This window comes from Homo sapiens, chromosome 7, assembly GCF_000001405.40.
Source record: "Homo sapiens chromosome 7, GRCh38.p14 Primary Assembly".
Classification (NCBI taxonomy): Eukaryota; Metazoa; Chordata; class Mammalia; order Primates; family Hominidae; genus Homo; species Homo sapiens.
Window position 1 is genome coordinate 16,979,300 of NC_000007.14, and position 576,716 is coordinate 17,556,015.

General features: G+C 36.8%; 1 protein-coding gene, 9 long non-coding RNA genes and 1 pseudogene across 19 annotated transcripts in view, besides 17 other annotated features; 4 read left to right on the top strand and 7 right to left on the bottom strand.

The window, feature by feature from the left end:
- Window positions 1–10,918: 10,918 nt before the first annotated feature.
- Window positions 10,919–42,263, top strand: LOC105375170 (uncharacterized). Of its 3 annotated transcripts, XR_927067.3 has the most exons (3): window positions 10,919–11,128; window positions 40,969–41,158; window positions 42,051–42,263. It is a non-coding gene; the product is annotated as an uncharacterized LOC105375170 (long non-coding RNA). The 3 variants fall into 3 exon arrangements; XR_007060237.1 differs by having other exon boundaries at window positions 40,969–42,263; XR_007060238.1 differs by lacking the exon at window positions 40,969–41,158.
- On the bottom strand, window positions 10,968–71,228 carry LOC124901595 (uncharacterized). The gene is made up of 4 exons (XR_007060239.1): window positions 57,946–71,228; window positions 56,389–56,444; window positions 33,725–33,859; window positions 10,968–11,048 (listed from the first exon to the last, which is right to left on the bottom strand). It is a non-coding gene; the product is annotated as an uncharacterized LOC124901595 (long non-coding RNA).
- Window positions 37,126–37,420: a silencer, noted in NCBI's record as "tiled region #10536; HepG2 Repressive DNase matched - State 5:Enh, and K562 Repressive non-DNase unmatched - State 24:Quies". NCBI's record gives its function as "represses a minimal TATA promoter and a strong SV40 promoter by Sharpr-MPRA in HepG2 and K562 cells {active_cell/tissue: HepG2 | K562}" and the evidence as "EXISTENCE:reporter gene assay evidence [ECO:0000049][PMID:27701403]".
- Window positions 37,126–37,440: a biological region, named in NCBI's record as "Sharpr-MPRA regulatory regions 10536 and 6796".
- Window positions 37,146–37,440: a silencer, noted in NCBI's record as "tiled region #6796; HepG2 Repressive DNase unmatched - State 5:Enh". NCBI's record gives its function as "represses a minimal TATA promoter and a strong SV40 promoter by Sharpr-MPRA in HepG2 cells {active_cell/tissue: HepG2}" and the evidence as "EXISTENCE:reporter gene assay evidence [ECO:0000049][PMID:27701403]".
- BRWD1P3 (bromodomain and WD repeat domain containing 1 pseudogene 3) lies at window positions 53,790–54,179 on the bottom strand (annotated as a pseudogene).
- A 15,785-nt stretch (window positions 71,229–87,013) lies between the features above and the next one.
- On the bottom strand, window positions 87,014–120,210 carry LOC124901596 (uncharacterized). Its single transcript, XR_007060240.1, has 2 exons — window positions 119,740–120,210; window positions 87,014–87,119 (listed from the first exon to the last, which is right to left on the bottom strand). It is a non-coding gene; the product is annotated as an uncharacterized LOC124901596 (long non-coding RNA).
- Window positions 115,713–115,857: an enhancer, noted in NCBI's record as "145 bp 7:17134708 sequence used in MPRA reporter constructs". NCBI's record gives its function as "activates a minimal TATA-containing promoter with rs117132860 allelic activity by MPRAs in UACC903 melanoma cells {active_cell/tissue: UACC903}" and the evidence as "EXISTENCE:reporter gene assay evidence [ECO:0000049][PMID:36423637]".
- Window position 115,785: a transcriptional cis regulatory region, noted in NCBI's record as "rs117132860 or 7:17134708 MPRA-significant variant associated with a GWAS melanoma risk locus at 7p21.1". NCBI's record gives its function as "allelic transcriptional activity by MPRAs in UACC903 melanoma cells {active_cell/tissue: UACC903}" and the evidence as "EXISTENCE:reporter gene assay evidence [ECO:0000049][PMID:36423637]".
- A 294-nt stretch (window positions 120,211–120,504) lies between the features above and the next one.
- On the top strand, window positions 120,505–249,512 carry LOC107986772 (uncharacterized). Its single transcript, XR_001745107.2, has 3 exons — window positions 120,505–120,563; window positions 225,404–225,466; window positions 247,435–249,512. It is a non-coding gene; the product is annotated as an uncharacterized LOC107986772 (long non-coding RNA).
- On the bottom strand, window positions 155,613–320,021 carry LOC101927609 (uncharacterized). Of its 7 annotated transcripts, XR_007060234.1 has the most exons (12): window positions 319,761–320,021; window positions 315,867–315,961; window positions 311,931–312,072; window positions 306,944–307,217; window positions 301,942–302,014; window positions 279,953–280,029; window positions 189,040–189,292; window positions 170,821–170,907; window positions 165,408–165,489; window positions 158,993–159,066; window positions 157,017–157,197; window positions 155,613–156,235 (listed from the first exon to the last, which is right to left on the bottom strand). It is a non-coding gene; the product is annotated as an uncharacterized LOC101927609 (long non-coding RNA). The 7 variants fall into 7 exon arrangements; XR_007060235.1 differs by lacking the exons at window positions 155,613–156,235; window positions 157,017–157,197; window positions 158,993–159,066; ... (2 more) ...; window positions 189,040–189,292; window positions 319,761–320,021 and adding exons at window positions 232,867–233,151; window positions 319,053–319,164 and having other exon boundaries at window positions 315,867–315,974; XR_007060236.1 differs by lacking the exons at window positions 155,613–156,235; window positions 157,017–157,197; window positions 158,993–159,066; ... (3 more) ...; window positions 279,953–280,029; window positions 319,761–320,021 and adding exons at window positions 300,535–301,002; window positions 319,053–319,164 and having other exon boundaries at window positions 301,942–302,010; window positions 315,867–315,974.
- Window positions 180,461–180,580: an enhancer, noted in NCBI's record as "active region_25671". NCBI's record gives its function as "activates an Ori minimal core promoter by ATAC-STARR-seq in GM12878 lymphoblastoid cells {active_cell/tissue: GM12878}" and the evidence as "EXISTENCE:reporter gene assay evidence [ECO:0000049][PMID:35858748]".
- Window positions 206,623–206,692: an enhancer, noted in NCBI's record as "active region_25672". NCBI's record gives its function as "activates an Ori minimal core promoter by ATAC-STARR-seq in GM12878 lymphoblastoid cells {active_cell/tissue: GM12878}" and the evidence as "EXISTENCE:reporter gene assay evidence [ECO:0000049][PMID:35858748]".
- Window positions 254,808–256,007: an enhancer, noted in NCBI's record as "P300/CBP strongly-dependent group 1 enhancer chr7:17273731-17274930 (GRCh37/hg19 assembly coordinates)". NCBI's record gives its function as "activates an origin of replication core promoter dependent on BRD2, BRD4, P300/CBP, MED14 and CDK7 cofactors, with strong dependence on P300/CBP, by STARR-seq in HCT116 cells {active_cell/tissue: HCT116}" and the evidence as "EXISTENCE:reporter gene assay evidence [ECO:0000049][PMID:35650434]".
- Window positions 255,113–255,162: an enhancer, noted in NCBI's record as "active region_25673". NCBI's record gives its function as "activates an Ori minimal core promoter by ATAC-STARR-seq in GM12878 lymphoblastoid cells {active_cell/tissue: GM12878}" and the evidence as "EXISTENCE:reporter gene assay evidence [ECO:0000049][PMID:35858748]".
- Window positions 255,313–255,572: an enhancer, noted in NCBI's record as "active region_25674". NCBI's record gives its function as "activates an Ori minimal core promoter by ATAC-STARR-seq in GM12878 lymphoblastoid cells {active_cell/tissue: GM12878}" and the evidence as "EXISTENCE:reporter gene assay evidence [ECO:0000049][PMID:35858748]".
- On the top strand, window positions 319,353–366,848 carry AHR (aryl hydrocarbon receptor). The gene is made up of 11 exons (NM_001621.5): window positions 319,353–320,030; window positions 330,637–330,824; window positions 343,202–343,308; window positions 348,460–348,549; window positions 350,653–350,776; window positions 351,457–351,587; window positions 354,613–354,815; window positions 355,588–355,697; window positions 356,346–356,487; window positions 359,687–360,929; window positions 363,622–366,848. The coding sequence occupies exons 1-11, from the start codon at window positions 319,966–319,968 to the stop codon at window positions 363,763–363,765; spliced, it is 2,547 nt and encodes an 848-aa protein (NP_001612.1). The 5' UTR covers window positions 319,353–319,965; the 3' UTR covers window positions 363,766–366,848.
- Window positions 319,628–319,777: a silencer, noted in NCBI's record as "silent region_17983". NCBI's record gives its function as "represses an Ori minimal core promoter by ATAC-STARR-seq in GM12878 lymphoblastoid cells {active_cell/tissue: GM12878}" and the evidence as "EXISTENCE:reporter gene assay evidence [ECO:0000049][PMID:35858748]".
- Window positions 319,828–319,937: a silencer, noted in NCBI's record as "silent region_17984". NCBI's record gives its function as "represses an Ori minimal core promoter by ATAC-STARR-seq in GM12878 lymphoblastoid cells {active_cell/tissue: GM12878}" and the evidence as "EXISTENCE:reporter gene assay evidence [ECO:0000049][PMID:35858748]".
- Window positions 319,978–320,027: a silencer, noted in NCBI's record as "silent region_17985". NCBI's record gives its function as "represses an Ori minimal core promoter by ATAC-STARR-seq in GM12878 lymphoblastoid cells {active_cell/tissue: GM12878}" and the evidence as "EXISTENCE:reporter gene assay evidence [ECO:0000049][PMID:35858748]".
- A 16,285-nt stretch (window positions 366,849–383,133) lies between the features above and the next one.
- Window positions 383,134–392,547, bottom strand: LOC105375171 (uncharacterized). The gene is made up of 4 exons (XR_927074.3): window positions 392,418–392,547; window positions 385,017–385,098; window positions 383,553–383,698; window positions 383,134–383,452 (listed from the first exon to the last, which is right to left on the bottom strand). It is a non-coding gene; the product is annotated as an uncharacterized LOC105375171 (long non-coding RNA).
- Window positions 392,161–393,360: an enhancer, noted in NCBI's record as "MED14-independent group 3 enhancer chr7:17411084-17412283 (GRCh37/hg19 assembly coordinates)". NCBI's record gives its function as "activates an origin of replication core promoter dependent on BRD2, BRD4, P300/CBP and CDK7 cofactors, and independent of MED14, by STARR-seq in HCT116 cells {active_cell/tissue: HCT116}" and the evidence as "EXISTENCE:reporter gene assay evidence [ECO:0000049][PMID:35650434]".
- Window positions 395,618–487,957, top strand: LINC02888 (long intergenic non-protein coding RNA 2888). Of its 2 annotated transcripts, NR_110014.1 has the most exons (4): window positions 395,618–395,756; window positions 469,582–469,649; window positions 471,696–471,762; window positions 486,853–487,957. It is a non-coding gene; the product is annotated as a long intergenic non-protein coding RNA 2888 (long non-coding RNA). The 2 variants fall into 2 exon arrangements; NR_110015.1 differs by lacking the exon at window positions 469,582–469,649.
- Window positions 426,116–427,315: an enhancer, noted in NCBI's record as "P300/CBP strongly-dependent group 1 enhancer chr7:17445039-17446238 (GRCh37/hg19 assembly coordinates)". NCBI's record gives its function as "activates an origin of replication core promoter dependent on BRD2, BRD4, P300/CBP, MED14 and CDK7 cofactors, with strong dependence on P300/CBP, by STARR-seq in HCT116 cells {active_cell/tissue: HCT116}" and the evidence as "EXISTENCE:reporter gene assay evidence [ECO:0000049][PMID:35650434]".
- On the bottom strand, window positions 451,288–483,839 carry LOC105375172 (uncharacterized). The gene is made up of 6 exons (XR_001745108.1): window positions 483,799–483,839; window positions 480,426–481,254; window positions 478,914–479,025; window positions 477,379–478,290; window positions 455,649–456,934; window positions 451,288–455,201 (listed from the first exon to the last, which is right to left on the bottom strand). It is a non-coding gene; the product is annotated as an uncharacterized LOC105375172 (long non-coding RNA).
- Window positions 484,146–576,716, bottom strand: part of LINC02889 (long intergenic non-protein coding RNA 2889) — a 95,465-nt gene continuing 2,894 nt past the window's right edge. The window contains exons 2-4 of the long non-coding RNA NR_110013.1: window positions 504,107–504,235; window positions 485,871–485,927; window positions 484,146–484,243 (exon numbers count right to left, since the gene is read on the bottom strand). This is a non-coding gene — a long non-coding RNA (long intergenic non-protein coding RNA 2889). The remainder of the gene's footprint in view (window positions 484,244–485,870; window positions 485,928–504,106; window positions 504,236–576,716) is intronic.
- Window positions 513,277–513,436: a silencer, noted in NCBI's record as "silent region_17986". NCBI's record gives its function as "represses an Ori minimal core promoter by ATAC-STARR-seq in GM12878 lymphoblastoid cells {active_cell/tissue: GM12878}" and the evidence as "EXISTENCE:reporter gene assay evidence [ECO:0000049][PMID:35858748]".
- Window positions 567,346–567,640: a silencer, noted in NCBI's record as "tiled region #7324; HepG2 Repressive non-DNase unmatched - State 23:Low, and K562 Repressive non-DNase unmatched - State 24:Quies". NCBI's record gives its function as "represses a minimal TATA promoter and a strong SV40 promoter by Sharpr-MPRA in HepG2 and K562 cells {active_cell/tissue: HepG2 | K562}" and the evidence as "EXISTENCE:reporter gene assay evidence [ECO:0000049][PMID:27701403]".

Sequence of the window (576,716 nt, forward strand, 5' to 3'; positions counted from 1 at the left end):
CTGCTGGAGTTCCTTCCATTGCCTCCATCTTCCAGGCAGCTGGAAGTGGAAGGAACAAGACATCTCACCACCAAGCCAGCTTTCTGTAAGTACCCTGCTTACCCTCTCTTACCAGAACTTCCTCAATGGCCACAGCTTTCTAATGATCATTTGTAAGGACAGCTATAAGAGAGGCTGTAAAATGCAACCTTCGTCCAGGGGCATTGCAACCTCAGTGAAAATGGATTTCTATTACTTAGAAGATGAGAATAGCTATTGGGTAGCAATGAGCCATCTCTGCTAAAACTCAGAGAAAACAAGCTAACTAGGAGTTCAAGAGTTCTTTTTTATGTCCTTCAAAAACACATTCGTCTTGAGAAATAAGTCTAGGTTTTTAACCACCTTTTTGTTTCAAGCATGAGTAATAAGTCCATTTTATTGACTATAAAAGTATATTGACATTCTTTCTATTTTGAAAGTTAGGCATCTTAGTGTGCTTTGTTTTTTGTAATGGTTTCTGTGTATCTTTACTGGAGTCTTTAGCTTCCCCCTCTCTTTACTCCTCTTTTGAGATTCAGACTTACTCAACCAGAACAGCATTTTTGCTGGTTCTCCAACCATGTTGAGTTACATTCACTTCCAGATTCTTAAGTCATAGAATTATGAATCTTTTTATTTTTGACAAATGTCTTCTGTGAGTATTCACGAGGGTGTATCTGACCAGTAAGCAATTTTCTTTTCCTGCCAGTTTCTCGCCCCATTTTCCTTCAGTGTGATTTGCTGGCAGCTTCCATCCCTTCCTCCTAGGGCTGAGCACAGGACCCTGGTCTGGTTAGTATGTTCTCCTTTCCTGTTCAATGGTTGCTTCAGGGACAAACAAATGACTCAACCAACGTCTTTTACTGAAACCCCTGCAAGGGGGACTGTCTCTTTTTCTGAGATTGTTGAGGGGCCATCTCTAACTCCTCAAAGAGAAAGAAAAAGAGCTTATGTTAGAATGAGACCAACACAGAGGAAAAGAAAGCTGATAGATGGATTAAGCAACTTTTCTGGGGACATCTTTGTAGAACTTGAATCTAACCTGCCTAATGCTGTATCACTCCTTGATTTTTGTGTTACACATGCCGATAAAGATACCTTTCTCCCTTTAAGCCAGTTTCAGTAAATTTATGCAACTTGCACCTAAATGAGTCTCCATCAATTCAATTTGGTAACTTCTTCTGGGCTCCTATTCATTCTACTAGCTAACTCCTTTTTCTTATTGAAGTGTACCAGCTTTATGAGATACACATGACCCTACATGTGCTAGATAAATTACATAAAGTGGTATGAAATAATTCTATCCCAAAACCTGCTGATGTCTGTTTAATGGTGCTACTGAGAAATAATCAGGTTCTATATTGACATGAAATAAAGGAATTCAGTTCAACTTGAATGCAATTGCATCAGTTTGTCTGCTGTCACTCCTTAGCACACAAAGAATGCAGAGGCAACTGACCAGACACGTAACTGCGTACCAGAGAGAGGGAAAAGCAGAATGAGGCACAAACAAATGCATTTCAGAGAATGCAGGTATGTTCCCAGTTGTTCTTTGAACATTATTAATGCTATCAAAACACGTTTTCAAAATGTTTTGAAGAAAATTAAAATCTCTTCCGAAATCAGGGAATCATGTCTGTGTTCCATGAAACTTGACCTTTGAGCAATTATGGAAAACAACAAGGAGTTTGTCAATATTAATAAGGATCTTGATATAGTTAATCTACAGTTAATTATTCAATCTAAAATAACAACGAACATGGAGAAAGGGAAGCAAAACTAACATTTGTTGAGGTCAGTTATGTACTAGGTATGGTCTAGCTTTCTTTCATGCAGAATTTGATATTAAAGAAAGCAGAGGCATTTTCAAAGCCATAACTGTCTAAGGAACATGAATATGTAAGGAAAATGGTAATATAGTGCCTGATACATAGGAAATATTTGATAAATTATAGCAAATATGGTTATTGTTGATGATGATGATGACATGCAAATACCTGGATAAGATAAACCCTCCTGGAGCACTGAGGTTGGGGTTCTTAGTAACCTGAACAAAGAGGCCAGGTACACAGTGGCTCTTGTATTCTAATTGAGGGGAATAAAATATCTGCACCATTGTCTTCTAAAGGCAAATATTAAAATGAATATTCTGAAGTTTATAGTACAGTGAATCAGAATCCTTAACCATAGAGCAAAAGTCATTCGTATTTTTCACAAGCTCCCTAGGAGGTTCTTGATGTCCATTAAAATGTGAAAATCTTGGTCTGGGGGAAGGGGATTGACACGATGGGAAGGAGAGGATGTCACTGTATTTCATTGACAGTTAACTTCCCTCTTTTTTTTTTTTGAATATAATTTTTGTTTTTATTTCAGATTCAAGGGGGTACATGTGCAGGTTTTTACCTGGGTATATTGTGTGATGCTGAGGTTGGGGCTTCTAATAATCTCGTTGCCCAAGTAGTGAATATAGTACCCAATAGGTAGCTTTTCAACCCTTGTTCCTGTCACTACCTCCCCACTTTTAAAATCTCCATTGTCTGTAGTTCCCATCTTTGTGTCCGTGAGTACCCAATATTTAGCTCCTACTTATAAATGTGAATATGCAGTATTTGGTTTCTGTTTCTGCATTAGTTTACTTAGGATAATAGTCTCCAGCTACATCAATGTTGCTGTGAAGGACATGATTTCATTCCTTTTTATGGCTTTGTAGTATTCCATGGTATATATGCACCACATTTTCTTTATCCAAGTGACCACTGCTGAGCACCTGGGTTGATTCCATATCTTTGCTATTGTGATAATGCTGCAATAAACATATGAGTGTAGGTGTCTTTTTGGTAGAATGATTTATATTCCTTTGGGTATATACCCAGTGATGGGATTGCTGGGTTACATGGCAATTCTGTTTTTAGTTCGCTGAGAAATCTCCAAAATGCTTTCCACAGTTGCTGAGCTGATTTGCATTCTCAACAGTTGTGTTGTGTTTCCTTTTCTCCCCAACCTTGCCAATGTGTTATTTTCTGACTTTTTAATAATAGCCATTTGGACTGGTGTGAGATGGTAATCTCATTGTGGTTTTGATTTGCATCTTCTGATGATTGGTAATTTTTGAGCACCTTAACTTTGAAAATCTTCTAAATTAATTTGACATCACCAGAAAATAATTTCAGAACAGTTTCAATCCAATATTATTGTTTAATCTTTCAAGTCTGACAAACATTTCTTTCCAATGAAAGCACAATCTCAATTTACTAAGCAACCATAACTATGAGGCAAACACACTATATTTTTAATGTGCGCCGTATCCTGGGGGTTAAAGATTATATGTCTCAATTTAACATATTTATTTACTTTCTTTTCCTTTCCTTTTTTCTTCCCTTTCTGCCTCTCTCCTTTTTCCATTCCCTCGCAGTCACTCTTTTTTTTTTTTTTTTTTTTTTTTAACCTTCCTTTCTGTTTTCCTCATGGTGCAGTGTTTCAGTGTGACCAGCAGAGGACACTATGCTGCAGCAAGTCTGGGCATCAACTATCTAAAAGATAAATTGCTGATTGAATTCAAAGAAGATAGATTAAAACAAGCTTGTAAATGTTGTTAAATACATGAATGCCTACTGCATTTTAATTATGGTGATTTACATGGACCTACCATGATCACGTACTTCATAAAACAAACTTTGCCTTAATAGCTGCACTTAACGATGTACTCTTTCCTTTATGAGAATTTAATTCTCTGAATATGATATGTTTTTAAAATAAGACAAACTCAAACCAGTTGCCAATAGATCCTCAGCTCCTCCTGAGGTCCTTGTTTTATGGGTCTGTTCTACTGTGTAATTGTTTAGTTTAACTTGGTAAACATGTCAGTTTTCCCAGGATAATTAGGTGGATAAACAAAATGTTCAAAAAGAAATGGAGCCAATTAGACTTTTTATCAAAGACATACACACAAAAAAGGCTTTACAAATGAGTGGACTTTTCCTTAGAGGTTTGATCTTAAATTAGAGTTCCTGGAATTTACAAGGGACCAAGGAGGCAGTTTTCCTAAATATAACGAAATCTTAATTATCTGGGGAGGAGAGCAAATGAAAGACACAAACTCTCACATGCTTTGAAATCATACTTGGGTGGGAAATGCAGAGAGGCATGAGTTCAGTAAGAGCATAATTTTATCCCCACCTGCTCACAGCCACTTTTAAACAGGTTGGGCAACTGGAAGAGAATGCCCTGTGACTTTGGGTAATTTTCTTAGAGCTAGCTCAAAGTAGACAGGTACCCAACATATTTTTAATACTATTAAATAGGTGGCAGTACCTGTTGTGGACAGTTGTGTGTTGTATAGATGGAGACTTCAACAATTGTTTGTTCTAAAATCAACAGTCCATTAATATATTGGGTGCTCTTTCTGTAGAGCTTAACGGTGTTTTAAGAACCATATCACTTTATTCTATTTCTTATTTTTGGTCATTGAAAATAGACTCTTATTTGGAGTGTAACATATGATCTGACTTCTCTATCCAGATTTTGTCTCATGTTTTCTGCTACTTCTCTATAAAGATAGTTTGGTCCTCAGGTGTTGGTTTATGTTGCTGTGATTCAAGACTTGGTTCTATTAGTACAGAATCCAGACATACGTTTGTTTCTCTTTGAAAAATTTCATAATGTAACCCAGTGAATAAAATATTTACCAATATTTTTTCTTTATCACTTCTTACCACAATTTTTCCTAATTATTATTCTTTTTTAATTCTGGAAAGCCACTCAAATAAAATATCTTCAGAATTAACAAAATAAGTTTCTAAATTTAAGGATTCCCACAACTACCTCCTGATTATATAGTAATATTATATAGATACTGCCACTTCTTCACACTTTAAGCTTGTGTACATTCTCTAAATTTCTGTATTTTTATGAGCTTCATTTGGGGTGGTAATAAAATATGATCCAGAAAAAAAGCCCTTTTATTCTGTAATTATAGTCTCTGTTTTTCTACATAGTTCTCTCAGGATTTCTTCACCTTGCTTCCAGGCTTGTCTGAATTTCTAACTGCTTTTTCTATTGGTTGTCTCAAAGTCTCAGTATAGTACTAAAGTGCTTTCTATTTGTTGCTATATCCATTACCACTGACAACCTCAGAAATCTTTGTCTCTTGGGTGCCATAGCAATAGGCTTGACACAGCTACCCAGTGTCTTGTGAGATTAATTCATCATGCATTTAGGACAGTAAACTGTTGTTTGACATGTAGGAATTAATAAGTGGGTAGTGTACAAAGCCTTTTGTTTTTATTTGTGGAGGGGACTTTAAAAGGGAAAAGCTAGGATCATAGTCTAGGCCATGTATAGAAAAGATTGCTTGACAGTAGTTACGGGGTAATGCCTGAGAGTCCTCATGTTTGAGACTGGTGTGTGCTAAGTGTAATGATGTAATCTGAAGAGAGGGTGGCCGCTTCTCTCAAAATGGTTTTATGCTAGTTTTACCTTTCTAGAGACCCACATCTACACTCAATATTGCAGCCCTTGAACCAGCAATCTAGGGACACATTTTCTAAAGAGTCCTTAAATAGTTTGATGTCTTTACAAGGATTTTTTAAAATTTTACTTTTTTTTTTGCTTGTCTTTAAAAAATGAAACAGCTGTATTTTGAATAGAAATTTGAGAATAGCAAGGTATCAATAAATAAATAAAAATCATCCTAAATAAAAAACCAAGGAAAACCCAAAACCCTATTCAAGTTTGAAGATGTAAAAAAAAATATATATATATATTTGGGTAGTTGGGTCGGCAGATGGGCAGAGACTTTGCTATAAAAATGTGATCATACTATAGTGCTATTTTAAAATAATGAGTTTACATTTAATTTTACTACAATTTAACAGAAGAAAGAAATGAAAGGAACTGAAGAAAATGCTACACTTCAGATAAAAGTTTCTTTACTATAAAAGGTACTATGCTATAAAGAATCTCAGATTTTTAAAAATACATTTAAAAAACCTACCTATGGGCTGGGTGGCATGGCTCACACCTGTAATCCAGCACTTTGGGAGGCTGAGGCAGGTGGATCATGAGGTCAAGAGATCGAGACCAGGCTGGCCAACATGGTGAAACTCCGTCTCTACTAAAAATACAAAAATTAGCTGGGCGTGGTGGTGTGTGCCACCTGTAGTACCAGCTACTTGGGAGGCTGAGGCAGGAGAATCACTTGAACCCTGGAGGAGGAGGTTGCAGTGAGCCTAGATCACGCCACTGTACTCCAGCCTGGTAACAGTGAGACTCCGTCTCAAAAAACAAAACAAAACAAAAAACAATAAACAAAACAAAACTACCTGTGAAAGAAACTCAAATCAATTGGAAATTTCTTCTAAACTCTGGGCTTGATGAATCGATCTCAACTTTTCCTTTTATCTCATGTTCTTGGAATGAATTCTTAACTAGATATGAGTTAATATGAGCCTCTCCTTTTGCAAGAAAAAGGGCTAGTTGCATCACCTAGGAAAAAGGAGACAGACCTTTCCAGCATTGTGAACAGGTACCCAGGTGTGAGTAACATTTCAGAGCCCATATCAGATAAGGGTAAACAGACTCTAATTCATTCTTCCCTCCCTGCATTGACTCTCAAAGTGGTAGACACTCAATAAGGGCTGAAATGGACTGAAGCCAGAGAGAGGTGATCTCTGGATTTTTCCTCCTATATTCCTTGTATTTGGCCTTTATCTGGCTTATGGTTGAATTCAGGAATGACACAAGAAGTTGTGGTTTTCCCCATTGGATAATGGTCAGAGTCATCCCGGTGACTTCTCCTAAGCTAAGGATAACTATGAGTTAAAGATAACAAAGAAGAATATGTTTTCATCCAAAGGCTTGTTGTCATCTGTGTAAAACCTCAGTGAGGGGGGCTAAGCAATTACCAGTAGTGAGAGGGCAGGGAAGAGAAGCACCTGGCTCCAATATTACCCAGGCAGCCCCTGAAATCTTACAGCCAACCACTTCTCAAGAAGTCTCTCAAAATAGAATCTACTAACAGAGAAGTCAGAAGTTACTCTATGGCCATAGCAACTGGGTTCAGAAATCAAAGAATAGCAGCCATGTTGCTACAGGATCTTGCACCCTTCCATGCTTGCTGGAGGTGGCAAGTGTGAACAATTTAGCATTTTTGTCATTAGGGTTTTTCTGAGGAATATATAATTTTTTATCAGAACAGGTGGGAAATCCTAAGTGAATTCACAACTTTTTGTTTGTTTTTTGTTTTCCAAATAAGACTATGAAATCCTCCAATTAAAAAAAAATTTCTGTTCAGCAAAAGGTTTATGAGACCAACCTCAGAAACCAAGCTTCCAAATCTGATGGCAACATTACTAAGTTTATTAAATTCATGGTTTCATTAATAGTGAATTGAGCTGTAAGCAAATGTCATGGGTGGAAAGATCAACAGCATGGTCTCTGTTATATTATATATATATATTATTATATATATATATAGTATATAGTATATATATATTTTATATATATATATAGTGTATATATATATATATAGTGCCTTAATTATATTATGTGGATAATTGCATAAGAACCATGTAATAATACTACTGAACAATGGGTACATTGTCCTTTCAAAATGAGGAAGTACACAGTTTACAATGTTGCCATCACAAGTTGAACTTATGGGGACATTAGGTCCTATGACTTTATCCAGAGAGTTGGATTCATCTCCTGCTAAATGGAAAAAAACTTCAAACTTTATTCCACATCTGTGCTATTCTCACCATATCCTCCTTTGCACGGGTATAACAGGAATCAGAGCTGAAATTTGGACAAAGTCAAAATCTCTATTCAATCTTTAAATACTTAACGAATATTGATTGAAGAACCAGATGATTCTCAAAGATAGTTCTCCCCAAGGATGAGAAATAAATGATCTCAACCTTGTAAATTTTAAGTTTTGTTAGGTGGGATTAGAACAGCCCTTAGCCTAGAGCTAATTTGTCTGCCTCTTGAGGTGATATCCTTCTGAATGCTCAATTTGATGTCCTGTGACTTATGAAGTTTCTCCACTTGGGCTGGTGGGAACCCAGTCTATACCTGTCCCCGTGTGATCTTCAAATATTGATCCCGGAGGGGCTTCTTTTGCTAGACTTGCATAGTTTCTCCTCAGTTGTGTGCTGATCAGAATTCAGCTGAAGGCTCAAAAGGGACCCTCTGCACACCCTTGTGTGTGGCTTTCTTTTGGGAATCTGCCTATGAACTCTAGCTGTCTTGGCCTCCCAGCTCTGTTTCCTCAGCTCTGGGACTCTACCAGTCTCCTCCTGGGTTTCTATTCCCCGAACTGTGGCCCAGAAACTCTCTCCAGGTAGAAAGCGGGGTCAATGACAGGGACTTCACTTCTTTTTTTTTTGTTTCCTGTCTCTTGGGTCACTGTCCTATGCTGCCTGATGTCCAATGTCTGGAAATCACAGTTTCATATATTACGTCCATATTTTTAGTTGTTTCATGGGAGGGGATAAATTTAGTCCCTCTTGCTCTGTCTTGTCTGGAAATAACCATGTCAATTTTAAATTAGAAAACATTCTTTATTGCTGTCTCTCTTAAAAATTGCCTATGACTCCAAACAAATATTATCTTTTACACTGGTGAGTTGGTTTACCATCTTCTGCTTTAGGGTAAGACGTTGTCAAGAGAGAGTGTCAAGTGTCAGAGAGAGTTGACAGGACTCCTTAATGGTACTACAGATGTCTCTAAAAAATTAGTTAGTTACAGGTTGATCACTATGATAAATAGCTCCAGTGTTGAGTTTCACTTCTATTTAAATAAAATAAAATTTAACTTTGAAGATTAAACTTATGGACTTCATTTTATAAGGTCTCTTCTCTCTCTCCTCTCTTTTAGAATAGCTGCATCTCTAGAGCACATAATGATTGCATATTCTCAGAGGTTACTTTTAGGATATGTAATCATTAGCAGATCTGTGAGTGTAAATGCAGGTCACTTTATTCTAGGCTTGTGTTTTGCCTTATCCAGTTTATTTTTATTTTTATGTTTTGCCTTATCCAGTTTTAATAACAGGTCCTGGATCATATACTACATATTTAGAAGAAATTAGAGTAGTATCTATACAGAGAGATGATGAGACAATCAAATTGAATAGGCTTTATGCTTTCTTTAACTTTCCTTTTGATTCCATTGAAAGCTCTTTTAAGATGTGTTAAACTTAAAACTTATTTGTGGCAAGTGAATATGGTATGTGTGTCCGTGTATGTACAATGTGTTGAAAATGAAAACATGACTGGCACAGATGACATGAGTGGGAACACTGCAAATTTGGTGAAGTCCTAAGAATTTTAGAAGAAAAAGACTTCTCACAAACAAGGCATACAACTATACAAAGTAAGGATGTGTGTTAGTTTCTAGAAAAGTTATAAGAAAATGGGAGAAATGTCATATTATTGCTACATCTTTCACATAAAGAGACTTTCAATGACCTTTTTTTAAAATTGATTTTTTATTGTATAAACTTAAGGCATACAACTTTAAGCCTTTTAAGCAAAGCTTAAACACACTGTCATTTTGGGAAACAGAAAATACAAATATGAAGAAACAGTAGGTAAAAAAATACTTTGGGATGATGTTAGGAGTCAGGGGACCAGATACAGTGGCTCAATATCTTAAAAAGTCACTTACCTTGTGGTAATCCTGCTATAATCTCACTAGAAATTTGGCAAAGTATCTCTTCATAAGCATTTGTTTTTAATTTAATAGGTCTCCAAACTACTCAGGATAATCAGATCATATTTTGGTTAACCTCGATGTTAACCATGATAAAGCCATTTGGTGCTCATTTTTTATCTAAAAGATGGAATGATTTTTTTTGACTGCCTCTCCTCTTTACAAGTCAATACATTATTTCTTTCTTCTTACAGTTAATCTGAAATTTATTCTGTTTTATAAACCTATGCCAAATAACCCCACTAATAGTAATGTGTTAATTTTTTTCTAATTATTACAGTATTTATAGCTAATGTTATCCAATTATATATATTGGACTGGATACTGCCTTGCTTATGTATGATACTTAAGTTTTGTCAAGTCATTTACAAGGTTCTTGAATACAGAGTCCCTATAGTTTTCTTCTATATATTTTTCTTCTTTCTATTAGCCCACTACTAAGTTGAGAGTAGATGCTTGATAATTTGTTGTCTTGAAATCAATTCTAAGAATTTAAAACTAGATATAAACCCCTTCCCCCTCCACTATTACCAGCTTAATCCCATCAACAGTTCAGAAAAATAAGACAGGAAATAATTGCTTGTGAAGGGCCACACAAGAAGTTAGGTATAAAACTACAATTGGACCTCAGACTTTCAAACCCATAATTCTGAACTCAAAACAAAAGGCCACACAGCCTCCATCTATATAATTAGATTTAGAAAGCACTCAGGAAAGCAAAGCTGCTCTTGTCCTGAAGGAAAGTTTGTGACTGTGTATTCTTTGCAGAAAGTAAGGACTATGGATCTCATTAAAATGTCCCCAACCTCAGGATACTATCAGTATAAACATTCTTGAAGGGGAACATATATTCTGGGTCTGGGAGACAAATCCCATCTGGTCTACCTTGGATGGAAGGCTCCCCTACTCTGTAGTGGTTGGTTGTTTTGTTGTGTGTGGACAGCTGAGAGTCATTTCCTCATCTTTATTCCAAACGAAGCTGGACACTCCCTTTTCATTTTTGAAAAGTAATCTGTGTGAGAAGGCAGCCAGCATGTTTACCCACTGGGCTTGGAGCCAGACTTCTTTCCCTGGTTCTTCCTCTCTCTGTTTCTCAATCTCCCCTGCTCTAAGATGGCCAGATATGAAAAGCTGCCAATCGGGATGCCAGAACATCAAAGAGATCGCTCATGAGAGCACACAAAGTCCCATTTGTTCAGCACTTGGACGGAGATGCCAGCAGCTTCCAGGCAGAGGGAGAATCGAAGGTTTGTCTTCACTTGACTTCTCGCTCACACCATCTGGCTGATGGAGAATCCTTTCATTTCTTCCCGTGGCTGGACCAAAGGGAGAATGACTGTGAATAGAAGTGCCTTTTCAACCTTCACTTGTATCCATTTTTAAAAGGACAAATAAGGTCATCTCTGCTTCTGAAATTAATTGTTAAGATTTCTTTAAAAAATTCTTTTTGCTATTAATAACCTTGATATATTGGATTCTAGATTTAAGGGATAAACATGGTATTGGTATCTGGTAATATGGAGTGGTCTGATTTTTATGTGTCATAAAAGTATTTTATCAGTGTCCCTCCCAACCATAAATTCTCTTTCAGGTATTTCACATGAAGCGTAGAATTCTAGTTAGAATCCTTGAGATTCTACTCTTACTGCTCCTTCTTTGGCAAAAGCTTACTTTCAGTATTGAACAGTGCTGGGAGTATAGTGTTAAGTGGTTGGCAGTTATTTTATACTGGGTGAATATGTTTTAGATTTGTTTCAAATTACAGATTTTGAGGACAGATATGGTGGGGTTGGAAAACGTAAGGATATTTGTAGGTGAGAAGGAAATCCATCTAAAGACATAAAAAGTACTGGATTGGAAGACTCCTAAGCAGGGCCAGGATTAAGTGAGGCTGTCAGCCTGTGTGTGTGTGTGTGTGTGTGTGTGTGTGTGTGTGTGTGTCTGATAGTAGTGGTAAAAGCACTTAACCTGAGATCTACCCTCTTAATTTTTAAGTGTATGATACAATATTGTTAATCATAGGCACAACGTTGGACGGCATATCTCTAGAAGTTTTCATCTTGCGTAACTGAAACTTTGTATCTGTTGAACAACAACTCTTCTTTCCCCTAATCCTCAGCCCCTGACAGCCACCATTCTACTCTCAGCCTCTATGAGTTTGGCTGTTTCAGATACCTCATATAAATGGAATCATGCAGTATTTGTCCTTCTGTGGCTGCTTTATTTCTCCTGGCATAATGTCGTAGGGCATAGTATTTAAGGAGGCATTTGTTCTCAGCCTCATGTAAGTGCAGGCTGAGCATCTGAGTTTGAGTGCCTGGATACATTTTGCACCTTGAGAGACAGTTTTGCCTCATCCTAGTATCAGGACCTGCTTCTAAGACAAATAGCCACTTTCCACAACTTTCACCAAAACTATTTTCTGGTTCCACAGAAGCAACTATGGGTGGGGCAATGTATGCTGGATGAGGGTGAGAAGAAATTTCATAAGTTATGTGATTTTAGGTGACTCGGACTACTTCCCTGAGCATAATTTTCACCCTGGAAACAGAACTAATATTTATTATCTATTTTATCCAACGAGAACTGGGATGGGTCTGAGATTTCGCCCTAATAATTGGTGCTAAGCTAAGAAATTAGCCTCTCACAGTTCTATGGATGCTGAAGGAAGACACGCAACTCCTGGGTCAGAAACACGAGGCTGTGTTACTCATAGCAGCCACAGTTGCTAAGTAGCAGCATTTATAGTGTTCCCTTGAACTCCAGTTCCCACAGGGCGACATGAAGAGGGCCAGATACAAGCAGTGAATTGCATTACATGAGATGAACCCAAAATCTAGGAACCAAAGTGTTTTATAATGGGCAAATCAGAAGGCCTGGCCTTGCTCTGCAGAGGGATATTATTTTTTGTAGACTGAACAGTAAGCATGCTTATTCCTTGCTCTGGGGGGATTCCTAGCATATTTGCCCCCAGAAATTTCTTTCTTTCCTTTCTTCTCTCCTCTCCTCTCCTCTCCTTTCCTTTCTTTCCATTTTTGAGACGGAGTTTCACTCTTGTTGCCCAGGATGGAGTGCAGTGGCGCAATTTTGGCTCACTGCAACCTCCGCCTCCTGGGTTCAAGCACTTCTCCTGCCTCACCCTCCCAGGTAGCTGGGATTATAGGCGCCCGCCACCACGCCTGGCTAATTTTTTTGTATTTTTAGTAGAGATGGGGTTTCACTATGTTGGCCAGGCTGGTCTTGGACTCCTGACCTCAGGTGATCCACCTGCCTCGGCCTCCCAAAGTGCTGGGATTACAGGCATGAGCCACTGCGCTCGGCCGAAAATTCTTTTATATGAGAGAAAAACAAACCCTATCTTGTTTAGACTCTGTTACGTTGGGATGTTTTATTTGTACACAAACTGAATCCTAACAAATACAGAATTTGGCATCTGGAGGTGGGGTGCAATAACAGAACTCAACAACATGTGGGCTGGCCTAGCCGTGTGGAGGCATTTAGGTAGTGGGTACTCAGATAACAAAGGCTGGACAACAAATAACTCTTAATATGGCATAGGAAAATATCTGGTCACATGCTCACGTTTTATCCTTTGGAAGTCAAACCGCATGTGAATTAGAGTGAAAGCAAAAGGGAGGGAAATGGTAGGAAAACATCAGAATGTTGGTGGGTGTTGTGTACCTTTTGCCATTTTTAGCAAAGTCCTGAAGGAGTGAGAGAGGAGCTCGGACTACAGTACGCCAGACAGGAAACACATCGTTTTTTACAGAGGCTGTCTCTGAGAGTATCCTGTGGCATAAATTGCTTGTGTGTCCTGTAATTTGAGGTGCTGAAATTTTGAAAAAGCCTTATTTTCCCGTAGCTCAAATCAGAGCACTTATAGGTGATGGAAACTAAGTAGCCCTCCTTAGTAGGAGGTAATACAGTGCCAGCAAGAGCTTCTAGCAAGAGCTATAGCAAGCAAGCTTATAGCAAGAGCTCTCTGCAGACAATGGGAACTAGATTGAAAGTATTAGCTTAGGGTTCTTATTTTCCCATCCAAGCCTGTTTTATCAAATAGTGTCTTAGTGGCTCCCGCTCATTTGAGAGAGAGGGCAATAGATAATGAAGAGAAGACAGCAAATAAAAATGAGAGTTGCCAGGCTGAAAAACTTAGTACACACAAGATCTTGGTTATTTGTATGTGGAACTGACTGGAAACAAATAGAAGCCTACTAAGATTTGAAGAATAACATTGGCAAAGAGACCCCAAACTTGATCTACAGTGCCCTGTGACAATTAAACCTTTTGAGTGGGCTTTGGGTCCCAGTTGGAAGGCAGCTGTGAAAGCTGTGCTTGTCCCCAGTAGGCCATTCACTCCAGAACCTAGTTCACTATGTCCATAGCTGATAGTGGACATAGAGAAGTCCCCCAGGAGAAAAGGCCAAAGGGTTACAGAAAATGGCTAAGAATGCTTTCCCAGAAGGCAGAACCAGAGGCTACAAGAAGGGTAAACCAAGGAACCAACCTCACTGCTAGGGCTGGGCATCTTTCAACTCTACCCAGATGGATTTTATAATTGCTTCAGCCAGTGAGTGTGCTGTGTTGGTCATCCTTCTCATTTCCATCTGGGAGGCTTTATTACTGTTTTGCTGTTCCTTTTCTGCCACAGTGTAGCAAGTTTGCCTCAGGCAGGATTTTCTCAGTAATCAGATCACCGGGTTATGACAGCCAACATTTTGACCTGACGGAGAGAACTGTACATCACCCAGAGATCCTGGACTTTGAGCTAGATGCAGTAACTGGGGGTGACTTTGGTTCATCTCTGCTGGAGAGGAAGCGTGTTCTTTTTGTAGGAGAGGAATGCACATGGAAGGAGTTGAATAACCCAAAGCGCAGGCTATCACAAAGACCACTGATTATCTCAAGAAATCCATTGTTCTTCTCCTTCTCCAACATAAAACTGCAAATTCACTTTAAGGGCCTATTGACTCAGCTAAATGATTATATTTCCCAGCGTCCCTTGCATCCTTGTGCAGCTATGTCACAAAGTCTGACAAATAAGCGGTAAGAGGCAGTATTGTATTATACTTTTTAAAAGGAAAGATTCAGATTCTTCCTTTTTTTCTCGTCAATCCTGCTTACTGGAACATGGGTGTAATGGCTGACACTCTAGTTGCTATTTTGGATGGTGGAGATGAGGCTCCTCACTGTAGGGATATTGGAATGAAAAATTGCACAAGGCAAAACACTGATGAATTTGGCCAGGTGCGGTGGCTCACGCCTGCAATCTCAGCACTTTGGGAGGCCGAGGCGGGCAGATCACGAGGTCAGGAGATCGAGACCATCCTGGCTAACACAGTGAAACCCCGTCTCTACTAAAAATACAAAATATTAGCCAGGCATGGTGGCGGGTGCCTGCAGTCCCACCTACTCGGGAGGCTGAGGCAGGAGAATGGTGTGAACCCTGGAGGCGGAGCTTGCAGTGAGTGGGGATCACACCATTGCACTCCAGCCTGGGCAACAGCGCTAGACTCCGTCTCAAAAAATAAAAAAATAAAAATAAAACAAAAACACTGATGAATTTGTGGATCTGCTAAGTCAGCATTGGACTGCTAGCCTTCATATTTTCTTTATAGGACAGAATAATGCCTTTTGTGTTTAAGCCTTTGTTAAGTTGGCTTTTCTTTCATATGCTGCTGAAACTAATTTTGACAAAGTAAAACTATACAAATATGAGGATATTCTTAACATTGTGAGTCAGGAAATTTGTCAGAAAGAGTGGATGCATCAGTCTTTCTAACAGAAACAAAGTAAAAATTATTCATTAAAAGTCACCTTGACAATGGGTTTAAAGAGTAGTTTTTTTCTGGTATGAATGCCTCCATAGCCTGGACCATTTCTAAGATTCTAAAATCTTAAGTCCATAAGGGCATAGTACCTTGTCATACTCACTGGGACCTATAAGATATTAATAATTGATACATCAGGGATCTTGCTGAAGGGACAGTAGTAGGCTCAATTATTTGTACCATATGACGCTACCTATTGCAACACAACTAATTAGACCAAAGGTGGGAAACTAACCAGTGCAGTCAATGCATAGACTAACGGTTAGTGGCCTATGATTGACATGTTCCGGTATGAAAAGAAGATCTAGGTCAATCAGCATCTCTATATCACCAGTTTGAAGTAGAACATCCAGATGGATATCAGTTAGCAGTGGAAGCTAAAGCTAAAGTCAGCAGAAATGGTCAGAGTCAGACTATGATGACCATATATAAGACAAAAGTAGAGGATGGCAGAAACCATAAATGAACAGAAGCGTAGGTGAGTAAAAGACATAGGGTAGAAAATGAGGATGCTGCTGAAAGTAGTATGAGAAGAGAGGAGGAACACACAAAAAGTAGAGATGGAGAGGAAAACTAAGTCTTGTTATTGACAGAGATATTTGAATTTTGTTGCTGAGTTTCCTGCAGCTGTTGAGCAACCATTTTTGTTTCTATATGGCAAGGTAAGACTGAGTTATTGGGTTTTCCGCTTCCTTTATCTTTTGCGCAACTCTTCCTCCGATATATACTTATAATAACACATTACCCATTGCTGGAAACATGTTTTTCTATCACTAGCAACAAACCTACCTAATTTTAAATTACTTGAATCCTATTTAACTTGTAAAAAGGACTGAATTGAGGCGATTTATCATATTAAACCCAGTGTCATGCAACACACTTAAAATAAGGTTAAGTGGGAGAGAAAGATAGTTATAGCAAGAAACTAAAACGAGATACAATTTTTTATAATTTCAACTTTTATTTTAGATTCAAGATGTACATGTGCAGGTTTGTTACATAGGCATATTGCATGATGCTAATGTTTGGGGTGTGTTGGATCCCATCACCCAGGTAGTGAGCATAGTACCCAATAGTTTTTCAACCTATGCTCCCCTCCTGCCCTCCTCTAGTAGTTTCCAGTGTCTGTTATTGCCGTCTTTATGTCTATGGGTACCCAATGGTTGGTTCCCACTCTAAGTGAGAACATACAGTATTTGGTTTTCTGTTCCTGCATTAATTCACTTAGGATAATGGCCTCCAGCTGCATTCATGTTGCTGTGAAGGATGTGATTTTACTCTTTGTTATGGCTGCTTAGTATTCCATGGCATATATGTACCACTTTTTTTAATCCAATCCACCATTGATGGGCACCTGGATTGATTCCATATCTTTGCTATTGTGAATAGCTCTGTGATGAACATGAGTGTCTTTTTCATAGAACAACTTATTTTCTTTTGGATATTGTATGAGTCCATTCTCATGCTGCTAATAAAGACATACCCAAGACTGGGTAATTTAAAAAGGAAAGAGGTTTAATTGACTCACAGTTCAGCGTGGCTGAGGAGGCCTTAGGACACTTACAGTCATGGCAGAAAGGGAAGCAAACGCGTCCTTCTTCACATGATAGCAGGAAGGAGAAATATGAGAACCTAGCGAAGAGGGAAGCCCCATATAGAACCATCAGATTGCGTGAGAACTTACTATCTTGAGAATAGCATAGGGGAAACTGCCCCCATGATTCAGTTACCTCCCACTTGGTCCCTCCTGTGACACATGGGGATTATGGAGACTACAATTCAAGATGAGATTTGGGTGGGGACACAGCCAAACCATATCAGATATATACCCAGTAATGGGAATGCTAGGTCAATGGCAGTTCTGTTTTAATTTCTTTGAGAAATCCCAAAACTGCCTTCCATGGTGGTTGAACTAATTTTCATTCCCACCAACAGTGTGTAAGTGTTCCCTTTTTCCCTCTGCAGCCTTGCCAGCATTTGTTATTTGTTATTTGCCAGCATTTGTTACTTGTTATTATTCTGTTATTTTCTGACTTTTTGATAATAGCCATTCTGATTGGTGTAGATGGTATCTCACTGTGGTTTTGATTTGCATTTTCCTGATAATTAGTGATGTGGAGCATTTATTCACGTGTTTGTTGGCTGCTTGTATGCCTTCTTTTGAGAAGTGTCTGTTCATGTCTTTTGCCCACTTTTTAATAGGTTTATTTGTTTTTTGTTTGTTCAATTGTTTAAGTTCCTTATAGATTCTGGATATTAGACTTTTGTGAGAGTTTGTAAATATTTTCTCCCATTGTGTAGGTTGTCTGTTTATTTTATTGAGTTTCTTTTGCTGCGCAGAAGCTCTTTAGTTTTTAATTAGGTCTCACTTTTCAGTTTTTGTTTTTGTTGCAATTGCTTTTGAGAACTTAGTCATAAATCCTTTCTTAAGGTCGATGTCCAGAATGGTGTTTCCTAGGTTTTCTTCTAGGATTCTTAGAGTTTGAAGTCTTACATTTAAATCTTTAATCCATCTTGAGTAAATTTTTGTACATGGTGAAAGGCAGAGGTCCAGTTTTATTCTTCAGCATATGGCTAGCAGTCTATCCCAGCACCATTTATGGAATAGTTCTTTCCCCATTGCTTATTTTTGTTGACTTTGTTGAATTTCAGGTGCCTGTTGGTGTGCATCCTTGTTTCTGCGTTCTTTGTTCTGTTGCTTTGGTCTATGTGTCTTGTTTTTGTACCAGTACCATGCTGTTTTGGTTACTGTGGCCTGATAGCATAGTATGAAGTTGGATAATGTGATGCCTCCAGCTTTGTTCTTTTTGCTTAGGATGGCTTAGGCTATTTGGGCTCTTTTTTGGTTCTATATGAATTTTAAAATAGTTTTTTTCTAATTCCTTGAAAAATAATGTTGATAGTTTGATAGAGTAGCATTGAATCTGTAGATTGCTTTGGGTGGTATGGCATAGGGGAAACTGCCCCCATGATTCAATTACCTCCCACTTGGTCCCTCCTGTGACACATGGGGATTATGGCCATTTTACTGATATTGAGTCTTCCAATCCATGAGCATAGCATGTTTTTCCATTTATTTATGTCATCTGTTATTTCTTTCAGTAGTGCTTTTGCAGTTCTCTTCGTAGAGATCTTTTACCTTCTTTGTTAGGTGTATTCCTAGGTAGTTTCATTTTTTTTGTGTGGCATTGTAAATGGGATTGCATTCTTGTTTTGGCTCTCAGCTTGAACGTTATTGGTGTGTAGAAATTCTACTGATTTTTGTACATCTTGAAATATTACTGAAGTAGTTTATCAGTTCCAGGAGCTGTTTGGGTTGATCTTTAGGGTTCTGTAGGTATAGAATAATATTACCTGTGAAGAGAGGTAGTTTGACTTCTTCTTTTCCTATGTGGATGCCTTTTATTTGTTTCTCTTGCCTGATTGCTCTGGCTAGAACTTCCAGTATTGTGTTGAATAGGAGTAGTGAGAGTGGTCATCCCTGTCTTGTCCCAGTTCTCAAGAGGAATTTTTGAAGCTTTTGTCTGTTCAGTATGATATTGGCTGTGGGTTTGTCATAGATGGGTTTTATCATTATTTGGAGGCATGTTCCTTTGATGCTTACTTTGTTGAAGGGAGATAAAAACCTTAATCATGAAAATAATAGTCCTTATTGAGCAGTTTCAGGCTGGTGGTAAGCATTTTATGTGCATTATTTAATTATTATTGTCATTATGATGATCACATTTAGAGCAGCCTTATCATGTAGCTGTCTTTCTTACCCCCACTTCACAGATAAAAACATTGAGGTTAAAAGGGTTAAGTACTTGCCGTTTCTATCAAATGGCAGATCTGGAGATTTGTGCTTGTTTGACCTTGAATCTACATTCTTAAGCACTATGTGTTAGTGACTGTATTTACCTTGAAGCTTTCCAGTCACACTCCCCACTGATAAGTAGCTCCAAGCTGTGGCAAAGTATAAATAGTTAGCATCTGCAGGGCTGCTGTTGATGAAGCTGGCAGCCCATGAGCCCTGTCACTTGGGACTCCAGGAAATGTCTTGGGTCTGCACTTAGGAGGCCAATTCTTAGGAAATTTTGCAAGAGACAAGTGGCCTCTTCAAAGACATAGTGAGAAAATTCTCATTCCACACTCCCTTGACACCTAGGAACTTAAGGTGGAATTGAAACCATTGTGAACCTGAGAGTCTAGTTCTAGTTACCAACATGAACTCTGGGGCCCAGGCTATGCCACTAAGTATGACCATGACTTTAGGCAAGTTGCTTAAGCTGTCTGCCCCTGTTTCCTCATCTATAAAATCCTTCAAATAGGATTTAATTATATTTTATAAGACCTGTAAGTTTTAAATAATTTAATACAAGTAAAGCCCTTGAAAGAGTTCATGGCAGATAGAAGAGCCTGATAAATGAGGGTTGTTATAATTACAGTTCTTTTCTTTTTCGTTATGTCCAGTTGACAGGTCTAGTGGACAGAAGACCTCATCGAGTGCTGATAGAGCTATAATGTGGGTGCCTGGGAGCGTCAGGCCTCATTTTTACTCCTTCAGACCTGAATGATTGAATCTATTAATAAAGCTAGACCTATCTTACCCTAGCTCAAGTTCTTTGCCACAATCTTAATAACAACAGCTCAACTAACATCTCCTAAATGTTTAATAGGAGATGTTATGTAATTTTATGGAGATGTTATATAATAGGAGAACTTATATAAATGCCAAGCACTTTAGTAAACACTTTTGTATAAATCATAACCTTTACAACAACCTGATAAGGTAGATGCTATGGGTATGCCCACTTCACAGGTAAGAAAAAATTATAACTGTTTTAAAGTGATAGCATTGAAAATAAAAGGCATTTACTCAATTAAATTGTGTCTGAGTTTCTGTGAAATCACCCAAGGAAGTTCTACTCTTTTTCTTTTCTTTCATTTCCCCTTTCCCTTTCTCTCCTCTCCTTTCTCTTCTCCCCCACTCCTCTCCCTTTCCCTCCCCTTTCCTTTCTTTTTCATTCCATTTCATTCCATACCACTCTATTCATCAGCTGAGAAGAGAACTGACAGTACAGATTGGTGTCACAAGCATATCACAGAATGAAGAGCTGAATGAAAGTACGTGCATTGGCACACAAGACCTAATTAGCTTGGAAGCATTGGTGTTTACTGAAAGTATGATAGGTTAACACATTTCCTTCCTCCTTATACTGTTTGCCTCACTTGGGCCTTCATCATACCACTCAACCACAAAAGTCAACTCAGCTTGAGAAGTAGGAAGATTCCTAGAAGTGAATGTGAGCAAACCATGCAATGCACCCTGTATTTCCTCTTATTCACACCTTACTAGAGATGAATAAACCTGGTCCCCATCCTTCCAGTACACCTCTTTTTTCATTGAAGATCATTATTGCTTCATTCCATAGATGTTATATAAGCAGAAATTTATAAAATGTAATTTTTTGTTACATGACTAAGCTTTTGTACACTCTCAAAATGAACTGCTTTTTGACTTGTTTGTGATATGTTTTTCTTAAACTTTTTACTATAAAATTGTTCAAACACAAATATTTGAAAAAATACTAAAATAGTTACCTGCATCTACCTAGGTTTCATACATCTACAAACGTATATATTCACTTTTTTTTTTGCTTTTCCATGTGAAGATAAGTAGACATTGTGAAATTTACACCAAAATATGTCAACATAGATCTCCCCAAAGTGATCGTAATTTATTACAAAAACATAGTACCCTTACACACCTATGAAAATCTAGTGTCAGGTTCAATTCAAATTTTCACAGTTATCACCAAAAGGCTTTTTACTATTTTGCTAAAAAGAAAAACAACAACAATGTCCAATCTAGGTTTATGCATTGCAATTAATTATGTATTTTTAGGTTCTTTTAATTTACAATTTCCTATAAAATATTTTAAAGTTATCTACAGACAGCTTAACTTTTTTGATGTATAGTTCTGTGACTTTTAACATATGTTGATCCATATAATCATCGCTACAGTCAGGACACAGTTTTATCACCTCAAAACATTTCTTCAAAAGTCCCTTTTGAAGTCAATTCCTCCTTTTGTCCATAAACTCTGGTACCTATTGATTCTGATAACACTATGACCTGTAGGTGACTGTATCGTACTGTTTGGTTTTTACAGAACATCTTATAAATGGAATCATACAGTATGTAATCTTTTGAAATTCACTTCTTTCACTTATATAATGCATTTGCGCTTTATTCATGTTTTTGTATGTATCAATAGTTCATTGCTTTTTTATATTCCATTATATAGATAGACTGCAATTTGAAATTATTTATTTTAGTTAACATATGATAATTGTACATATTTATGGGGTACATAGTGATGTTTTGATACATACAATGGGTAGTGATGAGATCAAGGTAATTAGCATATTGTTATCTCAAACATTTATCATTTTTCTGTGTTGGGAACATTCAGTATCCTTTCTTCTAGCTATTTGAAAATATATAGTGTTATTAACTATAGTCATCCTACAGTGCTATAAAACACTAGAACTTGTTCCTCCTATTTAGCTGAAATTTTGTGTCCTTTAACAAATCTCTTCCTGTCCCCATTCTCCCTACACTTTCCAGCCTCTAATAACTTCTACTGAGCTTTTTACTTCTATGAGATAAACTTTTTTTAGTTTCCACATACGAGTGAGAACATGTGGTGTTTAACTTTATGTTCCTGGCTTATTTCAGTTAACATAGAGTTCTAAAGTTCCATCTGTGTTGCCATGAATGAGAGGATTTTACTCTTTTTTATGGCCCAATAGCATTCCATCCACAATTTTTAAAAATTCATGTATTCATTGAAAAACATTTGGGTTGTTTCCAGTTTCTAGTGATTATGAATAATTCTACTATAAACATTTATACATAAGTCTTTGTGTGAACATAACTTTTCATTTCTTCAGGGTAAATACCTAGATGTGGCTTGCTAGGTCATGTGGTAAATGTATGTTTAATTTTTCAAGCAACTTTCAAACAATTTGCCAAACAATTTTGCCTTTTCACCAGCAATATATGAGAGTTCCAGTTACTCAGTACTTGGCTTCAATTTGCACTTCCTTCATAACTAATAATGTTGAATATCTTTTCATGTTTTTACTTGCTGTGTGTATGTCTTCTTGGTGAAGTGTCTGTTCAGGTCTTTTGGCTATATTTTAATTGGGTTGTTTCAAACTGTCAAGTTTTGAGAGTTCTTGTTCTTCATGTATTCTAGATAAAAGTTCTTTTTCAGATATGTGATTTGTAAATGTTTTCTGTCTGTTGTTTGTCTTTTTATTCTCCTGCCAGGATATTTCACAGAGCTAAAGTTTTAATGTTTATGAAGTCCAATTTATCAATTATTTATTTTTTGGATTGTGTTTTAATGGTGTTTAAAAACACTTGGGCTAACCCAAAATTAAAAAGATTTTTCTCTGCTGGGCACAGTGGCTCAAGCCTATAATCCCAGCACTTTGGGAGGCCAAGGCAGGAGGATTGCTTGAGACCAGGAGTTTGAGACCAGACTAGGCAGCACAGTGAAACCCCATCTCTACTAAAAATACAAAAATTAGCCAGGCATAGTGGCCCATGCCTGTGGTCCCAGCTATTCAGAAGGCTGAGATGGGAGGATTGCTTGAGCTTGGGAGGCGGAGATTGCAGTGAGCCTGGGCGGCAGAGCAAGACCCTGTCTCAAAAAAAAAAAGTTTTGCTTTTTTCATTCTTATTTAACCTCTTGATAGTTTTAAATGGCATCATTTGACTTTCTCTTTTAACTATACAACAATTTATTATATTCTTCATTAGCCTATATTTTATTTTTATTTTTAATTTTTTAATTTTAAATTAAATTAAATTAATTAATTAATTAATTAATTTTTTTTGAGATGGAGTCTTGCTCTGTTGCCTAGGCTGGAGTACAGTGGCACGATCTTGGCTCACTGCAAGCTCCACCTCCCAGGTTCACGCCATTCTCCTGTCTCAGCCTCCCTAGTAGCTGGGATTACAGGCATGCACCACCACACCCAGCTAATTTTTTGTATTTTTAGTAGAGATGGGGTTTCACCGTGTTAGCCAGGATGGTCTCGATCTCCTGAGCTCGTGATCTGCCCGCCTCGGCCTCCCAAAGTGCTAGGATTACAGGCGTGAGCCACTGCACCCGGCCTATTTATATTTTTTCTACATATTTTATAGATGCATTCTTTCTACTTTGTCAGAACTTATGATTTTATATGCTATTTTTTTAACCTATACTCTCAATTTTGTTTTATTCATAGATTTCTAGTTAAACATATTAAATGTTCACTACCAGTATGTTTTCTTGTTACTACTATTAATATTATTTCTTGGTTGCATGAAGATCATCCTCTAGAAGACTTCTTGTCAAAGGTTTATAGGTTCATTATTTCCTAAGTTTCTGTACTTTTAAGACTATTTTGTTATAGTCTTGATATTTCAATTTCAGCTTAGATATAAAATCTCTGGGTTTTGCTTTCTTTAAGTATCGGGGGAAATTCAGTGCCTGATATTTCACATAGTTTCTTTTCTATTTTCCGTAAGTGTCAGCGGGTCTGAGAAATAATGGTAAAGAGTACAGAAGAGAGAAATTTTAAAGCTGAGTATCCGGGGAAGACATCGCATGTTGGCAGGTTCCATGATGCCCCTTGAGCCTTAAAACCAGCAAGTTTTTATTAGTGATTTTCAAAAGGGGAAGGAGTGTATGAATAGGGTGTGGGTCACAGAGATCACATGCTTCACAAGGTAGTAAAATATCACAAGGCAAATGGAGGCAGGGCGAGATCACAGGACTACAGGACCGGGGCAAAATTAAAATTGCTAATGAAGTTTTGGGCACGCACTGTCACTGATAACACCTTATCAGGAGACAGGGTTTGAGAGCAGACAACCGGTCTGACCAAAATTTATTAGGAAGGAATTTCCTTGTCCTAATAAGCCTGGGAACACTACAGGAGACCGGGGCTTATTTCATCCCTTATCTACGACTGTAAAAGACAGCCGTCCCCAAAGTGGCCATTTCAGAGGCCTCACCTTAGGGACGCATTCTCTTTCTCAGGGATGTTTCTTGCTGAGAAAAAGAATTCAGCGATATTTCTCCCATTTGCTTTTGAAAGAAGGCAAATATGGCTCTGTTCCACCCAGCCCACAGGCAGGCATACTTTAAGGTTATCTCCCTTGTTCCCTGAACATTTTTGTTATCCTATTCTTAAGGTGCCCAGATTTGATATTGTTCAAACACTCATGCTCTACAAACAATTTGTGCAGTTAACACAATCATCACAGATACCTGAGGTGACATACATCCTCCTCAGCTCACGAAGATGACAGGATTAAGAGATTAAAGTAAAGACAGGCATAGGAAATCACAAGAGTATTGATTGGGGAAGTGATAAATGTCCATGAAATCTTCACAATTTATGTTCAGAGATTGCAGTAAAGACAGGCATAAGAAATTATAAAAGTACTAATTTGGGGAACTAATAAATATCCATGAAATCTTCACAATTTATGTTCTTCCGCCGTGGCTTCAGCTGGTCCCTCTGTTCAGGGTCCCTGACTTCCCACAACATTTAAGTTTCTTGAAAATGTCACTCTATTGTTGGCTTTCTTTGTAAGTTGCTCTTGAGAATTATGGTTGGCTTGTCTTACTCTTATACCTAATTTGCTCTTTTTTGTCTGGAGGGCCTGCATGTGGATTTTTGTTCTTTCTGTTTTAAAAAGTCTGATATTTTGCAAGGCTATTTCTCAAGTTCAATTATCCTCAGTAAAATTTTCCAGGTACGCAGGAAGCCCTTTCAATGTATAGATTTAGATTTTCTTGGATTATTGGTTTAAATATTAGCTCTGTTTCATTGTCTTGTTTTTCTTCTTCAGGGATTCTAAGTGTACATATATTGAATATTTGTCTACCTTAGATTCCAACCTCCTTCTCTCTGACTTTTAAAAGTTCTTTATGTTATTTTCATTTTCTTGGCTTCTTTCTCGCATTTATTCCTTAGTAATGTGTCACTTAAATCTATTTTCCTTTGGATACCTTATAATTTATTCTTCATTTTAGGGATATTTTATCTGTGTAATTTCTTTCCTGAGATCTATCAACTCATTGCATTTCTTTCTTTATTTGTATACTTCTGTGCTTACTTTTTGCATTTTTTATTAGAAATTATATATGTATATCTAAATGCTTATTTGAAGATATTTAATTAAGACTTGAGGTTATATTATAGTTTCTTCTGCTTTGTGGTTGTTTGTGGTGGAAATTTTTTATGATATGTAATATCTTTTTTTTTACAATAGCATTGTATAGGGTTAATTTGTTTTGCTTCTATTCTTATGCATTTTCTTGATGGGCTTTTTAGGTTGAGCATATTCTCTTCAGTGAGTGTAATAAAGTTAAATATCACTAATAGATGATTTTGTTGGTGATGAGTGGTGGTAGATAGGAAATAAGAAGGGTCTACATGTACTGTGATAGTTTTTATTTCTGCATGCTCCTTAATTTTTCCTGCTTGCTTCCTGCTTTCACTTCACTGACAGTCTATGACGGGCATTTCCTCTTCTCTATTTTTTTCCCTTTCCCCCAGAAGCAATGCTTCAATGTTGCCAATTTCCAACTCGCTCAGTTGTAAACCCCTTCCCTGTAGCTGTCGCTGTGAACTTTCCAGTTCCAGACCTGTGTTCAGTATTTTGGTATTTAGCTTTGGACTTTTCTCTTTCTAAGGGTAATTTTGTCTTTGCTTTATTTAAAAGTCCCCTGATATTTTTTTTCTTTTACACGAAGTGTTTAAAGGCTTTCTACCCTACCTTTCCCAATCAGTGAAAATCTGCTGGAATTGTTTGTGTCTTTATATGAAGGGAAATTGAAGTTCATAGTATTCTTGGTCTCTTAGTAATGCTGAAAATGTGGGTCAAGTTTCATTTGATTTGAGCTCCTTTTTCTTTTCTTCCCTGTTCCTCCCCTTCTCCTCCTCCTTCTTGGAAATTATGTGGAGAGATTTAGATTCAGGTATCCACTTCTATGGCCAATTGGATTGCCTACTTTCACATTTAATTTACACTTTGTCTGGATTATTAGTAGTTGGAAATCATTTTTCTTTTATTGTCTTTAACATCTAGAGCTGATATTGAAAAGTTAAAAGCCATTCTCATTGTTGGTCTTTTGTATGTGACACACTTCTGTTCTCTGAAACTTTTAGTATTTCCCCTTTTCCCAAAGTGGTTGCATTTTCCAGGTAGATGTTCTGCTGTGAGTTCCTTTTTCTCCATTGTTCAGGTTACTAGCTGGAGCATCTTGATCTGAAAACATGGGTCCTTCAATTCTGGAATAATTTTTAGAATTATTTCATTGATAATTTTGTCTGCTTATTTGTATACCCTCCTCACTGAATCCTTATTATTCACCTGTTAGACATCATAAATAAGTTCTTTAGGTTTATTTTTCTCTTCTTTGGCCTCCTTTTCTTCTCTCTCTCTCTCTCTGTACCTCTCTGTCTTTCTCTCTCTCTATTCTCTCACTTCCTTCCTCTCTCCTTCCACTTTCTAATGTTTTCTTTAAAGTTTTCTATTTTTACCATCATATTTTAAATTTTAAGAGATAATTTGGATTTTTGCTTCTATTGTTATTTTAAAATAAAATTTTATTCTTGTTTGTAGATATATCTTCCTTCATTTTTCTGAATAATAACGAATTTTGTAAAATTTTTACCCTCTGCGTTGTCATAATGACCTCCATTTTGGGTTGCTTTCATGTTAGAGTTTTGCCTAAAGTTTAGTAATCTTTGGTTTGGCTGTTTATGTTAACAAGTGTATCATTAAGGAGCTGATTGCAAGCTGTAGGCAATTTCATGAGTCTTGTTGAATGTAGGCTTCTCAGTAGGAGGGTATAATTTGGTTATTTTTGTTGAGGAAACACCTGATATTATAATCATTAAGGTTTTTTGGGGGGATAGTTGGATTCCTGAGAGAAAAATTTTCCAATGCCCCCACTGTACAGACAAAAAATGAATAATCGAAACCGACCTTGTCCAACCTATGGCCTGTGGGCCACATGTGGCTCAGGATGGCTTTGAATGCAGCCCAACACAAATTCGTAAATTTTCTTAAAACATGAGATTTTGTTATGATGTTTTTAGCTTATCAGCTATCATTAGTGTTAGGTAGTTTTCTTTGTTTGTTTGTTTGTTTGTTTGTTTTTATATATGGAGTGTCACTCTGTCACCAGGCTGGAGTACAGTGGCACAATCTCAGATCATTGCAAACTCCGCCTCCCGAGTTCAAGTGATTCTCTTGCCTCAGCCTCCCGAGTAGCTGGGACTACAGGCACACGCCACCACACCCAGCTAATTTTTGTATTTTTTGTAGAGACGGGGTTTCACCATGTTGGCCAGGATGGTGAAATCTCTTGACCTCGTGATCTGCCCGCCTCAGCCTCCCAAAGTGCTGGGATTACAGGGGTGAGCCATCGCACCCGGCCAGTGTTAGTGTATTTTACATGTGGCCCAAGAAAATTCATCTTCTTCCAACGTGGCCCAAGGAAGCCAAAAGATTGGACACACCTGATCTACACAAATACACTCACAACATTGACAAATTTCACAAATATAATATTGATTTAAAGACACAAGATAGAATGGAACTCATATGATGTGGTTCCATTTTTATGAAGTTCAAAATGGTGTAAATGTGTCAGTTGTGACTGCATTCATAAGTGGTAAAATTATTTAAAAGTTTTCATTTAGGGTTTCCTGAAAGCAGAACAAGAGTCAAAGGCTTATGGCAAATTGTTTATGTAAGAAGAGATCTTAGGAAGCAGGGAGACTGAGAAAAAAAAAGGCAGACCAATATAAGTGTGTATTTTCCAGGCCACTGATAAAGACAACAGGTTGTATTACACCAGGATCTCTGAGGGCTGGACAGATGCCTTCCAGAATTAGGTCTGATGAATAGGAGGTTGGGGAATTTATCCATCAGCTCCTATTTACCATTGTGAGGGGGTTGTACTCTGGGGTGATAACTCCCCTTCCTATATGTGGTGGTCTTGGAAATTTCTTGGAACAGAAAAGCTGAGATTGCAAGCCAAGCACTTCAGGTGCAGCATTGTCAGCATTAACTGAGCTTACAGGTAACTGTCCAACAGAGCTGTGATTGCAATTAGAGGCGGACTGAGGAATTGTGACGCACAGCCCAAAAGTGTCTGCCACAAAAGGCAAGATTATGACTAATAGCAGACTCAGCATTGCTGGTTATCCCTAGCAAGGAGGGAAAAATTGTAATGGAAAAGGTGTAAACTATGGGCATGGAGGTGTTTTGGAGTGCTGTAATACCTCTTGATTTTGAATTAAGCAAATATTGCATTGTAACTTTTTAATTGGATTTATAACAATTGGGTTATTATGATGGAACCCTTAATAATAAAAGAGGGAACTAGATTAATGGTAACAGCTCTGAAGTCCAAGTATTTAGCCTCATTTCTATATTCAAATTATGTATGATGTGGATGGGGCATTCGTGATTTTATTCAACGAGACATTAAAAAATAATACAAGAAGATAAACTCACAGTTCTGCTGAGTACTGAGAAAAAGAAAGATAACATGGAATACACTTAAGAGACTATATAGTTTTGGTGTTTGGTAATAATGGTCTGAATTAGTGTGGTGGCAGTGTGAATGCAAAGGAAATATTGATATAAAAGCTCTTCAGATCAGTTTGACTTGATGAAGAAATCAGCAGATATATTACTGAAACTTAAAACTATCATTTTTCTCAACCACAGAGAATTGACTATGCAATTTTCTATGTGTGCCACAGTATTCCATATCTTAGACACACTTTGATTATAGCTCTTATCTCACTGAGTTTGGAACACGTGTATACCAGTCTACCTCTCTATTTCAAAGCCAACATTGAGAGGAGAAATTATGAGTTTCTTAAATATATTAGTTGCATAATAATGTTCATTGAATGAATGAATGATTTAGTGCAATGGCTTAAATGAGACTGAAACCCAAGCTGGGTATTAACTTCATCAATGAGACCCTTTGCTAGTGCTAATATTGAGCTGTAGAGGGAATAGGGGAATAGACAGAATGGTGATAACAGATGAGATTTTTTTTTTTAATTGCCTCTTCTGCAAAATAGCAAAGGTGTGCTTTTCTTTTACTCAGTGGATCAGGCAGCTGTAAAGATAAGACCAATCTTCTTAGTTGGCATTTTGGGTTTTACATGGTTGGACAAGAAGAACAGACTCCTTAACTTTTATTTTCTGCCATGAAATTGGGCTTGCATGTGAATTTGTCGTCTCTTACTTGCTACTTTAATCCAACCCTTCCTATAGGGGGAGCTAAGGGATTTCAGTACATTAGATGTAATAAGTTCACTGTTGGCTGAATACAGCATCACTACTTTTATATTAAAAATATCATAACACTATCAGTAATGTTTGTTGAACAGATGTAAATGACTGGGATTTTTTTGTCACCTACCATGAGTGATTTACTATGTCGAGAAGTACCCACAGGGTAGGATGAGTGAGAATGGATATTAGGACCCCGTGTCAGTCAGATAAGCTGCTACTCCTGGGAGCACAGTTTCTGAGAAGTTACCCAAGCTCAATGTCTCGAAACTAAAAAAAGGGAAAAAATACTTCTCAAAATCTATGCCAAGGAAAATTATTTCATAATCTGTATTTTGGTATTGTCATAGTGAATGGGGTAAGCAAATAACAATACAGACAGCATGTGCTTTGTTCTAACATTGCCAAAATTAGATCAGAGTCTGGGATAAGATCACTAGCAACAGACATTGATTTTTCACATGGTACCTCTTTGGTTGCTAAAAATGGTGCATAAAACTGTTTTACTCTAATCAACATGGTCTACATCCTCTTCCTTTTCCCTGCCTCACTCTCTTAATGACACCTTGGCCATTTGAAAACAGTAGGATAGTCAGCAGCAATTGTTAATAGTGAACAAGATCATAGGGACTACCTCTCTGTGATAACAATTCCATCTTAACTTTCAGGAGCTTCTGCTTTTTTTTAGTATCATGAATGTCTGATTCCAAAGAAGCTCCTGCTTATGGCCCATAAACCTCTGCCATAAAGTCAGAAATGCTGTGCTCACTTCACAATAGGCAAAAACTACAGTTTAACAAGCTAGTTGTTCACCTCTCCCCATCATACTTACATGATGCTTTTACCTTCTTTGTTTGTGTACTCCCTAAGAATGTCGTATCTGGGCTTTAAACACCTTAAATGACTCAAACTGTTGTGAAAACATTTAAAACTATTTGAAAACAGCAGGTTAGTTAGAAAAAGGAAATGGAATGTAAGAATAGAAAGGGAGGGGATACAACTTGGAAAAATATACTTGTCACACCAGTCTTGTTTACACTAAAGACTCAGCAGTGTTTTAATAGATGAAACATAAAGGAACTTAAATTGTATCTATTAAATACACTTTATTAAAGTGAACAAACTATCCTACAAAGAGCAATTGCTAAATTTTTGGATAACTTCATTCTTCATCATAGAAGTGATATTAAAACTTTAGTGATATAATTTTACGAATTTAATTGCTTGTGATTTATCTCATTTTATGTTGAACTTTTTTCATAGAATTTTCTTCTGCTTTCTTTAAAATTTCTTCTTGGCCAAAAGAATCATCAGTAAAATTGAGAATGGAGAAAAATGAATTGCACCTTTCATTGTGGTTTGCTTTTACAAGCAATAAAAGCCACTGTTTTTTCCTCCTTTAAATAAGGAAAATGAATTTGGCTTGATGGGAAAGATTTGTGGGTCGGGGAGAGTAAGGGAGAGGGAAGAAGGAACAATTTTTATTTTGTTTTTGGGGATGGAAACAAGGCAGATGCATTAGTATCATCAGTGATACGGTTTCCTGTGCTTTGCTTACTGACATAGTGACTTCCTGTGATTGCCTTAAGGGCTGTGGAATGGAGCTGCTGGTGTACTCCCTGACCCTCTGCTCTACCCACATGCCCAGGAAGGGCAAGGTGACTGACATTTCTCCTCTATAGAAACTTGCTGTCTGTACCCCCAATTTCTTCTCCTCTGCCCTTTAGTCCCCTGCTTCAAGGGAATGGCAAAAGATTGCTTTGAAGGTTAATTAGGATTTCACTTTGTGTACAAGAATGGAAAGGGGAAGGATATATAGAACAGGGGAGAACAAGATGTTTGCATACAAAAGCCACTGGTAAATCAGGTTTGGTAGAATGGAGTTTGCACAGAGAATAAAGAATGGATTGCAATTTTCAACTGAGATCATAGAAAATATTTTTTAAAGTGTAACTATTTTTAGGAGGTGTTAGTGTCAATCTCTCAGGAACCATTTTTATATATAACATATGTGTAATTACTTCATATAGTGTGAAAGCTTTATACAAATCTCATTAATATGAGATATTATGGTATTAGCAAGATTGTATGAGATCATGGAGATGGGGTAGAATATTTAAATGTTTCTCTTGATCTGCATACTTCACACTGTTTATAAACTAAGAAGTAAGATTAATTTAACATTTTAAATTCCCTGTTTAGATTTCTATGTTGTCATACATTTTAGTGTCTATAAAAATAATAGCAATCCTGGTTATTTTCCATTAGTCAACCATAGTGCATGTTAAAAATCTGGAGTTATTTTTTGTTGCCTACCCATCTTTTCCAGCTGATCTTCTTCTTAAATCTAAAATATTCTATAGCTATTTCTTCTTCTCTGTATATTTTTAGCAATCATCCTATTTCATGCATTGTCACATCACTTCAACTTTTTTTTTGTTTTTTGAGACAGAGTCTCACTCTGTCACCCAAGCTGGACTGCAGTGGCATGATCTCGACTCCCTGCAACCTCCACGTCCCGGGTTCAAGCAATTCTCCTGGCTCAGCCTCCTGAGTAGCTGGGACTACAGGTGCCCGCCACCACGCCTGGCTAATTTTTTTTAATTTTTAGTAGAGACGGGGTTTCACTGTGTTGGCCAGGCTGGTCTTGAACTCCTGACCTCATGATGTGCCTCCCTCTTCCTCCCAAAGTGCTAGAATTACAGGTGTGAGCCACTTCACCTGGCCCACACCTAAACTACTACAATAGTTCTTCAGTTTCTCTATCTTCAGCATTTTGTACTCAAATCCATATTTCTCAAAACAACTTAAAAATCTCAACACCCTTTTCATCATTCAAACTAAGTATATGCAGAGACTTGACTTACAGCTGAAGCAATAAGGCAGGAAATAGGAGGTACAACTTTTCAAAAGAATAAAGTAACATTATCTTTAAATGAAGATAATATGATTGTGCACTAAAAAATCAACTGAAGAGTTATTAGCATTAGTAGAAATTTGTTAAAGTGGCCAGATACTAACTAAATTTGTAAAAACCCATGATTTCCTTGCCCTTCAGGCTCAGGGACAGATCTACTTGTGCTTATGCACTCGATGAAAATGGTTTCATTGCCTTCTGAATCTCACCAACTCCGTCATGAGACCCAGGCCAAGAGGTTGGGCAGACACCTTGACGTATCTGATCACTGTTCTTCTTCTTTTTTTAGCTAAGCATATTTTCCTCAAATATAACCTGGTCTGCAGAGGTGCAGCTCTGACTTCAACATCACCATTAATAACTTCATCACCAAGCAATTTTACCTTCTTGGAGCTGAAATGTCAAGCATCACCACTTGTGTGGAGGGACTTTGTAGAGCTAAAAAGCCTACTGGAGTTGTTTCAGAACAACAAAAAAACCACCCCCCAACAATTGTTGAAGAGTATTTCATTTGTGTAATAAAAGAGCTGAAAAAAATATTCCAATTGAGCATTCTCTGGACACCCACAGTCCCTTGGCCCTGAAGAAACAGTTGACCTTACTCTGGGATGGGGCATTAACAAAAGACAAAAATTAAGTCCTGAGAATCAGAACTAAGAGTCAGAAATACGCAAGTGGTTGACATCTTTGTGTCTCAGCTTTCTGACCTATATCCTAAACATGATGTGTGTGAGACTCTTCATTTGCTGTCTATGAATGTATAAATGTTATAATGTAAGAATGAAAGAGAGTTGTGAACTCCCTTGATTCTGCCTCTCTTGTTTGTTCTTTGAAGCCCAAGTGCCCACAGATACTCAAACTTACTTTCTTAGGATGCTTTGAAGATATGTGAGGAATCTCAGCATCATACCATGCAGGATGGGGTTTTCTTCCTTCTTCCCTCTTGCTGGCTTTCTGGAGATAAGTGTTTTACCCACTCCTTTCCTGAGACCTTGTCTCCTAATAATTAAAAAAAAAAGGGTCTGGTAAAATGGAGAAGCTATGAAGTGACTGTGCGTCATAATTCACTGGAATTATGCTAGTGATAAGGTGGTCAGACTTATCAAGACATCAATTGTTGGCATTGTTGCTGTGTCTTTCCGAGGCCAGATCAGCAAAGGTTGTTCCCTTCGATGCTTTTCTCCTACTTGAGGAGTAAAGGACATCAAGTGTTAAGGGGAAAGTGGGTGGATGATTCACTATGAACTTGAGCCAGTGGCTGAAAGAGGTTAGATTATAGAGGAGGGTGGCAGAGGATGGGAGAGCAGGGAGGAAGGATTTTCTGCAGCTCATCTGAGGTGGGGACTGATAGGCATTGCTGAGAGCAGAACAATATGTTTATGCTGGTGTTCTTGTTATGTTAGAACAAGTTCTTCCTTTTGGTAACAGATTACACTTTTCTAGTTTTCCACTAATAAGGGCCTAATTAAGAGGATTTATTTGCAATTTGGGCTACTGGTCCTGATTTCTTCCCTTTGCCTCACTCCACTCATGTCCTTTACATCAGCAAAATGGGTGTCCTTTATTTCTGTATGCCTGGCAGGGAGGAGGAGATAGTTTCTCTATCTTGGGTCAGTTGATTCTTCTATACTCAGCTATCTCACAAGGAGGGGTGTGCATCCTGGGGAAGCATCGTCCATGTATGCAACACCTTTGGCGTGAAAATTCTTGAAGGAGCACAATCAATTCTGAGGCTGCCCACAAGACCTGACTAGAGTGGGGACAAAGTAGTCTAGTTGCCTTAAACCCATTCAGGTTCAATGACTGAAAGAGATGGAAAGAGTTTAAGGGACAGGCAATTATTCACAGTTATTTCAACTGGTTTCTTACAGCTATCTTTTTTTTTTTTTTTTTTTTTGAGACAGTGTCTCACTCTGTTGCCTAGGCTGGAGTGCAGTGGCATGATCTTAGCTCACTGCAACCTCTGCCCCACGGGCTCAAGTGATCCTTCTGCCTCAGCGTCCTGAGTATCTGGGATCACAGATGTGTGCCACCATGCCGGGCTAATTTTTGTATTTTTTGCAGACATGGGGTTTCTCCATGTTGCCCAGGCTGGTCTCAAACTCCTGGACTCAAGTGATCTGCCAGCCTTGGCCTCCCAAAGTGTTGGGATTCAGTTGTCTTTTAAGAAAGGAAAATTTGCTCTCAAAAACACATAGGAAAATGTCAAACTTTTTTGACACTTGAGCAGATACCCTATAGAAAGAATACTATCTTGTTTTCTCACCACAGTTTCTAAGAAAGTGAGTAGGAAAAATCCAGTGTTTTTTCAAACGGCCTCCAGAATGATTCTCAAGTGGTAGTTGAATAGTGAGAGAATCATAAGAGAATTCAAGTGTGAGGAATTACAGCATTAGAATTCACATATCACATGTTGAATTTGTAGCTATTATTCTTTGAAATGAATACAGGTTATTCGTTACCATGTTTTTCAACACCTTCTTTTAAAAAGTTATCAACCTTTCACACATAGATAGCTATATCAAGTAAACCCTATATAGTATGGTAAATAAAAGTTGCTAATTCTTCGGACAGCTAATTGGCAAACAATACTACATCATCGTTTAGAGCGATTGGATATAGATTTGGCTAAGATTATAGTTCAAGATGAATTTGGGAAACTGAGTAAATCGTCAGATCAATCAATCAATTTTCTTGGGGTAAAACGTCTACAAATATGATTTTTGCCAACTCTGCAAAATACGAGAACTGAATTAAGATATTGTGAATAGCTCTCACTTTATTGGGTTCCATTTATGTATGAAGGAAAGATTTTTCACGTGAATAAGATTTCTAATCTGGGCAAGATCTTAGTGTAAGTGTTTCTAACATAAAGTTTCATCTTTTATAAACTTTCCGCTTGTCAAAAAGTTTGATAGGGTTAAACAAAGGGCAAAGAACATACTGATAATAAAAGAAATGAATACAATTAAATAAATTTTAACAAGTTAAAATTAAACAGAAAAATTAATCGAATCCGATGACAATATGATGGCAGCTTTTCTCAAAATACCAATACATTTATGTCATTCATAGATACAAGGTTTTCTTTTCAGTGTTGTAGTTAGGATATTGCAGTAAATGTAAGGATCTAGTGGTGGATGAGGGAAATTGAGGCAGTAGTTATATATATAGATACACACACACACACACACACACACACACAGAGCTAGAAGTATTCTTTGTTGAAAAACCCATTGTACTTTATTGCACTATTAAGGGAAATGGTCCAAATTTAGTGTGGTCTTGGCCTAGATTTTTGAGATAGTTAATATTGAGATATGTTCATATTTTAGTTTTGATGAATCAATTTAAAACAACTTAGAGATTACATTATTGTCCCAGTTCTTCTGAGAATTGTATCCTCTCTGTTTGTGAATCTGTTACTTAAAAAAAAGAAAACAATGCGTTTAAGAATCAGTACTAATAAGTGGCAGTGGAGTCATGCTGTCTGGCAAAAATAAAAAAGAGCAGCGTTTTTGGAAACGGACTTTTTGTGGCTTGGGCTGTCTTTTAAGTCTCACCGGAAGTTAATTAAAATGAGCTGGGGTTTTTTTTGTTTTCTTTTTAAGTTTATTTTATCATTTTTGAGTTTACTCACTTAGTGGCAGATGCCAGAAAATTCCTCAGTCCATGTTACTAATTGAAAAACAACTCTCAATCTGGGAGGAGAGCTCAGACATTCCAGATATCTCTTTCTAGTTGGATTAAAGGGTTTTCATTCTAAATATCTTATTTGGAAGAAATGTGAGGAATTTCAATGTTCCCAATCTTGAAACCATGAACAAGAGGGTCAGCCATGCCAGGCTTATTTCTCCAAATTCTTTTGGAGCTCAAAAGGTGTGGTCTGGACTAGGATGCCTGTGGGTGATATCCAGGAGTTTCATATATATACATATATATATATGTATATATAAACATGAATATATATGATTTAAAAATATATATATGATTTAAAAATATATATAGATTTAAAAATATATATGATTAAAAAATATATATATAGATTTAAAAAATATATATGATTTAAAAATATATATAGATTTAAAAATATATATGATGTAAAAATATATAGATAGATTTAAAAATATATGTGATTTAAAAATATATGATTTAAAAAATATATATGATTTTAAAATATATGTATATATATACACACACACATTCATAATCTGAGTGTATCCTTATTTTAAAAACATGTATATTACTTCATATCCTGATTCCTTTAGGGAACTTCAGTTTGCTTTGATCAGTATTTCTAAGGGTCTATGCTATGTTTTCTGGCTTGCCAATCACTTAGACTTCTGCCCTTCAAAGATAACATTCCTGGCAGTGATTACTATCTCTGTGTGGGGGTATGTTGCCAGCAGTTATTTCACATTGTGCACCTTGAGTGTTTGTTCTGATGTAGCTGCAGATGATATTTCCAGTTGTCATTTTTGTCTCAAGGTTAGCTAGGCTTTTCTCAAAACAGAACAGCCTCTGTGTTGTAGCAGTGTACCCACAGACTACAAACAGAGAGAATTTCAGATATCTCTAATGCTTTTTTGAAGAGGTTTCTTTCTCCTTTCCTTTTCTTGTTTAGTAGTTCATGTCACATCATAGGGTGCATGTTTGGATAATAAGATTGGTAATACACTGGGAATGCCTCTGAATACTGCCTAATTTAGCAAAGCACTTGTTGTTCCCCCCGCCCCATAAGGCACAGCGAGGCTGTGCAGAGTGAGCCATTGATTTTCTACTCCAACTTCAGTGGCTTAGGCTGGCAGATAAAATAAAGTGAGTGTATGTAGGGGTGGGGTCCCTGGGGAATGTCTTAGGAGCGCCAATAGAAGTCAGATAAGAAGGTAGGGAGGTTTTCAAGGAAGATCATAGTGAAAACATGCTGTTCCAACTTTAAGAACTAAGAGATTTCTAGGGTTTTTATGGTTTTAGGTCTAACGTTTAAATCTTTAATCCATCTTGAATTGATTTTTGTATAAGGTGTAAGGAAGGGATCCAGTTTCAGCTTCCTACATATGGCTAGCCAGTTTTCCCAGCACCATTTATTAAATAGGGAATCCTTTCCCCATTGCTTGTTTTTCTCAGGTTTGTCAAAGATCAGATAGTTGTAGGTATGCGGCGTTATTTCTGAGGGCTCTGTTCTGTTCCATTGATCTATATCTCTGTTTTGGTACCAGTAGCATGCTGTTTTGGTTACTGTAGCCTTGTAGTATAGTTTGAAGTCAGGTAGTGTGATTTCTCCAGCTTTGTTCTTTTGGCCTAGGATTGACTTGGCAATGCGGGCTCTTTTTTGGTTCCATATGAACTTTAAAGTAGTTTTTTCCAATTGTGTGAAGAAAGTCATTGGTAGCTTGATGGGGATGGCATTGAATCTGTAAATTACCTTGGGCAGTATGGCCATTTTCACGATATTGATTCTTCCTACCCATGAGCATGGAATGTTCTTCCATTTGTTTGTATCCTCTTTTATTTCCTTGAGCAGTGGTTTGTAGTTCTCCTTGAAGAGGTCCTTCACATCCCTTGTAAGGTGGATTCCTAGGTATTTTATTCTCTTTGAAGCAATTGTGAATGGGAGTTCACTCATGATTTGGCTCTCTGTTTGTCTGTTGTTGGTGTATAAGAATGCTTGTGATTTTTGTACATTGATTTTGTATCCTGAGACTTTGCAGAAGTTGCTTATCAGCTTAAGGAGATTTTGGGCTGAGACAATGGGGTTTTCTAGATATACAATCATGTCGTCTGCAAACAGGGACAAGTTGACTTCCTCTTTTCCTAATTGAATACCCTTTATTTCCTTCTCCTGCCTAATTGCCCTGGCCGGAACTTCCAACACTATTCAGGACATAGGCATGGGCAAGGACTTCATGTCCAAAACACCAAAAGCAATGGCAACAAAAGACAAAATTGACAAATGGGATCTAATTAAACTAAAGAGCTTCTGCACAGCAAAAGAAACTACCATCAGAGTGAACAGGCAACCTACAAAATGGGAGAAAATTTTCGCAACCTACTCATCTGACAAAGGGCTAATATCCAGAATCTACAATGAACTCAAACAAATTTACAAGAAAAAAAACAAACAACCCCATCAAAAAGTGGGCAAAGGACATGAACAGACACTTCTCAAAAGAAGACATTTATGCAGCCAAAAAACACATGAAAAAATGCTCATCATCACTGGCCATCAGAGAAATGCAAATCAAAACCACTATGAGATACCATCTCACACCAGTTAGAATGGCAATCATTAAAAAGTCAGGAAACAACAGGTGCTGGAGAGGATGTGGAGAAATAGGAACACTTTTACACTGTTGGTGGAACTGTAAACTAGTTCAACCATTGTGGAAGTCAGTATGGTGATTCCTCAGGGATCTAGAACTAGAAATACCATTTGACCCAGCCATCCCATTACTGGGTATATACCCAAATGACTATAAATCATGCTGCTATAAAGACACATGCACACGTATGTTTATTGCGGCATTATTCACAATAGCAAAGACTTGGAACCAACCCAAATGTCCAACAGTGATAGACTGGATTAAGAAAATGTGGCACATATACACCATGGAATACTATGCAGCCATAAAAAATGATGAGTTCGTGTCCTTTGTAGGGACATGGATGAAATTGGAAATCATCATCCTCAGTAAACTATCGCAAGATCAAAAAACCAAACACCGCATATTCTCACTCATAGGTGGGAATTGAAGAATGAGATCACATGGACACAGGAAGAGGAATATCACACTCTGGGGACTGTGGTGGGGTGGGGGGAGGGGGGAGGGATAGCATTGGGAGATATACCTAATGCTAGATGACGAGTTAGTGGGTGCAGCGCACCAGCACGGCACATGTATACATATGTAACTAACCTGCACAATGTGCACATGTACCCTAAAACTTAAAGTATAATAAAAAAAAAAAAAAAAAAAAAAAAAGAATTAAGAGAAAGAATTTCAACCGGGGGTGGTCAAGTCAAATATACTACTTAAGAAAGTTATAAAAATGGTTGTAATGTGGAAACAGATTCCAGAATAAAAATCCTTTTGTGAACACTTGATTTGGATTTCTGAATTTAATCATTTTCAGCTGCAACAACAAATGCTTGAACCACGTAAGAAGCTTTGGCTTCCCATATTTTAACAGATTTTTTTTCTACACATTAGTTTGTTGTTTTTTTTTCTCTCATTTCATGATGTTTCCATTCAGCTGTTGGCATAATAATGGATTACAGTGTGGTGAAGGAAAGAGTTGGGGTTTCAGATTAATACTTGAGTTTTCAATCCCTGCTTTTATAATTACTAACTGTGGGACCTTGGACAAATCACATTAACTCGCCAAGTATCAGTTTGTCTATAAAATAGGATAAAAATACGTAAAACACCTACTACATGTTTTCTGCAACATATAAGATGGGAGAAATTGTTGCTGTTTTATTATCATGATTACTGTTTTGAAAATTAGGCTAAGATAATATAAAAGTAGTATTTAGTGAGATTTGCTAATAGATGAAAGAGAATGAAATAAAATCTAAGGGTCAATATGCAGCAAAGTGTGCTGCTCAAAATAAAATCAGTCTTCTTGTTGAATTTGACATACATATCTCATTATGTGCCATATATTTTCACTCTCAAGCTCATCTGTGTTCTGCATTAAATAATGAATTCCTTTGGAATGTGAGTGAAATTTTCCAGAAGTTATTAATTTAAAAGTTAATATGGAGATCAAGTGCATGCTGTATCCTTTATTATTAGCTTGGAGTTCATCTGAGTTCTGTACTGCCTTTTAGTTTGTGTGTGTGTGTGTGTGTGTGTGTGTGTGTGTGTGTGTGTGTGCCTGCCTACCTGGCGATAATAGGGAGGAAATTGGTCATTTTGCATAAACTTATACTAAGATGTTAATTAAGCGTAATATATAGCTTTAACACAGGTCTAAAAATGTCTTTTTATAAAAGTTCTTCACCAGCTGAAGAAGTAGAGTTTTATTTCTTATTCTGGGTATACATCCAAAATAATTGAAATTAGGATCTTGAAGAGCTCACTGCATTCCCTTATTTGTTACAGCATTATTCACAATAGCAAGATGTGGGAACAACTCAAGTGTTAATCAACAGATGAGTGGATAAAGAAAATGTGCTATACATGTACAGTGTGATATTATTCAGCTTTACAAAGGAAGGAAATCCTGCCATTTATGGACAATGTGGATGAACCTGGAGGACATTATGCTAAGCAAAATAAGCCAGTACCAAAGGTCAAGTACTGCATGATTCCACTTGTATGAGAGATCTTTATAGTCAACATCATAGAAGTAGTGAGTGCAATAGGGCTTGCCAGGGGCTGCAATGTTATTCATCAGGTATGCTAGATGAATATGTTCTAGAGATCTGCTGTACAACGTTGTACCTATAGTAAACAATACAGTATGGTGTATTTCAACATTTGTTAAGAGAGTAGGTCTCAATTTAAGTGTTCTTACGACAAAAATAAACAAAAAACACAAAAACGAGACACAAAGAAACTATGGGGGCTGGGTGCAGTGGCTCACACCTGTAAGCCCAGCACTTTGGGAGGATGAAGCGGATAGATTACCTTAGGTCAGGAGTTCGGGACCAACCTGGCCAAATCTGTCTCTATTAAAAATACAAAAAAATTAGCCGGGCACGGTGGCATGCACCTGTAGTCCCAGGTACTCAGGAGGCTGAGGCAGGAGAATAGCTTCAACTAGGAGTTGGAGGCTGCAGTGAGCTGAGATCACGCCACTGCACTCCAGCCTGGGTGACAGTGAGACTCTGTCTCAAAACAAACAAACAAACAAACAAAAACAAAAAAGAAACTATGGAAATTGCTGGATCTGTCTACTACGTTAATAGTGGTAATTGTAACAAGAATGTTTGCATATGTTTAAACTTATCAAATTGTATACTTTAAATATGTGTACTTCTTCATAATATCAGTTATGCTTCAATAAAGCTGTTAAGAAGTTTTAATTTATTTAAATTTGTGTTAACCTGTCACTTTGTGAGGGTCATCTACTTTTTATACAAAGTCACTGCAACCTACATACTTAATTCTTTTGTACTGTTTTGAAATAAGCATACACTTGCAGACACATGTTTCTACAACATTCTTTGCTTTCCCAATAGGCAAGTTCAAACTCAGAAGGCGAAAGTCCAGCGGAAAGTACCGGAACTGAGGGAAAACTATTTGCCTAACCACCCACACCACTGAATGCTTTCTTGGAATCTGCTGTGTGTTTAAGATGATATCCTACCCACACACATGTAACCTTTACCTTTTTGCAAACCAAATCTGATTCTACAAGGAAAGCACAAAAATAAAAATATTTTTCTCTCAAATTATATCAGATTTGTTTCTGCTCAAATTATCTCAGACTAGTTTTAAAAATTGTAAACTCTCCCATATCAAGCATCTAACTATCCACTGAATTTGGCTATGCAACTTCAGTTTTTAGAGAAGGTGGTAAAGTCTCTATTTTTAAGGGGGAAAAATTAAGGGTTACTAAGAAATATAGAAATAAAACTGGATTTTTTTTTTTTGCTTTGTTTTACAGTGTTTCTGGAACTTTCTTTCTTTTCATTCCTCAGTAGCTTTCCGGACTCTATCCTGAACTGAATCTTCTTTTGTGAAAGTTACCTTTGACCTGTGACTTGACTAAGCATGGGCTTTTTACAGTACGTGGTGCTTGATCAGTCTATGAATTCAACCCAATTAACATTTTCTCTGTAGAAATTGCTGCCATTGGCTCCCATGACATCATGCTTGTGTCCCTCTTTTAGTCTTTCTGACAACTTTTACCCAGTCTTATTACTCCCTCTTTTTACTTCACGTATTGTTTAATTATTGCTTCTTCCATGGGGTTCCATTCCAAACTCTCTTCTTTTTCGTTTCTACATACTTTCCCTGGAAAAATTCACTAAGCCATGAATAAAAGTATCAAATGGACATTCATGAATCCAGGCTTTCAGTCTCCAGCCCCATCTACCTGCCTGCCCTGACAATACAAACACTTGAATGATTATTACATAAATAAATATATTTCTAACTTCTGCCACTGTTTTCCAAAACCACAGAAGCCATCTTTATTTTGGTTGGCCATTTTATCCTTGGCAATAAGCACAGTCCCTGGCACATGGAAGGCTCTCAAAAAATCATCTTAGGTGTTGAAGGAGTGACCTCTTTTTGGCATCTCCTGATGCCCTCTAACTTTAATCTGTCACTATATCTTTTTGCTTCTATCAACTCACATATATTTCAAATCTGCTTTTTCACCATCATCCCCAATGACATTCTTTGGAGGAGACAGTATCTCCTGCCTACCATCAGCCTTGACTCCATCCACCAAACTATCAGTGTTCTTACTTTTTAGACACAAGTATGGTAGATGTACTCTCCTGTTCTTGAATATTTAATGGATTCCAAATTCTTCTAGTAACAAATCTAAATGCCTTAGCCCATTCTTCAGGGTTCTCAAACCCTAACCTGACTCTAACCTCTCTTTCCAATCCCATCTTTTCAATATATTCATCCTGTAATTCAGTAACTGCAGATGTCTCAAGTGCCCTGAACACTCCGTATTCTTTTTTTCCTATGTTGGTTTCCTCTGCTCTTTTGAACTTCTTTGTCATCTGTGTCTTGAACTCTAACACCTATGTGCATCTTATACTTTTAACTTATAAAATCCTATTTTTTGACAGATTGTTACCCAGTAGTCCTTGGGTGCAACTGATGAATGATGAATAGGGTCATAACATGAATGTAAACTCACTTTCTCTGACTTTAGACTCCGTCGTCTTTTGTGCTAAGGGGACCGTGGTTCCAGTTCCCAGCATATACTCACACTTTGCTCTTAGTCATTTTTCATTGCCATCCCTCTCTGCTGACTGCATTCAGGTCACCTTTTCTGTATCACTGTCTTGACTCTGCTCAAACCATGATCATAAAGAGATTTGTGGTAAATATCCTTTTATCACATGCATTGATCTTATTAGTGAGTCAGAAACCAGGGTGACCTCATTTTCTTGTTTTTCTACTGTACCTTTAGTTATAGAGTGCATTTCTTGATTCATTTTTAGTATATCTCTCCACTCTTGAAAAAATTGTCACAGGTCTTTGAGAGGCTGAGTTGGAAGACAGCTTACATAGGTAGCTATCTTTCACATAAAAAATCAAGTCTTTTCATTTCTCCTAGCCAAGCTCCTTGGTCTGGGTTTGTCACTCTGAGAGTCCTACTTGAGGATTAAGGCTGTGGGAGCCAGCTGTGAGTTCCATCTCCAAACATCGTTTTCCCATGGGTCTCACTGAATCCTCAGCCCAAAAAGCATTTCTAGTAGGCTTCTTAGATAACTACCTTATTAAAATGATTCACAAACTTAAGCCAAGAAGTATAAAGCCTATATAGAAAAGGTATCTCAAAATTAATATACTACTAGGAAGGCTGAAGTGGGAGGACCACTTGAGGCCAGGAGTTCAAGGCTGCAGTACGTTATGATCATGCATGTGAATAGCCACTGCACTCCAGGCTGGACAACGTAGCAAGATCTTGTTGCTAACATAATAATAATAATAACAACTTATAAGTGACCCAAGAATGATTAGCTGCTGTAGTTTTAAAAATGAATTATATGTATTCTCTGACATTGTTTGATAAAAAAGTATTAATGGTCCCACAGCATCCTACAATGATAGATGATTCGTGAGGAGTTTATGTCAGATTAATTAACTAGACAATTTATAAATGTGGCTACTAGCAAGGCAGATTCTGGATATCTTGAAGGACCAGGGGAAGAAAAAGAGATTTTCCCATATTCAGTGAGGTCATTTCTGCAATTAGTGGTTTGGAGTGGGTCCCCTTAGCAGAGTTTAGCTGGATGGAATTTGAACTCACTCTAATATAATATGATGGGGTAAAATGTTTTGATCATCTGCCATTTATTGACATACTAATCTATTATCTATTTAGGCTTTCTTCAATTCATTTCTAAGTAGCAAAAAGGAAAACATCTGTAGGTTCATGGTGATTATAATACTGAAAGAAAACCTTTTGCTCAGAAGTAGAGCTTTCCTTTAGGCTGAACCCCAAGAAAAATGTTTTATTTGCATCTTTATTATAAAGAAAAAAAGGCATAATATATTGGATAACTATAGTGTACATATAAGGTGCACAGTCTACAACTTTCCTCTAAGAAGTATAAATGTAGTAATAGTCATATGGCTGTGTTTATCGTGTTTTTAAGGTAATCATGCAATTCAATTGAGTAAAACTCTATAAACAGCAGAAATACAGTCTATGTGTGTGGTTCTGATGAATTAGCAAGAAGACTTAAGATTTCTCAAATTCATAAAAGAGGTAAGATTGTCAAAGATGTTTAGGGAATGTGTTTACATAAATGTTACATTGAAAACATAGGCTCTTTGAGGATTAAATGCTTCTATAAGCGAATTTAGCAAAAGAATACCCTTAATTGCATAAAGATTACTGGGGACAATAAAAATACATACACATGTCATGCTATTATGAAATCACAGGTGATCTGTGGATAATTTACACTTGGTTAAACCCCAATAGATTTTTTTCTCTGTATCATGTTGATTCATTATTTATATTAGATTGGTTATCTATATTAATGAAGTTAAACAAAGGGGCCAAATTTGTCTTTGCAAGACATTTTTACATTCTAACTAACCTTCAAGATCCAACTCAGGTACCATCACTTCCTAAATTTTCTTTCCCCTCTTTGTTTATATGTATAGTCTATTTTGCACAGCATACCTAACTATAATTTTATGCTCCAATTGTTTGAATCACGTGCACAGTTCTAGTGTAGTTGAAAATTATCCTAATATAATACAGTTCAATAATATGAGACTTTTAACATATGCCTTACATAAAGATGGAGTTTAAAGCCAAGACTCATGTACTCTATCTGGAAATCTAGGCAGCACAAATTCACTCAAGACTGAATGAGCGTTACAGAATCAGGTCAAGGTGGTAGAGTTTTGGAGACATTGAATGTTGTTGTTTCAGCACTGCTCAAAAAAGCACTGCATGAAAATATATCTGTAACTCCGTACAAAATCATGTCCATTGAAACTTTTCACTGTTGCAGGGATATAGGTTTTATCTAACATTATTCTATTATTGCTTTTTACTACAGTGCATAAACAGAGTATAACTCTGCTTGAATTTTGAATTTTCTACTAGTATATATTTCATATGATTTATTAGTTATTCAAAATATTCTGCTATATTTTAATTGTGAATCTTGATACTTCTCAATTTCCATAGTCCAGATTCAATACACACAATATTCCAATGGGTCATCACTGCTTCCATTAAGATTCTCCATCTCTGTCCTGGAATTTACCCTATCATTGAAATCATGGTTATGTGTAATGAACAAGCTAACTGCTCTAGCGTGGAAACACAAAACCTTATTTGTGATAATGAGATTTGACTTGTCTTCTTCCTCTCACTTTTAATAATATCATAATGTTGATGCATCTGAATGTAATTGGCATAAACAGTCTTAAGAAATGCTTTACTGCACCAGAAAACATAGATTAGAATTTAAATTATTATTGTTTTTCCAGACATTGACTTTTGGGGCCAGGCCAAATGGATTTCTGGTTCTTGGATTGTGCTAATCAATATAACTGTAGCTGTATGTTTTCAAGATTAATTTTATGACCATATTTTCTTATCTCAATAGCAAGAACATTTTTCATTCTCTTGTCTATTGGAATGAGCAAATTATTTTTGTAGAACATTAGAGGGTAAAAACTATAAGAAGGCAAGTGAAAAAATTCCCTTTCCCCTACTTTATCTTTTGCCCTTCCTTTATTCCTTTTCTTGTAGAAGAAGCAGGGGAAAGAGGAAAATCCCATTTTCCCTGCTTCTCCTATGTGTAGATAGTAGGAAATTAAGTAAAAAATAAATGTTTTACTTGAGCTCTTATTGATTATTTATATTAGATGAAAAGATAAGAAATGGATAATGGGGGAGATTAATCTCTAAAAAATATTAATTCACAATAAGTTTGGCTAAAACATCTTAACACATAACCAACAACTGACCTGTATTTGACCAAAGCTATATCCTTGTCATAAATACTCAGACACCCATGGACAGTATTTTTATGTGGAAGTATGCTAATAATTACTTAAGGTAGAGCCTCATTTGGGAGGACAGGTACCTAAAGCCTTCAGTGTCTTGGGAAACCTCTGAGATCAGTGGGCGGCAGCCCGCGGCTTGTCTCTGTTTGGTCTAGTGCTTAAGTGAACTTGCTAACTAAAGCCTTCCTTCCTCCTGTGTAAGTGAATGAAAAACCTCTCTCAGTTGCTATCCTGGCTAAGTGGGTGAATCTGATGTTTTTGGGTTGCATCCACTGGGTCTGAAGTTAAATGTTGTGGTTTACTACTTATTATCTGAAGATCAGAGATCTTCAACTTCAAACTACTATGCATTTTGAGTTATTTGTAAATTTCTAGAGATTTTTGAGGGTGCCCAGCTGGAGTGACATTTATTCCTGGATTTTATCATCTCAAATACAGCACAGAGCCTTATCTATAAATTATTCCCATATTCTCCCTTTGTGGATATGTGTAATGTCATTTATAGAAATAAATACTTCATTATACCTTTGGTCTTAGTGTAGGTTCTGTTTTATACCTTAAGAACTTTGAAGAACTATGTATATGTATGAATCCGTGTGTGTGTTTGATATCAATATGAGTATGCTTATGGTAATGAAGGAAAGAAAGAAAAGAATAAAAGTTAGGTGGGCATACAGAGTAGTAAGCATCTTGAAAATAAATCAAAGTAATAAACACATGGCTTAGAATGCATAATAATTATACTGATTTTCAGTTTGTCAAATAATCTGTGCTATCATATTCCTAAAGCAGGCATGTTAATAATAGCATCATGCTGATTTAAAAGTGTATACAATAATCCTCCACCAGACACATTCCTTAAATTAAACATCTATTATACTAAATTTTTGGTATAGCACAGTGTGTAATTATTTGTAACTTACTCACATGTATAGTATAGTATTGGAATTAGTGTGCTGTAGATAGACTAGATCTTAGAAACCATCTAAACCTGGGATTTTAAATAGGTATCTTTTCTTGTGTTAATGCCGTCGAAGTGGTAGTGGTTGTGTGGAATATTGTTTGAGAATTCTGGGACTGCATGTAGATTAGGAAAAAGGAATTCTATAATTGATTACTTGTGTAGGCATCGACCCAGCATAGAGAATGTTGGCAAGTATATTAGGTGTTTTGGCATCTCTAATCTATTTCAATATCCTGAATTCACAGAAAAAAAGAGAGGCATTTATGTAACACTTCAGAGATTGTGCAACTCATTCACATATGCTGGCACAGTTTCTTTTCAACAGTTTTGTAAAGTATGCAATATTTCGAAGCCCTAGAAAAAAAACAGCTGCTTTTGTCCCTGGCTGGCAGTGATCATTTGTGGATCTTGGATCTGAATTCCAGAAGCTCCACAATATTATTCTCACAACAGCACATGCCAAAAGATGTCCCCACTGGTAGCCACTCATTCATATTGCTTCTGTCTACATTCAAATGTCAGGTAAGATTCATCTGACCAATGAAACCTGGACATTTGTCCTCCCACAACTGCAAAGGAGTCTAGGAAATGTACATGTCTTAGAACATGTTCTCCAGAAAGCAGAGCCTGAGGCAAGGATTAACATGTTGACACTTTCTTTGAGAAGTACAAATCCAGCAGTGAGGGTGAAGAACATGAGTAGAGAAAGGTGCTATGATGCATTTCTGTGTTGGTTCCTGTGTTCAGGATGTGTATCCACTGGTCTGTCGTACTTCTCCAGAGCAGTTAAAAAGAGGAGCTGATTCAGGGTAATCTTTAGAAGGGAGAAAGGAGGAGAAATTTATCTATGGAGCTTTCTCCCATATACATTTCCTGTTTTACTAGACTGGCCTCACCACGGGCTAGTTCCCTCAGACTTTCAACTTGGGTAATTCAGGTCACTGTTGAATCCCACTCCTGGTACTGTGGCGTTTCCTCTAGGTCTGGAAATGTAGGGGAAAATCAGGGTGGATTGCTTCAACAGCTGAGGGATGTGGACCATGTGCCCAGAACTTCATCTCAGCCTCCTCCCAGGCTGCAAGCTCAGCAGAGTGAGGCAAAGTTCAGATATGGGTGGCACCTTTAGAAGGAAGAAGGCAGTCAAGGGAATCTAAGGATACATACCACGTTTTTACCCTATATAGTCAGGTTTTTGGTTTCTACCTTAAGAAGGCTGTTTTCACAACATAGAAAGCTCCCACGACATAGGGAGGGTACTCAAAAGATGTTGGGCACCCCCAATGGCAGATGTTCATTACCACCTCCCGCACCTGATCACCCAACTAAAGCATGTCTCCCTTGTCACTCCCTCCACAGCTCGCTAGGGTTTTTCTTCCTTAGAGCGTACCAAAATCTAAGCTTCACTAAGGCAGTATTACTTCTGTTTTCATCATCATTGTATACTCAGGAGTGAATACAGTGCCTGGTACAATATAAGTTTGGATAAATATTTGTTGGTTAGATGAATGAATGAATGAATACCAGACAGCAAATTATGAGCTAAACAATGGTATAGGTGGTTATTACAGGGATGAAGATAAAGAAAATAATCTTCACCCAACTTGGAAAAGTTTCACAGAAGAGGTGGGACCTGGGTTAGGCCTTGGCATATAGTTTTAACCAGAAAAGTAAAGAGAGTAGAGATACTCAAGGCAGAAAAGCCATGAAAGTAAAGATACATATGTGAAAATGGTCTTCATTGGTTCATAAGATGATGAAGAAACCAATGCTCTATCAAATTTCTGGCAAACGTATTAATACATATATTTATCTATGGATTTCTGCTGATCTCTAATTATTTTCCTAACTGAGAGGTCTACAAAGCATTGTATTGGAAGCAGGCCTTAATCTATCATGTCCAAACCTCTCCTGAGAGACATTTTCCTTCAGTGACCTGGGAAGCTGAACTTTCTTAATTGGATTAGTGGCATTTTGCTGTTTCAAACTGAAACAGGATCTACTGCCCTATACTAGCTAGCGCTTTATAATCTACATCATCTATTTTGCGGTCATTGTTGAAGCATCAGAGCTAACCCAGGGAGACAGGAAGTGGCATTAGATTTTTTTCTGTTTTAGCCCTGCTTAGAGATGTAGTCCAAGATGATAAAAACAATGTGACCTTTCTAGATCAGAATACGTTTTTGCTGTAGAGCTGAGGTTCACAAAGAAAAGCCTAAAGGAACTTTTCAGTGATTCAGGGTGGATATCTCCTGGGCACTTAATATTGCAAAGGGCCTTCGATTCAACCCACTTGCCCTCGGCTATTTTCTTAATGAGAAAGTGGATCCTACAAACTTTAATCCCATTTACCGAAATATCAAAGCAATCTGTACTTTATATCAAATAATTATATCTGAGGTAAGCTTAGGAAATTTAGCCATTTGTTGAGGGTTGTTTTTCCCATAACAAAGTCTCTAAATAGAATTATCAAGACTATCAAATGTTAATTTGTCAAGAGAAACAGAATAGCTAATAAGGATAATTAGATTTATATTGCAAATAGAGTATTATCATGAAGGTTTCCATGTCTCCTAAAGGAAGTATGACTGAAATATGACTGCAGGGAAGTCTTAATCAACCAAACTCTAGAGTCATTTTCTCTTCAATGTACGACAGAATCTTGCTCTGAGGCAGCGTTAGAGAGAATGCCACCCTGGCATTTTAGAACTCAGGTCTTCAACTGTGACTTATCTCCTGAAGAAAAGCACCCTCATTCATTAAATAGACAGGGAAAGGTGGCTGCCTGGCTTCCCTGGCTTTTCTGATTAAGAAGAGAGATGAGCATACAGCTTCTATCCCTGCACAAGGGCAAACACCAGCCTGCTGGCAGAATTTTCAAAGATTCCAAGATTTCTCATGGATGAGGCTTCCAATGACTTTTCCCTCCAAGAGTAGACATTGATCACCTTGTAGCAGAAGTTCTGAATACCTAATGCTTTTTCTGCACTTCTAGGAATCTGAGAGCATTTGCTCTACACCTTGTATTCTATCTAATTCTGCCGTCTCTTGTTCTCCTCCACTCCGAATGTTTCTTCTTATAACATTAGCCTGGTGAATTATAATTTTTTGAGACGTTGGTCGAGGTACAATTTTAAATTGCTTTTGTGAAAACCAATACCTGTTATTTGCATTGCAGGTAAGTTATTTCAATTTTAGGGCAGGGATTACAAATTTTTTTCGTCAATAAAATCCCAAAGAGGACAGAAAGAGAAGGAGGGGTTTGCTAAAAGAATGAGATTAGAAAGACAGCTGCTGACAGTAAGTTTTTTTTCTCAGGAAAAATCAGAAAACTTCCCTTGTTCTCCTTCCTTGGCCCCTAATTAACGTGACTACCCATGGGAAGAGCAGCTGTGTCAGCCACTTCCCTTTCCTGTCTTTTTCAATGAAAATGACCAGAAACTGAAAGAAGTTCACAGTGTGGCAACTGCACAATCTCAGTTAAATAGCCTTGAAGACCACAGGTTAATCGGTTGGATCCTTGGTTATTGAAAAACTGGTTGAAGAGGGACAGCTTCCCCTTGCCATGTACTGGCTAACACCACTAGTTTTCTCACTGTTCTTCTCCACATGACTGTTGGACTCCATTCCATGCTTCTTGCTTCCTCCTCTATATTCTCCATTTAGTTACTTTGAAAAAAAGCTTTATGTACATATAAAACTTTATATATATAATATAATATATATATATATACACACACTCAGTTTTGAAACTGTGAAACAAAACACCCATAATCCTATTGCCCAGAGATAAGCATCTTTAACATTTTCTTTGGCATTTGCTATGCACATATATGTAGTTAGTTTTGTAAAATTGGAATCATTCTGTATATTTTATAATAGTTTAACTATTTCTCACATGAATATACACTTCTGTAGTAAGATCTTATATGACTATATGTTCTTCTATTGTACGAAAATCCTATTATTCGGTCTAATTCTGAGTATTTATGTTGTTTTGAAATCTTTTGTCATAAATAAGACTGAAATGAACATTTTAGCATTTAATATTTTATAGATATCTCTGAGAATTTCCTTAGGGTAAATTTCTCAAGAGGGAATTTTCAAATCAGATTATAGATATTCAAAGAGTCTCCAGAAAGCTATTATTTATTTATTTCCCATTTAATGCCAAATAAGTGTTGATTTTTCAACATAGCATTACACTATACAATATTAAAGATGAAAGGTCTTATGTTTGATTCAACTTCTTAAAAATGGAAACTTTTATAAGGAAAAATTTAATTTCTTTAATTTATATGAACATTCTTGACTTCTTCGGTTTTAAAATTAATTTGGACAATACTGCCATACTTTAGTCTCTTTATGAAGTAGTGACAAATTAAAATTAAATACCTTTCCTTTTATTTTAGGATCTCAGATAATCCTCCGCAGAAGAGCCCATATGTAGGATCTATGTGTCTGGACACAAATTCAAAAGTCCCATCCCTCCTTGACCAACCAGCAAATGCATTAAGAAAACAATATGTGCCCCCCCATAGCAGATAGCAACAGAACACAGGCTATGAGCAGTCATGCTGTGCTAGAAATTTAGTTTCTTCACCACTCAAAAAGAAAGAAGGGAGAGCATTATACTAAACCTCTGTGGAATCTTAAGTGCCCCCAAACCAACAGACATATTGCATTTTACATGAATGGATTCACTACCACTATCATGACCAAAGAGCAGTTACAAGGCATCCTCTTGTGGTACTAGTACAAAACAAATAGAGAATTATGGCCCCTACTCTGGAGCTGCTTGCTGAAGTCTCTTCTAAGATCTGCCAGTAGCAAGCAGTGCTCATAACAAAACCATGACATTGAGCTTGACGCAAGTAGAGAAAAACAAAGGAAAACATGCTACCCCAGTAACTACCATATAACCACCTAAAACAGAATAATTACAAAGTGAATAGGGAAACAGAAGAAAAAAGAATATACATGGTTTCCTGATGCCACAGTGTGGCATTGCTACAGAGGACTAAGAAACAACTAAGGCTGACAAACCAGTCTGGCATGGAACTAAGAGGGAAGGTGGTTCCTTCTCAGTTAAGCTTTATGTTAGTGCTGCATTGAAGAGGTAGCATCACATCAGCAATAGCTTGTAACAAAAAATAATCATGGGATGTAATTTAATGTATGCTTAGGATCAAAAGAACCAACAATCTTTGCCCATTAACAGTTTAATCAGATGTACACATGGATCATATCACATGTACATACTTAGTTTAAGTCATTTATACCAAGCTAACAGAAAAAGGATAGCAATTCCAAACATTTTGCTAGCACATAACTTTGCAAAAAAATTAAATTGGTGAAGAAAAGAACCATGCAATTTTACATTTTTGGTGTGTGTTTTCAAGCTGCTTCCAAATTTATAAAATCACTTCCCTTTATAACAAAGGATTTTCAGAATCTAAATATCAAATGAAATACTCCTAGCACTTAAAGAGTTTATTAGACACATACAATTACGTTCAATGAAGTTATGAGGGAGCTTCAAAGTGGAAGATTAAGAATTCACAGTGATAAAACTTCAAACACATCTCAGAATAAATTCAAGCTTTTTAGCTAACATATGTGTCTTTATCAATTTTTTAAACGCAGAAGGGCCCATGAAACACACAGCAGAATTCAATGTTCTATGCTAAATGCAGAGAATTGTATAGTTCACAGCATGACTTACATATATTATCACCTTTCCTCCACAATGCTTAAAGCTATTAACACAAAGCAGAACACATCTCCACATTAACCTATGTTCTGCTGTATGTAACAAAGACTGCCTTCCTGCACCAAGGAAAGAAGTGACTCTTGAAATACCGAGTGGAATTTCTTTAACCAAAATAAGATTGAAGCACTGGCAGACCCACAGCAGGTGATCAGGAGCCACATGCTTAATGGACAAGACCAATTCTTTGCATTCAGTCTAATAATTATGTCTCAAATTTTTAGACTGTTGTGTTCGTTGCCCTCCTAGTCCAACCTCTTCAGCAGCAACTGGTGCTGCTTCAGCTCCAGCACTGGTACCTAGGCCACTCTCTGACACAGGCTGGTCAACAGGTACCAGCTGATGAGGAAGTACAGCTCCGACTCCAAGACAGGCACTGGGCATCTGGCCACCAGGGCTTGGCCGAGGCTGGGCACAGGGCGAGAGGTGGGAACAGGTGGTGGGCAAAGCATTCAGGCCCCATGAGGCTGGACCAGGCCAGGGCCAGGCCTCCACCCCAGGTACATGCCACAGCTAAGCTGTGCAACTCAGAAGGGTATAATTTAATGTATTTTTACCTGCAGTATGTGAACTTACTTATAAACAGTATTGATAATGTTACTTTTTTTTTTTTTTTTTTTTTTTTGAGACGGAGTTTTGCTCTTGTTGCCTAGGCTGGAGTGCAATGGTGTGATCTCGGCTGACTGTAACCTCCACCTCCCGGGTTCAAGCAATTCTCCTGCCTCAGCCTCCGGAGTAGCTGGGATTACAGGCATGCACCACCACCCCCAGCTAATTTTTGTATTTTTAGTAGAGATGGGGTTTCTCCATGTTGGTCAGGCTTGTCTCAAACTCCCGACCTCAGGTGATCCACCTACCTCGGCCTCCCAAAGTGCCTGGGATTACAGGCATGAGCCACCGTGCCCGGCCTGCCTCTTTTTATTTTACCCATTTTATAAGGAAAATGATGTGGAGTTAATTTTTATTTTTTGACTAAACTTGAATTAACTTTATTCATTGACATTTTATATATATACATAATATGCACTAGCCATTAACATAAAATATCAAGTTTTTTTGTGTATGTGTGTTTATGTAAATTTTATCTTATTCCCTTTCAATTTTAACACATAATGCTAAATTTAACATAGTCAAATTTGTCAATAATTTCTCATATGATTTTGGCCATTTAAAAAAGTGTTTGGAAAGACCTTCCCCACCACAAGATCAGATTAATACTGAGCTGCATTTTCTTCTGGTTTTCTATGATTTTGTTTTTTAACAGTGTACTATTTAACCAACTTTGAAAGTTTTTTGGCAAATAAGATAATGTAGAGACAGTATTTAATCCTCAAAGAGATAAGAATTACTCTTATACGCTATTTGATTTTTCCCTGTCTTGTGGTGGGATACTCTCTTGATGTGGTAATTCATTAGCTGAAATTTAATTTCTTATTTTTGCTGAGAATAATCAGCTGAAGGGCCTTAGGATTCTGGTGGCAATGGGAAAGTTTGAAAGACAGTGGCCAGGTAGTTACCTCTGGCCCCACCAGAATTGTTGTAGACTTGTACAAGGAGCTATGAACTCACATTCTAACAGGTAAAGGACAGATGATGGAACTACCAATATCCAGCTCTTTTGGGGCCCAAGAGAAAGTAGCTTTCATAACTGTTGCTATTATTTCAACCACTACTCATACTCTAATACTACTACATCCACCACTCAAAATTTATTGAGATCTTATAATGTTTAAGATTATACTAAGGACTTTATATACAACACATATGTGAAGATTACAAATATTTATTTTTCACACACACAACGATCCCCTCCATTATTCCAACTTTATAAAGAGCACATTTGAGTTGGGTCTTAGAGAAGTTAAGTAAATTGTACAAAGTTTAAAATCTGAATTTGTAATCCTTATTCTATGTTGCATGTTAATAATAAAAAGTAAATTTGAAATAATATGTTTATGTGGAAGACATAGCAAATAGCTAATGATCAGCAAGGTGACTACAACTTTTAACACCCTACACAGCTCCGAAGCACTGTGTCCCAATGTTCCTTGTAGGAATCTGTCTGCTTTTCAATTCTGCTTTTGTCAAGTTCTAATTGGATCTGTTATCTAGTGGACCTACATACTTTTTAGGGAATAAATTATTATTTTGAGTTTTTCTTTAAGATTTTGTACCAGATTTGTTATGTTACTATTATTAGGCTATTGTGAATGGCAAACTGTAAACAATGGTTTTTCTGTGGTTTTCCTGTTGTCTAAAATGTGAGTATTAGCCATAAGTGGAGCCTGCAACTAGTCCATTTGCTTTTTCAACCTATGTTGGGAGTTCCTCCTACCAAATATTATTAGAGAAATAAGGAGGGTAACTGAAAGGAAGATGATGACTGAAAGTTTAATCCACTGTGAGAATTGGGGCAAGACACATAAGTAGCTGTGAGAATCAAGGCAAGACATGTAAATGGTGGGGTTCTCAATTTCTTTGTAAAACAGAGAAAATAATCCCTGCCTCGTTAAATTGTTTTGAAGAAAAGATAATATTTTAAAAATATAAAATATGGAAAAATCCTTTTGAAATTTTGAAACAGTATAGAAAACATGAGGAACTAACTTAAGCTTACCAAGAGAAGAGTGTGGCTTTCTGCTCTTAGTGTAGTAGGTTGATTCTGGTTTACTCCTAGTGGAGAAGACATTAATTCAGACTTCTGGATATGGCTCTATGTTTACACACTTACACTTTTATTATACCCTATGAAACAGAAAACATGAGAATATATTGCTAAACATTAGTTTATTTTGTCTTCTAGAGGTAGTTTCAGCTTCTGAAAAATAGCAGAAACAATTATATTTAAATCTGAGCCCCAATATATAAAATGCAGAGTTGCATGAAGTGAATTCCAAATCCTTCTTAACTTGGTAAAGTTTCCCCCCGGATTAGCAGAAAGTATACCCATAGCATAAACATTGTTCTTATTCTAAAATTTATATTAAAATATATCATTCAAAGATGTATTAGTATAATCTTAGAAAAGGAAAATTTAATAATTCAGTTAATGGCCAAAATTTTAGAGAAAAGAGACTGAGAAAATACACAATGGAGGAAACGTTGCCTAGTAACTTTAAGTCTTTATAACCCAAATTTATTAAAATAATGCTTTCCAAGAAATAATTGTTTCGATATGTATTTTTGATAATAAAATAGTCCTAGACAAATGGAATATTGTGACTATGTAACATTAACCTCATTCCAGTCCCACGATGTGGTGGTAAACAATGTGCCACTGCTACTAACATTTATTTTCTACTTTTAATATTAGCAATAGAGTTGTAGTTAAACTATCTCTGGAAGATTATTGATTTTCATAGGTAGTTCAGGTCTTCATACTCCAGGTTCAAGATCTGATATCACCCAAAGTATGGATCCATTACTTTGAAATTAACCATGCCACTAACTACTATTGCATGTCGTTAAATTGTGAAAATTTTGTCTATGTTGCATGTTCTTTCAATGTTTTAGTATGTCACACTTTTTCAAAATAAGCTTCTTGGCAGTAGTAGGCCACAGAGCTGAGTAATAAAATATGAAATTTAAATCTGAATTTATTTTACTTACTATCATTCTGCATCGATTTTGTGTGTCTTTTTCTCTGTCTATGATCTCAAATTGGCTATTCTTTTCTGTAAGCTATTATCTGCGTCCACAATATATTGCTGACTATTGCATTTGCATGGATTGTGTCACATTCATCATTCATTGGTAAAAATCAGAACTGAAACTCAATAACTACAGTTTTATTTCTTCATTACTTTATGTTATTTTGGTATAAAGACAGGATTTCTATCATTATCTAGTGACAATCATGAATTACCCTTTCTACAAGGAGGGGCTCAGAATAAATTCAAGATGGAAACATCAACACAATCAGTTGAAATATTGAAGCCGTTTAAGAACCAGATAATAAATATTTATTGATCTGCTAACATTTCTAGGATATAATACTTGTAGTTCTTAGGAAGCAATATAGTACAGTAAAAGAAAATGTAGGATTTTGCATACAACAAATTTGAATTTAAATGTAGGCTTGCGGTGTAACTAGTTTGGGGACAATGGGTAGGTCGCAGCTTTTTTGATTATAAAAGGCAGCTTTTTTGATTATAACAATACTTACCATACATACCTGTTGTGAGGGGTCTAGATATAAACTTCTGAACATAGTGACTGGTACATAATGGGCTCTGAATACACTTAAACTACTCTTCTTGAAACCAGACGGGTCTCACTAAAACCATGGTTTTGCCTCTTAGTAGCTTCGTGACTTGAATCAAGTTCCTTAATCTCTCCAATCCTTTGCCTGACATGAGGGAAAAAAAATGATAGTCCTCACTTGAATCCCTTTCCCTACAACTACATTGCCAACCCCCAAATCAATTCTCTACAGTGTATTATTTTTTCTTCTAAAAACTAAACATATTAGCATGGTTTTCTGGAAGAACCTTCCCAAATTGAATTATTGCCAAGACCCAGCTGGGCTAAGCAGTACAGAGATGAGTTGATTGAATTGTTCATGCATAAAGGTAATCAGCCATTCAAACCCCGGAATGTAATTCCCAGAAAAGAGTGAGGCACGCTTTCCACCTGACAGTATTCACTTTTCTAACATGTGCTATTTCATGTTTCTCACCACATGTGGCAAAAGTGGTAGTGGAAACATGGAAAGAGAGCAACACAGTTTCTGGTAAGAAGACGAAGCTCAACTTGTCGTTTTCCCCTAGATTTTCTAATTGCAATGCATGGTAGTCATTTTATTTCAGAGCAGTTCATTTGCAATTTTCTTTATTCTCTCTTCTAGTAATCTCAAGCCTGGTTAGTATATCCTTCAAATCTTTATCTAGATTTATGGTTTGTGTCAGTCACATGCCTTATAACTATTTAAAGAGAGATTTAAGATTCATTTATTTGGATACAAGAAAGGATGCACTGATGAATGATATTTAGAAAGGGAAATAGACACTGCTCTCCAAACAGAATGTGACATGAAGACACATTTTCAGTGATTTACCACAGCATGAAAAAGCATTAGATTCCATTCCTATTCTACTGAACATTTATCTTCTATTCCTTGAGCTTATACTTTTCTCAACTGAAACTTTGGAGGAAAGAGAAAGGCAGTTAATGTTTTCTGAGAGCCTATAATATGCAGCAGTCGGGGACACTTTGTCTAGGCTCTCTAATTTAGAACCACCACCCACTTTGTAACATAGATGACATTTACCCTGCTTGTCAGATGAGGCAGGACGGTTAAGAGAAGTTACCAGTGTGCCTGTGGTCAGTCACTATTAAGCCACAGACCTGAGCTTTGTGCCCTCCCTACTGTTCTTGTACTATATGCTGCTTTCTAACGTGCTATGCTTAGATATTTAGTTTTTGGTAAAGTTCAAGTCCTGGTTTTAGGTGGGCCAAAATAAGTGAAACTATTTCTTTAACCTATTTTCTTTGATGCTAGCCTAACCTATATATCAGTGAGATTGAAGTTGTGAAACCATAAAACCTCAACTCAAAGGGCAATCAACTCAAAGGGCATTGTTAGGTAGATCAGATTAAAGATTCATGGGAAATATGCCAGAATTTGAAGACTTTTGCACATGGAAGTAAAATGTTAGAAATTTCCCTTTCCCAGAGAATGCCAAAATGGGAAATAATTTTTCTCACTGATACATCTTGGGGTATTTTGGAAAAACAGAGTTGTGAATTGCAATGCTATATGAATTAAGAATTACTATTTTTAAGGTAAAACAGACAGCAGGCATTTTGAAAAAATGTGAGCAAAAGAAAGCAATCTCTTTAGGAATGCTGCTGAGCAAGATCTTGTACTTTTTTTCAGCAGTAACCGATGGGAACAGATTTTTCTGGATTTCTCTGGAGTCATAATTAAGAGCCTTGCATCAAGGAAGTGATCATTCTGATGTGGTCCCATGAGGGAACATAAACATCATAGAACGTACCAGTTTAGGAGAAGACAGAATTAGAAAGCAAGAACCAAGAAACATCAGAAACAACCAGAGTGAGAGAATTCTCTCAGTCAAACCAGTTTCTCTACTTCTCTGTGAAGAGTTTAAAAGTTAATATCATGACTCCACTAATCTTAATTTTTTGTATACATATTTGTATCTACATAAAAAATACAAGAAAAATTATCCAGCTCTCAATCTATATTGCAACTCCTGCTTTTTGTTGCCTTTATATATGACTCTAAATTAAAGAACTCCTTTCAAATACACTCAGATATTTGGGTCAGGAGGACCTCTATTCATCATTATAGGCAAAATTTGGTTGTCCCTAGCAACCAGGTAAAAAATGGTACTCATAATGGAGTATTGCTAGAGGGAGGCTTGGTCAGCTTGGCTAGACATTCCTAGATATCACACTATGGCTAGCTAACACCAGAAAATACTTGGATCATTAGTATTTATGAGCCTGAGCCGCTCAACTTTTAAGAATAAATAAAGCTTCCTGCGTCTCTGTTGGAGAGCATTCTCTGACCATGGAAATGTGGTAGGTCCAAGAAGTGCAGACCAGGAATCTGGGAAAATCAGAATCTTAGGAGTGACCCTCACCAGTGAGGGATGAGATCTGGTGGATAAACACTCCAGCTTTCTTGCCATTGCTGGTACAGTACTGAAGAATGTTCTGTACAGCTTCTTAGAGAATCTCAGTGAGACTGAGCCTACATTCCCATAGTGGTAATTTGCTGATTAACAATATAAATATTAGCTATATTCACTTCCTTCCTTCTTTGTTTTACTTCCTTATTCTTTCACTGTTCTTCCTGGGATCACTGCCTAGATAAACCATTTGCATTTGGATTATTGTCTCAGAGTCTGCTAACCCAAACTAAGAAAACCACCTGATTTTTTCTACCTAATATACAGAAATATACTTAACTTATCCAAGTTAAAATAGATTTTTTAAAAAAATTTTTGGGCACATAGTAGGTATATATATTTATGGGGTACCTGAGATGTTTTGATAACAGGCATGCAATGTGAAATAAAGTAGATTTTAAGAGATTGTGTAAAGAGTTCTTGTCATGTTTTGTCTCTAGTGAGACTAGTATTTTGGGGAGTGTAATGGAATTGGGGAAAATATCTTGGAAAGATGTGGCAGTTATAGGACTTGATGGCTATTGACCAGGAGAATCTAATTTTCAACAACATTCCAAGGTGGGCACACCTATGGCACTTACTGTATGCTGGTGCTGTACTGTGTTCTTGCTGTGTGTATGGTAGTGTGTGAGTGTGTGTGTGTGTGTTTGTCTGTGTGATATGATGATGTGCTATGTTTGGACTATGTTTCTGGTCCAGAAAATTTGAGAAAAGTTTAGCACAATGAAGCCAGGAAAGTTTTATCACGCAGGTGACATCAAAATGTGCCTCTTAATGTTTATATTACACACAGTAAGCATTTAGATCACACTTTAAAGTTCACGTTGAAATTGAGGCCAGAATATTTGAGATTAAAATTCATAAGACCTTCCTCTTCTAAGATGTATATTCTTATGTGTTCATCTTCAAAGGAGACCCTATAATTTTACTTCAAACAAATACAGTGATTTAACTTAAAAAGCTGGGATAACGAGTGGTTAATAGGTTTTAGGAATTGTTTAAATATTTTTTATTGTGAATCCGTGTGCTTTAGAAACGTTTGCTCCAAGAACTCTTTCCTTAAAGAGAAGAGGAAAGCATTTGGAAAGCATTTAGGTGGTCTGAAGGACTTCTGGTAATAGTTACTGATACAGGTTGAAGCCGTATTTCCAAGCAAACTATTATAACGATTTGGCAATTGACCAGAAGATAAGAAACCTCTGGTTCATTCTAATTCTTCTATTTCCTGGAATTTCAAGACTCATTCCTTCTAATTCCACTCCAGGAAGTAGAATGATATTTTTAAAACTATCAATAATCCAAATTACCATGAAGAATCCCATTTTTAAAAGCAATTCCTTTCTCTAAACTAAGGAATCTGTTTCTTCATTTTTTTTTTCACTAAAATAAATTTTGGTCATTCCTTCTGATTTCACTGTTAAAGAACTAGCTATGAAATTTGCACAATTTCATACAAAATAAATTTAACAGCAGTAACATAAAAAAGTTATTTTTCCTACCTACATAAACAATTGTAGTTATATTCTTACATGATGTTGATCATAAGAGATAAGAACTAAAAAAAACCAAAACTAACTGGAACAAAAGATTTGATTAGAAATGACAGTTGTTTGAGGGTTTATTTTTGTAGGACAAAAGCTAGCATTTAATTGTTTATTTTACAGTTAGGGAGTTTACATTATGGAGGTATTCATATCTCCATTTCTTTCGTTGTGCTGTGACACACTTCCTGAATATTTCAAACCACTTTGTTTTGCAAGACTACTTTGCATTCTGAAGAGGTTTCCTGCTTAATTTAGTTCCGTCAACTGATTGCCATGGAAACTCTTGATATCCTTTCCTCTTCCTGGAATGAGACACTGGCTCTGTTTCAAATAGATCTTTTGGCACAGAAATAGAGTATGTTTCATAGAGCAAAATGTGCTGTCAATAAAAGAGGGTCCTTCAGAGGGATCTACTGAATGGACAGGAGCCACAAATACACACATCACTACTGAACAGAAAGGTAGTTGAACAATTAAAACCAGGTAGCAGCATAGTTCAAATCAAAACAAAGTGATGCCTAACCGACTTTTTAATTTTATTCACAAGTAAGTTGAAATCAATGCTTTACTGCATGCCAACTGAGCAAAATCAAAACAGAACAACCAATGATATATTACCCTAAAATTTTATGAGACTGAATCAATCTGAATTTCTCAAGGGCATCTCAAAGCAGATTAAATTGGTGAATGTGAACAGTTGTGCTGGAAAAATAATTTCTATAATTAACTATAACACAAAGATCTACCATTTTTCTTGCCATGGATTTTATTTTAAAAGTACATTTCTCAAGCAATAGTGACTGTAATAAATACATTGGGTCATCCTATTAAGCCCTCCACTTTGAAATGAGGATCATATTCTGGGTTTATTCTACTTATATTTAACAATTTTTAAATATGGAATTTGGAAAGTTAGAGCCAGTTACAATCATGAAAAAGAGAAGAATGATTATGTTTACAGTGTATTTACTACTTTACTTTGTGTATGGATCGCTGAGAAAAAAACTTCAATTGCATGACTATATATGCATGTGTGTTTACAACTGTTGTGGATGACCGTGTGTGTGTTTATGTATTGCATACAGACAGGTAGTTGTCAAAAGTACAGATTAATAGAAAAAGAAGTAGGTGTATATTGGGAGAAAGAGGAAATTCCTTTCTGATGACTCTCTGTAAATTCAAATATATGATAGCATCTTTAAAGTTAGAGTATCATGTGTTAATCTGTTATTTTTCATAATATTCAGGTTTTGCATATCCTTTGGAAAAAATGAGTGGAAGACAGCTATCTCCACCCAAACTTGTAGAGAGCTGTTTTCCTAAGACATTAAAAGTGAGAAGAGGCAAAATTTTGCTTCCTTGTAAACCTTGAATTTAGCAGCAGACACATAATGGTTTCTTTTGATGGCTTGAAGTTTGTCTATATAAAAATCATTGGTTATGATTTTGTTTTTTCTGATTGAGGTGGTAGGCACACATTATTTACTTTTCCCACAGTCAATTTACATCAAGAAAATATGTTGCCCTACAAAGTTTATTTACAATGAAAATTCACGTGCATGGAGAGTACTTCCTAAAAGGAATGCATATTTAGCAAATCTGGAAAAAATAATAAAATAATTGTATAAATTCTAAATATTATAGGTAAGAGATTTTAAAACTCAGTTTATTATTTTTTGGGTCCACTTTGATTATCTAAATTAGAAAAGTATATGGTACCTTCAAATTAGCTACAGCCTTAGCTGATTTGTCAAAATGTATTATAGCAACTCTGTTTTAATATCTCACCATGACAAAGCAGTAAAGCTCTGGTTATCACAGTATATTGCTCACTTTCAGTGTGATTTACTCTTAGCAGTCTGTGCATAAATGAAGCATAGTTTCACAATGTCTGCTTTTTGTTGTTGTTGTTGTTAAAACAAATGCCTTAGTGTCTGTTACACTCATATCTCTTCCTGGACTAGTTTCTCCAAATACATTTTTTTTTTAATCCTGCACGGACAATTGGAGTGCATACTGAAGACTGCATGATGGAAATCTCTGACCTAATTCTGCAGTCATGAGAGGTTTGGAGAGCAGTGATTAAGATCTAAACATGGACATACATGTTTCAGTGAAGTATCTTAACTTTATCAGCCCCTTAACCAAAGTCGAGTTATTTTTATTTGCTTTCTTTTTTGGATCTTTGCAGATGCTAACATCTTTCTTTCTCTTTCTCTTTCTTTCTTTCTTTCTTTTTCTTTCTTTCTTTCTTTCCTTCCTTCCTTCCTTCCTTCCTTCCTTCCTTCCTTCCTTCCTTCCTTCCTTCCTTCCTTCCTTCTTTCCTTCTTTCTTGATTTCTGAATGTGACAGAGAGTTCTGAGGAGGTGGGGAGCTTTCCTATGACCCATTTTCATTCTTTGAACCTAATTTAGCAACTTGTGTATACATTATTGTCTGTGTTTGTAAAATGCACAAACAATACTGCGACTTAAACACCAGATTCATACTAAGGAATTGATCCTTACACTAGTCAGAAAGCACTTGCCTAAAATGAATATACTCTGACATGGAAACTAAAGCTCTGTTTCTGGAGAGGGCAGAATAGAACCAGTGAGTGGAAATTATATAGACACAGATTTTAGCTCCATCTGAGGCACAGCGCATCGATAAGTAGCCATAGCATTCTTATTTCATGATGGAGCAGAGCTTGCTGTCTCTTGGATGGGTTTTCGAGTTGTTGGTGATGAGTTAATTATGTGGTGAGAGACCTTGTTTTCTGCCCTCTTTTCTGTTTGTCATCTGTCCTTTTTTCCTCCCCTCTTTTTTCCTTTTCTTCCCTTCTCTCTTTCCCTCTTTCCATTCAGTCTTCACACATGTATTAACGTCCTATTGTGTGTCAGATACTTTGCTTCTAAACCTAAAAGTCTGTTATTGAGAAGTAATAGTTAATTATGTGAAGAAAAACATTCAGTACTCCTTCTACTGAGAAGGGCTTGTCTCTATTTCCTTTCCACTTAACACTGACAATTTTAGAGCACATTAAAACTGAGGAAACTAGCAATGCTGTTTCAGAAATTAATTTTTAAAAGAAAACCAAAAGTCTTTTTTCCATTGATTATATATCTTAATTTGCTGCTGGAAGTAACCAGGCACCCACAGAAACAGCAAAAGGTGGACAATGAAAATTAGAAAGCATTTAAACCTGGGCACCTATCCCCAGTGAGCCTCTCCAGTTTTATCCCTGCAAAGAGTTAATGAAGGTAGAACAGAAGGGCAGAGCAAGCAGCTGTTTTAGTTTTTAGTGGGGACAATCAGTAGGATAAGAATGGACACATGTCAAGTTACCCCCCCTGCTGTCCTTAGATAAAAAGGCCTCTGAGACACAGACTGTGATGCCAAACCATGTCCATTCTGCCTGTCGTATGGAATGCCAATCCCTGAGATGGTAAGTTTTACAGCGGAGAAAGAGTTTATTCATGAGGCAGTCAAGCAAGGAGGTGGGAGAACAGGTCTCAAATCTGCTTCCCTAAAGATGGGATTTTAAGGATATTTATGAGACAGAGGAGTGAGGTAGTCTGAAGTATGAGGAAAAGTCATTGGCAGTAAAGAAGAGTGAGGTTATCAGTGAACTATGCAAGCATAGCCAAGCTTCATGGCTCTTCATAGGATGCATGTTCACATGGTGGTGGTGTTAGCATGATCTGTAGGTAGAACATCAAAAGTGTACCTATCGAACACTCAAGCAGGGTCAGTGGTCGCAAATGGCTTGAACTGGACTAGAGCTGACTCTAAGTTCCTGAAAAACAACTTCAGTAACCATCACCATGGTGACCTATATGTCAGAGATGTTATCTGTGAGGAAGCTAGTGCAAGTTCAGTTATATATTGCTTAGCCACATGACCTTTAGCTACATAGATTTTAAAATCAACTAAAGGCAAGTAGCTAAAAACAAGCAAGGCAGGTTAAGCTTGGCAGACCTAATCAGGTTAGCCCTTGGTTTCAACTGTAAGTTGTCTCCCAATAATCCACCTTCCCTTTCTCCATTTTAACAGAAATTTTAGTCTATCTTATGACCACTCAGAATCCCAGTCCCACTACGTAGCCCCGTCTCCCTTGCAGCAATATGATGCCATGTGTCTTAAGTTACGACCAATATGATAGAAGACAACTATCCCATGACAGCTTTTGGGAAACTTCCTTAAGACAGCTAATGTACACCGTGGCCCTTCCTCTCTTTGGCTTCTTCTCCATCCTGCTACCTGGAATGCAGATGCTACCATCTTGCACTGTGGGGTCCAGCTATGACAGAATGGTAGCTGGAAAGAACTAGGTCCCTGAAGAGATCATGGAATGGAGCTGCCATAATCATCCCAAATTGCCTCCTTTATACTTGTCCTCTCTAAGTAACGTTATTTTGTTATTTTAAAAACAATTCATAGTCAAACACAATCCCAACTAATATGGGCACCTTATAGGAAGGCTAAAGGCAGCCTGTCTCCATTTCTAAGATTGACACTTAGCATTCCTAGTAGTGGAGGAACATAGTTTTTCAGAAAGGTCTATAAATTATGCTTTTACTAGGGATTTTACCTATGTTTTTCTTCACTTCATCCTCATAGGTGGTACCAGGCTCAAACTATGAATGATAATATAATATGTTATCAGAGAGATAACATAGGAACTTCGTTTAAGTCTGGGAATTAAACACAGATCTACCTGACTCAAAACTTACATTTTTTTTTCTATCATTCTATATTGCCTTCTTGATATTCTGCTTTAAGATTCCTCCTCAGTCACATATTTCTATGGCTGATAGACTGGTTGGTATCCACTTAGCCAGTAGCTTTGAGAGAAGGCTCCAGAGTAGGTGAAAGAAGTTTTCCTTTGTATTAGCAAGTGAAGACCGATTTCCAATATAAAGAGAAAATGTCAAGTGTGACTTCTATTTGAGAAAGATTTGAAAATAAATGCTAGATCTGATTTTATATTATCTATAGATTATTGGTTTTAACTGGCAGCCCAGGCTGATTTTAGAGTTACGTATACATTTATATTGTCTCATAATATTAAAAAAAAAAAAAGTAATTAGTTGTTAAACTTTAAAAGGGAAAATCTGGGTTGCTTTCCCACATGACAATCAGCTGATGCTGTGTATGGCTGTCTTTATCAGTGGGCTTGCTATAGTTAGTCAGCCCACTCCACTCATTTTCATTACTGACCCTTTCCTGTTAGTCATTTGAGAAGTTTACAGCCTTTGTGTGGACCCTTTTCCTTGAAGATGATTAAACACACAACAGATTGTTAACAGTTGCCAGTATGTTTGGCAAATTAATTTATCAATCTTAACTTCAGACTTACAGTCCTTATTTGTAAGTATATAAACACCGGTGTATTCTTCTTATTTTTAAGAATAATTTGGTGACCTCTAGAGAGGTCTATGCGGTCTCTTCAGAGCACCTATAAACTTCTTTAGAGAAATTCATAGATAAAACAAATTATCTCTGCATTTTGGAATATAGACTTGGATTATTTCAAAGTCCTAGACATTTTCTACACGGTTCTGTTTGCCCAGTAGGCTTTGAGCCCAGTTGGAATATAGTCCAGCAAAAGGAGAACTCTTGCGGTGGCGGGATTTTTGCCAAAGCACTCTCTCTCTCATAACACGATGAGGACGTGTTTTTTTTTTTCCACTAAATATAGTTTTCCTATGTCTATGTCCTATGTCCTATGTTCTATGTCTAAAAGGGTTATAATATTGGCAGTAGTAGAGGGAATTTAGCTATAATTGTGTGTAAGATGCAAGGAAAAAATAAAATGAATTTTGTTTCTTTTATGTTCTAGGAGAGTACATCATTATAACCTTGAAAGTCCAGAGGGAAAACTTCAATAAATATTGATGATGATGACCATGAATTAAGCATTCTCTGGAATAGTCAATTAACTATAATGCAATTAGAACAAAGCTCGAAGGCCTACTAAAGGCATGCAGCCAGCCTTTTAAAAATGACTGTTGTGGGAAGAGGTTATTGGGTATGTGAGGTACAAGGATTTGTTAGATCTCTGTGCTCCATGACTGCAGAAAACATCAGTTCATTTGCCTTTACCTATGAACAGGGAATGATATGAACTTCGGTGTCTACCACTGATAATCAAAATGACAGTCCTATGCCATTCGCTCTTCTTTTACAGTTGACAAAGTCATGGTAATGAAGCACTTTACAATGACACATTTTGCATATTTTGAGCTCAATGATATCTTAGTCAATTAAATAAAATAGCATTTTTATACCAGTTGGCAGCTTAGACATTTTCTGTTATTCTATTAAGACAACCACTTTCAGCTTAAACTCCTGACCGATTTTCACAGGTCTCCATGCTCTGATTTCATGCACAAAGCCAGTCTTATTTTGTGATAGAAACCTTCTGCCTCCCTGACCCACAAACCCATCATGGCCTTTACCCCACACATTTTGTTCTTCTATGAATGGAAATTCTTCCTCTGCCCTCTATGACAGAAATCCAAAGCCTCCTTAACCTGCTTCTCATATTGACACCCATGGATAATCCCAACTATACAAGGAAGAAGGGCAGATATTATGTAGTTGTCAAGGGCCTAAACTTTGAAGTCATACTTCCTAGGTTCAAGTCTCATTTCAATCAGTTGCCAGCTTGGTTTGGCACTTAATAATCAATCTTAACTTATTTTCCTGGACAAACCAAGAATAAATATATCAGCTTCATGGGTTTCTTGGGACCGGTAAATGTAATACTGCATGTAAAGTACCAAACATTATATTAAACCTTCAATACGTGTTTAGAATACTAAGGAATTGATCCTTACACTAGTCAGAAAGCACTTGCCTAAAATGAATATACTCTGACATGGAAACTAAAGCTCTGTTTCTGGAGAGGGCAGAATAGAACCAGTGAGTGGAAATTATATAGACACAGATTTTAGCTCCATCTGAGGAACAGCGCATCGATAAGTAGCCATAGCATTCTTATTTCATGATGGAGCAGAGCTTGCTGTCTCTTGGATGGGTTTTTGAGGTGTTGGTGATGAGTACTGTTGTACCTGCTCATTGCACGCTTTCATCATTCATGAATTCTCAACCTCTGTCTCCCTCTCTTTTTGGTGTTTGTTATTGTTGTTGTTGCATCAGTTGTTCAATGTTAAAGTTCTGGGTGGAAATATGCAACCGCTCTCTGTCACACTCTCAAACCATGGCTGTCAGAGGATAGGGAAATCTCCTGGCCTTCCACCCAGGCTCACAAATAAAAGAGGAATTTCTTCCCAAATAGGACAAGGTTCAGATGTTGAGTAGTTAAAAAGTATTCTAACAAACAATGATGTCTTTAACTGTTCTTTAACTGTTTTTCAAGTTGGAGCGCTAAGTCTTTGAAGGCAGAGCTTATGCATATTTCACAGGTCTCATCATATGATAGGTTCTCAATGAATACATTTCGACATAGAGCTTAAAGTTTGACAGATTTGTTTGGGGGATTTATTGCTTTCTATGCTCCACTTAGAGTTTAACAAAGTAATGAATTGTGAGAATTTTATTGTAATATAAGATTGCCAAAATGGTGATTACAGTATGGTAAGAGAGCCCTAGAATATCTTTTCAAGCTAAATAGACTGTCTCTATTCAAATTAATATCCTGCAGATTGGAGAGTCAAAATGAGAGGGTCATGCCTTGTGGAGAATACAATCCTACATTGTGTAAAGTATCTTCAGGGAAAATTATAACGGAAAATGAGAGTAGGGAGGGATAAAACCTATTAATATTATTTAATAAAATTTTTATTGTGAAAGCAATATTTGACTGTTATAGTAAATTTTTAAGATACAGAAAAACACAAACACAAAAGAAAATTTTTTTAAATGTTAATCACCACAATTTTGGGGGATGCATTCATATATTGGTTTGTGTGTATGTATGGTGTGTGTGTGTGTGTGTGTGTGTGTATATATATATACACTGTACACATGTATGTATAGTATATAGTATATATGTACATTATACATACACACACAAACATGGCCCAATACCATACACACACACACACACACATATATGGTGTATACTTGTGTTATATGTGTGCTTAAAACCACAAATGTATAGCAAACACACCCATATATGCATAGTTGTTATTATAAAACTGTTCTTATATACAGTGTTTATTAATGTGCTATGAAATTGTTTTCTTAAAAATGATTCTTGTTATAAGAGAAATAAATGTTTATTGCAAAAAACCCAGAAAATAAAATAAGAAAGTATGTAATACATGCAAATTCTCAGCAACCCAGAAGTAACCATTGTTTATATCTTCTGGTATAATCTTTCAAAATCCTAGTATATAACAATTACACAGTTTTTTGCAAAATAGATTATCTATTTTATAGGATATCTTATAACCTACTTTTAAAGAATAACAATAGGTTATAATCATCTTTCCATGTCAATAGGTCTATTTCTGCACCATCATGATTTATGGCTATATAGAATTCCACTTGGAGGATATACACAGCTGATTTTCTAAAATACAATAATGGATGTTTAAGTATTTTTTGTTTTTGTTTTTACAAGCAATACTTCAGTGAACATCCTTGAAACATATTTATTCTTCAAACATATCTATAACTTTATTTCCTTAGGACAAATTCTCAGAAGTATAGTTATTGATGCCAAAGGTATGCATATATTTATATCTTTGTATAGCAAATTGCACTCTACGATACACATCAGTTTGAAAATAAAAACAGGATATGAGTGTGCATTCTCCTAAAACTAAATATTGGTGTTTTAAATGAGGTTTTAAAATAGATAAATCATTTTGGCATATAAAGTATTATAAAGTTTTCTTTTGTGATTAAGCATTTTAATGTAATTTAAAAGCCTTGAGTATATTATCTTATAAAGCAACACAATGAAAATGGCATATTACTAAATCTCTGCATATATTTATGAGTATTTTCTCAGGAATATTACCAAATAGTGATATTTCTGGGAAGAATGTATATTACTATCCTATAGCATGCTGACTTTGGTTAATTTGTCAGGAAAGGATAGTAACACCACAAATGAAGCATTCAAATTAATATATAGTTATGTGTGTTTTGTGGATTGAAAAGTTATGTTTGATCTGGTTTTGGTTTTAGTCTTACCAAATTATAAATGGGATTCCATTACAAATAAAATAAAATATGCATTTACTACTATTACCAATAAGTTTCTACATGATGTGGTTCCTGTATGCCTCTCTGATCCCAACTATGAAATCTTCCAGTCTTCTTTTTTTTTTTTATTATACTTTAAGTTTTAGGGTACATGTGCACAACATGCAGGTTAGTTACATATGTATACATGTGCCATGTTGGTGTGCTGCACCCATTAACTCGTCATTTAGCATTAGGTATATCTCCTAATGCCATCCCTCCCCCTCCCCCCACCCCACAACAGGCCCGGGTGCGTGATGTTCCCCTTCCTGTGTCCATGTGTTCTCATTGTTCAATTCCCACCTATGAGTGAGAACATGCGGTGTTTGGTTTTTTGTCCTTGTGATTGTTTGCTGAGAATGATGGTTTCCAGCTTCATCCATGTCCCTACAAAGGACATGAACTCATCATTTTTTATGGCTGCATAGTATTCCATGGTGTATATGTGCCACATTTTCTTAATCCAGTCTATCATTGTTGGACATTTGGCTTGGTTCCAAGTCTTTGCTATTGTGAATAGTGCCGCAATAAACATACGTGTGCATGTGTCTCTATAGCAGCATGATTTATAGTCCTTTGGGTATATACCCAGTAATGGGATGGCTGGGTCAAATGGTATTTCTAGTTCTAGATCCCTGAGGAATCACCACACTGACTTCCACAATGGTTGAACTAGTTTACAGTCCCACCAACAGTGTAAAAGTGTTCCTATTTCTCCACATCCTCTCCAGCACCTGTTGTTTCCTGACTTTTTAATGATTGCCATTCTAACTGGTGTAAGATGGTATCTCATTGTGGTTTTGATTTGCATTTCTCTGATAGCCAGTGATGATGAGCATTTTTTCATGAGTCTTTTGGCTGCATAAATGTCTTCTTTTGAGAAGTGTCTGTTTATATCCTTTGCCCACTTTTTGATAGGGTTGTTTTTTTTTCTTGTAAATTTGTTTGAGTTCATTGTAGATTCTGGATATTATCCCTTTGTCAGATGAGTAGATTGCAAAAATTTTCTCCCATTCTGTAGGTTGCCTGTTCACTCTGATGGTAGTTTCTTTTGCTGTGCAGAAGTTCTTTAGTTTAATTAGATCCCATTTGTCAATTTTGGCTTTTGTTGCCATTGCTTTTGGTGTTTTAGACATGAAGTCCTTGCCCATGGCTATGTCCTGAATGGTATTGCCTAGGTTTTCTTCTAGGGTTTTTATGGTTTCAGGTCTAATATTTAAGTCTTCAATCCATCTTGAATTAATTTTTGTATAAGGTGTAAGGAAGGGATCCCGTTTCAGCTTTCTACATATGGCTAGCCAGTTTTCCCAGCACCATTTATTAAATAGGGAATCATTTCCCCATTTCTTGTTTTTGTCAGGTTTGTCAAAGATCAGATGGTTGTAGATATGCAGCATTATTTCTGTGGGCTCTGTTCTGTTCCGTTGGTCTATATCTCTGTTTTGGTACCAGTACCATGCTGTTTTGGTTACTGCAGCCTTGTAGTGTAGTTTGAAGTCAGGTAGTGTGATGCCTCCAGCTTTGTTCTTTTGGCTTAGGATTGACTTGGTGATGTGGGCTCTTTTTTGATTCCATATGAACTTTAAAGTAGTTTTTTCCAATTCCGTGAAGAAAGTCATTGGTAACTTGATGGGGATGGCATTGAATCTATAAATTACCTTGGGCAGTATGGCCTTTTTCATGATATTGATTCTTTCTACCCATGAGCATGGAATGTTCTTCCATTTGTTTGTATCCTCTTTTATTTCATTGAGCAGTGGTTCGTAGTTTTCCTTGAAGAGGTCCTTCACATCCCTTGTAAGTTGGATTCCTAGGTATTTCATCCTCTTTAAAGCAATAGTGAATGGGAGTTCACTCATGATTTCACTCTCTGTTTGTCTGTTATTGGTGTATAAGAATGCTTGTGATTTTTGCACATTGATTTTGTATCCTGAGACTTTGCTGAATTTGCCTATCAGCTTAAGGCGATTTTGGGCTGAGACGATGGGGTTTTCTAGATATACAATCATGTCATCTGCAAACAGGGACAATTTGACTTCCTCTTTTCCTAATTGAATACCCCTTATTTCCTTCTCCTGCCAGATTGCCCTGGCCAGAACTTCCAACACTATGCTGAACAGGAGTGGTGAGAGAGGGCATCGTGTCTTGTGCCAGTTTTCAAAGGGAATGCTTCCAGTTTTTGCCCATTCAGTACGATATTGGCTGTGAGTTTGTCATAGATAGCTCTTATTATTTTGAGATATGTCCCATCAATACCTAATTTATTGAGAGTTTTTAGCATGAAGCGTTGTTGAATTTTGTCAAAGGCTTTTTCTGCATCTATTGAGATAATCATGTGGTTTTTGTCTTTGGTTCTGTTTATATGCCGGATTACGTTTATTGATTTGCATATGGTGAACCAGCCTTGCATCCCAGGGATGAAGCCCACTTGATCATCGCGGATAAGCTTTTTGATATGCTGCTGGATTCGGTTTACCAAGATGGCCGAATAGGAACATCTCCAGTCTAGAGCTCCCAGCATGAGTGACACAGAAGACGGGTGATTTCTGCATTTCCAACTGAGGTACCGGGCTCATCTCACTGGGGAGTGTCAGAAAGTGGGTGCAGGACAGTGGGTGCAGGGCACAGAGCATGAGCCAAAGCAGGGCGAGGCATCGCGTCACCCAGGAAGCACAAGGGGTCAGGGAATTCCTTTTCCTAGTCAAAGAAAGGAGTGACAGATGGCACCTGGAAAATCGGGTCACTCCCACCCTAATACTGTGCTTTTCCAGTGGTCTTAGCAAACGGCACACCAGGAGATTATATCCGGCACCTGGCTCGGAGGGTCCTATGCTCATGGAGCCTTGCTTATTGCTAGCAGAGCAGTGTGAGATCAAACTTCAAGGCGGCAGCAAGGCTGGGGGAGGGGCGCCTGCCATTGCCGAGGCTTGAGTAGGTAAACAAAGCGGCCAGGAAGCTCGAACTGGGTGGAGCCCACTGCAGCTCAAGGAGGCCTGCCTTCCTCTGTAGACTCCACCTATGGGGGCAGGGAATAGCCTAACAAAAGCCAGCAGAATCCTCTGCAGACTTAAATGTCCCTGTCTGACAGCTTTGAAGAGAGTATTGGTTCTCCCAGCATGCAGCTGGAGATCTGATAACGGACAGACTGCTTCCTCAAGTGGGTCCCTGACCCCTGAGTAGCCTAACTGGGAGGCACTCCCCAGTAGGGGCAGACTGATACCTCACATGGCCGGGTACTCCTCTGAGACAAAAATTCCAGAGGAACGATCAGGCAGCAACATTTGCTGCTCACCAATATCCGCTGTTTTGCAGCCTCCACTGCTGATACCCAGGCAAACAGGGTCTGGAGTGGACCTCCAGCAAACTCCAACAGACCTGCAGCTGAGGGTCCTGATTGTTAGAAGGAAAACTAACAAACAGAAAGGACATCCACACCAAAACCCCATCTGTACGTCACCATCATCAAAGACCAAAGGTAGATAAAACCACAAAGATGGGGAAAAAACAGAGCAGAAAAACTGGAAAGTCTAAAAATCAGAGCGCCTCTCCTCCTCCAAAGGAATGGAACAAAGCTGGATGGAGAATGACTTTGACAAGTTGAGAGAAGAAAGTTTCAGACGATCAAACTACTCTGAGCTAAAGGAGGAAGTTCGAACCCATGGCAAAGAAGTTAAAAACCTTGAAAAAAAATTAGACGAATGGCTAACTAGAACAACCAATGCAGTTTTCTTAACTGTGCTGGTTAACTGCGTTCCAGAGTTTCCGTCCTTGTTTCTTTCTAACACACCAAGCTTATTCACTCCTGGAATTTTGTGCTTCCTCTCTGCTGATCTATTTATGACTGGCTCTTTATCATTCGGGACTTCATTTATCATTACTTCAGAGAAGCATTCCAAGACAAGGCTAATTAAAGTGGACAGTGATTATTACTATTGCTCTTCATCAACATTTGTGGTTCTCCTTCTGCCAAGCATGCAGGAGGATTACATTTTCCTACCTCTTTGAAGTTAGTCATGGCCATGTGACTTGCTTTGGTCTGTCATGTTCATATCTGACACTGTTCAGTGGAAGCCATTAAAAGCTGGTATATAATTTACCACATGTCCTTACCTATGTCACTGCAATTGATGACATTCAACAGTGAAGCCTCCCTCATCCTGCATACCTGAGAGAGGACGTGGAACTAAGCACCACACTGAACTAAGCACCACACTGTGATGGACAAATACTGTATGGGAAAAAATAACTTGGTTTTTAAATACCATTCAGACTTTGGGGTTGCTTATTAGTACAGAATACCTAACACATCCTAATACACAGGTTCCTTCTTCTTTTAATCAATCTCAATACTTTCCTATTTTATTTTATACAGAGCTTTCATTATTACATAAAATCATCTTATTTATTCAGTTATGAGTCCACTCACCTCCACCAGTAGCATGTAGAATCCTGAAGAGCAGGAGCTTTGTCTGTCTTGTTCATTGTTGTATCATCATTGTATGCAATACTGCCTTAAATATTTGTTGAGTAAATGAAAGAAATGAGAGGAAGGTCTCAACACACGCCTCTGGAATCTAGACTAGACAATTTCTTTCCTTTTAAAACAATTGTTCCCAGATTCCAAAATAGCCTTTGGCAGACAAAACTGAGAACATGCTCAGTCAGGTTTCTGATGGCCAAGAGAGGTTAAATATTTTCTCATCAAGATGTAAGAGCTCTTAGCCACGTTAATCATTTGGTCTTTTCTTCCCCCAACACTATGAACATTTTCCCTCTGTGTGGATGGAAAACAACCATGATTTCAATTATTTTATATTTTATAATATTCTGTTATCTCCAAAGCTTTTTTTTTCAAATGAATAATAATTTAGCAAGGCCTTAAGTATATTTAGTGAATAGACAAGTATATTTTCCCTGACCTTCCAAAGGCAAGATATGACATTATATTTATAATGTCTAGGCTCTTATGAGACACCCTTCCATGTTGGCACTTGATCATTCTTTCATTATAACTATTATGTCCCAGCTACCCTGTGGTCTGCAGATGTGTATCAATTACAAAGATACTTTGAGTTAATGATTTCTAAAAAGCCTTAAAACAAGTGGAATAGATGTGTTTATTATTGGGTAGTTGGTGAATAGTGTTTCTGAGCTAGAGGTAATAGACTTGTACCCCATTGCCTCATCTGAAAGAGGCTCAGCACTTGCGCCAGATGACAACTATTCTTTGGTCTTAACACATGTTGAGTTAGAGTAACTATTAGCAGCTGTATATGTTGGTATCTTCTCAATCAGCATATGCCTTCTCTTGACCAGAATAGAATAGCAAAGATGACATTGCTACACATTTGTATATTCCATTTGGCTCTAAAGCTACTTATTGCATTTTCACATGCCAGGCAAAGGGAAAGAATGGCAAAAACTCTTACGTTGAACTGCAATGTGGCCATTTGTTTGCTTGGCAACTAGTAACATATCAGCATGGATCTATGTGATTTTAGATCATCCATACCCTTGGGTTTACCATCACACGGCTCAACTTCATGAGCTCAGTTGTTACAGAAAAAAATTACTTCTGATTCTTTTGTGTTTCGATGTTGTATAACATTCTGGAACTCCTTGCCCTTAAATGAACTCTTCGTGGTCCTCTCAAACATGCTTCATATTTGTTTCTTTTCCCCTATTGCACTTTTAATTTATTTTGACATTTTGTTTTTATATGTTTTACTGTATATCAGGAGTTTTCCATGTTTCCTTGATTACTAAATGGAAACAGGGTAGTAATTGAATTTAGAGCATGGAATTATTTTCTCCCATCATTAAATTACTCTGGCATCCAAAATAGTTCAAGTAATTTCAAGAGCATTACATATCAGATAAATCTGAAAAAATTCACAGTGATGTTTTTCCAGTTTTGATATGTGGAGCAAAGAAGACTTTGTGGTATATAGGACTTTGGAGTCAGACAGGCTCATGTTTGAAAACTAGCACATTTACTGACTGTGGGCTTAAGAGAGTTATTTAATACTTTGGGGCTTAATTTCCTCATCTGTTAAATTGGGAAAAAATATTTCCAATCTCATAGGGTCGAGGTGAGGATTAAATCAGATAATGCATTTTAAATCCAGGGCCTGGCTCATAGTGAGTACTAAACAAATGGCAACTATTATCTTGCAGAGAGTAATGGCACATACCTAAAAGATTAGTGTTCCAGAGATTGTGATTTCATCAATGCTGTAACTAAAACTGTGTATATGACGTGTGCTATCCTAGCAAGATTCCAATGCATCGGTAAATCAAATTCATTCTAAAGAAATAAGGAATAATGCCAATAGATATTTATTATTAAAATCATAATAGTAGAGAACTTTATTTGATACCTATAGTTAAGGAAACATTTGTACATACGTGTTTTTATGCAATCCATGAAAGTCATCTCTTTATTGGGCAGAAAAATCATTCCAGACAGAGGGAACAGCTAATGCCAACGTTTGAAGGGAAACCATGCCTGGCATGTTCAAACAACAGCCAGGAGGCCCATGGGGTCAGAGCAAAGAAGGGAAGAGAAGTAGAAGATAATGCTGAGAGAAGAAACCCAGGGCTAGATTACGTAGGTCATGGTTCGGACCTTGACTTTGTTTTTAGTGAAATGGTGGGTCTTTGCAGGGAGTGAGGCATGACATGATTCCATTTATGTTTTATGGAGTGGCAAAAGTCACTCTGGCTGCTGGTTTTAGAACAGATTGTAAGGGAGATGTAAGGGTAGAAGCAGGAACACCAGCTAAGAGGCAAACATAACCCAGTCTTGAAGTGGTCAAACTGTGGCTCTGTTTTGAAGGTAGTAGTGACAGGATTTCCTGGCAGACTGGATGTGCAGCTATGAGAGAAAGCAAGAGTCAGGTCAGCCCTAAGGCTTTTGGCCTAAACAAATGCAGGATGGAATCGCCATTCTTCAGGTAAATTGGAACAAGTGTCAAGGGATGCATTAGGAGTTTAACTCAAAGCACATCAAAGAAAGAATAAATTAATCAATTATATATTCATAGAATGAACCAGAGCACTGAAAATAAATGAAGAAGCAATGGATCTCATGGACGAATACTAAAAACACAGCATCGTGCCAAAGAAGTCAGATACAGAAGAATATATACTACCAGTTTCCAATTTTGTAAAATTTAAAAATAGGAAAAAAATTACCTTGTTTAGAGATGCATATTCAAATAGCCAAAGAATAAAGTAATGCAAAGCTATGATTCCCATCATATTTAATAGAGCAGTTATCTGTAAGGTGAGAATGAAGGAATGAACATACTGTTGAATGCTGAGGCAGGTAGGATGATGGTTATGTGAATATTTGTCTGATGATTTTTCACTTTATGCATTTTAATATCCCTGTGTTATATTTAGCAACAACAACAAAAGCTTTAGAAATGCTATGCAGCTTTCAAGACCTACTCCTCCATGAAATTTGTTCTGATCACCCCGTTCTGTGAGCTTTATTTCTATTCTAAAGATAGAATCATTATTAACTGTATAGGTCAATTGATTAAACATTACCTTATAACATTGCTTCAGTGGTTATCTTGAAATATTAGGAAACTATTTGGTAGTGGTTCAAATAATGTTTTATTATAGATCATCCTTCCATCCAGCTCTTGAACCCCATGGCAAAAAACCCAATTTTTTGTTCACAATAGTAACTTGATGTCTGGTAACTAACACATAATTATAGATTGCAGATCTAGGGAATACATTATTCAAGTATTTATTTTTGAAAAGTTCTAATAGTATCACACCATGAAGGGCAATATTGTGCCCTGGAAAGAATATTAGAATTAAAGTAAAGAAGTCTGAGTACTCCTTCTTCTCTTGGTAGATGTTTGCTTAACCAAGCTATTTAACTTTTCCAAGTATTGAGTTCTTTGTGTGTTAAGTGTGGTATTTGGGCTAAATTCTCCTTTTCGGTTGTAATATTCTATGAATCTTTGAAATACTGTATTATAAAAGGATGCAAGAATCAAGGTTCAGAATCTGTTAAACAAATCATGTCAAAAAGTACAGAGATTATAAGGGCCAATTTTGGAAAACAACAGACCTGGTATTTTTTGAACAGGTAAAAATAATTTTTTTAATTGAAGGAAAGCTCAATATATTTCAAGTAAAAAGACACATAGAAAATAGAGGAAAAAAAATGGTGATATAAGCCACACAACGATAAACCACTTTTTATTTTTTTTTCCAAGAAGAAATGAGGAGATGAGTCACCAACTGACTCTGTGACCAAAAAGTCATAGAGGAAATTCAGAAACAGAAGCTGGATTAGGGGAACTGAAACAATCATCAAAGAAATAAAGTATGCATATTTATTTTTCATGGGATAGAACATTGTGTACTTAGTTGCCCCAATTTTGCTGTTTTGTTTTATGGGTTTATTTGGGGAAAAATAGCCTATTCAAATTTAGGTGGAAATTATTAGAGATTATTGATAAATAATTTGAATAGTCATTAAATTGTAATCTCTTAAGAGATAGAGAATTTAAAGCTTGTTTATTCCTGATACCCAGTTATTAAATGTATTTGAATCTGTTTCTATACCTGCTCAGTGATCAGTCACTAAGCCTATTACTGAACACCTCCAATAACAGAGGTCTTAGTATCTTCTGTTGCTGCAGTTTAAAAGACTTACTGTATTTTCACACAGAGGGCTACTTTATATGGAGAGATTATTTTACAGCTGTCCTTAAATGGTATCTTTTTTTTTTTTTTTGGTTGGTTTAACTTCACAATATGTATGCCTGATTTTCCTCCATTTTATTTACTGTTGTCAATGATACTTTTAAGGATTACTACTTACTGAGAGTGAGATTACATGCTTATATTTCATGATTTGGGGGACCAATACTCTAAATCCCATATGGTGGGCTCACAGAAAGAATAACTATCTATCTGATTGCCACCGGAGCATTATATTTTATATTAGTTGACTGAATACAGTTTGACCAGATCATGGCAAACTTGCTTGTCTGTTGGTTCCCTACACATATGGACCCTTTTATATTCAAGGACAAAATGAAGTCACCAAAAGACAAAATTAAAGTATTTTAGAATATGGCTGGGCATGGTGGCTCACACCTGTAATCCCAGCACTTTGGGAGGCCGAGGCAGCTGATCACCTGAGGTCAGGAGTTCGAGACCAGCCTGGCCAACATGGTGAAACCCTATCTCTACTAAAAATACGAAATTTAGATGCGTTGGCATGCTCCTGTAATCCCAGCTACTTGGGAGGCTGAGGCAGGAGAACCGCTTAAACTCAGGAGGTGGAGGTTGCATTGAGCTGAGATCGTGCCACTGCACTCTAGCCTGGGCAACAGAGCAAGACTCCATCTCAAAAAAAAAAAAAATTCAGAAGACATAGTTAATTTCAGTTACTTCCTCTTTCTGTTTTTTACCTTCTTCATTATAGAGCGTTTCTCCCTAAATCTGAAAATGAATACTCTGAAAAATTACAACTTTAGATGTTTTGCTATAGGAACAAGATCAATATTTACTCAGATAAAATTTACTACTATTCTGTTTGTAAATAAGAACTTGAAGAAATGGATCCAAGTTACGTGGTTACTTATATAGAATGATCAAAAACAAAAGGGAACTGGATAATTCTATTACATTTATGGAAACGTAGGACCAGAAGGTTAAGTGTGAATGCACTATGTGCTCTAGGTTATGTTGAATCTGACACCTTAATCCTGGCACCAGCAGTGAAGTCCTTGCCTTAGGGCCTTAAGGGTGTCCCAGCATTCAATGCACTCAATGCATTTTACTTAAGCCATGCAATAATGAGGCATCCTCATATTTTCTTTGAGCTTTCAATCAAATGATAAGTAGAGTTTTAGTGAAGATTCTCATAATGTGTTCATTTCTTGCTATGATAACTTTTCCTTATAAGAAATACGATCTTACATTCTCTCCCAACTGAAACTTTTGACTGTGTCATCTTCAATAAAGCAATTCATTCTATATCATATGTAGAATGCTCATGTTTTTTCTATCATTTATTATGTTAAGCATGAACTTGAATGAAATGAGCAATTTTTGTAGGCACAAAAGAGGCGTGCTGTTTTTGGAGAGTTTGACAGCTTCCCACCCAGAGGTACCTTTTAACGTGACGGTGAGCTGGAGTGCCCTCCTCTAGGGAGTAATATTAGCAGCATGTCCTTAAAAGCACGCCTATCACCTTTTTATTGCCTGAAGAGGTCTTCAAACCTTGGCCTTCTGCAGATCTGACCATTCACCTTCATCTTTTTAATTTCCTCATTATGTAGGTCAGTGAATAGAAGTACTCTGTTTCAAGCAGGAAATCTCAGGACACGTAGTGTAGAACCAAGAAATTTGTTACTATCTGATTTATTAAGTCTATCACATAAATCACAATACTGATAACCTAAAACATAAATGTTGTTGTCTGTGTGTTGCAAAAATTTTGGTCAACTTAATATTTAAGAGGCATTTTTTCTGCTGCTTGATTATTTTGTTTACTAAATATGCGTCACCTTTATAGCTTTTTTATTTTGTTTTGTTTTATTTATTTATTTTTTTAGACGGAGTCTTGCTCTCTTGCCTAGGCTGGAGTGCAGTGGCGCGATCTCGGCTCACTGCAACCTCCACCTCCCGGGTTCAAGCAATTCTCCTCCCAAGTAGCTGGGACTACAGGCATGTGCCAACATGCTCAGCTAATTTTTGTATTTTTAGTAGAGACGGGGTTTCACCATGTTGGCCAGGCTGGTCTCAAACTCCTGACCTCAAACAATCCACCTGCCTCAGCCTCCCAAAGTGCTGGGATTACAGGTGTGAGCCACCGTGCCCAGCCTATAGCTAACATAGGTAAAGCACCCATCTAATTTCCACTTTAACTTATAAAAAAATAGAATAAACTAGTAAACTGTATAGTATGTAAAAAGGTGATAGGTGCAATGGGAAAAGGTAAACAGACAAGAGAGTCAGAGCACTCTAGAAGGTGGGGAGGAATGTTAAAGTACTTGTAAATAGCCATCAGGAAAGGCCCAATTGTAGCTTGACGATTAAATGCATCAAATGTAACTAATACTGAGTTATTCCTAGTAGAATATCAGGGTGTGTGTTTGTTCCTATGTAAAAGCTGTTACTCATAGACTCTGGTCAGGTGCATAAAAAGGCTGCACTTGTCTAGGAGAGCACTCAATATTTCCTTAACAGGTAGATGTAAAATGACTTGGTTATTCATCAATTTCATACTAGCCAGTACGGAAGTTGAATCAGAAGTATTACATTTTAGTAAACTGAACTAACTTCACTTTTATCACTGTGGCAGCTAACTTTCTTCTTTTGCAGATGACGATAGTGAGATAAAATACCTAAAATCGAAGAGCAGATGGAGGTTAAGAAAGTACATCATCATTGCTTAAAAAGTGAAAATTTCATAATTAAGCTGTATTATTGAAAATTAATATTTTTAAAAAACATAAAGTTCAGCCACTTAAAAACCCTAATTCAGTGTTTTACTTGCATATTTGAGCAAATAATCATGCTGTTTTATTTTATAGAAGACATTTCATAAACCTCATTTTTTTCATTTCTGCTATGCAACTTCAAAAAAGAAGCCAGAAGATTACCTAGCTGAATCTAAACCAATAAAATGTTTCAACACATCACATCTCACATCCATAAAAATACCCATTTTTAATTTTTTGTCTCAGTCACTTGAAAAGCCAACAGAAATGGGGCTGTTTATGTTCAAGATAAAGCAAACTAATCTTTATAACATGAACGTATCAAATACATTTTGAAATTTAAGTGGACATTCCTGGAACAGATTAGTTCACAGATGGATTTATTTAGGTCAATGTCCCTCACACTCTTTCTGAAAGCAGAGCCAACATCCAGAGAGTAGGACACAAATATTAATGAAAACTCACTTTACTTGCCCTTAGTTGAATGATGTTCCCTAAATCAGCTCACATTTGAAGTAGTCCAGTTAACTCCTCCTGAATGTAGCTCTGCTTTGGTTTATAGTGAAGGGCGGTATTATTTGAAATTGTTTTAAAAGCTTTTAGCCTTTAGCCTTACTGCAACTCACTTCAGTAGTACACAGAAGTGAAGATCTGAGGAGGTAGCAGACACAGTTATTTGCTCACTCTCTACCCACTCATCCAGGCTTTCTTCTTTGCTCATGGAGCCCCAAATTCGTTCAAGTATTTACCTCTTCAAGAGCTGGGCCCTTTCCTTCATTTTAAGAGGAAATTCTGATTAGTCTAATATTTAAAGAAATTCATTTCTCCTTAACACTAATTCGTTTAAGTGGTCAAATTCTGGTCAAGTTATTAGGAGCTTCTGCGAGTGTTGTCTTTCTTTTGAAAGGGACTTTCTGGCTCTCTCTTTCTGGTCATTGTCTTCTCAGGATATGCTGCCTAGAACTGCTGCAGCTATCACATGACCATAAAGTTTTACTTTAGGATGAAGCCAGCACCAAGAATGGCAAAGCAGAGATGAAAAGGACCTACTCTGATAATATTCTTTAGCTACTGCCTTAATTAAGCCTACTTCTGGACTTACTGTTCATTCATTCATCAAATATTCACTGAGGGCTTGCTATGAACCAAGAACTGTTCTAAGTGCTGGGGGTATAGCTTTAAAAAATAGAAAAAAAATCTCTGTGCAATGAAGCTAATATTCAAGTAGGGGGAGCTAGACATTAAATAGAATAAATAAGATATATATGTATATATATAGTTGTTAAAGTGATTAATGCAATAAAAAAATAAGATGTGGAAGTGTAAGAGGCATTGGAGTTGTACATAGAGTCATCAGGGAAGGTCTTAATTTGAAGGTACCATTTTATCAAAGAGAGAAAGATGTGAGAGAATTAAATTCTCTAGTGAGTATCCGTCCCCTGTTATTTGCTCAGTGTACACTTACTGACATTGATGTCATGGGTAAGTTACTCAGTTTTCATAGAAACTAATAACTCCCTGCCTCTCCATACATGTGTATTTGTGTATTTGCATTTCTTGACATTTGCTATCATGCCTAATTCAAATGACTTGGGCAAGTGGATTATCTGTGCCTGTGTGCTGGGACAAACTTTTTGCTTTCCTCCATTTCTGAATCAACTTCTTGCTACTTCTGGCCATTCAGTTCTAATAAGGAGAAGAGAGAAGGCATTTGCAGGAGGACATTGGAATGAGTTTTATTTTATCTATACCACTTTCCTCATAGTAACAATAGCTAACATTTATTAAGCACTTACCATTCTCTGGATAATATTCCAAGCCCTTTGAGTTTATTTTCTGTAATTCACTTAGCAGTCTTATGGAGGTTTATATTAGTATTATTACCATTTTTTCATATTGGAAAACCAAGGGCAAAAAGGTTAACTTTGCAAAGGTCACAGAGCAAAAGGTGAGCGTTGACTCACAGCAAGGGGTTGGATTTCAGAGCCCCAGAAATTAGACATAAGATAAATATTTGTACTTTTCAGATGTTAATAACTTTTATAGAGCTTATGAAAAAAATGATCATATTCACTGAGGTATGGAAAAACCAATGCAACTCATGAAAACCCAATAGTCCTTTAGCACAGTGAATACCTAGGCCATTTTTAAAGCTAGTTGTGTTAAAACTGGATACAAATATGCAGTCATAAGTTTAGTAAACACATATTATAATAAAATTGCTTACTAATCTTTATTCTTCCAAATTTATATCCCATGAAAGTTAAGGAGAACTAACAATGTTGATTCAGTTGGCAGCTAAATTACATACCCTATGTATTTTCCTGTAATCTATTAAGAGGGATCATTGCAACCACAAAACTGTAAACATGTTTACATTTAATCCCCAATCTATTTCTAAACTTCTGAAAAAAATAAGCATCTGTAGTAAAAGTTTCCAAGAAAAATTCAGTGATTAGGTCATATCTGATCATGACTCTGGAGAAGGGAAGGAAAGAATGGTTTCTGGAGAAGAAACTCCAGATAGGAGAGAGGACAAGGAGAATTGAACTTCTATTCTGGTTGGAGGGACGGCTAGGAGTAGAAGCAAAAAAATGTGTGAATGAGCTCTAGGATATGATAAAATATTTTCCAAAGTGTATGCAAGATATTAATCCCCAGGGTATTAACAGGCTTTTGGTTAATAACCAAATAAAAATTTAGTTAAAAAATAATTTTGTGCAGACCCAAAGTATCAGATCTTTAATGCACTAATTTGTATTATGAAATTTCACTTGAGGGGACATTTTACACTATGTTTTCTAAAGTTATTTATCCAAGGAGAAATTGCCCCTCCCCTGCTTCCTTCTATAGGGAATCTTACAGGACTAGGATTCCATAGTAGACACGTTAAGAAACACTGAAGAGTGACAGAAATATCTGAGCATAGCTGAACATTTTATTGTGTGCCTTAGAGAGTTCTCCAGAAACTAAGAAAAGATGGCTGCTGTGGAAAAAGGAGAAATAAGCTGAATCATCCCCATGCATGATCCTAGCACTGGGACTAGAATCTTCTTTAGAAGGTCAGCTTCATTAGAGAGGCTCCTTGCTGGCAAGGTGGTGTTGCCAAGTAGCCAGGCTGTTAGGAATCACCTAAAGTTCCCAGGCAATGGTTGAGTCCTTATAACTAGCAACCAGATCATTAAAACTTCTGTGTAGAAAGTAAGTAGAGAATATTTCAAATATATAAGTGAGGGCTTAATATTTTCCTATTAAATACTTCATTTTATGTTGTCATGACCTGTTTGTCCATGAGTTTTCTCACGCCCCATGTGCTCTAAGCAATGCTTTGCCAGTTAACATTTTAGCTATAAAATGAGCCTCCATGGCATACCAGTAGAGTTCTGCACAGATTTCAGATCTTGTGTTAATGCTAGCCACCAGCCAGGCAATGTAGAATTGAGTACATGTGGCTGTACATTTGTACCAATATTCTTTTAGTCCAGATTTTCTCCTTTTTATGTATCGCAATCCTCTTTATAAATAACACTTCCATATTTGAAAAAATTGGTCAATATTTTGCATCCTTTTCTCAGTGATACTGAGAGATAGGACTAGCTGGATTTTCTAGGCTAAGAATTCCTAAGCCTAGCTGGGGAAGGTGACTGCACCCACCTTTAAACACGGGGCTTGTAACTCAGCTCACACCCGACCAATCAGGTAGTAAAGAGGGCTCACTAAAATACCAGTTAGGCTAAATGCAGGAGGTAAAGAAATAATCAAATCATCTGTCATCTGAAAGCACAGGGGGAGGGACAATGATTGGGATATAAACCCCAGGCATTTGAGCCAGGAGTGGGCAACCCCCTTTGGGTCCCCTCCCACTGTATGGGAGCTCTGTTTTCATTCTATTAGATCTTGCAACTGCACACTCTTCTGGTCCGTGTTTGTTCTGCCTCAAGCTGAGCTTTCGCTCACCGTCCACCACTGCTGTTCGCTGCCATCCACCCCTCCAGATCGGGCAGGGTGTCCGTTGCGTTTCTGATCCAGCCAGGCAGCCGCTGTGGCTCCCGTTAGGACTAGAGGCTCACCATTGTTCCTGCGCAGCTAAGTCCTTGGGTTCGTCCCAATTGAGCTGAACACTAGTTGCTGGGTTCCACGGTTCTCTTCTGTGATCCATGGCTTCTAATAGAGCTATAACACTCACCGCATGGCCCAAGGTTCCATTCCTTGGAATCCGTGAGGCCAAGAACCCCAGATCAGGGAACAAAAGGCTTGCTGCCATCTTGGAAGTGGCCGCCACTATCTTGGGAGTGGTCCGCCACCATCTTGGGAGTGCTAAGAACGAAAACTCACCCGTAACAACATGCTATTATGGAAGTAAGTTTTATTAGCACAGTAAGTCAGTGGATCAGGGGTTTTGCGGATAAAATGTTCAGTCATTAAGTAGTAAACTTGGTCTCTGAAGACGGGGATCTGGGGGAAGAAAAGAAGCAAACTTGGTATTTTAAAAATATACATTCCAATTATTTGGAAAGAAAATCTGAGATTTGGAATTATGGAAAATTGATTAAAAATCTCACAGTTGAATGTAAAGCATATACTCTAATACAGATGGATGTCGATACACTTAGTAATGTATGTATATATGGATTTTATTTCTGTATTTTTATCAGGCATGCTAAGTGCATTCATTGATGCCACCTTATAAACATAAGAATAGTTGGCTTCCATATTTAAGACTATTAGTCCAGATGATGGCTGGGTAAGACCCCTCAGGGGAAAAGACTTCCTGAGGTACTTGTTCAGGTATTCTTAAACAGTGGTCAGACTAAAGGAATTGTATTCAAAATTTTGTATGTGTTTCTGCATTTTCGGATGAGAATATCTAGGGCTTTGGTGAGAATCTCAGTGCTGGTCTGATACCCAAGAGGGGTAAAGAATCACTGCTTCAGGGCTCCACAAGATATGCTGAGCTGTGGAATCCTCAGGGTATTGTTACTGAGCTGCACCTTCTGGACTGATCATTGTAAAACAGTTTAAAGGACTATTTTATTTTATTTTATTTTATTTATTTATTTGAGATGGAGCCTCGCGCTGTCACCCAGGCTGGAGTGCAGTGGGGTGATCTTGGCTCACTGCAAGCTCGCCTCCCGGGTTCACGCCATTCTCCTGCCTCAGCCTCCCGAGTAGCTGGGACTACAGGTGCCTGCCACCACGCCCAGCTAATTTTTTGTATTTTTAGTAGAGACAAGGTTTCACCATGTTAGCCAGGATGGTCTCGATCTCCCGACCTCGTGATCTGCCCGCCTTGGCCTCCCAAAGTGCTGGGATTACAGGTGTGAGCCACCATGCCTGGCCAAAAGGACTTATTTTTAGTGTTACTTCAACCATCATTTGATCTCTTAAATTAAAGCAATGCGATTATTTATTATAATTGACTCAGTCAAGTCCACACATCACCCATTATTCCTGTGTTATTTCCCAGCTGACTTGACTCGTGTGTGTGTGTGCACACGTGTGTGTGTTTGCAACAATAAACCTCTCAATAGACCTTTTGGTGATATCTGACAAACCAGAGTTATAAGTCCCAAGGCTCTCAGTTTGGGGAAGAAATGCTTCTATTCATGTATCCCTTAGCATTTACAAACTAGAGTTTGTATTTTCCTAACAGATTAAATGAAAGCTTAAGTTCTTAGTTCTAAGATTCTTTGCGGGGAAGGGAATACGGTAAAGGTTTTAGAGTATTTTTAAGACTATCACAATCACTATTTCTCAATTTAAGGATGATTTTGCTTGCAACCCTGAAAAGTACCAAAAAAAGTTTAGATCTGGAATTTTAACCTACATGTACATATGCATGCACACACATAATGACAAATAAGATTGTTTCCTGCATTTGCACTTAAGCATCTACGATTAGACACATTTATTACAGAAATAGAGTGTGATTCATGATTGAATTATACTAGGTCTCTTTGATTGCTAAGATGAGGAACTGTAAAATCTCTTGTTTGGTCAGCTTCAAGAAGAAAATGATTGTCTTGAGAAGTCTTCACTAGGCATATTGTAGTATAGAAGGGATCAAAGCAATGAAAGCAATGAATTCAATTTTCTAAAAATAAACACTCTCAAATATTTTCCCAAGCAATTGTCATCTCGTGTTTGACTTGGGGGATGGCGTGTTAATTACTAAACTCCAAGTCCCTCCACAATGTTGGGCATGGCATCCTCCTGGCTGCTGATCTGGCTATTTTCATTCAGCATGTGGCTGACACTTTCAGTGATTCTCATCATAAATATTTTGCTGCCACATCGCAAAGGAAGAGTAGAAAACAAAGCAGCACGCAGAGGCTGAAAGGGGTGGGTTTCCTTCATTTGCCTTAGTCAAAACATCACATGACCTTCCTATCCCACCCTCATGATTCATTCTATTAGTCTTCTTAAAGGGTGGCATGTTGAGGATTAGTGAGGACCATTTTAATATAGTTAAGTTTGCTTGCAATTAACTACAGGTTGAATATCCCTTATCCAAAGTGCTTCAGATTTAAGATTATTAAAAATAAATTTTGGGATATTTACATTGTACTTACCAGTTGAGCATTTCTCATCCAAAAATCTGGAATCTGAAATGTTCCAGTGGACATTTCCTTTGAACATCATGTTGACCCTCAAAAAGTTTCAGATTTTGGAGCATTTCAGATTTCGGATTTTTGGATTAGGGATACTCAACTTGTACAAAGGGACCGCACTTAAAAGCATATTAGAAAAATAATACAACTCAGGACATATAGATTCTCACAGAGTTTCATAAAGCAAAGTTCGGAGCCACATAATAATAGTATGTTGAATTTATAATTTGCTTTTAAAGCAGCTTAATTACACTGAGCCTGAATTGCCTAGTGCATAACCTACATTATATATAGTAAGCACCATCTGCTAGCATGCTAGCAGTCATCAAAGAGAATCATCAAGACACACACCACATTCCAGTAGCACTTAATCTACTTAGGTACTTGTTCAGGTATTCTTAAACGGTGGTCCAGACCAAAGGAATTTTATAACATTCCTTGTATAACTCCGGAATTTGCAATATTACTGTTGAGAGACTAGAAAATATTGAAAGTTTGTGTGTAAAAGAGAGCTCATTATAATAAAGATACGTATTCACAAGGTAAGGCGGAAAGTGATTCTTTCCATGGATCTTTTATTACGTGACACAATGTACCACAGCAACTAAACTGCTCTTCAGCAGCTCCACCCTCAGCCAGCCTGGACAGAAGGCAGCATGGAGACACACTGGCACAGAGATCAGTGCTCAAGCATTGAACCCAGATCTGTGCCTGTGCAAGACAGGGCAGGCATATCTACTATGGAGGAATGTGATAGTGGGTCACAGAAAATACAGTTTGAGTCATGAGAAGTCACGGGGAGGCTTCCTTATTTCCATTTAGGTTCAGCCTCTAAACCTCTGCCCTGCACACACCCACACAGGTCCCACAGTCTACAAAGGGATAGTTTGTATTAGACAAAGAGAAGCAAGCATGTCACAGCGTTCATTCGTTGATTAGAAATATTTATTTTGTACCTACTTGTTCCAGGTACTCTTCTATGTCTTAAAGATAGGAATGACAAAAAAGTTCCCATAGAACTTTCACACTTCTCAGAACTTCACATGACTTAACCCATTTACCGCTCATAAAAATCTGCGTGGAAAGTGCAGTCATCCCCATTTTATAGATGAGAAAACAGAAGCCTTGAGAATGTAGCATAACTTGTCAGAAACAGCTTACAGACCCATTTCTTAACCATTTTGCTGTTTCTTAACCATTTTGCTGCTTTGTTTGTGGATCCTTGGAATGGAAAGGTATGCTTGGGAAGAATGGGGACAGGGAATTGAGAAGGTGGAAAAACAGCATTTTCTGCTTAATGTAACAGGCACTGAGCTAGGTGCCACATGAGGATTATCTAATTTTGTTCTGTAACATTTTACAAATGAGGTCAGTTTTCTAAGGATTACAACCAGTTAAGCCGAAGGATCAGGAATTGTTAGATTTGAAGGGCTTGTGATTTTTCCTTTATACTATACTGCCACAAAAGAGAAAAACAAAACCAGAAAATAAACATTTGAAAGCCTGTTTTTCAAATTTGTTTCAGTACTTCTTCAACAATCCATGTGTATGTTGTGTGTGTGTGTGTTTATTGAATTGTTTTCTTTATTAAAACCATAATTAATTAGTATCCTTCAGAACTGCTATCAGATTTAGTAGCTTAGTGAATGTGTGAATGAAATGAATAGGTATTTCTGGCTTTAAAAAGAATTCTCATTTTATGTCCAACATGTGTGTTGGCCAGACTTCTCACATCCTTTTTTATTTTTGAGAAAAGAAAAAAAATGATGTGGCAACATCATTTGAAAATTTTCACATCCTATTTCACAGAAATTTTCAGTCTTTGAGAGTACAAAACATGAATTTTTAAAAAACAATTAAAAATGGACTAATGGTATGACATAACAATATGTTTTTGTATTTTCAGTTTTTCCCCATGCATCACTGGCACATAGTGACAGATGCAGTCACATAAATGGTAATAATTTCCTTGGCCACATCCCTGCTTGCTGATAGAAGAGCTCAGCTCTCTGGATAGAATCCCTCTGGTTTTCCTGGGAACTCCCTCCCCCAGACTGCCCAACACACACTGATGATCAAGTTGGCTTTCCAGTCCTGGTTCGGCATCTGCTGGGTGCCTCAATGTCTACCAGACCCCTCCAACCTCATGGCATCTGGGGTACTGGAGGCCTTCATGTGTTAAAACTCCTTAGGTTTCTGCTTCAAATGGGAAAGGCTTCTTTCAGGGTGATCAAAGAAGTGCTGCTCCTCTTCTAAAGTCTTGACTAAGATGTTAGTAAAGGTTCTCTTCTGATTTTTTTCTTCATTTTCCACGTGTCCTATATGAGAGTCCAGCAGGGCTGAAGTAACAGGTAAATCCAAGGAAGAGATGCCATGTTTACTCAGATCTCCTCTCACCTCCAGTAACCAAAGCTTTCCGTTAAGCTCATTATTCCAGACTATCTTTTCCATCAGAAAAAGAATTTTCTGGGGGCCACCCAGTCCCATTGCAAATAGACTTCTGGAGGGTCCACCTTTCCAACTTCATAAACATGCCCCCAAAAGTCCAGTGTACTCTCAGACTCAAATTGAGATACCTCATAGCATGACCTAATACCTACCGGAAACTAAACGTTACAAACATTATTCTATTTCATCTTTACAACAACTCCATGAAGAAAAAATATCTCTGTGAGTCAGTTGGGCTAAGAGAGACTAAGAGACTTGTCTAAGGAAATGGAGAGCAAGGGACAGAAATGAAACATTCATGGCTTCTGAATCCACATTCAAGACTTTCCCCACTGTATCACAGTGTCTTAAGAAAATCTGACAAACAAATTTTAGCTTTTAAAAAAACATTATCCAAAAATTCTCATTCTTATAAGTCACACAGTGATATTTATGGTAAACTGCATATTCAACTAACCCAGAAATTCGAAATTCAGACACAGTAGTATTCAGTTGTGCTACTAAAACCAATTGTTTTCATTTTCCCTTTTGGATTGTCATTAGTTGCATGTGGTAGATAAGACATCAGATTTAGAAAAAAAAGCATTGATTTGATTGATTCCAACTGTAAATCTTAAACGCATTTTTCAATTTATGGGATCATAGTTGTTCTCCTAGGCCCCTGGGTTATAGTACATAGGCCTCTGGATTACAGTACAATTTCCTATGCAAACCAGGTTATTTCCTGACAGATTTTAAGACTCAAGATTGGAAAAGATAGAAATTTAAAATATTTCCACTTTCTTCCCAGTGACCAATTAAAATATAAATGTATATAGTGGGATTATTGAATTATATAAGCATTTATGTCTCAATGAAATAACAATCTATAGCACACTACCACTGAAAAAAAAAGACTGTACCTGTCTCCAGTTACACATTGTATATGATATTAACTGTGTCTCTGTGAGTGCTCACATACATAAGCACTCCACATGGTTTAGCAGTCAGACAAATGTTTTGTGTGGGTGATCTGAGACTCCATAACATAAACCACTTACTCAAAAAACCTATTGGTATCTCTCTAAATCTGTGCCAGCTGGACAAGCTAATAGTTATATTGAGAGTTTCTCTTCCCTGGTGCTTATCGCCTACACAATAAGCTATTTGACTACCAGAAACTATTTGAGTAGGGAGAGATTTTAGTAGAAATGTTTGCTAAAATGCTAGAGGTCAAAGACATAAGCTTGATTTCAAAATGAGAACTAGCATGTTGTGGATTAAAAGTCTACAAAATATTTTAAAATAAAAAATACACACAGACATATATAAATATATTACCTAGATTTGATAGCAAAACTATAAATCCATCTCCTCTTGCCATTTTCTTTCCTTACCATATGTGCTTTTTAGCCACAGATGCAGGAGTGTTGGAGCTTCTGGACCTGTGGATAGTGTTTCCATACTTTCCTGTTCCTCCTAGTTTATAGGAATTTCACACTTGTCAACATATATCCGCTCCATAAAGGATGTCTGAAGTACAATCATCTTAAGAGAGGTCTTTTCTCAGAAAGATGTTAAAGCTAGGAGATTTTTGCATATTTTTTGTAATAAGTTATAATGATAAAAATAATAAAATTTATAAAGAACTATACAGTTAAAAAATTCACATACATTTTTATATTAATATATGACATTTAATATGTCACATTAATTCTTGCAAACTCCATGTTATAGGTTTTGTTGTCCCTATTTAATGAAAGAGAACTATTTCATTCTTTTTTCAAGGTCACAAATGGAAAAAGTGACTCTAGGTCTCATCCTCTTCACTAGATGGTTGTGCAAAGCATGCAAAGTAAACAAGTATATACTAGACACAAAATGCTTTGAAATGAACAAATATCCAGAATTTTGTTATTACATAGTTTATCTTTCTTTGCTTTATAAAATTCATTCATCACAGTTCAGGGATGGTTTGATAAATGTTGAACTCCAAAACCCCATTTTATGGAAAGAAAATTGACTCTGAGAGAGAAAGTGATTTTCTCATTTTCTGCACTCACAATTAACAATGAAATTCAAATTGGATTCACATACCAAGTGAAGTGTATTTACCTGGACTTCAGACTAGATATACAACAGAAAGTGAGAAAAAACGATGAATTGTGCATGATAGGACAAAGGCAGGCAGATTGCATGTATTTTCATAGTTACATAGAGATGCCAGCTAGCCATCCAAATTCAGGACTGTCTGCCATAGTGTAACATTTAGTTGGGAATAGCTGCTGAGTTGGGAATTGCAGTTCCCTTTCCATTTAGTTGAGGCATGAGAGTAGATCTCTCCAATGGTGCCATAAGCAGCAGCATGGTCAATGGTGTGTTTTCTCTAAGTTTTCTTCTCCTTCTCTCAACATAGTGTAAAATGAGGCCCCAAGTGAGGGGAGAGCCCTAAAGTGGAAGTCATGTAGGTCTTTGAATCACCCTGTGAAGAAAAGCAGCCTACTAGGAACACCCAGGTCGGACTGTGGTATAACCGAGAAATAAACTTTTGTTGCAGGCTGTTGAAACTTTGGAGTTAGTATAGCAACTAGTGTTATTTAACTAATATAAAATTGAACATGTATTTAAGTAAAGAATTAATATCATTAAATGATAGATAAAACTATACCCTAAATAAGTTTTAAATTATGAAAGAAAATAAATTATTTTTAAAATTGTAAATATTGCATAAGCTAATGCATATTTCCCTTTTTTAGAGATGATGGATAAAAGATTACTTTTTACTAGTTGATATAATTTGTAGATGGAATTCTAGTTGTATAGGCATTATCTCATTATTTAAGGAAGTGATATATAACAAGGATTCTTTTCTGGTAGCTAATCTAGTTTATAGATGGAACTCTAATTATATAGATACTATTTTATTTTGCTCTGAAATGCACAAACACAACCTTCTGCCAGTACTATGTTATTAACCAGAGAAGTGATCTTTAAGCAAATTGGAATTTGGAGAAATCTTGTCACATTTGAAATAATTAACTAATTGACAAATAAGAAAATGTATATATTTATGGTATACAATGTGATGTTTCAGTATATGTATACATAGTAGAATAATTAAATCAAGCTAATGAACAAGTTAACATATCCATCACATCACATACATATTTTATTTGTGCTGAGAACATTTAAACTCTACTCTAAACAATTTCTAAGTAACTATGTATTATTATTATAGTCACCATGCTGTACAGTAGATCTCCAGAGCTTATTCTTTCTGTGTAATTGAATACAAATTGTACCCTTTAACCAACATCTTTCAATTATCCATCCCACGTTCCAACTCCCAACCCCTAATAACCATCATTCTACTCTCTGCTTCTCTGAGTTCAATATTTTTAGATTCCACATATACGTGAGATCATGTAATATTTGTCTTTCTGTGCCTGACTTATTTCACTAAGCATGATGCCCTCCAAGTTCATCCACATTGTCACAAAGAACAAGATTTCCTTCTTTTTTTAAGGCTAAATAGTATTCCATCATGCATGTATGTCACAGTTTATTTAGCCATTCATCTGTTGATGGACACTCAGGTTGTTTCCATATATTGGCCATTGTGAATAATGTTGCAGTGAACATGGAAGTGAAGATATCTCTTTGACATATTGATTTTACTTACTTTGGATATATATGCAGAGGTGGGATTGCTAGATCATACAGTAGCTTTATTGTTAATTTTCTGAGGAACTGCCATATTGCCTTTCATAATGGCTGTACTGATTTATATTCCTACCAACAATGCAAGGATTCCCTTTTCATCACATACTTACCAACATTTATCTTTTTATTTGTAATAAAAGCCACCCTCACAGCTGTAAGGTAATATCTTATTGTGGTTTTAATTTGCATTTCCCTGATGGTTAATGATGTTGAGGACCCTTTCATATACCCGTTGGTCTTTTGGATGTCTTCTTTTGAGAAATGTTTATTCAAGTTTTTGCCCATTTTTGAATTGTGCTATTTGTTTTCTTGCCATTTCATTGTTTGAGTTCCTTTTATAATTTGGATATTAACCCATATCAGATATACATTTTGCAGATGTTTTCCTCCCCTTTTTGTAGGTCTCTTCACTCTGTTGATTGTTTCCTTAGCTGTGCAGAAGCTTTTTAATGTGATGCAATTCCATTTGCCTATTTTTGCTTTTGTTTCTTGTGCTTTTGGAGTTTCTTATCACAATTTAAAAGGTATCTCATCATCTCTAGTTGTGTGTAGATTCATGTTGGATGCATTTATGCGCACATTCCCAATGATGGTGACCAAGAGCCAAGAACAAGAGATAGAGATCTAGTTAAGCATTTTCTATCTGTGAGACTTGAACAATTAACTTTACCTCCCTGAGTCTCAGTTTCCTCATTTGTAATATGAGAACAGTAATACCTAGACTATAAGATTTTTGTGACAGTAAAATGAGATGATACAAATAAAACTATCTTTTTATCCGTAAGTCAAAATTTAAATGTTATTCGTTATTGTTATTTATTGGCATTTGGTATTCATGACAAAAAATAGAAACTCATAGGAAAATTTGGCTTAAATTCAGCAGAAATTCACTTTCTGCAGCAATGCCTGAATATATATATATTTTAAAATATTTCTATGTTTCGCTGAGCTTTTTTCTGTCTTGCAGTGGGTTAAAGGAAAAGGCAAGTTAGTCATCTGAGATGAGCCATACAATGTACTCTTGTAGGTCAAGATGGAGACATGTTAATGGAGAAAAGATATCATTTATTTACAAACATTTCAGTTAACTGAAGAGACTCTACGCATAGTCAACTGAACTCAGAGCTTCCAGAGGTCACTGCGCGTAGGAAAAAAACTAAGTAATCATCAGAATTAATCATACTGACGCCTGTTTGTCTGATATTTTTTAGAATATTGTGGGAAGCTAACAGCAATGAAATTTGGCAAGCAATTTGGAATTTGTGTGTGTGTGTGTGTGTGTGTGTGTTTTATAAAATGTGATCTTTAGATGGTACTTCAGCTTTGGCCCAAATCCCATCCTCTAGAGTCTGGGCAAACCAAGTTTTCAAATACAAGAGATGCCAAACAGCAATTTGTGAAAGGGAAGAGGGTGGTGATAAATTTAGTATTCGTGCATGATGTGAAATTTTATAAATTTGTTATCAGTTAGAGAATAACTATACTAGAGAGCTCATAAAAGGTGATATTTGATACCAGAATTTAGGTAGAAGAGACGTATTCTCTAAATTTATAACTTGATTTATTAATTGAACACTTACTTAAGTTTTACTCAGAACGCTTCAGGCAAGACACAATATCTGGGTGTCCCTAAGAAATCAGAAGATAGGGCTCAAGATTATAAGCCATAGACAGCACCACAGAATGTCTATTAAAAATAAATAAAATGTACAGCTTATTAGGAATTGAAACAAATATGGGTAGCCATGGAAATAAAAAATGGTGGTGGTGATACAATGAGTTTTCATTTGGACAGATATTGAAGCTATAATAATGATTGAAGTTTGTTGTATGTCAAGTAAGAAAATGAAGAAGTCTCAAACGTTCCACACATTATGACAATTACTTGGCATTTGTCTCTATAGGGGCTCTAGAGTTCAGGATTAAAATCCAGTGCTCCATGGAAACAACCGTTTAGAAGAAAAATTTAGGAAATTAAGTGACAGGAGTCTCACAGTGACATTTGTACAGTATATTCCACAGCACTTAGATGACCCTCTGCTTTGAAAATGCAGAAAACACAAAGGGTTTGCTGCTCTTATTCCTAGCCACAGTGGAGTAATGGAAGACTTGGATAGAAGGCAATAGATAACAGCTGCTCAGCTGTCTTGAGTAATTTGAAGTTTAAGTCCTTGCTTGTTTCCCTTTGTCTAAATGTTTCTCTTATTATTAGATCCCATTTTTCAATCTTTTAATCATCCTTGTGGCTCTTCTCTAAACTTGCTTCAAATTCTCGAACTTTCTGGTAAATTGTGCAGCTCAGAACTGAACACATTTTTTAAGCCTTCTATAATTAAAGGTTTTTTGTTTTGTTTTGTTAACAGTTATATAGGTGCTCAAATATTTTAAGTATAATTTTTTAAAGTTTCTCTTGAAAGCAGGAAGTTATAGCATTTTAACAGTAACCCAATGCAAATACATGGAAGTTTAGTCTTATTTACCCTTGGGCACGATAATGACATACTATTATTTCCCCAATTATATTAAGCCAGTGGTAGCTTGATTTGGATAGTGACATATTCAGACATACTCAAAGACTGTTTACTAGCCTTTTGTAGTATAATAAACTGGCCTTTCTAAAAAGGTTTTTATACAGTTAGGTTGATTGAACAATGTTTTTAGAAGTAAAAACAGACATTAGAATTTACTCGTGGAAACAAATAGCATAGTTGTCATCTCTAATTCAGTTTGAATGACTGACTTCTATTGAAGGTGTTCTCATGAGCAATGATGCATCCTACTAGTGTATATAAATAGACGATTCAGTTCTTTGGGGCATATTTTTCAGAGCTCAAAAGTATTCAATTTCTAAATTACACTATATGTTCACCATAAATGCACAAATTTATTCCTTGACTTTAAAGCCTGACATTTTAAGCTTTGTATGAAATACTGTTGCCTTGAGGGAAAGGAAGGACAGAAATGGGTAGAGGTCAGGATAAATTTTATATGTAGTTTTAGAATTATTTGTCAATGCTAGCCTCTATACCTTCTCACTGTAAAAGATTATTTATTTCCCAGAATAAAAGATACTTCTAAAAGGAGATCCCTTTGCATCTTGTAATAATGTACACTTAGAATATATTCTTTTTAATTTTTTTTAAAGACTAGCACAGTTGTATATTTTAATTAAAGGTACTCCAATTCAGATCTACCTATGCTTATGGCACATGAATATATCTAGAGGACAGAAAATGAACTTTTAAAACTATTTGATAGATTAGGCAGTAATTATAATCACTGGACTAATCTTGATGTGTTGTTGAAACTTCAGATAACTATTTTTGTGGGATTTGCTGAGTAAAATAAAAGATCTGAGCATGTTGAATTATACTTTAAATTTCAAAGCTTTTTAAGATAAGAGAAATTCTGAGGTTGGCATGTCCCAAATAATGAGGTTTGGTGATACCTGTCAAGGCTATGGAGCTCCTGAAGACCAGTTACAATATAGATTTTCACTACTGCTTCTCTATAATGAATAGTTCTGCTCCCTTCCAAATTTATATTTCATATCACATTTGTTTAACAACTGTTTAAGTGAATCTGGTTTGAGTATGTCTGTTAGATCCAGTTCTTATTAGAACAATGCCTGACATCTTAGACTAGCATGAGAAAAAAAGGAAAAAAGAACAATGCCTGACAGTTGTTTAGAAACTAAATTCAAAGTATTGAAAAGAAAAGAATTGTTCACACAGTTATTCACTGACATGATATTGCTTATTGATGACGTCATGGGCGATATCGTTTCATGATCAAGCATTCCGTCAATGCCAAAAGAAGAAAAATAATATTTTTTTCAGACTTATAGAAAACTTGAGTTGATATCACTGATTCAGTGTGTTTTTATGAAGATAAATTTCTTGATCTGTCATGCGGCAAATTCAGGATTAGAAATTCAGCGATTTACTATTAGGTTATATTAAATGCTTTTTAGGAAGAATTTCAAATAAAGATGAGATTTTAAAAACATGACAGTTGTTGTTCTTTTGCTGTTGTTTTTAGAGCAAATATTTTTTCTATTTTGTTGATTTGGATTATGTTAATAGATACAGAAAAACAGCAAGAAAAACGAGAACTTCTGTTATTTGAGAGGAAAAGCAAATTCCTACATCCTTCTGTCTTCAAGTGCTGTCAATCTTCCTTTGAAATATGGGCATAGTAGGTTCTCCCATTTCTGCTTCCAGATTTAGACTCTTTTAATCCCTCATGCAGTGTGTCATAATGACTTCCTAATTGTCCTCCCTCCTTTAATGGCTGGCCAGTAATCTTGTGAACAACCTATGCAAGTTTTGCTTTTTCAAAAAAAAATTAAAATCACTGCTCTTCATTGCATTCATCTATTCATTTCTATAATTTTGTTATTTCAGTAATGTTATATAAGTGGAATCATATACTGTGTATATTTTTAGGATTTTTTTCACTCATAATTCTCTGAAGGTTTATTCAAGGTGTTGCATGTATTAACAGTTTATTCTTGGCTATTACAGAGTAGTATTTCACAGAGTTTGTTTAACCATTCCAATTGAAGGGCATCTGAGTTGTTTTCCATTTGAAACTATTACAAATAATGCTATTATGAACATTTATGTACAAGTTTCTATGTGAACATAATTTTCATTTCTCTGGGATAAGTGCTCAGAGGTGCATAGGATGTGCCATAGGATAGTTACATATATATATATATATTTTTTTTTTTTTAGAAACTGCAAATGTATTTTCTAGAATGACTGAGCTATTTCATATTCTCACCAGAAATATATGAATGATTCAGTTTCTCCACATCCTCACCAGCATTTAGTGTTTTTATAATTTTAAAATTGTATTCATTCTGATAGGTGTGTTGTAATATCTCAGTGTGTTTTTAATTTGCACTTTCCTGATGGCTAGCGATATTTATCATTTTTATGTACTTATTTGTTATCTGTGTATCCACTTTAATAAAATAACTGTTCATGTCCTTTGCCAATTTTACAATTAAATTCTTTAGGTTCATCTTTTTTAAAAAAATTTTCCAGTCACGTTTTGAGAGTTCTTTACTTATCCTAGATACTAATCCTTTTGCCTAATATATGCTTCGCAAATATTTTCTCTCAGTCTGTAGCTTGTTTTTTTTCATTCTCTTAATAGGATATGATGCAAAGAATACATTTTTAATATTGATAAAGTCTAATTTATTATTTTTTTCTTCTATAAGTCATGGTTATAGCTTCAGGTTTAAAAACTCTAGCCCTATATCCCAAAGACATTTTTTTCCTAAAAGTTTTATAATTTTATATTTTACATTTAACTTTGTTATTCCTTTCGAGTTCATTTCTATATAAAGTGTAAGGTTTAGGTCAAAGTTCATTATTGGTCCAATTGCTTGTCCAATTTACGTCCAATTGCTTCAGCACCATTTTGTGGAAGGCTATTTTTCCTCTATTGAATTATTTTTGTATCTTTGTCATGGAAAGCTGGGTATATTGGCCAGCCGCGGTGGCTCACGCCTGTAATCCTAGCACTTTGGGAGGCTGAGGCCGGCAGATCACGAAGTCAGGGGGCGGAGACCATCCTGGCCAATATGGTGAAACCCTGTCTCTACTAAAAATACAAAAATTAGCTGGGCGTGGTGGCACGTGCCTGTAATCCCAGGTACTTGGGAGGCTGAGGCAGGAGAATCGCTTGAACCAGGGAGTCGGAGGTTGCAGTGAGCCAAGATCATACCACTGCACTCTAGCCTGGTGACAGAGCAAAGTCGTTTTTGACTTTTTATTAACATTTTATATTTTTCAGCATGGAAATTCTGTGTTTTGATAGAATTATACTGAATTATTTAATTTTCTTAAGTGATTATAAATAAAATTGTGTTTTTGTTTCCAGTGTTTATTGTTAGTGTATAGAAATGCAATTGATTTTTAAAAATGTATATCTTGTATTTTGTGACCTTGCGGAGCTCACTTTTTAATTTTAGGAGATTTTTTCTTTGCATGATCCATAGGATTTTCTATTTCAATAATAATGCCAACTGCACACAGCACAGTTTATCCCTTTTTTTCTCAATTTACATGCCATTATTTCTTTTTCTTGTTTTATTGCACTGGCTAGAACTTTGAGCACTATGTTGAATAAGAGTGGTAACAGCAGATAGATGTTGTTGCCTTGTTCCTGATTTTACAGAGCAAGCATTCAATCTTTCATTCTTTATAATTTTAGCTGTGATATTTTTGTAGATGCTGTTTATCAAGTAGAGAAAGTTATTCTCAATTTTTATTTTTCTGAGAGTTTTTAAAATTATAAATGCATGTTGAATTTTTCAAAAATCTTTTTCTTCATAGAGTATATGATCATATGCTCTTTCTTCTTTAGGGTGCTCATTTGATGGGTTATATTAATTTATTTTCAAATATTAAAGTAGTCTTAAACCACTTGGTCATGATGTATAATAAATTCTATTTACTAATATTTTGTTAAAGATTTTTGCATCTATATTCTTGAGGGATATTGGTCTGAAGCTTTCTTTTGTTTTGTTTGGTACTGTCTTTGGTTTTGATATCAAGGTAATATTAACTTCATACAATGAATTAAGAAGTGTTCTGTTTTCTTCCCTTCAAGAGATTGTGTAGAATTGGTGTTAAATTTTCTTTAAAAGTTTGGTAGAATTCTCCAGAGAAATTATTTGGCTTGGAGATTAATTTGGGATAGAGATGAGTTTTTAGCTTATGAATTCAATTTACTTAATATTTAAATATCTGTTCAAATTTTCTATGTCATATTGGATAAATTGTGGTAGTTTTCTGTTTTTTTTTTTCCTGAGGAATAGTAAAATTTCTTCTAAGTTATTAAATTTAGTTATGCAGAGATGTTTGTAGTATTCACTTACTATCTTTTTGATGTCTTCAGGATCTGTTTTATTCCTGATGTTGGCAATTAGAATAATCTTTTTCCTTTTTTGTCAGTCTTGCCAGAAGTTTGTCAATCTTATTGATCATTCAAAGAAACAGCTTTTCGTTTCTATTTTTTTTTTGTTTTCATTTCCATTGCTTTTCTGCTCTTATCTTTATTATTGCTTTCCTTGTGCTTACTTTATTTAGATTTACACTGGTCTTCTTTTTATAGATTCTTGAGGAGCAAGCTTGAATTACTGATTTGAAGCATTGTCTCTACCCTAATCTAAGTGCTATCTATACATCTGGTGCTATAAATTTCCCTCTTAGTCCTGCCTACATTTGTCCTCAAAATTTCGGTATGGTGTGTTTTTATTTTCATTCAGTTGAATATATTTCTCGGATTTTTCTTAAATCTTCTTTTTTGGCCAATGAGTTATTTGGAATTGTGTTGTTCAGTTTTCAAGTCTTTGAGGATTTTTCTTTCTTTCTATTATTGATTTATAGTTTGATTTCCTTGTTATCAGAAAACATACTCTTCATGGTTTCAATTCATATGGCCCAGTATATGGTCTTTCATGGCATACATTTTATGGGTGCTTAAAAAGAATGTATATTCTTCTGTTGTTGTGTCCTATAAAAGTCTATTAGATTCATTTAGTTAAGAGTGTTTTAATCTTCTATAATCTTGTTGATTTTCTGTCTAGTTGTTCTATCAGTTGTTGGATAGGGGTGTTGAAATTTCCAACTTTAGTCGTGGAGTTGTATAGTTTTCCTTTTAGTGATATTGCTTTTCATTTCACATCTTTTGCATCTTGGTTGTTTGATACGTATACTTTTATAATTGCTATGTCTTCTTGGTAGATTGACCCTTTTGTCATTATATGGTGTCTTACTCTAATTCTTTTGTTTTCTCTGTTCTATTTAATCTGATACTATAATAGAAGCTATTGCCACTGTCTTTTTATTAATATTTCCATAATATATCTTCTTTATCTTTTTACTTTAATCAGCTTGCATTGTTTTATTAATATTTGAAGTAAGATTCTTGTAGAAACTATATTTGGGTGGTATTTTAAAATCTGCTTTGCCAATCTTTGTCTTCCCAGTGGCATGATCATAGCTTTTTGTAACCTTGAACTCCTGGGCTCAAGCTACCCTCCCAACCTAAGCCTCCTGAGTGGCTGTGCTGCGCCACTACTCCTGGCTAACTTTTTAAAATTTTTTGAGAGATGGGGTCGTTCAAGGTTGAACAGGCTCACCTTAAACTCCTGGCTTCAAGTGATCTTCCCACCTTAGCCTCCTCAGTATCTGGGATTATAGGCATAAGCCACTGTACTGGGCTCTTAAACTTTTTTTTTTTTTTTTTTTTTTTTGAGACAGAGTCTCCCTCTGTCGCCCAGGCTGGAGTGCAGTGGCCTGATCTCGGCTCACTGCAAGCTCCGCCTCCCGGGTTCACGCCATTCTCCTGCCTCAGCCTCCCGAGTAGCTGGGACTACAGGCGCCGGCCACCACGCCCAGCTAATGTTTTGCATGTTTAGTAGAGACGGGGTTTCACTGCGTTGGCCAGGCTGGTCTCGAACTCCTGACCTCGTGATCTGCCCGCCTCGGCCTCCCAAAGTGCTGGGATTACAGGTGTGAGCCACCATGCCTGGCCAAACTTTTTAAAAATGTTACATTCTGACTTATCTGTATTGTTTCTAGAGTTTATTTCATTGTATAATTTTTTGGTGGTTGCTCTAGGTGTTACATTATACACACAAAACTTACCACAGTCTAATGGTAGTATGATTTTACCAGTTTGAGTGAAGTTCAGAAGACTTAATTCACTTTATATTCATTTACCTTCCCCCATTTATAATTGTCTTAAATATTTTCTCTACATACATATTGAACCATGTCAAACATTGCTATATATTTTTTAATTGCTTCAATCATCAAACATAGTTTAATGTTTTACCTATGTTTTATGTGTATTGTTTCTCACTGTGTTCTGTCTTCCTTCCTGGTGTTCTGAGATTCTAGTTTATTCTATTTTATTTTATTCCTGTTTAGAGAAATTTATTTAGCCATTCTTGTAGAGTGGATTTTCAGCAACAAATTCTCTTCGTTTTTCTTCATTTCAGAATATGGTGATTTTCCTTTCATTCCTGATATGTATTTTTACTAATTAAATATAGGATCCTAGGTTGATAGTTTTTTTTTTTTCCTTTCAGCACTTGAAAATGGTACCGATACTTCCTCCTGGCTTTATGGTTTCTGCTGAGAAATTTGCTCTTATTCAAATATTTTCCCGTATAGGTAACGTGTTATTTCTCTCTTGTTTCCATAAAAGTGTTTCTTTCTCTTTAGTTTTCTAAAGTTTGACTATGCTGTGTCTTATTTTACATTTCTGTAGATTTATTGTGTTTTTTATTCACTCAGCTTCAATCTGTATGTTTATGTCTTTCACCAAATTGGAAAGTTTTTCACTTTGATTATTTGATTTTATATTACTTTGATCAATTCTTCAGTTCCTCTTTTTTTTTCTCATTTATTTCAAGGACTCCAATGGCAGAAATGTTTGTTTTTTTTGTTTGTTTGTTATAGTCCTCCAGGTCCTTGAGGCTCTGTTCATTTTTTTTTTCAGTCTATTTCCTGTCCTCCTGTCCGTTGCTGAAATTGCATAATTTCTATTGTTCCATCTTTCAATTCACATATTCTTTCCTGTAGCTCCTCCATTTTGCTGTTGAGCACTTTCACTGAGTTTTTAAAATAATAATTAATAATTTCAGTTACTGTATTTTCTGAGTTCTAAAATTTTCATTTGGTTCTCCTTTGCATCTTTTATTTTGTGGCTGAGATTTTCTATTTCAGAGACTTTCTGTTTTTCTGTTTCTCTCAAATGTGTTTGTAATTGCTTATTGAAGCATTTTATGATGGCCTCCTTATCATCTTTGTCAGCTAATTTTAATATCTGTCATTTAGATGTTGCCATTTATTGATTGTCTTTTTTCCTTCAGTTTGAGATCTTCCTTGTTCTTTGTGGGATGATTAATGATTTTCTATTGAGACCTGAATATTTGGAATATCATGTTATAAGAGTCTGGAACTCACTTAAACCTTCTGTTTTAGCTTATTTACTGTAACCCCACCTCAGTAAGACAAAGATGGGGGTACCTCATCACTGTCCAGTTGGGGGAGAAGTGCAGGTGTCCCCCTCAGCCTCCATTGATACCTGAGGAGTGAAGGATCCATGTTACTCCTGGGTCAGAGTGGAATTGCTGGCTCCCCACTAGGCTTTTACTCATACCTCTCTGGAAGTGGGTAGAGGAGTAGTGCATTTCCTTGTTATCAGAAAGCACGCTCTCTACAGTTTCAATTCTTATGACCTGGCTAAATTTTTATGGGTGCTTAAAAAGAATGTATATTCTTCTGTTGTTAAGTTGTGCTCTATAAATGTCTATTAGATTCATTTTGTTGTCAGTGTTGTAATCTATACTCTTGCTGATTTTCTGTCTAGTTGTTCTATAAATATCAATGTTGAGATAGGAGTGTTGGAATTTCCAACTGTTAGTGTTGGATTTGGAGAAATGGCCTCTTTATTGCTGGCGGTTGCTAAAGTTCTGACTCTCCACTTAACATTCTCTGACACCATCTCTGTGGAGGGAGGTTGAGGCACCTCAGCATAGCCTACCATGGGTAGAAGCCCAGGCACTTTGGTCCCTCCCTCAGTATTTGCTGGTGTGGGAATGAGCATAAGTGGAGCTGTAGGTTTTTTCTTCCCTCCCCGCCTCTGGTGTTTAGCTGGAATAGTCATTGTCTAAATATTTGTTTTTGTCTTTATTTCGATTTGGTCTTAGACTGCCTCTTTCCTGGTCCTTTTCCTACAGAGAAAAGGCTTTATTTCTTATATATTAATTTTTTGTCCATGCCTATCAGTGATTTCAGCTTCTTAGCTTCTTTTCTTTTCTTTTCTTTTCTTTTCTTTTCTTTCTCTCTCTCTTTCTTTCCTTCCTTCCTTCCTTCCTTCTTTTTTTTTTTTTGACAGAGTTTCACTCTTCTCACCCAGGCTGGAGTGCAATGGAGTGATTTCGGCTCACTGCAACCTCCACCTCCTGGGTTCAAGTGGGTTCTCCTGCCTCAGACTCCTGAGTAGCTGGGATTACAGCTAATTTTTATATTTTTAGTAGAGATGGAGTTTCACCATGTTGGCCAGGCTGATCTCGAACTCCTGACCTCAGGTGATCCACCTGCCTTGGCCTCCCAAAGTACTGGGATTACAAGTGTGAGCCACTGCGCTCAGCCTGCTAGCTTCTTTAACTGAAAGTCTTGGATATATGAGACCAAATGAACATCTAGGGAACTCAGCATCATATCATTTCTTAGGTCCCAGGGTTCATAGCCAATCTGCCTTCTTTTCTTGTTTTAGAATCATCTGCTGCTTGTTTTACATGTAAGGTCCAGGGTTTTAGTTTAATTTGTGGGAGAAACAGGAACAAGTGCATCAACTTCATCTTCTCAGAGGTGGAGCCAGGAGTTGTGCATATTTAACCAGTGGTATATTTTTCTAACACATCAGAGAGTTAATTACTGCCTAATCTGAAATGCAGTTCAAATCTTATGAATCTCTACAAATGAATGATTTATTTCAGGTCTAAATTATTCTCTCTACTCAGCAAATACACTAAAGTAGAATGCAGTACTGATACCCATGACATTGTGAGTTATGAAAAGTAGGAAGGTTGTTTTCCTCTTATATAAATATATCAAGATGTTTAAGGATTCTGATATAGAAATGAATGGTATAGTACTTCAATACTTAGAAAAAATAAAATGTTTTAATTTGTTCAAAAAACTTCTAGGGTCTTACTATTGATATCATGATAAAACATTTCAGTCAAATGAGTTAGAGGGTAAAGCACTAAATCTCGTGTCCTGAGAGTTTTCCAGCCTGCTTAGGCAGATACCAGGAACGTTTGTTTTGTTCCTGAACACGTTAAACACCAAAAAATATCACAGAGTTAAGCATTAACTAGACAGCGATTTCAAGCACATAGAAAAACATTAGGAAAGAACAATCAAGAAATCCAAAGAAATTTTGCCTAAAATTAAACCCTATAGCGTAGGTCAAATTTTATTCAAATTTTTAAAGATTATAAGATTGCTGGGATAAAACAAAGTCACTGCAAAATAAATTAATTACTGAAATCTTGTGGTCTTTCTTTAAAAGTTATGTCAAGTAAAATAAAGCAAAACCTTGATTATCTATCATATTCCTAGCTTTGTGCTACCATTTTGGTTTTTGCAAAATAAACACTAGTAAAGCTGACTTTGATTTATGAAATTCAGCGGAACTTTGCCCATTTTGAAGATCTCTTTTGACTAATAATTTTCAGGAAAAAATATAATTATATTTCCTGTAAGGTTGTGCTGCCAGGCCATGCATGGTAGGCTACCTATACACAACAAGGTAATTACAGAAATGAAATGTATGCATTTAGAAACTTTTGTGGAAAGTTGACATTGCAACAACATCCAAATATGTGGTCAGTGTATTCATCTCACTGAACAGATTCTGGACCAGTCCAGGTACTACTGAATTTATGTGTGAGCCCATGGGATACATACTGCTCACTAGGCACGTGCATGTGGAACACATATTAGTTCTGGCAGATAAGAAATTTAAAAAACAGAAAATGGTGCCAGGCATGGTGGCTTACACCTGTAATCCCAGAACTTTGGGAGGCTCAGGTGAAAGGATCACTTGAGCCCAGGAGTTCAAGACCAGCCTGGGCAACATAGTGAGTTGTCTCTACAAAAAAAAAAAAAAAAATTGAAATAAATTAGCCTGGTATGGTGGCACACACCTGTAGTTAGTCCCACCTACTCGGGAGGCTGAGGCAGGAGGATTGCTTGTACCCAGGAGGCTGCAGTGAGCCATGTTCATGCCATTGTACTCCAGCCTGGATAGCAGAGTGAGACCATGTATCAAACAAACAAACAAACAAACAAACAAATGGAAAAATGGGTCCTTTACAGATATCTTAGCATTGCTGCCAAGCACATATTATGTGGGTCTTACGCAAACATATTTATTTTAAAACTATACATAAATTATAGCTAATTTAGCAAATTTCTAAGTCAGCTCAAGTAAAATTTTTTTTATTTTGTGATTAAAATATTGACTAGAATAAGAAAACACAGCTAATCATTTTAATCTTATAAAAACCCTACCACAAGACCAGTGTTGTCAGAAATTGTAAAATGCTAAGTTATATTAGATTTCATTATTCCTCAAAGTTTCAAAGAACAAAATAAGTATTCAAGGGAAATTTTTAAATCATTTTACTCAGGAGACTTTCCTGTGCATTGAAAATAAGAATATACAAATAATCTGTCCACTTCTCTCACCTCCATTCCACCATCATTACTCTTGACCAGTGGTCTTCAAAGTGCAGTTGTCAGACCAGCAATTTTAATATCACTTGGAAACTTGTTAGAAATACAAATGTTTGTTCTTCATTCCAGACCTACTGAGTTTAAATCTCTGAGGCTGGGACCCAGCAATCTGTGATTTAATAAGTCATCCAGGTGATTCTGATGCACACCGAAGTTTGAGAACCACTTCTCTTTACCAAGATATTTCCATTACTCTTGGTTACCACAATAGCTTCCCAACTCTAATTCCCTTTCATTCCTTTCTCAACTCTATAGTCTGATCAATATTTAACAACAACAACAACAAAAGTCAGGTTTCTCTACCTATTAAAAAAATCAATGATTTTCTAATACTCTCAGGCTAAAGACCAAAATGTTTAACGTGATCTGTAAGGCACTTTAGGTCTGGTGCCCAGTCCACCTCTCAGGTCACTTCTAACAGCACTCCCTCCGCCTCTCAGCCCTTGCCCCTCTGGCTTCTCTCACGCCTCTCTACTGGCTTATCCCAATTCTTTCCTGATTGATTATCTCTAACACACCCTTTAGGAGAAATCTATTTTTCAGGAAAGTCTTCTGTAGCTTTCCAGGTTAAGAGTCTCCTGCATAATTCTGTAAATGTATAATTCTGTTGTTTAATAGACCTTGTATCTCCTAGCATCTATCCCAATTGCAATATTATATTCACATGTGATTATTTGACTGTTTGCCCATCCCAATATCACAAATTAGTGTGTAAGCTCCTAGATAGAAGAGACCATGTCTGTTTTTTGCTTTTCCTTGTTTCCCCAGAGGCTGGCACAGTGTTTACTCTGAGGTTGACATTCAAGAAATATTACATAACTTAATAAATGGCTGACTGCCAAATAAATGGACCCCTAACCTAGGAGTGGCTCATACTGCAATGGGACAATGATGGATGACTCTCTGGCTGTGCTCCCTGTTACTACAGTTTTTTTTTTTGAGACGGAGTCTCGCTCTGCCACCCAGGCTGGAGTCCAGTGGCGCCATCTCGGCTCACTGCAAGCTCTGCCTCCCGGGTTCACGCCATTCTCCTGCCTCAGCCTCCCGAGTAGCTGGGACTACAGGCGCCCGCCACCATGCCCAGCTAATTTTTTGTATTGTTAGTAGAGACGGGGTTTCACCATGTTAGCCAAGATGGTCTCGATCTTCTGACCTTGTGATCTGCCCACCTTGGCCTCCCAAAGTGCTGGGATTACAGGCCTGAGCCACCGCGCCCAGCCGTTGCTATAGTTTTTACCTTCCATCCACCTCAGGAACAGATACTGTACTGACACCATCCCAGGAGCAACCATCTTTGAAAAATAGGGTAATTCTTGCTCTTTTTTTCTGCTGCTACAATACAGCAGAGTATCAGCAGAGTCCACCATACTGGAAGAATTTCCATCAAGTATTACAGCTCAGTGTAAATTTTCCCATACCAAGAATTGAACAAACCAGTCATCAGTGGCATTCTTTTTATGATTCACTGGGCTAAACTGGGGATTCACCATAATTTACAACTTTTTGTGGAAAAAATGAAATCCCATTTTTAAACAATATCCTTACAAACATACCTACTTGTTTTTAGGGATTCACTATGTAAGCAGTAATTTGTTTATTTTTTTCTCTCAACACTCCCACTTCTGCCAAATTCAAATGTTTTTCACCAGCCCAAAACCTTCCGCATCCCCCTCTAAAATTTAGGACAGAAATTATTAAATATTATACTTGATGACTTTTTAAAATCTATTCCCATTTATTCTTCCTCTGGTAATCCTTAAAGGATAAGAGCTCTTGAATATGCCCCTTAATTAGTGATGTTGGGAGAAATTCTGTATGGCAAACCTAAACTAAAAATAAATGTTTCTAAATTCTAAAACAGAGCTTCTATCCCTTCTTAAGGAGCTCAGTGACCTCTTTGCCTCTCACTCTGGGGCAAATCAGCATGCCTCAGCCACTGAATGTTTTTCCCACTGGGTTGGAGGATTCCAATAATAAATTAACTTACAGGAGTGAACAATGGAGTAACTCCCCTTAAGGCCAAATCAGATGCAATCTGCTCAAAGTCCCAAATCAAGGAATATTTTAAAAATGTGGTTAACATAATGGATATTATTCATGCTTTGATCTTTTCAACATCATCCTCACAAAACAATCATCATCTGCATCATCATCATAAAATATGAAGGTGTAATTTTTATGTGTGCCTGGTAAATAATGTATATATTTATAATTCGCATTTTATAAGTTGCAAGGAATGTGTACATATTTGTGAATAAATAGAATGTTTATGTGTATATATGTATGTATATCTTTCTACCTATGTAGAAAGTCATCAAGTACGTTATGTGTATATATGTATGTATATCTTTCTACCTGTGTATAGGTAGAACCTCCCATATATGCATGTGTGTATATACCTGTCTTTCTAACTATACATAGAAAGATATCTATGTATAGGCAGAAAGATAGGTATATACACACATGCATATATATATATATATGTATACACATATGTATATATAAAGATATATGTATGTGGTTTCATATGTGTGCATGTTTGTGTGTATATATACACACATGCATATATATACACCCATATGTATATATGAAGATATTTATAAAGAAAATATAAATATATTATCTTTATATACACATATCTATGTATATATACACAAACATGCGCATATATAGGGGCACATACCTATTTTATTAAAAGACTAAAGGCAGCAAAGTGGAGCTGTAAACATGAAGGATAAATCATTTCATACCTGGAAGAGTGCTGTCTAAACACTGCCCATCACCTAACCAAGAGTCATCATCCCTAACTTTTTTTCATAATTGACTATTTCAGTTAATAGCCCTAGGCTTCAAGAAAGGCTGCGCATCTTGGAAGTATTAGGGCATGAGTCATGAGTCTTGATTCTTCCAAATAAAATATGGTAACTCTTTCTAGTGATTTGTTTAGGAATGTATGTGTAAGATGATGATGGGAAGTCTACTGGAATCTCTGAGAGAAGATTTTTCTTGCAAAAAATAAAAAGACCTAATGAAAGAACACTCTGTTTGGACCGTTAGTCTCTTTTGGTGAACAGTAAGTGGTAATGAGAGAGGCTTAGCTGAGTTTTTGGCAGTTCTTTCAAAGCATGGGAGCAAATCTTATGTCTTGAAATCCATAAGGTAAATATTACTCAAATGTCTAGGTTGTAAAAATATATATTGTAGGCAAGAAGAAGTCAGTTTTTTAGTTATGTATTATTATATGATTCCCTGAGAGGCCATATGAGATAATACCAAAACCACACAAAGAAGAATGAGGACACTGATGTAGGACAGAATCTGGAACAGCCCAGAAACATTAAATGTGTCATTATAACAAGAAGTGTAGGTATCAGGTATAGGGACTGCAGCAGGTAGAAACCAGATCTTAGAACAGTCAGGAAAGTTCCCAGAGCATATTCGGAGTTTGTCTAGACTCAGGAAGTATGCCTAAGTCTAGAAACATCCTAGAGAGCTATGTCCAAGAAATCATCCGATATTTATACTTTCAGTACTGATAAGATTAGGCAGACCCTACAAAATTATTCCTCTTTTTCATTACTAGGTTATTTCTAAAATGAGATGAAATCCAAAATAATGATATTCTATATTCCCTATAGATAAGGATATGTACATTTTAAAAAATTATCTTTGATATAAAACATTGGTGTTGGTGTAATATTGACCATCATCTCTGCTTACCATTTATTTTATGTCCAGAAAAATAACGATCTTGTTTCAAAATGTACACAGTCAAGAGACTTAGAAAGTTAGTGGCCAACATGCTCAAAAATCTCTTGAGTTACAAAAATAAATTTTCTTTTCTATGAGGTCACCCACCTAAAGTGTAGGAACATAAGTGAGTCCTCAAAACCCAGCTTTACACAGGTTAGAAACTTGTCCTCTTAATTTAGTATTTTAAATTTAGTGATCCATGCAGTAGTGGACATGTTAATGTACATAAGGAAATTTTCATTTTATGTAATATCTGTGGTTTATCTATAGGAAATTTCTTTTTATATGAAAAAATCTTTCTTCAACAAAATGGATTTTGTAGTATTAATACACCTTGAGTCATTAGGTGTCTCCAGTTGATAAATATTATGTAATCTGATGGTCCTAAATGTATTGGATCAATTGTATGACAATCTGTTTGATTAATTGGCAATAAATATAGAAATGGCTCCAAAGCTGGTGATATTGTATCACTCTTTTGTTGTGGTATGAAGTATTGGCAGTATACAGCTAGAATGCTCACCTTGTCTTAATGTACATTCTTGAATCTACCATCTGAGTTATTTGGCCCATATTGTCAATTACATTGGCCGACAGTCTTTTATTTTTTAAGAGACAGAATCTCACTCTATCACCAGACTGTGCAGTGGTGCGATCATAGCTCACTGCAGCCACAACCTCGACCTCCTGATCTTAAGTGATTCTCCTGCCTCAGCCTCCCTAGTAGTATGCCACCGCGCCTGGCTAATTTTTTTAGAACATTTTTTGTAGGGACAGTTCTCTCTATGTTGCCCAGGCTGGTAGTGAACTCCTGGCCTCCAGGATCCACCTGCCTTAACCTCCCGAACCGCTAGGATTACAGGTATGAATCATGGTGTCCAGCTGCAACATTAACTCTGCTCCAACTGGACCTGAAGTGGAAAAAAATTGTTAACTTGCCTGTAGTATTTATTTTATACATATCTTCTACAGAAGAGATTTCAGAATTTATAGAAATATTTTAAAAAAATCATTTAGTGACAATAGAAATTTTAGTGTCATCTTCCTTATACATGCTTAAGCTCTTAAAATTTCATTCTCAAAGAGGAAATCTGGATGTAGATAATGAATATCATTAAAATGCGTATGTAGGAATTCTTGAAACTGACACTCGTTTCGGCAACTGGCAAACCTCCTCTACTGGAAACAGCCCTGGGCTAAGAGTCAGATGATTTGCACTCTGATTTACCAGCTAGAAACCTTGGATAAGAGACCTAACCTCCTTAGTCTTATATTCTCATTTGTTAAATGGATATGACCATATCTTCTTTAATTGATTTATGGGGTATGTTGTAAGCATTAAAATGATGAAGGAGGTAAAAGCTTTGTAGAACATGTATGCTATTTAGATACAGCCATTTTAACATGGCAATTTAGACTCAGTTGATCATTTTGATATTATTTAGCATAATTTTTAAAATAATGTATTGATTAGGAAAGATTTGGATAAATAGTTTAGAAAAACCCCACTAAATAATGATGGCAGAAACAATGTATTTTTCTCTCTGAAAAAATTCTCAGAGGTACCAATCCAGGGCTGGAATGGTGGCCCCATGATGCCGTCAGTGGACCAGGGGGCTGTCTCTCCTCTCCCTTGTCTTTGTATAGCTTCCATCCTTAACACTGCCTCAGTGAGTTCTAGCCACTTCATTTGTAGTCTCTGCAGGAGGAAGAAGGAGACGGAAAGGGTAAAAGGACTTCTTTCTCAGCTGTCATTCCACTGCAAAGCAAAGCATCTTCCTGGAAGACACACACAATGACTTCTGCTTGGCTACTCCAAGAGAGTCAAGAAAATGAGTCTTTAGCTGAGTTCATCAAGAGTTTACTGTGGTCTATAAAACAAATGATCAAACTTCTGCTTTTTCGTTACAAAAAAAAATAGTGAAAAGCAAATCTGTATCTCTTTCTTGAGACCCACTCTTCCCTATCCCTGAACCTCCCACGTCCCTACCCCTTCTCCCCAAGCTGAGAAATGGGACAGTAATGCTCAGATGGAATGAGAGATGGGCTAACGCTCAAAGATACCTCAGAAATGTGTACTTGGAAATAAAGAACATGTGTTTAATTTTTGACGTGGTCACTTTATTTGAAAATATTAAATTCTCATTTGTTAATTTTTTGGAAAATATTTATTGAACACCTACTCTGTGGTAAATATGACAGAAAATGTTTATACAGATGGTTATTTCAAAATGTAAGTGCATTAGAGATATTAAAATATGGCAAATTCAGAGCATAAATGAGGTGGGTACAGGGGCAGTATTTAGATGAGATGGTAGGAGGTAGAATTTAGACTGAAATCAAAAACCAGTTCTTTAAAAAATTGTGGTATTCCTACTATTAACACTGATGGCAAGCCTTATAACTCACTGGACACAAATGCATGTGAGGTCTTGTCACTTTGTTTCTTTTCCATGTAAGTCACTCTAGAATTGCCAGTGGTGGGTTATACAGGGGAAAAGAAATTATGAGAACCAGGCCCACATAAATATTTCTTCTCTTATTGTATTAATCACTTACCTACTGAACTAATTATCACTGCATGTGTTACTCTAATGTGATTAAACCATATTCAAACAGCATTGCTAATATCCCACGAGAAACTCAGTAAAACTCCCAACAGACCTAGGCAGTAAAAGGGAGCATCAATATAATCTTTTTCCCTGTTTTTACTTATGATGAAACAATACCATTTTGATTTTAAAATCATCTTGTTTTAGATTATGTATGAATGTAGTTATAGTATTTTTCACCAGCAACCGCTTGCCTTCTCTAAAGCTGACAATTCTTTTTTTTAGTATGAGGATTTAGATTCTATTTAAGTATTGTAACTATTAACAATAAAGTGACAGTTCCATCCAACAGCAGTCGTTGGGCACTTGCAATATACCATGTACTGTACCAGCACAAGATAAGACAAAAATAAAGTATCAGGAAAAAGGCTAGATTTCTTAAACCCACTTGCCCACGTCATCATGTTATATTTATGGGACCATGGCCACATACTGCCTAAACCCATTGAACCAAGAGTAAAATTTCCATTTCTACCTAGTCAACTTCAATCTATTAATGGCTCCTTTTTCAATGGGGAGAGTCTAGGTGCATTCACTTTAGATCATTATCTATGTTTGTGGAATCAATTTGTATCCATTTTAGACTATGGCCTATGCCAAGAAGAGGGGAGTTTATTACTTGCCTTCAGGGCTCTTGATTCATCTCCTTGCGTGAGCAGCCTGTGAGCCTGCCCAGTGTTTGAGAGGAAGCTCCTTGTATTGGAGCACATGTGGTTTGGCAGAGCCTGGTGTGAACATGTAAGTGCCAGTAACCAGTGCTGTGTTCCAACGCTGCATGCTCATTATAATCTCAGCCTGATCATTATCATGCCTCTGGCAGGGCCTGCTTCAAAGGAGCCTTGCTTGTGATTTGAGGGAAAAAAGCCAATAGAAGACACATCTAGAAAAACTGGTTGGCATTGCTTTGTGTGATTCAGCCCTGGATTATTCCTATAAAGGAAGAGAAGGCAGAGGAGGATGGTCTCAGACAATGCACCGTCATTACAGTTGGACGATATTGGGATGTTTCTGCTTCACATAAGCTTTTAAATAAATGCATATGCATTTATCCCATGATTGCCATGTGCAAACCACCGTGGAGGATCATGAAGATGTAAGACAAACATCCTGATCTTTGATGAGCTACAGTTTCATTGGGTAGACATGATCAATATACAGGAAAGAGGACAAAAAATGAGAATTTATGATAATGAAATAACTAATGAGGTTCATACTGTAATTGCTAGGAAGGCTCAGGCAAGAACTTTATTTTTTAAGGTTTACAGTGTACTTGCTTCATGTTTTGGATCAAGCAGAAGCACCACAAAATGTTTTCATAGGTAAATCAAGGGCAATAACATATTCATTCAACAAATACTTCTTGATGAAAGACTGACTTAATATTCACTCAGAGGTAGATTCCATAGAGTTAGAACCTAAGAGGAAATCTATTGTGACATATATTACTTGTGATATGCCAAGGCTTTGTTTTGCAAATTAAAATTCTTACAGTGCTAGACAGGGTGAAGGGTGATGACAGTAGCCACTGAGGCAGCCACTAATCAGCTCTAGTTCATTGTCATCAAAGATGAACGCAAGCTTAGTGTTGCTGAGTCTTCATATCATTTCAAGTGAAGCCAGAAATAAGAATTCTGAAATTCCCTAATATATAAAGCATTCATTTGTGGGTTGGGAGGAAGTGGTGGCTGTGGGCATGTGCCTGCTATTTCCAAGAGCCATCAATGTGCGGTGCTCTTGGCAGCAGTAGATCTCCATCCAGCTTTCCTCACCAGCTCTGGGCATCAAGGACAGGATTGTAATGTGTTTTAAGAAAACACTGCACTGGAAACATGCTAATCAATATGTAAAGTACCCAACCACTCCATACTAGATGTAAAATAAGAGATGTATTTGAAGGGGTTTTGGAAGCAAACATCTAAATGGGAAATAGAAGCAATTATCTTTCTAAATATCATCCTTAATAGTTTTTTCAATTTGGAAAAAAAGAAAAAAAAGCTGTAGCTGCCTTTTCTTGTTAGAAGTCTTACATGAGCTAATCTTTCTGATTTGCACAGATTACTATGTGGCAAAGCCTTGCAACTTGCTTTAAGCTTCTGTGTGTCAGGAAGGTAAGCAGGGATTTCAATTCTCTCATGGGCTCTTGAGTGGATAGAAGTGTTGAGTAACAAAACACACCTTTTCTTTGCACCTGCTTTAACTGAAGAATTCAGGAGGCTAAAGAAATCGGCTTCCCTTCCTTTCCCCATTCTGTAATTTTTCATCCACCAAATAGGATTGGATAATCAAAATAAATGATATGAGACCCTCATTTCACATTTTATGATAATATCCTCCAAAGGATGCTTGTTCACTCTTAACAGTATCTCTTGGTTACCATGACAAGGAAGAATGGGAAAACCACTCTCACATTGAAAGGAATCCCTTGTTTGTTTCGTTGTTTTGTTTTGTTTTGTTATTGAGTTGTACTACTGTTAACAAAAGACATCACAATGAAGCACATCTCATCTAATAACCCTTGTGTAGCTCTAGTCATGTTAGTGGTTCTGTAGCCCTGGTGCCATCCAAGCTCCCCAACAGAATCTCCCATTGCCACTGAAGTCCAGAGACCCAGAATGTGAAGTAAAACTGGTCCACAAAAGAAGCTGTTTTTCGTGGCCACACTGCAATCTCTGACATTCAGCAATTATCTAGGATCAGGCAAATGGGCAGAGAGGGACTCCTTCCCCTCCTGGTATCCTAAGTGACAGCTGCTCCATGTCACCAAAGCTCTTTTTTTTTTTTTTTCAGATCAAATCCCCACTTCATGAAAACTAAAATTTAAATTAAAATGTCTGTTTTGGGGGATGGATTATAATTATATTTCTATTCAATGATTCATATATAATCTTTGGTCTTACAGAAATATCTTAAAACTTCCACATTTTTCATCAATATTTTTCTAGCAGCATAGGGTTTGTGTTCAGCCATTTGTGAAGACTTTTACACATAATTATTTTTCATTTGAAATGCCTTCTGAGAAGAATAATAGTAAAAGTATGATTAATTAAACAATTACAGAGTGAGTCAATTTCTTGATTTCAGGTTTCTGATGAAGATAGAATTCTCCCCAGCCAAATTTCCAGTGAACTCTCCAAATTATTAGAATCAGGGGAAATACATTTTTATTTCTGGAACCAATATTAAAGGTAACTCATATTAGCTAGATTTTTCTCTGAGAATGAACTAAGTTTGCAGGAACTCCATATATATGTGTGCATAGATAGATAGATAGATAGATAGATAGATAGATAGATAGATAGACAGAAAGACGGACAGGCAGACAGATAATCTCCAAGAAGCCCCGAAGAAACCTGCCTGCTGCATTTCTGCATTGCTTTCAACCAAAAGCCCTGTGGGAATAAGGCAATACCAACACTGTGATGCATGATTGGTCTCAACCAGTATTTAAACAAATGAAGGTCTGGGAGGAGACAGGATGTGGGAGAGACCCCCACCACAAGCCCACCACCTTCACCTGTTGACATTAAAATATCCTCAGCTCCCAGGTCTGTGTTTTCAATTCATGTATATTAAATGATTCAGAGTCTGGCAGGAGGAAACACTCGTAGGAGTGTTTTGTTTAGTTGTGTTTCGTAGCTGCGATGTTTTGAAAATCAGGTTTTTTTGAGAGCACATAGCTAGATAACAAAACTGGCACAGAGTTCCAGGGTTGAAGACAGAGAAACTGAGAAACAAGCCATGGGACCTGGATTATGTGGGTCATACGGACAAGAATGCATGCGTGGTATCTTCTCACAGTGTTCAGGGACTTGTTATTGCTGTCACTGTTTTTAAATGTGATTTCTGTACAGATTCACTCAGTGTGACTACATCTGGATTGTTCAACATTGTTCAGTATTTCCTCTTATGACCTTAAGAAGAAGAATAATTTTGTCAAGGAAAGTGCTAAATTAATAGGGTATTTTTAATGTACTTAGACTTTGAGAAATTTTTGATGATTTCTGAAAAGTTTAATAATGCCATCTTAGGCAGAGAATAGTTTCTCATACATCCATGAAGAAAAAAAAATGAATTAAAACTCAAATCTTAAGCAAACATAAAGGATGAATTTATTTAATATCACAAAGAGTAAATTACCATTTGTTCAATGGTAATAATTGCTTTAGAGGGGGAAAAAACAGGATAGAAGGACTAGCAAGTGCCTGAAGGGTAAGGATTGTGGGGTGTGGTTTATAATTTTAAAGTGGCTGTTTGGCCTGCAGGGTGGCTCACGCCTGTAATCCCAACACTTTGGAAGGCTGAGAGGAGAGGGTCACTGGAGCACAGAAGTTCAAGACTGCAGTGAGCTATGATTGTACCACTGCACTCCAGCCTGGGTAACAGAGTGAGAGCCTATTTCTAAAAAAATAAAAATAAGTTAAATAAATACATAAAGCAGGTGTTCAAGGAAGTGAACTGCAAAGTGACATTTAAGCAAAGACCTGAAGAAGGTAACAAAATATATAGAAAAATATTTCATTTTTACTTTCCTTTCAGAAGCAGATAAAGTAATTGATAAGTATTTGCAAAGAGCAATATTAGAATAATTCATTTCTTTAGGCATTACCTGAGAAAGATGTAGACAGACTACTGGAGACCTGTAATCACCTCGAAGGCTGGACCTGGATGAATCTTCTGTAAGATCCTAGCAACTTCAGCTTTGTTCAGGGTAGTTTTAGGATTCTATGTAACTTTGTTCCCCCTTTTTGCGAATTAGGAATGTAGTCCTTCTATGTTTGTATACTTAAGGACTTTTATTTAATAAACAGAAACATCCCATTCTCTGGGCAGTATAATAGCAACAAGAACAGTGTACAGAGTCCCAGAGTGGAATTGAAAGCCAAGTTTTGGGCTGAGTGGCCCCTTAGTAGCCTTAGGACTCAGAGCAACACATTTAATTTATCTGTGTCTCCGTTTTCTCATCTGCTAAGCGGTAAGTAGATATCATCGTCCTCAAAGTTTTTTTGTAAGTTGCAAATGTTTATGATTTCCAAAATTCTGTTATTTTACCACTTGTTTCTGAGCCTTTGCCTGAAACAGAGGGCAGCAGGATAGCAACTGCCTTGTGGAAAGTTCTGTGGGTGACTCAACAGGCCAAACAAGGAATCGGGAACATTCCTTTATACCTGTGCCCATGTAAATCCTCTCCCTGAGTTTTCAGCTATAGTCATTTATTGCACAACCTGTTAGTGACCTTGCCAAAGTCCTCCTTATCCATTACTCAACCCGCGTGCCAAGCTGCTTCAGCTCCTGCTATTGTTTCCCAGGAGTTTATAGCTGCCCTTCATTGCTCGAAGCTGCACTTTGAAGTGTCCTCACACTTGTGGTTGTCCTGTTTTATCTCACCATGCCCAGATTCCGGGAATCCTAAGGTAATCCCTCATCTAGAAGGTCAGTGAAAATTTGGTGTGGTAGGTCTTACTGAAGAATTAAATGGGCCGGGCACGGTGGCTCACACTTGTAATTCCAGCACTTTGAAAGGCCAAGGCGGGTGGATCACCTGAGATCAGGAGTTCAAGACCAGCCTGGCCAACATGGTGAAACCCAAGCTCTACTAAAAATACAAAAATTAGCTGGGCGTGGTTGTGCATGCCTGTAATCCCAGCTACTCTGGAGGCTGAGGCAGGAGAATTGCTTGAACCTGGGAGGCAGAGGTTATAGTGAGCTGAGATTGCACCACTGCAGTCCAGCCTGGGCGACAGAGCCAGACTCCATCTCAAAAAAAAAAAAAAAAAAAAAAAGAATTAAATGAAGACTGGCTGTATTCTGGCAGTGTAATGGTGTTATTTATTTACTTTCTTTGATTTTGGTGCAAAAGGATGTTTGCTGTTTAGCAGTGCTCAAAAGTCCAAAGTTCAATTTAATATTCCATTTACTCTTTCCTGCTTTTACAAAGACTACTGATGAATATATCAACCCATATTGGTCATCTTTCTTTTCTGAAACAAGGAAGCAGTATTGTGGTATAGCAGAAAGAGCACAGGTATAATGTGGAGATGAACAAATTGGATTTGAATTACAACTCTGCATTTTACTTGGCTGGGTATGTGGAAAGGTACTATTGCTGCTACAACTGAGTATTGATGGTAATAATTTTATGCGTGTGTATATTCCTCACTACTACCTGATAAGGTTTCATTTTCTTTAAAATACAGATTGTAATATCCATTTCACAGAATTTTATGAAAATTAGTAAGAGAGAATATGTGTATAAAACATTCAATCACTAAATGCCCAACGTTTCAAACATACTAGATTTCTCCTTTTGAACGTTTTTATTCAATATCGTTAGGCTTAAAACAATTATTTTATAATTATTTCATGCCTATAAATCTTGTCTCAGTAATCTCCTAATAAAATTTGTAAAAAAAGAACCAATGCCACACATTTCTTTAGTGTCTCCAGTGCAGTGTCTGAACTACTTGAGGACTTTTTAATCTGTTCATAATTTTCAATTTAACGTTAGCATGTTAAATTCTTAGCATTTAACACAGTGCCAGGCACATAAAACTTGCTCAATAAATATTTTATGAGTAAGTGGGCTTCCTCATTTATTTGCCCATGAATCTCTTCAAATTCATGGGTCCAATTAACTGCCCTTAAATTAGTTTTCTTTCAATCAAAATTCCACTGGAATTTTGCTTGGCTGGCCATAGTCATCTGGACCTATCATAACTTGCTTCGGAGTACCTCAGATCATCCAAGGCTTCTAGGCCCACATTCTGGAATACATTAGGTTCTGTTCTAGTGCTTTAAGGGAGTTAGACTGCCCAGAAAGTGACAATCACATACAAGGATGTGTTTTAAATTTAGGTAGTGGTATATATATTCTCATATAAGAGATATATCCAGGCTTAACCCCATGCCAAGTTCCATTAAAAGTCATCATTGATTATTTTGTCACCCATTGCCTTATAATGTCGCAATCTTTCTACTCCTTAGCTCAGCTAGGTCTGAGTTCTTGTCTCACAACCAGGAAGAATTAGGCACACGGACACCAGAGAATGAGTGGAGTAGAATGTATTAAGTGAGAGGAAAGCTCACAGCAAAGCAGCGATGCGGAAGATAGTTCCCTTACCCAAAGGCAGAAAAGTCCCTTCCCTGTGGCTGGGTCTGGGTCCTCTTATGCACTCAGAATGGGTAGCGCATGCTGATTGGTTTGTGAGTAGGCAAAACACGTTAAAGCAAAGGCATCACTCAAAGGTGGGCACAACAGTGTAGAAAACCAATTAGGAAATGATAGTTATATGTAAAATAGGTGAAGGGTGGGGACCAATAAGAGGAAAGTGCACCAAATGAAAAGACAGGTTCTCAATCCATTCTGAGGATTTAACTGGTAGCTTGGCTTTCAGGCTTTAATACTGCCTTTGGCTTGGAGGTGGGGTTTTCTTGGGGACCCACCCCTATCTGCCTAGCCATGTGGCTGCCTCCTGCCGCTCTCAATAGGTAGTTAAATAATCTGTATACCAAACTCCTGTAACACACAATTTACCTATATAACTAACCTGCACATGTACCTCTGAACCAAAAATACAAGTTAAAAAAAAGTCAACATTGTTCCAAATATAACTGGCAAATGTCCAAGAAGACAATCTATGTTCCTTAGGTTGCCCAACTTGGTTTTTTTCAATAATATTTTTAATATTTTTGAGGAAAACTTCTGCTACATTTTTGCTCATATATCTAAGAATCACAATGAAAGTAATGATTGCTGAGTGGTTTGCTATTTTGGGATCTTTTTATTTGTATTCCTTGCACTAAAAAGAAGAGAGGAAGGTCAAGTTGTCAGTCATCTAAATAAATATAATGAGGTAAATTTAAATGTATTGAGCAACTATAAAAAAAATGTGTTTGGCCCTGTGGTCTCAAATTTTACTTTGGATAAGAATCAGTTGAGCGATTTATTAAAATTACAGTTAGTCTGGGTGGAGATCAGGAATCTGCATTTTATCAAGGGGCCCAGGTGATTCTGACACTAGTAGTCTGTTGATCTCAGTAAAAGAAACCTGTCTTAGACTGTACAGTATAGTCACTACTTAGGAAGAGCATGTATTATCTATAGCCAAACAGAACTCATTTCAAATTCCAGAACTGCCGTTTGCTATATTTGTGAGTATGGGAAATTATGTAACCTCTTTGAACCTCAATTTCCAACTGTAAGACTGGATAGTTCTTACCACGTGGGTAAGATAAAATGAGGTATATGCCTAGACCATTTTGTGTATCAAAAAGTAATCACTGAATGGGAATTATGTATTTCTACATATGTAATATGTAGAATTGTTTCTTTACTGTTTGTGTCCTTCTAAATGTAATAGCTCACTAGTAATTTTAATGGGGAAATATATTGTGAAGGCTAATGTTCTAACCTAGGTTCAGCTCTATAACTCCTCTATGATTACTCAGGGATGGAAATCTTGAGAACCACCTGCTAGTGGGATTATGGGATCTAAAGGTGATGTTTACTTTTGAATCAGATCAAAGGATTTTTTTTTCTATGTTACAGCAGACAAAAGTTGTTAAAGAAAAGGTATAATTTTATACACTCCATTGCCCTCAATTGTAATATAAGAAAAATACTTCATTGATTTCTGGCTCTGTAACTCCATTTAACTCCTGATGCAATTTCCCACAAGAGTAAATTTACCTGCAAATTAATCTGCTTTGAGGCCCCCTGGAATTTCTGATGCAAATGTGGGTAGAGGCTGGAGGGTTTAATAAATAGGTTGTTCCAGTGCCAGCCCAGAGCCCATCATTGCAAGAAGGATACTGAGGGAAACCCAAGCCCCAGAAAAGACTGAGATGTTGCTGACCTAGGGTTACACTGAGAACACCCTGTGAGAAGTTTTCTTGATACCCCAGAGGTCAGGTCGCTGCTCCTCTCCTTCTGTCATGCACTTGATCTTTGCACCTCCACAGCCTTGTGTTAATGCACTGTCCTTGATTGTTCCCACGTCTATCTCCCACTGAGGATGTAAGTTGTAGTTTCCTCATTTTTAACATCTGTATAGAAAACACTGCCAGGCCTCGAATGAATGAGTAAAGAAACAAATAAATAGCTATATAGCAAACTCCTCGACTGAGTAGATCTGTCCTGTGTTTATGTAATTGTACCAATGCTGTGCCTAAATATAAAAAGGCAAAATTGGTTCCATTTGTACATGTAGTTCTTTAAAACTAACAAAATATTTTATACGCTAGTGCTTTAGCATTATAGAGAAAAAAAATTGCCCTTATGATTTGTTAAAATAGACAGATGCAAAAGAGTTATTTCATTGTTGTCTACTTTATACTGAAGTACACCAGGGAAATTTTTAGCAGGTACATCTTTAAGAACAGGTCTCAAAGCACAAAAAGCCAAGGAAATATTTTATGATAGCTTCAAATTTACCATAAAAAATTTAAAGTGAATCCAACCCATAATTATTATTAAAAAAGACTTTCAGTGGCCTTCTACTAATCAATTATACACAAAATGTGTAGAAAAGAGGTATTGCAATTTTGGAAACTTTTAAATAAAATAAATACTGAAATATTTTTATAAATATTATCTTGTAATTTACGTATTTCATAACCGTGTTACAAAATGCCAAAAACTACAATGTGTATTTAACTTGAAGCCAAGTAATGACATGCAAGGGGAAAACTTCGTTTTTCTAGAGAACATTCTTGCTAGTTCTGAATGAGCTATACTTAATCACAGTGTGCCTGAAATAAAGTCAGGTTGGACAGCTCCCTAGACGAGTAGGGTGCTCCAACCATAATTTACCCTCCTTAATGTGGTATTTTCTATCCACTGAAAGGTTCAGTCCATTTTAAAATGGGAACTCTACCTCAGGTATAATCAACAAGATCGTTGATGGCTCCCTTTCATTAAGAGAATATTGGCCAAAAGCTCATTATACCATTTCTATTTATGTTAAATTAAAGGAGAACTAGTTGTACTTTTAAGCTTCTTATATGTCGCTCCAGATAATAAATATGCCAATAAAATTAAAGGAAAGAATAAAGCATATTTATGTAAATTCTAAGTTTATAAGGAAATACATTAGTAGGCATTAAAAAAATCATCCAAGGGGAAAGGTCTAGGGAGAAACATGAGGCTCTCAGGGGAGCTGTATTGGTAAATGATGGTCTCTCCACAGGGGCATCTCGTTGTTATAAATCATAGTGCTGAGTATGCTGCAGGACATGAATGTGCACTAGTCAATTTCCACTTAGAAAATGGTAAACTAAAAACCAACGTTGAGACCTTCAGATAAGAAACAATACTCTTGAATTTCATCAGTGCATACAGTTTGTTACCACTCAGTTACATTGAATTCACATGTGGATTGGCATTTTATTTTTACTGTGGTATACTTAGCCCAAAATAATGCCAACAGCATTGTTTCTGTTCCTCACTGAAAGTTGGGATATTTCCAAAGGAGTTTCCAAAAGAAATGTTCAACTGTGAATCACTACGAATATCAGTATATAAAATCACTTGAATATAGATCCTTGGAAAATACCTTTAAGTTAGCTTATTATTGGCATGTAGAATAAATACAGAAAATATACAAATCCTATGTGTACAGCTTGTTCTGTTTACTTCACAAAATGACATCTGTGTGGCACAAGCAACCAGATGAAGAAACAGACTATTATCTGAATCCAGAAAACTCCTTTCTCCCGCTTCCAATAATTAATACCCAAGGATAAATTACTGTTCTGAATTTTTTTAATTGAGTAAAATCTTCCTATAAGTACTGTTTTGTATCTGATTCTTTCACTTCAAGTATGTGTATGGGATCCATCCATGTTTTTAACTGTAGTTATTGTTCATTTATTCTCATTGCTAAGCAGTAATGTATTGTGTCAGTATACCATAATTTTTATGTCCATTCTACTATTATAGACATTTGGATATTTCCAGTTTCGAGCTATTATTCTATTGCAGACATGAATGTTGTCATTGTCTTTTGGTAAACACAGGTGTCCTGTCGAATACATTTCTAAGAATGAAATTGTGGGATCATCGGATATGTGTCTTTAGCTAGAAGCTTTAGTAATTTCTGCTAACAATAGGAGTTCCATTTGATTAATATCCTCTCCAACATTTGGTATTGCCTATCATGATGACTACTAACACACCTTTGTATATATTTTGGGGCTATTTAGATAGTTTTTTTTGTGAATTGCCTTTTCTAGTCTTTTGCCCACCTATTATGTTGTTTACATTTTTCTTATTGATTTGTAGGAGTTATTTTTATCTTCTTTATACATTCTTTCACAATGCATTTATTAAAAAAACTTTATATGCACTATATAGTTTAGTTTCTTAATGGTGTATGAATAGTCAGGGTTCTCCAGAGGGTCAGAACTAATAGGATATTGTTTATCTGAAAGGGAGTTTATTAAGGAGAATTGACTCACAGGATCACAATGTGAGGTCTCATGATAGGCTGTCTGCAAGCTGAGGAGATAGGAAGCCAACAGTGCAGCCTCCATCCTGTGCCCAAAGGCCCAAGAGCCCCCAGAAAACTACTGCTGTAAGTCCAAGAGTCCAAAGGCTGAAGAACCTAAAGTCTGATGTTCAAGGGCAGGAAGCATCCAGCATGGGAGAAAGATGAAAGCCAGAAAACTCAGCAAACCAGCTTATCCCACCTTCTTCCACCTGCTTTCTTCTAGCCAAGTTGGCAGCTGATTGGATGGTGGCCACCCACACTGAGAGTGGGACTTCCTCTCCCAATCCCCCAACTCAAATGTTAATCTCTTCTGGCAACACCCTCACAAACTCACCCAGAAACAATACTTTAACAGCTATCCAGGCATCCTTCAATCCAATCAAGTTGACACCTAATATTAACCATCGCAGTGTCTTTTGAAGAACAGAAATTATAGTATCATTTTAGCATAGTCCAATTAATCATTCTCTTTTATTTAACCCTTTTAGAATGTGTGAAAGGAAAATAAATCCTGGGGCCCCCAAATCACTAAGCTAAAGGGAAAAGTCAAGCTGGGAACTGCTTAGGGTAAACCTGCCTCCCTTTCTATTCAAAGTCACCCCTCTGCTCACTGAGATAAACGCATATCTGATTGCCTCATTTGGAGAGGCTCATCAGAAACTCAAAAGAATGCAGTATGTCTCTTATCTACCTATGACGTGGAAGGCCCCTCCCCATTTTGAGTTGTCCCACCGTTGCCTCGAGTTGTCCCACCTTTCCGAACTGAACCAATGGACATCTTACACATACTGATTGAGGTCTCATGTCTCCCTAAAATGTATAAAACCAAGCTGTGCCCCTACCACCTTGGGCACATGTTGTCGGGACCTCCTGAGGCGGTGTCATAGGAGCAAGTTCTCAACCTTGGCAAAATAAACTTTCTAAATTAACTGGGACCTGTCTTAGATATTCAGGGTTCACATTTTGGCAACCATGAAGGGATTCTGAATGGAGATGCCCCTGATCTTTGACAAATCTGCTACCAGTGCTTGGTACCAGCATGAGCTAACTTTATGGCTCAAACCAATAGGATAATTTGCTCAGGTCTAGGAACACCCCCTTCAGAGAATCCCTGACCTCCAAAAATTTGGTCAAGATCTAAAGTTTATTTTGCTGTACAACTCTCCTTTTCTGGAGTTTTACTTGCTTCCAACAAGGAAGGCAAGATTTCCTGCTTCCATGATGATGGAAGGCAGGTAACTCCTTTATGGAGTGTGAACTCACTCCTGTCAGGGAAGACAAGTTCGAGATGTTTGAGGTTTTTTTTTTTTTTTTTTTTTTTTCCCTGCTTCTAGGATGGTAAAAAGCTGTCTTCAGCCTGAGACCCATTCCTAGTTAAGTAGATGAATTGGGGTTTTGTCTTTGCTAAAGTTTAACAACTGGTTGTCTTAATTTCTCCTTACCGTTATAGCACTCAGTGATCATATTGTTGAGTTATTTGGTGTTGATGGTGGTTCCATCTTTATTCCATCAGATTTGACAAACTCTACCTGACTTGGTCAAATCCAAATGAGAATTCCAAATTGTGGGTAACAAAACCTCTCTAATTTGGCTAAAATTCCTCACATCTGCAAAAGAGGGAAAAAACCGAAAACCAAAAAACCATGTGCTTGTTTTCCGTGTTTGCTTCCTATCTTAATAAACAAACAAAAAAACAAATGTTCTTTTATTTACTTTTCTTCCACCCTATACCTCCTTCCTATTTTGCCATCTGCAGTGCCAAAAACATCTAGAGAAGACTTCTAATGACTTGAACCCCTTTCAAGAAATCAGAGCAAAGGTGCCACTCACCTGTTTTGGGGTATTTTGTTTTCTTTGTGTAGTTTCAAGAGTCATGGGCAGAATCTTCTTAGGTCTAAAGCTCTGTTTTCCTGTATTGCATGACCTGATCTCTTTGGCTTGGGTACCAGAGATTACCTTGTATTGGGAGAGGATTTGACCTTGGCGTGTGTAATGGTAAAAGGGAGCTACAAAGTTAGGGATGGCTGAGCAGTTTACAGGGAGTGGTCTTGGCTGTTGTTATTTATTTTTTTTCTCCTTGGAAGTTGTTTAAGGATCTTAATTCTAGTTTGGAGATGCATCCTAAGGGGTCTTCTCTATTGCTTTTTCTCCCAACATTAATCTCAATTAGTCTTGTCTATGTGCATTTGCATGAGAAACTGAACTGTTGTTTTCATAGGTAAATGTGAGACTGCATTTTCACAGCTCTGAAGAAAAAGGGCATTTGCTCTTCTCAGCTGAAAGGTGCCCTTGGGTGACTGGGGGCCCTGTAGGAGTGTCTGGGAGGTTGATCCCCAGTGGCCCTGCAGGGAAATCCCCAACAAAATTCATTTTTAAAAAGGCTCATCCAGGAAAAGCATATAAGGGATGATCACCCAGTGTTTTGAGCCCTCTCATAGGTCATAGATTTCTGGAGAGAGAAACTGAGACACGTAAGAGGGTGGAAATGACTTGCCCACAAGCAGCACACATCAGTCCACCATATAAAAACCCTAGGTCACAGCTCAGTTCTTCCTTTTAAGAAAAAAAGTGGAAACAAATAATCTAAGTATTGAGGAGAAAACAAGGAGAATGACCCCCTTTAGAGCACTCCATAGGTTTTATGTCACGTCTACTTGCCAGAGTTTATGTAAAACGAAAGTAATATGGTCTTCGAACACATTTACATTAAAGAAAAAGATCCCTAAGGTCAGTCTCCAAACTATAGAGTTCCTAAGTTCTCTTTTTTCTCTATTTTCTTTTCTGTATGCTTTAAATCTGCTGTTATTTTTCTATTAAGATAAAAACCACTGTTTGGATCCAACAGGTTTTTTGTTTGCAAGCTAGTGAATTTGTATTTACCTCATGGCTAAAGTTCTGAAATAAAAGCTATAGGATCTTTGTGTGTGTGTGTGTGTGTGTGTGTGTGTGTGTGTGTGTGTGTGTGTGTGTGTTTAAAAGGCTTTTATAAAATTTCTATAATTTTATGTTTAATTGGTAATTAAATCCATTTTAACTTCCCCTTACCACAGCAGAATTTTTCTCTCCATACCTTATGATGTAAATTTTACAATTATTGGTAAAGTAATGTTAGAAATGTCTTAAGAATTGCCAGCATAGATTTTTGTTTGCATTTATTAATCAAGCAATTTCATACTTATCCCTGCCAAATACTATAAGGTGTCAAAATGTGACATAAGGATCACAAAACTATAAACCCAGCCCAAGGCAGAATGATGTTTGCTTATGTAAGTTTTAATCATCTTCGGGCCTAGTAGAAGATGCCAATAAAAATAAACTGCATTCCTGAGGCACAAGGCAAGAAATTAAAGCTATTCAACTCCTCAAGACTCAGGAACTATTGCAGAAGAGGTAGGTGTGTGAGGTTGTAGGGGCCGATTTTGAGAGATAAAGTAAGTTCAGTTTCTCTATAATTTAATTATTAATGTCAAGGGCACACTGATGCAAGACCAGCATATGGACCCCTTTGTCAGCTTAAGAAGGTTTTCTTGAAGCATTAACTGACATCTAATAAAGGTTATGAAGGTTATAAAAGGCTTCTGGAACTTATATTTTATGGTCAAAATTGGAATTTTATAAATTATAAAATTTTGAAAAACCAATTTAATTGGCTTCATGCTGTTTTTATTGGGGCTTATTGTTTGGAAAACTAAGTCTCTTCTCTCAAAGAATGAAGCTTTTCACCTTTTAAAAAAATCCTTGACTTTATCACTTTGGTCAAATGAATTACTTATTTTACAATGAAGTGTGATACCAAGTGTTTTAAGCCTTTGATATTTGATGAACTTTCCAAAATCAAATTATAAATTATATCTTTTTCTTACCTAATTAATCCTTTAAGATATTAGGTTCCCTGAAGTCCAGAACTGACATAATTTGGCTTATTTGGTATAAAAATTATATGGCAGGCCTTGTCAAATATGAACTGGTGTTTGGTTTTCTTTGGGCTGATTTGTATAAATATATTATTGATATGTGTTCCAAAATTATGGGAAAATTGTATAATTCTGATATGATGTATTGTACATTATCAGTAATAATTATAATTGTTATGTTAAATTATTGCATGCCACAGAGGTAACAAATTTCCTTATCAATTGTGTCTTTGACTCTGGCTGCTCTAAAACTTTTTGTCATCCATGACAATTATTGTCTTGTTTTGATCCACTTTAGAAGGTAGTTTTATAATCAGCATAAAACTCAAGAGCACCTGTTGGTGCTCTTGAACACAAGTTTCTGATAACTTTGGAGACTGTGACATCAGAATAGAAGAAAAACTTTCTGGGCTCATGGAGAACTGAAATGTTCATGAATATCAAGCAGAACAGGAATTAATTACATGGACTGAACTAATAAAGATTGAGTAATCTTTTTGACTTTTTGCTTAAAACATTGCTGATCCTTTGTTTCACTTTTTTTCAGAGTCAAGGAAACTTTTCTTTTGAGCTATTGACAGCTTTTAACAAATTTGTATACTCCTATGAGCAAAATTTAGAACATATTTGTTTCTTTCTACCTGATTTCTTGAGAATTTGGAAACTGGGATTATTCTTAACTTATGGCAAAACAGTTATTTGCATAAGTACAATAAGAATTTGTTCTCATTTATAACAGGACACAATTGGAGAAACTGATTATTTTACTAAGGCTTTGACTGGGATGGTGTGCTTTTCTTTAAGGAATCAATTGACTTATACAGCAAATAAAAGCCCCTTGGGAAAACTGGCCTCATGCCTTGTCTACACAGTCCTTACACATCATTCCTGACCTGTGGTAAGAAAAGATTGTCACTTTCTAACAGGCCCAGGAGACCCAAGTTTATCTTGGAACCTCACATGGAGAGGAATTCCCCAACTCATAGGTATTTGACGGTACAAATCCATGGCTGGGCTCGGCTTTAAAAAAGTCTTACCTGAGATTCCTTCTATGGAATAAAGTTCCATCAAAGCCAATTTAAAAGCCAATGTAAAAAAATCATTATTCTTGCCACACTGTATACAAATAATCAGGCCAAGTATAAGAAAGCAAATCAGTCCAACCATGATTTGTCTTTAATAAAAATGGGAAACTGGAGAGAGAAAAAATATGTTTCAAAAACCATAGTACACCTGTTGTTAGATTCTAGTCTTGCCTAACGTTTTTCAATTTTTTTTATTTTCTACAGATTGGAGCAAACTCTAATTTTTCTTGGCTACAAGTCTTCAAAATAATGTTTTCAATTTTTTTCCTTCTTTTTCTCCTGATATTTCCTAATTTGGAGTCACTGAAAACTAAGCTGTGCTTTCATAAAGCCCTGCAACTGAAGCTAGACAACTTAAACTTCAGAAGAAAGTAACAGCAAACTATTTACTTACATAAGCCCCTTTCATACCTGCCTACTGATGTATGGACTTCAGAGTAATGTGGCCTATCTCAATTTTCCAGAATCGTTCTTTTGTTTCTTGTTGTTTTTCTCCTTTTCTCCTCCTATTTTCTCTTCATAGGACATGAGACTTCACAACCTGCTAAAAATGGACTTTCCTAATAACTCAGGACCTACCTGTCTAGGAATAAACCATTCTAGCCATGAGAGATCAGATGAAACCTGAGACCATAGACTCATTTTCTCCTAAAATGCTTTCTCCCAAAGATTTTTTTAAAAAAGGTATCGAGTGGGGAATGTGAAAGGAAAATAAATCTTGGGGCCCCCAAATCACTAAGCTAAAGAGAAAAGTCAAGCTGGGAACTGCTTAGGTAAAACCTGTCTCCCATTCTATCAAAGTCACCCGCCTGCTCACTGAGATAAATGCATATCTGATTGCTTTATTTGGACAGGCTAATCAGAAACTCAAAAGAATGCAACCATTGTGACTTGGAAGCCTCCTCCCCACTTCGAGTTGTCCCACCTTCACCTCAAGTGGTGCCCCCTTTCTGGACTGAACTAATGGACATCCTACAAATTGATTGAGGTCTCATGTCTCCCTAAAATGTATAAAACCAAGCTGTGCCCCTATCATCTCAGGCACATGTCATCAGAACCTCCTGAGGTTGTGTCACAGGCATGTCTCCTCAACCTTGGCAAAATAAAATTCATAAATTAACTGAGACCTGTCTTAGATATTCAGGGTTCACAAATGCTATTTATGAAATGCATTTATCCTTCAGAATTCATGGGTGATGGGTTCTAGGACCTCCTGAAGATACCGAAAATTGCAAATGCTCAAGTCCCCGATATAAAATTGCATAGTGTTTGCATATATCTTATGCATATCCTGCCATATACTTTAAATCATCTGTAGATTACTTATAATACTGAATACAATATAAATGCTATGTAAATAGTTGTTATACTGTATTGTTTAGGGAATAATGACAAGAAAAATAGTCTGTTCATATTCAGACCAGAAACAATTTTTTTAAAAAAACTTTTTAGTATGCAGTTGGTTGAATCCATGAATAAAGAATCTAGAGATACAGAGTGCTAACTCCTTTCCTACCTCAAGTTCATAAAGATATTCTCCTATGTTTCCCTAGAAAAGCTTTAGTGTTTTATATTTCACATTTAGATCTATAATCCATCTGGAATTGACTGGTTTGTATGTTGTGAGGCAGGGATCAAAATTTATTTTTTACATAGATATTTGGATGATCCGGCATGCCTATTGAAAAGTCCATCTTTTCTGTAAAAGACTTTTTTCCCAGCTGCACCATAGTATCACTTTGTCATAAAATGATTGAACCTGTTATATATAGCTATATGCGATATATAAATATATATCAATATATGAAATATATGATATAGATACATATATCTATACATATCATATATATCATATATAATATATGCTATATGTATCTATATCATATATAATATATGCTATATGTATCTATATCATATATATCATATATGATATGTGCTATATGTATCTATATCATATAGATCGATATGATATATAGATATATATCTATATCATATAGATCTATATGATATATAGATATACATATATATCTATATATCATATATGACATATATACATACATAAATGAATTTGTTTCTGGATTTTCAACTCTGCCCCTCTGTTCTCTTTGCCGGTCCTTCCTCCTGAACTAAACCATCTTAATTCCCATAGCTTTACAGTAAGTCTAGCATACTGATAGTACAATTTCTCCAGATTTATTTTCTTCTTCCAGTTTGTCCTGGCTATTATTGGCCCTTTTCATTTTTATATATATTTTAGAATCAATCTCTTAACTTGCAACAAAAGTGCTGAAATATATGTTGCATGATTTGATCAACTTGAAAAAAACTTATATTTTTACAACATTGAGTTTAGCAATTAATGAACATGGTGTATTCCTACGCCTATTTACATCCTCTTTTATTTCTCTCAGTAATGCTTTCTAATGACATATTTTTTGCTAGATTTATTTCTAGCTAAATTGTTTTAGGTGTTTTTCAATTGGTTTCATTTAAAAGTTTTTATTTTTTGCTTTTCTTGGAACATAAAATGCAATTGATCCCAAACAGTGACCTTATATCTAGAGATCTTAACCTCAATTCAGTTAATTCTAATGGCTTGAGTGTGTATTAGTTGTCTTTTTGTCACTATTTTCATGTATGCTCCCAAGTTATCTGAAAATAGTTAAAATTTTATATCTTCCTTTTCAATCCTTTTGCTTTTTTGTGGTTTACTTATTTAAATTTTAATTTAAGTTCTGGGGTATGTGTGCAGAACATGCAAGTTTGTTACATAGGTATATATGTGCCATAGTGGCTTGCTGCACCTATCAACCCGTCGTCTAGGTTTTAAGTCCTGCATGCATTAGGTATTTGTCCTAATGCTCTCCCTCCCTTAGCCCCCAACCCCCGACAGGCCTGGTGTGTGATGTTCTCTTTGCTGTGTCCATGTGTTCTCATTGTTCAGTCTCACTCATGAGTGAGAACACGCAGTGTTTGGTTTTCTGTTCCTGTGTTAGTTTGCTGAGGATGATGGCTTCCAGCTTCATCCATGTCCCTGCAAAGGATATGAACTCATCCTTTTTTATGCCTGCATAGTATTCCATGATGTATATGTGCCACATTTTCTTTATGCAGTCTATCATTGATGGGCATTGGTTCTAAGTCTTTGCTATTGTAATTAGGGCTGCAATAAACATACATGTGCATGTGTCTTTATAGTAGAATGATTTATAATCCTTTAGGTATATACCCAGTAATGGGATTGCTGGGTCAAATGGTATTTCTGATTCTAGATCCTTGAGGAATTGCCATAATGTCTTCCACAATGGTTGAACTAATTTACACTCCCACCAACAGTGGAAAAGCATTCCTGTTTCTCCACAGCCTCACCAGCATCTGTTGTTTCCTGACGTTTTAATAATCGCCATTCTGACTGGCATGCGATGGTATCTCAATGTGGTTTTGATTTGCATTTCTCTAATGACCAGTGATGATGAGCTTTTTTTCATATGTTTGTTGGCCACATAAATGTCTTCTTTGGAGAAGTGTCTGCTCATATCCTTTGCCCACTTTTTGATGGGGTGGTTTCGTTCTTATAAATTTGTTTAAGTTCCTTGTAGATTCTGGATATTAGACCTTTGTTGGATGGCTTGCAAACATTTTCTCCCATTCTTTAGATTGCCTGTTCACTACGATGATAGTTTCTTTTGCTTTGCAGAAGCTCTTTGGTTTGATTAGATCCCATTTGTCAATTTTGGTTTTTGTTGCAATTGCTTTTGGCATTTTAGTCATGAAGTGTTTGCCTATGCCTATGTTCTGAATGGTATTGCCTAGGTTTTCATGGTTTTGAGTTTTACACTAAGTCTTTAATCCATCTTGAGTTAATTTTTGTATAAGGTGTAGGGAAGGGGTCCAGTTTCTGTTTTCTGTATATGGCTAGCCAGTTTTCCCAGCACCATTTATAAAATAGGGAATCCTCTCCCCATAACTTGTTTTTGTCAGGTTTGTCAAAGATCGGTTGGTTGTAGATGTATGGTGTTATTTCTGAGGTCTCTGTTCTGTTCCATTGGTCTATATATCTGTTTTGGTACCAGTACCCTGCTGTTTTGGTTACTGCAGCCTTGTAGGATAGTTTGAAGTCATGTAGCATGATGCCTCCAGCTTTGTTCTTTTTATGTAGGATTGTCTTGGCTACGCAGGCTCTTTTTTTGGTACCAGATGAAATTTAAAGTAGTTTTTTCTTTTCTTCTTTCTTTTTTAAATCATTTTTACAGGTGTTGACTTTTGCTTTTTTAAAATACCTTTTTGTATTGGCTAGTCTTTCTATTAAAGTAATAAACATAGTTATAGCAGGTAAGTAATAACTAATTTCATTGGAAGTTTTTCAGTATTTTACCATGAAGCATGAAGTTTGCTGTAAGAATTTCTTGAACACTCTTTATCTAAGAAAGTTCCATTCCATACCTAGTTTGCTACGAGTTTTCATGGTAAATTGACACAGAATCATATGAAATGTTTTCTTTTCTTATATCACATAACTTTTCTCTTTTCTTCTGCCAGTGCATATCAACATCCATTTATTTTTCAATGTTAAAACACACTTGCATTCCTAGAATAAATCCACTTTTTGTGATGTGTTAACTTATTATCAAATACATTTTTATACAGCAGCTTACTCGTGAGCTTGACAGTCACTGGGTCAAGTATTTTGCTCCATATTTTAACATATATTGAATTATTTTTGATATCTTAACTCTTGATGTTTTTGACATTTTAAGTCTTTTAAGAAGTAAAATTGAAAAAATCTACTTATTCTTCCTATTGTTATGGTAGACATGCTCATGCAGGTAATACCTCAGAAGTTTTCCAGGCATTACTGTCTGGTAATGTGTAGATAAAACAGACTGTTGTGTTCTTACACTTTGGATAACAGGAATTTCTACAACTTCTCCAGGCTTCACAAATCAGACACACTTTTTTCTTAATGCCCAAGTAGCAATAATCCAAGCTACTATCCTACATGTCTATGAAGTCTTTAACAAGATTTTCCTCCAAGAATACATTTTAGTTGGATAATTTTACCTTACCTAGTTTTTACTCATTTTCTCAGAATATCACTCCAAAATAAAAGCTATTCTTTATCTTTGCATAACCAACAGTTCCATTAAAGTATTTTTCTTTAATTAAACATGTAGTTTATCCACAAAAGGGAATCCAAACTTCTCATTCTGTGGAAAATTTGAAAAACTACAGTCTAGAAGATTCTGTTATTATATTGCCATTCCCATCTAGGAGTGAGTTCTGCCATTTTTATATGTTACTTATTGTGTCTTCTTTATATTTACATTATTTTAAGTATTTTTATATTATGATACTTTGTTTATATTTTAAACTAGAACACAATTGACAGAAACTGCAGTTAATCTAATTATGGATTAGACAGTTGCAGGAAACATTAGTTTACTCTAGGAAGGGAAACACAAATTGAGTTGTTGTAAGGACACAATAGGCAAACTGAGTCATCCAAAAATGAGAAATAAAGTAGCAGCAGGTCACAGCAGAACTAACTAGAACTGGAAATTCAAACACGAGTTTACAGATTCCACCCTGAAAAGGCTTATCTCTGTTTTTTCATCTAATTTCTTTTTAGCTTTATAATTTTGTACATGCCCTAGCATGACTACCTCTCTCTCCCATTTTGGCGTGGCTTTACTATTCATGTATTCATTGTTTTTTTAAATATTAGGGAGGGAAGACTCTTATCTTTCATTTCTTATGTACCCCCATGAAGACTTTCAGCTGAAATAACTCATCTCTCACTCGTTTTTCTTTTATTTTTTTATTTATTTCTTCTAAAAAAAATGGGATACATATGCAGATGTGCAGGTTTGTTACATAGGTATACAAGTGTCATGGTGGTATGCTGTACCTATTGACCCATCCTCTAAGTTCCCTCCCCTCACCCTCCACCCCTCAACAGGCCCTGGTGTGTGTGTTCCCCTCTCTGTGTCCATGTGTTTTGAATGTTCAACCTCCACTTATGAGAGAGCATGCGGGGTTTGGTTTTCTGTTCCTGTGTTAGTTTGCTGAGGATGATGGCTTCCAGCTTCATTCATGTCCCTGCAAAGGACATGATCTTATTCCTTTTTATGGCTGCTTAGAATTCCATGGTGTATATATGCCACACTTCTTTATCCAGTCTATCATTGGGTTGGTTCCGTGTCTTTGCTATTGTAAATAGTGCTGCAATAAACATATGTGTGCATGTTTCTTTATAGTAGAATGGTTTATAATCCTTTGGGTATATACTCAGTTATGGGATTGCTGGATCAAGTGGTAATTCTGGTTCTAGATCCTTGAGGAATCGCCATACTGTCTTCCACAATGGTTGAACTAATTTACATTCCCACCAACAGTGTAAAAGCGTTCCTATTTCTCCACAGCCTCGCCAGCATATATTGTTTCCTGACTTTTTAATAATTGCCATTCTGACTGGCATGAGATGGTATCTCACTGTGGTTTTGATTTGCATTTCTCTGATGATCAGTGATATTGAGCTTTTTTTCATATGCTTGCTGGCCATGTAAATGTCTTCTTTTAGAAGTGTCTGCTCATATCCTTCACCCACTTTTTGATGGGGTTGTTTGTCTTTTTCTTGTAAATATGTTCAAGTTCCTTGTAAATTCTGGATATTAGACCTTTGTCAGATGGGTAGATTGCAAATATTTTCTCCCATTCTGCAGGTTGCCTGTTCACTCTGGTGATGATAGTTTCTTTTGTTGTGCAGAAGCTCTTTAGTTTAACTAGATCCCATTTGACAATTTTAGCTTTTGCTGCAATTGCTTTTGGTGTTTTCGTCATGAAGTCTTTGCCCATGCCTATGTCCTGAGTGGTATTGCCTAGGTTACTCTTTATTGACTCCACATCTTGAAAGGAGAAGGGATTATTTTGTTTAGCGAGTTTGAAATAACTTGTTGAGCATGCTCTGCTAGCACCTTTCTCCTGACTGTGTTCAGTTGTGTCTGCCTATTGAAAGGAAAGTTTCTTACCTACTTTCATCCACATGGATCTGCCAATGATGTGGAAGGCTAATAGGGTTCCACTTGTGCCAGTGCCTGGGTGAACAAGTATGTCCAATTTAGGAGTCAATTCCTAGGAAGCTATTAGGTTTTAGATCTAAAATTGTAATCTCCAATCAGGCTGTTTTAGTAATAAAGGTGATATTTTGAATTCCATTTGCTTGCTATTGCTTCTTTGTCTCAGTTGTTTCCAAAAGAAGAAAAAGATCTATTATTTAGTAATCTACATGAACCCCACATAGAGAGAAAATAGAGTACATAATTCCATCATATAAAAAATAAATTTAAAATACATGAAGAGTTAAATGAGAAAAATAATATTTAAATATACAGGCATATCTCAGAGATACTGTGGATTTGGCTCCAGATCACTGAAATAAAGCAAATATGGCAATGAAACAAGTCACACAAATTTGGGGGGGTTCCCAATGCATAAAAAATTATGTTTACTCTAAACTGTGGTCCATTAAGCATTTAAACATTATGTCTAAAAACTGTACATATTTTAATTTAAAAATACCTTATTGTTAAAAAATACTAATGATCATCTGAGCCTTCAGTGACTCATAATCTTTTTTTTTTTGGTAAAAGGTCTTGTTTGATGTTGATGGTTGCTGTTTGATCAGGGTGTGGTTGCTGAAGGTTAGGGTGGCTGTGGCAATTTCTTAAAATAAGACGACAGTGAAGTTTGCTGCATCAATGGATTCCTCCTCGAACAAAAGATTTCTCTATAGCATGCAACGCTATCTATCTGATAGCATTTTACCCATAGTAGAACTTTCAAAGTTTGAGTCAGTCCTCTCAAATCCTGCTGCTACTTTATCAATTAAGTTTATGTTTGGGTAGTATTAACTGGAGTTAATTAAATATGGAGTGACTATTATGGGGAAACACTGTCAGTTTCTGTGCAGAATCCCATGATAGACATTTCTAGTAGTTTCAACAATGTCTGGGGCTCCTACCCTTCTAGGCTAATGTGAACGCATTTGAGCTTCATATATCAACGAGTCCATTTCACAAACATGATATTCATTAAAGGAAGCAAAAGGCAGAACACATTCAGTTGATTGTATTTGTATGCATTACATGTAGCAAAATTATAAGGAAAATAAAAGGGATGATAACTATTGAAATATTTCTTAAGCTAAGTGGAACATGCATAAATAATATTTAATAATGTGCTCTATACATTTTATGTATATAAAATATAGTTTCCTCCAATAAAGGTTATCTTATTCTGAAATCATGGGTGGTAAGTAAAGCTTGTGAAATATGGATTATAATATGATACCTGCAGTCATCACCCTGGCACAACTAACACTTACTGGCTCCATATTCCTTACTAGGTAGAAGGCAAATGTCTCACTTAGCATGGCATAGTTCTTCTACAGTTAGAATCTTACTTTCCTTTCTCTACTCCTCTTCTCTTTTCTTCTTCCTGCTTACAACACGTTCACTGAGTAACCAATGGATCAATCTCAGTTCCTTGAGTGTAATTTTAAAATATTTTTACCTAAAATACTTTGTTCCTTAACTTCTAACCATCCTTTCCAACACAGTTAAAATATTGTCTTTGTGAAACTATTTCCAATTCTCATACTGTGGTATATACTTTAAGGTATTCTAATGGGCTTACATATCTGTATTCTCCATTAAGGATAGCTCATGGAAGGTAGTGCCCTGTCTTATTTGTCATTGTTTCCCTAATACTTAGCCCAGTGTCTGGCATACTAAATGCCTAATGTTAGACAAATAAACTACTTGGAAGAGCTGTTGAAATGTTAAAATGTTCAAAAAGTTGAAGGGACAATTTCTGAATTAATGACACAATGAACAGTATCAAAATTCAGAGAATGTCACTGTGGATGAGAGTGATCTGGAAAGATTCCATCAAAGCTGGTGGCTCTGAGGTAGGTCTAACAGGATGGGTAAGATTTGCAGTAATTGAGGAGAGTGGTGAGCTTCCCAAGCTAACCAGTTATGAGAGCAAAGGGTTGGAGAAAGGGAAGACTTTCTTCATTCTGCAGATCTCCATGCATATGCAACCTCTTTTAGGAAGCTAGTGTCCTTATTCTGTCTTCCGTAGACTGTTCACATTTCCTCAGTGTTTCTGGTGATTTCTCTAGAATCAAAGACTGTGTTAGGGCTTCAGGTCCATGAGAAATGAAGAGAGAATGGGATAATACTGTAGATGAAGCTAAGCAAGGATACTGGTCTCAGTTAGAAGGTGGCTTCAGCCTGATCCCACAGGATCAGGAGTGTCAGTCACACCGAGTTGATCCCACCTTGAGGAAAATGCAGTCGTTTATACCCCCAGATTAGCCAGTTATTAACTACAGGCTGTCTCGAGGGGAGGGTGCCAATCTCCTGGGCAAGAGAACTCCCATTTGGATGAAGGCAATTCTCTAAGGAGGGACCAGCTGGGAACTATGAGCATGCTCAACATGGGTGAACTTGCCTGCTAAGGTGGATCTGAGCAAGGCATTACCAAAAAATCTGCTCAGTTACCCTAGAGTGATTATACATTTTTGTCCACGCTTCTGCTTTGATGCTACTCTGTGTCATGCTGTTGTATCACCATCCCCATCTTCTGGGCTATTTATTCTGTTTTTGTCAGGCAGTATTGCTTTCAAATTGATCCTGATCTTCTGAACACCACTAAATCTCCTGGTTATTGGCACTACTTCTTGGCACTATGGCCATTTCTATTGGATACCACCTTTTATTTATTACCAGGAAACATCAGCTCCTGCTGCTGATTCTGCAGCTTTCCGGGTGTCAAGTTCTATTCAGGGTCAAAGCCTGGGAGAGTGCTCCTTGTATTGTGTTGCATTGTATTTGTTAAATGAATGCTCAAAGGCAGGGAAGAATGTACCCCAATGCTTTTGAGAGTTAATAGTATAGGTACTCTTTCACTTGCTACTTAGAGCACTACCCTACCAAATGCTACTCAGACTTCCCTTTCTCCAGTGACTAATGCTTTGTTATTGAAACACTATGATCTTCTCAACTTTCTGCTCCCTTTGGGTGCACCCCCTCCTCACTGGTCTCTCAATCTCTCCTGCAAATGGACTTTTGGTAGGTCTGTGCCATCAAAGCTTTAGGCTGCCGAAACGTCTGAATTCCAGTAGTGGCAAAACCATAACCCCAGCTACATGTGCAAAACTCTGATTAAGACTAAATTATTTAGATAATAGAAATTGTAGTTAATTCAATATGCAGTGACAATTGTGGGGAAAACACTGTGTTATGTTCTGTGCAGAATCCCATGATAGACATTTCTAACATTTTTATCAATGTCTGGGGCTCCTATCCTTCTAGGCAAATGGAAAACAGCCACTGAGCTGTGAGTGGAAATGACTTATGGGATGAAGCATTTAATTACCAGTGTCATTTCTAGATTGAAATGTTTAATTGCTCATATGAGATTCCCTTGTGCTCTCATGCCCTTGCTGTAGCAAGTATGGAGAAATCCTGTGGACATATGGTGGAACCAATGGTTGAGCAGTCTTCATTGCGTGAAAGAGTTTCTCTCGAGTTTCTCAGACCCACAGTGGATGTTGCATAAATAAGAGAAATGAGAAATACTGTTTTTCTGAGTTAAGCCATTAAGATTTGGAATCTGTGTAAGTATAGCATAAGCTGTACTAACCTATCTTCACTAATGAAAACAACCCTGTTCTTTTCCCTCCTGTTACCCATTCTACTAAATAGTATGGTCTCCATAATGAAGAATTTTGGCGAAGGCTACAAATTAGAAAACTTTATAGTAATGAGTACTCACTTTCCCTGCCCTCTTTTGACTCATTGTATCTCCTGGCATGTTATTAAGAAATCTCTATGTTTAAATAGAATGGTTTGGCAAAAATTTACTGAACATAAATAGATTGCAGTTGGTTAATTTGCTACAGTTGTTAAAATAATACCTGAGTTACAAAATAATTTGCCTGCATAATGTAAGAAGTGAGTGATCATGTAGGTTGCAAGACCCTAGAAAGCCAAACCTTTCAAATTCTATTTTTTAAATGAAGTTGGTCAGAAGTATGCTTTCAATAAAAGTGTTCATTTTGGAAAGTCTGGTAACTAATGCTAAGAGTTATATAAATATATAGTAAAATATGTTTCCTCACTGGAATCTTCCAAAATAAATAAATCTAAGAAATACCTTTGTTTATACTGTTCTTGGTGAGCTGTACTGAAATAAAAAGAAAGATGGAATATGAGATATTTATGTAACAAAATAAGACTTATGGAATATTATTACTGTCAAGATAATGAATATTTCAATATAAAAAGTCTCTGTATGGTATGTGTGATATGGCATTTAATATTTATCTAAACACATCTATTTTTTAGAAAATACATAAAACTCCATAGACAGTGAAATTTGCTGCTTTCAACCAATGGCTAAAATTTGCATCTGTCTTATGTTGGTGAATTAATCTACTCCGAATTTTCTCATATGAAAAAAATTAAATCATAATATATATATGATAATTTATATGATGAAAGAGAATTGATAAACAGCTTCAGAGAAAGATGTATGATATCCCAAAATCAGATAGAGCTTACACTGTTGGCCAGGAATTAGCAGTTGTTTGGAATATTTCTTCCCTGTAAGCACCTCACGACATCAAATTGTAGACTGGCTTTTCTATTACAGTCAGAGAAGACCCTTCATGCGGCATTTCTATAGAGAGAAATTTCACTGTGGTGGCAAACTCATCTATTTATTTAACACTGGTATTTCAGCCATCTGACAAATGGCCTTTTATCCAAAAACAAAGACAATGAAACACCCTTTTTCATGACCACTATTAATAATTGTAGAATTTTGGTGTTTAAATGCAGTATTAAAAAATATGTACATAACAACAACTAAATATTTACTGAACATGAATTATGTGTCAGGCATTATGTTCTGTATGAATTATTTTATGTAATTCTCAAAACCCTCCCTTAAGTTAGGTACTATTATTAGTTCCATTTTACAAAGCAGAAAGCACCGATAGACTAAGTAACTTATTCAAAGGCATAAATTTAGTCATTAATTATACATGAATTGAACAAAGATTTGTCTGGCACTAAGGTTACAGAAATGGGTAAAACATGAGCCCAGTCCCTGTGGAACTTAGTGGGAGACATAGACATGTAAATGGCAATTTAAAAGGACATGAAAAGAACCACACACTCGAAACAGGAACTGTAATTTGAGAAATAGAAAATAACATTTGAGCTGAAAGTAAGATTTCAGCAGAAAAAAGGGGAAGGTCATTCCCGACATCATATCCTGCATGTTTAGCAATAGAGAGGTATGAAGGGCCACGGAGTTTGGGAAATGCTGATGAGTGTGTATGGCTGGAATGGAATGTGTGAGGAGAAATAAGAGAAACTCTGTGGCTCAATTCACAGAGCCAAAATCATTCGGTTAATCTTTGCTTCAAACACTTTTACCATTTACTTACCTCCTTTTCTTTCCTCCTCTTTATGTGTTTACTATTTCCACAATAGTGCTTACGTAAATATTTTTTAAAGTATAGGATGCTCAAGATGACATATATGAGGAAATACTATATAATAGATTCAGGCACGTAAAGAAGTGAGAAAAGAGATAATATTCCTTTAATTAGACCAAAAGTAGTTTCTAAAATTAAATATCTAAAAAATCCCTGAACATTCCGGATGATATAGGAAAGCAAGAAAAAAGATTGCACACACAATTTAAAATTCTGATTTCTGAGTATCAAGCCTACTTGTGAGGTTGGACAATCCCTAAGGTTATCTAGGGCATTTGAAATATACCACAACTCCTGGGGAAACCCCTATAGAAAAGCAAATTTGTTTTAGAAAACAAAAACAAAAACCAACCAGGACTCTCTCAGTTTATGTTTAAATATGCTAAAGTAATTCATTTCAGAAGACAGTGTGCCAAAAAATTAAGTAAAATAAAATAAAAAAGAAAATTCTAAGATTATCTAGAGCAATATAGAGTAATTCAGGAAAACATACATGCGTTTACTACAAATGAGAAACGCATAAAGCGTAAGTCATGAAGGGTGTTTTCTACCAAAATTATGATTATTATCTATCAAAATAATAATTTCTAGGAAAATAATGATAAAACAAACGTTAATTATTTCTAGCCCTTTCTAGCAAGACAAGAACCTGCTATAGAAGTAAGGAGGCCAAACATGAAAGAAACCATGTATAGTGCAACAGGTGAAGGCCTGCAGGTATATTAAAAGTAAATGCTTGTTTTACTTTTTTACCCTTCAAGAACAGAGCTATTTTGGGAAACGTGTCTGACATAATAGTATGTGGTGGCAAAGACTGATGAAATAATTTGTGCATGAAAATAATAATAAACAGCATGAGTTAGAAAGTTATGAATGCAGATATATGTCATATATCTGTGTCATATATATAAAACACATGACACACAAAATTTATACAGAGACCCCAATGCATATAGTTTCACAGAATATAATATAGATGGAAAAGAGAGAAGAAGCAAAGAAGAAGGCAGAAGAGATGTGGCAGAACTTTTTTCCAAAAATGGCCACAATATTTCCATCCTATATGTTTTTTGATATGCCTTCCATTGAGAGATGGGGTCCACTCAATATTTTCCCCTTTAATTTATGTCTATAACTATGTAAATAACATGACTGTGTCAAATTCTATTGAAGAGAAATATCCCAAGGAGAAATATGATGTGTCGATGGTTAAAAGAATTCGTCTGATTTTTGAGGGTAGGTAATGAGAAATGAAAGTTTCCATCTCGTTCTCTTTGGATACTCTGCTTTGGGGCTCTGAGCCATGATGTAAGATGTTTGAGGCCGCCATCTGGTAAGCCCAGGCCATATGTAGATTATGTGACCAACAGCTCCAGCTGAGGATCCTGCCAACAGCTAGCATGCATCCAGGTGATTCCCACTCCCAGCCTTTAAGTCCTTCCAGCTGAGGCCTCAGATATCATGGAGCAGAGACAAATGTGGACACATACCTCTCATGAGTAAGTAATGATGTTTATTTAAGAATGAAATAAAAATACTATTTTTCCTTTTAATTTATGTGTATTGTATTTTCATGAGACTACTACTGTAAGTTGTTGAGACATAACTACTTATTAGTTGATTGGACATAATAAACAAAACAATTAGGTATTTCATGGAGCCTAGGGACACAGACAGTGAAAAGAATTACAGAGACACTAAGGGCACCATGAATAAAGAAGGTTTGGGCTCCCTGAATTAACTCATTTAATTTTCATATCAACCGAACAGGTGATTCCATTCTCATTTCCATTTTATAGGAAGTGAGGCATAGAGAGGTTTACACTATCTCACACTGCTAAAGAGTATTATGCAGGGTTTGAACCCAGTCAATCTGACGCCAGAGCCCACACCCCAAACCAGTACAACTACTGCTTCTATGTCTACAGCCATGTAATTAACATAACAGTGTCAAACAAACTCCATTAAAGAGAAATATCCCAAGGAGAAATAATTTCAATCAGAATATTATAAGAAGTATATGTTCAAGCTGGAAAAGGAAGAAATTTTGTGAATCATTGTACAAGGAGAAACCTAAAGCCCTGGTGAGCCTCAAAGACAAACACGTTTAGTCATGGGCAGAGTCAGTATAAGAACCTATTTCTCCCTGCTTCCAATTCTGATATACCTGCCTTCTAACTGAAGAAGTTCTGTCCAGGAGTGGCAATCAAAAAATAGGATATGCAGATACTCATAATGCTATAAAAGGACATAGAAAAATAAACACCTGAATGTGAAGTATAGCGACATGGCAGTTATTCTTGTAGCTGACAAGAATCAATAGATTAAAAATCAGTTGTTTTTCTGCTGAACTCAGGGGTTTTGCAGTGTTTATTCTAGTCACAAAGTAGAGCAACTGCTTTGATTGGACAGTCAAATAATTCTCATTAAAAGTCTCTAATTTGAGTTCTCTGCTTCCACAATCTGTAAAATACTTTCTTCTTTTGTCCTCCCTAGCAGACGATATAATACTCATTTCTTTTCTTGTTACCTGGCTTCCTCACCAGCTAGACGTTTCTAAACGGCTGGGACCATGCCTTTTGCCTCAGTCAGGATCTCTAGTGTCAGTCAAGAACAGTGCCTAGTATGTACTAGGTGCTTAAGAGATGCTTGCTAAGTGAGTCTGTAACAAATGTATGTTGGCAGGAAGCTATATGTGAGCTATCATATAATTTATTTAATCAGCCTAAATACAGACTTACCTCCAATGTCTCTGTACAGAAACACCTGATTTCAACTTTACAGAAGCAAGAAATAAATATCTGTTATGTTAAGTCACAGAGATTGTGAAGTTTATCTGTTATAAAGGCTTCTATTACCTTAGGCTAAAATGACCTCTGTTTTCAACAAAACTTAATCAAGAGTCAGGCCTCATCTTACACATTCAAGCTCACTTGCAACCATTATCCAGATGCAGGTCACACACCAGGTCCAACATGATCCTAAACAAATGGTAGTTTTTCGGTACTTTGTGATTCATTTACTTCATTTATATCAGCCTCACATATTGCTTTATGAAAATGATTCAACAGACTTGCAGTCTGATCTGAAAGTATTTTATGAGACACTAAGCACAAGGAGAAGCACACATGTCTTCTGAGTGCTCTGATAACTCAAGATGATTATTCTCACCTCTTTACCTTTGCTCATAATGTTCATGTTGCTTGGGATATTCATTTTCTTTCTTTTTAACAATACCAAACTGTTTCTTGATTTCCTAGCTTACACTCCACTTTGTTGCACTTTGTCTAAAAGTTTCAGACCCTCCCACCACTTTTTTTTTTTAACTTAAATAGCATGAGAACTCTGGACTATACCATTTGACTCATGACTATTCTGTCTTGCTTCACATCTTATTTGTTTGTCTGGATTCCCCAGCAGGACACTAACGTCCTTTACTGAAGAAACCAGTCATTACAGTATCACGAGGTCTAATTTGGTCCTAAACAAATGATAGTCTTTCAGTATTTTATGATTCTGTTACTTCATTGATACCAGCCTTACATACTTCTTAATGAAAACTGATTCAACAGACTTCAAATCTGATCTGATAGTAGTATTTCATGAGGCTCTAAGTACAAGCAAAAGTTGGTAATACTAAAGAGGAAGGAGGGCTCATTTATTGGAAAACATGTATGTTAGACCATACATTGTAGCAGAGGAAGAAAAGCAGTATGAGTGGGTGGAAGGTTAGCTGTAGTTCATGGTCAAATGTGGAAAGGTCAGTAGTTACAAGGAAATAAAAGAGTCAAAAGACCAGCGCAAAAGGAGCTGAAGCTTGGATTACATTGAGTTAAGCTGTTTGTGTCCCACTGATGCCCATTTGAACACTCATAGGCTTTATTCTTTCTATTTCAGTATTAGAGAATTATATGGTAGTAGCTTCTTATATGGTAGATCTTCCCTTAGGTTCGCTATAATTGCAGTTTTGGCATTAAGGCCAATATTGGCGGTGACACTGATGAATTTGGATTATCCTGAGATTATGAGATATGTATGGGTTTGGGCATATTTGCAGTATGGTAACGTCATCAAAGGATACAGTTTATGTTTCTTAGCAACCTAGAATCGATCAGCATCTTGATGCAATTTTATGTGGCTCTTTAATTGCTGATTTTGTAGTGTTCGAACCTTCTAATGATGTAACAGCTGAAAGAGGATGTGCAAAAAGGCATTGTAAAAAAAAACTTTTTGGCTGCTTTTTGTTGGGCACCAAGGAAACATTTTGGCTGTATCTTTCCATCTAAGTGAAAAGAACTAAAGAAATGTTCTTTCTTCTCCATGCAGTGTAACTAAATTGTCTGGGAAAAAATCAGCATTCACATGTCTTGGACAAGTGAGAAGAGTGCTGTTTACCATCTTGCATCATTAGATATGACACTTTTATCATGCTCTGAAAAGATATAAAATAGGTCATTGGAATAAGGACACAGTATGGAAAATAGATGAAATCAGATAATAAATTGCAAATCTGTTAAGCCACGCTCCATTTTTATCCTTCTCTTTTTTCTTTTTGTCTTCCCCTGTGGCGTGGAAGAGATACTTCCCTTCACGTCCTGCCTTTTGCTTCACCCTAGACAGATGCTCTCCCAGAATCCAAGATAATACATGTTTGTCCACATGGTAGACTGCACTAGCCTTCTCCAATGTAGGATAAATGTGCCCGTATGCTACAAGGAAACAGAATTATTGAATCTGCTCTTGGCAAACTAACACTTTTTTTTTTTTTTTTTTTTTGAGACAGAGTCTCACTCTGTCACTCGGGCTGGAATGTAGTGGTGCGATCTCCGCTTACTGCAAGCTCTGCCTCCCGGGTTCACGCCATTCTCCTGACTCAGACCCCTGAGTAGCTGGGACTACAGGCCACTGCCACCATGCCCGGCTAATTTTTTTGTATTTTTAGTAGAGATGGGGTTTCACCGTGTTAGCCAGGATGGTCTCGATCTCCTGACCTCGTGATCCACCTGCCTTGGCCTCCCAAAGTGCTGAGATTACAGGCGTGAGCCACCGTGCCTGGCCAAACTAATACTTTTTATTGTGTGCCATAGGTCCCATAATGCCATTTGATATTAACCATCTCCAGTAACATCAATAGTTGCAGGAAATCAGTAGAAAGGAAGGACTATTGAGAGAACAATTTGGCCATCTCTTTGCTTCCAGGTATATTTGTATCACACTGCAAAGCAAAAATAGGCTAAATGTTGAAATACCGATGTGGAAAACTATCTTTAAAATGCAAATAAAATTTGGAAGTTTTATTCCATCGTTTGGGCTATTTTCACTTGCTCTGTCCTTGAGGGCAGCACAGCAACATGGTCACCCTTCTTTGAATAAAGACCAAATTGTTTTAATGGATCTTCATCTCATAGAAGAGGTAAAATGGCAGAGATGCTTCTGTGGTTTGAGTATTTGTCCCCTCTAAAACTCATGTTGAAACTTAATCCCAGATGTGGCAGTATTGAGAGGTGAGGCCTTTAAGAGGTGATTGGGTCATGAGGGCTCTGACCTCGTGAATGGACTAATCCACTCATGCATTAATGGTTTAGGAGGTTAACGGATTAAACAGTTATTGTGGGAATGGGACTGGTGCCTTTATAAGAAGAGGAGAGAACTGATCTGGCACCTCAGCCCCCTCGCCGTGTGATGCCCTGCACTGCCTCAGGACTCTGCAGGGAATCCCCACCAGCAAGAAGACCCTCACCAGATGTGGCCCCTTGACCTTGGGATTTCTCAGCCTCCATAACTATAAAAATATTTTCTTGATAAGTTACCCAGTATCAGGTGTTCTGTTACAAGGAACAGAAAACGGGCTGAGAGACATGCCCAGTGAGGATGGTGGCTAGGAAGTGAATGACACAGTTGCTTTCTGCCTGCTGCTTTCTTGAACAGGGAGACACTTGTCTAAGTGATCTGCATTAGAGGAGTGCAGATCACAAACAAAGACGGATTTATGTGAGTAAAGAATTATATATACCCTAAAGCAATGTCATTATGGCAATTATATTTAAGGATTTTGGTAAAGTCTTCAGAGGAGTATAAACTATTAAAAAAAAGGAAACAGCTGTTAGAGGGGTTTATATCTTAAAATAACAAAGGTACTTGCATGTGTGAAGAATGCCAACATCTTAAAAACATCTTCAATATAATTGATATTGATGACTTTTGTTTTCACTTCCCAACCACCTCTAAATAGTTTCAGTACTTCTGAAACTTTATTTTATGTTTTTAAGTGTTTTTTTTTTTATAAGTCTTCCCAGTTTGGTCTACTATATTAAGCTCAATTGTGAAGTTATTAAGCTCTTGGAATGGGCCTAAACTACGAAAATTTGAACAACACCTAGAAGAAATTAATAGTCCCATAAACATTTTGCCTTAAAGTAAAAGATGGTTCCAAGATGTCCAACCTGGGAAGAAAGATGATAAAAGTGACTGAAATAGGATAAATAGAAAAAAAATTAATAGGAGAAAAAATAATTATTTTAGCTTGTGGATAAATATCTGTTATAGGACTTCTACCTGTGAATGTTTAATGGCAGTTGGAAGAATAGATTTGGACACGCAAGAGTTAGGAGTAGAGATGCCAGTTTAATAGGCATCTACATTCTCTTGAAGGTTCGTAATAGGTAAGTTTACTGTGATCTTTCTCTCTCATTCCCTAGCCTCTACTCAGCTTTGCTGAATCAATTTCTTCTCCCGAAATTTTGATATTTTTTCTTTCTAATATGCTACATTATACTTTTGCATGCAGCATGAGGGGTTAGGGTCAGGGAGAGAGAAAATGAAGAGATTTCTGTTTATTTCTGTTACTCAGCTAAGTATCAGAAACACCACAGGGGGTTAAAAAGGATGTCTACGGAGGTGCTTGCCTGAGAAGTCACCAGAGGAATTGTGTGCAAACACAGAAACCCTTTGGTAACATGAGCTGTGTTTCCTTGTTAAATTGACCCTGCTGTCTGACACCCTCTGTTGCTACTGTTACATCACAGCTAGGTCAACATCCAGATTCCTTTACCAACTATGTGAGAATCTACTAAAAGCATTCTCTAATAATACAGTCAGCCCTGGGAAAGACATCTGAGCTTTAATTAAGCAATGTATGTGGGGGAAAATTTCTGGTATCTTGTTTAATAGACAGGTGTAACATATTCCTCTCTCCAAATATGCTTTTAGATGACATGGGGTAGGTTTAGAGAGATTTATAACAAAATGAAACTGATGTGGCAGTAGAATTTGTTAGCCCATTCTTTTATGTTTCTCAGCAGAGATCTTTACGTGGTAAAATGTCAGATTAGGGCTCAGCGTAATGATTTTTGGAACATGATAATGTTATTTCAGAACACTTCATTTAGAAAAATATCTTTGTTCGAATACTTCCTGATATTAATTTAATTTGCTTTGGTGCTCGTGGGTTATAGGAAGTGTAGCTGCACACTTCTTTGCACTTGCCTCACAAAACTTCCAACAGAAACCAACCAACACACATCTCATTAATCTTCTTAACACTAAGCAGAAAAGACCAAATTGAAAATACGGCGATCTTTCCATGAATGCACATCAGGACTGGTTTGTTTATCTCTGAGCAGGCATGTGTGATGAAAACAGTATGTCATTATGTAGCTTCCTAAGTGGAGAGCTGGAACTTTGTGAAGAACAAGGAGCCTGCCGTGAGGTTGGAAGTTTTTACTTCTTTGCGCTATCATTTCTATTGCTTTGACTGTGGTATCTTCCAAGTGTCAGGAGTTACTTCTTCCCTAAAAGAACTCTGGTTGGGCTGGGAATATCGGCTCATGCCCAGCACCTTGGAAGGCTGAGGTGAGAGACTCAGTTGAGGCCAGGAGTTCAAGACCAGCCTGGGCAACATAGTGAGACACCATCTCTATAAAACAAAACAAAACAAAAACAAAAACAAAGATCCCTCAGGCAGTTTGTTGAGAATAAAGCATGTCTTAAGCCACATGCCTTTATTTTTTTACCCTTGCTCTGTCTCGTTAAACTGTTCTCTCAAAAAAATTCATCATCTGAAGTTTAATATTTTTTATGCTTCATTCCACAACTTCTTAGTGAGTTTCTAAAATTAATACAAACAACAAAAACCTATGTCACGAATGGAACACAAGCAAATAAGGCTCAGACATTTAAAAGCCGATGGCAATGTACATCAGGATAAGATTATGTTAAAATAAGGATTGTAGACTCTGTGTGATAGTCTTCGTGCTTGATTTTGTGCTGATTGTAGGATATAAGTATAAAGATAATAATCCAAATTAAAGTGCCCATCTACTGTAACACAAGCTATTATCTCTATATGATATCCAACACACGACAGATATTTGATAACTTATGACAATAAATATCCTAAGTTCTTACAGCCATATGAAGCACCTAGAATTACCAACTATGAAGCTGTTAGCCATTTACACTTGTATATTAAGTTAAATATTTATTAGGATTAGAAGTCAAATAGAGGGCTAGTAGAATATTGGAAAGTGTGTTTTCCCTTTGAGTGTAAAGCTCCATTTGGGATGGAGTGTTGAGTGGTAAAGTCTTTTCAGCATGCTTTCTGAAAGTTTTCTCTTTACTCTCATTTTCACCTGGGTAAAAAGAATGTAGGAATGATTAACAGGGTGGTTAATGTGTAGCAGCTGAGACAAGGTTCTACAGATATAGTGTGTAGTCTGGTAGGAAGAACCATGTCCCCCTCCACCCACTTTGTTCACCTCCCAATCCATGGAAACTATGAATATATTACTTTAGATGGCAAAAGGGACTTTGCAGAGGTGATTAAATTAAGAACCTTGAAGTGAGAGGATTAGACTAGAATATCCAGGTGGGACCAATCTAGTCACCCCAGTCTTTAAAAGCAGAGAAACTTTGCCAGCTATGGCCAATGAGTGCTATGTCGATGGGAAAGTCAGTAGGATGCGACTTGAGCGTGGAAAGGGGCCACGGGCCGAGGAATGCGGGCAGCCTGCAGAAGCTGAAAGCTGGAAAATGCAAGGAATGGAGTATTGGTGAGTTGAAATTGGCTTAATAATTCCCTAATACTAATGTGCACAACAAACTCATGGACTGCTTGTTTAAGATGCATATTTCCAGGCCCCATCCCAGGCATTCTGATTCATTCAATCTAGTGTGAGGCATTAAAATCTGTAATTTAACTCCATTTCAACAAGTGATCAAGATAGGCTTTGAAGTCCATTTTTGTTTGATCTTATTAAAAGTAAGTTGCCATATTTAACATTTAACAGTCTTATTTTCTATTTTTGTATTTCAGAATCAGGGAAAAGTCCTCTCTCCCTCTCACACGCACATGCTCACAGGCACACATGCACTCACACACACACATACACGTTCTCTCACACACACACACAATTACTCTTGACTGCTTTCTGTTAGTTGGCATGATGTCATCTCTCTAGAGAGTCATAAATTTTGGACCTCAATGTTTGAAAACTGAATCGGGAATACATGATTAGAAAGATCAACAATGTCTTCTCCCAGGACATTCCCATATGTATTTGTTTAATCTGTGTTTTCTATGCTGGACTGTAAGCCCATCAGAGTGAATCAAACAGGTACATCAGTCTCATTAGCAGCTTCACCAGCTAATGAATGTCAGACACCATTAACCAAGAAATACTTTCTATTGAGGAAAATGGAAACTACATGAGGGTAGTTTGTTGTAGGGGAGATGCAAGGCAGGGATAGATTGGGGAAATATGACCCAGAAGAAATGAAATCACTACCTTGTAAAGATACCTGCACTCTCATGTTTATTACAGCATTAGCCACAATAATCAAGATATAGAAACAACCTGGGTGTCTATCGCCAAATGAATGGATAAACTGTGGTGTGTATATACATGTATACATACACAATGGAATATTATTCCACCTTTAAAAGGGAGATCCTGTCATTTGCCATAACATGAATGTACCTGGAAAACATATTAAATGAAATAAGCCAGACAGAAAAGAAAAATATTGCGTGATCTTAGTTATACATGGAATAAAAAAGGTCAATGATACAGATAAAGAATAAAACAATGGTTACCAGGGCAAGGTGGGAAGGAGGAAATGGGGAGATATAGGTCAAAGGATACAAGATAGAAGATATGTAGCATGAACAAGCCTAAAAATCTAAGGTATAACATGAGGACTATAGTTAATAATAGTATATGGCATTCATTATTTTTGCTAAATGAGAGATTATAGCTGTTCTTGCCATAGACAAAAAAAAAAGAGTAACTATGTCAGGTGATGGATACGTTAATTTGTTTCACTATAATAACCATTCTACTATATATGTATCTCAATGCTATCTTGCATAATTTAAATATACAAAATACACAAATTTAAATATACAAAATACAAAATTTTTAAAATTTTATTTTAAAAATGAAATGATTGGAAAGATATTTAGGAATTAAAATCAGCAGATTTGCCAATCTAATGAAGGATTACAGAAAACTATTCTCAATCTGTAAACTAGGTTGTTGGATGGAGATGATACCTGCAAACAAGGAAGAAGCACATCAGGTGGAAGGCTAATTTTGTGGATTATGTGTTTGAAAGGCCTGTGGGAGGTGATAAGCAGGGAGTAATTGCAGATGTATTTAAATCTAAAATGCTGCAGTGTGATAGCAAAACAGTGGCCCCCAACGATAACTATGCTGTAATTCTAAGAACTTGTGAATGTTATCTTACATGGCAAAAGGTACTTTGCATATGTCATTAAGGTTAAGAACCTACAGATGGGGAGAGTAGCTGGGATTACCCAGGTAGGCCCAATCTAATCATATGAGTCCTTTAAAGGAAAGAGTTAGCCAGCTGAAGAGAATCAGACATGGCAGCAGCATTGAGAAGGTGGGGCCCTTCTGTTGCTGGCTTTGAAGATGGAGAAAGGCAGCCCCGAGCCAAGAAATGCAGGCAGCCTCTAGAATAGGCTGGAAAAGGCAAGAAAATAGATTTGCTCACAGAGTCTCCACAAGGAACCCAGGCCTGCTGACCACCTTGACTTTTGGCCTGGTGAAACAGATTTTAGACTCCTCACCTTCAAAACTATAATAAAGTCATGCCATTTTAAGCACCAAGTTTATGATAATTTGTTATAGCAGCAATAGAAAACAAATATACCAACATCCTTCCTGCCACCCCCACCAAAAGAAACCGAAATGTATGAGACTTATTGACACAGCTCTCTTGGGCCAGGTTTTCTGGAGCCAAGAAAGGAGGAAACTCTTCTCATTAATTCCCTTTGTGGGACATTTTCTTAATTGTTGGTCTGGGTTTTCACTGACAGAAAGCTGCAGAGTGAACTGTTGGGGAAGTATTCTTTGGTGCACACAGAAAATCAAGACACATTTATATTCAGTCAATGACAGAGTGAAAACCAGACTTCAAGAGAGAAATCCACACTCTCTGAGCCAGTTCCCATTCTCAATATGTAGCAGTTTCAATTTGCCCCATCACTAGTGAAACTCATCTGAGGGCTTCCTGAGAAGTCAGGTGAGCTGCATCTATGAGGAGTCTGACCCCGGCAGATCTGTGAGCATGGACATGTTTAGAAGCAATGTTCTAGGCTGCATAGTTTTTTTTTTTTTTTTTCCTATCTCTCTTCCTTGTTCAACATTACAATCCACTCTCAAGTGTGTATGGAGAATCGGAAAAGGGCCTGTCTGGCCACTGTGGGAAAAAAAAACAAAAAGAGTACCAGGCGAGACCACAGTGATGGTACTTGAGATGGGCACAAGCTGAGAACGTGCATCTAGTGAAGTGGCCTGATGTTTAACCTTGTGGTTAAAAGGGGGTTATGGGCTTTTGGGTGGATAACAATCTTTCCTTAAATACCAAGGAGAGTGCATCCTGTCAGCATACCTTGTCACTGCTGATATTACCGTGGATTGCCTGGCTGCAACATCGTTGTCCATTTTCTCCACTGTAAAGTTACTCTTTTTCAATCTTTCCACGTTATACTCTTTAAAAGGAAGCCACTATGTACAGCCTGCATGGAAGGAGTGGGGAGTTATGTTCTGACTTCTTGAATGTAGAGTATCTACACAAGTTATTTGGAATTTTTCTACATGGGATGTTTGTCTATTCTCTTCCATTTATTCAATTATTTTTAGTATATGGACTGCGTGTTTACTTACACTTTGGTTTACCATTTGTTACTATATTTTGCTGCTCAAATTGTTCTAGCTTTGGCCATTGCGTGTTGTTTCAGTTGGCACCTATGTCCTTTTGACATACCATCATCAATGTGTTTTGTATATTTCAAGCACTTCTTTAACTTCTGGTACTACAAAATGCTCCAGGCTCATCTTATAAATTTCCTGCTGTGTTACTGAAATCAGTCACTCTTTCTTTCCAAGAAATTCTGGTTACTTTTGTTGGTGAACAGTATTAGAAATCAAGATCTGGGTTAGATGTACTCATTGCTACTAGGGAATTGTTGCTTCTAAGGCCTCCTCAGCTAGCAGAGTAATAAAATATGAGTATACTAACTTGTGTATATATATACTTAAATATTTCATGTGTAACTATATTTGTCTAGATTAGGCAGAAAATGAGACCATACAGATGCCTACAACTCCAGTCCATTACCACATGGATCATTCTACGTTCCTGCCCTTCCCTATCTCTAACCTCAGACTCGAATATTGACAAACTTGGCTCCCACTGCTCACCATCCATTTTACTGAACTGTTCAATTCACGTATACTTATATAGAGGTTTCAGATTTATTACTCATACCCCCAAGAAAAACGACTTTATCAACTCACTTTATCAACTACAGCACAGTGCTTGCGTTGAGGTCTGTTAACCTTATTCTTGCACATCTTATTTCCAAGGTTAATTAGGTCAGCACTTTACCCCGACTCCTTTCAACAAGGCTGTTTCACACATTTGTAATACAGTTAGATTCTTCTGTCATAATCTTCATTTGATCATGTGATCCCACAACTATTTAAGTGATTTAAAAAAATACATATATTTAATGGTGAGTTTTTTTCTGCTATAAAGTTCTGTGGGTACAGTGTCATAGAGCCATCATTTTAGTTCCATATATGATGGTTTATCCACCCCCAAAACTCCTGTTTCACCTATGTAACCACTCTTTAGTCCCTAGCACCACTGATCTATTATCTTTATAATTTTTCTTCCATAATATCATATGAATGGAATTATATAATATGTAGCATTTTCAGACTGGTTGCTTTCACTTAACAGTACGTATTTAAGATTTCCATGCCTCTGCATAGCTTGATAGCTCATTTCTTAAAATCATTGAATAGTATCCTATTGAGTGGGTGTACCACTTCTGGTTTATCCATTTACATTTACTTATTGAAGGACATTTGTATTGTTTCCCATTGTTTTGCAATTACAAATAAAGCTGCAGTAGAAATTCATGTGCAAGTATTTGTGTGGACATAAATCTTCAGATAAGTTAGGGAAATAGTAGGAACTTGATTGTTGGATTGTATGGTGAAACCATGTTAAACTTTGTAAGAAACTTCAAAACTGTCTTGCAAATTGGCCATATTATTTTGTGTATCTGCCAGCAATGATTGAGAGTTCTTGTCGCTTTGCATCTTTGCCAGCAATTGGTATTGTCAGGACATCATAATTTTAGTTCAGGGAGACTTATATAATACTTCTCATGTAAAGAACCATAAGATAATAAATTTGCATTGTCTTAAACACAATATGTATACTCATTTGTTATAGAAGCAATGGAAATCCAATACATGTACACAGAGTTTCTTTTAAAGAATATGGAAATGTTTGTGTTTATCTTCTGGTCCACATCCAATTATGTCTTCCTTAGGGGCTGAATGCCATAATTTCATCAATAACTTACAAACCTATTTGTGAGCAGAAGAGATAATAATATTATTGTATTTCTTCTCTCACTTTGTAAGAAAGCACCAGCTAGTAATATGCCATTATGAGACATTAGTTTCCAAATTCCCCAGCTACCTACCTATAATATAAATAAATCTTAATAACTACTGATTTTAAAAATCTACTTTGAAGCTCAAGAAAATATTATCAAAAATGTTTATGTAGCAAGTTAAATGTAACTTTGTTTTTTCTTTTCCAATTTCTTTTTAAAATGTCTCTTCGCTTAGTCTCATTTATAGGACTTCCTTGACACTTTCAGTTCTTTGAACTACACCTTTTGTTAATTTTTTAGATTTATTAAGATTTTAGGGAAAAATAAAGAAAATTCAAGAGTGAAAAACTCAGTTATTTTGAGAAATATTTTTTATGACTAATATAACAGTGCAGAACTAAAAATGTCATCTATAAACATTGGTTTCCGTAGATCTGTTCCTCTAAGCAATTTCTTACTGCTTTTTGCTTTTCTTTTAATACATTTCCTGTTTCTAGTCTATAATTTCTGCTTAATTCTTTCCTATATTGGGCCGTCAACTCATTCTGTCATCTGCTTTATTTCCCTCTACATTAAACAATCACTTCCAGAGTACTTTCATTCAATATTTATACAAAAGGGGGGTTTTAATTGAAATTCATTAGAAAAAAAGCTAATTACTAACTTTTTAAAGAATAGATTCTTTTTCACCCTCCATTGAGAGATATGTTACAAGCAATGTGCTAAAACTATATTAGCATGATTTTAACACATGAATTCCCTGATTCCCAATCCTTTCACAGTTCTCCTTTATATCAAGATTTCATAAGCATTATACATTAAAAAAACAGTGAGAAGTACGTAATAGAGTATACCTACCAATATTTAGTATATTGGAGAAAAGCAGGAATACAAACATCCTATAAATGGCAACATATCTGATCATGAGATGACTGGAATAAATAAAAGCACAATTTATACTTAATTTATACTCACCTGAGATGTAGAACAGTTAATGCTTAGTCTTTGATCGCAGCAGAACATACAGATGATTTCTGCTAACATCAAAGATGAAAAGAGCATTAATTGTTCTACTTTTCAGTTGAACATATTATCAACTACAGCAAGACATGATATTCTTTACTTTAGAACTTTACAGTCTAAAGGGAGAATGACAAATATAAATGTAACTATAAGGTAAAATATGATCACTATCATAAAATAAAGGGTTTGATGACCTCAAAGGAAAGAGAAAGTGTGTCTCCTTGAGGGAACCAGGCTAAGTCTCAAGGAGGAGAGACCATTTGGGTTGGACTGATTAAAAAGTTGACAAGAAGAAGGGAACATGCTGAGCAAAGCTAGAGCGGGGAGGTAATAGTGATAGTTAAGAAACATGAACTAATCCAGCACAGGTTTGGGGTAGGTCAGGAGTAAGCAATAAGTAAAAAATTTGGCTAGATCTATATTTATTGAAGTCCTTAAAAATAGCCACCAAAGACTTTTGATTATTTTAACAAAGCTATCTAAGGCAAATTGGATGAAATATTAACATGATTGGGTTAAGAGGTCATCTCAGTTGTCTCTCTAGGTCTAGATTTCAAACGATAGTGTGCATACTTGTCTCTGGAGCAAATAAAAAAGCCAATGACTGTGACTAGGCCCAACCCTTGATTATGATTCACTTCATAAGCTATGGGGCCCAGAAATCCATATTTTTTATCAGGTGACTCTGTGCACATTAGTTTGAAGTTTGAGTGTCTAAGTGAAAGGAGAAAGCCTGACCTTGAGTGTGTCAGAAGAAATGGCTAATAGGTTATAGGTGAGATCAACCTGGCACTCTGACTGTAAAACCTGAATTTTTATACATGACTCAGTTTCAGTTCTGAGGCTTATTTTACTGAAGCATCAAAAACAATCAACGTTTCTTAAACTATACAGTGCTAATTCTCAGAATTGCTTCCTGAAGGTGACTGTAAAACTGAGCACTACCTTAACATACATGGTTTGTGGTTGGATCTAACAGGTTGGGACTAAATTGAGACTGCTTCTTATCCTCCTAATGTCTTAAAAGCCTGGTTGGGCTGCTAAGAGAGATTACAGGAAAAGAATACAGATGAGTTTGAATTCTCCCAGGGCAGGGATATTAACTAATTTGTCTCTTGTAACAGGGTCAATGTTTGTGGAATGAATAAATGAGTGAGTGAATGAATAAACAGGAAATGTGGTTGACTTTTGATGAAAGTTTATAGGACAGTCGTTCAAACACTATCAGAAAATCTAATGTCACCAATGTCCTATAAAATATTGTTCCAGGAAGGCGCTATGACTTTCTACCACAACTGGAAGCAAATGTAACACAAAAAGCAAAAACCTCCTTATTCTTTGTTGGCCTATATCTCCTATCCCAAAAAATACTTCCTTTTTCCTTGGAAAATTCTGGCAAAGATGTCATGAAGCTCCCCCTTAGAAGAGAGCCTCAAGGCAATACAGTTTGCTACAAGGCAAACTTTATTTGCTCCTAAGAATTGTAGCTGCAATAAACTCTGCATGAACAGTATTTACAAATATTCCATCACTTAGTGGAAAAAAATCTTGGGTGCTGCTAAGAATGTGTCTGGCTGGACAATGTTAAATTTTGGAAAACAACTATTTTCTAGGCTGTTTACTAGAATATAACTATCATCAAAATATATTCATGGAGCATTTTTTTTAAAACAGTGAGAATGCCTGTAGTTCAGTAGCTACTGAAGTAATCTCTCCTGTGAAAAGGAGGAGGCCAGCAATAAAGAACAGCATCTCTACATTTATACCCATACAGTATTATTTCTAATATGTTCGACTTGAATTCTCACTTAGATAAATAGATTCCATATGAACCTAATTAACTGGCGTTTCAGTTTCCAAAATGTTATGTAAAATGTAGTGTTTTAAATTGAAAAAATGCAGATGGGAATCTTGAAGGTGTTTGATTTATAGCTGATGCAACAGTTCCTTTTTCTGTTACAGCAGAATACTAACATTATGCTTAGATGATTTAAAGTAGATGCTGTTTATTTTATTTGACTTTCACTAGGATTATAAAGATGACAGTGCTCTACTACAGAAGAGATTTTCTTATTCTAACAGACAAATGCATTTCTAGCCATTATATCACGGCATACATTTTCACAATGTAAATAGCTATTTAATGGAAATGATGAGGCCACTAATGTAGACAAAGTAGCTATTGTCTGAGAGCCCCTGAGTCATCTTGTGTCACAGAAAATATAGTTATTAGTTTTAATCATAACCCTATGGCATTTTAGAAACCTTAGTATCTAACTTCAATATATAGAGATATATAATTAGGAAAATACTTAGACTTAAATTCCACATTGACTGGCATTATAAACTTTGCTTTCTAGTAATAATTAGATGGCTGATCAGAAACTATGTATTACATGGCCTTCCTTATGAAATGAGGCAGCTTTTAAAATTATGTATCATAGGCCAGCTGCAGTGGCTTATGCCTGTAATCCCAGCACTTTGGGAGGACGAGGCTGGTGGATCACCTGAGGTCAGGAGTTTGAGACCAGCCTCGCCAATAGGATGACACCCTGTCTCTACTAAAAATACAAAAATTAGCTGCGTGTGGTGGCATGCAGCTGTAGTCCCAGCTACTCTGGAGGCTGAAGCAGGAGAATTGCTTGAACCTGGGAGGCAGAGGTTGCAGTGAGCCGAAATTGTGCCATTGCACTCCAGCCTAGGTGACAGAGTGAGACTCCATCTCAAAAAAAAAAAAAAAAATGCATCATATACTATTTTAACAATGGTCAATTATCACAGTCAATTCCATTTAAAAGTAATTTTTGATGCAAAAATATGTCATATCGAACTATTTTCCTAATGGGTTACAATATTGACATTATATTCTTAGGCTCTTGCAAATTATAATTAAAGGTATATTCTATCTGGAAAATGAATGTGTCAGTGATTTCTTTCTTTTTTTTTTTTAGATAACTGTGTTTGCCATATGTTTATCATCTAGGCATATGCTGAACTGTTGTGTATGTTCAATAAATAATAAGAATATGAATGTATTTTAGATTTGCTTAGAAATATAATCAACATAGGCTGGGTGCAGTGGCTCACACCTGTGATCCTAGCACTTTGGGAGGCTGAGGCAGGCAGATCACCTGAGGACAGGAGTTCGAGACCAGCCTGGCCAACACGGTGACACCACGTCTCTACTAAAAATACAAAAATTAGCCAGGTGTGGTGGCATGCATCTTAGTCCCAGCTACTCAGGAGGCTGAGGCAGGAGAACTGCTTGAACCTGGGAGGTGGAGGTTACATTGAGCCGAGATTGTGCCATTGCACTCCAGCCTGGGCGAGAGAATGACAGTCTGTCTCAAAAAAATTATGCATCATATACCATTTTAACAGTGGTCAATTACCACAGTCAATTCCATTTAAAAGAAATTTCTGATGCAAACATATTTCATAAAATTAACCATATGGCATTTTAGAAACCTTAGTATCAATTTTTTTACTGCCTGATGGGTTACAATATTGACATTATATTCTTAGGTTCTTGCAAATTATAATTAAAGGTATATTCTATCTGGAAAATGAATGTGTTAGTGATTTCTTTCTTTCTTTCTTTCTTTCTTTCTTTCTTTCTTTTAGAACCATGTTTGCCATATGTTTATCATCTAGGCATATGTTGAACTATTGTGTATGTTTAATAAATACTTAATAAGAATATGAATGTATTTATTAGATTTGTTTAGAACTGTACTCAGAATAGGCTGGGTACAGTGGCTCATGCCTGTGATCCTAGCACTTTGGGAGGCCGAAGCAGGCAGATCACCTGAGGTCAGGAGTTTGAGGCCAGCCTGGCCAACATGGTAAAACCCCCACCTCTAGTGAAAATACAAAAATTAGCCTGGCTTCATGGTGGGCACCTGTAATCCCAGATACTAGGGAGGCTGGGGCAGGAGAATTGCTTGAATCCAGGAGGTGAAGGTTGCAGTGAGCTGAGATCGCGCCACTGCATTCCAGCCTGGGTGACAGAGTGAGACTCTGTCTCAAAAAAAAAAAAAAAAAAAAAAAAAAAGGAAATGTTTTCAGAATACACTGGAATTTTGGAAGACAGACAAAATGAATATAAGCATAAAATTAGATTAAATACTGGCAGCTAACTGCAGGCCCCAGTCCTGTAACTAAAGCTAAGAAGACCCCTCCTTGCCCCAACAAAAAAGAAGTGTGTTTTCACTTTCACTTTCACATTCTTCACAATGTTCAATATAAACACTGAAGTTATATTGAGTAGCAACTTTTATTTGACATTTAATTTTTTGTTTTATCATGAATTTTCTAATTTCAGTTGAGTTTTTTGCTATTTATTGGCTTAGAAGTGTTTTGGCTTTCATATGCTAGACAATACTTTGAGTAAATACAGTGAAGGACTGTGAGAAAGTTAAATTTGTGGCACTTTTCATCTAAAACAAGAAAAAATGGAAATTCCCAAAGAAAGATGAGTAACTCTTTAAGCCATTTCTGCTGAATGGATGTTTCATACTAATGTTATGGGGAAGTATTAAAATACTGTAAAAGGAACTAATCCAAGTATTAGTGTCTTAGAAGAAAAGCCACTGGGTGCTTAAAACATGGGTGGAGATTTCTTAGTGTGTATTGATTGTTTATGAAATGTCAAAATACTACTAAAGTGTATGAGAAGAAAATAAAAGCTACTAGCATTTGAGGACACATTTACATGACAGATCTTACGAGCGTATTTCCTGGAAATGTTTCACTGATTGATTTCATCACTCATTTATTTATTGCAACACTTATTCAATACTTTACATAAGTTAAATTGAGGAGATTCAAAGAGGAGCTTTGTTCTTTGGCCTAATGGAACCAATACAGTGCTTCCTTGTGCCCCAGTGCTTCAGAGTTATTAGTGAACATAGTTCCTTCCATTTGTACTTTAGCCCCTCTCTTAATTTTCAGAAATGAATCCAGGCAGTAAACAAGGCTGACTAACAGATAGCAGGATGCACTCACAATTGAGATACTGTTATTGAGCCAATTTCCCTGTCTGACACACCCTTCTCTTAGAAGGATGTCTTTCTGTGGCTCCTACATGAAACAAGTAAAATGATTCCCAACAGGCTCTTCTACCAGGGTACAAATCACACCCAAACATGATGGCATTGGGCAAAGCTTAGGCTCCAACAGAGATTTTCTATTAAAGTTAGATTGAGTTCAGGTTGGGAAGCATATCCTCTGTCAAGCCAAGGAGTGGCTTGGATTTTATCTCGTAGGAAATAGGAATAGGTTCTTTGGAAAAACTGAAGGATGAATAGGACTTGGGTGGATAATTGAATGGGTTCTTGGGTGAATGAACTGATTGAAACGTGATTATGGAAAAATGTAGCATTAAATATGTGCTTTTCCTGAGAAATTTTAAATTGGTTTAAAATTAGCTAAGCAATGACCTTGGAATAATGGAGCTTAGTTCAAAGCTACAATTCACAATTGTTGTCAACTCTTCACTTTAAAAAGTGAATATTGTTCAGATGTGCAAAAGGGTTACACAAGAGTCCCAAAGAAGTCACAGGCCAGAAGTGTAGCTGATGGGTGATAGGAAAACCAGGTCTGTAGAAAAATCTCCCTGTTCATTACCATCCTCCTGAGTTTCTCCTTCCAACATCCTTATGTTCTACTTGCGTATTCTTATCATTTTGCAACCTCTTTACTTCTGGGCAAATAGGAAAACAGGCAGCTTTATCTTTGGAGTTGACTCTGAGGAAAATTCTTCTGGTGTCAAAGGAATGATTTGGATTAAAAATCTGAGGCTGAAACAATTTTAATGTTTATTTAAAATGAACTTTTCCACTAAACCTGTCTCATCAGATAACAACACTAAATATCATAGCTTACACACACAAATTTTATTTGGCCACAGGAAGAAAATAGGGAATAGAATTCAGTAATCAGAATATACCACACTGATGATACTATCTTATTACCATCAGTAATAAAATCAAAATATTACTCATTCTTCTTCCTCAGAATTCACTCACAGGGTTTGCATAGATCCTATGAGTCATGGTAGCATCTTCAGCCCTGGGAAACTGCCCTCTCTTTTTTGGCTCCACCTCCACCACCCCAAAAACCACACGGAGAGATGGAGAAGGGCTTGATTAAGAAGCTGCGAAGTTGCCTTAACATTGTTGTTTTCAAACTCACACTGCAGACACAATGCTTTGCGAACTTAAGATAATCATATTTCAGATAGAGATACCAGAGGCCGTTTCTCCAGCAGGTTCCTGCAGTGGTTTTTATGTCTTGAAATTCCAATTCAAGATTGGTTTGAGCCCTGGAAACTGAGATATTAGAACAATCAGATTATCTCATCAAAACAGATTGAGCATACTTTTATAACTCACACTGATCTTGGCTACAAAAGGATTTTGGTAGATGATTAAACTTTAGAAAGTGAAAGTAATATTTAGTTTGATCTTTATATGAGGCAATAATTCTATCAATTATAAGGATATTTCTTCTGAAATTTTCACTTTATCTTTAGTACCTATTTTTCCCCAGTATTTTTACCCATATTTCCCTAAAATTGAGATACCTGGGCTAAAACTGTTTTTTTTCCTTTATATGTTTCTATGCTTCGCTGTCAAATTAGGTTCAACTGATAAGAAAAAGCAAGTATAAGAGCGAGCTTTTGTTTCCTTAGCTGTACTCCTTGAACCCACTTCTCCATCACCTTCCCACCACCCACCCCATTGACAAAGATATTTCAGAAAAACTTTGAAGACTGTAGATCTGATATGAAGTAGTCCACCATTTAAAGCATTCTCCAGGGTGCAATATCGCCCCTAACAATGGGTCAGTCTTTAGGGGTGGGGGGAGCATCGGTTCTCAGCAGGCAAAATCTTAGCTATTAAATTGGCTGTGGCCCTCCAGAAAATTTATGTACTACATATCTGTACATATACAAATATGTGATGTATCTAGGGTAATAAAATTTCATAGGAGCTTTGGATAAGGGAGAAATAGCCTAAAAAGATGCTGTAAGGAAGCAGTAGTAAAACTTAAAAAGGTTAACAAACACTGCTTTAAAGACTATAGCCTCCTATTCTCTTCTAAAAGAATTGCATAGAAACAGTCCCTTTCCTAGTGCCCGCTCATGAGCTCCTTTATTTTGTCCTTCTCTGTTTTCCTAATACTGTGTTTCTATATGGTTTGAATATCATGTATTCAGATTTGACAATTTTCTTCTGCCTGCAAGCATTTTTAGTAGTACTTCTGTCTTTGCTAAACTAATTTGTAATTAGGAAAGAACCCATCTAGAGTGTATGCTTGTTAAACATCCTGTTGATTCATCTTTTTGATAACTGAATCTTTCTTTATCATTACTATTATATCACTTTGCCTTAAAACTGTTAATTTCCACAGCATCTCTGGCTAGGAAATCAGGGTTGCCTTGAGTTATTTCACGGGTGACAATTTCCTTTTTTGTTCAAATCTCTTTTTGTGGCATATATGCCATTTCTCATTTATTTAAAATATGATTTGACAACATATTTTCATCCTTATTTTATATGTACAGTTGACATTTTGCACAATGCAGGAGTTGGGGAAATCAACCCCCCTCTGTGTCTAACTTTTGACTCCCCAGAAACTTAACTACTAATAGCCTACCCTTGACTGAAAGCCCTGACAATAACATACACACATAAACAGTCGATTAGCACATATTTTGTATGTTACATGTGTGATATACTATACTCTTAAAATAAGCTAGAGAGAAGAAAGTGTTATTAAGAATCATACAGAAGGGGAGGTAGGTGCACTCAGTGTCACTTTTATTTTAAAAATCTGCACATAAGTGGGCCCGAGTAGCTCAAATGTCTGTTGTTCAAGGGTCAAGTATAAATATATACACATATGTATATGTGTATGCTAAATTGTGTCTATAGATTGGCTAAGCTGAAAAGCACAGCCTTCCTTAAATATCCAATTATATGTGCATATTGCAAGCTGACCAAATATTACATGTTTTCCACATGTATATTTAGTGATCAGTTGTGTTCTTTTTTAAAAAAATTGTCCTCATTCAGATGTTTTTAAAACATGAAATTGGCTTTTTAATAGTTTGTTGTAGGCTTCTTTTTAAGGAAAACTGATATATAGTTAAGAAAATGCAATTACTATTCACAAGGGGAAAAGCACAAATATTAAATGCATAAGTTATTACAGCAAATTAACATGGCCTTACAAATATTTCATACTGATAACTTCCAAATGTACTTCTCCAACGCAGATTTCTCCCCCAAACTCTAGATCAGGAGTTAGCAAACTGCAGCCCTCAGGCCAAATTCAGCCACAGCCTGTTTTCTAAAATAAAGCTTTACTGGAACACAGCCGTGTCATTCTCCCACGTAGTGTCTGGGGCTACACAAAGGCAGAGTAGTTGTGACAGAGAACATCTGGTCCACAAAGCCTAAAATATTTACTATCTGGTCCTTTATGAAAATATCTGCGGACACCTGCTTCTATTCATATATCCAACTCCCTCTTTCTATCTTCACTTAGATGTCTAAAAGTGTACCGAATCTAAAATGCTCAAAACCAAATTCTCATCTTTCCTCTAAGTCTGCTCCAACCAGAGTCCTATCCATCCCAGTTCATGTTAATCACCTTTCAGGTTAAGTGAGAAATTTTAGAGTCACGTCTTTACTCCTTACTTTCTCTCATACTCTATTTTCAGTCCATCAGATATTAAGCCTCCTATTGGATTTATTTTCAACATACTCAGAATTCAGTCTTTCATCAGCCACTCTGCTGCTAACATTCTGGCTTGAACCAGTGCCATAGTTTAGGTTACTACCATCTTTACAACATACATCCAGAGTAATCCTGATAACATGGAAGTCAGAGTATGTCCCTTCTCTACTTCAAACCTTATAGTAGCTCCTGATTTCCCTTAAAGTTATAGCCAAAATGCCTGTAATAGCCCAGAAGCCCTACATGGTCTGGCTCTCCCCTAGTACCTCCCTGACCTGCTCTTCACCACGCTCCCCATCACTTGCTCTCATCCAGCCTCTTGAGCCTCCTTGCTGTTCTCAGAAACGCCACACGTGCTTCAAGCCTTTGCCTGAGCTGTCTTCGGCCTGGAATTTGCATCATTTTCATATCCACGTAACTCACCCTCTCAGCTTTTTCGAAGTCTTTTCTCAGTGAGGCATAGCCTGGTCATCTTATTTACGACTGCAAACTGTCATCCTTCCAGCACCTCCTCCAAAGTCTTTATCCCTTCCCTTCCTCTATTTTCTCCACAGTACTTACTATCCTTATTGTATATAATTTACTTATTATATCTATTTTTTATTTCTTGCTTCCCCCCCGTTAGAATATAAACTCTGTTAAACAGGGTTCAGGAGACGTTTTATTTACATTTACCTATCTTTATCCTGAGCACATAGGGTGCCAGCCCATAAAAGGCCCAAGGAAATATTTTGTAAATGAAAAATGAACATTGATTTAACATTTTTCAGTGAAAAGCATAACAAACATTTTTCAGCTAACCTTTTTAAAGGCCTTGTATGTGTGACTGCATATGTATGTTCTTTTGGATATTTTTTCTTCTCTCATGATACTATAATTGTAAATATATTCAAACTATGATAGCACTTTCTTATGTAAGACCACTTCAACTTAGTATCTCTGAGATTACTGCTTTTTCAGCCTTTCTTCTAAATAGTCAGTACAGTATTTCCATGTCACATTGAGAATTGCTGATGTTCGATGGTGATCTATTAGCCATCTTATCCTTCCAAATCTGTTACTTCTATCTAAATAAACTTAAATTCTATTAATAGAATTCTTATATTTGACCCTATCCACATTTAAGAAAATACTTCCCCATCAAAACTTTGCCTTAACCTACCCTCTTTAGAAACCAGAGCCTGAAGCAAAGATTATAATAGTTACCCTTTACTGAGGAAGTGCAAGCTTGGGGCAGGGATGGTAGAAAATTGATAGTAAGACAAGGAAAGATGCAAAGCAATGCAACACAATGGGCTATTGCACTAGCTGGCCTTCTCAACAAATTGCAAAAAGAAGCAGTAAGTGCCCTGAGTAGGCATGTTCTGGTAGGCAGGAATTTCTTTGCAAGGATTGCAAGGAAAGGCCGTAGTTCAAAGTAGCCAACCAAAGAGACAAAGGGAGATGTGTCTGCCTGGAACCTTCTGACTCCTACTTCCTGGTGGTCGAAGTTTGCCTCAGAGAATTCCCTTTCCTGCTATCATACCATCTTACCCTCCAGGGTGCAGGTGAGGTGACTTGGCAAGGATGAGCATGGCATGTGAGAAATTAGACCACCTGGGCCCAGTATTTAAATCTGACCCAAGCCAGCTCTGAAAACTATGCAAGGGTACTGGTAAAGTCACTGATGGTCTGCAAGGAGGGTAGATTCTTCAGAAATAGGACATTGAGGGAATCTGAGAAGGTGTACAAAGTTTATATATTAATACAAAGCCACCAGCTCCAGTTATCAGCTTTACTTAACCTCAAGCCATGCTCAGAAAAAAAACACTCCCTTTACCTTTATTCATTCAATTCCTCCAAGTTTTCTAACTCTTCTTGGTCACAACCTAAATATTTGGCACATTTTTTTTTTTTTTTGGAGATGTAGTCTCGCTCTGTCACCCAGGCTGGAGTGCCATGGCACGGTCTCAGCTCACTGCAACCTCCACCTCCCAGGTTCCAGCAATTCTCCTGCCTCAGACTCCCAAGTAGCTAGGATCACAGGAGTGTGCTACCACGTCTGGCTAATTTTTTGTATTTTTAGTAGAGACAGGGTTTCACCATGTTGGCCAGGCTGGTCTTGAACTCCTGACCTCAGGTGATTTGCCAGTCTCAGCCTCCCAAAGTGCTGGGATTACAGGTGTGAGCCACCATGCCCAGCCCATAGTTGCTCTCTCACTTCTAATCAAAACACTCCAAACCCCACTCCTGGTCTTACACCCCATTAGTTTTTTTTTGGTCTTCCTTGCTTTATTATCCAGAGTCAGCCAATTCAGGGTTGTGTTTGCTTGGAGGCCTAGCCCATACTCAGGAAAGTCTCCAACACTTATCTGCTTTGTCTGTTCCTACTTCTGGGTTGCCAAGCATACTAGAAAAACTCACATAAATGTTATGCAAATTTATACATTCATACTATTTAAACTATCTACACTGCTGTCCTGTAATCCTTCTGTTCATCTGGAATGAACTCTGCAATATTTTCACCATCCAACTGCAAACATTGTTTTTCTGAAGCCACAAATTCCAATTTGTTATCTCATTTATTTTTTAAAATTTTATTCTGGTAACAGCACTTAACATGAGGTTTACCTGCTTGACAAATTTTTAACTGTACAATACAGTATTGCTAACTATTAGTAACATTGTACAGTAGATCTTTTGAACTTACTCATCTTGTATTAATTGAAACTTTATGCTTATTGATTATCAACTCCCTATTTCCTCCTCCCCTCCCATCTCACTTCCTACAGATTATTAAATTTACTGATTTATTATTTCACAAACATTCAGAATGGGCCATCCCAATACAGAAATCTTTTCTAAGTTCTTTTATCGGAGTATTGTTTTTACTGGTGCCATGATTCCATCCTGAATTACCTCCTATAGAAATTTACCTCAACAATTAGTCACTCTTATATGTTTTCTCTCTCCCATTTTTATGTATCCATCATCTGAAGCTGCTAACCAGGGCCTCTTCTATCCTAAAATTGAAACATACAAGAAGGAAGTGAAACAAGGCAATTAGTCACTATTTCATTTCTTTGTGTGTGTGTGTGTCAGTTAAAACCTAATACAGATTTAATTATATGGCAAAGACAGTATTTCATCAGTATATATTGTTAGAGATATTTAGATAAGACATAGCTTGGGAATGGAAAAATATAAAAGTACAAACTTCAGCTTTTACTATGTGAATTATTTCATATGGTTAAACCCAAAGTGGCATATTCAGGTGCTAGCAGTAAAAGTGATTTGAGTAAGTGCCTAGAATTTGACCAGGAAGCATAATTCAACAAGCAAGTAAGCTCATGTTCCTTTAGGAGACAAAAACTGAGTTGAGATGCAACCTGACTAGTGTGTAATTGTAAATTTTTTTCTCTTCACTTCATCAATTAGTATTCAACCTCAATCATTAAAAAATGCACCCATTTCCTGGTTAATAATTATTTATATAAAAATAATAGAAGCACTTCAGGAACAGTGGTATGAGGGACTCCGTGAACTCACTCCCCATAGAATCAATCATAACTAGTGAAAATTATAAAAATCAACCATTTACAGTATCTGTATATTGTCCTAAGGGCACAGACCAAGTGGAGAAACATTTATTCAAGAAAACCTAAATCTCAGAAGAGTGAGCGTCTATAGTTTTGAGCTACAACCTCATTTCCAGCTCCACGTGTTGGAAGCTGGAAGCTCTCTCTGGGTAGCTGTAACCTAGAAAACTGGGCTCTTTTTTTCCCCATGTTCTTGTCCAGGAGAGTGGTCTCTCCCTGACAAGCCACTTGCATTTCTCACTGCCCCAACTCCCAGGCTCTCAGCTGTAGAATCTCTATTTAGGCCAGCATGGCCGATAGATCTTGGGCTCCCTGTACCCATTTCCCACTCACAAGGTGGAAGTGCTGGCCCAGCCATGGAAGACTGAGAATACCAAACCCTAATCATTCCTGCTCCAGCTCATTAGTGAGAGCAGAGATTTCATGTCAGAAGAAGCTAGCAGAGAAGACCAGAGACTCAAGTCCCAGGCCTGTGAACTGTCAGAGGGGTATTGTTTTGGTGTTTTTGATTGTTTGTTTGTTTGTTTTGAGATGGAGTCTCACTCTGTCGCCCAGGCTGGAGTGCAGTGGAATGATTTCGGCTCACTGCAACCTTTGCCTCCTGGGCTTAAGCGATTCTCCTGCCTCAGCCTCCTGAGTAGCTGGGATTACAGGCACCCACCAACATGCCCAGCTAATTTTTGTATTTTTAGTAGAGATGGGGTTTCACCATGTTAGTCAGGCTGGTCTCGAACTCCTGACCTCGTGATCCACCCGCCTCGGCCTCCCAAAGTGCTGGGATTACAGGCATAAGTCACCTGCGCCTGGCCGGGGGTATCATTATAAGAGAAGCTAGCCACTGTCCCCACCCCCAGCTCAGGAGAAGTGGTGCAGAGTTTCCTCCCGAAGGCAAACAGCAGCATGTAGGAAGAGGGAACTCCATAGCTCTCTCTAGGGGAACTGACTTTATTTGGAACAGAACATGGGAAGCTTTACTCTTAAATGTGTTCTCAAAAACACTGGAAATTTCAGTGGTTAACATTAAGAGGATGAGAAGACTATAGATCAACTTATAGGCAAGATACACAAAAATATATAAACTCCTAAAACTCAATAAGAAAATAAACAACTCAATTTAAAAATGGGGAAAAGACCTAAACAACCACCTCACAAAAGAAGATAAAAAGGTATATCTCAAATAAATATATGAAAAGTTGTTCAAAATTATTTCATGAAATTTCAAATAAAAACAAGATATGGCTATATATGTATTAGAATGGCTAAAATCCAAAAATCTGATAACACCAGGTAATGCTGGTGAGGATATATAGTAAACAGGGACTGTAATTCCTATTACTGGTAGGAATGCAAAATGGCATAGACAGGCAGTTTTTTTTAATCAAGGTAAACAGTCCCACCATTTGATCCAGCAACCACACTCCTGTGTATCTACTCAAATGAGTTGAAGCCTGGGCACAGTGGTTCATGCCTGTAATCCCAGCACTTTGGGAAGCCTAGGCAGGAGGACTGCTGGAGTCCAAGAGTTTGAGCCCAGCATAGGCAATATGGCAAGATTCAGTCTCTACAAAAAAAATAAAAAAAGTTAGACAGGCTTGCTGTCATGTGTCTGCAGTCCTAGCTACTCAGGAGGCTGAAGTGGGAGGATTGTTAAGGCCAGGGAGGTCGAGGCTGCAGTGAACGGTGATCACGCTGCTGCACTCCAGCCTGGGTGACAGAGCAAGACCCTGTCTCAAAAAAATAAATAAATAAACCAATGAATGAGTTGAAGTTATGTCTACACAAAAATCTGCATGTGAATGTTCATAGCAGCTTCATTTACAATTGCCAAAAACTGGAAGCAGCCAACATGTCATTCAATAGGTGAGCAGATAAATGTGGCCTATCTATACAACGAAATATTGTTATAACTTGAATGTTTGTCCCCTCCCAAACTCATGTTGAAATTTAATTGCCATTGTAACAATATTAAGAGATGGGACTTGTAAGAGGTGATACGGCCATGAGAGCTCTGCCGGCATGCATGGATTCCTTGTAAAAGGATGAGTTCAACCCCCTTGCGTCTCTCTCTTGCCCTCTCTCTGCCCTCTGCTTTCTGCCATGGGATGACTTGGCAACAAGGCCACCAGATGTCAGCCCCTTAATCTAGGACTTTCCAGTCTCTGAAATTGTGAGGAAATAAGTTTCAGTTCTCTATAAATTACCCAGTCTGTGGTATTTTGTTACAAGAGCACAAGATGAACTAAGATAAGTATTATCTAGAGATAAAAAGAAATGAGCTATTAAGCTATGAAAGACATGAAGGAAACTTAAATGCATATCGTTAAGTGAAAAAAGCCAGTATAAAAAGGCTATATACTGTATCTTCCCAACTACATGACATTGTAAGAAATGCAAAACTATATATAGAGACAGAGAAAAGATTAGTGTTTTTCAGAAATTCAGGGGGAGGGATGACAGTTATAGCACAGGAGATTTCTTAGGGCATTGGAACTATTCTATGTGATATTATAATGGTAGATACGTGGCATTTCACATTAGTCAAAACACATACAACTGTACAGCACAAAGAATGAACCCTAAAGCAAACTATGGACTTCAAATCCTCACCAGTATTGGTATTACTGAGTCTTTGGATTTTAGCCATAGTTAATAATGTATCAATATTGTTCCACTGATTGTAACATCAGTTGTAACAAATGTGCTACACTAATGCAAGATGTTAATAATAGGAGAAACTGGGGAGGTAAGAAGTGATGGAATATATAGGAGCTCTCTGTACTATCTGTTCAACAAAATCTTAATAAATGAAAAACAGCTGATGGAATGTAATAAGAAAGGTTTCTCAAAAGGCGCCCCCCACCCCCGCCATTTTTTGCCATGTGGACCATGCCATGTTTTGGCATGATTACTTTCAACATCTTTGTAATTTTACCACGTTTACTTTCAACATCTTTGTAATTGTCTATAGTCAGCTCTGAGAGATGACACATAAGATTTTGACCTGATGTCAGACTCCTCAATGATGAATCAACTACAGTGTTTCCCATTTCTTATAAGAGCTAACTTAGCTCTAGAAACCAAATTACCAAAATCAAGAAGAAAAGATAGGATGTCACTACCACCTTAAAGCAATTTTTAAAAATAATTATAAGGGAATACTCTGAGCAATTGAATGCTAACAAATGAGTTAACATAGATGAAATGGACAAGTTCCTAGAAGGACACAAACTACTGAATCTAACTCAAGAAACTGAAAATCTGAATCTACCTATAATAAGAAATAGATTGAATTAGTAATTGAAAACCTGTCCACAAAGAAAAGTACAGGCAAAAATGACTTCACTGGTGAATTTTACCAAACGTTTAAAAGTGAATTAATGCCAATCCCCAACAAACTCTCCAAGAAACAGAAGATGTTTTCCAATTTTGTCTATGAGGCCAATATTACCCTAATACAAAACCTGAAAAGGCATCATGAGAAAAGAAAGTGAAAGTGACAAATCAATATCTCCTAAAATATAGGTGCAAAATCATTAACAAAACACTATCAAAATGAATGTAGCAACACATACACAAAAGGATTACACATCAAGACCAAGTGAGATTTATTCAGGAGTCCATGGTTCGTTTAACACCCCAAAATAAATCAATGTAATAGAATATATTACAAAAATCACATGTCAATTGATCAATAAGAAGCATTTGACAAACAAAATATCCTTTCATGTACAAGTGTGCAACAAACTAAGAGAAAGGACCTTTCTTAATCATAAAATCTATGAAAAAGTCCATAGCTGTCATCATATTTGATGGTGAAAAATAGAGAGCTTTTCACCTAAGATCAGGAACGAGACAAGGATGCCTATTCTTTCCACTTCTATCCATGACAGTACTAGGTGTTCTATCCAAGGAAATTAGGCAAGAAAAAGTAATAAAAGGAATCTAGATAGGAAAGGAAAAAATTAAACTATCTCTAATCGAAGATGACATGACCTTGTATATAAATAATCCTAAGGAATAAAACAAACTCTAACAACTAACAAACAAGTTCAACAAGGTTTTAGGATACATCAATATGCAAAAATCAGTGGTATTTCTCATATAAATGTGTTCAGCCCCTGTCCCACATCCATGGATTTAACCAACTGCAGACTGAAAATATTTGAAAAAAAATTGTACTGAACATGTACAGAATTTTTCTTGGTCCCTAAATAGTATAACAACAATTTATATAATATTTACATTGTATTAGGTATCATAAGTAATCTAGAGATGACTTAAGATATAGAAAAGATGTGCATAGGTTATATGAAAATACTATCCCATTTTATATTAGGATTTGAGTGTCCACTGATTTCGGTATTTACATGAGGTCTTAGAAACAATTCCTCATAGATAACAAGGGACAACTCTACATTAACAATCAGGAAATGAAATTAAGAAAGCAATTCCATTTACAATAGCACACAAAAGAATAAAATAACTATAATTAAATTTCACAAAAGAAATGCAATACTTGTCAACTGAAAACTACCATAAAACATTGTCAAAAGAAATTAAAGAAGACATAAATAAATGGAAAGACATCCTATGTTTACAGGTAAGAAAACTTAACATTGTTAAAATGCTAATACAATCCTCCCTTGATATTTGTGGGAAGATTGGTTTCAGGAGCCCCTGTGGATAGCACATGCATATCTGTGCAATAGAATGTTATTTGGACATAAGGAATGAAGTATTGATATATACTATAATTTGAATGAACTTTGTCCATTATGTTGACTGAAACCACTATAGTAAGAGAAAAGTTACACAAGACTGCATATTGTGTGATTCTATTTATATGAAATGTCAAGAGTAGGCAAACCTAAAGAGATAGAGCATAGATTAGTGGTTACCTAGGACTGTGGTTGTGACTGCTAATGGATATAGGGTTTCTTGCTAGGGTGATGAAAATGGGCTAAAATTAGATTGTTGTGATGGTTGAATAACTCTGTGACTATAATAAAAGTCATTGAGTTGTAAACTTCAAGTGGTTAATTTTTATGGTATGTGAATTAAATCTCAATAAAAATATTATAAAAAACAGTAGGGTAACCACTTAAATAATGAGTATATGACTTCCAAACTAGTACAGGGAACAAAAGGCTCAATTGATCCAACAGAAAACAAAGGAGAAGAAAAATAAACTGGGATATGAATTGTATAGGAGAGGATAATAGAAATAAATGTAAACATACTAGTAATTACAGTTCAAGTAAATGGAATAAGCTCAGTAATAGGTAGTGTCATACCAATTTTTACATGATATTTACTGGAGATACATAAAGCCTAAAGGCATAGAAAGATTGAAAGTAAGATAGCAAACTAAATAACATGTATATATTAAGCTAGAGGAAAGAAAATGCTGTTATGATATCAGGAAAAAAATACAATTTAAGGTATTTTTTAAGAACACAATAATTATTAGTGATAAAGTGTATCTCTACACAATAATAGACTTATTTTTATTATTATTATTTCTTTAGACCAATTCTTGCTCTGTCACCCAGGTTGGAGTGCAATGGCAGGATTTTGGCTCACTGCAGCCTCCACCTCCCGGGTTCAAGCGATTCTTCTGCCTCAGCCTCCTGAGTAGCTGAGATTACAGACGCCCACTACCACACCCGGCTATATTTTGTATTTTTAGTAGATATGAGGTTTCACCATGTTGGCCAGGCTAGCCTCAAACTCCTGACCTCAGGTGATCCGCCCACCTCAGTCTCCCAAAGTGCTGGGACGTGAGCCACCACGCCCAGCAATAGACATCATTTTACAAAGAAAATGTAATTATTCTAAATGAAGTGACCAAATATATGAAGCAAAAGTTGACAGGATTACTAAAAGAAATAGACATTCTGTAATCATGGCGGAGATATTAGCAAATCTTTCCCAGTACCTTCATAGATCAAGTAAACAAAGATAGCAGAAATTACTAGACGATTAAGCACATCCCTAAAGAGTTTAAAGAAACCCAAAGAGTTTAAAGAGTTTAAAACTGCATGTTTAACTGATTTGTACATAATAGACAATAACCAAAACAGAAAGAAGTTATGTTTAAAGTACATTTCTATCAGGTGGTGGATCTTAGTTTGCTTGTTTGATGTTTTTATGGTTTATTTTTATAAGTCGATCAATGTGGAAAGTTGACCTAGCATTTATCAAATGCCTAGTGTGTACCAGATGTTTTACTTCTAATCCTCAGACAACCTCATGAGAATAATTACCTTCATTTAACAAAGAGGAAACAAAGACTTGGGAAAGCTAAGTGATTTCCTAAATTCTCGTAACTGGTAGAGTTCAGGTTTGGACTTAAATTTGTCTCATAGAGTCCTCTCCTGAGTATATTTTAGAAGTGAGATATTGTTTCTTGATTAAGTGCTTAACTGCTCCCTTGAAACAAGATACTAAATTTTGAGCATGGGTAAATGTATGTAATTCTACCCTAAAGGGAAATTCATATGAAGTCCCTTTTTTTGTCTCCCTTTTCCTTTCTTCCTTTTTCTTCCTACAAGCCCAAATCCCTATAAAAAATGAAGAGTTAACACTACCCATCATTACAAATTAGTTGCTGCAGGCTTTAGTGCAGAAGAACATGAAAGCCCACCTTACCAATATTAGGTGAATAAGATGCTAGTGCTTATAAAGTGGAGTTAAATTAACCTGATTTAACTAAGAGATGTTATGCCAAAGAGTATAAAAATTGAAGAGAAAAGACAAGTCTAACTTTCTTAGAATATGTGTATATTAGATGAGGTATAATAGGTGACACTTAGTTAGCCAGCCCTTGTGTTTTAAATATATAATCTTATTTGCGTATTCCATCAATCTTATGAAAAAGGTACTACTATATTTGACATGTCATAAATGAGAAAAATGAGGCTCAGCGCAGTTAGATAACTCTACCTAAAGTTTTACTGATAAATAAGTAGTAGAGCAAGAATAGACCCCAAGAATCCACGATGGTAACCACATAAACCATATTTTCCTCAAAGGTATGTGAAGGTCTCCTAAGAGCAGAAACTTTTTTTTTTCTGGTAGAAGCAGACTTTCAGTCTATATTTTCTTCCATTCATTTTTGCACTTCTGATCCAGATCACACCTTTATTTCACTCATCCAATCTACTGGACAACTTTGAGCTTTTCTAGATTTCTTTTTGGGGGACCGACTGTGACTAGATGTGTGTTAAAATGGACAATTGTTCTGTTTCCTGAAGAGATTCCAGTCTCTTACTCTTATAGGTGTTCTACAGATGTAGAATTAGGAAAAGCATTGTCTACATGAAGAAATTTAGAAAACACAAGGAAAACCAATCAGAAGGCCAAAGTTGAGGAAGACTCATGTCTAAGAAAATGAAGGTGTACATCAGGCTTAGGTAAGAGAAGTCTAGGATACAGGAAAGAGGGGATTCAAATCCAATCCAAAAGCTGAACATTGACCAGCACCATACTAAAATAAACGTACCATATAGAATTAATGGGAAGATTTTTAATCTCACATGTAGTCTAATGCTTCCTGCTTCTCTTCAAGTTCTAAGAACTAACAGGCAAGTACTTTTAGTTGTAGGTGAAGTTTAAGAGAGATCAGGACTAACAGAAGTATGCTGTGTGTTTGGAATGTGTGTTCTTCCGCCATCTGTAGGACATGAGTGTCTCCTATTGGGTGCCTGTAGCCTAGCTTGTTTCTTTCTGGAATCTTTAGCCATGCACTACATCAATTATAGGAATAATAGCTATGAAAGACTCCACGTTTTCCCTTCTTCCCGTATCTGAGGTGAGAACGATATAGATTAGGTAAAATGCTGTTCCCATTTCAAATATTCAGCCTGACAAAGCAACACTGCTTTCTCAAGCAGTTGCAGTGTACTACAATCCAGTCTTTGGGATTAGAAATCCAAAGGACTCAGACTAATACTACGCAAATCACAAGTTTCCTTTTACTGGTTTAATCGTTGCTGATAAAAGGTACAAATGAAATTACTGTATTTGTTTAGCATTAATTGTAATTTTTGAAATGTACTCACCACTTACTAAAGATTATAAAGCATGACACTATGTTAAATGAAGAATCTAATGAATAATTTTTTTTTTTTTTTTTGAGACGGAGTCTCGCTCTGTCACCCAGGCTGGAGTGCAGTGGCGCAATCTCGGCTCACTGCAAGCTCCGCCTCCCGGGTTCACGCCATTCTCCTGCCTCAGCCTCCAGAGTAGCTGGGACTACAGGTGCCCGCCACCACGCCTGGCTAATTTTTTGTATTTTTAGTAGAGACGGGGTTTCACCATGTTAGCCAGGATGGTCTCGATCTCCTGACCTCATGATCCACCCGCCTCGGCCTCCCAAAGTGCTGGGATTACAGGCATGAGCCACGGCGCCCAGCCTAGTGAATAACTTTTAAAAACATTCTGCCAGTGACAAGTAAAAAAAAAAAAAAATACTGAAGCTCCCGTATTGCTTCATATGTGTTTATTGATATTTTCCACAATGTCCAAAATAATGTATTTTACATAGCTTCTGCTCATGAAATATTAGTTGATTTTTTTTTTTCCATGGAGGATTCATTTCAAGTTATTTCCCAAACCTTGGTGAGCCAAAATTCAATCTGTCTCTCAGAGGTGGAAACACCTACTTGTAACTAAAAAGTCACTGGGGCTTGTGTATTGATGCCAGTAAGACTCATTCATCATTGTTGATGATGTTGGTGCACCTGTTTATAAGTTACAGGTATAGAAAAGCCTGAAATAGTAATGTTTTACCCAGACAGATATGGGGACATTTTCTGTTTTCTTCTAGAGAGAACACTTTTTCTCATTTTGTTTCAAAATGACTTTGCAGACAGTGAGAGTGAAAGGTGTTTTATTCTTACTATTGACTCTCAAATTTGCAGTAAACCACGTGGTTTCTTTCTTAGAAACATAGAAATTATGAGCTGGAAAGAACCTTAGAAAACAGCCCCATTATTTTACAGATGAGGAAACAGGAACCCAGAAAATGATGAGCACCTTTCCAAGGTACCAGATTTAGTTAGCGGCTGAGCCAGAACTGGAGTCTATATTTGCCTTATTCTACCTCCAGTGTTGTTTCCCCACCACACACAATCCTGTTCTGCATATCTCAAGCCAAAATAACCAGTCAGTTCACCAAAGAAAGTCCAGTTGATTGTCTGACCTGTTAGCCAGTACTGAGCTCTGCAAAATTCCCCATTCTTTGTACTACATAGGTGACGCTATTATTCATTGTATTAGACGGTGTCTACTTCATGTAGACAATAAAGAGAACATTACTTTTCTGAACTTTGTACCACAATATGTTGTATTTTATTCTAAGAAACTTAATCCTATTTTAGGAACACTGAATTCTGTAACTGATTAGGTTTCCCTTTTCTAATTGGCTGCTAGACAGCTAAGAACAAATGTGTGGCCTAATTTTATTAGTGGAAAGGGCACTGTGTAATCTAGTGTTCTGTTATCCTTAGTCCTGCCTTTATTTTACATCGTTATCTTTGATTCTTTTTCTTTTGCTTTTACACTTACTTTGTACCATCTTGCTTTATTTGATCATTGAAATTTAATTCTTTCTTGTGACAACATAAATATAAATAAATGCAGATGGGATTGGTTTTAATATGCAACTATTTTATTATGATAGATTGCTTCAATATTCCAGTTTATTTTGAATATATCTAGAAGTCTTTCTAACTCAACTTGATTAGTTTACCCTCTTCAACCTTGGGCTACTCTCATTTTGATAAGTTTACATCATGAAGATGACATGAGGAAATTAAATTATTTTGTAACTTGTTTACATAATTTGATTTGCCTGAACTACATCTGAACCTGAGTTCAAACTTACAGAAGATAAATAACAAGTTTGCTATAAAAAGTGTCTCATAAATATGGAGAGAAGTTAACTATCATGAGTTTTAAAATTCTTTTTACCAGGTAAAATGTTTGCTTTATTGGGCATTTCCTTGGAGTTGAAAAAGCTGTCTGTTTAGCAGATAAATTTCTGAGAGATCAATAATATTGACTTAAATTTCAAAGGGTGCTTTTTTCCGAATATTTTACATATTAGCATTGAAGAATCCCTTAAAAAGATAAAGACACATGGTGGATTATGGAGTAGCTCAGAATTTGTCTAACAATCCTTACTCATGTTTGCAATTTGTTAAGGGCCTAGTAATGATCTGATTTTGTTTGAAAGTTAATTTACTTTATGAAGTAAGATTTGCTATTCCTAATTATTCTATTCACAAGACAACAAGAATTCAAAAGTAAAATATTTCATTAGTTCTTTCTTCCTGATTGTCTTCCCTCACTTTTTCTAAGGATTCAGTTATTCACATCCTTGTCTGTTATGTGTGTGCTGATACTATTACTTGTAGGTAACTCCAAAGACTTGAGAAGAATCAACATGTTGTTGAGATTCTATGAATTTAAAGCATCCTGAGAGCCACAAGAAAGTGTGTTTCTTTTTTTTGTTGTTATTATACTTTAAGTTTTAGGATACATGTGCACAACGTGCAGGTTTGTTACATATGTATACATGTGCCATGTTGGTGTGCTGCACCCATTAACTCGTCATTTAATATTAGGTATATCTCCTAATGCTATCCCTCCCCCCTCCCCCCACCCCACAACAGGCCCCAGTGTGTGATGTTCCCCTTCCTGTGTCCATGTGTTCTCATTGTTCAATTCCCACCTATGAGTGAGAACATGCGGTGTTTGGTTTTTTGTCCTTGAGATAGTTTGCTGAGAATGATGGCTTCCAGTTTCATCCATGTCCCTGCAAAGGACATGAACTCATCATTTTTTATGGCTGCATAGTATTCCATGGTGTATATGTGCCACATTTTCTTAATCCAGTCTATCATTGTTGGACATTTGGCTTGGTTCCAAGTCTTTGCTATTGTGAATAGTGCAGCAATAAACATACGTCTGCACGTGTCTTTATAGCAGCATGATTTATAATCCTTTGGGTATATACCCAGTAATGGGATGGGTGTGTCAAATGGTATTTCCAGTTCTAGATCCTTGAGGAATCGCCACACTGACTTCCACAATGGTTGAATTAGTTAACAGTCCCACCAACAGTGTGAAAGTGTTCCTATTTCTCCACATCCTCTCCAGCACCTGTTGTTTCCTGACTTTTTAATGATCATCATTCTAACTGGTGTGAGATGGTATCTCATTGTGGTTTTGATTTGCATTTCTCTGGCTGGTGATGATGAGCATTTTTTCGTGTCTGTTGGCTGCATCAATGTCTTCTTCTGAGAAGTGTCTGTTCATGTCCTTCGCCCACTTTTTGATGGGGTTGTTTGTTTTTTTCTTGTAAATTTGTTTGAGTTCATTATAGATTCTGGATATTAGCCCTTTGTCAGATGAGTAGATTGCAAAAATTTTCTCCCATTCTGTAGGTTGCCTGTTCACTCTGATGGTAGTTTCTTTTACTGTGAAGAAGCTCTTTAGTTTAATTAGATCTCATTTGTCAATTTTGGCTTTTGTTGCCATTATTTTTGGTGTTTTAGTCATGAAGTCCTTGCCCATGCCTATGTCCTGAATGGTATTGCCTAGGTTTTCTTCTAGGGTTTTCATGGTTTTAGGTCTAACATGTAAGTCTTTAATGCATCTTGAATTAATTTTTGTATAAGGTGTAAGGAAGGGATGCAGTTTCAGCTTTCTACATATGGCTAGCCAGTTTTCCCAGCACCATTTATTAAATAGGGAATCCTTTCCCCATTTCTTGTTTTTGTCAGGTTTGTCAAAGATCAGATAGGTGTAGATATGTGGCATTATTTCTGAGGGCTCTGTTCTGTTCCATTGGTCTATATCTCTGTTTTGGTACCAGTACCATGCTGTTTTGGTTACTGTAGTCTTGTAGTACAGTTTGAAGTCAGGTGGCGTGATGCCTGCAGCTTTGTTCTTTTGGCTTAGGAGTGACTTGGCAATGCAGGCTCTTTTTGGTTCCATATGAACTTTAAAGTAGTTTTTTCCAATTCTGTGAAGAAAGTCATTGGTAGCTTGATGGGGATGACATTGAATCTATAAATTACCTTGGGCAGTATGGCCATTTTCATGATATTGATTCTTCCTACCCATGAGCATGGAATGTTCTTCCATTTGTTTGTGTCCTCTTTTATTTCATTGAGCAGTGGTTTGTAGTTAGCAAGAGCAAATACGTTCAAAAGCTAGCAAAAGGCAAGAAATAGCTGAATCAGAGCAGAACTGAAGGAAATAGAGACACAAAAAACCCTTCAAAAAATCAATGAATCCAGGATGTGGTTTTTTTGAAAAGATCAACAAAATTGATAGACCGCTAGCAAGACTAATAAAGAAGACAAGAGAGAAGAATCAAATAGACGCAATAAAAAATGCTAAAGGGGATATCACCACCGATCCCACAGAAATACAAACTACCATCAGAGAATACTATAAATACCTCTATGCAAATAAACTAGAAAATCTAGAACAAATGGATAAATTTCTTGACACATACACCCTCCCAAGACTAAACCAGGAAGAAGTTGAATCTCTGAATAGACCAATAATAGGCTCTGAAATTGAGGCAATAATCAATATCTTACCAACCAAAGAAAGTCCAGGACCAGAAGGATTCATAGCTGAATTCTACCAGAGTTACAAGGAGGAGCTGGTACCATTCCTTCTGAAACTATTCCAATCAATAGAAAAAGAGGGAATCCTCCCTAACTCATTTTATGAGGCCAGCATCATCCTGATACCAAAGCCTGGCAGAGACACAACAACAAAAAAAAGAATTTTAAACCAATATCCTTGATGAACATTGATGCAAAAATCCTCAATAAAATACTGGCAAACCGAATCCAGCAGCACATCAAAAAGCTTATCCACCATGATCAAGTGGGCTTCATCCCTGGGATGCAAGGCTGGTTCAACATATGCAAATCAGTAAACGTAATCCAGCATATAAACAGAACCAGTGACAAAAACCACATGATTATGTCGATAGATGCAGAAAAGGCCTTTGACAAAATTCAATAACCCTTCACACTAAAAACTCTCAATAAATTAGGTATTGATTGGATGTATCTCAAAATAATAAGAGCTATCTATGACAAACCCACAGCCAATATGATACCGAATGGGCAAAAACTGGAAGCATTCCCTTTGAAAACTGGCACAAGACAGGGATGCCCTCTCTGACCACTCCTATTCAACATAGTGTTGGAAGTTCTGTCCAGGGCAATCAGGCAGGAGAAGGAAATAAAAGGTATTCAATTAGGAAAAGAGGAAATCAAATTGTCCCTGTTTGCAGAAGACATGTTTGTATATCTAGAAAACCCCATCGTCTCAGCCCAAAATCTCCTTCAGCTGATAGGCAGCTTCAGCAAAGTCTCAGGATACAAAATCAATGTGCAAAAATCACAAGTATTCTTATACACCAATAACAGACAGACAGCCAAATCATGAATGAACTCCCATTCACAAATGCTTCAAAGAGAATAAAATACCTAGGAATCCAACTTACAAGGGACGTGAAGAAAGTGTGTTTCTGAGAAATAAACCTTATCAAATTAAGCATATTATAAAATAAACCATGAGAATATTGCATCTGTTGGGTCAGTAAGTTCTCACTGAGAAAATTAGAGAACACAACATCACATGGTATGTTGCTTAAGTTATACTCACCAGATCAAACAAAATTTAATAAATGATGGAATAAACACACTGTTATTTCAAAAAATAGGCAAGTTAGATCTAGGGCTGCATTATCCTATAGAGTAGCCACTACCTACATGTGGCTATTTGAGTACTTAAAGTGTGTCTAGCATAAACTGAGATGTGTTGTAAGTACAAAATACATGCTGAGTTTCAAAGATGTAGTACAAATCAAAAATATAAAATATCTCACTAATAATTGATTTCCTATAGGAAATATCTCACTATATTGATTTCCTATAGGAATAATATTTTAGATATACTTATTGAATAAAATATAGTAATAAAAGTAATTTTACCAGTAAAAACTTGAGGATTGGTAGAAAATGATACAGAAAATTTCAACAAGAAACAAAATTAGTTTTAATGCTCTTATTGGTCTCCCAGTAATTTTATTCCTGGAAATTTATTTTTTAGAGACAGAGTCTCACTATGTTTTCCAGGCTGGTCTCAAACTCCTGGGCTCAAGTGATGTTCCCACTGTGGTCTCCCAAAGTGCTGGGATTACAGGTGTGAGCTGTCATGCCTGGCCTCTTATTCCTGGAAGTTTAACAAGCAACAGTAGTAAAATCTATACGTACATCACATATAATGACCACAAGTATACAGTGATAGCATGCGCATGTGAATGCACACACACTGAGTCCATTAGGAAATATTTCTTTTTTTTTTTTTTTTTTTTTTTTTGAGACGGAGTCTCGTTCTGTCGCCCAGGCTGGAGTGCAGTGGCGGGATCTCGGCTCACTGCAAGCTCCGCCTCCCGGGTTCACGCCATTCTCCTGCCTCAGCCTCCCAAGTAGCTGGGACTACAGGCGCCCACCACTACGCCCGGCTAATTTTTTGTATTTTTAGTAGACACGGGGTTTCACCATTTTAGCCGGGATGGTCTCGATCTCCTGACCTCGTGATCCGCCCGCCTCGGCCTCCCAAAGTGCTGGGATTACAGGCGTGAGCCACCGCGCCCGGCCAGGAAATATTTCTTAACAATAAAAGCATTAACAAATTTCAGACAGAAAATTTGAAGTTTGTATATGTAAATTAAATATGATATATGGAGAAATCGGAAACAAGGTGATATGCAATATAATTGTACTGTGCATGCAAATCAAAAGGGACCAGAAATAAATATTCAAAATAACATTGGTGTGCTGAGACAATAAAAGTATAAGTGATTTTAATCTTCCAGTTTTTGAAGTGTTACTGATATACTATCTTTTACATTTTTAAAGAGATAAAAGGGAAAAAATAATGTATTACAAAGAAACTAGCATACCTTGTGTATTAGGCTGCTTGGGCTGGCATAACAAAATACCATATACTGGGTGGCTTAAACAACAGAATCTATTTTCTCACAGTTCCAGAGGCTGGGAAGCCCAAGATGAAGGTGCTAGCAGTTCATTTCCTGGTGGAGACTCTCTTACAGGCTTTCAGAGAGCTGGCTTTCTTGCTATGTAGGGGGTGGGCAGGAGATCTTCTTAAAAGACCACCAATTCTGTTAGATTAGGGCCCCACCTTTATGATCTTTTTAAACCATAATTACCTCCTAAAAGCCCTGTTTCCAAATATAGTCACACTGGGAGTTAGGGCTTCAATATATGAATTTTGGGGGAAACACAATTCAGGCCATAGCATTTTACAATGTGACCTCATGCTGTAATACAAAGAACATAAACATTTTATTTAAAGAAGCTTGAAATTGAACTCAAATTCCATTACAAAGAAGCTAGTTATTTTAACTCCTCCAAGTTTCCATTTTCTTAACTGTAAAATGGGGAATGAACATTTATTTCATAGGATTGTTTTCTTTTTGTCCCAGTTTTTTCTTTACTCCTGTTTTTCTTTATTGCCTTCTTTGGGAATAATCAAGTTATTTTTTGATTTTTCTCTATTTTTTCAGTTACAAGCTTTTGTATTCTTATGATTTTCTTAGAGATTACCATATGCATCTTTGATCTATTGGAATCTCTATAAATTAATAGTATTACTACTTTTTGGAAAATAAAATAATCTTACAATATGCAAACTGTTCTTATCCTCCTCCTATATTTTGTGCTATTGCTATCATGTGTTGGCTGCTATCAACAAATTGACATTTCAGCTCCAATTTTACTCTTTGATGTCTGTTCTGTGAAAATGAGAATGGGCCTAGGTCTGCCTTAGTTTTAGTGCTGCTATAACAAAATGCCACAGACTAGGTAATTTATAAAACATGGCAATTTATTTGGCTCATAGTTCTTGAGGCTGGAAGTGGCTGCTTCTTGTGAGGACCTTCTGGCTGCTTCATCCTGTGGCTGAAGGCATCACATAACAAGAGAGTACAGGAGATACAGCAAGAGGACCCAACTTTTTTTCCTAACAATCCCACTCTCAGAATAACGAACCTACTCCTGCAGTAACATCACTGATCTATTCATGATTGCAGAGCCGTCATGACCTTGTAAAGGTCCCACCTATCAGCACTGTTACACTGGGGATTAAGTTTCTACCACATGAACTTTAGGGGACACATTCAAATTGTAGCAGGGCCTATAAACTGTTTTCTTTGCCAGTTGTGGATGTTAAACTTTGATAGAAGTGCTGAGAAAAGTCATTACTGGAGGAGAGAGTATTCTTTCTCGGTTCTGCTATGGCTGTCTCACCAGGTTTTTCCAGGGTGTGCTTTTTTCTACACTGCACAGCCCACGTGGTTTTCTTCAGGGCTAGGCACCTCCAGGGTGCACCCTTCTGCAGCATTTAACTGTTGAGTGTTTTCTGTAAGTATCCACTTGGGTAGCAGTGACCTTGGCCCAAGTCATACAAAGAAGTGGGCTATATTCCTGAAGAGGGAGACCTGTCAAGCTCCTGAATCTAGCAGTGCCTACAACAGCTCCCAAATTCCCTCTGTAAGCCCAATTTCCTCTGTCTACCTGCTCATCAGCCTTAGCTCACCTGTGTCCTGCAAGTTTGTTTCCTGTGATCCTCTTATTGCAGATACCATGAGTTTATTAGTCAGGGTTCTCTAGAGGGTCAGAGCTAATAGGAGATATATATATATATATATATATGTATCAGACTTGGAGTCTGATGTTTGAGGGCAGAAAGCATCTAGCATGGGAGAAACATGTAGGCAGAGAGGTTAGGTCAGTCTAGCCTTTTCACATTTTTCTGCCTGCTTTATATTTGCTGGCAGCTGATTAGATGGTACCCACCCAGATTAAGGGTGGGCCTGCCTTGCCCAGCCCACTGACTCAAATGTTAATCTCCTTTGGCAACACCTTTACAGACACACCCAGGATCAATACTTTGCATTCTTCAATCCAGTCAAGTTGACACTCAGTGTTAACCATCACAATGAGCCACAGACCTCATGTCTACAATCCCCCTATATCTTTACACCTGCCTACAACCATCAGCTTGCCTGAATGAACAGAAGTTCTTTCCTTTTTTGTTTGGCTCCTATGGGTTATCTCTGGCCTGGAATACCCAGATAATTTCTCCAGCATCTACTGGGCTACAACCAATCTTCAATAAAGTCTGATTTCCCTCCAAAGTTTGTCCTTCCTTGAGTATTCTACTTCCCCAGAATACCTGTTAGAGTTCTCGTTATATCTTTATGGTTACTCTGTTTCTGCCTCCTGCTAGGGCTTGGGGTGATACATCTGATAATTTTACTGTGCACTAAAACTTGTAAAGGCAACTTCTATTTTCAGCCTAGATGAAGTACCTGGGACTGAATATAACCACCTGCCGGAAGCAAATAAAAATTGGACAAAATATAAGAAACACTTATTTTCAAACATTGTCTATGACAGAACACAGTAATTTTGAGAGCTGGGAACTCACCAGGAGAACTCTATGATTTCCCTCACTTACTGATGTGAAAGACTTTCCAGATCAGTGCACAAGGAAGGAAAATCCAGCTGGAGCCTGACGGTGTTCCTCAGTTATAGAGAAACTGAGAGATGGAAGGGAGTTTAGGCAGCTGGAATTTGCAGGGAAGAGTTCCAGAATGGGGGAGTCTGGAGACCCATAGAGGATTTCAGTTGAATCTTCAGTTGAGTATTTATCAGTGTACATTTGAGAAGAAACTCTGAGTCTGAGTAAAAAGAAAACCACATGAAAGGATTAGAGAAAGCAATCCTCAAAACATGAACAGAATCAGCAATAATGTTTGTTCCCATCAGCCAGAATGGAAAATAACTCATAATTCGAGGATTTGGGTGGAGTATTGCATCAATAGTGAGTAAAATTAGCTCTAGAATAAAGGCTCCTCCAATTATGTGTAACAAATTTAAAAGCAAGACTCCAAAAGACCAAACTCTTCCCATGTAACTTAACTGCTTCTTAGAGTAAAGTTCAAGGATATTAATAGGATTACAAAAATATCTAGCCTTCAACAAGGTAATATTCACAATTTAAAAATTGTCAGGCATGCAATGAAGGAGGAAAATGCAACTCGTATGAACAGAAAAATCAATCAAAACAAACTGGAAAGTGATGCAGATGAAAGCGCAGACAAGGACTTTAAAAATATATAACTAAGCCGGGCGCGGTGGCTCACGCCTGTAATCCCAGCACTTTGGGAGGCCGAGGCGGGCAGATCGAGACCATCCTGGCTAACACAGTGAAACCCCGTCTCTACTAAAAATACAAAAAATTAGCCGGGCGTGGTGGCGGGCGCCTGTAGTCCCAGCTACTCGGGAGGCTGAGGCAGGAGAATGGCGTGAACCCGGGAGGCGGAGCTTGCAGTGAGCTGAGATCGCGCCACTGGACTCCAGCCTGGGTGACAGAGCGAGACTCCGTCTCAAAAAAAAAAAAAAAAAAATCTATATCTACATCTATATCTATCTATCTATCTAAACTATGTTTTGTATGTTCAATAAGATGGAGAAAAATTTAGCATGTTAAGGGATGTGTAATATATCAAAAAACCTAAAATCAGCTTCTGGAGATAAAATCTGCAAAGTCTGGGATGAAAAGTTTACTGGAAGGGATTAACAGAAGACTAGGTACTGTAGAAAGATTAGTAAACTTGAAGGCATAGCAAATGATGGGGTTCAAAACACACTACCCCAAAATATGACACCTTGGCATATGGAGTATTGTAAGCTGAAGGAGGCTGAGAAAACCTCAGAAGCAGGAAGTTCTCTCTGACCTTCTCCTACCTTTCTCCCCTGAAGCACGTAATAAAGGCTAGAAAGAATCCTCTGACCTTCTGTCCCAATGCAGGTCATAAAACTTAGAAATAATATTCTCACCTTTCCTTGGAGGATATTATAAGACCCTCATATGAGAGGTACCCTCCCTGTACCCAAAGGCAAGGAAGGCCCTTCTCTTTGAAGACATAGGGACATAGAGAATAATCAAAACAAATAAGCCTCGCTAAATTTCCCCCAGTTCATCATCATTAGATCATACCCTCTTTGTCTAATTCTGCTTCTCAATGGCTATCCATTTCTTCATCAAACTTAGCATAAAAATACGTTTCCCTGTTTCTTTGGGTCTTCATTACTGAAGGCTCTCATGTCACATAAAATTTATTAAATTTGTATGCTTTTGTCTTATTAATATGTCTTTATCGGTTTTATTGTTAAAGCTGGTCAGGGACTCTAAGAAGGTCAAGGAAAATCTGCTTCCCCTACACAATTAAAATATCCAAAATGACAGAATGCAGAAGAGAAATGACTGACAAAAAGGCGCATCAATAAGCTTTGGAACAACTTCAAGTTACTCAATACATGTATAATTTGAGTCTATAAACTATAGAAGTGAAAAGGACATAAAAATATTTAAGGAAATGACTTAAAAATTTCCAAAATTCATAAAAATTATAAACCTACAGATGCAAGAAGTGAAATGAACTCAAAGAACAAGAAACAAGACCAGGAAAACTACATCAGGACATATAATAAACAAATTGTTTAAAACAAGTAATGAATTGAGCACATTAAAAGCAGTCAAAGGAAAAAAGATATGTTACAAATGGAGGAACAAAGACAAGGATGACAACCCATTTCTCATCTGAAACAATGCAAGCAAGAAGACAAGTAAGCAGTATCTTTAAGTACTTAAAGAACAAATCGGGTCAACATATAAACTTTCTGCAACAAAGAAAACCTGAAACAATTCAATAGCAGTGGACCTGCACTAAAAGAAATAGTAAAAAAAAATCCTTCAGACAGAAGCAGAGTGATAACAAATGAGATCTGTACCTAGAAAGAGGAATGAAGAATATAGTCATCTTTCAGTATTCATGAGGGACTGGTTCTAGGATCCCTGTTGGATACCAAAGTCCACAGATGCTCAAGTCCCTTGTATAAAATGGCATACTATTTGCATATAACCTACGAAAATTTTCTGTATACTTTAAATTATCTCTAGATTACTTATAATACCTAATGTAATAGAAATGCTGTGTAAATAGTTGTTATACTCTATTTTTTAGGGAATAATGACAAAAAAGTCTGTAAGTGCTCAGTATAGATACAGCCATTGTAGGCCTAACTACATAGTACAGGTCAGCAACAGTGTTAACATTTTCTGAAATTTTTAAAAAGTATGTTTGGACTACAGTTAGTTAAATCTATAGACACAGAATCTGCAAATACAGAGGGCTGACTAGAAATAAAATATATGCATATAAATATAAATTAATTTTAACTTATATTTTATCTCTTTAAAAGTAAATCAAGTATCTCAAGTAAAAATATAACAACATATTCAGGGGTTTGTAATATATGTAGAAATCAAATATATGACAACAATAGAACAAAATCTAGTGAGGGGGAAGTATACTGTTTTAAGGTTTGTATCTGTACATTAAGTGGTATAATATTACTCAAATGTAGATTGTGGTAAGTTAAACAAGTATACTATGAGCCTTAAAGCAACATTAATAACAAAATAGAACAAAACAAATAACTTTAGCTAAAATTCTTACAAAGGAGATAAAATGGAACCTTAAAAAAATAATTTATACAACGAGTTAGAAAAAAGAATGGAATAAGGAACATGGGGGAAATTAAGAACTAACGAGCGAGATGATACATTTATATTCAGTTCAATAATTACATCAAATGTAAATTATGTAAACATTCTAGTTTAAAGGCAAATATTGCTGATTTAGATAAAAAAGCAAGCAAGAAAATATGGTGCTTATATGAAATACACTTACATATGAAGACATAAATAGGTTAAAAGTAAAAGGATAGGAAAAAATACCATAAAAGTAGTCAGCAGAAAGCTGGATTGGCTATATTAATATCAAAGTAGGTGTCAGGGCAGAGGATGTTACCAGGGATAAGAAAGTTGTTTCATAATAATAAAGGGGTGAATTTATCAAGTGGCATTAACAATCCTAAATATTTATGCACTTAATGATAGGCCCTTAAAAATAGATGAAGCAAAAACAGAATTGAAAGAACTATGCAAACCCACAATTGTAGTTGGAAATTAACACCTACTTTAAGTAATGTATTGAATAAATAGATACAAATAGAATAAAAAGACACTATCAATCAGCTTTATCTAATTGATATTGATAGAACACCGCACCCAACAGCAGAATACACATTCTTTTCAAGAGCACATGGACATTTTACAAAGATATATATTATTGTTTGCTGTAAAATAAAATGCCAATAAATTAAAAAGAATCAACAAGTATGTCCACTGAACATAATGAAATTGAATTAGAAATCAATACCATAAAAATCACTCTAATATTTGGGAACTACAAATCATACTTCTTAATATCCCATAGGTCAGAAAAGAAAGAAGGGAAATTAGAAAAATATTTTAAACCAAATCAAAATGAAAAAGCAACATGGTAAAATTTCAAGGATGCAGCAGACACAGTGCGTAGAAGTAAACCTGTAGCAGAGAAAGCCTATATTAGAAAAAGAAGAAACTTCTGAAGTCAGAGTTTCATATTTAAGGAAGGAAGAAAAGCAACTCAAACTCAAATGTAGGCAGAAGAAAGGAAATAATAAAAATAATTGCAGAAATCCATAGAACACAAAACAAATATAATGGAGAAAATTAATAAAATCAAAAGCTGGTTCTTTGAGAAGGACAATAAAAGCAATAGAGTCAGACTGATGAGAAAAAAAAGGAAAAAACAGAAATTACCACTATTTGGAGGAGAAGTGACACCACTAGAGTTTCTATACACATTTAAAAAACATAGCAAGAGAAAATATTATTTTGGTAACTATGTTATTAATTTAGATGACTTAAATGAACTAGACAAAAACCTTGAAAGATGCAACCAAGAAAGCTCATTCAAGGAGAAACAGATAGCCTAAATAGTCTTATATCTATTAAAAAATTAAATTTTATTTTTACTTTCAAAAGTTTCCTTGAGCCCCACCTCCTTCTTTGTGGTAACAACACTTAGCATAAGATCTACATTCTTAGCAAATTTTTAAGTACTGTAGTCTCCCTTTATCTGCAGTTTCAGTTATCTATGGGTTAACATTGGTTCAAAAATATTAAATGGAAAATTTCAGAAGCAAACAAAAATTAATACCTTTTAACTGTATGCCATTCTTAGCATGATGAAATTCATATGCAAATAAACCAATAAACTCCAGAATACAGTATTCCACTGCCCTAATCACCCCAGGGCCAGGTACTAGGTAACTAAGGACAGCCCTAAACCCTAGAGCCCACTGAAATTATTCAAACTAGCCAAGCCTCACTCACCTTGCCATGCCTATCCCAGGGAAACCACACAAAAAAAGCATCATCCATGCTTTTCCCTCATTCCTTCTGCCTCCAGACTGACCCGGGTACCTCCCCAAGTGACCCAGCATGGCATGCCCCTTCCTTGGGAACTGTATGTAAGTTACTATCTATCTTTCCAATGGCAGTTCTCACCTGATCTGTTGGCCTCACTACACCTAATAAAAACAAAATCACAGCCACATTTTAAAATAGCACCATTTACTATGTGTAAGTTATATCTCAATACATTTATGAAAAGAAAAATACAGTAATTTAAAAACTGAAAGGCCCCTTTAAGAATCTTTATAATTTTTGTTTCCGTTTTCTTCTTCCCTCAGAGAGAATCCTTGTTTCTTCTTCAGGCTTTAGAGCAGAGTTCCTGATAGAACTTTCTGCAATTGTGGAAAAATTTTATATCTGTGCTTTTCAATATGCTAGCGACTTGCTACTTGTGACTGATGAGCAGTTGAAATGTGGTCATTTGAGGAACTCAATTGTTAGTTTAATTCAATTTCTACCAGTTTTAATTCAAATTTAGTCACATGTGACCAGTAGCTACTGTATTGGACTGTGTAGCTCTAGAGGTTGTTGATGTGATCTCCCCCAGAGCAAATATTCTCTTATTTTAGTAGATAGGAAATGGATTTGATCCAGTAAGGAATTAAATTGATTAATTGATTTGAGGCTGCATTTCTGTTTTGTAAGGCTCTATTTTGATTTGCTCTTACTCCTGGAGTATAGATCCTCACAGATCTCAGTTAAATTGTTAGTGGGACCAAACTCTATTTTTGTCTTAGTAGCCTATAATACTACTTTTGTTTGTTTCTTGCCCCATGCAATTTAAGAGTCAACAAATGCTTTGAGGGAAACAGTGGCACAAGGTTTCAAGCTCACTTTTCTGTGATTTTTCTTGGCTCCTTGATCTTGGCCCCTCAAGTTCTGGCTGTCATAATTATTCTCCAAAAACTTCAAAGAGCTGATGTTTGTAGCTTATCCAGTTTACATAGTTATTCTCAGCATGAAGATTAATTGATGCAAGCTCCATTACCATAGCAAGATGTGGAGATCCTCATAGGATTCGTCTGTAAAATATTACATATAAAGTGGCTATTTCGCTGACAATATATGTTTCCTCTTCTCTTTTCTTAACTTAGAATTAGCAGTAGGTCCTAATGTAATAGTAAAATTTGATTTTTGTAAACTTAGGAAGTCTAAGTAGTAAAATTTAAATTTCAGTAACTTCTCAGTGCCCTTTTTCCTGCTCAAGTTGTCTTTTAGTCGATTTATTAGGTGCTTGTAGTTTATCAAATCACCTCTCAGGATTTACTCCTTGCTCGTGATGTCTCTAGAGCTACCCTTCCCTCGCTTCAAAACTCAGTAGTGTCTGTCCCATATTCTCAATTCCAGTTCCTTTACTCTATGCTCTGAAAGCTTACCAAGCCCCTCCATTAAAGCAGAGTTAGCCATTAAGTGTCCTCCAGTCTCTACATGCTAGTGCCTTTCTGCATCTTCATTTTCCATGCTCCGTGTGAAGTGACTTTCTGAAATCCAGGCCTTGTGCTGTCACTTTACTGCTTTATACCTCTCAGTCATTCCCCATTACCCATAGGAAAAAGCTCAAACTCCTTGACATGGTGCATAAGACCTTTCATGTGCCAGTCACAGGTGACCTTTCCGGCTGCATTTTTAGCTTGACTTTCACATGCATCAAAAAGTTCAGTTTTTCCAGATGTTTTCAAGGAAATGGAGTTTTAATTTTTTTTCCCAGAACATATTATATCTGTCACATTCTTCTATTTTTGTCATTTGCTACTCTTTCTCTTAAATGCTCTTTCTTCCTCCTTTCCCAGAAGAAATTCCACTCACCCTTCACGGTCCGTGGAAGCATCATCTGCGTTGTGAGACCTTCCTTCTGATGTTTTTCTGCAGCTGGTCTGTTAGCTCCTGAGGCTTACGCTGTTTTCTTGTTCATTGTGTGTAATTTTCTTATATCCCCTTAGCACAGCCTTGACAAGTAGTAATTGCTTTACAAGTGTTTGTTTTATATAACTGAATTGCAGTGAATAGCGGGGCTTAGCCTGAGCTTCAGCTGATTCTTTAGACAGAAAACTAAGTATTTCAAGCCCTGCGTGTAAATCCCAGGTGAGGCTATTTTGGTCAGGTGAATGTTTTAGCACTTGTCAGCTCATAGCGTGGAGGTAGCGGCCAGCTTTCCCTCACATCTTGCGCCAATCCTGGATATCATAAATGATATTGTCATTTTTAAGCCCAACAAAGTTTTTTTTATACTCCCTTCAAAGGAACTAAGTTTTATACAGTTACATGTGGGAAAAGGCTGTATGTAAATACTAATGTCTTATAATTTGAGCCATAAGCTACATATGTACCTTGAAATTTACTTCTGAATTGTTATCACAGTATGTTACAGAGTAGCTCCATGATTCCTTAATAAATTAGCTGACTCTCAGCTTAGGGGAGTAAATTTTCTTGAATAATTGAGGTCAGAGGTATTTGGGTTACTTCTTAGATGAAGGTTATTTTCTAGCTTATGCTCTGAAGGTCTAAACTACAATGTAACTTTGCAAAACAGGCACTGCTTGTGCGTGAAGCAGTGGAAAGATGAGGTCTTAGTACACATCATGTAAGGTTTTTTAAATATACACTGTGCTATAAAATAAGAAAAAATAAGTGAAAACACTTTTAGGGTACACCCTAGGACATCTAAATAATGTTGGAATGGAAAAAAATAAAATACATTCAGTTATACTTGGGAGAGTTATAGAAAGAAAATAGACCGTCTCCTAGTTGAAAATTTGATGTCCCCTTGAAAAACTGCAGGTATTTATGTTGCTGTCTGCAGTTGGAACAGGACTAGTGTTTCCACTGTAGGAATGGATGGATGCAGCAACATGGACAGAGGCTCCGTTAAGTCATAGAAATTTGAGGGGAGTATAATCCCACGAGGAAAGCCACTGAGAACAATTCAGCTCCAAATCAGGAGGTAAACCAGGGCCAGGTAGGGGGAGTGACAGTGGATCTCTGAGGCATAGGCAAGGTGTTCTCTTCCTAGCTCCTAATACTGGAGAAAGCAACAGAGAATTTTTTCCAATGGATACCTTACTCCATAAAGACAATCTCAAAAAGGAAGCTGCTCAGATCTGTTCTATACTAGACTCAAGCAGAGAATTTCTGGAGCTGGTGATACCAATGGGCTGGGGTAGGTCCCCCAATGCTGTTGGTGGGAACTCCACCCCCAGCCAGTATCCAGGCTCTTGACACCATTGTGAGAAGGAATTTAAAGATGAGTCAGAACATAGTGAAAGCATGGAGATTTATTGCAAAGTGGAAAGTACACACTCAAGAAAGGGGAGCGTGGGCGTACTTGAGAGAGTTGAGCGAGAGGGTTTGGGGGTGCTACCTTTATGAATTTCTTCAACCAAGGGGTGGAATAATTCCTGAAAAAAGGTAGAGAGTTCTTGGAACTTTGGTGCCACCCATTTTTACACCTAATATGGATGTTCCCGGAACTGTCATGGTGCTGTTGGGTGTGTGATTTAGCGTGTTGAGCATATGACGAGGTCCTAAGTGAGACCTAGGTCAAATCCAGCGCCATATTAGGTGCAGTTGTTCTTACTGGTCTTGGTCGGCACCCTGTTTTTCAGGATCTTATCAGCCCATGGCCTTTAGTCACGTGAAACTGCCTGGAATGTTTTATTCTCCTGCGAACACCCTGTATTATTTCTGTCTTACTGGGATGCTCCCTTCCTCCCTAACTCAGTACCTCTGCTCACCCAGGAGCACGTACAGCTAGTGTCTTCCTGTGTAAGAAGTGGGAATTTGGATGGATAAATTCTGTGTTCCCAAAACTAGGTAGAAGGAACAAAATAAAATATAGGGCTGTATACTAAATGGGAAAGGCTTTATATTTACTGCAAAAACAGCATTTGTACATTGTAACATATAAGCCACTGATCAGCAAATGTATAATATCAAGGTGAAAAGGAGAGGCTCAATGAAATCTTAATTTGGATAGGAATTAGGTGATTGGGAGCATTCAGAGGATCCCAAAGAGTTTTTTTTTTTTTTTTTTTTTTTTTTTTAAAACAATTAGCACCTAAACTCTCACTTCCACACCAAGAAACTGCGATAATTCTTCTTGGGAAGTGAGAATCTCTATTACCCACCTCCCATTGAGACTCACTAGTGTTGTTTTCGATGATTTCTTAATTTAGTGGAGAGTTAATATATATGACTCTCTGTTGAGACATACCACGTGATAAACAATCATGTAAAATAGTCTCATGCACAGAATCATATTATATTCTCGTGATGTCTTCACAACATTGCACAGATGATGCTAAACGTACCAGTTTGGACTTTGTACTTTGAATTTGGCACTGGAAGGTGAAACACTATCTCTTTCAGCCTTTTTGACTTCCTTTGAGCTTCTTTTCTCTGAGATTCACTGAACTCAAGTATCTGATAAAATGGCACCATCGTCCCAATTTTCAGTTTTAGAAAGAGGACACATTTCACTATCAGTGCCAGCCTGTGCCACATTCCATCCATCAGGACTCAGATAGCCAGGGCTATAGGAAAATGCTTTAAGATTTTCCATCCAGGACTTGCACAGCTTTAGAGGAAAGAAAAAAGAAATTAGCTCCTGACCTGTGCCTTGAGTGGTAATAGATATTTCTCCAATTCATCATATATTTTGGATTTGTTCCCATATATTATTTAATTTTTAAAATGTATGTTAGATGGCAAAAACTGTTAGAGCCCTAATATGTGTCAATATTGACAGTTGTCAGATGAGAAATTTTCTCATGGAAATAGACTTAGTCATTTAACATAAACCATCACAGAGGAAAAATAAAAGTCAACAAGCTTTAAAACCTCCACCCCTAACAAATGTTATCCCAACAAATAATTTATTTTTCAGAGGACTAACATGACTTAAATTTATTTCATTATTTATTATATTAAGAAATACCTACTAAAAGATATAAAAAGACTGTCTAAGCTTCTCTAAGCCTTTGTAGAGAGCTGACTTTTTGAGGTGCCAACATTCCATACTTGCTGATCAAATGAAAAGCAACATGAAATGACACTCTATCTATAGCACATTTTTCATTCATTGCACAGAGCTGGGCTGAGGCTTGTTTTAAAAAGTAGCAGATTTTTTTTTTAAGAAGTGTATTTGTCTTTATGTGGTGACAGATAGTCTTTGAAATTATAAAGTATGGAATAGCAGAATTGGCCATTTGAAATCAGGAAATATAAATTTCCCCAAGTCAAATCTGAGAGACAGAGCTCACTCGAAGGTTCTTTAACATCATCACAGTACAGGCCTGCCACTTTGAATTCTGTAGCTCAGCTAGGAGGGCTAATCAATTCCTAAAGGCAGAGGGTCCATCCAATCAGCATTTCTTACTTTGATTGGGGTGTCAGGTGTATTAACATACGCAATTGATCTATACCACAGTGTAAGGGCTATGCCACATTCATGTACTTTGCACCTCATAAACAAGGATTATACTCAGGTGAATGAGACAAATTTTTCACTTTATAGCTGGGAGAAAAAGTTCGTAAAAGGAACTTTGTGCTGTGGAAGTAGTCAGTCATTGCACTCCTGAGAGGATATCATTAATTACAGTTATGATAAAGGTGAATAAATAGAGCCATGCAGTTATAAAATATATTTTACTGGTTGACAAGGTAAAGAAAAATTGATAGATAATACAATGTGTTGACAAGTCTATGTGGAAACTAGCATTCTTATACAGATACCTGGTTACTAGGCACATAAAATGGTGACACATTTTTAGGGAGTCAATGTCAAAATAAAGTTATGAAGAGTAGATTGGAGTCAGCAATTCTACTTTTAGAAATTTATTATGCACGTATATTTGCAAGGACATGAGGACATGATATTCCTTGCAATACTGTTGAAGCAGAAAAGGCAAACTAGATGTTTAATCAATGTGGGACTGGCAAAATTAACTGTGATTTATCCAAACAATGGAATACCATCTACCGGTAAGATTATATAGCAGTATAAATGCTATGTTCCCTTTTGGGTAAAAATAGGAATATATATTTATACATCCCCCCACCCCCCACACACACCATTCATGTAAAGTCCCTTATAAGCTTTTCTATGTATTATATCCAGGAAATATTTCTGGAAGGGTACATAGGAAACTGCTATACTGCTGCTTCTAGGAAGGGAAACTGAGGCCTGGAATGGGAAAGTGATACACTTTTTATTGTATTTATTATTTTATACAGTCAGAAAGTTTCTCTATGTCCATGAATTGTTTTTTATAGTTAGAAATATATATATTTCAGAAGTCAATTTTAAAATCCTATTTTTTTTGTCTTACATGTTACTGAAGATAAAATCTCCCAATAGGCTAATTGGACAAAAATTCCGGTTGTGGCCACCTCTTACTGTGTGAGAGGTTATGGCATTAAGAATGTTCAGGCCCTGGCCGGACGCGGTGGCTCACGCCTGAAATCTCAGCACTTTGGGAGGCTGAGGCGGGCAGATCATGAGGTCAAGAGATCGAGATCATCCTGGCCAACATGGTGAAACCCTGTCTCTACTAAAAATACAAAAATTAGGTGGGCGTGGTGGCACGTGCCTGTAGTCCCAGCTACTCTGGAGGCTGAGGCAGGAAAATTGCTTGAACCTGGGAGGCAGAGGTTGCAGTGAGCCAAGATTGTGCCACTACACACCAGCCTGGCGACAGAACGAGACTCCGTCTCAACAACAATAACAACAAAAAACAAGAATATTCAGGTCTCACCTGTGCCTTTCCTTCCTGGTCTTCTAGACAAATAATAATAACAATGTGGTTTGGCAGAAATGCATTTAGTTGTCATATACTTTCTGCCTAGAATTCTTCTTTTCTTTTGGAAATATCATCGTCTTTCTTTGGGAACCCCTCTTAACTCCCTCAACCACATGTGTCCAGCAACAGTTGGCAGTTTTTACCTGATTAGGCTTCCTTGGCCAGGATTCCCAGTAAGGACAATAGAAAAGCCCACCCTTCACTGAGCTTGTAATTAGGTTGATATTAAGTTGACACACACACACACACACACACACACACACGCACACGCACACATCAAGAACATTATTTTTCAAATTAGAAATAAGAATATTTTGAAAATGATTTAGGAATATACTTTTGTGTATGTTTGCACTGTAAATAGCACAAGATGCCAAACTCTGAGAATCGTATTTAGTGAGATTAAAAATTTAACATTTCTGTTTGAAATTTTGTTTAATTGTTTGGGTTTCTTTGAAAAGAAATTTTTCCATTAAAGATTCCAGAGATGCCAAGATGAAAAATATTGCTTTAACCACATTGGAGTAATACCAACAAGAATAAAAACAACAAAAAAGCTATGGGAATTATGTTACATATTTGCTTTTCTTTTTCATCAAAGCAAATATATTTTGTATTATACTGTGACCTCATCCTGGGACAACCTCTGAGAACTCATTGATTCCTATTCGACAGTTTATTATTTGCTTTCATGTTGCCTGTAATATAAATGCACCCAGCATAAAAAGTTTTTAGGTACCCATTTAATATGATGGGTATAAACATTTTACTGACCAGAACTACTGATATTTTCACCCATAAGAAGTCTCCTTTTCAGTCTGAAAAGTTTTCACTGAAGTATTTTGATATGTTCTAAATTAGCATTTTTTACAATAGCATTGATTAAAATAACAACATGAAAACACCATGAATATCCAACAGTAGGAGACTGGTTTAAAAGTAGAGGAAAGGTCAAGTAGAGTTGGAATGTTTCTTTTGAGAAAAGGGCAAAACCTAGAAATGTTGGTAGGATCCGATTAGTTGTGGTAGAGGGCGAGTTCAAATGCATGATGATCGAAACCTAGGGTCTGATGTCTTGTCCAACACGGAGAGATTGGAGGGTAAGTAAATAGACATACCAGCCAAGCTGGAATAGATATTCCCACCTGCAAAGTCCTGAATGATACTTTTGGAACTGTATGGTGGACCAAATTATAAGAAGCCATAAATGACATGATGATGATAGCAGTGCTGAAGCAAAAGAAATCTGGTGGCTCAGTGAAAAATAAACTGAACTGGGGAGAAAGCTATTTATATAATGCAACCTGAGGGGTGACAGAAACAATGACAGAAACTCATGACCAATCAGTTATTGCAATCGTTAACAATTACTAATATTTATTTATTTAGTACTTAGTATGGGAACAATCCTTGGTGTTTCAGAGAAAAAGTATCATTTCATTTCATTCTCATAATAACCATGAGGAAACTCTTATTACCCCTGTTTATGCAGGGAAGAAAAGAGAGGTTCAAAGAATTTAAGCAGCTTGTCCAAAGTACCCAGGTGGTAAGCAGTGGAGTCAGCATTTTACACTAGACTTTATAGCGCCACCATGCTGTGCTGCTTAACGGGGTTTGACGTCTTGACTCCTTCCTTATCCTGTGTCTCTGACCCACCCTTACCACTTTTGTCCTTCTCAACTCTCCTCTAACCAGGCTGCCCTCTTTGCTGTTCCTAAACAAGCCCCTTCCCACCCCAGCCTTCATTGCTCTTCTTCTTCCTGAGTCCCAATTCCTGAGTGAGCCAGCTGGCTTTTCCCTCACTTTCTTTGAGAACTTGCTCAAGCACCTTGTCAGTGAGGAATCCTGTGCCCTTCCTTTGTAAGTCAGTTTCCCAACTGTCCTAATATCTTTATCATTCTCTATTTTTCACCATAGAATGTATCTAACATGACGAACTATGTATTTACTCAATACTTGTTGACTGTCTTCCACGTCCCCCATTAGAATATAATATCCTCGAGGGTAGGAGATTGCCTGATATTGTCTGTTTTTTTCACCCCTTTACTTATTTCAACAGCAGGCACAAAGTGGACATTTAGAAAATATTCGTTGAATAGATGAATGAAGGGAACACACAAAACATTGTTAGAAATTTGGTTTAAGGACTTGTCCCTAAGCCAGCAAACCTATATCCTTTGCTAGACAGTCAGTCAGCCCATGATGGTGTAGATCGTATCTCTTCAGCTTTATATTCTCAATGTCTAGCACAGTGCAAAATAGAATTATGTACTCTATTAAAACTCGTGTCTCAAGCATGGTAGGTATCCACGCTAGACATGGATGGAAACTTTGCCTCCACCCACCTCAGATGGTGGCCCACTTGGAGTTTTCATTTTTCTGCCTGCTCACTCCTTTCTATTTGATGGCCAAAACTTGGATCTATGGGCTCCTGAGTCACTCATTTATTTACTGAATGCATCTCTACTTCTCTCCTTTCTCAGGGCTGTTTTTGTCTGCACCGTTTATTTGACATTTCTTATTTACTATTTTATCTTTAATTTTGTGTGCATTCATATCTTTTCTGTCCAACTTGATGTTTTAGTGATTTGTATCTCTCTGATATTACTTTGTATCATTTATAGAAGGATGTGCCTGAATTAGTAAATGAATGAATGAATTTGATGGTGAAAAACATTTTATGACAGGGAGTGAGAAAGAAGATAAAACAACCATGCCTAATGATTAGGTAGACAGAGTTAGCCACCTGAAGATTTAATTAACTTAAATAGAACTTACTTAATAGACTACTTACTGCAATCCCCCAAATACCTCTGGAACAGAGGCAGAGGTGAAATTTATAGCATCCTCTGAAAGCAGAATGTGAACGAGAAAACTCTCATAAGATTTTTTTTCTAAGTTTGAGTTAGTTCGTTCCTTTTTTAATTTGACTAGTTTTCATTGAGAAAGAAATTTTAAACAAAAAAAAACCCCTCAAATATAAAAATCACACAGAATATTTTAAGTACATTACTTATTAATGTGTGTTTTAGGCAGTGTTCCCTTTTTATGTTTATGAAATTTTATGCTTGCTTTTCTGTTTCAGTATACATAATACTAAGGGGTAGGAACGCTATTTGCAATGACTGGTTGCCTGAAGCAATGCTAACCTCATTTCTGTATATTCTATAGAAGGGAATGACTGTGGATGTTAAGAAGCTCAGAAAAGGAGGGTTCTTGGAGAAATGAGGTATGTGGCTGGGTGCGGTGGCTTATGCCTGTAATCCCAACACTTTGGGAGGCCAAGGCAGGTGGATCACAAGGTCAGGAGTTCAAGACTAGCCCGGCCAATATGGTGAAACCCCGTCTCTACAAAAAATGTACAAAAAAACAAAAAACAACTAGTTGGACATGGTGACATGTGCCTGTAGTCCCAGCTACTAGGAAGGCTGAGGCAGGAGAAGCGCTTGAACCCAGGAGGTAGAGGTTGCAGTGAGCCAAGATTGAGCCACTACACTCCAGCCTGGGCAATAGAGGGATACTCCGTCTAAAAAAAAAAAAAAAAAAAAAAAAATGAAGTATGTACTTTTGCTGAAAAAAAAAATGCAGTCAGAGTCCAATTTGGGGATATGCTAAAAGCACATAATTGGGGAAGCTTGTGCTAGTGCTCATGAAGTATAATTCTTTTGAGAAATGACACAGTGCCTCTTAAAAACTATCGAGCTCTTACCAAAAAAATGCTCAATAAATCACAAACAGAATGCATGTGACAAACTAAATGAATACAAGCAGTTCCAAAGATGTATGATTCAGAAGGTTGACCCAGTTGCTAATGGTCTGATTAGCTGGAACAATTTCTATCTAGAGTGTGCCAGAAACAATCTGAAAGTGATCAGAATAGGCATTTAAAGTCAAAACCAAAGCGTTTGCCATACATTCAAAAACTACTTTCTGACTTGTATAAATTAATTTCACTGTCTCCTGATAGGTTTTGGCTCACCATGTCAAATTCTGGCAACTTAGGGTTATTATCTATTTTATTTGCCTCTAGAGAGAAAAGCTCTCACCCAGATACAGACATCTGTTTGCTCTTAGCACTATTGTTTCTTTCTGGGCTTGCCAACTTTGTCACTTTAAATGTGGCATTTAAAATATTCTTTCAATATGACAGCCTAAGTATAGCTTGTGATAAAAAGCAATCCTCTAAGCAAAGTTGGGCAAAAACAATTTTTGAGAACAAGAAAGCAGGTCAATATGAAATGAATATGTTATACTCAGAAATGGGATCTGTGAGTTCTTGTAGTCTCATTTAACAAATGTCTTTTTGATAGGCTTAATTATAAATCAATAAAAGTGTTAAAGAGGAAATCCCTGATGCTTAAAAAAATTATTTGTTGATTTAATGTAATTTGTCGTTAAAATAATTGCCTCTAAAGATAGTATATCAAGCACACTAATGAATTAAAAATGAACTTAGCAGTTAAACAAATTTTCATGTAAAACATTAAATCTATTTTGAAAATTCACACATTGCTAGATTCAATTTAAAAATTAACCTCAAGCCAGTTTAGAGATGTATGTACTGTAATTTATGTATTATAAAAGTTATAATGTATATTTGCAACAATTCATTTGGGACTATAAATAACCATAATGGCACCAAGAAAAAAGGTGACATCTGAAATTTATTTATCTAAATGATACAGATTTCTAACAATGTAAGATCATTTAGGTTGTCTCCAAAGACAGAAGTAATACGCAACTATATTGGATTGGATGTGCTAAAGACAGCTGAGAACTAAATATCTGCCATTAAGTCCCCAGAGCTCATATCAGAAATGGCATGTTGTCCTCATAGAGATGTGGACTCAACGGTTTGGTAAATATTTTTATGTACATGTAGACTCAGAGGGGACATTTGGCAGTCATGCTGGCAGCTTATTTTCAAATAGTCCAAAGAGTAAAGGAATGTTTATTTTGAAATTACTTTTCGGTTTAAGTACTTTAAAGCCTAGTGTTACCCAATCAGAAGTATGTGTGTGTGTTGAATTTAAAGCAATACATTAAACCTTCTTTTCTTTCTAGAGTAACAGAACTAACAAACATTAAAGGTGTCTTTTGCTGCCACTTTAAGGCTGTTTAATTAAAATTAGAAAGACAATTAATGGGGAAATAAACCAGCATTCACAGAGAGAGTGCAGGCCTGCCAAAGTGAAAAGGTTTTATTTAATAAGGAAATAGGGAAACACCTAAAATCGGTTGTTTATTTCCATTGTTCCTGGAAAAGAATTAAGATTTGGGATTCCAAATACCATCAGAAATGACTGCCTTTGGGGTATTGTTGCATAAGGAAAAGGCTTAAATATCTAAAAATTAAATCCCATTGTCAGATGCATAACAATAAACAATGAGAAGGTTAAAAATGACTATGCTTTTTCAAAGAGCTGAATCTCTGCCATGGCCAATAAATTAGATTACTCATTTCTAAACTACAATTATCTAATGTTGCAGGAACTGACATTTACTTATAAAAGGAATACTTAGTAATGATGACAAAGTAATGATGCTCTCTGGACTAGATTATTGTATGATTTTTATGCTTCCTGATAATAGATATATGATTGTTTTATCATTACTATGTATTTTTGGAGTTCTTTAGTACTTTCATTTAAAAAAAAACTTTCAAGTTCCAACAAAATAAAAAATAGGTCATGGCTTTCTCCGTGCTTTCTTCAGTTTCCAAGAGTGTATGTCTAACATGTGATTTGGTCGGACTGGCCTCCTGTGGACTATCTTTGACTGACTCATATGGTTCATTCCACTTCCCCTTCTTAAGGGTAAGGTTCATATCTTTAAGCAATTAGAAAAAAAAAGCCTACCCTGTTGAAAATAAAACTTACGTTTGAGGTAACACATTAAGACTACACTGCAGTAGATTATAGCCACTTATTCAATCAAAAGCATACAGTATGGCTTTTAACTCCTACTCTGTTTTGAGGCGGGGAGGTGAAGCAACCAGGATATATTAAATAACTATACCAGAGAGAAGAAAATGCTGCAAAAATGAGAGAATAAGACAGAAGGCAAACTTTCTAAACTTCTCAGCTTCGCTGTGAATTGGCTTTGCTTGGATTGTAACTGGGAGGAAAACTGAAAAGGTTAATGGTAGTAGGTTTCTTCCTTGAAGCTGACAAGATTTACACTTTTTAAGAAAAGGATTTATACTTTTAAAGAAAAGCAAAATCTATAAAAAGGGGCCTCATTTCTCAGATGTGGTCTTTGAGATTATCCCTCTACACTTGGCCTGTCTCTATCTTTGTCTCCTAATTTTCTAAACGCAGAAGTCATCCCTATTAAGCCCTCACATGTCTGCTCAGCCCTGGCCTGCATGTCCTGTCTCAGGGTGACAGGTTACTAAGGGCTAGAGAAAATATTGGGAGTATATCCAGTAGTTCAGACACACAGCCTTACAAGCATTCTTTTTGTGGGTTCAGCCCTGGCCCTGTTGACCCTCAAGTGTCCAGCCCTGGATCCTGGTTTTGAGTCCCAGCTCTGTCACAGATTCTTAGCACTGTCCTGGCCCCACCACTTACACGGCTCTGCAGCAGTACCCTGAAAACTGCTGGCTTTTCTCTCTGACACTAGTGCCTTCTCATTTAGACTTGCTTTTATCTCATGTTCCAATCATGACTGGCTTGATAATATGAAACTTACAGATCCTCAGATCATCTCCTTATCCTGGCTCTGCTTTCTGGACACTTGGCTCCATGGTTCCCTCTACTTGGCTTCTCCTTTGTCCATCCATTTTTCAACTTCCACCAGCTTCAGGGGTCTGCCCAGATTCCCGACCTCTATCCCCATCCTGATATCTCCTGGCCAGGACATGTGGGACCACACTGCCATCACCTGGGACCTTTACACCTTGTTTTATCCAAGTAAAATAGAAGTAAATAGGTTTTTTGTTACTGTTGTTGTTGTTGATTATTAAAGTTTCATATTTTATTGACATACTAAGATTGGCTTTAAGTCATTAAATCATAAATCTTTAACAAAGATGATAGAAAATTCAAGTTATAATGATACATCAGGATCAAACGGAATTTGCCCCAAATGGTTCATACATGTTTAATATGTTTTTCACTTAGCTCTAAGCCATCAGTTTCAGTCATGTTTTCTGGTAGGAGAAAAGGAATCAGCTTTATTACATGACAGGCTCACAGAGTCATCAAATAAGTCATCTGATTGGCTCTTACTAGATATATACTGTAAGGTCTGATTAGGAGCACCCTGCCTGCCATCAAGTGGGTGGGGGAGAAGGAAACTGAGCTGACCACTGCATATGTCTCAATAATTTCTTGCTCTTTAGCAAAACTCTATGAGCTTCAGGGGGGTTATGAGGGGGGTGTTCTTAATAATTTCTAGAAGTTAATCCATGATACTAAAGGAATTTGTCAATTATTTTTTGTCAGAAAAAAATTATGGTCTCAAATGGCTCATATATCCCTCTAAAAAATCAGATTGTAGAATGTAGAACCATCTAAATATAAGCATATTAATTCACCCCAATGCTGAGGTGAGTAAAGCTGGAGATTTTCACATCTTCACAGCAAGAGAGCAATTAGTCAAAATTACAATGAATCAAAACTTGGAAAATTTTCCTATCAATTTCCTCATGAAACTGAATGTCTAATAAACCTTTTCTAAAAAACCAGGATAGCATATTTCTATGCTTTTTAAAAAATTGTTGAACATGAATATCAACAAATAGGTTGTAGTAAAATTACTTTAGTTATAAAACTACATTATATTGTGATTTCATTTTTATTCAGCTAAGTTAATACTGATCAATTCTCTAAACTACATTTATTAACAAAGGCTAGAATACAAAATATTAAGTCAAAAATAACATTGATTTGTAGTCCAGCTGATTTGTGTCTGAAGAACACATTTCAAAGTTTGGTCATTTAAAAAGCAGTTCTCTTTAGTACTACTCCTTCATATTTAGGATACAAGAGAATATAGGAAATAATAGAATTGAATACTAAGAATTTTTATATCCAAATTTCTTATTTCTTTCTACAATAAATAAGTTTCACCAATCTTTTCCATCAGAAATATCTTAAACTTTTTTCTTTGGAGGGGAGATTTCTTAATGGGAAAATAAAATCTATTTTATTGAAGAGTTGGCTTTTAACAAACTGGTGAATCTGAAATTGGTACCAGGAAACCCTCACTGTGAAGGTAACCAATACTTACGAAGGACTACTGGATAAAATAATTTGGTGATTGGTACTCCTTATCTTCACCAGGAGAGAAAAAAAGGCAAATATAGGACAAGCAGGATATACTTTTGTCCTACAATGAGTCCATGTAGAATTTGAAATTAGATCTATCCTCCTAACTTTAAATCCCTTGCAAACTTAGTGAGTGTCACCGAGTCTGAAGTGTTTTAAAAAAACTTACCGTATATATTTAGGGTTTAATACATGATGTTTAGATATACATGCAGATAATGAAAAGGTTACCATAGTGAAGCAAATTGACATAGCTATCATCTCGCAGTTACCCTTTTTTGTTTTTGTGACATGATCACCTAAAATTTCCTTTTAGCAAAAATCCTGAGCACAGTACAGTATTTAAGTATAGTCCTCATGTTTTACATTAGGTCTCTAGATGTGTTCATCCTACCTATCTGGTACTTTATAACCTTTGACTTACATTTTCCCACTCACCTCCTAATGCTACAACAAACATGAGTATACAATTTTTCCCTTGAGATCTTATTTTCAAGTCTTTTGGAAATATACACAAATGTGGGCTTGTAGGATCATATTGTAATTATATTTTTAATTTTAAAAGGAATTTCCATATTGCTTTTTATAGAGGCTATGCTATTTTGTATTCCCACCAACAGTATGGAGTCTTAGGTTCTCCATATCCTCACCAACACTTATTTCCTCTTTTGACTTAAAAATAAAAATAAAAAACAATGTAAGGTAATATCTCATTATGGTTTCAATTCTCATTTCTCTAATGATCATAAGGATGCAGAATATTTCTCATATGTTTCCTGGCCATTTGTATATCTTTGTAGAAATATCTAGTCCTGTGTCCATTTTAAAATTAGATTGTTTGTTTTTGTTGTTATTGAGTGGTAGGAGCTCTTGATATATTTTGGGTATTAACCCCATATCAGACACATGGCTCACAAATATTTTCTCATTACATATGCTGTCTTTTTACTGTTGATTGTTTCCTTTGCTGTGTACAATTTTGAAAGTTTAATGTAGTCTATTTTGCTTTTTTTTTTTTTTGTCTGTGCTTTTGGTGTCATATTGAAGAAATCATTGCCAACACCAGTATTATGAAGCTTTCCCCCTATGTTTTCCTTTAGGAGTTTATGGTTTCAAGTCTAATCCATTTTGAGTTAATTTTTGTGTATTGTCTAAGGTAAGGTGCTAACTTTATTATTTCGCTGGTGGATGTTCAGTTTTCCCAACATTATTTGTTGAAGAAACTACCTTTTCCCTATTGTGTAACCTTCACACCTTTGTGACCATATATGTGAGGGTTATCTCTGGGTTCTCTATTTTGCTCTATTGCTCTATATGTCTGTTTTTATGCCAATAACACTGTTTGGATTACCGTAGCTGAGTAATATGTTTTGAAATCAAGATGTGTGAAGTCTCCAGCTCTGCTTTTCTCTTTCAAGATGGTTTTGGCTGTTCAGAGTCCCATGAGATTCCATACAAATTTTAGAATTAAAAAAAAATTAATGCCATTGGAATTTTGATAGGGAATTCATTGAATCTGTAGATCACTGGGTAGTGTGGATGTTTTAATAAGATTAAGACTTTGAATCCATAAACGCAGGGTTTCTTTGCGTTTTTGTATGTCTTCTTTAATTTCTGTCAGCAATGTTTTGTAGTTTTCTGTATACAAGTCTTTCACCTCCTTGGCGAAGTTCCTTTTTTTTTTTTTTGATGCTATTGATACTATTGTAAGTGGAATTGTTTTCTTTCACTTTTCATAATCTACTTTTCAGATTGTTCATTGTTAGTATATAGAAACACAACTGATTTTTTGTGTGCTAATTTTATATACTGTAACTTTGCTAAATCGTTTATTAGTTCTAGCAGTTTTTTGTGGAGTCTTTAGGGTTTTCTACATACAAGAGATTTTTTTGTAATTTTTTTTTTTTTTTAGCTCATCAACTATTGTTAGTGTATTTTATTTGTGGCTCGAGATAATTATTCCAGTGTTTCCCAGGGAAGCCAAAGGACCTGTCAAAGAGACAGATATGTAGTAAATAGTCACAAAATTTTTGAATGCATGCTTGCATGCATGAACAAATGAGTGAATAATCTGATGATGTTTATAAGCATAAAAATTTACTCTTAATATAAGTTTTAAGCACCTCTTTAGCTTGAGATTCTGGAGCTCTCTCCATTTTGCTTTATCACCTAGAAATAGGAAACTACTTTTATGTCCCTAAACATGGTATATTGTTTCATGCCTGTATGAGTGTGCTCCTGCTGCTCCTTCTGCTTAGGATGGTTCTTCTCCACTTGGTACAAATGGCAAGGTTCTATGTATCCATTAGTACACAGCTGGAAGGCCAACTTTCCTGTAAAGCCCTCACTGCAACTCCTCTTCAGAGAGGAAAACATCCCCGACTCTGAGCTATATGCATGCTTTTGACCTTGCGTATGCTTCTGAGATTCACTGTACCACACACTTTTTTGCATATATCTTGATTATATTGTACAAATCTTTAGGGAAGGATCAAAGGCCCTCTATTCTTTGTTTTACATAACTTACACTGTCGCTGGTATTCATCAGTATTTCAAGAAGAAAAAGTTGAATATTATAGAAGCTAATAGAGGTGAGGATTAAGAAGGAGGGGCTACTAGTTGGTACCATATGTAGGAAATGATTCAGAGATACGATAATTAATTTGGAGAGTAGTATTAATAGAAAAAATAATAATGCTAGCCTTAGACACAAGGGGATTTAGAGACAAGAGACTATATGATAAGCAAGAGGATGATATAGTCATTTTTGTTAAGCATATAAGATATGCCTATAATAAGAATTGCTTTATTGATAATACGTCTAATATTGAATATCTAATATGAAATATATGTGGAGGGCATTTTCCCTCCTTCCAGGTTCCCATCCATATATATGAAAACTCCCTTTAGCATTGTTTTAAAATTTGATATGCAACAATTGTGAACCACGATTTTAATTGGCCCTCAATTGATCACTATGATATTTAATTTTTTTTATCAAATATTGTAAATTTGATCCTATAGTGTGGCTTTTATGGAAGGCAGTCTTCACCACAGACCTTGATGAAAGACTATGCTTATCACATGAAAGATTGGCATTAGGCAAGCAGTTTGAAGTGTCAGGTATTTGTAATTCAAAAGATTAAGCACGAAGCTTTAGGAAAATACAAATGAAATTAAATGTGAACTGTTTAACCTCAAGTACCCTTTTTCACACAACCAATTTACACATGTTTGGCAAGTATGTCCAGGCTCAAAACCTTGAAACCAAGCATGCTGCAAAACCATATGTATATGATTTATTAAAAAACAGTTACAGATGTATTGGACAAGTTCTAAAGTTGATTCTGTAAGCAGAACTAGTGGAAGAGCAACATAGTGTGTAGAGACATGGTTAAGATCATGAGTTCTGCAGTCAAACTCTTAGTTCAAAGCTCATTCCACCCCTTAATCCTATAAGATGAGCAAAATTACTTAATTTCAGTTTTATCATCTATAGACCTTGAGATCTCAATAACACCAAGCTCGGTGAGTAATTGTGAAGTTGAAATAAGATAACGTTTTGAATAATGTCTAACACATTTTAAAGACTCAATAAACATTTGCTGTTATTATTCTACACAAAGGAACATTAATGACAATATAACCAAATTAGAACAGAGAGCCATTTGTTAAGATTGTTAATAAAACCTATTGTATTTATTTCCTACTCCATGCCAGGTGCTGAGCAAGGTGCTCTAGGTAAATAATTTTGCTTACCTTCACATTATGTTATGAGTATTATTAACCCTATTTTATAAAAGAGGAGATTAACACTCAGAGATGTTACACAATTTGCTCAAGATCATGGAACTAGTCAGTGCAGATACAGGTTTTAAACCCAGGTATGTTAGACTCCTAATCCTGTACTCTTTGCATACTTTTTTAAATAATGGAGTTTAGAGTCTGACAAATGGAAAAGTTGAAGAAATGGTCCTTCATTGAGTACTTGTTAATTGTACTATTGTACGCTTTCACATCAGCCTATGCTACATCTCAAAGTTTAATCAAATCAATTTCCGAACCCAGGAAAAGATATATGAAAAAAAAGAGTACACCAAATATGGTTTCTCTAAAATAGCCCTGGGTTCTCAAAAGGAATAACTGACCTTGGTGCAAAAGTTGAAACAATGCCCCTAATTCTGTTAGGCCACTTTATGAAATCTGGGGATTAAGAGCTTTGTATAGCAAAATGCTATGGGGCCAGAAAGCTTCTCCCTCTATTCCATGGGGCAGTGAGGTGAATGGTGTACAATTAGGGAAGGAAAGGGAGGCACCTAAACTACAATCAAAAGAGACAAGGCAATGTCTGGAAGATAAAACGGTAAGATGAAAGAAATTTCTGGATGGCCAGGGGTCAAGGTAGAGCTATTAGAAGCTAATAAATTGATATTACCTTCAAGGAAACATGGAGCTAAACCCTCAAAAGAAGTTCTTCGAACATACTCTTTTCCTAAAAATAAATCAATATACCAAGGCCCACCAAAGTTCCTGTGCCCTTACTCCCCATCTGTCCCCATTCAGTATCAGAACTTTCACAACTGTGGTTTCCATGGCCGCTCAACTTGAATTCAATGTCTCTGATTTTGGAAACCTAACATTTGACCCTCTGCTCCCACTTCTTACTAGCAAGACTCCTTTGTTCCCACTCAATTCCTCTTCTATTTACTGCCAATCAAAATTATTAGAATCAACAAGAAGAAAACCAAATAACGCTGTTAAAAAGTGGGCAAAGGACATGAACAGACACTTCTCCAAAGAAGACATACAAGCAGCCAACAAACATTTTAAAAAATGCTCAACATCACTAATGATCAGAGAAATGCAAATGAAAACCACAGTGAGACACTGTCTCACATTCATCAGAATGGCTATTATTAAAAAGCCAAAAAATAACAGATGTTGGGGGGGTTGCAGAGAAAAGGGAATACTCATAAATTGTTGGCAAGAATGTAAATAAGTTCAGTCCCTATGAAAGCAGTGTGGAGATTTCTCAAATACATCAAACTAGAACTACCATTCAATCCCATTAGTGGGTATATACTCAAAGGAAAATCAATTGTTCTACCAAAAATACACCTGTACTTGGTTTATCACAGCATTATTCACAATAGCAAAGACATGGAGTCTACTCAGCCCAATAGTGGAATGGATAAAGAAAATGTGGTACATATAATCATGGAACACTACACTGTTATAAAAAAATGAAATAATGTCCTTTGTAGCAACATGGATATAGCTGCAGGCTGTTATCCTAAGTGAATTAACACAGAAACAAAAAAAATCAAATACCACATGTTTTTTCTTACAAGTGAGAGGTAAACAGGGGGTACACATGCACATGAAGATGGGAACAATAGGCACTGGGAACTCCAAAAGAAGAGAGGGGAAGCAGATAAGGGTTGAAAAACTACCTATTGGGTACTATATTCACTATTTGAGTGATGGGTTCAATAGAAGCCCAAACTTCAGCATCCATGTAACAAACCTGCACATGTATCCCTTAAATCTAAAGTAAAAATAAAGTTGTCTTAGAGAAACTAAATTTCCAATGTTTCTCTGAGATGTACCCCCACTCTGTTTGTGTATCTGTTCACTTTTTTTTTTTCTCCACAGGTTGCCACAACCCTAACTTTCCTGGCCAAATTCAAAATCTAAAATATTGCATACACACACAAAAAATAGGTTTCAGTCCTTGGAAAGAGATGGTGCTTGCTTCGTGGGTTAGGCTAGCAGGTGATAGACCAATCCGAAATAAGCAGGCGAATAATAAAATAAATTATAAGAACGCTATTTAAGAGTTTATTAAAATAATATGGTGCAAAGCACGTTATATTGGCTATCTCGTTTAATTATTACATTCTTTGAAATTGGTATTATTTTCCTGATTTTACATGTGAAGAACTGAGGCTTATGAAGGTCAAATACAGTGTCAAAAAATCTAAGGCATCTGACATTGGGATAATGTGGAGTCCTGACCCCCTCCCTGCCCAGGGTAGTTACTGGAGGTAGTGGCGCCAGGAGACCTGCTGGGCGGCTGACTATGTCCTCTTTCTTGATCTGGGTGCTGGTTACATAGGAGTGTTTACTCTGTAAAATTTCAAAAAGTTTTATATGCCTTATATGTATGTTATAATTCAATAAATCTTTAAATTTTTAAAACTCTAATAATGTTAAAAATACTTGTTCAAGGTCGCCGTGGAAGAGCTGAAATATAGTGGAGATCTGCCTGCCTGCAGAGCCCAAATATTTAAACTGAGCACACTGCCTTCTATTTTACAGCCTCACCAGATAATGTAAAGAGTGTGACACTGAATCTCCTTAAAATCTGGGGTTATTACTGTCTGAATAATCGCCTCAGGGAACCAGACTGGTTCCTTATATAGTGGAAAAACGGGCAAACAATCATTGCAGAAGGAAACACTTATTATGGATTTGGGAAAAGAGGATGTTGAAACTGAGTCTCAGCCGCTGCTGCAGCAGGAACCAAGGCTTGGTTTCCAGGGGCCTCAAAGGCTGTCAAAGAGAAATTACTTGACACTCAACGTTGAGTTTAGGTTTTTCTTCCATCCTAAACCTGGGTCGAGCACAATAAATTGGACTAAAATTCCATGACCCTGGACTGGACAACAGAGTGGAAATGAGGCTAACCTTCATTTAGACTCATTATTAGGAACTTCACTCAAAAAGAAAGGAAAAAGATCCCCCCAAAAGCATCTAAGCCAAAAATGAAGTAGAAAAAGAAAAAGAGGAAAAGCTTCAAACCAAAAGGGCTAGTCAGAGAGGTGAAAACCTATAGGGCACAGTAGACCTGAAACCACAGGAAGCTAAACAGAGTGAGAAGGCTCTGGTTTTTTATTGGGGGCAAGATTTGGAAAGATTTCTGAAGTGCTATGTTTTTATCCCCAGGTAGGAGCAAACTATGCAGGGCACCAGCTGGTTTGGGCCCCTCTGCGGTGGCATCCCAAATGGAGCTCCTTTTCTCTAAGCATTTAGTGACTACATGCTGCTTGTCCCACAGGGAAAAAAGTGGGTCATAAAACTTGTTTTCTGTTTCCTAAAATGCCTAATAAAATGCTTTCACAAATTCTGCATGTCCAGAGTCAGTGACATAAGGCACACTGGTTCCAATAAAGCCTTTTACGAAGTATTTGACACCTGTCCACAGCTCTATTTTGACCTGGGACAAATCCAGAAAAATATGGAAACTTCACCAGTGCCTTTCCAATAGGTGTTTCCCAAGCTTCATAGACAAGTAATCGCCATGCTTTTTCCACTGAAATATTTACTTCAATGTCACTTTGAGCATGGCAGGTCTTAGCTTAACCAGGCCATGGTTTTCATTCCCTTCTGCAGAATTTGCATAAAACTTAGTCAGAGCAGGGCAACACACTGGTGGATCTCAGCAGCGCTTCCTTCTTTAGTTGTCTGAAATACTTTATGGCAGGCTGCACACAGCTCATCTTATTTCCATTGCTTTAGACACATATGAGGTGTTAACATCATTTAATTTTTCTACCATAAGGGAGAGGCTCTGTCCCTCAGGAGATAACATATTTGGACTCAGTCTAGGAAGTTAACACAAACCACATTTTAGTACCTGAAACTTTCAAATCCATGCTGGCAAAAAGGAAAGTCAAAAGTCAAAATTATTGTTGGTTACAAAATGAAATCAGAACAGGGAGAAACAGTAATTGCCAAAAAAAAAAATTAACCAAATCTAAAACTTTTTTGTGTCTGACACTGAAAGGCATGATGAATGATTATGATAAAATGGCGATAAGGACCTTTCCCTTAAAGGGTTGTCATAAGATGAGAAAGATTGTATATAAAGCTCCCAGTGAGTGTTAGTATGTGCTAGACAAGGTTCTAAACATTTTACTTGTATTATTTACTTGTATTATCTTTATTCCTCACATCTACCTAGGAGGTAGGTTCTCAACTGCATTTTACAGGTGTAGAAATCCAGGTACAGAGAAGTTTATATTTCTTGATTCATAAGTCAGGATTGGCACCAAGATATTCTAGCTCCAGAGACCACAGAATTAACCACTGCTTTTCAGAACTGGCCTTAGTATAGAGAGGAGTTCTGAGCAAGATCTTGACTGATGGAGTTTGACCAGGTAGGGGCAGCAGGAGATGTTCCCTGCTTCAGCCAGAGGGATCTATCTATCTATCTATCTATCTATCTATCTATCTATCTATCTATCCATCCATCCATATTTTCTTTCTTTCTTTCTTTCTTTCTTTCTTTCTTTCTTTCTTTCTTTTTCTTTCTTTTTAACCTTTAAATTCAGAGGTACATGTGCAGGTTTGTTACATATGCAAACTTGTATCATGGAGGTTTGTGGTACAGATTATTTCATCACCCAGGTATTAAGCCTAGTACCCAGTAGCTAGTTTTTCTTGATCCTCTCCCTCCTCCTACCTTCCACTCTCTGAAATGCTCCAGTGTGTGTTGTTGCCCTCTATGTGTCCATGTGTTCTCATCATTTAGCTCTCACTTATACGTGAGAACATGTGGTATTTGGTTTTGTGTTCCTGTGTTAGTTTACTGAGAAAAATGGCCTCCAGCTCCATCCATGTCCCTGCAAAGGACATGATCTCGCTGAAAGCATTCCCCTTGAAAACTGGCACAAGACGAGGATGCCCTCTCTCACCTCTTCTATTCAACATAAGTTCTGGGCAGGGCAATCAGGCAAGAGAAAGAAACAAAGGGCACCAAATAGGAAGAGAGGAAGTCAAACTGTCCATGCTTGAAGATGACTTGATTCTATACCTAGAAAATCCCATAGGCTCAGCCCAAAAGCTTCTTCAGCTGATAAACAACTTCAGCAAAGTCTCAGGATATGAAATCAATGTGCAAAAATCACCAGCATTCCTATACATCAACAGCCAGTCAACCCAAGAACCAAATCAGGAACGAACTCTCATTCACAATTGTTGCAAAAAGAGGGATTTTTGTAACTGGTATCCTTCTAACACAACTTATTTTATGTTCCTGCTTAAAATCCATTAAGGGTCAAGTGCAAACTCTGCCTCTCTCTCTAACTCATACTGGGTTTTTGGTTGTTTTCTTGCTGTTTTATTTTTTGTTTCCTTAATGCATTATATTTGATTTTGCCATACTCTATTGGAGTTGCTTGAATATGTCTGTCTGTGAAAGACTAGAAGCTTGTGCAGGAATGGTCCATGTTCGTTGTCTCTCTGTTCTACTCCCAGCGGTAGGTAGTAATATTTAAAATATTAAATTAATAGTAAGGCATAGACACCAATCAATCAGAATAGACATTGAAGTAAACAGCCAGTGGGATTCTGTCACTGTATAGCCATCGAACTGGGTGCCAGACCAATAGTGGGTACTTATTATTTATGAGTGAATGAATGAATAGATTTAAGAATCATAGCACTTGACATTTTTTGACTTCTGTTTGTCTCACCCTTGGCTCCAGTTATATCCTTTTTCTTCTAAATCACATATTTAAATTATATTTTATGAATCTTTAAAAGTGAACTTAAATCCCTTCCATAAGGATGGAAATAAATAAGTACATAAAACTGTTGGTGAACACTAAATATTATTTATAATGATCATCTAAGGATTGCCAAAGTCTAAGCTGGAATGAAGACTAGGCTGTGAGTTATAATTCCTCCTTCTTCCAACTATCCAGCCTTCCACCTGTTGTAAAATTAGGTTCCTTCTGGTACCTAAAATTCTATCTAAGAGCTTTATTTCTTGGAATTAAAAGTTTTACCTTTCATAGATTAACTGCTAAATTGAAAATTATCCTAGAATGGGTAAATATTAAAGAATGTAATTACTATTAGAATCCTAGCCTTCATTAGTTTTATTGAATTTCTCTCCAACTGATACCTTGAGAATAAAAAATAAAATTAATTAAAAAGGCACACATTAAATAATGCTGCATATTCTGTATATTCATTGGAGTAAAGAGGGCGAGATTAATCTAAAGCCGTTTTCTAAATGCTAAATACAATACCTGACTACATTACAAGGAATGGGCCATGTATTTTACACATGAATTCTGATGCCCAGATATTTAGGTTTTAAAAAGCTTCCACTTGATTTAAATGCATAGCAGCTAAATTTGGGAAGCACTGGGAGTATGGGTTCCTGTGGCAAAGTTACCTCTAGATAGGGAATCCCACGGCCTTATCTGTGCATTGAGTTCCCGAGATGAGAAGGCAGACACAAGGTAAGGAAAAGTACTAAAAGGGCATGGCAGCACACAATATAGTTTCTAGCTTCAGACATAAGAAAATGATTTGTTTGAATACAACATATACTTTTGAAGGCCAGAAAGTGCCCTGGCCTCTGGAAGAAAATCTTTTCAGCATGAAGGATTGAAGCAAAAGGTATTTTTGGTCAAATACTTAGTCAACCAGAACATTTAATTAACCAAAACACTCTAATGTCACAGCATTCCAACTGAGATTTTGAAGCACAAATAAATAAGACATTGAAGCCTGAATAGTCCCTGTTCTTTATTCTCTCCCTTTCAAGGTACTATAATGACTTTTATGTTTTTAATTAGTGCCTAAGTAATACTTATTTCTACATTAAAAATTTCCCCTATACCAAGTCAGTGCTAACTCATGACAAGGCCTTAGCAAGTTATTTAGCTTTCTTGGCCTTCGTTTTATTTATCTGTTGGGGGTGGGGACGAGATGTTTTTGAAGTTCTTTTTTTGTCCTAATAGTCTAAGATTCTTTGATAAATCAGCTATAGGCACAAAGTCTAGGAAAGCTGAATTTGTGGTTATGGGCCAGTGGAAAATAATTCTCTTCAGAGTTATAGACAAACATTTGTGACCTTAAAGACACTTATACCAGGTTGGTGAATTCCATCATAACTCCCCTCCAGGACTCATAGCTAGTCGTGTCAATGTTGATTTGTAGCTATAAGGTTGGCATTTGTACAACTATTTTTCCAAACAAGTTTTCCAATTATGTAACGTATGGTTTAGTTGATATTAATCAAGGATGACTGAAGAAGCAGTTCTTCCATTTTTATAGTGCGTATGTGAGTATTTGTGGGTGTGGACAAGGAGAAGGCGTAACTTCCTGTATGAACGTACCCTTAGAATTCCAGTTTCATTCTGAATGCTTTTATGATAGGTTTTCTACCATGTAGGTGGGAAATTTTCAAAGTGTGCTCTCCTAAGATAATCAGAGTGGCCGTAGGGGAAAAAATAACCATAGAGTTTATACCTTCTGCCACATTAATTTATTTAGTCTTCTAAACTGGCAGGGAGTTCTGTCTTCTTGCTTCAAATTCCCATGTGCTCATTTAAGTATTCACCAGCCCTTTATGATGGTGTGTTAACAGATTCTAACTGTTCAACAGTCATGTAACGGTGAGTTGCTTCCTTGACATAATAGTTAATTCAGGCTTTTATCCTTTCGTCTATTTTTTAGTTTACCACTGAGAAGCATTATCCATAGTTGAACTTTCTTAAATGGACTGGTCATTTTAATAACAGAATTTTTGGGGTACATAATGGTTAATTCCCGAATATTTTATTTTGAGCCTTATCTTTGAAAGTCATTTTAAAACTAGTCTTTGTCCACTTTTCTAGGTTAGCAAGTACTATGTGGGTACTCAGCCTCTGATGCGTTAATGTTTGTTAAGAGAACGTTATTCAATCTTTCTTCAATTCCTGAGAATTTTCTGTAGGTTTAGGGTATCATTGTAAATATCGTTCCTAATTTTTCATGGCTATAGATATAAAAGGTAGAAGACATTGGAGGGAGTCTCCAATCACTGTGAAGAACTTCTTCATTTCTGATCCTTCCAATATGGAAGCAATGCTGCTTCCAACCACAGCAGGTCATTGGAGTATTCTAGAACCTGGGGGTCCTGCTTCACTACTGATGTCATCTCACCCCTAAAATCATATCATGAGGCACTTGGAACAAGATGTCTCCTAGAGTCTGTCTTCTCGGATGCTCGGCATATTGTTTTGTACTCCCTCCCCTGGGATTACCTTCTCATTGCCAACATCCCTCCCTTCCATGATGTTTTAAGCCTTTTTTGCATTGGAAATAGACCTCTATATGCCATCCACCTCTTAGAAGATTGCTCTGTCCTGCTAATTGCCTTCTCTGAAGTGTGATTCTTTCCAGAAGCAGTACATAACCATTCCCTTTTTTCCATAACCTCATTAGCATCTGATGTTCTTTTGCTTTTTAGTAATAGTCATTCTGACTGTTGTGAGATGGTATCTCACTGTGGTTTTGATTTGCATTGCTCTAATGATTAGTTATGATAAGCATTTTTTCATATATTTGTTGGCCAGGTATATGTCTTCTTTTGAAAAGTGTCTATTCATGTCCTTTGTCCATTTTTAATGGGGTTGTTTTTTGCTTGCTGATTTAAGTTCCTTGTAGATTCTGGATATTAGACCTTTGTCAGATGCACAGTTTGCAAATATTTTATCCTATTCTGTAGGTTGTCTAGTCTGTTGATAGTTTCTTTTGCTGTGCAGAAGCTCTTTAATTAGGCCCCAGTTGTCAATTTTTGTTTTTTTGTAATTGCTTTTGGGGACAGTCATTAATTATTTGCCAAGGCTGATGTCTAGAATAGTATTCCCTAGGTTTTCTTGTAAGGCTTTTATTGTGTTAGGTCTTAGAGTTAAGTCTTTAATCCATTTTTAGTTAATTTTTATATATCGTAAGAGGAAGGTGTCCAATTTTAATCTTCTACATATGGCTAGCCAGTTATCCCAGCACCATTTATTAAACAGGGAGTCCTTTCCTCATTGTTTGCTATTGTCGACTTTCGTGAACATCAGGTGGTTTAGATGTGTGTCTTTATTTCTGGGCTCTCTATCCTGTTCCATTGGTTGATGTGCCTTTGTACCAATATCATGCTATTTTGGTTACTGTGGCCTTTTAGTATAGATTGAAGTCAGGTAATGTAATGTCTCGAGCTCTGTTCTTTTTCCTTAGGATTGCTTTGGCAATTTCGGATCTTATTTGGTTCCATATACATTTTGGAATTTTTTTTCTAATTCTGTGATAAATGACATTGGTAGTTTGATAGGAATAGTAATTGCTTTGGGCAGTATAGTCATTTTAACAATATTGATTCTTCCTATCCATGAGCTTGGAATGTTTTTCTATTTGTTTGTGTTGTCTCTGATTTCTTTCAGCAGTGTTTCGTAATTCTCCTTGTAGAGATCTTCCTTGGTAAGCTACATTCCTAGATATCATTCTTTTTTTTGGCTATTGTAAATGGGATTGTGTTCTTAATTTGGCTTTAGTTTGGACATTATTGGTGGATACAAGTGCTACTGATGTTTATACATTGATTTGCATCCTGAAACTTTATTGAAGTTATTTATTGATTCTATCATCTGTTAAGAGACATTAGGTTGCTTCTGTATCTTAACTATTGTGAATTGTGCTACAGGGAACATGGGAGTGCAGATATCTATTAGACATACTGATTTCAATTCCTTTGGCTTTCAATTCCTTTAGATCCAGAAGTGTGATTGCAAGATCATATGGTAATGTTTAAGGAACCTACATAGTGGTTCCATAATGGGAGTGCTAATTTACATTCCTATCAACAGCGTACCTGTATCAAGGTTCCCCTTTCTTCATACCCTTGCTGTCACTTATCTTTCATCTTTTTGATAACAGCCATTCTAACAGCTATGAAGTAATATCACATTATTGTTTAAATTTGTGATTAGTTGTCCTTGATGATTAGAGATGTTGAGCTTTTTTTTTTCATATATCTGTTGGCCGTTTGTATGTTTTCCTTTGAGAAGTGTCTGTTCAGGTCCTTTGCCTGTTTTTTAATCAAGTTTTTTGTTTTCTTGCTATTGAGTTGAATTCCTTATATATTTCGGATAATTAGTCCCTTATTAGATGTGTGTTCTGCAAATATTTTCTTCCGTTCTGTGGATTATCTGTTTACTCTGTTAATTGTTTCCTTTGCTGTGCAGAAGCTTTTTTGTTTGATGCAATCCCATTTTTCTATTTTTGTTTTGTTGCCTATGCTTTGGGGATCATATCGAACAAATAATTGCCCAGACCAATGTCATGGAGAGTTTCCCCTATGTTTTCTTCTGATAGTTTTACAGGGTCTTATGTTTAAGTCTTTTATACATTTTGAGTTAATTTTGTTGATGGTGTGAGATAAGAGTCCAATTTTATTCTTCTGCCTGGGGGGATGAACAACTGGAGTCATAAATTCATGGTTTTATTCAGCAAATATGTGTTTGCTTGTTGGGCTTGTTGGATGTTCCAGGTATTGTGCTACGTGCTAGGGTAGCATAGTTAAGCTAATAATGAGCAAGACATAGTTAAGAAACGTTCCGTTTCTTCACTCTAGAAATCTACACAGATAAGAAAATGAACAATTATAGAGAAAGCAATAAGCAAAGGTAATAAGGGAGCAGAGATAAGGGATCACTTAACTCAGAGACACACATCAGAGGAGGTAATGTCTGACCCAAGCCTTGAGTGTTCTGACGCATGAAGGGAAGACAAAGGGTGATAAGATGATAGTAGGAGATGAGGACATTCCAGTTCTCAGCATGACATTGGGAGGGCCTTTGGTGTGCTGAGAAAACTAAACATTACGTTGAGAGCAACGACTTCTTCTGGCTATTTGAGGTGATATAAGTGTATAAGGGTTACTAGATTCCTTACCAAGAAATTCAAAAGCAAAGGGGAGTTATGAAAGAGACATGTTGGCCGGGCACAGTAGGTCACACCTGTAATCCCAGCACTTTGGGAGGCAGAGGTGGGTGGATCATGAGGTCAGGAGTTTGAGACCAGCCTGACCAACATGGTGAAACTCCATCTCTACTAAAAATATAAAAATTAGCCAGGCGTGGTGGTGTGCACCTGTAATCCCAGCTACTCGGGAGGTTGAGGCAGGAGAATCGCTTGAACCCAGGAGGCGGAGGTTGCAGTAAGCTGAGATTGCACCACTGCACTCCAGCCTAGGTGACAGAGTAAGACTCCATCTCAAAAAAAAAAAAAAAAAAAAAGAAAGAAACATGTTAAGACTTATACTTCCAAGTTCACCGAGGTATACCATGTTCATGCTGGTAAAGATGTGGAGAATGTACTAGAGAGTGAAGACTGGAGGCTGGGAAAGAGTTAGGAAGATGCCTTGAATAGTTCAGGGAAGAAATTTTAAGGCTTAGAAACAGGGAATTTTTGTCCCGGGATGAAGTTGAACAGGCGGATAGAGAACCCAGTGATTGATACATAGCAGGTAAGGTGAAGGGGAGGTTTCTAGCTTGGATGAATAGGCAAAGAGTGTGCTCCTAAACTGACCAGGTTAATTGGGATTAAAAGGAAATATATCACCCTGAAACCAAGGATGGCAGACAAGGAGGAGCCATGGATAAAACTTTACAGAATTAAGTTTCAGAAAAGATGATCGGGTTGGTCTGGCCAAGCTGCGTTGCCACCACGTCAGAGGGTGCAGCTGCCTATGGGGACTCCCATCTGGCAACCTTGACTTATACCCATTCTTCTTTTAAACTTCCCTGGCTCTTGGGAAATCAGTATGCATCACAGTTCCTGACAAATTAAGAGTCCAGAGAATACAGCAATTATATGATCTAATCATACTAATGTTTCAAGTTGTCATAAAGTTACTAAATTTGTATCTAATATCATTTAAGTAGTAACTAATATAAAAGTATTTCAGCATCAGAATTTAAAATGTGAATCTGTCATTATGCATAGAGTTTTCTATTCACAGCAGTTCTACTTATATCCATATACACGATGGGCTTTGCCACTTACACATATTGAAGCTAGGATGTCAATTGGATAGGGCTCACAATCTCAAACTCATGGAAAATTTGGTAAATTTATCTCTAATGCCTATTCTTGTAAATGACAGATTTTTCACTGAAAACAGGGAATCGAGACAAACATCCTATGTAGACTTCTTAAAGATCATGAAATGATTCTAAGTTGGTGCAAAAAAAAGTCTCAAGATGCCTGTCATGAATCTCTGCAGAACTCTGTCTGAATTCCATGTTACAAATGCTTCCCAATTATGGTAGTAAGATATGGAAGAAAATATGAAGAAGTAACAACTTTTTATAGCACACTAGTATATCATAAACACATATAGTATTCATTTTATTACTATATTATTCTTCCTTTAATACACATAATACTTAAAAAAATTTTTTAGCTTAGAAAGATTATAATTTTTTAAAAACTCAGTCAGTTCCATAAGCCTTTATTAATATTTTCTATGGAGATATGAGATTCAACTGATGTCATTTTTTCTTTTTCTTACTGCAGAGTGCCTTTTCAGGAATTAATTCTGCTGTTAGAGAAGTACCTATGTCTTCAGAGAATGTAAAGGTATGGAATATGTTCACTCTGCTTAAATCTTCCTTGGGAACTCATATTCTTTTTCTCTAGCAATGGTTGGAGCATGTGTTTTGGAGCACCCCTGGGAATAAAAAGAAACAAAACCTATTCTGCCATTGGCATTTGGCTTCCCCAATGTTTTCACTTGGTAGGTAGCTAGTAGAATGAGAAGCTGGGAAATTATAGCTACAGTCAGTCATTCCTTGGTATATGTGGGGGATTGGTTCTAGGGCACCTGGAGTATACCCAAATCTGTGTACACTCAAGCCCTGCAGCTGGCCCTTTGGAACCCACATATAAGAAAAGGCAGCCCTTGATATATGCAAGTTTTGCATCCCAAGAATACCAAATTTTTGATCCCCATTTAGTTGAAAATATGTGCGTATAAGTAGACCCTCGCAGTTCAAACCCATATTTTTCAAGGGTCAACTGTACTTTAATCTCCATGTTCATCAGCCAAATATACCATGCAATTGCAAAATTCCAAAATCAGTATTTCCTCCTGGGGAATTTCCTTAACATTTACTCTCATTCTTGTTGCCTAGATAAAACAAAACTATGAAGAATCTTAGAGAATCCTGTCTGGATAAAACACAATTAGATAATTTCAGATTGCATTTGAGTAATGATTAGACATTCTTTTCATTGCATAGTATTTTAATGTCTTTTATTGCTTCCATGGAAAATGTTATTTATATATGATTTTCCATATAGGCATATTCAGTGCTTTCTTAAATCAGCCATAAAAGTGAAACAGCCAGATAATTAAACACAAAGAACGATAGATGTTTGGATGGTTCTTAAATATCATATTTTAAATTTCATACATTTGTGATCAGTGTGATGATACTTTAAGGTCAATAAGAAACCATTTTCTGCTGGGTTTGGTGGTGCGTGCCTATAGTCTCAACCACTCAGTAGGCTGAAGTGGGAGGATTGCTCGAGACTATTTCTGGGCTGCAGTGATCTATGCCAATTGGGTGTCTGCATTAAGTTTTGCCTCTATATGATGACCTTCTGAGAGCTGGGTACTGGCCCAGTTTGGAGACGGAACTGGTCTAAACTCCTGTGCTGATTCATTGGTGCCATAGTGGCTGTGAATACTGAATTGCCACTGCCCCCCAGCCTGGGTAACATAGCAAGATGCCATCTCTGAAAATTATTTTTTTCTCAGAAAGAGAATACATTTCCCAGCCTTATCTGCTGCCTACCTCGTGCTGATCAGTAGTGCCATGGTCGCTGTGAAGAGTGAATTGCCACTGATCCGCAGACTGGGTAACATAGAAAGATGCCATCTCTGAAAATTATTTTTTTCTCAGAAAGAGAATATATTTCCCAGCCTTATCTGCTGTCTACTTCCTCAATTCTTCCCCCTCTCATGACAGCTGACAGCAAAGGCCCATGATTTAGGATCCTCTAAAATCCCACCTGGGAAATGACTTCTTGCTGACAGGAAATTTTCAGAGCTAAAATCATGTACAAAAAGCAATGGTTACTTTTTAGAATAATAGCTAAAATATAAAATACAGTAGAATCACTTTCATTGATTAATTTTTTGTTTGTTAGTTATTCACTCAACCTACAGCAATGACATAGCCAGAAACTCCCTGTTCTTAATGACGTAGTGGGTTCTCTGCCTGACAAAGGGCACCACTGTGCTTCAGGGCGCGGCTGCTGAATTCCTCTGGCTTTGGGTTCAAATTTCTGCTCTATTGTTTACTAGGTACATAACCTTGGGCAATTCACTTCACTTTTCTGTCTCCATTTTCTCTTTTGTAAACAGTGAATAATTCAGTAACTACTCAGGTTGCTGAAGCATTGAATGATATAGGCACATCAAGTGTTAGCATGGTGCCTCATATATGGTGGTTAATTATTACAAGTAAGATAATAACACTTGGTTACTGTACTTACTAGTGCTACTCTTTGACCACCTTGGGGGGAAAGAAAACCACTAAGATAATCCCCCTTATCATGAGCACTTCCTCTGTTGAAAAACTCAGTAGAATTCATCACAAAGAGGCCAGGATCAGATAAGAGGCCAGTCATAGTCTAGTCTTTGGCCACCTCTGAACTCCTCTGAACTCCCTTGAGCATGATATTTGCTGTACAGCCCTACACAGCAACCCTGGTAAACTGCGAATTTGTGGCAAAAAAAAAACCCAAAAAACAAAAAACATAGCATAACATTGTTGGCACAAATGTTTACATGTTGCCTTATCAAAATGTTGCCACCTGTAGGTCTTTAACGTTATTTTGAAAAATAACACTTTTAAATTTTTAGAGAAAATATCTGAAATGGCAGATTCAGCGTCATTCATGATCAATTTTAGTATTAGTGCATAGGGGAGCCCTGAGACTATTTTCCTCAATAGTTGAGTTTCCTCCATCATAGGTATGACTAAGGGAATAGAAAGATGAGAATTACTAGAAATTTAAAGGAGCGTTGTCAGTGAAAGTTATATAAATTGAATAAAAAATAGAGTGATATTAGTGATTCACCATTTAGATGGACTTTTTCTGCCAATTTAGGTCTTCCTTGCTATCCTGCCTCCACATTCCCTAATCCTAATACATGTTTGCTCATGCCTTTTGTGCTGTTGCCATAATAAGCAGCCCAACCCCAGCCCTTATCTGCAGGAAGGAAACTGGGGGTAGCAATAGCTGAACAAGAACCAAGTTGAACACAGCTATGAGCAACACAGATAAGCACAGGGACATGTCCCATATGCAGGATGGACTACATAATATGTGGGGCCCAGTGTAACATAAAAATGTGAGGCCCCTTATTAAAAAATGTTTTAGAACTTCGAGATGGTGACAGCCAATCATTAAATGAAGGATCAGGCTCTTTTAAGTATGGAACCCTGTGAAGATGCACAGGTTGGATGCCCATGCAGCTGGTCCTAGACATTTTTCCTTCCCTGTTACTGCTAGTCTTATCTGTACAGGAATGGCCTCTGGTGGTCCAGCCTTTTACCATGTCCATGGAAGTTTACCTTATTGTAAAACCAAGTAAGTATTCAGGTTTTAATGCCAGATACATGATCTAGCTAATGGTTTAGGATTAAATGATTCTTCTTTTCTAAAGCCTCAGAGACACACCTTTTAATCAACTGTCACCCCCGCATTGTCTGAAAACTAGACGTAGTGTATAACATATGAATGTATACAAAAGAAGAACCCTCAGGAGTTAATTCTCAGCATGCAATGGAAAATATAAATGGAAATACCATTGTAAGGCAAAAAAATTCAACAAGGGAACCATGAACTTCAGGTATATTATTTTAATTTGAATCAGTTATCTTAAAGACCCTATGAATATTTAAGCATTGTTTTTTTAAAGGCTACCGTACAGTGAGTTATACAAGTAAAACTGGAAAACTCTTGACATTCTTAATATTTGTGAGTTGCATGCCCCTCTGACAACCTGATGAAAGTCATAAAACTCATCCAGGTAAATATATGTTCCCATAAACACACACACACACACACACACACACACACACACGTGCTTCCCAAGCACCTTGAGATCTGTTCAGGAACTTGAGGCTAAACAAATCCTTGCTCTGAAACAAAGCTTCTGTTGCTGATCCTGAAGGACTCAAAGGGAGCTATTTTAAAACAGAAATAAAGATATAGATTTTATCTTATGGCTAAATGAAGTTAAATAAACAAGTTGGGGTCAGGTCATAAAGGATCATGCTAATGCTTTCTTTTCTTTTTTAGACGGAGTCTCACTCTGTCGCCCAGGCTGGAGTGCAGTGGCGCGATCTCGGCTCACTGCAAGCTCCGCCTCCTGGGTTCACGCCATTCTCCTGACTCAGCCTCCCGAGTAGCTGGGACTACAGGCGCCCGCCACCACGCCCGGCTAATTTTTTGTATTTTTAGTAGAGACGGGGTTTCACCGTGTTAGCCAGGATGGTCTCGATCTCCTGACCTCGTGATCTGCCCGTCTCGGCCTCCCAAATGCTGGGATTACAGGCGTGAGCCACCGCGACTGGCCAATGCTTTCTTAAAACATGTTTTGTGCAGAAGAATTTTAAATACAGACATCTCATTACACACCTAACTACGTCAGTATTCAGCTCTTAAAAATAAATGTATTTTCCTGCATAGCCAAAAGAATGATTTTTAATATCTAGCAAAATAAATAATTTCTTAATTTCATTTTAGACCCAGCCAAAATAAAATTTCTCCATTTTTTTCCTGTTTTGTCCAAAATCAAGATGCAATCTAGGATCATGCATTGCATCTAGCTATTATACCCCTTAAGCTGCATTTAGTCTAGAACAATCAAGATTGGTTTCACATAATTTATTGGAGAGAGCAGATCTCTGAATTTATCTGATGGCTTCTAAGTGTGTTTTAAATCTAACTCTCTCTTTTTTTTAATTAATTGGAAGTTCAATCTAACAGCTTGAACAAATTAGCTATTTGTCTAAGTATACTCATAGCTATTTGGGGCTAGAATGCATCGCACCTGATGCTGTGGTTAACTGCACTACAATAAGGACAGAGTCTGTCCCCTGTCCCACCACTACAACTGCTGACACTGGACACCGAAACTACAGAGCCACAGTCTGAGCCCTCCACTATGCTGTTCTATTTTTCCCTTATGATCAAAAAGTAAACTGTGTAGTACAACTATAGCATTGTATAGAGCTTCAATTCTCCTTCAACCATTTACCATGTCGTTTTAATTCTAAATGAGAATCTATGAATGAATCAATTACTGCAAAAGTGTGATTTTTTTCTAATTCTACATTCCTTCTATGTTAACTAGATGTTCTCTCATTACTTGGGGATACTGGGATAATCAATTTCCTACTGAAAAAAACAGGATAGTTTTTAAATCATTGATTTTATAAGAAAAGATTTGGTTTAATACCTAACCCAAATGATAATATATACACTTTTGGCCTTATAAAAAGAGTTTAATTGTGCATTGAGGGATTTTTATAAAATCACTTTTAAGCCAACTACAAAAAATTATTCTTTTTGATGTTCAATATATCAAAACACTGGCTTGTGGGAGCCCTTTCAAGCTGTGTCTACTTTTAAGATAACAGCATTCAATTTTGAAAATTATCTTGAGCTCAAATTATACAAGGATTGGTCTGTATCTTTTGTGTCTCCAGTCAATAATCAACCATTTCTTCAAGAAACTGATGCCTTTACTGGGGAATGATATCAGAGACCAAAATGTCTCTAAGTATACTCATTGATATTGGGGGTAAAATTACATCTAAGCCATATCAATGGACGTAGCAAGAAAATATATTTTTAAATCATAAATTCATTTGTAGATTTTGAATTCAATACTAACAATAAAATACTTTTATATAACTTCTTTGGTTTTGTAATTGTACCTCTTTTCTCTTGAATATTGAAAATCTTGTTATCTAATAGTTAATAACATTTGTTGGCGTCTGTACTTGTCCTGAGCCTGTTTTCCCTCACATCAAATAGGGGAAGATACCCTTCCTTTAGTGTATCACCTTTGCAGGCTCCCATGTCAGCCAATAGCAGTCACTGGTGGGATTGGGAAGTAGGACAAAGGAAGAAGCCAGAGTATTTCTACCTTTTCTGTCTGTCATGGAAGATGCTTCTGGATATGACTGCTTCTCATCTGGGGTTTCAGTGCTCCAGGATAGGCTGACCTGAGCTCCAGCTGCAAACAGGTGATCTGGTCCTCTGGGCTCTGAAACCCATCTTTACGTTTCTTGCTCCTCTAACCTAAGATTGGAGAGGCTTCCTGTGTCTCTAAGATCTGGGTGGCCTCGTTATCTCCTCCTGGCTTCTTAGTTATTCCATTACCTATGTAGCTTATTCTCTAAATTACATACCCTTTTGAAAAAGAGAGTTTTATTGTCCTGGTTGGACCTTGATGACAGAGCTTTATAATATTCTTCAAATAAAATAGTTATTAAATAAATACTCCTAACAGTAAAACTACTAAAGAAAGTTTAAAATGCCTTTGTCATTTTTTTCCCTATAGAATGCATCCCTAAAGATGTAGTCAAAGATCTATGCTCCAAAGTCACTTTAAATATTCTTTCTCTTTGTGATTACATTAACAATTTATATACAGTAATGTACATTTGCTTTAGTGTGTTTCTAATTTGTAGGGATTCCTTTTTCTTTTTTATCTTTTTTAAAAAAATTAGAGCCATGCATTTACATGGTATGAAAGTCAAAACTAAAATGTATACATTGGTGCCTCTCCTGATTTTTAAATGTATACATAGATGCCTCTCCTGATCTTTCTCACTTAATTTCCCCTCCCTGCTCTTCATAATTAACCATTTTTTTAGCTTTTTGTTCATCCTTCTAATACTGTTCTTTTTGCAATATATACATTTCCTTTATTTCTTGTATAAAAGATAGTATGACAAATACACTATTTTGTAAATACTATTTCATTAAATAATATTATCCCAAAAAATCTCCCCAGAGCAGTACATAGAGATGGTCCTCATTCTTTTATGCTGCTGCATATTACTCTGTCATATGAATGTGGCACAATTAATTCAGGCTATTCTATATTGTTAAATTCTTGTGTTGTTTCCCATTTTTGCTACAAAATAATAGCAAAATGAACAGCTTTGTTCATATGCCATTTTAGATTTCTATGGGTGTATTTATAAGATAGATTCCTAGAAACAGGATTGCTGGTTCAAAGTGTAAATGCATGTGGACTCTGGTTAGATTTGGCAAATTCTCCTCCACAGGGCTTGTACCTTACTGGAATCCTACCAACAATGCATGCAAGTGGCTATTTTTCTAGTCTCACCAACAAGGCCTACTGCTGTTTTTTGTTTGTTTGTTTGTTTGTTTGTTTGCCAGTCTGCTGGGTGATAAATGATACCTCAGCGTATTTCTTTTGTTATGTTTGAAGTTGAACATATTATCACATGTATAAAGGCCATCTGTTATTTTTCTATAACTTATCTGTTCATATGCTTTAACATTCTTGAAAAAAAAATAATGGGAAAAAACATTGGCCTAGAAGTTAGAAGATCAGGCTCTATCATAATTTTTCAATTCACTAGTCATGGTTTTCAAGCAGATCAGAAACTTTCTCTGAGCCTTAGTTTCTATCAGTCAAGTGGTTCTGACAATAAAATAAATACAGTATATTAATATTATTTTGGAATTTGCAATATATATTCACTTCTTCTTTATCACTCAAAAATTTATATTTCACATTTGATTCAATATTTTTTTCCTCTCCTCTCTCTTAACCTTTGGAGTCTATGTCCTGTAGCTTATAATCATCATAAAATTTGGAGAGAAAGCTTTCATGATTTTCAGATGTCCCACTTCTACTGATGATAGTGAGGTAGAAAGGGTGTCTCCTACATAAAAATTCAACAACCAGAAATTCATTTTAATTTCTACTATTATGCTTTTTTATTTATTTGGAATAAAACAGAGAGATTTCACAGACTGGAACATATTTACTATGCTAAAACCTGAAGACTGGTGCAAAAATGCCAGAGGAAGATGATAAATAAGAGTCCTAATCTTGATTAGACAACTACCAGAAGCACTAAACTGCCTCTTCCTGAAGTTTCCATGGGTCTGGGCAGTGGCTAGAGTGCTTTGCCATTGCTGGATGTGTCCTCAGTCAGAGTCCAAAGTTCCTTTTGATTGTTGTTTCAGGAATCTTCCTTAAAAAATGAGAATTATAAGGGAAATGGTAAAAATTCACTCCTCTTAGAATATTAGCTTTTTTGACACTGTTAATTGGCAAAATTTGTTGAAGGAGAAATGACAGCTGTTTAAATAACTAGACTGCATTCATTTTAATTATTGCTTTTGGCAGGGTTCAAAGAGTTTAATCTTTCCTAAATCCCTCGGTAATGTCTGCTCTCTAAAAGGTTCAGTTACCCTGGACAAGATCTTCATCAGCTACTTGCTATGCACTGGCAATGTTACTTGATATAGATAAGCTAGTTGAAAGGGTAATTACTAGACAAAGAAATGTAAGATATATGCTAATCTAAGTTCTCAAACAGCTTCTTAACAAATATTTAGATCATTTACCTTATTTATATTTATATTTGCTGATACACATCAAATATCTCATCATAATTTCCTCATTTGCCCTCTGTAGATCTAGATTCTCTTAAAGCAAAATGTAACAAACAAAAGTAAACTGACTAAATAAGTAGACCGATATCTTTCAGTCTGAATCTATAAATATGTAGTATTGTCCTGTACTAATGTGTTTTTAAGTTTTTTAACCTATAGAATTTTGCAGAACTGTACTTTTGTATACTTTCAACTTAAAAATACTACATAAAAGGAAAGCCAAAGTTTTAAATTTGACAATCATTTGGTAAAAATAACCAGAGAAGCCTTAATTTCTCAAACTTCCATCCAAATTATTTTCATAACAATTGTGTTAAATGCTTATGTGATGTTTTGATTTCTTTGCTCAGGAACATCTCCACTTAAATTCAATGTTCTGAAAGACATATATGATGTTTCTTATAAGATTAATAAGATGAAGGAAAAGGACAGGAAAAACTCAAGAGTCAATTATGTAATTTGCATTTTTAGAGACTTGATTGCAAACCTTAACTAAAAAAACAAGTCTTAGATTAGATTAACTGAATATTCATTTAATGGCAGAAAACCAGAACTTTTTTAAAAAAAGGTTTCATGTTTGCAGGTCAGGCGGAAGCCTGTGTTTTTATTTTTATACTCAAATTCTCTGACTTTGTCAACATGAATATAATATCTAAAAGAGAGATGTGCCCTTATGATGAGTCAAGAGGCACAATAGTTTACAGTTAGTTCCTTTTTATTTGGACTAATGGCTATAGGTGGTTTATTTGGCTAAACATGATACTGAATCATTGGTAAAAACATTCCATTAGGTATATAATTAGTGGGCACATGAGAGAGTAGCATAGGAAATATATAATTAACTGTATACATTATACTAAAATAAGAATGTGTATAAAAGAAGTTGACTCCATATCTTGAAAGAATTTTAGAGATTAAAGGAACTCCCACAACAGCAAATGTTACTAACATAGTAGTATATTTGAATATTGTGATTTAGAAATGACTTTGTTTACCTATTTTTTTTAAGATGGAGTATCATTCTGTCACCCAGGCTGGACTATAGTGGTGTGATCATAGCTCACTGCAGCCTTGAATTCCAGGGCTCAAGCCATCCTCCTGCCTCAGCCTTCCAAGTGGCTAGGACTACAGGCACCTGCCACCGTGCCCAGCTAATGTTTTGTTTGTTTGTTTTTAGAGATGGGGTCTTGTTTCATTGCCCAGTCTGGTCTTGAACTCCTGGACTCAAGCAATGCTCCTGCCTCTGCTGATATTACAGACATTAGTAACTGTGCCCTGCCAGAAATGACTTTTAATAGAGTGATAATTTGAATTATTTTTCAAATATTCATTATTTCAGCATTTTCCAAACTATTAGCTGTGATACATGGATGCATGATGAAATTTACAATCTTTATCTTTATTAAAACTCCTGGATTTTTCCATTAGCCCTTTGGTACTTTCAATTCTACTGCTCAACCAAACAATTGATCAAGTATTTACTAGTACCTACTATAAATAGACTCAGTACTTTGCCACATGCTAAGGATGGTACATACATATGTATAACACATAGTTGCCAAATTTAAGGAATTTACAAGTGTTTAAGAAACAAAGAAAATAAATTGATATGAAAAATTAGAGATCAAAACAAGGTAGGCACCATGAATTCTAAGATGTTTCAAAGGAGAAAACAGTTTGCCTTACATTTGCCTACAGTTTGCAAAATCATCTAGCAACACAGTACACTGTTGAGTTTCAGTTGTTTACCCTCATGATCCCATGGCTGACTGGGAGCTGTGGGCCACTACGGCTTCCCAGCACCTTGAGAGAGTATCGTACTGCATGTGGCTAGCCTTGGAAGAGATCAAAATTCAAAGTACAGTTTCTACTTAATGCATATCACTTTTGCACCATTGCATAGTCAAAAAATCTTAAGTTGAGACATCATAAGTTGGGGACCATCTGTTATCTACATACAAAAGAGTGAAGTTGAATTTCTACCTGATACCAAATATGCAAATCAACTCAAAATGGAGCAAATACCTAGATGTAAAAGCTAAAACTACGAAACACTTAAAAGAAAATAAACGGGTAAATCTTTGTAACCTGGGATTAGGCGATGGTTACTGTGATATAATACCAAAAGCATGAGAAACAAAAAATAGATAGACTGGAATTCATCAAAGGTAAAAACTTCTGTTTCAAAGGACACTGTCAAGAACGTGAAGGACAACCCACAGAAGTGGAGAAAATTTTTGCAAATTATATTTTATAAGAGATTTGTCTCCAGAATATATCAAGAACACTTCCTATTCAATAATTTAATAAAAAGACGAGCCAACTTTAAAAAATACACAAAGCGGGGGTGGAGCCAAGATGGCCGAATAGGAACAGCTCCAGTCTACAGCTCCCAGCGTGAGTGATGCAGAAGACAGGTGATTTCTCCATTTCCAACTGAGGTACTGGTTCATCTCACTGGGGAGTGTTGGAAAGTGGGTGCAGGACAGTGGGTGCAGCGCACCGAGCGTGAGCCGAAGCAGGGCAAGGCATCGCCTCACCTGGGAAGTGCAAGGGGTCAGGGAATTCCCTTTCCTAGTCAAAGAAAGGGGTGACAGATGGCACCTGGAAAATCGGTTCACACCCACCCTAATACTGTGCTTTTCCAACAGTCTTAGCAAACGGCACACCAGGAGATTATATCCTGTGCCTGGCTCGGAGGGTACTACCCCCACGGACCCTCACTTATTGCTAGCACAGCAGTCTGAGATCAAACTGCAAGGTGGCAGTGAGGCTGGGGGAGGGGCGCCCGCCATTGCCGAGGCTTGAGTAGGTAAACAAAGTGGCTAGGAAGCTCGAACTGGGTGGAACCTACCACAGCTCAAGGAGGCCTGCCTGCCTCTGTAGACTCCACCTCTGGGGGCAGGGCATAGACAAACAAAAGGCAGCAGAAACCTCTGCAGACTTAAATGTGCCTGCCTGACAGCTTTGAAGAGAGTAGTGGTTCTTCCAGCACACAGCTTGAGATCTGAGAACAGACAGACCGCCTCAAGTGGGTCCCTGACCCCCGAGTAGCCTAACTGGGAGGCACCCCCAAGTAGGGGCCAGACTGACACCTCACACGGCCGGGTACTCCTCTGAGACAAAACTTCCAGAGGAACGATCAGGCAGCAACATTTGCTGTTCACCAATATCCGCTGTTCTCAGCCTCCGTTGCTGATACCCAGGCAAACAGGGTCTGGAGTGGACCTCTGGCAAACTCCAACAGACCTGCAGCTGAGGGTCCTGACTGTTAGAAGGAAAACTAACAAACAGAAAGGACATCCACATCTGTACGTCACCATCATCAAAGACCAAAGGTAGATAAAACCACAAAGATGGGGAAAAAACAGAGCAGAAAAAATGAAAATTCTAAAAATCAGAGCACCTCTCCTCCTCCAAAGGAACGCAGCTCCTCACCAGCAACAGAATAAAGCTGGATGGAGAATGACTTTGACAAGTTGAGAGAAGAAGGCTTCAGAGGATCAAACTCCTCCGAGCTAAAGGAGGAAGTTCGAACCCATCGCAAAGAAGTTAAAAACCTTGAAAAAAAATTAGACGAATGGCTAACTAGAATAACCAATGCAGAGATGTCCTTAAAGGACCTGATGGAGCTGAAAACCACCGCATGAGAACTATGTGACAAATGCACAGGCCTCAGTAGCCGATTCGATCAACTGGAAGAAAGGGTATCAGTGATGGAAGATCAAATGAATGAAATGAAGCAAGAAGAGAAGTTGAGAGAGAAAAGAATACAAAGAAATGAACAAAGCCTCCAAGAACTATGGGACTATGTGAAAAGACCAAATCTACGTCTGATTGGTGTACCTGAAAGTGACAGCGAGAATGGAACCAAGTTGGAAAACACTCTGTAGGATATTATCCAGGAGAACTTCCCCGATCTAGCAAGGCAGGCCAACATTCAGATTCAGGAAACACAGAGAACGCCACAAAGATACTCCTCAAGAAGAGCAACTCCAAGACACATAATTGTCAGATTCACCAAAGTTGAAATGAAGGAAAAAATGTTAAGGGCAGCCAGAGAGAAAGGTCAGGTTACCCACAAAGGGAAGCCCATCAGACTAACAGCTGATCTCTTGGCAGAAACTCTACAAGCCAGAAGAGAGTGGGGGCCAATATTCAACATTCTTAAAGAACAGAATTTTCAACCCAGAGTTTCATATCCAGCCAAACTAAGCTTCATAAGTGAAGGAGAATTAAAATCCTTCACAGACAAGCAAATGCTGAGAGATTTTTGTCACCACCAGGCCTGCCCTAAAAGAGCTCCTGAAGGAAGCACTAAACATGGAAAGGAACAACTGGTATCAGCCACTGCAAAAACATGCCAAATTGTAAAGACCATTGAGGCTAGGAAGAAACTGCATCAACTAATGAGCAAAATAATCAGCTAACATCATAAGGACAGGATCAAATTCACACATAACAATAGTAACCTTAAATGTAAATAGGCTAAATGCTCCAATTAAAATACACAGACTGGCAAATTGGATAAAGAGTCAAGACCCATCAGTGTGCTGTATTCAGGAAACCCATCTCACATGCAGAGACACACATAGGCTCAAAATAAAGGGATGGAGGAAGATCTACCAAGCAAATGGAAAACAAAAAAAAAGGCAGGGGTTGCAATCCTAGTCTTGGATAAAACAGACTTTAAACCAACAAAGATCAGAAGAGACAAAGAAGGCCATTACATAATGGTAGAGGGATCAATTCAAAAAGAAGAGCTACCTATCCTAAATATATATGCACCCAATACAGGAGCACCCAGATTCATAAAGCAAGTCCTTAGAGACCTACAAAAAGACTTAGACTCCTACACAATAATAATGGGAGACTTTAACACCCCACTGTCAACATTAGACAGATCAATGAGACAGAAAGTTAACAAGGATATCCAGGAATTGAACTCAGCTCTGCACCAAGCAGACCTAACAGACACCTACAGAACTCTCTACCCCAAATCAACAGAATATACATTCTTTTCAGCACCACACCACACCTATCCCAAAATTGACCACATAGTTGGAAGTAAAGCACTCCTCAGCAAATGTAAAAGAACAGAAATTATAACAAACTATCTCTCAGACCACAGTGCAATCAAACTAGAACTCAGGATTAAGAAACTCACTCAAAACTGCTCAACTGCATGGAAACTGAACAACCTGCTCCTGAATGACTGTTGGGTACATAATGAAATGAAGGCAGAAATAAAGATGTTCTTTGAAACCAACAAGAACAAAGACACAACATACCAGAATCTCTGGGACACATTCAAAGCAGTGTGTAGAGGGAAATTTATAGCACTAAATATCCATAAAAGAAAGCAGGAAAGATCTAAAATTGACACCCTAACATCACAATTAAAAGAACTAGAGAAGCAAGAGCAAACACATTCAAAAGTTAGCAGAAGGCAAGAAATAACTAAGATCAGAGCAGAACTGAAGGAAATAGAGACACAAAACACCCTTCAAAAAATCAATGAAGCCAGGAGCTGGTTTTTTGAAACGATCAACAAAATTGATAGACCACTAGCAAGACTAATAAAGAAGAAGAGAGAGAAGAATCAAATAGATGAAATAAGAAATGACAAAGGGGATATCACCACCAATCCCACAGAAATAGAAACTACCATCAGAGAATACTATAAACACCTCTATGCAAATAAACTAGAAAATCTAGAAGAAATGGATAAATTCCTCGACACATAGACCCTCCCAAGATTAAACCAGGAAGAAGTTGAATCTCTGAATAGACCAATAACAGGAGCTGAAATTAAGGCAATAATTAATAGCTTACCAACCAAAAAAAGTCCAGGACCAGATGGATTCACAGCCGAATTCTACAAGGAGGTACAAGGAGGAGCTGGTACCATTCCTTCTGAAACTATTCCAATCAATAGAAAAAGAGGGAATCCTCCCTAACTCATTTTATGAGGCCAGCATCATCCTGATTACCAAAGCCTGGCAGAGACACAACGAAAAAAGAGAATTTTAGATCAATATTCCTGATGAACATTGATGCAAAAATCCTCAATAAAATACTGCCAAACTGAATCCAGCAGCACATCAAAAAGCTTATCCACCATGACCAAGTGGGCTTCATCCCTGGGATGCAAGGCTGGCTCAACATATTCAAATCAATAAACGTAATCCATCATATAAACAGAACCAACGACAAAAACCACACAATTATCTCAATAGATGCAGAAAAGGCCTTTGACAAAATTCAACATCCCTTCATGCTAAAAACTCTCAATAAATTAGGTATTGATGGGACGTATCTCAAAATAACAAGAGCTATCTATGACAAACCCACAGCCAATATCATACTGAATGGACAAAAACTGGAAGCATTCCCTTTGAAAACTGGCACAAGACAGGGATGCCCTCTCTCACCACTCCTATTCAATGTAGTGTTGGAAGTTCTGGCCAGGGCAATTAGGCAGGAGAAGGAAATAAAGGGTATTCAATTAGGAAAAGAGGAAGTCAAATTGTCCCTGTTTGCAGATGACATGATTGTATATCTAGAAAACCCCATTGTCTCAGCCCAAAATCTCCTTAAGCTGATAAGCAACTTCAGCAAAGTCTCAGGATATAAAATCAATGTGCAAAAATCACAAGCATCCTTATACACCAATAACAGACAAACAGAGAGCCAAATCATGAGTGAACTCCCATTCACAATTGCTTCAAAGAGAATAAAATACCTAGGAATCCAACTTACAAGGGATGTGAAGGACCTCTTCAAGGAGAACTACAAACCACTGCTCAATGAAATAAAAGAGGATACAAACAAATGGAAGAACATTCCATGCTCATGGGTAGGAAGAATCAATATCGTGAAAATGGCCATACTGCCCAAGGTAATTTATAGATTCAATGCCATCCCCATCAAGTTACCAATGACTTCCTTCACAGAATTGGAAAAAACTACTTTAAAGTTCATATGGAATCAAAAAAGAGCCCACATCACCAAGTCAATCCTAAGCCAAAAGAACAAAGCTGGAGGCATCACGCTACCTGAGTTCAAACTACACTACAAGGCTGCAGTAACCAAAACAGCATGGTACTGGTATCAAAACAGAGATATAGACCAATGGAACAGAACAGAGCCCTCAGAAATAATGCTGCATATCTACAACCATCTGATCTTTGACAAACCTGAGAAAAACAAGAAATGGGGAAACAATTCCCTGTTTAGTAGATGGTGCTGGGAAGACTGGCTAGCCATATGTAGAAAGCTGAAACTGGATCCCTTCCTTACACCTTATACGAAAATTAATTCAAGATGGATTAAAGACTTAAATGTTAGACCTAAAACCATAAAAACCCTAGAAGAAAACCTAGGCAGTACCATTCAGGACATAGGCATGGGCAAGGACTTCATGAGTAAAACTCCAAAAACAATGGCAACAAAAGCCAAAATTGACAAATGGGATCTAATTAAACTAAAGAGCTTCTGCACAGCAGAAGAAACTACCATCAGAGTGAACAGGCAACCTACAGAATGGGAGAAAATTTTTGCAATCTACTCATCTGACAAAGGGCTAATATCCAGAATCTATAATGAACTCCAACAAATTTACAAGAAAAGAACAAACAACCCCATCAAAAAGTGGGCAAAACATATGAACAGACATTTCTCAAAAGAAGACATTTATGCAGCCAACAGACACATGAAAAAATGCTCATCATCACTGGCCATCAGAGAAATGCAAATCAAAACCACAATGAGATACCATCTCACACCAGTTAGAATGGCAATCATTAAAAAGTCAGGAAACGACAGGTGCTGGAGAGGATGTGGAGAAATAGGAACACTTTTACACTGTTGGTGGGACTGTAAACTAGTTCAACCATTGTGGAAGTCAGTGTGGTGATTCCTCAGGGATCTAGAACTAGAAATACCATTTGACCCAGCCATCCCATTACTGGGTATATACCCAAAGGACTATAAATCATGCTGCTATAAAGATACATGCATATGTATGTTTATTGTGGCACTATTCACAATAGCAAAGACTTGGAACCAACCCAAATGTCCAACAATGATAGACTGGATTAAGAAAATGTGGCACATACACACCATGGAATACTACGCAGCCATAAAAAATGATGAGTTCATGTCCTTTGTAGGGACATGGATGGAGCTGGAAGCCATCATTCTCAGCAAACTATCGCAAGGACAAAAAACCAAACACCGCCTGTTCTCACTCACAGGTGGGAATTGAACAATGAGAACACATGGACACAGGAAGGGGAACATCACACACTGGGGCGTGTTGTGGGGTGGGGGGTGGGGGGAGGGATATCATTAGGAGATATACCTAATGTTAAATGACGAGTTAATGGGTGCAGCACACCAACATGGCACACGTATACATATGTAACTAACCTGCATGTTGTGCACATGTACCCTAAAACTTAAAGTATAATTAAAAAATTACATTTATAGAAGATGAAAATAATATTAAATCCATAGATTAAATTCAGTTTTACTCAAAAAAAAGAAGAAAAGGAAATGAATGGACTGTAAACACCCAAGTTCCTGAACAAGAAATATAAATATTCACATTATTCAAGTTAACAAATAAATGTAATAAAAGCTCATAATAAATATTTTCCAATAGAAAAAAATGTACAAAGGATCTGAATAAGCATTTATATATCTAAATGCTTATTTATCTTCTAAATAAGATATATGTGTGGTAAATACATGAAAAGTTACTCAACATCATTAGCTATCAGGAAATGCAAATCAAAACCACAATGAGCTACCAGTTCATACCCACTAAGATGCTATAATATGAAAGATAATTACAAGTGTTGATAAGGAAGCAGAGAAACTGGATCTCTCATAAACTATTGGTGAGAATGTAAAATGGTACAGACACTTTGGAAAACAGTTTGGCAGTTCCTCAAAATGTTAAACATAGACCCAGCATACATATGTTTCAAGATAACTGAAAACATATGTCCATACACCAGTATGTTCATGAATATTCTTAGCAACATTATTCATAATAATTCAAAAGTATAAACAACTGAATTATCCATCACCTGACAAATGGATGAAGAAAGCATGGTATATGCAAACAATGAAATATTATTCAGCCATTAAAAAAGAGTACTGATATACGCTATGGCATGGATAAACCTTGAAAATATTACGCTAAGTGAAAGAAGGCAGTCACAAGACTATATATTGATATGAAATGTCCAAAATAGGCAAATCCATAGAGATAAAAAGTAGATAATAATTGCTTAGGACTGGGACTTGGATTGGGGGTTGATGGGAAATGTGTAGCCATACCCTGTATGTATTAGCAAATAGATACAAGGGTTCTTCTTTGAGTGATAAAAACGTTCCAAAGTTGATGGTGTTAACAGTTGCACAAGTCTGTGAATATTTAAAAAACCAAGGAATTCTATGCTTTATATGAGTTATATTTTAATGCTGATTTTAAAAATTAGTATGATTATAACTGGGAAGTTTAAATAGTACCTTCAGCCCATATGGATTCCATAAATACAAAAATAATACCATTTTATTATAAACAAAGTAGGAAGTCCTAAGAAAGAGAATTTTAGACTTTGAGAGAAATTTAGAAAATATCTAGTCTTATTTCCTAAGTGCCCCATTTTTTAGAAAAGCAACTTTAACAACAGGGTGGTGGTTAAGTCTATGGATTCTTGGGATGACAGACAATGGGTCTCCATCACTTGATGAGTCTCCATCACTGATGACTGAGTCATTCTGGGAAAGGCATATGAACTCGCAGCCTCAATGTTCCTATTTACAAGAAGGGGGAGAAGGCAGAATATCGCTTATAGTGTAGTTATTATAGGATTACATGAGATACACATACACACACATGCTAGCACAAGGCCTGAAATATAAAGAGTGCTCAATGAAATTTAGCTAATGTTATAAAAGTGTCTTCCTCTACCTCAAGTTACGTATGTAGTGGAGCTGGGATAGAAAAAAATTTGGTTTTCTTCTCTTCTATTCTCTTTCCATTGTATCGTTATACCAAAGATTGAAAAATACTAAATTATTCTACCCAGAAAGAATGTGAACAGCTCTGATGCCAAATCACTTTAGAGTAATTGATGTTCTATGATTTTCAGAGTCAACAGACAGAATGAAGGTGGTCTTAAGATTTTAAAATGGTCTTGTGGTACTTCTGTCACATCTAGAAGTATAGTTTCGCTAAGACAGTACTTACACCCTAGCCCTGGGGATCATTTTTCTTTCCTCTGAATTCTCACTCTTGTTTGACATTCTATCTATTACATGTGCTAATCTGATAAGATGACGTAACATGACATCTGCATGTCTTAGGTAATCAAATCTGAAAAACAACTTTAGGAAGCAACTAGCTTTCGGTATTTATCCACAGCTTATCCTCTGAGAGAAACAGAGAATAATAGCTGCAAATATTTCTTAGAGTTTTGATGGCATTCTGCATGGTTATAAGGAATTGGCTCCTCTCATACATATGTTTTTGAGGTTACATGATTAATTTGATTATTTACCTTGGCAAATGTTATCATAGTAGCATTTTGATTAGCAGCAAATAAGTTATTTCTACAGAGGTGCCATGTGAGATTATCTAGGTGATATTACACAGTAGGTAGGTATTAGGAACACTTTATAAGTGTGCACTTATGCACTGCTGATTAGATTACCTTTTGATGCAACTGTTCTGAGGGGGATTTTGGCAAAAGATCTCAAAAGCCTTCAACCTTTCACTCATCATTTCCACTGCCAAGGATCTGTCTAACAAAAATCACGAAATATATTCCCAAATATTTGTTTATTAAAAGTTGACCAAAAGATTATATAAAATCATGACATCTTGAAAACAACTCAAATGTTCCATCATGATGACTTAGGAAATAAAATTAAACATGTCCATGGTTTGTATTTAAAAGATTGTTTATAATACCTTATGTGAAGATTTTACATAATATGTAAAATACTGTAATGGGTTTCAGAATAATATTCATAATAGGGTTGCAATAATTTTAAAATAACTCTGAATACATTCTATGTGTGCATATATGTGAATACATATATGCATTAAACTTTATCATTTGGACTTGATTTGCAAAGCATCATTAGTTTTTTTACTTAACCTCAATAATTCCTTTAGACATGTGAGCTCTGCAAATCTATGGACTTTGCAGCAGAATGCCTTTCTTTTTTTTTTTTTTTTATTATACTTTAAGTTCTAGGGTACATGTGCACATTGTGCAGGTTAGTTACATATGTATACATGTGCCATGCTGGTGTGCTGCACCCACTAACTCGTCATCTAGCATTAGGTATATCTCCCAATGCTACCCCTCCCCCTCCCCCCACCCCACCACAGTCCCCAGAGTGTGATATTCCCCTTCCTGTGACCATGTGATCAGTTCATGTCCTTTGTAGGGACATGGATGAAATTGGAAACCATCATTCTCAGTAAACTATCGCAAGAACAAAAAACCAAACACCGCATATTCTCACTCATAGGTGGGAATTGAACAGAATGCCTTTCTTTAGAAACCACTGCTATCAGAATAGGAACTGTGAAAACAAATGAGAATGCTCTCATACAGTTATTTTATGGTCTATCAGTATTAATGAATTGTACTCAATTCACCCTCAGTTTTTAGAGTCTGAAAATGTAGATACCATGAATGTTTATGCAAGAGTTTTTTAATGAGTATTTTCAGTGAGACCTATTATTGTGTTAATTGAATATAGAAATCCTTTATATTAATCCTTGTAAAATATAATGATTTTTAAAACACAGTAGAAAAAGTGGAAGGTCTTGTCTGCCTGATGTGCTCCCAATGTGATGTGGTATATTTGAAAGAGATCCAGTTGTTATCAAGGTACTTTTCTTGGTATTCTTCTACCTGTCATCCACTGCTAGGCCTTAAGGCTTGGCAATCTTTTAACGTCTTACAGAATTATAGGACATATATCAGACTGCATATGTACTAGATATGACAGACAGTGGTCATTCTCTAAGTCTTGTATATATTTCCTGTTTCTGTTTTGAGTAAAATGTCCAATACCACTGGGAATGCCTATTTAACATTGCTAAGAGAACAAGAAAATTTATCTTCTTTGGATCTAACCATCTGAGCCAACTCTATTTTTTCCTAACCACTTTATTGAGGTGCAGTTGACATATGAAAAGCTGTGTATATTTAAGGTATACAACTTGGTGAGTTTGGGAATAAGTATACAGCCATAAAACCATTACCATATTCTATGCCATCAACATATCCATCACTTCCAAAGGTTTCCTCTCATTTTACTTATTATTATTTTTGTGATAAGAATGCTTAGTATAAGAGTTAACATTTTAGCAAATTTTCAGCATACAATACAGTATTGTTAACTATAAGTGCTGTGGTGTATGGTAGCTCTCCAGTACTTACTCATCTTGTAAAACTAGAGCTTTGTACCTTTTGACTAACATCTCCTTGTTCCCTACCCCCAACCATCCCCTGACAACCACCATTCTATTCTCTGCTTCCATGAGACTATTTTAAATTTGCCATAAAATTGGTATCATATAACATTTGTCCTGTTCCTGGCTTGTTTCACTTAGCACAATGTCCACCACATTCATCTGTGTTGTCACAAATGGCACAATTTGCTTCCTTTTCAAGGCTGAATAATATTCCATTGTATAGGTACATATATATGTATATACCACATTTTCTTTATCTATTTCTGTAAATGGACATTTAGGTCACTTCTGTGCCTTGTCTATTGTGGACAGTAGAATTAAAATCAGAATCTTGAAGAGATTATTACCACTCCCATGTTCATTGTAGAACTATTTGTAATAGCCAGCTCTATTCTTTTTCCAAAAGAAAGCTGAACTCATGTGAATACATAATGCAAAAACTGGAAAGTATAATAATTATACAAAGAAATAGAGAAGCTAAAAAATCGGCATTCAGTCATTGCTTTTATCATCTCATTGGTAAATTCCTTCAGTATGATGGTGAGGTGCCTTATGTTACCATGTTCTTGCACAAGCAAAACAGTGACAGTGGTCAACAATGCCCACATACACTGAACTGATGGTATGCATTCCACTATCAGGTAGCTCTTCCTGTAAGTATTACTCTAACACTACCCATGGCTTCTCCCCATAACCTCTGCCACTCTGAGGTCAAAGTAATTCCTAGTAGGCTGCTTCACAGAAACTATTTTGACAACTGCTTAAAAAAAACCATATATATATATATATATATATATATATATATATATATATATACACACACACATGTATCTCCTGATACACATATATATATCTCCTGATATATATGTATATCTCCTGATATATATATATATGTATATCTCCTGATATATATATATATATGTATATCTCCTGATATATATATATATATATATATATCTCCTGATACATACATATACGAATATATATATATGGAGAGATATATATATATATATAGAGAGAGATATATATATATATGGAGAAATATATATGGAGATAAATATATATCCCTTTCCATATATATATATCTCCATATATATGTATATCTCCATATATATCCACATATATATATATATATATATATATATATCAGGAACACTATGCCAGCAAATTAGTAAACTGAATGTTTCTTGATTTTTTAAAAAAAAATTTTCCTTCCCCAGAAAGAGAGTTGTATCAAACAGTAAAATGGCTATTTTCTTTTCAAATAATTTACATTGATTTTTTGAAACATCTTTAAAATTCACATTAAATATCCTAAGAGTCGATGGTGTTTTTATTTTAACAGAAAGATTAATGATTCACCCGAAGTTCGACATTATGTATAACTCAGAACTCTTCACAGCAACTTTCAAATAAGATTATCAGAACTTCTTGCATGGATTGGCACAGGACTCTGGGATAAATTATCCTGGTAAGAATTTTGAGACTTACTACTCTGGACAAGAAAGATAAACTACAGAGGATGCTGGCTTCCTCCCCAAACTGAACACTATAGATGCTACATAAGAGAGAGAGGAGAAAGATGGGTCCACTGAACTAACATGATAACTGGATTTCTGCAGGGAGGAAAGGCAGACGTGGTTTGTTGTGAAGGAGACAAGCAGCCTGCAGGAGAGACAGGAATCAGGTAACACTGTTGGAGCGAGGCTGGCAGAGGAGGTTTTAATTCTTTAGTTTCATTTTTTGGTGAGAGAGAATAGAAGCATCCTACATGGCCACCTATTGTCCAAGGAATAACCTCAGTACAGTCCCAACAAGAGTAACGAGATGACGGAAACAAGTCCGACAAGGGAATACTAAATTATCCCTACTTCTCCTGTTCTTGTCCCCACAATTGCTCCAGGAACTAGTAGGTTATCTCCACCATCTTCTAAGATGATTATTTTAGAATTACCCGATGAATTTAATGGCAATTCCTAAGGGACGTCATTTTCCTGGTAGCATGTAGTAGCAATGTCTGAGGCATTCACGAAAACTGTAGTAAGCCTCAAAGGAAGCTTTAATACCTTCCCAAAAGCGCAATATCACATTGTCTGTATTTTCTATGGTAGAGGAAAACTTGAAATTAATAAAAAGTAGCCAGAAAAAGAAACTTTTTGTTCTTAAAACTAATACGCTTTCCTCTGTCTGATATGTTTATTTTTATTGAGTATAATTTGTTCATATCCATCCATTAATTTTCATGACTGTATGATACCTGGATAATATTGCATAAGGATATACTAATATACGTGAGAATGAAGTGGTTTAAGAAACCCTCTTCCAAAGAGCCTCAAGTAACCAGCAGCCTGGGCGACAGAGCGAGACTCCGTCTCAAAAAAAAAAAAAAAAAATAGAAGTTTTTATTCATAACAATAATGCAATCATTTATTAAACAGCTATTATGCTTAATTTGTTTCTTATGTATTTGTGTCTAATTCTTAAAAACAACTTCTCACATTCAGAGTTAAGTAACTTGCCCAATGTCACATGGTTAGTAGAGGTTGAGTCAGGATTTGAGCTAAGTTTTGCAAGATCATGAAGTTCACTCTGTTTATAGCAATAACCATTCAAGCTGAAGATAAATGTTGTCTAGAAGTGGATTTGTAAAGAATTATGTATGTCTGGTTGAAAATCATGTTAAGAACGTTAGTATACTTGTATTTTTAGAACTATACAATTCATTCATGAAACAATTTTTATTGAATGTTTACCATATGGAAGACATCACAGAAAATATTTACTGATAAAAAAGGAAAAGCTGTAATCTCTAAGATTTCAAATTTAACAAACAGCTGTCTACAAATAACAGAAATGAATCTCCTCAGGAGTCATCTTGAAATTACGCTAAAATGCAATTTTCCTTTGAAACTGGAAAATCCACTAAATGAGACAACATTTGGTAATTGGTATTCTTCAGCAACTAGTAGGCTGCATAGTGGGGAAATGAAAATAGTAAAACCATGAAAGAATAGAGGGAAAAAAGGCTTATAAACTAAACCATCAACATAAATGGCTCTTCTACCTTTTTACTGTTGGCATGTAATGTACTAGGCATGGTGCAATTTGCACTCTTTAAAAGTCATTTCTAAACAAAAACCTTAGAGACTTTATCTTTCCTAGTAAACACTTATGATTATAGGTGGGGATAAGAGACAAAATTGTTTATCAAAGAATAGTCCTTTTATACAGACAGATGAATAAGAAGTTTCCTCTCATTGAACTTTGAATCAAACAAGTAGCTTAAATGTAAAGAGTTTAATTACAAACATTAATTCCAATACAGTCTCGGACATTTTAGCATATACAGTTTCAAAGAAAAAAAACTTCTAATTCAAAACTATTATATATAAAATAAAGCAAATATTTTCTCATTCATTTCAAATATGGATGTTTGCTTAAGTCTTTGGTCTAAGTAATATGAAACGGTATACTAACTCATCTACCGCAGACACTAAATATTTTAAACTATTTGATCTTGAAATAATATAAAACAATATTTATAGTTGGAGATTTTATTTTCCTCATAACATGAGAACAAGTAATTCTTTTGATCATTATATGCCATGTTTTCTTTACTAATTTAGAGATTTCTTCATTTATCTTTAGATTTATGTCTCTATTTCACAATTGTTTAATTGTAATACAGACTAGTTTATGCGTATATACTCTTGATTATGTTGTCAATTGTATTTATCATTTATCAAAGATTATTTTTCATTGGTCATGTGTCAAAATATTTCTGACAAGAGACAGAGAATGGAAATATAAGGGTGTAATGAAGTGAATTTTTATGACCAGAAATACAAATCCATGAACCAAAAATGATTCATATGTGTCTGTGATCTTTGAGAATTAGGCTTCTCTTATTCGAAGATAAAACCTATACCAATAAAATATTCTTACAGAAAATGTAGATTTAAAGCACTTTACTTTGAACTCTGCACAAAGAATATGCTTTAAAATGTTGAGCAACTGACTGAGATGTAATTACATTTGACGTATTAAACCTCTCTAGGAATTTTCATTATGATCTTTCCTTTGGGCAAATTGAGCAAGTCTGACCTTTGGCACATTCAAGTTTGAATCTTATGTCATAACACATTATTTGAAAACAAACTAAAAATACAATAGAAACATCTCATCTCATGATGTCTACATGAAATGACATAAAATAGTTAAAACTCAATTATCCATAAATAAGCATTTCAGCTTTCCACCACCAAAACTAGAATACAAAAACTGGTTTTGAATAATTATTTGTTGTGATGGCCTCTCAACTGCCTTCCCACTTTTGGGCCTATAAGGCAGGTCATACTCCTTAACATTGCATCATAAAAGTCAGCTTCAGATAGCGACAACATTGAAGGACATTGTTTGAGACCCCTCAGCCACCAGTCCATTTGATCTTAAGCTGTTTTCACCCTCTGGTTCTGCTTTCTTGACTTGACATCCAGCGCGTATCCCTCTGTTTTGTCTTTCTCTTACGGATTTGTTGCTTTTTTTCCACTCTTTTGGCATTTGGGCATTATGGGCTCTGTCTTAACCCACCCCTTTAGTCTTAGCTTCTCTTACTGTTTTTAGGGGGTTATGCTCCTCTACTTCTAAGCCCTGCAGAATAGCATCCCTTCTTTGGTTTCCAGAAAAGTCATCACCATGACCATCATCATTATAACTAATGTGCTGTCTCATGTAATACTCATAACAACCTGATGAAGCAGGTACTATTATTTCCCCATTTTGCCTTGGTCAGTTGTAACTACATTTGAATGGCTGAAAATGTCTCATCGCAAGGATCTTTCTGGGCATAATGCCTTTGCCAGTGCTTGGAGACCTTGATAACATTCTTGGGTGTCTGGCTGTTACTTTCCACTGCTTGCTACATGACAGATATGAACTTAAAGTGTTCTAATAATAAAATCAACTTGGCTAGTGCAGGCTAAAATTTGGGGCTTAGGATAAGCCCAATTCAAGGCAGTGTTTCTAAACTCTAAAGGCAATCTTGGTCATCAGCTGCTACTCTGTTTCCATTAGTATATGTGACCTCACTAAAACCATCTATCTTCAAACTAGGTATAGACTTAGAGACAGTAAAACCAGGAACTTTTAACAAAAGGGTACCCTCCCCACCCCAATCAGTATTGTAGGTACCTGCCAATTTTGACAGCAACAAGTCAGGTCGGGTTGGGTAGTCCCTGAACAGAGCATGAATACATGTTATTTTTAGTTCTTAGAATACTATAATCATGTCCAGGAGCTGAGTGAACCACTGACCTTTCCTAAAGAGTTAAATTTACTGAGGAAAATTAGGAAAAGAGGGAAGAGGGGTGAAATTTGAAGTACAGATAAGGAAACTTAAGAGTCACTACATATCCTTGTTTGTCCCAGGGGGTATTCCAATCCAGAACTGTTCCTAACATGTCTAATAGTTATGATTAGTTGAAAAGCAGCCAGGGTCATAGAAGTTGGCCTGGAAATGGTGCTATGCAAGCTATCCCAAGTATTTTCCATCATTTTATTTCTTTGCTCAGATTTTCTATATTTTTATTTGTTTTAAGAGGATTTGTAATTGATTTTTGGTGTGTTTTATGACAGCTGCTTTAAAATCTTTGTCAGATATTCCAACATCTAATTTATCTTGTTATTATTGGCACCAGTGGATTGTCTTTCCTCATTCAGATTGTAGCTTGCCTGGTTCTTGATGAATGATTTTCTGTTACATCCTGGACATTTTAGTTCTTATGTTAGGAGACACTTGATCCTATTTACACCTTCTGTTTTAGCAGGCAGTTGTCCTGTTTAGGTTCTGCTTGTCAGGTCTGTCCTACTTTTATTGGCTTTAGTTCCAATGAAAGTTTAGTTTTCTGAGCTCTTGCAATGTTATTCTGGTTGAATGGTTCTTCATTTTTCGCATGCTGTTGGGCTTACTGCTCAATCAATGTTCTGGTGTCATCTGTGGAAGTGGAAGGTACTTCCTTGGGCTACCTACTGTCATTGGGCAACCTGGAGAGGGCCACTGAGGAACAGAGAAAAGCGAGGATATGCCATCTTGTTCCAGAATTGGGATCCAGCCCAGGTCATCAATCATCCCTCTAAGCGTTCTTGAGAGACTTGACTGCCAAATGAACAAGGATGTTGTCCAGAAAACACTCAGGTAGAAGAACATCTAGATGACAACTTTCAATAGAGTATTGTACTCCTTTTCTTAAAGTCAGCCTTCTATTTCTCAGTCTTACCTTGTGCTTTCTGTAAGGCTCCAGCTTTGTGAAAACCCAGGCTCCATGGAGTTGGCCAGGAGGCCTGCTACCAGGGGATTGGGTAGAAATTCCAAGCAGTAACTCCACTGAGGCCTTAGAATTCCTGGCACAGATAAGCTCTCTACTTTCTTCTCTTTGAAGAAAATGTTTATCCCATAGAGGAAATAGAGGGTGTTTTTTATTATTTACAAAACATTTTATTCCAAGATTACCTGTCTACACACCACTCAAAAACTACTTAGTATTCCCGATGCTTGTTCAAAGATCCTTCTATTCCCCAATTATATCTCAGCGTGATTTTTCTTCATTTTCTGGCCCTAATCCAGCACTTGACTCAATTGTGCTATTTCTGCCTTAGCTTTCTCAGTATGTCCTGGCATCTTTTTAGTGAGCGTGACTCCTTCTGTAGCTCCAGGTGTCTCAACATACTGCTCTAACAGCTTTGGCCAGGCAAGGTCCAAGTTGCTGATATAAGTTTACAGGTCCTCACACTAGTTCTGATTTCCTCTGCAGCAAGTCAAATAGTGCTGATACTTCAGATCTTACAGAAGTGGGGTAGTATAAATCTTGCTTCAAAATAAAATTTCTCGTATACTTCTGTCCCTGTTAATTCATGCTTATCCTTTATTCCTAGTGATAGGGCTTCTCAAAGACTTGGGTCCATAGCTTTGCGAGTACCCTGACAAAGAAACAGTAGGTGGAATGAGCAATTTATCTCATACGTCTTGGTTGATAGGCCTGTTGCAGAACTTCAGTAGTGATTGGCTAAGAAGCAGGCTAATTTTTTTTAAAATTTCAATAGCTTCTGTGATACTAGCGGTTTTTGGTTACATGAATGAATTGTATAGTGGTGAAGTCTGGGCTTTTAGTCTACCCATCAACTTGAATAGTGTACATGGTGCCCAACAGGTAATTTTTAAGAAACAGACATTGCAGCAGATATTTGTTGGTTCCATTGAGAGGTATTGGGACAATGAGAGAAAAAAAAAACACATCTTAATCTTTTCACCAGCTAATCCTGACATCAGATTTTGGGAGACTTTGTTATTGCTGTTCTTTGTTGAACAAATAACTCTTTAATTTACGTGCATCAGACTTATGTCACGATGACCTTTTGCTTCTTTATCCAATAAGGAATTTTGAGCACACTCTTTTCTACATGGCATTATAAGGCACACATATGCAATGTTTATTTACTATGTTACATTTTCTAGTGATGCATTATTTTAGATTTTTATCTAACAATTATCATAAGGTGCAAAATGGAAGATCTTTAACAAAAAGTTATAAACAACTACCATATGCCAGGGACTGTGTAAAATGCTGGAAATACAATGATGTTTTTTTGGAAATATGAATCTGGATCCCAGGAATTATGCAGTATAAAAAAAGAAAAAATACAGGCACACAGGATGAAACAGACAAAATATAGCATTATAAAGGCAACATCATAAATATGAACAGGAGTAGAGGTCCTACATAAGAACTGCTTTTAAGTCAGTGAAGACTCAAGACAGCAGGCGATATCTGAATTTTGTGTTGAGGATAAATAGGAATCAATCACATAGGAAGAGAGGGAAGACATTTCAGGCTTATTAAAGCCTATGCACCAAGTCACAGAGGTGTGGAAAAATAATACGAATTCAAAGCTACAAGTAACTAACTCTATGATGCTCAAGTACAAAGAAGAACAATGAGATGAGGCCACCAAGTGCTTTGCATCCCATAAGAAGCTTGGATTTTAATGTTCTAAAAAATAGGAGACCTATAATAAATTTTAAGGTAGAAAGAGATGACAAGATCAGACTTGCATTTTAGAAAAATCAGTGTGTATTACACATAATACTTAATACTTTTTAATAGTAAATTTAAATTTATGATCTTATTCAACCATATTGCCTCTTCAAAGAGAAGAAGAGCTATAATGTTATATAAATCTAAGCATAAAAAATATCAGGCATCCCATACCTCTCAGACAAGGCTTTATGTAAGAACAGCTGAGAGCTTCCTTCTGCCCTCATGAAACCATAAAGAGAAAATGTGTTATCTTAACAGGGAAAACTTTCTTTTACATTTTCTAGGAAGACTCACAGCCAAATGAAAACAGTATATTCCTGGAATGCCTTTAACTGTCTTGTCGTACCAGGACTTCTTGCTGAGAGAGTTCCTGCCCCCTGTAAACACAGAACATGCTTGTCTGTGCTTTTAACTTATATCCTGTATATGTCTTCCTGACAACTATCCATACAAGCGGCTTTCATTCCCTGTTTCCAGATGAGAATTGAACTCAATGCACATATTGAAAGGAAAGAAACCTAGGTTTTATATATGGAAATATCCACTCATGATTGGTGCCTTCTTATGGATACTTAATAGTACTGATATTTTTATGTTGCTTGATAAAAGATGATTGTCAAAAGAGATCCACACAGACAGTGGCTATAAGAGTGAAGCTGCACAGGTCCCTTTGTAGCAGTCAGTCTCTCTCCTACTCCCTGTCTCATCTCCTTCCCCTGCCACAAGGACCCAGAGAAGCAGGCAGGCTGGCAGTGTGATGACGGTATCTTACCCTGGCTCTGAGGTTGACACAGATTTCACAGGTCACTTCTATCACTGCAAAAGCACATTGGTCTGGAGTTTATGAAGAACATACAATTTCTGTTGGCATGTTAGGTACATTATATAAAATGCCCCGCATAAAGAAAGCAGTGTAGTTAAAAGCAAATGAAAGATAAAAAGAGTAACAACGTGGTTTCTCAGTATTTCATGGTACCGGTAGATATGACCTTCACAGACAAACCTAAATCTTTCTTATGTAACTGACATTTAGTCCGTTAGCCATTTTTAATAAAAGAGTAGAGAAGTTACTCTACTGCGGCTTTTGCTGGTACTTTTTATAGCCGTCGTGTGGTAGGAAGTAGGCCCCAAGTTCCCTTGGCAACAAGTAGAGTAGAAGCGATACACAGAAAACTGAGTCATCGGTGAATCATCTGAGGATTTCTGTTTCCAATCCTTGGAAATAATTTACCGATTGTTTTTTATTTGTGCAGTGTTTGCTGACTCTGAGTGGACACCTCAGAAACTGTAACATCTTTGGTCAATTTGGTCAATCGTTTAAGAAACATTCTGGATGCTCCAAGTAGACCTTAAGATTGATATCCAAACAAAACAAACCTCTGCTTGCTTTAAGATGACACTCACTCCCCATCTGAGGAGGAACAGATAAGTGAGTCAAGGTATTGGCAATGGGGAAGTCCCCTTTCTACAAAGAAATCTGATGTCCCCAGAAAAATGTTTCATGACATTGTCACATTTAAAATGTTAGTCACAACAAATTTTCAGACACCTAAAAAGAGAACAAATATGGTCTCATACATTTTCTCTCTCTCACTCTGTCTGAGACTTATGTTCATCAGTTACTCAATTCCCCCATTTTTTTTTTTACAAATACATCTCTTATATAATCCCTTTATCTCCACAATTGTTGCTTCTACCTTATATCAAGGTTTACCATTTCATTTATCTAGGCTCAGATTGTCCTTTACTTCATTGCGTGTACAAGGAGAAAGAAAAAACCTCCCCTAAAAATGCTTTTTGGCCAGGTGCGGTAGCTCAAACATGTAATCCCAGCACTTTGGGAGGCTGAGGTGGGTGGATCACCTGAGGTCAGAAGCTTGAGACCAGCATGGCCAACACGGCGAAACCCCATCTGTACTAAAAATGCAAAAATTAGCTGGGTGTAGTGTTGCACTCCTGTAATCCCAGCTACTCAGGAGGCTGAGACAGGAGAATCGCTTGAACCAGGATGTGGAGGTTGCAGTGAGCAGAGATCATGCCACTGCACTCCAGCCAAGGCAACAGAGTAAGACTCAGTCTTCAAATAAATAATTAAATAAATAAATAAATAAATAAATAAATAAAATAATGCTTTTCATCTGCCACCAGGGACCTAATCAAAACTCTTTAATAGTTCAATGGCTTCTTGAGGACCATGACTTATTTATTATTGTATCTGCAGCACCCATCATGGTGCCTGACCTACAGAATATGTTCAATATGTGTTTATTGAATGAATTATAATAATTGTGGTATTTTTGCTTATATGCACCCCCCCACCACACACACACACACACACACACACACACACGTTAAATCTAAAGCTTCTTGTGAGCAGAAGGCTTATCTTGTAAATTGTTGTATCCCTAGCTCCTCGAAGGGTGTCTGGTATGATACAAACATTCAATCATCATTTACTGAAATGGTGAATGAAATTCAAATGCTGGGCTTATACAAGTATATGGTATCCTCCCATACCTAGGTGAACTCGTTTCTCACCACTGCCTTCCTTCCTGTGAGGTGAGCCTTTGTACCATTCGAACTCCATGCAACTATTCCTACCAATTGCCTCATATGAACTACCTCACACAAACCACTGCCTACTTAAATTCTATCCTCCTTTAAGGCCCAACTGAAGTCACATTCTGTTCACAAATGAGACTTCTTGACTCCTTCAGCCCTCACAGATCTTCATGTCATCCAGACTCAGAGTACCTATGGCCTTTACTCAGATTTGTCCCTACAGACTCATTCTTCCATTGTTTGCCTCCTTTTAAATTCCTGGGTGATGTTATCTATTTCCTTCACTTTGGCATCTCTCACATGTTAATGCCACCACACTCCTTCATCTCGGGCCCTGATCTCAGAGCATCAAAACTCATTGTTTCGCAAGTCCTCAGGCTCAAAAATGTTAAGTGAGTTCATGTTTTTCGATTCTGAAGGTATGTTCATTGTATTGTTTTTGTCATAATGAGTCTTTTTGCCTTTAGCGTATATATGAAAATACTTGTGGATGAAACGATATGCTATCTCAAATTTATTTCAAAATAACGTGGGAGGAGATAAAATAAAGTGGGTATATTATTCTATCTCTTATTATATGTGCTTGAACTTTTTCATAAGTTTTTAAAAACTTTTGTTTTCCTCAATCATCACCTTCCATCACTTTGAACCTGCTCTTCTTTTGCTTAAATGCATCACTGTCCCCTGCATCCCAACTTTCTGGGACACTCACCAGGGGAAAACAGAGATTGACATGTGAAGCTGAGTCAATTCAGTTGCTCATGACATAAGTGGTTGAGTAGAAGATACTGGTGCCAAGCCAAACATTTTTTTTTATTTTTTTGAAACAAAGGGACCATCTATATTTTTTAAAGAAAAATAAGAGAGCTGAGTTATCCTGCCACCCCACAATGTTTCCAACTTTGTGACTCTCTAAAAAGAAGACAAGAGAACATCCCAAATCCACGGTTCTGTTGTTTCCTTTTGTGAACCACCTTTCCCTTTTCTCATCTACTTAGAAACCATCTACTGAAGCTTTGAGATTCTGCTCAACCATCATCCTGTCTGTTGTATTCCTGAATCTCTGTCTCCCATAGGCAGAATCAAATACTTTTTCATTGAAATTCCTACAGGACATTATACCCACTTGCTTTTTTAGTACTCACTGTGGAATATAAGTTATTAGTTTACATGTGTTCGGCATTGTGCTGATGTGGATGGAGAACTAACTTAGGTCATCTCCCCAAAACTCTAACCTCTGAGTTTTCCTCTCCCTCCTTTCCTCTCCTTCATACCCCAATTAGCATAGTGTATTGGAAAAAGTGGATGTTCAATGAAAGTTTGAAATGAATCAGACAGAATCTAATTTCTTCATATTTGTTGCTCCTTTTTTCTCCTAATATTCATACATCAAGTCTTCTTTCCTAATCTCCCCAACCCAAAAGGGCTCCTTCTTCTGAACTCACAATTTTTTTTTTTTTTTGAGATAATGTCTTGCTCTCTTGCCCAGTGGGGAGTGCAGAGGCACAATCTCGGCTCACTGCGACATCCGCCTCCCAGTTCAAGCGATTCTTGTGCCTCAGACTCCTGAGTAGCTGGGATTACAGGCATGTGCTCTCAGACCCGGCTAATTTTTGTAATTTTAGTTGAAACAGGGTTTTGCCATGTTGATTAGGTTGGTCTCGAACTCCCGCCTCAAGTGATCCGCCCACCTTGGCCTCCCAAAGTTCTGTGATTACAGCATGAGCCACTGCGCCCAGCCCACAATTTTTTTTTCCCTTCATAGCACAAATGTCATAATCTGCTTTGATTTTGGTGTGATGTATCCCATCTCCTTTCTTGTCCAAGACTTTTGAGAACAGTGATCATGCCTTTTCCTCCTGCTACTTTCTATACTTCTTGAGTGCACTTGATAAATTTGTTGAATTGAATATTTGAGTGTAAAAGAAATGAGGAGAATCTCTCTTTCTTATATGAGATCAGCAGTACCAAAGACTTGAAATCCAAGATCTCTCTAAATGATTTCATGAGCTCCATTATTCACTGAGGGAATAAAGAGGTCTGTGTAGGCTACCACACTTGACAACATGAGTACTCATGCAGTTCTTTAAGGTTTTCAGAATTATGCAACAGACTTGAACCATTTCATTACTTAATTCTCACAAAAACACAATAATTAAGGACTTGTATCTCCATTTTAGAGTTGAAGAAACAAGTTACATTAGTAGCAGTTTCAGAGACAGAGTTAAGAATTTTATCCCAAGCCTTTTTGTGAATCCAACTCCATTGTCTCCTCACTCCTAGATGCCTGTGTATAAATGAGAATGGGCTTAGCCCGTCTAATACTTCTCACCCATTACAGGTAATTTAAAGAAGCATTATAGCAAAGGGAGTTAGGAAAAATCTTCTGAAACCAGATTGTGTTCAAATTCTGGTTCTGCCTAGCTGTACGACCCAGGACAAGCCAATAATCACTCTAAAGAGGGGGCAAAAAATTACTTCAATCGCCAGTACTCTGCACTATATGTAATGGTTTGCTTTTATTACTACTTTGAATATTTTTTTAAAGAGTAGAGCATATGCAATATATTTTGTATAATGGGAAAGGAAGAAGTATTTAGTAGCTTTTTGAGATCAATTTTTGAGACTAGTTCTAAGATATTTATGGCATTCACATCTAAAATCCCTTTCATATTCTCTACAACCTTTCCAAACATACTTAGTTTGCAAAATCAGATTGGAAATTATACAGGAATAGTTTTTCTCATAGTATTTCAGTACTTTCAGTTCCATTCCAGCTGGAGTCTAAAATATCATAGGATGCAGAAATGTAAAATTATGTGAAAACAAAATAATCCAAATGTATTTTTTATCCATTTTCAAAAAACATGTTTTTAGTTCACATGTGGAATAAACATAAATTATGCTATTTATTTGATATTATTGGAATATGAATTAATCATCTCAATAACTGGGCAACACACTGAGCACTATGCTGATGTCTGGTTGTGAAATAAAACTAGCAAAGTTATAAACATGGATATAGAATTTATTTAATCATTGAGTCTATAAATATCTATCTCATATGAGAGGTGGTGCTATAGAAAAAGCACACCTTTTAAAAGTACTCCACATGGGGCTTATACCTCCTGGTATAAGGAGAAATAAAATAAGTGAGTAATCACATCCTTTATGATGGATGCTGTGGAAGGAATGCACAGAGTGATATGAGCTGCTAGACTGGGAAGCAGAAGGGTGACTTTACATAGGGCTAATTTGGAAAGCAGCAAGAGGGAGTGGAAAAGACGAGGCAGAGACAGAGGTCTTATGATGGTGACCCTTGAGGCCATTTCACAGAATTTGGTGACACTGTATTATGAAAAAATAAAGAAATATCAACCATAGAGAGATGAATTACCAACAGTATTGGGTTTTCTTTTTTCATTTTCATGCTCACTCTACGTATATTTTTGTTCCTATCAGTAAAATTCTTCGTTTGGTTCAAATGTAGTTAAAATAGCTTAGACAAAGGTCAACATTGTCCAAGATTCACGTGGTTGTATGTCCCTTTTTTTCCTTTTGGCATAAAAGTGCTACTCATATTAAAAATTTTTGAATAAATAACAGAAATTAAAAATAAAATAAAGGTCACCCACAATCCCAAAACCTAAAAGTGAATGTTATTAATATGTTGGTCTATTCCTGAAGCAGGTTTGTTTCCAAAGTCCTGTTTGCGGTTATCTCACCTTTGTGAAATGAGGTTAAATAAAGCAGGCAGCAGATTCAGTTTAGAAAAAAGACAAGTGGCAGCAGAGGTCATACTGATACTCAGAGTTCAGATAGTAACAGGCATGCTTTGGCTTAAAAGTTACAATTCATCAGCAAAAAATGTTGTGGTCAGAACAGTATTGCCAGAGAAGTGTTTTGATTTCAAATATTGCTAAATCTTATCTCTCTGAGTAGTTGTGTCAATAAGAGATAAGGTCCTGCCTCACTTTGGAAGTAATAGCTTTAAGAGAAAGAGACCCTCAAGGAATGAGCCTTGTTCTGATGGGCAGAGGCTCCCGTGATGGGTGGTGATGCTTTTGGCCCTGACAGGGTCCCAGCTGGGCCCCAGTCCATAACAAGGCCATGGCAGGGAATATTATTCATTCATATCATTTGAGACCCAGTTTTTCATAACGATCAACATCATATTTCCTCTACCTTCTCTCTCTCCAACTCTCAGACTTAGAAGCCTATAGGTTATAACCTGCTTTTTGAGGCAGTACTGAACTTACAGACCTTAGAACCACCCTCCACTAGACAGTGTGAGACTTGTGCTTCAGGGGCTCAGAACACACAACATGTTCGTCACTTCAACCCTAAGAACAAGCAAAGACATTGAAAACAAAGTACCAGCAGACGCCAAGTCTTTTAACAAGAGGAGTCTATCCATAGCCACTCAAATAAGAATACGCTGATTTGAAGAATCTTCTGCTGGGAACCGGGGATGGGAAATTAGAGGTAGAGATGATTAGACCACTCTTAACTGTTCTCTCATTTTTTCATTTTACACAATAATGAGACTTTTCCCTTTTGCAGCTCCTAGTGTCAAAGAACTGATTAGACTGAATGATGAACATAGGCTAGGGGAAATTAAAGTACATTGATTTTATCTCAGGAATCACTTGGAAATTATTTCTTCCAAGTATGTATGTATGTGTGTGTATATATATATCTTCAAAATTATATATAGTATATAATATATAATCCAAGTATATATATGCATATATATGTACATATATATTCTATATATTTATCTATTAGTGTGGGTGTGCATTCATTATTGTAAATAACAATTCTGTATCTTTTTCATTAAACATAAGCATCTCTCCATGTCATAAATTAATCCCCAAAAACACCTTATTGAATGACTAATAATCTATCATCCAGATATATCATAGTTTGTTTAATAAAAAGTACCCTATTGCCGAACTTTCAGTTGGCTTTCAATGTTATAAATGATACTATAATGAACATCCTAGAATATTTATCTTTTTCTAGTCACTATTGGTTTTTTAGATTAAAATCCTAAGATACAGATCCAGTATGATCAATCATTTGTAGATTTGTTAAGTTTCTTGACCTGTATTGTCAAATTGCTCTTCTCACTAAACCCAGCAGCATTAACGATCTTTTAAAAAATATTTACTGGCGTTACTTTTAATAAAATTTAAGGTATCAGTCAGAGTCACTTTTTATTTTCCTATTTCTCTTTATTTCTATCTTCTTAGGAGGTAGGGAGACCAAAATAAGACTTGCAAAAAATTATTAACCACAGCTAAAACACACACACACACACACACACACACACACACACACACGCACACGCACACACACACACACATGAGCACGTAGTTAAAAAAAGGCACACAAGGTTGGTCTATGTGTTTATTTTTCAGAAACATTGTTTTCTTAGGACCATTCCAGTGACCTTGGTTAATACGGCTTTTGAATCCCGCATGGCCAACTTTGACTATTTTCAAGTAGAGAAATTCCTAGAACTTATTTGGATACTAATACACTTGAAACAATATGAACCATGGGTTAACATTATGCATTTAAACTACGCAGAAGAGGTCAGGCATGGTGGCTCACACCTGTAATCCCAGCACTTTGGGAGGCTGAGGCAGGAGGATCACCTAAGGTTAGGAGTTTGAGACCAGCCTGGCCAACATGGCAAAACCCCATTTCTAGTGAAAAAATAAAAATAAAAAAAGCAAAAATTAGCCGGGCGTGGTGGCGGGCACCTGTAATCCCAGCTACTCGGTAGGCTGAGTCAGGAGAATTGCCTGAACCTGGGAGGCGGAGGTTACAGTGAGCTGAGATCATGCCATTGCACTCCAGCCTAGGTGACAGAGCAAGAGACACCGTCTCATAAATAAATAAATAATAAATTACAAAGCAGAATGTCAGAATAGTTTGACTCAGGGAATAATGTAGAAATAGCATGGTTTAAACATTTAGATTTACAATCTACATTGTGCTTGTTTCATTTAACTATTTCTAAGTGAAAATAATTTATCCTTTGAAATATTTTAGAAACATTTCGTTTTACTAAAATATGTAATAAATTAAAACTTCATTTTGTGGGATTCAGCTGAACTGGTAAAACAAGTTCTTTTCTATAGCGGTCAAATCAGGCGCTGTTTTACTTCTAACAACATGTTATCTTTTTCATATTTGTCATTTCCTTTGTGGAAATTGTAAAAGAGATTGACCAACTTTTCCCCATAATGCTCATTTTCCTCACTACCTACCTATAATTTATCTATTTTTATACATCCTTCTTATTTAAAATTTAAATATTACAAACAAGGCCACCGTACCTTTGACAATAATCCTAAATTCCAATCCCCCTTCACAGAGCCAATAATTGCTACCAGGTTAATGTGGATACTTCTACACTTTTTGTTCTATGAATTTGTAACAATCAATAGTTAACAATGAAAATATATAGTGTTGTTTTGTGTTCCTCTTTTATATAAATGGTATAATAATACACTTACCGTGAGACCAGAAATCTAATTGTTTTTCCTTAACAGTGCCTTCTTTCTTTTAACTGCTGCATTATATCCTATATTGCATCATCTAGCAATCTCTCTATACATAGACATTTAATTCTCTTCCAGTTCTTGGCTGTTAGAAATAAGACGGTGCAATGAACAAGCTTGTACATGCCTCTTTTTGCACCTAAGCAAGTAGCTCTAAGCAAAAATAATGCAAATTAGAAATTCTGGGCCATAAGTTATGAATATTTGTATTTTAATAAATATTCTACAAAATTAATTTCAAAATGGTTGTACCATTTTAGTTCGCGTCAGTTGATTATGAGAGTACCCATTTTCCAATACTTTAGAATAAACTCGATTTTGTTAAGTCTTTTATTTTTTTCTAATTTAAACAGTTGAAAACAAGTGATGCTGGACATCTTTGAATACGTTTATTGGTCAATTATATTTACTCTTTTGTAAATGGCTGTTTTATTTTCTTTGCTTTTTTTTATCTCATTGTATGTGTATTTTTATTTCTCTCTGGAAGGTCACGTGTATTCTGGCTACTAATCCTTTGTCTATTATATATGTTGTAAAATTTTCTTCTACTGGTTTAAAAAATTTTGTTATGTTTTACTATCATGAGTTTTAAATTTTGATGAACTTGAACTGCTTAATTTATTATTCTGTGTCTTTCTATTTTTTTAATTAAAATACCTTCTTAAACTTAACATCAAAAAGACATTGCAATATAGTATAATACTTTTATGGCATTATATTTATGCTTAGATGATAACTATCTGAAATTTGTTTTTATGAATAAGAACTATGTATTTCTAAATAAGTAGATAATTCTTCCAAGAACTTACATTAAGTAATATACTTTACCCATTTAAAATGCCACTTTTATCATTGAGTAAATAATCATATATATTTTAGTTCATTCTTAGATTCCTAGCCCACTCCTTTGATCTAGTTTTCAATTCCTGTCCCAGCACTACATTATTTTGATTAGTATAATTCTATAACATGTTTGATACATATTAGGCATATTTTTAGTTTTCTCCTATAGATTTATTTTTATTATTTTTACATATTCTCTCTTCTTTATGGATTTTAGAATAAGTTTTACATTTCCATAACACATCCTCTTAGTTCGTGTTAGTACTGTACTAAGTTCATAGACTATTTTGTAGAGAACAGACATCTTTTTTTTAAATTTTATTATTATTATACTTTAAGTTTTAGGGTACATGTGCACAATGTGCAGGTTAGTTACATATGTATACATGTGCCATGCTGGTGTGCTGCACCCATTAACTCGTCATTTAACATTAGGTATATCTCCTAATGCTATCCATCCCCCCTCCCCCCACCCGACAACAGTCCCCAGAGTGTGATGTTCCCCTTCCTGTGTCCATGTGTTCTCATTGTTCAATTCCCACCTATGAGTGAGAACAGGCGGTGTTTGGTTTTTTGTCCTTGTGATAGTTTACTGAGAATGATGATTTCCAGTTTCATCCATGTCCCTACAAAGGACATGAACTCATCATTTTTTACGGCCGCATAGTATTCCATGGTGTATATGTGCCACATTTTCTTAATCCAGTCTATCATTGTTGGACATTTGGGTTGGTTCCAAGTCTTTGCTATTGTGAATAATGCCGCAATAAACATACGTGTGCATGTGTCTTTATAGCAGCATGATTTATAATCCTTTGGGTATATACCCAGTAATGGGATGGCTGGGTCAAATGGTATTTCTAGTTCTAGATCCCTGAGGAATCGCCACACTGACTTCCACAATGGTTGAACTACTTTACAGTCCCACCAACAGTGTAAAAGTGTTACTATTTCTCCACGTCCTCTCCAGCACCTGTTGTTTCCTGACTTTTTAATGATCGCCATTCTAACTGGTGTGAGATGGTATCTCATTGTGGTTTTGATTTGCATTTCTCTGATGGCCAGTGATGGTGAGCATTTTTTCATGTGTTTTTTGGCTGCATAAATGTCTTCTTTTGAGAAGTGTCTGAGAACAGACATCTTAAAAGTATTGAAACTTCCCATTCACGAACAAAATTGTTTTCCTCACTTATTTAGGTTTTCTTTTATGCCCTTCAGTAAAGTCTTGTCAGGATTGTTCCTAAGTATTTGATATGATGATTATAAATAAACCTCTTGTTCTTATTTTATTTTCTAACTGACTCCTATTGTTGTGAATAAAAGCTATAGTTTATTTTATGTTGAGCATATACTTAGCTATTTTGATTAAACTTTCTTACTGGCTTTAAAATTTGTCACTTTGGGGTTATCAGGTAAATTCTTATCTGCAAATTGTGAAAATGTTGTAACTCCCTTTCCAATATTTGAAATGTTTTCCTTATTTTATTACATTAGCAGGGACCTTGAGTTAAAAGTTAAACAGTTGTCTTCTAGTCAACAATGGGCCTGCTTCTAATATCTCACTATTAAGGATAGTGCTTATTCTCGGTAGATTCTTTTATGAAGACAAAGAAGTTACCTTATATTTCTTTATTTTACAAAAGTTTTTTAATTATTATAAACATATTTCCTTCAGAATGCTTTTCCGAAATCAAGTGAGATGATTGGATTTCCCTCCCTAAATATATTAATGTAGTGAATTCCATAAAAAGATTTCTAATGTTGAGCCATCTTTATGTTCCCAAGATAAATCCATACTTCATTATGCTATTATTTTTAATTGCTGTTTTCAATGTGTTACCATTTTATTATACATTTTGTATCCATAGTAATCCTGTTTAAGATAGAAACTTTTATGCAGTGGCTTATGCCTGTAATCCCAGCACTTTGGGATTGAGCCCAGGAGTTGGAGACCAGCCTGGGCAACATGGCAAAACCCCATCTTTACAAAAAATATACAAAAATTAGCCAGGCATGGTGGCGCATGCCTATGGTCCCAGCTACTTGAAAGGCGGAGGTGGGAGGATTCCTTGAGCCTGGGAGGCCGAGGCTGCAGGGAGCTCTGATTGTGCCACTGCACTCTCCATCCTGGGTGACGGAGTGAGACACTGTCTCACACCAAAACAATAACAACAAAAAAATACTTGCTCATAAAAAAATCTGAGTCTGGAACCTTAGTGGGGGCTGAGAGGTAGGGAAAATCATTACTTTATGACCACTTCAATGTCTATTATTTTTTCTCTATTTAGATTTTCCTGTTCTTTTGGAAGTTTAATCAAATTAGCCAAATATAGGCTCAACATATAATAAACTGTGGCTTTTATTCACATCAATAACAGCCAGTTAGAAAATAAAATATATACCTCTGTGTCTGTTACTACTTTTTCATTATTTAGGTTTTTCAGTTCTTCTTTTGCCAATTTTAGTAGTTTTGAAATATATAGAGATATTCCTCTTATTTATTAATTTTTAAGATCCATACTTTATTTTGTCTTAATCCTAATTTTCAAAGGTTGATTTATTTTATATGACCTATTAATGAATTCATTTTTTCCAAATTATTTCAATGAATAGTTTCATTTATTCATTAATTGTTATATTTACCTTTCTTCATTCCTTTCTTGGATTTATTTTTGTTCTTTTTTTTAGATTGTTAGAATGATTGCTTAGTTCTTTTGTTTTTAACCTAAGTTTTTTTTTTTTCTTTTTTTGAGACAGAGTCTCGCTCTGTTACCCAGACTACAGTGCAGTGGCGCGATCTCAGCTCACTGCAGACTTTGCCTCCCGGGTTCAAGCAATTCTCTGCCTCAGCCTCTTGAGTAGCTGGGATTACAGGCGCCCGCCATCACGCCCGGCTAATTTTTGTATTTTAGTAGAGACGGCCAGGCTGGTCTTGGACTCCTGATCTCGTGATCCACCCACCTCAGCCTCCCAAAGTGCTGCGATTACAGGCGTGAACCACCGCACACAGCCCTAAGTTTTTAATAAATGCATTTAAGATGACAAAATTTCCTAAGTATTCCTTTGGCTACATATCACAGGTTTTGAGAAATGTATTATGATATATATATACAGATAGATATATAGATACAGATAGATATAAGCTTTCATCCACAGTTCCTGGCTTATAATTCCCATAGCCCTTGTTTTTTCCTAACTGATTAAACAATGAGCATATATTTTATTAAAGTATTTGGCCTTTGTTCTTGGTTCCTGAAGCAGCTTCAGAATAGTTTCAGAGCAATAACGGTAAAAGATAGTATCTTGTTGTAATGTTGGGGCACTTTAGGCCTCAGAAACAGGCCTCAGAAAACAGAATATCTCTCTCTGACCCTCTCACTCCCTCCTTTCACCTTCTCCTTTTTCTCCCCAAGACAAGCCGCAGAAACTAAAATCTACTCTAATTTCCCCCAACCTTTCTGTCTTAGAGCTGGCCATAAAGAAATTCTCTGACCTACCTTGTCTGATTGTAGGTCATAAGACCCTCATTTCAGAAGAGGTCCTGCCCATACCTGGAAGGGATGCTACACAGTGAGACCAAGAAGACTGAACAGAGAGGCCTTTCTGGGTTTCCCCTCTGAGTCTATTAGCATCAGCTGTATCCCTTTTGTTCCATCACATTTCTACATGGTTGCTCAGTCTTCAATCGTGCCCATTCAGTGAAATCTCCATAAGACGCCCAAAGAGGATGGGGTACAGAGAGCTTGGACAGCTGAACACAAAGAGACTTACAGGAAAGTGAACAAGACTCATCTACAGTAGGGTGGGAGCACCCTAACTCCATGCGAATGGAAGCTCCTGCACTTGGTACCTTTTCAAACCTCGCACTATGAATTTCTTTATCTGGCTTTTTATTTATATCCTTTAAAATATCTTTTATAATAAATGGATAAATGTGTTTCCCTGAGTTTTGTGAGCTGCTCTAGCAAATTGACTACGCTTAAAGAGGGGGTTGTGGGAACCCCAACCGGAAGCTGGTAGATCAGAAGTTCAGAGGCCTGGACTTGCGACTGGTGTCTGACGCGGGGCAGTCTTGTGGGAACTGACACTATCTCCTGGAAGATGACATAAGAATTGAATTGGATTAGAAGACGCCCAGCTGGTGTCCACTACAGAACTGATTGCTTGCTTGTTGGTTGGGAGAAATCTCCACACATTGGGTAAAAGAAGTTTGCTGTGTTGATTGCTGTGGTGTAAGAGCAGAAGAAAAAGTTATTTTCTACACAGTATGTAATGGTCTTATTTTGAATCTATTCTAAACATACTTTTTGCAATCTTTGCTAACATAAAAATTTACATTTTCTTTACTTATTTAATTTGCTATATAGCCTTATTATCCTTTGTATTCCTTGGATACTCAGTGGAGATGAAATGTTTATTCTCTGAAAATAGAAAAGCCATGTAGACTACAGAGATCATACTGGGTGACTAGAGATTGAATAGTGCACAATATTTCAATCCTATAAACATGGATCCTTAACGTGTGACCTGGAGAAAATATTATCCATGTAATGTCCTCTAGTCTTCCAAAAAGACTTAACACTCCCTTGAGAAGGAGAACAACAATAATCAGTTGAGACTGGAACTCAACAAGCAGGCTCACATTATTAATATTTTTATTTCTAGGCTCTAGAAAAAAGGCTGCTTCTAATTATACTCAAGGTCCAATCCATTGTAATTTTTTTAAAAAATATTAACAGTTCCCCCTTGTAGCCTTGGTCAAACATTAAGCCCTAAATTGGTAAGGATGTCTATTGGACTGAAAAAGATATTTCTCAGTGTCTGGGAAAGGAAGAATTGGTCAGATGGTGTGAAGTTCAACTGTGGAACTCATAATCTCTGGCAAATTATGCTGCTTCTAACAAAAACATTCATGCACACTCATATCCTTTCTTACACCAACTTAATACAGAATTCTGCTAATTTAACTAAGGTAAATGTTTCACACAAAACCCAATTTTGCAGACATTTTATTTTTCTTTTATGTTTTGATTGTCACCTTTCAGCTCAAAGGGTTTTAGGGAGCTAGAAACTCTATTTTTGCAGTGTACAGACTTTCCGTTTCTCCTTTTCATTCACATTTCTAAAGATGATTGGTTATGAATTTAATCTTGTTAACACCATGACCTTTTCACCACCAAGTTTTAAGAATTACCTGTTAGACCACTGTATGATACCACTAGCAAGTAAAGTACTGGGGATATATGAAGTTATCAGGCAGAGCAGTATTTGTTCCCTATCAATGTGTATCTAACAAAACATTACACAGAATACTTTCTGCCTGCTTTAAAACATTTCGATTAATTTTCTTTTTTGTTCTAAGATGAATAATATTTACATTTCAATTAAAATTTAACTAAATTTGGCAAGCCATGGGGAGTTCAAAAGTTTGTGAAGGTCCAGAAACCTTAATATTTTATTTGAATTGAATACTCACTTTTTAACCTTAGCCATAAAGCTATATTGGTCTGTTTCCCACTTAGAACTCATCAATTCTTGTACATTATTCAGTAATTGGTCAAGTACCTGTGACCCAGGAGTTGCTGATGTGACATTGTCCTTAAAGAAATAATATTTTGCAAATAATTCATGATACCTGTAAAGAACTTTTGGGGTCCTAAGTGGTGGAGACAGATTGTGACTGTATTTACTGATTTTTACTAGAAAGTTGCTCAACTCACTACTTAACCCTTGCCTAAATGGTTGTGTGTTAGCATATACAAATTAAGTGTACATATCAGATCTAATTTGTAAGTTTTATTGGTTATTATAAAAAAAAAAAAAACCTTTCATTTTGGCCGGGTGTGGTGGCTCATGCCTGTAATCCCAGCACTTTGGGAGGCCGAGGTGGGCAGATCACGAGGGCAAGAGATCGAGACCATCCTGGCCAACATGGTGAAACCTTGTCTCTACTAAAAATACAAAAAACATTAGCTGGGCATGGTGGCAAGGGCCTGTAGTCCCAGCTACTGGAGAGGCTGAGGCAGGAGAATCGCTTGAACCTGGGAGTCGGAGGTTGCAGTGAGCCGAGATCACTCCACTGCACTCTAGCCTGGGCAACAGAGCGAGACTCCATCTCAAAAAAAAAAAAAAGAAAAAAAAAACCTTTCGTTTTAAGAGTAAATCTTAGAACTAATAGCAATCAACTGCCAAATAATAAAACCTTGTTAATAAAATATTAACAAATCGAAGGAAAAACTCTGAGGTTTTTATTAAAAATTGTATACTTGTATCTACCTTTATTCTTTTAAAGAGAAACAGAAAGCCTTGTCTTTGATTTTTAATTAGTAAATATGATGAATTTGTATTAAGTGAAAGAGGTTTTTAATTTCTACTTGTGTAAAACATTTACCTCCCTTAAATTATAGTCATGAAAATGAAGACAAAAATCAAAATACAGTCTCTGCCATCAAAGTCAAAGAACATGATCTTTTTTTATCTCCAGGTTAATTTTTAGTGTGAAAGCAAACTATCGTAAGCACAATCACATCCTCTTATAATGGTGAAATTCACCTTGTTTTGAGGAGAAAGGTTGCTGTGGAACTTCTTTTGAGAATTGTCTATTCATGTCGTTAGCCCACTTCTTTATGGGATTGTTTTTTTCTTGTTAATTGGTTTGAGTTCCTTGTAGATTCTGAATATTAATCCTTTGTCTAATGCATAGTTTGTGAAAATTCTCTCCCACTCTGTGGGTTGTCTGTTTACTTTGCTGATTATTTCTTTTGCCATGCAGAAGCTTTTTAGTTTAATTAAGTCCCATCCATTTATCTTTGTTTTTGTTGTGTTTGCTTTTGGGTTCTTGGTCATGAACTCTTTGCCTAAGCCAATTGTCTAGAAGAGTTTTTCGATGTTATCTTCTAGAATCTTTATGGTTTCAGGTCTTAGATTTAAGTCTTTGATCCACCTTGAGTTGATTTTTGTATAAAGTGAGAGATAAGGATCCAGTTTCTTTCTTCTACATATGGCTTGCCAATTAATCCACACCATTTGAACATTTGAATCGGGTGTCCTTTCCCCACTTTACTTTTTTTTTTTTTTTTTTTGCTTTGTCGAAGATCAGTTGGCTGTAAGTATTTGGCTTTATTTCTGGGTTCTCTATTCTCTTCCATTGGTCTATGTGCCTAGTTTTATACCTTTCCATGTTCTTTACACAGTAGATTGTATTTTGATTCTTATGGTTATTAAACACAGAGCCTATAGCTACTTGGCTGTTGTTTGTTTGTCTAGACACAGGGTCTTGCTGTATTGTCCAGACTGGAGTGCAGTGGCACAGTCATAGCTCACTACAGCCTTAACCTCCCAGGCTCAAGTGATCCTCCCACCTCAGTTTCCCAAGTGAGTAGCTGGGACTACAGGTGCACGCCACCACACCCAGCTAATTAAAATAATTTTTTAGTAGACATGGGGGTCTTCCCTTATTGCCCAGACTGGTCTCAAACTCCTGGCTTAAAGTGGCCTTCCTGCCTTGGCCTCCCAAAGTGCTGGGACTACAGGTGTGAGCCACCATGCCTGACCAAGCCTGCAGCTACTTGTAACCCAGTCCTGTAAATGCTCAATGGTCCTGGTCTTTGCTCTTTGGCTATGGCTGCTTGCCAGCTAGTTTATAAGCTGCATTGGCTTCTCGGCTCAATACATTTATCTTACAAACTCATTCTAGAGCATAAAAAAGGTATATATTTTTTCTACCTACATACTTATGGCTATCAGCTCACTAATCCAGCTCAATTATCTAGATATCTTGTTGGTATGCATTTATTACCCATGGCCACCTGATCCAAAGTGCTGATGTATTTAGTATCTCTTCAATGATAAATTAATTTTATGTATAGCAAAGACTAGTTTATCCCCTAATTTGATTAAGCGATAGAAAATCAATTAATGACAAGCCATTCACTTACTCTGGTAACCTTAAAAGTCAGTCAACATGCATGTTCTATGTTCTTATTGAATTTAAGGTATTATCTCCGGGAAATTATCTGAATTGCCAAATTCACCTAGAATTGCTAGAATTAGGCAAACTTATGTTATTACATGTTTCCTTCCTGTGTATTTTTCCTTCCTGCCCCCTCTCTTTTATTCTTTTTCTCATTTCATCTTTTGAATACAAAGTAAATAATGATTACATTCCATTTACATGGTCACAAGAAAAATATCTAAATTTCATCTATATACTTGGAAACACATCACTACCAGTCATAAAATGGGAGCTAATATTCATTGTATGTGCTAATTGCTCTACATGTGCTATTTCATGGCCATTCTAGGAGGAATGAATACTATCATTATGAGTCCTGTTTTGCAAATTGGCATAGAGAGGTTAATTAGAGTACCCAAGGTCATACAGATAGTAATAGTGACATCAGGATTCACTCAAATTATCTAACTCCAGAGCCTAGAGCCTAGGAGTGCTCATTCATGTACACACAAACACACTCTCTCTCTCACACACACACACACACACACACACACACATATATACTATGTATATTAACATTTAAACTTCATAATAACCTTTAAAGTAAGCACAAAAGTGTATTCTATACAAATAGAAAAACCGAGGCACAGAGAGATTAAATAATTTGCTCAAGTTAACACAATTGATAGGTAGACAAACTGGGAGCCCAAGCATTTTAGCTTCAGAATCTGTGCTTTTAACTGTTATAGTCTTTCTCTGTGAAAAATGATCATAGCAAAAACATGCCATTTCTAGCAATAAATATGTGTCTATATGGAGACACATTTGCAGAAATAGAATGTACCACAAATACACTTATTTTTGTTCTGAAGCATCTTTATTTTCCATCTCTATTGCCAATGTTTTTTTTATTTTTGTAGTACCTTTTTTATATATATACTTAAAGGTCTAGGGTACATGTGCACAACGTGCAGGTTTGATACCTAGGTATATGTATGCTATGTTGGTTTGCTGCACCCATCAACTCATCATTTACATTAGGTATTTCTCCTAATGCTATCCCTCCCCCAGTCCCCCACCCCCCAACAGGCCCCAGTGTGTGATGTTCCCTGCCCTGTGTCCAAGTGATCTCATTGTTCAATTCCCACCTATCAGTGAGAACATGCAGTGTTTGGTTTTCTGCACTTGTGATAGTTTGCTGAGAATGATGGTTTCCAGCTTCATCCATGTCCCTGCAAAGTACACGAACTTATCCTTTTTTATGGCTGCATAGTATTCCATGGTGTATATGTGCCACATTTTCTTAATCCAGTCTATCAGGCAGTTTCCCAGTGCTGGCAAAACCTGTACACATTTGTATTACACAAATTCCACATATGTTTCTGATTCATCCCAGTTATTAGTAATTAATATTTTTGCTGGTCTTTACATTTACATTTGGCTTATTTATTCTAAATGAGAATCAAATACAAAGGGAAGATATATTTGGGGTCTGAGAATGGAATTAAGGTGGATGGCAACTTCAATTTGTGAAATGATATTTAAAGAAATCTGAGTTAGAAAGATATATTAAAACACAGTCTATTCACACTCAGATCACATTCACAGTATGAGGTGCTAATTGATAAAAACATGACATTGATGACAACAGATTAATTCCAGATACAGTCTCCATAATATTATGACTAGAGGAGCAGTAATGAACTTTTCATTGTTATTATGCAGTAGAGAGAACCATAATTGTTTCACCCAGTGTGACTATTTGATTAATGTTTGTCATAGTCTCCATTCCCTACGTTCCATATTCACTCAGATACTAGGCCTGTTTTAAATCACTAGTGTATGCTCAATGTTGGGCCCAGAGAAGGCCCTCAATAAATAATGAATGAATGAATGAATGAATGGATGGATGAATGAATGGAGGTATAATAGTGACTGAAATTTAAGTGCATAGAAGCCTAAATTCAATCCCCCATATACCACATATGAAGCCAATGGCACCAAGTTTAAGTTTATTTCACCAGATGGAGGGCCAAACTGGTACAGTAGCTCCTACCTTGATGGAATGGCTGAGTTATGACTAGGAAGACAACTGTGACCAGAGCTGGCAGCACCTGGAGACATTCGTCTCTATTTATTCCCTGATTCAAAATAAAAGAATTACTCCTCAACTGAAGCTATGACCCTGTGGATTACTCCTTCCTCCTTGACACTATTTCTTTAGCTGGCTCCCAAGACGCCACATTCTCCTTGGTTTCTCCTATCACACTCTTCGCTCATTTGGGTTCTTTTGCTGGTTTCCCTTCTTCTTCCCCACTTCTTGTCTTTTCATTCTTTTAATAGTGTCTTTAGAAGTGTAGACTTTTTAAGTTTTAGGAAGTCCTATTTATTATATTTTTATTTTATGGAGTATGTTTTTGGTGCTACAACTAATAAACCTCTGCCTAACCCAAGATCACAAAGATTTTCTCCCGTGTTGTCTTCAAGAAGTTTTACAATTTTCAATTTAACATTTAGGTCTATGATCTATTTAGAGTTAATTTTCATGTATGGTGGAAGATATGAATTGAAGTTCATATGAATTAGCCATTGAGGAAATATAAATTAAAACCAAGATAACTTATCACCACATATTAAAATGGCTAAAATAAAAATTGCTGATTATGTCAAATAAAAAAATAAAAATTGCTGACTATATCAAGTGCTGGTGAGGATGTGGAGCAGCCCATACATTGCTGGTGTGAGTGCAAAGTGATGCTGCCACTTTGGAAAATAATTTGTAAGTTTCTTGCCAAGTTAAACGTGCATTGCCATACGACTCAGCAATCTCACTCATAGTATTTACCCTCAAGAACTGAAAACTTATAGTCACATGAAAACATGTATATGAATATTTATAGGAACTGTTTTTATAATTGCCAAAACTGGAATCAGCCAATATGTCCTTCACTGGGTGAATGGACAAACAGTTGTTCACACATACAATGGAATACTATTCACCAATAAAAAGGAATGGACATTCAACAACATGGTTAACTCTCAAGGCATTATACTGAGTGGAAAAAGCCAGTTCAAAAGTTTACATAATATATGATTATATTATATGACATTCTCAATTATAAAATAGGGTGATGGAGAACAGATCAATGGTTTTCAGGGAAGGAAGAAGGGAGAAACATGACTCTAAGGGGATAGCATGAGAAGGATTTTTGGGGTGGCAGAACTTTTCTGTATCCTATTTTATATGAACCTATACATTTGCCAAAATTCATATAATGATACTGAAAAAATAATGAAAAACTGCAAATCTAATAGAATTCTTATGCTCATAAATATGTTCAGTTGTGCCTTGCTACCTTCTTTTCTCTGGCAATCTACTCATATCTGAAAGTAAATGGAAAACTAGGAATTGACTGATCAAAATTGACGTTACTAATGAAGTATCAGAGATATATATTAACTTGATAAGATTAATTTTAGTAGAAACCGGTTCTTCTACAGATAATTTTAGCTTCATTCTCATTCTTGTATTTATTCATCTCAGAAATATATATTGAGCGCCTACTATGGGCCAGGAAGTATTTTAGGTACTGCGATAGAAGAGTAAAAAGCAAAGTCCCTGTACTCACATATCTTACTTTCTACTGGAGAGAAATGGACCAAAACCAAAACAAATAAAAAACACACAAATAAGTATAGGGAACATCAGGGGTAAGAATTCCTGTGAAGGAAAAAGCAGAATGGAGGGATGGAGAATGAAGACGGTTGGGAGAAAGAGAGAGTTGCTATTTTAGATGCACTGGTCCTGGAAGGGGCACCAAGAAAGTGATATTTATCTTGGCAAAAACGTGACAGAAGATATGGCTATCTAGATGTTCCAGAAGAGGGTAGAATAAGGACTAAGACCCTGAGGGGATTCTGGATCTGAGGGGTTCACAGAACAGCAAGGAAATGAGAGCAGCTAAAGCAGCATTAGGAGGGTAGCTGTGGCAGTGTGGTGGCCACGGGTCAGGTCTCACAGTGTAGTCCATTTAAAGAGTGAGTGAGTGAGATGCAAAACCACTCGCAGTTTTAAAGAACAGATTCATGATCTGAAATGTGTTTTAAAAATAATTGCTCTGGTCTGGGTAAAGATCAGATCTTAGGGTGGCAGACAGATCAATTATGGTGCTATTGAAATTGCCAGAGTAAGAGATAATGATGACTTGAACTAGGTGGGGATAGAGATGATCAATAGGTTATCAAATTACAAAGCACATTAGCATAAAGACTTACATTACATAAATATCTCAGTGTAATAAAAATATTAAAATGCTAATTTTTGTTCCTCGATAGCCTAGTTAGCATTCTGTAACAAGGCATTGATTTTTCTCAGTTTGATTTTATTATGAAATTATTATATATTTTTCTTATTTGCAGTATTAGGTTAAAGGATAATCTATTTTAAGTGGAAAGATACAGCATATATCAAGATCTCTATAAAAATCCAAGGCCATATTTTGGAAGTTATATTAAACATAATAATGACATAAGGAGATATTTGGAAAAAATGAGATTGATGATTTTCTCCTTGTATCTTACTGGAATTATTTGAGGATAAATAGTTTTTTAGAACAAGCAAGACAAACAAGATCCTCCTCACTGCCAAATCAGTGAACTTCTCAATTTCAAAAGAACTCTTTGGCTACTGCCTAGAGCCATTTCCTCATTTTTGATGACAGCAAATGAGTGGTTCATTTTCTGTTTTACAGTGTTATGCCCTTCAGCAAATTCTGAATAAAACTGCTGCACTTGTTTGGTGAGAACTTTTTCAACATTTCATGCTGAACATATCCACTGTTCATAACCAGAGCAGATAAGTTCAAAGACTAAAGGCAACTTTCGAAACACAAATGCAAAATAAAATGAAAATATAATAATATGAAATCTTAACATTGATTTGCCAATGATCTGTCTTGAGTTGTTTATAAATCTGACCATACCTTTGCAGTGCCAACCCAGGCTGGCAATAAGACATTTAGGACCAAGATTCCGAACAATTCATGCATGTTTCACAGGCCAAAGTTCAACTCATCATTTAAAACTTTTACTCAAGACCTTATAGAATCAAGTCATGCTTTCTACAAGTCAAAACATCTGCTGGTGCGCTGTTCACCTCCTTGTAAACATTGCCTAATGTATGGAGAAAAAAAGTCATATAAAACAAGGTAGTCATGATAAATGTTCAACACTGTCAGCATAGTCAAGAGTCACCATTTCTCCTGAATATATTTGGTGCTGCTTCTATTAAGCAAAATACCTTCCAAACATAAAACTCTGCTATTTAAAATTCAGGCATAAAAACATTTTCCTGGGGCTAATTTATATTTAAAATCTCTACCAATGTCTATGTGTCAGCACTCAACCATGCCCTCAGTTTACTGTCAACACACAGATAGACAAAGATCATGCATAGACCATATTGATCAAATTATTTCTTATCAGAGTCTCATTGAAATGCAAAATGGTTAGTACTTAGAAAACCATATAAATCAATTATCCTAATCTGGAACTTGCAGACAGAATGTCAAATGAAATTTTAAGGTCTTATTTTATCTGCATGTGAAATTGAGAGCTGAGAAATATGAGTTTGCTAAGAATATTTTTGGTTTGTTAATGACAATAACAATGCATGCTCATAAAAAATTATTTTGTCAGGTATGAGTAACTTCTATGGACTTTCTCATTTTTAGCTCATTTATAATAACTTCTAATTCCTGACTTAAACTATAAGGTAGAAAAGATGACGTGGGAAAAGAGAAGAGTAGTTCAGATTCAGTGTTTGAATGTGAGGTGTTTGTGGGACTTTCAAGGAGAGATGTCCAGGAAGCACTGAACTTGTGCATGTCATGGTTTAGGAGAGAAATCTGGGCTAAAGATGCAGGTTTGTGTCAAAGGATATTGGTGCTAGATGCAGCTATGTATGTGGAAAAATAAGGACATATGAGGAAGAAAAGCCCTGGGCACACCAATGTTTATGGGATAGTAGAAGGGAAGTCCCTGAAGAGAAGGGAAAATAGAGGACAAAAACAGGGCATGGTATTAAGGCTAGGGAGGAAAGCATTCAAGGAAGGGAGAATGGCCAACAGCATTATCAGAGGATGCTGAGACATCTGTCTCATGAATTTGACTAGTCTAGGTACTTCATATAAGTGGAATCAGACAATATTTTTCCTTTTGTGGCTGTCTTATTTCACTTAGCATATCATCCTCAAGTTTCATCCATGTTGTAGCCATATGTCAGAATTTCCTTTCTTTTTGAGGCTGAATAATATTCCATTGTACCAGTATGCCATGGATAAGAATTTTAATGTGCATCTGGTAACCTAAACTTTATGGAAATACTGTCTAAAAAAGTTATTAAAAACTGAAAATTGAATTTTGATTGAATTGGTTGAAACAATTGGAAGGTATAGAGTCCTGAAACTACAAACTAATTTAGACAGTTTCTGATAAATAACATTTGTACGTTCTCTAGCATAGAACAATTAATACTGGGAGAAACAAAACAATAATAAGAGTTTAAATTGTATGAGTATATGATTATTCAGATAATTTTGGTCTGTCTTCTTAAATGCTGTAACAGTTTTTTTTTTCCTTTTATACCTTTATTCACATACTTATCTGGTTCTTTTTTTTAGAAGAAATTCCTAGACATAGTATTCCCAGGTCCAAAGTTGGGTGTGTGTGTGTGTGTGTAGTTTTTCTTCGCTTGTTTCTAATTTTATGGAGTTTTCTTTTTTTTTTGAGAAAGACGGGTAGTGGTTGCACAACATTGTGAATATACTGATGCCATTGAATTGTATACTTTAAAATGATTAATTGTATGTGAATTTCACCTCAATGAAGAAAAATGCTGTAATAGTGGGAATTTTCTTTAAGCTTGGAATTGAGGTTGTATTTTTACTACAAATGTCATATCACATGTGTTGGTATACAATGCTGATACATTTATAATTAAATGGATTGATTTAATATTATAGTTCATTATTCATAAAAACAGAAGGAAATGAGCCTTTTAGAGATACATTTGCACACATGGTTCTCTCTGCTCAGTATCTTTTCCAAAGTTTGTTCATCCTGCAAGGCGCAACTTATTGCCATTTTCTTATAAGAGTCTTCCTCATCACATAAAAATAAGTGTTTCCTTCTTTTTATACTCTATTATAGCACTTAGCCTCTGCCTGGTTGGGTCTGTTCCCTCTGCTGAACTGAAGGTTTCTTGAGAACAGGATCATGCTCTCTTCCCCTTTGTATTTATCAATCATATAGTATATATACAGTCAATACTAGTTATGTTAAAACTTACTGTATATAAAGCATTGAGCAATGTCCTTTGGTTGACAGTCACTGTTCTTGAAACACTTAGATATAGTCAGTATAGATCGACCATTCACACATGAACTCACTTAAGGACAAAGGCAAAACACTTATCCAATGCAAAATTATAAGCAATAGAATAAGTTGGTTATAAGACAATTATCTGTAAAATACCATGGGTGTGTATCAAATTATTTCTCATGTAACAAAACACCAAACAGAAAGAATTAATGTGTGCGACCAAATATTGAGCCTTAGATGTGGCTAGTTTTAAAGATCTGAGGATAAAAACATGCAAAACAAGACATTCTGGAGAGATAGAAAAACGACAAAGGGAAGTGTGTCATGGGATCCTGGAAAAGAGATTCTTATTAGGGAAGTGGGCAAAGATAATCTGGGTCTCTAGAAAAAGATTAGAAATCTCTGAAGATGTGAATAATGACAAAATGCCTGTAATAGAGTTACAAATTTACTCACATCTCCACTCAGATTTGGAAAGAAAATGTTGTCTCTTCATTTCTCTGTACCAGTCAGATTGTCTCCATGATGTGCACCTACAGGGTAAGGAGAACAAAAAAGGAAAAATCTAAAATATAGTCCCATTTGAAAAACTAAATCCATTAGAGTATTAGTCCCTGGTAAAATGAGCAGTATCTTAGAGGCCCTCTTCTTCAGCCATTATCTAAATGGTATTTGCAGTTTGGGAGCATACAGCTTATTTGACATCACAGGGGCTGTAGGAAGGGGTTACCTCCTAGGGCCTCACTGGTTTGTGCTGTGGGGCAGCACAAGCCAGTGAGGCCCTGATCTGCTGTATGGGCCAAGTGGCGGTGGAGCATCTGTGCAGTGTTCTCGCATCTGCTGAGAAAGTGTAAGCTGGGGGAACTCAGGGTGTGGACATTCTGGACTTGGTCAGGGCACAGTTTTCTTCCTGTTGACTTAGCCCCTCCTTAAGCCTCACAACCATTTGGCTACACAGCCCCTGAGCCCTGACTTGAGAGTTCTCTAGACCAACCTGACTCTCAATTTACTTCCACCTGTCTCCCTCAGGGCACACAGGTACTTGTGAGTCCTATCTCTGACACACAGGAGGCAGATTAAAGGAGGAAGCCACACTCAGGCCTTCTTTTGGTCTACTCTCCACCACCAAGTGATCTGCTCTATTGGGCCAGCCAAATATGAGAGCCTTTGGGGGCATCTCATTCCATGTCACACATCTTCTCCCATGAGGACTTCAGCCTGGAAAGAGGAGATCTAGACACAAGGGTCTCTCTGGCTTCCTCAATCTGCCATTCCCTTTCTCTTCCATTCAACTCTTCGGACCAACCAGACAAGATTTTCCTTCTTCCTTTTTGACTAGAACCTCTTTTTCACAAAACTCTGTGATTAATCTTGCTAGGCCAGCTTCTAGAAGTTTTAAATGGGAAAAAAGGGAATTTAGAAAATCCTCTCAGATATGTAGTTTTCAAGGCTACTGTCTGTCAGCACACTGCCTTTTAGAATATCTTTCCTTCTCTGCGTTTTTGTTGAAATTCGCCTAATTTCCACTAAATTCCCAAGTCCGACTATGGGAAAAAAACATTCACAAGGAAATATAAAAAACATAAGCACATCACATTTCTGAAAATACTATGTCCATATATTATACCTATCCCCCTAGAACTCTATTCTTTCTCTAACTGGAAAAATATATAGATTATACTCCTGTGCTCTCTGAGATTTTCCTTAAGAGAAAACTGAAGTTTGATTTCTGAACTTCTAATGCACTTTCTTTTCATTAATTTTTCCATGTTTATAGATTCTTTCTGGGTAATTAATGTTACATTCCTTAGTTTTCTAATGTTATAAAAATGTTTACTTTTAATTATTAAGCAATTCATATTAATTTCTGAATCTTAAAGATAAAAGCTAACTGAGTTTGTAAAAGCATTTAAATACCCTCTTTGAACTCCATTGGGTTTATTTATTTTCTTTATGACCAGTTCAGTTCACAATGCTGATTTTAATCCAAATATTTGCCTTCCAAGATGCTGGTTGTACCATTTATAATCCATACTGTACCTCTTTGTAGATTACTGCTTGGCATTGCTGCAAAGTGAAAGAGAATTTAATTTTCCTGATGCTGTTTGATTATATTTACCTACTGAAGTTTTCATTGTGAAACAAGCCCTATGAACATTTACAGAATGCATGTTTCCTTTTTTTCTAAACTCTTTCTAGTTGAATTGGTTCTACACCAGTTGTTTTTAAACAGTGGAAATATAAATATATTTTTGTCAAAAGGAAAAATTTGAGAGTGTACATGGATAGCTTCTGAGAAGGTGGATCAAAAATTCAATTACGTGATTTCATCAAATAAAAAAGTAGTAGACACAGTTTTTTCTCTAAGTACCAGTCATATCAATGGGAAAGGATATTTAAACTAGAAGTTATAGACATAAATTCATTTTAATTATTGTGCATTTTCCCTTACTGTTCTATCAGATTACCATGTATAGCAACTTGCCATTCAGCAGTTACTCATTTCTAAGGTTGTAAATGTCGAGAAATACCAGACTATCACCCTGGACTCTGTAGTGTGATTGTTTAATGTGTATGTGGTTTCATACCCAAATGAGTCATTCTGCCAAGAACCTTGAGAATATCGGTCTAGTCTAGAAATTTCAATCTTAATGATTGATACTCAGCTTTGGCATAAGATTATGCATCATTAGAAAGAGGATGTAGGTGTAAAATGGTTCTGTGCAAATACAAACATTATTTACTTAAGCCCACAAAATCTTGACTAGTCATTTCCTCTGCTAAACCTTTCCATTCCCACTATTTTTTAAAATCATCACTTGTATCACCAACTGCTCATCAGTAAACCTCATATCTCTAGAATAATCTCTGCTGTCGTATTTGTATTTCTAGCATATACTATGATGTCTGACTTAGTAGCTTCATAAAAATCTATTGAATGGGCCAGGTGTGGTGGCTCATGCCTGTAATCCCAGCACTTTGGGAGGCCGAGGTGGGCAGATCACCTGAGGTCAGGAGTTTGACAGCAGCCTGGCCAACATAGTGAAACCCCATCTCTACTAAAAATAAAAAATTAGCCAGGCATGGTGGTGGGCTCCTGTAATCCCAGCTACTCAGGAGGCTGAGGCAGGAGAATCGCTTGAACCCGGGAGAAGAGGTTGCAGTGAGATGAGACCATGCCATTGCACTCCAGTCTGGGTGACAGAATGAGACTCTGTCTCAGAAAAAAAAACAAAAACAACAACAAAACAAAACAACCCGAAAACCAAAACCAAACCAAAACAAAAATGTATTGAATGAATACTGACTTCAAGGTACTCAGGAGAAAGCCATCTTGTATGTACCTCTGATATTTTCATCCAACACTTCTTTTCCTCAATCTTTTTCCTAGGTATTTCTACAGCTTCTAGGGTTTTGTCACTGTTCCTCACAATGTTCTCCTATTTTGTCAACCAGTAGATATAATAGCTCTGAATGGTCATATATATGTTACTGTTATCAGCGCTTTTGTTTTACAGGAAAATTGAAGAGAATTGGAGATTTTAAATTTGGGAGAGTGTCTTTGGGAATATCAGTCAATTGAGGATGAATAAATCTGCTAGTGATCATCATACCAATTCATATGAAAGTTTTAAAAAACTGGATATCAATTTCACTGCATGCTACTCTTTGGGGGCTCCAATCTTTAGAAGAGTTTGGACTCAACTTGGTAAACACATTTTGAACCCAGTACACCTCTCAAGAAACATCTTGATGAGCATGATATAGAGGGCATACCTTGCCAAAGAGTAAAGATATATATTTTATCTTTAATGAGAAAAATGCTGATTTTTCATGGGATAAGAACAGGAAATCCTTTTAGAATCATCAAGGGCAGCATCAAAATGGGAGATATAAGATGGAAAGTTTGATTTGCCTAGGAAGAGGAGAGTAAAAATGCTCTTTGAGTTTCGGGATTTGGAAAGAAAAAATGCCCACTGCTTTGCTTGAGCCAAAATCAAGGCTGTAAGACAGCTGATATGTTCAGTTGTTAAATTATAAGCAATTCTATACTGGTTGGTATAATAGCTGCTATATTTACCCTATTCCTTTTGCTGGAAATAGAAGAACTTCCAGTTAAGTAACTAACTGGTGAATGCTCAGGAACTTCCAGGACCCTTTTCCAGCACTACAGCTTGCTTTAGTCCTGTTTCATCTATACCCAGATTGTGTTAGCCCAGCTGGAACATTCTGAGTTTAGGCCTGCCAAACATGAGGTGGTAGAGTTCCTTTCATGGCAAACCAGCACCCAAGATAACAAGCAGGGCTTCAGAGGACCCAGCCCCAGCCACTCTGCCAATGTCCAAGCCTGAGGTCAGCTTCACCCCTTACAAGTCTAGTGCTCCACCAGAGGGATTCTACAGCCCCCCACTTCCTCAGGCATAACTGCCATCATATTTTGAAACCATCTGCCTGCAGAAAACAGCAATCCATGTCCATAGAATTGGTCCACCACAGCCAAGTCCTCATAGCCTGTGCTCTACACTTCACACCCGTGAAGCAACAAGGAGTAGGAAGATCTTCAACCTAAACAGCTGAGGTGACTTTGGGGAACAGCCTACCATGCATAACCCTGGGAGAGGCCTGTATCCACCCAAGCCTAAGTATTACTGGTAACTTGGCCCACAACTTTCCAAGGCTAAACTTTATTCTCTTTGACAGGCAGGGCATTGAGACAGGAACAACGCAGTCTGGACTGAGACATCAAACATGCAAAAGCACCTGTGAACTGTGGAGAGTTAAGATATATTACTTCTTCCTGAAGTGTACTTAGACAAAATATTGAAAAATAAATAATCATGCTCTCATTTGGAAGAAAATTCTTTGCTGTCTCTTTTTTTTTTTTTAACATTGATCAACTTTCCTCTTGATCTCAATAATCTATTGCCGTTTTTGTCTAGCTTTTCACTATAACACCTATTTCTTCATGGTTATTGACCTCCCAAAGATGTCCATGACCTAATCCCAGGAACTTGTCACTATATGACTATATTATGTTACATGGCAAGAGGTTATTAAGGTTGCAAGTAGAATTAAAGTTGTTAATCATCTGACTTGAAAACACGGAGATTATCTTGGATTATTTGCATAAGCCCAATCTTTAAAAGCAGAGAAACTTCCCTGACTTTCTGGCCAGATAGAGAGACTTGACAACAGAAGAATGGCCAGAAAGATGCAACTTGAGAAGGATTCAACCCACCTGTTATGGGTTATATGTTTGTGTCCCTTCAAAATTCATTTCGAAACTTAATCCCTATTGTGATGGTCTTAAGATGTAGGGCCTTTGGGGAAGTGATTACAACATCAGGGCTCCGTCTCCGAGATAAATGGGATTAGTGCCCTTATAAAAGAGGCTTCAGAGAGCCGCACAGTTCTTCAATCTCTTCTGTCAGGTGAGAATACAGGAAGAAGGTGCCATCTTGGAAGCAGAAGATGCAAGTCCTCACCAGATGCTAAATCTGCTGGCACCTTAATTTAGGACTTTCCAACCTCCAGAAATGTGAGAAAAAAATTCAATTATTTATAAATTACCCAGTGTATGGTATTTTGCTATAATAGCAACAATGGACTAGGACACGACTATTGCTGACTTTAATGATGGATGAAGGGGACCATGAACCAAAGAATGTGAGCAGCTTTAAAAGCTTGAAAAGGCAAGAAAATGCATCTTCCCCTAGAGCCTCCAAAAAGGAATGCAGCTCTGCTGACACTTTAATTTTAGCCCAGTGAAACTTGTGTTGGACTTCTAACCTATGGAATTATAAGATAATAAATATGTTTTGTTTAAGCCATTACATTTTTGGAATTTGATACTACAGCAATAGAAAACTAGTATACCAACTATCCCTGCCCCAACCCCACCAATACCAAACGAAATAAGTTTATAATACTAATGACACTACTCTCTTAGGCCTCATTCTCTGAAGCAAAGAAAGATGAAAGCTGTCCCTCTGAATTATCTTTCATTTGGGAGACATTTGTTTTGTTGTTGGTCTCTGGTCACAATAGCCAAGATTTGGAAAAAGCCAAACTGAATAATGCTGTGGTGAATGGGCTTGCAGATATTTCTTAAATATAGTGATTTTATTTCCCTTGGATATATACCCACAGTGGGATTGCTGGATTACCCAGCAATTCTTTCCTAATTTTTTGAGGAACCTCCATACTGTTTCCTATAATGGCTGTACCAATTTACATTCCTATTAACAGTATACCAGGGTTCCCTTTTCCCATATCCTTATCAACACTTATCAGGGATGAGGTGATATCTCATTGTGGTTTTGATTTGTATTTGTATTTTATGATTTTGATTTGTATTTGTATTTTATGATTTTCTTGATGATTAGTGATGTTGAGAACACTTGCATATATAGTATCTATTGGCCATTTATATGTCTTCTTTGGAAAAAAAATGTCTGTTGAGGTCCTTTGCTCATTTTTATGTCTCTTATGGTCCTTTGGCCATTTGTATGTCTTCTTTGGAAAAAATGTCTATTGAGGTCATTTGCCCATTTTGGGTCATTTGGGCTTTTGCTACTGAGTTCTATTAGTTGCCAATATATTTTGGATATTAACCCCTAATTGCATATATGGATAGCAAATATTTCCAATGATTCTGTTGGTTGTCTTTTTATTTGGTTGATTGTTTGCTTGGCTATGCAGAAACTTTTTATTTTGATGTAGTCCCAGTTGGTTATTTTTGCTTTTGTTGCCTGTGTTTTTGTTGTCAAATCCGAAAAATAATTGCCAAGACCAATGTCAAGGAGCTGTTCCCTTCAATTTTCTTCTAGGAGTTTTATGGTTTCAAGTATTATATTTAAGTCTTTAGTCCAATTTGAGGTTATTTTTGTGCATGGTATAAGATAAGGGTCCAATTTATTTTTTTTGCACGTGGAAATCCAGTTTCCCTGTTTCCCCAACATTTATTGAAAATTAATTGACCATATATGTAAGGGTTTATTTCTGAGCTCACTATTCCATTCCATTGGTTTGTGTCTTTTTATATCAGTATCATACTATTTTGGTTACTATAGGTTTGTCATGTAATGTGGAATCAGGAAATGTGATGCTTCCAACCTTCTTCTTACTCAAGATTACTTTACCTCCTCAGAGATATTTGTGGTTCCATGTGACTTCCAGAATTGTTTTTTCTATTTCTGTGAAAAATGCCATTGGGTTTTAATACATATTACAGTGGATCTGTAGATACTTTTGCGTAGTATGGACATTTTAACAATATTAATTCTTCCAACCCAGGAATGCAGAATATATTCCCATTTTGTGTCTTCTTCAATATCTGTCATCAATATTTTATAATTTTCAGCACACAGAACTTTCACATCCTAGGTTAAATATATTCCTAAGTATTTTATTTTTTGATGCTATTGTAAATGTTCTGTTATTTTCACATAGTTCATTTTTAGCATATAGAAACGTAACTAATTTTGTATGTTGATTTTGTATCCTGCAACTTCACTGAATTAATTTATTAGTTTTAAATTTGGGGGGTAGAGTCTTAAAGGTTTTCTCTATATAAGGTCATGTAATTTTCAAACAGAGATAATTTTGTTTTTTCATTTTCTCTTTGAATATCTTTTATTTGTTTTTCTTGCTCGATTGCTGTAGTAGGACTTCCAGTACTATATTGAACAGAAAGTAGTGAGAGTAGGCACCCTTGTCTCAGGTTCCTGATCTTAGGAGAAATGCTTTCAGCTTTTTACCTTTAAGTATGATGTTAGCTGTGGACTTGTCATGTATGGCCTTGTTATATTCCTTTTATACCTCATTTGTTGAGCATTTTTACCATGAAAAAATGAATTCTGTAAAATGCTTTTTCTGCATCTATAAATGTAATTACATGATTTTTATCCTTCATTTTGTTAATGTCATGTGTTGCACTTATTAATCTGCATATATTGAACCATCCTTGCATCCCAGGGGTAAATTCCACTGGTCATGCTGTATGATCCTTTCAATGTGCTGTTAAATTCAGTTCACTAGTATTTTTCTAAGGATTTGTGCTTCAAAGTTCATAAAGAATATTGAACTAATCATTTCTGATAGTGTCTTGTTATTAGGGTAAGGCTGGCCTCATAAAATGAGTTTGAAAGTGTTCATTCCTCTGCAATTTTTTGTAATAGCTTCATAAGAATTGGTATGAATTCTTCTTTAAATATTTGGTAGATGTAAAAAACCTGCACATGTACTGCCTGAATCTAATACAGAAGTTGAAATTATTTTTTAAATTTTTTTTTCTTATATGTTTGGTAGAATTCTACAGTGAAACCATCTGTTTCTAGACTTTCCTTTTTGGGTCATAGTGCTTACTGATTCAGTGTCCTTACTTGTTTTTGGTATGTTCAGATTTTCTATTTTGTCATGATTCAATCTTCATAGGTAGTACATTTCTAAATATCCATTTCATCTAGGTTATAGAATTGGTTGACATAACTGTTCATAGTAGTCACTTACAATCCTTTGTATTTCTGTGGTATCAGTTGTCTGTCTTCTTTTTCATTTTCGATTTCATTTCTTTGATTCTTTTCTCTTTTTTAATCCATCTAGCTAAAGGTTTTTGAATTTTGTTTTTCTTTTCAAAAAACCAACTGTTTTCTTGATCTCTGTATTGTTTTTCTAGTCTCTATTTCATTTACTTCTGTTCTGATCTTCATTATATCCTTCCTTCTGCTAACTTTGGGTATAGTTTGTTCTTCTTTTTCTAGTTCCATGGGGTGTAAAATTAGAATATTTGAGATATTTATTTGTCTTCATGTAGGTATTTATTGCCACAAATATCATCTTAGAAATGCTTTCGATGCATACCATAGCTTTGGTATGTTGTATCTCCATTTTCGTTCATTCAGAAATTTTTTGATATTTTCCATTTTGATCTTCTTTGACAAATTGATTGTTCAGTAGTGTGTTATTTAAATTCCACATAATTTTACCTTTTCCATTTTTTCTCCTATTATTGATTTCTACTTTCAAACCACTGCGGTCAGGAAAGATACTTGATATAATTCCATTTTCTTAAATTTGTTGAGGCTTGTTTTGTAGCCCAACATATAATTTATCCTGGAGAATGTTCTGTGGGCACTTGAGAAGAATGTGTATTTGCTACTGTTAGATAGAATGTTCTGTTTATGTCTATTAGGTCCATTTTGTCTAAAGTACAGTTCAAAGCCCAATGTTTCCTTATTGATTTTCTATCTAGTTGATGCATCCATTGTTGAAAATGAGGTACTGAAGTCCTCTACTATTATTATATTGCTGTTTATTTCTCCCTTCAGATCTGCTAATATATGTGATATATTTGCATATATCACATATTGCATATATCATGGGTGGGCTACGTCCCCACCCAAATCTCATCTTGAATTCCCATGTATTGTGGGATGGACCTGGTGGGAGGTAATTGAATCATGGAGGCAATTCTTTCCTGGGCTGTACTCGTGATAGTGAATAAGTCTCACAAGATCTGATGGTTTTATAAAGAGGAGTTCCCCTGTACAAGCGCTCTCTCTTTGCCTGCTGCCATCCATATAAGACATGACTTGCTCCTCCTTGCCTTCTGCCATGATTGTGAGGCCTCTCCGGCCATATGGAACTGTAAGTCAATTAAACCTCTTTATTTTGTAAATTGCCCAGTCTCAGGTATATCTTTATCAGCAGCATGAGAACAAATACAATGTGCTTTATATATTTAGATGCTCCAATGTTAGATGCATATATATTTACAATTGTTATATTCTCTTAAAGAATTGACTTATCATTACATAAAGATACTCATTGTCTCTTATAACAGTTTTTGACTTAAATTCTATTTTGCCTGAATAAATATAGCTTCCCTCTTCTCCTTTGGTTTCCATTTGCAAGGAATCTTTTTCCGTCTCTTCACTTTCAGCCTATTTGTGTCTTTAAAGGTGAGGTAAGTCTCCTTAATCAGTACATAAATGGGTCTTATTTGTTAAAATTCATTAGACCACTCTGCTATTGATTAACTTAATCTGTTTATATTTAAAGTAATTTTTGATAGGTAAGAGCTATTTAAATCTATTGGCATTTTGTTGTTTTTGGATTGTTTTGCAGATTTTGTTCTATTCCTCTTCTCTGTGTTCCTTTGTGATTTTATAATGTTGTCTAATGGTATGCTTTGATTCTTTTTTCTTTATCCTTTGTGTATCTACCATAGATATTTTTCTTTGTGATTATCATGAGACTTATATAACACTTTTTATTGTAGTATAGTATCAGTCTATTGTAAGGTGACAATAACTTTGATTGCATGAAACAACCCTACCCTTTATTCCCCACCCTACCTACATTTTATGTTTTTTGATGTCACAGTTTACATCTTTTTATATTGTGTATCCATTAACAAATTATTGTGTCATTATTACTTTTAATGCTTTTGTCTTTTAACCTTTATACTTAAAAGTGATTTACTCACCATCTTTACAGTATAAGAATTTTCTGAATGTGACTATATATGTATCTTTGCCAGTAATTTTTATGCCTTCATATGACTTCATGTTACTAATTAGCAGCATTTTATTTCAGTATGAAGAACTCCCTATAGCAATTTTTTTGTAAGGCAGTTCTAGTGGTGATAAACTCCCTCACTTTTGTTTGTCTGGGAGAGTCTTTATCTTTCATTCATTTCCATGGGACAGCTTTGCTGGATAAAGTATTCTAGGTTGGCAGTGTTTCTTTTTGTTTTCGTTTTTGTTTCTGTTTCCTTTTAGTACTTTGAATATATCATCCCACACTCTTATGGCCTGCTAGGTTTCTGCTGAGAAATTTGCTGATACCGTTAGATTCCTAGATTCCTTGGTATGTCACAAGGTTGTTTTTTCTCTTTCTGCTTTCGAATTCTCTTTTATTTTTTTACAGATTATGTGTCATTGAAGACCTCTTTGGTTTGAAGCTGCTTATAAACTTTATATAACTTGAGCTTTATATTCCTGGATATCCATATTTCTTAGCAAATATGGGATGTTTTGAGCCATTATTTCTTTAAAGAAGGTTTCTGCCCCTTTCACATTCTCTCTTCTCCTTCTGTTACTCTCATAATGTGCATATCATGCCACTTGCTGGTGTCCTACAAATCACTGAGGCTTTTGTCACATTTTACTTTTTATTCCTTCAATTGGATAATTTCAAGTGACTGTCTTTGAGCTCACAGATTCTTTCCTCTGCTTGATCAAGTTTGCTGTTGACACTTTCTATTGCATTTTTCATTTCATTCATTGTATTCTTCATTTCCAGAATTTCTGTTTGGTTCTTTTTCATGATTTCCATGTCTTTATTGACCATTTAGTTTTGTTCATGTATTGTTTTTCTGATTTGTTCAGTTTTCTATGTGTTCTCTTGTAGCCCACCAAACTTTCTTAAAATAATTATTTTGAATTATTTGGCAATTCATAGACATCCATTTCTTTGGAATCAGTTATTAGAAAATTATTTATACCTTTGTTGATATTGTGCTTCCTTGATTGTTTCATGTTTCTTGTTCCTTGCATTGATGTCTGCCCATTTGATGGAGCAGTCACCTCTTCTAGACTTTACAGACTGGTTTTGGTGAAAAAGACCTTCACATGGAGGTGGGTGCAAGAATGCCATGTAGGTGGGGTGTGACAATTCCAGGTTTGCTGAAGGCACAGTCTCTGTGCAGGTCTGTCAGCTACGGTCAGCATCAGCAAAGGTTGCAGTGGTCCTCAACAGCCAAAGCTCTGGGTGTCTGCAGTGGTGGCAAGGACCATTGGGATCCTTGATGATAAAGGCTTTTGGGGTCCACTTGATCTCTTTTTCTCCCACAGAGGAAGTTGTGGCCAAGGGGATCACTCTGGGTGCCAAGGCTGGCTCATGGACGCTCATGGGGCAGTGGTATCAGTATCTGATGCATGGCATCTATGGAGTGTCACAGAGTTGGGGTCTAGAATGTAGGCATGCATGGAGGAACTACAGCTCCAGAGTCTGTGATAGTTGGTGGCATGGGTTTCCAGGGCTACTGCAGCAGCATTGGTAATACTGCATGAGGCTTGGGTGCTTATGGAGCAGCTAGGGAGCTAGAACAAGAAAACAGGCATGTGCAGAACTACAGCAGCTCTGGAGTTCAGAATGTGGATGCTCCTGCTGTGGCAGTGACTTGCTGTCCTGGGCACATGTGCTCACAAAGCTGTCACAGAGCTGGGATCCAAAGAGTGGGCATGCATAGAGCAACCACAGCTCAAGGATCTTGGGTGCAAATAAACCTATTGTGGCAGTGGCTCTGGTGTCCTAGGAATAGGTGCTCAGTGTGGCCATGGAGCTGGGATCTGGAGCATGGGCATATGCAAGCAGACTGCAGACTGTTGTTGCAAGGTATGGAACAATATGCCTATGCACATACCTGCTCTAGCAATGGCTCTGGTGTCTATGATGCAGGAACTCAGAGAGAAGCCATTGAGCCAGGGTTAGAGCAACAGTAGCTCTAAGGTCTGGGGTGTCAGCTGGCCCATAGCAGCAGTGGCTTTGGTGTATGAAGCATGTACATGTGTGATGCAGCCATAGAGTCAGGGTCTGGAATGAAGGTATGCACACAATGGCCACAGCTCTAGGGTTCCGGGTATGCATAGGGTTGGTGGGGCAGTGATAGCCCCAATCCTAGAGTAGCAGGAAAGTGGCTCCTTCTTGGCTAGAGGGTTGGGGAAGCAGCTTCCTCTCCCAGGAGGTGCACAGTGTCAGTTGTTGCTGGTTACCTTAGTGGCAAAAGCTGAGGCATCCTCTGTGTAGCAGGCCACTGTGATCCATGCAGATGAACACTAAGGGAACCTCCATTGCCAAAGCTATGGGGAATCCATGGCTGTGGCAGGGGCTACTGAGGTCTTTAATGGCAAAAGCTTCCAGGTCCTCTGAAGAGCAGGCCACTGGGGAATGTAGTGGCACCTGATGCATGGCTGACATTGGTAGTCCCTGCTTTTCTTTGTTACTAGCCATCTTCAGATGTCTCAAGTATACTGCTCTCTCCAGCAATCCTTTCTGTGCTGTTATTATCTGTTTTTTACTTCACTATGTTCCCATAGGTTTTTATTTGTACTATTAAGCCCTTCCAGGGCTATTTTCATTTGTGAATAGCTGTCTGTTGTTTCTGTGGGGGAGCAAAGGCTGGTATCTCCTACTCTACCATCTTCCTGATATCACTCTTATTACTTCTGTTTTGAAGGAAGCAGCAAAGTATGATGCGACAGAAATTAAAGAAATCAAACTAACGGGCTGATTTCATATCCTGACCTGGTGCAGAGAGAGAGCTTAAAAATATTGTCAGAGGCCGGGCGCGGTGGCTCACGCCTGTAATCCCAGCACTTTGGGAGGCCGAGGCGGGCGGATCACGAGGTCAGGAGATCGAGACCATCCCGGCTAAAACGGTGAAACCCCGTCTCTACTAAAAATACAAAAAATTAGCCGGGCGTAGTGGCGGGCGCCTGTAGTCCCAGCTACTTGGGAGGCTGAGGCAGGAGAATGGCGTGAACCCGGGAGGCGGAGCTTGCAGTGAGCCGAGATCGCGCCACTGCACTCCAGCCTGGGCGACAGAGCGAGACTCCGTCTCAAAAAAAAAAAAAAAAAAAAAAAAAAATATTGTCAGAAAGAAAAATCAGGAATGTGGTATCACTAAAGTTTGCTGAACAAGTTAATTACTTGGAATTACCGAGTAGATTTATAACCAGAAGTGATTTTTTTGAAAGATTAGATATTTTCTTTACAGACTGAGAAGTAGGCACTATGACATGTGGCCTGAATCTAGGCCTCATAACAACCCAATAAATCCAAAACTGGGCATGCCTCCTGTTAAAGAAACCACATCTAACATTATCCCCTTCCTTTCCAAGCCTTCTGCCTCTGTGCTGCTCATGCTTGTCACCCTCTTAGATCAGACAGTTAAGAGCTATACCCTGGCTCCCAGTCTCTTACTCTTCTCACCAGCCCACTTCTAGCCATCAGTACTCTTTTCAGAAAACACAAATGTGATCTGATCTTTCCCCTGCTCAACATCCTTCAATTAGCAACTCGTCCATAAATAACAGCATGTAAACTCTTGTGGTTGGGATTTAACTTCTCTAGTGTGTGGTTCCTACTTTGCTTTCCAGCCTTACCTCCTGTTTGTAATGTGCCCTCCACTACCACTAACAACTTCACCTCCAATATACTCTAACTGCAAGTGTCCAAACATTTCTTGCATCCTGCTGCCTCTGTACAGAATAGAACAAACTTGATATTTTTAATGGGAAATTCAGGGTTTAGTCCATCATTCACCAACTTTGACTTGGTACAAGTCACTTTCCCTCTCTCTTCCTTGATTTCATCGTCTATAAATAGGAAACTAGGAAGCATATATACTTTACAGCGTAGTAGTCAGAGTCAAAGGAGAACGATGGTGAAAGCGCATTTTAAGTTGTAAATTCACTTCTGGATGATAGTTATTATAAATATGCCATTCCCCTTCCCAATTAGATACTTAGCTCCTGTAGGTAACTGCCTTGTCTTCATTTTGATATCCCAAATCTCGCAATAATATCTCCTCAAAACATGTGTGCTGAATTGAATGAAAACATTCTGTATTTTAGGTCCTAACAATTACAACATGCATCATTAAAGGTTTACAAGATACAGGACTATGGAGGACAGAATTCTCACACCCTGACAAATAAATTTTAAAGAAGCCTACAGATGAAAGAATCCATCTCAATAATATGCATTCTGTTTTCAAAAAGTAATTAGGTCAAAGGAATTAGCACTATTATGATAGGTCTTATTATTACTACTTTTTTATGCTATTTCTAATAATAATACTATTTACAAGGATCCTGGGAGCTACATAATAGGTAAAGTACAGAAAAAGTCAATGACTATTTTGTAGAAATTTTCACACCTTTAGCATTCATAAGATCCATGAAGTATTAGCTTCATAATTCATAAGATCCATGAAAAAGTTTTCAAGATCAATTATTTTTAAACTAAAGGGTAAAAAAATGAAGGAAAATTGAGAGGAAAAGAAGACAAAAAGAAGAAAGAAGCTGCCTTTGTTCATTCTTAATTGTATAATTGCATTTTATATTACAATTACCCTTTCTTTCTTTACAAATGGTACTGTCTGAGAAGGAAAGAATCGGAGAACATAGATTTTGAAAGCTAAAAGTTTCCTTGTGGGTTATCAATTCTGCTGTAGTTTGGATATGGTTTGTCTCCCCAAAAATCTCTTGTTGAAATTTGATCTCCAGTGTGGTGGTGTTGGGAGATGGGGCCTGGTGGGAGGTGTTTGAGTCTTGGAGGTGAATCCCTCATGAATAGATTAATGCCCTCCCTCAGGGGTGAATACATTCTCACTTTCTTAGTTTGTACAGAGTTCTTAGTTCTTAGTTCTCACTTCTTAGTTCTTAGAGAGTTGGTTGTTAAAAAAGAGCATGGTACCTCCCTTCTTCTCTTGTTGTCTCTCTCACCATGTGATTTCTTGCACTCAGGCTCCCCTTCACCTTCCACAATGAGTGGACGGAATCTGAGGTCTGTACCAGATGCAGATGCCAGTGCCATGCTTCTAATACAGTTTGTAGAACTATAAGGAAAATAATCTTCTTTCCTTTATAAATTAGCCTCAGGTAGTCCATTATAGCAACACAGAATAGACTAAGATAAACTCCTTATTTTTCAAATGAAGAAACTGAGGCATAACGACGATACAGGAATGGCCCAGTGGCTTAAAATCTAACAGCAGATTAACTTTCTGCAAATTGATTTGACAGTTATCTTTAAATATATATTCCTTCTAGAAAAGCAGACACTGCTGCTTCTGTCTCATATAATGGTCTCTTTATTTCCTATCGAGTCTCTCCAATGTGACAGGAAGTGGTTTTCCTAAAGCTATGATTAATAGCCTCTATGGTTTGTGAGGCACCGCAACTACACTGCAGGGAACAATACTCTAGTGCCCTCACAGAGTTTCTGAGCCTCCCACAGCTACTAATTTACTATGAGGGAGTAGTTTCTAACTCAAGAAGATTAGATTCTTCTTTATTATATCAGTATCCTTTTATTTTGTTAACCTAATGCCCTTAACATTTCCCACCATTATACTTCTTTCCTTTCTTTTATACCCAAAGTCCTTAAAATAAGTAGTGTATGCTTACCACCTCCTTTAACTTTCTCACTGTTTAATCTGCTTTTTGGCTGCTTTCCATATGCCAATATTCTGCACGTCAGGGACTTTCCTTTTAGACGAATTCAAATGTCTTTCCTTAATCTTCTCCCTCTTGATTCCTTGGTCATATTACACAAGTTTAACTCTTGCCCTTCTTGAAACTCTTCCATAATTTGGCTTCCATCATCCTGAACAACAAACTTTCCGACCAACACTGACCACTCCTCTAATTATAACTTATCCTCTTGTCTCTTTTCTGTGGGTATTTCTAAAGCTTACTGGTCTTGTTGCTCTCTTCTCTTGGCAAATTTATCTATGCTGATGGCTTCAGTGACCATGTCAATGTTAATGATCCCCAAATCTTGGTCTTTATTCCTGATCACTCATGAACCTTCTAATCTTATAACTCCACCTGTTCTCTTAGATCTTTGCTATATGCTAACTTATGTCTAAAGCCAAAGTCATTGTCATACTGACTAAATTGTGCTCCTCTCCAATATACCATTTTAAAAAACACTAGAAATTTCTTTTTTTATATGTCAAACATATAGTCATCTTTACTCCTACTTTAAAATGTATTTGAAGAAAGGATTATTCAATTGTATTATTTATTCTTTGTTTTCTTGGTAAATGCCTTCCTTTCTATTATCTGTTGTCATTACCTGCATCCATTCACCCACCCATCCATCCATCCACTCACCATCATGCCCTGGTTAATCTTCCTCCAGATAAACCTACTTATAAGTGATCTGTACAAAAAACCCGCAGTGCCAATTTTCACTTGATTAAGTATATTAAGTGTTCCTGAATATATTAAGCAGTTCCATCTGATATAACTGTTAGTTCTCATCTGCTTCTAACTTGAATTCTCTCTAAATTAAGCATCATGTGCCCTAGGCTGTGCTCTGTTACAAAAGGGTGGGATCGGTACAGTTGATAGCAGCTGTACTACGTCCTTTGTTTGTTCTTATTTGGGTTGGGAGCAGTTCCATGGGGAATAAAGAAGGTGGAGAGAAACATCCCACTACAATGATAGTTTATTTAATAATGTCCTCATGCCAAGGTCATCCTCACTCTTATGAAGTATTAATTCAAAATCTCTAGTTGTCATTTCTAGATTTTGCCAAAGAGTTACTTCCCTTCATGAGGCACAGCTTCCAACAATGTAGAGCCCTTGGCTGCTTTACTTGGAGAGTCTGGCTTCTGTGCCAAATATATGTATCATTCTGTGTACTTTCTAGCTGCAGTCTCTTTAAAAGCCAACTGTGGGTAATCATCTCAGGGAATAGGCATCTATGTTGTAACCCTTGAAGAATGTTAGCAATCTTTTATTTTTCTCCATAATTTTAAAGTCTTGTTTCATAAGCTTATTTATTCTCTGACTTCATTTGGCAAATATTGTTTGACAAATATTCTTGAGCTACTACCATTGGATACCAGGTATTTTGTTTGGTTCTGAGAATAAAATGTGAAATCTAATAGGCCCACACTGTGCCTTCATAGAGTGGGGAGGACAGATACCGGACAAACAATTACAAAGAAGTTTGAGGAGTATAATGAGGGAAGTACAGAGTTCTGTGGAAGCACTTGGTATTAGCATAGCTATCTCAGTTCCACTACTTGCTGGCAGAGAGATCATAATAAAGTTGCTTAACCACTCAAAGGTTCATTTCCTCGTATGTAAAACTGTGGCCAATAATAGCACCTGCTTCATAGATTATTTTTATTAGGATTAAATTTTTAAAAACACATTTAGCGCAGTATTTGGCACATAGTAAGTACCCAATAAATGTTAACTGCAATAATAAAATAACATTAATTTTACATTCCAAATCATTTTATTGCATTAATTTATACTTCTAAAACTTTAAAGTCGTTTTTTTTAATTCTCGGCAGCTATATTTTTTCACTTCTGACTCAAGGCTTTTAAAACTTCTTTATGTTTGTCTATTAATTCAGTTCCTCAGGCATTATTTTATTCAACAAATATTTATTGGGTGCCCACTATATACCAGACTCTGTGTCAGGCACTGATAATAAAATGCTGAGCACAACAAATAGGATCCTTTCCCTGAGGAGCTTACAGTCTACTGAAACGGATGGGCATTAAATAAACCATCACAGGAAGAAGTACAGGATCACAAATGGTCTCAACATAGGTGTAAGTACATTTAAAGAAAAAAAGATAATGATCTTTAACAGGGCAAAGGCAAATGAGATTCAAGCTATAAAATTAGAACTAGTCCTAATGTCATGAAAATATTATACTTTCTTCTAAAGCCCCAATCCTAAAATAATACGGATTAATCTTAAAGGCTAGAATATGTGTTTCCAATAAGCTACTTCTTTGCTCTATAAGGTAGCTGAAAAAAACATACTATTTATTACAATTTTGCAATGGGCTACATTATTCAAATAAGGACAGTTTAAACATGGTCACATCATTTAAAATGATAGCTACACGAAAACTCTGTTAACATTAGAAATATACTATTCTATTTCAATCCAACAATGCCAGCTGCAACATACATGTTTGTTTTGCCAGTGAAAACAAGCAGACACATTAATGAATACACTGATGTTTTATTTAATTTGTTTCCAGGCCCCAGCTCAAAGTGCTTTAAAATGTGGATTCTGGAATCTACCCTAACTGTGAAAACTGTGGCCAGTTACTTAGAATCTCAGTGCTCAGTTTCTTTATTTAGTAAAGTGGGGTTAACAATAGTATCTACCTGAAGTGTTAGAAGAGAATGTGACATGTGCCAGGTGTGGTGGCTCATGCCTGTAATCTTAGCTCTTATGGAGGGAGGGGTAGGAAGATAGCTGGAGCCCAGGAGTTTGAGACTTGCCTGGACAATATAGCAAGATCCTGTTCTCCAAAATAAGGAAAAAAAAGAGACAAAGAAGAGAATGTGACATGTATTGAGAACCCAGTAATACTATGAATGAAATGGTAGCTATTGACGCTAAGCTTAATTTTTTTTCTTTTTCTTTTTCTGTTTTTTTGTTTTGTTTCTTTTTGTTGTTGTTATTTTGTTTTGTGTGTGTGTGTGTGTGTGACAGAGTTTCGCTCTTGTTGCCCAAGCTGGAGTGCAATGCCGCGATCTGGGCTCACCGCAACCTCCGCTTGCTGGGTTCAAGTGAGTCTTCTGAGTCAGCCTCCCAAGCAGCTGAAATTACAGGCATATGCCACCACACCTGGCTAATGTTGTATTTTTAGTAGAGATAGGGTTTCTCCATGTTGGTCAGGCTGGTCTCGAACTCCCGACCTCAGGTGATCACCCCCACTTTGACCTCCCAAAGTGCTGGGATTACAGGCGTGAGCCCCCACACCCAGCCTCTAAGGTTAAATTTTTAAAAATGAAGGATATGACTTAGGGTGACCAGACTCCCTAAGTTGCTGGGGACTGTAGGGTTTCACCTGAGGAAGAACTTCCAGTGAGTCTCGTGAACCAATGATGAAATGTATGATGAATCAAGAATCATGATAAATCTAATTTGGAATACTTGAGGGTCATGAATTTTAGTCCTTGAATTTTGATTGGTTAACAATATTTTAGTGTTTGCCATATCCCAGAAGCAGAAAGCCAGGGAATAATAAATGCCGCCTCAAGCACACCTAGACCAGTCTACTCCTTCCTAAAATAGGCAGAATTTACCACCTATGCTTTAACAAAGGCTTGAATAAGCAGAGCATTTAGAGAGGAGAGTTCAAGGTAACAGAGAGACCACTGGTCTTTAGATATGTCCTAAGAGCATCCCAATAGGTATAGAATGGAGAATAATGCTAAATTAAATTCTGGCATTCTTGCTTTTTTCTTATTCTTCTCATGGAAGGTATATATATTATCTGATGTATTGCTTCCTTTATAAACCTTGAACCTTAATATGGTGTCTAGCAAATGTTTGGTTTTTAGCAACAAATTGTAGAGTTGAATATTTCTTAAGGCTGAAGAGATAAACTTTTTATATTCATTTTTTTCACTTTACAGATCAGTGCCTATTGCAAATTTATAGATCAATTTAAAGAGAATTAGAAAGTTCCAAAGTTTGTTGTCACACAATTGACTTTGCAGGTTGGTATTTATTTTATCAAACATCACTTACATGCCCTTTACAAATCTAGCTTTGGGAAATTACCGTGGTTAGTTTTCTTAGCTCATGCTTCACAATGTATGCAGTTTTGCCAATTGTTGTAATGTCAATATGGGAAATATAATATGCTAAATACAGCTACTGTATTTAGCAACTGTTCCAGTAAAGCATTCTCCAGCTGTCTGGGAGTCACAATCCGTAGTCTTAAATAGATGTATCTGTCATCAGTTTCATTAGCTTCGGATTATATGTATCATCTGTTGGTTTTGGGTGTAAACTGGCGTGTGCAAATGTTTTTCTCATAATATATTTTTTTAAAAGGCACACAATTCCATAGATATTCATTTTATTCCACAAATTCAGAATCCACAAATAATTTTGTATTTTAATTATATGTTATATTCTCATTTATTTGATATATTATTAATTATTATCATCTATTTCATTTATTATATCCATTATATTTTCATTTCTGATGCCAGAATCCACCTGTGACTATTAAAGATGTAGAGAGGTCTGTTTGCCTTACATCATTCCCTAGTTCTTGCTGAGCATGTACTTAATGGGAAGCTGCAGCAGAGGACTGGGACAGCCTTAAATTGTTGGGGAAATGGTAACGGAGAGTCTATTTTCATCAAATTGAGAGGCTGAGTGATTAATGTACATGCAATAAACTTAATAGATTTGAGGCAGTTTGCACGGTAAGTACAGATGGGCTAATGACATACAAAAGTAAAAGGAGAAAATCTTTATTAAAAGATCCTACAACACAGAAATGTATAAGTAAAGACATAGACTTTAACCCTGAGCTTCCTCGTTCACAAGGGTAAAAGAGAAAAACAGGACAGTTACTTCACTTTAATTGTTTAGAACAATGACTCCCAAATTAGTACTCCCTAAGGAAAGTTAAAGACAAGTAATTAGGACCTGGGTATCTCTCATCCCTGAGTCAAACAAAGCAGCTCCATGTTCACCTGTTTTCCATATTAGACCAGTTTCCGTATTAACAGCACTGGGGAATGAGAGAAGGGAAGGTTTAGTTTGTAGTACCTGAGATTTCTGGGGTGTAAATGTACATACTATGTCCAATTTCAAGCTATCAACATGACATAACCAATCACAATGTTGGGAAGAGATGCGCACAGTTGACTCTCATGAGGTAAATTCTTGTCTGGATGACTGATTGGCCTCTTTAGTGCATCTGCTGTGCAAATGACAATTAATTACCAGTGATATGTTGATCACTCCAAGTATATCTCTGGCTTCTCTTTCTCTCCTTAGCCTTTAGAATCATTTTCTAATTACCTATTGGATATCTTTATTTTCAGGTTCAGCAGACAATTTGTACTCAGTATGTCCAAAACCAAATTCACTCCCCCATATACACACATATACTCCTGAATTCCCTCTCTCTTAATGGCATCATTATCTGCCCAATCATTGACAAGGAAACATGGGAGGTATCCTAGAAAACTTTACCTTCCACATCAGTTGAGCATCAAAGACTATTTTTTTTCCCAAAAAATACTTGTCAAATCAATCCTATTCTCTCCTTCTTTATCTGTACTCCTTTAGTTCAGACCTTCATTTTTTGTATTATAATAACCTCTCTACTGGTTTGACCTTTTCCCATTCATTTCCAAATTTTTATGAGTTATTTTACCAAATATGGTTTGTATAACAAAACACTCATTGAAAACTACTCAATGAAAATCCGTGGACCTCACAGACACTAAAATGTTTTGCTACAGTTTGCTTCCAGCCTATTTTTTCATTTTCATCTGCTAATGAATCTTCTATAATAAAGATGTTAAAAAATAATTTCTGCTCCTTCTCAACCACAAGCTTAAGACAGATATCACAAATTAATCACAGCCAAGCTTTCACATGGAATAAGGATATAGCTTCAGAAATCTCATCATTCAACCGTGGCTTTCAAGCAGCTACCTACACACTCACAGGAATTTGTTCGTGAAAGGCAGCATACTTGGCACCCATTTATCCTCTCTTCCAGTTTTTATACCATAGCAATACTTGTCATTCAAAGGACACACCATGTGGAATTATGCCATCATGCCTTTGAACATGCTATTCCCTTTACCTGAATTATCTTCCCCATTCATGTTTTTCATATATTTACCTTTCATCTTTCAAATTTTCTCTCAGGTGTCACTTTTTCTTTGACATTTCCATGACACCGTCCAATCCCCTGGCTCAAAGAGATGAGGAGAATCCAATAAGTCAATAAGAAAAACCTTACTTCATCAATAGAAACTAGATAGAAATATAACTCTAAAGCTCTATATCCTTTCTTTCTATGTCTTTTAAAAAGAAGCAAAAACATTGAGGCTATAAAATATAGAAAACATTTTTAAATCAGAAAGAAAGAAATATATACATTTCAGGAAGATTTTTCTACCACTATATATAACGCTATGTCTAAATAGGATTTTCTTACAAACTTCTGAGAATTAGAAAAAAATCATTTCTTGAGTATTCTTTGGAATTGTCATTTCAATGGTGATGAGAAACATGCATTTGAAAGACAATATGAATAACAATATGCTTTGTCTAATGTCTGCTCTCAGTATTTGACTGGTATACTTGGAGGAAATCCATGAAATATTTGACCATAAAATTGTCAACACTGCAAGAGGATTTTCCTTGCCTGATGTAAGGTTGCCAGATATTTAGTTTGAACTCAACTATATGGATAAATAAGAATCTCCATCTAAGTTATGAACAATTATTGTCCTTGATTTCCTATTCCACATCACCAGCAATGATCCTAGGTTCTTAAATATTCACCACAGAAACAACCTAAGTTTATATATTTTGCAGTATAGACTTTTTTTCCCTTCTCCTTCCAAGGCTCATTTTTTAAATTCATTATTTTCTCATTTCTTAAATCAGAGATTCTTAGGATGAGTTTATGGTGTCCATAAACCCTTAACACTACATATAAAACATGCAAAATATATGTATATTTTTCTTGGGAATAGTATAGTTTTAATATTTTTTACAAAGGTATGTGCCACAAAAAACCCATGAAAGACTGATCCATTAAAAGTTGCTTTCTGTTCAATATTCCCTCTTGAACAATATTTTCCTTTTATTATTTGCTATGTGCTCAATCTTCTACAACTGTGAGAGCTTCATTTCCCATTTATATTTAGATGATATCCTGATTATGGACAACAGCTACTACACTCAGACTCGCTCTTAAGCTCCAGATCTGTATTTCTAAATGCTACTGGACTGACCCCTTAACCTCATTATGTCATTCCAAAATAATGACTGAAGGCCAATTCATTGGATTTGGCACTGGAAAGACAAGGCGGCCTGCCTTCAAAGACATTTTTATACAACTATCCTTTACTGAGCACATAATGTGTTCTAGGAATTGTGCTACATATTTTACCTTAAAAATTGCATCCCATTTAATTCTCACAACAAATCTGTGAGGTTTACAGATAAGGAAATTGAGGTTTCAGAGAAATTACATAACCTACTTAAAATTATGTAATAACTTAGTTGGGAAGACCAAATTTGAATTGATTTTGTCTGTCTCTAGGGTCCAAGTTTTTATCACTATGTACTTCTTTTAATAGTTCATGGTTGGAAGGAGGTCATTGCGATAGCATTTACACTATGGCAAGCACAGGATCACCTACTACTTAAAAATCCTCTGCAATTACCAGTGGCCTCAATAACCAAGTCCATACTCTTTAGCTCAGTTTATAATTTGGCCTCAACCTACATCTCAGTCCTCAATTGCCAGCATATTCTCCATCTACAGTCTAGCACCCAGTTACACCAGACTATTGATCCTTTCTTCAATACATCATGTTCTCCTCTCATGCTTCTCTGCCTTGTATATGTCATCCAGTAGGCTGGAAATTCACTTGTCCCTCTTGTCTTCTTAGGAGAATTATTTTATTTTCATAACCTATTCAAATGAGTGTCACCTTCTAAGTAATTCACTGAGGCAAAATTAGTGAATTTGCCTCCCTGTTCTCTTATAACACTTATGCCCTTACCATAGGGCTTGGATGTAATCATTTGTTTACTGATCTTTCTCCATTCCTAGATAAATCCCTTGGGGAGAGGAGCTATGTTAGGTTTCTCTTGCGCCAGTGATGGTAGTGCATTACCTAGAACATATGGCAGGTTATTCAGTAAGTGTTTGTATAATGAATAGTATTCAATCTTTATCTGCCTTTGATGTTGAGCATCTTTATAGAGACAGAAAACCTCAATATAATGTTATCTTTGATATGGCCATTTTCTGTATACATAAATATCATTTAAGTAATATTACATAAATGCTCCACAAAATATGGATAGCTTTTACATTTTTATGTATACTTTTGACATTGTTTTCTAGAAGTTTGACTTTAACTCTTCAACTGTTTGACCAGCTGACACATATATGGAGGGGAAACTATTATATGGGGCTATGAATAAGGTGATATTTTCTAACTTGCTTGCTTGGTAAAAGAATTTTTTGTGTAAGAAATGAGATTTCAGAAAAGTCACAATTAAAAAAAGAAAAAAAAATAAGAAAAGACTTGGAAGAGGTATGAGAAAACCCATGACAGTCTGTTCAAGAAGAAGATGGCAATGATTAATGTTGGAGAGGGGTGCCAACGTAATACAATGGGAGAAACAATAGTCTTTTCAGCAGAAGTGCTGGGACAACTGGATATCCAGATGCAAAAGAATGAAGTTGTACCCTTAACTCACAAAATTTACAAAAATTAACACAAAGTGGATCAAATATCTAAATGTAATAACCAGAACTACAAAACTCTTAAAAGACAATATAGAGACAAATTTTTATGATTTCAGTTTTGACAATGGTTTCTTAAATACGACATAAAATTGATGAAATAAGCAATGATTTTAAAAAATTAGACAAATTGGACAATGATAAAAGTACAAGCAGTGATAAGCATAAGCAATTATAGAAATTACATAAATTGGACTTTATCAAAATTAAAAACTTTTGTGCATCAAAGAACACTGTCGAGATATAAAGAATTACACTGTCGAGTATAAAGAAAACCCACAGAATGGGAGAAAATATTTGCAAATCACATATCTAAGAGTCTAGTATCCAGAACGTATAAGTAACTCCTACAACTCAATAATAAAATAACCGAATTTAAAAATGAGCCAAGAGTTTGAATAAACATACCTCCAAAGACAATAAAAAATGGCCAATAAACACAGGAAAACATGCTCATATTATGGAAATCAAAACCACAATGAAATATCACTTTATCCCTACTACAATAAAAAGGACAACAATAACAAATGCTGGGAAAGATGTAGAAAAATTTGGACTTTCATATGTTGCTGATGGGAATGTAAAAAGGTATAGCCACTTGGAAAACAGTTTGGCAGTTCCTCAAAAAGTTAAACATATAGTTATCATATAACACAGTAATTTTATTCCTAGATATATACTTAAGAGAAATGAAAATACATGTTCTCACCAAAACTTGTATATAAATATACATAGCAGCATTACTCAAAATAGCCAAAAATAGAAACAACCCAATTGCCCATCAACTGATGAAGGGAATAGACAAATGCGGTATATCTACACAATGAAATAATATTCAGGCATAAAAAATGAAGTATTAATACATGCTACAACATAGACGAACCTTGAAAACATTATGGTAAGTGAATGAAGCTAATAAAAAAAGACCATATATTGTATAAGCCACCCCCACCCCGGCCTTTTTTCTGAGATGGAGTCTCCCTCTGTCACTCAGGCTGGAGTGCAGTGGTGCGATCTTGGCTCACTGCAACCTCTGCCTCCCAGGTTCAAGCGATTCTCCTGCTTCAGCTTCCTGAGTAGCTGGGATTACAGGCGCCCGCCACCATGCCTGGCCAATTTTTGTGTTTTCAGTAGAGACAGGGTTTCACCATACTGGCCAGCCTGGTCTTGAATTTCTGACCTCAAGTGATCTGCTCACCGTGGCCTCCCAAAGTGCTGGGATTACAGGCATGAGCCACCCCATCCAGCCTTTTATGAGCCTATTTATATGAAATTTCCACAATATGCCAATCCACAGAAGCAGAAAATAGATCAGCGTTTTCTAATAGCTGGCAGAAGGAGGAATGGGTAGTGACTGCTAGTGAGTATGGAGCTGCTTTTTGGGATGATGAAAATGTTCTGGAATTAGTACCGATAGCTTCGTAATCTTGTGAATATACTAAAAACCACTGAACTGAACACTAAAGTGATAAATGTTATGGTACATAAATTTTATTTCATTTTTTCAAAAAGTACTTTTTACATAGCATTGTTGTAAGACTAAATTAAAGAAAGTATGTAAAGTGCACAGGACCTGTAATCGATAAATACTAATTCTTATTTTTTTTTTAAAGAATCGAATGGTAAAGATGGCTTTCATTCATTTGGGGGAATTAAAAATAATTACAGTTTATATGAGATATGGAAAGAGGATACAAATCTGTTAAAATATTTTTTTCAAAATACTTCGTATAGGGCTAATGAATCAAAGGGACCACTTTATCCACATTTTCCTGACTAGTGAAATTTGCGCTAATGTAGGTACACCAAGCTGTACTTCTTATAAGTATCACTACAATAACAAACACCTAGGGATGGACACAGCACTCCATCCAATAACTGTGTGAACTCATTACCTAATTATTATTATAACTAATATGTTGGTTGCTATATCACATAACAGATATGAAAAAATACAATGTAATCACAACAACGTCAGAGTTTCATATCATCGTTAATAGAGCTACTGGCTGTAGCAAAAATATTTTAAATTATCAAAGCTAACCTATAATCTTTTCACAGGTACAATATGTAGTGGTGAACATTTAACTTTAAATAGCACAGCACATTGTAAAAGTCACCCTATGTCATAAGAAGTGTATAAAAATAATTGTTTATGATTCTACATCCCTGAAAAATGTGCATGCTGCACGAAATGTTTAATGTGTCCTTGACCAAAAGGGAATACAACATTAATTTTGTTTTGAGGACAAGTGGACTCCAGACAAAAGACAAAAATAGGTAACTTAGGTAGATACAACAGTTTTAGAAAATTCTGTTCCTGAGGTGGTGGGATTTTTAGGGAACTTACCTTTCTCAAGAACATAATTTCAAAAGACACTCTGTAAATTCATCAAAGTTTAATGATGAAGAGACACAATAAATGTTATGAAGTTTAGTGGTGGATACTTTGGAAGTGAATGCCAAAGATTACAATTTAGAGAAGACCACAACCAAGAAACAGTTAACAAAGTTTTAGTTGAATGAAAAATTTTAAAAAAGTACATCCAATTTCTTCAAAAAATTTGTTTCTTCTGCGATTCCAGGTTTAATTTTGGTTATCCCATGACAAGTGGTTCACAACACTGGGAAAAGAAAGGAAAAAAAAGAAAAAATATATTTTATTTGCATAGTTCATATTTTTAATATTAATGTACATATCTAAGAATGTTTTCTTCATAGAGCTTTCATTCTACTTTTGTTTTATATGTAATTAAAATTGAAGAGGATTTGACATCCCAAATCCTTTTTAAATGTTTTTCTGTATATGGTCAGCAGAAAACACAAAATATAGTGATCCTTCCACCTCAGTCTCCTAAGTAGCTGGGACTATAGGAACGTGCCACCACACCCAGCTATTTGTTTATTTTTCATAGAGATAGGGTCTCACTATGTTGCACATGCTCCAGCTATCATTTATTGACTAATTCTAACCTTAATGAAATAGTTCCTGATTTTTAGATTTACTTCCAATTTCCCCATCCCATCTTAAATACTACCACAAACTGTTCTGAAAACTCTTTCCTAAATACACATAAGTTTCCTTCTCAAGAACCCATAATTTCTCCTTGTTCATCAAATCAATTTTAAGTATCAATCCTAAGATACCCCATCAACTAATCTAACTTTGCTTTCTTATCTAACGGCATTTTCCCCATTCCCTAACGCATACCTTCCACTTCAATCACACTAATTTTCTTCATTTCCTCAATATGTCAGATTCATACTTCTCACTTTATCATGTTTAATTAGAAAACCTACTTGCCACTTACTTAAATTGTACCCATTCTACAAGATCCATCTCATGCAGTACTTGCTTGTGCCATATGTTCTTCACAATAACTTAAATTTTATCTTGTATTGTTTAAGACGTTTAATCAATAAGCCACATTTCTCATGTAATTGAAGAATAGGCTGGTGAAATCTTAAGTGCTTAATCAATGTGCATTGAATTGAGCTAAATTTATATACTTAACTTGAATTTATATGCTTCAATATTGTACTGTTGAGGTTAAACATCTTTAAAATTACTTTCATATTATTTTATATTATTTGGTCACTCCCAAGTTTTCTCAGCTACAGAGCTCATGAGGTTGAGACCACAGTGAGCTGTAGTTGTGCCACTGCACTCAGCCCAGGTGACAGAGCAAGATCTTGTCTTAAAAATAAATAAAAATAAATGACAGATGAAAACTTTATTCCATCATATGATGTAATTTTATACACGTGGAAGTAAATGAATAAGCTTTCATGCACAGAGCACTGGAAATTTTGATGTAGTTTATTCTGTCCAATATATAAAATTACTATATAAAATTACCTAGGAAAGTAATGAGCACTTAGTGTAATTCTCCTGTTTTCTGAGTTCACCTATTGAGGAAAACTGAAGAGTGTTTTCATAGTCAAGTTTCAACTGAATTTAAGTCCTGAGGGATGAAAACTAAAGTATATACACACATGTATATTTTAGGAAACTTTCTTAGGAGATACACACACACACACACACACACACACACACACACCTCCTAAGAAAGTCTCAAGGGAAAAAATGTCAGTGGGATGAGCCCTTTTAGGAGAAGCAGAATAAAAGACTGACTACAAATCAAAAAGCCAAAGAAGAAGCCACAGACAGAAATGGAGACAAGATCCAGAAGCCAGGCTGAAACAGGAGGGCAACAAATCAAGTCAGGAAATAACTGATATGAAGCACATCGGTGCCTTAATAGTGGCTGAATATGTGGGCTAGTTTAAAGGTGAAAAAGTCTCTTGACGCCATAAATATAACACATATTTCTAAAAAGAAATTCATTGAAAAGGGGGAGGAGAATTATTTTATTCCTTTAGAAAGTATAAGATCAAAGCACAGAGCAATATTTTTCCAAATCTGCTCAAAATCTTGCCAGACATGGTGTTATGTCAGTCCACTTCCACTTACAGAATTAGCCATAGTGCTTCTAATTATGACCACTGCAAAAAAAGTAAAAATACTAGTAAAATGTAAATTGAAGTGAAAGCTATTCATTTATAGGAAAGGTATCATACAAACTCACAGACATTCTTAGAACTGGAGATTTATAAAATTTAGGTACCAATTGAATATGCAATTGTTTCTTCTGCATTATTTGCCCAGAAGAACCAATACTTCACAAACTGTGTTTAGACTTTATTAGCTGAGCAAAATTAATGACAAGAGAATGCCACGAGACAATTTTGATAGTTGCTTTTCATATCATGAATACTTATCTTTCAAAAGAGGAAGCAATGTTAAATATGCTTAATATGGTTTAATCCTCTCAAAGACTTTGTAAGGTATCAATGAAACTTGCACATGTGTGTCAGTTAGGTTTTAGTACAGGAAACAGATAAGTTTCAGGTATTTCAAGTAAATAGGGATTTAAAACAGGGAATAAAATGCTTACTAAATCTTTGGGAAGGCTAGAGAGAGAGGCTCTAGGCTGGGAATTCAGAAATGTTTCCATAACACTGTAGAACTGACTTATTAGAGAAAGATGACCTTTGCTTCAATCAGAAAAGTGGGGACTTCAGAAGTCACTATAAAATTTATTGACTTCAAAAACACACCATTGTAGCCACAATTAAGAGATCAGGGAGCCACTACTGCTCACACCCCTACAGCCTCTCAAACCCTAGAACTTGGATGCTGGAACCCATCACAGAAAACTCATATTTCCACAATCTCACTTATTAGCAGAAAACAATGGAAGCAGCAGGAAGATGACCTCCACTTGACTTTTGCTTCCAAATCTCAACAAGTGCACCTAATTGGATGAAACTTATTTACATTTGGAAGTTTAATGGCACAGGAATCTGGGAAAATTTAGTTTTTAGCTTTCCAGCTGCTGTAGTATAGAAATACACAGAATGGAAAAGTGCAAATGGTTGCCAGTTGGCCATATCCACCATACTGAGATTCAAAGGTTTTAGAAATTTCTTATCCAAGGTCACAGAACTTGTGAGTGCTAGAGCAACAAACTTGAATTCAAAGATTTTGGCCACTTGCCCAGTGCTCTTTCCACTACATCAGTCTACAGCACTGATTACTCTCTGAAGACATTTGCCAAAGGAGACATATTTTCAAATCTTGTGCTAATTATATTTTTCACTGAAGCATTAATTCAGGCATCTGTGAACATTGTTACCTTTTAGTCTTATGTCAAACCTAGTTCTTCTTCCAAACTCAGACTTAATCTTATTTTACAGTAATTACAGTTAAACCAACACTGCTAGGGTTTAATACCTTTGAGTATTTTTCTCAGCAGGCTTGCTGCTTAATCCATTTAATGTCAGAACAACACAAACCTTCTTATTAAAATGGGGGAAAGGACGTTATTAGAGACTGCATTAGTGGTCTTTTCTTCTTTGGGGTAAAACCTACCAATATGGCAATATTTGCACCTTATCTTTATTTTGTTTTCTGCTGACCACATACAGAAAAACATTAAAAAAGGAAAGATTTCAGATGTTAAATCCCCTTGAATTCTAATTACACATAAAAGTAGAATGAAAGCTCTCTGAAGCAAATATTCCTAGATTTGTACTTTAATATTAAAATAAAAAATATGAACTATGCAAATATTTGGACAAAATGAAAAAATATAATGCCTCAGTAATATTCATATTCAATTAAATCATCACTTTCATTTCAAATGCACTTTAAAGTAATTTGGGGAACATATTTTAAAATGTACATACAATGACCTAAGTACAAAGATTCCTAACATATACCTTAAGAGAAAAATAGAAATTACTACCTAACACTTCTGATTAGACTTAAGCAACAATACTATGTTAAAATTAAAGAGGTGATTAAATTCATATAAATAAAAGGTACATATCATGATTGTAGTTAGAAGAGATTTGATTGCACTCTTTAAACAAGGAGATAATTATTGTTCAAAAGTTGTTAGATCAAGTGGATCTAGTAGTTTTGTGCTAAGAGCATATAGAAAAGAATATAATAAAGAAACAATGTATGTGGTTGTTAAGGATCAAATAAAGACGTTATGTGAGTCTTGTGTAGGTTAGATTACATCAGTATCACAGATTATTTATCTCCACATATTCATTAGATACAGAATGTTAACTTTATAAGAGTTGGCAAATTTTTAAATCAAAAGGAACTATTGTATTCAGCACACAAAGCAGTGAAGGCTGTGATTAACCTCAAGAGAAGTTTGGGGTGCTTACTAGAGAAAACAATTGATCCTGAGATTTTTCTGAACATTTCTATTTGTCATTGGAATCCGTCTTTTGTAAAAGACTGTTTTCACTCCTGAAAGTCATTATGTACTCTCTCTGTGTACACACACACACACACACACACACACACATACACACACCCCTCTATATATAATATACACACATATAAATGTTGAGGGGTATATTAGAGAGATCACACAATAAGGCTTTTTCCTTTGCTTTTTACATAGGAAACTAAAATAATAAGTTCAATTTAACTTCTAAATTCATTCAGATTAGAAAGAAAAATAATTAAAAATTGTGATAGTATTTTTTTTGTTGAAGGATCTTTTACATTAAAGTCAGCAGTATTATTTGGTAAGTGGGCTACAGAGTAGAACTTAAAAAATATATCCCTATCTCAGTTATCCCACATTTTTAGTATCTTATAAGAAATGACCAGGCCGGGCATGGTGGCTCATGCCTGTAATCCCTGTGCTTTGCGGGGCCAAGGCAGGTGGATCACCTGAGGTCAGGAGTTCGAGACCAGCCTGACCAATATGGTGAAACTCCAATTCTACTAAAATTACAAAAATTACCTGGGTGTGGTGGCATGCACCTGTAGTCCCAGCTACGTGGAAGGCTGAGGCTGGAGAATCGCGTGAACCCGGGAGGTGGAGGTTGCAGTGAGCCGAGATCGCGCCACTGCACTCCAGCCTTAGTGACAGACTGAGACTCCATCTCAAAAAACAAAACAAAACAGAAAAACAAACAAACAAAAAGAAATGACCAAAGACCATAAGTTGTAAACTACAGAAGTTGAAGTTACCTTTATAATGATTTTATATATATGTAATTATATATATTATTTAATATATGTATGTTTGTGTGTGTGTACTTGCTTTTTAAACAGACTTATGTTGGACATATATTTCAATGTCAAAGACAGTGCTTTTCATTATTCTTTAGGTAAAATAATGAGGTGTACATGACTCTAGTAAGAGCTAATTGGAAAATTATAATGTTTGACACTCCTTTACTGTTTTGTTTTCTTATTTTTTGACTATTAATTAAAAGGATGTGTAGAAAACATGAAAAATTAAGTATTAATTTCATGGTGACAGATATTTACCATCTATTTTTTCTGAGCATAACATATAGTAATATAGAACTCAGAAATTACTGGCTTAAATCAATGCTATTGTTTATTACCAAATTAACCATTATTATTCTAGTCATCTACTGAGGAGTATAGTTTCCAAATAAAACTTAAATTGCCACTTAGAGACTTGACCCTAAAGATGTAATGACATAAAGTGCTCAGTTTTGAGAAGTATATTTCACTTTGTGTACTGATGGATTTTCCTCATCTTGTTGAGCAGATACTAAAAGGTAAGAAAAGGGCTATTAAGTTACAGCTATTAAGTACTATTTATTATTATTGAAAAAAATATCATCTTTAGGTTGACTGATAATGACATTTCTTTTAGAAGGATTGAGTGTTTGTGTGCCTAAAAACCACGACCTACTTCATAACTGGCTAATACCTTCAGTATGAACAAACTTTTTAAGAATAAACTGCTGTATGTGAGGCTACTTCTTTTATTAATATTTCATGTAGGGCATGTTTATAAATATTTGAGAAAATTCTATCAGAATGTCAACCTTTTTTATATCCTAAAATAGGCAAATACTAATTAAAACAAAATGGTCTGGGGGATTGAATTACCCTCTACTGACCTCCATTTTTCTCATCTTGTTAATGCAGTTCTTACTGAAATTAACATTTGTCTGAACTGTTCAAGAGTAACTAAAAAAAACCAAAGTTTGCATTTTATATCATTCATTTACTTTACATATACAATCAAAGCACTCTAACAGGTTACAGATTGGTGTTTTTACTCATATAGGTGTATGTCAACTTTCTTTTATAGGGGAGATTTGCTTCAAAGAATTATACAAAAAACTGGCATAAATATGACCACTCACAAAATGTGTTTAAATAAGTAAATAATATGGAAAAATACAACACAAATATGTAATGAATATTTGAAAACCCTGGTTTCTGAAGAGTTTAGATAGGGATTGTTTACATTATAATCTACTTGGTATTTCTTTAAATACCAATGTATCCCAAAATAATTATTCGATTCACATGCTTTTCTCTGAAACATATTTGCTTTATGTAATTTATTTAAAGGCTCAGATAACCAGAATGAATTCAACCTAACGCAAGGATTAAAAGAATGTAAGAGATCTGTCCAAGATCTGGGAATACATCGAATCCTTCCTACTCATTTTCATCAGAAGCCCTCGCCTCTGTGAAGACAGATGGGAGCTCCATCTACATTCAGGCAGGAAGGCCACTCAACTAAAGTTTAAAGTTTTACAAGGAAAATTCCTACAGCTTGCTTTAGGAGGGAAGGGTGGAGAACATTCTGTTTTACAGGACACTCCACCCTCAGCTATATCCCCTTGATTAATTATGTAACCAGATCTCCTTCATCAACTTACCGATTAGGTAATGGCAGGTATTTCTGATGCTTGGTATGGGGTCTGAGTGAGGAGGGTCCTAAAAATATTACTTATGCAGCTGTTTTGCATAGCATTAAAGTGAAAAGCTTTAACTTGCAGTACAAGTTAACATTTGTTCCAGACTTTTTTTTTTAAACTATTATTTTAGCATGTAAGCCTTATAGACATAAATCCTGTCTACTGATACATTATAAAGTCTCAGAAAAGTCAGTGATTATATACAGGAAAGTAGATAAAGGAGAAATTTCAAATGCATAAGAACAAGCAAAAAGGTATTCGTAAGGTATTAGAAACTATTAGCATTTTAGTATAAATAACTGGTGAATACAGCAAAATGAATAATTTGTGGTTAGTATAAATCAGCTAAATTCTTGTAATGCACAACTAACTACACATATTCTTCAGCCCACGGAGGCCATACAATGGAGATTTGGGATTCTAACTTTGTTTTCAAAATGGAGAAGTGCAGAAACTTTGAATCTTTTAAAATTTATCTTCCATCTGTTTCCTGTAATATCAAGATTTAGAGCAAGGTCTAAAGCTTTATCTTACGTAAAAGCTGGGTGCCTAATATGTATCTGTCCTGACCTCCCATGGAAACAATTATCAGGCTTCAGATATTTTGTCTCTCAATTTTTTAACTTGAAAGTACATGGCTATTTATTTTTGCACTTATTTTTTGTTTTTATTGTGCAATTTTTCAACATATGGCAAAGTTGAAAGAATACCACAAATGTTTGTATACCTTTCATAATTGTGTATATGTGTATGTGTGTGTATATATATATGTATATATGTATATATATATATGTATATATGTGTATATATATATATGTGTGTATATATATATATATATATATACATATATATATATGAATGTTGCAGCATGCATTTCCTGAGAATAAGGATCTTCTCTTTATTCTAGAGGTATATACCTCTACAGGTGATAGAGGTATATAACCACAATACCTCTATCACCTGTAAAATCCCGATTCCAGGACACAACATAGATAAATTAAATAAAAATTTTTGTAGTGGAGCCAAGGATCCGTAATTTTTACAGTTCTCAAGTGACTACAATATGCAACAAATGTTGAGAACCACTGTCCACACATTAATTAAATTTGTTAAATATTTTCAGTAAAGAATACATTTTGTTTCTTAATATGAATAAGAATGATAGCCTTTTAAAGTTTAGCAAATCTAAATTATATATTTTAGGTCAGCATTTTACAATAATTTACATTTCCTTAAGCTGTTCTTATCAAGTTAATAATTTTCTTTGTTAAATAAATGTATTTTATCTTAATTTCAGTTTCTTCTATATCATGATTTAAAATGCAGAAAGTATGTATTATGTAGTTTTCAAATATATTTATCTCCAAAGTTAAATGGATTTTAGTAAAAATGATATTTATACATATATATTTTAATAAAATGTTTAATAAATTAGACATGAATCTTAGCATGTGAAACATAAAACTTTTTTATAACTTTCCCCATAATCAAACTTCAAATTCGTAAGAATTAAAAGTCCGGAAAGAAAGAAATCGAAATCCAAACTTACTGCATGTTAACATTTTAATAATGTACTTTCATGTGTTAAAAACCTAAATGTTTCTTGCAACAAAGCATTATCCATAAGTGAATAAAAATAATTTTGACTAATAACAAATTATTCCTATCTTGTAGTTTCTTTGTCAGAATTAAGATTAGCATTATCTATTAATTACTTCTCTGTGGCTTCTATGACATTGTTGTATCCAAGCAAGTAAAGAAGACATTAAGCATTTAGAAACAGCCCTTAGATGTCTATGTCTGTTCTTCAGTGTTAGGAGTAAAAGCAAGCAATGTGTAAACTGATTATTTTTAATAAATGAATCAGAACAGTTCAAAGTCAGATAAGTTATACATTTTAGACTGGGGCAGAAGTCACAAGACCCAGATTCTAGGCTATGATTAGCAGGGCACTTGATCTCTCTGGGCCTGAAGTTTCTCACCTGTTAAATGAAGGATTTAGTTATGCCAAAGGTCCCAAACTTTCTCAGTTCACAGCATTCCTAGTGTCTCAGTAATTTTTTCATGGTGTTGCAAGCTAAAAGAAACACCTAACAGTTCCATTTATTAAACAGTTAAACCCAAACTTATGTTTGTCTATCCTAACAACTTAGTAGCTATTTAAAAAATAATATACATTAACATTTTTTATTCTTAATGGGATGTGCACATCTGTTGGGCACTTCATAACTTCTCAAACTTAGGAATAAACTTGGAAACCGCTACCCTCATTCCTGTTCTACAGTAATTTTCCCATAGTCCTTGTGTTTTATTACAGCAATTTACAAAAACACAGCCTCACAAAGATACGATGTCAAAAGGAATGAAGTACAATTTAATGTGTAGAAGTTCTGAACTACCTCAAGATAGTGGTTTGCACGGTGTCCAACTGATGTCACTGTGTTGGCCTTGAAAATTTAAAATATCCCATGATAGTGCCCCTGTGAGTTTGTTGTGGTGCTCCTGGGGTGCCTCAGTACATAGTTTAGGAAGCATGGACTACCCTCTGTAAAATACTTCATATAGCTACAATGTGTGTTGTAAACTGTAAAAGACAATTCTGAGGGCCTGAAGTAAGGAGCTGCAGAATTGAAGAGGAGATTAAAAAGTGATACATGTTCAGTCTGCATGAAATTCCCCTTCCTCCCCAGGTCACCTATAAAATGCCTACCTATGCCTACCTATAAAATGCCTACCTATGCCTCAAAACTCAGCTCAAGCTCCCTCAGGGAGGTTACCAAGTTACCCTTACCAAGTTAAATCCACCTATTATACATTCTCACAGTATTCATTTCACAGTACTTGTCCCAGTTGTAATTATACATTCATTTGTGTAACTATCTGGTTAATTCTTGTCTCTCTCATTAGAATGTAAGCTCTAAGAGGAAAGAACATGTCTGATATCACTACTGTAACCCACAGTGTCTGGTATATTATAGGGGCTAAAATCTTGCTTAGTGAAATGAACTGTGATAGAATAGGTTTAGCATTCATTTTGATTATTTTCCTTTATTCAAGAACAGCTGATATTTATAATAGCATTCCTAAAACATTTTTCTCATACTATTTCGCAGGAGAAAGAAACCCATACACATACAGCTGCATCTGAAACCTCAGAAACTAAGCTCAACCCAATTGATTAAAAGGATGTTCTTTGGATAAGGTAATCAAATGTTCACCGACTCTTATAGCCAAATTAATTATTATGAGATAAAAATCACGTAACTACAAAAAAAAAAACTGCTCACAAAAAAGTTTTTAAATCTTAGCAGATGGACACAAACCATACTTTGAGAACCATGTTCCACAGTGCCAATACAGGAAGTTTCTAGATAATGGCAGCTCATTTTTTAAAAATGGCACTACACTATACTGTATTCACATGCCAGCAAAACTGTTAAGGTAAGTTCATGTCACTATTAAAATAAAATGAATTCTGGGAATTTTGTTGATATTCAATTTTAATCTTAATTATGCAAAGATCTGTTACTTAACTAAGACTATGTAACATAATATAGCATATGACTTCTGGATAATGAAAATAATCCTAAACTTAACCATAAAAAAATAAGGGTATGAAAGTCAAAATAAGGTAGAAAATGACTGCACCAAATAGCCAACAACCTTAAAAAGGGTAGGATTTTTTTAAATCACTAAATTAAGATTGGTTCATTGCATTTAGTACATCTCTTTTATGAAGAGGAGTTATAAGCTACAGAATCAATAAATTATGTTTTGATATAAATTTTTCACCCTTAAAGTTCCTAGCTAGGAGGAAATTATTCTTTTACACTTACACGTTTTAGATAGAATGGCTATAAGTAAGCACAGATAAATGAAGAAATGAAAGAGAAGGGAAAAATAGAGATGGTTGATTCTGCCTCTGCAATTGCTAATTCATAAACATCAAACTTTCCCAGTGTACACTGTCTTCTTTGGGAATTTGCTCCATCTTTTTCCTTAAACTGAAAGGTGGCTTACTGAGGCTATCACTTTCCTAAAGGTCTCCCCAATACTGCCTAATTATTTTCTCTTATCACAGGATACAGGGTGGATGTCCATCTACTTCCTTGTTGTCACTTCCCAGATCACTTTCACTTTATGCTCTTCTAAAATTAAAACAAAGATCATCGACCACAAAACACAATTGTTCTTTTGTAGCTCATGCTAGAATACCCTCTTTGTTACATCTCCTTCATTTTTCTGATCCAAAATTTAGTAGCCTACTATATCTCACCCACTGTCCTTCTTTCCTCCAGCTATGGTAGAGAACTGCTCCTCCAACTTTATGTACATTTGAATCACCTGGGAGTTCCTGTGAACTTCGGGTTCTGATTTAATAAGGACACCCAAAGAGTCTGCATTTCCTGTAACTCTCAAAAGAAGCTGTGGAGTACTCTGAATAGCAAAGCACTGTAAGTGCTGTTTCTGTTAGTATCTAATCTATTAGTCCTAATCTCCCATTTATGCTTTGGCACTCATTCCCTCCTGCTTTCGGTATCTTAATATCTATCATTCCTTCACTCTTCCCTCAGGTTCCCTACATAGTTTATCTCTACCCCCTCTAAGCCGCTCAGTATCGCCCATTAAAGAACTAAACCAAAACTAGAAAACCCTCATTTAACCCTTCACTCCCCCTACATACAATCTGATGTGTCTCTCATCCACAGCTAAACTTGGAAGAAAAATTGCCTGCTTGAGGATGCCATTTTGTTATCTTCAGCTCAATCCTGTACCCACTTCAATGTTATTTGCAGGCCCATTACCCCAACACTGCATTCACGAAAGTCATCAGTGACTACACATTGAGAAAACAAGAATGACATTTTCAGTTCTCAACTAATTTGAATTTCTCAACAGTATTCAATATTGTTAATTACTCCCAATATTTTTCCACATGGTCCTCCATGACACAATACATAATAGTCCCCTTATTATCTATATTCCTGTCTATTGTAAAGACTTCCCCCGCACACCAAAAAAGGTCAAGGAAACTCCTAGCCTTCAAGTCTCAACTCAAATCTGGCCTTCTGAAGCCTTCCCAACTAGGAAAATATACAGTCCCATTGGTTGTCTACCAGTTGTCTACCAGTTAATTGTAATTCTTAGCCACAAGTTAGCTGACCCACCGTCTCTCAAACAGGTGAAGTTAAGCTCAATATTTGGCATATCTTGATATACTTTGTACAGTCTAGCTACAATAAGTTTGCCTATGCACGAAGATGGCTACCGGCGGGGGGGGGCGTCCTTACGTCCTACGTCATCACGTGCCGGGATGAGGGTGGGGCCCTCAAGGAAGACGGAATGGAATCCAGATGGGCGGGGGCAAGCAGGACGGGGCGGGGCTACGCGGGATCTGGGCGGGGCGGGGCCGGTGAGGGGTCGGGGGTGCTCCTGCTATTCAGCCGGTGCGCGCGGCGGCGGGAGGCAGTGGCTGGGGAGTCCCGTCGACGCTCTGTTCCGAGAGCGTGCCCCGGACCGCCAGCTCAGAACAGGGGCAGCCGTGTAGCCGAACGGAAGCTGGGAGCAGCCGGGACTGGTGGCCCGCGCCCGAGCTCCGCAGGCGGGAAGCACCCTGGATTTAGGAAGTCCCGGGAGCAGCGCGGCGGCACCTCCCTCACCCAAGGGGCCGCGGCGACGGTCACGGGGCGCGGCGCCACCGTGAGCGACCCAGGCCAGGATTCTAAATAGACGGCCCAGGCTCCTCCTCCGCCCGGGCCGCCTCACCTGCGGGCATTGCCGCGCCGCCTCCGCCGGTGTAGACGGCACCTGCGCCGCCTTGCTCGCGGGTCTCCGCCCCTCGCCCACCCTCACTGCGCCAGGCCCAGGCAGCTCACCTGTACTGGCGCGGGCTGCGGAAGCCTGCGTGAGCCGAGGCGTTGAGGCGCGGCGCCCACGCCACTGTCCCGAGAGGACGCAGGTGGAGCGGGCGCGGCTTCGCGGAACCCGGCGCCGGCCGCCGCAGTGGTCCCAGCCTACACCGGGTTCCGGGGACCCGGCCGCCAGTGCCCGGGGAGTAGCCGCCGCCGTCGGCTGGGCACCATGAACAGCAGCAGCGCCAACATCACCTACGCCAGTCGCAAGCGGCGGAAGCCGGTGCAGAAAACGTGAGTGTCCCGAGCGCGTCCTCATCGCGGGGGCTGGGCGCTCAGGCACGCGGGTGCGGGAGGCAGCCCCACCCCGCCCCCAAATCCCTGCGATCCTGGGATTAGGTCCATTCCCGGCACTGCCCGTGGAATCGAGGTTTGGAGGCCGGCTGGGAGACAGAGGACTTGGATTCTCCCGTTTTCAATGATTGCATTTTAAAAATTGTCCTCCCACCCATCCTCTTCCCCCGCACCAGTGCATACACACCCTCTCACATTTGCAACTTTGTTCTTTCTGATTTGGTCCTGATTTGTTGACAGCTCTGATCTGCCTTGGGCTAATGGATTAGTTAGTATAAACCTGTCTTGAAATCTCCTTCCACTTTTCATATCCGCATGGGTTAGGTTAGAGGACGGTCTTAATTCTCATTCTTCGTAGAGTTTGGTAAGGCGAGATGTTTTAAAGAGCTAAACACATGCTGACTTTTACGAAGGGGCTGAGTGCCTCTAAAGGTACTTTTTGGTCCCCACCAACTGGCTTTGTGTTGCGCTCATATTTACTTATTTGGCAGCAATTTTGTAGCGCTCATCGTGACCATATCGGTAAAGTGGATAGAAGTGGTAGCAGGTGGGAGTGGATGCAACGGACAGGATACGGTGGAGGATTTGTATTCTTCAGACATCTTTTTCGGAAGCTTGCTTATCACTTTTGGGGTGGCTTTAGGGTCTGTAAAATAAAAGATTTAGAACTGCATTTGAGAGAGGTTTTCATTCTTAACATCTACCTCTAATTCTTTTCCCCTTCAAAGTTTTCTTCTAGTTGAGTGAGTACAAACTTGCTTTTGTCGTTGTCGGTTGATTTTGGTGGAATATTTGTGTGAGATGGCCAATTTTTTGTGTGTGTCAGAAAAAACTATCCGTGCTCAAAACATTTCCTGTTGTGAGGTGGTTGTATTCATGTGTTTATTCCAATTTTTTTATTTCTAGATCTCTGAGTTACTTTACCTACATGTGTTTCAAGTTTTCGTAAACAATTTTAAGAACTCTTAAACGTCTTCTCAGACCAAATCAGAAGTGTGCATTTTGCTTAGACTCCAACTATCACTAATGGGAACCAGAAAAATAACACTTTAAGATTTACATTTAAAACCAGTTATTGGTTTAAAGTTTCATTCTAAAATTTTAGTTTCCTTTCAGAATTTCAGTTATCATAGTTCTTCAGAAGTATACTTATGAATTGGCATTAACAGAGGATAATAATCTATAAATAGACTGATGAAAATTTGGAAGTTTTATGGTACAGTGTGTCTTAAGGGAATATTGTCAAACCAGCAGTTTTCTACCTTGGCAGTTTGAGACATCGGTTATTAATACTTTTAATTTTGTAGAATGGTTTCTTATATTAAAGTATGTTTGTCTTATTTGACATTGTCATTGATGGTTAAAGTTGGGAGGCATCCCAAATGTCTGTTCTATGTGTTTATTAATATAATAATACACTTAGCATCATATATAATAGGGGTGTCATGGGTTTTATGTGTATGGTGAGAAAACATGAAGATCTCCCTGATGTGTTTTTAAGATACTGGGTTTCAGTTAGGGTGTTATCAAAGGACCTGGATGGCTTTGTAAACAAAAACAAATGCCATAATTTTGTATTCATTACACAGTTTAACATTTATGGATTTTGGTTATTTTGCGTAAAATGTACTTTTTATTAGATTATCCTAATATTATACTTACTTAGTTTTTAATATACTTGTATTAATTTCTTATAATATAACAAAAGTATTTTTTCCATTCACCCACATTTTGTTAGCATAGATGTTTATCAGATCTCTGCTGAGCACCGTATATTGCTTCTAATCATACAGATGCCTTAAATATTACCAGCTTGCTCTGTAAGAATAGGCTAGTGCTGGCATTTTCATTATCAAGTGAAAGTGTTTATATAAATTATTTTTACCTGAATGAAAAATTGTTAACTTTATAATGCAGTTAATCAAAGTTTATTTTAGAAATGAAGTCATTAAACCTAGTATTAAATTTGAGTTTTAAAATTAAACTACCAGTTTGTGGCCTAATGAGCCCCAAAACATGCCAACATTGGGGAAAATAGATCTTGTTTTGAGCTGAAAATGCTATCCAGACCTACTTAACTTTGACCTCTTAAATGAGAGCCATTTTATTTTATTTACAGATAAAATATGCTGTAGCATTATTATAGGACTGTTTAAAAAGACAGCCAATTAAATATAAATTTTATGGAATATAAGTATTCCATAAAATTTTGGAGTAAAGTAGGTGACAATTGTAACCTGAAGCTCTTTCAATCTTGAGTTGAATTTATTAAGAAAAATCAACCCCCCCTAGTGGCGGCTCTCACATTGAAAATTATCTTTATTAGTAGGAAATACATTTTAAATGTGTTCAATTTAATCCCACTGAAGTATCTCCAACATAGTAGACTCTCAATAAATATTTCCTTTCTTTTTGGAGTAATGAAGGTTGGGAAATTAAAGGCTCTGAAGCAACTTTACGTCCAATTCATGTTCCTACCTTCAAGAAGAAAATATCAAAGATAACTTTCATTATAGAATCTACTATAACTTTGCTTAGACTGTTGCCCCATACTTAGTGACCCTACTCAGAAAAAGAGAACAAATCCTGTGTTTATTTTATTCTCTTTGGAAATGAAAGTGTTTATTTATTTTGTCTCATGAAGATAGTCAAAAAGGCCATTATATAATTAAATAGAATGTTTTTCCCTAGTGATAATTTTGTATATATTTTTGTATTTTTAAGGTTTTAATCATAAAGAAAAAGTTGTAATGGATTTCAGCTTACCTGTACATAGAAAGTTAGCACTGAATGTTGGCAAATAATAGGTGTTGAGAAAAGGGGATCTACACTTTAAAATGATACCAGCTGTAGTGGTGATTAAGCCATTATGAAGTGTCAGAACTGGAAGTCACTTCTGAGCCTTAGCTGATCTTTCTTTAAAATGCATACTGATAAAAACTTTTACTTTTATTAACATATTAATAATATAAAAGCATTGTCTTGCTATTCTTTTTAAATGTCATGAATTTCATATATGTAATACTGAATTGTATTACTTACATAATACTCATTAAATGTTTTCTATAAATTTATGGTGCCATTTTTAAAATAGCATCTAAAATAAAAGAATGGGTCTTTTCATTTACACAATTATTTCTCCATCATTTTTCTTTCCAATAGCTTTAGATAGCATATACATAGTAGTTATGGACACTTGCTTATTAGAACTATGAAATGAAGTAAGTGAAAGTGTTTAGTTATAGGTAACATTAAATGGCAAAAAGAGGAAACAGGTATAAATTGAAAGCACTGGATCTAAACTAAAAAATGAGGTCTAGTTTCTTCACTGTTACAGATCTGGGCAAGTTTCTTGACCAATAAAGCACGACAGTCAGCACCTGTACTGCTACTCTCACAACTAAAACAGAACAAAAAAAAAATATATATATATATATAAACTGTGAAGACTGCTAAAGATACAAATGAAACAGAAACGTAAATTCTATTCTTTTAGCTTACATTATCACAGAACAATCAATTCGCCCGTGAAACAGTAAGAGGCAGTATACGATTATGTTCTCAATTACGGCTACGGCTGAAATGTGCTACTTCACTGGTGAATAAATTTACATAGTACGTGCTTACTCATGTATTTAATTAAGACAGTTACTTAGAAATAAATACCATACAAATCTTTTACAACAGTACCTTTCTACTTTTATGCTTCTTTTAAAATTGATATTTTGCTAGTGGCTTAATATGACAAAAGATGACTGTTTATTAGCACTTATTCTGATACAAGCTTGCCCAGTTCTTTACATCATTTTCTTCATTTTTATAATAGTACTAAAGAAAGGTAGTATTATTTAAGTTTATAGATAGGGAACTGAGATTCAAATTCAGAGTTGCTCAGATAATGAGAAAGAGTTTGGATATTGGATCCCAGGTCTTTTTGCTTCAAAGCTTGTGTTCTTACTGACTTGTGTTCGTACTGTCCAGGTGAACAGATTCAGTGATGCATACAGTACAGCCATATCCTAGGGATTTTCACTGTTTCTTCTCAGATAGTGTTATGGCTGAAATAAATTATTTGTCATTTCCCATACATAATTTGTACTTGCTCATCCCCATACTTGTGTTTTTACGTCCTTTCCTCTTAGAGTCTTTTCTCCTGTCTTATTGATTTGCTACCCACCTCCCTTCCTCTTTAAAACATTGTTTTTAAAGGCTGCATAATACTCTGTTGTACTAATATTCTATAATTTTTTTAACTGTTTTTCTTTTGGGAGGAAATTTTATTCCCAACCATTTAATACTTTAATATTTCAGAGAATACCCTTGGGACGTGTAAATTTTAATGCAAATTTATTTTTTTAGGAAAAAATTCCTGTAAGGGAATTTTGGGATAGAAAAGTATGTGTTGTTTTAAGGTTGAACCAAATCGTACACTCCAAGAGATAGTATCAAATTAAGAAAAATTTACTAATTACATTCCATCATCAATCTGGGGATGTGACTATATCTTTGCATTTTTGCTTAAAAAATATTATTGTCAATTTCATAGGCAAAAGTGTGGTTGGTAATTAAAGTTATATGTTGGGATCATGGTTATGTATAGGAGAAGCACTTGTATTTGCAGATTTTCTACTTAGGGTGTCCTTTACGTATTCATTTGTTTTGTCTTACATTTTTCAGTCATCTTTTAGTTTGTTCTTTTTACTTCTTTCTATTGAAATATTGTTTTAAAATGTATTCCTATTAAATAATACTGGCAGATTTTAAAAGTCAATTATATATGTGGCACATCTTAAGTATAGCATGTGAGGCCTTATCTTTTGATGTCTTACTGTGGTAGTTAGGGATTTTAGTGCTGTCTTGTCTCACTTTAACCTTTTTCACCTTCCTGCATCCTCCCAATATATTTTATCACAATTTTGGATTATATACACATTAGTGTTGTATTATTTTTGACTGTATATTGTTTACTGTTTAGCTAAGTAATATACTGTGATTATATTTGCCTTCCTGTTCTATGCTATTATTGATTTCTTTTCTACCATCTTCCTGTTTATTAGCATCTGGGTTTAGCTGTCACTTAGGTTCATCGGAGACAGAGTTTGTGTTTCTGGCTCCTGCTTTTCTTGTTTTGGTGTGGTTTTCTGGAAGAGAAGGGTAGTTGCAGAAAGCTAGATATTCTGCCGTCACAGAAACAGAAGTGTCTTGCCTGTATTTAAGACCCGATTTAGATGCCACATCTCCATGAACTCTTTTGCAGCACCTGTGTTACTGAGCAATATATTATGCTTGATTTTGCCATGTTATAAAATATATTTCCTCCTAGTAGGAAAAAGAATGTCTTTAAAGATAGGACTATTATTTGTCTTTGAAACTACCAGAGCTTCCCAGTACAGTACCATGCACTTAGTACATATTTGAGATGTACTAATTTAACAATTAACTACCACTTAAAATTTTTTTGGTAATGTTTTAGTGATTCTGGTAAGGCAGATACATTTTATGCGGGTTCGAGGGGGAATAAAAATGTGTGTTTGCGTAGAAGAAGGGGGAGGGGAAACAATGAGTTTTCCAGGATTATGGAACTAGTAGTGGTTTCTAGGCCATATTTCATTTTCCTGATCTTCCCTGCTAATGTCTTGTGCTAGAAACTATGCTGTTTATATCTCATCATCTCTCCTCAGGTATAGCAAACAAAAGGGAAAGGAAAGAACTCATCACAATTATAGGGCAGCAGCAGGAGGGTGGCAGAAGACTTCTGACTCATTAAAAGTGGCTTCCAGCCAGAATTCTCAGAAGTTTTTGTAGATGTTTTTGACTCATATAGGGAAATAAAATATCCAGCTGTGTTCAGCCTGACAATGAAGTTGGGGTCTATTTGTGCTATGTGTCACCTCCATTACATTAAGCACATAGTTTATGATTGTAAATATTTGAAATTTATATTCAGAGATAAATACGGATGCACTGAAGCTGGGGGAAGGAAATGAAGAATGAATGGGGTTAAGAGTTGGGCTTTATTGGGTGTAGGTAGTATGGTAGGGGGATTTTATTGAGGAATACTTCAGATTTCCTAGCTGTTAGATGGAGAGTAGCACCATAGTGCTGAGAAGCGGGTGCCCAACTCCAGGGGAATGTTGAATGGAAGGGCACAGGGTCAGGTACAGGGACTGGAAATAAAGATAAACAAGTTATGGGTAAGTAGACCAACGCAGTAAGAGTAGATTAAATCACCCCGAGGAAAAATCCGATAGAGCAAACTCAGTACTGTGAGAGGCAATCTCTTGTTAAAAAACGTCACTTTGATCTCATAGGATTACTGAAACCATATCTTTGCATGTCATTTTGAGGTTTTATAATGAATATTATATAAAACAGTTATATTTATGAGTAAACTTGGTTAATTTTTTCAGCTTTGCTTCAAACACTGGCTACAAATGATGAACCTCATAGACTTTTTTGATGGAGATGTTAAAAAGGCTTTCAAGATAGCATTCAGACTGGCATTGGGCATACTGTTGGGCCTGTTACCACCAGCAGTTAAAGCTTGCAGGGCTTCTAAACAGAAGCATGGCATGCAGTCAGCTGGAGTCTTGATTTCATAACAATTTTACAGATTGGGACAAGATTTTTGAGGTAAAGGTTTCAAAAAATAATAAGTTACTCCTTTGCCTGACCAACATCATACGGTCTATTTCAGGAGATGTTTGAACTCCAGAGCTCCCAAATCCAATCTTACAGGGATGTTTATTTATATTTCAAACAGGCTTTTCCTTAAATAATGGTTAGCAGTGTCCTTTCTTAAAGATTCGAAGACAATACAAAAGTAAAAATATTAGCGTAATCCAAGTCAAGTGCAGTTAATGTAAGATTACTCTATTTTTAATTGTTCTGTATATCTTCAAGATGTATGGATAGATATTAAATATTTTAACAAAATCTGTACATTTCTCACAAAATCAGTGAAAAAGTGGGTCAAATGCATTACCTTTGTTAGCTTTAACAATCTGACATTTTAAAAGCTTCAAATCCAGTACATCTGAATTGTTAAGTTCTGAGGGTACTTCTTAGCCCTGACCTTAATTCCTCTGTGTATTTGACTTTCTTCCTCTGTGTATTTGACTTTCTTCTATGACCTCCAAAATATTCTACCCTGGTTTTTTTCCGTCTATCATTTCTTCTCTGTGTCTATGCCTCTTCCATAGCCCTATACCTAAATGTTGGTATTACTGAGGTCTATCCTCAAGCCACTTTTTTCCTTTTCTGGTACAGCTCTCATTAGGAAATGTAGTTGTTCTTCTGAGCTACAAATCGCAGAACCATTTGCAACCTCTCCTCACTCAATGGTTTCCTCTTCCTTACTTCCTATAGTGAGTTAGTTTAGTTCAGTGAACATTTGAGTCTGGCTTAAATCTCTCTTCAAGCCAGTCCTTTCTTAACCTCACTGTCACTGCCTTTGGTCAGGTTGTGATCATTCCTTTTCTTGGCACTTTTGGTCAGCAAACATTAATTGAGAATCCACTCTATTATGCTGGGCATTAAGGATACAAAAATGATTTAAGCTTACATAGAAATAAGGGTGTTAGGCAAACAAGTATAAGCAATTATGTTACTTGACAATGGAAATTTGCTCTCATGTTAAATATTTTGTAAGACACATAGTAATGCATTAGAAATGTAGACAATTTTGCATTATGAAAAGCAAGCCTCAGAATCTAGTGTGAGGCTGAATATTGCAAAGAGCCAGCACAAGACAGGCAGCAGTACCACATGGAGGGATACCTTTATGTTACTATTAGTTCTCCCTGTGTCATAGCATGTTGCCTTGTTTCAGCGTTTGTGTCACTCTCTTCTCTCCAGTGTTTCATAATCATTACTGGAAAGCCACCAAGAGTGCAGGACTGGATTGTGTACACACTTTCTATTTCTGTGAAGTTGTTTGTATGGAATATTCCTTAATGGAATCATTATATTAGACATTTGTATAAGAAGTCAAATGGGGCAGAGTTGCTAATCCATTGTGAGGTAGGTCAGGGAGGACTTCATGAAAGTGATCTACTTGAGCGGGGACTTGAAACCAATGGGACATAACAAGGAGGTTGTATGAAAGCACTAAACCACATGTTGTAACTGTAAGTAATTTCTTAGCTCTGGGGTAGAATAGACAAAAGCGGCTTCAATAGAAGAAATGAAGCCAGAGGGGTAAATGAAGCTAGAAAGATCATGAAGGATTTTGTGTGCTAAGCTAAGGAACATGGACAGTTCAGAGCTACTGAAGGAGTTTAATCAGAGGAGTGACACAGTCAGATTTATGTTTTAGAAAGAAGTTCCTGGCATCCCGGAATCCTAACTTCAGCGAACCCTGCCCTGCTTTCTGTATACTCTATCACCAGAGTCAGCTTGGTGAAACACAGGCTGATCTTGTAAATCTCAGCTCAACACTTAAGAACAGATGCCTAAGTCCGATTTCTATCGTTACTTTGCTGTCTCCTCTATCTTGAACATTTTTGCATCAGACACCCACATAGCTCACTTCATTTTACTCATGTCTGTCCTGAAACATCACATCAGAGAGACCTTCCTAGGCTGTCCAAACCAGCATCACGTCTGTCACCCCTTAGTTTCTTACCTTGCTTTATTTTTCTTCTTAGCACTCACCGCCCTAAAAGTTATATGTTTATTTGTTTATTTCTCCATCCTCCACCTAGGATGTAAGCTCCATGACAACAGGAGCTTTTGTATATTTTGTTTACCTGTAAGTGTTCTGTGCTGGGCACTTGATAGGTGTTCAGCATTTGTTGAAAGAATGTGGCCCCAACCATCCTTCTTCTTTTCTCTCTTTCACCCTGTGCCTCTCCCTTCATGTGGGGGAATTCTTACAGTTCACTAATCCTTAGTTATGCCTCTTCATGAAATCCTGTCCCTCACTCAAGATCCATCTCAGATACCACCTTTTCTGTAAAATCTTTTTTCAAGCAGTTGCTGCTTCTGCTTAGCTCCCATAACACTTTTTGAATAGTTAGGAGAAAAGTGTTTACCTGGGCTGTACAGGATGTGATGGATATAAATAAATACTTGTCAGCAAGTTATTAATTAACCAGTAGAGAATTACACAATGAGGTAGACAAGCATTATAGGTAAAGTTTGAAATTCAGTTGGTTAAGTGGAGAAGTGAAGTAATTAGGTGTGACTTGAAATTTGTTTATAAATGCAATATGATTAGGGGAAAATAGCTAGGGGAACCATCACCAATTTCTATTATATACACAGTTGTACAGACAACCTGGAGAAGGTATCTGTTGATACATACATAAACACACACACACACACACACACACACACACATCATTTTACCGATGTATTACCTTTTTTGTAGAAGTATTTACTTTTCATCTTCTTTCTGCCTAAAGTATTACTTCTCCACATACATCACTGAAAAGAAATTATCTAGAAATGTTTTGATTGGGTCATATTAATAGCACTATGCCCAGGCCAATTTCTACTTTACAAAAGCTGATATAATTCCATTTGAATTGTCAAAAATGTCTTTGTTGTAAGAAAACGCTAGATAATTACTCTTCTGGCTAACAGGAAGGTATAGAGGTATAAGGTATAAATTACTTTAGTTTCCCAGTTCAGCGTGGGTATCTGATGATTTTTAAATTCACTTTAAGTGATTAATGTCTGCTGTGAAATCCTGGCTGGGGTCTTTGTGTGAAGTTATTCAACTTTTCTTTTCTGAACTCATGTTCCTCTTTGACCCATAAGTGTCTTTATTCTCAGGTGAAAATCATGCTAAATTGTTTAGGGTTCCGTTGAACTTTCTAATTGAGACACAAGCTACGAAAGCTAATAATTAAGTATAATTATTGTCTACATGTAAAAGCAAAAGTTGCTGGTAATCACCATTAACCTCTAATATTTGCCAACAAGAAATGTAAATAGCAAAAGTCAAATTTATTCTTCTTTTAATATTTGAGGACCACATTAGATGGCTGGAGGACCATCTGCAGGTGTCAGAGGGGCTTTGGGACATTATCTCTAATGAGTTGAAAGTAAATAAATACAGAAAGCTGGTGATATGAAGATAAATACTTTATTTAGGGTTGTCCTTGTTTATTGACAACGTCAATGATGCTGAGATGCTTCCTGTGGAAGATAGCAAAGGAAGTATGATTTTCATATAATTTATCACAAATTTCTCTTTTTAATTTTCCACCAAACAATGGCTAATGCATTTGAGAGGGGAAAAAAATCCCAGTAGATCTGTTAATTGGGAATCACTGTGCTACAAATGCTTGAAGTATAAGCAAACATTTTCCTATGATGAGTTCATAAGCTTTTTAATGAAATATTCGGAAGAATTTAACCCATTCCCTGTTTTTCTTAAGATGTGAAAGGAAGATTTTAGAAAGACTTACGTAAACTTTAAGTAGACTTTAAAAGTTTGTTGTGTTAGAGAAATATTTGAGGAGATGTTATAATGCAATAGAAATTTTTGCTTTATATTTTTTAAAGGATTTTTTATGGTATTTTGTTTGTTTTTCAGAGTAAAGCCAATCCCAGCTGAAGGAATCAAGTCAAATCCTTCCAAGCGGCATAGAGACCGACTTAATACAGAGTTGGACCGTTTGGCTAGCCTGCTGCCTTTCCCACAAGATGTTATTAATAAGTTGGACAAACTTTCAGTTCTTAGGCTCAGCGTCAGTTACCTGAGAGCCAAGAGCTTCTTTGATGGTAAGACAGAAGGGTTTAATTTGTCTACAATAACGTATAAAAAATACTTGTACTAGATATAGCTGTTTCTGTGTTAATAACTACAAAAATTAGCCGTATTTGGAAAATTTATTGCTGTATAGTAAAATTTCAGTGGCAAAGCCAGATTTATAAGTCTTAAAATCAATTTTCCAGTTTTATTCACCCAACAGATGCAGCCACTGAAATGATGCATGGTATCATTCTTTGAAAATCATATATTTAGAAGTTACACTCAAATTGATTATGTCAAATTCCAGTTTCCCTTCTACTTCAATATTTAAAAGTCTTTTTTAAAAAAAAAGAAAAGATAAAACACCATCTTGCTGGATTTTCTGTGTTTTCATAGACATGTCATTTTATTTATCCCTCCAAACTTACGTATATTTCTAATCTTTTTTTTTTTTTTTGAGGCAGACTTTTGCTCTTGTTGCCCAGGCTCGAGTGCAATGACACGATCTTGGCTCACTGCAACCTCTGACTCCCGGGTTCAAGCGATTCTCCTGCTTCAGCCTCCCAAGTAGCTGGGATTATAGGCGCCCACCACCACGCCCAGCTAATTTTTTGTATTTTTATTAGAGATGGGGTTTCACTATATTGGCCAGGCTGCTCTCAAACTCCTGACCTCAGGTGATCTGCCCGTCTCAGCCTCCCAAAGTGCTGGGATTACAGGCATGAGCCACTGCGCCTGGCCTATTTCTAATATTTTACATTAATTGTATACCGACTGCAAGAAATATAATTAAAACATGTTTTTCACTAGAAAGAACATTTGATTGTAAGAGTCAATAGAATTTGATTTCATTCTCTATTGTGTCACTGAAAACTGTTTGTCATTAACCAAACCAGGTAGCATCCCCGTATCTCAGTTTTCTCAGCAGTAAAGGTTGGGGTTTTGAGCTAGGCAGCTGGATGATATTTGTTACCTTTAAATTGCAATGGAAGTTTTTGTTTGCAAATGATGTTTCAGTGTATTTTCTCATGTAAAATTAATTTTTGATTTATCTTTTATCTGTCTATAAGGCAGAAATAGATTTTTTAAGGAAATGGTCTTTTTAAAATATCATATAATTTTACTAACCATAGCAAGTTAATGATAAAATCTCAGTGGGCTATGTCAGTCAATGCTTCTCATACATTAATGTGCTTACAAATCACATAGGGATCTTGTTAAGATGCAGATTCTTGTTCAGTAGCTTTAGGTGTGTCCCTAGATTTTGCATGTCTAACAAGCTCCGAGATGATGCTGATCCTGCTGGTCTAGGTCACTAGGAAGTGCCTAGACAACACGTTTATGGATATTTGACTGGTAATTTGTGTTTAGAATATTGCAACAGTTAATTTCCCTTTAGATTTATGTTTACATAATCTGATGTGTTTCGTCTGAGCATCTTTTTATTGATTTGCTTGCTTGCTCTCCCGTCTTTCTTTTGGACAAAAGCTATTTAGTTTAACAGTTGTGGTCTGGGCAATATACAGATTTGAGGATAGTGATTTCAGGAAAGATTATATATTTCAAAGTTTCATAGTACACAAATTTTCTCTGACCTATATAAAAAGTGTTTGAATTTTCAGTTGCCTCTATACCAAACCCTTCATCTTGGGAGAAGAGTTACGCAGTATTCAGTGATGGTCTGTAAGTATGTGTGTATTAGCTATAGTCATTTAGCTGACATAGTTGGAACTAGAACTCAGGTTTCTAGATTCCTTATATTGTTTTTCCTGACCAAATAATACCTACTTTTTTCTGGGAACCTTCGCATAGGAAAGCACTGAGGATTTTTTCCTAGACCTGTGGTTCTTAAAAGTGTAGTATCCAGACAGGCAGCATCAGCATCACCTGGGAACTTGCTAGAAATGCAAATTATTGGGTCCAACCCTAGACCTGTGGAATCTAAGGTGGTGGGACCTTTGGTGATAGGGCTAGATGCATATTGAAGTTTAGGAGCCACTGCTGTAGATTGTAACTTCAGGCCTCCTCCCAGCGTCACGGAATGCTGTCCTGATCCCTAGCATTTACTCACATGCTGTGCTTAGTGCTTGACCATGTGGTGGCAGATTCTGTGATGTGTAAGACGTGGTTGCCACCCTTAGAGATTCTGGAGTCTAGAAGCCAAGGAGGCATTATTCTCTGACTCTGATAAAGCTTTATTGACTTGAGTCATTTTACCTTTCCATTTCTTGTTCCTTTGTAATGGGGAATCAAATTATATATGTTAAAAAGAAAAAAAAAGTATAGGTTTTTCCTCTGTTTAGAAGTAGTACATATGTGTGTATCTAGACAGATACATATAAATGTGTGTGAAACACACATATATAAACAGATATATTTCTATATTTAATGTCTACATTATGTGTGTATGTGTGTTCATGTATGTATACACACAGACACATACATGATTAGATAAGTGTCCTATTATTCAGTGCTTCAAGTAAAGGAGATCTCACAGTCTATCTTATAAAGCATGTCATAGTTTAACACAGGGTTCATCACGGAATTGTTAAAAACTTTTTTCTCAGCTCTTCATTAATGAGTTTGTCTGTTTTTTATTCTGGTTCAGTGTATTTGACAGTAGGATCTTATTACCTATTTGCATGATTCCTTCATCAACTACATTATCATTATCTTTAACGTTAGATTCTTTTCAAACTGCATTGTGCATAAGAATTACCTAGAAAGCTTTTTAAAATGCAAATTTGGAGGCATGCCCCTGCTGATAACAAGGAAGTTCTGTGTAAAACCCAAGAATCAGTATTTTAACAAGCATGTTACGGAGTCTGAGGCAGTGATTTAGCCTAGCCTTGATTATGCCCTGAACAAGTTAATTTTTGTTTCTTTGCCTTCAGAATGACAAATGCAAACATACAAAATTTAAAGAAGTCTATGAATATTTTTGCTTGTGTTATAGTGGTGTACATTCAGCCTAAGCAGTTTCTTAGATTGTTTGATACAGAAACATACAGTTAGATGGAAAATGAAAATAATAAGGTTTTTTTTTTAATCCCCAAATTTCCTCCAGACTACCAGTGGTCTGGAAAGGCAATGCAACATTTCAGAGCACACAGAGAATGAAATTATAAGGGTGACCCTTATGAACTGAAAAAATGGTAGATGCAAACGAAGAGATTTGAAACATGCTAACAATGATTAGGATTTTTGTGTGCAGTTGGACCCACTCTTCCACTATTAGGGAAACAGTATAGCGAAGCGAAGGGAAGCTCAAAGTGAATAACAGGATGCAAACAGGGGGTGTGTAAATTCCTGCGGAAAGAACAATATAAACGAGTAATCATACAATCTTGTTAGAAAGGAAACTCAAGTTTTACTGTAACAATAGATATTTTTCCAAGAAAATACATCTATTTATTGCAAGTTTAAATAATCCAACTTGGATGGATCTTCTTAAAGTTTGGAACCATGACTATACTGCTGCTGCTGTCTGAAAAGCAACACTATAAAGTTTTAAGTACTACATTAATATTTATCCATTTCTAATTAATTAAAACATATTGAAATATAACTTTAAAATACTTGAACAAGGCTTAGCAATTTTTCAGTTATAAAGTCGAAAATAGTTTCTTTGACATGATTTAAGCATTACATTTAAATATATTATCTCTGAGATGGAGGGTATTTTAAAAATTTAAATAACAATGGTTACAATCAATAATAGTTTATTAATAGAGACTAGGATTTGGGTGGTTACAATCTAATCTTTGAAACTGGTTGATGTGAAGAGAAAGGATTGTTTCCTCCTATATCATGTCTCTCAAAATTGTTAAACAGTGTACACTGGGCTTGTTGATCAATCTAATCAGCATTGTAATGTTTCATTCCTAATTTCAGCATATCTTTAATACAATTTTTAATGAGATTTCCTTACTATTTTTTGAAATGCCCATTATTATGTAAATATTTTGTTCAAATTATTCTGTTTTTATACAGCTGCCCCAAAATTGAGAATTCGGGAATGACTACTTTTGTTTTCTGTTTACATACAAACACCTAATGAGCCTGACAAAATGGAGCTTAGGGATCCGAGTTTCTGATTTCAAAGTCTTGCATTTGCAGCTGTCATAGGGAATAGTAGTATTCTAGTTATTTTTAAAACAAGGTAATGTTAGGGAAAATCTAAGTCTTGAATCATTATACATGCTTAAAATAATCACCATTTTATAAAATGTAGAATTATTTACATGTTAAAATATTTTCATTCATTAAGCCTAAAAATGCTGTGGGAAGAGAGGATAATAGTTATATTATGTGATGATCTAACATTTATTTGACCCCATTGTTTATCATGGATCTTTCTTGACTTTATTTTAAATTAAAAATTACAAGTGCTCTGTTCTTGGTCTTCCTTTTGCAGATGCTTTAACAGTTCATTCCCAGTTCATTAGGTTTTCCAAAGAGAGCTATTGTGTTTATTCATCTTCAGCTTGTGCATTTCTCTGAATTTCAGTTGTTTTGGTATCTCTCTAGATCAGAACATTATTCTTGAAAAACAAGTATACGTACATGTGTATATGCAAAGAACAAGCTTGAACAAGCAGTAAAAATGAAGTAATGCACTTCTAAGTGTTGATGTTTTATAAAATCTAATAGATTTGTATGTCTGCTTTTTCATTCATGAGAATTCTATAATTTCATCTGCTTTGTTGTAATTTTAAAATTTCTGTGTGTCAAGTAATTTACCAAAGTTTCAGTATGATAGTATCATAGCAAATGTTATTTCTTAATTCTAGGACTATCCAAAGTAGGTTTGTTTGCATAACAGTTTAGCACATTTGAAATCACCAAATAAAGTATTTGTTGAATTTGATTTACCCATGGCATTATCCATCTTAAATGGTGATTTAACTGTTATCTTTTTTCCTAATTCACATTTTAAAACATGAAACTCTAATTACAATATTCATGATAACTTTCATAGCTAAAACTATATAAACCTAGGTTCTTTTAAAATTTTAATTTATGGAACCCCTGCAGATTTAAACATGAATAAATACAAAGAATAGTAGCGCATTCTTATTGAATGAATATACAAATCCTGGCTCTCATATTTAATATTGTGACCTCTTTGGTTCAGGAATTTAATCTCTCTTTTCCTCAGATATCCCAATTTACAGTATAAGATTTATTAGATTATATGAATAAATTAATATGATAGAACTTTATATAGGATACTTTTATCTCTGCTTTTGTTTGCTTTGACAACTATTTTGAAGAACACAGTGACAAATATCTGAGATTCAAACAATCTAAACTCATTGTATCATATATTATGTATTTTGCTGCTTTCCTGTCTCTTTTAAATTTACTGATTTAATGGATTTCTCTTTGATCATTACCTAGTCTTGCATGGTTCTAGAATCCTTGCTTATTTGGCCATGAACAGGTCATTAGTCATCATTTTTTTTCTTTTTAGGGAGACTACCGTGGGCTAACATTAAAATCACCAACTTTCAGCAATTTTCCTTTTTTAGAAAATTTTCAAATACAGACATTTAAAAATCTGTAGTTAAGTCTTAAGATATTTCGTGAGGGTTTGTGATCTGGTTAATGGAAATGTACACCTTCATGTTATAGTGTTTTATAAAACATATTCATATATAATATTAATTATATTAAAATCTGAAGAAATTTTTATTTGGTAATATTTGTATATTATTTTTAAATCTTGCTCTTACAGCCTTTTGACTTTTCAATCAATGAATTTTAATGAGTAACTCAAATTCGTTTATTTGCTTATGGCTGGAGATTTAGATTTTAGAGTCATTTTATCGTCAGAATAACATTTTAAGCCATTAAAGTGAATAAAATATTCCAGGGGGAGAACATGTAGAATAAGAGGAAAAGTACCAAAGATAAGATGTTTTAAGGATGAGCAGGGGTAGTAAAAAGTGAAATCTGTGGAGTATGAAAGTATGCTAAGGTGATAGAGTTGACTTAAGATACTTTCATTTGATGTGTTCTTAAATTGGAGAGCCAGAGAGAAAACTGTACATGAAAGTGAAAACTGAAATGAAATGAAAGTGTAAACTGAAATGAAATGAAAGTGTAAACTGAAATGCAATGAAAGTGTGTACAGAAAAATAATAACACTAGAGAAGGTGATTTCTGTTCCTTGTTTGTCCATAGAGGCCAAAAAGCCATTCAGTTGTTAGCAGTGGGAGATTAAGAGGGAGACAAATGTCTGGGCTCTGTGGCTCATGCCTGTAATCCCAGCATTTTGAGAAGCCAAAGCAGGAGGACTGCTTGAAAGCAGGAGTTCGAGACCAGCCAGGACAACGTAGTGAGACCTCGTCTCCATACAAAATAAAAAATTAGCTGGGCTTGGTGGTGTACTTCTGTATCCCAGTTATTCGTGACACTGAGGTGGGAAGATATCTTGAGCCCAGGATGTCAAGGCTGCATTGAGCCATGATCGTGCCACTGAACTTCAGGAGTGAGACTGTTTCACACACACACAAAAGACGGAGACAAGTAGTCTGATGGGATTGGTTGACATAAAGAACCTTAATGAATTGTACCTACTGAATTCTTCATGTATTTTCTAGCCTGAAATTTTCTCATACAATTGTCATATTTACAGAGCATTCTGTTGTCAGCTGGATTTTTTTTTATCGTGTCTAATTTCTGTGTTATGGAGACATTTCATCTCTTTATCTCAGCATGGTAGAGGGAGGTTGTGTTTTGTGATTAAAGCACTGACAGCAGGAGCTGTGGATGCTAGTTCAGTTAACGAATCTTGTGTTTTTTGATAGACTTTAACCTCACTGTTCCACAGGGTCTTCATCTTCTCAGCATGTTTGATAAAGATGCTTGCTTGCCCTGATATATTAGGTTTGTAGTAAATTCTAAAAATGAGAGATCTGTGAAAAATTTTTATAATTAAAATTGTTACTGTTATGGAAATCATAGTTATTTCCTGCAGAATCCTGATATTTCACTTGTTTTAGTGGAGAATTTTGTTTTTTTTTTTTTTTTTGAATATGCATAAGGGCCTTTACGGACCTGGTATTAATATCAATTGAGAATCCCTTTGTTTAATTAATTTCATATTTTTTATTTAGAGATGGAAATTTGTTAATAAACTGTTTTTCCCCTTTTGATATAATACATAATAATTTACTTACATATACTGTTTTCTTTTATCGAAAGTGGCACATATTCCAAATCTGGACACTTGGAAAAGTGTGATAGCTTGCTTTGGTGAGGATAGAAATTTTGGGCATTGTATGCTACTTGCTTTATTGGGATACATGTCAAATTTTCTGTTATTGCGCTATGTCTTAAGATAGGTGCTTCAGCTTTTGTGTTTGTAAAATTGTTATTATTTCCCGAAGAAGTTCACAATAATAACTGTGCTGAACAGCATGGAATGATAATTTTAAGAAGTATGAGGGAATTCAATCCAGAACATACGTGAGTTATTTCCTAAATCCTGAGGTTCTAAGTCTCTGTTTCTCAAAGAATGGCACCTCATTCTCAGCATCACTGGGGAACTTGTTACCTATGCAAACTGTAAAGCCCTATCCTAGACCTACTGAATCAGAAATTCTAGAGGTGTGGCTAAGCATTGTATTTTAAGCCTTCCAGGTGATTCTAATGTCTGTGAAAGCTTAAGGATCACTGCCCTCATTGAGTATTTACATTATGTTACTTAAAATGCAATTTAAATACTACTCTTGTATATATGAAAAGCTAAGTGCAACTCATTCCCCACTGAAAAGGTCAATTAACTGCTCTTGTTCCATTAATGCAGAGATTTGTCATATAGTTATAGAGGAATTGTATAAAACTGAGTGCGTACCAATGAGTAACTGGAAGAATGTTAAACATCTTTGGAAGTCAGTTTTTATGTAAGAGTTTGGATAGAACAAACTTTTAAGGACTACCCTGCCAAAGTAGTAAAGGGGATGGTAAATATTATGAAATTAATTGAATTTATAGCAGCAGTTAGGGACTAAAAGGGGATATGCTTTCCCTGGCAAGATCATCTTTCTGTTTAAATGCAAACTATAGTAACAAAATACAAAATATAGTTTACCACTATTCGGTATTCCTCATGAATTTTTTTTTCCTTGACCAATTCAAAGCATGTGATATGAAGAGATGTGGCATTTAGGGAGTAGGGGAAATCTGAGCTTAGATGTCTAAGGAAGGAAAGTACCGTATTAGGAAACATGGATATGGTTAAATGCATGTGGGAATAAAACTTGAGTCATCTGTGGTATGACCATTTGATAATGCTGTGATGTATTTGCACTCTAAATTCCATCATTTGTTAGATTAAATTCTTATTTGTATTGTACGACTCCTTCATAGATCTTTCAATGAGGAAATAGTGGAAATATTTTGGTGGTTTACTATCTTAACATTCTACTGAATGTTCAGAGTCTGATTCTCACACTTTGGAAAGTGGTACATATCCTCACTGATGGGGAAGATTTTAACAAATGCCCATTACGGTACAGCAGATACTTCCCAGCTGGTGACCTATTTTCAGATACTACATTTTGTTTCTGTGGACTGTCATAAATTTAATTCCAGTGGTGTAATATTTAAAGTGTCGTTATGCATATAATTTATGTAACAATTTACAGTTTTGAAGTATAGTTGACCCTTGAACAATGCATTAATAACATGAACAGCCGATTAATGTGTCTTTTGTATATGTATTATATACTGTATTCTTAAAGTAGGCCAGAGAAAAGAAAATGTTATTAAGAAAATCATAAGGAAGAGAAAATATATTTACTGTTCATTAAGTGGAGTGGATCATCATACAGGTCTTCATCCTCATTGTCTTCATGTTGAGTAGGCTGAGGAAGGGTTGGTCTTGCTGGCTTGGGAGTGGCAGAGGCATGTAAGTGGACTTGCATAGTTCAAACCCATGTTGTTCAAGGGTCAGCTGTACTTTCAAATGTGTCATATAGTTACCATAGTAATCCTATTAGATACTAATTACTGCTTTCCACTTAAAGATGATAAAAATACTCAGTTACCTCCTTAGGGGCACTTTAATTGTAAGTTTCTCATCATGGTTTGAGGGTGTATAAAGTCAGCATAGACTTCGTTACCTCTGTCCTTGATTGTCAGTGATTGATTCCAGGCATTACCCTGGTATTGTACATGTTATTTTAATCCTCACAAGAATTTGTCTCAAGAGGTAGCATTGTCCTCATTTAAAGATGAGGAAACTAAAGGTCAAAGGTAGTTAGCAAAGTGGGCGGTGGCTAATAATAGCTCACACACTGAGGTCTGGCTACCTGAGTTTTTGTCTAAGCTCTGCCACTTAAATCTCTATGACTCTGAACATTTTCTCAATCTCCTTAAGTCTCACCTTTCTAATATATTGAAATAACAGTGTCAGTCTCATAGAACTATTATGAAGATTAAATAGGATATAATACGTGGAAAGTGCTAGGTGTACAGTGTGTGCCCAATATCACATATGAGTACTAAGTAAGGTCACTCCAATGGTAGGAAGCAGCTCTTGTGACAGTGTCTCATGTCACTTTCTTACTCATTGTTTTCTTTCTAATCAGCACAAGCAATATATACATGAAAATGAGTAGTATTGATAGAGCCTCTAGTAATTTACTAAGTTAGAGGTAGTAGGCATGAGAGCAAGAAATAGAAGAAAAACTTCATGCAGGGGTAGACATTACATAGTTTAGGCTGAAAGGCCATGACATAAAATGTTTCCTGAAAAAGCACAGCAGTGTTTTTTTAAATGATTTTAAAAGTCCACCCTTCTCAGACTCATCTTTGCACAATATTTACTTCAATTATTTACCAGTGATTAACCTTAAACACAAGAGCAACAGAAATATTTGCATATTTGTTTTTGGTAGAAACCTCCAGTGATCATTCCGCCAAATGAACTTGTCACTTTTCCTACTTATGTAGTAGTTACACATATTATCTATCATCCTTCCAACATTTGGAATTATAAGCATTGTTGTTTAGAAAGAATTTGTTCTTTTTATTTTTTCTCTACTTCAAGTTCCTGTAATACTTTAATTAAACCCTATTCTGGTACTTAGTATTTTTGACATTGTTTTCTAGTTATTTCCATAGCTTATATCCCCTACTTAAAGACAGGGTCTGACTCAAGTGTCTAATTACATTGGCTAATACTCCCAGTACAAGCCCAAGAACAAATTATAAATTACTCTAAGATGAATGGTCTCTTTCATTGCTTAGTCATCTTCTCAGTGATCAAGTAGTTATCTCTTAATATTTATGTTTTTCTACTGCCAGTGACTCTAGGTGGAACTAATATCAATTGTGTTGATTAAATATTAATTTTAAGAGATTCCAAACAATAATTTAGATATATAAAGTCTGACACTGTTATTGTCCGTTTTTAGGCTTATTTCATAATGTAAGGGTTTGGCTTTGTTGTTTTCTTTTTAAAAGCAAGTGTTACTGATGCTTCATACCAGAGCTTTTAGAAAAGTAACAGAATATAGTTGACTCTGACGTTGTATGGTTTTAGTGCATTCAAGCAAATGTGGCCATTAGTAAGCAAGCAACAACATAACTTACCGAATAGAAAGGGAGAAAAGGCCATTCTCTCTTCTGCCATTCTCTCTGTGTACAGATTAAACATTTCCTTTGGTCTTGATGAACTGTTAGGTCAGTTTACCTCAAACTGTTTTTTGGCCTAAGGAAATCTGTTCTCTGGCCTTTTGAAGTTACATTCAGAGACCGTGCTTTTGGCTGTTTCTTGCAAAGAGATATGTTTTAACTTCTGCAAAGGCCAGAATGGCATGAGATTCTGGTGTGACACATTCACTGATGATTTACCAGAAAATACACTGCAAATATGAAAGACTGCAGACAGGTTTTATATGTGGAACTCTGCTCAGACTGAGAGAAAGTCTAGTTATTAGTAAATCTCTAGTTTTTTCAGAGCTGGATTATTTTGTCACATAAAAATATAGTGAGATAAATGTTAAGAGGACTGCCAGAGTCAGTTTTATTTAATGGTTTCTCTTATTCAAATATCACAGGTTAAAAGAAGGTCAGAAAGTGGCAAGTATCTAAAAGATTATGCTTTATAACCAAGCAATCCATAAGCTCTGAGAAATATTTCTACTAATTACAGCTACTGTTTGTTGAACAGTATTGATCCACTATGTGTCAGAAACTTTACATATATTCTCATTACTCTTCACAACAGCCCTGCAAGATGTGCTTTAAAATTTTTTTTTTTAATTACCACCTCACATATTAGGAGACAGGCTCAAATAACTCCCACTTTTAGTAAATGTCAGAGGTAAGGTTTGAGCCCAATTCTGTCAGTTACCAATATCCACATGCTTTTAAGTGAGATAATATTTGAAAGTGCTTGGCAAAATGTTTAAGTGGTAGCTGTTATTATTTCTATTCAGCTGCGCTTCCTCCCAGACTATAAATACATACATACCACACACATACACACACACACACACACACACACAGTGAGGAAAAAAAAGAAGAGATAGCATTATAACATGACACCTCCAATAGTAAGCATCCTATCATGCCATCAGACTTTCCTTCACATATATAATCCACAAGCAGTTAAAAGCTATACCGGAAAAGCCACTTTACAAGATGTAATACCTAGGAGTAAATATAAAGATACCTGTGCACATCTTTTTTGTAGACAACTTTAAAACATTCTAGCAGGACAAAATATAGACTTGAACAAATGGAAAGAAATGTATGTTCTTGGATAGAATGATTCAAGATTATAAAGACATTAATTCTCCATGAGTTAATTTATAAATTTAACATGAACCTATTAAATAGTCACAGTAATTAACAGTTTTTACCCAAATGCTGGACAAGAAGATTCCAAACATCAGAAATCCATCTCTCAATAAGGTGTATAGTTGCTTTTTTTCTCCTCACCACCACCAGTTCCCTAATATTTCAATAAATACATAAAAATGTTGGATTCATTTTTATAGGTTACATTATGGAGAACTTTAGTCTCCTAAGAAAGGAGGTAGGAGTGGAGAGGAGTGTTTGTAACAGTGTTGTGCAGTTCTTTGAAACTCCTAAGTTTTGTGACAAAATTATATCGTGAACTCATCAAAAATTATTTTTAACAATCTGTCAGCTGACAACTTGACTAAACCCTTCAGTTTTGTTACTAGCATAGAATAAGGAGCTACCCACTGGCAACAGGATTACTTACCTAGTATTTATTATTTACCTTGTTTTAGCCAAATACTAAAAATACCAGTGGATGCCAGTATTTCAAATTGTCTTTGTTTGGTGTTCAGAAGTTTTCTATTATAGCTCTTTACTCTTGCTTACTTTTAAAATCATTGTTTTTCCTTTTTTTCCATAGTTGCATTAAAATCCTCCCCTACTGAAAGAAACGGAGGCCAGGATAACTGTAGAGCAGCAAATTTCAGAGAAGGCCTGAACTTACAAGAAGGAGAATTCTTATTACAGGTAAATTTTAGTAAATATAGTTTCTTACACTAAGGACAGTTGTAAATGGAAAATGAATTAATAAGTCTTTTAGTAATTCCCTGTTTACTTAGGATTTGCTCAATGTTTTTTGCCACTTTCATCTGAACTGCGATAGTGAATGATGCTTAATACATGAAAAACTGGAATTATAGTCATGCACCATATAATGATGTTTCAGTTAACAACAGACCACATATGCGACAGTGGTCCCGTAAGATTATACCATATTTTTTACTGTAATTTTTCTAGTTTAGATACAAAAATGCTTACCATGTGTTAAAATTGCCTACAGTATTCAGTATAGTAACATGCTGTACAGGTCTGTAGCCTTGGAGCAATAAGTTATACTGTATAGCGTAAGTGTATGGTAGACTATACCATCTAGGTTTGTGTAAGTACACTCTATGATGTTTGCATGATGATGAAAATCACCTAACCACATATTTCTTTGAATGTGTCCCTGTTAAGTAATGCATGACTGTATATGAAGTAGATTAGTTAGAAGACCGGTCAACCCCTTCTGTTGTATTAATATTTCTTCAAACAGCAAGAACTCCTAGAGTATTTTAGAGGTTCTAATTTAAGATGTTGAATTTATATATATTTTTATGGAATGTATCTCTATTAAAATTGTTAAATGCATTTCTTAAATAGTTTAAAATAGTTCTTAACCCAAATTTCATTTTGCCAATATGTTATAACTTACATTTTATTTTAGCAACTGTTTGTGACTTATTAACATACTAAAGATTTTCTCAACAACTCCAATCCCTATTTTTATGCTTCAGAATTTAGTTTCTAATTTGTCTATGAAAGCATTTTGCATCTTTTTTTACTCTTTTTTTTAGAATTGATGCCATGATTGATTCTCACTTAAAATTCTCAGATACTTATTTTGTTGAAAAAAGATAGAATAAAGATGTGTGCCATGTGTGCTGTCACCGCTATGTGATCATTATCAGTTTCACCCACTGAACTGACTAGAAAAACTTCACCATTGTTACAAAAAGTAACCCTAAGTTTCGGTAACTCCACTAGTTCATTCAGTGGATGGTGATGTGCCTAATAATATAACATTTTTATTACAATTGTGTAATCACATTCAAAGTCCTGTTAGCAAAAATTAACTTATGTTAAACAAAGTAAATCTATTAAAGCATGAGTCCTCCCCTAGCCCCAACTGAGGATCTTCATGTATATGTAAACCCAAACATAAAGACTCCTTATTCAGGTCATAGGAAAGCATTTTAATAATTGCTATTTAAGATGATTAAACACACCTCTTGGGTTTTCTACTAAGGGCCTAATGAAATCCCGTATTTCAGGTGAAATAGACAGATATGTACTGATTGACGTAACACTTGGCAAGTTGGTTTAAATTATGGGCCATTTTTATTTTTTTCCCAAAACATTTAGGCAAATTGTGTACATACCCTATGTCAGGGAAACAGAATAACAATAATATGAATGCAAAGCTGTAAAGCTATAATTATATGGAATATATATATTTTAAATTATCTGCAAATTGGTAACCCTTAAGAAGTTAAAATAAACTTACCTGTTTATATTGAATACCATTTGTAGATTGCTCTTTTAATAGGAAGACTCACATTCTCTATGATTTTCTTAGGATTGTGCTTATATGTTATCTTTTTATGAAGAAGATGACTAAAAACATTATAGATATGTGGAAATGGCTGTTTGATTATAACAATTGCATAATGACATCTGACTTTATATTGCAACCGACGGTTATCAGCCAATTACCACTACAGTGTGAAAGGTGTTACCAGAGGTTCTGTATACCATATGGCCTAAAACTTTTGAGGAGAAATATTTTCCTTTGCTTAACAAAGGCATATGAAGAAAATGTTACAAAAATTTTTATTAAAGGCCAGGTGCGGTGGCTCACGCCTGTGATCCCAGCACTTTGGGAGGCCAAGGCGGGCAGATCACGAGGTCAGGAGTTCAAGACCAGCCTGGCCAACATAGGGAAACCCCATCTCTACTAAAAATACAAAAAATTAGCTGGGTGTGGTGGCGGGTGCCTGTAATCCTAGATACCCAGGAGGCTGAGGCCCGAGAATCGCTTGAAGCCAGGAGGCAGTAGTTGCAGTGAGCAGAGATCACACCACTGCACTCCAGCCCGGGTGACAATGCGAGACTCCATCTGAAAAAAAAAAAAAATTTATTAAAAGTTTAAGACATCTTTCTAGGTTAGCTTCAATTTATTACTATTTTACAAGGAATAAAAATGAAACAATGTGAATAACTGTGTCTTTATTTACTTCACATGTTTATTTCATAAGTTTAAAATATATCTCTTGCTATTTAATACTGTATTGTTAAAATCTTGCAGCTTTGTTTTTCAGTGACAGGAGTTGAAATTTTATATAACAGTATTGCAGTTTCTCTGAAATAATAAGTGAGCTTAACAAAATTTTCAGATAGGTTGAGTGAATCTTTGTGACTAAAAGAATGATGATCTCTTTTATTTAATTAGCATATTAATTCCTTCTGTTAATTTATTGAGAGAAATCAATACAAGTAATAACCTTGGGTCTCCTGGTACTTGAGATCATTTGAGATATATAAAAATTGATGTGCATCTATCGTTTCTAGATTTTTATTTCTGATAATAACATTTGTCTAAAGAGATTTGATAACTGTACTTAAATTATCCTTCTGTCTTCTGGCATGTACACCAATGAGTTTATTGGAATGTGACTAAATTTGTTTCACTGTTTGAAAAAGTATGATGTTCTACAAAATAATATGAATGTGATCAATGGATAATCTTCCCTAGAAGCAGATATTTTCAGGATGAATCAGTGCAATGACGGATATATAGTGTTACTGCCAAGAGAATTTAAGAATATCCAATTTTGAATGTGTTAGTCATTAACTATTCAAGTTCTTATGGGTAGAATCACCATTGTTTATCCTAAGAGAATTGCCAGGTATTACATATCATATTTGCAGTCAAAAACCTGAGAGCCTGCTTGTGGTTAAAGGGACATGGATGGAGCCGGAGGCCATTATCCTTAGCAAGCTACCACAGGAACAGAAAAACCAAATACCACATGTTCTCCCTTATAAGTGAGAGCTAAATGATGAGAACACATGGACACACAGAGGGGAACAACACACACTGGGGCCGTTTAGAGGCTGCAGGGTGGGAGGAGGGAGAGAGGATCAGGAAAAATAACTGATAAGTACTAGGCTTAATACCTGGGTGATGAAATAATCTGTACAACAAACCCTCATGACACAAGTTTACCTATGTAACAAACCTGCACTTGTACCACTGAACTTAAAAGTAAAAAAATAGAACAAAACAGTCAGAACCATGCACCAATTTGGGATCGATAACACATAAAGGCAGCATATCATGTTATTTAAGTGAGTACGCTTTGGAGCCAGACTGAATTTATCTCCTGGATCAGCCATTTTCTGGCTATGTGACCTTGGGCAAGTTACTTTTAAAGGTATAGTCCTTGACCTCAGTTTCTTCTATTGTAAAACTGGAACATGGCACTTACCTCATTGGGTTTTTGGGAGAAGAAACCACTCAAATACATAAAAACATTTAGAAAAAGGAATACTAAATAATAGTTGTTATCTTTGTAGTCAAGTTCTTAGAAGTATAATATAGATCAAGAATCTTGAAGGTGGAAAGTAATTGGAGTGGAAAGAGAGACAGTCACTGTATTTCATTTATTTCATCTGATAATGAAGATATCGACTGGACTATATGTGAGCAGCATAAGCACTAGGGCAAAGACTTGTTAACTCTTAAATCCCAGTACTTAGCATACATATCTCCTCTTGGGTATGTAATAGTTTATTACGTGTTGAATAAATGAATCACTATTATTTATATAGCTCTTTATAGTTCTCAAAGCATGGTGATATAAATCTTTATTTGCTCATTTCTACAACCATATAACATTGTACCTTATTACACTGAGTGCTGGCTCTGTGCCAAGCATTGAGTTAGGTGGGATATCGTCATTATATCTACCTGATGAAGTGCCAGTTTTTGAAATAACACTGAAGCCTAAAAAGCAGTAAATAGCTTAACCAAAGCCACACAGCTAGTAATAGACAGAGACAGGAGTCCAGACCAAATCTGTCTGACTACACAGTACAATTCTTAAACTAAACCATACTGTGTTTCTCCTTACATGAAAAACAGGGTGTTAGAAGACATTAGCTGTGATCACATAGTAAAGAATAGATCAAGTACCAAATTGAACTCAAGGAGAAAATAGTGAGGGCTTGTAGAATTAAAATATATGATAATAATAAAGTGATCTATGATACTATTGTTATCCAAGAGGAGAATAAAGGTATTAGTTGATATTGGACTTGAATTATCCAGTAATAGGAAAAGAAACTATAACATCCAAACTAAAGAGTATGGGCTAATAAAAAATAATGGACCCAAAGTAGGCAAAACAGAGAGAAAAAGAAACATTATACATGTGAATGTGCTGTGAACAAATAGAAATAACACATATAAAATGATAAATTTAGGTATGTGTTCATAATGACATTAAATTTTAGTGGACTAAATTCACTGTATGCTTGCTTTACATGTGTATTATAGTTTAATTACATGTATATTTTATATATATAGTGTTTTCCTGTAAAAGTCTTAAAATGTTCTGTGACTTAAAATGTTAGCATCAGTGCTTGAAATGTCTTTGTACAAGAAGAGTTTTCTATTAATGTTCCCAGTTTAAGAATCTAATCAACATCTTTGCCTCCTGTTTCCCTCTAAAAAAAAGCAGTGTGATAGACTATAGTGAATGATGTCTAGTTTGTTTTTTAAAAAATATATACAATATATTTAAAAGAGAAAATCTGAAACATGAAGAAGATGAATTCCATATTCTACCAAAGTTATTCTGATTGAGCATTAAATTTAGCCATTTTTCCATAGACAAATCAAAAGGTATGAATAGATATTTCTTAGTCCAGGAGTGTATGTTTTGGCTGTGTTTGTGAAATGTGACAATTTTAACTATTTTGAAGAGAAGAATTTTCAGAGATAAAAGTAATAACCTTTATCTGATGGTCAATATTAAGTCATATTACTAATTTTAGAACTTCCTTTCCTTGTAGGCTCTGAATGGCTTTGTATTAGTTGTCACTACAGATGCTTTGGTCTTTTATGCTTCTTCTACTATACAAGATTATCTAGGGTTTCAGCAGGTAAGTATATATTATTTATATCATTTATATTATTATATCATTTACTTTTTATATATATTTAGGACACAGTTGGCCATTTGTATGTATAAAGTATCAATATATGCTGTAGAATACAGTATGTATTTGTAGCTAATAATTTTTTCTAATATTAATAATTTACTGCACTATAATTCCTTTAAACCTTTATGTGATTCATGGTTACTGTGTTTCTTCTTTCGCTTATCAAGAATCTTATATATAAGAAACTTTCAGGCACGTAGGGTCTAGGGGAGAAGATACAAAATTATTTGCTATCAAATAACTTATGGATAGCAGAGGATATATGACAACTATGAAATGAATGAGATGCTGTTAAAAAGTACAAGTAAAATCCTATGATTTATACCTTTAATTCTGATTTATTTGGATTATGGAAGTTACCCTAAATCAAATGGTATGTAAGCTGACCTAAATAATGTGTAACAGGTGGGTGGTCAAGAAAACATAGGAATATTGAAGTACTGTAAGCATTAGACTGGAAGTCATTGAAGGAAACAGACGTGTCTGACTTGTTTGATGTTATTGAATGAACAGTGAATAGATGGAATTATAAATATTTGATATATTGGAAGGGCAAGAACATCTTTTATGGTTTGAGAACAGATTGTAACATTTGAATGCTTGCTATTCTCATATATCTGGTTCTCAAATTGTACTGTGCACAAGAATCACCTGAAGACCTTGATAAAACTTGGTCATCCCTGTGAGCCCCATTGTCAGATATTCTGAATCAGTAGTTCACAGTGGGGCCCATGAATTTGCATTTCTATTAAGCTCACAAGGCTGCTGGTCTTAATAACAGTTATATAGACTAGAGCTTCAACTATATTATATACCCAGTGGAAACCACTGAAGGGTTTTGTTACAGGGGGTGTGTATATTTCAACTTGTGTTTCAGATGCAACTTTTGGAAATTGTGTAATGGTTGGCATCAAGATGATTTAATACTAGAAGATTAGGTTCCTAGGAAGATTTAAGTGTAGATGACTAAAGTAGTGGTATCTAGCTACTACTGCTACCACAAAGTCTAAACTCCTGATTTCTTGCATTCTAAAGAAAATACATTAATGTCCATAGAAAAGCCTGTTTGAAGCCTAATGTATTATATAACTGTCTTAATCAGGATTTGATATTGTGATTTATATTAGTAAGAAAATCAGAGAGATTAGCCATTTTCCAATCCATTTTTTTCTCGCATATACACATGGATTTTTTTCCTAAAAGAATATTCATATCTGACGCAAGTGGTAGATTAAGACACCATTTTTAAAACTGCAAGTTATGACTCGCTCATGGGTATGCAGTCGAGACAGTGGATCACTATCAAACTGTTTTTTAGTTGTTTAGGATAGAATAAAATAATATAGAATACACAGTGTTATCTCATGTAATAATGGTAAGTGTTTTGTGAAACTTTTCCATGTGTTTATGTCTGTGCACACACCTGTGACAGATGGAAATGTATTTTTTATCATAACTTGCAGTTAAAAAAAAAGGAAAACTCTGGTTTAAGCACTAAGGACTCAGCACCGTAGTAAATGGTGAGAGGCAAGAGAAGGAAAGTGGGTTTAATATGGTAAAGGCACAATCCCTTGCTCTTGTGGAGTCTACTTGGAGTGAAAATTTTATATGAAGAAAATTTTAGAGAACAGTGAAGGAAATACATAAAGAATACCATTAAGCTTAGAGAAGTCAAAGAGGCCTGGGGTGGTTAGGAAAAGCTGCATGGAAGAGATAAGAATCTAAAAACTAACAAATGAATATGGAACATAAACAGATTTTAATATGTTGCATTTAAGGAATGGGGATGTGACTTATTTGAGCAAGAGCATTCATGTTGGGAACTGATGACAAGTAACTTTTGGCTTATCTGTTGTAGTGCCAGTCTCTTTAGCTTTTTCTACCTTAGGTTCTATCTTAGGTGACTAGGGAATTTTAGGAATCATTCAATTCGTATTCATCACCACTAGCAAGCACCCACTAATCTAAATAGGCTTTAAAATTAATTTAGCCATATTTTTTAATCAGTCCTTTTGTTGTATTCCTTGTATCTTTTTTCTTTAGTCTGATGTCATACATCAGAGTGTATATGAACTTATCCATACCGAAGACCGAGCTGAATTTCAGCGTCAGCTACACTGGGCATTAAATCCTTCTCAGTGTACAGAGTCTGGACAAGGAATTGAAGGTAAGAATTGATGGTACAAAAAATAGTGTTGGTAGTTTTTAAATATGAGTCTGTGAAAGGAGGCTGGGAACCTGTAGGGTCATAGAACTCCATGATAGGGAAGTAGTGGAAAGATGTAAAGTCTGCAATCATAGGCCACAGCTAGGTCACAAAGAGCCTGATGAGCTAAGGAATATTTTGGCAAATGAGAGCCATTTAATGAGTTTCAGGCAACAGAGTATTGCCATAGTCAGTAATGTATTTTATAAAAATAAGTAGTACCTTCATGAAAGATGGAAGGAAGGTACAAGGTTGATACCTGAGTGCATGTAAATTATTGTGTTTAAAATGCACCAAAGAAAAAAGTAAGCTAGCATATGCAAGTATAAAAATGCTTTTCTCAATGCAAAAAATGTTTTTGGAAATTTGTTAAAGTGTTAAGAAAACAAAAATGCATTAGAAAATATGAAAATTGTTGACAGTGATAGCTCAATAAAAATTTAAAAAATTATGCAAGTTCTATCTGATAAAAGTGATATTTAATAAACTTTTAGTTTCTTGTCATTAGCTCTTTTGAAAATGATTTTTTTGTATTCAGAACACAGACTCCAGTTTAGAAACTAATACAAATTTTACCTATTCAAGTGCTTAATTTTACAGCAAAATGGAAAGTAAATTTTGTTTTGCCTTTATTTCTACAGAAGCCACTGGTCTCCCCCAGACAGTAGTCTGTTATAACCCAGACCAGATTCCTCCAGAAAACTCTCCTTTAATGGAGAGGTGCTTCATATGTCGTCTAAGGTGTCTGCTGGATAATTCATCTGGTTTTCTGGTAAGGTACAAAATTTTATGATACTGGCTTTTACTATTGTTACAATAAAAGCTTGAGGCAAATTTAATTTAGCAAAATATAATTCAGCAGAGAACTATTCCCAAATCAGGCAACCCTCAGAACCAGAGAGCTTCAGAGAGCTCACTTAAAAACATGGGCTGGAGCATTTATGAACAGAAAATGCAAGTGAGGTACAGAAATGGCTTGATTGATTACAGCTTGGGATTTGCCTTATTTGAAGATGATCTGATTAGTTGGCCACCTGTGACTGACTGAGACTCAGCTATTTGGTTACAAAAGTTTAATTCTACTGTTAGGCTTTCCGTTAGCTTATATAGTAAATGAAGTTGCAATTCCTTGGTAAGGACTTAAGGAGCAGAGGCATCTTCAGCCCAAATTTAGTTTAACATTAAGTTATAGAAAAAACAAGCCAATTTTCTTTGGTTATCTTTGATTTCAGCTTTAAAAATCTGCTACCAAATAATTTGATAAAGGAAAGTAACATTTTAAAGTAATTATTTCTGATTTTGACTATCTTCTATAACTCAGAAAACTGTTCTTTAGGATATAGTAACAAAAATTGAGTGAAATAACACGAAGCCTTGTATTTTGACTATTTTAGGATTTTTAAGGTATGAGAGAATTATGTAGCCCTTTTTTAATAGGAGGATGCTTACCATCTTGGGATTGAATGCCTGCTAGACAGAGAAATTATGGCCTTTCCATATGTCTCAAATAACTGCCACATAGAAAAACGATTGTATATTCATGATTGTGGAATCATCATTTGATAGGAGATGCTGTTTTCTTGTTACAAAGTCTGAACACCTGCATAGGAGTTGACTGTAGGGAACAGCTTAGGATTCCTCAGAGTGGACTTGTCTGTTATCTCATTGTATCCTTAGCTCATGTTACCAAGTACAGGAGAAGAAAATACAAAGTATATTGTATATTCTTTTTGTGAATAACAAGGAATTTGAAACAGATAATCAAATCTTAAATTAACATTACCAAGCAATGATTTTTGTTTATGTGTTTATTTCTGAAGAGGATTTTGCTGACCCAGAATTAGAATTATGCTTTGAGACAGTTTTCCCAGTGTTATTGCTCATGAACAATTAGTATGTAGAGTCATGTCCTGCATAATGATGCTTTGGTCAATAACAGACCATGTATATGATGGTAGTCCCATGAGATCATAATGGAGCCGAAAAATCCCTATCACTTAATGATGTCATAGCATTGCTCACATGTTGATGGTGATGCTGATGGAAGCAAACCTGTGTTGCCAGTCATATAAAAAGTATAGCACATACAATTATATATGATACATAATACTTGAAAATAAAACAATAATAAATCACTATGTATTTACTATTAATCATTATTTTACTTTATTTTTAAATGTATTATACTTTTAATTATTTTATTTTAATCATTATTTTAGAATAAGGTTAACTGTAAAACAGGCTCAGGCAGGTCCTTCAGGAAATATTCCAAAAGAAGGCATTGTTATCACAGGAGATGACAGCTCCATGCATGTTATTGCCCCCGCAGACCTTCCAGTGGGACAAGATGTAGAGGTGGAAGATAGGATCATTAATGATCCTCACCCTGTACAGACCTAAGCTAATGTGTGGGTTTGTGTCTTAGTTTTTAACAAAAAAAGTTTAAAAAGTAAAAAAATTAAAAATTAAAAAATAGAAGAAAGCTTATAGAATAAGGATATAAAGAAAGAAAATGTTTTTGTATGGCTGTACACTGTGTTTAAGTGTTATTACAGAAGAGTCAAAAGTTAAAAATGCAAAAGTTTATGAAGTAAAAATGTTACAGTAAACTGTGCTGGGATTACAGGCATAAGCCACTGCACCTGGCCAAAAGGAAAATATTTTTTATAAATTCAGCGTAGCCTAAGTGTATAGTGTTTATAAACTCTATAGTAGTGTACGGTAATGTCTCAGGCCTTCACATTCACTCACCACTCACTCACTGACTAAACCAAAGCAACTTTCAGTCCTGCCTACCTTGTTTACAATAAGTGCTCTTATACAGGTATACCATTTTTTGTCTTTTATACTGTATTTTTACTGTATATTTTCTATGTTTAGATACACAAATACTTACCATCATGTTACAATTGCTTTAAGTATTCAGTACGATAGCATGCTGTACAGGTTTGTAGCCTAGGAACAAAAGGCTATACTGTATAGCTTAGATGCGTAGTAAGCTATACCATCTAGGTTTGTGAACCTACCCTCTGATGTTCACAGGATAATGAAATTGCCTAAGGACACATTTCACAGAACATGCCCCTTTTGTTAAATGACATGTGAGTGTATGTCTGAGGTGGAATATCTGTGTGCAGGAGGGCCTTTTCCTCCTTGTGCTGCTATTATTTTGATGTCAGAACCATCCCTTGGACTGGTTGATATTGTTTTAAGCAATTAAATATATCATGTTCATGTTTAAGTGCCTTTGTTTTCCCTGTCTTCTAAATTTCTTCCATATCTTTACTCAGTAGGGCTCTGCATTCTTTATATGTTTTCATGATGATTCATTTTAGTGTCTTAATAAAATTATATTTTGCCTCTATAGAAAAGATTATGAACTATGCAGTATGCTATGAGCTGTGATATAGTTCATGTATGCTTGAAAATGAATGTTTACTTTAGGACTTTATCACCATTCAGGATATATTGATTGCCTGGTGTGCAAGGAGCTGTGTGAGGTGAAAATGATAGGGTAATGGCAAGCTTGGAAAATGATATAGGTTTTCATGTTATGACCATTAGGAACAAGGAGTGGTTCACTTATCCCTTTAGAATATTTTTCATATTACTCTTTGAGATAGATTTAATGGGCGTCCCATGGAGAGAGGAGTGAAGGAAACTAACAGTTCTCAGCTTCAGGAATATTTATGGAATTATCAAGAACCCTAGAGGCAGCCATAATGGAGCCTTTTAAAAAGGCACTATTTTATATTGTTAATTTTAATGAACTTTTTTGTTGTTGTTGCTTTTTTAAGGCAATGAATTTCCAAGGGAAGTTAAAGTATCTTCATGGACAGAAAAAGAAAGGGAAAGATGGATCAATACTTCCACCTCAGTTGGCTTTGTTTGCGATAGCTACTCCACTTCAGCCACCATCCATACTTGAAATCCGGACCAAAAATTTTATCTTTAGAACCAAACACAAACTAGACTTCACACCTATTGGTTGTGATGCCAAGTAAGTGAGACTTTTTCACTTTTATTTTATTGGATGTACATTATGTTTCAGTAAGTCTCTCTTAGCATGTAAAACATACAGTGTATGTAATATTGTTTATTATTAGATTGGCTATTATCGTACATTCTTCCAGTGTAGCCTTTTACAGTAAAATAATTTAATCAGGCTCACAAATCATCTTTTTAATTTTTGCAATACTTGTCTCAAATGATGATGTTCTTATATATTAGTAAGGTTTATTCTTCTGATGACATTTATGTTGGTTTGTTTTACATTTTTAAATGGCACAAATGTTATTTGATTTCTAGCCCCAGAAGTTTTAGTAACTTTCAGAAAATTGTGAGCAGGAGTCTGATATTAAACATTTATATCATATCAAACATATCAGTGCTTTTCTCCTTTCTAATGTGGGAATGCAGAGAGGTAATTAGAAAAACCTTCTTCCCTAAAAATAGATTATAAAAACATTCCAGATTTTTATTAAAGATGTTCTGTTACCCATACATCTGCTCTATTAGATTCATTTTTAGCATACTAATTTCCATGGATTTATTCAGGAAAAGAAAATAGGCTGAAACTGAAATTTGCAATCATAAGCAAAGAAGATCAGTTTACATGGATGTGTTTAATTTCACATCTACTTATGTGAAATTCTAAATGTGAACTAAAACATATTGCAGAAACTAGCGTAAAACCAATGAATTTATCTTGGTTATTTCATTTATGTTAAATCTTAATCCATTCTTATTTTACCTTTTTTTATTTTAAACAGAGGAAGAATTGTTTTAGGATATACTGAAGCAGAGCTGTGCACGAGAGGCTCAGGTTATCAGTTTATTCATGCAGCTGATATGCTTTATTGTGCCGAGTCCCATATCCGAAGTAAGTTGTAGTTCCTTATGAACATGTCAGAAGAAAACGGCATATACTGTTGTACATGTTTCAAATTCTTACGTAATGTAAAGTGTTTAAGTAAAGTATATGGATAAACTTCTACTTAGTAACATATCATTATGATTAACCAGGGTTACACTCTTTGTTCATTAACTTGTCTACACCTGCCATGTAGAAATATTGTTGTTTAGTTATTAAAAAATGACCATTTTGGCCCATGAAGTTTTGCTTGGGAATTTTTTAATTACATCGTTATCAATTCATAAATCTATGTTAATATTGTAACAATAATAGTGTTAATAATTCTAGTTTAAAATTATAAAGTATTAGGCTGTAGGAAAATATTCCCTATTTAAAATGAAAATAATTTTTTCCCCAACTTATGTTCTCTCTATACTTTCCTGTGTTACTAGAATTGTTTGGTACATAATCTTCCCTTTAACATTTAAAATAATAAATTTAAAACAACTCTGAAAAACTATTTCCATGCCTTTTATTATTTTTTGTTTAAAATTTATTGTCTTTGGGGATAAAGGAAATACATCCAGAACTATGTCACAAGAGCTTTGTTTTAGGAATAATCTTTACTATATTGATTTGGGGGTTTGATAATTTAATTTTTTAATTTTATTTTAGTGATTAAGACTGGAGAAAGTGGCATGATAGTTTTCCGGCTTCTTACAAAAAACAACCGATGGACTTGGGTCCAGTCTAATGCACGCCTGCTTTATAAAAATGGAAGACCAGATTATATCATTGTAACTCAGAGACCACTAACGTAAGCACAAATAATGTTTCCTGTTTTAACAGTTTTGTTTTCATAAGTCCTCTTATGTGAAAGCATAAAAATAATTCAAGCAGACTTTAGTCTGTAAATAAAAATTGAAAAGTTTAATTCATCTAGAAAGAAGAGCACAGGTGAGAGACATTGAGAAGATAGAATTGACGAACTTGATTGAGAGCTACATGTGCAGAGCTATAGAAAGAATAATAAAACTCTAGGGTTTTATCTTGGGCATATGAAAGACACATGAAAAGCTAGTGTCATTGGTAAAAAAGAAGAAAAATATAACAATGCTTTATTTAGAATATATTCTCTAAACCCAGCAGTGATTTTAAGAGTTTCTTACACATGCTGCAGATGAGTCCTTTATCAAATATTTGTATTGCAAATGTTTCCTCCCACTCTGGAGAATTGATTTTTGTCTGTAGCTTGAGGTAAGGATTGATTCCCCCCAGCCATTATACGTATACCCAATTGACCAGTAACATTGAAAAGATGATTTACCGAGAAGGTCATTGTTTCCCGGCTGCGCTGTATTTTGATCAGGGGATTTTGTCTGTGGTTCTCTGTCTGGATTGTGTTGTTCTATTAATAGCTCCATTAGTGCAGTTGTCTATTTTGTCTAGCATTACACTGTCTTAGTTATTCTATCTTTATTATATATTTCTATGTCAGAGTGTGTCATTTTGTTTGTTTTGCCTTTTTTGTTCTCCTTCAAGATTGCCTTGGTTCTTCTTTGCCCTCTATAATTCCATATACATTTTAGAAAGCAGTTGTCTGAAAATCTGTTGAGATTTTGAGTGCAATTACCTTGAAACTGTAGATCATTTGGGGAGAATTAACATCTTTTTAATACTGAATCTTTGAGCCCATGAACATGATGAATGTATGTATGTGTATAAGTACCCATGGAAGTACATGAGTATGTGTGTACCATATGTATATGAGTGCATGGGTATGTGTGTACCTCTACAAATTTGTCACTTCTCCCTTGATCAATGTTTCTAGAAGGCACTTTTTTTAATTAGATTTTATTAGTCTTTATTAGGATCCAACTTTTGGTTTATTGATTTTTTTCTATTTTATACATTTGTTTTCAATTTTAATTATGTCTGCTCATTATTATTTTCTTCCTTCTACTTTCTTTGGGTATAATTTATCATTTTTTGCAACTTTTAAAAAATATATACTTAAACATATATATCAGTTTCCCTTTAAGTACAGCATTACAACCCTCATCTTTTGCTATCTTATTTTTATTATTTAATTGAAAATACTGGCTAATTTGTTTTTATTTTTATTCATGAATTATTTAGAAATACAGTGTTACTGTACTTTTTGGTGTTTGGGGATTTTTCTAGTTGCCTTTTTATGATTGACTTTTAGCTTAATTCCATTGTAGTCAGAAAATATTCTCTGGATGGATTTCAGTTTTTTTGAAATTTGTGGTGACTTATTTTATGATCTAATACATGGTCTATGTTGGTAAAATATCCCATGTAATCCTATGAAGAATACATGTTCTGTAGTTTGGGAGTATCTTATTTTTATATATCAGAAGTCTAGTTTGTTAATTGTGTTCATATTTGTATACATTTGTTGATATTTTATGTGCTTCTGTTAGTTACTAAGACATTTTGTTTTCATTTATTACTGAAGGGGGGCATCTTTTTACATCTTTCTGTTTTTTTTTTTTTTTTGAGATGGAGTCTCGCTCTGTCGCCCAGGCTGGAGTGCAGTGGCGGGATCTCGGCTCACTGCAAGCTCCGCCACCCGGGTTCACGCCATTCTCCTGCCTCAGCCTCCCAAGTAGCTGGGACTACAGGCGCCCGCCACTACGCCCGGCTAATTTTTTTGTATTTTTAGTAGAGATGGGGTTTCACCGTTTTAGCCAGGATGGTCTCAATCTCCTGACCTCGTGATCCGCCCGCCTCAGCCTCCCAAAGTGCTGGGATTACAGGCGTGAGCCACCGCGCCCGGCCCTTTTTACGTTTTTCTATGACATTTTTCTTTTATAAATTACATTTGTATCATTTACCTGTTTTTCTGTTGAGTTGTTTGCCTCTCTCTCAGACTCTATTGGAGCTCTTTATTATGGATATGAAATTTTATAAGTATATTAAATTATAAATACATTATGTTACAAATATTTTCTTTAAAAATTCTATTGCCCGAGGCGGGCGGATCACGAGGTCAGGAGATCGAGACCATCCTGGCTAACACGGTGAAACCCCGTCTCTACTAAAAATACAAAAAATTAGCCGGGCGTTGTAGCGGGCGCCTGTAGTCCCAGCTACTCGGGAGGCTGAGGCAGGAGAATGGCGTGAACCCGGGAGGCGGAGCTTGCAGTGAGCCGAGATCGCGCCACTGCACTCCAGCCTGGGCGACAGAGCGAGACTCCGTCTCAAAAAAAAAAAAAAAAATCTATTGCAAAAATACAAATACTTTAATATTAAGTAATTTTCATATTATTATGCCAATCTGTCTTTATAGCTGCTGGGTTTTATTATAGAGGTTAGTTGTTTCAGATTCTTAACTTTCTAATTCCTAATTTTTTTATTTTTTTATTATTATTATTTTTGAGACAGGATCTTACTCTGTCACCTATGCTGGAATGCAGTGGCACAAATGTGGCTCACTGAAGCCTTAACCTCCAGGCTCAGGCAGTCCTCCTGCCTCAGACTCCAGAGTAGCTGAAGACTGTAGGCATGTGCCACCATGCCCAGCTAGTTTTTATTTTTTTGTAGAGGTGAGGGTCTTGCCATGTTGCCCAGGTTTGTCTCAAAATCCTGGGCTCAAGCAATTCACACACATCAGCCTCCCAAAGTGCTGCAATTACAGGCATGCACCACCATGCCTGGCCCCTAAATTCTCGTAGTCTGTTTTTATGTGTAGATATTTATTCCACACAAATTTATTATTTTTTTCTTTTTTTGCAGGGTGTCAGGTAGGGATGTAACCTGACCATGGAATTAACTAAGTTATTTTTTAAAAATTAAATCATTTAAATATGCTTGTCTGAAAAACAATTTTATAGCACCAGTCATGAGAATAATTGAGGTGAAAATAAAATATGTCCCTTTCTGAATTCAATTACAATGTATTTTGCTTTATGTTTTTCTTTTTTAAATTATTTTTATTTTAAAATGTTTGATAGAATTTTTTTCTAAGACTTTTTTGTACACAATTTTAGAGATGAGGAAGGAACAGAGCATTTACGAAAACGAAATACGAAGTTGCCTTTTATGTTTACCACTGGAGAAGCTGTGTTGTATGAGGCAACCAACCCTTTTCCTGCCATAATGGATCCCTTACCACTAAGGACTAAAAATGGCACTAGTGGAAAAGACTCTGCTACCACATCCACTCTAAGCAAGGACTCTCTCAATCCTAGTTCCCTCCTGGCTGCCATGATGCAACAAGATGAGTCTATTTATCTCTATCCTGCTTCAAGTACTTCAAGTACTGCACCTTTTGAAAACAACTTTTTCAACGAATCTATGAATGAATGCAGAAATTGGCAAGATAATACTGCACCGATGGGAAATGATACTATCCTGAAACATGAGCAAATTGACCAGCCTCAGGATGTGAACTCATTTGCTGGAGGTCACCCAGGGCTCTTTCAAGATAGTAAAAACAGTGACTTGTACAGCATAATGAAAAACCTAGGCATTGATTTTGAAGACATCAGACACATGCAGAATGAAAAATTTTTCAGAAATGATTTTTCTGGTGAGGTTGACTTCAGAGACATTGACTTAACGGATGAAATCCTGACGTATGTCCAAGATTCTTTAAGTAAGTCTCCCTTCATACCTTCAGATTATCAACAGCAACAGTCCTTGGCTCTGAACTCAAGCTGTATGGTACAGGAACACCTACATCTAGAACAGCAACAGCAACATCACCAAAAGCAAGTAGTAGTGGAGCCACAGCAACAGCTGTGTCAGAAGATGAAGCACATGCAAGTTAATGGCATGTTTGAAAATTGGAACTCTAACCAATTCGTGCCTTTCAATTGTCCACAGCAAGACCCACAACAATATAATGTCTTTACAGACTTACATGGGATCAGTCAAGAGTTCCCCTACAAATCTGAAATGGATTCTATGCCTTATACACAGAACTTTATTTCCTGTAATCAGCCTGTATTACCACAACATTCCAAATGTACAGAGCTGGACTACCCTATGGGGAGTTTTGAACCATCCCCATACCCCACTACTTCTAGTTTAGAAGATTTTGTCACTTGTTTACAACTTCCTGAAAACCAAAAGCATGGATTAAATCCACAGTCAGCCATAATAACTCCTCAGACATGTTATGCTGGGGCCGTGTCGATGTATCAGTGCCAGCCAGAACCTCAGCACACCCACGTGGGTCAGATGCAGTACAATCCAGTACTGCCAGGCCAACAGGCATTTTTAAACAAGGTAAGGGTGTTATCAAACTGAATTAAATCTTTCAGTGATTCTTTTTACCTTATAGACATGTTACACATTTTTTATGTCAGCTGATTTTAATCGGTTATCTACAGCATTCATGGAGACAGCATTTTTTATTATATCTGTGACTACCTTTTTTTTTTTTACAAGCCTGTACTTTTTCCAGTATGTTACTAATATATCATTCACCTGATTCATGAGGGAGAAAGATATCAAGGAATGAAGCAACATGAATGTGTCCTTAATATAAGATGACCTAAATTACCAGGTGAAATTAGTTTTTAGAAGTATTTTGTTTAAAATAGATAATTTGGTTTATTCTTTCTGGATTCTTTAAAAATTATATGGCTATTTAAAAATTCAAGCTTTAAAAAACGTATTGCAATTTTTAAGAATAATTTCTTCAAAGCTCTATTTTTTTATATATGTTTGAAATTGAGTTAAACTCAAATTTAAGTGTGCTTTCTTACAATGCCTCTGAAACCCTAGATTAATTATATCCCTGGAATTCAGTCCTAGGCACCTCCATGTTCTCTAGCTATTCCTCCACATTACCTCCCCTATCCTCATCTCATCCTTTAAGGTAGAATGGCTTTCTTTTCTGGCTTTCTTAAAAGAGGTAACTCAGCTGGCTTTCTGTCATGGAAATCAAGCTTGATAGTGCATTTTTGTTGTTTAAATGTGTCATCAGAATCCGTCTGGCAGTGAGCACACTTTAAATCTAAAAATGATCACTTAAAAAAAAAAAGTTAACATAATGTCAGTAACTGCTGTCTCTGGCCACTCAGGAATACATCATGTTTGCATTTATGCTTTTTCCATTAGAAAATATTTAGTTCATTTTAAAGTATATTTAAGTTTAGTTTTAAAGAATATCTTGACTAAAATTAAGCTCCTTGACCCCTGTTTACTCTGTATTAGAGTATAATAATTAAAAGTATGACCTGAAGCTTTATCTTTAATTGTATTTTCTGGCTTTTTCATACATTTTGCTTGTCTAATCGTATATGAGCTTTTTAATAGAAAAGGACAGTGAAAATTTTTCTTATTCCTTACATCCTTCAATTATATTAAAATTGAATAATATTCAGTTATAGTCCGTCTCACAAAATTGCTATGAAAGTATATTTTACTCTTGAGTAAAGCAAATTGTACAGAAGTTAATTCTGTAAAATTACATTTTGAATAAGGAGTTGCATGAGTACCACATAAGTTCTTTGCAGTGTTTTCCCCTCACTACTTTTCACTGCTTCTTTGTAAATAACCAAATAATTCTATAGACCTACATATGTTCCAGAGTACATGTTATTGAGCTAAGACACTCAATATTGAGCCACTGAGTAGCTGTTCAGCACTTGAAATGTGGCTAGTCCAAATTGAGATGTGCTGTGTGAAGTACACATTGGATTTTTGGATTTTGAAGACTTGGCTTGAAAAAAGAATGTAAAATATCTCATCTTTTATTATTGATTTCATGTTGAAATGATTAGTTTTTTCAGTAGCCGCATTACAAAAGTAAAAAGAAACAGGTAAAATTAACTTTAGAAATGTATTTTATTTAATCTACTGTAGCCAAAAATTTAAGTTCTGTATGTGGCTCACATTATATTTCTATTGGATTACACTGCTGTGTACAGTATGTTTAAAGAGAATGGTGACATGAATTGTGTTATGAGTAATGAGAAAAAATCATTTTAAACTCACCATTATCTGGCCAGGTAATACTAACTTTTTATTTAAAGAATTTACAGTGTTGCCATTCATTGAAGATACAGGTTATATGATTTTTACTATAGATTTTATATATGTTTTGGAGGATCTGTGAAGTAATTAACATTTTGATTACTGAAGCCAGTTATGTAGGCTTTACAAAGGTAGATTTTATTTGAAGCAATTAAGGATATGATTTTAATCTGTTTTAAAGTTTCCAGAACGTCCACTAACTAAAATATAAAGGCTCTGTAATCTATAAAACTCTACAGAGCTATACATCTTCATGTCCTTCCTTTTTATTTTTCTTTTTTCTACTAGCAGTTATAGAAACCAGATTCATTGCAGTGTAAGAAAACAAGACAGAGCATTTTCTTTTGGTAACTTGATTCTGTAATTAGAACTATGCTTTCAGTAGTATTCATTAATTAAAAGTATATTATGAATAAGAAATCGGTTAAGAAAATCATACCTGTGGTGTAATATTTTAGGAATATTTAGAAACATTTAGAAAATCAGAAGCTGCCTTTTTTGGAAAAGTTTTGCATTCCAGTGTAAGATTCCTGAATATAATCAATTCATTGATACCTATAACTTCAAACCTGGTCAAAGCAAACCTACTTATGATAGAGAATATTTAACTGTAATTTGTGACTTGTGCTGTTTGACCCATCAATTCCTACCTGACCCAAAGGCAATCTGAAATGAGACAGCTGCATCACTCATCTGTACCATGTTCAAAATTTCCTGTCAAATTAATGGAAAAACAGGTTATAAATGCAACTAATACATAATATGTCCTCAGTATGTCTTCACTGTGTGAAAGATTTAAAATTTAGCAACAGTAAAGGAACTTGAAGTTTACAACTCTCAGGGGTAAGATTTTAAAAATACATGTTAATGTTATTTACTGGCTTAAGATACTTGGAAGATCTATTCCAATAAGTTGCATCACCATTTTTGTTTTCAGTTTCAGAATGGAGTTTTAAATGAAACATATCCAGCTGAATTAAATAACATAAATAACACTCAGACTACCACACATCTTCAGCCACTTCATCATCCGTCAGAAGCCAGACCTTTTCCTGATTTGACATCCAGTGGATTCCTGTAATTCCAAGCCCAATTTTGACCCTGGTTTTTGGATTAAATTAGTTTGTGAAGGATTATGGAAAAATAAAACTGTCACTGTTGGACGTCAGCAAGTTCACATGGAGGCATTGATGCATGCTATTCACAATTATTCCAAACCAAATTTTAATTTTTGCTTTTAGAAAAGGGAGTTTAAAAATGGTATCAAAATTACATATACTACAGTCAAGATAGAAAGGGTGCTGCCACGGAGTGGTGAGGTACCGTCTACATTTCACATTATTCTGGGCACCACAAAATATACAAAACTTTATCAGGGAAACTAAGATTCTTTTAAATTAGAAAATATTCTCTATTTGAATTATTTCTGTCACAGTAAAAATAAAATACTTTGAGTTTTGAGCTACTGGATTCTTATTAGTTCCCCAAATACAAAGTTAGAGAACTAAACTAGTTTTTCCTATCATGTTAACCTCTGCTTTTATCTCAGATGTTAAAATAAATGGTTTGGTGCTTTTTATAAAAAGATAATCTCAGTGCTTTCCTCCTTCACTGTTTCATCTAAGTGCCTCACATTTTTTTCTACCTATAACACTCTAGGATGTATATTTTATATAAAGTATTCTTTTTCTTTTTTAAATTAATATCTTTCTGCACACAAATATTATTTGTGTTTCCTAAATCCAACCATTTTCATTAATTCAGGCATATTTTAACTCCACTGCTTACCTACTTTCTTCAGGTAAAGGGCAAATAATGATCGAAAAAATAATTATTTATTACATAATTTAGTTGTTTCTAGACTATAAATGTTGCTATGTGCCTTATGTTGAAAAAATTTAAAAGTAAAATGTCTTTCCAAATTATTTCTTAATTATTATAAAAATATTAAGACAATAGCACTTAAATTCCTCAACAGTGTTTTCAGAAGAAATAAATATACCACTCTTTACCTTTATTGATATCTCCATGATGATAGTTGAATGTTGCAATGTGAAAAATCTGCTGTTAACTGCAACCTTGTTTATTAAATTGCAAGAAGCTTTATTTCTAGCTTTTTAATTAAGCAAAGCACCCATTTCAATGTGTATAAATTGTCTTTAAAAACTGTTTTAGACCTATAATCCTTGATAATATATTGTGTTGACTTTATAAATTTCGCTTCTTAGAACAGTGGAAACTATGTGTTTTTCTCATATTTGAGGAGTGTTAAGATTGCAGATAGCAAGGTTTGGTGCAAAGTATTGTAATGAGTGAATTGAATGGTGCATTGTATAGATATAATGAACAAAATTATTTGTAAGATATTTGCAGTTTTTCATTTTAAAAAGTCCATACCTTATATATGCACTTAATTTGTTGGGGCTTTACATACTTTATCAATGTGTCTTTCTAAGAAATCAAGTAATGAATCCAACTGCTTAAAGTTGGTATTAATAAAAAGACAACCACATAGTTCGTTTACCTTCAAACTTTAGGTTTTTTTAATGATATACTGATCTTCATTACCAATAGGCAAATTAATCACCCTACCAACTTTACTGTCCTAACATGGTTTAAAAGAAAAAATGACACCATCTTTTATTCTTTTTTTTTTTTTTTTTTGAGAGAGAGTCTTACTCTGCCGCCCAAACTGGAGTGCAGTGGCACAATCTTGGCTCACTGCAACCTCTACCTCCTGGGTTCAAGTGATTCTCTTGCCTCAGCCTCCCGAGTTGCTGGGATTACAGGCATGTGCCACCATGCCCAGCTAATTTTTGTATTTTTAGTAGAAACGGGTTTCACCATGTTGGCCAGACTGGTCTCAAACTCCTGACCTCAGGTGAGCCTCCCACCTTGGCCTCCCAAAGTGCTGGGATTACAGGCGTGAGCCACTGCATTCAGCTCTTCTTTTCTTTAGATATGAGAGCTGAAGAGCTTAGACACATTTTGCATGTATTATTTGAAAATCTGATGGAATCCCAAACTGAGATGTATTAAAATACAATTTTTGGCCGGGTGCAGTGGCTCACGCCTGTAATCCCAGCACTTGGGGAGGGCGAGGAGGGTGGATCACGAGGTCAAGAGATGGAGACCATCCTGACCAACATGGTGAAACCCTGTCTCTACTAAAAATACAGAAATTAGCTGGGCATGGTGGCGTGAGCCTGTAGTCCTAGCTACTCAGGAGGCTGAGGCAGGAGAATAGCCTGAACCTGGGAATCGGAGGTTGCAGAGCCAAGATCGCCCCACTGCACTCCAGCCTGGCAATAGACCGAGACTCCGTCTCCAAAAAAAAAAAAAATACAATTTTTATTTCTTTTACTTTTTTTAGTAAGTTAATGTATATAAAAATGGCTTCGGACAAAATATCTCTGAGTTCTGTGTATTTTCAGTCAAAACTTTAAACCTGTAGAATCAATTTAAGTGTTGGAAAAAATTTGTCTGAAACATTTCATAATTTGTTTCCAGCATGAGGTATCTAAGGATTTAGACCAGAGGTCTAGATTAATACTCTATTTTTACATTTAAACCTTTTATTATAAGTCTTACATAAACCATTTTTGTTACTCTCTTCCACATGTTACTGGATAAATTGTTTAGTGGAAAATAGGCTTTTTAATCATGAATATGATGACAATCAGTTATACAGTTATAAAATTAAAAGTTTGAAAAGCAATATTGTATATTTTTATCTATATAAAATAACTAAAATGTATCTAAGAATAATAAAATCACGTTAAACCAAATACACGTTTGTCTGTATTGTTAAGTGCCAAACAAAGGATACTTAGTGCACTGCTACATTGTGGGATTTATTTCTAGATGATGTGCACATCTAAGGATATGGATGTGTCTAATTTAGTCTTTTCCTGTACCAGGTTTTTCTTACAATACCTGAAGACTTACCAGTATTCTAGTGTATTATGAAGCTTTCAACATTACTATGCACAAACTAGTGTTTTTCGATGTTACTAAATTTTAGGTAAATGCTTTCATGGCTTTTTTCTTCAAAATGTTACTGCTTACATATATCATGCATAGATTTTTGCTTAAAGTATGATTTATAATATCCTCATTATCAAAGTTGTATACAATAATATATAATAAAATAACAAATATGAATAATATGTTTTAATGTAAATTCTTTCTGGTCCACGTAAAGGAAATTATTTATTCTGTAGTATTATAACTATGTTAGATGAGGGCAATCTACAATACTTAGGGATATGTTAAGTCAGTAATTCATAAACTTCTTATACAATTTTGCCCCCCAATGTCTGACCTTTATCTGGATATAAAAAACACTCTCAGTAGCTTCATAAATTAAAATGCTTCTGAAATGAACTTTTTTAAAGCCCTGTGTTATCAGTGTAGTAGTGTGTCTTAGATTAAAATCCAAAATCCTATTTTAATATTTTAAGAATATTTCTGAAGAAATTCGAAATAACCCTTGTTAGCTGTATTTTGTGCTTAGTTTAGAAAAACCATTGCCCAAACTTAGTATTTCTGTTTAATAAGTATAAATGATACAGAAGCCTTTGGCCTTAAATTCATAACTGTTGAACATTCATGGAAAACCCTGCAATTAGAATTGATTGAAGAAGAATTCCTGAGAAAATGTTTTCATTCTTGTGACAGTTATTTTTCTATTAGTTTTATATTTGTTCTTTACAATTAGGCATTTTTCTCAACTAGCATATCATAAGTTAGCATCATACTTAATTCTGAACATTTTAGACTAATCCTGAGTCTTTAAGAATTACATAAAATATTTAGTTTTAACTATTTGATCTGAAAAAAATCAAGTAAAAATCCTGATAACCTGAGTGCATCTCTGCTTGCGCTTAGGTGATTTCTGTCACCATGAATGACTCTAGCTTGTCCAATTTCACCAGCTCTACCAAACACCGACCCAGGGATGTTGGCCACTGACAGGGCTGGATGACATCTCTCATTTCTTTCACTGTCTGCAGATGACCTTGCTTCCGTTTTTACTAATAAAATCAAGGATATCATCCTAAGTTTGTACCTTCACCTCAGCAATTCCTCTATCCTTGGACTTACCTCCAGTATGTGAGGAGGAGAGTTTCCTGAACTCCAGGGTTAGCCCCCGTCCTCTCTCGTTCTCATGCACACAGCTTCGACACCTGCTTTCTGAGAGGCTCTCCTTCTCTGTAGGATTTCCTGTGAATAGGTCCTCCTCCATCCTGGAAAAAAATTACTTGAACCTGCACTTTCTTCTCTATTAAATTACTTCTTTACCTTCTTCCTTTGTAACAACAGTTTTGATCTCCTGAGATCTGGTTTTGTTTTCCATCCTTCCATTATATTGCAGTGTTGCGGTTCACTAAACTTCTTACCATAGGCTCATTTTCTATGGCCCTGCAACCAAACTGATTACACTTTCAATGAACTTTTTTCTTCCCTTCCATGACATTAGTTGTCCTGTAAGCTCCTATTATCCCTTTTCTTTCCTTTGTTAACCACTCTTTCCTCCTCCCACCTGGCAGCAGGCTTAGTTTTGACCATTTGTGGCTCTTTCTGTACATACTGTCTAAGAAGAAGTGATTCAATGCCTTACCTCTGATTGACATTTGTGAAGCAATTCTTTCCCTGAGAGAGCAGCATAGCATAGCCAAACTAAACACACAGACTCTGGAGTCAGACTACTAGGTATAAATCCTGGCTTTGCCACAAATAAGATGTCATTGAGAAGGTTTCTTACTTTCTCTTAGCCTAAGATGCCTTTTCTGTAAACTAAGGCTAACAGTACCTGCCTCACTGGATTGCTGGAGGATTCAGTGATTTATATAAAATCACTTAGCTGCCAGTAGCCAAAACTGGAATAATTTGAGCAACTAAATAAGTGATGATAGCATTAGATTACAGCACAAAGAATAAAGTAAATATCCATGAATCCATACTAATATAAATAAAATGGTTGAAAAATAAATGGGGGAGAAGGAGCACATCTTTCCTATAGAAGAATCCCAAATAATATTGGTAGCTACTATGCCCTCTGATGCATGAGCTTAGTTCTCCTCCCCTGGAAGGATGAGTTAGACTTAATGACTTGCTTTCAAGGAATAGAGTACAGACAGAGAAGAAAATAACTTTACATTGTTGAAATCTGGCAAGCACTACTTTAACCAAGTAATCAAGGTTAACATCACCAGTGAAAAGTCATGTTGATATAACATGTATTATCTGATATGATACTTTGAGAAGTGTACATCTCAAAGCTCCCTGATTTTCTTAAAAACACATAGTCTAATTATGACAAAACATCAAACGCAAATTCAGGGACATTCCACAAAATTTCTGAGAGGATTTTTTAAAGTGTCACTGTCACAGAAAGAGACTGAATAATTATCACAGAGCAGAGGAGGCTAAGGAGGCATGATGACTGAACTTAATGTGATATCTCCGATTGCATCCTTCATAGAAAAAGGGCATTACTGAGAATCTGCAGAACTCTAAGTCTAGTTAATAGTACCACATCATTGTTAATTTTTTGGTTTTGACCAATGTACCATGGCTATACTACGTTAGAGGTACCTGGCTGAAGAGAGTAAAGGAACTCTATATCCTTTTGACTTTTCTGTAAATCTAAAATTATTCCACAGTAGATTTTACTTTTTAATAAAAGTACAGTTTTTATTGCCACATAGCAAGTATCTTTATGTCTCTCATTACTATTTTCCTGTATCTTCACAACCTCCTCTTAGTTGGAGGTAAAGCTATACATTGACATCAGTCCCCATTAACTACTGATTTGACGAATATCTTTTTTTTTTTAATTTAAGTTCTGGGGTACATGTACAGAATGTGCAGGTTTGTTACATAGGTATACACGTGCCATGGTGGTGTGCTGCGCCCATCAACCCGTGATCTACATTAGATATTTCTCCTAATGGTATCCCTCCCCTAGCCCCCCACTGGTGTGTGATGTTCCCCTCCCTGTGTCCATGTGTTCTCATTGTTCAACTCCCACTTATGAGTGAGAACATGCGGTGTTTAGTTTTCTGTTCTTGTGTTAGTCTGCTGAGAATGATGGTTTCCAGCTTCATCCATGTCCCTGCAAAGGACAGGAACTCATCCTTTTTTATGGCTGCATAGTATTCCATGCTGCCAGTTTTCCCAACACCATTTATTAAGTAGGGAATCCTTTCCCCATTGCTTATTTTTGTCAGGTTTGTCAAAGATTGGATGGTTGTAGATGTGTGGTGTTACTTCTGAGGCCTCTGTTCTGTTCCATTGGTGTATATATCTGTTTTGGTACCAGTACCATGCTGTTTTGGTGACTGTAGCCTTGTAGTATACCACATTCTCTTTATCCAGTCTGTCATTGATGGGCATTTGGGTTGGTTCCAAGTCTTTGCTATTGTGAACAGTGCTGCAGTAAACATACGTGTTCATATGTCTTTATAGTAGAATGATTTATAATCCTTTGGGTATATACCCTGGAATGGGATTGCTGGGTCAAATGGTATTTCTAGTTCTAGATCCTCGAGGAATCACCACGCTGTCTTCCACAATGGTTGAACTAATTTACTCTCCCACCAACAGTGTAAAAGCATTCTGATTTCTCCATATCCTCTCCAGCATCTGTTGCTTCCTGACTTTTTAATGATTGCCATTCTAACTGGCATGAGATGGTATCTCATTGTGGTTTTGATTTGCATTTCTCTAATGACCAGTGATGATGAGCTTTTTTTCATATGTTTGTTGGCAGCATAAATGTCTTCTTTTCAGAAGTGTCTGTTCATATCCTTCTCCCACTTTTTGATGGGGTTGTTTGTTTTTTTTTTCTTATACATTTGTTTAAGTTCTTTGTAGATTCTGGATATTAGCCCTTTGTCAAATGTATAGGTTGCAAAAATTTTCTCCCATTCTGTAGGCTGCCTGTTCACGCTGATGATAGTTTCTTTTGCTGCGTAGACGCTCTTTAGTTTAATTAGATCCCATTTGTCAATTTTGGCTTTTGTTACCATTGCTTTTGGTGTTTTAGTCATGAAATCTTTGCCCATGCCTATGTTCTGAATGGTATTGCCTAGGTTTTCTTCTAGGGTTTTTATGGTTTTAGGTCTTACATTTAAGTCTTTAATCCATCTTGAGTTAATTTTTAAATAAGGTATAAGGAAGGGGTCCACTTTCAGTTTTCTGTACCATTGGTGTATATATCTGTTTTGGTACCAGTACCATGCTGTTTTAGTTACTGTAGCCTTGTAGTATGGTTTGAAGCCAGGTAGCATGATGCCTCCAGCTTTGTTCTTTTTGCTTAGGACTGTCTTGGCTATGCGGGCTCTTTTTTGGTTCCATACGAAATTTAAAGTAGTTTTTTCTAATTCTGTAAAGAAAATCACTGGTAGCTTGATGGGGATAGCAGTGAATCTATAAATTACTTTCAGCAGTATGGCCATTTTCACAATCTTTACTCTTCCTATCCATGAGCATGGAATGTTTTTCCATTTGTTTGTGTCCTCTCATTTCCTTGTGCAGTGGTTTGCAGTTCTCCTTGAAAAGGTCCTTCACATCGCTTGTAAGTTGTATTCCTAGGTATTTTATTCTCTTTGAAGCAGTTGTGAATGGGAGTTCACTCATGATTTCACTCTCTATTATTGGTGTGTAGGAATGCTTGTGATTTTTGCACATTGATTTTGTATCCTGAGACTCTGCTGAAGTTGCTTATCAGCTTAAGGAGATTTTGGGTGAGATGATGGGGTTTTCTAAATATATGATCATGTTATCTGCAAACAGAGACAGTTTTACTTCCTCTTTTCCTATTTGAACACACTTTATTTATTTATCTTGCCTGATTGCCCTGGCCAGAACTTCCAATACTATGTTGAATAGGAGTGGTGAGAGAGGGCATCTTTGTCTCGGCCTGAAATTTTCTTTTTTTGTTGTGTCTCAGCCAGCTTTTGATATCAGGATGATGCTGGCCTCATAAAATGAGTTAGGGAGGAGTCTCTCTTTTTCTATTGCTTGGAATCGTTTCAAAAGGAATGGTACCAGCTCCTCTTTGTACCTCTGGTAGAATTCAGCTGTGAATCTGTCTGGTCCTGGACTTTTTTTGGTTGGTAGGCTATTAATTACTGCCTCAATTTCAGAACTTGTTATTGTTCTATTCAGGGATTCAACTTATTACTGGTTTAGTCATGGGAGGGTGTATGTGTCCAGGAATTTATCCATTTCTTCTAGATTTTCTGTTTTATTTGTGTAGAGGTGTTTATAATATTCTCTGATGGTAGTTTGTATTTCTGTGGGATCAGTGGTGATATCCCCTTTATCATTTTTTATTGCGTCTATTTGATTCTTTTCTCTTTTCTTCTGTATTAGTCTGGCTAGCGGTCTATTTTGTTGATCTTTTCAGAAAACCAGCTCCTGGCTTCATTGATTTTTAGAAAGGTTTTTTGTGTCTCTATCTCTTTCAGTTCCGCTCTGATCTTAGTTATTTCTTGTCTTCTGCTGGCTTTTGAATTTATTTGCTCTTGCTTCTCTAGTTCTTTTAATTGTGATGTTAGGGTGTCAATTTTAGATCTTTTCTGCTTTCTCTTGTGGGAGCTTAGTGCTATAAATTTCCCTCTACACACTGCTTTAGCTGTGTCCCAGATATTCTGGTACGTTGTGTCTTTGTTCTCATTGGTTTCAAAGAACATCTTTATTTCTGCCTTCATTTTGTTATTTACCCAGTAGTCATTCAAGAGCAGGTTGTTCAGTTTCCATGTAGTTGTGCTGTTTTTAGTGAGTTTCTTAATCCTGAGTTCTAATTTGATTGCACTGTGGTCTGAAAGACTGTTTGTTATGATTTCCGTTCTTTTGCATTTGCTGAGGAGTGTTTTACTTCCAATTATGTGGTCAATTTTAGAATAAGTGTGATGTAGTGCTGAGAAGAATGTATACTCTGTTGATTTGGGGTGGAGAGTTTGTCTTGCAGATGTCTATTAGGTTCGCTTGGTCTAGAGCTGAGTTCAAGTCCTGAATATCCTTGTTAATTTTCTGTCTTGTTTATCTGTCTAATATTGACACTGGGGTGTTAAAGTCTCCCAGTATTATTGTGTGGGAATCTAAGTCTCTTTGTAGGTCTCTTGCTTTATTAATCTGGGTGCTCCTGTATTGGGCGCATATATATTTAGGATAGTTAGCTCTTCTTGTTGCATTGATCCCTTTACCATTATGTAAATGCCCTTGTCTCTTTTGATCACTGGTGGTTTAAAGTCTGTTTTATCAGACTAGGATTGCAACTCCTGCTTTTTTTGCTTTCCATTTGCTTGGTAAATATTACTCCATCCCTTTATTTTGAGCCTATGTGTGTCTTTACATGTGAGATGGATCTCCTGAATATAGCACACGGATGGGTCTTGACTCTTTATCCAATTTGCTAGCCTACGTCTTTTAATTGGGGCATTTAGCCCATTTACATTTAAGGTTAATATTGTTATGTGTGAATTTGATCCTGTCATTATGCTGCTAGCTGGTTATTTTGCCCATTACTTGATGCAGTTTCTTCACAGTGTCAATGGTCTTTACAATTTGGTACATTTTTGCAGTGGCTGGTACCAGCTGTTCCTTTCCATTTTTAGTGCTTCCTTCAGGACTTCTTGTAAGGCAGGCCTGGTGGTGACAAAATCAGCATTTCCTTGTTTGTAAAGGATTTTATTTCTCCTTCATTTATGAAGCTTAGTTTGGCTGGATATGAAATTCTGTGTTGAAAATTATTTTCTTTAAGAATGTTGAGTATTGGCCCCCACTATCTTCTGGCTTGTAGGATTTCTGCTGAGAGATCCGCTGTTAGTCTGATGAGCTTCCCTTTGTGGGTATCCCAGCCTTTCTCTCTGGCTGCCCTTAACAATTTCTCCTTCATTTCAATCTTGATGAATCTGATGATTATGTGTCTTGGGGTTGCTCTTCTTGGGGAGTATCTTCATGGTGTTCTCTGTATTTCCTGAATTTGAATGTTGGCCTGTCTTGCTAGTTTGGGGAAGTTCTCCTGGATAATATACTGAAGAGTGGTTTCCAACTTGGTTCCATTCTCCATGTCACTTTCAGGTACACCAATCAAATGTAGATTTGGTCTTTTCATATAGTCCCATATTTCTTGGAGGCTTTGTTGATTCCTTTTCATTCTTTTTTCTCTAATCCTGTCTTCATGCTTTATTTCATTAAGTTGATCTTCAATCTCTGATATCCTTTCTTCCGCTTGATCAATTCAGCTATTGATACTTGTGTATGCTTCACAAAGTTCTCATGCTGTGTTTTTCAGCTCCATCAGGTCATTTATGTTCTTCTCTAAACTGGTTATTCTAGTTAGCAATTTGTCTAACCTTTTTTCAAGGTTCTTAGCTTCCTTGCATTGGGTTAGAACATGCTCCTTTAGCTCAGAGGAGTTTGTTATTACCCACCTTCTGAAGCTTACTTCTGTCAATTCATCAAACTCATTCTCCATCCAGTTTTGTTCCCTTTCTGGCGAGGAGTTGTGATCCTTTGGAGTAGAAGAGGTATTCTGGTTTTTGGAATTTTCAGCCTTTTTGCACTGGTTTCTCCCCATCTTCATGGATTTATCTACGTTTGGTCTTTGATGTTGGTGGCCTTCGGATGGGGTTTCTGTGTGGACATCCTTTTCAATGATGTTGATGCTCTTCCTCTTTGTTAGTTTTCCTTCCAACAGTCAGGCCCTTCTGCTGCAGATCTGTTGGAGTTTGCTGGAGGTCCACTCCAGACCATTTGCCTGGGTATCACCAGCTGAGTCCGCAGAACAGCAAAGATTGTTGCCTGTTCCTTCCTCTGGAAGCTTCACCCCAGGGGGGCATTCACCAGATGCCAGCCAGAGCTCTCCTGTGTGAAGTGTCTGTTGGCCCCTCCTGGAAGGTGTCTCCCCCTCAGGAGGCACAGGGGTCAGGGACCCACTTGAGAAGGCAATTTGTCCCTTACCAGAGCTCGAACACTATGCTCAGAGAACTGCTCTCTTCAGAGCTGGCAGGCAGGAACGTTTAAGTCTGCTGAAGCTGCACCCACAGCCACCCCTTCCCCCAGGTGCTCTGTCCCAGGAGATGGGGGTTTTATCTATAAGCCCCTGACTGGGGCTGCTGCCTTTCTTTCAGAGATGCCCTGCCCAGAGAGGAGGGATCTAGAGAGGCAGTCTGGCTACAGTGGCTTTGCTGAGCTGAGGAGGGCTCCACCCAGTTGGAACTTCCCCATGGCTTGCTTTACATTGTGAGGGGAAAACCACCTACTCAAGCCTCAGTAATGGTGGGCACCCCTTCCCCAACCAAGCTCAAGCATCCTGGGTCGACTTCAGACTGCTATGCTGGCAGTGAGAATTTCAAGCCAGTGGATCTTAGCTTGCTGGGCTCCGTGGGGGTGGGATCCGCTGAGCTAGACCACTTGGCTCCCTGGCTTCAGCCTCCTTTCCAGGGGAGTGAATGGTTCTGTCTCGCTGGTGTTCCAGGTGCCACTGGGGTATGAAAAACAAACAAACAAAAAACCTCCTGCAGCTAGCTCAGTGTCTGCCCTAAAGGCTGCTCAGTTTTATGCTTGAAACCCAGGGCCCTGGTAGCGTAGACACCCAGGGGAATCTCCGGATCTGTGGGTTGTGAAGGCCATGGGAAACGCATAGTCTCTGGGCGGGAGTGCAGTGTTCCTCATGGCACAGTCCCACATGGCTTCCTTTGGCTTGGGGAGGGAGTTCCCCGACCCCTTGCATTTTCCAGGTGAAGTGATGCCCCACCCTGTTTCAGCTTGCCCTCCATGGACTGCACCCACTTTTTAACCTCCTAAAACGTTCCTTTCTTCTTTGATCTGCTAACATCATCCTTATCAATGGCCCTTCTTGGTTTGTTCTCATAGCTTCTACACATCAACTATAATAACCTATTTTTCTGTTCCAACTAAGTACAGCCACACCTCAGAGTTTGAGCATTTGTAACTGCCTTACCTCTATCAACTTAGTATCTCCTTTTCCAATCTTTTCTTCCTTGTTCAACTAGCTCTGCACCCTCCTTGTGCTCCTTGAGTATACATTGTTTTTTCATAGTCCAGCAGCCTGGACCTCAGTTTCAGGATTTCAGAAATATTTTTGCTTATATCCTGGATGTTCTCACTTATTAGTAACTGCTGATCCAGTCCATGGCCCTGGCCAAAAAGACTCTGTTTTCCTGATATGCAGTCTTGCTAGAGAAAGTCACAAAACAGAAATAATTGGCTTCACCACAGTCTTATCATGTCAGTGGCAGAGACTGACAGTTGCCTACAGAGATATCTTCCCTTCCTTAGTAAGAGAACCCTGACTTTTCACTGGTTACATTGAGGAAATAAAAGACTACATTTTCCAGCCTCCTTTGTAGATACACATAACTAACATAACTTCTGCCCAAATATATGAAAGCAAAAATTTTGTATAATACTTCCAGGAAGGCTGCTTAAAGGGACTTAATACAACTAAAATGAGCAATTTTTGCCTTTCTGCTTTTCCTCTTTGTAACCAACACATATGTATCTAGAGAGCCACCAGCCACTTTGAACCATGATGACAGAAGCCATGAACTAGGATGGTGAAGAAAAAATAGAATGAGCCTGGTTTCTCTTGACTTGGAACTACCAAACAGTCAATCCCTAGTCTGCCTACTACCTCTGGGCTTCCTGTACATAAGAGATAAACAGAGTCTCTGCCCCACCACCACCCCTAGGTATTTTCATCTCACTCTAGAATGACATTATCTCCAACTTGACTGAAAACAATCTGAAATAATCTTCAGTTTTCTACTTTATGCCTTTGTATTCCTTTCTATCAACTATCTCCTCAGATTTTCCTTACCTCTTTTTGTTGCAACTTCTGCCATTAAATACATGAGTTTCTTCCCTTTTTTTTTCTAAAATATGTTCTTATTATGGTTTTCTTCTTCTATAATGGCAGAATATCTCCAGTTTTTATATTTTTATTTTTACTGTTTTTTAATTGATATATAATAGATGCAGACATTTTCAAGGTCCATGTAATAATTTGATGTATTTATATAATCAAATCAGGATAATTGGGGCATCCATCATCTCAAATATTTATCTGCTCTTTATGCTAGGAACATTCAAATTGTTCTAGCTATTTTGAAATGTATAATAGTGTTAACTATATTCACCCTACTGATCTATCAAACACCAGGTCTTCCAACCCTCTTCTAAAAGTGAAATACAACTACCACTAGATTTTTCTTTCTTTTTTAACTTGCTATACATTTGAAAGAGCAGCTGGCTAAGACACTTTCTTTACTTCTTTACCAACCTCTGTTTCTTAAACCTTCCCAGTCTGAATTTATTCCCAATTTTCTAGGTACAAATGGTCTATTAAGTCAAGAAATCTTCATTCCTTGAGACTTTCTTACTTTGGCTTCTGTAACATTGTACTCTCCTTTTTCCTGATTTCTGATTTACTTTAGCCCTCTTTCTGTAATTCTTGCAAATCATTAGTATAATCTCAAAATGCAATTATTAGACTAAGGAGGCCTGCCCCAGACTACACTGTGACCCTGACTGCACTTCTGACTCTCACCTGAAAAGCAAAACTGCCTCCATTAGGCGAACTGCCCTTCTCTCCTAGTCTCCTAGTAGACCTTTAAGATATCAAAACTTTCTGAATAAAGTTGGCCCCAATAACTCTCCTGTGCTGTTGAGTTTAGACTTAAAACCCTATCCTAGGCACAGCCAGTCCTGCCTCCAGTTCTCACCCCCACCCACAGCCCCACCACCACCATCTTGGGCAGATCCAGACCCTGGGGGGTCAGTTTCTGATACTAGTCTCTCCATCTCCAGCAAAATTTCTCAAGAGGTAAGATGGGCCACACTCTATGTGTGATGTCTAAAGTATACAGTCAAGCATGAAACAACTCATATATTAAAAAGAACAACCAGAATTGTGAAGAAACAAATTCATACGTATAAGAATCTTATAATTCATACATTATAAGAACCGGTGATTAATATATTGAAAAAGAGAAGAGTGATCTGTGATATGATTACATCCCTCAAATAACTGATATTCTAGCATGGAAAGTGAAGATTCCCATTTGGGGCCCAGAAATTAAGCCAGGATCATTGATAAAAGTTAACAGACCTTTACCTTAATTTGAAGAAGACTACCCTTTGAAAGATGACTGGAGATAAAACAACCTGCTTTATAATGTAATGATCTTGTTTCTAGAAATGATCACTTAGAATTCATAAGAAAATAATTCAAAATTCTAATGTGTGTTATAGTTTATCACTGCTAAGTATCCTTCTACTTCTGAGACTATACAGTTGCATAAACTTCCATGTTAGATGTGATCTTTGAGATAATGTATTTTACACCCGCAACATTATGTTTGAAAAATATAAAGGCCTAGAGACTGTTTTGTGCAAGTATCATTGTCTGTGATAAAATTATTTCATGAATTCTCAGCTTGGATCTGAGTATTCATTCTACAGCACAAGAAGTCAGCTTTATTCTTAGGGAAAACAACATATTCACACAATTTTATTTTTAGCTTTGATAAATAAAATTTTTGTTTTCCTTTTATTCAGAATTATGGTTTCACCCTCCTTTCAGGTAAAGCTGAGCATCCCAATGCTTACGGAATGTCTACAAATTTATCTTCAACTCTATTTTCCCAGAGTCCTGTATGGTTACTTAATATTTTTTACTAAAAGGTTAATGTCCTTTAAACATTTTTAAACTACATATTTCCTGACATCTGACAGTATCACTATCTAACCTGGGGGCTTCAGCATAAAGATTAGACACTGTGACTAAAACTTGTGTTTCAGAATTAGGTTAGCTTAAATTCTTTTTTCAAGTGTATTAATTTCTACTGTCTTTGAAGGTATTTGTCTTCCTCCTTATGGAATCAACTGATATGTAGAAAATTCAGACTATCTTTGAATAGGAAGATCCACTGCATGTAGAAGAGAATAGAAAATCTTACCTTATTGTGAAGAGCTGTGGAGATTTTACCCTACTTTGAAGATAGCAAGTTAGCCAGTCACAGTTTGATGGATGCTGGCAAAATGACATGAGACTCTGGTATCAGAGGCAAAGGAAGTTTATTACTCACAGCAATAGCATTTGTGTTGATTCCCCACAAGGCAACACAAAGACAGCCAGGTGGCATCTACACATGCAATTCCAGGAGAGGAACCCCGAGGTTAGGGTTTTGTAATGGGCGGAATGCATACCTGATCCTTTGCTCTGAAGAGGGATACTACCTCTGTCTTTTAAGGCTGCTTACTATACAGACATCCTTGAAAAGTTTGCTCAGATAAAAACCAGTCCCTCTGCTCACAGGATGTGCAGAAACACGAGATTCATGGGGAATTGTCTCCATCTTTTATCATGACTGGCTCTGCCTGCTCTTTCAACTAAAATTGCCAACCTATCCTGCTCTCTTGACTGCATCCCAGTCTAGACTGCAGAGGCAACTTTTATTTGAGATAAATAGCATGGCGAATCTGATAAAATTCTCTGTTCTCAAATTACACCATTCTTGCTCCCCATGGAAAAACCTTTGAAACCCTGACTTGAACACTTTGCTCCAAGTCTTTATAAAAGGCAATATGCCGTGATATTTAAGATTCAGGGAAGTGTATGCTAGGTTTGAATTCAGGCTCTGCTCCCTTGCTAGATATATGATTGGGGAGTTTATTTAACTGTTCTGTGCCTTTGTTTCTTCTTCTGTAAAAAGAAGATAATAAAATGGCCCTACTTCATAGGATCTTTATAGGAACCAAATGAGATACTGTATTCAACTTGCTCAGCACAATGACTGGTACGTGATAATTGGTGCTAAAGAATTGTGAGCTCCTGTTATTCGGTGAGTCTGTATTAGAGTAAAGCCAATCTGGTATAATGAAATACCAAAAAAAGCATTCTTTAAACATTAGGTGTGTATTTGTCTAATGTAGGTGGCCTCTGCTCCACAAAGCAAACCCACGTGGTGAGGCAACTCTTTTTCATTGTCAATATGCTCCCAACACTGCCTTTTCTAACCAGGAGGAAGGAATGGGAGGGATGTGTGCAGGCCAAGGAGCTGTGAGAGAACAAGTAAGAGCTTGGTACATATCACTTCTGCTCACATTCTGTACCCATGAACATAGTCCCATGGTCACACCTAGCTACAACTATAGGCCTGACTACCATCTGTCTGTGGAAAAAGAAGAAACAGACTTTGGTGGAGGATTTAAAGGGCCCTCAAAACTAAGTAGCACCTCTCTTTTTTATTTGAATTTTGAAGCTTTTCAGAAATAACTTGACAAAGCATAAACAGATAAAGAAGGGGGAGAAAAAAGTCATCATTATGTTAAAATCACATCATCATTATTAAACATGTCACCATAACTTAGCCCGAGAGCCAAAGGAGGATGGCCCACCCCATTCCCCCAGCTCCAATCTAAACCTAAGAACATACTATTCTGGGATACTCTGACTGGAAAGAGCCAACCTACTTTCTGTGTCACTGACTCCTACAATTCTAGATAGACAAAAGCGGAGAAAGAGATCAAGTTCTTCATACCCAGTACCATTGATAGATTTGCTTCACATATTTGAGGAATGTGGACAGTGGCTGCCACCCACTTTGGCCTTCTACCACGGGGAGAATTAAGTGATGATGAGAAGGGCTATTTCCCTACACCCCTTCACAGGACACGTGAAGGGTAGGCTCGTTTACTCAGCCCACAGCTCTGAACCTCTCCTGGAAGGGGGAGCACGCAGGTCAGCAGGTGCAGGAGCAGGAGTGAACAAATGCTGGAACCAGCCAGTTGCTCCTCTCAGGCGGAGGCAGGTTCTGTGCAGGCCCTGCAGCAGCATCTAAGTGTGTTACAATGCTCTTTTAGCTCTGCCATCCAGGAGGGGGTATCTGTGCCCCTGGGACCCCAGAGGGTATGTGTTACAATCAGTGCTCTTTCAGCATTTGCCATCTGTGGGAAGCTACGCATTAACCAGCTCAGTGGAGGATCAGGGTGGCAGCCTTTTACACCCTGCCCTCTTGGTGCCCATGTTCTTCTCTGACATCCAGGAAGAATCAGGTCACACAAATGAATTGAAGGGTGGTGTATGTGGAGGATTGTATTGGGTGGGAGAAGTGGCTTGCAGTGGGCACAGGAGCTGGAATGGGAATGGAGTGGAAAGATAATCTTCCCCCGGAGTTCCACCACCCCCGGCCAAACTCTTCTCTAAAGTCCCGCCATCAGGTCATTTATCTGACATCCAGCTGCTGCTTCTCTTCTTTCCTTCTCTGCCGCTCCTCTCTGCTCTCCTGCCAGTGGTGCTTGGGGTTTTTATGGGTACAGGGTAGGAAGTGGGGTAGGCCAGGGTGGTTTTGGAAAAGGCAACATTCAGGTGGGAAAGCAAGGATGTGAAGTTCTCATTTAGGGCTGCGGGTTCAGGCATGAGGGTGGAACCCTTGTTGGGGACCCCACCCTTTTCTACTTAGTATTTCTCTGCCTCCTGTCCTTTTTAATGAGTCAAGAGCCTAAGAAAACTTATCCTTCTTCATGGAAACCTCATAATAGGAAAAATACTTTTCTATCAAAAACATCACCTCCACCACCACCACCATCATCATCATAATTATAAGGCAAATTTACCGTTTTACCCGTTGAGTAAAAACTTTTCCTAAGGGTTCTTTACATTGCCCATTATTCTATGAGGTGCAGAAGTCAGAGTTCAGACTTAAAATATACTTGTCCTTTCTGGAAAAATTCTGTATAATTTGCTTACTTCTTGTACACTTCCAGGAAGCATAGAATTCAGTTTTTTACTTATATGCAACAGCTTCCTTCTGCCTTTATTTCAGGCAAAAGTATATGTGTTTCTGCCTTACTGGTATTCCTACTTCATTTGTTACATCCCTCTTGATAACACATCCTTTTTTTAAAGTTTTAATGTAAGCTGCCACATATTCTTTTATGGTAGGATTTAAATTATCCAAATAAGGATGCAGAAAGTAAACACAATGATGTAGAGAGAATATTGGAAGTGAACTATGCTATCCATGAGTGCTGTTAGATAAAATGTTGGCAAATAAAGCTTTGCAGCCTTTACAGGAGATGAATTGGCTCAGTGTAGAAGTAGTGCCTCAGTAATGGGATGATGGCTATGAATAATGGTTTCAATCCTGTCTTTCCAGAGGCTGTCATTTAACTTATGGTTATTTGCAGTGTCCATGAAATTCTTTGCTTTTTGGCCTCTTTAATGTTCCCAGTCACAGTTGTCTTAAATCATCTGTTATTTCCTATTCCTATTATCTGTTTTCCTCGCTGGACCAGAGTAAACCAAAGTGGCCCCAATTGGAAAGACTTGAGAGAGAGAGTTCACCGGGTGAATCCATGTGAAGCATCCTCTAAATATCTTTATAAAAATAAATGGGTGAGACTGTGGGGAGGTTGTAAGTCCTTCCTTTCATAGGTGGGGTCATATTAAAACTTGAGTCATTATTACCAATTCTCACAGGGTGATGAGAAAACTCAAGTTACACACTTAAAGCTGAGGAAACAAAGGCCAAAAAAAGCAAAGTAGCCTGTTCATGTCACACAGGTAGTGGTGGAGAGAGATCTAGGCTTTGCACCTGCTAATTAAGAGCTCTTTCAGAGAGTAGACCTAAGAGCATCATGTATGTGCTTTGCTCTGTTTTTCTGCCAGTTGCTTAATTCAGGTTATTTCATTTACTCACTACATCCACATTAGGTTAATACAAGTACCCTAGTCTTACACATGATTAAGTTAGAAATACTTTTTTAAAAAAGAAATCTTATGTTTAAAAGGCAGTTTTTCAAAAAAGCCATAAAGATGACTAAGATAGCTGAGGTAGACAGAAGAGGTACTAAGCATGTGTGATTAAGTTAAGGACATTGAGATGGGGAGGTGCTAATATAATCATAAGGGTCCTTATAAAAGGAGGGTAGAAGAGGGGATGTGATAACAGAAGAAGAGGTCAGAGAGAGAGAGAGTTGAAGATGAAATGATGATGGCCTTGAAGATAAAGGGTCACAAGCCAAGGAATGCAGGCTGCCCCTAAAAGGTAGAAAAGGCAAGGAAACTAATTCTCCCTTAGTGCCACCGGAACACAGCTCTATCAGCACCTTGATTTTAGTACTGTTAAGATAATACATTTGGGTTTTTTAAGCCACTAAGTTGTGGTAAGTTGTTACAGCACCAATGGGACACTAATACAATAGTTACAGATCTTAACGAAGCCAAGAGATGCATTTTCTCCTCCATCGCTAGAGAAAAATAGGAGAGCTGTTTTCTGTACCTCTCCCTGGCTTTGATAACTTCTGCAGGGGAAGACCAGGAAGGTCTGGCAGCACTTCCTGTCCCTCCTCTCTGAAAGGCAATGGAAGGGCACCGTGGATCAACAAGGCCGAGAGGAGAGACAAAGAGGGCAAAAATCTTCTTTATTGAGCTCTCGGGCGAGGTTCACTGGTCCGCAGGGGGAGGGCCAGGGAAGTCGCGCTGTGCCAAAGGGGCAGCACGCTTTTATGGATGCTGGGTGAGGAGTGGGCGGGGTAGGGGCGGGGTCGGTTGAGTTTCGCACTTCTCTGTGTGACACGCCCTAGTGGGCATGCGCGTTAGTCGGGTTGGCGGGAACAGGAAAGGTGAACCCGGAAATGCTGAGTCAGGGTATCCGAGGTGGCGATCGCCATCTTGGAGTCTTCACCCGAGTCCAATCACTCTCCACTCTCAGATGCCTTGGGACCTACAAAAGAACCTCCACTTGACGAGGCTGACAGTTGTGCCTTCTGGGCTCCAGCCTTGCCTTGGTATTGCAAAGAAATGTGGAAGAATAGCCAACTCACAGTTTCATTACAGCCTTGCCTTGAACAGATGTTTAGCTCATGTCAGAAGCCAGGAAATGCATCGCTTACAGCCCCACATGTGTTTCTGCAAAAGGGTCCTGATAAATGTCTGGTCTTTGCAATAATCCTACTAATTGGCCCGATTCCTGGAAGAAAAATGGCTGTATTAAAGTGGGTTAGACATTACATAAACAATGTCAGTTACACATCTTTAAGTGTTACTTCTGCATTTAAAATTAACAAAGCTATTTTGGGGACACTTTTTACAGCTATACATCTTAAGATGTTTGTATATGAAAAAAAAAACCAAGTTTGTACCGGTATCATCATATTATCATCCAGTAAGCTCTAAGAAAAGACAATTAAAAGAGAAAAGTGACCCAAAACTGTCACAAAAGCTCTTCTTTTCTGGACATAGTGCAGCATATATTTGTTCATAACTTTATTTGCACAGAAATTTTACATCCATTATCAGAATTGATTCTGACTACTACACTAGAAGGTGAGTTCTCATGAAAAAGGGTGAATCCAACATTATTAAGTACCACACAGCTAGTAACTGATGATATCTTTTTTTTTTTTTTTATGGAGTTTTGCTCTTGTTGCCCAGGCTGGGGTGCAATGGCACGAACTCGGCTCACCACAACCTCTGCCTCCTGGGTTCAAGCAATTCTCCTGCCTTAGCCTCCTGAGTAGCTAGGATTACTCAAGTCATCTGACTTCCAAGTTCAAACTTTTAAAAATATCTCATGGTGGTCTTTGACAGGATACCATAAGTGTTGAACCATTGGTTTAACTACATGCATCAAGGATATACAATTTCCCTTAGTTTCTATGTTCAACTATGGGCTAATCCCAAGGAATAAGGCAGGATTACTGTTGTAGAATCTATTGAGGAGTTATTATTCCCATGGTTGAGGAAATTGAGAATAGAATGTGAGATAATTAATGCTTATTCTGTCTGAAGTGCCTCTCATTTGTATAGTAAATTAATATAACAAAATTTTAGAATGATTTAGCTATTTAGCTGACCAATCTTTCAGGGGGTTTCTCTCCTTGATTCAAGTGAGATATGAAATTAAATGTCTCTCATTGGACATCAGTGCCATCTATTATAGGACATTCAAGATGACTCTCTTTGTTCTTTCCAGAATTCCATCTTTTCTGGAAAATTATGTGTGCCTCTGCCACTTACAAAATTTACTCTTACATTTGTGTACGTGTCGAAGGAAAAGCTTAAATTGCAAATTGGATATTTAAAAAGTTATGAGAATATTTCAGTTTAAAATGAAAACACAATACTTGGATAATAGACTCCCATATTTTCCTTCCATTTGCAAACTACAGCATTTAAAAATTCATTTCAAAAGTCAAATTACCCAATGTACTTTATAGTATAGAAAGGAAGTTTCACTTCTGAGTATCACCCATGTGCCAGACATTTAATAGATAATAAATTTTTACCAGCTGTTTGGGGTTTTGAGGAGGCCATTCTTCCATTGTAAACTTGTTTGAAGTGTAGATATACCAGAATTCTATTCTGGCCCTGGGTGTGCAAGAACACTGAGTTAATGTCCACTGTTCCTGTAACATTTTTCACTATGACATTTTCTTGGTGATTTTAATCTCAATAATACATTGAGTCAATATCTTCAGAAACATTCTACAAAATGTTTTTCAATATGTGTTTTACAGAATATCAATCACACAAGATGTTAACATGCAGATTTCATTATCAAATAAGTTTGGGAAACACTGGGCAAATAAAAGTTAACCAGATTCCTTTTCTGCAGGTCTCTAATGTATTAATATATGTTGTAATTTTCCAAAAAGTGGAATTTGGTATGCAATATTTTTCAAACTCATTTGACACTGAAACCATTTTCAGAGCTTATCACATGGTGCTAGCATTCCAAGGAAAATACTTAAATAAAACCTGATTTATGATAAAAGATCCCAGGCTCTTTTCTTGTATGATCCCTGTGGCCCAGAGTTCTTATTTAAGATAGTCTTTGGAATACAAATGATGCATCTGTCCACGTTAAACTTATCTGACATTTCTCTGCCTAAGCACAGAGATTTATAAGAATTTCCTATACTCTTCTACCCCATCCCCTAATCTAGCTTTTCACCGTGTGGAAGAGTTTAATGTTATCTCCACACCTAAAGTATATAATCTTTATAAGTGATATGGTCATTTCTCCACATCACTTATAAAGATATTCTTAAAATTTCTTCCGCTCAAAGTTGACTATCAGATAACTCTTTGTGGTTCAGCTCTATCATTTGGGCCATCTGCAGAAAGTGTTTCACTGAGGTTTGTTGTGTTGTTTTTGTCTTAGTTTCCTTATGAGACATATTACTCTATTTACTCTAGGGTACGTAGTTAAACCTCTTAGAAAAGATCCATAGGCCTTTTATTTAAGTGTTAGAACTAAGAAAACAGCCTGTTTTCTCCCTAACAAACTGTAAATGATTCCCTTTTTATTTCAAACACCAGGAAGCTCAAAACCAAATCAGGACACCACTAGAGTAATGAATTATGTCCTTACATGTCTGCACAATTGTGTTATCATTTCACCTCTCACTAGCTTGTGTTAACCTGCTACTCTCCACTTTCTCTGCTGTTATTTTGCATTTAGATCTTCCGTTCATGCTACATACAATTTTATTTAATGTATTCTTGTTCTAATCAAATTCAAGTCCTTCTCCATCCCTTCTGCCCCCAACACACACACACACTCTTTGAGAATGATTTAGAAAAAAGAACAAACCAAAAAATGTAAAGAAAGGAAGAAAAATTATTCTGGTCACAACCCTGTCTAGCTAGAAGCTGTGGTACTAGATATAACTGATGCTGAGAGAGCATTTAACATTCATAGTCAATTTGGAATTCACGTCAATAAAGTTCATAGTAGCTGATTCTTTTTCTGATTTTATGATGGTGGCAATATACCCATTAAAGGATCTAGAACCTCCAGTTCTCCTTAATTGCTTTAGTTAAAAATCCATGAGAATTTAAAAAGTTTGACACAAACCATCAATACAGTTATGAATGGTACAAGCTGACTTTTTGAGGCAAGCATAGCATTTCCTCACCACTTAAAAGGAATGCCCCTTTCATCTCTATGTAGAGCAAGGTTCTCTTCCTCAGCACTATTTGTGCTAGAGAAGTCTTCTGTGTAGAAAAGGCTGTCCTGTGCATTGTAGGACATTCAGCAGCATTCCTGACTTCTACACCTATAGATATCAGTAACACGCCCACCTCCAGGTGTAATAACCAAAAAATGTCTCCAGACATTGTTGAATGCTCCCTTGGAATTGAGAGGAAATCACCCTTAGTTGAGAGCCACTAATAGAAGAAGGAGCACTTTCAAAAGGACAGAGTTTGCTGTGTTGAAGAAAGTCCAGGAAATGGACTTAAGTGGTAGTTTTCTGAGAAGTCCTGTGTCACATCTGTGTCTTTCTCTTTTCCAACTGCCCCCATGAAATTAGTAAATGGCTGCTTACTCTGTAGAGTCGATCACCTGGCACAATGTGGCAGTTAGAAGGAAGCCACTTATTCATGCAGAGTCCAGAGAAAAAAGGCCTTTGATACAATAAATTATATGCAGTGAATAACAGTTTGTAGTATGTTGATGACCAAACAGTGGTAGGATTGGTAATATTATATAATCAAAAATTGTTCATCTGTATTGTTGTTTCAGCTTACAGAAATAATATATGTCCACTGTACAAAGTCAAGCATTAATAAACATTCAAAAAAATCTACAAAAGTAGCTCTTGCTATTGCAAAAATTTCAGAGTAAAGGAATGTGTGAAACAAAAAGCAAGGCCAGGCATAGCAGCTCACACGTGTAATCCTAGCACTTGGGAGGCCGAGGCAGATGGATCACTTGAGGTCAGGAGTTTGAGACCAGCCTAGCCAACATGGTGAAACCCCGTCTCTACTAAAAATACAAAAAATTAGCACAGTGTGGTGGCACATGCTTGTAATCCCAGCTACTTGGGAGGCTGAGGCGGGCGGTTGGTTGAACCCAAGAGGTGGATGTTGCAGTGAGCCGAGATCGTGCCACTGCACCAGAGTGAGACTCCATCTCAAAAATAAATAAATAAATAGATAAATAAATAAAGCGAAATTACCATCTCCCTAAGCCAGTCTTCAAAGGTAGCCATTTTGAATGACCTGTGAATATGAAGATATTAATACATACCTTCATATTCTATTTCTAAGCAATCATTTCAATGTAGTGTGTGTGTGTGCGTGTGTGTGTGTGTGTAGCTTTTTCACTGTTAAGGTGTTGATTGCATGATTGTATATGTAAGTCAATTTTTTTTACAAGAATATGGATAGTGATTTAATGTATTCCTGCAACACAAATTATCTAATCTATTCCCTATTAATGAGAATTTAGGCTGTTTACTTTTTTTACTATTTGACAATGCAGAAATAATTATCTTTGTATGTGCATCTTTGTGCACTTTTGGAGACATTTTGGTTCATTAAATTCTTAGTATTGACATATCAGCAACAAAGGATACGTACATTTAAAATATCTAAAAATAACTGCCAATTGCTCTCCAAACAGTTTAGATTGTAACAAAGCAAATTCCCAATACAGTGCTTAAAAATTCATCAAGTAGTAATGACTGCTTTATAATTTTTACCGTTGTGATAGAAGAAAGACTGAGATTCTTTTTTTAAACATATTTTACAAATTAAATAATAATAATTACAGTTTCAGAGAGGTGATTTTTTGCCCAAGTTCACAGGAACAGTGAGTGGCAGAGCTGAATCACAATCCTGGGCTATTTGACTCCTAAGTATGTGCTTTTCTTTTCTCCAGTGATTCCCAAGCCAGCAGATCACTGGAAACACACACAGAGCTTTAAAAAACACAGCTTTGCTCCAGCAGAGATCCATCTGCATTTTTTAAGTTCCTTGGTTGACTCAAATATCAGTTCTATCTCTAATTAGATATAAGAAAGTGTTATAAAGTTAACATACTCAGTAAAGCAGGCTGACCGGCTGGAAACTTAACCTGTATGTGTCTCTTCTGTGGGTGCCCTTCATGGAGGGGCAGGAGGAGTGAACCCTGTGGCTCTTTAGCCAGGTATGGAAGAGAAACATTCTCCTTCTAGGAGGTGGAAGGGCTAGTCTTTTCTATGTCTAAGGTCCAAACTCTTCCTAATGGGACAGTGGGAATGGAGTAACCTCACCATGGAGTGAATCCATCAGTGGAGGGCTGCCCTGGCCAGGCAGGAAGCTGAACTTATGTGGGACTGCAATGGCAGTGAACCAGTGTGAGCAGAGCCTGACATGAGGAGCAGCACGGGGTCTGCAGTAGCCACCAGTTTGGACACCAACCCCAGGCCTCCAACCTCACCATCTGCCAGAGGCAAGGCTCAAGCCTTCCAAATTATTGAATGACCAGAGAGAGAAAGTAATCCGGAGTTTCTGCCACTTGATGGTTGGCAGCTGGGCCTAGTTCTAATTTGACTTGGTAAACAAAGAAATGTGGCATTATTCACAACTTTAGATCATAGAGCAGTTTACACTGGCAACCTATACAATAGTAAACATATTTTTCCTATACCCTAGTATAGGAAAATATAATAAGTTCAGTAAGTTTATAGTAAGTAAATATAGTAAGTTTAGTAAATATAGTAAGTTTATAGTAAAAATAACTTTTATTTTTCTACTTTAATTACTCCATCTTTTTCAAAGGAAAAGTAACTTTCAAGGTCCCTCCATTATTTTATAGGAACAGAGGTGTGGTGGAGTCTGTGATTTGGCTTGCAAGTGTGATCTTGCAGTCTCTTGCTCTTTTCTATTTTGCATGTGTTTGTAAATTTTGGGCAACCAAATATTTTATTTAAAATATTAGGTTATATATAATGAAGCATTTTTGTATCCTCACATGTAGTCTAATATCCAAATATGTATGTTTTTCCAGCTTGGAGGTATAATTATTGAGGTATAATTAACAAGCAAAAATTATATATATTTAAAGTGTACAATGTGAGGTTTTGATATATGTGTGCAGTGGGAAATAATTACAGCATTCAAACTAAGGCAGTCTCTTGAATGCACCAAAAAAAGCAAAAGTACTATCTCCCGAAATCACTTGCCAGAGGTAGTTTTTGAAACAAGTTGAACTGTAGATCACATTTTATCTTTGTGAGCTGTCCTATAAGATCCTCCCACACCCAGCCTGTCTATATTCAGACAGTGTTTGCTAGAATGTAGCTGGACAACCTCTACTTCAACACTCGAGTGAGGTGGCCAGGGGCCAGGAGCAGTGGGCATGGCCCAGTACCCCTTGGCACTCCCAGGCAGAGCCCACTTCTGCAGACTGTGCTGGTTCTGAGTAATGGGTTAATTTATACACAATGTTCAGCCAAACATTGAGGCAGAGAATGCCAATGCAAAGAATTGGCCCAAGTGCCAACCAAGGGGCACACCCCTTCAGTAGGCTCAGTTTCGAGGTTGGAGGTGGAATTGCATAAGAATTCAGTTACTGTTTATTAACATAGCTCTGTGCACCTCTGGCATCTACTGGCCAGAGACCCTCTGGTTTTCACATTTACCCTCAGCAGGACAACCCAGACTGTATGGATTGTGTTTACACTGGAAAAAAAAAAAACATGATATTCCCTACAATGTGAGAAAAGAAGTTAGAGATCTTCTCATCTTCGCTCCTTCTTTATAGAAATGACAGTACTGAAGCTTAAGAGGTAAACCAACTTTCCCAATCCAGCATTGCTCGTCATAAACAAATCCCCACATATTTTGATAAGAATAAAATCCATTTTATTTGCAATCTCAAATATTAGGGCTTTATTACCATGGAATGAAGATCATTCCGGTACTTCTTGATCTTGAACATGTGTGGGAATCCCTGAAGAATCTTGTTACAATGCAGACTCTGATTCTGTAGGTCCGGGTAGGGCCTGAGATTCTGCACTGTTAACAAGCTCCCAGGTGGTGACCCAACTACTGGCCTACGCTTTTGAATATTGAGCATTTATAGGCAATGCCTTGCCTAGTGTGGGTGGACTTGAGCCTCCACAAGAAAGTATGTAGGGCTTTCCACTGTGAATACATTTCCTGGTATGGTGAGGAGTTCCCATCAAAGAATTCTTTTGCTATGCCTAAGAATAGCAAAAGAATAGAATTTCATGCAAGTGCTTTCTTCAGAAATAAAGTAAAACTGAGAAGATGGATCATTTAAATGTTTTGTATTTCTGTAAATGCACAAATCATATTTCTAAGTGTCCTTGGCAGAGGAACCTTATCATAGTTAAGAAAGTTTACATCTGCATCTCCCACTCAGTCTGAGCATGCTTTACTTCCTCTTAAGTAATAATCGACATTGCGAAATTGCAGCTAGGCAACTAGCAAAATGTTCACAGGGAACACAACTGCTAGCTTTCGCTCATAACAAGCTCCCTTCCCTAACCCATGTCATTCCCTACATGAGCTTATTCGTGGGTTTCGCAGCCTTGGCACTACTGATGTTTGGGGTCATTGTTGCAGGGGCTGTCCTGTGCACAGAAGGTTGTTTAGCAGCATCTCTGGACTCACCGCACTAGATGCTGGTAGCACTCCACCCCCAGTTGTGACAAACATAAATGTCTCCAAACATTGTCAAATGTCCCCTAGGAGACAAAATTTCCCTTGGTTGAGAATCACTCCTCTACAAAAATAATTTATACTATGTTGGAAAGGACAACTAGCTTAAAACATTGATTTATATAGTTTCAGATTGGAAAGAGAGCTTTACTGCATTTGGGGGTCACACACTGAGACAGAGTCTCACAGTCACCCAGGCAGTGGCACGATCATGGCTCACTGCAGCCTCGACCTTGTTTCTACAAAAAATAAACAGTTAGCTGGATGTGGTGGGGTACTCCTGTAGTCCCAGTTACTCAGGAGGCTGAGGTGGAAAGATCCCTTGGGCCCAGGAGGTCAAGGCTGCAGTGGAGTTGTGATCGTGCCACTGCACTCCTCCAGCCTGGGTGACAGAGGGATACCTAGTCTCAAAAAAAAAAAAAAAAAAAAAGTGTTTCCTATTCTTTACTCATGGCTTCTCAGCCATGTAGCTAAATTCTGGAACAGCTCATGTGTACAGTCAATGACAGTAAGTCCGCTTACAATACACTCCACATCACTTTGAGAGAGAATGTTTTACTAACATTTAACTGACAAAAAGAAGAGAGAAAGAGCAATTAATCAATCAGGTATTTGCCTAAATGCTGAACAAAAGTGATCTACTAAAATAACCACTTGTTCTTAGATCTGTTGTCTTGCTGTTAAGGGAACTCTGAAGTAAAACACATATTAAGTACTTCAAAATTCACTTCTTGTTCACAGATTCTCTAACATTGTTAAGATGTGACAGCCTGAAAACATGTCATGCAGACACTAGTTATTTACTGTACTAATATTAATAACTGGAGGCCCTGGCACAGGGCCAGAGTGAAGGGACCTTTTCTATCCTCTTTTTTACTGAAAGGGAGGAAAAGGCATTCTCTCAGTTCTAAGCTGGAGGTGGCATCCATCACCTGCCAATGAACAAGATCTGCTGCTACGCAGCTGCCAACACCCCTTCCATTCACACTCAGCTGATATTTATTGTACACCTACCATGTGCCAGATACTAATCTAGGCACCGCCACATAATTTATCTATTTTATTTTTACAATAACTCGGTACATTTGGGCACAAATGGAGAATCTAAGGAAAAGGGTTTGGCTAATAATGCCAAGCCTATTTTACAGCCCTTTGCGCTTAAAAAAATTTTTTAAGAGAATTTGAATGGATTTTAAGTATTCATTATGTTCATTACATTCATTACTTACTTCCTTGCTTGATTTCTTTATGCAATAGATGTCCTTGAAGAGTTTGGAAGCAAATTGCAGTTTTGTAAGTTGACTCACTTTTGAAATGTTTTAGTGTGGCTCCATGATATTTATGACTCATGCAGCAAATTTGCCTAAACAAAACAACCTTTAGTAAGATGACTAGCCACTCTATCTGATTTTTAATTCTGAATTTTAACTTAGTGGTTTCCTTATAGATGAACATATATAACATTTTCTCAAGTCATCAATAAAATCTAAGCCAACAGTAGTTTGCATTTTGACAGCAATGAAGTAAACTTAGATACTTGGTGTAGGAATAAATATTAACCCCAATAGTTCAACCAATCAAATGAAATGTACAGCTGTATGTCTTGAATGACGTCAATGTTTGTATTAGTTTCCTATGGCTACTGTGACAAATTACCATAAACTGAATGGTTTAAAACAATGAGAATTTTTTCTCTTATAGTTCTGGAAGTCAGAAATCCAAAATCAGTCTCCCTGGGCTACTGTCAAGGTGCTGGCAGGGCTGGTTCCTTCTGGGACGTGGGAAGAATCTCTTTTCTTGCCTCCATCAGCTTCTCAGGCCATCTGCATTCTGTGGCTCTTGACCTCATTCTCATGTCATCCCAACCTCTTGCCTCTATCTGCTGTGAGTCACTCTGATCTCCTGCCTCCCTCCTATAAAGACTCTTGTGATTACATTGGCCCAACCCAACAACCCAGGATAATCTCTCACCTCAAGATCTGTAACTTAATCACACGTGCAAAGTCTCTTTTACAAAGCAAGGTACCCATATTCACTGGTTCTGAGAATTAGGACTTGGCTGTCTTTAAGAGGCCATTATTCATCCTATGACAACACTGAAACAAAACTCAAACTAAACTTAGTAAAGGATTGGTACAGAGCCAACTAATTACCTAAATCAGTTTAAGTAATTAAGAAATAGACCTGGAAAAAATGCAGCGAGTGATGAATTTTAATCCAATCTGCCAATACAAATCTGGGACTTTCCATTTTTATAAGAAACGCAGCAGTGAGATGAAAATAATCCTTAAAACATCACTGAAAGGCCCTGTAATTATAACCTGCTCCCTGGAAATTAAAGGAAAACTAAAAGAAGTATCCAGAAAACCCCAAACTTGGCTGTACTTATCACAGACATTGGTAAGTAATAATACTATACAACATTCACTTTGGATTATTATCTAGAAAAATTGATTAGCTTGACTGAGGCCATTATTTTTTCCCAGACCCCATTTATAAGCAATGCTATCTATTGATGAAAAGCTGTTTGAAAGCAGAGTGTGGCGTGGATCTCTTCTCCATAAGCAACCTGCTCTGACCACCCTGAATGAGCCTGATTAGATGCATTCTTTGCTAAGCAAAGGGCACTTTGTTTATTTTTTATTTATTTATTTATTTATTTATTTATTTTATTATGTTTTAGCACAACTTGCACAGTAATATTCAAGGAAAAATGTTTGAAACCAAGTGTCTCTGTCTCACTATGGAATGAAGTTAAACAGACATAGTTATGCATCTATACTGCTTTAAGCAGGGGTAACAATAAAATACTTCAGTTAGATTGTAACAGTACATGCACTGCAAAATGCACTACTTATTTATTTATTTATTTGACAGGGTCTCACTCTGTCACCCAGGCTGGAGTGCAGTGGCACCATCTCGGCTCACTGCAACCTCCACCTCCCGGGTTCAAGCGATTCTGATGCCTCAGTCTCCCAGGTAGCGAGGATTACGGGTGCGTGGCAACACGCCTGGCTCATTTTTGTATTTTCAGTAGAGACGGGGTTTTGCCATGTTCCCAGGCTGGTCTTGAACTCCTGGTCTCATGGGATCCGCCCGCCTTGGCCTCCCAAAGTGCTGGGATTACAGGTGTGAGCCGCCGCGCCCAACCGCAAAGTGCACTTTAAATACAGTTGTATTTATCTTCCAACAGGTATAAAAACCATTATAAACTATATAATGAATTGGCTCTACCAGTTTATTCAATAAATATTTAAACAGTTATTAAGATGGTAATTATATACTTTGAAGGAAACGTAATAATGGATTTTATCCTTGAGGCTAAAAAGCACTTGTGGGGCTTTTGGTCTCCTCCTCTTGAGGAAATTTGTGACTGTTTTTAACCACTACAGTTCAGCAGAAATTATGCAAAATAATTGTCCAAAGTAGGGACAGAAAAAACCAAGAAGCTGAAAAGACCATGGATGTCAGGTGGAATAAACATTCACTCCCAGAGCCCCAAGCTGCCAGGTGAAAAGCCTAACTATCCTGAGGCTCAGAAGGTATGAGGAAGAGGCCATGCCGTGTGGAGAGCCCAGGTGTAAGGTGTTAAAGTTGACAGTCTCAGCTGCAGCCAGCCTTCAAGTCATTCCAGCCCAGGCAAGATCTATAAATGAAGAAGCCTCCAGATAATTCCTGCCCAGTACAATCAAGTCAGCTGGAGCTGCTACACTGTGGAGCACAGATAAACCACACCTGCCTTGCGATGTCCAAGTTTCTGACCCATAGAATCTGTGAGCATGATGAAATGGTGGTGTTACCTGCCGCTAGGTTTTGAGATGATTTGTTACATAGCAAAAATAATCAGAAGAGTCTTTCAAGGCTGACCACAAATTAATGTAATGTAATGTCAACGAAACTTTTTGTGTTAACACGGAATTGTGACTGAAGCCACAAAGCTGACAAAGTGAGGTGTTATAAGTGTATCAACTCTCATTAGAGCTGCCCAAAATAGGGCCAGCCAAGAGCAGCAGCACAATGGACCATTGTGCAATCACACCAGCCCCCAATGTATTTGACAGGACACTTATTTTGCAAATCTTCATTTATCGTTAAGTATAAACAGGTGTTTACCTCACCTTCAATGGTCAACAACCTAAGGTGACTTAAAAAAAAATACTGATACCAAGTCCCTCCCCAGATGGATTGAATCAGAGCTACTTAGGGTGGAGCCAAAAGGCTTGTTTTTTAAAGCTTCCCAGGTAATTCTAATATGTGTGTAGTCGGGTATGAGAACGATTGCAAGCAAAAGCAGCTGAGGGACGCTGTCCAAGGAGTAGGCTCAGTAGCACGAACTGCAAATACTTGAGAAGGGAAAAGTTCAGCCTTGTGCTGGAAAGTGGTTTAGCATGCTGGAGCTGGTTTTCTGCTTGGTAGCCCTACAACTTTGGCCCAACTACTTGGCCTCTGGGACTCAGATTCCTCCTCTTTAAAATGGTGCTAATAATAGCACCCACCCTCTGTGAGGAGGATGCTGTGAGGACAAAATGAGATCATCCACATAAGCCGTGAACCCTGTTCCTGGTAAGGTAAGTGCTCAGTAAATGAGCTGCTATTAGTACAAGGTTATGTTGGAAATTTATGATGAAGTACTGCCATATAATGAAGTTCTTTTTAGTTTTTCAAACATTTCATGAATGTACCTTATTTCAGCTATAGTTAGTATCCAAACAACTTTGCTAGATTGATCCACTTTTTATCAGATTTTTCTTGATATCAGGAAAAGCTGTGCTTTGCCTGAGCAACCACTTTTTCATTTTTTATTTTTTCTTAATTTGGATGCAATGAATCTTGCGGTCAATTTGTCTCTTTGCTTTGGCATTAGAAAACTAAACTGACCCAAATCTCATAACTGAATAAAACTGGCTATATTGGTCTCTCCTTGTTTTTTCCGTTCCTCCTTAAAACCTCAGCTTTGATTTTATACTTTCATGCAACATGTACATCTTTTTAGAAGGTGACTCAAGCACTTGGTAGGATGGGACCAAGGTAAGTTATCTGTATTAGGAGAGTTTTTCTATGATGAGGTCCAGACTAATAGGCAACTGGTTAATTGAAAAATGTGGTTAAAGCAGGGAGTCCTTAAAACATGTATACACACCTTAAATTTTTTTAACTTAAAACATACAAATGTGCATCTTTTAATTGATCTTTTGGTATACAGGTTGTTACAAGTCCTTGTCTTTAGAAAAGGATCTACTGCTAGAACTTGTCACTGTGTTTCTTGTATCTCCCACACCTGAAATTCATCAACTACTATAACCACTTTTTAAAATAGAATGAGAACTGAGACACTTTTAAAGAGTGTAGAATCTTCCTAGAATGTTAATATATTCCTCCCGAATCTTTAACAATTTTCTTGCCCACATCGAATTCAAAAACATTTTTAATTACTTCCATTGTCAAAATATTTTAATACTTTTAACCAAATTTTCATAGGAGCAGTAAATTTCTTGTTGCATTTCATTTGTAATATTTTTATTCTCAGGTTTGGGACAAATAAATTGAATCTCAGGACACAACTCAACTGGTGGAAACAAAAGAGCTTGAGGCTGTCCATTAGCCTATTTGTTGTGAATGTCCATGTTCTGTCACTTTGGTCTGTATGTTTTGGACAGAGTGGGGAGTTTTGTATAAGTGGTTGATATAGAAAAATAGCGACATGAATAGGCCCATGTAAAAATACATAGCTAAACTTAGCAATGAGAACATTCAGAGGTATCCAAATATACAAGTATGTAGAGGAACACGAGTGGATGACCATGGGTTAGTACATCTGTGTAGATGGCTGTGTGCACATGTGCCCATGCTTTCCCATAAATGATTGTTTTTATTCTCTTCCTCTCATAATATTGCTCTTGGAAAGATCTGACAGTACCTTTCATTTGGTTGCCATTTTCAGAATGAATGTAACTTTAGTTTTTACATTGGTTCCATGTAGTTCAAAAGTTGTTTCCTAAACTGATGTTTACTGTTCTTTAATATTTCTGGGAATATTTTAGATGTTTGTCCAAATCTAAAAAAATTATAACACAGCATGCTTGGGAGAGCACACACATTTTATTGGTAAGAAACATTCTTTCCCTTCATGACTGTCTTTTAAAATTTCCTGATTATTGTGCCTCAATTATAGAGGAAACATTCTTGACTTGGGGGATTAGCTTCATAAACTCATGAATCTCCTGAATATGGTAGGTAGATTTAACACTGAGCAATGAAAACTACTAAATATTAAAGGAAAAGTGAAAGTTGTACCTCGTCTGCAGCCAACTGTGATAGGTAGCAACTTTGTCACCTGAGGCTCTCTAGAACACTCAGAAAAGGAGATTTGTTCTTCCCAGGGTGATAAGGAAGGGTCCTAGTGATGGGTGTAAAATTCTTTTCAGGTGCACAATAAAAAGCATTAAGGCAAAAGCTTTTATCTGATTACCATTAAGTAAATCAGGGATTTCTGTAGAAACTTACATTTCAGGTGTATCTTAAATATGATAATTGGGCCGGGCATGGTGGCTCACTCCTGTAATCCCAGCACTTTGGGAGGCCGAGGTGGGCGGATCACGAGGTCAGGAGATAGAGACCATCCTGGCTAACACGGTGAAAACCCATCTCTACTAAAAAATAAATAAATAAATATATATGTGTATATATATATATATATACACATATATATATACGTATATATATATACACACATATATATATACATATATATATACACATATATATATACACTTATATATATATATACGTGTATATATATATGTATACAGAAAATTATCTGGGCATGGTGGTGGGTGCCTGTAGTCCCAGCTATTCGGCAGTCTGAGGCAGGAGAATGGCGTGAACCTGGGAGGCGGAGATTACAGTGAGCCGAGATTGTGCCACTGCACTCCAGCCTGGGCGACAGAGCGAGACTCCATCTCAAAAAAAAAGGAGTACAAATTGTCCAGTTTAAATAAGGTAATTTAAAAGAAAGTAACTTTCCCAAGATTACCAAATAATGAAGCACAGAGAAACCTGCTTGGGTCCTTCCCTTCTCTTTATCTTTATTTTATCTTTATTCTTTAGGTCCCTTTATGGGTCCACCTCTGCCTATCTTAATGATTAACTATACAAGCTGAAAAAAATTATAGAAATATATTAATAACTGATTTAACCATATTAAGTTCAATTACAAAGTTCAGCTGGTCTCTCAGCTCTGGGTGTGACCACAGATCACAAAGTTCTGAGAACGGCTGGGAAGCATGTCTAATAGATTGTGCTTTTCTATTAATCACACAGCTCTTAGTTCTGGGGTTTTATGATAAATCCTAAGGTTTATCCCAAACTACTTTCTTCCAATGCAGCTTTTGGTATATGAATATTCTATGGGTAGTATATTTTCATTAATAATGTCTATTAAGTATAAGTTAGAATACATGTCCCTAAATACTTTAAACATGTGGAGAAATGTTAAATCTTTAGGCAAATTACATACAGAATAGTCAATCATCTTTATTGTTCTTCCCCAGAGACCAAGGGATTAATAAGATATTAAATGGCCAATTTTAAGTATTGTGTTAAGGCAAAGTTGATTATAGTTCACAGAAGGAATGTTAGCAAGATGCGTAATTAAACATTATTTGGGTCACAGCCTAATAGTCATGGATTGAAGAGTGATAGTGACCTAATCTTGAAGTCTTAGAATTTAAAGCATGAAAACACTTAACAGCATTACTCTCTCAAGTGTGGTTATTGCCTCCCAAGAAGTGCACAGGAGAATCTACTGGAGTACACGAGTTAATACCAGAACTTAGAAATGTAAGTTTACATTGTATATGAAGAGGAAACAAGACAAACTTTACTTGATCCACTCTTCAACACCAATGCTATGGTTCATAGTGCATCCCTGAAGTCACAAGACATAGACTGCTTGTGAGGTGCTCCAAGGACAGGAAGGGAGCTCTACAGCCCAGAGTAGAGCGATAGAAGCATCTGTAGTCATTCATTACCTTCTAAAATTTAGAGACCCATTGCAGTTTACCTATGAAAAATTTTTGTTTCAATATTCTTCTAGATGTCAGGATAATTTTTTCTTGATTTTACTAATAAACTTCATTGCTTTTGTTTATATTCTAAGAATTTTATTCACTTAGTTCTGTAATAAGTCTGAAGACAAAATAGTTTAAGAGTCTGTACTTTATGTTTTATTGAAATGTTCCAAAATGTCATTACAACTTGCAGTTTAAAATGGTATATTTGAGCTTCATCAACCTTTAAAATAAATGTCATATCTTGAGTTTGAGCTTCTCTTCTGCATCTCTAAAATATATTTTAGAGAATTTAAAATATCATTGTCCCATCTTCCAAAGTCTGAAAAACTTTGCAATGGATAGACCATCTCATTAAATTAGATCATTTAAAGAAAAATCCAATTTGATGTGTGTATTTAAAATACTGCGCCTTTGAGACAAACCTGGAAAATATATATATAAATATAGAACTGTTGAAAAGGTATGCGAATAGTCCACAACTTCAGGGTGTCCTGGAGGTGAGTCCTCATCTCATGAGACTTAGATAATGAGCTGCTCACAGACATATTCCGTGTACTTACTAAAAAAGAATGCTGTCTATATCTTTCATTACAGCTCTACTGTCAAAAGACTATGAATGTTGTCAGTTGTTCATTGTCAAGGTACAATGTCCAGAACTTCTTTGTTGAGTAAAGTCAAGTAAAGTCATAGCCTTCAGTTGGCAAAAAATGGTAAAAATTACTCCTAGGTTGTCTATTTTACTACTTGCACACAATAATCAATTGACTGGTGTTTGTCATATCCAAGGCAGAATCTGCAATAATGGACTCATATTCGATGTTTGTTTATATCACTTAATGAGACAGCCAAGTGTGAAGGGGTTCCTGGAAAAATTCCAACCAGCCCGTGCAGTGGAAAGTGTGCACGTTGGGGTGGAGCCACAGAAGTTTGTGCCATTTGCAGCAGGGAGGAGCTTGGCCCTTCCTCTCTCCTGGGAGGAACCTGGGATTCAATCTGCGAGGCAGGAAGGATATACTAGCAGGACTCACTCTGCTGAGGGTACCTGTTTCCCCTTTTCTTCCTTTTTGCCCAATAAATTGCATTTTCTCAACCTTGAAAGTATCTGCAAGCCTCATACTTTATGGCAATGTGACAAGTACCCCATTTTTAGCTGAACTAGGTAGAAAATCCTACAACATTTTGTTCATGTTTTCCAATTTTCTTGATTAATTCCCATAAGTAGTTGTGTGTATAAGTTACCACTGTTTTTTGAATCCTGACTTTTTACTAGCAATCTTGCAAAAATAGATCCAAATCAGCAATTCATTTAATGATTATGTGATTTCCATGAGATTTCCTTTGAGGAAAACCATATTTTTATCATGCCTTTTGAAGAGCAACCATTTTTATATAAAAATAACTACAAAGATCATTTTTTAGCACTTGAAGATAATACCAAATGCTCTATTTATTATTCAAGATGCTTGTCTGATGGATTTTTATTTTATTTATGTGTAATCCAAGCAAACATGGTGTTCTTTATCATCTGTCCTACCAAGACTTCAGAGGTCCTTTTGTCTATAGAAAGCCCATATCTGTCTGTTTTATTAACTACTTTAACCCGTAAACTTGTAACAGCTTCAGAGAGGTTAAGAACTTTTGTTTTTTGTTTTTGTTTTTGTTTTACAATAGAAGTATCTAAAAGAAAACTGAGTAGATAAAAATATTTAATATAAATATTCTTGTAAACTTTCCATTTTAATTAGTTTCCACACAGTGAGCCCCTTTTAACACTGAACATATTCTGCTTTTCATTAAATGGTAAAGTCGAATAGAACTTCAGAGATCAGATAAATCCTAAAAATCCCTTAGGCAGAGCCAAATTAAAGCAAAATTTTACAGAAAGTGATTCCTCCCCACCCCACCGAAACATCCATTCCTCCTGCTCCTATATCCCCCAAGGTATACTTAATCCAAATCCCACACATATTTAATTTCAATTTTGTGGTGTAATTGCTCATAAAAATTTAGCTCAGTAGAGGTCAAAGCCTCTCCCTTCTTTTGTCAAAGTGTGTTAACTTTGTATTACTTACAACAGAATAGCTCCCTTTTCCATAGACCTTCTATATCTTTAGTGAATTAACCTGCCGTGTAGTTCAAATCATGTATCTCTATATTGCCACAGCAAAGAATCAGTGTTTAGAGATCAAGTCAAATCAATTTAAATACAAATAAATGAGAATAACGATACAGCACGATTACAAATGAATGTTTTCCTTTGGATCATTTATTACCATCTTATCAGAAAATAGACCAAAGACCAAAGTGCTTATTTCAGTGGGAAGAAATGTGATGATTCAGTGAGTTGCTCCCTACAGAATCAATAGAAAGCAGATGTCTTATTCACATACCCCTGACAATCTTGCAGTAAGTGCTGGTGCCTAGAAACTCTGTTTGTAAGATCATGTATAGCATGTCTGCATCTAAATGAGGATTTGTGTTACTGGAAATCATACATGAGGGATTGCTGCCCCACCCCCATTTCAACACTAGGTAAGCGGGATACATTTTGTCTATCATAACTCATTAGAGACAGAGTCTTGTTATGTTGCCCAAGCCGGCTCAAGCAATACTCCTGCTTTAGCCTCCCAAGAGGCTGTGACTACAGGCAAATGCCACTGTGCCCAACTTGTTTATTGTAACTTTGAGTCCAAATAAACTTGCCCTGATTTATGCACTGCTTTAATGTTACTACACCTAGCTTCTGTAATAAATATGCAACTCTAAGCTATTCTTATGCTTCCATGGAATATCTTACCTTGGTCAAATTAATTGCTTCCCAACTTAATCACTGAGAAAACAGAAAAAATAGAGGGCCAAGATAAGAATGACATATGAAATAGACTGTTTTAATCATGAAGTTGACAGAATGAGCCCTACTGGTTTTCTAAATTAAGGCCTTATCTTTGTTACTGTGAGCAATCATTTTGGGAAACTGCCATCTAAAGTACATGGATGAAAGCAATATTTTATTACTTATATTAACTTTTATTTCCTATTAAAAATTAATCCATGTCAATTATAGAAAAATAAGAATATTACAGTTAAGCAAATACAAGAAAATACACAGTAATCTGTAATCCCACCAGTAGGAAATAACCATGATTAGTTAGCATTCTGATACACAGGCTTCTAGACATTACAAACTCCTTAACCTAAGGGCTTTGTGCTACTGTTTCCTCTGCTTAAGATGTTCCACAGATCTGCATGTGGCTTCTTAATTCAGGCCTCAATTCAAATGTCACCTCTGAGGATACGCCTTCCCTGACAAGCCCAGACAAAGCAAGCCCCAGCCCATCTTCCCAGTCATTTTCTAGCACATTACCCTATTTTATCTTCTCTATATCCCTTAGCGGTACCTGCGATTCATTTGTTAGTGTTCATAGTATGTTTCTCTCCACTTCTGTCACCTCTTGTCTCCAGAACCTATAACAACATCAGGCACATTTTTGTTTTTTAGGAAATATTTGTTAGCCTGTTGACTGAAACTGACATACCCATGAGCATTTTTTTTCTGTCAGTAAATATTTTCCCAGAACATCTATTGGTGGCTATATCCAGTTGCTACATGTGTATAGGTATATGATGTCATAAATTATTCTTATGAGTCTACAATTATAGGACATTTTGGTGGTTTCCAGTTTTTACTATGCTAATTGTATAGTGATAAGCGTTTTAATAGCTACATGGGTACGCACATCCAGGATTATTTCCTTAGAAAAACTCCTAGAAGTAGGATGGCTGTATTATAGGGTATATACTTCTTAAGGCCTCTGACAATATGCATTAAATTATGCTGCAAAAATTTGAAACCCATTAATACTCCTATTGATGTAGGACAGTGATCAGGTATCACACCTTTGCTAATCCTTGAGTATTGTCATTTAAAATTCCTTGCCAGTGTTACTTTTAGTGTGAAAACTGAGTTGAAATGACAAATATTGCATGTGCCTGCTTGTGTCAGGCTAGCATGGAGGGAAAGTGATTAAAAGTATGTCTCTGTAGCAGGGTGAGCCGCAGACAAAACCTCTCAGACACTGAATTGTAGAAGGAAGGGCTTTATTCAGCTGGCAGCATCGGCAAGCTACTGCCTTAAAATCTGAGCTCCCCGAATGCACAATTTCTGTCCCTTTTAAGGGCTCACAACACTAAAGATTTCACATGAAAGGGTCGTGATTGATTTGAGCAAGCAAGGGGTACATGACAGGTGCTGCATGCACCAGTGGTCAGAGAGAAACAGAACAGGGCAGGGAGTTTCACAGTGTTCTTCTACACAATGTCTGGAATCTATGAATAACATTGGTTTCTGGAGTCATGAGTTGATTTTTAACTACTAGGTTTAGGCCAGGCAGGCCCAGGTCCGGTTTTGGGCCTGCCGTGAGGCTGCCTGTCTTTGATTTTACTTCCCTGTTGTTTTTTCTTAAAACAGGTACTGAGTATAAAACAATATAACACAATATGAGAGGGTCTCTCTTTTCTCTCATCTCAAGATTGTTCTTCAGGGCCTTCATCATGACATGACTTTAACTGAGCACCGTCTCACTGGCAACTAGACCTCATCTTGTTATACATCTTTCTTTGTTCTAACACTGAAGCTGATTTGGCTCCAAATGAGCTGCCTTAAACTGTAAATATTATGCAATTCATTTAAGTCCAGTAATGTTCTAAACTTGGATCTCATTATTTTTTGTTAACATCTAAAAATTTTGCGAGCAGAAATACATCTTAGGCCAGAAAGTAATTTGATTTGGCTAGGGTACAATCAGCTCTCTTTATCTGTGGGTTCTGTGTTCATGGATTCAACTAACCACAGATACAAAATATTTGGAAAATAAAGTGGATGATGGTGTCTGTCCTGAATATGTGCAGATATTTGTCCTTGTCATTATGCCTTAAACAATGTGGCATAACAATTATTTACATAGAATTTACATTGTATTCAGTATTATAAGTAATCTAGAGATGACTTAAAGAATACAGGAGGGGATGTGTAGGTTATATGCAGACATCATGCTGTTTATTTGAAAGATTTGAGCATCCTGGATTTTGGTATCCTTGGAGGGTGGGGTTTTAGGACCAATCCCCCAGAGAAACTGAGGGAATTATTGTTAAATATCTAAAACTCTTCATAAGAAATGCAAAAACAGTTCATAAGAATTGCAAAAACAAAATGGGATAGATTGAGAGCCCTTCCTGTGTATATAGGGTGTTCACACATTCTTTTGCTCAGTAATTCATTGACTTGGTGAAAAAAAAAGCCAGCTGGTGCAATGGCTCACACCTGTAATCCCAGCACTTTGGGAGGCCAAGGCGGGCAGATCACCTGAGGTCAGGAGTTCTAGACCAGCCTGGCCAATATGGTGAAACCCCCTCTCTACAAAAATAGAAAAATTAGCTGGGCGTGATAGTGGGTGCCTGTTATTCCAGCTACTCGGGAGGCTGAGGCAGGAGAATTGCTTGAACCTGGGAGGCAGAGGTTGCAGTGAGCCGAGATCGGGCCATTGCCCTCCAGCCTGCATGACAGAGCAAGACTCTGTCTCAAAAAAAATAAGAGCCTAGCATTGACTCATGGTAAAATGAATTATGATGTGAAGAACACCAAGAAATATCACAATTGATTCCTGAACCCAAATATACTCTTTAACTCTGAAAAATAAATCCCAGGCAGAAAAAAAAGTTTCACGGTAAGAATACTGGGCGATCTCAAGGTAGTTAATGACAGACTGAATGTTTGTTTCTTGGAACAAAGTAAGCGCAGAGGGTTTGGAGGATGTCGTGGTACCCGGCAGAAGCGGAGCTAGAATCTGAGCTGGGTGGCAATATTTCAATAAGAGTTAAAACCTCATCTATTCTTTTTTAGATAATTGGTGGGCAATCAAAATCTGAACAGACCCAATTGGCTTCAGAAATAGTCAACATTTATTTAGATTTAGACCTTCCCTCATGGATTCCAAACAGGCTTTTCTGGTTTTGTCCCTTCAAGTATCCTGTGTTCCAACCAATCCAGGTGACTTAGTGGTTGTTCCTTTCCCACTGTTACCTTTGTGTTCATTGGTTTTCAGTCTTAAAAGTGTAAATCTTACCAAGTACTTAATGCCACCTTCAAAATACAATTCAGTCACGCTTTAGCCAAATGCTGCCTTCCCTGTTAAGTGTCTTTTCTGTCCTCTGCTAGATCAATTCCCTCCTTTCTTTGTGGTAATACTTAACACATTCTGCCCTAAACAATAGTTACTGCTGTTCTTAACTTCAGTCCTCATTTGAATTTGAAACTTCCTAAGGACAGATAACATGACCTACATTTTAAAAATAATTGTTCCAATAATTTCCCCTCTTTTAAACTATCATATACTTGTTACAAAATGTTATAAGTATAAAGTCGATTGTCCATTTTTCCACCAAGTAAAGACAGCTATTTCTTTGTGAAATGTTTAATTTCAACCTTTTTCATGCATATTTTTGTCATTGTGCTCTTGCCAAATATAAGCTTCTGTACAATAAGAGCTAATATTAAATGCTGATATGAACCAGATACTGCTTTAAGTTCATTCATATGTTAATTAAATGTCTTCACTGGAACCATATGAGGTGGTTAGCATTTTTATCCCCCTTTACAGATGTAAGAAATGGCCCAGAGAGGTTATGTCATTTGTCCAAGGACATACAGCTAATATATGGGGATTTGCAAAATGGCAAGCTGGCCCCAAAGGTACCACTGCTTTCTAAAAGATTCAGATATCTTTTTCAGTGGAAACCAAATGTTCCATCATGTTGGTGTATGGTAATTTACTTAACCATTTTCTGATCTTAACATTTAATTTGTCATTTAAAATGACACTGTCATTATCATTTTAATGTCCCAAACTTTCTAAAAGGTAAAGTAACAATCCAAGTGAATTATTCGGTCAAAAGATATTATTTGAAGGTCTATGATGCATATCACCAAATTGTTTTCCAAAAGAGTTTTAAAAATCGTGGTTCCTAGAGTAGTTCATGAGAGAGTATTGTAGTGACCACATATTACTAACACTGAAAATTTTTTAAATTTTTTTATGGTTAATTTCATAGGTAAACTTCTTGTCATAATATGAATTGATAAAAAACTTAGACAAATTGCATTGAACAGAGTTTAATGTAGCAAAGAATTATTCATGAATTGGGCAGCCCCCAACCAGAATAGGTTCAGAGAGGCTCCAGCATAGCTATGTGATGGAAGATTTATGGACAGAAAAAGGAACATGACACACAGAAAGTGGAAGTGAGATATAGAAATAGACAACTGGTTAAAACCCAGTGTTTGCCTTATTTGATTGAACACAGTTTGAATAGTTGCCACCTTTGATTGGCCACTTTGATTCACTTAGTTAGTGGATTATAACTAAGTTATAGCTCACTGTGTATGGAGAAACTTTAGGCTGAACTAAGAATATGTGAAGATGCAGCTTTAGGCTAAACTTAACAGTATCTCTTCCATTTCTAGTGGAGATAGATAATTTTATGCAAATTGCCTTTTTGTGTCTTTCTTTTGCAACAGTTCATTTCGACTCTTTGCCCATTAATTTATTGAACATGTTAGTGTTTTTTTCTATCAGCTTGAATAAACAGCTCTGTAATAGAGGTAATAAAATATGCCTGTTGGAATTACTACAGATTATATCTGTGTTTGGTAATTTGGCTACCTATTTCAGTTATTTCCAGAAATATAAATGTTTAATAATTTTATCTTTTGATTATTCAATTATAATTTATTCTACCTCTTTTAAATCTATGAAGCCCTTCTTCAAAGAGTTACCAAATATTCATTTCTAGTTTCTTTTAATTCTAAAGTAGATACAGCTGTTTTTTAACAACAAATTCTTATTCTACCTGTAACTGATATACGGATTTGGCAGTATAATTAGGAGAAAAATCAAAATTTTCAAAACATACATGTTTTCTCCAAATACATAATCAGTTAACACCAGTGGTTCTTAGTCACGTATGTGCATTTTGGAAGGTTCAATGCAGAGCCTTACAAAATCCAGGCACAGCATGAAAGATCATTACACTTTGCCTGAGACTTTGGTTTTATGCTATTGGCTGTGATTTGAGGAAACTAAAGTCATTGGCACAAAAAGTTGTTGGTGCTGGTGCATGGATTTTTATTCATCTCAAATAAAGTGAAGGGACTTTGAAATCTGGCTTTTCCATGTCTTCCAAGACTGTTTAATGAAATATTTCTCTTTAAGAAGTGATGTAAAATGCCTAAGGAAAGATTTAGATGTTTCTACAAGAAAAAAAGTATATGGTATCATGGGCAGGGGATTTGTTGTTCTCCTTTTGTTGTTATGCTGCAGCAAATAAGTATTTAAATGACAACACAGCTCAGTCATGGTGGCCTCAACATTGATGGAAAACAAGGAAAAACTTACAAAAGCTATGTAACTTACAAACCAAAACATCAAACGATTTTGTGCGTATTAAATTGTCAGAGATATATTTCTGTAATCTTGAGGCCATTTTTTTTTTTAATTTTACTTCTGGTATACATGTGCAGAATGTGCAGGTTTCTAACATAGGTATACATGTGCCATGGTGGTTTGCTGCACCTATCAACCCATCATCTAGGTTTTAAGCCCTGCATGCATTAGGTATTTGTCCTAATGCTCTCCCTCTCCTTGCCCCCCACCCCCCGACAGGCCCCGGTATGTGATGTTCCCCTCCTGTGTCCATGTGTTCTCGTTGTTCAACTCCCACTTATGAGTGACAACATGCAGTTTTTGGTTTCTGTTCCTGGGTTAGTTTGCTGAGGATGATGGTTTCCAGCTTCATCCATGTCCCTGCAAAGTACACGAATTCATTCTTTTTTATGGTTTCACAGCATTCCATGGTGTGTATGTGCCACATTTTCTTTATCTAGTCTATCATTGGTGAGCATTTGGGTTGTTTCCAAGTCTTTGCCATTGTAAATAGTGCTGCAATAAACATATATGTGCATGTGTCTTTACAGTAGAATGATTTATAATTCTTTTGGTATATACCCAGGAATGGGATTGCTGGGTCAAATGGTATTTCTGGTTCTAGATCCTTGAGTAATCACTACACTGTCTTCCACAATGGTTGAACTAATTTACACTCCCACCAAGAGTGTAAAAGCATTCCTATTTCTCCACAGGCTCACCAGCATGTGTTGTTTGCTGACTTTTTGATGATCGCCATTCTAATTTGCGTGAGATGGTATCTCACTGTGGTTTTGATTTGCATTTCTTTAGCGGCCAGTGATGAGATTTTTTTTTTCATATGTTTGTTGGCTACATAAATGTCTTCTTTTGAGAAGTGTCTGTTCATATCTTTCTCCCACTTTTTGATGGAGTTGTTTTTTTTCTTGTAAATTTAAGTTCCTTGTAGATGCTGGATGTTAGACCTTTGTCAGATGGGTAGCTTGCAAAAATTTTCTCCCATTCTGTAGGTTGCCTGTTCACTCTGACAGTTTCTTTTGCTGTGCAGAAGCTCTTTAGTTTAATTAGATTTCATTTGTCAATTTGGCTTTTGTTGCAATTGCTTTTGGTGTTTTAGTCATGAAATCTTTGCCCATGCCTATGTCCTAAATGGTATTACCTAGGTTTTCTTCTAGGGTTTTTATGATTTTAGAAAACATCAAACATTTTAAATTATTTATATTAAAGTTGAACAATACTTTATTTGGAATATAGTAGAAATTTTAAATCTGCTAATATGGCTAGTTTACATGTAAGCATTATGAATGTTTGTGGAAATGTATGTAATACATACTTGTATGGCATATTTGTTATATGTGACTATTAAGCAATGAGACCATATTTAAATACTCTGAGAAATAATTGCATCAGCTCATAGTGACTACTTTGAAGGCAAAACATTCATTTGTATATATAAGTTCTAAAATCTTTAATAAAATATCATTTTATATAAATGTCATATATGCATAAAAACTACTGATCAATAATGTTAGCCCTTAAGTATTTCTATCAGATCTCCCACATATATTCTGCCCAAATTCTTTTATTGTAAATAATAATATAAGGCAAAACATTTGTCAGCCATGGATTAATATTTCTGGGTAAACAAATGAAGGAAAACCTCACTCCTCATAAGACAAAAACGAAAAAATAACACCCAAACAAACTAAGTCTGAAGTTGAAATTGTACGTAAAATCCTATGAATAGAGAATAGATTTATGGTGACTCTCTAAATGAAAATTTTAAACTGAATACCCTGACATAGCTGATTACTTTTAATATTAGAGAATATTGCAAATCCTTTTGGAAACACTGCCATATAAAACATACTCTAAAATGCACACATCTAACACCTACACAAATACACAGGGACTGTGTACTCAGAAGTACAACAGATGAAGACTAACTTAGGTGTGAAATTTGCTGAATGACTTCCAATCTGAAGTCTCTGTCAAAGAAAGTTCTCAGTGGTAGAAAAATCAAGGCATTTAATTTCTTGGTAGAACTTTTCATTTGGAACACAAGTGTATCATTCTCATAGCAAATATGATTGACTGTGGCTCATCCTCTGTATGTGCCCTTGCTTCCCTTATCTATAATCAGGGTTGATTTTTGAGGAAATCTGTAACTTAAAATGGTCCAAACTTTATTTCCTCTAAAGACTTGCTCTGACTTAGAGTTGATTTAGGACTGGAAGTGCATAATTGGGCTCATTGTTTCCTGCTGCCATGCTGTATTAAGAAAAAATTTAATGTATCCTGCAAGGATTAGCATAATTTTTTGAAAGCTGGACCTTTGCTTCTGAAGCTTAAATTCTATTGTCTATTTTTCTATTCAGATTTTATGCAAGTTGCTTTTTATTTTGGAGGTCTTGCGATTCTCAAGTCAACTTGTTTCTTTGTTTACTGTAGTGTCTGCTGTATAAAGTAGAATACACATTCCATGTGACCAAAGTCTCTGTCTTAGCTACTTCCGTATTTCCAGTGCTTGTCATGTAAATATTTAATGAAGAAAAACATACTTTTATTTCAGTGATGTAATACTTTGCAGAATATTTTTTGTGGGTTGTCCCATCCCTGTCACCCAGCCTTCTCATGATCACTATCTGAATTTTTTACTTGAGAGTACTGAACACAATTCTTCTTTCCTAGACCTCAGTTCGTCCTCACCCTTGACAAGTGAGCCTCAAAGTATGGTTGGGTGAACCCTGGGGAGGAGGGGTGTTCTGAGATCCCATCAGGAAGTTAATGATGTCAAAATTATTTTCATAACAATACCAACATGCTCTGTGCCTTTTTCACTTGTTCTCTCACAAGTGTGTAGTGGAGCTTTCCAGAGGCTAACAGGTGATATCAGTGCTCTAACCGCTAAAAGAACCAGGTGCTTGTGTACTTTTGTGTTTAAAAAATTTCTCTGTTTTAATATGGTCAGTGTCAATAACTGTGATCCACATAAGCCTTTGAGATCCTCTCTGGATCTCACACATGACAATTACGGATGGTTTTTATGGGACACAAGCTCAGTGTTCCAAAGAAATAACTTACAGGTGGACTTTTAGAAATGCCATTCATAAACAGTGGATCTGTTGTTTGCGTACAAAATAAGATGTTAAATTAAAACTATTCTCTTGCCAAATTTCAGCAGAGGCCCCTAAAACCAATAAGTGCCAAGAAACCTGAGATTCGAAATGGGAGAATAATACTATCTATTCAGGACATCCTAAATTGTGCAACTGATAGTCCATATCCAGATGATATAACATATTCTTGCATGAAAATCAAGGTAATAGGTATTCATTTGAAGCAAGTAGTAAATGTATTATGTATTTCTCCAAGGGGGATGGGAAAGGAGTCTTTTTATTCATCTCAAATCAAGTGAGGGAACTTTGAAAGAAGAGTTGGAGAACTTGTCATGTTTCTGCTGGCATGTGGAATTAGGGGACAGTCTAAAAATAGTCCAGCGTTTTGAGAAGGCAAACTGAAGAGAAAAAGGGCAGTCCTTCAACAACAGCAAATACAAGATGCATGCTTTTCATCGGCTGGATAGGGAGCTGGCTACAAACACTCTTGAAAAGGAAAAGGGCTTCTGGCTGTGAGCACAGCAAACATTCGTTACTGAAGCTGAGGGGGCTCTCTAGGCAAATGCGGTGGGAGGTCTGGGAGGTAAAGTAGGTATAGAATCTAAGGAACTGTCAGAAGTGTCCTGCAAGAGAGAGTCAGCTTTGTCATCTGCCATGACTAGCGGGTACCAGTGCCCTGTTAACTGTGCCAATCAAATAAGACTCCCCTTCATTTACTGCTTCTTCCTGTCCTCCTTTGTCCACCAGAAAATGCAGCTAGGACGTAAGAGAGGAGGTGGTCCCAGGGAGAGAAGGAGCTAACCCCTCCTCCTTTCCCCACTGCAAGATCCCCAGCCTGAGGAAAAATATAAGTTGTAAGTTGGATGACAGCTTTGAGTTTTGATATTATGCTGGACAAAGCTTTTTAATACCTGGAAAAGGAGACTCCTTATTTAATACCCGCATAAGCTGTGAGATCTACCCCAAGATTCTCTCTAAAAGTGGGAGGATGGAGTTTACAGTATAGATTAAAAGAGATAGAAGTAAAATGAAAAAAAAAATTTCATCTTCCTCTAGGACATAGGGAAGGCATCTTGGTCATATATTCAAGTAGAATTGCTGAAGACATGTTAACTCCTGCTAAATGTATTTCAGCTTTCTTGTCCAGATTTTCAATATGACCCCAAACCTCTTTTCAGCATTGCTTCTCTTGAAACACGTGCTTATCTCTTTTTTCAACCAAATAAAACTCTTTGCTACCCCTACCCCCAACCTCTCCCACTCTTCTGTACACCTGTGTATATATATGATTTCCTCTTTCTCAGATTTTCCTATTTCTGCTAGTTGAAATCCCTTGTGACTTTCAAGTTCACTTCAAAAGCTCTTTTATAAAGCTTGTAAGAGAGAAACAGCTGGGATGGCAAATCCTAAAATCCTTTATGAGCTGCCAGTGGCAGATGACACCTCCTCTGCGGGAATTATTTTTGTGGGATTCACTGAAAAAAAAAGAAAAGATAGGCTCCTGATTTCTAGATAGAGATTAGTAACAAATCCTAAGCTCCCTCCTGCTCTAGCACACAGAGATGTGGCCATTGGTACTTTACGCACTAAACCTACCCCTTTATTACAATACCAGGTTTAAGAAGTGCCCCATTTCCAAAGGGCCCCAAATGGATGCTGCTTCAGAACACGGGACACTCCCATAAAAACTCCATCAGCCAAATGATATGGAAGAGAGCACCACAAAGAGGAAATTTTTAACTCCTCCATCTTCCCATGGAAAGAATCTCCATTCATTGTTATAGCATCTTAAATATGCATATTTGAGGATTTAATTTTCTCCATTCTATACTCATTATATTCTTCTGTCTTTGGATAGGTGGTTTTATTCAGATTTCGATATTGGTTGTGATCATGGGAATAGCTCTCTTGTAGAGATTAAAAAGTGACACTAGCAAAGCCTTCCCTGACCCACTACAGTGTTAGCCCATTTTGCATTACTATAAAAGAACATTGAGACTGGGTAATTTATAAAGAAAAGAGGTTTATTTGGTTCGTGATTCTGCAGGGCAAGCAGAGGCATGACCCCGGCATCTGCTTGGCTTCTGGTGCAGCCTCAGGAAGCTTTCAGTCACAGCAGAAGGTGAAGGGGTAGCAGATGTGTCACAGGTGAGACAGGAAGCAAGACAAAGGGAGAGAGAGCCAGATTCTTTTTAACAACCAGCTCTCCTATGAACTAACAGAGTGAGCAACTCTCATTACCATGGAGAGGGCACCAAGCCATTCATTAGGGATTTGCCCCCATGACCCAAACACCTCATGCGAGGCCCCACCTCCAACATGGGGGATTACATTTCAACATGAGATTTGGAGGGGACAAACATCCAAACTATACTAACTACCTGGAGCACAGAAATTTTTTATCTCTGATAGCACTTATATTATTTTTCCTTATAGAATTGTTATGGCTATATGCCTACATGGGAAGACCATGAGGACATAAATTCTACAAAGACAGGGTCTCTCTTGTCTGTCTTACTAATATTTGTATCCTCTGTAGAAGGCAGCACATAGGAGATATTCACTAAGTATCAATGCTCATATAATTAAAATGCTGCTATATTACAATTCATCTTGAATATAACTTGGGATAAAATATGACTTTCTTAAACTACATTCCAGAGGTTCATTTATTGGTGTCTCAGGGACCCTTCTCTATAAAATAATCTCCTTTTAAGACTCTTAATATATGGACCCTAAAAAAGTTACAGTAGGACTCAATGCATCAAGTTGCTTATCACTTCATTATACATACTTCTTAGAAAGTCTGTTATCCATTGTGCAAGTTCTTGTGAAAGTACATGGGCCAACTTTGTTCTACAACTCTTATGCCAAGTTCAAAACCACAATATCTCAGCAGCTTTATTTTTCTTCCAAAACACCATAAGTATTACACTATATTATGCATTGCATACTTGCCAAAGCATTTCAGCCAGACTTTTTTGTTACATAAGCACAAAAGCATCCAACACTAATAAACTCCTATTTTTCTTTCTACTTTTATGTAAATTCAAAGAACCAATGCATGTTTCTTATGCCTTTCGGGTAAGAATTAAACAATCACTAACACTTAAAAAGTATTGTTCTAAACCCAAATTGTGAGATATACTCCTCAACTGACTAAACTTTTTTCTTACAGGTATAGTTTACTTGGTATTACAGAAGTTTTGTAACAATTTTTCTTGGTAATACATCTGAAATGGTTGGCTTTATGGATCCTCTGCAATGACCATTGGTTTTTCTTTTTGCTTGCTTGTTTTCCTAAATGCAGGATATTTGAGTGAGTGTCTTGCTTTTTATTTTGTTTGCCCAGTGTATTTATTTCCATGTTGCTGCTGCTGATAAAGATATACCCAAAACTGGGCAATTTACAAAAGAGAGGTTTAATGGACTCATAGTTCCATGTGGCTGGGGAGGCCTCACAATCATGGCAGACCAGAGAAGAGAACTTGTGCAGGGAAACTCCCCTTTATAAAACCAACAGATCTTGTGAGACTTATTCACTATCACAAGAACAGCACAGGAAAGAAGTACCCCCATGATTCAATTACGTCCCACCAGGTCCCTCCTACAACGTGTGGGAATTGTGGGAGTTAAAATTCAAGGTGAGATTTGGGTGGGGACACAGACAAACCATATCATTCCTCCCCTGGCCCCTCCCAAATCTCACGTCCTCACATTTCAAAACCAATCATGCCTTCCCAACAGTCCCCCAAAGTCTTAGCTCATTTCAACATTAACTCAAAAGTCCAAGTCCAAAATCTCATTGGAGACAAGGCAAGTCCCTTCTGCCTATGAGCCAGTAAAGTCAAAAGCAAGTTAGTTACTTGCTAGATGAAATGGGGGTACAGGCATTGGATAAATACATCCATTCCAAATGGGAGAAATTGACCAAAATGAAGGGGCTGAAAACCCCATGCAAGTCTGAAATCCAGCAGGGCAGTCAAATTTTAAAGCTCCAAAATGATTTCCTTTGACTCCATGTCTCACATCTAGGTCATGCTGATGCAAGAAGTAGGTTCCCATGGTCTTGGGCAGCTCTACCCCTGTGGCTTTGCAGGGTACAGTCTCCCTCCTGGCTGCTTTCATGGGCTGGCATTGAGTGTCTGTGGCTTTTCCAGGTGCACAGGACAAGCTGTCCATGGATCCACCATTCTGGGGTCTGAAGGATAGTGGCCCTCTTCTCACAGCTCCACTAGGTAGGGATACACACACTCCAGTGGGGACTGTGTATAGGGGCACCCCCCAACATTTCCCTTCTGCACTGCCCTAGAATAGGTTGTTCATGAGGGCCTGCCCCTGCAGCAAACTTCTTCTGCCTGGACATCCAGGCATTTCCACACATTTTCTGAAATCTAGACGGAAGTTCCCAAACCTCAATTCTTGACTTCTGTGCACCTGCAGGCTCAACACCACATGGAAGCTGCCAAGGCTTGGGGCTTGCACCCTCTGAAGCCATGACCCGAGCTATGCTTTGGCCCCTTGTCGTCATGGCTGGAGTGGCTGGGATGCAGGGCACCAAGTCCCCAGGCTGCACACAGCATGAGGACCTTAGCCTGGCCCAGGAAACCATTTTTTCCTCCTAGGCCTCTGGGCCTGTGATGTGAGGGGCTACCACAAAGGTTTCTGACATGCCCTGGAGACATTTTCCCTATTGTCTTGGCGATTAACGTTCAACTTCTTGTTACTTATGCAAATTTCTGCAGCCAGCTTGAATTTCTCCTCAGAAAATGGGATTTTCTTTTCTGTCACATTGTCAGGCTTTATATTTTCCAAACTTTGTGCTCTGTTTACCTTTTAAAACTGAATGCCTTTTACAGCACCCAAGTCACCTCTTGAATGCTTTGCTGCTTAGAAATTTCTTCTGCCAGATACCCTAAATCATCTCTCTCAAAGTTCCACAGATCTCTAGGGCAGGGGCAAAATGCCCCTAAAACATAACAAGAGTCACCTTTGTTGCAGTTCCCAATGAGTTCCTCATCTCCATCTGAAACCACCTCAGCCTGGATACCTTTGTCCGTAACATTATTAGCATTTTGGTCAAAGCCATTCAACAAGTCTCTAGGGAGTTTCAAACATTCCCACATTTTCCTGTCTTCTTGTGAGCCCTCCACACTGTTCCAACCTCTGCCTGTTACCCAGTTCCAAAGTCACTTCCACATTTTCTGGTATCTTTTCAGCAGCATCTCACTCTACTGGTACCAATTTACTGTATTAGTACATTTTCACACTGCTGATAAAGACATACCCAAGGCTGGGCAATTTACAAAAGAAAGTTTTAATTGACTCACAGTTCCACATGGCTTGGGAGGCCTCACAATCATGGCAGAAGGTGAATGGCATGTCTCACATGGCAGCAGACAAGAGAAGATAACTTGTGCAGGGGAACTCCTCTTTATAAAACCATCAGATCTTGTGAGACTTGTTCAGTATCATGAGAATAGCATGAGAAAGACTTGCTCCCATGATTCAATTAGTTCCCACTGGGTCCCTCCCACAACATGTGGTAATTGTGGGAGCTACAATTCAAGATGAGATTTGGGTGAGGACACAGCCAAACCATATCACCCAGCTACAAGTTTAAACCTATGTGTTTGAATTTTAAAAGTTGAAATGTATATACATATACATATTGAAAATAATAATTCAGGAATTTTTCTGAAGCATCTAAAGAAAGATAATGAAAGTTTTCTATCAATAAATGTAGCTTTATAAGCAGTGGTCCAAATCGTGCTTAAAGATTCTTTACAAATTTCTCTAAGGTTTATATAGTTTATAAGTCCATTGTATCCACATCTTTATAATTAAGCACTAATTTCTTCTTTAAGATTTACATATCAGTCTGAAAATTAGGCTTACCACAAGAAAATAACCAAGGGCTAAGGAACTACTAACAGCAAGAGAGTTAACAATACAGAAGCTACTTAGTGAGAGACAAGAAGACAGTATTAAGGAAAGAAAAGCCATTCAGAGGAATGCATCTGCAGCACTTCAAGAGTTATTTTTCATTTCCCCAAATCTCAAAAACATTTGCAGTCTTGCAAAAAAAATGTAATTTCTGTGAATAAATATGGCAATTGAAATATGTAAAGTGATCTGACTCAAAGTTTTCCATGAAATGATGGAAACATTCTCCAAGATTCTTCAGAGCCATATTAAGTGACAGATGTTCTTTTCTGTGCCCTAGTAAGTAGCAGCCATCACCATCATGACCATTTTGAAATATGACATTTTAAAAGTGACTACTTTGCAGAGTGTCTAAAGCTAATGGCAAGGTCAATATGACACCAAAAGAACTAGTGAGAAATGAAGAATTTGTCTAATCTGCTCCTTCCTCTGTAGGACACAAACCTCCAATTTGACTGGTATGTTTTCTACTTGCACACGATCAGAAAGAGTTGAGGAGCCAACCTGGGAGCCCAAGTGGTCATTATGGAATAATAAGGTCTGAGTTTTAATATTTGGGCTGACCGTGCCCATGCCCATCGTATCTCATATAATCACCATGATGAGACTGACCAAAATTTAGGGTTGGAATTCTTCTGGAAAAATCGCATTGCTGAAGGTACCTCCTTAGTTAACTGGCTGTTTTTCTATGTTATGGGTATACCTACAGATTAGCTGGGAGTGTCCTATTGCCTCACTTCATTGCAAAATTCACTATGGCTTCCAAGTTTTGTTTCCTCCTCACTGGAGGAAATAGGTGAAAACAGTGGAGAGTTTAAAGTCTCACACACACCCTAGTGCCAAATGATGGGCCGGAGTCTAAATAAACATAAGAAAATAAGTCAGATACTGTTCCTGCATTATTTTAACTTATATTCTAGCATACAAGACTGGATTTAAGCAAGTAAATACATAAACACATACTTATAAGTTAGAACAAGTGTTTTAAATGAGAACAAGGTGTCATGAGGATAGTATTGAGAGATTCACTTTAATTTTTTTATTTTTATTAATTTTTTTTTGAGATAGAGTCTCACTCTGTCACCCAGGCTGGAGTGCAGTGGCGTGATCTCGGCTCACTGCAACCTCCACCTCCTGGGTTCAAGTGATTCTCCTGCCTCAGCTTTCTAAGTAGCTGGGACTACAGGCACGTGCCACCACACCCAGATAATTTTTGTATTTTTGGTAGAGATGGGGTTTTGCCATGTTGGCCAGGCTGGTCTAGAACTCCTGGCCTCAAGAGACCCACCCCCTCAGCCTCCCAAAGTGCTGAGATTACAGGCATGAGCCACCATGTCTGGCCAAGAGACTCATTTTAAATTGGATAGTCAGGAATGGCATTTCTGAGGAAAAAAGGAAAACTAGAAAAATGAGAAAAACTAAAAAAAAAAAAAGCCAGCCATAAAAACATGTCAGGTTAACAAAAGGTCTGGAAGCAGAAACAAGCTTAGCTTATGGAGGAAACACAAGGAAACATAGTCGCAGGAGATGGTGGGCAAACGGTCGGGTAGAATAACATGAACTAATGAGGTGAATAGGGCAAATCATGACAGACCTTGAAGGCCACAGTAAAGAATTTCTTTTTTCCTGCATAAAACTGCAAACCAAGGAAAGCATGGGATAGGCAAGATACAATTTATATTTTTTAAGAAAATACTCTGGCTGTTGAGTGGTATAGAGTGGAGGCAGGGAGATGGAGTAAAAGCTGGAAGATATCTGTGCATGTGAATGTGTGTGCACGCATATGTGGATGTGACATGTATTTTCTGTATTCAGGATGTTAAAACACTCCCCAAGCCCTTAAACCAAATGTTTTTGTGTTTGAGCATTATAAATGTCAAATAATCATGTCAAAAGGTACTTAGAAGAGAGGAAAGTGGGACAAAAGAACTTTAGGGGTTAGGCTCCAGGGACTTCTCCATTCACCAAGAACTGTAATTTCCTCATTACCAGAGTAAGCCGACTTTCACACATTATGTGAACTTGTCTGTCATATCCTTAATATACTTAGATATCCAATTCTATTTTTGTTTTTCTGTTTTTTTGAGACGGAGTTTTGCCCTTGTTGTCCACTCTGGAGTGCAACGGTGCAATCTCGGCTCACTGCAACCTCTGCCTCCTGAGCTCAAGCAATTCTCCTGCCTCAGCCTCCCAAGTAGCTGGGATTACAGGTGTGTGCCAACATGCCCAGCTAATTTTGTATTTTTAGTAGAGATGAGGTTTCACTGGGTTGGTCAGGCTGGTCTTGAACTCCTGACCTCAAGTGATCCACCTGCCTCAGCCTCCCAAAGTGTTGGGATTACAGGCATGAGCCACCACGTCCAGCCTAGATATCCAATTCTTCATTTCCTCTCAATATGTTTTCCAAAGGGGAATGCACATGGCATGTAGGTCAGTCATATTTTCCTCTATATTGGTTTGTTTCTTGGGTCAACGTTTGGCATTCTTGCTTTTCCTGGGTAAAACAGGTTGCATCACCATTTCATCCCCTTACTTGCTGCCAGGTAATCCTGTCAATAATATGTGTAGGAATATTTTTGGAAAGGCAGTTGTTCAAAGTAGAGTTTTTATCCCTGTTGTGGCATCCACTGAGAGACTTTCCAGAACTTCACATTCTTGGGCAGCCAGAACTGCTAGAAGTAGTTTATAATTTGGAAGTTATCTCTAGTGTTGTTTAAGGCTTTAGAGTATTAAGAAGAATACTGACAAAAGAAAAAATGTTTCATAATATCTGACTGTGTATGTAACTGAGTGTGTATGTATATATTTATAATGATATACAGTTGACCCTTGAACAACAGCGGTGGGGGAACGAGGGGGACCAACCCTCTAAGCAGTCAAAAATCCATATATAACTGGTTTTTGTTTTTTTAAGGACAGTGTCTTGCTCTGTCGCCCAGGCTGGAGTGCATTGGTGCCATCTCGGCTCCCTGCAACCTCGGTTCCCGGGCTCAAGCCATCCTCCCACTTTAGCCCCTCAAGTAGCTGGGACCAGACGTGTACCAACACACCTGGCTAATTTTTGTTTTTTGTAGAGAGGGGGCTTCACCATGTTGCCCAGGCTGGTCTTGAACTCCTGAGCTCAAGTGATCCTTCCAACTCAGCCTCCCAAAGTGCTGAGATTACAGGAATGAGCCACCATGCCTGGCCCCACATATAAATTTTGACTCCTCAAAACCTTAACTACCAATAGCCTACTGTTGACTCCTTACCAATAATGTAAATAGTCAATTAACACATATTTTGTCTGTTATATGTATTATAAACTGTATTCTTACAATAAAGTAAGCTAGAGAAAAGAAAACATTAAGAATATAAGGAGGAGAAAATATATTTACCATTCACTAAATGGAAGTGGATCATCATAAAGGTCTTCATGCTCTTCATCTTCATGTTGAGTAGGCTGAGGAGGAGGAAGAGGAGGGGTTGGTCTTATTGTCTCCAGAGTGGCAAAGATGGAAGAAAACCTACTTATAAGTGGACTCAAACAGTTCCAACCATGTTGGTTAAGGGTCAACTGTGTGTGTGTGTGTGTGTGTGTGTGTATTTGTGTATGCATTTATATATCATTGTGGGGAGGGCAGAGTAGAAGTTGGAGAGTGTGTGTGTGTGCACATGTGTGTATGTATATATGTATGCATTCACGAATGGAAAGAAAACTAGTTACTTTGAAATCTAAAAAAAAAAGGAAACACCCTTTTTTTTCCCCACATATTCGTTCATTTTCTTAGCCCCCTGGAAGAACATATTGTTTTCAAAATCTACCTGCAGGAATCCAAAAGCCAAATTTTGAAGCTGCAAAAAGAGAAACTGAAAAATAGAACTCCTTCTGTCTCTTTGAACCATTTCCTTGTATCTTGAGGGTAACTGATACACATTTCACAACACGTGACTTTCAAAGATGATGAATGACAGGGAGGCTCGGTGTCAGACTCCAGATTGTCTTCTGGATCTCTTAGATTTGGGAAGAGATGAGAATAAGCAAACCTTTTAACATAAAATCATCCTATTTAATTAGAAGGGTGTATGGAATAGTCTTAAGGTAAAAGGAAACATTTTCAACTTCTAATTCCTTTCTGGACATATCCTTTTAGGAGGAAGTTCTAGTGATGAGATCAAAGTATCACTTTTCCCCCAGAGGACAGTAATATCACTTTCCCTGTGAAAAACTAGTCCAGTCCATTTAAAGACAGGATTTTAGGATATATTATTCATGACTGTGCTTTTAAAAACCTAAGTGTGAGTTTTATAACTCTAAATTCAAAATTGTCTCTATGGTTTCATTTTTAGGAGTTCTGCACATAAGCTGAGCAGATCCTTTGAGTCAAAGCCTAAAATCTTAGACTTAGAGGTCAGGCATCTTCCATTTGAACCCTGGCATAGGCACGTATTTGCTGTAGGACTGGCCAGACTGTCAAATCTGTGTCTCAGTGTCCTCAGTCTTTAAATGGGGATAAAAATAGCACCAGCCTCAGATTGTAGAAGGATTAATCAAATTACCTCATGCATAACACTTAGCACAATTCCTTCTACATTATAATCACTTAATAATAAATACGAGTATAATAACAACGAAAGTAACAAATTATGTTGAAATAAATTATTTAACTCAGTACAGGCAGGGCCTAAAATGTTGACGTGACTTTCAAGTGTCTTGAGTTCTTAAGGAGAATGTAATCCCACTGCGATGGGACTGAGCCATAAACAGGCAGAGCTTTTGCTACTCCTTTAGAGCCCACCTCAGTATCCTACAGCAATCGAAGAGACAGTACAATACCCACAAACAGCAACTGAAAGCAATTTAAATCTCTAATGAGGTGTCCTGAAAAATTCTAGAGGAACATTCTACTTCTGATGCAGAGAAATACTTCCTAAAATCTTCTTTCCCTGAGACTCCTATAATTGTCTCACCAGAAAAGGAGTTGCCTTCCCTTTGCTCAGTTTGACTCAAGCTCACTCTTAGTGCAGCCCACATTGGCTTCTGTCCTCTTTCTCTTTGCACAGAAGCAGCTCTTCTGTTTATTTACTGACCCTCTGCCCTTTCCAGTCCAAAGCAATCAAGTCACAGTGGACTAATTTGAAGTCTTTTTCTCCCTTTCATCTATTATGTAACATCTACACAACAAAATTTGAGAAACATAGAAATCAGAGCTTGAACCTGGATGCCTAAACCAACATCCATCTCAGCAGGTAGAGTAGATGGTGAGATTGTGATGACCATATGTTTTTTCCTGAAGCATACGTACTACTATTTAAAGCATGGGTCATTTTCTCCTAAGACAGAACTTAACAAAACATGAGCCTTTAAATAAAGTATCAATGTATGTATAAATGAAGTCATCTCACTAGCATCATTCAGTTTGAAGAATACATTCAATGATCCAGAGCCAATATTAAATCTATAATATGAAATGGGCAGAAAAAAAATAAGACTCCAAATTATCACCTTCCCAGAAACCAACCTCTCTCTCACCAACTGCTCAGAAAAGAAGAAAGCAAATATAAAAGAAATATGACCATTTTGTTATTTTGCTCTTACATGGAATTGAAATTAAGCTATATGGAAAATTCACTAAATTCTACCGATCTATCTTTTTAAAAGGGAAATGTTAAGCAGTTCTGAAAGAGTGCACCCAGCTTCCTTTCCAAAGGATACTGCTAATGGAGTTGAACACACCCTTCCTGTCACCCCAGGTGCTAAATATGTGGAAGTTGGGAATATCTAAATGCTTGGAGATCCTGAAGATACTCCCTGAGGTGGCTATAAAAAGACTACGCTTGGCTTCTGAGAATGTAGTGGCAGACACTTTCACTTTATTTTATTTTACTTTATTTTATCATGGGAGGAAGTTTTATTGAGTCACCATCCCCCTACACCTCAACTTCTCTTTTTTAAAAATATGTGTAAGTTTTTTCTACTTCTGTCTCTCAGGAACAGGTTTTTGGTGGTTCAGAAATTTCTCCCACTTTTACCTGACTGTGGGCAACCTCAGCAACAGAGGCTCCTGGAAATATCCTCCACCTATTTTTCTCAGATGTGAGAACGGTTGACTGGAGTTATGAGGGGGAAGTGGCTGGTGCAGAAAGTTGCCAAAAGGGTGATGGAAAGTTCTTTACTGATGAAAAAAGAAAAGAATAATAATTCATATTTATCTTTTGACCAAGACAAGATAGGAACAGAGGTGCCTTTGCTTGCTTTCACCTCAAGCAGGAAGTGAGAGTCCTATTAGCCTCTGGGTTCTGGGAAGTCAACGATTTGGGGTTATTTTTCTTCCCGCCCATTTCTTTACCTTACTCATAGGTTTAATATTGACCTCTGTCTTTATCACTGAATCTGTTTTTCAAATTGAGCAATTCTCAATTTGTCAGATGATTTATTTTTTACATATACATGAATGTTTTGTTGAAACAAGACTTTCAGCGGTATCAGTCATGGGGGAGCTTAGCTGTGAACCCGGAGGTGAGAGTAAAGTCTTAGAACAAAGAGGAATTCGAAATTACGGAACATTTTTAACTTCTTTACTCAGTGGTAAAGAATGGAACATCTTTTACGTCAAACTACTGAAGTTGTGGGCAAAATTACAAGCGATGATTATGCAGGATAGGTTAGTTTTTGGCCATTTTAGGCTTTTCTTGATTTTATGGAGTAGTCTGAAAGGAGTGAGCTGGTGAGAGAATTTACTAGGTGCTGAAGCAATGAGAACTGACAGCTGATATACAGGGGAAGAGCTCCGTTTCAGTCACATTGAATTTGAGGTGCCTTTAAGAGGAGGTAATCAGGAAGAATTTGCAACAGTTCTTTAAACCCCGGTGGATATCAGAGCTAATCATGTATCCGTGGGAGTTGTCAGGGTAAATCTGATGACTGATGCCAAGAACCTCACATAAGGAGGTCAGGTGGCATGAGAAGAGATGATGAGTGAGAACACAAGCTGAGAAAGAACAGTATTTAGAGGATGGACTGAAGGACAAGTGGGGGAGTTTGAAAATGCGGAGCTGTAGAGGTAAAGGACACTGAGTATATCTGCTCTGGTCCTTTGGGGACTTTCCACAGCACTAGCTTCACCTTGGTTGCTTGCCAACTGCTGAGACAGTAAGTCCAGATTTTAGTATTTGACCCACGCTGCCTTCTCCAGATCATGCTCCTTGATATTACCTCTGAATTTGCTGAAAGAAAAACATTTCCACTCAAATATCACTTGAACATGATTTATGAGTAAAATGAATAATATTTTACTATAAAACATACAGAGGTGAGTCTCATAACGATATTCAGGGTGGCCCCAAGCTATCTTCTTTTTTTTTATTTTTAAAGTTTTCAAAATATTTTCAGGCCAAGTGTGGTGGCTCATGCCTGTAATCCCAACACTTTGGGAGACTGAGGCAAGAAGATCACTTCAACTCAGGAATTTGAGACCAGTCTGGGCAACATAGCGAGACTTCATCTCCACTTAAAAAAAAAAAAAAAAAAAAAAAACTCAAATGTGGTGGCGCACGCCTTTGGTCCCAGCTACTTGGGAGCGCTGAGGTGGGAAATCTCTTGAGCCTGGGAAATAACGGCTACAGTGAGCTTTGATCGTGCCATTGCACTCTAGCCTGGGTGGCACAGTGAGACCCTGTTTCAAAAAAAGTGAATATATTTAAGGTATACAGCAGGATGTTTTAATATAGAGAGTTAAATGACTGCTATCGTTAGCTAATTAACATACCCATCTTCTCAGGTAGTTACCTTGTGTATGTGTGTGGTGAGAATACTTGAGATATACTCTCCTATCAAATTTCATGTATATAATATAGTATTACTAACTATGGTCACTATGCTATACATTAGATCTCTAGAATGTATTCACCCTACATACCTAAAATTTTATACACTTTGACCAGCACCTTCCCTTTCTTCTCTCCCAGCCCCTTCCCCTAATAACCACCATTCTACTCTCTGCTACTGTGAATTCAGCTGTTTGAGATTCCACATCTAAGCTATCTTCTTTATTAGCCATTGCTAAAGAGTCACTGATAAGCCTGCTTCCTGTCTGTTGGGTGCAACTAAAAAGCAGACCCTTGATCTGGCATTCTGGTGGTGAAGTGACTTATAGCTCTAGAACCTCCCAACCCAAGCCATCCTACGGCAGCTGTTCTGAAGTTGACTTTTATAGCTTCTACAGAACTGTAAGCTTGCCGTTGAAAGTGGCACCTAGCCATTTATTCGCCAGTAATTATAAGCAAATGAATCAAATTTGAAGCAGGAGTGTAATAAAATCAGTAATGGATAGGATTTTAAGCAACAGGCAAACTTCTAAGAGGGGCTGGCACCCCTTTTTAAAAATAGATTAATGTCATCTGCAAACAGAGACAATTTGACTTCCTCTCTTCCTACTTGAATACCCTTTATTTCTTTCCCTTGGCTGATTGCCCCGGCCAGAACTTCCAATACTATGTTGACTAGGAGTGGTGAGAGAGGGCATCCTTTTCTTGTGCCAGTTTTCAAAGGGAATGCTTCCAGTTTTTGCCCATTCAGTATGATACTGGCTGCGGGTTTGTCATAAACAGCTCTTATTTTGAGATATGTTCTATCAATACCTAGTTTATTGAGAGTTTTTACCATGAAGGGGTGTTGAATTTTATTGAAGGCCTTTTCTGCATCTATTGGGATAATCATGTGGCTTTTGTCATTGGTTCTGTTTATGTGATGGATTACGTTTATTGATGTGCATATGTTGAGCCAGCCTTGCATCCCAGGGATGAAGCTGACTTGATTGTGGTGGATACGCTTTTTGGTGTGCTGCTGGATTCATGTCCTTTGCAAGGACACGGATGAAGCTGGAAACCATCGTTCTCAGCAAACTAAAACAAGAACAGAAAACTAAACACCGCATGTTCTCACTTATAAGTGGGAGCTGAACAATGAGAATACATGGACACAGGGAGGGGAACATCACACACCGGGGCCTGTCGGGGGCTGGGGGCTAGGGGAGGGATAGCATTAGAGAAATACCTAATGTAGATGACATAGGTATTAGGGTAGATGGGTGCAGCAAATCACCATGGCACGTGTATACCTATGTATACCTATGTAACCTGCACATTCTGCACATGTACCCCAGAACTTAAAGTATAATTTAAAAAAAGGTAGTAAGATGATAGATTTAAACCCAAATATATTTGTAATTACATGAAATGTCAGCAAAGTAAGTACTCTAATTAAAAGCTAAAGATCGCCAGATTGGAAAAAAAAAAAATATGCTACTTTCAAGAGATTTTCCTTATATAGAAGAATATAGAAAAGTAAAAGAATGGAAAATGTATAACATGCAACCAATATGAAACAAAATAGAATTTAAGGCAAGGAATATTATTCAAGATAAAAAGGGAAGGCTGGGTGAAGTGGCTCACACCTATAGTCACAGCACTTTGGGAGGCCAAGGCAGAAGGATTGCTTGAGTCCAGGAGTTTGAGGCAAGCCTGGGCAACACAGTGGGACCCCATATCTAAAAATAAAAAATAAAAATAAATTTTAATGAAAAAATAGATTAATGGCAGAGCAGACTTGAGAGACAAATGGTTCTTGCAATAAGCGACAGCGGTATTAAGATGTATGTTCAGGATCTCATTGGATAGAGGATTAGGAAAATTTCTTTGTTTTAATGTTTCTTAGTAGACCTTTTTAGAAAGAAGGGCAGTGTGAAAATAATATCCTAAGAGCTCATAACGGCAAATGCCAAGGTTTGTGTGGTGTGTGTGTGCGCGCACGTGTGTGTGTGTATGCATGCCTGTGTAATATTATGAGATAATACAAGGGAGAAGGGTGATTCATGGAAAGAGTGGACGAAGGTTTCGAAAGCTACCGAGTGAGAAAAGGTCTGATGAGTATTTATTTAGGAATTATGATGTCACTGGTGACCTTAGCAGGAATAGAATCTGTAAAATGCTAGGGGCAAAACGGGGTTACAGGAAGGTGAAGAGTAGACAGAGACTTCCTTTTCCAACAGTATTGGCAGAGTAAATATCCTGAAAATCTATCCTGCTACAAAGCACCTAAAAGTAGTAGATACAAAATGAAAAACACATTTAAATGCATGCCTGTGTTGGAAAGAGTAAGGGAAACCATTGGAGTTATCAGAGGCTAAATGTTCTGGGAAGGACCAATTCAGAGAATTGTAAGCAGTGAAATCATCTATGAATTCCAGGGGCCTGGGGCTTCAGTTGTGACACAGATCAACTCAGGTCGGCACAATGGGAGAGTTAGATTCAAATTCTGGAACCCATAATGAATTACATCTTCAGTGAAACTGCAAATTAGGAAAAAAATAAAAATTAAAAACAACCTGCCCTGAATGAAGAAACAAATAAAACTGGTGAATTTTTTGAGCATCTTGTGAGAATTTATAAGTCGGAGCTAGTCCTCAAATGGCCCTAGGTTAGGGTCTGTGATGGTTAATTTTGTGTGTTAATTTGACTGGATTGAGGGATACTTAGATAGCTGGTAAAGCATTATTTCTGGGTGCATCTGTGAGGGTTTTCTGGAAGAAATCGGCATTTGAATCAGTGGACTGAGTAAGGAAAATCTGCCTTCAGTGTGGATGGGCACCATCCCATCAGCTGAGGACTAGAATAGAATGAAAATGCAAAGGAAAAGCAAATTTGTTCTCCTCCTTCAAGCTGAGATACCCTTCTTCTCCTGCTCTTGGACATTAGAACTCCAGGTTCTCCAGCCATTGGACTCAGGCACTTGCACCAGCAGTTCCTGGGTTCTCAGGCTTTTGACCTTGTGCTGAGAGTCATACCATCAGCTTTTCCGGTTCTCCGTCTTGCAGATGACCTTCTCAGATTTCATAATTGTGTAAGCCAATTCTCCTAATAAATCTCTCTTATATATCTATCCATCCATCCACCCATCCATCCTATTAATCTCTGTACAATTCTGACTAATACAGGATTCCCTATCTCACCGACTGCATTGTCTGAAAAAGACTCCTGCCACCCTAGATTTGAAGCTTCCTTAACTGCCTGACAGAAGCAAATAATTTTCTCTAGATGAATCAACTGTCAACCTCAAAGAACTTCCATTTATAAAGTCCCAACATTATCCCAGAATCTAAAATTACAAAATGAAAGAAGAAATAGGAGTCAATTTCAGTAGAAACAATAAACAAGAGAATCAGCCCTAGATAATGAACTAGTTACATTTATACTACAAAACTGGTATTTAAAGTTAAAGAAAAAGAATAAAGTTGGAAAAGAAAGTCACATACATGAATGAGGAAGAAGTGACTATAAAGATGACTAGGCAGTTCTAATAAAAACTAAAAATAGGACATTCAGAAATGAAAATTACAGTACTTAAAATTAAAAATTCAATAGGTATACTGCTTAGCCTATTAGACATGACTGAAGATAGAATGACAAACCTAGACTATAAAGCTGAAGTAGTTGGCTCTAACAGAACACAGAGAAACAGAGGGAGTATAAAAGCAGTAGAGAGACATAAAAAATATTTGTAAGATACAACATATATCCAAATCAGAATTCCACAAAGAAATATCAGAGAAATGAAAGAGAGATAATTTCAGAGGGAAAATGTCTGAGCAATTCCAGAATTCCAGATGACATGAATCTTCAGATTTAGAAAGCAAAACAAATCCCAGTCTTCACTGAACTGTAGAACACCAGTGAAAAAGAACTTTTAAAAATCCAGAGAGAAAAACATTGCCTCCAAAGAAATATTTACAGTGATAGCTGAATTCTAAACAACAACAATGGAAACCAGTAAACTGTGAGATCATATTAAATCCATGAAAAAATGCTTATAGCTACATATCTAGAATTGTAAAATTGTATGTCATTTTTAGATTAAAAAAGATCAAGAGAGTCCTCACAAACATCTTTTCCCTACAGGAGCTTCTAAAATATATATTTCAGAAATAAGGAAAATGCTTTCAGAAAAACTGAGTTCAAGAAGAAAGGGTGAGCGAAAATAAAGTGGTAAATGTGAGTAAATCTAAACAAATGTTAAATATAATACTCAATAATAATGTCTAATTTTAGAGTATATTAATTTTTTATTGCTGTGTAACAAAGTACCACAAATTTAGTGGCTTAAAACAATACAAATTTATTGACCTTAAGTTTCCATGTGTCATGAGTCTGGGCACAGTTTAATTGGGTTCCCTGATCTGGTCTCACAGCCTGTGTTCTCACCTGGATGGCCACTGAGGAAGAATCCACTTCCAAGCTCATTCAGGTTGTTAGCAGAATTAATTTCCTTTAAGCTCTACACTGAGGGCCCAGACTTTTTGCTAGCTGTCAGCTGCAGGCAGGCCACCCCATCCCATAGACCTTCTCACAGTATGACAGCTATTTTCTTCAAGCCACCAAAAGGATTTCTCTCCAGGATGTATATGATAAGTAATTATTAAAGTGGCATCCTATCACTTCTATCATATAAAATAACTTAAGGGAGTGATGTCCCATTGTCTTTGCCGTATTTCATTGGTTAGAAGCAGGGCACAGGTTCTGTCCGCACTTAAGCAGAGAAAATTGTGCAAGGGCGTGACTCATAGGAGGTCACTTTAGGGCGTGCTCACCGCAGAGAAATTGGAGAAACAAAAACAAGACTAAGTCAGAAAGGTCATGCTCAGAGTTAAAGCATGCTAAAGTCCTTGTAGGAAGTGCAAATAGACACAGATTAATTATAAACTGTATTAAGCTGGAAAGGAAAGTACAAAATAAGATGGTAGGAATTAATCAAAATACATCAGCAATCTTAAAGACACAAAACATTTTTAAATAAAAGGGTAAAAAAATATATTGTGGCTATATTATTATCAGATAAAATAGACCTTCAAGTAAAAAAGCATAATTCGAGTTAGAGGATGACTACATAATGACAGAGTAACTCTCTAAATTACCATCTACCAAATTTCACAATTCAAAATTGTATATAGTAAATATTAGCAGAGATTCCTGAATCATCGTGTGTGCTTTTGAGACACAGTGCTTGGCAATTCAGAAGTTAAATAGACAAAATCAAAAACGTATCTTCTCACAAAAAAACAGTAATACATAAAAAATGTTAAGACCACAACATACTTGAACTAATTGCTGTACGTAGAATAAAGCATGAAACAATTAGAGACAACAGAATTAAGCACATGTGACACTGACCATATAAGTATATAAGAGCCACATAATAAACTATAAAACTAGTGTTAACCAATATGAAAGAAATATTTCATAATATGTGGGCCACGTTCTCTAATCACAATAAAGTTTAAAACCAGTGATGAAAACATTATGAAAAAGCTCATATATTTAGAAATTTAAAAACAAACTTCTAAATAATACATCAAAATAGCATTCAAATGGATATTAGAAAACGTTAGAACTAAACAATTATGAAAAATTCTATATATCAAAACATGGAATACAGATAAAATAGTGCAGAGAGAAGTTTATAGACTTTCAGAAGGGATGAAAATTAATAAAGTAATCATCAATGATTTAGAATAATATTGAAAAAATAAATCCAGAAAGCAGAAAAAGAAGATAACAAAAATAAAAGCAAAAATTAACAAAACATAAGAATATGGAAAATTAATGAAACTACCTCTGTTCTTTGAAGCAGTTAAAATCTAGATGTCTCTGACAAATTAAGAAAAAAGGGATAGATACAATATCGGCAAATCACAAGAAAACAACTTCAGAAGGACTAGAATGATAGCAGAATGTTATAGACAACTTTTAATTATAATGACAACTTGGATAAAATGGGCACATTTCTAGAAAGTTATATTTTGCAAAAATTGACTTATGAAAGAATTAGAAAACCTGTGCAGTCCTGAATCATTGAAATTAGTTAAACATTGAAGTTAAACTATCTTTTCACATAAAACTGAAGTCCACAGTTTTATAATAAATTCTGCTAAATATATTTAATGAGCAAATATTCCAATTTAACATAAACTCTTCCAGAAAATAAAAAAAAAAAAGACACGTTCCTCTTTAAGTTGTTTAATGAGGCCATGATTGTTATCTTGATTCCAAAATCCAATACAAAATATTAGCAATCTAAATGTAGCAATGCATTAAACACACACACAAATTACTAAATTGACTTTATCCAAAAAATAAAAGGCTAATTAGCATCAAAACTATTAACATAAATTAACAAAATAATGACAACTTATAAAATCATCTCTTTTTGCAGATGAAAGTCAATATTCATTCACATTAGAAACTCTCAGTGAACGTGGAATAGAAGGAAATTCTCATAACTGGCAAAAGAGTAAATACAAAATTCTCAAAGGAGATATCATATTCATTGGAGAGGTGGTAAAATCATTTTCTTTAAAGGAAGGAACAAAAGAAGGATGCCCACTATTACCATGCATATTCAACATTGAACTAAGGATGGCAGAAACCACATAAAAAAAGAAAGAATAAGAAAAGAATAAACAAAATTCTCATTATTCGTAGAAGATATTATTGTTTACATAGAAAAACCAAAGAAGGCTACAGACAGATTACTCAAATGTATAAAAGAGCTTAGCTAAGTGACTAAGTGATGATATAAGATCAATACACAAAAGTTAACAAACAGAAAATGTCATTTGTAGAACCAAACATAGATAATTAGGGATTAATTTAACAAGAGATGATCAATCATTTCATGGAGAAATTTTTACATTTTGAAATATATTTTAAAAGATCTAAATTGAGAGATACACAATGTAATATTTTAAATATGCCAATTATCCCCAAATTAATATATAGGGTCAATGAAATTTCTTCCAGAAACCTAAACTGAATTTTCCTTGAAATTTGAGAGTGATTTAAAGATTTGGGTAGAAGTGGTAATGAGTCAAGACATAAAAAATGAAGTGTAACAACTTACCCTAGCAGATATCATGGCTTCTTTAGTGCAGAAATACACAAATAGACCAGTAGAAGTGAAGAGAGAGCCCAGAAATAGACAATGCTTATGGAGAAACAATATATGACAGATGCAGTATTGCATCTCATACAAAAATCTGTTCTAAATGAATTAAACAATTCAATGTAAAAGTCAAATTTCAAAAAGTTTAGATGGCAAAGTAGGAAAATATCTTTATGACTATCAAGTAGGAAAGGATTTAACAAGCAAAAAAAGAAAAAAAAATGAGTTGATGAATTTGACTCCATTAATATTAAGAACTTCTAGTCAAAACACACTAAAAATTGAGGGGGTAGGGAGGGAGAGCATTAGGACAAATATCTAATGCATGCAGGGCTTAAAACCTAGATGATGGGTTGATGAGTGCAATAAACCACCATGGCACGTGTATACCTATGTAACAAACCTGCATGTTCTGCACATGTATCCCAGAAATTAAAATAATTTTTTTAAATGAGGGGGTAAATACACGCCACAAGTGAAAAGATGTACTTACAATCTGTATCACTGAAAAAATTTACTATTCAGAACTTGTCAATAACTCCTACTAAACAATTTTTAAACAGAAAATGGCACAAATATGAATGGAAGAGAAAATACAAGTGGCCAATTAAAATGTGAAAACACAGTTAACCTCATCACGAAACAGGGAAACTAAAATTAAAAATATAACCAAGAATAACTTTATATCTCTCAGTTTTGCAATTTTTTCAGAGGGAAAAATACCATGTGTTGAAAGTGTAAAACAGTGGGATCATTTATACTTTAATGGTGGGGATATAGATTTGTATAATAGTTTTTGAAAAGAATTTGACACGATGCAGTAAATATGGAGATGCCCATCCTGTTGGAACTATGAATTTCACCCCTAGCCTAGAAAAACGTTCACACATGGCATAAAGAGACACAGACAAGAATGTTTGCAGCGTATTGTTTGTAAAGATTAAACCATATTAAACTGCTGTGAAACTACAAAAACTGCAGTTTCATGTGGTTCAATGTAATAATAGCAACTGAGAACAACAAAGTTCATTTATAATCTATTCAGATAATATAAGTCATAAGCCACAGCTGCTCTGTTTATCATTAGAAAGCTCACAGAGCTATTGTGAGCAAAAGCAACAAACAAAACAAGCCACAGAAACAAACTAACAAGATGATAGAATTTACAGAAAATCAAAACATGCAAAACTGAACCGTATATTGTTTAGTTATGTATAAATTATAAAGAAACAAGAGAAAAGCAAAAATTTGATTGCCCTTATGTGAAGGAGGAGTTGGGAAGAGGAATACAAATTTATTTTAAAGGCATTGCTAATCTTAAGCTAAGCAGCACATATATTTTAAATATCATTTATATCTTATATACACATATTTTATGTGGATTATCTATTTTAAAATCAATAATTGATTAAATATAGAAGAAGGTGAGGAAGTGGAGGCTAACAGTGCATGCTACTTTCTTTGTGGACACTTTGTATGAAAGGAAGAGACCAGAGAGAAGTAGCTGGAGTAGAAAACAGAATCGGAAAAGGTCTCTGTTTTCTGTCTGAGAGGAGTTTGAATGTGTTAACACACTGAAAAGGTGAGGCTGACCGCAGAGGAGAAGAGGGTCCTTGATGGGTCAGGTGACTCAGTATATACAAGTGTGATGGTTAATTTTAGGTGTCAACTTGATCGAGTTAGGGGAGGCCCAGATAGCCGGTAAAATACTATTTTTGGGTGTATCTGTGATGGCCTTTCCAGAAGAGATTAGCATTGAAATCAGTGGAGTGAGTAAAGAAGACCCACCCTCACTCAACATGGGCGGTCATAATCCAATCCAATGAGGGCCTGAAGAGAACAGAAAGGCAGAGGAGGGGCAAATTTGCTCCCTCTGCTTGAACCCGGCACCCACCTTGTCCCACCCTTGGGCACTGGTGGGAGCTCCTGGCTCTTGGACCTTCAGACTGCAGGACTTACACCAGCATCCCTGCCCCCACTCAGTTTTCAGGCCTTTGACTTTGGCCTGGGAGTTACACTATGGGCTCTCCTAGTTCTCTGGCCTTGAACTCAGACTGAATGATACCATTAGCTACACTGTGGGACTTCTCAGCCTCTAAAATCTTGTGAGCTAATAAATTCCCATAATAAATCTCCTCTCCTCTCTCTCAATAGGAGAATATACATATTTAATTCATAAGGAAACATATATATATGTTTCCTTGTGAATTAAAATTTCAATCATCTGTTGAAACTAATCAGTAACAAAGCAAGTCAGGACAGTTGAGAGTGGTAGAAGTTTCAAGTAATTACAGTGAGGCTGGAGAAGAGAACGATTACAGAGCAGCAATAAGGGTTTGGATCGAGTTGGAGACCATGGGTATGCCATCACACCCATTTGTTCCTTCTTGCCAGGTATGCCAAGCTTCTCAGGTGTAAGAGTATAGGAAAGGTCTGGATTGAGCTAAGCTTTGCATTTTTCTCGGCGGGTGCTACAACAGGTGCACCCAGGCTCAAGTAAATGGATTCACAAGCCATGCGGTTTAGGCATTCTCAGGTCAAGGAAAGAAGACAAGAATGGGCAGAAGGACAGAATGTAAACAGTAAAAATGTTGGTGGCCTTGATGTGGTCAAATAACTGGAGTGCTGGAAATAAGACAGTGGGAGAAATGTGGGGAGGATAAGGAAGGCACTACCAAAAGTTTAAGAATCCAGGAAAGAAAACTAAGGCACTGATAAAGTCCAGGGTGAGGCCCTGATGCATATGGTGAGAGAGACCTGGTGTGCTGGTGCTGGAAGTGAAGCGATCAGGGAACTGTGAAGCAAGTTTGTTGGATGTCTGCATTGATATTGAAATTGGCCTGGAAAATGGTGGTGAGAAAGAAAATGATCTGAGGGCTAAGGTTCTTGATAAATGTGGAGTGACTGGGGTGTTGGTGAACAACAGCAAGGGAGGATGGTGGAAGGTGGTAACCAGATGGCAAGAGCCCCAAAAGAAGAGAAGCTTTTGTCAGGCCTCTGAGCCCAAGCTAAGCCATCGTATCCCCTGTGACCTGCACATATACATCCAGATGACCTGAAGCAAGTGAAGAATCACAAAAGAAGTGAAAATGGCCGGTTCCTGCCTTAACTCATGACATTCCACCATTGTGATTTGTTCCTGCCACACCGTAACTGAGCCATTAACCTTGGGAAATTCCTTCTCCCGGCTCAGAAGCTCCCCCACTGAGCACCTTGTCACCCCCACCCCTGCCCACCAGAGAACAACCCCCTTTGACTGTGATTTTCCACCACCTACCCAAATCCTATAAAACAGCCCCACCCCTATCTCCGTTTGCTGACTCTCTTTTCAGACTCAGCCTGCCTGCACCCAGGTGAAATAAACAGCCTTGTTGCTCACACAAAGTCTGTTTGGTGGTCTCTTCACATGGACGCACGTGACATTTGGGCAGGGGACCTCCCTTGAGAGATCGATCCCCTGTCCTCCCACTCTTTGCTCCATGAGAAAGATCCACCTACAACCTTGGGTCCTCAGACCAACCAGCCCAAGAAACATCTCACCAATGTTAAATCGGGTAAGCGGCCTCTTTTTACTCTCTTCTCCAGCCTCTCTCACTATCCCTCAAACCTCTTTCTACTTTCAATCTTGGCACCATCCTTCAATCTCTCTCTTCTCTTAATTTCAATTCCTTTCCTTTTCTGGTAGAGACAGAGGAGACACGTTTTATCCGTGAACCCAAAACTCTGGCGCCAGTCACGGACTCAGGAAAACAGTCTTCCCTTGGAGTTTAATCACTGCGGGAACACCTGCTTGATTACTCACCCATGTTTCAGAGGTGTCTGATCACCATGGGGAAGCCTGCCTTGATCCTTCACCTTTAGTGGCAAGCACCACTTTCCTGGGGGTCAATCACCCCCTACCCCTTCTCTCCGTGTCTCTATCCTCTCTTTTCTCTGGGCTTGCCTCCTTCCCTATAGGAAAACTTCCACCCTCCATTCCTCCTCCTTCTCCCTTAGCCTGTGTTCTCGAGAACTTAAAACCTCTTCAACTCACATCTGACCTAAAACCTAAACCCCTTATTTTCTTCTGCAATACCACTTAACCCCAATACAAACTCCACAATGGTTCCAAATAGCCAGAAAATGGCACTTTCGATTTTTCCATCCTACAAGATCTATATAATTCTTTTTGTAAAATGGGCAAATGCCTGACGTCCAGGCATTCTTTTACACGTGGGTCCCTCCCTAGTCTCTATTTCCAATGTGACTTGTCTCAAATCCTCCTTCTTTCCCTCCTGCCTGTCCCCTCAGTCCCAACCCCAAGCGTCACTGAGTCTTTTCAATCTTCCTTTTCTACTGACCCATCTGACCTCTCCCCTCCTCCCCAGACTGTTCCTCCTCAGGTCACTCCCTGCCAGGCCGAATCAGGCTCCAATTCCTCCTCAGCCTCTGCTCCCCAACCCTATAATCCTTCTATCACCTCCCCTCCTCACACCCAGTCCAGCTTACGTCTTATAGTTTCATTCCGCGACTAGCTTTCCCCAACCTGCCCAACAATTTCCTCTTAAAAAGGTGGCTGGAGCTAAAGGCATAGTCAAGGTTAATGCCCCTTTTTATTTATCCAACCTCTCCCAAATCAGTTAGCATTTAGGCTCTTTTTCATCAAATATAAAAACCCAGCCCAGTTCATGGCTTGTTTGGCAGCAACCCCGAGACGCTTTACAGCCCTAGATCCTGAAGGGTCAGAAAGCTGTCTTATTCTCAATATGCATTTTATTACCTAATCTTCTCCTGACATTAAATAAAGCTCCAAAAATTAGATTTTGGCCCTCAAACCCCACAACAGGACTTAATTAACCTCGCCTTCAAGGTGTACAATAATAGAGTAGAGACAGCCAAGTAGCAACATATTTCTGAGACTGCAATTCCTTGCCTCCACTGTGAGAGAAACCCCAGCCACATCTCCAGCACACAAGAATTTTAAAATGCCTAAGCCACACATGCCTAAGCCACAATGGTCAAGCATTCCTACAGGACCTCCTCCATTAGGACCTTGCTTCAAGTGCCAGAAATCTGGCCACTGGGCCAAGGAATGTCTGCAGCCCGGGATTCCTCCTGTGCCATGTCCCACCCATGCAGAGACCCACTGGAAATCAGACTGTCCAGCTTGCCTAGCAGCCACTCCTAGAGCCCCTAAAGCTCCAGCCCAAGGTTCTCTAACTGACTCCTTCCCACATCTTCTCAGCTTAGCGGCTGATGACTGACCCTGCCTGATCTCCTTGGAAGCCTCCTGGACCATAACAGATGCTTTGGGTAAATCTTAACAGTGGAGGGTAAGTCCACCCCCTTCTTGATCAGTATGGAGGCTACCCACTCTACATTGCATTCTTTTCAAGGGCCTATTTCCCTTGCCTCCATAACTGTTGTGGGTATTGATGGCCAGGCTTCAAAACCCCTTAAAACTCCCCCACTCTGGTGCCAACTTGGACAACATTCTTTTATGCACTCCTTTTTAGTTATCCCCACCTTCCCAGCTCCCTTATTAGGTCAAGACATTTTAACTAAATTATCTACTTCCCTGACTATGCCTAGGCTACAGCCTCATCTCATTGCTGCCCTTTTCCCCAGTTCAAAGCCTCCTTTGCATCCTCCCCTTGTATCTCCCCACCTTAATCCACAAGTATAAGACACTCTACTCCCTCCTTGGTGACCAATCATGCACCCCTTAGTATCCCATTAAAACCAAATCACCCTTACCCCACTCAATGCCAACATCCCATCCCACAGCACGCTTTAAAAGGATTAAAGCCCATTACCACTTGCCTGTTACAACATGGCTTTTTAAAGCCTATAAACTCTCCTTACAATACCCAATTTTACCTGTCCAAAAACCGGACAAGCCTTACAAGTTAGTTCGGGATCTGCACCTTATCAACCAAATTGTCTTGCCTATCCACCCTGTGGTGCCAAACCCATATACTCTCCTATCCTCAATACCTCCCTCTACAACCCCTCTATAACCCATTATTCTGTTCTGGATCTCAAACATGCTTTCTTTACTATTCCTTTGCACCCTTCATCCCAGCCTCTCTCTGCTTTCACTTGGACTGACCCTGACACCCATCAGGCTCAGCAAATTACCTGGGCTGTACTGCCGCAAGGCTTCACAGACAGCCCCCATTATTTCAGTCAAACCCAAATTTCTTCCTCATCTGTTACCTATCTTGGCATAATTCTTCATGAAAACACACGTTCTCTCCCTGCTGATTGTGTCCGGCTAATCTCCCAAACCCCAACCCTTTCTACAGAACAACAACTCCTTTCCTTCCTAGGCATGGTTAGGTACTTCTGCCTTTAGATACCTAGTTTTACCATCCTGACTAAACCATTATATAAACTCACAAAAAAAAAAAAAAAAAAAAAAAAAAAAAAAAACTAGCTAACCCCATAGATCCTAAATCCTTTCCCCACTCCCCTTTCCATTCCTTAAAAACAGCCCTAGAAGCTGCTCCCATGCTAGTTCTCACTAACTCATCCCAACCCTTTTTATTACACATAGCCAGCGTACAGGGCTGTGTGGTCAAAATTCTTACACAAGAGCCCGGGACTGCGCCCTGTAGCCTTTCTGTCCAAACAACTTGACCTTACTGTTTTAGGCTGGCCATCGTGTCTCTGTGTGGCGGCTGCCACTGCCCTAATACTTTTAGAGGCCCTCAAAATCACAAACTATGCTCAACTCACTCTCTACAGTTCTCATAACTTCCAAAATCTATTTTCTTCCTCACACCTGATGCATATATTTTCTGCTCCCTGGCTCCTTCAGCTATACTCACTCTTTGTTGAGTCTCCCACAATTACCATTGTTCCTGGCCTGGACTTCAATCTGGCCTCCCACATTATTCCTGATACCACACCTGACCCCCATGAATGTATCTCTCTGATCCACCTGACATTCACTCCATTTCCCCATATTTCCTTCTTTCCTGTTCCTCACCCTGATCACATTTGGTTTATTGACGGCAGTTCCACCAGGCCTAATCACCACTCACCAGCAAAGGCAGGCTATGCTATAGTATCTTCCACATCTATCATTGACGCTACCACTCTGTCCCCCTCCACTACCTCTCAGCAAGCCAAACTCATTGCCTTAACTCAAGCCCTCACTCTTGCAAAAGGACTACACATCAATACTTATACTGACTCTAAATGTGCCTTCCATATCCTGCACCACCATGCTGCTATATAGGCTGATGGGGTTTCCTCACTAAGCAAGGGTCCTTCATCATTAACATCTCTTTGATAAAAACTCTTCTCAAGGTCGCTTTACTTCCAAAGGAGGCTGGAGTCATTCACTGCAAGGGCCATCAAAAGGCATCAGATCCCATCACTCGGGGCAAAGCTTATGCAGATAAGGTAGCTAAAAAAGCAGCTAGTGTTCCAACTTCTGTCCACGGCCAGTTTTCCTCCTTCTCGTGGGTCACTCCCACCTACTCCCCCAGTGAAGCTTCCACTTGTCAATCTCCTCCCACACAAGGCAAATAGTTCTTGGACCAAGGAAAATATCTCTTTCCATCCTCACAGGCCCATTCTATTCTGTCGTCATTTCATAACCTCTTCCATGTAAGTTACAAGCCACTAGCCCACCTCTTAAAACCTCTCTTTTCCTTTCCATCGTAAACATCTATCCTCAAGGAAATCACTTCTCAGTGTTCCATCTGCTATTCTACTACTCCTCAGGAATTTCTCAGGGCCCCTCCCTTCCCTACACATCAAGCTCAGGGTTTTGCCCCTGCCCAGGACTGACAAATTGACTTTACTCACATGCCCCGAGTCAGGAAACTAAAATACCTCTTGGTCTGGGTAGACACTTTCACTGGATGGGTAGAGGCCTTTCCCACAGGGTCTGAGAAGTCCACTGCAATCATTTCTTCCCTTCTGTCAGACATAATTCCTTGGTTTGGCCTTCCCACGTCTATACAGTCCAATAACAGACCAGCTTTTATTAGTCAAATCACCCAAGCAGTTTCTCAGGCTCTTGGTATTCAGTGGAACCGTCATAACCCTTACCGTTCTCAATCTTCAGGAAAGGTAAAATGGACTATTGGTCTTTTAAAAACACACCTCACCAAGCTCAGCCTCCAACTTAAAAAGGACTGGACAATACTTTTACCACTTGCCCTTCTCAGAATTCAGGCCTGTCCTCAGGATGCTACAGGGTACAGCCCATTTGAGCTCCTGTATGGACGTTCCATTTTATTAGGCCCCAGTATCATTCCAGACACCAGCCCAACTTGAACTGCACCCCAAAAACTTGTCATCCCTACTATCTTCTCTCTAGTCATACTCCTATTCACCATTCTCGACTACTCGTAAATACCCTGCCCTTGTTTACACTGCCGGTTTACACTTTTCCTCCAAACCATCATAACTGATATCTCCTAGTTTTACCTCAAACCACTACCCTTAAGTCTGTCTTAAAGTGGATAATCTTTGTTGACAGGGTACACTCCAATACTTTCACCCTGATGAAGTCCTATTCTTTACTTGTATACTCACTCTTATTCCTGTTCCCATTCTTATGCCATCCTCTGCCTCTCCCCAGCTATCTCCACCACACTATCAATCACACTCACTCTCTCCTAGCCATTTCTAATCCTTCTTTAACAATTGCTGGCTTTGCAGTTGCTGGCTTTGCATTTCCCTTTCCTCCAAAATCGCGGAGGCCTTGACTTACTGCCAAATAAAAATAAAAAATAAAAAAATAAAAAACTCCATGTATTTTTAAATAAAGAGTGTTGCTTTTACCTAAATCAATCTGGCCTTGTATATGACAAGATAAAAAAACTCAAGGATAGAGCCCCAAAACTTGCCAACCAAGCAAGTAATTATGCTGAACCCCCATGGACACTCTCTAATTGGATGTCTTGGGTCCTCCCAATTCTTAGTCCTTTAATACCTGTTTTCCTCCTTCTCTTATTCGGACCTTGTGTCTTCCGTTTAGTTTCTCAATTCATACAAAACCGCATCCAGGCCATCACCAATCATTCCATATGACAAATGTTCCTTCCAACAACCCCACAATATCACACCTTACCACAAAATCTTCCTTCAGCTTAATCTCCCCCAGTGTAGGTTCCCACACCGCCCCTAATCTGGCTTAAAGCAGCCCTGAGAAACACTGTCCATTATCTCTCCATACCACCCCCCTAAAATTTTTGCTGCCCCAACACTTCAATACTATTTCATGTTACTTTTCTTATTAACATAAGAAGACAGGAATGTCAGGCCTCTGAGCCCAAGCTAAGCCATCGTATCCCTTGTGACCTGCACATATACATCCAGATGGCCTGAAGCAAGTGAAGAATCAGGAAAGAAGAGAAAATGGCCAGTTCCTGCCTTAACTGATGACATTCCACCATTGTGATTTGTTCCTGCCACAACTTAACTGAGCCATTAACCTTGGGAAATTCCTTCTTCTGGCTCAGAAGCTCCCACACTGAGCACCTTGTGACCCCCGCCCCTGCCCGCCAGAGAACAACCCGCTTTGTAATTTTCCACCACCTACCCAAATCCTATAAAATGGCCCCACCCCTATCTCCCTTTGCTGACTTTCTTTTTGGACTCAGCCCACCTGCACCCAGGTGAAATAAACAGCTTTGTTGCTCACACAAAGCCTGTTTGGTGGTCTCTTCACACAGAGGGCATGACAGCTTTTATCTGAGGAATGAAAATTCCTCATGTGGGAGTCATGCTGTGAAGCTAGTTTATAGGGTACACGTAGTGTGGGAGAATAACCTGACTTCCCTTGAGGATAAAAAGAGCGTTAGGTTCTAGCTTCGATGCCATAATGTTTTAAAATAGCTCAAGCCCCTTGTCTTCACTCTTATTTTTAATCTTCAAACTTTTTCTAGCTATGAGTTCTACTGATTTCTTTTCACTTGCTAACCTCACAGCACCTAATCACCATGCATAGTAAAACTTGGAAATATGTCTAAGACACTGGATTGCACTCTGCTGAAGACAAAAAAAATCTAATATTTGCATTTATGTCCACAGTACCTAGCGTAGTGCCCAGAAAATAAAAGGTGCTCTATATGTTTATTGAATGAATGAATAGAGCAATATTAACAAATGGAAAGGATTGTGAAAGCAATGAATGAATACTAATACAAATCTGGGTTTGTATTTGTGGAGGAGCATGTGTGTGCTTCTTGCATGAAGTCATTAGAGAAGCAATTAAGATACCCTCGAGGACAGTTATAAAGTCTGATCGCTGGAGAGAGTTTTGGGCAAGGAATATCATTTTAATCCAAAATATAGGAAAAGTCACTAGAAAAATAACAAAGCATTATGGAAAATACCATCACAATCACTTAGTGAATAGCCATGAAGAGAAAAATGTCAATACAGTCCCCACTGGTACATTCTGAAACTAAGATCCATCTAAATACCTACTAATGAAGTTTTTTTAATTGAAAACATATTTTCATAATTTAAGTACTATAGAGTACACATTCAACAAAGAAAGCCTGTTTCATAGTGTTGGAAATAAGAGTCCTGTGAAATCAAGTTTATTGTTAGAAGTGGGTTTTAAGAAACCTGAAAAGATTGGTAATACTAAAAGAAATATGGAACAGATGTTGTCTCAAGCAGAGTCCTGGACAAATAATATCAAAATATTGATATGAAGTTAATGACAAAGGGTGATAGCATTGGTATGTTTTTTTGTTTTTGTTTTTTCTTTTTGCAAAATGTGTACATGCTCTAATCAGCAGTGTACAACTTCTTTTTAATCTGAGAAATAGCTAAACAATTTTAGTATTAGGTATGCTTTGAATTTAGATTTTAATAGGTCATATATTTATAGAAACCACTAGATGAGGTTTCAGAAGTGTAAATCTTGCTCTTTGCTCAATGGAAGTGTTTCTCATTAAACAGTCTGTTCTGGTCCTCGTAAATAAGTCCGCCTAGAAGTTATGCCTAAAGAGATAATAAACATCAATCTAATAGTGTATGTGATGCGTGAGTAAGTTTGTAAACTGTAGGGTACTCAGTGATGTAACAACATTGGTGTGCCGGATATCCTGAAAAGATTTAAAGATATATAAACAGTAAATAGAATACACACTTTCCTCTACTACTTAGGAGATACATGGAATTCTAGAAATAAACAAATCCTGATATTTTGCCTCAATGTGTTAGCTTTATTTAAAATGAAAAACAAAAGGAATTTAAGGGAGATTAACCACTGACTGATGACAGAATTTGGACAAAGGGTCAGATCTCCTGTGCTCTGGGCCTCCCCTTCTCTTTTGCCTTGTATTTGAAAACTGTATTTATGTTACTAACACTTGGTATCTACAAAAAATGCCTTGACTTTTACATATGAGCAAAACAAATTAAAAATTTTAAGTTTAAATTTTATTTAAACTTTATTTATTTAAACTTTAAAAATTAAGTTTAAATTTTATTATAGAGGTGTGGACTTTAATACATCTAACAAAGAATGAATGAAATAAAGTTTCAGGTGGAAAAGTAATTACTCCATTAGAGTGACAGGATGCAGAATCAGGAATCATATTAGCCTAGACTTAAAACTATATGTAGAATTTATTCATAAATATTTTCCAATAAACTGTATAACTGATCTTCCCCTTTTCCAAAAAACCCCACAAGATTTTCATAATAAAGAGGTTAGTTTGTGCAGTGATGTTCCAATATTATAACTTGTTTAAGGGGCTGGATTCCACTGAACATGCTTTCAATTCTTTTAGGTATATACCCAGAAATGGAAGTGCTGGATCATATAATAATTCTATTTTTAATTTTTTGAGGAACTGCCATACTGTTTTCCACAATTCCACATTCTGGATTCCAAAATGTTAAGTTCAAAGTTATACAGAACCAGAACTGACTAACCCGAACTGAGAGGCTCTTTGGGTTGAATAGGGCTGGTTATTTACAGAAGGCATGGCTGAAGCAGATCTATTGTTCTGACTGGCCCTTACAGCCACATAAATTCTGAAATTCTTTCTTTCCTTCCTGCCCAAATTAAAGATTTGGAAGTAGAGTTGAAAGCAAAACTTCAGAATGTCAAACCCACAAAAATGTTATGGTTTTGGGGTATTTAATCTTCTTAGACTATTAAAAAGATCTGAGTGGGTATTTGTTTTTATTTGGGACTAACGTCAGCTTCCAAACCAGAAAAATGCATCAAGAAGTTTCACAGCTGCTTCAAATAAATTTTGGCTTAAAGAACAAAAGTTTTAAATCAGGTATTAAAAAAAAGTGATAAAGCATTATATACAATTATTTCCTACCACAGAAATTTTGGAAAGCTGCATAAAGAATCCAATTTTGATCCTTAAAAATTATTTTTATCAATTCCTGTCTTTCAAGAAAGATGATAAAATGTAGTCACTTCCTGCACAATCTTGGCTCACTGCAACTTCCACCTCCCAGGTTCAAGCGATTTTCCTGCCTCAGCCTCCCGAGTAGCTGCGATTTATGGGCGTGTGCCACCAAACTTGGCTTTTTTTTGTATTTTTATTAGAGACAGGGTTTCACCATGTTGGCCAGGCTGTTCTCGAACTCCGGATCTCAGGTGATCTGCCTGCCTCAGCCTCCCAAAGTGCCGGGATTACAGGCGTGAATCACCACGCTTGGCCAAATTTAGTCACTTGTTTCAGCTGAGAGAAACTTCCAGTCTAATCTTTCTTCTGCCTCCACCTCCCTCCCCAGTTCACCCTTCTGTGCATGCATAGCTATATGCTCTCTTCTCTTCCTCCTACTTTAAAATAATTCCAAAGAATTTGGCTTCAAGAAAATTATGTCCCGGCTAGTCTCCAGTAAGAGTCACAGAATCATTTATTATGCACTAGATGCCCTAATTATAGAACAAATGATTTTACAGTTTAAGTGTATAAAATAGAGATATATCTTGATGTTAGAACCATTTTGTATACTGTTTTACATCAATTGGCTCACCAAACCTCCTGTAAATATAGACAAAAATGAAGAGCAAACTTCATTGGGATGTTAAAATTTTTGAAATGAGAATTCTTTGTTTTATCTCGAGAGTACAGGGTCACACACATAGTTAATAAACAATAAATAAGGAAGGAATGAAACCCCCCGTACTGATGATGGATATGTGACATCTTCACATGACTTACTCGTGAGGATTAGCTACAAACACTGGGTCTTCCCTTTTTTAATTTCCTTACAGATTGTGGACCACACAAATGAAAGAGGTTGGCAACTGCTAAGTTTGCTATTCTGTAATTAGGTTATTAATCCTAAAGTTTTTTCTCTATGAGGAAAATTAAAGGCTGACTGTTTTTTTTTGTTTTTAAAAATATAACTAAGTTCTAGCCAGGCATGGTGGCTCACATCTATAATCTCAGCACTATGGGAGGCCGAGGCAGAAGGATTGCTTGAGTTCAGGGGTTTAAGACCAGCCTGGGTAACATAGCAAGACCTCATCTCTATTAAAAAAGAAATACACACACAGTTCTATATTTACTCTCCACCTCTCAACAGGGTATGTTTTACAGTTAGTATCACATTTGGCCACCCTGTCAATGCTGTTGCTATTCACTCAGGAGAAAGTATATGCCTACGTCAATTTTTCCTGGGGCTGATACATTTCTGTTATTTTTCCTTCCACTGAAAAAAGCCATTATTAGTGTTACTTCTTTGCCCACTGAATATGGCAGACACTTGGACTGGTTGATCAACCTGTATTTCCAAATCCATTCCTCCCCCGTCTGCCTCTACCACAGTGTAATAAAACTCACTTTTCCAGACTATCTTTAAGCTTTGAGCGATTATGTGACACAGTCCTGGCTAGTGAGATGCAAAGCTGACTGGCAGCTGCTAATGCTTTCTGTTCCCTCTCCTCCTCCTTCCTGCCTAGCTCATGGATGGTGAAGCAGCCATCTTGCAAATACGGAGATTAAAACTACATGCTAAGGATGGCAGCATAGAAAGATGTAACAAGCCTAAGATATTAGCCACATTGTAGAATCACTGCACCAGAATGGAGGACCTATCTGAACTTTTTCCAATTTTTAAAATAGTGGTAATATACACATAACATAAAATTTACCATTTTGACCATTTTAAGTGTACATGGTATTAACTACATTCATATTGTTGTACAACCATCACCACCATCCATCACATCTCTATAAGTCTCTTCATCTTGTAATACTGAACCTCTGTACCCATTGAACAACAACTCTGCATTCCCCTTTCCTCCAGCCCCTGGGAACCACCATTCTACTTTCTGTCTCTGATTTCTGACTGCTCTAACTACCTCAGCTAAATGGAGTCATACAGTATTTACCTTTTTGTGATTAGCCTATTCATTTAGCATAATGTCTCCAAGGTTCATCCATGTTGTTGCATATGTCAGAATTTTTTTCTTTTTATGGCTAGATGATATCCCGTTGTATTTATGTGCCACATTTTGTATATTTATTCACCTACTCATGGACACTTGGATTGCTTCCACATTTCAGCTGTTGTGAATAATGCTGCTATGAATATAGATATACAAATATCTCTTTGAGAGCATGCTTTCTATTCTTTTAGGTATATACCCAGAAATGGAAGTACTGGATCATATAATAATTCTATTTTTAATTTTTTGAGGAACTGCCATATTGTTTTCCACAATAGCGGTATCATTTTATATTCCTACCAATACTAACAAGGGTTTCAGTTTATCTACATCCTAGCCAATATTTGTTACTTTCTGCTTGTTTGGTGTTTTTAAAGTAAATCTTAGTTATTCTAATGCATGTGAGGTATCTCATTGTGGTTTTGACTTGCATTTCCCTAGTTATTGGTGATAGTCAGCATCTTTTCATGTGCTTACTGGCCATTTGTCTTGTATTTTGACAAATGTCTGTTGAGGTCTTTGCTCATTTTTGAATTGGGTTGTTTTTTGTTGTTGAGTTTAGGAGTTACGGATATTAATACCTTATCAGATATGTGATTTGCAAACAAACATTTTCCAGCATTCTATATGCCATGGTCTAAATGTGTCCTCCCCAAAATTCATTTGTTGAAACTTAATAGCCAATGTGATAGTATTAAGAGGTGGGCCTTTTGAACAGTGATTAAGTCATGAGGACTCTTCCCTTGTGGATGAGATTAAGTCCTTTATGAAAATGCTGGAGGGAGCAATCCCATTACTAGGTATATACCCAAAGGATTATAAATCATTCTACTATAAAAACACATGCACACATATGTTTATTGCAGCACTATTTACAATAGCAAAGACTTGAAACCAACCCAAATGCTCATCAATGATAGACTGGATAAAGAAAATGTGGCACATATACCCCATGGAATACTATGCAGCCATAAAAAAGGATGAGTTCATGTCCTTTTCAGGGACATGGATGAAGCTGGAAACTGTCATACTCAGCAAACTAACACAGGAAGAGAAAACCAAACACTGCATGTTCTCACTCATAAGTGGGAGTTACACAATGAAAACACATGGACACAGGGAGGGGACATCACACACTGGGGTTTGTCGGGGGGGTAGGGAGCTAGTGAAGGGATAGCATTAGGAGAAATACCTAATGTAGATGACAGGTTGATGGGTGCAACAAACCACCATGGCACGTGTATACCTATGTAACAAACCTGCACATTCTGCACATGTATCCCAGAACTTAAAAGTATGAAAAAAAAGAACAGAATAATCTCTACCTATAAGATGTATTTGCCTTTTGAATCTTGTAATCTTATGAATCCATTATGAATCTTGCATTATTAATCTTGTAATCTTGTAAGATTCATAATGGAAATCCAACTTATACATCTAAGATTAGTATTCATTGGAACAATGTGGAAGTATGTATGGGATGTGATCACAAAGCAACATTAGTAGTTCAGATTTGTATCAATCAACTAGTCAACACTATGGATATAGTCCACCTACCGCTTTTGAACCCATCCATTCTCTATTACTATTCATTTTTATCCTTCATTCTTTCTCACATGCTTTGGCCAGTGACTTGCTAAAATCCAAACACTGTGTCTATAGAATTTTTCTATCTACGAATTTAGTCACCCTAAACAACAGCAATGTGTTGTCTCTTATGGGTTGTTTTCAGTGCTTTAACCATGCTGTTTCTCAGTTAACTGCTTGCTGAAAGTGTGTTTGTTTGTATATTCTGGAATCTGCTGGCCACTGATAAAATGGGCTTAAGTCTGACAGTGTGAATGGGTTTCATCTTTTTTATGCAGTGTTTCACCATTAACATAATACATTCCTATATGTTATAAATGAAATTCATTGAATTTGAATCATATAATTTTTACAGGAGATTACTAATTGCTATGTAATCTGAGTACGTTATGATTCCAAGGTGGAAACAGGGTTTGGATGGCTTAGGTGCCTTCCTTTTACTGGTTGTCACACACTCTTACCACGAATGAGTGGGAAGAGAATAGCTTCAGAGCCACAGGTCAGTTGAACTTGCCTGTTACTACCTGAATGACTTTAAGCTATTACTTAATACTATGAGTATTCCTTTCTTACTTTTGTTCAGATACGAATATAGTGTGTATCTTGAAGGACTTGAGATATCTATATCTATATATCAAGGTTATATATAATATATATATATATCTTATGAAGTCCTTCAAGATACACACTATTTGAACAAAATACACACACACACACACACACACAAACACATACCTCTTATATATCAAAAATATAATGAATGGCAGTTTACTTCTACGACATTCTTTCCAAAGTTTCTTTCAGTCCAGTTTCAATAGTTTCTTATTGTTAACAAAGGAAAAAAAGAAAAAAGGAGCTACTCGCTTTGCAATCCCCCCCTTTCCACTGCCTTACAAATGAAAAATGGAAAGTACCTCTGACTGGTTCCCTCCCACAACCAATCAGACTGGTTGTTGGCCAGGTTTTCATTTACATAGGGTGTAACCAAGTAACCAATGGGAAACCTCTAAAGGGTATTTAAACCCTAGAAAATTCTGTAACCAGGGCTCTTGAGCTGTTTGCTCAAGCCCACTTCCACTCTGTGGAGTGTACTTTTGTTTCAATAAATCTGTGCTTTTGTTTTGCTTCAAAAATAAAAAATGCTGGAGAGAAATTGCTAGCCCCTTTTTGCCCCTTCATCTCTTCTGCCATGTGAAAACACTAACATGGCACCATCTAGGGGAAACATGCCCTTACCAGACACCAAACCTGTCAGCACCTTGATCTTGGACTTCTCAGCCTCCAGAACCATAAGAAGTAAATTTCTATTGTTACTCAGGCTCAGGTATTTTTGTTATAGCAGCACAAATGACCTGAGACACCATAGGTTGCCTTTTCACTCTGTTGATAGTGGCCTTCCATGCACAAGGTTTTTAAGTTGGCTGGGCGTGGTGGCTCATGCCTGTAATCCCAGCACTTAGGAAGCTGAGGTGGGCAGATTATTTGAGCCCAGGAGCTGAAATCCAGACTGGGCCACATGGCAAAACTACTTCTCTACAAAAGATACAGAAAAGTTAGCCAGGCTTGGTGGCATGCACGTATAGTCCCAGCTACTCTGGAGGCAAAGGTAGGAGATCACTTGAGCCTAGGAGGTTGAGGCTACAGTAAGCTGAGATCACACAACTGTACCCCAGCCTGGGTGACAGAGTGAGACTCTGATTTGAAAAAAAAAAACCAAGTTTTTAAGTTTCATGAAGTTCAATTTGTCTATTCTTTTTTTTGTTGTCTGTGCCTTTGGTGCCATATCACATCTTGCCAAATCCAGTGTCGTAAAGCTTTTGCCCTATGTTTTAACTAAGAATCATACTTTTAGCCTTTATTTTTAGGTCTTTAATTCATTTTAATTTTTTATATGGTGCTAGGTAAGGGTTCAACTTTATTTTCTTGCATGTTGATATCCAGTTTTCCTAGTACCATTTGTTGAAAAGATTGTCCTTTTCCCACTGAGTGTTCTTAGCATCCCTTTGAAAATTATTTGGTCATATGTGTGAGGGATTATTTCTGGGCTCTCTATTCTGTTCCATTGGTGTATATGTGTGTCTTTATGCCAGTGCCACACTGTTTGGATTACTGTAGCTTTGTATTAAATTTTAAATTCAAAAAGTTCAAGTCTCCCACATTTGTTCTTTTTCAAGATTTTGTCTGAACATTTAAGAAAAAAAAAAAGTCCTTCCTTATAGTTTTGGTTTTATATTATCTGCTGCTGAACACAATCCTGACACATTGGTATGATGTATTTTTGGTATTGAGCTCAACAATATGAGAAATTCCAAAAAACAAAGTTACAATTGAGTTCTGCCTCTCTAATATGTAAGACAATAATTTATCAAGATTAATTTGAGATCATTTTGTGAGAAAGGGAATTTTTCCTTTTTTGTTAAATGTAGGTACCAGAAAATTGATGATAATTTATATTCAATACCTGAGGGACTTCTAACCTCAGAGCTTTATTGAGAATGACTGAATTAGATTTTCATATCTGCTTCTGCATTTAATATGCTGTGATATGTTATTTTGGTTGACGTATACATAGAAAATCTCACCTCATACACAAAAGAGGTGGAAAAGAGCTTCTCAAAAGTTAGTTGCAGCGTGGAATCTGAAACTGTATCAGTGAACTTTTCATACTCTGCAACATTAAAAACAATCAGTCTCTCTTTCCACTTCAAATGGATCTTTTACCTCTGAATGATTTTGTAACATCACAGACTGGTCATTTGGAAAAGATTGGCTCAATAAGTTAGGTAGTTCTTCCAAACATTGATCCATCCCATCATGTAATGTTGAAAGAAAATCATAGGGTTTTTCATTTTGTTTTTGTTTTTGGAGATAGGGTCTTGCTCTGTCACCCAGGCTGAAGTGTGGTGGCACGATCTTGGCTCAATGCAGCGTTAACCACCCAGGCTTAAATGATCCTCCCACCCCAGCCTCCCGAGTAACTGGGACTAAAGACAAACACCACCATGCTCGGCTATTTTTTTAGAGATGAGATCTTGCTATGTTGCCCAGACTGGAAAAATCATGTTAATAATAACAAAATTGATTTTATCGGAAAAGCCTTTAAATATTAGGAAACTATTAAGCTCATGGCAATGGATACCAGTTTCCCAAAATCCTAATTGTTACCAGAAAGCTCAGATTTTTATCACCAACAACAGAGACTGCCAGTTGACCCCCTTGGAGTAACAGGCTCACTTTGATCATTTTCAAGAAAATTTCTGTCAAATATTAGATCTGAAGAACGATAGCTTCCTGTCATTCATCATTTCAAGGAAGAGTGGTGCTCAAGTAACAATGGTTACCCATGCTCTAAAAAAGTGACAGTTCAGCCCACATTAATCAACAGCACAGGTGCTTGTCCTTAAGACAACCATGGTACTTGGTATGCTTTAGCTTCATTTCCTATTGTGGCATAGAGAATTTTTAAAACACATATATTCAAGGGCAGAGATTCAATGGTAATTTTTCACTGTTTCATAAGGACATTCTGAAGTAATTATTTTAATTTTTAAATTTTTTATTTATTTTAACAGTGAGTATGTGATAGCAAAGAATACAGTGATAACTAGTCAAGTTTGGTGCCACTATCTTGATTCATGCTAAGGCACCAACAGTCTTACCCTCTATTGCTTTGGCACCATCACTGCAAACGTCAACACAATGAAAAAGGCAAATAATGTTTTAGCATTATTATGAAAATAGTTTTGACTCTATGGGCCACCAAGGGTTCACAACACATTTTGAGTAGCACTACCATATGGAATACCAAACTGACCAACAATTAAACCAAAAATACACAATATATCAAGTAAAGCTATTACCTAAGAAATCCAAGTCATTGAACAATCAGCATTAAGTGTCACTGGTTCATGAAACATGAACTCCTTTGCTGAGGTAATTGTACTTGTATTCCAAAAACAAGTCATCACATTAATATTTGTTATTTGCTTTTTCCTCTGATATAAGTAATGCATACTGACACTTGGAAAACTATGTAGGCAAAAAATTAGCTCTCTCTCACCACCCCCCCAGAATTAACTGTTTTTGATAATTGACATGCTTTGTTAATACTGTAAGCTTTCAACCTATCATTTAAAATTCTATCAAAACATAACGTTTGGTGGCTGTAAAATAGTCTGCTTTGAAGTTAAACAATTTTCCAACTACTTCTCTAGGGTCAGGTTATTTCCAATGTTTTGTTATAGGCATTGCTGTGAACATTTAATATAGATACATATTCTGGTCATTATTAGGTGTTGTCAGACCTTTTAATTTTAGTTATGTTCTGGTTTGTGTAGTAATAGTTGATTGTGGCTTAAATTACATTTCCTTGATAAATAATCTTTGGCAATTTTTCATGTGCTTATTTGCCACTCTTATATCTTCTTTTATGAATACTGTTAATAATTATTGTATCCTTTCCTCATATCTTTTTAACAGTTGCTTTCTGAAAAATTTGATTTTGTTGTATATGCCATTTTGCGTATGCTGACTCACTATAGAACTAATAAATGTAGCTCATGGGAAATAGAGAAAAATATGAAGAAAACATAATAGTCCCTCATAATCTTACCACTAAGAGGTTACCACTGCCAACCCTTTAGTTTATTTTTTTTTCAGTCTTTGCCAAATGCAATTTTCCATAATCAATATTATAGATTCATTTAGTGAACTACTTTTGTTTCAATACCACTGATGAGCATTTCTGTGCATTGTTAAATACTCTTTCCATATCACCCTTTCTTCTTCCTACACCATCCACAGGAAACTAAAGTTTAGATTGGGGAAAATCAATACAAGATAATAAATAATACAATACTATGATATATAAGGTAGTAAATATATAAATATATAAGTAAATATATAAATTTACTGCAGAACTGTAGTAAATTTAGAGGGCACTATAGAAGGTCAATTGGAGCTAGAGTTAAGAAAGAGCAATGAGAGGAAAAGACAGCAGGTGTGAGCCAGTGACCCATGTGAGCAGCCGCACCAAGGCAGAAGTGAGCAGGGCTATGGTGGGACCATTTGGGTTTGCACGAATATTTGGCAAGGAGAGCAGTGTGTTTGGTTCAGATTAAAAGTGGGAGTCGACAGATATTAGAGGTCCTTAAAGGTTGGCAAATGAGCTGCTGCTCTCTGCAGAACTGAAATATATTTAGAATTACATAGAACTTAATGGTGTACAGGAGAAACGCCTGCTTAACTACAAAACTCTTATTTATGATGGAAAAATAAAAACACCATATGCATACTGCCATTCCCAGAAAATACTGTGAAAATATTGCCTTGTTGTGGCTACAAATTGTGTAACCCCACCTTTGGTGAATGACATATATTTTCTAATTTTATGCTAATAATATGATAGAGACACAATTATCTCAGATTTTAAAACTGATAAAGTCTAGGTGGGTTGAGCCATCTGCCTGCAATCACCTCATGTCCCATAAATCATAGGAAGGAGTTCAAACTCAGACCTGATTTCATGCTTGTTCTTTATCTAAAGGATGGTTCTCAACCCTGGATACACATTAAAATCAGCCGCAGAGCTTTTAAAACTTTCAATGCCCACATTTCCATCCACTATTCTGAATTTCTGATTAATTAATCTGAAGCGGGGGTCTAATCTCGATGTTTTTAAATGTTCTCCCCCAGTAATTATCATGTGCATTCATATTTAAAAACCGCTGTTAGAGACCACACTGCTCAGCCAGCATGGACCTTGGTGTTCCTCAGATTGTTATGAAAACTGTCAGGGCTTTTTCTCCAGAACTTACCTAGTTTTGAATTAATAATTTGGTTAATTTCTTGAGCACAGGTTAAACTTCCCATTGAAATGTATTTTCAAGAAATGTACACGTGATATGTTTTCTGGTTCTTTCATATGTGAGAATGTCTTTTTCACTTCTTTACACAAGGAAAACCGAGTAAATATGTACTTTGGAGGAGCAATATTTACTCAAATGTTATAGATATTTTCTACTCTCTTCTGGAATTTATTGTTGCAGAAGGCAAATCTTATGCAAACCTTTTTTTCCTTTTTAAATTAACTCGTGTACTTTATTTTTTTTTTTTTTTTTTTACCATTTTAGAGCTATCATCTCTTTATCATTGATTTTTCTTATGAGTTCTGAGACAGCATCTGATATTTAAACTCTAATTCGATGATAGACATTGTCAATTCCTTCACTGATTTCAATAAAGACTCTAATACTCCTATATTTTCAATTTCTTGAAATGTCTTTAACTCGCCTAACAAGCTTCTTAATTCATCCTTGTACCTTCTGGCTCTTGTTTCATGTAATTCATATTCTTTTGGTTATGTCAGATAGTATAAAAATACTTTTTTATATTCTTGGGATAGTAATCACGTTCCCATATTCTGAAATATAGTTTCCTTTGTTGTTTTCCTCCTCCTTTATTCTTAATCAAACAAGTTCTGTTTAGATTGTCAATGATGGGCATGTGGATTTCCATTCATGACATTTGGTATCTGTGGGACTCCAGCTATAAATAGCTAAAAGGCCAATGAGCATACATTCTAAATTCTAGTCCAATTCTTAGTTTGTAAGAATTCATATTGTTTTGATTGAATATGTCAAGTAGTATCCTTGTACGGATATTGTCTGTATTGAGATGATTTGGGATATTTTCCTTCAAGATTATGATTTCTGAAAAGAGTTAATAAATATAAACTTATAATGCCCAATTAGCACTGCTGCAAAGGCTTCTGTGTCTTGGCCTCAGCCTACAACATTTTTATTTTTAAGGTCTGTATCTCCATGATGCAATGTAATAATGTATTCTCTTTTTTCACCCTTCCTCAAATTGCCAAGTTAAGTATAGAATGCCCAGTTAAGTTTGAATCTCAGATAAATGACAAATAATTTGTTAGTGTGAGTATGTCCCAAATACTTACGGGCACACTCACACTAACAAATTATTTGTAGTCCTCTTTTAAGACTTGGGACATACTTATATTAAAAATTACTTGTAGTTTGTATGAAATTCAAGTTCAACTGGGCATCCTTGTATTTTTATTTGCTAAATCTGACAATCATAAGTTTCTCTACATTCCTTTCAAGTTGTTTTCTGGGAGCCTCAGTTTCTAATTTGTATAGAAGGAGATGTTTTAGTGGGAGTGAGTGTATGTGAGGAGGGTTTGGTAACACAGAAGTCTCCCGGATCACTTCACAAGGCGGTACACCTGTGCAGAACAGTGATAGCTGCACAGTTTTGTCTTGGTATAATTCTGGTGTTCTTGAGTCAGAGGACAAATGGTTTGGGGATTCCTCTAGTTTCTTCCAGCTGGACAGCTTGTTCTGTGGCAAGGACTTGGCATTTGTGGGTCTTGGCTGCATTTTTCAATCCAAGTGTATCCATCTTGCTCTTGGATATAAGAGTTCCCAGATTCTGAAAATTGTAGTTTGAGGTGGCTTTTGTTAATTTTAAACGTTTTGCATGAGAAACTGGGAAAGGCTGACTGACTCTGAGGCTTTTAGCCAGAAGTTATTGGAAACTCGACTCCTGGCACTATTTGTGTGTGCTTGGACTACAACTTCTGAAGCATTGTCAGAGGCCCAAAATGAAAGGGGCAATCGTTATTTTTGGCCAAATGAATCCTGCCAAAACGGGATCAACTGAGATGTCTAAATCTACTTTTACAACAGCAAGGCATATTCTTTGGGAAAAGGCCATGGAGTTGCTGGATGCAGGATTGTCACCTAAGGATGTATTTCAAGTGATGCTGTAGCTTTTGAGCTTTTGCGTGTCTACAGATGTATGTTGGAATGCCTCAGGGTTGTTGGACCCAGTGTTGGTTTTTCCCAGTAAGGGACAGATTGTTGAAGGTCTACTCACCTCTTGCCTGTTTTACAGCCACTTGATACAACAGAGGCATTTTTAACAAGAATTCCTTCTTTTATGCTCCTCTGAGTAAATGGTCAATCATGCCATCCCTCACACCACTTAGCATTGCACTTAGATACAGGACCATCTGCTGCTGGTTGTTTGGCAATCTTCAGAGCATGTAAAAACAGGCAAAGTACAAGAAAACATCATCAGAATTGGTCTTGACACTCTTAGTTCAACCAGTTCCCAGCTACCAGCTCTTCTTAAATAAGTCATGCATTTAGCTCAGTTCAAAGCATAAGGTTATAGATCTTGCTTTTGTGTAAATGTGCAAATGCTTCATGCTGTGTTTTATCTTCCCAAACACAAGCCACCCCACCTGCTTTGCCTGTTTGATTTCTTCCAGCTGGTTTCCCATTTGTCTTAATTTACTCCCAAGGTTTTTGCCTTATTGACTTATCAAGGAAGCCTAGTCATTTATTTTACAAAGATTATCTCTTTATGGCTGTACAATTTGATGAGCAGAACACACATTTGGTGTTAATTATATTTACTTGGGTTTAGTAGAACAAGATGATGGATTTTTTTATAAACTCCCTAAGAGACGGGGACCGCCGAGGAACTCATGTGGAAAGAGTCCTTTCTTCCGCTACTGTTCATCAGAGGTGTTGAGACAAGCTGGGATGATGCCACACAACCTGCAACGTGCAACCCCAAAAGTTCTTTTTGAACTTCTTACACTGTTGACAAGCTGTTGTGGGAAAGCAAACCTCTGGAGGAGAACTGCTAGACAAAAAGGTGTTCATTTGAAATCCAGAAATGGGAGGATTAAAGAGTTTTGACCTGGATCCTGTGTAGCTGAACTTTCTCTTGTTCCAGGCCCACCCCATTTTGTTTTGTCCCATTCCAAATGGGTTCATTGTGTTTGAGTGGAAATATACTCTGCTGGGCAAGGAGGGAGAGCTGGAAAATTTCTAATACATTAGTGACTTGTACCCCAGAACTTCATTTTTCTTGACCTGTAAGATAAGGTCAGTAAGTGTTTAGCTGGGGACTAAACAGCTGAAAGAAAGAGATCTCAAACTACAATGCTCTTAAAAAGACAGTGGCTTAAATTAGAGGTTTGTTTCTTCTCATGTCATTGTTTTGAGGTGGGCGTTTCAAGCTGGTTGGGGGGCTCTGAATCTCTAAGCTATTCAAGAGCACAGTTTCTTTCCATCTTGCCATGGGGTCATACTTGAGGCCATTTTTCACACATGCAAGGGCAAAGCCGGGTCTTGGCAAATTCAGCCAGCCTGCAAGAAGGATGAAAAGAAGTCCAGGATGAGCAGTTGTTTTTCAATAAGTTTCACACACAGGAGCTTTTGTTCTTTCCCTCAGATCCCATTAGTGAGAACTTAGTCACGTGACTGTCACCACATGGGAAGCTGAGAAACATAGTCTTGAATAGGGAAGACATGCCCAGGAAAAAAGGGAGAATGGAATTTTGAGGACAAATAGCTATTAACCAGAAATATCAATATCAATAGTTGTAAAAGTCAAATAAGATAATAAGTGCTAAGCACCTGCTGATGTAGAGTATTACTGAGGACGTAATACTCAATAAAAAGCTTTTACCTGCCCTCATTTATATTCTTCTTTAGAGATTGAAAATTATTAGAAGAAGAGGAGGGGCAATTAGAAACATGATGCACAGCTCTAAATACAGACAGGAGAGGAATGGGAAGAACTGAGCTGGGTCTGATATCATTTGAAATTTAAATAACTTTCATTCCTGAATGATTTAATTAACTGGTTACACAGTGGAGGCTGAGTACAAAACAATTCTCCTAAAGAGCCTCTCTAAAAACATAACAGGAGTCATCCATTTTTAGTTATAGGACCATGAATTGTCTTATAAATAAACTTTCCAACATAGTTCTTTGGAAATTATAGGTGTTACATAATTGCTAGCTCAATATTTATTGTTCAACCATATTCAACATTGAAAGTCCTAAGATAAAAAGCTTAAGTGTGGATTAGACTCTGGCTGGAGCTTTGTCCATTGAAAAAATTCATATGTGAATTTCTGAGTAAGGCACTATCCCAAGTACTTTGATTTCTTTTTCTGTAACTTTGGAACAATCCAAGGATTTGGATGGTACAAGCTCAATAATACATGTGAAATGTCTAAGTCATACAAAGTCCATTTAAAACTTTTAAAGTATTACTATGCTTTAAGGTCAGAAAAAATAAAAATTAGGGTGTTTGGCAAAAACAAAGTTTTGTGGAAAGTAAAATACATAATAGACTTCTATTTTAATAACTGTGCTTAAATAAACTAATCCCCTTTGTTATAACACAAAACTCTTTAATTCTTTGACAAAATATATACATACTTATATGACTTGAAGGATATATATTGAGATTATTTCTGGTTGATGTATTTATGAAGGGCTATTATTTTCTTATTTGTTTTTCTAATATTCTCTTTCCCCAAGAAAATTAATGTGGGGAATTGGAGGGCAGAAGGAACAAGACTTGATATAATCATGCATTTTAATAGATCTTCTAACTACAAATGTTCCAAAAGGCTTTTCATATTGTCTGGAATCACAACAATCCAATATCCCCACTAGGTGACCAAGGAAAGGAGGGTTGGGATGATGTTGGGTGTTTTTTCAAATGTAAATCTATTATGTATGGCTCCCCAAGATAGTTGTGGGAACAAAATTGGAACATGTAACGCATCCATTAAAGGCCTCAAAACTCATGAAATTCATTGTTCATAGAAACATAATGAGTGCAAAAGACTGACATTTCCTTTGCCATTGTTTCTTTCTTTAATGCTCCCTAGTGCCCCATATTCCTACAGGAAACAGCTCCCCATTCCTTCCTCTTAATGGACATCAAAAGGCTTAGAAGCTATTTGTACATACACCATATGTGCATTGTAGAGACTGAAATCAAATCTTATTTCAAGTTCCCAAGTGGGAATTATGGAGGGGACTTGTCAGGGTTACTCCAGGAAATGAAGGTGAAGGTTATCACATTTATTTTCCATATCCAGAAAAATCTCATGTAGCCTATCTCCAATAAGAGATTTGTCTTTCAAAGTTAACTCTATATTTCCCAGAGAGAGTTCATTATGTTTCTTCAAATGCCTTCACACTACAGGAACTTGAGGGTGGAAGAGGAGGATGGAAATTAGCAGGTATAAATGAAAAACATTTATTCATGTAGTCCTACTTCAAATAGTGTTGCTATTCTAATCTGGGATTCTGGCCTCACTCTTTACCATAGCATTTGTTCTTTTCTAAATCTCATTTTCTCATTTTCCCTAAGTTGGTAGCAAAAACAAATTTGGCCATACAAAGCTCAATAGTAATACTGGCTCACAAGTAGAAAAATGTGTATCTTCTTGTCCTTTATATGGTTTCATTTACCTATGTGGGGGGTGTGTGGAAAGAGTGGGGTAGAGGGATTCTAATAAGTCTACAACTTTATTTATTCTACCTTGTTTGAGAAGTCGTTCTTTAAGACTTTAGGTGAAAAGTGTTTGATATCCTCTTTCTGCTTACTTGTCTATGACTCAAAAATATAGTAAGGGAAGAGAAATGTGTATTCCTGGTAATTCTGTCTGTGAGGTCCATTTGAATCCATATTTATGGGGGTTCACTGGTGACAAGAAAGTTTGATCCTGATGAAATCAAATCTAACTAAGAAATCTCAATGTTTTTGGTCAATGTAAGTAAATTTATGTCATTGTTTTCCAAAGTGTATTTCATAAAACACTAGTTCAGAGGCATTATTAATAGGTATCACACAAAAACTAGCTAGTCTCATTTTTTCAGATGTCCAAGAATTACTTGTGAACATACTCCAGTAAGTAAAATATGAATCCAGATAAGAGAGATAAAAACAAGAAAAAATGTTGAGTGAGAAACCAGTAAAACTAATAACCTTCTTAATTGTTAAGAGGCCATGCAGCCTAATGCCTGAGTTTAAGAAAGGATCTTTTAGAAAGGAGGGTGTATTAGTCTGGACTCATGTTGATAATAAAGACATACCCAAGACTGGGTAACTTATAAAGGAAAGAGGTTTAATTGACTCACAATTCCACATGGCTGAGGGGGCCCCACAATCATGGCAGAAGGCAAATGAGGAGCAAAGTCATATCTTACATGGCTGCAGGCAAGAGAGCATGGGCAGGGGAACTCCCTTTTACAAAACCATCAGCTCTAGCAAGACTTATTCACTATCATGAGAACAGCACAGGAAAACCCCACCCCTGTGATTCAATTACCTCCTGCTGGGTTCCTCCCATGACATGGGGGGATTATTACAATTCAAGGTGAGATTTTGGTGGGGACACAAAGCCAAATCATATCATTCCACCCCTGGCCCCTTCCAAATCTCATGTCCTCACATTTCAAAACCAATAGTGCCTTACCAACAGTCCCCCAAATTCTTAATTCATTTCAGCATTAACTCAAAGGTCCATAGTCCAAAATCTTATCTAAGACAAGGCAAGTTCCTTCCGCCTATGAGCCTATAAAATCAAAAGCAAGTTAGTTATTTGCTAGATACAATGGGGGTAAAGGCATTAGATAAATATAGCTGTTCCAAATAGGAGAAATTGGCCAAAACAAAGGGGTTACAGGCCCCATGCAGGTCTGAAATTCCTGCAGGGCAGTCAAATCTTAAACCTCCAAAATGATCTCCTTTGACTCCATGTCTCACATCCAGGTCACAATGATGCAAGAGGTGGGTTCCGACGGCCTTGGGCAGCTCCGCCCCTATGGATTTGCAAGGTACAGTTCCCTTCCCAGGTGTTTTCACAGGCTGGTGTTGCCTGAGGCTTTTCCAGACACACAGCACAAGCTGTCAGTTGATCTACCATTTTGGTGTCTGGAGGACAGTGGCCCCTCTTCTCACAGCTCCACTGGGCAGTACCCCAGTGGGGACTCTGTGTAGGGGCTCCAACCCCACATTTCCCTTTTGTACCGCCCTAGCAGAGGATCTCCATGAGGGCTCCGTGCCTGCAGTAAACTTTTTCCTGGATATCCAGGTGTTTTCATATATCTTCTGAAATCTAGGCAGAGGTTCCCAAACCTCAATTATTGACTTCTGTGTACTCATAGGCTCAATACCATGTGGAAGCTGCCAAGACTTGGGGCTTGCACCCTCCAAAAGCATGGCCTGAACTGTACCTTGGCCCCTTTTAGCCACAGCTGGAGCAGCTGGGAGGCAGGGCACTAAGTCCCTATGCTCACACAGCAGGGAGGCCATGGGCCTGGTGCAGGAAACCATCCCCCACCCCCACCCCCTGCCCGTGGGCCTGTGATGGGAGGGGCTGCCACAAAGGTCTCTGACATACCCTGGAAACATTTTCCCCATTGTCTTGGTGATTAACATTCAGCTCCTTGTTACTTATGCAAAGTTCTGCAGCAGGCTTGAATTTCTCCCCAGAAAATGGGTTTTTCTTTTCTATCGCATTGTCAGGCTGCAAATTTTCCAAGCTTTTATGCTCTGTTTCCGCTTGAATGCTTTGCCACTTAGAAATTTCTTGTGCCAGATACCCTAAATCATCTCTCTCAAGTTCAAAGTTCCACAGATCTCCAGGGCAGGGGCAAAATGCCTCCAATCTCTTTGGATAGGGAAGAATGACCTTTGCTCTAGTTCCCAACAAGTTCCTCATTTCCATCTGAGAGCACTTCAGCCTGAACTTTATTGTCCATATCACTACCAGCATTTTGGTCAAAGCCATTCAACAAGTCTCTAGGAAGTTCCAAACTTTCCAAAATCTTCCTGTCTTCTGAGCCCTACAGTCTCTAGAAAATTCCAAACTTTCCCACATTTTCCTTTCTTCTCCTGAGCCCTCCAAACTGTTCCAACCTCTGCCTGTTACCCAGTTCCAAAGTCAGTTCCAGATTTTCAGGTAATTTTATAGCAGCACCCCACTCTACCAGTACCAATTTACTGTATTAGTCCATGCTCACACTGCTAATACATACCTGAGACTGGGTAATTTTTAAAGGAAAGAGGTTTAACTGACTCACAGTTCCACTGGGGAAGCCTCATAATCATGGCAGAAAGCAAAGGAGGAGCAAAGTCACGTCTTACATGGCAGCAGGCAAGAACGCATGTGGAGGGGAACTCCCTTTTATAAAATCATCAGATCTCGTGAGATTTATTCACTATTATGAGAACAGCACAGGAAATACCCGCCCCCATGATTTAATTACCTCCCACCAAGTCCCTTCCATGACACGTGGGGATTATTACAATTCAAGGTGAGATTTGGGTGGGGACACAGAGACAAACCATATCAAAGGGTATACAGGAACTTATTCTAGTACAGGATATAATCAGTAGCCTCTGTCTAGAAAAGGAAATGCAAACCAAAAACCTGTGAGTCTCCTTAGATTTAAGTATAAAACAATCTTGTGCGGGAATCTTCTCTAGAATGAAAATGAGACCTGGAACCTGGGAATCAGGCCCCAATTAGGAGAGAGGTTGCTGCCAGGTCACTATGGAGTCATCTATGAGCTATGAATATGCAAAATCATGCAGACTGTTTGGAAAATTGAAGTCATTTTATATACTATCTGTAATTTAAAGAATTACTTCATTGTGCCTGATTTTCTAGAGATGGGATTATTACTTTGTAGGGTGGGTAGAATTTCTATTGTCTTTTTGGAACTACAGACTTAAGATAATACAGCCATCACAGTGGATTTCCTAGACCACAGTTCTCTTAGAGGCAGTGAGTCCCAGAGAGCAAGAAGAGCACATGTCTTGATCTTGGCTGCCTGAGAATCCTATAGAAGCTTATCATCCTTCTCCATTCCAAGACACACACAAAGCCCTATAGGAAATATCAAGATTGTTGTCTTTGGATGGTGACATTTCCTCTTTGGTTTTGTGTTTTTTGTGTTTTGTTTTTTTTTTTTTCTGAAAGGGTGAAAATGATGCCTTACTTTTTATATTAATAAGAACTCATGAAATACATGTATATTGTAAAAAATATAATTTACTACCAATACATCAAGGAAAGTGACCAAAAAGAGTTTTACTCTAGAAATGTTTGAAATGTAAATTGAAGACACTTAGCTAATTTTTTAGTGGTAACTTTGATAAAATAGGCTTAGGCATGGTTCAGACATGTTAAGATATTTTAAGAAATGTGGTTTAAAACATGCAACTTTTATTTTGCCTTCTATTTAATGCTACCTAGGGTTTCATGCTTAACTGCCCCTTCCTAGAGCTATGCTATTTCATAGAAGCCCTCCACTTGAGAATACATCTGATCAAAACCTCCAAACACTTCAGGTTTTCTCTAATTTTAATTTTTTTTTTTTTTTTTTTTTTTGGAGATGGAGTCTTGCTCCGTCACCCAGGCTGGAGTGCAGTGGCTTGATCTCTGCTCACTGCAAGCTTCACCTACTGGGCTCATGCCATTCTCCTGCCTCAGCCTCCCAAGTAGCTGGGACTACAGGCACCCGCCACCATGCCCGGCTAAGTTTTTTGTATTTTTAGTAGAGACAGAGTTTCACCTTGTTAGCCAGGATGGTCTCAATCTCCTGACCTCGTGATCCACCCACCTCAGCCTCCCAAAGTGCTGGGATTACAGGCATGAGCCACTGCGCCCAGCCCCTGTTATCTGTTTCTTCAAAGAAACATTCAACAGCATCATGAATGCTCTTAAATTTTTTCAGTGTATCAGGAAAACAAGGGAAAGCTTATTACAATATGATGCTAAAAATTCAGATTGTAATGTTGACAAAAAAAAGCCTACCATGACCTACAGTAGGCATGAGAAAAGACAAGGAACCAAAAAATCACTTTCTTCTCTTACACTAATCCTTGCAAACAAGTTAACACAGAAACAGCTTTAAGTTTAACAAAAGTAAATGACAAAACAAGCAATTGTAAGGTGTGTGTGTATATATAGGTATATATATCTTGCAATTGCCTGTGTCTATACCTATCTATATATATACATACCTATTCCCCTACATATATAGCCATATATATATTATATATATATATGTATTTTTTTTAACATATTTGGGATTTCAAAAGTTTGGGAGAGTATATATTTTATATATACACACACATACAGAAAATATATATATATAGAATATAATATATTCTAATCCCAAATATTTAAATGCTTTGCCTATCTTGCATGAGCAAAGGGATAAAAATGCCTTCTCTTTGGAGTCCTAGAGACCATGTCTCCAACTTTCATGTCCTGATGGGATGATGTCCTTCCACTCCTGTAAGAACCCTAGCTCTGGCACAACCTCAGCTGTGTATGCTTCCCTCCGTTTCTTTGAAATTTTGGCTTTCACACAGATCCCTGTAAACTTCAAAGGAAAAGGACAATCTTCCTACTTAACCAACTATTTGTCCATCTGTCCATCCTATGCCTGCCTTCTTTCTCCTCTTTGTTTTCCATCAACATGACCATACATTGAACACCTACAATATGCCAAGCGTTGCACTAGGTGTTTACAACATGCAGTCTGTTTTCCATGCTATCATCTTAAATACTCTTATTTAGCCCTCTCTCCTGAGGAGTACTGCCTTTAGTTTCCATGTCATTAGAAGCCTTTCTCTACCTCATCAAGCTCATCATACCCCAGAGTAAGATGGAGGTGAAAGAGTGTGGCATAGTAGAAAGAGCATGAACTCTGAGAGAATTATCCTTAGGCTTAAGCCTTGGCTTCTCTATTTCCTACCCATGTGTCCTTGGATGAGTTATTACTCTCTTTCAGCCTCAGTTTTCTCATCTACTATCTATCTGAGGGTAACAATACTTCAGAGCTGCTAGAGGAATTCAATGAAATAACATGTAAATTTCCTTAAAATATGCCCACAGCATGGGAAGCATTTAATGAATAGTAGCAATTCTAATATCTAAGTGATAGCTGCCAATTCATTAGATATGGGCATGTTCAGAATGGTCCATTGACTTATACTTGCCCCATTATGTATATATGAGGACAATAAAAAGTTGCCCAGTTGATTTTTTATTGCCCTCTTATATGTACATGCATTATGTAGACAGCCTGCTCAATGGGTATTTATTATAATAATGAAGTACACAGTCTAATGTTTCTCTTCATTTGTATAAGCTTTAAGAAAGCCCTGTTTTTTCAGCTTTTTTGGTACATAAATTCATGGCAGTTTGGTTATAATCCCCATCGTTTTGTTTGATTTTCCCTGCATTTCTTAAATTAAGAAATATCCATATATTGAGATTAGCTGTAACTAACTCATGGTGTTCCTTCCTTTTGCCATTTCCTCCCTTTCCATCTTCTTGTAATTTAAACTTTCCACATCCTAGAGTGAGAAATATGAGTCCCCAGTTTTTCCACAGCTTCAATAAGCAGGCTGGAAAATGTTTTAATGGACTGCTAGAACCAATGACTATTAGTGGCTTTCCCCCATCTTCCTGAAGGTTTTCCTGTCCAACCCTTCTCTCCCTTTCATGTCCTCCACATCTTATCAGTTGTAATGAATTGAACCCGTAGTAGCAGCGCTAGAAGAGCTGTTTCTTAGTTTAAATGGTAGTCATACTATTTTGCAACTAAAATTAATTTTATACTCTTTTAATGAATTCTTTATTTTCCTGTTCTGTTTATTTTGAAATGAAAACTCCTAAAATATTTTTCTCTGTACACCTAGTTGTACCCAGAGGAGACAAGAGATCTAGAAATATCCTTAATGCGTACCTGAATATTCTTTCTATCCCAATATGTACCCAGTTTTTAAAACATTTTTCCCATATGTAAGTGTTATTCAAAAGTTTTCCTAGAAAAGTCATATTCTGGGCATGCTATGTTTTTGCTGAAGTGTCTAGGCTTTGTTTTTGTCCTGTCGGGGATATGACTTGTGAGTTTTCCTTTATCTGTGAGAGAAAGTTGACCTTTTGTGCTAATTCCATTTCCTGGTGAGTCAGCCTTCTTTCTTTTGGGCTTGCCTATTGCTCAGTGCCAACTCTTACATTCCACTAATTCAGCACCTGTCCCTTCTTAAACAGGTTGTTCAAACCCCCATGCTAGCCCCATCTTTGACCCAGTGACTTCTTTGGGTGGCCAGTTATTTAATTTTTCAAAGCCTCTGTTTTGACATGTGAAAAAAAATAAAAATAACATTATCCTAGCAGGGCATATTAAATAATGCAAATGAGGGTAGCTACCAATGATAAATTTTACTAGGAAGGAGGTAATGCTGAAATAATGAGAATTTATCTTATCATAAAAATTTAACTTGTGGGCAGCTCCAAATAAGTAGCAATTTCCCTTTTCTTACTATTTTCCTCCAGGAATTTGGGCTGAAATTATTCAGGATCCATTTTCCTTCACGTATTTCCATTTCAAAAATGGTAGAATGGAAAGGAATAGAAGTAAATTTGAAGGATTTTCAAAGCTTACTTAGGAGTTTGGCATGGAGAGGGGAAAGCTGTCACAGCTATTGATGAATTTATTCAGTAACTACTGAGTGCCTACTCAGTGCTGCATCACTGTTTCTATATGGAAAGGAACTATCCCTCTGGGACAGTGTTTCCTTAGTGGGGTTAGCAGTCCAAGGAGCAAAGCATATGTGTGTTTCTATAAGCAATGGAAAAAGGATACTCCAAGAATCCTATATATGTAGCTGTTTGCTGATTCCAAGAGGGCAGCTAAGACTTTTTGGAAATAGGAATAGGAATCAACCTAGCACAATGCTTTGCATGTTGTAGGTGTTCAATATGTGGTCATATTGAGGGAAAAAAAGGAGAAAGAAGACAGGCATAGGATGGACAGATGGACAGATGATTAGTTAAGTAGGAAGATTCTCCCTTAAAGATATGTCTCTACTCTGCCAATCTTTGTTAAAAAAAGAAAAAAAGAAAAGAAGATATTTAAAAGTAGAGAGTTTATATGAAGTCTAATTAGAAGGTCTTGTTACACTCTGAAAGAGTGCCAGAATATCAGAATATGAACCACAAGATCATTATTTTCTTTTTCTTAACTTTTTTTTTTTCGTTTTTGTTTTTCTTTTTCTTTTTCTTTTTTTTTTGAGATGGAGTCTTGCATTGTTGCCCAGGCTGGAGTGCAGTGGTGCAATCTTGGCTCACTGCAACCTCCACCTCCCAGGTTCAAGAAATTCTCCTGCCTCAGCCTCCCTAGTAGCTTGGATTACAGGTGCAACCACCATGCCCAGTTAATTTTTGTATTCTTAGTAGAGATAAGGTTTCACCATGGTGGCCAGGCTGGTCTTGAACTCCTGACCTTAGGCGATCTGCCTACCTTGGCCTCCCAGAGTGCTGAGACTGAATTTTATTGAAAGCCGTTTCTGCATTTATTGAGGTAATCATGTGTTTTTCATCTTTAGTTCTGTTTATGTGATGAATTACATTTATTGATTTGCATATGTTAAACCAACTTTGCATCCCAGAGATGAAGCCTACTTGACTGTTGTGGATTAGCTTTTAGGTATGCTGCTGGATTCGGCTTGCACGTATTTTGTTGAGAATGTTTGCATCAATGTTCAGCAAGGATATTGGCCTGATGTTTTTTTTTGTTGTGTCTCTGCCAAGTTTTGGTATCAAGATAATGCTGGCTTCATAGAATGAGTGGGGGAGGAGTCCTCGCCCTGCAACCGACCCAGTTTTTTTGGAATAGTTTCTGTAGGAATGGTATGAACTCTTCTTTGTACATCTGGTAGAATTTGGCTGTGAATCCATCAGGCTCTGGGCTTTTGTTTTTTGTTTTTTTTTTTTTTTTTTTGGTTGGTTGGTAGGCTATTTATTATTGATTCAATTTTGGAGCTCATTATTGGTCTGTTCAGGAAACCAATTTCTTCCTGGCTCAGTCTTGGGAGGGTGTATATGTCCAGGAATCTGTCCATCTCTTCTAGGTTTTCTAGTTTGTGTGTGGAGAGGTCTCTATAGTAGTTTCTGATGGTTGTTTTCATTTCTGTGGGGTCAGTGATATCTCTTTCATCATTTCTAATTGTCTTAATTTTTTTATTAGTCTATTTAGTGGCCTATCTACTTTAATTTTTTTTTAAAAAACAACTCCTAGATTTGTTGATTTTTTAAATGGTTTGTCTCTGAATTTCCTTCAGTTCAGCTCTGATTTTTGTTATTTCTTGTCTTCTGCTAGCTTTGGGGTTGACTTATCCTTGCTTCTTTAATTCTTTCCATTTAATTTAGGTTGTTAGTTTGAGATCTTTCTAACTTCTTGATGTGGGCATTTAGTGCTATGAATTTCCCTCTCCACACTTTCTTAGCTGTGTCCCAGAGATTCTGGTATGTTGTATCTTTATTTTCATGATATTCAAAGAACTTCTTGATTTCTGCCTTAATTTCATTATTTACCCAAAAGTCATTCAGAAGCATATTGTTTAATTTTCATGTAATTGCATGGTTTTGAGCGATTTTCATAGTCTTGACTTCTATTTTTATTGTACTGTTGTCCGAGAGAGTGTTTGGTATGATTTTGATTCTTTTTACATTTGCCGAGGATTGTTTTATGTTTAATTATGTGGCCAATTTTAGAGTATGTGTCATGTGGTGATGAGAGAGTGTATATTCTGTTACTTTCCAGTGGAGAGTTCTTTAAAGGTCTATCAGATCCATTGGTACAATGTTGAGTTTAGGTTCTAAATATCTATTAATTTTATGCCTTGATGATCTAATATTGTCAGTGGAATGTTAGACTCCCACAGAATAATAGTGGGAGACTTTATGTCTCTTTGTATAGTAGGTCTCTAAGAACTTGCTTTATGAATCTGGGTGCTCCTGTTTGGTGCATATATATTTAGGACAACTATGTCTCTTAGTAGAATTGAACCCTTTACCATTATATACTTTGTCTTTATCTTTGTTAGTTTGAAATCTGTTTTGTCTGAAATTAGAATTGTAACCCCTGCTTTTTGCCGTTTTCCATTTGCTTGGTATGTTTTCCTCCATCCCCTTTATTTTGAGCTTATGAGTGTCATTACACATGAGATGGGTCTCTTGAAGACAGCATACCATTGGATCTTGCTTTTTTATCCAGCTTGCCACTCTGTGCCTCTTAAATTGAGCATTTAACCCACTTACATTCAAGGCCAGTATTGATAAGTGTGGATTTGATCCTGTCTTTGTGCTGTTAATTGGTTATTATGGTGGCTTGTTTGCTTTACAGTGACACTGGTCTGTGTGTCTTTGTATGAGCTGGTAGCAGTCTTTCCTTTCTATATTTAGTGTTATTTTCAAGATCTCTTGTAAGGCAGGTCTGGTGGTAATGAATTCCCCCAACATTTGCTTATCTGGAAAGGATCTTATTTCTTCACTGAGGAAGCTTAGTTTGGCTGGATATGAAATTCTTGAAGATGATGTTTTTCTTTAAGAATGTTGAGTATAGGCCCCCACTCTCTTCTGGGTTGTAGGGTTTTAGCTGAGAGTTGCACTGTCTGATGGGGTTCCCTTTGTAGGTGACCTGCCCTTTCTCTCTAGCTGCCTTTAACATTCTTTTATTTTGACCTTGGAAAATCTGACAATTATGTGTTTTGGGCATGATCTTCTTGTGGAGAATCTTGCAGGAGTTCTATTTCCTGATTTTGACTGTTTGCCTCTCTAGAAGGTTGGGGAAGTTTTCATAGATGATATCCTAAGATATGCTTTTCAACTTGTTTGCTTTCTCCCCATCCCTTATAGGGATGCCAGTGATTCATAGATTTGGCCTCTTTACATAATCCCATACTTCTCAGAGGTTTTGTTTATTCTTTTTCTTTTTTATTTATTTTTGTCTGACTGCTTCGTTTCAGAGAACCAGTCTTCAAGTTCTGAGATTCATTCCCCAGCTTGGTTTATTCTGCTGTTAATACTTGTGATTGCACTGTGAAAGTCTTGTATTGTGTTTTTCAGCTCTGTCAGACTTGTTAGGTTCTTTTTTATACTTGCTATTTCATTCTTTAGCTCCTGGAAAGAAGTCTATGGATTATACTCAACCTACACTCCAGTTAAAGGAACATCTACACACAGAGGTGAGAAAGAATGAATACAAAAACTTTGGTAACTCAAATGGTTAGAGTGTCATATGTTCTCCAAATGACTGCATCAGTTCTCCAACAAGAGTTCTTAACCTGGTTGAGATGACAGAAATATCATTCAGAATATGGATAAGAACATCATTGAGATTCAGGAGGGAAGCAAACTCCAATCCAAGGAGAATGAGAATCAAAATAAAGCAATACAGGAGAAGCTTTCAGTTGACCCAGGGTGCTCTGTCCAGGGAGTTGCCAAGTTGCCACGGGCTTGATAGCTCTGGTGGGGGATGGCTAGAGGCCCAGGCCTGAAAGACCTGGAGATATGGGATATGGGAACAAGCACCCATGTAGCAGTCTGGCCACTTTTCTGTAGGTCTGCTTCAGTATGCTTGGGGCCCCCTCCAATCCCTAGTCACATCAGATTTTCCAGTACCTGGAGGTATCACCAATGAAGGCTGTGAAGCAGCAAAATGGCAATCTGGCCCTCTCTCTGGGAGCTCTGACCCAGAGAGGTATGTGCCTGCTGCTGGCCCAAAGGCACCTGTAGGAGGTGGCTGGAGACCCCAGCTGGGAGATCCTGCCTAGTGAGGAGGAACAGGATCAGGGACCTGCTTTAAAAAGACGTCTGGCCACATTTTGGTAGAGCAGATATGCTTTGCTGGGCATTTGCTTCAGCCCCTGGTTGCCTAGACACTCCAAAGCCCGATGGCTGGAATGGCTAAGTCACCCAAACAGCAATGATGGTGGCCCACCCCCTCTGTGAGCTCCATCCCTGGGAAGTTACTAATCTCTGTTGGCCAGAGAACACCTTTAGGGGAGAGGTGGCTGGAGGCACCCCAGTTGGGAGGTCCTGTCCAGTGAAAAGGAATGAGATTGGGGACCTGCTTATAGTAGTAGTCTGGCCATGTTTGGTACAGCAGTTGTGCTGTGTTGGGGGATCCCTTCTGCCCGATTGGCCTGGATTCTGCAAAGCCTGAAGGCTGGAACAGCTAATGTACCTGAACAGTAAAGATGGAGGCCTGCCTGTCCCCCTGGGAGCTCTTCCTTAGGGAGTTACAATGCTGGTACCAGTGGCTGGCCAGAATTCTAAGCTGTGGGTCTTATCTTGTGAGGTAGCATGGACTTGGGGCCTGCAGGCTGTTGCTGCTCAGCCCCCTGAATTCAGCCTCTTTTCTATGGGTATGTACAGGGTTCTAACCTCCCACTTTGCTGGAGCTGCAGCTACTTTTGCTGGAAAGCCCAAGTATCTAAGGCTCCAGTGATTCCACGCATGTCTGAGTGGTTGCTCTGCCAAGACTCCATGTAGCTCTGTCAGACTGAAGTCCCTGGTAGACTGCGTTCACAAGGATATCTCCTGTCCCAAGGGTTGCAAAGATCTGTCAAAGAAGCATGGATTCCTTAGGTGGGGGAGGGTCCCCTGTCTCCGTGTTTCTCCCAGATGGGCTTTGTCCTGTCTTGGTTTTCTTTGTTCTCCATGAGTCAAGTTGTTTCCTTGATTACTCCCTTTGTGAATACTAGGATGTTTCAGTTGAAGGTGTTGTATTTACTCACCCCTCCCGTTTCTCTCCATGAGAGCTACACACAGTAGCTGCTTCTAGACAGCCATATTGGCCATTTCCCTCCATTGTTTTCATCTAGAATCCACCATCTTTAAAAAATGAGTTTTCCTTCAACTGTGCATCATTTTATTTTCAAATTGAGCCTATTTCTAGCACTTAATATTTACACAATTACAATTCATTTCACCTATGAGTCATTATATTTATCTCTTATGTGTATTTATACCCGTTCTAAAGCTTGGTTTTATGGTCTAATTAAATTAACGGGATATACTTTATAAATAATACTTAGGGAAGATGATATAGTTAGAGGACCAGGATTCTAGGTCTAGCCACTAACTAGCTGTGTGAACTTAGACAAATCATTTAATTTTATTTAATTCAGAAAAATATATGAAAACAAAGTAGCTCAATCTCACTGCTCACATAACTACTTGTAAAGAAATACATGTACAGAGTTTGTTCTTCTTTTTTATCATTTCAGGAAATGAATAACATGAAGTGAAGTCTTCATCTCCATTCCCAACAGTCCCCATTCTACTTGCAGAAAGGTAAATATTGTTCATATTTTGTTATGAATTCATTTTGCTATGAATTCTTTACAAATCAGCATACTAAAAGATGTTTGAGTATTTCCTAATAGATGCAGATCCTACCATAAAACTGTATGCATATAATATTTTTAAAGAGAAATCATTGTTTTAGAGAACATTTAGGGAGTAAAGAGTACGTGTTAAAATTTCTTTGAAATGCTTATCTATGACTAGAAGCATTGCTTTCTTCTACTCTATACAGATAGTAAATTTAAAGGCACATTTGGGGACAGGATTGTGGGTTTTCTCAAATAACCTTCTTAAATAGGTAGAGAAAGCACCTCTAGTCTTGGTTTTTTAGAGAAATTTTTAATATTATGTTCAATTTTTTAAGGCAAATAAAGTAAGCTGGGATATGATTTTTATTTATCAAGGTAATTATTTTCCCTAAAGTTTAAAGAAAACTTGAAGGAACAAATAGGTGTAGCTGGAGCAAGTTTATTGAGGTATAGATACACCACACCACTAATTTCATAGTGTAGACAGTCCTCTCAGAATGGTATCAAGAGTTCTTTGAAAGGGCAATACAGTTTCCGAAAGCCCTACAGGAAGACCTGGGTAGTGACAATAGTACCATCTCTTCTGGAAACCTCACTCTGAAATGAATTATACTCAGGGCAAAAAGCATTCTTCTGTATTTGTAGGTAGCCTAAAATGTACATCACAGCTGCCTGGGCTAATTTTATAGGGCTCGTGGAGGCTCCTACATTTGCTATTCACAATGGCAAGCTGAGCTCAATATTTGAACAAAAAAAGTTAAATTTACCAACTGTAGGATTTATATTCTCAGAACAAAAAAATAAATGAAACCTTTAAGGGAGCTTAGAAAGTACAACCATAAAGAAATAGTCATGAGTCATTTCTTCAGTTAAACCAGCATCAGTACTCAAGTATGATTACTATATTAGAAAAATCATCTTTAAACACAAAGAAAACTTCTGCTTGTGTATATTCATGATCACCAATAAAAAGGTTCTACCAAAGGGCCAGTCACCCAGGTGTTCATGTACATACAACAGCATATCATGATGGACACTAGAAGCCTCGCCCTACAGTCTCTGCTCTTAGGTTCCACCTCTGACCCTCACTTGTTGGGCTTATCTTCGGCAAATCTTTAGCCTCTCTCTCCCTAAACTGCATCATCTGAAAAATAGAGATGACAATAGTACTTGGCTCACTGAGTTGTTATGAAAATTAAGTTAGTACATGTAAAACCCTTTTCTGGCACATGGTAAGTGCATGTAACACTGTTCTTTTTCTTATTCAATGTGTATATACCAAGGGAAAGGTTTAAATAAAAACATTAAGTTAAAATAATTTATTCAAAAGCCATGCCACTGTTAAATTAATACAGTCAAAACTACAAATAAAAAAAGAACATGCAAAATATTTTATAATATTGTATAAAGGCTTATATGTGTAAGCTTAAAAACCCTTCATTTATGAATCAATTTGTGCATAAAAATTGTATACATGCAGAGACTTGGGCCAGAATGGATATTGTTGAATTAATTTCAAAAATACGTTTTACAGCTTTTCCAAAACTCTTTAATGAAAAGTCAGCAAGAAGATAATGAGAAAGGACCAAACAGATGTTGGCTTCTGCTGAAATTTGCCAAACTTTTACAGCATCATTATGATAGCTTTCCGTTTAGGTCACCACAGTTTAAAAGTAAGTGGGACATTTGGATCTAGAAGAGAGCAGTGATGATTAAAGAGTTGGAAACCCAGGCTTAAGAGGAAGGGACCATGGAAATGATGTTGGTTGGCCAAAAGAGGAGAAGGCTGTGGGTGCCTTAATTACAGTCTCAGTATATATATAATACACCATGTAAATGAACAGATGTTGTTCTGCAATGAAAATAGAACAAGATGGGAGCACTGTGGCTCTGATTTGAGAACCATCTTTGTCTATAAAGAGTTGTTGAATAACTAAACCTCTGTTCTCTCAACCAATATCTATTCATTTCCTCTATTTTTATACCATATTAAGTGCTAACGGTTGATAATTCACATATTTAGACATATTGCATGGAATATGCTCTATAATTGTATTGCAGGAGACTTGGTGACCTATACGCATTAGAGCATGGGAAAGACAGGAAACTAGGTTGGTGCAGTGACACATTTTGGATTCCCACTTCCGTCTCACAAGGATGCATGAGTATCCTGAGACCACCACAGAAGATAGCTAGGTGGGAGTCTGCTTGTTGATACATCAACCAAAAGGACCGCCCTGGGGGCAAGTAGAGTGCTTCTTCCAGCTCAAGGAATTATGCGGTGAGCAGGCTTTCCTTGCAGGCCCACCTAGCTCCCCCAGGGAGGACATTCCAATAACCAGTTTTGGATTACCCCAAAAGACATCTATCTATCTATCTATTTAAATGGTCTTTCCTGTAAATAACACTTCACTTCTGATACCAAATGTGTAGGGTTTATTTCCAGTTCCTAGCAGACACCAACTTGGTGTCCTAAAATGCAATTAAATTCTAACACTATCTATCAGAAATTAGATCCCACAAGATTGTCCACACTTCACATGCCAATAGCAAGTCCCAGCCTCCTGTACTTCTGACTGACCAGCTATACACTGGGAGTTTCCATAACTCTCATCTCAGTTTCAGTAATTTGCTAGAATAGCTTACAGAACTCAACATTTACTCAATTTACCAGTCTATTAAAAATAGTATTTTGTTGAGAATGTTTGCCTCTGTGTTCATCAGGGATATTGGTCTGTAGTTTTCATTTTTTATGTCCTTTCCTGGTTTTGGTATTAGGGTAAAACTGGCTTCATAGAATGACTTAGGGAGGATTCCCTCTTTATCTTTTGGAAATTGGTACCAATTCTTCTTTGAATGTCTGGTAGAATTTAGCTGTAAATCTGTCTTTTTTGGTTGGCAATTTTTAAATTACCATTTCAATCTTGCTGCTTGTTATTGGTCTGTTCAGAGTTTCTATTTCTTTCTGGTTTAATCTAGGAGGGTTGTATATTTCTAGGAATTTAACCAACTCCTCTAGGTGTTCACAGTAGCCTTGAATGATCTTTTGCATTTCTTGGTATCAGTGATAATGTCTCCCATTTCTAATTGAGCTTATTTGGAACTTCGTTCTTTTCTTGGTTAATCTCACTAATGGCCTATCAATTTTGTTTATCTTCAAAGAACAAGCTTTTTCATTCATTTAGTTCTGTTCTGATCTTTCTTTGTTATTTCTTCTGCTGAGTTTGGGTTTGTTCTTGTTTCTCTAATTCCTTGAGGTATGTGACCTTAGATTGTCTGGGCATAAAGGGTATCCAAATTAGTAAAGAGGAAGTCAAACTAGCACTGTTTGCTGATGATACGACCATATATGTAGAAAACCCTAAAGACCCCTCCAAAAAGCTCCCAGAACTGATAAATGAATTTAGGAAAGTTTCCAGATACAAAATCAATGTACACAATCAGTAGCAATGCTATATACCAACAATGACCAAGCTGAGAATCAGATCAAGAACTCAACTCCTTTTATAATAGCTGCAAAACAAATAAAATACTTAAGAATACACCTAAGCAAGGAGATGAAGGACCTCTATAAGGAAAACTACAAAACACTGCTGAAAGAAATCACAGATGACACAAACAAGTGGAAACACATCCCATGCTCATGGATGGGTAGAATCAATATTGTGAAAGTGACCATACTTCCAAAAGCAATCTACAAATTTAATGCAATTCCCATCAAAAAACCACCATCATTCTTCACAGAACTAGAAAAAAAAGCTAAAATTCATGTGGAACCAAAAAAGAGCCCATATAGCCAAAGAAAGACTAAGCAAAAAGAGCAAATCTGAAGGTAGCACATTACCTGACTTCAAACTATACTATAAGGCTATAGTCACCAAAACAACATGGTACTCGTAAAAAATAGGCACATAGATCAATGGAACAGAATAGAGAACCCAGAAATAAAGCCAAATACTTACAGCCAACTGATCTTTGACAAAGCAACACAAAAACAAAGTGGAGAAGGGATACTGTATTCAACAAATGGTGCTGAGTTAATTGGCAAGCCAAAGGTGGAAAAATGAAACTGGATCCTCATCTCTCACCTTAGACCTGAAACCATAAAGATTCTAGAAGATAACATGGAAAAAACCCTTCTAGACATTGTCTTAGGCAAAGACTTCATGAACAAGAACCCAAAAACAAAGATAAATAGGTGGGACTTAAACTAAAAAGCTTCTGCATGGCAAAATAATAATAATCAGCAGAGTTAACAGACAACCCACAGAGTGGGAGACAATCTGCACAAACTATACATCTTACAAAGGACTAATATCCAGAATCTACATGAAATTCAAGTCAGCAAGAAAAAAAAAAATCCCATCAAAAAGTGGGCTAAGGACCTGAATAGACAATTCTCAAAAGAAGATGTACAGATGGCCAATAAATATATGGAAAAACATTCAACACCACTGATTATCAGGGAAATGCAAATGAAATCCACAATGTGATATCACCTTACTCCTGCAAGAATGGACATAATCAAAAAATGATAGATGTTGGCATGGATGTGGTAAAAGGGAGCACTTTTACACTGTTGTTGAGAATGTAAACTAGTACAACCATTACGGAAAACAGTGTGGAGATTCCTTAAAGAACTATAAGTAGATCTACCATTTGATTCAGCAGTCCCACTCCTGGGTATCTACCTAGAGGAAAAGAAGTCATTATTTTATTATTATGTGTATACAAGTATCTTTTAAAAGATACTTGTATACACATGTTTATAGCAGCACGATTTGCAATTGCAAAAACATGGAACCACCCCAAATGTCCATCAATCAACAAATGGATACAGAAAATGTAAATATATATGATGAAATACTAATCAGCCATAAAAGGAACTAATTTTAAGGTGGATCTATGTCACAGTTCAAATTCAGTGTTCAGTGACTTATTGCCTAAATGTACAATGATCTATCTAATCTCTTAAATGAGGCCAGAAGAGTGAGCTGGTAAAAAGAGGGCTAAGATCCTCCAAGAACTGAGTTCCTGTTCCAGCTCTGTCACTTACTATTTGATTATCAATGGGCAATTTATGGAATCTGTTTTAAATCATGGGCACTGAGGGAATAAGTGTTGGGCACCAATAGCATCCACTATAGAAGTTACTCAATATCTTCCCTGAAAGCCTTTGAACATAGCTAGGCCTCTAAATAGTCTGCTTAAACTCCAGTTCTTTTGGAAAATGGCAGAGAAAATGATTATCAGATTTTAAGTCTATCAAAATTCCATTCAGCATTGAATACATATAAAGTATAAGGTGAGTTACGAATATATCCAAAAATTTGTATTCAAAACGTAAGACAGGAAATGTTCATTTTTATAATTTACTCTTATAAATCAGTCTCAGTAAGGCAGCTGGGGTTCTCTTCCTGTCTCAAATATTGAGCCCAAAATTTTCCCAGCTTTGTGACAGTATTAGGTTCACACCAACTCTTTTGGATGCCTTCCTCTCAAAATCAAATTCAATATAGAGGGACAGAGACTGAGAAGCCTAGGATGAGCCAGAAAGTTTGTGATTGGCACATACTTGCCTGGGGCCCAAGTCACCAGAAGTCAAAAGTTTCCTCAGGAAATAATGTGTTGTCAAATGGCCATCCTCCAGTCAACGGGGCCTGTTAAGTCAAAAACACATCAGTATTATAAAGCACCACACACACTGACTCATCTAGTCTCAAGATATGCAGGATCTAAATTATTATATCCCTTTTACTGGTATGGAAACCATGATTTAAAACAGATTACATAAATTGCCCGTTGATAATCAAATAGTGACAGAGCTGGAACACAAACTCAGTTCTTGGAGGATCTCAGCCCTCTTTTTACCAGATCACTCTTCTTTTCTTCTGGCTTCCTTTAGGAGACTAGACAGATCATTGTACAGTCAGGCAGTAAGTCATTGAACACTGAATTTGAACTCTGACATAGATCTACCTTAAAATGAAGCTAAGGCAAAATTGCAAAGTACCCACTTTTTATTAGAAAAATAATTTGATTGATTGTAATTTCTTTTGTTTTCTAAACCCGAGTGTTCACCTTTCTTTTCTCCTGTATCCCTATGGCCCTCAATCAAATAACATTGGAATAACATTTGCTAAGTGTTTTGTTATCTGTTGCTGCATAACAAATTACCCCCAAACTGAGAAGCTTAAAATCATCATAATTATCTCACAGTAATTATCTCACAGTTACTCTGAGTTAAGATGCCAGGGGTAGTTTGACTGGGTGGTTCTGACTCAGGGTAGGTATCTCTTGAGGTTGCAGTTAAGTTGTTGGCCAGGGCAACAGTCACATGGGGCTAGAGGACCCACTTTCAGGATCACGCAAGCTGTTGTTGGCAAGCCTGTTTCTTGCTGGCCCATGTCTGTCCATCTCCATTCCTCGCCATGTGCTGCTTGAGTGTTCTCAAGACATGGCAGGTGGCTTGCCCTGAGCAAGAAATCTGAGAAAGAGAGGTCAAGGTGTCAGTAGCTAGCATTCTTTTACAACCTCATCTCAGAAGTAACATACCATCACTTTCACCATATTATTTGATCCCACAGACCGACGCTGGTATGATATAGGAGGTGACTTCACAAGGGTGTGAATTCTAGGAGGTGGGGATCATTGGGAGTGCCTTGGAGGCTGGCTATCACACTAAGAAGCATACAAATGTAGGGGCAATTTATTCCCTCTGTTGCTTCTCAGAGGCAGAACAGGGCATATGGAAAGGGGATGTTTTTTCCATGTGTATAGGTACACAATTCAATATACCTATTATGTCATCTTTATTAGACTGAGCTCAAAACAGATACTGACATAGGATTGATAAGACATTAAGATCCCAAGAGCTCAATCTAAAAGACCAAATATACCAAAATATATAAATCAAGAGAAGTTCAGTAAGAGCTCAAAAAAGTATAAGGGGGTTCATATAATGATGGTAAGCTGCTGTACACTTGGGGAAGAACAAGACACAATACCTAGGAGAAGTGGCATTTCAAATGAGTAGAATTTCAGAGTAAAGATCAGGGCAAAGAGAAATCAAGAGAAAGGAGATAAAAGACTCCAAGGAGCGAAACTCACCAAGAATCTTTGAATCAGAAATTCTGGTAATCATGGCTTCACAACTATGGAAGTCCAGCACAGAAAACTAGTTGCATGTAGTTTGATATAAAAGTAGCTATTTGTAAAGCCTCTGATAGGAGCATACCCAAAAACAAGGAAGAAAAAGATGTTAGATAGACTCAGCTTCCTGCTGAGTTTCTCCAGTGGCTTCCCATTGTCTGCAATAAGTTAATGCATACTCCCTAGCATTAAGACCTTCAGTCTGGCCTGAACCTTTGGAGCCTCATTCCTAACCAGCATCCTGCCTCCAGGCCCCCAGTGATGCCCCAGCCTAATCGGGGGAACCCACCCCCAATATTTCAACGTAGTTTCTTTCTGTTTTCCATAAGTGTCGGCCGGCTGAGAAATAAAGTGAAAGAGTACAAAGAGAGGAATTTTACAGCTGGGCCTCTGGGGGTGGCATCACATATGGGTAGGACTGTGAAGCCCACCTGAGCTGTAAAACCAGCAAGTTTTTATTAAGGATTTCAAAAGGGGAGGGGGTGTAAGAACAGGGAGTAGGTCACAAAGATCACATGCTTCAAAGGGCAAAAAGGAGAACAAAGATCCCATGCTTCTGAGGAAACAGGACAAGGGCAAAACCAGAAACTGATAAGAGTTCAACAAAGATCACAAGGCAAAGGGCAAAAGCAGAATTACTGATAAGGGTCTAGGTTCAGCAGTGCACGTATTGTCTTGATAAACATCTTAAACAACAGAAAACAGGGTTTGAGAGCAGAAAACTGGTCTGACCTCAAATCAGGGTGGGGGTTTTTCCCCACCCTAATAAGCCTGAGGGTACTGCAGGAGACCAGGGCATATTTCAATCCTTATCCCAACTGCATAAGACAGACACTCCCAGAGCCACCATTTATAGACCTTCCCCCCAGGAATGCATTCCTTCCCCAGGGTATTAATTATTAATATTCCTTGCTAGGAAAAGAATTTAGCAATATCTTCCCTACTTGCATGTCCATTTATAGGCTCTCTGCAAGATGAAAAATATGACTATTTTGCCCAACCCTGCAAGCAGTCAGACCCTACGGTTGTCTTCCCTTGTTCCCTTAAAATTGCTGTTATTTTGTTCTTTTTCAAGGTGCACCGATTTCATATTGTTCAAACACACATGTTTTACAATCAATTTGTACAGTTAACACAAATACCATAGTGGTCCTGAGGTGACCTACATCCTCAGCTTATGAAGATAACAGGATTAAGAGATTAAAGTAAGACAGGCATCAGAAATTATAAGAGTATTATTTGGAAACTGATAAATGTCCATGAAATCTTCACAATTTAGGTACCTCTGCTGTGGCTCCAGCCGGTCCCTCCTTTTGGGGTCCCTGACTTCCCACAACACAGCTTCCCCATTTCCTTACCCCAGGACACACCAGGCTGGGTCCCAGCTAGAAAGGCATACTTTTTTACCCATTCTGTTTATTCTGCATGGAATAGCCTGCACATCTCTTCTTCACACCACTTCCTCCTTACCTTTCCACATTCAAAGGTCACTTGGCCTAGAAAGATTTTTCTGACTCTCTTCTGGGCCCGTCTTCATCCCAGCTGTAACATCATCACTATAAATGCATTGACATCTGGCATGGCATATACTCTACGTAATTGATTCTAAAAGGAATATTCAAATCCTACAACTGAAGGCATGATATAGTTTGACATCTTTTTTCCCTTGGAAAGGAAAGTAAGAGATAAGTTAATGGTGCCTTAAACTTGATGGAATTTACTCATTTGCATATTTACTCCTTCCTTAAGACTCAAAACACCTTCTGGTATGAAATCATTTATTTTATATCCCCATTGCCTGTCACATTGCCCTGTATAATAAGCTCCCCATGAATGTAGGAGGCTGATCCTTAAATAGCTAAAGGAAACATCACTTCTTTCTACCTAGTTCCAGGAAGGGTGACCCTGATTACCCATGTCATTTCATTTAAAAAGGTCAGCATGAGGTGAATGAAAATTGTGTGACATGTTGACTTTGTTACATCATTTGACCTAAAAACTATGACCTCCTTCCTTTCATGTCATGTATCTCCAAATCTTTCTGGAATTAATCTCAAGTTTTCAACAATGGACTTAGAACTCTAAATATATACAGTTGATAAAATGCCCAATCAATGAAGTCAGGCCTGAAGTCTAAGCTTTAATATTTATTAGCATGTGACCTTTGTTGGTTAACCATCCTGAACCTTAGTTTCATCTTCTGTAAAATGAGGGTAGTACAACTCACCTGTCAGGGTAGTTGTGATACAGCTGCAATGACTGGAGGAGCCCCAGGGTCCTTGGTCTCACACTGATTTAGCTAAAACAACACAGACACACATGGAGTAGTTTTAAGGAGCAGAAAGTTTAACAAGCAAGCGAGAAAGCAGCAGCTCCCCCATACAGAGACAGAGGGAGGGAGGCTCCAAGAGAGAAATCCTGTGTGCCGCAGAAAAATGGTCAGTTATATTGGAGGCTGGAGGAGGCAGTGTCTGATTTGCATAGGGCCCAGGGGATTGGTTTGACCAGCTGCATCATTCACGTAGCCCACAGAAAAACCTGGTCCTCCCACCTTAGTCTTTTAATATGTAAATGTGGGCTGCCATGACGTCCTGAACATGTTGAGTTATCTGGAGGTGGCCATGACACTGGGCACACCTTGTGATAAGAGGAAGGTGGGAATTGCCATATTGGGTAGACCCAGTTTCTAATGGCCTGCATTTGCATATCAAAGCTTACTGGTCTGGGCCTTCAAGCTGCCTTTCTGTTTGAAACGAAATGGTTTGGGGGTTGCTTCTTCTTACAGGAAAATTACCACTGAGAACCTTTACCCTTTCTAGCTGCCTAAAAATTATTTCTTAATAACTCCTGTATTAGTTGTAAAGATTAACTCTATTAACAAATATAAAACATCTAAGATGGGGCCTGGGTATAGTAAGATATTCAGTTAATTTTAGACCACTGCCTGGCACATAACAGAATGAACAACAAAAATAATGAGAAGAGTCTACAGGGTTAGGTGAGCAATGTGGGCTTAGAAATCCATTCCAACATCATATTAATTGGGCACTGAGGTAATTGCCCAAGTTAATGATGTCAAAATGCAATGGACAACAATCCTTGTGGAGGATTTATTCTGCTTGAGTTTCTCTTTCTCTCCGTGTATGAAGTTTGAATCTAGTTTTACCTATTGTTTTCCTATTGACTACAACATTTTTACCATGAAAACATGGAATTTATAACAATTTGACCATGTATTTTTCCTCATATTATTTTGGGGACCAGACTGTTGCTTTGCTTCCAGGCATTGTAATTTGACATGTACTCTACAACAATCTTTAGCCCCCATTAGCTCTTAGTGAGACTATTTCCTCTAAACCTTTCCCATAGGTTTCACAACTTTCTTTTGAACGTTCTCCAAAAACTAAATCCTTACTTTGTTTAACCATATTTCCCCTTCTCTTCTATTGTGCATTTCTCTATGTTGAGAAGTCTTTGAGAAAGCAGGGAGTCCCTCTGCCAACTGATCCTATACTAGGATAGGCATGGGTGATGTAGGCCTTCTACAGGTCATTTAGAACTATGGGAGCAGGGCAGTAGGTAGAGCACAGAAGAAAGGAATTATGAAATGTCAGAGAATTAGGGGAAAAGAAGAGCAACAATTCTGATTTGTTGCCATGCAAAGACGGAGAGATTAAGATCGGAGGGGATGTTCCATATCAAGAGGATGAAGTGAAGGGATAAAGGTCCAGTTTACACAAAGAAGTTTAAAAGCCAGATGCAAAATCCCAAATCTTCATCATATACTGATAAGCCTTACCACACTAGTTGGAAAGGAGGTTCTAGACATCAACATGGGAAGAGGTGGAAAACCCCTTTGATCTTTCATAATGTAGAAACAGAATCCCAGAACAATAAAACAGACAACTAATCCTACTATTTTCTGATCTTTTGGCTCCTCTGAATCATTTTATAAACTTAGCTTCTCTGTGGGGGCCTAATCCTTGTCCCAATAGTCCACGTGGTTGAATGGCTGCCTGATCCAAATGCTTTGATCATACCGGAGTCTTGGAGTCTTTTCTACCATTTTTATAGGCACAACTTTCAGAAATACTTTCTTCAAAAGCCCTGTGCTTTGATAAACAGGTTTAAGTGCTATAATCACCAGGCATTTGAATGCAGATTAATTCATAAACCCAGATAATAGATCTTGTTCTGTCATGTTGTTTTTAGACAAAAGTTGAAAGCTTTGAAGAATGTGGAGAAACTATGAAATTTTAATAGCCTTGGGGCACAGAAACTTAACACAAAGAAAGAATCGTCATTCATTCAAAGAGTATTCATGGCCTTGGTGGAAAGATTGATGACAAATTCTGTGATTAATTACAGTTGTTGAAGAAAGTTAGAAGAAAAAAGGCACCAAGAGTTCTTGAGTTAATCAAAGACAGCAATTTGAATAAATGGTCCTAAAGTCCACAGTAATTATTTCGTCAAATGAACCACATTGTTACTTTGAATTGTAAGATTTTACCTTCATCCTGAAAAATAAAAATAAAAAATAAATGCCTTGGCTGAACATTATTGATTTGATAGGGAAAGTATCAGTTATTTTCCTACATAAAAGGGACTCATGAAATCTGAGGGTTGTGATATTTAGGTTTTCTTGCCTGAGGGAAGGTCATTTCACAGTAACCTCCAGAAAAAATGACTATATATTATGATTAGTAACTTATCCATAAAAAGGATAATGATATCGTTTTGCTGTGTGTCCTCATCCAAATCTCATCTTGTATCTCCCATAATTCCCACGTGTTATGGGAGTGACCCAGTGGGAGATAATTGAATCATGGGGGCGGGTCTTTACCTTGCTGTTCTCCTGATAGTGAATAAGTCTCACGAGATCTGATGGTTTTAAAAATGGGAGTCTCCTTGCACAAGCTCGCTCTCTCTTTGCCTGCTGCCATCCACATAAGATGTGACTTGCTCCTCCTTGCCTTCTGCCATGATCGTGAGGCCTCCCCGGCCATGTGGAACTGTAAGTCCAAGAAATCTCTTTCTTTTGTAAATTGCCCAGTCTCAGGTATGTCTTTATCAGCAGCATGAAAACAGACTAATACAAATAACGTAACAAGAACAAGAATGAAATAATTGACATGAAGGACTCACCTGAACAATTACACCAAAAGAGCATCTTCTTCTTTCTCTAATCTACACAAAGCCCGTCCACAACAGGCCAATTCTATCAGAGACAAGGCTGATGGGAAGGTTCAGAAATAATTGCAGTTTTCCTCCTCACATTTCTATTGAATCTTTTGGAGAATAGAAAAATAAATTATTTATTACAAGGCAGGGGTTCTCAAGCCCTAGACCAGTACCTGTCCGTGGCCTGTTAGGAGCAGGGTCACATAGCAGAAGGTAAGTGGCAGGCAAGCCAGCATTACTGCCCAAGCTCCGCCTATTGTCAGATCAGTGGCAGCATTAGATTCTCATAAAAGCATGAACCCTATTGTGATCTCTGCATTCAAGTTATCTAGGTTGCGCACTCCTTATGAGAATCTAATGCCATCCCCCATCCACCCTGGTCCTTGGAAAAATTATCTGCCATGAAACCGGTCCCTGGTGCCAAAAATGTTGGGAACCGCTGTTGTAGTAAGTTTTCAATAGGTAACTTGCATTCAACAGCTTGTGGTTATAGCTTCCTGTTTGGCAGAGGAAAAGGATATCTCTATATATAGATATACATATCACAGATCTTAGAACTTTAAATATCAACTGTATTAGAACTTGACTACTGAGCTTGAGCTTGCCACCATTCTTAAAATCATCAGCTCTACTGCCATGCTGTTTTTTACATTTATATATTATAACTTCATCTTTAATAAAATATATATATTAGCTATTTTTCAATGTGGATTTTATGTGGTAAGTGTTCAGATCTAAGAATGTTATCTGTTTCCCAAGTAGCTTGTTTTTCCTGAGTGAAAATTTATGAACCCTACTTATGTTAATTAAAATTATATTTTAACCTTACTAGATCTGTGCTATGACTAGAAAATAGTTGTTAACATAAAATTTCTCCCAAAGTAAATGGATAGTTTAAAAAAAAATCCAGTAAAGTACTAAGTCATGAAAACTATATTTTCTTGACACTTTTTTCTAAGATGCATAACATGCTTTAATCTTTTATAAAATATAAACATTCTTTCATAATATATGAAGGAATTAAAACAGTGCATTTTATGCACTTGAAACCAAAAGTTCCCAATCTTCCTGCTCGTTAAAGAATGGAAATTAGACTGCTAGTTTTTCTTACTTTTTTAGCAACGTAACTAAACGTGATTTGGATATTAAGTCTCATTTTGGATAATCAAAATACATAAGCATGTGTGTGTGTGTGTGTGTGTGTGTGTGTGTGTGTGTGTATAAAATAAAACTTACAAAATATGTATGTGTGTATGTATATATTAAGCTTGTGAAGTCCTAAAAGCCTGGCAGAGTGGGAGAGACATGTAGCTCCAGTACCAGTAAAACAAACCACATGGCTAATTAAATGTGTTCTATTGATCTCTCCACTAACCGCTGAAAAATACATACAGATTTTCAGTTAATCAGCTAATAGTTTGGCATTCTGCGTGCTATATCTTTCTCACCTATTGTTGTGATTAACTCTATGATTTTAAGCTTTTATTTGTAGATTTGCACTTTACAGACTTCTAAGTCCTTGAAGCAAGCAAATAAAAAAATGTAGCTCAATGAGAACACTGCAAGTTATTGAGAACACTGCAAGTTATAAAAGTGGTCCAAGGAGTTTCACTATTTTTTCCTTGCAATGTCAGAACAGGATGAAAAGCAAATTTGAGGCTATGTTTCTTTCCCTGGAAGAACTATATATATAGTTGACAGGGACCCCCTCTCTTTTCACCCTTGCTGACTTACCACACTGTCCAACCAAGACTTGCTCTCTTTCCCAATCACTTCTTCACGAACCTCTCCCTGAAAAAGTAGAGGTGAAATGTAGGTATTAAAATTTTCCCACCATTTCAGAAATCACAACTCTTCCTAAGAGAAGGAAGGAAACATGAAAAATGGACAAAAGGCTGATCTAGATGTGCTTAATTTAGCAGTCATAGAATGGGAACTCCGTATTTGTATATTTTATATAGTTATGAATATTACATAGTATAGGATGAAAATTCAATAAATAAATGTATTTATTAAATAATTATTTATTTATCAAATAAATATATTAGCCAGTTCACTTATTATCAACTAAATATTGAACCATGGTGAATTGATTTAGGACAAATACAGAAATAAAATAAGGATATTTAAGCCAAACTTCATTCAACTCTGTTGTTTAGTACAGAAATATCATGATTTGATGAAACAAGTTGTTTTCAAATATAGTTTTACATGATGTGAAAGGTATATCAATAAAATATAAACTCTGGGTTTATTATTTTTGACTTATGAATGCTAACTAATAATTTATCTTTTTACTTAAGTAATAATAATTTTGTTAAAAGGCCTGGTTTGGCTGTAGGCAAAGAATTGATTACTCGGAGCAAAAAAAAAAAGTGATGTGTTGGCTCTCATCACTTTCCTATAACTCATGAATATTCACATTTTCCAGAAGATTACTGCCCTTAGTGATTTGGGCTCTTCCTTTTCAAATCTATTGTTATATGTATTATTTTTCTTTTAATTAAAAGAAGGCAATCAAGACTGTTTAACTCAGTTTAAGAAAAAAAAAAAAAACTCTTGCCAAGTTTCTTGAACCCCATTGTATACATGCAAGCTTAAGTTAGAACAAAGACATGACATTATTGTATGGAGTCTAGTAAATGCTTCTATTGTGTCTTCAATTCTCTTCCTAAATGACATTCTCATTTACTTATATTTGTCTCTGTCTTCACAGGTTGCTTACACTGAAAATCAGTTTATTTTCCCCTGGTGCAAAGAACAGTCGTTTCTCCAAAACTGAAGCTGGAAATTATCTGAAATATCAGGTCCTCCGGAAAAGGGACGTGAAGCCCCCTTTGTAATTTCTGCATTAGCGTGCTCTCCTGGCAAGCAGGAAACCTCATCAGAGAAGTCAGCCAAGGAAAGTCTTTAAATGGAAATTGTGCAAACGAGGAGCAAATGCATTAAAAAGTTGCTGACGGGCATGAAATGCTTTGATGTGAAGACGGAAAACTCCAAGCAGGAAGGATTTTAACATTTTGAATCTGATTGACTCTGTGGTTTCTCAGCACAGTTATTCCATGGGCTAAAATAAATGCAGAAATGGTACTTTCAGACCACAGCTGCAGAGGGGATCGTGGTGAATTTCAATGAAAATCCATTTGAATCTTGAGGTTCAGATCTTAAAAAAGCAAAGGACATGAGAGAAGTAATATTGTTGCTTGAAATTTCATTGCTTATATCTAAAAGAAACTCCTATTTTTAAGAGAAATGTTGAATCTTTGCAACGTGGTAGACGCTCCCACAAAACTTTCTCCTGAAATAGGAGATAAATGTTGGAAAGAGGCAATGTATTGAGTATGCTGATAGAGGTGGAGTTCAGAGACAGGCAAGCATACATAAGAGTCAGGATGTTTTTCAGTATTATCTTTACAAATGAGTTTCTTACAGTGGTCAATGACAAACCAATTTCATTCAAAGCTTGCTTCAATAGGCAATGGTTTGATGCCAATATGTTAGCTATTTACTTTGACCACCGTATGCATTAAAAAGAAGAAAAATTAAGAATACTCAAGCAGAACCTCCAACTTAGATAGCACTTTCCACAAAAAGTAATGGAGGGATAGACTGAAGTTAAATGGGATCAGGTATGTGATGAGATCTCAGAAGTGTTTGCACAATAATGCAGATACTCATTTTAAACAGAGTCATAAGGATTGGAACTAATAAAAATAATAGAATAAAATACCGATCAAGAATGTGTCCTCCTGCGTATCTGGGTTTTGAATTCTGGCTCCACAGAACTTGTCAGATATATGACATTAAACAAGATACTTCAACATTCTGTGCCTTCATTTTCTTAGCTGTAAATAGAGATTTTACTAGAACTCTATAAGATTATCATGAGAATTACATTAATATATGTAAAGCTTTAGACATAGTATATGGCACCTAGTAAGCACTCAATTAAATGTTAGTTACCATTAGTAGCAGTGTAGAATTAAAAAACAAAAACTGCAAACTGTAAGTTAGGCATCTGGCTCTGCAAACTAGTGGAATTCCCCAGACCTTATTCTGGCCATCTGTAAAATGAAAGGGTTGGGCTAGATCATCTCTAAATTTCCTTCCAACTTAAAAAACATTGTTCAAAAACACATTTTAGGAGTACGCAAAGTATTTCAGCAGAAGGCGATGTTTTAGCAGAATATTTTTAAAGGCACTTAATCACTTTCACAAAAAATGTGTTTCATGGCTTGTACTTCCTCCTCTATCAACTCCTGTTGGGACTTCACTTGCTGCTATTCCACCGAAGTGGCTCCAGTCAGGGTCACAGGATTTCTACGTTGTCAAGTCCAATGGTCACTTCTTTAAACCTTTGGTACACCCAGTAGCACTTGACACATCTGAATCTGATTTTTTCCTTCTTTGTCCAGTCACCAGCCTTTTTTTTTTTTTTTTTTTTTGAGAGTCTTTGTCTTCTAGGCTGGAGTGCAGTGGCGCAATCTCGGCTTACTGCACCCTCCACCTCCCAGATTTAAGGGATTCTTGTGCCTCAGCCGGGTGCCACCACACCAGGCTAATTTTTGTATTTTTAGTAGAGATGGGGTTTCTCCATGTTGGCCAGTCTGGTCTTGAACTCCTGACCTCAGGTGATCCACCTGCCTCAGCCTCCCAAAGTGCTGGGATTACAGGCTTGAGCCACCCCGCATGGCCGAGATTGTCTTTTTAATAAACATTTTATTTTACTCCTCTACTTAAAATCCTGAAATGGCTTTCCATGACGTTTGTGATCTAGACACTTTTGATCTTATTTTCTACCATCTCTTCTTGTTCTTTGCAGTCCCTTCAGCCACACTGGCCTTCTTTCTGAACTTCAAACACCCCAAGCTTATTCCTTGGATTGGTTAGTACCTTTGCTTAGAATTTTCACCTTAAATCATGGCTGGCTCCTTCTTGGCATTGTTTCAGTATATATGTCTCCTCCTCAGAGAGGCCTCCCTGATTAAATAGTACCCACTTCACTTAGTCTACCTTGCCCTGTTTCATATTCGTAATGAAACGGTCTTATTTTTACCATGTCTATCTCCCTCAAAGAAAGTAAGCCCCATGAGAACAGGGATATTATCTAGCTCAATGCCAAGGACAGGTCCTCAATAAAGCTATGAAGGAAAAGATAAAGAAGCCAGTTCCCCTTGCATCATGTTCAAAGTGTTCTCTGCCTTCCCTAAATTTTAATCACCCTTATTGTCAGTCCCACTTATTTGATATCACACATCATCCTGTATTATTATGAATTTTTTCCTACACATATGTCTTTTTTCTCCAATCATATGATACTTGTGGGATGAGACTATGAGACATTTCAGGTGTCTCAGAAGTGATGAGCCCTTGTTCACAATTATTCACTAAATGTATGTTAAAATATTTAAAGGGAGACAAATTGACTAGTAATTTACAAAAACCTAAATTATGACTGGTCAAAAGGAAGAAAACAAAAAAGTGCTTAAATGTTTCAATGAAAACATGTCCATCCAATGGTTTATATTTTCCTAGGCAGTGGGAAAAGAATGAGAGTTGGACTTCAGTTTTTAAGTGGGCAACCCAAATTGTTTTGGTTCTTTAAAAAAATTGGTTTGTTACTTATGTTAGGAACAATCTCTCTCTAGTCTAAATAGAGATCTAAGGAAATGCAATCTAAAGAAAATCTAGTCTTGGTTGAATATATTTTACTTTACATTTTACATACCTTATTACAGCGAGTACTCACAGGCAAAAGTTCCATTGTATACATTGAAGTCAACAATCATTTGTCTTTTCTGGACTTGACACTCTGCCATGACTCCCCACCATTGTACTTACTGGTTCAAACTCCTTAGCAGGTCCTACCAGACTGTCCAGGATTAAGTCTTTATTCACACCTTAGTCTTACCTCTTATTCTGTCTCCCTTCAAGATCCTCTTTTGTCCAATACCCAACAGACACACATTCGGCTCTAGACACAACAAAAAAGGCAGGCCCCCTAATGAACTCTACCACTATCCCCTCTACACTGTTTTCTCTTACACATCCTGATCTCTTCCCCACCTACCTAGTTAGCCTGGTTTACTCTCCTCTATTAGGTTTTTGCCAAACTGCAATTACTTTTGCACCAACCTAATCATCTTCTCTAGCAGGCCTTCCCTACCCCTGCCTACCTTCTTGCCCAGATTGAATCAGGCCCCATCTATGGATTCTCATAGTACCTGTGCTTACCCACCATAAAGCACATATCACATGACTGAAATTTCCTTACCCAAGATCAAATAAATGAATAGCCCAATTCATTTTTTTAATACTATGCTATAATATGAAGGTTTATGCTCCCCCTTCAAATTCATATCCTGACATTCTGATGCCCAAGGTGATACTATTAGGAGACAAGGACTTCTAGTGCTCTGTTGTTCCTGATCTTAGATGGAAAGCATTAGCTTTTTACCACTAAGTATAATATTAAGTTTAGATTTTTAGTACATGCTCTTTATCAATTTTAGAAAGTTCCTTTCCATTCCTATTTTTCTTAAAGTTTTAATCATGAATGGGTATAAAATTTTGTCAAATGCTTTTTCTGCATTGATTAGTATAGTTATATGATTTTTCTCTTTTAGCCTATTAATATGGCCAGCTATCTTAGCTGATTTTCAAATATTGAACCAGCCTTGTGTTCCTGGAGGAAGCCCATGGTTCTGCCCTCAATAATAAAATCAGTGCCCTTAGAAAAACAGCCTGATAGAGCATGTTTGCCCTTTTCACCATGTGAGTACACAGTTAAAAGGCCCCATCCATAAGGGGTGGGCCCTCAAGCAGACACCACTAGCACCTTATCTTGGTCTTTCCAGCCTCCAGAACAGTGAGAAATAAATTTCTGTTGTTTCTAAGTTACCCCATCAAAGACATTTTGTTTCAGCAGTCAGAACATACAAAGACACCCTATAATACCAAAAACAGGCAAAAATGTACAAAAAATGAAAGGTTTAGGCCAATATCCTTTATGAATATGCATACAGAAATTATTAGCAAAATATTAGCATATAGAATTTACAATATATAAAGAGAATTATACTCCATGACTCCGTGACCAAGTGAGGCTTATTCTAGGGATGCAAGGCTGGTTCAATATTTGAAAATCAATGAATGTAATCAACCATATTAACAGGCTAAAGAAAATAAATCATATGATTAATCAATGCAGAGAAAGTATTCAACAAAAATTTTATACCCCTTCATAATAAAAACTCTTAAAAAAACAGGAACAGAAGAGAACTTCCCAAAATTGATAAAAAACATTTACTAAAAACCTACAGCTAACATTATGCTTAATGGTAGAAAGCTGAATGCTTTCCTCCAAAGATCAGGAAGAGTACAAGGAGGTGACTCTTGCCACTCTTATTCAAAATGGGGATAGAAGTGCTAGTCTGTACAATAAGTCAAGAAAAAGAAAAGGCAGGGAGAATGAAAAGATCCTAAATTAAAACATAAAACTATGAAACTTGCAGGGAAAAAGCACAGAAAATCTTTGCATCTAGGGCTAGACAACTTTTAGATTTGATACCAAAAGCATGGTCCAAATCAGGAAAATTGATAAATTGTGCTTCATCAAAATTAAAAATCTTTTGCTCTGTAAGAGATCCTGTTTCTCTGTTAGGACAATGAAAAGATAAGCTATAGCCTGAGATAAAATATTTTCAAATTACATATCTGATAAATGAGTGCATAAAGAAGTCTTAAAAACTCAATAGTCAAAAAATTAAAAATCCAATTAGAAAATGGGCAAAAATCATGAAGAATAATTTTGCTGCAGATGGTGTACAGATGACAAATAAGCATCTGGAAAGATGCTCAACATCATTAACCGTTAGGGAAATCCAAATTAATACCACAGTATAATTACAAAGCTCTCAGAATGGCTAAAATAAAAAATAGTTGACTACACCAAATGCTGGTGAGAATGTGGAAAAATTGGATCACTCATATGTTTCTGGTGGTAAGATAAAATAGCCTGGACACTGTGGAAAACTGTTTTGCAGTTTCTTAAAAAGCTAAGCATGCAAACACCATACAACTGCACTCCTGGGCATTTGTCCCAGAAAAATTAAAATATTCACAAAGAAACATGTACATGAATGTTTATAGCAGTTTCATTCATAATAGCCACATACAGAAAAAAAACCATGTGTTTCTTAATGGGTGAATAAACCATGGTACATCTATACCTTGGAATACTACTTGTCAATAAAAAACAAACAATTGCTAAATAAAACAACCTGAGAAAATCTCCAGAGAACTATACTGAGTGAAGGAAGAAAAATCCCCAAAGATTACACACTGTATGTCATTTATATAACATTCTTGAAATGACACAATCACAGAAATAGAGAATACTGGTCACTAGGCATTAAGGAAGGTGTGGAAGGATGTAGTGATGGGAGGAAATGTGTATGGCTGTAACAGGGCAACAGAGGCATCATTGTGATGATGGAAGTGTTCTGTATCTTGTGTTTTTGAATGTCATTATCCTGGTTGTGATATTGTACTTAGTAGTTTTGCAAGATATTACCACTGAAGAAAACTAGTTAAGGGTACACAGGATTTTTCTGTATTATTTCTTATAAGTGCATGGGAATCTACATTTATCTCAACATAAGTTTCATTTTAAGAATTATATATTTTCTGAATCTTTAATAATGTGTCAACTAGAATTTAACTGGGTATATTTTTATGATAGAAATCTACCTTACCATGCCCTTTGTCACTTGAGTAATCATATATTACATGACTCAAAGGCACAGAAATCCAGTAAGTAAAGAAAAAAGGTGTCTATTTATCTGGAGACAGGGTCTCACTCTGTTGCCCCAGCTGGAGTGCAGTGGTGCTATCATAGCTCACTGCAGCCTCAATCACCTGGGCTCGATCTCCTCCTGCCTCAGCCTCCCCAGTAGCTGGGACTACAGGTGCCACCACATCCAGCTAATTTTTTATTTTCAGTAGAAATTAGGTCTCACTCTGTTGCTCAGGCAGGTCTCAAACTCCTGAGCTCAAGCAATCCTCCTGCTTCAGCTTCTGAAGTGCCAGGATTACAAGTGTGAACCACTGTGCCCAGTCATGGTTTTTTCTGTTGTCGTTGGGTTTTTTTGGTTGTTGTTTTGTTTTTGTTTTTAAGACTTGCACTGTCACCCAGGCTGGAGTACAGTAGCGTGATCCTGAGACACTGCAACCTTTGCCTCCCAGGTTCAAGTGATTCTTGTGCCTTGCCACCTGAGTAGCTGGGACCACAGCTGTGTGCCACCACGCCAGGCTAATTTTTGTACTTTTAGTAGAGATGGGGTTTTACCATGCTGGCTAGGCTGGTCTTGAACTCCTGCCAGCCTCATTTTAAAACAAATTTTCTAACCAAAAATATACTCACAGGTTGAATTCAATGGCCCAGAAAAAAAGTGAAAGTATAATTGCCTTTATAATACAGTGCAATAGACCATAGAATATTTAAATCTTTAAATGGTTTGGCATTTCCATTGAATTGTTTATATTCTATGCAGACTTGTATTAGTGTTAATCCATTAGCAAACACTAAAATTATATAAGTGCTATTAATTTTATTAGGAAAGAAAGAAGTGTACTTCTTTCTTCTGATATGAATCATGGTAGCGCTTGGATGAACATTAGAGCCTATCCAGCACAATTTTTTCACCTTAAGAGGAAATGGAAGTAGTTGAAATTTAAATGTTGCATCAAAGATGATACAGCTAATATCCAGCACACAAAGCCTCCTACATTGATTCTTAGATATACTTAGAAGTCACAAATGCAAAAGCCTTTTACTATTGTTACAAAACACAGCAAGGAGATATTTATATTCTGTATCGTGTAAAGTCATCCTGGAGTTGGGGATCCAGCCTGGAATTGCTGGGCATCAGGGACAGTGAAGTTGTGCAAGCATGTACATTGTCTAACGCATGCTCGAAGTTATATTTATCTTCAGGACATCCGATTTGACTCACGTTCATTGGTCCTATATTTTTATCGGTTTTAATTAACTATGTCCTTTAGCAATCCTTACCTCTATCTTTCCCTTTTGCATGTGTCAGGGTAATCTCAAGTATAAGTCACCCAGAGAGGAAGAAAATATTTTTTGTTTTATCTTATGTTTGTGGCTACTAATAGCAGTATTAAAAATTAAAGTACAACAAAATATATAAGATTACAGAATCCTAGGAAAATAAAATAGGAATGTGAAAACAGATCTAATGAGGTATTAAACCTCTAGCAGAGAGCCCCCAATCTCTTATCATGTTTCTTTAAGTCATTAGAATTGTCCTGCAGGCTAAAAAGAGCTTCGTTCTGATGATGGCCCCAAATGCTTTTTTCTCCCAATGATGTCAACTTGCAAAGTTTGGCACGTTCTCTTACAACATTCTAATGTCCATTAATGACCTCTTAATGCTAATTGGTACACATTATACCATCTGTAAATTTTAACACATCATGTTATTTTCAACAATACTTGTATCTTCATCCTATTCTGGTATCAGATAAAGCCAACCAGGCAAAGGAAGCCATCTTAAAGCAACACTGGTGTGATTTTGCTCAGTCTGAGCAAGAGATTCTTTGCTGAAAAAAACTACACCTAGATGGGTCGTTTAATTCAACTTTGTGAAGACACTAAAGGATTGATAATGGCAAAGCAGGTTACACAAAGTTTACTGCCTATTTGATTTAAACAATTATTTAGGTGTAGATAAGAAAATACAACTTACAATGGGTTTGTGGGATATAGTTTAGAATTTGCTCTAAAGAATCTGGGATGACTATAACCAGGGCCTTGGTTCCAGTCTAGCCTGGAGTCCCTTCCTTGTGTCATCCAAGTTCACAATTTGTCTTTGTGTGTTTGGTGCAGCTTCAGTCACAGTTGGGGATAAATTGGGATTCAATGTTCACATTCTGAATATGGGTCCTTGTTATATACAAAAATGTTTCTAAATCTGTTATTGGTAACACAGTAAATGAATTGGATTAGGAGGTCATTATTAACAGGTCTGACATCTGTGGGCCTGTCTAGCAGACAGGATGCAAACAGACAACAGAGAGCCTCAAGGAAACAACAAACAAAAATCAACATGAAACAAAAATATCTGGCCATAAAGATGCAGAAGATGAAGACTTTCGGAGTAGACTTGTAAATTGGAGCGAACAGTGGGTCCAGGCACAGTGGGAGCCCCACCCACACCCCGTAACAGTCCTTCTAACCTTCCCCATCCAACATTCTTGCCTACCCTGACAGGGAAAGGACTGCAGTTAAGGGTCCAGTCCTACTGTGGGATTTCTCCTGGGAGCGCGCTGGTCATGAGAAGTGAATAGAGTTTCTCTTCATTCCCCACGAAGAGAGAAGAGCCCCAGGGGTCGGTGAATCTGAAGGATCAGCTGCAGCAGTCGGAGGAGAAGGTAGAGAAGGGCGAGGCTGACCTACACCTAGACAGAGGTGCCCAGCTCTTATGCGAGCAGCAACAGGGACCTAGAGCCAGCCTGACGCTCACCCCAATGCACACACACCAATCACCTGCGGAGGCTTTCTCCTGGATTTCCTCCTAATCCAAGATGCAAGGCTCAAATGTTAAAATATTAGGTATTGCTCCAAAGTTGTCTCACTGCTTAGAAATGCCTGAGACATCCTGCAGGGGGCCGACCTCCTCTCTCATCGGTGCTCTCAGCCCCTCTGCTCTCTCCTTCCGGTTGGTGCTCTTTGAGCAGCTAACTCCACTTTCTGATTATCCTGAAGTGAATTCCTAGTTGGAATCCAGGTGGAAAAAAAATCTAACAGCCAAAACGTGGACTCCTTAAGGTTTTGTGCATACAAGTGATGTGAGGATGAATGAAAAGAAAAACATTTATCTGGTAACTAATGTTTTTGTTTGTTTTTGTTTTTTGAGATCGAGTCTCACTCTGTCGCCCAGGCTGGAGTGCAGTGGTGCGATCTCAGCTCACTGCAACCTCCTCCTTCCCAGGTTGAAGCGATTCTTCTGCCTCAGCCTCCCAAGTAGCTGGGACTACGCGCACGTGCCACCACGCCCAGCTAATTTTTGTATTTTTAGTAGAGATGGGGTTTCTCCATATGGGCCAGGCTGGTCTCAAACTCCTGACCTCGTGATCTGCCCACCTTGGCCTCCCAAAGTGCTGGGATTACAGGAGTGAGCCACCATGCCCAGCCACTAATGGTTATTTTTTTAAGAGATAAATAGCAACGACTATTTTTTGTGAGAAGCTGTACTTGATGAGTTCTTACTAAATTTAAATATAGAAAGTATTAGCTCATCCAATATAGTAAATCCCATGTGGACAATAAGTAGTTCAGAAACAGATTAATCACATTGAAATAATTATTAACCTAATTCTTTTAAAATTATTAATAACCATTAATATTCTCTTTTAAAAATTCATGGTCAGGCGCGGTGGCTCACGCCTGTAATCCCAGTACTTTGGGAGGCCAAGGTGGGTGGATCACTTGAGGTCAGAAGTTTGAGACCAGCCTGGCCAACATGGTGAAACCCCATCTCCACTAAAAATACAAAAATTAGCCAGGCATGGTGGCATGCGCCTGTAATCCCAGCTACTCAGGAGGCTGGGGCATAAGAATTGCTTGAACCCAGGAAGTGGAGGTTGCAGTGGGCAGAGATCATGCCACTGCACTCCAGCCTGGGCAACAGAGCAAGACCCTGTCTCAAAACAAAACAAAACAAAAATGCACTAAACTCTTTCATAACCATTCTATACTTAATTCTGATAGCAATACCACTGGGCAAATATTTCTATTCTTACCAATACTTTCTACCTCAGGAAACTGTGTGTTCTGTGAAAGTAAAGATCTTGGAAAACTTTTTGTAAGTCTAGACTGGGTGCCTAGGCTTAGTAAAGCATTCAGCAGGTAGTTGGTAGAACCAGTAGCTGAACCAAGGACTTGAAAGTTTATTATTCAGTTTGGAGATTAGAAAATTTATCAGCTACAAATACTGTGAAGACTAATTAGTAATAAGCTTGACATTTTACTAAATGCCATAACTCTTTGTATTTCAACTTCCACTTTTATTCTTATCAGCTGAATAAAAAATTTTTGATTCCTTAAAGATAAAACTAATGAATATTTCTATATTAACCATAAAAATATTAACATTCTGCAAAGTAAGGTTTAGAATGGCATTTCATCAGAAATTAAATTGAGCCAGTTAATGTGAGAAGACTTTTATTTATTCTGTATGTATTTTTTTTTATGTAGGAAAGAATTCAGTTAGCTTAAACTCTTATTCAGAAAAGTAGAAGAACATTGCATGGTAGATCCAGACCAGAGTTTATTTCTTAGGGAAATATGTAGGTGTAAAGGTTGGGATATCTGATTAACAATTCATAAACCTTTTGCAGAAATCCCTATCACTTAAACATAGGAATACATTTGTCATTCCTTAGGACTTAATATTTACATTAAATGAAATACATTTGTCTGTTTTTCCTTGTTTTTTATTATTATTAATCTCTTGGTTCTAGAGAGACAATATGGCACAACTATTTCACATTGACCTAGGATGGCTGTGCCTTTGGACTTCATACCAGGCTGTCCTATGATTCATTAAGCATTCTCAGCCATTCTCAGGAAAGGATTTTCTGCTTCTCCATAACCAAGCATTCAAAAGATGCTGACATGCCACAGTCCTCACACTTAGATTCCATATCTATATCACTGATGTGGTCCTAGAAACTTACTAATAACCAAAATTTACAGATCTAAATATTTGTTACCTTTGGCCACAATGCTGCTCTCTACCCAGATCTGTCACTGTCAGGACCTGAGAGTTTATTCAAATAGTTGAACAGCTAGAAAGGTGGTACCACTTGTTAGATTGCTTTATAGCCTCCAAGACTATGGATGAATAGTTTTGAAGGAATGAACCATGAGTCTCCTCCTGGCAAATCTTAAACTCTTATATAGTTGAATGGTATTTTTATATTGGCCATAAAAGTGTCGTCTAAGTAGTTTTTAAAAACTTTATTGGAGGATGTCGTATTTTAGGAAGTATTTGAATAATAGAGAGTGTTTTCAAACTGGAAGACCAAAGAAGGACATAAAGAAAAAAATGGTTCCAAGAACAGATGTAACTTGAAAAAAGCATCTGAAGCTGGAGTCGAATTATCAGGCAAGGACTGTAAATATATTTATCTAAGACAAGTGGTCTTTGATGAAGATGAGGAATTTATAAATTAATAGAGATAAAAAATTAGTTAAAACACTCTAAACCCTTAGTACTTTGAATAAGCTATATGCATTCCTTTTAGTTTTGTTATGCATAGCATTGAAAAGAATGGAATGAAAGGAGACATTTGAATGTATTTAAGTATCATGAAATGATACTTGTAGTGCTTCTAAAATAGATAATTGTTTTATAGTATAAGTGACAGAAAACAAACTCCCCAAATAGAAGCATGAAATCCATTTGAAATAGCTAAATCAGCCAAAATTTGTATTACTAACTTGAAATACGTTCAATCATTTTGTCAAGCACATATTCTCTTTATTTTCTTGACTTGGATATTTGAAGGAAGATGTAATCCATATGGTTTTTATTCTTTTACACTTGAGGTATTAAAATGGGGCTCAAACTAAGTATTCACATATCAAGAGCCAGTTATTTCTCTTAAAACATCTCTTTTCTTGGTGAAAGTAATTCACACTATATTATAGCCCAAAGTTGTTAATTCATACATCAACTCCTAGTCCAGAATACACATATTCTCTTAACATATCAGAAGATGTTTCAAGTTTTACAAACAGCCATCCAGCACAATTAAAGATAAGTTCTTGCCTTGTCTGTCACTATTAATGACCACTACAAGCCATGACAAAAATCATAAACAATCATTCCTATTTAGCTCTGAATTTCAAGGCTCAGTACATTTTATTATATATATCCTAGGATATTTCAGATTTAGAAGTTCCTTTATGCCTCTTATTCAGTTTTTATAATTTTATTTTTATCAAATATAGAGGATGCTGCCATATGCTCTAAAAGGCAAACAAAATAAAAAACAACACAAAACCAAAACACATAACTATTTATGAGTATAAAGCCTCATCTAACACTATAGTATCCCTTGATTTCCAGATCAGCTTGTCTTGTTCATTAAATTTATTTTATTTGCAATGGGTTATGTCATTCCCCTCCTCAATAGATGTCTTCATTGCCATTTTTTGTAGGAAAAAAAAAAAAAAAACAGAGAAAAGAAGAAAGATCACGTTGCAGCACTGGGAGCAGATATCACAGGCTTCCTTGCCAACAGACTTCCCGAAGGCACAGTTGGCACATTGTCTGAGATGACAGACAAGATGCAAGGGACTCCTGTGACCCTTACAGGGGAAGCTTCTGCTGTGGCTGGTAGGATGGTAGCTTTAACTCATCCTCCATAATACCAAATGTCACTTTGTGGGGGTAGCCTTCTGGCATTGACACTTGTTTTTGTATGCCATAGTTCAAAGTACCACACTACGAAATAGCTCCAGAATGTGCCTTGTAACATTTAGTCACAATAAGGGCATTTACATTCTTCCCAAATATCCTTTCAAAAAAAAAAATCAGTAGATTCACACTCTTGAGTGAGATGCAAAATTGCAAAGGGTTCAAGATATGTTCTTGGTCCTTAGAACAGAAAACATATTCTTCTTGTACTCTGTTTAGTGAGTTCAGTTAAGGCTATTAGTTTCTGAGCTGTTTTATAAGCCAGGAGTCGGCCCACTGCTGTCTCCCTTGACTATACATTCAATAAATAGAATGTGATTATACAAAACTAAATTTTCCAGAACCATTATTGAAAGTGCCATAGGAACGTCTAATTAATAAGAATACTATAGAGGAATAATCAGGATATTACGAATTAAATCCTGTCCCTCCAAAAGATACATTCAAGTACTAAGTCCTGGTACCTGTGAATGTAACCTAATTTGGAAATACAGCCTTTGCAAAGGTATTTCGTTTAAGGCTGTACTAAATTGGGGGAAGATGCTAATCCACTACGACTAGTGTCTTTATCAAAGGAAAAAATTTGTACATAGACGTGGAAACAGGGACACAGAAGAAAGAACATTATGCGAAGACAGAAGTGGAGATCGGGGTTGATGCTGCCACAGGTGAAGGAACACCTGGGCTACAAGAAGCTGGAAAAGGCAGGGAAGGGTTCTCATCTCAAAGTCTTTGAGGCAGCAAGGCCCTCCCAACAACTTGATTTTGGACTTCTACCCTCCAGAACTCAGAGAGAACAAATCTCTCTTGTTTTAAGCTACACAGTGTGTGGTATTTTGTGGCACTCCAGGCAGCTAGAGGAATAAGTCTTTGAAGCTTGCAAGGGAGTTCTGGTGGTGTATCACAGTGTCCACCTCAATGGATTAATTTGTAGTCATCAACATAAATAAATCTGGATTTTTAAAAGGGATGAAGCGTGTTTTCTGATAAACTAAAATCTCTATGTTATATAGAAGACGCACAATCACTAATGAAGATACACTTACACAACCTAAGTGCCACAAAGAATCCTCTTCCAGAAATATCCTTCCAGGAGAGGCCATCTCTCAAGCCTACTATTTGTTACACTCTTCACTGTAAGGATTGCATAACCTATAGCCCACTGAATGTGAAGAACATGTGCAAAATCCTGGTATTTCAATTGTTAGCGCTTTTCAGGTATGGCTTTATAAGACAAGCACTGATGACAACCACTTATATTCAATACAAAGAGTTTTGTGTTTAGCCACTTGAGAACAGGGATTACTTTAGATAGATCTTAGTATTCCAATAAACTGGCACAGTATCCACCACATAGTGAGTGCCAAAAATGGTTGAGGAAGTTGTAGACATTAAATATGTGTAAGTGGTTGGTTAAACATGAGGGAGATAACCTGTAACTGAAAACCGAGTAAAAGTATTTAATATCAGGTTGGTGAAAAAGTAATCGTGGTTTTTACAATTACTTTTAATTTACATTACTTTATATGTATGCAAACAACATAGTTTGCAAGGATATTCACATACATTATTTAATTTTCAAAACAACAGTGTCAAATAGATATTATTGTGTTTTATGGACAGGAAATTGAGGCTCAGGTAATATCAAGTGAAATCCCCAAGATCATATAATTAATAAATACTGTAAAAACGGTAGAAGTGACTCACATTTCCAATCTCCATGCTATCTCATATACTCTAATTGCCTCTTGGGGAAACATAGGCTGGAAGAAGACCAGGCCTCATTGTAAACTCTCGAGTGCCCAGAAATTATTTACTTCAACTATTTCTATCACAGTTTGTCCACTTTAAATGGGGTAGAGATTTTCTGAAACCTCCTTTCTCATTTGAACAATCTGAGAATACATGTGTTTAGGCTTAAATCATACCAGAAACTGTCAGGCAGAACAGTCCCTTTGTAAGCCCAAGGATTATACAACTTTAGTTGTATAATTTAGTTGTATGATTATACAACTAAAATTTTAACCAGATACAGTCCCAAATGAATTATGTTAATTCACTCTATTATTTCTCTTTTTAAGATTACAGAAATTTTATGCCAATTTTATCTACATTATGCTGCAATATTCTAAATATCCCTAATTAAATACCAACTATTTTGATGAAATATTTTCTTTAAAGTCATCATTTATTATCATCTGATATGAAAACCATTCCTACTAGACACTGGATGCTTTAACTGCCCAGCATCTCTCTAATATGAAGTAACAGGTCCTGAACTCTGCCCCTACCAGCATGTCCTTCAAAATCATCACTATGGGAGGAAGCATAAGAACAATGCAGCTGTGTCTTCTGGGCCCAAGCTTGGTGAATCCCAGTACTTTCCTAGGAATCTGGAATTTGGACCTGAGAATCAGAGATGTCAGGGGTCATTCAAGCTGCATCACATAACTGCAGTGTTCTAGGAAGGAGGTCCAGGATGCCTGGCTACCAAATTCCCTGAAGCTCGTCGTCTTAATATAAAGTTGCTTGTAAGATATTCTGAAAGACTAGCCAGAAATAAATCAGCCAAAAACTAATTCTGAGAGCATAAGCCTGACCAGAATAAAATTTAACTACCTCATTACAAATGAAATTTCAAAACTCATTTGGACATTTCATAATGAAACCCATCATCTATAGTACAAGCCATGCTATGGATGACAAAAAAATTAATAAGTCACACTTAACACTATTGAACTGTATACTTAAAAATCGTTAAGACAGTAAATTTCATGTTATGTGTTTTTTATCGCAATAAAAATTTCTTTAAAACCATCCCCCAAAAGTAATATAGAATTAACATACTAGTTATGAATATAGTATTTATCCAGATGAAGTTTCCTCTTTCCAGTTGATGAGGATTTAAATTTGTTGGTCATGACAAAGAGATGAGGCTCCAAATGTGGCCCTGAATAATAATAAATTGTACTCTTGAAGAAATTGATATACACTAGCAGTGATGTGCCGGTCAAAGTTTAACAATCAGCTCTCAAACAATAAAAAAGCTCTGATTTTGTAGCACTGGTCAGTTTCCATGATATAAATATTCCCATCATGGCCTATTTCAAGCTATTTATGTGGCGTCAGTCAACACAGAGTTGTGAAGAGATGCAGACAACTGGCTCTCTTGAGAGGGCTTCAGCATACCACGGGGGTCATGGAAAACAAAACCACCCCAGATATCTCCTGTGTCATTTCATTTATTTCAGGCTCAAAATGTATTGATGTAAGGAAATGAGCCTAACAAGTATGACGTGGCTACTGTGTGCCAGACCCATTTAAAATGATCTAATTTTATAATGTTATGTATACCACTGAATTGTACATTTAAAGGGTGAATTTTATGGTATGTGAATTATATCTCAATTTAAACAAATGTTCTGTATAATTCCTCATCACACAATTGACTATATTTCAGGAAAGATTTTTTTCCATATTAAAAAAAAATCCTTTTAAGTTCGCCCAAATGAAAGATTGCAGACAGTGAAAAGTCATTATCTTTTTCATCATGGGCACTGTTGTTACCTGAATGCTTACCTAAATTGCATGCTGTAGCAGTTTATAGTGTTCACCTCTGGGGCACAAGTAACAAGAGGGTAACTTGGAAGTTTCTCCTGGTAGCTTAATGTTAGGGTGCAGTCTGTAAACCTGTCAGCTCTTTGCCTTTCATAAAAACTGATGTTGGTATTTGTAGAAGGTTATTGGTCCCAGCAAGAATCACAGTCGATAACTGTTCCAGTTGTGCTTCAAAAGAACCAATGATGTTATAGAAGATGAGAGCTTCAATTTTTATCTGTATGACAATTTAAATATATTTAACCATTCTTTTAGAAAATTATATTCTCATTATTAAAACAATGATGCAAGTTACAATACTAAAATCATAAAATTCTGGACTGAAGAATGCCTACAAATTTATTCTGACATATTTCTTTTATAGACGAAAAGAGACGCCGGGCGTGGTGGCTCACGCCTGTAAACCCAGCACTTTGGGAGGCCGAGGCGGGTGGATTATGAGGTCAGAAGATCAAGACCATCCTGGCTAATACGGTGAAACCTCATCTCTACTAAAAATACAAAAAATTAGGCAGGGGTGGTGGCAGGCACCTATAGTCCCAGCTACTCGGGAGGCTGAGGCAGGAGAATGGCGTGAACCCAGGAGGTGGAGCTTGCAGTGAGTAGAGATCGCGCCACTGCACTCCAGCCTGGGCGACAGAGTGAGACACCATCTCAAAAAAATAAAAATAAAAATAATAGATGAAAAGAGAATTATCTAATAATAACCCTTTTCTCTTCAAAAGAGAACTAGAACTAGCAACTAGAGAACTCATTAGTTACTTGAACCCTGGCTCCAGCTTCCTCCTCACCACCCTGCCATGTGGCATTGAAATTCAGAACGTTTTCCTAAATTCCTACCTTAATTTCCCATTCCAGAAACAGCAGACTTCTTCAATGAAATCTTCTCTGTTTTGTACATTTTCAGTATAGTAGTTCCCCCTTATCCACGGTTTTGCTTTCCACAGTTTCAGCTACCCAGGACACCATCTGAAAATAAGTGAGTAGAATATATTAAGATTTTTTTTGAGAGAGAGAGCATATTCATGTAACTTTTATTATAATATATTGTTATCATTGCTCTATTAGTGTTGTTAATCTCTTACTGTGCCTAATTTATAAATTAAACTTTATCAAAAGTGTGTATTTATAGGGGAAAACATAGTATATATAGTGTTTGGTACGATTCAAAGTTTCTGGCATCTACTGGGGATCTGGGAACGAATCCTCCTCTGTTATAGGGGGACTACTGTACATCTAGATATTTACATCATTAAGAAACAATGCTTGGAACATACTAGGTTATCAAGAGTTAATGCATATCTTTCAACTTAATATGATTCGGCTCTGTGTCCCCAACCAAATCTCATCTAAATTGTAATTCCTACATATCAGGGGAGGGACTAGATGAGAGATGACTGGATCATCGAGGTGGTTTCCCCCATGCTGTTCTCATGATAGTGAGTTCTCAGGAGAGCTGATGGTTGCAAAGTGTGGCACTTCCTCTTGTCACACTTGTGTAAAAGGCACCTGCTTCCCCTGTGCCTTCCGCCATGATTGTAAGTTTTCTGAGGCCTCCCAGCCATGCTTCCTGTTAGGCCTGCGGAACTGCGAGTCAATTAAACCTCTTTCCTTTATAATTACCCAGTCTCAGGTAGTATTCTTTATAGCAGTGTGGGAACAGAATAATACACAACTCTCAATTTCTCACTTCTAATAATGAAACTTACAACTTATGTTGAATCTAGTGTCCACAGTTTCAACTATAAGTTTGATTTCATACTATTCAATATATATGAATACACACACATTAACATATATATATATCTACATACTACCTCAAACAGTTGTTTTTGCACTGGTTCTGCCTTTAAAGGTAATTGGCGGCTGGGCGCGGTGGCTCACGCCTGTAATCCCAGCACTTTGGGAGGCCGAGGCAGGTGGATCACCTGAGGTCAGGAGTTTGAGACCAGCCTGGACAACATAGTGAAACCCCATCTCCACTAAAAATACAAAAATTAGCTGGGCATGGTGGCATGCACCTGTAATCCCAGCTACTGGGGAGGCTGAGGCAGGGGAATTGCTTGAACCTGAGAGGCGGAGGTTGTGGTGAGCTGATATCGCACCACTGCACTCCAGCCTGGGCGACAGAGCAAGACTCTGCCTCAAAAAAAAAAACAAGTAATTGGCAATAAGGTATAAAAGTTGACAGTGTTACATGCTAGTCAGCAAAAGGAAAATTTTAGATTCCAACCATATCATCACCAATATAGCTAGTAATAGTGGCTAAACTTCCTGGAGCACTACATTTCATACCTTAAATGATTGTCATAATTTTAAAAGTAGGAGCTCTTATTAATCCCATTTTTTACTCAAGGAAATTGGGAAAAAGAAAAGGTAGCTTGCCTACTACTACATGTTGCAGCCCAACCTTGAACACAGGTAGTCATCTCTACGGCCTTGGGCACTTCATATGAGGTCTACACAGCCCTCATCAATGAGGTCTAATTAGCCCCACCCTAACCTTTTACAGTTGCAAGGAATGCTTTCTGAAAAGCAGATGAAGTACTGGGGGCTAAGGAGGAGTGATGGAGATGCCAGAGAACAGAGGCTCCTACATTCCTTCCTTCTCTCCCTCATTCCCTCTCTTCTAGGGATGGAATTAATGTCCATCTGCCCCTACAGTCCACAAACTCCTTAGGAGCATAACTATAGGACTTTACGGTATTCGGCATTGTATCTCCAGCATCTAGTATAATACCAAGCACATAATAGGCATTTGATATTTATGGAATGAATGAATCCTTTCAGGTTTTGAGTGTTAAATGAAAATGCACAGGACATGAAGAATTTGCCACAATATCTGACATGTTCTAGGTGCTTAATAAATATTAGTTACTGTTATTCTACTGTTCTTATCTACTGTTACTATTATTTGTCTATAGAATAACCTTAAGCAGAGTAAAGGTTCTATTTCATTGCTCCATTGTTTATTTTATTGATCCCCTGTTACCTGATCTTTAAATGGGTCCCATTTTATTCACAGAACAGAGTCAACATGAGTGTGAGGACGGTCATTATTATTCTCAACACACATGCAACAATTACTTTTCAATGAATTTTTAGAAGTGAAATTGCTGGGTCAAAGTGTATACAAAATTCTAAGGCTTTTGATTTTTATAAAGAGAACCACATTTTTAAAATCTCTGATAAAAGTTAATCATCATGACTCAAAATAGATTTGCCAATCTATTACCCTGGAATAAAATGATTCAATAGAAGAGAAAAGCTATTTGCACAAGGAGATTTCTTTCAACTCATTTCAATTGTCAACAAATACAAAATTACTGAAACATCCAGCAATAAGGTACTGTTTAAGTTACTATACATCAGCATAATGGAATATTATACAGCCATTAAAATAAGTCTAATGACTATATAGCAACATGGAAATGACAGAAACATGGGGAAATGTTTGACACTAATATTAAGTGAATAAGGAGAACAAATAAACACTGAAAGAAAATTTTCAAGACTAAAAACAGTAATGATGAGTCATCTTTTTCTTTTCCAAAAGCAATTGAGAGAAGTGACCACATTCTAATAAGCCTTTTATGTCAGACAGGAGTGGGCCACATAAATTGGATCATTCTGTGAAATCAAAACTAAGGTTCACTATTTTTAAACCTGCCATTAACGTGTACTACATGTTAGTTGGCAATAAGTATTGTAAAGTAATTAATTTAAGATGTTAAAAATTGAGTTTCCAACAAATTAGCGAAACTGAATTATAAATTCATTCTTCTCACATCTATTGCCATCAGCCTTTTGTGTTGGTATAGCACTTTGTGTTAACATAGCAGTCAGAAGGCATGGATGGTATTTATAGTGTAGGCTATTAAAATACTGTAGTAATGCAATGAAGAATATCCTTGTTCTAATCATCTTTCTTTCTAGGAAGCTGGTTACAGCCCACTTGAGTTCTCTTTACCACCTCTGGTGGGGAGAGCATGGGGATATAAGTCCTTTCTATTTCTGCTTAATTATCAATGGCTCAATCTTAAGTCCAGGCAAGAGGCTTTTGAGCAAGTATCAAAAAGAAGTACTTAAATTCTGAGCATGGAGCCATTTTGAAAGTTGGATATCCTTGTCAATTACCTAACATCTTCAAGTCTTCACGTCCTCAGCTACCTATGAAAATAATACCACCTAATGTTATATAGAGGCTGTGTGGATTAAATGAGAGAATAGGGCAATGAGCCTGCCAAAGAGAAGGCACTGCCATGTTCATGCCCTCCCCTTTCTATGCTGCAAGTCCATAGCAAATGCTCCTCAGTGGCTCTTACCGCTTTCAGGTCAAGGACTCTGGGAATTTTAGGGAATCTAAGGACCCACTATATAGAAAAAAAAGCAGACCCACTCACACAAAATGCAGCACATGATTTCAAGGGTTACACAAACCTCAGGGAGGATCTTCCATGGACTGCCTAGGCTTCCACAGATCAATGGTTAGGAAATCCTTGGTCAGTACAAAGTCCCCAGGGAGGAACAGTGAAAACAAGTGTGGAAAATCACAAGAACAAAGAGAGTGGGAGGTGAAGGATTGAAGGAAAAAAAAATAAGTAAAAGAAGATAAATGAAAAATGGAAGAAAGGAAAGATGTGGAAACTTGGTTCGGGAAGAGAGAATATGTAAGAATATGGACCCATTTGCAAGCCATTGTCCCTGTTGTGGCCTTAGAAACATTTGACAACAAAATGTACCCTAATCCTAAATATAATCAAATTCTAAAAGCCAAATTGACCTTCCAGATGTTGAGGGTGAATAATTAAAGTCAGTCCTTTCCCAGCCCCACATTCAGTGCATTATACTGATGAAGGTTTGCTTTTGTGCTTGGCTTCACTGCTTTAGAATTACAGAACCACCATTTCTGGAGGCTTCTTTGAACCACATTCACAAACAGATTAGCTTAATTATTTACTGCTTTCCTAACTCAGATGAAATGGTTCTGTTAAGGGAAAAAAAGTTACTCCCAGAAAAGACAAGACAATATCCAAGCCAAGTGAGAGCTCTCTGCTGGGTCTTTGCTGCCCTCTTTGTTGCCGTTTCAGCCCAGATTCAAAGGCACATTTCTGGCGTATCTGTTTTCCTGCTCTTCTCCCTTCCCTATTGTTAGCCTTCCCAAATAAAGGAAGAGGGCCTACTTCACCATGCACCCTCAGGGCTGGAGTCAGCAGACCCCAATATAGTGGCAGGTCTCCCGTCACTCTCACATGGCCTTGTTTCCTGCCTCTGGGCATAAGTAGAATTTTCTGTCAGTGAAACCACCAGAATGGGATTTTACCAGGGTTCATACTTCAACCCAGTGGTTCCCCACCAGAGACCATTTTGCCCCCAGAAGTCATTTGCAATGATTGGAAACATTTTTGGTTGTCATAACCAGTGAAGAAAGAGAAGATGGAATCTGGTAAGGAGGGGCCAGAGATGCTGTTAAACAATGCACAAGACAGCCCCCTAGCCCCCACCACAATAATAAATTAGCCCCAAATCTCAATAATGGCAAGGCTGAGAAACCTAACTCCAAAGTTAGAATATGGACATTTGAGAGAGATGTTTCCATCCGTAATTCTCTTGCCTCAACTCACACCACCACAGTATTTGTCTAATGTGTCTTTCTCTTTAGCTACACACTCAACTCTCTTATGAACCTCGAAACTTCATTTAAGTGGGTTCTCTAAAGAAAACAATATAGTATGCTTCCCTATTCTTATGAGTCTGGTGCCTAGGAAGAAAGATGACTGAAATAAACTCCAGGAAGGAATCCCCAGTGCCACTTAAGAACCAACTGAGTTCGAAAAGATACTTAATCTCTTTGAGCCTGAACATAATAAGACAGTGGATCTTGCAAGGGTGTTGGGATTAAACAATATCTATCTGTGTCTGATCCAGTGCTTGTTGAAATAGGTGCTCAATAAATGCTATTAATACTTAATATCAATCGACTCCAAAGTGTATTGTACATCATAATTAACCTGAGGATATTGTTAGAATTCACATGCTCAGGCCCCATCCCCAGAGGTTCTGATTTTCTATGCCAGGAATGTTTGTCTAGCATCTGCATTTTGTAGAAGACACCAGGTGGTTCTGATCTACCTAATCCATGGATCACATAGGACAAACGCTGTTGCCCAGGGGTTGGCACTGAACTTCCCCAAATATTCTGAAACAGACACACTGGTTCCTTAACCTCCAGAAAGGTGGCAACACTGGGACATTCTTTCTTGCCTCCCTTTTCTCTAGAATCTAAGTTTCAGGATAATTAATCTGATGAGTTATTTTTCCCAACATGATGCCCTCCTCTCTCTCTGTTAGCTACAGACTCATGGATGTTTTTATCTCTTATTCTGAAAAGAAAATTTGGCCAAATGAGCCAGCAGATAACAACTTGGGAAAGAGGAACTGATATATGCTGACTTACCCTTGGAGAGTATCACGGTGTCAAAAAAAAAAAAAAAAAAATCTGGCTTTAGTGTCAAACAGACTGGAGTTTCTATCTGAGCCCTGCCCTTTGCTTACCCTCTGAGCCTCAGCATTCTTAGGTGTAAAATGGCAATGCAAACACCTATTTCCTCCACTAGCAGGTGTTCTCAATTAACTGCTCTGCATGGGTTGGTCATTCTGGGATTAGTTCCTCTTGTATATGGCCAACAATACAAGTTACATATCCATTCTTCCTTTTTTGCTACCAGAATTCCAGCATTTAGTGAAGGGAGGGAGACAGCAATGTACCCAGTTTAAAAAAACAACATCCTTCATCCTTATTTGCAGCTAGGAATGGCCATATGACATAATTCTGACCAAGAAGACCCAAGATGAATTCAGCTGAGGGTTTCTAGGAAAGTAGTCTTTTCTGTCCCCTTCTTGTTGCTTTCTCCTTTTCTTCCTCCTCTTATTATTATTCCTCTTTCCACTATTGGAATGTGTGAGGCTAGGGGTGGCGTGGCCAAATTGCATCTGTGATGACGAAGGTCCATGCTAAGGATGATGGAACAAGAAGCCTGAGTCCTTGGTAGGGTCCGTAAAGCAGCTGTATCAGCCTTATACTGTCCACCCCTAGACTTGATGCTACTTGACAAAAATAAGCCTCTGTTTAAGCCACTGTTATTGGGTTTCGGAATACATACGACAAAACATAATCTCTAACCAAACTACTGCCCCTGGAACAGAAGTGCTTCATCCCAGCCAGAAGATCACTGGCACTGGCAACATCCAGCCTTTCTAGGTTAAGCCTCTTGTTTTTGTAGCTCTCCTCTTTGCTTGGACTTTTCTAACTTGGATCTGCCCCCTGGAATACTGTGCTGCAAACTGGTTTATTGGGTGATTTTTTTCTACCTGCTGTTTGCCCTAAAAATCTTTGCTCTATTTTTCTTTCTGAACTCACTTATCTTCCTGGTTCTGATGTCATTTTTCTGCCAGAACGAAATGGGTATGTCCCTATAAGGAAGGTCTTCAGAGCTGAGATTAGGGCATGCAGTGAATTGCAAAGGAGTAAAATTTAAGGAGGCACTCACTCGCAGGTCGCAAGTGAAGGGTTGGTGTGTTAAGAAGTTGAGTAAGTACCTACTTAAATTGCCTCACAAGCCTCATCCTATTTGCCCTAGACTGACTGTCCTTTCCCTCTACACCTGTCCAGGCTTGTCCCCACTACCGCCTTCAAGTTCAGTGCCTTTCCAACTGAAGTTTTTTACTACTATCTTTTTGTGAAATCTCTATGATGGATACAGTGTTTATTTAATGTTATGCAATAGAATTGAAAATACCAGAAAGCATCCGACATAGAATACATATCATTACTTTTGTTTCAGCTATACAGATAAGTATGAGGTGTACAAGTGCATTACTAGGTAAAATGTAATACTCTAAATTATAGTTCAATAATTTTTTTCAATTCTTTTTCCTGGCCTATCCTCCGCCTCCATCCAGGTGTCTCACCTTCTACTCACCATACAAGCTATCTACTAAATTTCACCTGAAAACTTAGCTTACATAAGCTTATATAACATTTAGCATATATTAGCTACAATGAGCTTATGTATGTGCTGCTATGTAATGTCCCCAGCCCCCCAAAGTCTAATGTTGTTCAAAATTATGGATTCCTTCATAAAGGTATGGACCAATGTATCACGAGTACTTAACAGCTTATCTTTACTGTTTATATTATAAAAGATTGTTCACCTTCTTATGACAATTAATATTTCCACATGTATTCCTTTGAAGAAGTGGACTTGATAATTTTAGAGTTTTGCTATCACAGTGTAGGTCAAGCCTGTATTTTTATGTTAGGAGCTTTTGGGAACATCAACCTAGATTTTCAAAATTTTCTCTCTGAAAGAGCCACACCTCAAATCTTCTAACGCTTGAGGTTTCTCAGCTCTGCTAGAAAACATAAAAGGTATCTGAAATTCTTAGAAGGACTCAAAGTAACAGGAACCTTGATTTCTACCGTTTAGATTGGCGCTAAAATCTTCACAAGGGCTTATTAGGGCTTACGTTATCTATTCCATTTGAGAAGCTAAGCATCACACAAAGCCAATAAAAAACCTAGGAGACATCTACTGTAATTCTATGTAACGTATGAAACAAATGAAATGTATTATCTGAAGGATACAGACCTTAAGACTACAACCAAGATGAGGAAGAAAAAGTGTATGTAATTGAAAATGCAGCAAATATATCAGAGTTACCCAAATAGCTGATAGAAGGTAAAGTACATCATTGCAAGATGTGGCCTAATTGAGCTAATTTATCACTTTTGCACCTTGGCATACCAAAGGCAATTATGTCCACACAAGTACCAAGGACAAGAAGATGCAAAAATTAAGAGAACATTTTTAAAATTTGGATTTCTGATGCTCGAAGCCCTAATTAAAGTGTTGTCCACTCCCTAAGTAACAAATGCTTGCTGTACCTGGCATATTTTAGGCTCTCAGTGAATGTGTGTAGAAGCAATGAATAAATATTTGAACAAGGATATGTAAATTCAGATACATTTCTCCTTTATTTTTTAAATTTTAGAGACAGGGTGGTCTTGCTATGTTGCCCAGGCTGGTCTTGAACTCCTGGCCTCAAGCAATCCTCCCACTTCAGCCTTTCAAAGTGCTGGGATTATAGGGGTGAGTTACCGCACCTGGCCCAGATACATGTTTGATCCTTCATATATAGCAAGCTACCAACAACAATTTCTGGATTTAAAAATCTAAAAGTATTCATAAGAGTATCTTTTCCATTCATTTGCAATCATATTGGAATTCAGGAGAGTCAGGTTCATATATTTTTTATTCATTTATATTATTCCATTAAAATGCTATCGGTAACTAATTGCTCTGTAGAAAGTAATTGCATTTGAAGCCATTTGTAAAATAAGTCTTTCATCTTTCAAGCAACAATTTGTTTTGCCAAGAATAAAACTCTTAAACACAAACACATTACAAATGGACTTTAATTATGTTCCAAATGTGATTTCTTTGCTTATGTTATTTCTATGTTCTGCATTTGTATGTAACTTGTACTTTACGTTGTTTCTCTTCTTTGTTCTCATGTTAGAGAATTTGAAAATGTGGATGATACAAAAATCATTATCATAGTGTTCAGTGGCCTGGTACACCTACGACCCCCAAATTTAATTCAACATTTATCCAGCATGTACTAATTGCTCTGCACGCACATTAATTGGGAACCTATGGTATTCTAGATGCTTCACGACATAAATTTATTAGATGCCTCCTATTGGCCAAGGTTCAGAGCTGAACTACATGCTGTTCCTACCCACACAAGGTTCACACTAATTAATCTACCATCATATATAACATGTGAAACAAAATGATTGGCTATTTTACTGCTGTTTCCCAGCTTCCAGTTGAATATTTAGACAGTTCATCTTGAGAAGCTTGTTCCATTTGTCCCCAAGCTGGATGGTTGGCATTGTGTTCAAAATGTTCTTGGGCTAAGATCATGCAAGCCCTAACAAGAAATGAGTTTTCCAGAATCGTCAACATGAAACGGCAAGTAATTCTGTGCTCACTTTTAGCGTGTGAAACCTCAAATGTCATTTTTCTAGTTCTCTGGGTTTCTGTCTGCCACTGTGTAAATAAAGGGGTTGGCAAGGTGATACTGACTACTCCTCCAGTTCGCATTCTATAGTTCTATTTAGACAGCTCATTTGATCACTGGACATTTCTATGTAAGAATCTATGAAACAAGCTTGCTGGAACCAACCTCTTAAAAAGTCCCTGCTCTACAAAAGATTATCATGTCCACCCACAGACAACAGGAATTCTTTTCTGGTCATCAAAGAATGTATTCTCCTTGTTTACAGCAGTGCATGTCATCTCTGGTAACAATGATGCTATAAAGGTTTCCAAAGATTTGCAGCAAAGTGTGACAATTTGTGCAAGGACTATGCAAAAGGCTTAAGTTCTATATGCATATAGGGTTATTTCCATCTCTATTTATTGATACACATGCACGTCTATATGTATTTATGCCCATATGTGCATAGCATGTAATGAGTTATATATGCATAGTGCCAGGACTATGCTCATTTTCACATATAATTCTCACAACAAACCCCAAAGTGTTTGTCCAGTTTTCCAAAACAAAAAACTGAGGTTGGCTTATAGATTGAACATAATTTGCCTAAACTTAACAGTGAGAAAGTGACGGAGCTATAAAGTCAAGTTTATCCAACTCTGAAGGAAGGACACTAAAAATTTACATTCATATAAATATAAGGATTTCACATGACATAAGTTGTTAGAAACTGGACTGGTAGAAGATTGAGAATTGTTTCAGTAAGAAATATGCAAATCCTGTAGGCATTAATTTGCTCCTGAAAGTCTACCATCCTTATGCTCATAGAGAAGCCATCTATACAGTAAGGCAAGACTAACCAGAACTGGAATACAATCATTAAGAAGCAACATATAAATATTGCTAAGCTTACCCCTTACTAGCAAGGATGTCATAACATAACCACAACAATGTAATGGAAAGTTAACATCTAGGAAAGCATTAGCAACAGCTTAAAACACATAAAACAATTATGATGGTTGCCTCACTTCCGTACTTTCTTTAGTACAATTTATGGCAATTCACATTCCACATGTTCTAACACCAGTACACAAAATAATGGCGAAATCTAGGTTTGTGAAACAGCATATATACATTGCTTCTTTGTTATTTCCAATATACTTATATAACCAAAATTAGTAAATTACTTTAAATAATTATGTCCAGTTAACTTCATACTGTTGGTATCCCCAAAGCATCTTGAGAGATGCAAACAATGCTATTAAATTAACAAGGAGCAGGTTTGCATTTCGCTATGTAATATTTTAGTGCTAACATAGGATTTCCTTAGTACCCTGCTACAGGAATTATACCTATTTATTCTGGGGCCAGAGAATTTGATGTATATTTAATGTTAGCCTAAGAAACATAAAATATAGTCCATACGATATCTAATGTGTTTAGTTTTCTATGCATTTGTATGGGTTATTCATAGAGATTTACCTGGAGATAAACATTGTATTAAAACATATGAAAACTTTAAGTTAAATGTTTTGCTTTCCAAGTTACTGAACTGGTTTCCAAAGGACTTTGCCATTCAGAAGGATGAAATATATAAAACACATACATAACCCTTTTAATATGAAGTCTAATCAGAAGGGTGGTAGTATATTTGTTTCTATAAGTAAAAAATTGTGGTCCCCACTGATAGGGACAGGAGAGAGGGAAATACTGAGTAGACGAATGCTACCAGGAAAGACCCCAGCCTTAAGCCTGGAAACCCACAGTCCTAAATGAGAACAGGCATTCTTGTTTTCACGCCCAAAAAGTTGCCTTCTGGCCTACTACACCCTTGATCTTGTACCCATATAAACCCCGAACCCCAAGCTCCAGAGGCAGATGAGCAGATGAATGGCAGAGCGGCATGGCAGAGAAGGAGAGTAGAGAAGAAGCATATGAACACCGAGAGGAGTTTGGCTGGGGACCGTCAGAGAGGAGATCGGCCACTGGACAACCAAACTCCAGGGTAAGATCATCTTCCCACTCCATTCCCCTTCCAGCTCCTCATCTATCCCACTGAGAGCCACCTCCACCGCTCAATAAAACCCCTGCATTCATCCTTCAAATCTGTGTATGACCTGATCCTTCCTGGACGCTGGACAAGAAGCTGGGTACCAAGGGGAGTCCACTAAATTGCTTAACACTTAAGCCGTCTGTGGACTGCAGAGCTAAAAGAGCAAATGTAACAGTGGGGCTTCAACAGTCACAGGCACCCAGCCCTAGATGCTGCTGTGGGGCCAAAGCCCAAAAGCGCTCACCCTAGTTCGCACACCTGCCCATCTTTGTGCTCCCCCTCCCATAAGGGTTTGAGCTAGCAGCAGCCAAACAGAGAGCCACATCCCTGTCACACGTCCTGTGAGGTGGACCAGGAAACTCTCCTGTCTTACTACCAGTTGTTTTATTAGGTGGCCTCTAGCAGGTGGCTCAGTCTTTAGATCAGAGTTTCTCAATGAGAGGCAGAGGTACAATAGGGGATCTGTCACATTGCTTTTTCCCTTGCCAGGTATTTTAGAATCTTGAGATTGAAAAGAGTAGGGCATATAAATTTTTCAAATTATATTGAGCATTTTAATAGATTTTCGAAAACAAAAATATTCTTATAACAATACAGACTAAAAATTGGTAGAACCTCAATTGTTGGCAATATTCATAGATTTTATGATTTCAACTAGGGGGTAGAAGACATAACATGTCCAGGAGGCCATTCCATTTTTATTTTCACTAGCCATGGACATACATGGACTTACTTTTTTTAAGAAACACAACTTTAGATGGCTTTTAAATCAGCTCTAAACATTCTCATGCTCTGTGACTTACGGTTTAGGCACTACACCTTGATTCCTGAATATACTATTGGATTATAACTGAGCTGTTTTGCTTTTCACCCTGAGTTTTACAGGAATTTGAGAATGCTGGTCAGACAAAAAAGTACGTTGTACTGGAGATTCCTGAGATGATTCTAAAACCGTCCTGAAAAACAGTCATACAGGAGTAGATTACAAAGACAACACCTGCTAGGGAAATATATATCTTTGAGACATCTTCTGACTAATAAGTCTCCCTGTCATTTGAAAATGAAAGGAAAATGAGATCTGGAAGCCTAAAATATCACAAATGTTTTGGCACCTAATATTTTGGTGTGCTGGGCCTGGTCTGACTCACAATAACCTGCAAGAGTGTATTGTGTACATCTCTACGCAACAGCTTGAAGTCACTCATGATAGGAATCTTTATGCCACTGAAATTAGCAAATGCCACAAATCAAGCCTCTCACCTCTACCCCCAAAGATAGTTGTTAAACATTTAGTAACATTTATGGAGGAATGAAGGAGGATTCCTTAAGGATATTTGTTTTTGAGTTTTCCATGTAATAAAAATGCCATAGTTTATGGTTTGTTTATTCAATAACTTTCTCAATAATGTTTATGAAGGGGATTTTGTTTTCCACCTGAATGAGAAGGCAAACTGAAGCATATCTGAAACTCTGCATGTAGTTGTGCTTCCTGTCCTCAGGGGAGATGGCATAAGGATAGAGATAGAGAGCTTCTTGACAGGGACAACACACAGCCTGAAAGAGACGCCTGAGAAGGTGCTGGGAGTAGTCTCCTCTATGGAATAAGGCAGGCAGCAAGGTCAACAGGTGCCACCTTACTAGGGAAGAAAATGTAGGAAGAGTGAAAGGAACTTATGAATTCAGACAATGGGTATCAGCTTACAGGAATCATTAGCCTGACAGGTAGTAGTAGGTGATTCAAAAAAATTTAAATAAATTAAAAAGTTGACAGAGGTACAAAGGAAGCAACATTTCAAACATATTTCTCGTCTCTGAGGAGGGTATTTGGAATAAATTCAATTCTCTTCATAAACTATGCTTTTCTTGCCAAAACAAAATAGATCACAGCTCTTATCCACGCAGGAATTCCTTTGGTTTGTATGTAGAAAGGTAGCTCATCCTTTCAACATTATCCAGAATTAAATGTAGCCTTTATAACCCTTGGAAATAACAATGTAACACTTCTTCATAGGTGAGTAATAAATGACTTTTTCCAAAATCAACCATCAACCACAAACACTTGGCTTGCCTAGTGTTTTAAAACTGGAGAATATTAGGACAGGCTTATAATGGCAAATATTCCAGCTCACATGCCCACACAAAACCTAACTGTGCTTTTAGGGAAAATGACCAATATGAGCTCAAGGACAGTATTTTGTTCTATTTAATACATTGCAAAAATCATCTCATATCTGTAAAATTATGTACTATTTCTCTCTCTAGCTTAATCTATATCCTGACCTATCCATGCAGGAGAACTTTCTGTTCCCATTAAAATCTTATAGAGAATATACCTTTTGAATGAAAGTGAGGTGGGGAAATAAGCTAATGACCCATGGGTTATATTTCTAAGGTCTTAGCCCAGAGATGACAGAGTACAGGAGAGGTTAGCTCCAGTTGGTATGTAACGAAGCTAGAACAAAGTAAGGCCAAACAACAAAGCCGATATGTGTATGCAGGCTGCTAAAAATCCAGTGATCAAAGCAATTTAATGCTTGGGCCCCAAGTGTTTCCTGTTGGTCCAGTGGCTGATGACACACTGTCTAATAGGATGGCAACAGGGAAAATTAGTCCTCCAAGTCTCCTTCTGTTGGGAAACAAGATTACTCTCTCTGGATTTTTCAGTTCCATCTACAGTGTGGTTCTCAAACATGCCTGTACACTGGAATCCCTTGGGGAGCTTTAGAAACTAATGATGCCTTGGCCCTAGCCCCAGAGATTCTAATGAAGCTGTTCCAGGTTCAGCCTGGGCATCAGGATTTTTAAATGTTCCACAGTTGATTCTAACAAGCTAAAGCTGAGTTGTTGATTCTGCGGCACAAAGAGACTAAGTAGTGCTTCTCAAATTCTACCCTTGTAGGTCTGAGTAGGGTCTAAGATTCTATATTTCTAACAAGCTCCCAAGTGATGCTGGTGTGGTCCAGAAACAAGGCTTTGATTAACAGGGCTCTAGATCAGCAGCCACAATGAGGTTCCTGAAGCAGCAACAATGTCACGTGGAAACCTGTTTAGAAATGCAAATTATCAAGCCCAACCCCAGATATACTCAATCAGTCATGGGGTGGGGCAGGTGGAAGAGTAGCAAACTGCATTTCAACAAGCCCTCCAGGTGATTTTGGTGCCAGCTAAAAAAACCAAGGGTCAGAGCGGTATTATTCAAAGTGTGGTTATCAGAGCAGCAGCAGTAGCATTGCCAAGGAGTTCATAAGATGAATTCAGGATTTCAGGCCCCACCCCAAACTTGCTGGATCAGAAACTGCATTTTAATGACATCCCAGGTGGTTACTATGCATATTAAAGTGTGAGAAGCCCTACAGTCTTGGCAAATTTCCTCCTCAAAACCGTTGCCCAGAATGACAGATAAAAAACCACTCATTTGAAAAAAAAAAAGCCTAACGACAACGTTAATTATAATTGTAATATCTGGTAGGTTTCTTTTTAATTACAAAAAGCCCCACATTTTTACAGTGACAAGTTTTAAAACATGGAAAAACCTCATCAAACAAATGGAAATCACATGTGATCCCACCAAGCAGCTAAAACTATTGATAACTTTATTCTTCCATCCAAAGAACTGTTTCTAAAGAGAGAATAAAAACAAGTTATTGAAAGAGACAATATTATCCTGCTCCAACAGACACTTGGCAATGTTTCAACTGAAACTTTCACCTATCAGTGTAACTTCCCAGTGGGTTCACCTAGCCCGCTGCCTAGACAGACCTGATTTATCAAGACAGTGGAATTGCAGTGGAGAAAGAGTAACTCACGCGGTGCCAGCTGTGCGGGAGACCAGAGTTTTATTATTACTCCTGTCTCCTGTAGTTAAAGATAATTTTGTGGGTAGGGGCTTGGGAAGTGAGGAGTGCTGATTGGTCAGGTTGGAGATGGAATCATAGGGGGTCTATGTGAGGTTTTCTTGCTGTTTTCTGTTCCTGGGTGGGATGGCAGAACTGGTTGAGCCAGATTACCGGTCTGGGTGGTGTCAGTTGATCCATCCAGTGTAGGGTCTGCGAAATATCTCAAGCACTGATCTTAAGTTTTATAATAGTGATGTTATCCCCAGGAGCAATTTGGAGAGGTTCAGACTTTTGCAGCCAGAGGCTGCATGACCCCTAAACTGTAATTTCTAATCTTGTAGCTAATTTGTTAGTCCTGCAAAGATAGACTGATCCCCAGGCAAGAAGGGTGGGGGGGGTGGCTTTTCAGGAAAGGACTATTATCGATTGTGTTTCAGAGTCAAACCATGAACTGACTTCCTTCCCAAAGTTAGTTCAGCCTATGCTCAGGAATGAACAAGGACAGCTTAAAGGTTAGAAGAAAGATGGAGGCAGTTAGGTCTGATTTCTTTCACTGTCATCATTTCCTGAGTTATAATTTTGCAAAGGTGGCTTCATCTTTAGCCCAATGTGACAAAAATACGAGTCTCTTGTTTAGAATAATGTTGGTTACTGAAGGAGATACCATGACATCGGTTCCTGTGGTCATCTTGGGAATAAAAAACCTCTTTGCCATGTTTGAGAATGTTGAAACCAAGTTATTTTGTTCTAAGTTAGAAGGTCAGAGCTCAGACTTAAAAATACCAGCCAGTAATGAAAAACAGAGCGGCCGCATTTAGGTTACCAGCAGTGAATAAATTCCCAGATAGTTGAAACACCGCTGTATACTGGTGACCTTTAAACGTATAATGAGTAAATAGTTTGGGGGGAAAAAAAGGAATTCACATGGATCTCAAATTGTATTCTCTTTCAATCTGTAACAGATCAGCTTTTCTGTTAGAGGTCAGATTGTTAAAATTTTGACAAATTTGGCTGCCTAGAACATCTATGGCCTTAGCTGTCAAATCAGAAGCCTAGCAAAAGAAACTGGAGCTAGACTGGTGAAAACTAAAATTTAAACTGTTGCTTTTTGATATGATTCTTGCTTTAGAAAGCTGTCAAGGTATTCAGCAAGTGTGCCAATTTTCTTAAATGAGTCTGAACTTCAAGACCCTTCCCTTACCTGGGTGAATATCTTTTGCATCAAATCCCAATGTAAGAATGAAACTACACATTGGGATAAGGAGCTGGAACAAATCATGCTGTTTCTGTACAAAGAGAAAAACATACTGGACTGGACACAGCACACAGTGATGGGAAGTAGAGTAACTTGAAAACCAGAAGATGAAGAGTTTGGAGGGGGAGTCAGGGCTGGGGGTTATAATAGAAAAGACATGTGGATGGCAATGCCTGTCAAAGAGGCACCAAGGAGAAGGGGATTGCCAAACTGTGTTAGGAAAAAGGTCACTGGATCTGTTAGAACCTGTGGAACTGGTTAATTACCTTATAATCAATATAATAAAATTACATGTGTGGCTATTTGATTATCATTACCCCATTGCAAAGAAATACAATGTTAATTTTCTTAGTTTTCCTCCTAATTTGGAGGACATGTTTGGGATGGTTTAGTTGAAAACCGGCTCATATGACATGTATAAAATTCACTGTTAGAAACCAAAACTGAGGTGGCCTCAAAGGCTTGGTAACAACTGATTAGGAGAGAATTGATATTAATATAAAACATTATGGGCCAAAAAAAATGTTAATATAAACCCTAACTTGTAAGTCCCAAGAGTAGGTTTTGACATATTACTAAGCTCTATCTCACATGGGTAACTTTATCCAAAGAACTTCAAAGGCAATAGCAGGTACATATTTATTTACTATGGTTAATATGGAAACTACCTAGTATAAAATTAGAGAAGTCTGGAAGGGTATATTTTGCAAATGGAACAGAAATATCACACTGAAGTTGGTTTAGGTAAATTTATCGAGTCCCCTCTATAACTTTGAAAACTAGAAAGTGTATTCAAGACCAAAAAGAAATTAAAAAAGGGTCTGTCACAGCATCACTTTGCTGATTTTGAGTATTCTGCAGAATACCAGTGTATGTAACCCTTAATAGCCAGGAAGCGTTGCATTGGGACTTCTGACCCAATGTTGTAGGACTTTCTCCTTAGTTCAGCTAAAAACGGAGTCCTTGTCATATGACCATGAGAGATTAGGCTCTCAGACACTTTGAAGAGAAAAATGGAATGTATTGGGCAAAGAGGGAGGAAAAAAAATGGGAAACAGTCCTGCCAGCTGGCTTCCCACCTCACAGATTGAATCCCAGATTCCACCTGGAACAAGAGAGGCCAGGCTCCTCCCCTCACAAACAGTGCAAACTTCCCAAGGCTCCACCCCAGTGCACACTCCTCCCAGTGCACAGACCAGAAGAAAGTTCTGCCAAGAGGCCCTTTTTACTTGGCTGTCTTACCAACATGGCAGTACACTTGGTTTTCACTTACATTCTTACATCTCTGCCATGTTAATACAGGAAAATACTGGAGTCCAAATAGGAACTCTCCAGGAAAAGATTTCTTAAGGGCAAAAAGGAGAAATGCAAGCACTTCCTACTTGAGAGACCCCTAACATAGTAGCCTACCATATTAGCTTTGAGACACAAGAGCGAGAAGAGGATTCCTAAGAGGACTGGAGCAGCAGCTGAGATTTCCAAGGTCCTCCAGTTGGCTATAGTGACAGTAACCATTTTTCCTTACCCAGTGGTTTTTCTCAACTTAGCTACACATTAGATTCACCCAGAGAGCATTCAAGCTAAAATCTGATACCCATGTGTTACCCTAACCAATTAAATAAAAATCTCTGTAGTTGCAACCCAGACATTAATATTTTTAAAGCCCCCTTGGTGATATCAATGTTGAGCCAATGTTCAAAACCACTGCCATGGCCATTTCCCAGAAATAAAAGTTAACCCAGAGAACTATAGAAAGCTTTATGAATCATGCAGAATAATTATCATCATGATCATCTAAGGCTCCCCAATAGGGCCCTTCAATTAAGTTCAAAATTGGCTGGACATTGGGTCAGATGGGGAAAATCAACTAAACAAAACAAAATTATTTGATGGAAATTTAGCTTTCTGCCAACTGCATATTTGAGTATTTGTGGCCCAACTTCAAATGAAAACAGAAGTGTATTTTTTTTTTTCTAACTGAATCATGGTATTCACAATATACAGCTTGACTAACAGTGCTTGTGGGCAACCAAGCAACTTTAGAGATTCCTTTTTGATTAAAAGTACACTGTGGACATTTACTTAATTCATTTCCAGAAAAACTCTGGAAGCTGGGCTTGATTCTTGCATTAAACAATCTGTGGAATTTGAAGAGCAACCCAAAACTCTCTAAATTTTAATTTTGTCACCTCTAACTAAAATAAGTTTGGACTGAATGATCTCAAAGATCTTTTCCATCCCTTGACATTCTGATTCAACGATACATAGTTTTCTCCTCTTTCCAAGGCATTTGCCCTCAAATCACTTAGATTCATATGATGATACTATTTATTTTCACTAGTTAGGCTGCATCTAAATGACAAAGAGTTGCACAATAACTTGATTCTTTTGCATGGCATGCAATACAATAAGTATCAAAAATGCTAAGCTTTTCACAAAGGACAACACAAACATTAAGCACCATCCATCCATTAAGTGTGAAAAGACATCTCCAGTAGAGGCCAAGAGAATATTTGCTTTCAAACAAGACATCACTTCTCTATAAAAATTATTGTCTTAGGAGGTACTCACTGAAGGGAAATTGCTGGCCCTGGGGGCAGAGATGTGATAAGATAATGATTTCTATTCTTTCATTTCAGCCAAATGGTAAATAAGTCACAAATGAAATAACGTTGGCACTATTAATTCTCAAAAGCAGATTTAGACAGAGACTTCAATAAGCCTGAAATCAGCACTTAATTTTTCATTTTCTCTTTTCTGGGAGGCTTCAATGGAACAGTTTTAATTCTAAATTTAAGATATGTTGCCAAAAACTGATTGAAAAAACATGGTGCTTGAATAAGATGTTTAGGTAGGTTTAAAAAACTGGATATGAACACTGCTTCAAAGGGAAATGAGTTTTACACTACACATTTTTATCCTTTTAATACAAGACTCCTTTCTTTTGATTTTGGAACAACTTGATACCTAAAAATATATACTTTTTGGTGTTGACTCAATAGTTTAAGAAGTATAGGTCAAAGTTTAGAATTTTAAGAACTGTATTTCAAATGGAAATAGTTTGCATAGTTTTAACATTCTCTTTTCTTTCCCCATTTCCCTTAATAATATTGGATTTAAAAGTTATGCTGCTTTCTGTTTTCATATCCTCAGACACGGATGATTTTACCATTTAGAAATTCAAAGAAAAAATGTTGGAAGTGGTATGTATTTTCTAATCTATATTTTTCTAAGATTTCAGGTAACCTCTTTCCATTTGAGTGAGCACATTTTATCTAGTGTTTCTCAAAATGAAATTACTTAGATTCAAGTAGATTGATATGAATATTACTGAGTAAAGAATTCTTTTACAGACATAAGGTCTTAAGATGCCAAATGAAGAAAACATTCCTTTTCCAATTTATTCCTACTGTATCTTAAACAGGCTACTGACTAGCACAGAACTACATGAAACTGAATCTCCAATTTGAGTTGTGGTCACCAGTTTTAATTATTCTAACCTAAATTGAATCCCTTTGAACCAAGTTTGTTATAGTCAGAACTAGGCTGAACTAACTTAGGTTGGATTGAACCACTTTCATCAATTTTCTCTTGGTCTTAGCTTTGTCCAATGCCTGCCTGTAGAATGAGACATGCCTGGAATGAAATGTCTGTAACAATGGTATATTGGTACTAAAATAATTGGATAATACTGAAAGTGGGGGTTAATATCAATTATCGTTTTGAAGAAAGGCTATGTAAAATGTAAGAGATGATCAGGATTCTGGGATCAAAAGTCAAGTCAGGAAAATACACAGTTGGTGCTTACAGAGCTAGAGCCAGGGAAGATGAATCTGAAAATGGGGAATCCAAGAGGTAGAAGAAAATACAGCAAGGAAGTTATATTGGTATGATCTGAGCATACACTGGGATTTTTTTTTTTTTTTTTAAGCAAGCTGTCTTGGAGATGTGAAAGGGCAGGAAAGGGCCAGGCTTCTAAAAAAAGTGAGTTAAACTAAACATTATCCTTGAACTCAAGCTGAGAAAATAGGTACAAAGGCTTACCTGGCAGAAACCTGCTACAAAATGTGGGTCAAAGTGGACTTTTCAAATGCACTCCTGTGTTCAGTGTCCCTTTCGCTCCCCGGATACTATATCTCTATAGTCTTGGAAGCCTAAACGTTCTGGTTTCTTAGTGACTGTGGGAGGTTTCAAGGCTACAGCTAATTAAGAGAGTCTTACTGAGCAAAGTCAGCAAGATAATAGATCAGTCAACATAAAACAAGCCTAGATACCTGTTCTTAACATTGTGGCAGAACTGGGCAAAGAAGAGACAGATGTACATACACCTGTGATGTATGTACATCAAACCAAAGATTTCTCCCAAGTGTGGGGTGCCAATAAGAGTAAAATGGAGTAAACCAGAGATTGTATGAATATTTTTTCTTTTTTTTTTTTTTTTTTTTTTTTTTTGAGACGGAGTCTTGCTCTGTTGCCCAGACTAGAGTGCAATGGTGCGATCTCCGCTCACCACAGCCTCTGCCTCCTGGGTTCAAGCAATTCTCTTGCCTCAGCCTCCCGAGTAGCTGGGATTACAGGCACCTGCCATCATGCCCAGATAATTTTTGTATTTTTGTAGAGATGGGGTTTCACCATGTTGTTGGTCAAGCTGGTCTTGAACTCCTGACCTCAAACGATCCACCCGCCTCAGCCTCCCAAAGTGCTAGGATTACAGGTGTAAGCCACTGTGCCCAGCCTGTATGAATATTTTTTCTAAGCACCAGACAAAACTGAGATCCATTGAGCAAAGCAGAGAAGTTGTAGGTGGTATCTGTAACACCTATACTCCCAGAAGAAGGGTCAGTTCTGCTTGAGAGTATAGAAAAATTTGTAAGTAATTACGCAAATTCCTCCAAATATTTTAATGAGGTCACTCTGAAATAAAGACATAATTATAAGCCCAGGGTTCAAAATAGTAGTTTTGATTATGTTATACAGCCAAATGCTTCCTGTAGAAGCTGCTGTTTTGTCTGAGATCAATAATGTCCTAAGAAACGGCTGAACTAGACCCTCTCGGTCAATCCATCATCAGGACTTGTGATGGAGGGGACTTAGAGTTAACAGTGATTCTGACAGTATCATTTCCCAAAGTACTTGGGAATCAGGAATACATATAGTTTCTCAAGCATACTTGATCCATAAGCATCTGAAATACATTTAAACTTGGTTCCGCAAAGCAAGTCATGGCATAGGAAGGGTGACAATGGCCTTGCCATGCAGGTGGCCCTTCACTGTATGTTGAGTTCTGTGGCTTTTTGAGGGCAGCTCTTGAGCTCTGCCAGATAATGTTGTCATGCAGTCTGTACAGTGGCACCACCATGCCTGCTGTTTTCTCATCTTCCAGTAGGTCCACCAATACTGAGGCTTCCCTTACAACTGTGACATTAAAACCAATTTAAACCAGCTAGGACTATTTGAGAGAAGTTCATTTAGGTCTGAAATATTAAACTAAAATAACTTTAGCTCATCCTTAAGAGCCAATCCTAGGGTTGCTGTTATTTAATGAATAATTACTTTTGAAGAGGTTTTGTAGACTATATTGCTGAAATCTTTCCTCAAGGAGAGTAGTCACTAATTCTGAAATGAATGAATTAGAAAACAGTCAATGCCCAAATCTCCAAATGGCCTTATTGCTTTCTCCCACTGAGCACCTCTGATGAGGCCTCCCTTTGAGGTCTTATCAAATTCTCCCAGATTTCAAGATCTTTCTGAACCACAATTACTCTTGTGTGTCAGTTTTGATATATTTACCATCTGTTGCCTGTTTATAGTGAATACATGCATGTAGTACTATGTATATACAGTGTGTGACTACTTTACAACTGATTTGGTCAAATGGGAATCAAATGAAGGTGAAATTTTATTCAAGGATATATGTTTAATTTAAATCATTTTGCTTATGACATAATCATTGTAGGTTGATTAAATAAAATGATTAACCTACTTAAGAAAAAGCTTGTTCATTACTTAAATCTCAATGACATCAATTTCATTTAATAAAAGTTTTTCATTTATTTACAGGACTGAAATAAAACCCTGGTAAAACTAGATTTTAAGACTCAAAGCAGTGTAGGCCATTCCTATTATACAGCTGATAATGTGGAGAAAAATCAGATCTTTAAGTACTTCATATATATATATATATATATATATATATATATATATATATATAAAATGAGGTGAACATTATAATTTTGCAATATGAATTGGCACTGGCACAGAAGTGATTTAAACAACCGGCTTTACAAATAAGGAGACTCTCATGTGTTTAATGATTTCTTTTTTAAAAAAATGAGAATAAGGGCTAAATGTAAAATTTAGGGGCTTTTGCTAAGTTGGTTTCATTTTAATCTTTCCCTTTACCAAAATAAACTAGTACAAAGAAATGCAAATATTTGAGTATGTGCTAAAATAAACATTGCATCAATCATGTTTGAGGAGGTACAGAGGTAAGGAGGTCAACCGCCTGACTGGAAATGATGGGTGGGGACATGATAGGGAAAATACAAGAAGGGACCTTCACGGCCAAAACCTCAGGGCTCCGCTCTCCTGAAATCAACCATATGGGAGCCTCAAAGTTCAGAAATCACTGCCAACAGACTCCTAGCCTAGGAGGAAAAACTGAGCTTGAAGCTCAGTTGCTGCTCACAGTAGCCCCCAAAGGGTCCCAGTTAACCCCTCATTTATTAGTCTAACAATTTTATTATCTTAGCTAATTTACATATTGTATTTTATGATTGTATGTTGCTCTTCAAGCTATTATTTTTAAACTCAATTTTATTTTCTTTAATCTTCAGTTTCTAGTTTTCATCGTTGGCTCTCTAACGTTTATCATTTGTTATTAATTCTTGGCTTTTACTTTGCCATTTTATAGTGCTCATTTTATACCACTTTATCTTACTGTTTATGTTATCTTGGTTATTTTATCATCTTCTTTAAGATGTTACCCAACTTTTATAACTGGCAAGCAGAAATATTGGCTAAAGGCAGGCATCTGGGAGGTCAGTCCAGGCCCCAAGCAAGAAGAGGTGGAAGATGTTCTTTCTTCCTAGGGGTTTTACAACATCTCTTCCAGATCTCCACAACTGATTCCTAAATTCCCTTCCTAGACACATCATTTCATTGTGAAATCAGTTTGAAAGAAGGATGTGACCACTATCATGGACCCTTTACACTAGGTAACCCTATCAACACACCAGCCCCAGATATGGCCGCAGCATAAGGCTAACATCCATAGCACACATTAAGAGCTTAATTATTGTGGTTACCTTCTCTCATGAATTAGCCAATCCATTTAATGAAACTGGGGAAAACTTCATGATGTCTATCCTATAAAATTGTTGAAATCTAGGTAAACTCTGGGAACAAACTGCACTTTACCAGAAGAAAAGAGGTCACAATCATTGGGAGGAGAAGGAAGTCCAATTCAAGGAGAGAAACTGGCCGACATTCTCCAGGCTTAGTCTTTTGTTTTCCTCTATAATGAAATGGTTTCATTCTTTTTCTCTTGCTACTTAAATAACAATCTTTTGGAAAACTCAAATGACATAAAATTCTAAGAAAGAAAGTAAAAACATGATATCCCACCCCCCGAGATACCACGTTTAAATAATCACCATTAACATTTTAGCACCCATCATTTCATGTAGTTCCCTGTGTACAAATACCCACAGGCATATGTCCTTTTAGATTTAGGCACATGTCATTTAGATAAACAAACTAGTTGATGAACTTCCATGTACAGACATATGTACACATACAAAGATACACATATGTATTAGTAAGGAATGGCTAGCAGTGATGCCACTATAATGCCCAAAAATAAATATTATCTTTTTAGGTCAGCTGTATTTATGCTCAAAGTTATCTTTACTCCTATATTCTGGCTGAGGAAGAGGTTGTTGCACTTGTAATGGCAAAAGGAAAAAGAATATGGTGACACTACTTCACTGAGACCCAGGCAAGAGTTGCCCTGCTCTAGTCCACACTCTTTAGTCTGATCTGGCCTTCCTCTAGTCATGTGCCTCTTTATGAAGAGAGCAGTCTGAAGGGCTAAAGGTCATGGCTTCTCTGAGTCCATTTATCTATTCCCATTCCAATGTACACTCTGCTGCAAGTCCTGTGAGCGTCAGAACTCCTCCCCAAATAGGCTCTGTGAGGGCCCGCTTCTAAGGGCAGGCAAGGCTGTAGGAGCATGTACCCATTAAGTCCGAGAGAGAGCCAAGGGTTGGCCGCTTCCACAGAATGTGGATGGAGTTTGAAAATGGGGTTTGGAGTGTTTTCAAAAATGAGCTGGAGCCCTTCTTGGTATGGAACAGATAGAAATCAGGGGTCCTGCTTTCTTTCAGAAGGATAGTGTTTAATGCAACTTAATAAATCATAGATTTCCCACTAAATTAAAATACATTTTTACATATAATCGTTTCTTGATTCTCTGTTCTGCCCCACTGATGTATTTTTTCTATGCTTATGCCAAACTATACTGATTTCATAAGTAGTTCTCATCTATATTCTAATATTTTGTAAGACAATTCTAACCTCATTTTTCCCAAAAAATATTGGTGATCCTTGAGGATTACTTTTTTCAAAAAAATTTATATTATTATTATTTTTTTTGAGACTGCGTCTTGCTCTGTCACCCAGGCTGGAATGCAGTGGAGCCATCTTGGCTCACTGCAACCTCTGCTTCCCGGGTTCAAGCAATTCTCCTGCCTCAGCCTCCTGAGTAGCTGGGCTTACAGACAGCTGCCACTAGGCCCAGCTAATTTTTATATTTTTAGTAGAGATGGGGTTTCCCCATGTTGGCCAGGCTGGTCTTGAACTCCCGACCTCAGGTGATCTGCCCACTTCAGCCTCCCAAATTGCTGGGATTACAGGAGTGAGCCACCACGCCTGGCCCCAAAAATTATAAAGTATCATTTTTGGAAATTGAGTACAGAAAACTCTGTTGGCATTTTAATAGGAATTGCATTGTATTTATATGTTTATAAAAATAGAACACTGATATCTTTATAATATTGGTACGTATTTCCATCTAAGAATATAATATGCCTTCCAACTATTTAAAATTATTATTTTTTGGCTCACACCTTTAATACCAGCACTTTGGGATGCCAAAGTGGTAGGATTCCTTGGGGCCAAGGAGTTCGAGACCAGCCTGGGCCACATAAGGAGACACCATCTTGTTGAAGTGGCAGAACAGGAGAGGAGGAACCTGGGTGCCAATGGTTGTCACATAGGGTAAGTTCAGCTGTGAGAAATGGCTAACTGAAAATAGCAGTGGCTTAAAACAAATAGGAACTCCTCTCTATTGTATAAATGTAGTAAGTCAAGGGCTGGTAAAACAGACCCACAACCGTTGGCACCCAGGCTCCTCCTCTCCTGTTCTGCCACCTCAACAAGCAGCCTGTGGCCCCATGGCTGCTTCAGGGCCAATTATCATGTTTTAATTCTAGAAAACAAGAAGAAGAAAATGGAAAAAATCAAGGGCAAGTCCCCTTCCTGGACAAACATTGCCAAAAGATGCATATGCTACTTTTGCTTGCATTACATTGGTGAGAACTTAGTGATACGGCCATGAGTAAATCCATGAGAGTCTGAGAAAGTATTTATTCCGGGAAATCATGTGGCCAGCTAAAATTGGGATTTTATTATCTTTAAAGATGTGAAGAACAGATACGAAGGACAACTGGCAGTTACTTCTACAAGCATCTACTCTACGGACATTTGGATTTTTATCCCTTAACATGTTCATTGTAATGAACTACACTGAAGAGGTTTCCCAATATTGAAAATTCTTGCATTCTTAGAACAAAACTTCATCATATTGTATGATAACACATTATTTCAACAGATCTCCAAAATATAAATTACCAACTTTGACCCAAGAAGTAGAAAACATGAATAGACCAATTACCAAAGATTTTATTACACTTGTTAAAATTCCTCGTGTAAAAAAACAGACGAGGACCACTTGGTTTTCTGACTTAGTTCCATCTATATATCAAAAAATAAAATAGACAATTCAAATGTCATTTAAATAATCCCAGATCATAAAAAAGGAAATATTCCCAATTCATTTTATTATTTTAATATTCAAAACATGTTAGAGTTCTAAAAACTCTATTTATATGCACATTTTAAGTAAAATAATAATAAGATCCATAATAAAGCATTGGTTTGGGAACCAAAGGATGCACCCACTAGAAGTTTGTCAGTTGTCCTTTATCATTGATAAAAAAAAAAAACAGAAATAAAAACAACAACTAGATCTCCTGAATACCAGTGGGTTGATTTAAGGCATAGCTACAGATGTAGAGAGCTACAGGCTCTCTAATAATCTCTGGAGAAGTGAACCCTATTCCCTGAATTTTTATTATATTATTTAACTTCTATAAGCCTCCATTTATAATACTGGAGTAATAGTGGTCTTGGGACAATTTAATAAGATAATGCAGCCAGACATAGGGGCTCACATTTGTAATCTCAGCACTTTGGGAAGCCAAGGCCGAAGGATCACTTATCTTGCACCCCTGGCTATAAAATTCCTTGCAGTAAGTGCTGCAAGATACTAAGTTCCCATGCATTTTAAAACTGAATTTTCTGTTTTCTGCTTTGATTCCTTTTTTTTTTTTTTTTTTAAAAAAAAGGACTTTGTATGTCTTAATAGTCATACTCCTTCAACACAGATACTAGAAGATTGTTTGATGTCTGATATCAATTGAATACTATAAATTGTAAGTTCTATATATACTAGGCACCAATCTAAATACTGACTTCTTTCAAAAAATCTCAATAGAAGAATCCTTAATGATGTTTTCCAAAACTACACACATAGATGACTTACATGATTTGGGTTTAGAGGTTTCTTTTACGGGTCATTTTCCTAGAACTATATGAATTAACTCGAAAATCATCTAGTCTGTGAGATTTAGAAATACAACAATTTGAATAGCAACTAATAGAAACATATTTTAAGTAACAAAAGGAGTTACAGAAAGCTTAATAATGAGCTTCTTTTTATTATCACCCTGGATATATTTCTTAGGCCACAGTTGAAGTAACTATCTCTCACTGATCTTAAAAAGTTTCCTCCTACTATACTTGGGCACATAAGAAAAAGGTCTCGAGCATGGGAGTTAGGATGGCTGTGATGGATCAAGGGACTCTCCACAAACTACCTTTGAATGTTCAGTGAATTCTGTACTGACCTATTAAGAGAGGTTTCTGCTCTCATTAGGATCCAGTAGGTTTCAGGTGCAACTACCCCTCTACTTTACTCTTCCACCTCCCAGAGAACTCTGCCAAGAGCCATGTTAAGACTGCTTTCTTCTTTAACTACTAATAGTCTTGATTATAGGAACAGAAATTTATTGTAACATCAATCTCATGGAAAAGTGAAAGTAGCTAAATATATTTACAGAATCAAGATATGGCTGAGTTGATACTGAATGATGGGGGCTTCCTCTTTAACTGTTCAGGTTAGAACAATTTATGGTTGAAATTACTTTGGCTGTTGCCATGATTTCCAGCATATTATGGTAAAAAGAAAAAATTTTTATTTCAGTTGCTCATTCACTTTTCATGAATTTTTTTAAGATAAAGTGATAAGCTATTTTAGGGGTATAGTGGTTCACCAGAAGCTACAAGGATATTGAAAGAAGAAGGGCATGTAAACAAATTATTAACTCTGAAAAAAAAGTGAAGACACAAAAAAACCTTTTATTAAAGGCACCTGCTGACAGGTATTTCTGAAAATGTGTGAAAATAATGCCTTATTTATTTGCTTGTGTTATACACAAGGAAATAGGTTTTATCTAGTCATGAAGCATATTAAACTGCCACTCTCCCCCCTCCTGTAAACATTCCAGTGTCTCATTAACAATGGCACCAGAACTTTATCTTCAAAAAGCTTTTTCTATTCATGTGGAATATTTTATGGTTAGATGCCCAATTAATCTGCTATAGTTTAGCTTTGTGAGGTTCAAATGTCTGTTTCACTTAGCTGTTTACTTCTAAATGGGCCAGAGCTCTTTAAAATTTAAAGAGTAAGAGGAGACCTTAGGGATGTACATAAGGAAAAATAGCATGTCCTCTAATATACTGATTTTTAAATCAAAATAATATAAATGATTATTCATGGAACAATTTTTCTTCTACATACTTGAACTACACTTCCATTTGCCTTAAATATATGGCTGTGCTCCAAGTTCCAACATTTTTTCATTTTCTATGTTAAAGTTTGCTTCTTCATGACATTTATACCCTTCAAATATTTATAAATGCTACCATGCTCTTGATTCTCTGCATTTAAATCTGATTCATACTTTCATGGATATGTGGATATGCTGCAATAAAACAGAAGTCATTAAATGACAAGGCACCAATCTCTTTTTGTTGGTAGGTTCTAAAATCCTTCATCTCATTCCAACAAGGAAGCTTTTAACTCTATCAATTTCTGATCATTAACTCTCATCTTTAGTTTTTTATCCCTTCAAATGTGATGATCATGTACTCTAAGGCAGCTTGGCAGATTTACAATATGTAAATATTGAGAGAGTGAGACTCCATGCCAATTGATGTAAACAATAAATGCACAGCGATTATTTTCAGAAACAGATGCAGGGAATGTCCACAGATGTTTGGAGTTTAGTCTCCTTTAAAATGTTCTATTTGAGTAATGATGTAAATAAACAAGTATCAATGCAACTAAATAATGAAGACATTTTTCTGTTGGTTATGCTAACACCATGCTGCGTTCTCCCAAGTTGTGTGTTTTAAGTGTATTTTTAACTCCCAGATCTGGCATTGGCCAAAAAACTAAGTGCAAATGCTGCTTATTAAAAAAATACCAACATGTGGATTTCTATTCCAGAAAAAATGCTTGGTCTATGTTTTCCAAAGTGGGAAATTATAACTTTCACTATCAGAAATTCTATCTTTAATAAATTAATATCCCACTGCATTTCCCCTCAAAATATAAATATCAGTATCTAGTTCTTGGATTGGAAGTATGATATGAACTAAATTTCATGAACCCAAAATGTTTCTACCAAATGTTTTTATCAGCTAATTAATCTACACAGCTAACAATCTACAAGGATTGAGGTCAGGTTGTTGAGAACTTCTGTATAGATAAAAAAACTAATTCAATTGTGTGCACATGAGATATGGTATATTCAAAATTAGATATCAAATGAAGAATAAGTAGTCATTGGAGAATCAGCCTTTGAATAAACTGGATTCTGTTATTTCTACTTTCAAATCACAGTTAGGGTAAGCTACCACTGCTGCTTACAGATAGCTAAACCTAAACTCACTTGTCAATGTTAATAGCATTTTTGTTTATCAGATTTTCTACACAGTTTATTATATTGTTTGCAAATAAAAAACAGTTTTACTTCTTTCTTTTAAATATGAAGTGTTGTTTTGCCTTATTGCACTGGATAAGAACTCCCGTAAAATGTTGAATAGGAGTTAAGAGTTCATTTTCTGCCTTGTTTCTGATCTTAGACGAGGAAGCATTTAACCTTTTACCTCTAAAGATGATATTAGCTACAGGATTTTCACAGATGCCTTAAATACACTTTCAGGTAACAAAGTTTTCTTCAATTCCTAGTTTCCTGGGAATTTTTATAATGAATGTTAAATTTTACCACGTATTTTTCTACATCCATGGAGATAATTTTATAAAGGATTTTTCACCTTTGTTAATTCTGTGAACTTCATTGATTTTCAAGCATGAAACCAATCTTCCACTTCTGAAATAAATCCAACTTGCCCATAATATCTTCTCTGTATATTGCTTGATTCTTTGTTAAGAGTGTTCGTACCTATGTTCATAAAGGATATTGGCCTATACTATTTTTATGTCTGTCTGATTATGGTATAAAGGGATTGCTGACTTCTCCTGGTTATCCTTTTTTAAATGTCCCTAGGATTTGTAGTCACTCATGTTTCATATTAGTAATTTGTCTTTTCTCATTTTTCTTTATGAATACCCCTATATATTTTTAATTTTATTGATGTTTTCAAAGAATGTGCTTTTGTTTCATTGATATTTAATTAACTAATTTTGATCTTTATTGTTTTGTTTTGCTTTTTGAGATGGAGTTTCGCTCTTGTTGCCCAGGCCGGAGTGCAATGGCAAAGTCTCGGCTCACTGCAACCTCTGCCTCCCAGGCTCAAGTGATTCTCCTGCCTCAGCTTCCTGAGTAGCTGGGATTACAGGCGCCCGCCACCATGCCCAGCTAACTTTTTGTATTTTTTAGTAGAGAGGGGGTTTCACTATGTTGGCCAAGCTGGCCTCAACTCCTGACCTCAGGCAATCCACCCACCTTGCCCTCCCAAAGGGCTGGGATTACAAGTGTGAGCCACCCCACCCGGCCTTGTTTTGTTTTTTACTTATTTTGGGTTTAATTAGCCCTTCTCTTTTCTAGCCTACTTAAGTATGGGGCTTAGAGAGTTTATTTTATACTTCCTTCTACTTTTTGTTTGTTTGTTTGTTTCTGAGACAGAGTCTTGCTCTGTCCTCCAGGCTGGGGTGCAGTGACGCAATCTTGGCTCACTGCAACCTCCGCCCCCATCATTCAAGTCTTATGCCTCAGACTCCTCAGTAGCTAGGTTTACAGGTGAGTACCACCACACCAGGCTAATTTTTTTTTTTTTTTCCCAGTAGAGTCAGGGTTTCACCATGTTGGCCAGGCTGGTCTCAATCTCCTGGCCTCAAGTGAACCAGCCGGCTTGGCCTCCCAAAGTGCTTGAATTACAGGCGTGAGCCACCGTGCCTGGCCTACTTCCTTCTCTTCAAATAAACATTTAAAACTGTAATTTTTAATCTAAGCACTGCTTTAGCTGCATCTCTCAAAATTTGATATTCTGTGTTTTAGGTGTCATTTCATTACATTTTTTATTGACTTTGTGATTTTTCTTCATTGACCTTGTGTTGTTTTAATGAAAAGTGTTGTTTAATTTTCAAATTTGAAGGTATTTCATATATCTTTTGGCTAGTTTTTTTCCATTTAGTTGTTGTGATCAGAGAGCAAACTGCATGATTTTACTCTTTTCTATGTGTTAGGACATATGTTATAGCCTAATACACATTCTATCTTGGTAAATGTTTCATGTGCACCTGAAAAGCATATTGTTTATCAACAGACACAGAAAAAGCACTTGAGAAAATTCAATACCCATTCATGATAAAAACCCTCAATAGAGTAGCAGTACAGGGGAGTTTCCTCAAGTTGTTTAAGAATAACTGCAAAAAGACCTACAGTTAGCATCATATTTAATGATGAAAAGCTTTTCAAGTAAAATCAGGAAAAAAGCAAGGATGTCCTCTCTCACCACTCCTTTTCAACATTGTCCTGGAAGGTCTTAACTAATACAACAAGACAAGAAATGAAATAAAAAGTATACTGATTGGAAAATAAAAAATAAAACTTGCCTTTCTTTCATAGATGACACTATTGTCTATGTAGAAAATTTGGAGGGTGGGGTGCGGAATTCACAACAAAAAGCCTCGTGGAACTAATAAGCCTTTGTTGCAGGGTTGCAGGATATGAGATTACTATACAGACAGCAATTGTTTTTCTATGTTCCAGCAATGAGTAAGTGGAATTTGAAATTAAAAACACAATAGCACTTACACTGGCACCAAAAAAATGCAACAGGTATAAGTCTAACAAAAGATGTACAAGATCCATATGAGGAAAAATACCAAACTCTGATGAAAAAAATTGAAGAACTAAATAAACGTAGAGATATTGCATGTTCATGGATAGGAAGGCTAAATATTGTCAAGATATCTGTTCTTTCCAACTTGATCTATAGATTCAATGCATCCCCAATAAAAATGCTAGCAAGCTATTTTGCAGATGTAGACAAACCAATTCTAAAGTTTATATGGAGAGGCAAAAGACTCAGAATAGTCAAAACAATATTAAAGGAGAAGAACAAAACTGGAGGACTTACAATACCTCAGTTTGCAACTAATTCTAAAGCTACAATAATCAAGACAATAGTGTTGAAAAATAGACAAACAGATCAATGGAACAGAACAGAGAGCTCAAAAGTTGACCTATATAAATACAGTAAATTGATCTTTGACAAAAAAGCAAAGACAATACAATAGAGAAAAGATAGTCTTTTCAAAAAATGATGCTTGAACAAATGTAAATACACATATAAAAAAATGAATCTATATACAAACTCTATACCCTTCATAAATGTTGACTTAAAATGGACCACAGACCTAACTATAAAACACAAAACTATAAAATTCTTAGATAACATAGAAAAAAAAATCTAGAGGGCACTGGGTTTGATGATGACACCAGGTTTGATGATGACACCAAAAGCACAGTCCATGAAAGAAACACTTAATAAGCTGGACTTCATTAAAATTAAAAATTTCTGCTCTGTGAAAGACACTGTAAAGAAAAGAAAAAGATACACCACAGACTGGGATAAAATATTTACAAAAACGAATTTAATAAAAAACTGTTATCCAAAATATACAAGAACTCTTCAAACGTAACTATAAGAAAACAACCCGATTAAAAGATGGACCAAAGACTTTAAGAGATACCTCACCAAAGAAGACATTTAGATGGTCAGTAAGCGTATGAAAAGATGTTCCACAGCATATTTCATTGAGGAAATACAAATTAAAATAATGAGATACTAGTACATTAATCAGCATGACCAAAATCCAGAAGACTGACAATGCCAAATGGTGGCAAGGATGTGGAACAGTAACTTTCCATTAAGGGTGGGAATGCAAAATGATATACCCACTTTGGATGAGAGTTTGGTGATTTCTTATAAAACTAAACATACTCTTACCATATGATCCAGCAGTCATGCCACCATTTAGCATTGTCAGTCTTCTGACATATGATGTGGATATTTAAATAACAACAAAAAGACTGGGAAGATAGAAAGGAAGATTTAATCTAGGAAGTTCATTTTTAGCCTTAAAATACTGAGTAGCTTACAAAAAGTCTTCTCCTTTTTTCTTCATAGTGAATAGTTTTTATGTTAGGATGATTTTATTGTATATGCACAATAATGCTGGATTGCACTGACTCATCCATTCCTAATTTTGAGTGTGTGAAGATCTTGATGTTGTGCCGTGCAGATCCAGATGTCAGGCATTTTGCCATACTTGCCAATATAGGCAGCTGATTATAATTATTCACTGCCATTAAATTGCTGCTCAAAAATTTTCCCATTCAAGTTGATGAATCAAGATGTTGTTTGGGCTAAGCTTTTCCCAAGAAAATGCTTTCCAAATTCCTAATACTTTGACCTCAAGAATATTTAAGAAAAAGGCTGGTGTGATGTATGCATGGGATTTATAGTAAGTCTATTAGAGATAGATCTTTTTCAAAAGGAAGAACTGTCAAACCAAAATATAAACATAGGCAATAATGAGATTGTAACCCAAATGTCAGTTACACAACACCCCATTAATTTCACTTATCCTTTCATCTCCAAACAAGTCCATGGGTTTTGTAAATATAAAAAATAAAAACCTCCCCATGTTCTCTACCCGCTCATATGGCATGGGGAAGGAGGGTGAAGATCTTTATATCTGTGGCTTCTTGATCTAGAATTCTGCTTTCACACTTGCTCTCTCTCTTCTGTTCCAACCTAAACTTGAAACAAATCTTCTCTGATTTCTACAGAACAAATAAATAAGCAAACACAGTAAGAATTCGAGGGATTATTTGTCGGGCGCGGGGGCTCACACCTGTAATCCCAACATTTTGGGAGGCCGAGGCAGGTGGATCACCTGAGGTCAGGGGTTGGAGACCAGCCCGGCCAACATGGTGAAACCCCATCTCTACCAAAAATACAAAAAATTAGCCGGGCATGGTGGCAGGCACCTGTAATCCCAGCTACTTAGGAGGCTGAGGCAGGAGAATTGCAGTGAGCCGAGATGGCGCCACTGCACTCCAGCCCGGGCAACAGAGAGAGACTCCATCTCAAGAAAAAAAAAAAAAAAATTGAGGGTATGGTAGACTTTCTTAAATGATTCCTGGAATAGAGCAGAAAAGAGTTCATGTTCCAGCCACAAAAATCAACTTCAAATGAAATAATAGGTATCATCTATCTTAAAATTTCATTTGGTTACATCCCCACCAGGCTTGCCACTGGCCTTTCACTTTATGTAATCCTAGCTCTCATCATCTTGTTGGTTTTTCTCTCCATGCTTCATTTTATACATTCTCTCATTGTCCTTCTCCCTCTCTGAAGAAGTAACAGGTTCTTTCCCGGTCTCTCATAGCTATAGGCACTGTCTGCCTTTTCCCCAGAACCTTGGTGCCAGCCAATACCAAAGCTCTGGGAATCCAACTTCCTATTGGATGGGCTCTTGAAGTAACATTTCCAATTCTTTCTAAGAAGAATTCTGGTGACTGTTGTTAAATATGTACATTTAATTTTATTTTATTATAATCTCAGTTTCTCATTATGGAAGAGGTAAGAGAACATTATCCAACATTGTTAAGCACCTACTATGTATGGAAGGCTAGGCACACAGCACTGACCTTGGTACTACCGGGAAGGCAGCTTGACCTAACATACTCAAGAAATTCTAACATTTTATCTTCAGTAGCCCTTTAGATTGCAAACATGACATTTTCAAGAATACGACATAAAAAGGTTTGCAAATATCCTTTTTCCCTGTAATATGTTCCATATTAAGGGGCCAAATTTGCCAGGCTCATACAAGAAATGTCTTTCTCCTCTTTTGATGTGCTTTTAAAATTTATTTCTGCTTTAGTAACAAAACAAAAAAGTCACTGAAAATAAAAATTTAATTCCATTCTTTTAACAAGCAGCTGTCAGCCATATTCTTTAATAGGAAGTGAAGGTTGGAAGATTTTAGTGGAGAAGGAAAAGTTACATCAAGTACAAGAAATAGGCCAGGCATGGTGGCTCACGCCTGTAATCCCAGCACTTTGGGAGGCCAAGGCGGGTGGATCACTTGAGCTCAGGAGTTCGAGACCAGCCTGGGAAACATGGTGAGACCCCAGTTTCTATTAAAAACACACAAAAAATAGCCAGGCATGGTGGTGCACACCCGTGGTCCCAGCTACTTGGGAGGCTGAGCTGGGAGGATTCCTTGAGCCGGCAGGGTGGGGGTTAGGGGGTGGGGAAGGTTTCAGTGAGCTGCGATACCACCACTGTACTCCAGTCTGGACAACAAAGCCAGACCCTGTCTCAAAAAAGAAAAAAAAAAAACAGGTAGTACAAGAAACAGTCTTTGGTCTTAGGAGAACATTTATGTAGGCATCAGGAAAAAGTCAAGAGTTCACAAGAACATAATAATTGTTAAGGACTCACTATACAAGATGCTACAAAACACATCTAAATTGTTAAGGCAGTATCAGAAAGAATACCCAGTGTGGAATGAAGTTTGACCTATAGATTGAATCTCTAGCTGGCAGCTGAAACTTGAAAGTATTATATGTGTATGACTACTATACTGACCCAGGACGATACGTGACTTAATTGAAATATGATAGTTTCATCCCCACAATTGTCCTCTAAACCTTATTCAATAGGAGCAGTTTCCTCTAGCACCAGGTCAAAGACTGACTCTTGGATAATAAACAGTCTTACAGTCACTTTAAGTCTTTAGCTCTCTGCGTGCTGGAGCCAGCTCCTACAAGCTCAGTAGAGCCGATTGTGGTTGTTTCTGCCCAACTCCACGTTTAATGATGTCAAATTAACAGCTTCAGGTAGGTTATAACTTCCCTATATACACTGCCAGAAGTGCTAAAAATTGAGGATGGGAAGAGGACTACTTTTGTGGATTTTTTTTTTTTTTTTTTTTAAGAATCAGTTTTTCAGCACAGCACTGGTTCCATGGCAAACAAACATCCCTTAGCCCCAACAATTTTTAGAAGTACAGGCAAATCCCAACATTGCTCTTCTACTGGCTTCATTACCAGCAGCAGCTAGCATCTTTTGCCCTTTAAATAGACCTGTTGGGAGCCACACTACCAAAAGCCTCAATGCGGGAGCAACATATGAAATTGCCCAAGTATCCTTGGAAGCCTCATCATTAGGTTTGATGATAGGGAGCAGGCACCCCGCCTCCAAGGTGTATAGCTCATAACATAGCTTTCTCCAAAGATACCTTCTCCCCTGAAATCCACTCTCTTCCAATCCACACTCTACCTCAGTCTTATATCTTCCATCTGGTGAAGGGTCCAAGAATTACGGAACTGATGAATTCTACATTTAGGATCTGTCTTGTGAAATTCATCTCTATTTTTTCTTGGTATCTTGCTCAAAATTCAATTTTAACATTCTGTTTCAAGAGGTCAGCATAAATAATGTCAAAGAGAAGGAAATCCCATATATATGTATATATATTTTCTGTTTGGGAGGACTACCAAAAATAAGCTCAAATGAGAGAATACATCAATCTTGTATTTTGTGGTTATAGTTGTTATTGTTGGGTTGTTTTTGTTTCTTTTTATGGCAAAGGTAGTCAAGTTCATGGGTTAAAACTCATTTAATTTGGAAAGAAGAAAACTACACTAACTGGACACCACCCTGTGCTAGGCCCTGTGCTAGGCTGGGCAGCACTTCTTATACTTAATGTGCAAAGGAAGCCCCTGGGGGGGTCCATGTTAAAATGCTGATTTTCATTAGGTCTAGGTAGAGCTGATATTTTTATTTCTAACAAGTTCATAGGTAATGCCCATGCTGCTAGTTTGGAACTTCTTTGAATAACAACGGGCTAGAGAATATATATATACACATGCACACACATACATACATATACATATATAAACATATGCACATGTATATTTACACATGAAGATTCAAGAAAAAATTAAAACAATTCCATGAGATAGATGTTTATCATTATCTGTATTTCACCAATACAAAAACTGCAAATGAATGAGGTTGACTTGCCCAACCACATAGATAAATGGCAGAGGGGATTCAAAACCACATTTCTCTTCCCTTTTTTCATTAGTTGACATAGCATCCAGAAGTTGTTACTGTTTTTAAACTATAAACTGTAATCAGGTTAAAAAAATAAGTAACAATGTTGAATTTCTTTTTCTCATAATGTGATTGACCTCCCCATTTTAGTAACTGTTCAGATTCTCCTATTTCATGTCCCTGAGTTTTAATGGATTTAATCAAAACTATTTTCAAATACTAGTTGCTAGTACATATAGTCTACCCACGAAATATCTTCTAGATGCTTGGTCCATGACTAAATGGCACAAGTGCCTGTATTAAGAGAGGTATTTTGTACTCTGCAATGATGTATCTGACCATTCATGTTCTCTCATTATACTAGCTAGTCTTCAGGCTTTTTCATTATGCTATTTAGTGAGGAGATGTTCTAAAACCTTTACTGACTCTCTTCATCTCCTTCACTTATAATGAATTTGTACAGAATGCTACAGCCAAGGAACACAAAAGCTGAGCCCCAAGAAAAAAAAAAGTGATTAATGTGGACTTTCCCTAAACAGATGGTATTAACAACCTCAGCCTGCAAATTTCAATTTTAAAAGATAACAGTCTAAGTCCCTGATAGCTCACAAAGTACCTTGGTTACATATAATTTGTTTGTACAAAATTGAAGATTATTAGTTAAATAATGATTCTTTTAATCTTAGCATTTACACAAGTATTTTTTTCAATTGTTGTCATTGCTACATAGACTCAATCCCTTGGTCTTTTCCTTTAAGCTTTTTAAAAACTAAATGAAGGAAGGAAGACAGAGGACGTGAGTCACATGCTAACAAAAATAACAAAACAGTGTTGGCCACAGATAATTTCCTGAAACCGGTATGAGAAGGAATAAGCTATGTGAAAGAAAAACATTGGCAAGCCATTTTGTGAAACAGTAAAATTTCCAAATATAATTGAAAAGAGAAAAATCTTCCCAAGCAAAATACCCATTTCCAAGCCTAAGGCAACAAATAAACAAATGAAGGGTGGGGAAAGTTCAGCCTTAATATTAAAAAAAAAAAAAATTCAACTTTGTTTTCTAGATATCTGATATGATTGAGGAGCTGTTTTAAGAAAAACAAAGAAACATGTCAGTAAAATTTCCTTTTGTTATATATATATTATGATATCTATATGAGAGATTTAATAAAGTGTTAAGGTATGCTGGGTTCATTGAGTTTTAGCTTTGGAAACATCTCCTTGGATAAATGGAGTTTAATAATCGGAACTCTATGTAATATATCAAGAGACCCAAAACAAACACACAGAACATTTGATTAGCTCAACAGCTGCTAAAAATCATTTTGATAAAAGTCAGCCCCATTTCTGATTTAAAATTTTTGTTAGCATCAGGATGAAAAAGGATGTTATTTATATGCAAAAACATTAATCTACCTAAAACAGCTATTTGCTTGCTTAAGAGAGGAACTGTTAGGCAGCCCATACATTAAAATCTGGAATAGACAAAGGATGCTCATAATCCCAGTATTTTGAATTTTTCTAGGATTTTCAACTATTATCAAAATATAAAGGAAAAAGAATTTTGCTAGTCTACCTAGAAAATTCAAGATAATCAATTGAAAAGTTATTAGACTACATAAGAAATTTCAGTAAATCAGATAGACACCAGATAAAATCAAAAGAGCAATCACTCTTTGGCATGTCAGCAATAGCTGGTTAAAATATAAGATAGAACAAAAATAGTAGACAAGGACGACAAATATATAGAAATAGTCTTTTTAAACAAATGAGCAAGAACCATGAACGTCCTTTCTGAGTTATTCATTTAAACAACATGAACAAATGGTGAAATTTTCCCTGTTCATGGATGAGGAAATCGACTATTATTAAATGTTAGATCTTTTCAAATTTATAATTGTGAAGCAATTACACCAAAATGTCAAGGGGGCTTCTTTTGAAATATTTCTAGATTTAATGTGAAAGAATAAATGATGAAGAGTTAAGAGCATTTTGAAAAGGAAGAGTAATGGGAGAAGAGAGTTTAGCACTACGAAATATTAACATGTTATGAAGCTCTAACGAGGTGAAGAGCACGGTACTGTCAAATACGTAAGAATCAAGAAAGTAATAAATGAGGCCTTCCAAATGAATGAGAAGGAGATTTGTTTGAGAAACAGTTCCGAACAATTCCAAAATAATGATAGTAAAATGTAAAAAAACACCAAATATTATAACATAAAAAATAAAATTAAATAAGCAAATTTGTCACTCACAGAAGAAAAAGAAAAGCATAATAAGCTCAAAAACAAAGGAACAGATTACTAGATTTAAAGATCTAAAATTTTTTATTTCTGCCCATCGTAAAACCTCAGAAACCTAAATAGTAAAAACAAGCTGGATAAAATATATACAAGATAATTCAACTAAGAGCATGAACTGAACATTCAGAAAAATAAAAATACATATGGCTAACACAAATAATGTTCACCTTTAATAATCAAAGATATAGTAAAATTTAAAGAAAATGGCATACTTTTAGTTCTTTAAAATAGTTAACATTTTAAATGATAGGCCTAGCCAATAATACATTCTTTGTTCTTATGTTTTCTCAGGTTGATTTGGAAGTTAACCATTCAGTAAAACTGAGCTGCCAAGTTGTAACGAAAGCAAGTCTCGTACAAAATTCTCCCACACTTACAGTTATATAAACATTCATTAACAAGCAGGCAAAAAACAACCTGTACTGTAGTTTCACTGAAATGCCAGCATTGTCCTTTTAAGTGATCAGCCGCCCCACCAACATAAAAAAATAACTGAAACCAATTATGACAGCCTTCCAGAAGCAGGGCCTAGTACCCTGATAGTTAGCTCCAGACAACTTGAAAAATTCATAAATCAATGGGTGGCCACAGGACCATTTAGGGATCAAGCCTTGGGCACTATTTTAAGGGTATGGTAAGGCCTCACTGGTTTCTTATTCCATTGGCATATAAATATGCAGAATGTCTCTAACATGTTTTTAAAGAAATCATTTCTCCTGAAAACTTAAAATTTTGCCAAGCAGTGAAATTATCCTAATTTATAAGTCACCCACTTCACCAATACAAGCAAATTTCTGCTCAATCTGCTAATTTCCATACGGATTGCTAATTGAAACACAAAAAACAGAAGCACTTCTGTTAGCCTCCTGTGGAATATGGACTTCCTGATCAGAACTCCAGCTGGCTTTCTTTGGACTTCTGTACTATTGATTAGCACTTGGGTAATTGCTTAACCTAAAGAGATCTGCATAACCTATATAAAGGGAGTTATAAACATTGAATACCAGATGTTTACTCTTCTTCCACATGATTCCTCTTCTTACCCTTGTATTTTCTATGCATTCTGTATTTCTATGGAGATGACTGGAAGTTCCGCACAGTTCTGGCTCTATTCACAGTTCAGGTTACATTCAGCTTAGGTCCATCAACACTTATTTTGGTAAATCACAGCAAATGTCAAATTCTTCAAACCAAAAGAAAATCCCCAGTCTGTACAGAGTGATAATTATTTCTTTTTATGAAAATTTCTTACATACTCTGCTGAAAAAGATTATCCTATTTTTATGTTTTTGATGGTAGTCTAGTGTTTCATAATCTCAAACTTATTTCAACAGCCTTACCTCATTGCTCCCAGAGCCAAACAAGGTCAATGAGTAGTCGTTGGCAAGATACTCTGCATTGTTTACAATGCCGCAGCTATTTGCAATGATACCTGCCCATGTCGCCATCAACCTCAGGCTGCCTGCATCTTTGCCAGCAGCCGTCAGTGGAGAGAGGAACTAGTACTTCAAAGGTCTCAGTACGGCTCATAAAAGAGCAGGGGGTTGACCCAAGCCAAGATGAAGATTGTATATTTGTCAGTTATGTTTGACTATTTTGACAAGCTAATCCATAGAAACTCAAGATAACTGAGAGGAAGTCTACATTTAATAGCCCCAGAGAAGGCTACAGATAAATGTAAAAGAAAACTAAAGATCTCCAGGGGAAAATACTTAGTATCTCCTCCCCATCGTAGAAGAAAAAAGGGAAACAAGCCAATAGTACCACTTATGATTTAAAGAACTGACCACATATAACAAAAATGTTAAATATCCAGGGAACAAAAGTGAAAAACTGAAGGAGGGAAAGAAACCAAGCATTCAAAAGAGATGATGAGTAAGGCGGTGACAAGCTAAAGGCACTGCAAGTCTGGGGCACACTGAGTGTGAGAAGAAACTCTGAAGGGTTTAACAGGAAACCAGGATTTCCAGGAAACTAGAAGCCAGTTGAAAATTGATGCACATTTCAAGCCATTTCAAACAAGAAAAGGGCGAAATTAAATATGGGTTCAAAGGACAATTATACATCCAAAGGCCACTGCCCCAACAACTTGGAAATCCTTATACACCTAGATGAGAGTTCTTTTGCAATTCCTAGATACTAAAATGTTATCCACCCCAGTAGCCAGTACCTGGCTGCAGAGAACGTGAAGCTATTATCAGATTTTATGCTTATACCCAACCTGTTTCAAAAACAATATAAGGTTCCCTACAACAATAAAATATTGCAACATGAGAAGAGAAATAATTCAGGCAAAAAGACAAGGCAGAGCTTATGAAACGAAGCCAAGAAAAAATAACACACAAATCTTTACCAAAACATCTGATAACAGTAGTTCCCAATGTTTTTTAGTATGAGGTCACTTTTTCTAAAATCAGAAATTTTCATAGATCACCCTCAAATGACAATATGCCCCCCACAGCCATGATACCCAACAATTCTATTTACACAAGTAGACATTGATGAAAAATGCAATAAGCTACAATAAATTCAGTTATGTGAAATTGTATTTTATGAATCAGAAGTGTACCGATATGAATAGTAATAAATACGTAAATATTATTTTATTTCATAACAATATTGGAGATCCTTATCAATTCATGGATCTCTGCAAAAACCCTAATGCCCTGATTTAGCCATTCTATTTGTTTTCTAAAAATCTTTGCATCCTGTGTCTTCACAAATACAATGGAAGTTTTAACGGAAATTCAACAGGGAATAAAATGTGCCATTAAGACCTATTTTACAAACTACCACCAAAAGAACTTTTGCTTGGGGTCTGTGGAAAAGGCCCTTTATGTCTTCAATTATCAGTTTCATTATCTTCACAAATAGACAGCCCCCTGCCCAAACCTCCACAGGTACACAGTGACACCCAATTTCATTTAGGTACAGTCATGTGACTGTTAGTCAATGAGATGTACACAGAAATGGGGTGAGCAAATCTCCACAAAGCAAGCGCTGTGTGCTTTGCCTCCACTTTTCTTGCTGGGTAGAATGCAGACAATACTGACAAGGATCATACCCTTGGGCAGCAGAGGAAAATAGCTGGATGGAACCTGGGACTTTGTGAATTAATGGAAATTCTTTATTAAAATTCTGACTATTGAAGTTCTTTTTAGAATAGAACAAACTGTTTTTAAGCCATTCTTAATTTTGTATTTTTGCTGTCACATGCTTTCAGATAGTAATTTCTAGTTAATACTGTCTCTTAACTATCAAAAGTGTTCAGTTCTAATATTCAGTCTTCACTACTCCTAGAAAAATCACATACAATCAGAACGAACTTTACTTCCTGTAACTTTGCAGTCTCATTTCTTGTCCTTGTCATTAGTTCTTTCTCTCCTTTCCCTGAAACCTTAGACACTAACTCTGATACCACCTTGCGGGTCTCATCTTGATTATGCCTTACGGTAATTTGGGCTTAGCTTTCCAGATCTCGTATATAATTGATGTGTGCGCTGGGATTTGTTTTCAATAGAACTGGGTTATTTTTCTGTATATTTCCCCCATTTTTTTTCTTGGTTTTTACCTTTGTTTTACTGGAGCAAATCTTCAGGTAACCTCCTTACAGAAGTACATAAGAGAAAGTTTCTGAAAGTCTGAAAATAGCTATATTTTACCATCACACTTGATTGCCAAGTGACTAAGCCTAGAATTTTTCTCAGAGCTTCAAATGCATTGTTTCATTGCTTCTCAGATCTTGTATTGTTGGTGAGATGTCTGATGTCAATCTGGTTCATTTTAACATTATGAATCATAAATATGGTTGTGTTCACTACATCCTAATTATAAAGTTTTAAAAAAATTTCTTGTGTTCTGAAATTTCAGATATAAATTTTTTCAGCATCCTGGGAACCCAATGGGCCTAAAGAATTCTGGTGCTTTAGTATTAAAAACTTTTCTTGTATATTTCCATTGCTAACTTCCTCCCACTCCAATTCCCTCTCTTATTTCCCAGAATATTAGGTCAATGTCAAGCTTCTGGGATTGAACCTCTATGTTTATCTTTTTAAAATTTTTTTCTTTTGTCTTTTTTCTCTTGTTCTGATTTTCTTAGTTTCATCTTCGTAACTGTCTGAATTTTTGCAATTGCATCTTCAAGACAAAATATCTTATTTTGTTCTCCATTGTTCTTTTGTACTTTTCTAGTCTTATTTTTCGATGCAATATCCTCTCAAATTTTCAAGCTAATTGCATAACTAGGTTCTTTTAACATTCTCCTTTTTCTGAATTATCTGTTTCTTCTAAAGTAAATGTTCTTGTTTTAGTTATTTTGTGCTGCTGGTTTTATTTATGTTTTTTGTTATCTTTGGCTGTCTTCTTATGAAGAAGAATAGTGGACTGGGTTGATTTTCTAGGATATAAATTATGAGTCCCCTCTGCTGTTATCTTTTATTTCATGGTGAGGTCTTTCAAACAAATATGGGTGGACCTTGTCTACTGGCAGGCTTCATATTGGCGAGGGCAATAAAGGAAAATGAATTTAGGCTGAAGAGGGGACAGAGCCTCCAAATGCAGAGATGAGGGCTTTATTCCCGGAAGACCTAATTTTATATCTGTAGTTCTTGATGTCTTTGGAGAAGAGGCTTTAGATTTATTTTGTTGTTACTCTTTCATCTTTTCTTTTTAAGTGTTAGGCTGCCTAGAAATGCATGAGCTCCACCCGTACTTTTTAATGAGTTTTGATGCAACTATGTAAAAATTGTTATTTTTTGGCTTCTGGAGGGAACAATGTTTAGACACCTTTTAAGTGCACTTAAAAACATTAAGAAGTAAAAATAAACATTTCAAAGAGCTGAACATAAATGTCATCACAGATACTGCCACTAATTTACTGATTATTGATCACAGGAATCCATCCTGAGCCAGAGGAACAGCAGCACATGGTAAAACACAAACAGTCCAAGGTGTACAAAAAAGCCTTCAGAACATCCACCTGCAGACTGAACACCACATGTTATAGTTAGGAGCATATTTGGGGCTTTGCTAGTTACAAAACTCCATTGGGTTTTCATAAATACACTTTATACTCAAAGCCACTGGAGTCAACCATATAATGACAAGATTGTCTGGAACTGAATGTAATTTATTCATATTGTTTGCAAGGGGAAAGTATTGTACTTAAAATAATTATACTTGTAGTTTTAAAGGTGTTTTTGGGTATCACTATATTTCACTCAGAAAGAGTAAAAGCAGAAACAGAAAAATTTTAAATTGGTTTCCTGTATAATATCTATGCATATACACACAAAACTCTGCAAATGTGTTATTTTTACTTTTCTTTTTATTTTTTGAGACAGGGTCTCTTTCTCTCACCCAGGCTGGAATGTGGTGGTGTGATCACTGCTCACTGCAGCCTCAACCTCCTGGGCTCAGGCAATCCTCCCATCTCAACCTCCCAAGTAGCTGAGACCACAAGTGTGTGCCACCACACCCAGCTAATTTTTGTATTTTTTTCGTAGAGACAGAGTTTTGCCACATTGCCCAGGCTAGTCTCGAACTCCTAGGCTCAAGTGATCTGCCCACCTCAGCCTTGCAAAATACTGGGATTACAGGTGTGGACCACTGTGCCTGGCCAAATGTGTTATTTTTAATATAAATCCACTGTTTATTTTAGGATTCCTCACCCCCTGAATTTAATGTGATTCATTTACCTTAGGCAATGACTTATTTGTATTCACTGACAGGCTGCACAGTGGAAAAAGGTCTTCAGAGTGACTAACAAAAGACCACATCCATCTGTCTACCCCAGTATAATACATGTCTCCTAGACATTTTTCTCTATCCCTACAAGTAAGACAGAGGTACAATCCTATGACTACCCTTTCACTCTTTAATTGATCAAATGAGAAACTTTCTCTTCATGGAAGCATTAATGAAGGAAATTCAAACTGAATTCATCATGTCCAACAAACAATCCATCTTTTTAAATTGAGATATAATTCACATACCATAAAATTTGCCCCTTTGAAGGACACAACTCAGTAGTTTTTAAGTATATTCACAACGCTGTGCAATCATCACCATTATCTAATTCCAGAATGTTTTCATCACCCCCAAAAGTCACTCCCATATCTATTAGCAGTCACCTCCTAATCTCCTTTCCCACTCCCCAGACCGCCCCATCCCTGTCAGCCATCTCTGTCTCTATTGACTTGCCTAGTCTGGAAAGTTCATCTCAATAGAATCATATAATATGTGGTCTTTTTTGATCAGCTTTTTATTTCGCTTAGTGTAATGTTTTCAAGGTCCATCCATGTTGTGGCAAGTATCAGCACCACATTCCTTTTTATTGTCATATAATATTTCCTTATATGGATATACTACCTTTTATTTATCCATTCATTTGTTGATGGATACTTGGGTTTTTTCCATCTTTTGGTTACTATGAATGATGTTGCTTTAAACATTTGTGCGCAAGTTTTTGTGTGGACATATGTTTTTTTTAATTTCCCTTGGGTATATGCCACCTAGGAGTTAAATTGCTGGGCCATGTGGTAATTCTATCTTTAACTTTAAGAAAAATTTTTAAAGCACATTTAAAACTTTTTACTGTATATACTGAGTGGAATAATTTTTTGAGCAACATTACCAAAGAGAAAAAAATGTTCCAAACATAAATAAGTCTCATTATGACAGAACTTTGTAAAAGATGCTGTTTACTTTGTTTTTTTTTTTCAATCTGGACAACAGAATTATGACTGTACTATGTATCTATAGGTAATAATACCAGAAAGGCATAGGGCTTTATAAGGAAAAAAGTCAGTAGAAAATGCTTAAATGCTTACTTAGAATCTGAAGATATTACTTTGAAATACCTAAGATTACTCTTAGTATTTGCATATGCTTATTTATCACAAAGTATATACAATGAAGTCTTACAGTCAACTTTCAATTCTTCCTCACACAATATGTAGTACTTATTCTAGAATAACTACAAGTATAGTCTGTCCTTGTCTGAATTTTTTTTTTCTTCTAGGTTCTGCTGATAATTCTCAGTATTTTATGTCTTTCTTGTCCTGAGCCATGTTTCACTGACAAATAACATTTCCAGAGACTTTATTCTCTGTGTCTTTCAATTGCTTAGATTTCACTTTAAATACCAGAAGTTTCTAGAGAGGATTCTTTTTCTCATTAGGCCTACAAAATTCTTGCTAACATAAGAAAGGCTGTTCACACTCTGTTAACATGGCGCTGGAGCTGTGTAAATTCCTTTTTGTTGAGCATTCTTCTTTCAGTGGGTCTCAGTCTTGGCCATTCTGTGATGAAATGCTGTTTTAGCCTCTTGGTGAGAAGACTGACGTACAGAATGTGAGCCCAGCTGGAAACATCCTTCACAGTACTGAAATACAAGTGCCAAGTCCAAGTACTTTCTGGGTAACATCACCTACCCTCCCTGGCTGTGAAAGCTCAGAGATAAGAGTTTCTAGCTGATCATTTTGCAGTGGATTTTCCTTCCTTAAAAGGAAGGATTTTTTTTCTAAAGAAAAAATCTTTTCTGATTTTTTTCTAAAGAATCAAAATTTATAGTTTAAAAAAAAAAAGTACAGAGGAAAAAAATTTAAATACTTTTGGAATTGAATGTTTCCCAATCATTTTTTTAAATGTTGTCTTCACTTTTTTTCTTCTTTAACTACCAATGCCCATGTAATTTTTTTTCTTTCATGAGGCATCAGTATTCCTTGCCTAAAGACAGTGTGTCTAATGAGTGACTAGAATCAGGTAAAGAAGAAACTTCTCCTGTCTTGAAGGAGGCGTGTCTGTTGGGGAGGAGAAAGGAGTTTTCCTTGCTTGCTATACACTGAAGACTGTTCCCTTGCCAAGTATACTTTCATCGTCTTAGATAAATCGTAATTGCAAAATCGAAGGAGAATTTGCAGACTTTACTGTGAATGACCTTGTTGCTGCTATTCTGTGGTGTCAATGTAACAACATAGACAGACTTTACAAAATATCATTTTTTACTTTACTTTTTTACCCCTGTAGGCTTTACAAAATATCATTTTTTTACTCTACTTTTTTGCCCCCGTTATCAAACCAAGGGTAAAGGAGTCATTTACTTTGGTGACACCTACAGGCACATTCAGATAAAAACATTCTCAACCCTCCTTTGTAACCAAAACACTCTCATTGGTCCAGTCAGGAACCCCTGTGTGGATTCTGAATGGTAGTTAGTGGACATCATCTCAGATTCATTTGAGTCTTAAAATACATCAGTTTGTCTCCAAAAGTCATCTTCAAATGTTGAGAAATTTTCATTTGGCTATTTGGGTTTGATGCTGAACTACAACAATGTAAATGTCTTCAGCTGGCCTATGCCTCATTCCACCAGCATAAATGTTGCCTTTTACAGGCCATGACTGGATGAGCAGAAACTGCTGAAGTCTCTCTCACCAAAATCTCTCTCACACACGCCCCCCTGCTACCATCATACTTCCTGGGCTATAGAAGCTGAACCTGTTCCAAGATGTAACAATTAGATAAAATGATGAACTCCTCAAAAGTGGCCCGGATTCCCAGTGTTGGAAGACTATAGAAGACCACTGGGATTGAGTAACCTTGAAAGAAGTTCACTCAGACAAGCTGTTCGCACATCTGAGTGATCCCAGTGCAAGTCAAACTGTGGGGTGGCAGGTATAACAACAACAGGCAAAAAGAGCAGAAGGAAATGGGTTCACCAGAAAGTGCAACTCCTGCAGCAAGGAAATGACCAGGAAACCCACGATAGTGCCCTATTAAAGAAAGAGCCTGCCATGACAGAGAGCCCATGACAGCCAAGTAAGCTCTACAAACAGTACCAGCTAAGTACATGAGACTCTTTTTGCCTTCTAGGTCTTAATAGGTCTTAATCCTCTGTCCCATCTAGCCCTGGAAGATCCAGAGGCACATCACCACCATGACATCTTTCATGTCAGAAGGATATGGAACAAGAAAGAGAGGAGAGACTCACCACACCTCTTGCCCAACCTTCTAGGTCAGGCCCAAAAGAAAGGGAAAAGCTTTAAACTTGATATCACAAGTTTAGTTTAGACCAGACTGCGCTTTTAATACCTGAAAAAAATGAAACTGAAAGTGACCATAAAATATCATGAGGAAAAAGGAAGGAATATCTAACAGAGAGGTTTGCAAAAGTGGTAGGAGAAAAATGAAGCTATTTTCTAATTTTATACTGCGGAGTCTAGCCCATTAGGTTGTTGATCCAGTTGGGATTTTACTTTCTAATATCTTTTTAGTGAACAAAGCAGGTAATATTAGGCATTGCTCAAGTGAAAAATATATTGCGGGGGGGAGGATTTTTTTGTCCATGTTCAAAATTCAGGAAAATATCATAAAGGGTATATCTATATTAAAGTCTATTTACCTTGCTTATTTATAGTTGCAAATTTACATAAACCCCATTTAAAATTTTCTTCCACATCATGTAGAATTTTGCCTCTGTTCAATGAGGACGGCAAACTGCAGGGACGTCTTCTATGGACTCTTATTTTGCCCCCTTCAACCTGACTTTTGATCCTCCAACTTCTCCTTGCTCAGAAGCGAGGTTTTCAATGTTTGACCCAGTAAAATTTAGTATCAGTAGTCTGAAGCATCTGCTTCTGTGAAGGCTAATTTATCTTTGCTGAAGACCTCATGAGTTTCTTATCCCTGACCCTCATGAGGAAGTTCCCATGGTCAGAACGCACTACTGTGTCTCCAAATGGCTTTCCTAGGAGACTGTCTTGCTTGCTGATTTACACTGATCAGACATGAGGATTCTGAAACTTCACAAATATTTATCAAAAGGATTTACAGATGCTTAGTTTTTATAGCTGCTTGTTGATGCAACTGCCACATCAGCTGCCTAAAAAATAAAATGGGTTACTCATCAGACAGGGACATAAATGATGAAACACAAAAGGCCCACTAATAAATTATACAACCTCCTGTGGACCATGGCACAATGAAGGCAAGGATCCAAGAAAAGGTTTCTTGAATTGTTTTTTGTCCCTGGCAGGGTGAATTAGGTTGTTCAGGTAAGAGTCATGAATACAAGAATAGGGAGGGAGTGCTTTCAAGAACTGATTTATTGATAGGAAGGACCAGGAAGTGGTGATATTTGTTGCACAAATATCTCCTTCCTTGTTCTTTGCCATACACAAGGACTGACCACACTCCTGAGTCACCCAATAGCTACTGCTTTCTTGTTCGCCTGTCTCCCATCTTTCCAGCTTCTTCCACTATGACTCAGGCAACCCTCCAGATTCAAAGACACAGTGGATGGGGTAGAGCGATTTTTGTGTGTCCTTTTCTCTCTCCTGCATCCCTCTGAGCACATCATTGCCTTACATATCACCACCACAAGACAGGAAAGCCAGGGCCCATCCAGTGCCCACTGAAGGTGGCTGAATATACCTGGAGCACAATTCTGGCCTGGCTGGAAGGTGAAGAGTTAACAACAGGAATAAGCAAATCTGTCCATTCCTGAGCATGTCCTTCTCCCATCCTCCCACTCTGTCCTTTACTCCATCCCAACGGTCTTCTTAAAAGGCACCTCTAGGGAAAAATCACTACCAACATCTCTAAACCAACTAAACTCATCAAGAGGGTCATCCTCACACATATTACTGTCTAAGCAACTATCGTGCCTTGGGTAACATGAGCTTAAAGGGAGCTGCAATACAGCATCTTAGGGGTATAATCATTAAAAGAAAAAAATATGTTGTATTACTTCATTTTCTGTTGCTTAGCATATGAAAAACTGGGTAATTTATACAGAAAATGAATTTATTTCTTAGTTATTCCTTACCTGAAAAATCCAAGGTCAAGGGGCCATATCTGGTGAGAACCTTCTTGCTGGTGGGCATTTTCTGAGGAATCCCAAGGCCACACAGGGCATCGCATGGTGAGGGGGCCGAGTGTGCTATCTCAGGGCTCTTTTTCTCTTGTGAAGCCACCAGTTCCATTCCCATGATAACCCATTAAAACCCACTACCCATTAATCCACTAATCCATTCAGGAGGGCCAAGACCTCATGATCCAATTACCTCCCAAAGACCTCATCTCTCAGTTGGAGGTGAGGTAATCACCACTATATTGGAGATTAAATTTCAGCATGAGTTTTGGAAGGGAAACTATTCAAACCATAAAAGGTGTTTATTGGAAAAAGCAGAATTATTAAATCAAAAATAAAATTTGAGAGTAAGCATATAAAATGTTCTCATACAGCAGATACTAGAAACAAAAACAAGAGGAAAATCATTAAGAAAAACAGGTGACGATGTTATTATGAAAAACCAAAGATTGAACAAAATAATAGATTGCCTATCATGTTACATACAGCTGAAGAACTGGAAGATTAAGTAGAAGAAGCTCGCCTTGTCAAAGGTGGCTACAGTGTATTCCCCAAAGTATTGCTTAATCCATCTGAAATAATTTTCTTTTCATTGCAATCCAATGCAATCTCTTCTTTCCAGGAAATCACTTATTTATTCTTGTTATTCAAATCACAGTCAAACTACCTTCACCTCCAATTCACATTATTGAACTGGAAATATAATATACCAGGACCTAGCATCCGCATTCAGACAGAATATTACCTCACAGATTTTAGATTTTGGGTAGGTTGATGGTGGGTGCCTGACTACATTTGTGTAAATAGTGTCAATCCTGGTGATTGTCTCTAATCCAAGATGGTTTTGTCTCCAAAGCTAGCAACATTTTCATTTCTAGGAATTGAAATCACCACTGGTCAACACTCTATCTTTCCCACAAGCCACCCCCCGCCCACACACCTCAGAAAATGGCAGACACATTGCTAAATGAATAAAATATAAGTCCCTTTTCATCTGATACTGTTATATAGAATGAGATTTGACATGTTTAAGGAAACATCTTTGCTAGTGTTAAAGGCTCATTCCTCAAAAATGAAACACAATGGACAGTTTTAAGAGTTTGAAATATTCATTTTTTAAAATATCAGGCACATAAATCAATTTGAACATGTTTGAATTTATATACTCTTTTGGTTTGGAGGGAAATAATTTGTACCAGGACTATGTCCAAGTCCTACATATAGCCTCAATACTGGTTTGAAATGCCTTAACAGGCAGGGTCTCACAACCTCAGCCCCACCACCCAGGTACTGCAGGTGTTGTCACGAGTAGCTGTTGGAATTACAAAAATATTTTTCCGGAAACTACAGAATGTCAAGTTATGCCTTTGAAATTGTGGCATCAGATACAATACATAGCAGGAATTCTCAAATAAAAAATGTCGTATTCATTTCATTCACAGAAGTTTATTAAACACTTCCATGGGCCAGGCACATTTTATATAGGAAACATGCCCATAGTCATTAAAATAATTTATTTGGAAGAAAGATTTTAAAGGAGGAAAATCTCATACTTCAGTTGTTTTAAAATCACAAATATGACAGCACTGGCTTTCAATGCAGTTAATTTTAGTCCCTAATTCACAGATAATGATGGCACCTTAAACATGGAAATGTTTTTCTCCAGAAGAAACTCTGAAATGGACTGGAAAAGTACTGAAATACGTATCTTGTGTAAGCAATTAATAGGAAATGTTGCAAATCAGGATCAGATTTGTGCTGTCCTTTTGCTTTTTACAGTAAAATATAATTTATAATCCATGTATAAAATGCTGCTTTTGCTATGCATGGACAAGTGGATAGAAGAAACTACTCAGTCATGTGATGCTTCTACCAATAAGGCTTTTACAATATGTACATTCTATATCTCAATGATTGATACAATTTTGGAAAGAGAAGAGAGAAAATAAGGATTTAATTAGTCTGTGGGTTGAGTAACATCCAAGGATTAATACCTCTGCTTGAAGAAAGGGATAATTTTCTGATGACATCATTCATTACAACATGCAGGGTATAAAGAGAGGACACTTCAGTCATTAGCCATGCCCTATGAAATGCAGAGACAACTGCTTGCCTCATTTGCTCATCATCAAGTTTTGGCCTTTAAAGATGTTCAAAACTGACTACTTAAGGCATTTAAAATTAAACACTTAGCCTCGACCCCCCTCAGTTGGCTTAAAATCTTAAACTTCTTCTATCTGGCAACTAAAAATATTAAATAAGAAATGTGGCTGGGCATGGTGGCTCAATCCTGTAATCTCAGCACCTTGGGAGGCTGAGGTGGGCAGATCACGAGGTCAAGAGATTGAAACCATCCTGGCCAATGTGGTAAAACCCCATCTCTACTAAAAATATAAAAATAATTAGCTGGGCATGGTGGCACACACCGGTAGTCCCAGCTACTCGGGAGGCTGAGGCAGGAGAATCGCTTGAACCTGGGAAGCGGAGGTTGCAATGAGCCAAGATTGTGCCACTGCTCTCTAGCCTGGCAACAGAGTGAGACTTGGTAAAAAATAAAATAAAATAAATAAAATAAAAAAAAAAAGAAAGAAAGATAGACAGACAGACCAGTTTTTAAAAGGAAAAATGTGGAGACAAATTTAAACCAACTTAACATAATAAACACAACCTAAAGAAATGAAAAGAAACTGAAAGAACAAAAATGAATAAAAATTAAACATATAACAGATATAATAGAGATAATCAAATGCCCAAAGGCTGATTTTTAAAGAATAGAAAATTTTTTAAAATCACATCATCATCTCAATAGATGCAGAAAAAGCATGTGACAAAATCAAGCATTCCTTTAAGATTCAGACCCTCAGCAAAATTGGCATAGAAAAGACATACCTTAAGGTGATAAAAGCCATCTATGACAAACCCACAGCCAACATTACACTGAACATAGAAAAGTTGAAAGCATTCCCCCTGAGAACTGGAACAAGACAAGGATGCCCACTGTCACCACTTCTATTCAACACTGTACTAGAAGTCCTGGCCAGAGCACCCAGACAAGAGAAATAAATAAAGGGCACCCATACTGGTAAAGAAGAAGTCAAACTGTTGCTTTGCTGATGGTATGATCATATACTTAGAAAACCCTAAAATCTCATTCCAAAAGCTCCTATAACTGGTAAATAAATTCAGCAAAGTTTCAGGATGCCAAATTAATGTACGCAAATTGGTAGCTCTGCTATACACAAACAGCGACCAGGCTGAGAATCAAATCAATAACTCAATCCCCTTTAACAATATCTATAAAACATATAAAATACTTAGGAATATACCTAACCAAGGAGGTGAAAGAGTTCTACAAGGAAAACTACAAAACACAGCTGAAAGAAATCATAAGATAACAAAAGCAAATGGAAACACATCCCATGCTCATGGATGGGTAGAATCAATATTGTGAAAATGACCTTACTGCCAAAAGCAATCTACAAATTCAACGCAATTCCCATCAAAATGCCACCATCATTCTTCACAGAACTAGAAAAAAAAATTCTAAAATTCACAGGGAACCAAAAAGAAGCCCAAAGAGTCAAAGTAAGACTAAGCAAAAAGAACAAATCTGGAGGCATCACGTTATCCGACTGCAAACTGTACTATAAGGCTATAGTCACCAAAACAGCATGATACTGTTGTAAAAATAGGCACATAGACCAATGGAACAGAATAGAGAACACAGAAATAATGCCAAATCCTTACAAGGATTTGGCCTTTAAAGATGTTCAAAACTGGCTATTTAAGGCATTTAAAATTAAACACTTAGCCTCGACCCCCCTCAGTTGGCTTAAAATCTTAAACTTCTTCTATCTGGCAACTAAAAATATTAACTAAGAAATGTGGCTGGGTGAGGAGGATCACGCCTGTAATCCCAGCAGGTTGGGAGTAGGGGACTAACTGATCTTCGACAAAGCAAACAAAAACAAAGTGGGGAAATGACACCCTTTTCAACACATGGTGCTGGGATAACTGGCAAGCCACATGTAGTAGAATAAAACTGGATCCTCGTCTCTCACCTTAGACCAAAATCAACTCAAGATGGATCAAAGACTTAAAACTAAGACCTGAAACCATAAAGATTCTAGAAGAAAAAATCATTCTAGATATTGGCTTGGGCAAACCCTTCATGACCAAGAACCCAAAAGCAAATGCAGCAAAAACAAAGATAAATAGATGGGACTTAATTAAACTAAAAAGCTTCTACATAGCCAAGGAAATAATCAGCAGAGTAAACAGACAACCCATGGAGTGGGAGAAAATATTCCCAAACTATGCATACAACAAAGGACTAATAGCCAGAATCTACAAAGAATTCAAACAAATTAGCAAGAAAAAAAACAAGCAATCTCATCAAAAAGTGGGCCAAGAACATGAATAGACAATTCTCAAAAGAAGATATACAAATGGCCAATAAGCATATAGAAAAATGCTCAATATCACTAAGTACTAGGGAAATGCAAATCAAAAGCACAAGGAGGTACTACCTCACTCCTGCAAGAATGGCCATAATTTAAAAATCAAAAACTAATAGATGCTGGTGGGGATGTAGTGAAAGGGGAACATTTTTACACTGTAGGTGGGAATGTAAACTTGTACAATCACTATGAGAAACAGTGTGATTTAAGATTCCTTAAAGATCTAAAAGTAGATATACCATTTGATGCAGGAATCTCACTACTAGGTATCTTCTCAGAGGAAAAGTCACTATACAAAAAAGATACTTGCACACATGTTTATAGCAGCACAATTTGCAATTGCAAAAATATGGAACCAGCCCAAATGCCCATCAACGATGAGTGGATAAAGAAAATGTGGTATATATACACCATGGAATACCACTCAGCCATAAAACGGCATGAAATAATGACATTCACAGCAAGCTGGATGAAATTGGAGACTATTATTTTAGCTTAAGTAATTCAGAAATGGAAAACCAAACATCGTATGTTCTCACTCATAATTAGGAGCTAAGCTATGAGGATGCAAAGGCATAAGAATGATACCATGAACTTTGGGGGACTCGGTGGGGAAAGGGTGGGAGGAGAGGGAAGGATAAAAGACTACACATTGTGTAGAGTGTACAGTGCTTGGGTGACAAGTGGACCAAAATCTCAGAAATCACCACTAAAGAACTTACCCATGTAACCAAACACCACCTGTTCCCCAAAGACTTACCAAAATACAAAAAGATGGCCAGGCACGGTGGCTCACGTCTGTAATCTCAGCACTTTGGGAGGCTGAGGTGGGTGGATCACATGAGGTCAGGAGTTGAAGACAAGCCTGACCAACATGGTGAAACCCCATCTCTACCAAAAATATGAAAAATTAGCTGGGCATGGTGGTGGGCGCCTGTAGTCCCAGCTACTCAGGAGGCCTAGGCAGCAGAATTGCTTGAACCTGGGAGGTGGAGCTTGCAGTGAGCCGAGATCATACCACTGTACTCCAGCCTGGGCGACACAGCGAGACTCTATCTTAAAAAAAAAAAAAAAAGACTAAAAATAAATAAATAAATAAATAAATAATAAAGTTAATGAGGCTGAGAAACCAGAAAAAAAAAAGACAGACTCCAGTAAGATTGAACAAGACGACCAGAGGAAATTCACAAACATTGGAAATGAAACGAGGGACACAGTGGCAAAGATTGAAAGGGTAGTCTGAACAACTTTCTATCACTAAATTTGAAAACTTAGCTAAAATGAATAAATTCTTTAATAATTTAACAAAATCAATTCAAGGAGAAATGCAAAAAGACACTGAAACACACAAGTTAATAAAATGGATCAGTTTATAATAATTCTACAAAAAAACACAAAGACTAAATGACATGACACGCAAGGTCTACCAATCATTTTAAGGTCCATATAATATTAACCCTAGAAACATTAATCGAGAAAGTAGAAGAGCAAGGAATATTTCACAACTTATTTTCTGAATCTAGTAGTAAAAACTTGATCCTAAAACCTGAGAAGGTTTCTAAGTGAAAGGAAAATTACAGTCAAATTCATTCTGAATAGAGATGCACCAAAATGGAATTCTAGCAAACCAAATCTAGTAATAAATACAAAAGGCAAAACATGTTGACTAATTTGGTTTTATCTCAAGAATGGAAAGTTAGTATAATAAAATCAATGATTCAACACATTAACAGGTTATGGGAGAGAAATTACACAATCATTTCAACAGGTACAGAAAAAGTATTAGATGAAATTTAGTACCTATTCATGATTTTTCAAGAAATTCCTGGAAAACTCAGAATAGAAAGGAACCTAATAAAATATTTCTACAGAAGCCTGTGGTAAACATGGTACTTGATGGGAAAATGTGAAAGCATTTCCTTCATAAGAGAATAAACAAGACCAGCATGCCTGCTATTATTCCATAAAAAGCTAACAATTGTACAGTACTGATGCTATGCCAAACAGGGCTCTAAGTGCTTTGCATTTAGGCAATGGATAGAGAATGTGGTGGGGTTCAAGACTCTGACTTAACTTTCTCAGAAATGCAACTAGCAACTAATTTTCTGGTGACTTATGGATACTACTAGCATCTCTAGAAGAGCTGCTTCAAGCGAACACTACCACCCTCCCAAGAATCTCTGCAGTGTAAAGTGAATCTTGTTGTTTATTGTGCGAGATTAGGCAATGCAATATTTCTGATGAAAATTTGAACTCTTTGGAATTAGACTGGCTTCATTTTCTGAAAACAGCAATAGTGATCTACTTTACAGCAGAACACAGAGAAAATCTGTCTGTGTGTGGTCAGTACTTTCTGGTCCTTTAAGGAAAAACAACATACAACACTAAAATGTTGTACCTCCCACTTTACAGTATTTTAAAAAGGATCTCAGAAAAGATCATATGTAAACACAACTGGTTAAATTTAAGATGGTCAAAGGATTGGATATTCTGAATTTTTTTTTTTTTTTTTTTTTTTTTTTTACTGTATCCCACTGCCTGCCTAGCCCCAGAAATACAAGGAACTCAGAAAAGAAAGGGAGGGAAGAAGGAAGGAAAGACTGATTCGATAAGCTAAGGAAAAGTAAAGCAACAACTATTCCTCTTCAATTTTATTTAACCTTTTATAATACTTGATATTTCAGATGCTGGGAAATGTGTCATATTCAGTTTGATTCAATAAATGTGTGTTAAGCACCTACGATTAGGCACCGTGGTAGGCACTGGGTATAGAGATGAAGAAGGCATGAGATATTCCCTGGAGAGATGTGAGGTTAATGGAAATTGGAAGCATGTGTATTTCCCTCCAGGCAACTAAAAAGGTGCTTTGCAGACATCTGAACACAGATCAAGAGACACTTTCAAAAATATGAACACTGCATGTAAAAAGTTGAATACCAAAATGAATTTTCTGTCAGCATCAATACAACAAACCTATTCCTGGCTTATGAAGAGAAAGAAAAAGGATCAGACTCTAATACAAAATAATTTGAAGAATAATTAAAAATATGACTGATTTGAAGAAGAACAGCCTTATCTACATTCACCTGGTCATTTGGGGGGAAGAAATATATGTATATATAATGTACTATTACAGGAGACTGCCTTTTCTAAAAAGTTGGTTGTTTTGTTGTCAATGTCGTTTGAGTTCAGCTGCACATATTGGATTGGTGACATGACCCTGAGCATAGCAATTCAGGCTCTGACCAAACAGAGCTGTCATGACCAAAATGATAATCAATTACCAAGGACATAGTGAAGAGATGTCCACACTGGACTGGCTGCAGGACGTAACAGAGAGGGAATTCTGCGAAGTTAGAAGACTTGTTGGTTCTAAGCCTAAATAATAGCTAAAATGTATAGAGCCCTTATTATATTCCAGGTTGTATGCTAAACCCTTATAGATATTATTTCCTTTTAATCTGATGGTTTAGATTTGGGCCTGAAAAATGCCTATATGTAAACTCAGGCCATACCATTTTGCTTTCTGCTCATCTGCCATGGCAAAGTCTAGCGTTATTGGCATTTAGACTATGTAATTCTTTCTTATGGGGGACTGTCCTGTGCGTTGTAGGATGTTTAGCAGTATATCCCCAGCATCTAGTAGATGCCAGTAGCAGAAAAAAAAAAAAAAGGTTTCAGATGTTACCTAATGTTCTCTGACAGTGAAAATTGTCTCTGGTTGACAATCACTTTAACAGAGGAATACTTATTATCTTGAGAAAATGTCCACAATGAGCTAAAAGATGAAAGGAGAAAGCTCCAAAGCACTATGACAAATAGGCCTGCCCACTCCCCTCCCGGCTCTCTCCTCCTCTCCTACCTAGCACCTCTTTTATACACACATATGCATAGTAACTTTTTTAAAAAGGACTGAAAGGATATTCACCAAAATGTATTAAAATTATTTGGGATGGTAAGATTATAGGTTTGTTTGCATTCATTGATGTTGTTCGAGTTGAACTTGCATTCCTTTTATCATAAAGAACAAAGACAGTAGTCTCTAATAAACATCACTAAATGGGCCTCCAGCATCTACAGAACAGTGTCTACTTCCAAAGCAAAGGATAGTCAATGACTAAGGATTGCAATGTAAATATCGAAATTTTCTAAAAAGAGGGCTCCCCTACCCCACAATACTGAGCGTTCGCTGCAGGGATTAAGGAAGGTTGGCATACATGGAGAATGGATCTTCCCTATTATGCATGTCCCCCTCGCCAAGCCATTGGCCTAGCTGCTCAGGATTGTTTGAAAACTTAGGATTCCAGGTGGAATTCGCCCCTAGTCAATTTGGAACAAGTAAACAGAAAACCAACATTCCTGTGGTACTCTGCTTAACAAATATACTCAACAGGAGTGTTTGTGTGTGAAGAATGTGGAAAGAAAATAAGCAATAGTCACTTAGGAAACATATGGTTCTGAAAAACACAGGAACCATTCCATTTCCCCACATTTACCAGGCCTCAAATGTACACACACACACACACACACACACACACACACACACACACATATATATATTTCCAGAGAAATCTTTAGTTGGTAATAAGGCCATTTGAAGAAGCAGGCCCGAATGAAGGAGGTCCCATTCCTGACTTGCAGGAGATCCTTGGGACTCACAGTTAGACCCGGTAGGATCATGTTACCAATAAGATTTTTCTGTGGCACCTCAAGGTGAAGTTCTTTGAGTATTGAGAATGTGCTGCTAAGAAAGGGAAGCAAAAGAGTGCACAAAGCAGTAGCCAAGGACACAATCAAACTTCGCCTAGTTTCCTATTCTCCACTGCCTGGCCCAAACACTGATATACAGCTAGTTTGGTTGTAAATAAGTCTTTCTCAAAAGGCTCAATCCAAATCAACCATTGTAGCCAGAAACTCTATCTAAATGTAAGTCTTCCAAAATATTTTCCACATATAAAACATTTACTTCAAATATTCAAGTTTCTACTCAAGTCAGCTATAATGAACTGTGATGATGTCTTCCTGAGTAATCTTCAAAACCCAGGATTCTTAAACGACAGGATTAAATCTCTTCCAGTGTTGTTCTTCTAAGGCAAAATGCTTTTGGATTTCTCATTACAGACAACTGTTTTTACTTATAATCCCATGTAAATGTAAAAATACTTTTTATTATCCATGAGGATGTGTGTTTTAGATTCATGTAATTTTTTGAGAGATGCTAGAAGAATATCAAAACTATGATATTTCTCTTAGACCTCATAACCTTGAAAATTCCCAAATGATATTTCTTAAGGTGCTTTGAGAATTACAGACTCCTTAAGGTTAGTCCCTAACAACACACTGGGAAGCTTGCTAGGGGAGCATATGTGTAACTCCTAGTGAAACAGGAAGAAGAAGGATTACTGTGTCTTTGAGCCCACTGCCCCAGGGTAGATTGTCCTACCTTGGGAGGATATGTCTTCTGTTGTGTTTTTCAGGGGAGAAAGTGCAGAGGGATGAAGGAAGAAAGACTGTTGCTGAAAAGATTCAGGAAAGAGAATAGATGTTTTCACAATACCGTTAGAAGTAAGACCGAGTGATTATCAGGGGAGCCAACTTATTCACCTGCTCAATATGGTGATGAACAGAGAGAATGCTCACCTTATCTGCCAAGAAAGCCAACATTTTTCCCTGCCAAGTTTGAAGAGTAGAATTAAACTCATTAAGCTTTTCTAGATCCCACTTGTATCTCATTCTGATTTTTCTTTCTAGCTTAGATAATGTGACTTTAAAAAAAAAATGAACTGTTTTATTAATTTAATGTGACCTTGACAGCTCTGTGTAGATTGGAAAAAGAGCCTAAAGGAAAGCCTAGTTCTGCTCACTCTAAAGAAAACAGTGACTTTAGGAAAGAAGATGGAGTAGTGGGGAAGAGTCAGGTCCCTGGAAGGTTTTACTTTACAGGCTTCTCTGCTCCTTAATTGGATCTGAGCCTTGTAGCCCCTTGAGAACACTGAGGTAGAAATCGGAAGGGTGCTCAGTGGCTTGGACCATGGCATAAAGGAAGAAAAAAAAAAGAAAAGAAAAAAAACACACATATACACAAACATAGATGCCCAGACTAAAAAAGTAGCCAAATAAGAAAGCCACATAAATGTCTAAACCATCCAAATCACAAGATGATCACAAGTCACCACTTCAGGGTTTCCATCTACTACCAAAACAAGCATATGTATGAATCCATTGATAACATATCCTTTGACCCCCTGCTCTGGTAGAGTGTTACATCTTAAGAATTACTTTTAGCTGATGTCTTCTTTCCTCTGCTATAACTTGATATTGTACACTCTCACACTCGCTCTCTCTCTCCCTCTCCAGCTTTTTCAGAACAAAAAAAAAAAACTTTAATTCTGTTATTTAAAAGACTTACAGTTTTGGAAGAGTCTCCAAACCTAGCACTAACCATCAATTCTTGGTTCTTACCATCAGAACCATCCTCCCCTCTAAAGTGGCAGTAGCCCTGGCCAACTTTGCCTATCAGTGCTGCCTCCATAGAATTCTGCCTTGATGCGGGCACACCATGTATGTGTCTGTTTCAGCAACAAGAATTCATTTAATCAGAAAGTTTGAAAAGTTGAATATTCTAGTTAACTTTCTGAGAAACGATTTCAAACCTATAAAGTTATGTTTCTTCAAAACATACTACTTTCTGGCTGCAATTTGAGGATAACAAATTTGCCTAGGTTTCTGTAAGTGATAAGAATCTAGCAAGAATCTAAATAGATGTCAGGCTTTACGGGTTAAGTGGTATTTAACTACATTGCCTTGCTTCTCTGTAAATGGAGATCATCAGTATTTTAAGATTAAATGAGATGTATGCCATGTCCTGGTGCAGGATCTGAAATCTAGTAGGTACTCAATATATATTACTTTATGTTAACTTAGTTCTTCCTTTGTATTTAACTCTAATTTCTTTTCTACTTTTTCTCTTTAGGGTTAAAGGCAGCTCCATTTACAGAGTATGACTCTTATCTGGATGGGATTTGGGCTGTCTTCTATCTTATCCTTCATGTGGTTTATTTTTTGTTATGGAATCTTTTAATGTCAGATGTTGCTAGGCAATCTTTTCTGGCTTGATTAATTTAGTTCTAGTACAAACAAAAATATATCCAAATCTCCACTAATGTTGTTTCTCTTCCAAAATAAATATGTTCTACTTTTGTGTCAAATGGCTTTTATGATGTGGTTCCAGACCTTCACAGGGCTGTGGGTGATCATAAACTTAGTAGTTTAACTATTTCACCATTCATTGTTAATATAAATCCATGGAGAACAAATAATAAGAAGTGATGAAGTACTGCTAAAATAAACCCTCCATATTAATTGGATAGGAAAGCACATGAGTTTCAAATTGTAAGCAGACAAAAAAAGAGGTGTGATTTCGTTTTGGAATTCATTCTGAATCTATATAGTATGGGGAAAATGTGACCTTTAATTTCCAAGGAAACTCTGATATGCCATAAGGTGGGCAGCACATAGTAACAGGTTCCTACAATTATTTAGGTGAATAATCTTGAGGTCTGAAAAATCTACACAACTTTTAAAAGTTAGCAAAGGAAAGCCTGAACTGCTTTAAATTACTATTCACCAAAGGGAAACTAAAATATTCTGGCTTAAAAATTCCGGCTAAGAGTGTTGGCTTTAGATCTTTTAATATTTAATTTTGAAATGTTTTCTGATTTTCTGGTTCCTGATATCTAATTTTATTTGTACAGGCTGTGGAATATTGCCAGGATCATTGCTTTTGGTATTTAAAAAAAAAAAAAAAAGAACACTATTCAAGGGAACAGCATTCAGAACAATCTTCTCTTATCCAAGGCTAATTTCCAGAGTAGCTTTCTGTAAGATTGTACCGTATTTTAGAGCTACATTAAAATGTCAGAGGACTCTATGGACTGTTTGATGCTGATGGAGTTACACTTTCAGAAATACTCACTGTGCTGGACAGAAGAGCCACAGCGCTGAGAACTACACTGCTTTTGTTATTAACAGGAGTGTAAGAGGGGAATTCAGTAAAAAGGGCTAGCATCCAAGTTCACAGTGGATCTTTTCTTCCATTGAAATTATGGATTATAATCAATGGCTTAGAAGGAACGAGGTTGGTGAATCTCACAGAAGAGTTTTTGAGATACTTTTATTACACAAAAAAGCTTTTGAATGAGGCAATAAGCCTTCAAATGGAATGGCCTCCCTCAGATATTTTACTCATTTCCAGTTAGTCCTCAAAAATGAACAATGCTTCTAACTGAACAATCACAGTATTTCAACACACCCAAGGCAAACTGGGGAGGAAGAGCTGAATTATGATGAAAGCCTGTACTATTGTGACCTTTCCCATGACCATAATTGATGGATGTGCCCCTGAAACACTTTGCAGAGCTGTTGATATATTTAGAAGTGTGCCTGTGACTCATTATGCTCATAGTATGGCAATAAATGACTATGAAGGCCAACTCAGTGCCCAAGGATATGGTTCTTTCATGTAGAATCATCGTCTGTAGAATATACAGTTGGGTCCTTTTGGGAATTGTGCAAGCTAGGCTCAGAGCTCTGTAAGCCCAGCTTTATTTTTTATCAGAATCAATATCAAATAGTTAATATCAAAATGTTTCAGCATCCATTCTGGTATGAATAAAAATGAAATGCTACAAATATTTTACTTAAAAGCTTATGCCGACTTTGGTTTCTCCTGGGATGTACAAATGAGGAAAGAATGTCACTCCTACCCTATCAATCAGAAAAAGCTAGCTATACTACAAATCTTAATTTTTCTTGAGCCTAGAGAAGTGAAGTTTTAGGCTAATTAGATACCTAAGAAAAGACAGGTGTCTTCAAGAAGAAAGAGAACATGAGCATGGACTTACTAATGAGAGCAGAAGGAAGACAGGGCTGGCTGTCATACAAGTAAGTAAGACAAGTTCCATTAAAATTTAATACATTCTTAAAGTCTAAGAGTAGGCCACTATGAGAATACAGAACTTCTGGAAATTTCAGACAGAAGGGAAATCTGTACCATCTCAATCTTCTCCATGATTATTTAATAACAAAACAGAGCCCCTCTGCCTACTAGAGTAGCAGAAGCTAAATGATAGGCAATAGCAGCCTATCACTGTGGCAGTGACAAGAATAGAGACAAACCATCTCCAAAATACGGGTGCACAGAGAAGGTCTAATGATGAGGTGGTACAGTAATATTAATAAAAACCGATTGCAGACCCCACCCTGAACACAAGGTAATGATGGAGGAATTTGAAGTCAGAGATACAGTGAATAAAGCCATAGTAACAACACAACCCAAATCTGGCTCAACTTTTTTGTAGAATGACCTAATACCCCAAAATGACAGCCTAGCAGAGATGGGTGCGCCCATTCCAGGCATAAATACTAGTTTCTTGCTGTGCTGTTCTACACATATCTGGCATTCAGTGAAAAATTATGAGGCACACACAAACAAGGACAAAACAACACACTTATAAGAGAAAAAACAATGAACAAAGCCAGAGATGGCCTGTATAATGAGCCATAACATAGCAAATTTAAAATTAATATGACATGTTAAAAAGTCTAGCCAAAAAAGTAGCCAACGTGCATGAACAGATGTTGATTTTCATAAGAGTTAAAAATGAAAAGAGTCAAATGGAAAGTCTAGAAACAAGTACAAAGAAACAGAAATGAAGACTGCCCTGAATTATCACTTAGGCAGACACAGTGCTGAAGGAAAAAAAAAAATCAGTAAACTTGAAAATAGGTCAACAGAAATTACCCAAACTGAAACACAGAGAGAAGGATAGTGGCTGAAACAGGAGAGAGTGTACAAGGGTGCTATGATCTGAATGGATTCCCTCCCAAATTAGCTGTTTCCAATGTGATAGTATTAAGAGGTGGGGCCTTTGAGGTGATTAGGCCACAAAAGCCTCTCCCTCATGAATGAGATCACCCGCCCTTATAAAAGGGTTTAATGGAGGGAGTTTGTTCCTCTGTTGTCCTTCCACCTCCCACCACACGAGGACACAGCATTCCCTCCCTCAGGAGGATATAGCCCTCAGACGCCACATGCCAGTCTCTTTACCTTGGACTTCCACCCTCTGGAACTGTGAGAAATTTCTGTTCTTTATAAATTAGCCAGTCTGTGGTATTCTGTTATGGCAGCACAAATGGACTAAGACAATGGGCTATGTACCAAGTGGTCCAGCATACACCAGCTGAAATCCCAGGAGATGAGAGAGAGAATAGGACAAAATAAATATTTGAAGAAATAGTGGTCAAGAATTTTCCAACAATATTAATAAAACATCAAATCATAAGTCCCAGAAGCTCAGAGGTTTAAGGCAAGTAAAGCACACACACACACACACACACACACACACACACACACACACACACACACACACACACATCATATATAAGGTGTGGAAAAGTAAAAAGAAAAAGAAAATCTTAAAAACAGCCATAGAAAAAAGGCACATTACTTAAAGGTAAGTTTACAGAAAGGTAAAATTGACAATAGATTTCTCATTAGAAAGTACTAGAGTAAGAAGACATGATAGAAGAGGGAGGAAAAATCTAAGGCTGAGTGCGGTGGCTGATGCCTGTAGTCCCAAGCACTTTGGGAGACTGAGGCGGGTAGATCACTTGAGTCCAGGGGATCAAGACTAGCCTGGGCAACATGGCAAAACCTTCTCTCTACAAAAATTTTTTAAAAAAGAAAATTAGCCAGGCCTGGTAGTATGCGCCTGTAGTTCTAGCTACTTGGGGAGCTGAGGTGGGAGGATCACTTGAGCCCAGGAGGAAAAAATCCTTGCAACTGAGAATTCTATACTCAATGAAAATAGCCTTCAAAACAGAAAGCATATTAAAGACTTTCATACAAAAAAGAAAATTCATTACCAACAGCCATGTACTATAAACTGTTAAAGAAAGTTCTTCAGGCAGGAAGAAAATGACACAAGCCAGAAACTTGGATTTACACAAAGAATTAAAGATCTTTGAAACTGGTTAAAATAAAGACGAACAAAAGGCTTTTTCCCATTTTAATTACTCTAAAAGAAAATTGACTTTTGAAAGCAACTGTAATACACATTTATTGTGTATGTAGAGGACATATAAAAGTAAAATCTATAGCAACATGAGCTCAAAGTCTGGGAGGTGGAGTTGGAAATATACTGTTGTAAAGTTCTTACACTATTCACGAAGAGGTAGACTACATGAATGTAGACTGAAATTAATTAGAGATATATATATGGCAAATGCTAGCCAATGAGATGAAAAACATTTTAGAAAGCCAATAGTGGAAATAATATAATGAAACAAATAATAAGTCAATAGTGGAAATAAAATGGAAATGAAAAATACTTAATTCAATATATAATAAAAGAAAAAGAGAAGATAGAGTAGAAAACAGCAAGATTGTATGTTTTAATCCAACCATAATGGTAATTATATTACAATTATATTGAAATGGTCAATACAAACTAATTATAAAATAAAGATAGATTTAAAAAGAAAAAGAACAAGATGCAAATGCATTCAATTGACAATAAGCTCATTTTAATTCTAATGACAAAAAGGTAAAAATAAGTATATGGGGAAAGATATACTATGCAAAAACACTAATCCAAAAAAAAGTTGCAGTGACTACATTAATGTCACATAACGTGGATTTCAGAACAAGGAATATTTTTAGGGAAAAAGTGATATTATATAATGTCAAACGGGTCAATACACAAAGAAGACTTAACAATGCAAAGGCAGGGGTGCCTAATGACAAAGATATGACAAGCAAAATGAAAGAGGAGACCTAGAAGTAGAAATGGACAAATCCAACATTACGGTTGGAAACTTAAATACTTTTCTCTTCCTTTTTCTGTAATAAAACAAATAGAAAGAGAACCAATAAGTCTGTAGAACCTTAGCAAAACTAGCAACCAACTTCTGTGAGCTCACTGGTATTTACAAAAACCACCAAACAGCACCCATTCTTTTGCACAAGGAACATTCAACAAGACAGGTCTCATTCTGGACCATGAAGCAAATCTCAACCTTTGTATCAATCTCAAATCTTTGTATGTAAAATCATACAAACTGTATTCTATTATACTAAAAAAAGTTAATCTAGAAATGGATAACAAAAACATATTAGAAATTCTCACTTATTTGGAAATTAAGCAGCAGAATTATATGTAACTCATGAATTAAAGAGTCAAAAAGGAAATTAGAAAATATTTTTCTTTGAAATAAAGTAAGAATACAGTGTAAAAAGATTTGTGGAAAACAGCAAAATCAGTGAGTCAAGGAAAAAGTATAGCCTTAAATATACTGAAGAGAAGAAAGGACCCTCAAAATATGTACAACTATGATACATTAATTTTCCAAAAAGATAAAAATGGGAAAAAAGGAAAAGAAAGGGCTTAAATCAATTATCTAAACTTACATCATAACAAAAACAAAAAAAGGAGCAAATTAAACCCAAAACAAGCAGAAGGAAGGAAATAAGAAAGATGAGAACAGAAAAACCAGTAAAATTTTTTAAAGAGAAAAATGGAGAAAAAAATCAATTTAGCCAAAAGCTGGGAAAAACTGATAAACCTCTAAGCAGAATTACAGAAAAAAAGAGAGGGAGAGCAGATACAATTACAAACACCAATATTTCAACAACTCAGAAGGGATGAACATATTTCTTGAAAAATACTAATTACCAAAGCTTACTCAAGGAGAAATACATAATGTAAACAACTGTCTATCTCAAAGAAATCGAAATAAACTTTCCAACAAGGAAAATTCCAGGACAAGTTGTATTCATAGCAAACTCTACCAATAACTTAAGGAAGAAATATGAATTACCTATAAAATCTTGAAAAACAAGAAGAGGGGCAAACACTTTCCGACTCATTTTGTGAGACCAGCATTACCATGATACCAAACCTAGATGAAAGAATTGTAGTGAATAGAAAACTACAGACCAAAATTCTTTATCAACATAGAGGCAAAAATTCTCAATAAAATCTTAGAAAATTGAATCAAGCACTGTATACAAAAGATAATACATCACAACCAAGTGGGTTGAAACCAGGAATACAAAGCTGTTCAATATTGGGGGGGGAAATCAACATAATTTACTGTATGAACAGTCTTAAAAGGAAAACCACATGAATTATCTTGATAAATGCAGAGAAATCATATAACTCAACAACCATAATACTAAAAACTCTCTGCCAACTAGAAATAAAAGGGAACTTCTTCCCTTTTATTGAAGTTAAATAATTTAAAAAGTAATTTTATTTTTTTTAATTTGCATGCCTGTTTATTAAATAAAATTAAAGACAAGGGAATTAGAATAGCCCCCAAAAAAATTGAAAAAGAAAAAAGTGAAGCCCATACTGCCTGATTTCAAGATTTTCTATAAAGCAGTAATCAAGAAAGTATGGTATTAACATAGAATAGAATCATAAATCAATGGAACAAAACAGTATTTTACCAAAACAAATATGGTCAGTTAGTTTTTTTGCCAAAGGTGCAAAGGAAATATGAGCATGCAGGAATAGTTTTTTCAACAGATGGCACTGGAAAAATTGGATATCAACATGCAAAAATTAAAAAAAAAATCCTTCCACTCTTATCTTGTATTATAAACAAAAATTAACATTAAATGGATCATAGACTTAAATGTAAATCTTTATAAAATACCTAGGAGAAAACATTTGTGATCTTAGATTAGGCAGTGATTTGCTAGATACAAAACCAAAAGCATGTTCCATTTTTTAAAAATTTAGAAATTAGATTTATCAAAATATAAAACTTCTACTCTTCCAAATATATTGTTAAGAAAATAAATACAACCAATTGACCTAAATAAGGTATTACTGAAAGACATGTCAGAGAATGACATCAACAGGATGGCAGAACAGCCATCAGCCCAATTCTCATCCCAGAAGCACTGATTTCTCAACCATCTGCGGATAAAAGTTTTAGGAGCTTCAGGATCTAGGTGGGGGGTTGTGACAGCCTGGTGGAGCCCAAGGCCATGGAAAGCTGCTTTGACAAGGCAGGCCTGTGCCCTGGGGTAGCAGGCCAACCGCTTGATGCAGCTCCACAATCAGAAGCAGTAACCCATCACCCACCATCAGCTCCTTTTCACGCAGTCCCAGAGGGTGACCCACCCACCCAGTACAGAGGGGTCACACCCACCCATACCCTCCAGTAGTTACAGGCCCACTGATTGTGGACCCGACTGCATACACGAACACAGCCCCATGACCAATGGAACAGAACAGAAAGCCCAAAAATAAATCCACGCTAAAGTTTCTGCTATGCAAAATAAGATCTGGAGAATGTTTTTAAAGGCATGTCAGATAAAGAATCTGTATCTAGAATATGTAAAGAACTCTCGAAAAGGTAAGAAGATAATTTTTAAAGTAGGCCAAAAAACTGAACAGACATTTCACCAAAGAAGATATACAAATGGAAAATAAGCACACGAAAGAATGTTCAGTATTTAGTCATTAGGAAAATGTCAACTAAAACCATAATCTGATACCACTACCCCACTCATTGATTAAAAATTGAAAAAAAAAAGGAAAAAAGGAAAAAACAGACAACATGGCAAGGATGTGGAACAACTGAAGTTCTCAGGCATTGCGGGTGGTCATGTGAAATGACACAGCCACTTTGAAAAGTTGTTTGGCAGTTTCCTAGGAATTAAGTATATACTTAACCACACAAATCTAAAAATCTTGCTTCATGACTCTTACCCAAGAAAAATGAAAACTTCTGTCCCCACAAAAACTGAATGTTTACAGTGGTCTTTACTCACAATCACTAAAAACTAGTAAAAGCCCAAATGTCCTTCAGCTGGTGAATTCATAAATACACTGTGTTTATCCATACAATGGAATACAGATAAAATTCAGCCAGAAAAACAAATTTGTAATACAGATGAGAAAAATGAATTTCAACTGTATTGTGGTGACAGAATCCAGACCCAAAAGGCCTCATACTGTACGATTCCATTTAATTGTCATTCTAGAAAAGGCAAAATTATAGGAATAAAAGGCAGATCAGTGGTGGCCAGGCACTGAAGGTAGGTAAGAGTGATCTGGGGGGGCTTTTGAAACTGTTCTAGATCTTGATTTGGTGCGGTACACATTTGTCAAAACACATGAAAAAATACACTAAAAAGGGTGAATTTTATATATAAATTATACCGTAATAGAACTGACCAAAAAACACATAGGAATAAACTAGATGCCTCTGAGATTTTTTTCAAGTCTAATGGATCAATAGGAATAAACATGGTCTGAGAGATAGAACCTACACTAACAGAACAAATCTCGTATAGGCTCTATCCAAAGCAATAAGTACTGATCCAGTCTAATAATGATGATGATGATGAGGCTAAATATCATAGCCCCCACATTCCCTGGCTACAAAAAAAAAATATGCTCATAAGATCTTTTTATCTCCTAAGACCCAAGATCAATCATCAGCACCCACATGGTCATTTCCATATGGCTTTGTCTGTCTCCTGACTTGACCTACTTTCCCAGCCAACTCTGATCTTTCTTACTCCTCTTTGTTCTCTGGTACTCCCAATCTGTCATCAGCAAAATCCACAGGTATCCTAAACATTTTATGTAAATGCTCTCTTGACCATCTTGCTGTATCTGAAAGCTGAGTTCCTTTGAGGACACTGCTTCTCTTATAGCCTTAGTCGTCTCATGGGGTTGCTATTTTCTCTCTCAAATCTCTGTGCCACAAGGCCAGCAGTTTCAATAGTTGTCTTTCTTGTGCTTATTGCTCCTTCCAAATCATTGTTCTTCTCATATCAATAGAAACTTCTAGCAATTTGAAAGTAACCTCTGACATCATAGTACCCAATACCCCTCCCTGTTGTGGTCACCTACTGACATCCATCTCATGGGGCATTTCTTGAAGAGTTTAGCTTGTGGCTCCCTCTGTCCCTTCAACACCAGTGTTTTCACAGTTCTTCATATCCCTGTAGAAAATCCTTCCCCTATCTCAGCCTTTACGTCTCATGATCATCACCTCACCTCCAGTAACCTTGATCCTTCTGCGACTCACTCTCCAGTCATACCTCCAACAACTCTTCCACCTTCTCACTGTCAGCTGATAGCCTCATTTCTCATTTCATGAAAAATAGAAGCAGTAAGAGAATGTCCTCATTCTCCATCCAGTGGTCTACCCACCTAACTGCACGTTTACTGTGTACCCCACCTTCCCCACTATTCCTTCAGATGAATATGTTTCCATCTAAGCTCAACCCTTCCACTTGTGAACTAGTACTCAATCCGGCTCACACAATAGAGGAAGTCACTCTTGCAGTTGGCTGCTATCACTGTCGGAATAAACCAACCGTCGAAGAACCATCTGGACACAATCAACTTTCAATTTCCTCTATGAGGATTACACACTTTATGCACTCTTCCTCTTCATTCAGTCTACCTCCTATCCCATCATCTCCACTCCCTCCTGGCCTGCCAACATGAAACAATTTTAGTGTTTCTTGATCAGGGGTAAATTGTACCTGTAGATGTCTATCTGGTGGCAAGCTGCACCTAAACTCCCACCCCAAAAGGCTACATAAAGCGGCAGAGCACAGATTCTTTGGTGAGATCACAATTCAGCCCCATCTATAAAGCAAGCACTTACTGATTATCTGACCTTAGACTCTGCACCTCACCCGCCTCTGTGCATCTCAGGTACCTTCGTGCTTGCTTGGCTTTAGCCAACTGCTCTGACTTGACACATTGCTACTGTTTATTCGCAGCTGGACCTCTGGCCAGCTAAGTAGACTATGTTCACTTTTTCAGAATAAATCAAGATGCATTATAGCACATGAAAAGATAAAAATTGCCAAAGGAAGCATTTAGCAAAAGAAAAACAGGCATTTATTGATCTCCTTCCAAGAGTCTGCCCATCTAACCCTGTTTCTCGGTTTTATGAACACTCACGCAGCCTTGGCAAAAAGAAAAGGTGATGCTCAAGAGTACCTTGCTGCATACTTCCCAACTTTAATTCAGGTGCCACGGGCCTTAGATAGAAATCTCCCAGCTCAGAGCAGAACAATGATTCTACTCAAACCACTTGTCCTCTCACCAAGAGTACAGGCCTACTCTACCTCATGCACAAAGGATGGGCTCTGTTTTGCTACAGGTGGTTCTGGTAAATAGGATCAAAATGACTGCTTTATTATCAATCAAACCACATAAAGTTGGGTCAGGGCAGAAAGGACTGGACACCAGTTCTGGATATAACTGACTCATTTAGCAGTATGCCTCTAAAATCCTTTCCCAGGCAACCCAACCCACCCACCTTGGTTCATAAACTGCCTGTGCCATATCTGGCCTCTGGTTTCCCCTCACAAATACTATTTTCCAAACTTACATCTGTTTATTTCTTCTTTACCGCTGCCATGTCCCTTAAATATTTTTCTCATGTCTAAAAACTCCAGAAAAAAATCATTAGCTAAAATTAACTAAGCATATCAATGGTTTTGAATATAGGCAATGTTTGTATTCCTGTGTTATAAATCGGG

Coding starts and splice junctions, on each gene's coding strand:
- AHR (NM_001621.5), top strand. CDS start 319,966: ATGAACAGCAGCAGCGCCAACATCACCTACGCCAGTCGCAAGCGGCGG. Junction 350,777..351,456: donor GTCTGGACAAGGAATTGAAG/GTAAGAATTGAT, acceptor TTATTTCTACAG/AAGCCACTGGTCTCCCCCAG. Junction 355,698..356,345: donor TGCCGAGTCCCATATCCGAA/GTAAGTTGTAGT, acceptor ATTTTATTTTAG/TGATTAAGACTGGAGAAAGT.